We start from the raw sequence: 534,178 nt of genomic DNA, 5'->3' as shown, positions 1-534,178 counted from the left end.
TGGGACTTCTGCTAGTGTTTGTTCTGGCTGAAGGAGAAAAGTGAGTGGCTTCAACGGACTGAAACTAGGACAAGCAGAGGGACTGGGGCATCCCAATGTGATCTTAGCACATATGGGGATTCCCAGAGCTTCATGAAGTGGATGTAACTGAAGAATCCTCATTGTAACCCACAATGGAGGTTAAAAAAATCAGGAGCTTCACTAAATGTATCTGGCAAGCATTTCGTCTTCCCTTAAATAAAATAAATTCCCTTAATAAAGCCAATGGAGGCAGGGTTGGTGGCGGGGGTGGGAGGTGGAGAGGGTATGTGTGATTTATTACAGAGCAAGAGGAGGGCCTTGATGGCTCTGAACTATCTATTTACAACTGCTGGCTCAAAAACCAAGTTGCACACTGGTTTCTCTTTTTCTGCCAATCTTACATTTTTAAAAAAATATAACTTTTATGAATATCATCATTAGTGCTATAAGCACAGGGAAGTATAAGTTAATTCTACAGTAAAGTGATTATTAAATCCATTAGTCATATACAGGGAATCCATAATTAACTTATTCTCCAGCATCAAGTAAATGATTCTACTGTGTGCTTTAAGAAAGCAATTGTTCACTAATATGCAAAATACAGCAGAACTATTAGATCATAAAGCCATGCAATGTTATAATTAAATTATAAATTTTACATATTTTAATAATGTGCTTTATATACTTTAATTGTTTTCTATGCAAGATTAAAAGGAGGTGCCATGGTTTTTCTCAGACATATTATATCTTGACCTGAACTGTGCAATACTTAATGATAATTGATGAGTATCTACCAGGGATGACAGGAGTCTTTCAGTAGCATCAGATATTTCTTTGAATTATTGCTGAGGACTAAAATGAAGATATGCATTAGTCTTAAGTGGAGTTGCAGCTATACCCTTGGGCTTTCTTTGTTTCCCCCCTTTTTGCTGTTATAACAACCATGGGCATCCACGTTCTCTCTTCCCAGGCCACGAGGAGGGACTGGCCCCATTCACACTGCCTTGGTTGTATATGTGGGTAAAGGCAGCACACACATTAAATTCTCTGCAGGGGACTTATGTGCCCACATGGGCAATCTATTGTGGTTATTGTATTTTGGATTAAATAATGATGCCATTTTTTTTTTTCCCTGTGCAGAATTAAATGTGTTTGAAAGACCTGGGAAATACTACACATCTGGGATGCGGGGATTGCCTCTGTAACCTTCTGTTTCTCCAAATCCTGATTGCTGCAGGGGGAACTGTAGAGCTGGTTTCCTTTTCTCTCCCTCAGAGGGAGCTAACCTTTCTCTTTGATGGTTACGCTCTTTCAGCCTGCTTTCCAGTGTCACCATATGGGGTGAAGATCTTCTCACAAAGTAGCAACGACAGCTGCCACAACTCCTGGCTGACATCGTCCTCTTGAGGATGCCGTAACTGGCTCTTATTCGATCATCTTGGCCACATGCTTTTCTGTGAAGCTATCATCGTAGCCAATGGATGGAGCAAGCTGACTGTCCAGGCCTGGATCAGCTGCCCTCCTCTGGAGCCCAGTGGGAGCAGGGGCAGGATCAGCCCCATCAAACCACATGGACAGAAGGGGAAGAGCGAGAAACCACCAAGGAAAAGTGGAGGAGTGTGATGGTTAATTTTGTGTGTCAATTTGACTGCACCACAGGATGCCCAGTTGGATTGCTAAACACTATTGCTGAGTGTGCCTGCGATGGTGTTTCGGGGAGAGGTTAGCATTTGAATTGGTGGACTGAGTAAAGCAGATGGCCCTCACCAATGTGGGTGGGCATCATCCATTCTGTTGAGGGCCTGAGTAGAAGAAGAAGAAGGTGAATTATCTCTGCCGGATTGTATGAGCTGGGATATTGATCTTCTCCTGCTCTCAGCACTCCTGGCTCTGAGACCTTCAGATTCAGACTGGAACCTGAACCATAGGGTCTCTGGCTCTCAGACCATTGAACTATACCATGAGCTTTTCTAGGTCTCCAGCTGGCAAATGGCAGCCCCCATAATCATATGAGCCAATACCTTGTAATACACCTCTTTCTAGAGAGAGATATATACATCCTATTGGCCTGTTTCTCTGGATGACCCTAATTCAGGTAATAGCTGCCCCAAGAGATAGAACAGAAGCCTGAAGGTTGTAGTAGGCAGCCTTTAAGGTGGCCTCCCCTGACCCCTGCCTCCTGCTAGTCACACCATTGTGTATTCCTCTCCCATGCTAAGCCAAGGTTGATCTCTGTGACTACAGAATATAGCAGAAGTGATCATGTGTCACCTCCAAAATTAGATTATTAAAAAAACACGGTGGCTCCCAAAAAGAAAAAAAAAAAGAGGCCAGTTGCAGTGGCTCACGCCTGTAATCCCAGCACTTTGGGAGGCTGAGGTAGGTGGATCTCCTGAGGTCAGGAGTTTGAGACCAGCCTGGCCAACATGGTGAAACCCCGTCTCCACTAAAAATACAAAAATTAGCTGGGCATGGTGGCGTGTGCCTATAATCCCAGCTACTTGGGAGGTTGAAGCAGGAGAATCCCTTGAGCCTGGGAGGTGGAGGTTGCAGTGAGCCAAGATTGCGCCATTGCACTCCAGCTTGGGGGACAAGAGCAAAACTCCATCTCAAAATAGAAAAAAAAAATACTCTTACAATAGGGTTCAGTACATCATTAGAGTTATGGCAATCTCAACCAATTAGAAACCCATTCCTATACCTGGAATTATTATTCTAATGTGTTCTTCCACTTTGATTAAAGGAGGCAAAATTGGTCCCCTTCACTATGGACTCTGCTCTTTTTTCTCCATTTTCTAACTAAAGCTGTAGAAAGACATAGCAAATTAACATTGTATTTTAATCTGTTTTAGAGAAGTAATGAAGTATGAGTGAAAGTTTTTCTATTTTTAAACATCCTGGCTATTATTTGCTGTCTAAAACCAAAACAATCATGTTACTTCTGTTACCAGAAAGGGGTCCTGATCCAGACCCCAAGAGAGGGTTCTTGGACCTTGTGCAATAAAGAATTTGGGGCAAGTCCATAGAGTAAAATGAAAGCAAGTTTATTAAGAAAGTAATCAGCTGGGTGTGGTGGCTCACATCTGTAATCCCAGCACTTTGGGATGCCACGGTGGGCAGATCACTTGAGGTCAGGGGTTTGAGACCAGCCTGAACAACACGGTGAAACCCTGTCTCTACTAAAAATAAAAATATTGGCAGGGTGTGGTGGCATGCACCTGTAATTCCAGCTACTCAGGAGGCTGATGCACCAGAATAGCTTGAACCCTGGAGGCAGGGGTTGCAGTGAGCCGAGATTGCGCCACTGCACTCCAGCCTGGGCGACAGAGCAAAACTTCATCGCAAAAAAAAAAAGGAAAGTAAAGACATAAAAGAATGGCTACTCCATGGGCAGAGCAGTGGCATGGACCGCTCAACTGAATACACTTATAGTGACTTCTTGATTACATCCTAAACAAGGGGTGGATTATTCATGAGTTATCAGGGAAAGGGGTAGGCAGTTTCTGGAACTGAAATTTCCTCCCCTTTTTAGACTGTATAGGGTAATTTCTGAACGTTGCCATGGCATTTATAAACGTCATGGTGCTGGTGGGAGTGTCTTTTAGCATGCTGATGTATTATAATTCATATATAATGAACAATGAGGACAACCAGAGGTCACATTCATTGCCATTTTGGTTTTTGGATTTTTTTTTTCCCCACTATATCCTGTTTTATTAGCAAGGTCTTTGTGACCTATATCTTGTTCTGACCTCCTGTCTCATCCTGTGACTAAGAATGCCTAACCTCCTGGGAATGCAGCCCAGTAGGTCTCAGCCTTATTTTGCCCAATCCCTGTTCAGGATGGAATTGCTCTGGTTTGAATGCCTCTGATATGTTTTCTGTTTTTTGGGTTTTTTTTTGTTTGTTTTTGTTTTTTTTGAGATGGAGTCTCACTCTGTCGCCCAGGCTGGAGTGTAGTGGCGCAATCTCAGCTCACTGCAACCTCCACCTCCTATGTTCAAGCGATTCTCCTGCCTCAGCCTCCCGAGTAGCTGGGATTACAGGTGCCCGCCACCATGCCTGGCTAGTTTTTGTACTTTCAGTAGAGACAGGGTTTCACTATGTTGGCTAGGCTGGTCTCGAATGCCTGACCTCAAGTGATCCACTCACCTTGGCCTCCCAAAGTGCTGGGATTACAGGTGTGAGCCACTGTGCCCGGTCGCCTCTGATACTTCTCTACTTAAAAATCTTAGGCTTGAAAACAATAATCTCGGCTTGAGCTCAGATCATCACGCATGTATTAGGTGACTGTCATGCTCCAGGCCCTCAAATAAGATGTATGAAAAGGTTAATAATAGGTAACCCCTGCCCTTAAAAGTAAATTCTATTGATGATTTCACACTGTTTACAGCAGTTTCTCAAGATGTGATCCACTGACGTCCCATCTGCATTTCTGGTATGGACTAGAACTACAGTGGACAGGCTGGGCATAGTGACTCACACTTGTAATCCCAGAACTTTGGATTCTAAGGATTGACTCGCTGAGGCTGGGGGGGTCACTTGAGCTCAGGGTTTGAGACCAGCCTGGGCAACATGACAAAACCCCGTCTCTACTAAAAATACAAAAATTAGCCGGGTGTGGTGGTGCATGCCTGCAATTCTAGCTACTTGGGAGGCTGAGGTGGGAGGATCATCTGAGCCCAGAGATCAAAGCTGTGAGTAGAGATTGCACCACTGCACTCCAGCCTGGGCAACAGAGTGAGCCCTATCTCAAAAACATCAGCAACTGGGCTGGGCATGGTGGCTCATGCCTGTAATCCCAGCACTTTGGGAAGCTGCGGTGGGTGGATCACCTGAGGTCCGGAGTTTGAGACCAGCCCGGCCACATGGCAAAACCCCACTTCTACTAAAAATACAAAAATTATCCAGGTGTGGTGAGGTGTGCCCATAATCCCACCTACTTGGGAGGTTTGGGCACGAGAATTGCTTGAACCTGGGAGACAGAGGTTGTAGTGAGCCAAGATTGTGCCACTGCACTCCAGCCTGGGTGACAGAGCGAGAATCCATCTCAAAAACAAAACAAAACAACAACAACAACAAACAAAACAGAAAAGAACTATAGTGAACCAGGTAGGTGTGAGCTCACTTAGAGTAGAGTGAGAGCAACACAGGGAAGCTGCTCAGGGGAGACCAGTTTCCTGTTTGGTGCTGGCAATTGTCGATGAAAAGAGTCAATTCTGTAAAATATTTGGAGATTTACCCTTAGACAAATGTGAGGACCATGACCCGTGACACAGCCCCAGAAGTCCTGAGAACCTGTGCCCAAGGTGTTCAGGCTACAGTTTGGTTTTACACGTTTTAGGGAGACATAAGACAACAATCAATACATGTAAAATGTACATTGGTTCAGTCCGGAAATGTGGGACATCTCGAAGCAGGTTGTGGGGGGGTTTCCAGGTCATAGATGAATTCCAAGATTTCCCGATTGGCAATTGGTTGAAAGAGTTAAATCTTTAAAGACCTGAAATCAATAGAACACAGGGTCTGGGGTTCAGGGGCTGTGGAAACCAAGGTTCTTATTATGTAGATGAAGCCTCCAGGTAATAGGCTTCAGAGAAAATGCATTGCAAATGATTCTTATCAGATTTAAAAAGATGCCAGACTCACCGGGTGCTGTGGCTTATGCCTGTAATCCCAGCATGCTGGGAGGCTGAGCCAGGTGGATCACCTGAGGTCAGGAGTTCAAGACCAGCCTGGGCAACATGGTGAAACCTTGTCTCTACTAAAAATACAAAAATTAGCCAGGTATGATGGCGGCTGCCTGTAATCCCAGCTACTCGGGAGGCTGGGAGATGAGAATTGCTTGAACCCAGGAGGCGGAAGTTGCAGTGAGCCGAGATTGCACCACTGCACTCCAGACTGGGCGATAGAGCAAGACTCTGTCTCAAAAACAAACAAACAAACAAAATAGATGCCAGGCTCTTAGTTAATTCTCTCCTGGATCAGGAAAAAGACCTGGAAGACAAGGGGATTCTCTACAGAATGTAGATTTTCCCCACAAGAGACAGCTTTGCAGGGCCATTTCAAAATGTGTCAAATAAATAAATTTGGGGTTAAAATATTTTGATTTCTTTCAGGGCCTGCTAGCAGTAAGATACTCGTGCTGGTATCTTACTGCTACAGAGTCTGTTGTGTCAGTCTTAAGATCTCTGTTTTAATGTTAATGCTGGTCAGCTGAGCCTGAATCCCCAAGGGAGGAGGGTATAATGAGGCATGCCTGACTCCCGCTTCCCATCATGGCCTGAATTAGGTTTTCAGGTTTCTTTGGCGTGCCCTTGGCTGAGAGGGTGTCCATTAGTCAGTTGGGGGTCTTAGAATTTTATTTTTGGTTTTCAAAGTCCAGAGCTTGACTCTGACACAAAGGTGTGGAAAAGGGGGTAGGAGGTGGACGCTGTTTGTTCCCGTGTTCTTTCTAAAGAATTGATCACATCTTATACCAGTGAAGAGAACTACTGAGGCTAAGGGAGGTCTAAGCTTTTGGCAAAAGGGAAATGCATGAGGAATTCAGGCCCTATCAGGTCTCCTTACTTGGATCCTCCTACACTGTGGCTGCCCAAATCAAACTTGACTTCCCAGAACTGGCTGACAGCGCAAGAGCTTGTTTAATTTGTGAGTACTGGACACCAAATCATTCTTTGTGGCAGCTCTGATATTGGCAGATGGGAGATTTAGCTCTGTCCTGTTTATATAACAGCAGTTGATAGATAGTGACTTCATAGTTGGATATTTATGAGAGGTTTCATTTCAAATAATATAGTTTTGGCCCATGGCAATGCTAAGGCTCTTACCCATTATTACTGAGAAGCTAAATCTTTAGGATATTGTAACTATAACTTCAGGGTCCTTTTGATGTACCCGGAAGAGCTACAAAAGTTAATATTTTTCGAAGCAATGAAAGCTTTATTATAAAAAGTCTCATTAGGAAGTTATCTGTCCCTAAAACATATAGCCTATCAGAAGGTCGGGTATATAAAAAGGCAACATTTCATACTTTTCTTCCACTCTGTGACTTCTATCACATAGCAAGGTAATTAAAAAGAAAAAAATGTCTCCTGCTTTCCATTACAGAAACCAAATGCCTTGCCATTGACTGAGTAGCGGCATAACCATCGTTGACAAGCACCTCATTTTAAAATTCACCTTAATAAAAAACCACCTAAATCCAAAGGGCATCAGCCTAATGGCTAAGGTCAGCATGAACATAAACCACAAATAACTTCTCCAATCAGAACTTCCAAACTCCTCCCTGACCAGAGACATGCTAGCCCCAAGATAGCCCCCCACCAGCTGGGAAGATGCCAGCCTTGAGATAACCCCACTCTGGCCGGAAAGATGTCAGCCCCAAGATAACTTCCCCTCCACCCAGAGACATTCCAACCCCACCATAAACTTCTCCTTCACACAGAAACACTCCAAGCTTGTGATAAGCCCCCTCACCCTAAAACCAATATATACTGTTAGTCTGCAAGAGAAAGTGCTCCTGACCGAAATTGGCCAGAAGCCCCTCTCAGGGTTATCTCTCTAAAATAAACCTGTCTTTGACCGTTAAGCTGCGTTTTGTGTTTCCTCTCTCTTTCTTTAACTCTTCCAGCCATGCCCTCTAGCCAGTTCCTGGTTCTGAGGGAAGCTGGTGAAGTCCATCCTCACTGTTTTAGGACAATAGCCATGGCTGTGTAAGGCACTGAGGCTGTTCACAGTCCTGTAAGCTGTCATCAGATTGTGAGTGCCCTGTGTTTCCCCAGTTGTGAAAGAAGATTATCCCTATTTTAACACTACTGGAGGAGATCTTTGGGATTCTGTGGGTTTAAAATCCTTATTCTGTGATAGTAGACCCTTGGCAGCAGTGGAAGTGGCAGGTTCTGAAAAGGATGATTGGGTTGAGTGGTGCAAAGGCTCTTTAAGGAAGGGCACTGGGAATCTGTGGAGAAGCACGATGCTGCTCAGCTGTTCCCAAAAGGAAGGTAGAGGCACTGGAGGACCTGAGTCATGGGGGCTCTCTTGGTTTGTGGGAGACAAAGTAAGAGCTAAAATGGTTGGAGGAAAATTGGGCAAGAAACGATGGTGATGGGTAACTTAGCAGAGGGCTTAAATTTTTCCTTTTCATGGGCCAGGCAAGGTGGCTCATGCCTGTAATCCCAGCACTTTGGGAGGCTGAGGCAGGTGGATCACAAGGTCAAGAGATTGAGACCATCCTGGCCAACATGGTGAAACCCCATCTCTACTAAAAATACAAAAATTACCTGGGCATGGTGGCACGTGCCTGTAGTCCCAGCTACTTGGGAGGCTGAGGCAGGAGAATTGCTTGAACCCGGGAGGTGGAGGTTGCAGTGAGCTGAGATTGCACCATTGCACTCTGGTCTGGTGACAGAGTGAGACTCCATCTGAAAAAAAAAATCCTTTTTGTTTTGTAATGCAGGAAATTGAAAAGGACACACAGTAACCCCTCACTCTTTGAGGTGGCCAGTGAGAGGAGTCAGAGCTGGTGTTAAGGGCTGAATTCTGTCATTTCCAACCCTCTTCATCCCTTGCCCAAAAATTCATATGCTGAAGTCCTAACCTCCAGGGCCTCAGAATGTAACTGTATTTGGAGATCAGGTCTTTAAAGAGGTAATTAAATTAAAATGAGGTCATTCAGGAAAACCCTAATCCTATATGACTTGTGTTCTTATAAGAAAAGGAAATTTGGACAGGCACAGAGCAAAAGACCATATGAAGACATCAAGAGAATGGCCACTTATAAGCCAAGGAGAGAAGTCTCAGAAGAAACCGGCCCTGCTGACACCTCAGACGTCTGGCCTCCAGAACTGTAAGAAACTTAATATCTGTTGTTTAAGCCACCTAGTCTGTGGTACTTTGTTATGGCAGTCCTAGCAAACAAATATACCTGGTTAGATTATTTGTAGGGAGAAGGAGAAAGGCAAACTCTAATTTGTAACTAAGCATATCACCAGGCGCACCTGTGAGTTTGGCACTCAGCCTTGTCTTGTGCCTGGACCCTTCTGCAAGCTCCCAAGCTTAAGCTGGGACTTTGCTCTCAGGTGCTATAAGGGGTCTGGTACCTCAGCCCAAATAAGACATGAGGCTTTAAAAACTTAATGCTAGGCTGAGCACGGTGGCTCACGCCTGTAATCCCAGCACTTTGGGAGGCTGAGGTGGGTGATCACTTGAGGCCAGGAGTTCAAGAGCAGCCTGGCCAAAACAGTGAAACCCCATCTCTACTAAAAATACAAAAATTAGCCGAGCATGGTGGTGCACGCCAGTAGTCCCGGGTACTCGGGAAGCTGAGGCATAAGAATCGCTTGAACCTGGGAGGCAAAGTTTGCAGTGAGCCAAGATTGTGCCACTGCACTCCAGCCTAGGTGATAGAATGAAGGAGTATGTCTCCAAAAATAAAAAAATAAAAACTTGACCAGGCACAGTAGCTCACGCCTGTAATCTCAGCACTTTGGGAGGCCAAAGCGGGCAGATTGACTGAGGTCAGGAGTTCAAGACCAGTCTGGCCAACATGGTGAAACCCCGTCTCTAGTAAAAATACAAAAAAATTAGCCAGACGTGGTGGCGGGCACCTGTAATCCTAGCTACTCAGGAGGTTGAGGCAGGGGAATTGTTTGAACTAGGGAGGTGGAGGTTGTAGTGAGCCGAGATTGCGCCACTGCACTCAAGCCTGGGCGACAGAGTGACACTCTGTCTTGAACAAAACAAAACAAAACACTTAAGACTAGATTTTCCTTTCATATATTTTATGTCTCATTAATTATATTTTAAGAAAGAGTTACTTTCTTAAATAATATTTCTTCAATCTATAATTTTGAAAAATATTTCCTCCCAAATTTTGTTTCTTGTTATTTTTCTTTTTCTTTTTTATTTTGAGACAGGTCTGTCATCGAGGCTGGAGTGTACTGGCACGATCATGGTTCACTGCAACCTCTGCCTCCAGGCTCAAGCAATCCCTCCACCTCAGCCTCCCGAGTAGCTAGAATTACAGGCATGCACCACCACACTAATTTTTATACTTTTTATAGAGACAGGGTTTTGCTATGTTGCCCAGGCTGGTCTGGAACTCCTGAACTCAAGGGATCTGCCCACCTTGGCCTCCCAAAGTGCTAAAATTGCAGGCATGAGCCACTACACCTGGCATCTTGTTATTTTTCTACTAAAGAATCAAATCCAGCATTTCACAAAATGTGTTCCATAAACTATCCATGAGCTACGCTAGTATAATTTACTCACAAGTAGGATTCTGTCATCAAATACATTTTGGAAACACTGTACATGATGTCCCCCTTAGACATTCATAATGTACATTAGTATTTTGAAAGTTCTGACAAGTCTTGAAACAGGCAGCCCTTTAACTTTATTTAATTCAGTATTTTCCAAAATTATTGGACTAAATATGCCTTTTTATCCCCAGATCATCTAGCCAAAGTGGTGTTTGTAAGAATCATAATAACAGTAGGTTATATTTTCTCAGGCATTGTTATGTACAGGGCATCGCTTTAAGCAATGTACATTTTGTTTTGTTTTGTTTTGTTTTGTTTCGAGACAGAGTCTCACTCTGTTGCCCAGGCTGGAGTGCAGTGGCGCGATCTCGGCTCACTGCAACCTCTGACTCCCGGGTTCAAGCCGTTCTCCTGCCTCAGGCTCCTGAGTAGCTGGGACTACAAGCGCGTGCCACCACACCTGGCTAATTTCTTGCATTTTTAGTAGAGACAGGGTTTCACCTTGTTAGCCAGGATGGTCTGGATCTCCTGACCTCGTGATCCACCCGCCTCAGCCTCCCAAAGTGCTGGGATTACAGATGTGAGCCACCACGCCTGGCCTAAGCAATGTATATGTTTTAATTCATTTTATCTATGTAATAACCCAGTGAAGTAAGAACTATTATTATCGCCAGTTGACAGACGAGGCACAGAGAGAGGAATTAATTTGACTGAGACCACACGGCTAGTAAGTATCATAGCCAAGACTCAAACCCAGGCTTTCTCACTCCAAGGACTCTTAGGGAAATACTGCTCTAGTCTCCAGGACAGAATTTGGTTCAATATTTCTGTACTCAATGAATATATTTATTAACTCTACAAATGTTTATTAGATTGTTTTTATGTGGAGTCACTATGTTAGGCACTGTGGGGGCTCAGGGAATAAAGGCAGACAGAGTCCTTGCCTGTATGAAGTCCATATCTCAGGGAAAGACAGATAGTTAACAATGAATGATTTGGATATGTGTACAATTACAGCTGTGATCACATTGATGGGGCTTTTAATGAAAGGCATGTACTGCTATAGTCTATGAAACACAGGACTTGAGCTTTTTGGAGAGGAAAGAAAGGCTTCTTCAGGAAGTAAATATTAAGCCTAAAAATAATTCTATAAGGACCCAGCCCTATGGGTGATAGTTGGTGAAAACTCCCATAAAGACTTTACTTATTGGAAACTCTGTGTTTTAATCTTTAATGCAAAACTTTCTGTTGAGTGCCTGACTTCTAAGTTACTTATGGTGTTAGGCACCCAATGGCTTCATTCTCCTTTCCCACTTCCCTGCCCAAATGTCTTCCATTCTTCATTAATCCCAAGGTAAATGTTTTAATATGCTTTCTTTCTAAGAAGACATCCTCATTTGCTCTTGGATTAAGCCATACATGGAAAGACTGAAGATCCAGTGTAGAGTTTCCTTAAAGGAAACCTACCCAGATGTGGTCCCTATATCAGCTCTATATGTTGATAGGCTGCTATTTTATTTTCCATAATATTATTTAGAACAATTTTTTTAAAGAAGAGTTTGGGAATGGTGGAAATGATGGCTAAAATTTTATATGTAAAAATAGGAAAGGGAGGAATGTGCAGTTCAGGGACTGAGCTATTCATTATAAATTCTAGAGATTTCACTTCACACTCTTAGAAGCACTGATTTCCTACTTAAACTTGCAGGAGAAATAAAATGGGTTTTGATTTGGGCTGTCTGACTAGACTTTAGTTTTAGCTTAGCCCAAAAAAGAGCATCTGTCCTTGCAAATAGAAACCCAGTGTTTGATATCCACTCTTTGTTTTTAAGGCTCTCTTAAATCAAGAGGTGTACGGCCATTAGGTGCCAACAAAAACCAGTTAAGCCAGAAACTGTGAATTTTGTTTTGTTTCACCAATAATGTGCCTTTTATTTTTATATAGCAACCTCACAGACAAAGTTCCAATAAAAAAGAGATAACATTTATGGAGCATGCAACGATCGGCCAGTAACTGTAAGTGTTCTGAACGCTTGGTATCATTGTGTGCACTGCACACATTGCATCATTGGAGGCTGTAAGGACATTTTTCTTATTCTACAGAGAAGGAAATAAGGTACAAAGAGGTTAAGTCAGGTCATACAGCTAACTGGTGACAGGCAGAGCCAGGGCAGAAACCTAAGTTGACTCAGGTCAAAGCCAGCCTCCTAACCTCTCCGGCATCCTCCTTGATTTCTTCACAGGGTCAGTTTGTTTCTTCCCATCACCCTTATGAGTTACTGGCTTTGAAGATGGAAAGTTCAGTGGACATTTCTAAGGTGGGAAAGTGAAAGGGGCATGATCTTATTATTGTTTGCATTTCTTTCATTTCTGTTATTGTCTAACTTGGATCCAGATTCTGGAGACTTCTAACAACTTGTAAGAATGAGGCAGTATGGTGTAATGGATGAAGCACAGGTTTTTTTTTTCTTTTGAGACAGAGCTTCACTCTCATTGCCCAGGCTGGAGTGCACTGGCATGATCTCAACTCACTGCAACCTCTGGCTCCCGGGTTCAAGTGATTCTCCTGCCTCAGCCTCCCGAGTAGCTGGGACTACAGGCATGTGCCACCACTCCCAGCCAATTTTTGTGTTTTTAGTAGCGATGGGGTTTTACCATGTTGGCCAGACTGGTTTTGAACTACTGACCTAGGTGATCCACCCACCTCAGCCTCCCAAAGTGCTGGGATTACAGGCATGAGCCACCACACCCGGCCCAGGCAGAAGTCTTGAGGCCAAATAGATCTGGGTTCAAATTGAAGCTCTGCCACTTCCCAACTATATAACCTTGAGCCAGCCATTGAATCTCCTTGAATCACCATTTTCCCCTCTGCAAAATGGATTAATATCATCTACCTTATAGGACTATTTTCAGGATGAGAGATAGGGTAGGTGAGGTGCTTAGTACATAGTTGTCACATAAAAAATTGTAGCTATTAACTAGCATTTATACACCATGGACTTCCGTCCTTTCATGCAACTTGTAACATCAAGTCTCTCTATCTGAGAAAAAGCAAAATAAAAACACCTCTGATGGACTGCACTACGGTGATTATTCTTAATATTTTCCCCCAGCAAACTGCATAAAAGTTACTTTACTCCTGTGTTCTATTTGGAAAACATTATAAAACTTTGAGCAGACATGGTGCTGTGACAGCACAGTGCTTACCAAAGCACAGTATGCTTTTCTGATAAAGATGTAACTTTATTGCCCTTTATGTACTCTCTTGGTTAATACAGTAAGCAAATGAGAGATAATTTGAAATACCTTTACTACCATTTGTAGTGTCAGAACATACAACTTACCTTTAAAAATGTGAAAGATTCATTGCAATGGAAGGCATTGTGTATACATACAAATGCATTTTTAAAACAATCACCAGTGTAGTGCTGAGAGGAATCATGAGCTGAGATCTTTCACCTTTGTAGAGATGAAATAGGATGTTCTTGTTAACTGTGTTCTTGGAGCAGCGAGCCAGGCTGCTCCAATATGCACTGTGGGCAAGATGCCAGCTTTTGTGATCTCCTTTGCAGAACTTTTAGACGGAAGAGGTGAAAAGCAGGGTCTTCTAGGCTAACAAGTGACTTTAAAAGTCTTTTCTGGGGAAGAATGATCTGATTTGCTAGTAAAGATTCCAGAGATGCCGCTGCCTCAAATTTCTGGTGGGTGGGTTGGGGTGTGGAAGAGTTCTGGCAGATTGAGAGAGATCGTCAAGACGCAGGCCACAGATAATGCCATTCAATCTTTATGAGGTTGTGGCTTGCTGTTGTACTATAGATGTTGTAATCTTGCAGCCCTGCTTCTGCATAGGCTGAGCATGAAGCTGAGTGCATAGAATCCTTTAAGGAGGTCATGGGATCGGTGAAAAGATGCTAGGCCTAGAAGACATGGCTTCTAGTCTTGGCTGTGCCCTGTTTGATTTCGGATGCATCCTGCATCGTCTCCCACCCTAGTTTCTACTAACATGTCATATAAGCTGGTTGCACTTCATCAAGTCCCAGCTACTGATTTTCTGGGAGTATGTGTATAACCATGTATCAGATTGATTAGGACCCATTTGTGTGACTGATATCACTTGTCCAAAGTACTTTCACATTTATCATCTCAATTTTTAACCATAGTACAAACCTGTGAGATAGAAAGGGTGAATATATTTGTTCCCTTTGACATATTAGAAAACTTAGGCAAATAGAGATTCAGTTAATAGTAGAGTCCAGGTCTCTTGACTCTCATTCTTGGGTTCCCACACTAAATTAAACTGGATTAGTCTTTGGGATAAGCCTGAAATGGAATGCAACTAGATTCTTTGTGGAAAAAATAACTTAATAAATTATATTAAATTCCTAAATGAGTAGATAAAAAACAAAGTTGTATTTCCTTTGTTGAGAATTTGCCTTTGAATCCCTCTGTGAAATGAATTAGAATGTTTTGTTAGGATGTAAGAAATATACAAACTCAGAAAAAGCACATCTCACATATTTTTAAATGGATAATTTCTCCTGGGACTTCTTTACATTCTGAAAATTCACTTTATTATTGCATTCTAAAGTTTGTGGCTTTAAATGCCATGGCATCTGAGCCTAACTTTTGTTGGCGATATTTGTGGTTATCAGTTTCCACTATCACCCTGTCCCATTTCCTTTTTTTTGTTCCATAGATATGATTTGGTTTACGAATGAGGGCTTTTCGATCCTTCAAGATATATTTTTGTGAATTGGTTCAATAATTTGTTATTGAAAAGCAAAATCCATCAGAGACATGTTTGCCTACTTCCTTTAAAAAGAAATCTTTTCATAGAGACCAACTGTCTATTCATCATTCATGCCTCTTCTTTGTATGTTTTAAGGACATAGCCACAATTCTTGTTCGTTAAATGTGTCCATGAATGTATTCAACCTGAAATCCCAGCTTCAAAACTTCTAAAATTTGGAAATTACACAAATGTCTTAGTCCAAAAAGAAACTGCAGGCCTCTGCCTTGGGTGCAGACACAGAGTAAGTTGGCAGGCGAGACTCAAAGAGGCCCTGAGAAGGAGAAGGAAGTCTGACTCTCATTCTTGGGTTCCCACACTAAATTAAACTGGATTAGTCTTTTGAGATAAGTCTGAAATGGAATGCAACTAGATTCTTTGTGGAAAAAATTTGGAGTTGCCTTTTTATGTCACAACTCTGATGATCGCATATTTCTCAGCTGAGTGCTCCCTCCTTTCATTACTCTGAGAGTTCTTAGTGAAGCTTTTGACTCATACCCCTGACCTTGAGGGCTACCTGTGAGGCATCATTCAAGCCAGCTGCCCCCTCCTACCCATTACAGAAAGCAGGTTCTTTGATTGCAGGTAGTCTAACTTTTTGCATTCCTGTGAATGTTTTTAATTGATTTACATAAACTCAAATTAACTTCAACTAAGGTTAAAGTTTAGTGTCTCAAAAACTGGGAGTTGCAACGAAGAACTGCTGTATCCCTGTATGCCTGCATCATTCTTCAACCACAAATTTATCATTGGATGCTTTTTTGTCATGTTATGGCCACGTCAGAAATAGATGTTGTACTAGTTTGTTCTTGCTTTGCTATAAAGAACTACCTGAGACTGGGTAATTTATAAAGAAAAGAGGTTTAACTGGCTCATAGTTCCACAGGCTATACAGGAAGCATGGCTGGGGAGGCCTCAGGAAACTTTCAGTCATGGCAGAAGGTGAAGGGGAACCAGGCTCGTCTTACATGGCTGGAACAGAAGGAAGAGAGAAAAGGGGGAGGTGCTACACACTTTTAAACAACCAGATCTCGTGAGAACTCATCATCGCGAGAATAGCAAGGGGGAAGTCCTCCCCCGTGATCCAATCACCTCCCGCCAGGCCCGTCTTCCAACATTGGACATTACGATTTGATGTGAGATTTGGGTGGAGACACAAATCCAAACCATGTCAGATGTCCTGTTCCTTCTGGGCACTAACATAGGAGATTCAATGAAACAGAAGGAAAAATTTGCTTTCTGTCTGCTCTACATATTATTCATATTCAATAGTCATATCCTGTTGGATGTTTCCATGTGGTGGACACACTGTATTATTTCACCCTCCTGAAAATATAGTTTTCATGAAGTTGTTGTCTTTTCCACCAAGGCATGTGGTATCTGTCTTCCCATCTGGCTTCACATGTGGAGAGCTTGGAAAAATACAGGTCTTCAGTCCATAAGTCTGAGTTGAGACTCTAGGGTCAGTTGTCTATAAAGCTCCACCAGTGACTCTTATGATCAGCCAGATTCAGGAACCACTGCTTCAAAGCCTGTATGTCCAGAGTTCCCATGACCACTGGCTAGGTTTGATGATTCACCAGGAGGATTCACAGGACTCCGCATGTAGTTGTACTCATGGCTATAATGTATTACAGCAAAAAGATACACAACATTGCCCAACTCTACAACTCTTTAACCCTTGGCTCTCGTCTTCACTGAGAGAGGAATAGCTAGCTGGCTTGTAAATGCAGATGTCCTCAAAGATCAGAGGGACATTGGACCATCAGGTAGTTATTTACTCACTTTTCATGTTCTATTCTCTTTTCTAGTTTTCAAATGGGATTGCATTTTATCTAATGTCTGGGAAGGCACAGTTATAAGGAATGATATTGAGTGGTTAAGTTTCATATCATAGCCAAGTCACTGAAAGCTATGAATCACATGATTCCCCTTCAGATCCCCCAAAAGAAATCATAATTTTGAAGTTCAACCTTGTGGGCCACCAGGAATATTCTTAGGCATTTGTTTTATGTTAGCAATACTTTGACACTTTAATTTTCTGCAGCCAGAGGCATCTCCCTGCATCTACAACCTTCCAAGATTACCTGGTAAAATAGAGCTGTCTGCTTTCAGGCAGCTGGATGGCAAAATCAAAGGGAGAGATGAATCTTTATTCTCATGGGAAATTCCCAGATGGAGAATCTGAGCATTTCGTTATTCAACTTGCACATTTTCTTCCTTCTAAACAATTAGGCTTTCTCTGAAGTGCTTTTATGCCTATTTACTTTTATTCAGTTCACTTATTCAGGTGAATAGTGGAACAGCATGTCCCTTGCACAAAATTTCTCTTGAACTTAATAATGACAGTCATTCACTCAGCTTGCTTTCCAAGGTACAAAAGCTCCTTCTTGTTGGACTTGTTTTCTATTATTTAAATCACTTCTGTCATTCTTCTCTCTTTCCCTATTTCTGTACATCCCTAGATGTACGGGCCAAAATTGAACTCAGTGTTTTCAACCCAAATATACTGCAGTCTGATATATATTTAAATTCTTTACAAAACTGTTGAAAATTATATGTAATTTAATATATATTTAATTTTAAAAATAGATTAAACATGTTTTCAATTTTTCTTTTAAAAAATATCACACATAACTTACATTGATCATGTATTAGGGTGTAATTCCTTGTCTGTTAAGAGACAATTTTAAAAATATATACATTTTAAAAAGCAAGGAACTTTGGAAGTAAACTGACAAAAATTAACTATGGGCCAGCAGCTGAGAAGAACTGCTCTCTATGTGTAAGAGTAAGGCACAACATTGAAGAAATACCTTATCTCTCTTTTTTTTTTTTTTTTTTTTTTTGAGATGGAGTCTCTGTCACCAGGCTGGAGTGCAGTGGTGCCATCTCGGCTCACTGCAACCTCTGCCTCCTGGGTTCAAGCGATTCTCCTGCCTCAGCCTCCTGAGTAGCTGGGACTACAGGCATGCACCACCACACCTGGCTAATTTTTTGTATTTTTGGTAGAGATGGGGTTTCACCATGTTAGCCGGAATGGTCTCGATCTCCTGACCTCATGATCCGCCCACCTTGGCCTCTCAAAGTGCTGGGATTACAGGCGTGAGCCACTGCACCTGGCCGAAAGACCATATCTTGATCTCAAACTCCCACTAACTGCAGATCTTTATGCTTGTCACTATACTTGCCTTGTGTATTAGTTCGTTTTCACACTTCTATAAAGATATTACCTGAGAATGGGCAATTTATAAACCAAAAAGGCTTAACTGACTCACAGTTCTGCATGGCTGGGGAGGCCTCAGAAAACTTACAATCATGGTGGAAGGCAAAGGGGAAGCAAGGCATGTCTTACATGGCAGCAGGAGAGAGAGAGAGCAAGGAAGTGCTATACTTTAAAACCATCAGCTCTTGTGAAAACTCCCTCACTATCACGAGAAGAGCATGCGGGAAACCACCCCATGATCAAATCACCTCCCACCAGGTCCCTCCCTCGACATGTGGGGATTACAATTCGAGATGAAATTTGGGTGGGAACACAGAACCAAACCATATCACCTGGCACTGAAAGCCATACTGCACTTTTCTTCAATGGGGACTCCCCTGCATTGCCTGCTCATTTCCAGCTTGAGGTCTACTGTAATCTCCAGCCCTTTTCTGCTATGCTCTCCTTTTTTTTAAATTTATTCTTCTCTTTTTTTTTTTTTTTGAGATGGAGTCTCGCTCTGTCGCCCAGGCTGGAGTGCAGTGGTGTGATCTCGGCTCACTGCAACCTCTGCCTCTTGGGTTCAAGTGATTCTCCTGTCTCAGCTTCCCAAGTAGCTGTGATTACAAGCACCCACCACCACGCCTGGCTAGTTTTTTCTATTTTTAGTAGAGACAGGGTTTCGCCATGTTGCCCAGGCTGGTCTCGAACTCCTGACCTCAAGTGATCCACCCGCCTCAGCCTCCCAAAGTACTGGGATTACAAGTATGAGCCACCACGCCCCACCCTTATTTCTCCCTTTCATTTGAAATGAAACATCTGCCATTTAGTTGCTACAGAGTGTCTTCCTATATTTTTATGATTTCTTGTATTGAGACTATTGCTAGTCTCAGTAGCAAGTTAACTAATAATTATATTTCTATGACTTAGAATATTCCCAACCCCAGCTAGTTTCATGTCCTTTGGAAACTTGGTGAGGTTGTTCTTGATATTTTCATGCAAGAAGTAAACATTTTTAACAACATGATCACTGGGACTGCTCTGGGTAGGGGATACAATGGACAGGTTTAGAATATTAGAAGTTTTTACTGAGAACTCTAATGTAGTAGCTACACTTTAGTGCAGAGTGATACAAAATCCAAGAGTCAATGTTCTCCCCACAAAGTGTATTCTCAAACTATAAAAATATCGTTCAACAACAAAAAAGAGAATTCCAAGCGATAAAGAATGCTTAGAAGAAAATCTGTGACATTTTTTGAGAATTGGCTCTTTCGCTATCACCAGGCTCAATTGTTTAACTGCAAGGCAAGTGTCGTGGTGCAGTGATGTCAAAGAAAACATTGGCTGTGTCACCAGCATTAACTATTTGCTTGGCAGAAGATATTAATGGTAGGGTTAGTATGTGTGTCTTGAGCATATATATGTACTGTCTGGGGTTGGGGGAACATGAGGATAGAAGAATGTGAGCCCATTGAGTTTGCACTGTGATACACACCTTCTCCAAATTGGATCTTATAACAATCATTGTTTAGATGATCACTTGATTTGGTGGGTAGCTAATATGGTATATTTATTTCAGTTTCACATCTTTATCATTGTTTTTATATAATGCTTAAATGGAGTTTCAGAACAGATATTTCCTTTTAAACTTTTTTTAAAAAAATCACAAATATGATTGGCTCATACACCCACATTTCACCTCTTTTCACCAGCACCCCCACCCATTCTCATTAGAAACATTTTGTTAAAAAATCAGGTGATCAAACTCGTAGAAACTGAATTGTAAGAAGTATAATGGGAAAAGGAATGAGAACCTGTGGCTATAGGGAGTTACAGAAGATAAACCATTTTTTAGAGCCATGGTTTATTTCTGACAGGAAAGGTAAAGCCATGCATTTATTAGAACAGGAAGCTAAGAAATTAAAGATGGAGATTGTCTAAAGTAACTGAGGCTGAACTGGAAGCCTTTACCCTGGCACACTCAAAAATCACTTTTGGTACTGTTGGCTGAGACTGGCCAAGGAATGTGCATCTCTGGCTGGATTTGGAGAGGACAGCTCACCCGCAACCTGAACATAGGTTCTGTAACATATCTCATTGTTACTCAGAAAGTTCAGTACTCAGGGCCAGCATGCTCCTGCTCATGCAGGATAAGCCACTCAGAGCAGACCAGCTGGAAGGATCAGGGATCCGAGCAAAGCCAAGTGTACTTAAGCTAAGCCACTTGTTCCTGGGTCATGCAGTTTGTTTTCTAATAAGCATCATTCCTGATCATGAGAGCAAAGGGATGAATGCTCCTCTTGGAATGATACAGGGGATCTGCCACTGGGAAAGTGTTGCTCAGTGTTAGAGTAGCAGCAATGACAGAATGACAGCGACTCTCTGAGTCAACCCAGTACTTTCAGTACCCCATCAGTATGTGAATAAAGGCAGCTAGAAAATGGACTCAATTCTGCAAGCCTTCATGGCAACAGCCCATATTAAGACTTCTAGAACAAGTTAAAAAAAAAATCTTCCATTTCCATCCATGCGTGGGAAAAGGGCTTTAGTATTGTTTAGGTTGGATGTTTAGGATGGATGTGTGTATAATAATAAAACGATAAGATATGCATAGTGGGGGAGTAAAGCCTCAGAGTCTTTCCAGTGTGGGGAATCCATTGTATCTTAGAACCAAGGGATTTGCTTAGATTATTGATCTACTAATTTTTTCTTCACTTATATTTGAATTTTCAATGATAGGACTTATTGGAATTTGGGGATAATTCTGTTGTGGTATTAAATAATATTCATTATTTAAAAACTCATCTTGGTATTGAGTTAGTGCATTGACTTCCAATGAATTGACATAAGCCCGTATTTCATTTTAACCAGAAACAAAAACTAGAAAATGTTACTCCCTAAATAGGCAATAATGTATTTTATAAGCACTGCAGAGATTTAGTAAAAAACATGTATGATTACTTTAGAAACAACTTCTGACACTTGAGGGTTACCCAGTGGTCTCCTTCCCATTCTTTATATGAGGTAAATGCAAACCAGGGAGCCACCGAGTAAACAGCCCTGAGTACATTTGTAATCTTGGCTCCATGGGAATGTCCTCGATTAAGATGAAAGAGGAATGGACTGATGTTTCTATTACAAGATCCTGTAATGCTAGACTTCTACATAGCTTAGAATAATGGTTGGAGGTTCATTCTTTGAGCAGAAAGGCTCAAATATTATTTCAGTCACTTGTAGCACCATTGGATGTGGGTGCACCCTTGGCCCAAAATACCATTTACATCATTATCTTGTCCTGTTGAAGACCTATGGCATGCAAGAAATTTAACATTGACTCAAAAATACATGTAGTATGCCCAGTAAAATACATTGGCTAGCATAAAAATCAAGGGAAACAGTAGTTTGGAATAGTGATCAACATTACTGGGGTTTTGAATTGTGAAATAATCAACAATCCTGCCCATCTTTTCTCGGAAGACAAACTTGAACTTGTCGCTGGTTTTCATTGTCAAGTCACTGTAGTCAACATTGTCACTGGAAATTTCAATGCTGGCAAAGCTGATCTTCCGTTTAAAGCTGGAGATGGAGCTGTTGATGATATTAGTAATACTGACTTCTTCCACTTCCTTCGTTGTCCCCTAGTTCATAGACAATGCAGTTAGCTTAAAAGACTTGACTCAGCAAAATAAGTAAGTAGGTAATGAGCTAATGAAAAGTTTAGAGGCCTAAGTATTGAATAATTAGGCTTAATAGAGCGTGGCATTGAGTGCTTCAGAAATTGGCCAATAAGCCAGGCTTGGACTCCTGTTACCCTGTTTGGAGACACCTATTTGTAGGTCACCAGCATATATAACAGGAGGAGTAACCATGGCCCACTGTGGATATCCTAAGCAGTGTGCCAGATGTGAAATGCTCAGGCTTCGAAGTTAGTGGACCTGGGTTCAAATTCCATTTGGCCTCTCACTATTGTGAAACTTTAGTCACCTCAATCCCTCTAAGACTTGATTTCCTCACCTGCCAAATGGTGATTGGTATTGCCATCTTGGGACTGATGGGAAGATTAAATGGTAAAAAATGGAAAGCATCTGGTAGGTGTTTGATGACTTCAGTTCTGTTCCAGGGAGAAGGGAGTAACTGATTATGAGAGATAATAGAAGTCAGCTGTGTCTTAAAGGCTTTGCCACCAAAGCAGAAATAGTGATGCTCCCTGCCATTGCAAGGAGTTGCCATTCTCCAACATGGCTGGGGTCAACTCCCAGGAATGTGGGAGTGTAGTGAAGTCAGAAAGAGTGTGGTTTGGATCCTTGGCCAGGCCACTTGCTAGATGTGGGGTCTTATGGGAGTTACCATATCACTGTATAGGACAATGAAATGAGTACCATTATTATCCCAATTTTACTCTTGAGAAATGTGCCACATCAATGAGTGGCAGATTTCTCAAGAGTAAAATTGGGATAATAATGGTACTCATTTCATTGTGTTGTTGGATGAACTAAAGAAGATGTTGATGGATGTTTAGGACACAGCGAGTACTCTGCAGTGCAGTGATTATCATATACACAGCAAAATAAGAGCTTTCTGGTGTCTTTAGAGGAGGCTGTCAGTATTTCACCAATGTCCATTTTGCCAATCTGGTAAATCCAGATATTTTGGGGGGGTGAGGAGGTAACTCAACTTCCTTCCTCCCTCATAAGGAAGCCTAAAGGAGCAAAATAAATGAAAGCCATGTTTCTCCTTGGCTGGCATATGTGGTCATTTGCCTTTGGTGCTTGGTTGACATGACCGTGAAACATTACTCACTGTAGCCAAACACAAGGGAAAAAGCAACTGTATCTTTGGGTCATTTGGATTTCTCATTCTTCACTATTAGATCCTTTGTGGTCCTAGCACTTTGCTAAAGGTGGGCACCTCTTCTGAACTGGATCCCTATCATTTTCTTGCTTCTTAGCATGAACTTTAGTATGCCATTATCTATCAAATTTGGCTTCCAAATAACACTAGGGGTCCATGGACCTGTGAAGAGTGATAGTTAAGAGCATGGTCCAATGCTCACTGCAAGTGGGAATAGCGGATAAGTGTCAGGCTTTGGAACCAAGTAGGCTTAGGTTGGAATCCCAGCTCTACCTCTTAGTATCCATATCCCCTGCGGTAAGTCTCTTTCCCTTCTTGTTATCAGATTTCATAAATTTAAAAAGGGAGACAACCTCATTGGGTTGTTATGAGCATTTAAAATAATATAATATTTGCAAAAGGCTTGTTACTGTGTCTGGCACATGTAAATGCTTGATGAATAATGACTATTATTATTATTTAGAGAGCTGGACTACAGTGTTCCACTGCTAAACCAAATAGTGACAGTTTTTCTCAATTAGCAGAAAAATATGCTAACCAAGAAATTTGTCACAATCTAATATTTCCATACATTTCTCAGTAAAGCATTACTTGTATAATTTAAGGATACAATAATGCAGCAAAAGAATTAAATAGTAAATATATATTAATCTGAAACTTGCAAGCAGCTGATCATGTTTTGTTCATATTGGATTCTTCATGGATGCTTGCTCCTGTGGTTGTGATTTTATGCTGCATACAGATAATATATTTTCTGCTGGAAAATTAAACATATTAATATCTCATTGTATTTGGTGAAAAGAATGGTCTTTTTCAAGGGGCACCATGACTTCCACCTGCTCCCACCTGAACAAGGATAAGACTCACTGGAGCACAGGGAATCCCTGGGGGTGGGGTGGGGATAGAAGCCAGGTCCAGCCCATGTCTACAGATCAGCACGTGGCACCAGTGATGGATCATACACAGGGCCCTCAAGACTCTTACCCTGTCTTTGGCTGCCATCTGCTGTAAGGAACTGTAGTGAGCAACTGCGTATTCCAGCAAGGCGCCAAACACGAAGCTAAAGCAGATCCCCAGGTACACATCGATGGCCTTGATGAAGCAGTTGGTGTTGGGAAGGGAAGCGCGGGACCCGATCATCAGCGTGGTCATCGATAACACGGTCGTCACTCCTGGGAAAACAGGCAGGGGATGTTCCTACAAAGTGACTGGTTAGTCCTCCACCATAGCCTGGCAGAGTGTCCCCATTTGAGAATCGGCAGGGTGAGGGCAAGACCCAGAAATGGAATGCATCTCATTTTGAAAAGTCTGCGACCTTCTAGAATAGGGTTGATTTGTCCATTTTGTACAGATATGAGGGATGTGTTTTTTTTTTTTTTTTTTAATGTTTCACGTTCTGTCTTCTCCTGGGAGGGGGTGATAAATACGCAAAAGAACTGACAATAGACCATCTAAGCACAATGATCCCTTACTTGTCACTGTAAAACTTAAATTTAAAAATGCACCACTCCTGGCAGGGCATGGTGGCTCACACCTGTAATCCCAGCACTTTGGGAGGCCAAGGTGGGCAGATCACTTGAGGTCAAGAGTTCAGGACCAGCCTGGGCAACATAGTGAAACCCCATCTCTACTAAAAATACAAAAATAAGTTGGGCATGATGGCACATGCCTGTACTCCCAGCTACCTGGGTTGCTAAGGCAGGAGAGTCGCTTGAACCTGGAAGGCAGAGGTTGCAGTGAACCGAGATCTCGCCAGTCCACTCCAACCTGGGCGACAAGAGTGAAATTCTGTCTCCAAAAAAAAACAAAAAAACCCAAACTCCTAAAGTAGTCTCTTTCTGTCTCTCTTTCTTTCTCTGTAGAAGAATCTCCCAAGAAAACAACTCTTGGAACTGCCTTAGGAATATCAATGAAGACAATGGTAAAAGGAAAAAAAAGTAAGTACCTGATAAGCCAGTTCTTAGAAATCTCCTGTTGGAGCTGCTTACCAATGCAAGTTCTTGCAGGGACTGAATCGAGAGAGATCCAAAATGAAACCCAGGACAACACCACCAGGAAAGTGGAAGGAACGTAGGTTTCCAAAATGAAATACAAAACATTCCTCCGAAGCTCAAACTGTAAGACCAATCTAGTGTAATTTCCTGAAAGGGTAAACAACAGATAGGAAATTATGTCTGTTCATGTAACAAGTAGTTTCTCTATGGGATACTTAACTATATGTACATTAAGCCGTCTGTCATTGATCTAAATCTGGTTATGTATGAACTATCATTATGATTTCCATGGGAGACATTGCTGTTGCATTGAATGGGATTTCTAGGGGCGCTGTCCTGTCTTATGTCCATCTTGGGCTTTTCTGAATCACAGTATTCCTACAGCAGTGCAATCAATGCTGGTTTTCTTGACGTCTGCCTCACTAGACAGTGAGTTCCTTGGGGGCAAACACTGAATCTTTCAGTTCTGCACTCACAAAGTAGTTGTTCAATAAATACCTATTTAATGAAGATTACCTGTGACCATCTGTTTCTCAAGGAATACTATGGAATAGACCTAATGGACCTATTAAATACAAGTGAATTTTTGATGATTTCAGAGGCACCCCAGATTTTATACTACTTCAGGGTCATCCTTAGGAAACTAGCAGTGTATTCTAGATGTGGGAAAGGCATGTGTTAGAGAGCTATCAGTAACAGAATTCTCTGTGGCAAATAGGCTACTGAAGCACAAAACATATGTCCATGGGTTAGAGTCCCAAGCTCTGCTCCTGCTGTGCTTCTATTATTGGGAGGTGAGCAGTAGTGGCCAGCATTGGTGTGGATGGATGAATGAAGAGGTTATCCTCTGGGAACAGGAAAAGTCTGGCTTAGATTGTTGTTGGGGAAAAACAGGATAGAGAATGGGAGCTGCTCCAACCCCCTGTCACCCCCAAATTAAAGCCTGAAATTAGAAATTATACCATTAAATAAACAACAGACATATGACTGGATAAATATAGTATAGAATAAAAATATGTACTTTTAGAGCTTGGTGAGACCCTAGAGGTTACTTATTATTTTACTTTATTGATGGGTAAATTGAGACACAGGAAGTTTTAGTGATTTAAAAAGGACCTGGAGTTGATGTTAGAAGAAAGAATAAAAACCAGGTCTTTTGCCCGTTAGTCCAGGGATGTTTTATCAGTCTACACTGCCTGCTTTATTTCCTTGATTTTGAAAGTCAATGTTTTAAAAACAAACAAGCAAAACTTAGAATCAACATTTGACTAAATAACGACCCTCTTTTCTACCTAAAGAGGGTGGTTATGTGCTACATGAGATTACATAATTTTGAAAACTGAAGCCATTTTTTATATGAACCCAACTTGGGAATCCAGATTTGGTAAACTATGACTGCATAGCCCTAATTTACAAAGTTGTCTTTAAAAATAAAGTGTATTTATTTGCCCATTATAAAAATAATACATGATAATTACTTAAAATTTGGAAAATAAGGCCAGGCTTGGTGGCTCATGCCTATAATCCCAGCACTTTGGGAGGCCAAGGCAGGTGGGTTGCTGGAGCTCAGGAGCTCGAGACCAGCTGGGACACATGATGTAACCTCATCTCTACAATAATACAAAAAATTACCCAGGCGAGATGGCACACACCTATAGTCCCAGCTACCACGGAGACTGAGGTGGAAGGATCACCCGAGCCCAGGAGGTGAAGTTTGCCATGAGCTGAGATTGCGCCACTGCACTCCAGCCTAGGTGACACTAGAGTGAGACACTGTCTCAAATAAATAAAATAAAATAAAGTAAAATAATAATAAATAAAAGAAAAAAGAAAAGAAAAACTTGGAAAATAAGAAAAGTAGGGGGAAAAAATCACCTTTCCTTCTATTCCAGTCTTTTCTCTATACATGGCCTTTAATTTCTAATTTTCACGTAGCCATGATCTTGGTGTGACATATGATTTTTAATGTCACCTAGGCTCAACTAAAATACACAGTAGGCCGGGCGCGGTGGCTCATGCCTGTAATCCTAGCACTTTGGGAGGCCAAGACGGGTGGATCACTTGAGGTCAGGAGTTCGAGACCAGCCTGGCCAACATGGCGAAACCCCCTCTCTACCAAAAATACAAAAATTAGCCGGGTGTGCTGGAGGATGCCTGTAATCCCAGCTACTCAGGAGGCTGAGGCACCAGAATCGCTTGAACCTGGGAGGCGAAGGTTGCAGTGAGCTGAGATTGTGCCACTGCACTCCAGCCTGGGTGACAGACTTTGTCTCAAATAAATAAAATAAAATACGTAGTAATTTTTTAGGGTGCAAATATTGATGAGAATAAGTATTCTTAATATTATCACAAGGAAGTGAGAGGAAAATGCCAGCTGCTTATATATAACATCACATCTTTCAAAACATGTCTATGTAAAATCGCCAAAGACCAAGAGATGCATTTCTGGTAAATGAAATGAATAAGTAATACTTCCTGCCACGTTTGCAATAATTAGAGTGTTCATGCTCTTGTTGGGCATTGCTGCTGTCTTCTTCATCTTTGAGCTGTATTCTTATTTTATTCTTCAGTGTCAGAGAACCAGTGTTCCAGTGAGAAATATGAATAAATTTTATGCATGATGGAGGCACGGAATTTGAGCAATCATTAGTAAATATCTGGAGGTACATGGTGCAAGGCTTCAGAGCTGGTCCAGAGGTCTGTTCCTCAGTGGACCATTTTAATACTGGGTGTGGAGGAGGTGCAATTGCTCAGCACAAACCCTACTGTCCCCCTCCACTGCATCCCAAAGAGGTAAAGTGAGAAGACGATATTTCTGACTCAGAGAGCAACCCTACACCTCAGTTCACTTATTTTTATTTCATACAGTTTGTCACATGAGTTACCTGTCTCCTGCTGCGATCTGGTGACTAAGGTGAAATACCGCTCTATGGTGTACTGGGCAAGCCGCAGGTGTTCCAGTCCACGCACAGAGTCGTTCCCTCTCAGCCAGGTGAACTCCACGTCATTTCCATCATAGCCCCCTAGCAAATAAAATGGAGCCCTGGTCAGTGCAAGGGTGTCCCAGATTGAACTGGTCTGGTCTGGAAAATGCTATAATATGGAGACAGCATGAGTTCTTCTTCATGGTGATAAGTCCAAGGACAATCCCATGCAGAACTTGGCATGATTTCCCAAGTGCAATTGCAATGTCTGCTCTGAATGAAATGACCTGCTAGGATGATTTGCCGTCAATTGAGAGCTGGTCTTGTGTTAGGTATTGCGTAGATCTGGCGGATGATAAGTCATTAGAAGTGGCCTCCCTCATTATTTAAATTACATTTATTAAGCACATATCTGTGAACACACAAAGATAGTACCTTTCAAGATTGTATAATAGCTCTGATGATATTTTCAGGGACTTAAGAACTGATCTGTTCATATTTCCATATTGGCATAAATGCAAAAACAAAAACAAAAAATCTGCTTTATTAAAGCCTGCAAAAATGCATGTTAGATAAGTCTCAAAGCAGTTTAATTAATATAGTTGATAATAGTAACAATAGTTACCTTTTGAACATTTATAAGTACTTTATACATTATGTCACTAATGTTCTTGTAAACTTGCAAGGTAGCCATTTCTATATTTCTTCAATTCTAAGATGGACATCTCTTTATATTTTCTGAAATTGAACTGGATCTTGTAGTTGATTTATATCTATATAATATATATAGTAGTGTATATATGTATTTTAATATATAGTAAAGCTTATATTTTTTCCTGAAATGTTGTTATTCAGTAAATGCTGTTCCATAGAACTCAGTCACTATAATGATTTTCCCACATTATTCTTGAAAACTCTCAGATTGAGAGGGGTTGCATAACTTTCTCAGGATGACGAGGCAAGCAAGAAACAAAGTTACCTTAGGAAAGTTTAATCCCAAAGTCTATGAGTGACGATAATAATAATACCTATCATTTAATAAGCAATTGCATTTCCAAGTGCTTTACAACATTATCATCTCATTTAACCCTCGATGTATCTCTTTGAGAAGATACATGAATGGTTCATAAGCAAACAAAAAGATACTCAACATCACTAGTCATTAGGGAAATGCAAATCAAAACCACAATAAAATGCCTCACACCCATTAGAATGGCTGTAATAAAAAAGACAGACAATAACGAAGGCCAGCACATGCAGAAGCTGGAACATTAGCTAGTGGGAATGTGAAATGGTACAACCACTTTGGAAAACAGTAACAAGGTAGCAATTTCTCTAAAACTTAAATATATATTTACCATTTGACCCAGCATTCCACTCCTAGGTATCTGTCCAAGAGAAATGAAATCCTGTCCACAGAAAGACTCACACACCAGTGTTCATAGCAGCACTACTCATAATAGCCAAAAGGTGGAAACCAAATGTCCATCAACTGATGAATCAATAAATAAAATTTGATATATATATCTATCTCACATGAATATATATATATGCATACAAAGAAATACTACTCAATAATAAAAAAGAATAAAGTACTGATGCAAGCCATAACATGTGTGAACCTCAAAAACATGCTAAGTGAAAGAAACCAGATGCAAAAGACCACATAGGGCTGGGTGTGGTGGCTCACGCCTGTAATCCCAGCACTTTGGGAGGCTGAGGCAGGTGGATCACCTGTGGTCGGGAGTTTGAGACCAGCCTGGCCAACATGGTGAAACCCTGTCTCTACTAAAAATACAAAAATTAGCCAGGCGTGGCAGCGCGTGCCAGCTACTTGGGAGGCTGAGATAGGAGAATCACTTGAACCCGGGAGGTGGAGGTTACAGTGAGCCTAGATTGTACCCCAGCCTGGACAACCAGAGCAAAACTCTGTCTCAAAACCAACCAACCAACCAACCAACCAACCAACCAACCAACCAACCAACCACATAGTGCATGATTCCATTTATAAGAAATATCCAGAAAAGGCAAATTCATACAGACAGCAAGTAGGTTAGTCATTGCCTGGGAGCTGGTGATGGGAAAGAGGTGTGACTACAGAGGGGTACAGGAGTCTCTTTGGGGTGATGGAAATATTCTAACAATGACATGTGGTGATGGTTGCACTACTCGGAAATGTACTAAAAATCTTTAAACTGTACAATTAAAATGGGTGAATTTTATCGTATATAAGTTATACCTCAATAAAGCTGTTAAAAAACAACTCTGAGTCACACACTATTATTCTTCCCACTTCACTGATAGGAAACTGAGGTCCAGAGACATTAGTTACTCACCCGGAGTCACAGAGCTAGTGATAGCAAAACCCAGTGATTTCAGTACCTGTGATCTTAAACATAAAGCTATATTGCCTTCATTTTCAAAGGCTACTGGGAAATGTGATGCCGGTGTTGGAACTAACATTTTGTTAAGTCTCACAGTACGGTACCCATTGTCTAGCAAAGGTTATCTCGCCCTCCCCAGGGAAGAGAAATATAGCCATGAACTCTTAGGGGATTTCCAGGTAAAAACTGTCTGTGGACTTTCTCTTGGAAGCATCCAAACGTGCACTAAAGCCAGCTGTCTAAATATGGCTACCATCACACATTAAAAAAAAAATCTGTGAAAGTGGGTAGTACAAGTTTCTACCTGGACACTCTGACTTTACAACTAGTAAATGCTCACAATCATTACATTATGGTCCCTCTGTCCCTGGGTGAATAAGGAAAACTGTGGGATATTATCAGTTCTTTTCTAGAGATGGTACTTAGAAAAAACCCATAGTGAGGTTTCTGTACTCAAACACTGCTAATAAACATTCAGAGAAATCTCCCTCCGCTCACTGGGGATGGTATATGTGAAACAGAGGCCGAACGGAGAAAGCTCCCTTCGCTCACTGGGGATGGTATATGTGAAACAGAGGCTGAACAGAGAAAGCTCCCTCCACTCACTGGGGATGGTATTTGTGAAACAGAGGCTGAGGTTTCCAGGAGAATCTGTCTCCTGGGATTTGAGATGAGTCCAGCCACGATACACGGAAGGTAATTGCTTTTTCCATGTGGGACTGAAAACGAGTTCTCTTTCTGATAACCTCAAGTTTTATTCTGCCACCAAGCAGCTGTATTGCTTCAAGAAGGTTCTGCATGCATTTAATCAATAAGATAATTAATCTGTTTGTCTGGGTCTTTAATTAAATGTCTGCTTCTGAAAAATGCCTTCTGCTTCATAATGGCTGTGCTTCTCAGATGTTGCCCACTTGTGACCTTACGTAAGGAGTGCCCACTGCTCTCCAGAGCTTGACTACAGTTTCTCCCTCCACACACAAGCCCTACCTTGATGCCTTAATAAATCATATCTGCAATGTTGTTTGCCTATCACAGGTGCCCCAGTTTGGTGGGCATTTCGGAGTGGTTTACTAAGGAACAATGGAGATTACTTAACAATGCTAGGGAGTTCATTCATCACACATCAGCTTAGAGTTAAATCCTCATTCTTCATCACAGGCAAATCCCCAGACTACAGTTTAGATGCCCATTTACTGGCATGACTGTGTGAGCTTTATATCTATCAAGCAATTTTTTTTAAAAGTTGGAAGCACGAGTGATAAATGTCAAGGATGGCTTTGCATATTTGCCATCCCTTCTGCTGTGTTCCTTCTTGTACATAATCCCCATCTTAGCAGATTCTGAGTCCCACTCCTTGTCTCTTGGTCTGTTCCAGCTGATGCCCTACGTCTCATTCCAAGTGACACTTTCCCTAGGAAAACTCTGACCCCCCTATTACTTTTCATTGTTGTAACTCATCCTGTTATAATTATTTAAAGTCCCGCACCCTCTATTAGACTGTGGAGTTCTCAAAGACTGCGGCATTACTTTTATCTGTGTATTGCAAACATCTACCACAGTACCTCACATAGAATAGTCATTTAATGGTTGAATGGATGAATTGAATGTATTTAAATGAGGATAGACAGATGGAACCCAACTAGCCATCCAGACTGGCTGGAGACTTTAGTGGGACAATATATAAAACTAAAGTATTAGAATGAGAAAAAAGACTTTCCTTAGCAGACACAGGAAAGGACAAACACTTGTCTTGGTCCTAAGTAATGCAAGAGAACTGGCACAGGGATATGTCTGGGACCACTGTGTGGTAATCAGGTTGCAATTCAGTTGAACATTCTGGCAGGATTTGGGGAATCCAGCAAAAGCATCACACAGTTACTCAATTTGGGGAACAGTGATGATAATAAACGGACACTGGAGAAATTGGGAAGGAGTTATTAAAAGATTTTCATTATCCCCATATTACTGTTTAAAAGCACTTTATGGTATACTCAGGAAAAATAAGCAGTTCAGATCATAAACAAGCCACTGGAACAAACGCCCTATGTGAGTTTGTTCCACTCCAGGCCAGTGGAAGTGATATTAGAGTTCAGGGAACTTTGGACCTTGGGGCCATTCTACTTGGGTTCAAGTCCCAGTGTGGCTACTTAACTTTCCCTTGGGAAAATTGCCAAATCCTAATGAACCTCAGTTTCTCTATCTGCAAGATGGGAAAAGCAATATATATCTCTCAGGATTGTTTGGAAGGTATCTAGTATAGTGCCAGACATAGATTAAGTAACTGTTAAATGAATGCTACAGTATTTATTGGGAAAATAATATTTATTACTATATATATATTTTTGAGATGGAGTCTTGTTCTCGTTGCCCAGGCTGGAGTGCAATGGCATGATCTTGGCTCACTGCAACCTCCACCTCCTGGGTTCAAGCAATTCTCCTGCCTCAACCTCCCAAGTAGCTGGGATTACAGGCACCCACTATCACACTTGGCTAATTTTTGTATTTTTAGTAGAGATGGGGTTTCACCATGTTGGCCAGGCTGGTCTTGAACTCCAGACCACAAGTAATCTGTCCACCTTGGCCTCCCAAAGTGCTGGGATTATAGGTGTGAGCCACTGTGCCCTGCCCATTTATTACTATTATTATTACTATTATTGTTAACAAAAAAGTTGTTTAGTCAAGGAGATTGGGGCAACAGCAGATTGAGGTCATAAAACACATTTTGTTGCCTGCTCCAAGAAGTCTTTCCCCACTAGCCTCTCTACTTCCTTTGCAATGGGGAGTGAGGTTTTTCTTATTATTACAGTGCTTTGCATAGAAAAAAGAAATAAAATAGTGTTTTAGACATGAAATCCTTGCCCATGCCTATGTCCTGAATGGTATTGCCTAGGTTTTCTTCTAGGGTTTTTATGGTTTTTGGTCTAACATTTAAGTCTTTAATCCATCTTGAATTAATTTTTGTATGAGGTGTAAGGAAGGGATCCAGTTTCAGCTTTCTACATGTGGCTAGCCAGTTTTCCCAGCACCATTTGTTAAATAGGGAATCCTTTCCCCATTTCTTGTTTTTGTCAGGTTTGTCAAAGATCAGATAGTTGTAGATGTGTGGTATTATTTCTGAGGGCTCTGTTTGGTTCCATTGGTCTATATCTCTGTTTTGGTACCAGTACCATGCTGTTTTGGTTACTGTGGCCTTGTAGTATAGTTTGAAGTCAGGTAGCGTGATGCCTCCAGCTTTGTTCTTTTGGCTTAGGGTTGTCTTGGCAATGCGGGCTCTTTTTTGGTTCCTTATGAACTTTAAGGTAGTTTTTTCCAATTCTGTGAAGAAAGTCATTGGTAGCTTGATGGGGATGGCATTGAATCTATAAATTACCTTGGGCAGTATGGCCATTTTCACAATATTGATTCTTCCTATCCATGAGCATGGAATGTTCTTCCATTTGTTTGTGTCCTCTTTTATTTCATTGAGCAGTGGCAACAAAAGCCAAAATTGACAAATGGGATCTAATTAAACTAAAGGGCTTCTGCACTGCAAAAGAAACTACCATCAGAGTGAACATGCAACCTACAGAATGGGAGAAAATTTTTGCAATCTACTCATCTGACAAAGGGCTAATATCCAGAATCTACAAAGAACTCAAACAAATTTACAAGAAAAAAACAAACAACCCCATCAAAAAGTGGGCAAAGGATATGAACAGACACTTCTCAAAAGAAGACATTTATGCAGCCAATAGACACATTAAAAAATGCTCATCATCACTGGCCATCAGAGAAATGCAAATCAAAACCACAATGAGATGCCATCTCACACCAGTTAGAATGGCGATCATTAAAAAGTCAGGAAACTACAGGTGCTGGAGAGAATGTGGAGAAATAGGAACACTTTTACACTGTTGGTGGGACTGTAAACTAGTTCAACCATTGTGGAAGACAGTGTGGCGATTCCTCAGGGATCTAGAACTAGAAATACCATTTGACCCAGCCATCCCATTACTGGGTATATACCCAAAGGAATATAAATCATGCTGCTATAAAGACACATGCACACGTATGTTTATTGCGACACTACTCACAATAGCAAAGACTTGGAACCAATCCAAATGTCCAACAATGATAGACTGGATTAAGAAAATGTCGCACATATAGACCATGGAATACTATGCAGCCATAAAACATGATGAATTCATGTCCTTTATAGGGACATGGATGAAGCTGGAAACCATCACTCTCAGCAAACTATCGCAAGGACAAAAAACCAAACACCGCATGTTCTCACTCATAGGTGGGAATTGAACAATGAGAACACTTGGACACAGGAAGGGGAACACAGAAAGGGTGGGGGGAGGGGGGAGGGATAGCATTAGGAGATATACCTAATGTAAATGATGAGTTAATGTGTGCAACACACCAAAATGGCACATGTATACATAGGTAACAAACCTGCATGTTGTGCACATGTACCCTAGAACTTAAAGTATAATAAAAAAAAATATATAAAACAAAAAAAAAACAAGAAAAAAGAAATAAAGTCTTTGTGATTTTTTAGACCTAAAAATGTAGCCCTGGACATATTTGCTGACAAATGATGAGTACATTGATAAAAAGCCCATGACCTTTTTCATCATCTTCTACTGGGACCTGTGGCTGATTTGATCTTGGGAGACTAAGGGTGGGTGGGTGGCAAAGAACATGGTCATAGAACTCATCTGGAACCATAGAACCTTTGAGAGTTAGTAATCAGATAGATGGCATAAATTAAATATTAAAAGTTTAGGTCTCAGGGGCTAGTCTATATTTGTTGTCACCGAAATGTTTTTTATAAAATGATTGTCCCACAAAACGCTCATGAAAGAAGATTCCATGGTTTAAAACGTTTGGGAAGTGCTACCACTCCTTCTTGGAATTTCACGTGGAAGTAACTTATTAGAGCCTGTTAAAAACTCTGCAGCAGGCCAGGCGTGGTGGCTCACGCCTGTAATCCTAGCACTTTGGGAGGCCGAGGCGGGCAGATCACGAGGTCAGGAGATCGAGACCATCCTGGCTAACATGGTGAATCCCTGTCTCTACTAAAAATACAAAAAATTAGCCGGGCGTGGTGGCAGGCGCCTGTGGTCCCAGCTACTCGGGAGGCTGGGGCAGGAGAATGGCGTGAACCTGGGAGGCAGAGCTTGCAGTGAGCCGAGATCACGCCACCGCAGTCCAGCTTGGGCGACAGAGCGATGCTCAGTCTCAAAACAAAACAAAACAAAATAAAATTCTGCAGCAAAGAAGAATGTTAATACTTAAGGCTTTATGAGTCATCTGGTCTCTATCACAAATACTCATCTCTGTCACCGCAGTGCAAAAGTAGCCACAGACAATATGTAAGTACATGGGCACGACTGTGCTTCAGTAAAACTTCCTTAGCAGAAACAGGTGATGGGGCTGGATTTGGCACACCAGCCGTTGTTTGCTGACCCCTGGCCTAGACCACCAACTACATTAAAGCATTTCCTTTGGTTTTCTTGTCCACTCATAGGTGGAGATATCTGGTACTAATGCATAATGGTTCTCCCCAAAAGATATTAGGCATGTCTTTGAGAAGTCTCTAAATCTGTCTGGAAGTAGAGTCAGAAGGGCTGAATCCACAATGAATCAACATTAAGAAAAGAAAGGTCACTATGTATGAGATACTTTTCTTGAATACACAGACCTCAGTCACCCAGGACAATCATCTCAGGAGCCTGTAGGATGTATACTTACAGCTTTCCAGCTGCAACTTGCATGTCTGTGTGTCCATGGGGTATTTAGACAGATCCATGTTACATGCAACAGTTGTTGTGATTCTAAGAAGGAAAAATGGGTTCAAAAACAGTATTATGAGGAAGTTATAGAAAGTTCACATTCTCTTCGAAGGCCCACTGAAAGAAGACTTTCACTTGAACTCTTAAATGAACATGTAGCTTGCAGTCTGCATCTAAAGCATCCTTGAGGTTCAGGGTGCTAAAGAATGTGCATGAGGCTTGGTTAAACCTGGGTCCAGAGTGGAGGAAGTTGAAATGCTGGCCATTCAAGGGGCAAAACTTCTGGCAGTATCACAGAACAGACAGATGCATTGGCTCAAGATGCTTTAGCATCCAGTTTTTAAATTTAATCTTCCTGACAGACCTGGGTGGGCCTAGAACAGTGTTCACCGTCACTATCGTCACCACCTGACAGCAGGCATAGGGACTTGCATAGGCTCACGTGGCTCTGAGTGGCAGAACTGAGGCTGGAGCCTAGGTCTCCTGGCTGTGCTCTTCTCATGAGGCCCTGCCTCCTCATGGGAACCAGGATGCAGAGGCAGTGGGGGCCCCAGGCACTGTGGCTTTGGGGGCTTAACCCCAGAGATATTCAATTAAAGGTCAGTTAAGCCCTCACAATGGAGATTGCATTCGCCGGGCCTCTATCTTCCTTTTTCTTCAGTGTCATACATTTTTATTCAGCATCCTTATTTATTAAGCACCGTGCTAGGTACTTGGGGGAAATGGAGGTGATTACAGAACGGTGCTCACCTCCAGGATGCTCACTCACACTCCCTTTAGGGAGACAGAGACTAACAATAGCTATGGTTTACTGAGTGCTTACTGTGAGGCAGTCCCTGGGCTGAGTGCTTTGCATGCATTACCCCTTTGAACAGCTCTACTAGGTAGGAAATATTTTAATTCTCATTTTACTGCTGATGAAACTGAGGCTCTGAGAGTCAAGTAACTTGCCTAAGGTCACAGAGCTGCTGAGGGACAGAGCAGGGACTTGTACCAAAATCTTTATGATTCTAGAGTCAGGCTATTAAAACATCACTCATTACTTGTAACCCTTACACAATATTGTGTTGTGTGCCATAATACAGACAGACACATGTGTACACACAAATGCATGCACACACTCACACACCCACATTCACACATTGCTGTGGGAACATGGGGAAGGGGAACATTAATGATGCTTGGAATTGAGGTCAAAAGAGAAGTCTAATTATGTTTCATGAAACAAGAATTGGGCTTTGAGATGGTCTTTGCAAAACTCAGTATAGTTGAGGCATGTCCAGAAATTCAGTTTATTGGTTAGCTCAACCCTTGTTTTATAACTTGACTCTTACTTAAGATTGAACATCAGCCCCATGAATATTTGGCTCCTGGCCTCCTCCCCAAGGCCTCTGGGAGCTTTAGGTTTGCACAGTCCTTGCACAGGCAGGGATGAGTCCTGTTCCATCCAACCTGGCTCCATTAACAATTGGGTGAAAGGAACTTCAGCCTCAGGAATTTGGGGAGATGGCAAAGGGGAGCCCATGGCTGCAGGTGGCAGAGACTTTGGGTCACTGCACCTTGGTTTTCTCTACAAACATGACTCAGACAAGTAGAGCAGTGTTCTGGAGCTGCTGCAGCTCCACTGGGCCACATGAAAGGAAAGTTCCTTGCATGCACCTCTCTGTTGTCTCTGCCATTGCCCTTACTTCTTCCCTTGCTAACTTCCTTTTACCCTTTAAGACACAGCTCAGAATCCTGTGAAAGCATCCTGTAACATCACCCCCAAACCACTCACCTACTCCCTAACTTGGGCCCCAGCACCAGGGACCTCCTTTGTTTCCATGTCCATGTCTTGAGGACAGGGCAATGTCTTACTCTGCTCTATCCTGTGGCCAGCATGGGGCTTGGCACAGAGCAGGCATTTGGTAGATGATGAACTGAGAGAGGGACCTTCTATTATGGGGGCAAGGATCTAAGAAGGCATGGGACCTCACAGTGGCTATTTGAGTTCTGGTCACAACTACCCAAGACACATCTGCATGTTTTCTCCCAGCTGCTGTCCTCCACCCCTGAGGTCACAGGTGTCCACGTACCTGAGGGCATACAGGACCGTGCCATTGGAGAAGAGGCGGATGAGCCTGTTTCCCACAGTGACTTCATGGAGGAAGGACTTCTTGGACTCCACAATGTAAGTATCTGGCACCCAGAGGAACTCCACGAGGCGGGCATCCAGAGTGAAGCTCTTGTTGCCTTCAAACACCAGCCGCTGGTCCATCCAGCGCTGTCGGAGGTATATGGTGGCTGTGTAGTCCTGGGAGGGGGAGGCAGGGTATGGAAATGGATGGGGGTAGTGGGTGAGAAAACCCCACCAAACGGAGAAAAGTGGTCAAGGTTTACTCCCCTCCCCACCTCCACTTAGAGCAAGAGTACACAGACTTTGGTGAATAAAGTTACCATTCTAATTGCAATATGCCACTACCCAAAGACTGGGGTAACTGATAAGTCACTCCAGTTACTCCAGTCTTGGGTTAGTGGCATATTGCAATAAGAGAACAAATCGCCTTATTTATTCTAGATAATAGCTCCCACTGCCAAAAGGGAGCCCCATGTTCAAGACTTTAACTTACTTGGCGTGACAGCTCACATTGCATTGATCACTAAGGCCCCACCAAATTGTTGAATTTTTTGGTGGGCTAAGTGCTTAGGTTGTCCCTGATTTATCTGGAATGCACAGCATACCCTCTTGGCAAACTGCCTTTAGTTTGCCCTTGTCTCGAATATGTTCTCTTAAGGGAGAGGGTCGTTGTCAGCATCAGCTGTCAGTTTTCCTTGGGTTGTCTTCCCCATTATAAAAGACAATGCGATGGCCAGGCTTGCCTACTACACTTTTATTCCTTTCCCCAAATTTTATCCATCACCAAGTGTACCCACTTCATTGCCTGGTTTCTCTCCTCCTGGCTCTTGAACCGATTTTCTTCCTAATATTCAGAAAATCTGCTCTACAAGAATCTTCGATTGTCTTACTCAGAAAATCTGCTCTACAAGAATCTCCCACTGTCTTGAGTTTGGAGATAGCACTCCAGCTTTTGCCATTCCAAATGGAGGAGGGCCATGAGCCATTCTTTTTTTTTTTTTTTTTTTTTTTTTTTTGAGTGACTAGAAAGCATATCCCCATTAAACACACAGAGAGGGACTACTTAGGCGGAGTACAAAGGAACAGCGCTTACCATGTTACTCTCTGAAATGCTAGAGATACTTGCAATGTCCAGAGTCAGCGCTATCTGTACGGGTTCTCCTAAGATGAAAAAAAACAGGAAAGAACAGAAACACAAACATGAGCTGTCCTAATACTACATTAGTGCATTCTAAAAAGATTAAAATTACAAAAGTCGTGCTTGGTTGTTACAAAAATTTAAATATTCTATAAATATAAAAAGAAAAATTTTCTTATCCCCTCTCAAGAGTAATCATTGTGTATGGTGTGCCTCTCTTTTGTATGAAAAATATGCACACATACATAGGTATCTTAATATGTAAGAGAGACCACCTGCATAATTAATGCTTTTTATTTATTATTATTATTATTTTTTTGAGACAGAGTTTCACTCTTCTTGCCCAGGCTGGAGTGCAATAATAGCACGATCTCGGCTCGCCGCAAACTCCGCCTCCCGGGTTCAAGTGATTCTCCTGCCTCAGCCTCCCAAGTAGCTAAGATTACAGGCATGTGCCACCACGCCCGGCTAATTTTGTATTTTTTTCTCCATGTTGGTCACGCTGGTCAATTAACACATAAGGAACATAGTGCTGAGATATTTGCCACTTCTTACATGGAAGGTTTTTCCTATGGCATTTGCAAGGAACTAACTGTTTAGAAAGGTAACAGATTTGGTAATCTGATTGTGAACAGATGTTGTTTTATTCCCCCTTGGCAAAGTAAATTTACCACAAGGAGCATTCAAGACTCATGGCTGAGCTTTTGCTGACCTCCTGACACTTTGCTTCTCTTCCTTTACTCTCCCGGAACCCTAAACAATTTAGAATTTCAGAACCTCCGCACTTGGTCCAGTGTGCAGACTGTTGGGCCTCAATCCTGGAGTCTCAGCAGACAGATTGAACTTCAGAGAGAGACAGTTCTATCTCTAGAGACTGAGGTGTCAGAGCCACCTTCAAGAAGCCAGGCCAGGTCAGGGAAGTTTGCTTCTCTTTATATAGAGATGTGGAATAATGGACCTAGATCCCAGCTCTGTCACCTCCCACTTCTTTATTTGGGAAAAGTTATTAAATCTTTCGGAGCTGCAGTTCTCTTACCTGCAAGTGGAGATCATACTGACGTCACAGAGTCATGGGAAGGGTTAAATGAAATTAGACGTGTGACATTGTCTTTGTGGAGTGGCGGCAACAGGGAGTGTAAGAGAAGTGCCTGCCTAGCCGGACATCCTGAAGGTGTTCGTCATTGGTTATCTGTACAAAGCTCCCAGCATCATGTCCATCAGTCATGTAATAATAGGTACTCAATAAATGGCATTTCCCTTCCCTTCCCCCTCTCTTCCGTAATCCTAGCTAATTTTGGAAAAGGGACAACTTTATTCACCAGGCTAATAGATGCAACAGCATTCACTTGCAATAAATAACCCCCGGGGGTGCCTCAGGGGACTGTGATAATGCATTAACCAGGAAGAGGCCAGGCAGATTTCAAAAGAAGCTTAAAAACATCTCATCGGTAGGAATAGGGCAAGGCAAACTACTTATTAATCTAAGGAAACTAAGCCATAGGATATAGGAATTTGAAAATGAAGTGTTAGAGCCAATGCAATTAAACAATACTTGAATGTTAATATCTGGTGGAAAAGGGCGAGATCTTTGAGGGCACACCCTGGAAGGTGCTGAAGCGGTGTGGTGCTAAGTGGCTTTCTGCCCCTCTGGGCAGCAAGGTGCAGCTCTGAGACTAGAAGACTGGAGTCAGAGACAGGTGTTTGAATTCCACTCAGGCCACCTAACAGCTTTGTGATCTTGAGCAAATTTCAAATTTCTCTGCGCTGCAGTTTCTTTTCTTTCTTTCTTTCTTTTTTTTTTTTGAGATGGAGTTTCCCTCTTGTCGCCCAGGCTGGAGGTGCAGTGGTGCAATATTGGCTCACTGCAACCTCTGCCTCCTGGATTCAAGTGATTCTCCTGCCTCAGCCTTCAGAATAACTGGTACTACAGCACCCACCACCATGCCCAGCTAATGTTTGTATTTTTAGTAAAGACGGGGTTTCACCGTGTTGGCCAGGCTGGTCTTGAACTCCTGACCTCAGGTGATCTGCCTACCTCGGCCTCCCAAAGTGCTGGGATTATAGGTGTGAGCCACTGCACCTGGCCTGTGCTACAGTTTCACACCTGTAAAGTAGAGCTACTAGAGCCACTGTGGTTTGAATGTTTGTCCCCTCCAAAACTCATGTTGACATTTAATTGCCATTGTAAGAGTGTTAAGAGGTAGGACCCTTAAGAGGTGATTAAATCTCATGGTGGAATTGGTGCCATCATAAAAGGGCAAGTTCAGCCCTCTCCTGTCCTCTCTGTTACCCTGTCACCTTCCACCATCTGATGACACAGCAAGAAGGCCCTTGCCAAATTCCAGCACCTTGATATTGGACTCCTCAGCCTCTAAAACTGTGAGCCAATAAACTTCTGCTCATTATAAATACTCAGTCTCAGGTATTCTGTTATAGAAGCACAAAACAGACTAAGACAAGTGCCAACCATTGAGAGTTGGGTTGGCACGGTTATGGTATCTACTTTAAGTGCCATAGATCCGTGTTAGTTGCCCTCCCTGAAGAATGCAGAGAATGGAAAAGACACGAGAGCTCCAGTACCACTGTGCTTTCTGTTCAGTTTATTTCTACACAGTCTAGTCTAGGCTTTGCCTCAGAGTTGGCTTTTTTAGTGAACCAGAGCTTGCTGTTTCTTCCCCTTGAGTTATAAAAGCAAGCTGTGCCACCAGAGGGCAGCTTTCTCCTAGGAACGAGGTCAAAGCCAGCTCCTGGGTAGTGTTCACTAGTGCCTGCTTACAAACCTTTGCTTTGTCCAGCTCAGTCCATGAGAAATCCTATGAAGGTCTTGTCTCTTTTGCACTTGGGGTCCTGGAAACTGGGTGCACAGATATTACAGAAAGCAATGGCCCTCCGTGGGCCTCCAGCCTGCCATGCAAGTATAGGGATTTTCAGGAGTGAAGTGCCAAGAGGCACAAAACAAGGGGTATGGGGTTGTGCTGTTCCCTTTTTTAAATTGAAGACTCCATGCCCCATTTTCATCCCAGGTGGGACGAGGCATCACATCCCTTTAGGCCTACCCCAGGCTCCCTGTTCTCAGAATGAGCTCCTTGCCCAAGGACCCTGCACCTTATTGGCCAGTGAGTAGGCAAACAAGAAGGGGTGTATTCTGGTTTAATTGTTTGGGGTTTGGGAGGCAAGAGAAATTGTTGAGTGGCACTAACCAAGGCGTGCAGACTCAAGTGCTTGTCATACGTGTTCAGTAGGGCCTGGGAAAACCAGGGGATATTGAAACCTCTTTAGGTTCCTTAATGTCAGGATGTCACATCTTAATTGTGTCTCAAATCTGAATGAAAATGCATCTCTCCCATCTCCAACTGAGCAGGTGTGATTGAGGGCCCCGGCTGCTGTGCTTTGGAATCTACCACCACACTTGCTCCGAGGCCACACTTCTCATGGGCCACAGCCAACCCCAGACTGAACATAGTCGGGATATCAAAGCGGCCTGTTCCTGGGAGGCACAGAGATGGGAGACTCCTCTGAATGCAACTGTAGCTCAATGACCTGGTGGTCATTCCAAACACTGAGGACTGCTCTACCATCTAAGACACTTCCACCCAACCTCCCTTCCTTCCCTCTCTCCTTCCCTGAGGCCAGACCTGCAGGTCTGACAGCTCTCCTAGCTTGCCTCTCCCGCTGCCCCATTCTCCCTCCTAGACATAGTCCCCATAAATAGCTTGAAGAAGTCATCAGCTCTTGGCATCTGCTGCCCAGAGGATCTGCACTACCACAGGAATCTTAGATCAGACCAGAGGGTTTTATTATCTGAGGGGAGAAGCAAGGAGGAGAAGGGATGAAAATAACCCACACTCTGTTGATGGGATAGGCACTGTGCCTCAGGCTTACACACTTCACTTCATTCAGTCTTCCCTGTGAGACAGATGGATGTCCCCATTTTACAGAAAGGGAAAGTGAGGCACAGAAGGGTAAACTACTTGCCAAGCAGGAGAGCTAGGAGCCAAACTCAGGTTTGTTAAATGCTAAGGCTCTTTCTGTTGCTTTCTGCTATGAAGAGCTGTGTAGCTGGCCTCCCTCCCTCCCTCCTTGCTTTATTCTTTCAACAGATATTAATCAGCAATTTGTTATATGTCACGCACTGAGCTTCTGTGGGGGATAGCGAGGGAAATGAAGTCAGACTCCTTCTAGGGCTGCAGCCTGGAGCCGGGACAGACATGAATCCAGTTATAGCATAATGGGAATGGCTATGATTTTGACGCATGTTCACAAGGAAGTGAAGAAGAAAGGGGATAGGGTCTGGAGGAATCAGGGGAGGCTTCTCAGAGAAGGCAGCGTTTGCTCTGAGACATGATGGAAAATTGATATTTTCCTAGGGAGTCAAGTTTAAAGAAGCAATTCTAGGAAGATAGCCTCTGTAAAGGCATAGAGGCAGGAGAGGCCAAGGATGTCAGGGAGCATTCTGAGTACACTGGGGAGCATTGTAGGAGGGGAAGGAGCGGGGACTTGGGTGGATGAGAATGGCAGACAGATAAAGGCTGGGCTGGGAAGGGCCTGGTGTGCCTGGACTCTACGCGAGGATGCTGGGACACATACAGGTGTTCCAAACAGGGCAATGACCCAGGAGGCATCCAGATGGCAGTTTGGGGAGTCAGCTGAAAGGGCTCAGGCTGGAGGGGGAAGACCAGGTGGGGTAGCCTGGTGGCGCATGGTGAATTCATGAATAATGACCCTGCGAGTCGGGGCAGGAGGAGGACAGTGTGTGAGTGATTGTTAGGAGGCTCTTGCAACCTCCACAGTGAGGAAGAGCATTGCTTTATCTTGCAGGTGGAGAGGCTGGACGCCTTTTTCCAGGCAGTGTGAAAAATTATTGGTAGCCATCCTCATCCATCATTGCCAAACCTTAACAGGCTGCAGATCAGAAAATGGAGTCAACTAAAACCTCCTGAAACCCTCCACTGCTTATTGTCTCTGTTTTCTTCCCTTTGAATGATGTGCTGGACACAGAGGATGACCTACCACCAAAATTGGGCCTGAGAAATTTGTTATATCCTGCTGTGAGGTTCTCAAAGCCAGGCAGGGAAAGCTTGTCACTTCTGCCGACCTTGACGTTGAAGTGATTCCCCTGGATGCACATCCTGGAAAAGAAATGGGCTTTGTTGTGTTTGCTTGTTTATGTGTGAATCAACACGTGTACACACCCTTGAGCCTGTGTTTGCCCACATGTGTGTGGGTGTATGTGCCTTGCCCATGTACCAGCAGTGACATTCCTACAGAAAAATCTCTTAGTTTTCAGCTATTGAGTTAGTATCTCCATTTTTTACGCATTTGCCATAGGTCAAAATATCATGGTAATTTGGAAACCCTCCAAGTGTCTTCTTTAAAAACATAAGGGTTCATCCATCTGTGACCATATTGGAAGCTTGTGTTCTGTAAATAGAGTAAACGGCGGGAAGTTTCATTGTTCGGTGCTCCAGGGAAGTGAGTGGACCAGGTTTTGCCTTGCGGTGGGTGAATAGGAAGAGCTTCCCCCTCCCACCACATGCCCGAATGCAAATCAATGCAGATGGAGGCCATTCTGGGGGTAGCAAAGCTCACCTTTCAGTGAAGAGACTCAGACACATGAAGGCCAAGTAGAGGCTGTAGTTCATGTTGAGAAGCTGCTCACACCAAGGGGCTGAAGTAGGAATCACCTAGGAAACAGGGGGCAAGGTAAGTGGAAGGCCGTGCCACAGGCTCACCTGCTCCTGGCCAGCCTCTCTCTCTGGTGGGTGGTCAGTGCAGCATTTTCTCAGCATGCATAGGAAGCAGCCTCTTTCCATACCTTTCAGTTACAGCTCCTTCTCCCTGTGTTCCCTCCAGGAATGACTTCATTTTGGAGGATTATGTTGTTTTTTTAATTTAATTTTTTATGTTTTGAAACAGGGCCTCACTCTGTCATCCAGGCTGAAGGGCAGGGGCATGATCTCGGTTCACTGCAGCTCAACTTCCCAGGCTCCAGCGATGCTCCCAACCTTAGCTTCCTGAGTAGCTGGGACTACAGGCACGTACCACCACACCTGGCTAATTTTTTTGTATTTTTGGTAGAGGTGGGGTTTCATCATGTTGCCCAGGCTGGTCTCGAACTCCTGAGCTCAAGCGATCCATCTGCATTGGCCTCCCAAAGTGCTGGGATTACAGGCATGGGCCACTACGCCCAGCCCAGGATTGTGTTTTAAATCTACCCCAAATTAAGACAGGGACCTTGTTTGGAGAGTGGTTCATCAGCAACAGAAATGCAGCCAGTTTATCCTCTAGGCCACATCTGCTGGGAGCCAAGGCTCTCCTTGCCCTGTCCTTGTCCCAGCTTTGCCAGGAAGGACACTCTCAACTTTGTATTCACCTTGACCAAGCCAGACGTTCTTTTATTTATCCCCAATCTAGGCTTGTGGGATCAGTCATATAGACAGGAAACAAAAACCTGAGAGCCTCCAGTGTCATGAGTTAGGTGCTGTCCCACAGAACTCACTCCATCCTCACAGCGGCCTTGTGTGGTGGGTGGGTTAATCCCTATATTATTACGACAAGGAAACAGGTGCATGGGAAGGACACCATGCTGGTGAGTGCCAGGGAAGACTTTGAATCCAGGGCTGGCTGCCTCCCCCCGGTACTCTCTTCCTTCAGAGCAGGCTGGGGCCTGGGCCTTAGTTGACCCAATGATGCTTGCTGCTATCGTGACCTCCTAGACCTTGTCCCTGTGTTTCCTGAAGCCTTCCAGCTGGTGTGTATGTGAGGACCATCGGTGGGGCATGGCCCAGGGGCCCGGCCTCCTCAGATTCAGGGGCTGCTGTCAGGCATCCCTCTGAGGGAGCAGGGGGCAGCCAGGCAGGCCAGCCTGTGACCTGTGATGCTGGTGACAGCAGAATGGGGGTGCTCAGGCTCAGGCCCCATTCTCAGGCAGCCCTGGGTTGATTACCTTCTCTGTGGCAACCTCTGTGAAACAAGCCATTTTCTAGAATCTGGCCATTCTGGAGCTTGGGTGTGATTCAGCCATTCATTAATATTATTTTACTTTCAAAACTAATACACGCTCACTGTAGAAACGGCAACAAGTCAGAAGTTAAAAGTATAAGTCCCAATGATGTGTCAATATGGATTCATCGATGAAAACAAATGTGTTCCTCTGATGTGGGATGTTGACAGTAAAGAAGGTTTTATGTGTAGGGAAGGCTCAATTTTGCTGTGACCCAAAATTGTTCTAAAAAAGAAGTCTATTTAAAAAAACATAACAAAAACAAAAAAATTCCCCCCCCCATTTCTTCTCTTTTGTCTCATACTTCAGAAATAACTACTGATAACAGTTGTTTTATCCACAGACACACATATATATTTACATACATATATATCTCTATATCAACAAAATTAAAAAGCAAAATTGGGGCAATAGCATGCTTTTTGCTGCTTACTTTTTTAACTTAATAATTACAGCAAACATTTATTGAACACTTAATGCATGCTTACAACTGTGCCACGCATATCTAGAATCCTTACAACTCTTTGAAGTAGGGACTACCACTCTCCCCATTTTACAGGTGAGAATACTGAGGATTAGAGAGGATAAGGAATATTTCCAAGGCTAAGTAGCACATGAGGGGCAGAAAAGTGCATCTAAGCAAGCTGACCCAACTCCTTTTAATGAGTGCACCATGAAACATGCTGTTTTGCAGTATCAGTGACACCTTCCATGTCAGTTCCTATAATCCGCCTTATTCTCTCTAATGGCTGCAAGGTGTCTCATGGTCTGAATGTACCAACATTTCTAGAACATATCTTCTACTGTGAATGCTGTTATTTCCAAAGTTTTTACTGTTACAAAATCAGTGAAGAACAGTTTTGCACACAGGTAAACTCTTATCATTCTGCTCTCTGTTATGTTAGCTCTTTTGTTCTCACTCACTGAAAATACCAGCTATAAAATCAACATTATAAATCTACCAACGATCATATTCACATTCTCTTCTTTTAGTCCATCTCCCCAATCCCTGTCCTTTCCCTGTCCAAGCATCGAGTTTAAGGGGGTCCTTGGAGGAGCTCCCATGCCCTCCATTGCCTCATTCAATTTTCCACAGGTTTGTTGAGCTTCTCCTATGAACCAGGCATGTGAAAAGCACCACCAGAGCACCCATCTAGTGAGGAAGAGACATGTGTGACTGGTGAATGAACATTCCCTATAGCCATCCTCTAATATGAGCAGAGGACAGGGGATACTTGGTATGCAAAAGAGCGGGGAGGATGGGGCAATGTCAAAAGGGAAGTCACAGAAAAGGTCATTTGATTCTTGAAGAGTGTGTTGCATTTGCCACGTGGACAAAGGAGAGTGGGGGCCCTCCAAATGTTGGACAGAGATGTGGAGGCTTGCCCACGGCCTCTCTCCCACATGCTTATCAGCCTCTTCCCATCAGCCCTTGGCTGTCTGTGTCTTTCTCCTGGTCTGGCCTGAATGAACATGGTTCCACTTTGGCATATTCCTCATTTCCTCCTCCTCCTATAGGAAATGGCCCTCGATCAAGTGAGTTGGGGAACCATCCAGTCTTCAGTTCCAAGACTCCTCTTGAATAGTGCTTTCCCAGTGGCCAAACTTCTGTTAGGAAGATGTAACATTTGGCCCTGGGCCTCTTAGCCTCCTCTAAGGAGTCTCATGATCTGAGAAGCTTCACCCAGGCTAGAGCCAGAAATGTAATCCCATCCTACCCTGTTTGCTTGGTTAGGTTGCTAAACATGTCTCATTTTGTAAGGGAAGAAAAGAGAAGAAAAAGGCTTCTAAATGCCCATGAATTGTTAGAAGCCATGTCTGGTGCTTAATTTCATTTAATTCTCATGGCTGCTGGCCCAGAAGGTGTTAAGTTTTAGAGTCAAATCTTAGATTTGCAAGGGGATTTGGCTGAGGTCACACAGTTAAGTGGCATGATTTAAATCTGTTTTCCAAGTCCCTTTTCTTTGCCCTGCATCTAGGAGGAGGGCCTTCAGCAACCCCAAGCTGAACTGCATTCCACTTGAATCTTGTCCTTTTTATACCAAACCCATCTGGGGGATGGAGTGTTGCATCCGCAGCACATCCCAAGTGACAAGAGCAGCTGATGCCATCACCCCCTATGGTAGAAGAGCCAATCGTTAAGCGGCTATTTATGTGTCGGCCAGCCTCAATGGAGGCTCAGGCCACCAGTTCTGGTACAGGTGCTGGGGGATGGAATTTAGTGGAGAGGTACTAAGCCACCAGAGGGCACTGTCCTAAGGGTTGTCCCCAAAGCTGCAACACAGATGTTGACTGGAACCACCTAGCCTTCTGCATCTGCAGGGACATAGTGCTCAGGAGGCCCAGGAGGCCCAAGAGGCTCCTGAGTAGGGACAGCCTATGCATTATCCTGCCCCGAGAGCATCTCTGGCCAAGCTCTTACCTCCGCTTGTAGAGAAGACCTTGAGCTCTGGATTCTGACACACCCGAGTCATTTAACCTCTCAGAGTCTCAGTTTTCCCATCTGACAAATGAGAATAGAAAACATTCAATAAACACTAGTTTTCATTCTCCTCTGCCTTCCGTGTCTTCCATGGGAATTCAGTGATTCCACTATGGCTAATAGAACCCAAATCTCAAGCTCTTTCTATTTCTATATACACCCCAGGTGCCACTGAGAGTGTGAGCTAACTGGCACCACCGCAGGAAGGACAGGGTCAGGCACAGGGCATTAGGTTTACATAAGGAGCTGATGGCACCTTTTTCTAAACCAGAAATCCAGCCTAATGTCTCCCACTCTCCCCCGCCTCTTCCTGGCTTGGCCTACTGGGCCTCTATACTCTGTGCTCTTGGCCTCTATGTCTCTTTTGAAAACTTCCCAGGCTGGAAGCAGAAATAATTCCAATATGTGCAAGTTTCTACTCCCGTTTCTACTCTATTCCCAGAATTTCTACCACGTAAATACAGTGACCCCCGCCAACTTGTCACCTCCAGCTTCCTTCCCATGCAGGCACTGTTTTCCTATCCTTGTCACTTCAGCATAGACAGAATCATCTGTTGGAAAGCAGGAGCAGAGCCCGAGTTAGGTTAAGGTGAGGAAAGGCATTATTGCCATGGGTCCTGCTTAAGAAAATCCCAGAAGATAAAGTGGTGCAGTGTGTGCCCTGTGTCTGCTGGTCTTGGCCAGCTGGTGCACAGGGGCAAATGACTGTGGCTATAGTGAGGACAGCAGGGGCTCTAATCTTGGCTCTGCTGCTCATCCTGCAGTGGCGCTCCCTGACACACATTAGGTGTTCAGCAGAGTCCAGGCCTGCCCCCTCCCTCGGTCCCAGCAGGGCTTGTATTTGGATCTCCCTCCCTCCCCTCTCTCCAGGAACCTGGAGGGGCCAGCAGTTTCCTTACCAGGCAGTTGTTGAGGCTCCGTTAGGGCAAGTCCTTCAGGCCTACAGGCTGGACTTCGGGCAAGGCACGGTCTTCTGGGTCCCCACGGTTCTCCTCATCCTCAGCCCTGTCCCCTCGTATGTGGACACGCAGCCATCCTCAGATGGAGTGGCTCTCTGGGGAAGAATGGAGCTGCTGAACCTGCTGTGCAGAAACAGAGGTGGGCGGAGCCTCTCAAAGCCCCGTCCTTGGTGCGGGCACTGACTGGTCCTAAGTGTCTGGAGATTGTCTGGTCCTGAGTTTCTGGAGATCGTCAGCTCCTGCTATAGCTACTGCCTCCAGGGGCTTGATTCTGAGATCATGTCTCAGTCATGCTCCCAGACCTCTGCCAGAAAAGACCCCTGAGATCAAGGACCCATGAGAGTCAGACAAAGTGGGTGACCCCACCCACTATGCCAGGCTCTGAATTTGGTGGACAGCCCTCCATTCTGGTGCAATGGAATGGCTATAGTGGCCACTTCACCTCCTTAGGCCTCAGCTTCCCATCTATAAAATGAGAAGCTGACTGTGTGTAAAACTCCGATTTCTTGTTGTGTATTTTAAGAGCATCTTTGGGATCAACAGAAGGCCTATTCTATGTTGAAGAGACTTTCACATCCCAGGACCTAGTGCTTTCCAGCCTGGGAAGTTTCAAAAAGACTCATAGAGGCCAAGAGCACACAGGATAGGGGCCCAGGAGGAGGAGGCGGGGAGACTGGGAGACATCGGGCTGGATTTCTCCAACCCTCCACCTTCCCCCATCCCGCCCTCACACAGAGGATTCTTTAACTCCCCACAAAGTCCTTTCAGGAGCATCCCAGAGAGGGAGGCCTTCTTCCTCCCTGGCCAACCAAACCTCCTAACAGAAGTGCTTGGACAGTGCTCACTGAGCCCTGGGTCATCCCCTCATCATAGCCAGTGGCCCCAAACTCACTCTTGGCTCCAGCCATGCAGGTAAGGGGAGGGATTCCTTGGAGGCTTGGCCTTGCACCCTGAGGGAGCTGGGAGCCAGGAGGGACTCAGATGGAGGGGCAGGGAGAGAGCTGAGGCTGTGGTGAGAGGCTCAGAGGCATCTCCTTTCCTCCTGACATCATGGCGAAGCTCCTGCCTAGACCCAGTCTAGGAGCCGGGAAGGGAGAGACCCAGAGAGAGACAGGAAGGGGAGCAAATGGAGGGGCAGGAAGGGGAGGGCCACACTGTACAATGAACCACAGATGCCTTTGGCCCCAAACCAACTTCCTTAGTGAGCTTCTGGAGCCTGGCCAGCCTGGAAAACATTGCTCCGCTGGTGGGTAAGGAGTGGGCACCTGAAGAGACAGCGCTTCCATTTCTCCTGAGAGGACTCACTTTCACTTGGGAAGCTTGCAGGTGGCTAGAGCAGGAATGGCTGAGGAGCCGGTTTCAGATTCTCAATGAACGGACAGTGATCTGGGGCTTTTCTCAAAAAGTCTAAGATGTTCTCACACAGAACAAAGGCTCCAGAGTAACAAAGACAATTCAGAGCTGGGAGGTGGGGGTGAGAGGGTTTCCTCTGACTCAGGAACAGTGAGACTTAGATGAAGGAACATGGGCTGGCTAGCTGCATGGCTCTGGACAAGTTGCTTAACCTCTTTGGGTCTCCATTTCTTATCTGACCAATGGGGCTGATGCTTCCTTGCAGGATTGCTGTAAGGAGTCAGCAATGACAGATGTGGTAACACATCTGAAAGCACCTGGCACCTTGACCTGGCACACTGTAGACGCTCAACAAATTGTTCTTTTTCTCCTGATAGTGTAGTGTCTCGTTAAGTTTGTACTTATCTATCCAAACCTCCATCCAAATATCTATTATCTATCTATCTTCATCACCATTATCTGTCAATCTATCTATCCTGTGTTTAATCTTCCCAATCATATTGTTAGTATTTTCATTGCAAGGGGCTTGAATTGTACTTCTACATAGACATCCAGTAAATATGTTAAGAGACTGATTACCCCTGGTGGCCAGGGAAAGCCAGATCTTAAGTTAAAGTAGGTATGATAAGACATCTTATCTCCCACTTTCAAACAATGCTTCAGTCTAGTGCCGGCTTCTTCTTAGATTTTCTTCAGATCACGTGAAGAAATGCCTGGAAGGGGAATTTCCAGGAAAATACTAGGTTCTTCTTCAGTATTCCCAGGCATTCTTGTTCCGTGGATCCAGAAACCCCAGCAACCTCTGCACCATCCAGGTCACCTCACATTTCCAAGTGTGACCTCTGGTCTCAGGAGGCCTAAGGTCAGTGTTAGGGTGTTCAGGATGTTCAGATGTACTGCCCACAGGATACTGATCTCAGTGTCCACCTCTTACTCCACATGGTCATACTCTCTCCTAGAAGGTGTCCCAGAAAAACAAAGGCAAGAGTACACAGATATGTCTTGCCTTGTGCCTCAGTCATAATGCATGCAGGATACTAAGTCATAATAACACCATACATTTGTATAGTGCTTTGCAGTTTTCGGAGCCTTTAACTGTGCATATGCTTTATCTTTGAGCCGTATAATAATCCTGTGAAGCAGGCAAGGCTTTTTAAAAAATTGTTATTTTGCAGATGAGGAAGCTGTGCTAGTCAGCCAGCTATTAAGGGGTGGAGTCGGCATGGACTGGAATCCAGGTCTTTGAATTTCAAATCAGCCGCTTACTCCACAAGTCCATGCAATAATGGTGGGGAGTACGGTGAAACAGAGTTCAACTAAAGCAGAGGACAGAGAAAACCTGTGGATCTTCCCCTTGCCTGGGACATTGTAGTGGGAAAAGATTACTTTTTGCACCTGTGCTTCCCAGGAACTACTGCCTGTCAGAACTGAATACCCGTCACACCTGCAATCCCAGCTGGAACTTGTAGGACAATCTCAACCCTCTCATCTTCCTTCTTCTCCCACCCTCAACACCTGATGGACCCTCACTCTTGATACCTTGTTCTGTCTTATCTTCCAATGCCTGGCTCAGCATCTCCTCATCTTAGAAATGGACATCTCCAAAAAGAGGCCTGAATGGCTCTGTGCAAGATGAGCCTTTGAATTATAGGAGAAAATATTAGAACTTCTATGGCTTCAAACAATGGGAGAGATATTGTACTTTACTAATATTTACTATGTGCATGGATACTGGCTGCTCACCAGTGTGATGGGCAGACTGTCCAAGGTCACGTATAGCTGGGCCAAGCCACCTGAACCTGAGGATGGAGTGGGGGCTTTACAACATGGAGGGCTCGGTCTTGCAATCCTTTGCTTTGGGACCAGGTTAAATGGATTGATGATTTGTTTTCACCAAATTAACCCTAAATTGATGTGTGGCTTAAAAAAAGATTTTTGCAAAAATAAACTACTGAAAGGAGATAACACTAATAATGGAAACAGCAAGAAAATGGTAGCACTGACACTTCACTCATCTTCACCTAATTAAACATCTTCCAAATGAAGAGTTTTCAAACTCTTGTTAAAAGTATAAAAGTGCCAATGACAAATGTGGAAGAACAATTGACCAACATCAGAGAGGATTACATTTCCTAACTGAATTTAGACACAATTTGCATAATTGGTAAGACAGAAAAATTATTATTATAGGAAGCACAGCCAATGTAGTGCCTTTCCCATTTGGATTTCTGCACTTCAGTGAGGTATCATTTTTTTCAATTCTGAAAGTGATTAGAACTAAATATCAAAATAATTTGAACTTAAAACTAGTCTTCTAAATATCATAATGCAAAAGCTTAATATGAAAATAAACAAACATGATAAAACATAACAACCTCGGTACAAATATTAGTTTTCATAAAAATTTGTTCCAGTGAAAAGGGTTTTCCTGGGTATGGTTAACAAAATAAAAGCTTAAAAAGTAGTGTTATGTCATCTTTTGTCTTTATCTCACCCATTTAAATGCTTCTTTTTTTGTGTATCTTATCACACATACCATATATTAGGACATAAGACAGTTTCTAAATAAATTAATGTACACAGGTTGAGGACATAGGATCAAAAAAGTGTGGAGACAGTTGGGCCAGGCTATTGAGGAAGTTCCTGACTGTTTTTTCAGCCTCCAAATATATTCCCCTCTTGACGATCACCAGGCCGATCTTCGTAAAAACCCAGAGCGGATCAGGTCACTTCTCTGATTTCAGCTCTGTGTTGAGATGAGTGGGTAGCAAAGGGTGGCAGCCCTAGTTGCTGGGCAACTTCAGGGGCTGGGCAGGCAATGTGATGCATGAAGGCTTAGTGTAACGACTGGTGGGAACCGTGGTGAACAGGAGAGTTCTTTGCCTAAAAACATTCCAATTTGAAAAAATGTAAACCTGGACAGGCAACAAAAAATACAGCTGTGGCCTGGATCCTATGTGGGGGCTGGCAATTGTAAGTTCAGAGCAGGTCAAGACCAACCTTGTTTCTCTGGAAAACGCTGTGCATCTCTCCAGGTAGGTCCCTTGCGGCTTCCTCCCAAACACTCTGTGCATTGTGGTCATTCCTAGTTTGTGCTAACTTTGCTCTGTGATATCTTCTTCCTGGCCAAGTAAGCTTTAGCTAAACTAAAACTGGCCCTGATGTTCTCTCCTCCGTGGAGTGCCTTGACTTCCCTCGGTAACTTTCTCTCCTTGTGCTGCCCTTGTACAGTGCTCTTGCTGGGCCTTATTGGGCTCAACAGTCACGGACCTACCTGTCTCTACCACTAAGCTAGGGCTTAGCTAGGGCTCCTTGAGGTCAGGTACTTTGTTCTGTTAATTGTTTCATCCCCAATATTGAAGTCAGTGCCTTGATCACATCGTGGGTCTTCAAAAAGTCTACTGAGCCAATGAACAAATGCAATCAATGGTATCTGCACATTTGGGCAACAGCAGTGTATTATGAGCTTCTTATATTTGCTTCTAATTTCTTTATTTTTTATTTATTGAGATAGAATCTCGCTCTGTTGCCCAGGCTGGAGTACAGCGGCATGATCTCGTCTCCCTGCGACCTCTGCTTCCTGGGTTCAAGCAATTCTCCTGCCTCAGGCTCCAGAGTGCCTGGGATTATAGGCATGTGCCACTGTGCCCTGCTAAGTTTTATATTTTTAGTAGAGATGGGGGTTTCATCACATTGGCCAGGCTGGTCTTGAACTCCTGACCTCAGGTGATCCACCTGCCTTGGCCTCTCAAAGTGCTGGGATTACAGGTGTGAGCCACTGCTCCCGGCCTGCTTCTAATTTCTAATAATAAGAAATACATACCTTCCTCTTGCTACACTGCACAACCCACACCCCCCGCCATTGCCCCAGCTCCAAGGCATAAACCTCCAGATTCTAGAGATGCTTAAAGGACTGGAGAAAAAGGCAATGGCAGGTGGTGAAAACTCATTTCTCAGCGATGTCACTGCAGTGGAGACAAACCATGCAGGTAAGGCAGTGTTTCCCAAGATATGGCCTGTCCAGAGGTGCTTCTGTCAGAAAGAATCACCAGGGGTACTTGTTAAAATGCACATTCCTGGGCATCTCCCTAGACCTGCTGAATCAGAATATCAAGAAATGAGGCCTAGGAATCTGAATGTCAATCAGCAACCCAGATAATTCTTATTCACTCTAAAATTTGAGGACTATGGCTATAAGGTAGAGCTCTCATTTCATTCATCATTGATTCAGTTAATAAATATTACCAAATACCTACTCATTCCATGCCAGGCACTGTGCTAAGTGCTGGTGGAATAATGCTGCTTCAGTCGCACCTGGCCTTTCCTTTGAAGCTTACAGTTTAGAAGTGGAGGCAGACAATACCTAAGAAACACATTTAGGCTGGGCACAATGGCTCACACCTGTAATCCCAGCACTTTGGGAGGCTGAGGCTGGCGGATCACTTGAGGTCAGGAGTTTGAGACCAGCCTGGCCAGCATGGTAAAACCCCATCTCTACTAAAAATACAAAAAAAAGCCAGGTATGGTGATGCATGCCTGTAATCCCAGCTACTTGTGAGGCTGAGGCACGAGAATAGCTTGAACCTGGGAGGCGAAGCCTGCAGTGAGCAAAGATTGTGTCACTGCACTCCAGCCTGGGCAACAGAGTGAGACTCTGTTTCAGAAAAGAAAGAAAGAAAGAAAGAAAAAGAAAGAAAGAGAGAAAGAAACATATTTAACTACAGTGTGTGATAAGAGCTCTGAAATACAAAAAATGGAGCAGGGCTGGCCAGGTTAGATGGAATGACCTAGGAATATCTCTTCAAGAGGTGACATTTAAGCTGATTCCTAGAGGGTGGGAAGGAGTCGGCCATGTGTTGAGGAGGGCAGGGGAGGCCGGGCAGGGCCTGGAGGCAGAGCTCTCTCAGGGGTTGCAGGAAGGCTGGGCAGGGGCTGGGGGCAGAGCCCTCTCAGGGATTCAGGGAACACCCTGTGGGAACCCCTAGCCCAGGCAAATGGGTCCTGACTGGAGGAGAAGCAGAGGGCTGGCCTTCCACCTTGTCAGCAGCCTCCCCATCTCAAACCCTGGGAAACTGGAATAGCTACGGTAACATAAACCTCAGGTTAGACTTGGAATCTTTCATAGCTCTTGGGGTTCAGCCAGACTCCCACAGTCTGAGAACCCCCAAAGCCAGGGGAGGTCTCCACCCACTCTCTCCAACCCTTGGTGCTTTGTTCTTTTTCTCTCAATCAGCCTTTTCATCTGAGCTGCTAAGTCACTGGCACCTTTAGAAGACTGTCAGAAGCTGAGGTTATTAAAGACCTCAAGTCATAAACACAATCACTGGCACTGTGGGCCACAGGGCAATTGAGGGAAGGTGGGTTGGATCTACCGAAAGCAGGCTGAGTCCCTGCTGAGCACAGACCGTCCACACCCCTTACTGTGCACCGTGGGAAGCTGCTTCCAGGGAGGGGCGGCCTGGATGAAAGATTTGTGGCCGACACTGTAATCCCAGCCATGGAGACTGGGGTCCATTACAGGAAACAACCTCACCAAGTCCCCAGTATCACTTTACCCACTGTAAAGAGCTCAGGCTCAGCACACCCAGCCTTACCACGTTCCCTCAACTCAAATAAATAATAAAATACATTAAAAAAATGAAAAAGCATTAATGTCATTGCCAGAGGGTCAGGCTATACATACATTAGTTTCATTTATCAAAATGCTTCCCTGGTCAGTTTCCAGGGGTTCTTGATTCCAAATATCCTTCTGCATCTTCCACAGCATGTTTTAGAGCTGAGTAGGGCTTCTTATTTCTCCATTTCATTCACCAAGTTGACCCTGCTCACCTTGGCTTGGCATTTTCCCCAGGAGCTAACAGGTGCTGCTAGATGAGGGGGTCTGAGGGTCTGCGTATCACAGAAGATGGAAAGTCTCGGTGGTGAGGCCAGCGGAGCTTGGGGCTCTGGGATGGTGAGTCTTGTTTGGCATTGGACATTTCAGTCTACGTGGCTGAGTGAAACAGAACACAGGCATTGGAGTCAAACCTGGGTTCTGGTTTCTTGGCTCTGTGATCTTGGCAAATCACCAAATTTCAGTTCTCAGTTTCAGCTTTTCTTCTGTAAAATGGGGATAACATACCTACTTTGTAGTATAAGTAGGCTATCTTACATTTCGCCTAGTACAGGGTGTGCTTAATATGTTTTTTTGTTTTTGTTTTTTTGTTTTTTTTTTTTAGATGGTGTCTCACTCTGTCATCCAGGCTGGAGTGCAGTGGCATGATCTTGGCTCACTGCAACCTCTGCCTCCCAGGTTCAAGTGATTCTCATGCCTCAGCTTCCTGAGTAGCTGGGATTATAGGTGCCTCTCACCATGCCTGGCTACTTTTTGTGTTTTTAGTAGAGATGGGGTTTCACCATGTTGCCCAGGCAGGTCTTGAACTCCTAACCTCAAGTGATCTGCCCACCTCGGCCTCCCAAAGTGCTGGGATTACAGGCTTGAGTCACCACACCCCGCTCAAAATGTATTTTTTTAAGCTGTAATTTCAGACCCAGGGCCCTGAGTAGCCAGTTGCACCCTCCCTGGAACCATTTGGTGTTGTAAGATGCTGGCATGGCACCCAGCGTCAGAAGCCTACCAGCCCCAAAGTGCTAGGGTCAGCACATGTGGATGGGATCTTTGCAGCACCAGGTTCTCAGGGTTCTGCAGCAGCATTGGCCTGCTTAGTTGGCTCCAGAGCCTTGGGATACAGATCTCATGGGCTGGGGCTCACTTCGCTGACCTTCACAGCAGCTCAACACTATCCTCAGGGCAAACCCAAGTTCCAGCTGCCAACCACTTCAGATAAAAACAGGCCCACAGCAAAGTTTTCCATTTCCTAAAAAGATAGGAATTTTATTATTTTTTCCTTTCAACAAAATTTGAGAGCCAACTGTGTGTCAGGTGCTCTTCTAGGTGTTAGTGACACAGCTGTGAAAAAAATAGGTAGAGTCCCTGCTTAAGTAAAATGTATATCCTATAGAGAAGAGACCAGAAAATAAATGTATACAGACGTCGATGCGATGTTGTGTAGGAATAAGCGCTATAAAGAAATGTAAAGCTGGCTAACGAGGATGGGGCATGATGAGGGTTCTGTTCAGATGGGCTTAAAATAGAATGCCTTTTCGAAGAGGTGACATTAAAAGGAGGCCCAAAGGAAGGAATGCTGTCCTATTCCCGCTCCCCTCCTCCACCCTCATTCTGCTCTGGTCAGCATTATTCCTGGAATTCTACTACAATCAATCGCCTCCTGGCTTAAAGATCCTTCAGTGGTTATTTTTCTGAAAAAGCCGGAACACTTTTGGCATGGCATTCAAAAGATTTCAAGATATGGTCCCAAAGATCACTTACTCTGTGACCCCCCAGTTTCAACCCACCCTGAACTACTCACACTTCTCCAAATGCCGCCAGGTGGCTCACCCAGTTTCTTTTTTTTCAACCCCTACCTTCCCCTAGTCTTTGCACATGCTGTTCCCCTGCCTGGAACGCCCTTTGTCTTCTCCCTCTTTTCCATCAGGCCAACCCCAGTAGGTCCCTCGGAGGCCCTCCTGTCCCAACCAGGTTTTCTCCCCGTCTTCTAGGCTGACCCCTTGGATAGCACCCACCACACCATGAACCACAGGATCCTTAGTTTGTATCCTTGCCTGTCCCCCATACCAGACTATGAGCCCCTGCAGAAATTATTTGCATCCATCCTTAATTCTTGGTATAGAACCAAACACATAGCAGGTGTTGACTGGATTAATAAATAAGGGAAAATAATTCATTGTTTGTCACTTGATTGAGCCCTTTTCAGCATGGCTTATTAAAAAAATTATGGCACATAGTAGGTATATATATATTTACGGGGCACATGAGATATTTTGATACAGGCATGCAATGTGTAATAATTATGTCAGGGTAAATGGGGTCTCCACAACCTCAAGCATTCATCATTTCCTTGTGGTACAAACATTCCAATTGTACTCCCTGAGTTATTTGAAAACGTACAACAAATTATTGCTGTCTGTAGTCACCTTGTTCTGCTATCAATAACAGATCGTATTCATTGTATTGCTTTCATTGCATATTTTGTACCTGTTAATCATCCCTACATCCCCCCAACCCCACTATCCTTTCCGGCCTCTGTTAACCATCATTCTACTTTTCTATCCCTGTGAATTGTTTTAATTTTTAGCTCCCACAAATGAATGAGAACCTGAGAACCTTTTCTGTGCCTGGGTTATTTCATTTAACATGTCCCCCAGTTCCATCCATGTTGGAAATGACAGGATCTCATTTGCAAAATCAGCATTTCCCTAACTGCCTCTATAGGTCAGCCACATTTCATATTCCAGTATTCGCCATCGCAGCCATTCTGTCCCCCATACCCTGCTCTTTTCATTTTTCCCTGACTCATCTCCTTCTAGCAGCCTCCACAGTCGAGTCATTTGTTATGTTTATTATTGATTGGTCTCCTCCCTGTAGAGCACAAGCTTCACATGGGCAGGGTCTTTATCTCTTTTCTCCCTGCTGTATTCCAGTGCCTGGCACATAGTGGGGGGACACATTTGTTGAATGAATCACAGCAACTCAATGCTGCTGGCATTTCAGGATTCCTGCTTGGGAACAGAGAGCCAGGGAGGTAGCCTTGCCGAAGGAGGCACAACCAGTGAGGCTGACAGCAAGTTCGAGTCCCCTTCCAGCCTGAACTCTTGCAGCTCTGTGGGCTGCTTCTTAGTGTCTTGCTCCACAACCAGATTGAAAAGTGAGCCCGCTGGCTCAGGAGATGTGCCCTGGTTACAGCTGGTGCTCTACCTGATGGTGGTGGGGTTGTGCTGGATTTCCTCATGCTCAGGAGTAGAGATTAGAGACACCTGGCTTAGGGTGGGGATTGGGGATGGGTGGGAAGCCGGCAGGTGATTTGGCGGAGAGGCTTGGTTTGCACAGACCCTCCCACTTCGGACTCCCAAAGTGCAGAGATTACAGGTGTGACCCACCTCGGCTGGCCAAGAACTCAGGTTGCTAATCCCTCCAGTATGCATTTGCTTTGTAAACATTCCTGCAGCCAGCTCAGGTGCGGCCCTGACTTGGCCTAGCCAGGCCTCTTCCCGGGACTTCCCAGAGGTGCTGCCCTGCTGCTGCTGCCATCTCCCCAAAACTCTGGCAAGCCCATCTCAAATTCTAAAGGGGTGCTGAGGGCTCCAGTGAGGCACACTTAATGTGCCCCCGCAAACTGAGTCCTCACCTTCTCCCATCCGTGCCCCCATCTCCTCGCCACCCTCACCCCCCTGCCACCATGCCCCACACATGCCAGTCTCAGTCAAACCTCTGCCTGTATACACCCTGCCTGCCTGTCCCTCTTCCTGAAAGGCCTCTCCCTTCTTTTTCCACCTACTGAACTGTTCCTCCTCCTACAAGAGCCAGACCAAGGATTGTCCTCTCTGGGAGGCCTTCTTGCTGCCTGGCCCTCTACACACACACGTGCACAAAGATACTCTGTATACACACACATACCTTGTATACACACAGACACATGCACATACAAGGGCACAGACACACACACCACCCAGATTCTTCACAGACATGCAGTTGTACACACAGATAAGACACACGTACCGTATACACTATTCACAGTCACACACATATAACATATGCACGTACACCCATAAACCCCTTCCCCTCCACATGCACACACCCCTGTATTCCCTCCCAAATACCCCCACTCACATACACAGACATGCCCCACCACCCCTCTTTCCCCACACCCATCACACACCTGCCTCAGCCCTGTACCCCCTCCCCTCGACAGCAGCTGCTCACCACTTCTCTACGCTGCTGGGCCTGGCTGTCTTTCAGCAGGTCCTGCCCTGTGCCATGGCATGTTCATTCCCTGTCCCTCACTCCTTGACTGAGAGCCCTGTCTGAGCCCCGGTCCTTAACACTGGCATCTGGCACACGGAGGGAAAATTGGGAGGTGAATGAATGAATCCAAGGGAGCTCAGAAGTGAAGGGTGGGGCTGAAACGAGCCCTGGAAATGATTCGGGCCAGGTGTAACAACCAGGAGAGTACAACCCTGGGCATGAGGAGGACTGGGACAGGACAAGGGTATCTTTGCTTTGAATATCAGAAATAAACAAAGAAGAAACAAAACAACAAAACAGCTCCCCAGGTGACTCTCATATGCATCCTTGGTTGAGAACTGCTGGTCAGGACCACCAGCCCCCCTTTTTTTTTTACACACAGGAGAAGCAGATGGTTCCACCCCACACAGCAGGGTCAGGACCTGAGCCTGGGCATGGTGGCGTTGACTGAGCTTGCCTCGCAGAGCTCATGAAGTGTGCAGGCTGTGGGATGATCACTTTACGGGCAGAAAGAGCACAGGAGGGCTGATCTGCACCAGCTCTGGGCTGCTGGGGGTGGGAATCCTAAATGCCTTTGTTTGGGGAGTAGCAGGTGCAGAGCAGTGACCTTAGGTCAGGGGTGGTTTTTCCCCCAGCGGACATGTAGCAATTAATGTCTGGAGACATTTTTGATGGTCCCAATTAGGGGGCAGGTGCTATTCGTACCTGGGGGTAGATACCAAGGTTGTTGCTAAACATCTTGTGATGCACAGACCGTCTCCGTAACAATGAACTATCCAGCCAAAAAAGTTAGCAGTGCCATGGTTGAGAACTCCTGGTGTAGACAGAGGAAAGTGGGCTTTTGAAAGATATCCCAGCTCTGCGTGTGACCCTGGACAAATCACTTCCCTGATGCCTCTGAACTTCAGTTTTCTCATTCGCAAAAGGTGATAATCATGCCTATGTCACAGGGTTATTGTGAGCATCAGCTTTCACTGCAAAGCACCTAGCCCAACACAGGGCACATGGAAGGTGCTTAATAAACCGCGGCCTTCCGGAGCATCCTCTGCATCCATGGCGAACGTCCACCTTCCTTTTGTTTTCTTCCTAAAGACTTCCGCATTCACCTATGCCAAAATTTTTCAGGATCTGCCTCCTAGCGTCTCCCTGATCTCTTGGCTTTGGAGGTAACCCTGCTCTGCCCAGGCCTTCCTCCCTTTGAACTTCATGTGCATGTAAGGGGGGGTTCTGAGTCCATCATCTCCCTCAATCCTCCTACCCTGAATATACAAACGTATCTGTATCAGACACAGGGCACGTGGAGTGTGTGTGTGTGTGTTTGTGTGTGTATCCACTCATGTGCATTTTTACACTTTCCTCTCTGGTCTGGTTTTCAGCAAGATGAGGATGAGGCATCGCTGATTTGGAGGCACAGCATTTCATCTGTAAATGTGTCTGAATGTACATCCTTAGGTGTACTCACTATCTGAAAATTAGAAAGGCCTACAACCACAAGTGAAACTTTCCTTTTCTCTAGTATTGCTCCGCCTTGCTCTAGGTTTTTGAGGAATCTGCCACTCTTGTTTGGACAGAACAATGTCAAGGAACTCCAGAAGGAGATTGCGAAGGATGCTTCCCAGTCCCAAGCACCTCTGGGCCTTGATGCTTTCCTGCCTGCCTCAGGAGTTCAATACACCTGTGAGAGGTCCCCAGATAGCCCACCAAAGAGCCAGGTCCAGAAGAGAAGTTCCATGGGGAGTGCTCAGCCCAGCCTTTCTCTCTTCACTGGATGAGCTGATCTCTTCTCTGTAGGTGCAAACCCACAGCAGGGGCCACTGCCCCAGGCTGCTCCGAGCACGCTCTCCTTCAAAGTTGCCAGGGTCTCAGAGGCTGGATGATCAGGTCACTGTGCCCTGCCTTGCTGTCCTGTTCTGGAGCAGCATTCTTTGCCCTCGGTTGGCAGCCAGTTCTGGGGGCTGAGCTGACACGCTCACTCCCCTGTCCCCCAGCCCTTAGCCGCTGAGCAGGGCTGGGCTGCAGCAGCCTCTGTGCTCACCCCACCCACCCATTACCTGCTGTCTCCCCACCTGAGCAGGCTCTCCACCTGCCCATGATGAATTTTTCTATCACTCACTCTGAGAGGCCTCCAGGCCAAACAACCCTGCCTGCTACCTGCCTTGGCCAGTGGGCAGCCTGCTCCAGAAGACACCTTAAGGAAGACACAGAAATGCCCAGCCAAAACAACTGGCCAGAAATCTGGCTTGAGCTGTCTTTACGCGAAAGAGACACTAAATGAACTTGAATGGGTGGATGAAAGCTTCTCTCATCTTAAAAGGTCACCTCCTTTTATGAGGTCACCAACACATCCACTAATTGCAATTCCCACTTCTTCCTGTTGGAGTCTTAATGTAAGAGCTCCTTGTGAAGCTGTGTCCTCTTGCCTCCATTTGCTCCCCTCTATTACACCCTACCCTCTTTCTAAAATGCAGATTCCATCATGTCACTCCCTTCCTCAAAAGCCATCAATGGCTCCCCATTGCCTCTAATAGAAGTTCTAAATTCCAAATCATGCTCGTTCAGGCCCTTCATGGTCTCTTCCAGCTGCCTTCCCTCATCCTTACTCCCACTACAGGCTCACTTTCAGCATGATTTAACCTACGTCCCAGACACAGCAAGCAAGTTCTGCCTTCTTTGCCATTATGCTTTTCTTTCTTTTACCTGGAGTAATACCTGCTCTTTCCCATTTCCCTGCTCTTGAAACCGTACTCATCCTTCAAGATACACTTCAAATGGCTCTTCCTTTTCAGAACCTCCTAGCTCAAGTGACTCTCTCTTGTCCCATAGCACTTTGTCCCCATAATACAGCCAAGTGCTGGAGTTGATTGAATGCACATTTGTCTTCCCCAGTAGTAAAATCTCCTTGAGTCAGGGACTATGTGTTATTAATCACTGTGGTCGGCACCCGCCCCATCCTGCATCCCATTGCTTGGCATAAACTAGGGACTAGATAAATTGTGGAATTGAAGTTTTCTGCAAGCTGTTTTAGGAACCATGAAGGCTAACAGATGGGGGTGGGGGCTCAGTGACTGCCAGAAATCCAGGCAAATAGGAGTGTGGGCAGAGCAGTCAGCCTGGAGTACAACCAGGAAAGATGCAGACATTTCCTGGAGGCATGCTCCAGTGGTCAGGAAGCCTGCCACCCATGACGACATGCTATTTTCCCGTCTGTCAGAGCTAGGCGGCCTCTTTCCTTCCTCAGCCTCTTCCTCTTCTCTCCAGCTCCCATCTCTGGCTGTTCTCCAGGGGAAATTTATATCTGTAATGGTGGAATAATTAGCTCCCAAACCTGGAGTGCCTTAACCTTGAATTGATGGTGTCAGCTAATGGGAGAGGGAGCAGGAGGGCTCAGGAATTATAGCGCCTCTAACTGCACTCCTTTCTGCGGGGCCTGGCTTGAGCTGATTGGTTTCTAAACCCCAAGAGAGTCCTTGCACATGTTTTCACTCCCAGGTAAGAGACATCATTGTAGGGGTTCCCACGTTCTATGTCCAACATCAGTCATCATTTTAGTCAAATATTCCCCAAACCCCAAGTAAATGAAACAATATATTTCTTCCCACAATGATATTCTTACCTGTGGACCTCCAGTTGCTCTGGCAACAGGGAGATACCCTGTTAGTATGTTACCCTTACTTACCAACTGTGTACACCTGGACTAGCTACTTGGTTTGAGTCTGTTTTCTTAACTGTAAGATGAAGATAATTATAGTATCTACTTTATAGGGTTATTGTATGAATCAAATAACCTCATATATACAGATGTTCAGTCCATAATGTGAGCTGTTATGATTATTACTTAATCCAGGTGAGCACCATGACACTGCATGTTTTCCAGGCCTCAGTTTCCCTCACTCTAAAATAGGGAGTGGGACTCGGCCATCAGTAAGTCTCACCTGGAATGCTAAGATGGGACCATTCTTAGGTTTTCCCACCACGCTGACTGTGTACCCAATCCTCCTGCTATTTCTTATCACCTAAAATCTTGCTTGATTTGTTCCATTCAGTGATGTAAAAAATTTTAAAAATGTCTTCAATAATAGTCATAATAGTCCTAGTAATTCGACGATGGAGAGAAGAGATTTCCCTTAAGAGCTCCAATTAAAGCTGCTTCTTGCAGTCCAGGAAAGTTACTACACCATTACCAGCTGATTCCTTCATGATTTTTGTCTCTGGCAATCAACTGTATCCATTCACATTATAATCCTTACATCTGCATAGTATTTTACAGTTTAGAGGGCTTTTCCATCTCTATCATCTCAATTCACCCTACCAATAATCCCCTGGCAGAGCTGGAGTAAATAATATCACTCCCATTTGATAGATGGAAACGTTCATTCATTTGTCTGCTCATTCATTCCATGAATGTTTATGGAACATATTTTGTACTAGCTGCCACAGTTCAGATGCTCGGCATATGTGGCAGAGGTGTCACTGCTCTAAGTAAGGGGTGGTTCTGGGTCAGGGTTCAAGGCCTCCTTGTGCTGGGTTCAGTGTGCCTGCACCCCCAACACTGCTCTCTTGTAGTCTGCCCTTGTTACTACCCCTGAATCCTGACACTGAAGCCTGCATCCAGGAAAGCATTTCAGCCGAGGCACACCCTTGGGTCCCTCTGCTCAACCTTAGCCACCTGCTGACCTGCTGCTCACCCTTAAGCCCTAGCTCCTCTTCTGTGAGCTAGGGGGAGGCCCGAACTGTCAGGCCTCTGAGCCCAAGCCAAGTCATCATATCCCCTGTGGCCTGCATGTACACATCCAGATGGCTGGTTCCTGCCTTAACTGATGACATTCCACCACAAAAGAAGTGAAAATGGCCTGCTCCTGCCTTAACTGATGACATTGTCTTGTGAAATTCCTTCTCCTGGCTCATCCTGACTCAAAAGCTCCCCTACTGAGCACCTTGTGACCCCCACTCTGCCCGCCAGAGAACAACCCCCCTTTGACTGTAATTTTCCTTTACCTAACCAAATCTTATAAAACAGCCTCACCCCTATCTCCCTTTGCTGACTCTCTTTTCAGACTCAGCCCGCCTGCACTCAGGTGAAATAAACAGCCTTGTTGCTCACACAAAGCCTGTTTGGTGGTCTCTTCACACGGATGTGCATGAAATTCGGTGCCGTGACTCGGATCGGGGGACCTCCCTTGGGAGATCAATCCCCCGTCCTCCTGCTCTTTGCTCCGTGAAAAAGATCCACCTACTACCTCAGGTCCTCAGACCCACCAGCCCAAGGAACATCTCACCAATTTTAAATTGGGTAAGCGGCCTCTTCTTACTCTCTTCTCCAACCTCTCTCACTGTCCCTCAACCACTTTCTCCTTTCCACTCTTCAATCTCTCCCTTCTCTTAATTTCAATTCCTTTCATTTTCTGGTAGAGACAAAGGAGACATGTTTTATCCACGGACCCAAAACTCTGGCGCCGGTCACGGACTAGGGAAGGCAGCCTTCCCTTGTTGTTTAATCATTGCAGGGACGCCTCTCTGATTATTCACCCACGTTTCAGAGGTGTCAGACCACACAGGGACGCCTGCCTTGGTCCTTCACCCTTAGCGGCAAGTCCTGCTTTTCTGGGGAAGGGACAAGTACCCTAACCCCTTCTCTCTGTGTCTCTACCCGTTCTCCACCTTTCTGGGGGGCAAGAAACCCCCAACCCCTTCTCCTTCACTCTTAGTGGCAAGTCCTGCTTTTCTAGAGGAGGGGCAAGTACCCCAACCTCTTATCTTTGCACCCCAATCCCTTATTTCTGCTCCCCAACCTCTTATATCTCTGCACCCCAATCCCTTATTTCTGTGCCCCAACCTCTTATCTCTGTGCCCCAATCCCTTATTTCCATGCCCCAACCTCTTATCTCTGCACCCCGATCCCTTATTTCTGTGCCCCAACCTCTTATCTCTGTGCCCCAACCCCTTATATCCATGCCCCAACCCCTTTCCCACTTTTCTGGAAGGTAAGAACCCCCAAACTCCTTCCCTCTGTGTCTCTACTATCTCTTTTCTCTGGGCTTGCCTCCTTCACTATGGGCAACTTTCCACCCTCCATTCCTCCTTCTTCTCCCTTGGCCTGTGTTCTCAAAAACTTAAAACCTCTTCAACTCACACCTGACCTCAAACCTAAATGCCTTATTTTCTCCTGCAATGCCGCTTGACCCCAATACAAACTCGACAGTAGTTCCAAATAGCCAGAAAATGGCACTTTGAATTTTTCCATCCTGCAAGATCTAAATAATTCTTGTCGTAAAATGGGCAAACGGTCTGAGGTGCCTGACGTCCAGGCATTCTTTCACATATCAGTCCCTCCCTAGTCTCTGTGCCCAGTGCAACTCATCCCAAATCTTCCTTCTTTCCCTCCCACCTGTCACCTCAGTCCCAACCCCAAGCATCGCTGAGTCTAATCTTCCTTTTCTACAGACCCATCTGACCTCTCCCCCCCTCGCCAGGCCGAGCTAGGTCCCAATTCTTCCTCAGCCTCTGCTCCTCCACCCTATAATACTTTTATCACCTCCTCTCCTCACACCCGGTCTGGCTTACAGCTTTGTTCCGTGACTAGCCCTCCCTGACCTGCCCAGCAATTTACTCTTAAAAAGGTGGCTAGAGCTAAAGGCATAGTCAAGGTTAATGCTCCTTTTTCTTTATCCCAAATCAAACAGTGTTTAGGCTCTTTTTCATCAAATATAAAAATCCAGCCCAGTTCATGAGTTGTTTGGCAGCAACCCTGAGACACTTTACAGCCCTAGACCCTAAAAGGTCAAAAGGCCGTCTTATTCTCAAAATACATTTTATTACCCCAATCTGCTCCTGACATTAAATAAAACTCCAAAAATTAAATTCCGGCCCTCAAACCCCACAACAGGATTTAATTAACCTCGCCTTCAAAGTGTACAATAACAGAAAAAAGTTGCAATTCCTTGCCTCCACTGTGAGACAAACCCCAGCCACATCTCCAGCACCCAAGAACTTCCAAATGCCTGAACTGCAGCAACCAGGCGTTCCTCCAGAACCTCCTCCCCCAGGAGCTTGCTACAAGTGCCGGAAATCTGACCACCAGGACAAGGAATGCCTGCAGCCCAGGATTCCTCCTAAGCCATGTCCCATCTGTGTGGGACCCCACTGGAAATCAGACTGTTCAACTCACCTGGCAGCCACTCCCAGAGCCCCTGGAACTCTGCCCCAAGGCTCTCTGACTGACTCCTTCTCGGCTTAGCGGCTGAAGACTGACGCTGCCCGATCGCCTCAGAGGCTCCGTAGACCATCACGGATGCCGAGCTTCGGGTAATTCTCACAGTGGAAGGTAAGTCCGTCCCCTTAGTCAATACGGAGGCTACCCACTCCACATTACCTTCTTTTCAAGGGCCTGTTTCCTTTGCCTCCGTATAACTGTTGTGGGTATTGATGGCCAGGCTTCTAAACCCTTGAAAACTCCCCCACTCTGGTGCCAACTTGGACAACACTCTTTTCTGCACCCTTTTTTATCCCCCCCGCCCAGTTCCCTTATTAGGCTGAAATATTTTAACCAGATTATCTGCTTCCCTGACTATACCTGGACTACAGCTGCATCTCATTGCCGCCCTTCTCCCCAACCCAAAGCCTCCTTCGCGTCTTCCTCTTTTATCCCCCCACCTTAACCCACAAGTATGGGACATCTCTACTCCTTCCCTGGCAACCGATCACATGCCCGTTACCATCCCATTAAAACCTAATCACCCTTACCCCGCTCAACGCCAATATCCCATCCCACAGCACGCTTTACAAGGATTAAAGCCTGTTATCACTTGCCTGCTACAGCATGGGCTTCTAAAACCTATAAACTCTCATTAAATTCCTCCATTTTGCCTGTCCAAAAACCGGACAAGTCTTACAGATTAGTTCAGGATCTGCGCCTTATCAACCATATCGTTTTGCCTATCCCTCCTGTGGTGCCTAACCTGTACACTCTTTTGTCCTCAATGCCTTCCTCCACAACTCACTATTCCGTTCTCGATCTTAAAGATGCTTTTTTCACTATTCCCCTACACCCCTCGTCCCAGCCTCTCTTTGCTTTCACTTAGACTGACCCTGACACCCATTAGGCTCAGCAAATTACCTGGGCTGTACTGCCGCAAGGCTTCACAGACAGCCCCCATTACTTCAGTCAAGCCCAAATTTCATCCCCATCTGTTACCTATCTCAGCATAATTCTCATAAAAACACACATGCTCTCCCTGCTGATCATGTCCAGTTAATCTCCCAAACCTCAATCCCTTACAAAACAATAACTCCTTTCTTTCCTAGGCTGGTTAGTACGGTCAGAATTCTTACACAAGAGCCAGGACCACACCCTGTAGCCTTTCTGTCCGAACAACTTGACCTTACTGTTTTAGCCTAGCCCTCATGTCTGTGTGCAGCAGCTACTGCTGCTTTAATACTTTTAGAGGCCCTAAAAATCACAAACTATGCTCAACTCACTCTCTACAGCTCTCATAATTTCCAAAATCTATTTTCTTACTCACACCTGATGCATATACTTTCTGCTCCCTGGCTCCTTCAGCTGTACTCACTCTTTGTTAAGTCTCCACAATTACCATTGTTCCTGCCCCAGACTTCAATCCAGCCTCCCACATTATTCCAGATACCACACCTGACCCTCATGACTGCATCTCTCTGATCCACCTGACGTTCACCCCATTTCCCCACATTTTCTTCCTCCCTGTTTCTCACCCTGATCACACTTAGTTTATTGATGGCAGTTCCACCGGCCTAATTGCCACACACCAGCAAAGGCAGGCTATGCTATAGTACAAGCCACTAGCCTGCCTCTTAGAACCTCTCATTTCCTTTCCATCGTGGAAATCTATCCTCAAAGAAATAACTTCTCAGTGTTCCATCTGCTATTCTACTACTCACGGATTATTCAGGCCCCCTCCCTTCCCTACACATCAAGCTCAAGGATTTGCCCCCACCCAGGACTGGCAAATTAGCTTTACTCAACTTGCCCTGAGTAAGATAACTATAATACCTCTTAGTCTAGGTAGACACTTTCACTGGATAAGTAGAGTCCTTTCCTACAGGGTCTGAGAAGGCCATTGCAGTCATTTCTTCCCTTCTGTCAGACATAATTCCTCAGTTTAGCCTTCCCACGTCTATACAGTCTGGTAACAGACCAGCCTTTATTAGTCAAATCAGCCAAGTATTTTTTCAGGCTCTTAGTATTCAGTGACAGACTAATGGTCTATTAAAAATACACCTCACCAAGCTCAGCCACCAACTTAAAAAGGACTGGACAATACTTTTACCACTTTCGCTTCTCAGAATTCAGGCCTGTCCTCAGAATGCTACAAGATATAGCCCGTTTAAGCTCCTGTATAGACACTCCTTTTTATTAGGCCCCAGTCTCCTTCCAGACACCAGACCAACTTAGACTGTGCCCCCAAAAACTTGTCATCCCTACTGTCTTCTGTCTAGTCATAGTCCTATTCACCATTCTCAACTACTCATACATGCCCTGCTCTTGTTTACACTGCCAGTTTACACTGTTTCTCCAAGCCATCACAGCTGATATCTCCTGGTACTATCCCCAAACCGCCACTCTTAAAGTAAATACATAATCTTTGCTGGCAAGGCTATGCTGAACCTCCTTAGGCACTCTCTAATTAGATGTCCTAGGTCCTCCCAATTCTTAGTCCTTTAATACCTGTTTTTCTCCTTCTCTTATTCCACTTAGTTTTTCAATTCATACAAAAGTGTATCCAGGCCATCACCAATAATTCTAAATGACAAATGTTTCTTCTAACAATCCCACAATATCACCGCTTACCACAAAATCTTCCTTCAGCTTAATCGCTCCCACTTTAGGTTCCCACGCCACCCCTAATCCCGCTCCAAGCAGCCCTGAAAAACATCGCCCATTATCTCTCCATACCACCCCCAAAATTTTTGCCTTCCCAACACTTTACCACTATTTCATTTTATTTTTCTTATTAATATAAGAAGACAGGAATGTCAGGCCTCTGAGCCCAAGCTAAGCTGTCATATCCCCTGTGGCCTGCACGTACACATCCAGATGGCTTGTTCCTGCCTTAACTGATGACATTCCACCACAAAAGAAGTGAAAATGGCCTGTTCTTGCCTTAAATGATGACATTGTCTTGTGAAATTCCTTCTCCTGGCTCATCCTGACTCAAAAGCTGAGCACCTTGTGACCCCCCCACTCCTGCCCACCAGAGAACAACCCTCCTTTGACTGTAATTTTCCTTTACCTGCCGAAATCCTATAAAACGGCCCCACCCCTATCTCCCTTCGCTGACTCTCTTTTCGGACTCAGCCCGCCTGCACCCAGGTGAAATAAACAGCCATGTTGCTCACACAAAGCTTGTTTGGTGGTCTCTTCACATGGACGCGCATGAAACCGACCTTGCCCTTCTGTCCCTCTCCCTCCTTTGTGCCTGTGGATCCATCTCTACTACCACATTTACCACATAACATTGTAATAGTTTACGTATCTGCATGTCTGTATCTGTTCCCCCACCCCCTCCACATACATCCCACCTATATACAAAGCCACCAGGCAGGAAATTCAGGAGGAAATTTGGGACGCTGATATGATCCCTGCACCACCAGAGTCAAGCCCAGCGCCAGGCACGGGCTCAGTAGATGTTGAATGGACAGAGTCATTTTGAATTGGTGCTTCTCCTTCCTGAGTAATGTTTGGTATCTCATACCCTCTGGGTGTGGATGAATGAGAAAGGGGAGAGGGAGAGGAAGTGGGGAGGAGAGAGTTATGAAAAATGGAAGCTGGAGACCACACCTGGTACCTCTCTGCTTCCTAGGGCAGATTGTTTTAATATGGGATGCCTCTGTTTATAGATGTTCAATAGCTGTAAATGGCTTGTGCATAAGAAACCTCCTCCCATTCCACCCTTACTCATCTCCCACAGACCCTGGGTCAGAAAATTAGAAAGACAAAAAGCAGCCAGGTGACTTGCTTAGAGGAAATGAAAAGGAATTCGTGCTGATTGTGGCTCAAGTGCTCCGGCTGCCTCATTACTAGGTAATATTATCCCCACATAAGGTGAGTCAGTGGTCCCAAAGTTGAAATAAATTGCCCACGTTCACACCGCTGGCCGAGGTGAAATCTGACCCGAGGACCCCTGGTCCTTGTTGAGGCCCCTGCTCTTTCTCTACTGCATACTTCAAAAGAGTGTGGAGAAAGATCCAGAGGGAGTCTGGGATGGCCCCATGAGGAAGTGAGATGAGAGAGCTGAAGGTGCAGGTGCACTCAGGGGCACTGCCAATGACCCCAGGCTCCATCTGTACCAGGCAGAAGGGTCTCAGCGTAAAAAAAAAAAAAAAAAAAAATTAATCGATGACACTTAATAGAGCACAGTAAGGAAGACTTTCTTTGGTAGAGGAACTACAGCAATGGGGTTTTGCAGTGGGGGAGAGAGAATGGGCTCAGCTCCGAATACATCATGGGAAAGTAAGAGTTTACGGCCAGGGAGTAGGGTGGGGTCAGTGGATAGAAAATGACTAAGAGGAACTATCAGGAGTGAGAGGATTCTGGCTAAACCCACCTAAAAGATTTTTGCTGAAGGCAGGCCAAGGCGATCAGACCTCACCTAGGGGAGGGCAGAGGGTGCAGAAGCTGAGCAGATATCAAGGGTGTTCAGATATCAAGGGTGGGGTGGGGGTTCTTGCTAAAACTGGGCTTTATGAGAAAATGCACAGATGGACCTGGGAGAAGGTCCAGGAGCCTGGTGAAGGTTTGATCAAGCAAATAATCTTTGTCATTAGATACAAATTAGACAGGTCAAGAGGTGGGAGAGGGCGACACCTGGAGAAGGTTATGTTGAGCCTGGGGAGTGGTAGAGGTCGCTGTAGGTAGGCTCTGCCTCGTGTTTGTCTGTGGTTACCTTCCCTGCAAAGAGTCCCTGAGCCCAAGAAGATGGGCCAGGAGGTGAAGCCATCAGGGCCATTTATCCTGAAGGGACCACCAAGGAGGGGCAGATGGGAACCAGTGACAGACCTCTGACGGGTCCCTGAAGCCAGGGCCCCAAAGCTCTTGTGAGGGAGAGGGTTGCTCTGCTGGTGTGTGTGTGTGTGTGTGTGTGCGCACACACGTGTGTGAAGTTGGAGGCTGTCTGACTCTCAGGAGTGTAAACCGACCCCTGTTGAGTGTGGTTCTCTGGGCTGTTGTCCCTGACATCACCGACGGTGCCATCTGCAGTAAATCTCCCTCCACGTCAGCTGGCTCCTGCGCCATATGAACATTTGGGTCATGTCCCCCAACCCCACAGGGGCCCCTGCCAGACCAGCTCTCAGGCAAGGCAATTAACTCGTTTTACCAGACAATGGCTCATGAGAAAATATCTCTGATTTGTGGGAACACGATAGACCTGGGAGCTGGCAAATGGCCACAGGGCAGGGACAGCCAGCTGAACACAGAGTGCCAGCTCCCTCTCGTCTCTGGTTTTGCTCAGCAGCAATTCCCACCTAGAGGCTCAGGCTGAGCTCTAGCTGCTCTCCCCAGCCTCCACCAGGATGACCGCAGCACCAGGGGCCCTGACAGAAAGACCTGGAGCCAGGTCCTCGCAGGTGGGACTCAGGGACTGAGATCAGAACGAAGCAGAGACCCTGCCCGTGACTTGCCTCCCGAGATCGTGTTTACATTGTCCTGCACTTGCACTCCACAGCGACTTGTCTCTTCTAGCTAGTGAGATCGTGGTGTGTGTAGAATCTTCAGAGATTATGAACTGCCTTGTTCAACCGTAACTTACAGGCTGGGGAAATATTATTTGAATTATATGTGGCTTCTTCACTCATTAATTCCGTCAACATTTGTTAGCACCTGCTCTGGGCTAAGACTTGTGGTAGGTCCTGGGGACTCAAAGAGGTATAAGACATGGTATATAAGACTCCCCTGGAGGGAGGGGTTCACAGACAACTGGAGGAGAGAAAGTTGTAAACAAGCAACCCACGATGTAAGGCAGGAAGTGCCATTATAGAGAAAGGGGCCTGAGGAGGTGGGAGAAGAGAGGTGGGAGGGCATGACTACCTGGGACTCTGAGCAGACGCAGTAGGGAGGCAACACCTGGGTTCTTGAGGATGAATAGCAGGGCCCTTCTCAGTGGAGGGAACAGTCTGTGCAAAGGCCAGAGATTGTGAGGGGGAGAAGGAGTCTTAGGAAGACATCACGGTAGGTGACAGAAAGAGGAGTGTCAAGAGGTGGGCCTGTGACCCATTAGGAGAAGCCAACAAGTTTGGACTTTGTCACATAGACAATGGAGAGCCAATAGAGGATTTAAATGGGGAGCTGCTCACTTGGCATGTATAGCATGGGAACAGGGCTCATCTGCTAGAGAAGAGCTCCAGTGGGGAGGTCATGTGGTCAGTGCCTGGAGACGCAGTGAGATTTAGGTGGAGAAACCTTTATGATGAGGCTGCAGACCAACTGTGCTGCCCACCTTGTTAATCAACTCTGCAGGCCAGTAAGAAATTGTATGTATGGATGCAGTGGCTCACGTCTGTAATCCCAGCACTTTGGGAGGCCGAGGCGGGCAGATTACGAGGTCAGGAGATCGAGACAATCCTGGCCAACATGGTGAAACCCCGTCTCTACTAAAAATACAAAAATTAGCTGGGCGTGGTGGCGTGCTAGTATGAGTATGTCCTAAATATTGTATCGTTTGGTGTTTATCTGAAACTTAAATTTAACCGGGCATGCTGGTATTTAATGTGACAACTATACTCCTACCATAAGGAAAATGGCCCGTATGCATTTTCTCTGCCCAGAGAGCAATTGCTTACACTTGTTTTTGCTACGATGCTCTGCTTGGAACTTGTTAAAATAATTGGTCAAAATATGCATGTGCCTGGGGAGTCCAGATGCCTGCATTTCTAGAAAAGTGTGAGAAATGGAATCCAAATAGCAACACTTCTGATGATGAGTCACCAGCAGTGTATACGTGCCTGCTGCCAGTTCCTTCTTTGACTGGACTGAAAGGTCAGATAAGTGAAAAACAATAGCCAGCCACTGACTTCTACCGGAGCCCAGGCCATTAAGCAACTTTGATTTTCAATGGGCTGTTTTGGTGTTGGTAACCATTATGGTTAATGTGTAATTAGACCATGGAAAACACCTGCTTGAAGCCAGGGTTTGTGCCTGCTCTTTAAACCGTATCTTTACTGATTGAACTATTAATAATTTGCTCATACCTGAGAGAAGGGTCGTCCCTTCCCAACCCCAGTCATTTAGAACTAATGTAATCCTTTAAAAGTTACAGAATAAAATTCACACACGGTGAAGGAAAGAAATTGTCTATGGACATGACCCAAGAGGATGGCAAAAGAGTTTCTGGAATGCCCCAAACTCTAATCGAGGTGACCTGGCTAATGTCCTGGTGGAGGAAACAAGTTGTAACTAAGGCTGACATGTCTTCGGTAGAATTGCGTGGTCTCTGAAGAATAGCAGAGTTTGCCAGTGGGGATGGTCAGCTTGGAGCCTTGAGATAGGAAACTCACAGAACAAGAATTCAGTAGGGTTTTTCCAGGGCCTTCCAAGGGAGAGAGGCTGGAATCTGCCAGAAATGTTTTAGGACGTTGGAAAGGTTGTCACTGATGGAGAAAGGGTAGTTCATGAGACCTCAGCACAGGTCTGGGTGACAGGCCCTCTACCCGCCACCAATCTCCTTTTCCTTACGTTTGATTTCAGCTCAAGAAGTGATGTTCTTTTTATAATTTGGCTTCCCTTTTGAATTTGTTTTTGGGGTTACCAGCACTGACTGTGTTGCATAATCTACCTTCCTTCTCTCTCTCTCCTTCCTTCCTTGCTTCCTTCCTTCCTTCTCCCCTTCCCTCCTTCCTTTTTTTCTTTTTTTCATCTTCCTTCCCCAGCTTCTTGTTCTTTTTCCTCTTCTTGTTGCTGTTCTTGTCCTTTATGTGATCTAATTCTTAGAATACATTTGTCAAGTGGAGTTAATTGTGGTTTGTATAGGAGCCTCTTGTGACTTGGGTTGTATGAGCTGGTTCCCTCTAAGGCTGGATAACTCTCAGAGCACTAGCAAAATCAAGTTCCTGGGCTTGGCATGCTGGAGGGCAGGTCCTGGAACACAGCAGCCACACCTAGGCCTTCTGCCTGGCCTGGCAACACCTCTGTGCTCTCTTGAACTTGGTCAAGAGAACATATGATATGCAGTTTTGTGTTTTATAACCAATCCTGTTTCGTTCCACTTTATGTGAACTCTTACAGAATTACACAAATCTCTTCTGGAGTGAAAGGAGGTATAAACAAGCAAACAAATACATCAGTGAATACTAGGCATCCAATGGTGGATCATACCCAGTTAAATATACCCAGTGTCCCTATGGCTGATGAATCCGGGACCCCAGCACCACAGATTCGGCACTTCAGTTTGCCTGCTGGACATTCCGGTCGCTGAGCCATCTGAAAAATGGGCCCCAGAGCCTTTACATTAAATAGCTATTCACTGCCAGGCTTTTCTTGGCAAGATGCCAATTGGCCAAACCTTCTGTGTGACTGTGGAAAAGGGGAGTAGCTGTTTTGCGATTGCAAGTTCTTATGGAGCAGGTATACCTTTGTAATCACCTTATACATCGTATATGATCTGTGAGGAAGCTGTGCACAAAGGCAGGGGTTCTTACCACAGGGAAGACTGCCTGGCACATCCAGTGCCATCACTGCACCGTTCTGGAGATTGTGTTTGCCATGTGGATGCCGAGCCAAAAGGAATATCTGGGGCGATATCTCCAGTTTCCCTCCTTTTGTTTATATTTTTAGGTCTTATTGCCCAGGAGGCTGACTTTAATAATGTAAGAAGGAGGCGATGAATTTGAGGCTTATTCATCCATTCATGAAATAAATATTAACATAGTACCTGCTATATGCCTAGCACTATGACCCCTTTTAGCCTAACAGGAGCAAATGTAAGAAACAAACATCTTGTTTAGCTGGTTCAGGGGTGACCAACATGTGGTTTGGTAGCCTGGACTGATATCTTGTTGGGTATATTAGAACTGCACATCACCATGAGGTCCTGAAGTTGGGAGTGGAGCCGATGCTAGGACAAAGCTGGGAGGGCAGGACAGGAGAGATGTCCAGACCTAGGCAAGGATCCAGGATGCTCCCCAACATCCAAATCCAAGGCCCCATGCAGAGTACTTGAGTCTTATTATCTACATCACATGGTTTGAGCCAGGAAAATAGCTGGCAAGGTAAGTGGTTAAAATACTGGGTATGGTGTCAGGAGCTAGAAAAGCTGTAAGAATGAGAGGGGAAGTGTCAGATAAAACTGCCAGGATGACACAAGAGAAACATCTCTCCATCCATCCATCCATCCATCCATTCATCCATCATTCCATCTACCCACTCATCCATCCACCTATCCACCTGTCTACCTGTCTGTCCATCCATCCATCCATCCATCCATCCATCCATCCACCTACCCACCCATCTTTCCATCCATCCACCCATTCATCCATCCATCCACTTATCCATCCACCCATCCTTTCATCCATCCATCCATCCATCCATCCATCCATCCATCCATCCATCCATCCATCCATCCACTCATGCATCCATCCATCCATCCACCCACCCGTCCATCTATCCATCCACCCACCCACCCACTCACCCATCCACCTATCCATCCACCCATCCATCCACCCATCCACCCATCCATCCATCCATCCATCCATCCATCCATCCACTCATGCATCCATCCATCCATCCATCCATCCATCCATCCATCCATCCATCCATCCATCCACTCATGCATCCACCCATCCATCCACCCATCCATCCATCCATCCACCCATCTATCCATCCATCCACTCATGCATCCATCCATCCATCCATCCACCCACCAATCCATCCATCCATCCATCCATCCATCCATCCACCCACCCATCCATCCATCCATCCACCCACTCACCCATCCAACTATCTACCCACCCACCCACCTACCCATCCACCCATCCATCTATCCATCCATCCATTCATCCATCCATTCACCCCCCATCCATCCACCCATCCATCCAGCCAGCCAACCAGCAAATATTTATCAGTATCCATTCTGTGAAATACGAAGATAAATAAAAACATACTGGCTACCCTTAAGGAGCTTAGAGCATAGTAGGGAATAAAGGCAAGTAATAATGATTATAAATACTAGTTGAGCCTTGCTATGTTCAATGCATTTTTTGTTCCAGTTCCCCAAATCCTTATTCCCATGGGGTGGCACAAAGAGGGCCAGGTGTCATCTGTACCTGCTGTGGGTTGCATTATAGGAGTGGAGCCCTAAGCCTAGGGAACCCAAATATTTCATAATGGACAGTAAGCCTACCTGCTCTTTGCATTGAAGGGAGACACTATATCTTCTGAGGCTATTTGCTTTGCAAACATTCTTGAAAAGATTGTAACCAAAGCAGTGTCTCTACTCACAAGATGTGCAGAAACACAAAAGACTCTTGGAAAAATGCTCCCCAACAATGACAGGCTTTATTTTTTAGGATGACAGTGTTTTGGAAACAGTGAGAAAAAGATACTGAGAGAAGTCCCTAGCCTGGGTACCCAGACAGCATTTACCTTCCTCTGGTAGGACTCAATCCTGGTGTTGGTTACCCTAGACCAGGCCAGTGAAACAGGTAAGTCCAGAAGAGAGAACAGGGGTGGCAGCATTGGACACTGTCTCTCCTACTGGTGAATCAAATGCTTTACTTTATGAAAAACATGGATTCATCCTATTAGCATCTTGGAGCAAGTATCTAAATAGAAAAGTAGTCCACCCTGGGTAGGCATGCGGGGTAGAGCAGGGTATGTTGTCTACATTTCAGTGTGATGATCTCAGGGAAGCAAGGACATTAAAATCTGTTGAGGACCTATAATGTACTAGGCGGTGCAATCATTTCTACAACCTTCATTTCATTTAATCTTATAGGAACTTTTTTTTATTGTGACAAAATACACATAACATAAAATTTACCATTGAAATCATATTAAAGTGTACAATTCAGTGGCATTAAGTCCATTCATGAGGTTGTGCAACCATCACCATGATCTTGTGCCAGAACATTTTCATCACCCCAAACCAGAAACCCTGTACCCATGAAGCAGATACTCCACATTCCTCCTGCCCCAGCCCTGGAAACCATTCATCTGTTTCTGTCTCTGTAGCTTTGCCTGTTCTGAATAGTCACCATCATCTGTGATAGAGATCCTGTTATCCCCAGTTTACACATGAGGAAGCTGCAGCTCGGAGGAGCTCACCTCCTGTCCAAGGTTGCAGAGGTGGCAAGGGGTGGATGTGATGGGTCTGTATGAGCTCCCCAGGTGGACGAGGAAGGTCAGTCAGTGTTGTTGCCCTCACATCACCCTCAGGAGCACACCCGATGTTACTGTGTTCAGGGAAGAGGAGGGGGAGTAGGACTCCTGCCCACCGGGTGTGAATCAGAGGGAGGCAGGAAGGAGAGGGGCTCCAGGTGGAGAGAGGGTCCAGGCTGTGGGTAGGAGAGGCTGGTCAGCAGCAGGGCCAGGCCCCACGGTGGTGAGAGGCTCTCTCTTGCTAGAGTGGTGCCTGGGGCAGGGCAGCACTGCTGCAGCGGGTGCTTCCAGTGCAGTGGGCTTTGGCCCACATGCCCCCATTTAAAAGCTTTGTTTACTTGGGTGGGTCCCCCAAGCAGACGCTCTGGGAAGGCAGCCAGTTCAGGTTTCTTTTTCTTCAGGGAAACCAGACCTGTCTTTGGCTGAAAGTCTCTCTGGTCTGCTGCCAACACCTCCAGGCTGTCTGGGGGGCTGAGTGCCTGAGTGAGAGTTCATGAATGGCCTCAGGTCAGAGACATCTGCCAACGAGTGAGCTGAGGGAGCCTTTTGTTCATTTCCTGGGAACCTGCGGGAAGTTGGGGCAGGGCGCTGCCCACCCACTGCAGGCTGGGCCCTCAACATTCCCTCCTCCATGAGCCTCATGGGGTCACTTTCTGGGCCTTTACTCAAGCCGCTGGAACTCAGGGAGCCCCTTTTCTTGCTTGGGGGTGCATGGTAGGTGTTTGGGGGTGTTCCTTCACAGATTCCTAAAACTCAAGAGGCTCACGGTCTCTCCTCTGTGGAATGTGGGCCTCCTCCTACCCCCAATCTCCCTGGGAAGCAGAGTAGGGAGGAAAATGTGGGCCTGTTCCGGGTGCCCTAACTCATCCTCTGTAGAGGCACCTTCCTCCTTGAATATCTCTCTCACCCAGGGTGTGGCATCCCTTGGTCCCGAGGGTCCTCAGAGGGTTAAAACATTGAACAAAAAGAGCCCTTCCAGATGGGCTGTGCCGTAGCAGCTGTCTTGAAGGGCTTCGCCAGCCCCTGTGGGCTTCTGGACACAATCGTGACTGTATCTGGCTGTGCCTGACTCCAATCAGATGAGCTTGAACGTGAGGCATGTGGCTTCTTCTGGCAATGAACTGTCTGGGGTGAATGTGACCCCCCCAGATATCTGTCTGCCTCCCTCTCACCTGGCATCTCTGGAAGGAATTTCTAATAGCAGCCTGACCCCATGGGTGAGTGTGCTCCTGAGGGTCAGGATGGTGACCTTACAGAACCTAATGAGGGGGCAGGTGGGCACGGGAAACAGCTGGCTGCCTGCAAAGATGATCCTGGGATGAGTACCCTATTCTCACTTGGCATAGCAGGCACAGAGGCAGAGCAGCCCTGGTTCACCCAGCCCTGCCACAGGCAGCCATGTAAACTTGAATAAATAAATCCCTTTGCCTCAATGAGCCCCTTCTCATCTGTAAAAGGGGATAATATGTTGTTGAGTTGCTGTGGGTCTTAAATGAGAGAATGCATGTGAAATACCTGGAAAATACATAACAAATATAAGTAGTTATTCCAGAATAACTAATAATAATGCTAAATAATATTGACCCTTCCATCCGACACCAGCTTATTCTGAAAGAATAAACAGGTTTACTCAGGGCCCAGTATCTCTGGGTGAGTCCTGAGCCTGTCCCAGCCTTTCCTGGGCCGTTTCTCTGATATGTCCCCTGGTCTGGCCTCTGTTTGACTCAGCAGGGGACCCTGCACTCTGTGTTTCTGACTCCCAGACCTCTCTCTGGGAAGAAGCCCCTTAAGTGTACAGCTCTATCACTAAAGGCTGCAAGCTGTGTTTCCGATTTCTGAGTGAGCACAGCTGGCATCTGCTCTCCTTCTTGAGCCTGTTGGACTCCTCACCCTCTCTACTTAGCTACTTTTGCTTACAATGATTGAGCATGGATGTCTGCTCCTTACTGTCCTGTGGCCAGGAGGCAGAGTAGCAGCATGGTGCTACTAGTGTGCTTTGGACCTAGATGGATGGTTTGGGTTCAAGTGCTGGCTCCATCATCAGCTCACTCCACTGGTGACATGGGGCAAGTGTCTTCACCTCTCTGCCTTAATTTCACCCTTTCTGAGTTGTAGACATGATCATCTTTCCTATCCACTTCAGGGCTATGGGGAAGATGAGATGAGCTATAGACACACAGGACTCAGAACAGAGCAGGGAAGAGGGAAAGAGATTCCTGGCTTTTAGTTGTTAGCAAGACCTTAAATCCTGTGGATCTTTCTAGAAGCCATCTGGGCTCTGGGCAAAGCCTGGGCGAGGGGGTAGACAGCTGTTCTAGTTCCTAGATACGAGAGCTAGAGCTAGGGTGACGGTAGGAGGGAGGAAGAAAATGAACATTTCTTGGTGCCTGTTGGGTGTCAGCCTCCTAAGTGTTTGCCCTGTGTTTATTCCCTTCCCTTGATGAGAGCCCTCAAAGGATGGGGCAAAGGATGTGTTTTGACTCTACGGCCAAGGAGGAAGCCGGATAAGGGAGCTGAGATACCTTGCCCAGTCTCAGTTAGCACATGATGAGTCAGGGTTCAATACCAGGTGTGTCTAAAAAGCCCATTCTTCCCTCATTACCATTCACCTCTTCCTATTGGCTGAAACTGTCAGTTCTGAAACAGAAGGGGGACTGTTATTCCAGACCTATTCACTGTCTCCTTGTTTGGACATATTTTAAGAGCCGCCCTAAGCGATTATGTGACAACTTATAAAAACTAAATACAAGTTCCTCATCGCAAACGTTCCAAACTGCCCTGGCAGCTTTCAGGTCAACTTACTAACCTGCTGAGGGTGGTTCTGCCAGCGATCTGTCCCTCTGTTGACCTGGGGACTTGATTGCACATGTCTGTCATTTATGGCCACAACAAAGTTAGAAAGACTCGTGGCTGGCTCTATGACATTTTTCACTTAACATTAACTTGAGCTTTCATTAAAAAGTGTTCCTTTCACCAGAAAAAAAATGAAGACTGCTCTCCTTCATATTAAAAGCCATCTCGAACCTTCTTATGTTTTCTGGGACTTAGACATCTTCAAAAACAATGAATACTGCAATTTTCATGAATAGCAGTTCCCCAGGCTTGGGTAGACAAAAGCCTCCAGTAACTGAGGCTGTAGAAATGGGAGCTTGGAAGACAGGGAGCTGGCCCAGGTGGTAAGTAGGGGATACTTCGGCTATGGAAATCCCAGGAGGTGTGCAGCATGCGGCAGTCCAGGAAGGTAGCCCAAGTCAGCTCATCCCCAAGACGTGAAGAGAGGAGTTAGGTGGCTGACACCGCAGTTATCGAGAGCAAGCGGCTTCTGTGAGTGGGGAATGAAATCTGGGGAGCAGAGGGATTCAGAGGAAGGTGGAGACTCAGACCCCTCCCTGGGGAGCTCTCTGGAGTAGGGCTGATGTCAGAGAATGGCACTAGAAAGAAAGCCTCTGTGTTTGGTTCCACCAGGTCAGGGGCGCTTCTTCTGGAGGAAGGCAGAGGAAGGCGAAAGCAACCTCTTATTGAAATATGGAAACTTCCCCACATGCTCATCAATTACCAGGCCAAAGTAGGTGGAAATAGCTCCCCTCGCCTTTCCTCTGCAAACCGTCATCCCCACCCTTCCTTCCTGGTCTGTGGACTGTCATCTCCAGACAAAAGAAAAGGCAGCTAAGCGCAGCCCCTTCACACACCCAGGACACAACATAGTGGGTGGCAAAAAAAGACGTGGCTGGGGGAGGGAAGAGATGCAGCTAGCTGCCTCTGAGGCCACAGACAGAGGCCAGTGCTCCGTCCTCATCCTAGAATGCTACAGCTGGGAAGGACCCCAGGGCCTAGTTGCACTCATCTGCCGGGGAACCAAGATCCAGAGGAGGAGATGTGAGCATACAGCCTAATATAAGCTGAGCTGCACAATTTGTTCATTCAGCAGTGGAGCCAGTGTCTCTTGGAGCAAAAGTGAGAGCTAACCCTTGAGCAAATTATCTTGGATCTTCTGCTGATATTTACTTCTGAGGGAGGCAATTTTGGTGGCCTGGCTGAAACTGGCTTACAGTGCAAGAGAAATACCTCCTTTGGCTGAAACTACTTTTTTTTCTTTCTTTTTTAATTTCTTTTTTTTTTTTTTTTTTTTTTTGAGACAGAGTCTTGCTTTGTCTCCCAGGCTAGAGCGCAATAGCATGATCTTGGCTCACTGCAACCTCCACCTCCAGGTACAAGTAATTCTCATGTGAAACACTCCTGAGTAGCTGGGATTATAGGCGCCTGCCACCACATCCAGCTAATTTTTGTATTTTTAGTAGAGACGGGGTTTCACCATGTTGGCCAGACTGGTCTTGAACTCCTGGCCTCAAGTGATCTGCCCACCTTGGCCTCCCAAAGTGCTGAGATTACAGGCATGAACCACCACGCCCAGCCTGAAACTGCTTTTCTTTAGGTATGTAAGGAAGCACCAAATAAACCTCTACCAACAGACAAATCCATGAGTGGATGTGGTCCATGGTGATGGTCCCAGCTCTTCCACTTAGGCTGTGCACCCCATGTGTTCTGATCAGTTTGCATTGCATCCTCACAACAGGTCACTGCAGCAGCCATTGCTATCACTCCCTGTGCCAGTCAGGGCCCTTCAAGAGCAGATGCCAAGATGGGGTTAAATGTCCCCGAGATGTAACGGGCAGGAAGTCCATGAAGGTAAAAGCAGAGGGTCGGTGTGGGTCTGGCATCTGTAGAAGGAAAGACTTGGGTAGAAAGAGCCACAGACAGCACTGCGGGGAACTACCCTCCATGAAGCAAGTTGCTTGTTGGGAGGACTCGGTGTCCAGCAGGAATGGCCTGGAACTAAAGCCCCCTGGTGGCCAGTCCCTTTCTGGGCATAGCTTGGGGGATTTGGTGGCCAGGCCCCTGCAGCAGCCATCCCAGCTCCCCTCCCTGGGGTGGAGTGGGGTGACCACAGGAACATCGTCACCCCTACTCTGAACCCTTACTCAAGACGTGGTCAGGCAGGTTCTTTTGAAGGAGGTCTGAACAGCATTTCTGTGGCTTACAGATTAGGAAACTGAGGCAGAGAGGTCCAAGTGTTTTGGTGGCTGCTGTTGTGAGGAGGAATACGTGAGCCTTTGAAAGATTCTGAGATCATGGAACAAAAGGTTTTTGTCTCTTAGATCCAGATTTCAAATAATTCACAGTCTTTTCATCATTGATGTGGCCTGGTTAATGTCACTACCCATTCTGATTGTCAACTTTCATTCCTGAAAGGCTGCTGGGTGACAGCAGGAATGCCTCTGCACTGTTGGCCCTGTGGGCATCGGATAAGCCTGGGTGCTGGGGCAGGCGCCAGGCCAGGTCCTGGGTGCCCTCTGTAGTGAAATGCAGCCTTGGTTACCTCCAGCTTCCATTTCTCCTGGGGAGATTAACATTATTGAATCTCTACAACATCTTAGAACACCCTAGACAGGAGGTCTTTTTTTTTTTTGAGACAGGGTCTCACTCTGTCATCCTGGCTGGAATGCAGTGGCAAAATCATGGCTCACTGCAGCCTTGAACCCCCGGGCTCAAGCAATCCTCCGGCCTCAGCCTCCCAGGTAGCTGGATCAGCAGATGTGCACCACTGTGATCAGTTAATTTTCTTCTCTTTTTTTTTGTAGAGTTGAGGTCTCACTAAGTTGCCCAGGCTGGTCTAGAACTCCTGGACTCGAGCAATCCCCCCGCCTTGGCCTCCCAAAGTGCTGGGCTTACAGACATGAGCCACCATGTCCAGCTGACAGGAGGTCTTAACATCCTTGCTTTTCGGACGAAGAAACTGAGGCGTGGAGAGGTGGAGACTTGCTCAAGATCACCCAGCGAATAAAGGGCAGAGCTGGAGTCTGAAGTCAGTCTGACCGACCATGAAACTCACATGCCATCCTGACACCATTCCAATCCTGTCAGGTAAGGATTATCATCCCTGTTTCATAGATGAGGAGACAGGGGCTCAGAGAGGGGGACTCATGTTCTCGAGGTCACACAGCATGTCCATCGCTCCAGCAGTGGGGCTGGAGCCCAGCCTCTCAGACTCCAAGGGCCCCAGGAAAACCTTTCATCCTGTTTCAGCCAAGCGACTGCACTCTGAGGAAGGCACAGGCCCTGGGATGACGGGAACCTTTTGTTCTCCGGTGCCTGATTCCTGACTCCAGTCCCCACCTCCAGCTCTGTGGAGCTGGCAGACGGAGGAACGAGGCGGGACATCCTGCCTTTCCTGCCCCTTTGTCCCATGGTCTGGGACCCTGACTCTGCAATACCAGGGTGATCACTGAATCAAAAATTAGGAGGCTGGTCCAAGTCTTTGTGTCACTCTCTTGACCTTGGGTCACTGATTTGTAAAGTGGGGTGGTGAGGACGCACGAGGGGAAGGCTTTGGCACCAGCTCGGGGTTGTACAACCACATGGGGCAATGCGAGTATTATTATCTTTGTGTTGTCTTCCTCCTGCCCCATGGTCTGGCCTCAGCGCATCTGCTAGTCTGCAGCCCCAACCAGCATGGAAAGTCACCTGGCAGGCCGCTCGGGACCGCAGTGGGCTCCCCACCCCCCACCCCCTCCCCCCTCCCCCCTCCCCCAACCCCCGCCGTGGCTGGTCTGGCCTGATGGACCACATTTCTCACAGCTCTCTTGCCCTCCAGCCCTCCCATCACCGAGCACTCTGCCCCCACCCTGCTTAGGGGAGAGTCTGTGACCCCCAGAGCAGAATTCTGTGCTTCATCCCCCAGGGGAAGATTCCAGAGCAGACAACTCAGCTGCCTTTGTGACTGAAACTGAGAGTAAATGAAGGAATATTTATGAAGTCTCTGCAATTTGCCAGGTGCTTTCACTATGCAACCCTCCCTGCAGCAGTCCCGAGAATGTGATCCTGAGTTTACTTCTGATGAAAGCAAGGCTCAGGGGGGCCACCTGCCTAAGGGCGTGCAGCTGGAATGCGGGGAGCCAGGACTCAAGCTCTGGTCTGTCTCATTCACTTGGAAGCCAGGCCCCTTTCCTCCCTCCCGCTCTGCGTGCGGGAGCTCCGTGGTGGGGCAGCTGCCCCGAGGGAAGGTCCTTCTGACCGCCAGTGTCTGTGGCTGGCTGGCCAGGAAGCAGAGCCAGGACTGGCAGCTCCGGCTCCGAGGACTGCCTCTTCCTCCTGGCTGCCAGGGAGTTTCCAATCATCAGAAGAAACAGACTCAGGGAACAGCTCTGCCACCTGTCCCAGCCCTGCCCCAGCCTCTGAGCAACTGGAGCCCAGATGCCCTGGCCCACCGTAAGCTATCCCTAAGCACAGGTGGGCCTGAAGGAGACTCCCTGCTGGGCATGGGCGAGGGTCTTGGCCTTCTAGGTGGGACCCTGCCTGCCAGGGGACAGCCTCTTAGGTGGCTGGGAAAGAGCTCTGTACTTGGGGTCACAAATGTGGCTTCTGGCCCTGCTCCACCAAGGGCCACCGCGTGATTTTAAATAGGTCTCTTTACCTCTCTGAGCGTTAGTTTCTTGGTCTATAAAATGGGATCCTAACCTCTCTTCACTGCGGTGTGGGAGGGAAAATGAGTCAAGGCGCGAAAGTGCTGGAAACTGAAAGCCCTGGGAAGGACCTGCTCCATAATTTGCTAAGTTCAGGGCAAAAATGAAAAGGTGGGGCCGGGCGCCCTGGCTCACACCTGTAATCCCAGCACTTTGGGAGACTGAGGCAGATCACTTGAGGTCAGGAATTTGAGACTAGCTTGGCCAACGTGGGGAAACCCTGTCTGTACAAAAAATACAAAAAATTAGCCAGGCGTGCTGGTGCCCCTGTAGTCCCAGCTATGCAAGAGGCTGAGGTGGGAGGATGGCTTAAGCCTGGGAGGTGGAGGCTGCAATGAGCTATGATCGCGCCACTGTACTCCAGCCTGGGCGACAGAGCGAGACCCGTTCAAAAATACATAACAACATAGCATAACATAAAATGTAAATAAAAAATAAAAATGAAAAAGTGGGTCCGCTTGTTCACAAATTGTGAATTTCAAGGCCGCGGTGGCAGAGCGTTAAACCAACCTCAGAGTCGCACGCCCTGAAGCCGGCGCTGCGCTGGGGTCCGGAGCTGTGGAGGGTCCCCGCGGAGCCGCCGCTTTGGCTCCCTGGCCTGGTCCCGAGATCCACGCGAGGGATCCAGGCGCATTCGGCGAGGCGCTGGCTCCATCTAGCGACGCGATGGCGAACAGCACCTGCCGCTCACACCCTGGTGGGCCTGGGGGCGCCTTAGACTTACACCCGTGGCTCGGTTTTCATCCGTCTCCATCGGTCACCACGTTCTCTCCATGGTCCTCCAGGGTCTCTCACATTGCTCCTGCCCCGTCATGAGTACTTTGGTCTACTCATTCGCCCACTCCCCCTGTTTTCTCGGGTGGTCCGGGAGGGGAGTGCGGTTCCTTGAAGTTCCCACGGTCCCTCCCAAGCTATTCTCTTGGGGTCTCTGGAGGCACCCTGCCTGCAGCCCCTTTCCAGCCTGCGGCGCCATCTCACGCACCACCTCCTCGGAGCCCTTCTGTGGCTCTCTGCCACCTGCCGGGCAGGCCCGTTTCCTTCGTCCGGCATCCCAGCCCGCCTGTCCCACCCTGCGGCGTCCCATTTCCGCGCCAGCCCGCCTGTCAGCCTTCAGCGTCCCTGCCAGCCTCTGCCCCATGCACACCACTCCCCTGAGCGAGACTTCCCTTCTCCTGCCCGCCTTCCTCCAGGCCCACCTCTGACAGGAAGCCTTCCAGGATTACCAGAACGCCCAGGGTTGTCCTCCCTTTGTGTGAACAGCAGTGCGGAGGTGTCGGAGACAAAACGCCTTTGTTGGAGTCGGAGGTAGCCAGAGTAGGGGCGTGCGTAGAATGGGCTTTGGGATTGGACCAGCTGACCTGAAACCTGTCTCCATCACTTCTGAGTCGGTTTCCTTGTGGATAAAGTGGGGCATCAAATGAAATAGGATTTTTTTTTCTCGGTGAGAATTAAATTAGATAATTTATATTAGGCATTCAGAGTGGTGTCTGGCTCATTATGAGCACCAAATAAACGTTGCTATGGTCGGTATCATTATCATTATTAAGTTCCGAACCCATTAATTACTGGCAGTGCGACCTCGGGCTGGTGGTTTTACCTTATTGAGCTCTCCGTGTCTGGAAAAAGGGGAGTTTATTTCTATTTGTATGTCAGAGGGTGCTCGTGATAGTAAATTAGGTGCTGTTCTTAGGTGCTGACCGTAGGAGTTGCTCCAGAAATGCTGTCCCTCTCTCCACCCTGCTCTGACCACCCATCAGAGTGCCCTCGCACAGTTCCTTCTTGGTTATCTAGAATTATCTAATTTTGGTACAGATTTTTTTTTGAGACAGAGTCTCACTCTGTCACCCAGGCTGGAATGCAGTGGTGAGATCATGGCTCATGACAGCCTTGAACTCCTGGACTCAAGCGATCCTTCTGCCTCAGTCTCCCGAGTAGCTAGGACTACAGGTGTGCTCCACCACACCCCTAATTTTCTTCATTTTTTTGTCTCACTATGTTGCGTAGGCTGTTCTAGAACTCCTGGGCTGAAGTGATCCTCTCATTGTGGCCTCCCAAAATGCTGGGATTATAGGCCATGCCCAGCCTGATACAATTGTTAAACTTCTGTGTTTCCTCAACCAAACATTAACACCCTGAAGGACATATTTTGGTTTTAATGGATATGTTAGTCAAGGTTCTCCAGGTAAACAGAACTAACAGGATGTGTGTGGGGGGGGGGGGAGGAGAGAGACAGATGGACAGACAGACACATCCCCAGACTGATTTATTTATTTTATTTATTTATTTTTATTTTTTTGAGATGGAGCCTCACTCTGTCACCCAGGCTGGAGTGCAGTGGCGCGATCTCGGCTCACTGCAGGCTCTGCCTGCCAGGTTCACGCCATTCTCCTGCCTCAGCTTCCCAAGTAGCTGGGACTACAGGGGCCTGCCACCACGCCTGGCTATTTTTTTTTTGCATTTTTATTAGAGACAGGGTTTCACCATGTTAGCCAGGACGGTCTCGATCTCCTGACCTCGTGATCCGCCCGCCTTGGCCTCCCAAAGTGCTGGGATTACAGGCGTGAGCTACTGTGCCCGGCCAGAGTGATTTATTTTAAGGAATAGGTTTATGTGATTGTGGGGACTGGCAAGTCTAAAATCGAGACCCAGGGAAGAGTTGATGTTGCTGTCCCGAATCACGTGGTGGTCTGGAGGCAGAGTTCTCTCTTCCTTGGGGGACTTCTGTTCTCTCAGTTAAGGCCTTTAACTGATTGGATGAGGCCCACGCACATTATGGAGGGTAGCTTGCTGTACTCAAACTCTACTGATTTAAATGTTAGTCTCAGCTGAAAAATACCTCCACAGCAATGCCAAACAGACTGATGTTTGACCAAAAACTGGTTACCATGGCCTTGCCAAGTTAACTCATAAAATTCGCCATCACGGTGGGCTAGCATTGACTACATGAGGACTTTACCCCCTTTATTCATTCCTTCTTTGCCCCCGTTTCACCTCCCTGCTTCCTTCTTTCCTCCTTTTACTTTCTTTCTTGACCACAGCAAGTTTAGCGTCCTCTCTTGCTCTTCTGCTTAGAATCCACAATTGTGTGTCTTTCCCCGGCTCTCCCCCAGCACTTGCCTGTTCTGTGTCATTGTGGACAGTGAGGGGCTTTGGCCCTCGGGCTGGGCGGGGAGCGGGTTGGGGTGGACTGCATACTCTTCATTCTCAAACCCCTGCCTTAAAATCCTTGCCTCCTTTAGGTGTTCTCATGAACACCAGCTGAATATAGTTCACACTGGAGGGAAGAGTGACACAAGATTGCAGACCTATGTTTCTCGCTTGCACTAGTCTGGATAAGGGGTCCTGACTGGGCTTTGGGATGAGGGCAGAAGGGGTAGACTGGAGTTGGCAGGCTTCCTGCTGGGAGTAGAGAGTGATGAGATGTAGCTGGAGAAACGTGGCGGGGAATAAAGTGGCCAGAAGAAACACTAGAGGGTTAGACGATGGGGCTTATTAATGCAAAGTGTCAGGTTGCAAGTTACAGAAAGTTCAACTAGAATTGCCTTTAAAAAGTGAATTTCGGCCTGGAGTGGTGGCTCACGCCTGTAATCGTAACACTTTGGGAGGCCGAGGCAGTCAGATCACCTGAGGTCAGGAGTTCGAGGCCAGCCTGGCCAACACGGCGAAACCCTGTCTGTACTAAAAATACAAAAATTAGCTGGGTGTGGTGGCATGCACCTGTAATCCCAGCTACTTGGGGGTGCTGAGGCAGGAGAATTGCTTGAACTTGGGAGGCGGAGGTTGCAGCGAGCCAAGTTTGCACCACTGTACTCCAGCCTGGGCAACAGAACGAGACTGTCTCAAAAAAAAAAAAAAAAAAAGCGAATTTCTTGATATTTATGGATACGTGCAATGAACACTAGAAGTAAATGTAACTTCATATGAAGCTTGATCTGCAGTTCAATGACATCAGCAACCCATTCTTTCACCCCTCTGCCTTGATCACTGTGGTCTCTTACCTACATTTCTAGCTTGGCTTCCCTGCAGATTACAAAATGGTGGCCTATAGGTCCCAGGGCTCTGTGTTTTTCACTCATGTCAGGCAGGACAATGGGCAACTTTCATTGTTCTCAGTAAAAGCCCTAACATTCCATGCTATTTGCATGAGTTTAGGTTTTAAGCCTATTCCTAAAATTTCATTGCGGCCAGAGGCATGGGAAGTAATGATTGGCTTAGCCTTGGTCCCTATGTTTTATTCTAGAACTGGGACCCGTAGCATATCATGGGTCTTCAGAATCCTACCCAGTGGGGCTGGCTGCCTCTAGGGCTACTCCCAGTCTTCAAGTTCTGAGCTTTGTTGGTCCCCAGTAAGGCAATGGAGCGGAGTGTAGGGCTAGCTGAAGTCTGCCAGTTAGGTTAAGCCTTATTTTGATGTGGAAGGACATGCTTGTTTCAGCTCCTCTAAGAAACCCATATGGCCATCTTTGCACAAGTCCTTGGCATGATTCCTTTTACAGGAGGAGTAATTTGGCTCAGATTTGTGGGTTTGTTTTCATTGCTTTTTACTAATAGTTTTCATAGCATCTGCTTCCTAACACCTTCTGGTGTTTGTATATCATCAGAGCTAGTTTTAGGAATAGGTGGAGAATGGTCTTTATGCTCTGTAAGAAATAAAGCTGGGCATGGATTTTGGAGCTTGGCAGACTTTTAAGCCCACTTCCTGCTGTGTATGTAAGTCCTTCTATGACTCTGGGCATCATTTTTTCATCTGAAAAATAGGTGCCTAGGATACCTGCCCCACATGGTTATCATGAGACTCAAGAAAGATGCTGTCCATGGAGAATCCCCTGATCCAAATCATGTCAAGGTCAGTGGTCTGCTCTTCAGAGAAGCCTTACTCTCCACCTGCAGCCACCCTGTATACTCTTTATTGTGTTACACATTTATGAATGCCATTTCATCTAAAATAATTTCATTTGTCATCAGTTTCCTCCTGCTAGAATATGAAGTTTATGAAAGCAGGACACATGTCTGTCTTATTCATCATAAGTTACTGTTGTGAGCAACTGGGGCTCAGTCCTACCAGGGAAGTCTAGGAGATGATATAGAAGAGACCTCAGAGTACTTCCTGCTGAGAGGAGAAGGATCTGGGATATTTGTCCACCAAGTCTCATCAGTCATTGGCCAAGGGCTTCTTCTAGGAGGTGTTGATGACCCGATCCTTTGGCCTGATATGTCCATGGCAGAATGGCCCTGTGTCTTCGTCCATTTGTGTAGCTATAAGGAATACCCAAGGCTGGGTAATTTATAAAGAAAAAAAGATGAATTTGGCTCATGTTTCTGGTGGCTAGAAAGTTTGATTGGGCATCTGCATTTGGTGAGGGCTTCAGGCTGCTTCCACTCACAGTGGAAGGTGAAGGGGAGCTGGGTGTGCACAGATCACATGGTGAGAGAGGAAGTGAGGAGTGGGGTGGAGGGGTGGTGGTGATGCCAGGCTCTTTAACAACCACCTCTTGAAGGAATTAACAGAGTAAGAACTCACTCAGCCCCAAGAGAGGGCCTTCATCTAGTCCTGAGTGATCTGCCCCCATGACCCAAACACCTTATCTTAGGCCCCCTTTCAACATTGGAGATAAATGTCAACATGAGGCTTAGAGAGTCAAATACCCAAAACATAGCGGGCCGTCATGGACACACTCTGTGGTGGTTAGAGTCACAGACAAAAACTCTTGGGTGATTGCACTTGGCAGCAGTTGAGTCTACCTGCAGGGTGATGGTGAGTACCAAGGGGATTGGGCAAAGTGTCCATAGCACCTGCTGCACAGTTGAGTCCCCATCAGCAGGTGTGATGGTGAGAATTTGTTGGATGGTTCAAGAGGAGCAGGATCCCTCCAAGAAGACAAGTGGGAGATGAGGCCAATACCCTCTCATTGCTGCAACATGTCCTTTCCCCGCTGTTCATTAGGACAACCATCTCCCTTTCTGTTGTTTATCCATCTGAGGACTACTTTTAAAACTTCCTTCCACAATGAATTCTCTCTGAATATCTAAGCTGCTGATTTTCCTCTCAGTTTTAAGTGCCCAGGGCTGATGCTGGTGTCTTACTTGTGGTCTGGCTAACACATGGAGAGGGGTACCAGTCTTTCCTCTGCTCTAGAGCAGGGGTTTGCAGCCGTAGGTGTGCATTGGAATCACCTAGCGAGCCTTTACAGCATACTGATCCTCAGGGCCCCACCTCCAGATATTCTGATGCAATTCTTTTGGGATAAGGCCTAGGCATTTGGCACTTCAAAAAAATTCCCCTCCTCTGCTCCCCAGGTGATTCTGACATGCAGGCAGCGGGGAAGGAAGGTAGCCACTGACCTAGATTTTTTTTTTTTTTTTTTTTTTTTTTTTTTGAGACAGAGTTTTGCTCTTGTTGCCGAGGCTGGAGTGCAATGGTGTGATCTTGGGTCTCCGCAACCTCCACCTCCTGGGTTCAAGCGATTCTCCTGCCTCAGCCTCCCGAGTAGCTGGGATTACAGGCACTCGCCACCATGCCTGGCTAATTTTTGTATTTTTTAGTAGAGATGGGGTTTCTCCATGTTGGTGAGGCTCGTCGCGAACTCCCGACTTCCGGTGATCCGCCAGCCTCGGCCTCCCAAAAAGTTGGAATTACAGGCATGAGCCACCGTGCCCGGCCTGACCTAGACCTTATATAGGCACCTGACACAGGCATCTGAAAAGGTCAGAGGTATGTCCAGCTTCAGAAGCAGCTTGATCTAGCAGATCAATGATATCATCAAAGGCTCATTTCTGCTTGCTTTTTTTTTTTCATCTCTCTTCCTTGCCTTATGTGATGTCTGGCTTATTAACCCTCTGATTATTAGATAAACTCTTAGAATTCCTAAATAGTTACCAGCATGTCTTAGGGCTATGTGTGCTCTCTTTCATGTCCGGTGAGGGAGAACATCTTTGTCTCATCATTCCCAGCACAAGTTTGGAGATTCATGCTGTTTGAACCAGCGTGGGTCTCAAGCCCATCCCTGAATTGATCTTTGTGGCCAGGGGGATGGCTCAGACCACGCACTTCATTCCCAGCTCTAGATGTGTCAGTTCTTTACCTTAGCCCTGTGTGCCCAGTACACCCACCTGGGTGGCCTCTAAAGAATTCTGATGTCCAGGTCCTGGACCTTCAGGGATGTTCCTTCAATTGGTCTGCTGTGGCACCCAGGTGTTCGCATTTTTCAAAGTTCCCAGGTGATTCTGATGTGCAGCCAGGGCAGGGAACACTGGCCTAGACATCATACAGCCTCAAGATGCAGGTTAGGACCCCATATGGGAAGAGTCTCTAGGACAGATCCTCTCTTGGGCCTAAGTGAATGCCTTGCTGGGGACCAGCCACATGCCCAGAAGCCTTAGGGAACCACATGGTTATATGCAGGAAGCCCAGAGGAACAGGTCTGAACTATCCAACAAATTCTCATCATCACACTTACAATTTCCAACCATAAGAGGCAGCAGCCAATGGCCATCTGAGTGGGGTGTGTCATGAATGCAGGAGATGTTTTGGTGGCTTGCCCCTGCCAGTGACTGTGGCTGCCTGATATATTCCCCTTCTCTGCATCTGTTTCCCCATCTGTTACACAGACTCAAAGAATACTGATGCCTCTCTGAACTGACTTCAGATGAATGAGATTAGTGGGAAGTATCCTCATCCTTGGGGTGAGGCAGAATCCCCTTGTAGGAAGGGTCTATGATAGAGCAAGAAGAGTTTAGTCTCCCTATGGAGTCCCTATCAGCTGTGCTACCTTACGCAGGTCCTGCTTACCTCTCTGAGCTTCAGCAACCTCATCAGTACAACCAGGACTCTACCATCTGGAATGCTCCACATGAGCATGAAATAAGATAATGTATATAAAGCCCCTAGTGCAGCACCTGGCACAAAACAGGGGTTCAGTAAATTGTTTTCCTTCCAAGAATGCTACTGTTAGCTTTTAATCTTTCAAATGTGATGTCAAATGGGGAAACCAAGACCCACAGTGTTCAACATGAGTAATCATTTGCTGGTTATAGGCTGAAGCCGCTTGATCGTCCTCTAGACCCAAAAATCTCTCAGCAGGAGGCCCCGTCATCCTCTTTATCTCTGCACTCCCACTCACACCACAGGGGCTCCAGGCTTTCCATATCAGAGGGTCTTAGAAGTGGCAGTCTTGTTGGAAGCAAAGTGTTGTGAAGGGTCTTGTCTTGAAGTTGCATTTGCATTTGGTCACAGTATTTGCGTTTGGATTGGATGTTTGCTGGGGAAGGCTTGGGGGCTGGGGAGGATGAAGTCATTGCCTGGCACAGGCCTGGCACAATGTAAGTGCAGTTGACCCTCCAACAACATGAGTTTAAACTGCTTGGGTCCACTTACATGCAGATTGTTTTCAACAAAAATGATAGAAAATGCAGTATTTATAGGACGTGAAACCTGCATATATGGAGGCCAAATTTTTTGAAAACACGAGTTCCTCAGGGCTGGCTATGGGAGTTGAGTATCTACCGATTTTGGTATGGGGAGTCCTGGGACCAATGCTTCACACATATGGAGGGACAACTGCACAAATAATTGGGTGTCAAATGAATGGACTAGCCTTCCCTTTTCACAGCTTACCTCTCTTACCTAACGGAGTCATGAAGAAGTGATTGAGAGTGTAAGAAATAGTTCTGTTTATTGGTTAGAACATGGTATAAAATTACAGCGATTTGCAGGCATTCTGGACTTCTTGGGAGGGACATGCAGCGCTGGGCTCAAGCAGGGGATGTGGTGGAGATATGGACCACTGGGCAATGGCTCCCTTCCTGGACGTATTAAAGGACTTGCACTACCAGCACAAATGCCAGTGTGAGAGAATTATTGGTCGTCGTTTCTGGAAACAAATGACATAGGCAGTTTGGGTCATCAGACAATGCCATGCTTAATGATTCAGTTCTATCCCACATATGTTAGGTGCTGGCTCTCCCAATCTGGTCATGACAGATCCTAATTGTTCTGGATAACTCATTCTTCCCACCAAAGGAAGAGAAACAGGCACATTGGTTTGGGAGGCCATCAGAGGATGGTATGCATCTGGCTCAGGTCCTCTTGCTTCCAGATTCACCAAGGTCTGCCTGACTTGGAGGCAGTGGGCTGGGGGCACATAAGCAGAATATTTTGTGCACTACTGTTTAAGCTCAAGCAGAGGGACCTTCCATAGGGCAGCAGTGTGAGGAGATGAGCATGCTTCCAAAACAAACTCAAATTTCATCTTGTCTCTCTCAAGAAGAGAAAGGAGGAAGAGTTGGCAGTCAGAGACTGAGCCACATGATGCTGGGTTCCATAGAAAGTCTTCGGCAGAGAATTCTTCCAAAGTGTAAAAGGTGTTTCTGTCCCAAGAGTTGGTGTGTAAAATCAGAACGAGGGCAGATCAGGGTGTTAAGGTGGTTGTTTAGTACAACGTCTCTGAGAGCTGAATGGCTGAGTGTCACCAGTTACATGACATTTTGAAACAGCTGGAGAGACCTCATGATGTTGTCATCCTGGGAAAAAAGGAGGGCAAGAGGATGGTTAGAACTCTGAGTCTCCTCCCTGAGAGCTCTGTAACTCTGGTGAGCAAATCACAAGCATGGGTTTCCTATATGGAGAAAACTCTACAAGGGTATGAAAAACAAGAAGTAAGGGTGGGGACCTAGAAAGTGATCAGCTCAAAGTAAGAAGCACCACCTGTAGCCTTAAAGAGGAATTCAGAAGAAACAAATCATCTAGTAAAATAGTGAGTTGCTTCTTTTAAGAAGCTCTGAACAGTTACATCCACTGAAATGATTACATTTTTTGTCTTTTTATTCTATTAATGTGATTAATTACACTGACCAATTATTGAATGTTAAACCAACCTTGCATTCCTGGAATACTGCTTTAGATCCTACAAATTTTGATGTCATATTTTTATTTTATTTTTATTCAAGATATTTTCTTCTCTGAACCATGAATTAGAAGTGTATTGCTTAATACCCAACATTTGAGGATTTTTCTACATTCAATACTGTACCTCAGAGAAGAAATAATAGAAAAATGTAAAATACAGAACATGCAATAGAGACATACAATGAGAAAACCCCCCAAAGCGCTCTCTTTCAAAAAATCAGTAAAGTAGATAAATGCTTATTAAGACAGCTTTTCAAATTATCAATATCAGAAATGAAAAGGTTAATGTCAGTATAGGCTTATTTGGCTCATTATTCTGGCAGCTGGAAAGTTCAGTTGGGCATCTGCATCTGGTGAGGGTTTCAGGCTGCTTCCACTCACAGTGGAAAGTGAAAGGGAGCTGGGTGTGCGGAGATCCCACGGTGGGAGAGGAAGCAAGGTTGGAGGTGGGGAAGGTGCCAGGCTGTTTTACAACCAGCTCTCAAGGGAATTAACAGTGAGAACTCACCCCCAAGGGGGTCAGTGTTCATTCCATTCTAATGGAATAGTTGTTAAATATCTTGGATATCACCCTGCATTTAGGACATCTACATAACAGGGTGGCTGTGATGTTTATGTATGTGCTTGAAACTTGGTGGGGGCTCAGTACGTGCTAGTAGCTTCTCCCCTGCTTTCTTACATTTGCTATTCTTCTTGGCTGGAGCTCAGAGTAACTGTGAACATTTCTAAAATAATGTAGGGGTATAAACGGATTTCTCCAAAGTAGATGAAGCAATTATTTCCAGTTCAGTCTCTGGTGGACTCTGGGGCCAATCTATTGGTTAGACTTAATGAAAGTTGTGTTTCCAGGATCAGCATCACCAGTGTGACCAGGGAGAATGTGAGAAAAGTAACATCTCAGGCCCCACCCCAGACCTATGGAATTAGAATCTGCATTTTAACAAGATCTTCAAGGATATTGTTTCACACATTAAAGTGCTAAGCATTGGTCCAGGGCATTTGTGTTAAAGTGACCCAGATCTAGAGTCTCTGGGATTGAGGCCTGGAAATATACATTTTCAGAATCATTCCAGGCAATTTTTCTGCACACTGTGGTTTGAGAATCACAAAATTGTAGATTTTTTTGCCCCCAGCTGCTTCCTTGTAGTCTAGGAAATGGGTCATCAAGCCAGAGGCAGGCTAAAAAATAATGGTGTTGCCCTCTCGGGAAGTCTATTTTCACAGAGACCGCCTCTGAGTTTTCACATCCCCCCAGACCCCTACTTAGGCTCTCTGTTCAGTCCTGTGCTTAGCCAAGACCAACTACAGGCCAGGTTGAGGAGTGGAACTGTGGACTTCACAGTTGCTGCTGGTGTTGTTGGCTCTGATGGGAGGGGTTGCAGATATGTGCAGGTTTCTCATCACCTTCCTTCTGCAGGTCCCCAGGCCCCAGGTTTCCTTTCCCAGATGTAGAGTTATTGTGCCCTGAGATCTCTCCTTACCTCCTGACATGATTCAAGAAATTCATCTAAAGTTACGATGCCATCTTTATTTTTGTCCATTTTCTGAAAGACATAACAGAAAGCACTTTACGGAATCTGGTGATCTCCATTCCAAAGCTTACTCCCCTGCTGCTTTCTTGCTGGAGCTCAGAGTAATGAGCTGGAGCTCATTTCATTCATTTCATTAACCAACTTTGCCCTGAGAATGAGAGTTGTCTTTCACTGGCCAGACAACTCCAATTAGGTCCTGATTACAACACTTTGAGCCCCATGAGCTTCCGTAAATCAAAAGACTTGCTCTGGACACTCATCACCTCACTGCTGGCTTATTCTGCTTCTTCTGTAGACTCTCTGCTACCCCGTCCATCTGGCAGAACACTGGGCACAAGAGGTTCTGATTCTGGCCTGCTACTTGCTGTACAAACTTGCACAAGGCCAGAGAGGACTCTCTTTTCCCATCTGTAAAGTGGGAGATTGGACTAGAGTGAGCTCTGATATTCTCTGATACTCCACCACTAGATTAATTCTTTCCTAAAATGCCCCAATGATCATACCACTCCCTTAGTCAAGGATCAGCACTAGCTGTCCATCCTATACCAGAGCAAGGCCAAACTCTTCCATTTAATGGTCTCATAATCTGGCCCTATCCTAGTTTCCAATCTTATTTCCCCTTACTTCCCAGACACAAATGCTTAACACCTCCACAATTTTAATTAATGAAGTCTTTTGTGTTTACCCTGATCCCCTAATTTTTATGGATTTAGAGTTCATACTATACCACTAACATTTAATAATATACTTTCTTGTTCTCTTCTGTCATGTACACTTGCAGCTTAAGGAGATCATCTGTTTCTTGAGGACAATGTATCTTATAATTCTTTTCTGTTACCAACCATGCCTAGTACAGGGTTGGACACAAATCACTTGCTCAGGTGCTCCTGGGTTGACTTGATCTAGGCTGGGCTTACAGCTCATGTGCAGGGTGTGTGCACTTACCTGGAAGAAGACATCCACGTGCTGCCTTGGAGTGTCCTCTTTGAGCACGGGATATGTGTATTTCCCCATCATGTCATAGATGGCTTTGACAATGTCCATCATCTCCTGGAGTGGGGACATAAAAGCACGCAGTGTGGAAACCATGAGGTCAAGCTCTTCCTAGGTGACAGAGTTTGGGGCTCCTTAGCCCCTTGGCAATGAAAGTGATTAAAAGGTGAGGTCCTTCTTTAGCAGGTGATAGGGAGTTAGAAAGCAAGCAGAAGGGGCTATATTGTGGGAGCCCTTCTTAGAGAGGACATGGTAGACAATTCCTAAATCCCTCGGAAGCTCATGGGTAGGTTACCTTGTTATGGGCATTGTCTTCAGTGCGGGGTGATGTGTGGGATCCCCATTCACAGGCTTGAGGCAAATAAAATATTATTCTGAATTTTTAAAAAGTTAATGTTCTAGCCTAGAGATTTAAAAATCCCCATAGGTTCTGCCACTGTTTTAAGTTAAGAAAAATGAACCAACAGCCAAGATTATCCACAGGGCACATGAGGGCAATAGTTCCACAGACTGAGGCCCTTATTAAAAAGATCAGTTCTCAAGTCCACTCCAAACCTACTGAATCAGAGCATCTTAGGACTCGGTCCTGGGAGTTTCCATGTATATCAAGGTACATTAGGAACCATTATTCTGACCATTCTGGCCCAACTCAGAATGGGGGTAAAGGAGCGTTTGGGATGTTTGACCTGGTTTCTACAGAGACCCAGGGGACAGTCTCATTCCATGTGCTTATTTTATTTTATTTTTTGTTTACTTTTTGCATATTATTAATAATTTCAGACTTACAGAAAAGTTACAAAATTAGTACAGAGAGTTCGTGCATACCTTTCACCCAGTTTCCTTTAATGTTAACAACTTGCATAACCAGAGCACAATGACCAAACCCAGGAAATTAACATGGCTTCACTATAATTAACCAACTACAGGGCTTATTCAAATTTTATCAGCTTTTCAGCTAATATTTTTTTCCCTTCAATGATTCTACATTGCATTTATTTGTTGTGTCTCCTTAGTCTCTTCTAATCTGTATGAGTTTCTCATTCTTTTTTTTTTTTTTTTTTGAGACAGGTTCTTGCTCTGTCACCCAGGCTGGAGTGCAGTGGCACAATTCCCGTCACTGCAGCCTCGACCTCCAAGGTTCAAGTGATCCTCCCGCCTCAGCCTCTCAAGTAGTTGGGACTACAGGCGAGTACCACCACGCCTGGCTAATTTTTTGTAGAGATGGGGTTTTGCCATGTTGCCCAGGCTGGTCTCAAACTCTTGGACTCAAGTGATCTTCCTGCCTCTGCCTCCCAAAGTGCTGGGATTATAGGCATGAGCCACTATGCCCAGCCTGAGTTTCTTTCTTTCCTTGTCTTTCAGGACCTCACACTTTTGATATGAATACAGGTCAGTTGTTTTGTAGAATATCTCTCAATTTGAGTTAATCCCTGGTTTAGTTATGATTAGATTGAAGCTATGCATTTTGGGCAAGAATACCACAGAAGTGATGTTATAACCTTCTCAGTGCATCATATCAGGGAGTTACATACTGTTGAGATGTTTTATTACTTGATTAAGGTGGTGTCTGTCAAGTTTCCTTACTGATTTAGTATCTTTCAGTGGATCTTGCCTGCAAAAATTATTACTGTAGTGTTTGCCTGATGGTAATTTTGTATTTCCTTTATTCCTTCTATATTTATTAATTAAAATTCTTCTGTAAGGAAGAGCTGCCTTCTCTCCTGCATTTATTTATGTATTCAGTTGTTTATTTACATTAGCATGGACTCATGGGCATTTACCATATTTTACAAGTTATAATCCAATACTTAATAATTTTTAATTTTGCTCAAATTGCTCTCATTCTGGCTATTTGGAACTCCTTCAGGTTGACTCCTGCAGTTTTTCTTTAAGCACTTTTATACCTTCTAGCATAATAAAGTACTCCAGGCTCATCTTGTATTTTCTCTTTCCCAATCTTAGAATCAACTATTCTCTAAGAAGACTGGTTCTGTTTATTGAAGAATGGTATTCAGAAATCAGGGTCTAGATGCTAGTATGCTCACTGCTACAGGGATGTCATTGCTCTGAGGTGCCCTCAACAGATAGAACAAGGAAATAGATGTCTCTATCCATGTGTTTATTTTTAAATGTGTGCTTTACAAGCCCTTCACATCTACATGGCCATTGATGCTTTTCCTGTCTGATATTTTTTTTTAATCACAGAAAGAGCAATTTTGTTGCTCTCTCAGGATTTTCATAGCCTACAACTTGGATGAGGTTATCTCCAAATGATTGCCAGGGGAAGATCCTGCTATCTTATCTAAGAAGCTACTTATCCACACTTTCTTTTTTTTTTTTAAGGGGTACTTTATTAACTCTGCCCTCCAGAGAGGTCTGATGGATTAATGGGGACAATTCTGCCTAGTTTGCAAATTACAAAAAGGGAATAGGAGCTAGTAAGGTTATTCAGTGGTGGAATAATGAGTGAACCAAAGTTGAAGACCAAGTAGTATAACTCCCATTTCTGTATTTTTTTCTTTATATATTTTTCAAGGTAGTATTTGAATATTTTAGAGTATCATATATTTGCATGTGTATATAAGCATTTAGTTGTTTATAAAATTGAGATATACATATCATTTTGTCAAGTGATTTAAAAATGTAATATATCATACTAATGTTTATTTTACATTACTCTTTCATGATTTTAAGTGGCCACTGGCTATTCCCTTATATGTATTTACTGTAATTCATTTTACAAATCTGCTATTAGTGGATATTATGGTTATCACATTCTGGGGCACTATTACCTGAAGACTCTTCTTGCTTTTAAGTCTTTGTGTCTATTCTTTATTTCCTTGGGACATATATCAAGGTGTGGTTTTATAAGGGGAATGGGATACATGACTTTCAATGCTTTTGATACATATTCCTCAAATACCTTGTAAAGCACACATTTAAAAATAAACACCTGGATAGAGACATCTATTTCCTCGTTCTATCTGTTGAGGGCACCTCAGAGCAATGACATCCCTTTAGCAGTGAGAGTGTTTATATCAGAACACTCTCAGCAACTATGTATGAAAAACCACTTTCCACCAACCTTCAACAAAGACTTTACAAAACCTTTGCAATTTAATAGATAAGTGATAATTCATTGTTTTTAAAGATAACATTACTTTCTTAGTGAGGTTTCTAATATATGTATTGACTATTTTTATTTATTTTCCCATGAACTATTTTTTTATCTGCTTTTCTCATTGTGTTCATCTATTTCTGACTGGATTGTGAGAGCTCTTTATATATTTGCGTAGATTTATTAAATTGTTAAAATCTCTTAATAGATTTTTAATTTATTTAAAATATATTTTTATGCATCTACCATGTGCTAGATATTGTGTCAAAGAAATACAAAGATAAGCACGATGAATATGACTCTTGCCTTTGTTAAGATGAATGTCTGCTGAGGAATATCAATCCTTTCTCTCATCATAAATTGCAGATTTTTAAAAACAAGTTTGTCACTTGCTTTTCAACTTTGTTTATGGTATTTTTTGATGTACAGAATTTTAAAATATTTACAGTGTAAAGCCATCAATAGTTTAAAAAATTATTTCTAACTTTGATTTTATGCTTTTTCCATTCTACGATCAGATATTCACATATGATTTTTTGTTCTTTTTAAGTTAAAATGCAACTGTACGTATCTATAGTGATTTTGGGTTTATGGTACTAAGTAAGAATATTTACTTACTTATTGCCAAAATAGTTAACCAGTTTTCCCAGAATCATTTAATGATTCATTACCTCTCTATTCAATATGCTCCCTTTATTATGAACCAAGATGGTATTTGTACCTGGGATTTCTATTCTGTTCCATTGATCTACCTTTTCCTTCTCTGATATTATAATACTTTAATAGTTTTAGCTTTATAATATATTTCAGTATCTGGTAGAACAAATCCCACCATTTTTCTTCTTTTTGAAAATTATCTTTGCTATTCTCATCTGATTAATCTTCCAATGTAACTTTAAAACAATTGTGCCAAATTTCCTCCCCAAATAACACTTTCATTTTGATTCAAAATAAAATAAATTTAATTAGAGAAGAATTGCTGTCATTACAATATTGCTATCTTTATAATATACATCCTTTCAGAAGATGGTATGTTTCTCTACTTATTAAATTTTTCTTTCTCTTCATCTAAATTATGGATATTTAAAATGCCCATGTGCTTTAAATTTTATTGTGATTACAATGAGAATATTTTTATTATAATTTTCTAGCTAGTCACAACTGATATATTGGCTATACAATTTCTTTTTGTGTATGTATGTTATTACCACTTTGCCAGCTTTTTAAAAGTTCCAGTTGTTTTAAGTTGATTTTCTTGCTGTCTTTTTTCTCAGATAGAAAATCATGTCATTAACAAGGAATGTTGTAATTTTTCCTATTTAGATCGCATTCTTTTTCTGTTTCACTGTATTTGAAGAACTTTCAGGAAATGTTAAACAGTGGTGATGTCTGACAGCATGCAATCTTGCCTCATCTTTTCTTCAGTGATAATCTCCGTGTGTTACCATAAAGTATGAAGCTGTGTACTAGGCTGGGGTATTTTCCATTATGCTGAAGAAGTATTTTATTCCTAATTAATTGAATCTTGAAAATTTTTATGAATAAATGGTAAATTATATCAAAGGTGATTTTAGCATCAAATGGTTTGATCTTTTGATATATTAATATGATAAATTATTTAATAGGCTTTGTCTGCTACTGGGCTATTCCTGCATTCCTGGAATAAACCTTATGTTAGTCATGTGCATTTCTTTATTTTATTTTATTGCTTTTTTGAGGAAGGGTTTTGTTCTGTTGCCCAAGCTGGAGTGCGGTGGAGTGATTATGGCTCAGGGCAGTCTTGAACTCCTGGGCTCAAGCTGTCCTCCTGCCTCAGCCTCTGGAGTAGCTGGGAGCACAGGCACGTGCCACTACACCCAGGTAATTTTTAAATTTTTCTTTTGAAGAGACAGGCTCTCCCTATGTTGACCAGGCTGGTCTTGAACTCCTGGGCTCAGCCCATCCTCCTGCCTCAGTCTCCCAAAGTGTTGGGATTACAGGTATGAGCCTTTAAACAGAGCACTGGGATTAATTTCCTATTATCTCATTTAGGATTTGTAATCTATATTTTGGATGATATTGAGTTCTTATTTTCTCTTACCTGCTTTATTTCACAGGATTTTTTTCCTTCAACACATTTTTTGAGTGTCTTCTATTGGTTAGGCACTTTCCCCTTACACCAAATTTTCCAACAAATAAATCAAATTTATTGGAGCATAATTTACTTATAACAAATTCACCCATTTTAAGTGTACTGTTTGATGAATGTTGACAGTGTATCCACCCATGTAACCTCCACCGTACTCAAGATATAGAACATTTTCACAACCAAAAGACATCCCTTCACATTTCTTCGCAGTGAGTGCCTCTCAACCTTCAACACCAGGCAACCACAGATCTGATTTCTGTTACTATAGATTAGTTTGTATTTTCTAAAATCTCACGTAAATGGAGTAAAACAGTGTAAACTCATTTGAGTCTGGCTTCATTTACTCAGCATGAGGTTTATGAGCTTCATACACGTTGCATGCAACTATAACATTCCTTTTTACTGCTGAGTAATATTCCACTGGATGAACAGACTACGATGTATTTACCCATTGTCCTGTTGACAGACATTTGGGTCATTTAAGTTTTGAGATTACTATGAATAAAGCTGCTATGAACATCTTTGTACAAGTCTTTATGGAATTACATGTTTTTATTTTGGGGGGTAAATACCCAGGAGTGGGACTTCCTTTCTTCTTTTTTTTTCTTTTTTCTTTTTTTGGGACAGGGTCTTGCTCTGTCACCCAGGCTGGAGTACAGTGGTGCAATCTCAGCTCACTACAACCTCTACTCCCCAGGGTTAAGCAATTCTTCCACCTCAGCCTCCCTGGTAGCTGGGACCACAGGTGCTTACCACCATGTCTGGCTTTTTTTTTTTTTTTTTTTTTTTTTTTGTATTTTTGGTAGAGACAGTGTTTTGCCATGTTGCCCAGTCTGGTCGTGAACACCTGAGCTCAAGTGATCCGCCTGCCTCACTCAGCCTCCCAAAGTACTGAGATTACAGGTGTGAGCCACCATGCCTGACTGGAATGGGATTTCTGGGTTGTATGTTAAGTGCGTGTTGAGCTTTATCAAAGATGCCAAAATGTTTCCCAACTTGTTTGTACCATTTGCATTTCTGCCAGCTATCTATGAGAGTTTCTATTGCTCCACATCTTTGCCAATGCTTGGTATTGTCAGTCTTTTTAATTGTGGCCATTCTGTGCAATTGTATTTCATTAGAGTTATAATTTGCATTTCTTTGAAGACCAGTGATATGGAGCAACCTTTCATGGGCTTACTGGCCATCCACATATCTTCTTTTCTTAAGTATCTCATCAAATCTTTTGCCTATTTTATATGAAGTTGTTTATCTTTGTATTAAATTATAAATGTTCCTTATATATTTTGGATGCCAGTATTTATATTGGATTGGTATCCTGGTATCTTTATATATCTGGTATATAATTTGCAAACATTTTTTCCAAGTCCATGGCTTGCATTTCCATTTTCTTAAAGGTGTCTTCTAAAGCACAAAATTTTTAACTTTGATGAAGTCAAATTTATCTACTTTAAAAAATGATTCCTTATCCTTTCCTACTCCAAAGTTGTAAGAATGTTTCTCCTATGTATTCCTTAAGAAAACAGCTTTTGTTTTAATATTTAAGTCTATAATCCATTCCAAGTTGATGTTTATGTTTGGCATGAGGTTAAGGTTAAGGTCCATTTTTGTTTCCAAATGGATATACAGCTGTTACAAAACCATTTGTTGAAAACACGGTTCTTTCCCCTTTGATCTTTTTGGCATCTGTTGCATTGACATATGGGTGGGTCTATCTCTATTTTTAAAAAATATTTATTTTTTATTTTTAATTTTTGTGGGCACATAGTAGGTGTATATATTTATGGGGTACATGACAAGTTTTGATACAGGCATACAATGTGTAATAACCACATCATGAAAAATGAGTATCCATCCCTTCAAACATTTATCCTTTGTGTTACAAACAAACGAATTACACTCTTTTAGTTAAAATGTTCAATTAAATTATTGACTACAGTCACCTTGTTGTGCTATCAAATACCAGGCCTTATTCATTCATTCTATTTTTTTTGTACCCATTGACCATCCTAACTTCCCCCACAGCCCCCCTACTATCCTTCCCAGCCTCTGGTAACCATCCTTCTACCCTCTATCTTCATATTGTTTTGATTTTTAGATCCAACAAATAAGAGAGAACATGGGATGTTTGTCTTTCTGTGCCTGGTTCATTTCACTTAATGTAATGACCTCCAATTCCATCCACGTTGTAGATAATTAAATTTCATTCTATTTTAAGGCTGAAGTACTCCATTGTGTTTAAGTACCAGATTTTCTTTATCCATTCATCTGTTGATGGACACTTAGGTTGCTTCCAAATCTTGGCTATTATGAACAGATCTGCAACAAACTTGGGAGTGCAAATATCTCTTTGATATACTGGTTTCCTTTATTTGGGGTATATACCCAGCAGTGGGATTGTTGGATCATATGGTAGCTCTACTTTTAGTTTTTTTGACTCTCTATTTTGATCCATTGATCTATATGTCTATCCTTATGCCAATTCCCTACCATCTTGACTACTGCACCTTTTCATTAAGTCTTGAAGTAAGGTAGGTTTAGTCCTTCAACTTTGTTCTTTTTTCAGTTGTTTTGGTTATTTTAGTTTTTTTGCATTCCCATATCAACTGCTACAAAATACCTGCTGGGATTTTGATTGAGATCACACTAAATCTATAAATCAAATTTGGAGAATCCACATCTTAACTATATTGGGCCTTCCAACCCATGAGCATGATTTATCTCTGTGTTTATTTAGTTCTTTACTTTATTTCAGCAATATTTTATAGTTTTCAGTGTATGAGTCTTGCACCTGTTTTGTTGAATTTTTCTCAAAGTATTTTGTGCTTTTTGATGCTATTTTTCTTAATTTAATTTTCTGGTTGCTTGTTGGATGTAGAATTATAAATGATTTTTGTAAATAGAACTCATGTCTTCACTTTGTTAAATTCACTTATTATTTTTAGCAGTTTAATTGTAGACTCTTAGGGTTTTCTATTAATACAATTATACCATGTACAAATAAAGACAGTGTTAATTCTTTCTTTCCGTCTATATCCCTTTGGTTTCTTTAAATATAGTGAATTATATTGATTGATTTTTGAATGTTAAACCAACCTTGCATTCCTAGAATAAAACTCACATAGTCGTAGTGTATCATCCTTTTTATATATTGCTGAATTCAATTTGCTAATATTTAGTGAAAGCTTTTTGTATCTGTGCTCATGAGGGAGACTGTTTTGTGGTTGTTTCCTTTCATAAGACCTTTTATTCTTGGGTTTGGGTATCAGGGTACTATTGGACTTATAAAACAAGTTGGGAACTGTTCCATCCTCTTCTATTTTCTAAAATTTTTTTGTAGGATTGATATTAGAATTCACCAGTCCACCATCTGGGCCTATAATTTTATTTGGGATTGGTTTTTAACTGTGAATATAATTTCTCTAAATAATGCAGAGCTACTGCCCGGCCGCCCCGTCTGGGAGGTGAGGAGTGCCTCTGCCCGGCCGTCACCCCGTCTGGGAGGAAGTGAGGAGCACCTCTGCCCGGCTGCCCCGTCTGGGAGATGAGGAGCATCTCTGCCCGGCCGCCCCGTCTGGGAGATGAGGAGCACCTCTGCCCGGCCGCCCCGTCTGGGAGGTGAGGAGTGCCTCTGCCCGGCTGCCACCCCGTCTGGGAGGAAGTGAGGAGCACCTCTGCCCGGCCGCCCCCTCTGGGAAGTGAGGAGCGCCTCTGCCTGGCCGCCACCCCGTCTGGGAGGAAGTGAGGAGCGCCTCTGCCTGGCTGCCCCATCTGGGAAGGGAGGAGCACCTCTGCCTGGCCGCCACACCGTCTGGGAAGTGAGGAGCGCCTCTGCCTGGCTGCCCCATCTGGGAAGGGAGGAGCACCTCTGCCCGGCCGCCACACCGTCTGGGAAGTGAGGAGCGCCTCTGCCTGGCTGCCCCATCTGGGAAGGGAGGAGCACCTCTGCCCGGCCGCCACACCGTCTGGGAAGTGAGGAGCGCCTCTGCCTGGTCGCCCCGTCTAGGAGGTGAGGAGCGCCTCTGCCCGGCCGCCCAGTCTGGGAAGTGAGGAGCGCCTCTGCCCGGCCGCCCTGTCTGGGAGGTGAGGAGCGCCTCTGCCTGGCCGCCACCCCATCTGGGAGGAAGTGAGGAGCGTCTCTGCCCGGCCGCCCCGTCTGGGAAGTGAGGAGCGCCTCTGCCCGGCCGCCCCCTCTGGGAAGTGAGGAGCGCCTCTGCTCGGCCGCCCCCTCTGGTAAGTGAGGAGCGCCTCTGCTCGGCCGCCCCGTCTGGGAAGTGAGGAGCGCCTCTGCCTGGCTGCCACCCGGTCTGGGAGGAACTGAGGAGCGCCTCTGCCCGGGCGGCCCCGTCTGGGAAGCGAGGAGCGCCTCTGCCCGGGCGGCCCCGTCGGGGAAGTGAGGAGCGCCTCTGCCCGGCCGCCCGGTCTGGGAGGAGAGGAGCGCCTCTGCCCGGGCGGCCCCGTCTGGGAAGCGAGGGGCGCCTCTGCCCAGCCGCCCTGTCTGGGAGGTGAGGAGCGCCTCTTCCCGGCTGCCCTGTCTGGGAGGTGTACCCAACAGCTCCGAAGAGACAGCGACCATCGGGAGCGGGCCATGAGGACAATGGCGGTTTTGTTGAAGAGAAGGGGAGGAAGTGTGGGGAAAGGAAGGAGAGATCGGATTGTTGCTGTGTCTGTGTAGAAAGGGGTGGGCATAGGAGACTCCATTTTGTTCTGACTAGGAGAAATTCTTCTGCCTTGGGATGCTGTTGATCTATGGCCTTTCCCCCAGCCCCCTGCTCTCTGAAACATGTGCTGTGTCAACTCAGGGTTAAATGGATTAAGGGTGGTGCAAGATGTGCTTTGTTAAACAGATGCTTGAAGGCAGCATGCTCTTTAAGAGTCATCACCACTCCCTAATCTCAAGTACTCAGGGGCACAAACACTGCAGAAGGCCGCAGGGTCCTCTGCCTAGGAAAACCAGAGACCTTTGTTCATGTGTTTATCTCCTGACCTTCTCTCCACTATTATCCTATGACCCTGCCATATCCCCCTCTCCGAGAAACACCCAAGAATGATCAATAAATACTTCAGAAATTAAAAAAAAAAAAAAAAAAAAAAAAGACAGGGAGAGGTGCCGGGCGCGGTGGCTCATGCCTGTAGTTCCAGCACTTTGAGAGGCCGAGGCAAGCGGATCACGAGGTCAGGAGATTGGGACCATCCTGGCTAGCACGGTGAGGCCCTGTCTCTACTAAAAATACAAAAAAAAAAAAAATTAGCCGGGCGTGGTGGCGGGCGCCTGTGGTCCCAGCTGCTCGGGAGGCTGAGGCAGGAGAATGCCTTGAACTCGGGAGGTGGAGCTTGCAGTGAGCCAGATTGCGCCACTGCACTCCAGCCTGAGTGACAGAGCGAAACTCTGTCTCAAACAGAAAAAAAAAAGAAAAGAAAAAAAAGACAGGGAGAACTCGTCAGCAGGTTTTGGCAGTGAAATTTGTCTTCCAGTGAATTGCTATTATTTTCAAATTGCCTATAGTCAAAAAGCTTTTCCATTGATGGAGATTTACTTTCAAATGAGCTTTTGTTAAATTCAACACTCTAGATTCTCTCTGACATTTTCCTGTCTTTTGGGAAAAAAAAGCAGATATTCCAAAAATGGCAGAAATCTAATTTTTGTAAACTTTTTCATCTATAGGATTGAGCCAAAAAACATACATACTATTTTAAAGAAAGGTACCATCTAATTCTGTTATTAAAGATAGCTACTTCTGAAATGTCTTAATAGAGTTTCAAGATTGCAAAGTAGTATTGCACAGCTGGTTTTCTTACATGTGATGATGGAGGAGAGAGGAAGACCCAGACTTAGGCATGTAGTGAAATATGTACAGTTTCTGGCATCAGTGTACTATTTATAGTCTATAGCATACATTACTTGCAAATGGGAAAAGTATTTTATAATTATTTTTGTACCTCAAAATAATTATTATATTCTACTGTACTATATTCAAATTAAAGTTTATTATTTGGTTCTTAAAAAAAAAAAAAAATAATGCAGAGCTAGTCAGATTTTCTGATTCTCTTTAAGTCTGTTTTTGCCTTTTGTGTCTTTCAAAAAACATGTTCATCTAACAGCTTCCCAGGGGAATATGGATGGGCCCCTTACCCTAGCCCTCCACCATCTGACTCTGCTGACCTGTCAGCCTCATCCTGCACTAGTCTTCAGCTTCATACCTTCATCTGCAGCCATCTGAAGCCTTGCTGTTTTTGAAACACATGAAGCTCTATCTTGCCTCAAAGCCTCTCTAGTGGCTGTTCCTTCTGCCTGGAACACTTTTCCTGGCTTTTTGTATAACTGGTTCCAGTATGATGACACCTCCTTAGAGAGGCCTTTGCTAACCTTCCCTGTCAAAATATCTTCTACCTGCTGATTCCTTTTTGGCCTGTTTATTGTCCATCTCTCTATGCTGCTCCAGTGTGGGGCCTAGTCTGATTGTTTACCTCTTTACCTCCAGCACCTAGAACACCTAATAAGCCTTCAAATCTGTGTTAATTAAAAACATGACTAAATGAATGGGGAATGAAAGTTGGATAAACTCCCTGAGCTTACAGAGAGAAGCTTGCAGGGTTGAGGTGAAGATTAGTGCTGATATCTATACCTCCAGGCACTGTGCCTGGCACACAGGAGCTCAGTTAAGTGGAGTGTTATAGGATGCCAATTTCCAGCTTCCACTGAGATACCAGGATACAGTGGATACCAAAGTGAGTTTTGAGATAGACCTGAGGGTATTTCACTGGCTAGAGACATGTCTTCTAAGGTTCTAAAAGTGCGAAGCAGTGAAGATTCAGAAATTATTTGTGATAATTTCTTTAAAGACAGCCGTACCTTCCATTACCCCCTTGGAGGTTGTATTAATAGGCAAAATAGTTTAAGGCCAATATGACCCAATTGTAGGTTCCTCTTCCTTAAAAATCTTTCTTTTCTATTCTAGGTGCTGCCTACAGTTCCACCATTTCAACTTTTAGCTTTAGCTTGTGGCTCCTAACCTTCCCAAATGCAGGTTCCCTAGGGAAGAGTAACTCTTTACACTGAAACAAGTCATTTTTATCCACTGTGTAATATCTACTGAATCTAGGTGACCCAGTGAGAATTAATCTGTTTAATCCTTTCTGGGCGCTTGGGAACAGGGCAGGGTGGGGCAATGAGGCAGGCCTTCTTTATTTTGCCAGGGACCGGCTCTGTTAGCCCCAAAGCAGAGTCCGCCTCATTCAGACAGTGCTATCCTCATGCCTGGGGCTATTTTCTGTTGGGTTAGTTACCTTCACTGGAGCCCTCTTACATCCCTGGGCCCAGCTCACTTACCTCTTTGTTTATGTATCCGTCTTTATTGATGTCATACAAATTAAATGTCCACCTTAGTTTCTCGTGGACAGTTCCTCTTAATAAAATCGACAGAGCGGTTACAAAGTCCTGAGAAGGGGAAAAGGCAGGAGTGACATTAACCATCAAGCCATCAAGCAGGGTGAAGCTGTGTCTTTGGGTCAGACTGTGATACTCTCACAGAATGGTGCCTCCCGCGTCCTCTTGTTTGCCTGGAGGATGTGGCTATGCTCTGTGAAGAGCTCCTGCCTTTGGGTCCCTACCCTGCCCCATTTTTTTTTTTTTTTTTTTTGCGAAGTGCCCCCTTGAGGAAGAATGGAGCTCTGAGAGACACAGATCAATGCAGCCAGCCCTGTTATTGCCTTATCCATGGCTGCAGTGGTCTGTCTATCATCCCAGTGGCCGTATGGTCTAGTGGCTGAGGACATGGACTGTAAGAACAGTCTGTATTAAGGGTCATTCTGCCTGCATTCAAATCCATCCTTTATCATTTGTGTGCTCTTTGACCTTGGGAAAACTACTCTATCTCTCTTTGCCTTACTCTCCTCTTCTGTAAAAGGGTAATAAATAATAAAACCCTACCCTATAGGGTTATCGTGGGGATTAGAGTAAATGAGTTAATACATACAAAGCCCTAAGTACAGGGGCTTCCACTGGGAAGCAGTGTGCCCGGAAGCTCATACACTGTTGTTATTAGTCCCCTGAGTCCCTGAGTTCCTGCAGGCCAGGGAAAGTTGCAGCTGCTTTTCCCCATCTTTAGGAAATGCTTACGAATGGATAAACGTGTCTTTGGTCTGACTGAGAGTTTTTGATGGTCCAGCCCTTCCCCCAATGCCTTGAGATTTAGAGGGGGAGGTGATGCAGAACCAGAGGACCCCTAGAGTAGACCCCAGATGAGCGTACCTCGAACTTCACGGAGCCTGTCTGAGTGGTGTCGAAGGCATTGAAGAGGTAATGGGCATACGTGCTGGCATCTACAAGGCAGAAAAGGAGGGCAGGTGATGGGGGCAGGAATTCCACACAGGGAGAACCTTCCAAACAAGGCAGGGCTTTGACAAGAAAGACAGGAGAGTGATGCTAGGGTGATGGAAAGGAGAAAATTATGGAGTGGGGCCCATTGACTCAACTCTTTGGGTTTGGGTGGGAAGTTAGATCTAGCAAAAGGTGAGATGAGCCCTTGCCCCTCCCTCTAGCCATCATGAGAAAACCATTCTCCTGCGTGTCTATGCACACAATCGTTGGTGTATGAATGACACAGTGACTGCATGACCATGTTCTTCTGAATGGCCATGCAATGCCTGGGATGAGCACTCACTCCAGAGTAGAGAGGCCTGAACTTGGATGCCGCTGTACTACATAAGCTATGTGACTGTGGGCATCAAGCACGACCTCTCTGAGCTTCCCTTTCCTACCTCTCTACAATGGGATGTAGCAAGACCTATCTCTTGAAATTTTTTACAAAGTATTTTAAACTAGGGCTGTGCCTGGCATACAGTGAGAACTCAATAAACAGTGGCTCAGTGGAACTCAGCAAACTGCAATTCTGGGGCCTGCATGGGACAAAACTGCCTCCCCCACCTGATCTGGGTAGGGGCCCCACACACCAAGGAAGGCATCTATCTGCTGCCAAAGAGGCCCATGAGAAACAGGGCCCAAGAAGTGTTTGGAATGTTTGGATCTGCATTTTGTCAGGATCCGGGGAAGGTGTCTTGCAGGAGACAGCTCTTGGAGACAGGATGCAAGGTGGCATGTGACACATGGAGGTCATAGGAGGAGTCACCGATGTGGTCCCAGGCCCATGGGGATAGAGCTGGTTCCCACAGGAGTCGGGCAGGGCAACAGAGCAGCTGTTGTGGGCCTGGCACACTTGTAAGCTGGCTTAATAAGCACAACTTTATGTTTCCTGCCTCTTTTTCGATTAGTTTATTTTTATAGTCTTTGGTATTTACTGAAGTTCTTTTACAAAATTCCAGCTTGTCTCAGCTATTTTAAGGAAAAGATTCAAAAGTGCCCTGCACAGTGGTGGCGCCAGCATGGCAAAACCTGTTTCAGACCCTTATGGAATCTAATCCTGGTTTGCTACTCACCTGCTGTGCAATCTTGAGTACATTGCTTATCTTCCCTGAAACTCAGTTACCCTATCTGGGATTATAATACCTGCTTTCTAGAGCTGTTCTGCGACGTTGTGATGTTGCATTATCAGCCCTTCTTCCCCTTCCAGGGTGGGTTCATTTTCAGAGTTCTTTCCTGCTAAAGCTTTGGAGACTCCCACCTCTCACGATGAGGGAGATGTCTTGCTCCGAGTTTGCCCCTTCCTCGAGAAGGAAGCACATGGCAAGGAAGAGAGGACTTGGAGGAAGGGAAGGCTGCTCACCAGAGAGGGAGCTGGGCAAGATAGATTTCAAGGTCAGACTCACCTCCGTGAGGGAAAAACTGAGCATAGATCTGCTTGAATGTGTCTTCGTTGACCACACCACTGGGGCACTCCTGTGGGAAGGGGAGAGAGTCAGCGGGAGGCATCTGAGGGCCAGCACTAGAAGAAGACTGGGCCCAGCTTTGGTGTCTGGGGTTCCTCATGATCCCCAGGGGCAGGGACCTGTGCATTTCCACTTCTCCAAGGCAGCCCCATCTCAGGACTGGAGCTGCTTTGCAAAATGATGAGACATTGTCAGAGAATGGGCACTGTGAGGTGGAGAGATTTGGGGCTTTAAGATCAGAAAAACCTGGGTTTAAATCCTGGCTTAGCCAATACTAAGCTTTGTGACTTTGGCCAAGCCAGTCTCCGATCCTCAATATCCTTACCTGTAAAATGGAGGTAAAAATACCTTCCCCAAGGGTATCTTATGAACCTATGTTAGGTGGTACTGAGTCCATGGTAGATGCCAAGCAATGTAGATTTCTTCTCTTTTCTGGATGCTGTTTCCTCTGATCCTAGTGCCTGCCTGGGAAACTTTCCCACAGGATCCTGCTCCAACTTGGCTGCCCACTGCTAATGCTGCCATTGAAGGAAAGAAGCCCTAATAGTAGGAAACCAGGCACTTGGCATGTGCAGTCAAGGCTAGTGTGGAAGGAAGAGGCATCCCAGCACCTGTCAGATAACTCCTAGGAGGGGCTGGAATCCCTGTTCTCAATGGAGAACATTGAGGCTGTGGTCAGTTTGGAACTGACTCAGCTCAGCTCTACCTACAGACTGTACCTGGAGGGAGGGTGACCAGGTGCACATCGCTCTAGCCCACCCCACTCCACACCACTCCAGGATTCGGGAATAAGATTGCGCTCTGAGAGTTAAACTTAAAAAATAAATTAATATCCAGGATTGTATCTGAGAGCTCTCAAACTGGCCTGAGACTGCAGGAACATATTAATGTATTTAAAGTAACAACTAAACAAGGAACTCCCATCCTCTGACTCCACTTTTGATTGTAACCTGGCTTCCATGTGGCTTCCAAGGAGAGCGGGTCCCAGCGAAGGGAGAGGAGTGTCTGGTTCCACTGTCAGTTCTATTTCCCATGGTAAATTAATACACTGACATTCGGCTTACACATCAGTCTCGGTGAGCCTGGTTAGCATAAGTCAGCAGGGCCAAATCCCATTTTTGTGGGGGCACCACCAAGTTGGAAGGTATGACTATGTTAAGGGCTAAGGCTTGACCCTGAGCCGGGGTGAATTCCCTGAGGATGTGCCATCCTGTGAAGTTTCTGGGCAGTTGGCCGTTTACTGTCTCCTAAGGTTGCTCCATCCTCACCTGGAGCCTTCCTTTCTAGCCAGGTGATCTCCCTCTCATGCCCCCTTTATAGAGCTGGCCTTCCTTGTACAGCCTCACATATGGGAAACTACCTTATGAGCTCCCTTGGCACTGGGGAGAGCGTAGCCTTACGTGGGAAACCCCCCCAGGCCTTCAGAGCCTGTGCGGGTCTTACATTTTTGAATCCTCGATAAAGGACCTGCAGCTCCCTCTTGGTGAAGTTGGTCTGGGCCTCGAGCTGCTCCAGTCCCTCGGGCCGATGGCAAACCATGGTCATCTCCAGCTCATCTTCAATCTTATCTGGAACCAGAGGAGATGGCATTGGAATGGTTGAGCTTGGGAGTCATTCTTGTTAGGTAACAATCTGGGCTGTCAAAAGAGTGGTGTCACGACCTGGGATCTAGGACTGTGGGCTGGGGTCACACTGCCATGGCCTTCCTATCTTGAACCCCACTTCCCTGCCCTGTCAGCCTCTGTGTCAGACACTACACAGGGAGGGGGCTTCAGCGTTGGAGAGAAACATGTTCCCAGTGGAGGCAAAGGCAGAAATGCTCAAAATAAATCCATATGAAAACATTTTCCTTGCTTTAAAAATAACTTCTTTGCATATTCAAATTGTTTCCCATGGAACCTTCTGAATATTCCAGAGACACAGGCAAGTAAGCAGAATGATAAACACTCTAGACAGCAAAGGGAAACAAAATTATTTAAAGAAACAGTAAACTCTCACCATTGGGGCCAACTAGGAATGGATAGCATGATTTAGCAGAAAGTTCAAATAACAGCATGTTAAGTATTAATGATAAAAATCTGAATGTATTTACAGTGTATTGTTTTGTAATGTCTACTAGATATCCTTAAATACTAGGGCAATATCTTAAATGGGAGCTACTTTGTACAAACCATTTGAAAGGCTCTAAAAACAGTTGTTGTAAGTAGTAGTTTAAGTATGCCTTCCTTATGGACTATTATATAATATAAGATTGCATTAGTTATTTAGAAAGTGTCTGTCAGTTAAAGCAAGGAATCTGTCCATCTCCCACTGAAGGATCACAAAGTCCAAGTCAGTGGAATTTTCAACGTTTTACCATCACAGAGGGCTAGGTGAGCGATTTCCTTTGGGCCCTGCCAGAATGCTTTCTATAAACTTACACCAGTCAAGAATCAATTGCCATCTAACCTTCTCTGCCTGTTGTTGTCATGCAGACATTACCAAATCCGTCTATTGAACAACTGTAAATCTGGGCTGGCAAGAATAGTGATGAGACGGGTGGCTGCTGGGAGTATGCACAGACCATGTCTCATCCGGTGGCAACCCACAACAAGCACAGGCTGAGTTTCCACATCAGAGAACAAGGTGAGCAAGTGTATTAAATTGTGTGCATTTTTCTCATCAGTGTTGGTCTCACTGCACCAGATTTTCCTTGAAATTGTCACTTTCCCTTTTGAGACTTTGATCCCAATACAAAAGGAATCCATCAAATTAAGTTTGTATCTTGTACATATCCCCAAAGGTGATGAATGTTCGTGTGAAGCTCCAGTAACTTGGTAACAATTCCTAATTGCCATCTTTCTCATGTGCTGGGAAATACATATCACCTTATCCTGCTGGGACTAAGGCAGATGATTTGTTATAAATTAGATAGTGTTTACGCCACAGAGAGACAAGTGGCCAATTTCCCCAGAATTCATAATTCTTACAGAGCCTTTAATTATTGTTGTGTTTGTAGCTAACAAGATAAGTAGCAATTATCTAAACGCTGAAGCATTTCTATTTAAATGAAAGGGCTTATTCTCAAAAAGAAAGAAAGAAAGAAAGAAAAGGAGAAAAATTCACATAAGTCTAATTCAGAATGCTTATATAGATATTAATATTTTCATCTATTTTAACCCATTTTAACAGAGATATTAATTGTTGGTTTAAATCTCCTAGCATTGGATCTAAAAGCATTTTTATTTTTAAAATGCACATCTGTTTATCTGTGCATATATTCACAAGAAACTTCCGAAGGGGCTGCAGAGGTTTTCACATCCCTCCTTTTGCCCCTTAGGAATTCCCTGGGTACTGCCCAGGTGGCTTGAGTGAAGAAAGGAGATAAAGCAAAAATCACATTGAAATGCAAATAAAGAAAATGGGAATATTGTATTTTTTGAGTAAATGAGGTATTCTTGAAGACATCCAGTACACTGTTAGATTTATCTTAGCCAGAAGCATGAAAGGGTTTTTGCAGTACACTTAATTCCTTGATCTTCCCGTGACTGAATTCCTCACAAGCTCAGGGAAATTTCTTTGCGGGAGCTTGAGAGACTGTTTCCGACTCAAGAAACAGCACTTGCTTCCCATCACCTTCATAAAAAATGCACTAAGTAATTATTGAAATATCAACTATTAAACTCACTTCATTAAGGACGAACTGGACTTTATTAATAAATGAGTTGTTTGCTGTCTGGGTAGCAGGATCAATTTCCACATCAAACAGATTCTGTAATATCTGCATATTTGGAAACTGACTGCCAAGCTTTTTTTTCGTTTTCACCATTGGCTAAGTGTCAGGCTGTGGTAACATCGGTTGTGGAAGGAAATTTACTTCTTTGGGGCTCAAGATGCTGGGAAGTAGCCTGCCTGTGGATGTTAGGTAAACCAGTGACCCTCTCTTTCTTTCTTCTTTCTTTTACTGTATTTTATAGTAAGAACTATTAATTTATGTCACAATCCAGTATACACATATATATAAATGAAATGTTAATGAAATATTTTGAAACAAAAACTCCATGAAATGATCCCGTCCCTCACTAATGTGAGCTGTGCTCTGGTCTCAGTTTTAATATATTCCTTTGTAAACCCGTGCTGGTTTTGACTCTCACGGGTCATGACTTTTGATTGGGCAGCACTGATTTAACTTGTCTACAGCTGTGGCAACCTCACAGGTGTGCCCACGCTGCCTCTCTCACATCAGCTCTCCCTTCCTTTTCTTTGTATGCCTCAGGGTGCTGGCCGCTGTAGATACATTCACAGGAAACTTTAGAGGTGACGGGCAGCGGTTTTCACCACCCTCCTGTTGCCACCCAGAGATTCCCTGGATGAAGCCCAGGTAGTCCCAGTAAAGGAAGGAGAATGGCCCAGTTCCCTGCGTGCAGGAGGAGAGAAGAGCATGAACCCATGGGGAGCCTCCTTGACAGTTTCTTCTGAGGTTTGTTCAAAGTCTCTGATGCCAGATGTTGCTAGTCATTACTTTGTTATAAAAAATAATGATGAGCCAGTTACTAAGTCAGACTTGAGTTTGAATGGTTGAGATAAGAATTAACTTGAGATGTAATACTATGGCAATAACTACATAACAAGAATAAATTAGAGCACCTTCTGTTTGTAAAGTACTTTTAAGCCATTCAGTGTTCTCATGCCTGTTGTTCCATAACCTTATGTGTGATGGAAGTGAAGGGACCATTGCCCTGCACATGTGATATTAAGAAGTGATTTTCTAACTGTGAGTGCCTCACACAGGGATGAATACCTATCACTAGGGGCAAAGAGAGATGGAATCACCGACTCTAGAGGATGCTACACAGGAAATTCTCAGATTGAATAGTAGATGATTTAGATTAAGTGATCCTTAATGTTTTGGGATCATAGACTCTTCTGAGTGTGGAATGAAGGGTTTAGACTCCCTCAGAAAAAAAAAATGCACAATCACTGCACATTTGCCTATTCAGTCATGTGTCACTTAACAACAGGGATACACTCTGAGAAATGTGTTGTTAGGCAGTTTTGTCATCGTGTGAGCATCGTGGAGTATACTCACACAAACCTAGATGGGGTAGCCCTACTACACACTTAGGCTGTATGGTATGGCCTTTTGCTCCTAGGCTATAAACAAACCTGTACAGCATATTACTTACTGAATACTGTAGGCAACTGTAACACAATGGTAGGTATATTAAGTATTTGTGTATCTAAACATACTAAATGTAGAGAAGGTAGAATAAAACTATGGTGTAAAAAATAAAAAATAGTACAACTATTAGGGCACTTACCATGAGTGGGAGTTACGGGACTGGAAGTTGCTCTGGGTGAGTCAGTGAGTGATGGTGAGTGAGTGTGAAGGCCTGGGATATTACTAAACATGAGGCAGACTTTATACATACTTTATGCTTAGGGCTATACTAAATTAATAAAAATTTTTTCAGTAAGAAATTAACCTTAGCTTACTCTAACTTTATTTTACAAACTATTTGGATTTTTTCAAACTTTTGGACTCTTTTGTGGTAACATTTAGCTTAAAATTCACACTGCCTAGCTGTACAAAAATATTTTTCTTTATTTTCTTATTTTATAAGCTTTTTCTCTATTTAAAAATTTTTTATTTTTATTTTTTTCTTTTAAAACCCTTTTTTTTTTTGTTACAAATGAAGACACAAACACACACATTAGCCTGAGCCCACACAGGGTCAGGAACATCAAGATGTCACTGGGCAATAGGAATTTTTTAGCTCCGTTATAATCTTATGGGACCACAATTGTGTATGCTGTGTTGTTGATGGAAACGTCATTATGCAGAGCATGACTGTACTTTCAGTGAGTTTCTGTATCTTTTAAACACATCCAGCCCATGCTAAGCTATTCTAGCATAGGAGATCTCTTCTAAACCTTCTCACTAACTGGCTTTGTCTGAGTCCTAAGTCGTTGAGCAATGGGTGACAGATCTGGACCTAGAATCCAGCCAGTCCAGGCCCCTTTTATCATATCTGGTTTCCACGTGTCCCCACAGTGGATTCTGCTTTCCTCAAGCACAAATTGCAAACTGGCTTGTAGCCAGCCTTGCAGCACCCCTGCTCCTATGAAGCTGTGTGCTTGTGTACCAGTTAGACCTGGACTGTGAGCAGTGGGAGGACCCACACCTTGGGTCTTCTCCCCAGTAAAGTGTCCCCTGTATTAGGCTCAGGACAGTGACCATGACTATCTCCTCCCTGGACTGGCCAATAGTGCCTCCTTCATGGTGTCTCTGATTTGGACTTTATACTTACCCAACTAGCTTTTTTTTTTTTTTTTTTTTTTTTAGATGGAGTTTTGCTCTTGTTGCCAAGCTGGAGTGCAATGGTGCGATCTCGGCTCACTGCAACCTCTGCCTCCCGGGTTCAAGCAATTCTCCTGCCTCAGCCTCCTGAATAGCTGGGATTACAGGTGTGCGCCACCATGCCCGGCTAATATTTTTTGTATTTTTAGTAGAAACGGGGTTTCACCACATTAGCCAGGCTGGTCTCAAACTTCTGACCTCAGGTGATCTGCCCACCTTGGCCTCCCAAAGTGCTGAGATTACAGACATGAGCCACTGTGCCCGGCCACCCGTCTAGCTTTGAGGTTACAAAATGGTGATCCTTGGCTTCAGTGTGGCCCAAAGATAGGTCTTGTTTGACCTGTAAAATGTGTCTTAATTATTTTGGAATTAGTTGTCCATGTTTAAAGATGAGAGATCCATGTACAAATCTGGATGTCTGATTTGTCTTGGAAAATGGGATTATCTGACAACTTTGGTCTCAAATTCAGACACTTCAGCAGCCTGCTAGAGCTGAACACTGGCTGTCCCCTCTGGGCAGCCACAGCCTCTAGGATGCCCTGTTATTCACCCCTAGTTCACAGAATTCATTTATACTGCTTGCCCTGTGCAATAGGCATTGAGTTTTTGGTTTTTGATCTATACCTACTTACCCTCCCACCTACAAACCACATAGCCTACTCCTCACTGTTTATTTAAACACATGCCACTTTGTTGCACAAAGGACTTGAAGCTGATTATAGGAAATAAATATGAAATAAAAAGAGATAAACTAATAAGAAAAACTGCCTCAGTAAATGTTGATTAGATTAGGAGGTGAAGACCATGGGGAAAAAGAGAACATGGAAATCCAGGCCATTTGTTTGAAGCAATTACTACACTTGAGCTGCAAATGGGCTCTGAGTTTTTACAAATGTCTGTGAAAGGAAAACGTAACCATTTCTTAGGGGGAGCAAAGCTTTTCCTGTAACTCGTCTCTAAAAGAACATTTCCAACTGTTTCTATATACGTGAGGCTTGCTAACAAAGGGCACAGAAAGCTGGTGCTTGAGAAGACTAATTACAAAACATGAACCTGATTAAGAAGCTCTGCCTTTGCAAGTCATGTGACCAAAGTCAAGTTAGTTTAAACTGTTTTTTACCTCTCTGATACTGGTAATACCACCAGGCGATGTCTAGGAAAGAGTGAGAAAACATTTTACCAAATCCATTCATCGAAAAGCAAAACACACTTTTATTATCAATGGAGAGAGGCCGCTCTGAAGGTGTCCACGTCGTCCAGCTTGACTATGTGAAGAGCCTCTCGGTAGCAGAGCTGGAGCTAAGCTCCCTGTCCTTTTCCCATGGTCAGAACAGGCAAGAGCAGTGGGTTGCCTCCCAGTGCCCATGGCTCCCGCAGGGGCTCATTGAACATGCCCTCAGCCATGCAGTCATGCAGCCTGCAGAGATGGGATGGCACATGGCAGAGATGTGCGATGTTGGATGGGTCCTTGGAAACACTCGCATGTTTGACTGAGGAGTGGCTTATAAGATACCCTCCACAATCAGGAGGCCCCCATTCCCCCTCTCTGCTTCTTTGTGATTGGAAGCTGCATATCTTGTAGGATTATTTGTTTGCTCACTCAATAACTGTCAATGAAGTATCTACTAGGTACAAGTCAGTGAATAAAACAGCTCTGTTCTCTGCTCTCTTGGAGCTTACAGTCTACAAGTTTTTGATTCTTTCTTCCCCCATTAAGCTTGATTAGTAACCAGATGCAGAAAAGGAAAAGGGTAGTTGCAGAAGAGGGTTAGCCCATTAGGATGTGTGGCAGAGTGGATTCCGGCCAAGTCCCCCATTATGCAGAACATAAAATACAAGACAAAATACCAGACCTGGAAAATTATCCATGGCACAGTGGAGCTGGGTGAGTCCAAGGTCCCAGGGAGCTCCACTAGACACTCTCCTGCTGGCTTTTGTGGGTCTATTTCGTGGTCGGCCTGGATTTCCTCTGTAGGCTCTTATTTGAACTTCTGCCTGTCTTGCAAGCACCCCTGACCATGAGTGTGTAAGGCAACTCAGCCACCATCTTGAGTGTGTATTAGTCTCTCTTCTGTCCCCCACTCTGCAACCTCAGACAGCAGAGGCTTATTTTCCTGCTGCTCTTCAAAGTGATCGTATAGGCGGGCATCCATTGGAGTGTTTTCACTCATTTCCTGACCTGTATTCCATGTGAGACACTTATTTTGCTGGATTTAGTTGCCCCTTTGATCCTTCTGGTTAGGTGGCATTTGTATTTATTTATTTTTTACAAATATGCTTTAGTTTTAGAGCTATTTTAGGTTACAGAAAAATTACACAGAAAATATAGAGAGTTTCTATATATTCCACCCTCACAGTTTCTCCTATTGTTCACATCTTGCATTGGTGTGGTATATTTGTTCCAGTTGATGAACCAGCATTGCTATGTAAATATTAACTAAAGCCCATAGTTTACATTAGAGTTCATGCTTTTGTTGTACAGTTCTGTGGGTTTTGACAAATGCATGATGTCAGGTATCCACTGTTACAGCATTATGTAGAATAGTTTCACTGCCCTGAATGCTTTGGTAGCATTTTAATATAGATATGTTTAGAAGCATTGACATGCTCTGGTGTGCCAGGAATGTCATAGGTATTAGGAGAGAGATGAAAAGACATAATACCTGTTTACATGAGTTCTCAGACTGGTGAAGAGGCATAAACATAGACCATGGATTAGAAACTCAAATGCCAGTAGTCATTGGCAGGTAATTCAGATGAGGACAGATGATGGGTGTACAACTATAGAGAGTGGTGGAAACTGAGAACTGGAGAGTAACTGCTCCATGAAAGGGAAACAGTTGTTACTCAACCAGTTGTTACTCAACCAGTTGTTATCATGCAGTCATTTAAGCCCAGTGAGTCCAGATCTTCAGATTTTTCAAGAGATGCCATAATTAACGATGGTTTGTTTCCTGGTTCTTAGCTATTATCAATGAATTTGACATTTAGAACATACAGCATGTACCATATATAGCACACCTTTGGGAAGGATGTTGTGGGTTGCTGGTCTAGAATTTTTCATTGGCAAATCATTTCAAAACAGTGTTGACATGGTTTAGAACTGGGAGCTGAGGGGAGGAAGCTCTTAATGCCTCCTGGGTGACTTGGGACTAGAAGGGATGTCAGAGAAGGCTTCAAGGGGTGGTGATAATTCAGTTGAGTGTTGAAGAATGAGGGAGCAAGGAAACAGCATATGCAAAGGCATAGAAGCTGAAGATCCCAGGAGTGGTGAGCTCTCCTATGCAGGGCTAGAATCCCTTGAGAACAACTGGATAAAAAGGATTTTTTAAAAATCTCATCATTTTTGAAGGCTTTGGAGAGCTACCAAGGCAGCCTGCATGAAAACAGCTCAGTCCCTGTTTGGATTAAGTTTATCTGCCTTTGCTCTATTACCTTTCTGAAGCTGAAGACTCAACCAGATAGGTGACACATTTTTTATTCCAATGTGCACCCTTCAGTAAAAATGTGTCAGGCAGATTAAGAGATAAGACTAAGAGAAAAAATAGAATATAGTAATAGATCCACAGCTGATCTAGATAATTGGATTAATCATATCTGGGCTTTAAAATAATGGTGAACATTTGCTTAAGAAAATATACAAAAAGCTAGATAATTCCACCAGAGAACCAGAATATATACAAAAAGTCAATTAAAAATTGTAGAATTGAAAAATATATTATCCAAAATTAATAATTAAACAGACCAATTTAAAAGCAGGCTTGACACAGATTAAGAGATAATAAATGACTTGGTAGATAGGTCAATAGAAAGATACACAGACAGATGCACAGAGAGAGAAAAGAATGAAATCACAGGCCAGGCACAGTGGCTCATGCCTGTAATCCCAGCACTTTGGGAGGCCGAGGCGGGTGGATCTCTTGAGGTCAGGAGTTCAAGACCAACCTGGCCAACATGGGGAAATCCCATCTCTACTAAAAATATGAAAATTAGCTGGGCATGGTGGTACGCACCTGTAGTCCCAGCTGCTTGGGAGGCTGAGGCAGGAGAATCACTTGAGCCCAGGGGGTGGAGGTTGCAGTGAGCCGAGATTGTGCTACTGCACTCCAGCCTGGGCAACAAAGTGAGATTCCATCTCAAAAAAAAAAAAAAAAAAAAAGAATGGAATCCCAGATAAGCTTGCATAAGAGACATATGAGACATGATGGAAAGTTTGAACATATGTATAATTGGAGTCCCAGAAAAGAAAGAGATAAATAATGATAATGAAGCGATATTTAAAGAGCTAATAAATGAAAATTTTTAAAAAATGAGTGAAATATATCAAGTCACAGAGTCAAGGAGCACTACAAACCTCAAGCAAGATAAACATAAAGAAAACCACTTATAAGAACATCAGAGTAAAACTGCTGAAAAATTAAAAAATAGAAAATCTATAATACAAGATAGAAATCATCAGATATAAACCAAACCCTGATTAAATGCTGCTTGTAAGAATAAGGGCACAGAAAGTAAAAGTAAAATGATGGAAAAGGATATACCATGCAAACACAAATCAAGAAATGCTGGCACAGCTATGTTTACATCAGCTAAAGTAGATGTTAAGGCAAGTAACTTTGCTAAAGATAGAGAATTCTCATGTAAAAGGGCCCATCTACAAGGAAGATAAAACAATTCTGGCCAGGCGCGGTGGTTCACGCCTGTAATCCCAGCACTTTGGGAGGCCGAGGCAGGTGGATCACCAGGTCAGGAGATCGAGACCATCCTGGCTAACACGGTGAAACCCTGTCTCTACTAAAAATACAAAAAATTAGCCAGGCGCGGTGGTGGGCACCTGTAGTCCCAGCTACTTGGGAGGCTGAGGCAGGAGAATGGTATGAATCCGGGCAGCAGAGTTTGCAGTGAGCTGAGATAGTGCCACTGCACTCCAGCCTGGGTGATAGAGCGAGACTCTGTCTCAAAAAAAAAAAAAAATTCTAAATTAATATGTACTAATAATGTAGCTTCAAAATACAAATAAAGCAAAGACTGATAAAAGGAAAAATAATAAATTCACAGTCATAATTGGAGTAATTTAAAAATACCTCTTTCAGTAGCTGATAAACAGACAAAAAATCAATAGGGATATAGAAGATCTGAGCAACATAATTAACAAACTTGTCTCATTGAGATGTATGGAGCTCTGTACTCAGCAATCATAAAATACTATAAATTTTTTCAAGTGCACATAGAATATTTACCAAAAGTGACCATTTCCTGGGCCATAAAGCCAATGTGAAAAAAGTTTAAAGAATTGAAGTTATTTAGACTGTTTTTGTCCAGAGTGGAATTAAGCAAGATATCAATAGCCAAAAGAAAACTAGAAAATCCTCAAAAATATTTGGAAATCAAGCAATATAGTTCAATTTCTTTTTTTCTTTTTTCGAGACAGGGTCTTGCTATGTCGCCCAGGATGAAGTGCAGTGGTGTGATCTCCACTTCCTGCAACCTCTGCCTCCCAGGCTGAAGCAATCCTCCCACCTCAGCCTCTTGAGTAGCTGGAACTATAGGCATGTGTCACCATGCCTGGCTAATTTTTTTGTACTTTTTTGTGGAGATGAAGTCTCACTATATTGCCTAGGCTGGTTTCAAACTCAAGCAATCCTCCTGCCTCAGCCTCCCAAAGTGCTAGGATTATAGGCGGGAGCCACTGTGACCAGCCTAATTCAATTTCTACGTAACTCATGTATCAAAAAAGCAACCTCCTGGTAATTAAATCATGGTAATTTTGAACTAAATGATAATGAAAATATAACATAGCAACACTTGTAGGAAGTTGTTCAAGCTGTACCCAGGGGAAAATTTAAAAGAACATGACATACTTGAGCTGCAAATAATTTACAGGACTGTGTGCATAAAAACACAGAATGTTGTGCTTCCTCTTGAAATTGTATTCCTAGTATTTGCAGTGTTTCATTTTCAATGTTGCCTGAACTATATTGACTACATGAGATATTGTATTAATGATGGCATGCTGGCATTTGAAGATGTAATCTTTTCTTCCCCTTAAACATGGTTGATTGGTTTGTTCTGGATGAGTTTTGCATCATCTTTTTGATTGACAGCGTTCCCTAATATAATCAGTGGCAAAAATCCTCATTGGTGCTTTCGTGGAGCAGAGAGGGGATGGGATGGAAAGTCCCATTTGGTCCTTCAGCTTTAAGTCTTAGATTCTTACAGCCAGGCTTGGAGGGGAGTCATAAGCCCACTCAGACCCACACAGTGCATACAACTCATCAGCTCTGAGTTTTATAAACTTAACAATGAGCCCCAGGAGTGCTCAGCTGAGCCTTGATAAAGATTTTCTGAGTGTTCCACTCATTTTTTTCAGTCTTCTCAGTTCAATAAAACTCAAATCATGTTTTGCTTCAAGCATTTGTTCTCTTAATCTTGAAACCCCTCCTGCTCCTTTTAAGTGAAATTGAATTTATACATTTCTCATTCATTTATATACCTCAGTTCTGAAAGTGTCCTGAAAAAAGGAGTTCTAAAAAAAGAAAAAATCTTTGAGTGTTTCTACTTCCATTAGATAGAGTTTTCAAGATCAAATGACTTGGAAATTCCTCAATATTTAGTGTATTTCAGTAGACAGCTCTTTCTCTCCAAATGGGTGTGTTTTTAATATGGCCTTCAGGTCAGCACAAATGTTGAGGTGGGTGGGGAGAGGACTGTCAAATGGCCCTTGCAGCTTCTCAGGAGCAGGGCAATGGTGGAAATTAATGGTCACAAACATAATGCAATTATTAAAAGTCAACAAAATCACTACACAGAATGTGACATAAGTCATAATTCTGTTTGTGTGTGACAGTGTTACATTCATCCAGATATTTTCCAAGATTGAAGAAACAAACGGCTGGGAAAGGAATTATCTAGATTCCAGCACTAGAGAAAGCAGTCCTAAAAGATGTGTCAGGACAAGGAGCAAGGCCATGTACATTAGGGACTCTCACGTGCCCTCACCACTGCAGCAGCATTCTAGTCCAGCTAAGGCCATGGCCAGGCTGCAAGGCAGAAATGTCAGTTTCACTGCAGCAGCTCAGCTTCAGGCACAGATCTCTAGAGGATGTTTTAAGTAGACCTTTTTGTCTGGAAAAAGTGCCCTGGGATGATTTTTTTTTTTTTTTTTGATGATTTACTTAGGTAGTTCCAGCAGTCTCTGCAGCTCTAGGAGGCAATTAGTCAAATGACGTCCCAATCCTGCCACCAGCTAGTGTATTTTAGTAGACAACTCTTTCTCATCTAATTCAGGTGGCAGTAGAGAAACTTCCCACTGTTTCTCCTTTGAACCCAGCTGGACACCACTCTGAAGTTCCAACACATGGAGATAGCCAGTAAATGAACAATTGATGACCTGCGTTGAAGAGAGAGGGCATGTTGCCTAGGGTGAGTGGGTCTACAGTATTTCTGCGGGAAATAAGAGGATTAACACGGGTGGGATTTTAGTTACTCCTCTTGACTGAGGGGCTGAAATGACAATTCATTGCAAATGAGGAGTGTCCAGGGAGAAAGGGCACTTTTAGTTTTAAGACGGAAAAATGAAGGGGCAGAGAGAGGTTGAAGGAATTGCTCAAAGGAAAAGTAAAATTGGCACAAGAATAGTTTTATCTCAAGTGAGCATAGAATTTTCTCCTGATGGAAACTCACTGGGTTCAGGTCAGGCTGAGATGTGAACAGCATATCTTTCGGCCTGCTTTCTGAAGAAGACGAGTTCATTGCTCTGCAGATAATTTGACAACTTGCTAAGTGATGGTTTCTGATTAGAGAGCTAGCTTTGGTGGGCTGGTAAATATCTGACAACTGGCTCTTGGGGAGGGTGGAAAAGCCTGATTGATACAATTTTCCAATTTCCTTGTTGTAAATATTCCCTTCACGGCCAGTTCAGGCTGTTAGTGTGAAGTTGTTGAAATGAAGTGATCATACTTTGGGAAGCACGGTATGACCCAGCTCTATCACATTACTGCTACTGTTTTAGAATAGCTGGCATATGTTTAACTGTCCCAAACAAGTGTGCTGAAGACTCCAAAACCAATTTCAGAGGGTAGGCTTAGGCCCTGTAATCCACACTAATAAACCCTTTCTTTGCTGTTCGTGTGAACATAAATTTCTGTGCTTGATACAGAATAATCACAAATAGGAACATAATGGAAGCTGGCCATGTGAGCTTTTGCTGGATTAGGTATTAATGTTTCCTTGTATTAACTGCCTGTCTTGGTGAGCTCAGAGAGCATGGTAATAGTTTTAGAATTGATCTAATCATCTCACTGCCTCTAAGAGGTATATGGTTATTAGACTAATTCAAGCTAGAATCATACCCACCTTGTAGCTGTAAATCTAAGTGAGATAAGGTATGTAAAATGCTCTACATGCATAGTAGGTGCTCAAAAATGTTATTTCCATCTTGTCGTATATTTTGACTGTGATTTTAAGGGTCATTCTCAACAACAGAATCCAATAGTCACATCTGTTAAACACTGTCTCAATCATGATTGTGCCTTTCCTGATGGATCTAGTTAATTAATTGTGTTTCTCTTCAGTATAGGAATATTTCCTTGTTCTGCTATTTATTGTCAGAGACACAACTCAATTGTCAGTTGAGGTTGGACATGAATAGGATAAAGTAAATATGATCATTTTATGTTAAAGGTAATGGCCACCAGCAAACACAACCCTCTAGATGAAAGACTGTTGACCATCTCAGTCCGTGGAACAGAACAGGGGGTCTGTGGGTGGTGGACACCAGAAGTATAGGACTTGGAACATTAGTGAACAGACATAACAACTGACGGCCACTAAAGACATTTCCTGGCTCTGTGTCCTCTGCCCTTAAGAATCCGGACAGTCCATGAGCGCTGTTACAGGCCATCTCTTAGCTGAAGAAGTCAACTGGGCATTACCTTCCACTGGAACATGAGCTTCTAGATGCAAGGATTGCAGTCAGTTCATCTGAGAATGTATGTATATCTGCCTGCCCAGAGGCAGGGAGAAGATGGCAAGGTGCTATCCTCTCCAGGACTCAGCTCTGAAGCCTTTTAACTGTGCACTTAATAAATGAAGCCTTGGCAGACACACCTTGAATTATTAATGAAGTTATTCAGCTTTGATTGTTTCCTTCTTTTGGGGAAAGGTTATTCACTCAAATGCCTTTGATTAGACTACACAATACATCACAATTGGGCATATTTTATGTGCAACTTCATGGCAATAATAGTTCTGTCTCATTTAGAAGCAAATCAGACATTATGAACTTCGTGATTTATTAATGTATTGATTTCTATAAATGTCAGCGCATCTCACATCCCACCAGAGAGCCCGGGAGCAATCATTGAAGGGCCAATAAAAATGTAAAATGAAACCATCATAAAAAGAGGAAATACTGCCTGTTTCCAAGCCCTGCTGCCTCTCTATATTGTTTCAGGGTCTACATCATTACCATGAAGGCATCCCCCCACCTGCAAGAAAATAGCCTTGATGGGGGGGCTCTGTCCTGCTTAAATCTATTTTAAATAAAAAAGAGGTTGTATGGCAGGAGAAATAAAAAACAAGAGGTGAAGAGAGGGACCTGGAGGGGCCCCAGGGCTGGTGCCTAGATTCCTCATCCTGGAGAAAGCAGGAGGAGGAGGAGGAATCCCTTTCCGTCAGATTCACCCCACAACAACCCCGCAACTTCCTGCTGAGGAACCTTCAAGACACAGCCTAGATTTTCCTGCTGGCGCTGAAGAGTCCATGCTAGGGCCCTGGTCTACATTTCCAGCATGATTCCCCAACACTTCCTGTCATGAATCCTCTGCAATAGCCCCAGAATCTACTGGTGCACAGACTCCTGTCTACCAGAGCATGTGATCATCTGGCACCAGTCCTATCCACCCTTAAAACATGGCATAAGTGCCATCTCCTCTGGGCAGCTCTCTCAGACCACTGCAAAAAAAGCTCTCTCTGTCCAAATTCCCAAAGTACTTATCATCTCTAGCAATCACCCGGCAGGTATCAAAATCTACCTTTGGGTGTCACAGTTTTCATATACAAGGGTGGGGTAGGGGGAGATTGTGTCTTGTGCTTATTTTTGTTTTATTTTCGTTTTCGGTGTCTCACTCCCTCTGTGATGTCTAATATCTGCTTTGCACATAGAAAGTGACTAGTAAGTGCTCATTATTTGCTAAAAGTGTGTAGCACTAAAAGGAACTAATTGGAAAATATATTAAGAGTCCCGAGACAGTGGCCCAGGGAATATCTGGAAAGTATTTGGCTAATTTAGTGGGTAATTTTGTAATCTGAGAGTTTAGTTCAGAAATCACAATCTGGAAGCCCACGGGGTACTGTTGTTTTGCTTCTTTTATTTTTTAAATTAATTTTTTTTTGGTAGCGACGGGGTCTCACTGTGTTGCCCAGACTGGCCTTGAACTCCTGGCCTCAAGTGATCCTCCTGCCTCGGCCTCTTAAAGCACTGGAATTACAGGTGTAAACCACCAGCACTGGTCTGTTTCACTTCATTTAAGTGTGAACTTTATCAACATTTATTTCACATAAAAATATGAACTTTTGGCTTTCCTTTAGAAATCTGAAATTATGGCCATGCCAGGCCCACATTCCCACATGGCAACAATTAAACCGCAGTCCCCTCTACTCCCTATTACATTTCCAACACTAAGACTAAGAGCTGTTTGTTAGAGTCATCATCACTCATTTATATACCTGAATCTGCAGTCCCTGTTCAACAATTCCTTTCCTCTGCCTCCTGCCATGTTTTCCTAAGTGACTTTTATGTGTTTTGTGGTGGTCTAGAGACATGACAGAACTTCATTTTTGGGGGTCCCAAGCAACGTGGTGAAGACAGGATGCCCTGTGATTAAAGAATCAAGCTGTGTCCTTAAATGTACTGTGCTGCTAATATCACGTGTGTTGAGAATGGAACAGACCTATAGGTTCTGAGCCCGGTACATTTCAGCCTTATACTTTACAGAGTACTTTCACATTGCTTAACTCCTGTGAGGTATGCATAATATTATTCCCATTTTACAGAAGAGAAGACTGAAGCTCAGAGAAGAAAGAGAAAAGGTGACACTTCTGAGCACTGCCTATTTGCAGAGCACTGTGACATGTACTTTGCTTACATGATCTCACTTAATTCTCTCATAGCTTTCATTGTTGATTTCTTATTAGCTAATTATTGTTCCTATTTTATTAGGAGAAATTGAATCAGCAATTTCAGGAGGCATCCTTGAGGTCACAGAGACTAATCACATCATCTGCTTGATGGGCAGATGCTTTGGAACCTCAAGGGACCACCCTAAAGGTCTCTGCTGGGCCCACTCTTGTATCTTTGTAATTGTGTCTCTATAACAAGTCAGGGACCAAACTCCACTAATACAAGTCTCCTTCACTTTCCGTACTTGAGAATTGGTACTGAGGTGGGAGGAGGGAAGACACCAAATTGTTTCAAAAGTACCCTCCCCATCTCCTTCCTCCCTCGAGCTCTCTGCCACCCATTTAGCATTTCCATGTTTGTTTCTTTTTTCTGAGCATCAAAGCAGCCTCCACTCTGGGCAACAAGTTGCATAAGTCACAGAACATGTGGCTTTTCTCCTGCCTTCTAAATGTACAGATGTGGCTACTGGGGCCCAGGGAGGGAACTGGCCTCATCCAAGGCTGCACACTGGATTCCCAGCATAGCAGAATTAAACTCAGATGAATGCTTCCAGTAATCTAGCGTTCTTTTCACAACCCTATTAACTCATTCGTCAAATAGTTACTGAGTGCCTACTAGGTGCCAAGCACACTTCTAGGCACTGGGGATAAAGCAGTGAACAAAAGACATAAAGGTGGGGATGGAACTGTGAATGGAAATAGAGCAGAGTTATGGGACTGGAGGGACATGGGTCATGGGAGGCACTGCTTTTATTTTTAATTTTTATTTCCATAGGTTTTTAGGGGAACCGGTGGTGTTTGGTTACATGAATAAGTTCTTTAGTGGTGATTTCGGGAGGTGCTGTTTTAGGATAGTGAAGGAAGGCTCTGGAAAGGCGAGGTGATAGCCCACTTGAGCATCAGTGAGAGAGGAGTGATGGTGAGCTTTGAAGTCAAACAAAGGCTCCTGTCGCAGCTCCGCAGCTGAAGAGGTGGTGGACCTGAGCAAGTCACTTCCATCTTCTGAGTCTCAGTTGTCAACAACAGGAAAGAGGGGAGAGTAACATCATCTCTCAGTCTGCTGCTATCAAAAGAACCCCTGCAGATAGAGCGCTGGCATATAGAAGGCACTCATGAGTTTCCTCCCCACTCATGGGGGAGCCCTGGGGCTCAGCTTCCTAATGAGTGCCTTTGCTTGGCTGCAAGTAAGGTGCAACCTACAGAGAGCCCACATAACACTCCATTAGCCAGGGCAGCAAGCCGGAGGGCCAGCTGGAAGACTTGCATAGTTTGAGAGGATGAATGAGCTGGGATTAATTAGCTGAGTTAGTTTGTGAATACATTAGCAGGTGGTGGGTGGTGGGTGGTGACCGCTAAGCCTGGAGTGATGCTTTGATGGAACTTTCCAGATCAGAGCTCTGACTTGGAACTCCCAGTCCTTCTGAATTTCTCACTGTGAGATAACAGTGCTTCTCATCATTTAAGTCCCAAGGTGATTTACCATAAAGCTTAAGTTGGATCAGAGGAGTCTTTGAAAATTAAATATCACATGCAAGAAAGAGTTTGAAGTCATGTCTTGTATGGGAAGCTTTCTCAGACCTCCCAGCCTGCATCTCAAATCCTGAAACCCTTTTCACCTATAAGGATAATGTCTTGGGATTGTGGGGTAGGGAAGTTGGGAGGAGGAGGCACGCTTTTCCTTTTATTACTGGTTGGAATATTTTTTAAGCTATGGGTTGGAATTGCTTTTAAAATTTTAATGTTTTGGGTAAAAACATGACATTTTGAGTGGGATAATGGTTGTGCTGTGCAGATAGGTCTGGAAAGTTGGTTCTACTGCAACCAGTGTTTTGTTGTTGTGTTTATTGTAATGTTGTTTTTGTGGAATAAAATGCTTTCCAAACAAAATATTGTATTGGGGTGGTCATTTGTGCTTGTCACCAACAATTTCTGGTCCTCCTCCTTCCTGAGGCGTGTTGGGTGTACCTTCTACCCCTTTGAAATTAGGTAGGACTTTGTGACTGGCACTGGCTAGTAAAATGTGAACATTCTATTGTGTGCATGTCTCATGTGTCCCAGGAGTGAAGTGTGCCACAGGTGTCCTGCAGGGCACAGCTGGCTCCGTGCTCAGGCAACCTGGCTCCAGAGCCAGTGCTTATAAATCACAGTTCCACGCATGCACAGTCTCTGCCCTTACGGAGGGATCAGTCCTGTGGTGGCAACAGATATTAAATGAATAACATTTTTTTGAGACAGGGTCTCTGTTGCCTAGAGTGGAGTGCAATGGGGCAATCATGGCTTACCACAGCCTCAACCTCCCAGGCTCAAGTGATCCTTTCATCTCAGCCTCTTGAGTAGCAGGGACCACAGGCACATGCCACCATGCCCAGCTAATTTTTATTTTTTATTTTGTAGAAATGGGTTTCTCACTGTTTCCCAGGCTGGAATGATTTTTTAAAAATAATGTTTGATTACAGTTGAGCAAAGTACGATGGAGGAAATGCATGGGTTACCATGTGAACTTAGACAGGAAGAACTAAACATAACTGCAAGGCTTCTCTGTGGTGGCCTTGACACTGAGCCCAGAAGGAGGAGAAGGGGACCAACAGGTGAGGAGTGAGAGAGAGAGCGTTCTGGGCAGAGGGAACATCCTCTACAAGGAGCCCGCGGGAGAAGAAGTTAGGCCTGCTCTAGAGATGAGAGGAGACAGGTGTGTCTGGAGGCTGGGATGAAGGGAACAAGGCTCAGAGGAGTGGGAGGCAGGCATAGACCACATTGTGCCAGGCTGGGAACCCATGTTAACAGTTTTAGAGACAGCCAACAGCAAAGAAAATACAGTCTTCTTGTTATTTTTAGGAAAACCGAAACAAAATTGGTCCCTCCCATTTGCTGGGGCTTCACAGAGGATGGCTCTGCGGGGCCAGCTCTCTACCTGCTGGCTTTGTGTCCTTCCTCTCCTTGCTGGCTCATGGCAATTGAGGGCCTGTGACATAGGCCTGAGACCCTAGACTCCCTACAAGTGATGGGAAGGGGAAGGAAGTCGGTTTCTCCTTATCAGTTAATAGAGCCTGCAATTTGGGATGTTTGAGGTTTCAGCTGGAATACCAGGGGGCCTGGCAATTCCCCTTTAGAAAGCCAAGGGCTGAGTTGGACTCAGCTTCAGAACTGACTCTACAGTATCAAGAATTTGATAAGGCTGGAGAAAATCTCCTGGGACTAAGACTTTTTTTTTTTTTTTTTTTTGACAGAGTCTAGCTCTGTCACCTAGGCTGGAGTGTAGTGGTGTGATCTCGGCTCACCACAACCTCTGTCTCCCAGGTTCAAGCAATTCTTCTGCCTCAGCCTCCCAAGTAGCTGGGACTATAGGTGCGTACCACCATGCCTGGCTAATTTTTGTATTTTTAGTAGAGATAGGGTTTCACCATATTGGCCAGGCTGGTCTTGAACTCCTGACCTCATGATCTGCCCATCTTGGCCTCCCATAGTGCTGGGATTACAGGCATGAGCCACCGCACCTAGCCAAGACTTTTTTTCTAGCTGATCAGTAACTTTCTCCTTTATTCCTATTTTAGTTACCTCATGACTCTGCACTAGGAAACAAGTCTTGGTAGTTGTCATTAAAAGGGGGAAGATTAAACATGCAAAGGAGGTGTGATAATTATTGAAGCAAAGTTCAAGAAGGTGGGAGGCAATGGGATGAGGATCAGAGACGTGGGGACCCTGTGCAGATTTCAGATTAGTTCTCAGAAAAATTCCTAGAAGTGCAAGAAAAAGCAAGGGTTACAAAACAGAAAATATCTATCATGTACCCATCTTCTCTGGGTCAATCTGTCTCATCTTTGTCTATATCATCTCTCTCTTAGATAATAAACATTTTAATAGTGGTAATCTCTGAGAGTTAGGGTTATGGATGGCTGTTACATTCTTTTTTGCTTATGTGTATTTTCTAAATTTGCTGCAATGAGTAAGTACAAATTTTGTATATGAAGAAATTCATAAAGATTATTTTTAAGTCACTTTAAAGGGCAAACATGGAGAACTCTTCAGTCCTCAGCGGCCCTGGGATGGATGTGGAAGGGGTGGAGCCCAGAGCCCAGGGCTGCCTTGGGGGTCGGTCCCTTTTCTGCAGAGAGGTCTGGGAAGCTAGGCAGGTGAGGGTGGAGATCCTCTGGCTTGGAGATCTTCATGTAGCCATGGCAACATGTCGTGTTTATCAATTTCAGTTTCAACATCTGGGAAATGGTGGGAGTAATCCCTGCTTTACAAGGCTCTTGTCAGATTTAAATAAGATAATGAATGGCAGTGCAATTGGTGTGGCGGTATATACTCAATAAATATTAAACAATGACTAACAATCCTTTTCTACCTTGTGAAGAAAGACAGCTTGGCTAGAAGCAGTGGGTTAGACAGGATGCCTTCCTTCTGGAGGAGGCATTTCTGAGACACTGGTGAGTGGGGTGAGGTGGTACAATTGGGAGTATTGGGGCTGGGGGTCTTGCAGTGATCAGAATGGCAGCTGACATTTTAGAAGCATTTTCCCATGCCTAGGGCTTCATGTGCACTATCTCATGTGACCTTCCTGAAACCAGTGAGGTACATTCTGCCACCCTTTTAAAGACAAAGAACTAGAGACTTAAGGATGTAAGGTCATCTGCCCAGGGCCACAGTTAATAAACAGCAGAGGTGGGGCTCAAATACAGGTCTGCTTGATGCCAAAGCCCATGTTCTTAACTGCAGCATTACATTCCATGAACTTTATAGCCACACAGAACTGGGTTAAGATCCCAACTTTGTCACTTGATACCTGGTGGCCTTGGGGAAGTCACTATCCCTCTCTAAGCCTCAGTTTGCTCATTTAGACAGTGGCTGTGTTCTAACCCCTGTCTCATTGTCCCCATGAGGATTGAATGTGGCAAGGCCTGTGATACCTGGGTACCCAGCAGTGCTTATCACATGGCGGTTTTCTGGCCCCCTCTTCTAGGTCCTGGAGAGGGCATTCCCACAGCTCTTGGGTCTTCTGAGGCAGCATCTCAAAGCTGCACTGCTGAAAATGCAATTTTTTGCTCTAGCTTATATGGATAGATTTTTAATATTTAATTAGGAAGAACTTCTGCTTGGAGAAAGGGCAGGACTTGTTATTAAATCCCTGCTGCTTGGTCTCCCTCACTTGCCCATGGGATTATTCATTCATTTCCAGTCACACAATTTAATATTGCAACAGCTAATGGGGAGATGTTGATAATTTGTAAAAACTGGTTGGTCCCAAGGCCATTGGGGAAGGTCCACACCCAGACCTGCTGTGGGGGCCAAAGCAGATTCTCAGGAGATGAGGGTTCCTGAGAGCTTTATGTTCATTATCTGCAAACATTCATCTTGCACCTTCTGAGTGTGGATGCCGTGCTGGGAGCCATGAGAATCAGAAAGAAGTTCACGGCACAGTGGCATCCTCAAGGAGCTAGGACCCCTGAATGCATTAGAGGGGTGGGCTCTGCAGCCAGACAGATGGGGTTCAAAATGCCTCCTTGGATGTTTCCTAGCTGGAGCACTGGGCATTAACCTCTGGGGGACTCAATTTCATGTACTCACTGTCTCTTCCTGAGGCTAGTGCAAAGTGTCAGCCTGTAGGCTCAACCTTACCAATGGGTTCTCTGCAAGAACAGCTAGAAGATCTCTTAAAGAGTCATTCATGGAATACATAACTACTAAGTATTTAATATATGCAAGGCATTTTGGAAGGCAGTGTGATGATTACAGTGATGAGCAGGACAGGTGTGGTCCTTGTTCCCAGATCTTATGATTTGGTGCATGAGGGACTTAACCTAAGAATCACAGACACAAACATAAAATGACAGCTGTGAGAAGTGCTGCAAGGGAGAGCTATTTGGTGCTCCGGGATGGGGGTGGGGGAGAGGGGCCCTGGTGTAGTGCAGGCACTCAGGGCAGGCTTCCCTGAGGAGTGACGGTGAGCCTGAAATCCCAAGGAGTGGAAGCTGACTAGATAGGAAGGAAGGAGTGTGTGTGTATGTGTGTGTGAGACAGCGAGAGAGAGGGAGAGGAGGAGGAGGAAGAGATGGAGGAGGAGGAGGAGGTGGAGGAGGAGAGAGACAGACAGAGAGAGAGAGGCAGATTCTATGTGTACAGGGAGGATGGGGAGAGCTTTTAGGAGCCTCCTGTGCAGAAGTTCTGGAGCAGAAGGAAATGTGCATTCTAGGGAAGTACATCTGGCTGTCCTTATGCTAAAGCCTTCAATGGCTCCTCACTGCTTGCAGGAAAAAGGCCGTGCTCTTTATGAAGGTCTTTTATGATCTTCTCCTTGATTAGCTCACAGGTTTTATCTCTCCTATACAAAGTCACCCTGCTACACAGACACACACGGTCACTTTCTGTAAATACTTGCTGTTCCCCCAACATGACTTCCTGGTTGACACTTCAACATCTTTGCATGTCAGGTGCCTGAAGGGGTTATTTCCTGGGTTTCTCTAAATCTATCCCATGCCTCACATACCTCCAGGGGGCTCTATTTATCTGGATTACAATGTGCATGGTGCCCATGGAGTTGTGCAATGTGCGGCCCTCTCTCAAATCTCGTTTCAAGGGCTACTTCCTCTGAAACTGAAGTTTTTCTGTCTTCCCCAGACAGTACCAATGTGACAAGACCCCTCCCTGCAGCATCTATCCCACTGCAAGACAAAAAGACAAAGATTCTTCTGTCTCTCCTAGACTGTGGGTCCTTTGAGAGTATGGCCATTCAGCCACTCATTTAACAAATATTTATTGAGCTCCTACTCTGTGCCAGGCTTAGGTCCAGGCACCAGCAACATGGTCTCAAATAAGTCAGGCCCATCTTTTGTTCAGCAGGAATGACACGATAAACAAGTACTGACATCAATGACTATGCAATTAGAAATCATCTTTAGCGCAGTGAAGGAAAAGAGTGAGGGAAGTGTGTGAAGGAAAAACCAGAAGGAACGTCTTTTGCGTTAGGAAGGAAGGAGAGTCTATGAACATTACGAGGTGAAGCATAAAGGTGAGCAGTGGTAGGAAAGCAGTTTCAGGAAGAGGGAACAGCATGTGCAAGGATTATGAGATCAGAAAAAGCCTGGCTTTTTTTTTTTTTTTTTTTTTTTTTGAGACAGAGTCTCGCTCTGTCCCAGGCTGGAGTGCAGTGGTGCAATCTTGGCTCACTGCAACCTTTGAATCCCTGGTTCAAGCAGTTCTCCTGCCACAGCCTTCCAAGTAGCTGGGATTACAGGCGCATGCCACTACGCCCAGCTAATTTTTGTATTTTTAGTAGAGATGGGGTTTCACCATGTTGGCCAGGATGGTCTCGATCTCCTGACCTCATGATCCACCTGCCTTGGCCTCCCAAAGTGCTGGGATTACAGGCGTAAGCCACCGCGCCCGGCCTAGGATGCAAACTGGGTGGACCTTTCGCCTGTCTGACAAGGACTTGGGCTCTTATCTTTAAAGCAATGGGAAGCAGAAGTGTCGAGTTTATAATTGCCTCAAACCAGAAGTTTACCCAAGTGTTCAACAGTAAAATGGATGTTAAAATATTCACACAATGAAATGTTACACAGCAATGTGAATGAATCAATATGACAGTGTCCAACAGCATGGATGAATATACAGTGCAAAATCAAAGGAAATTAACCAGTGTGGCTAGAAGTCAGGATAGCAGTTACCTATGGGGAGTAATGAATCAAATGGGGCAAATAGGGGGCTTCTGGGATGCCCTAATCTTCTTTCCCCCTTCTCTTTCTTTTTTAATCTGGGTTCTGGAGCAGATTATATTTAGAGGAATGTTTTTATTTTTAAAAATTTAATTAAAAAATAGATGCAGATGGACCTGCTAGGAGAGTGTTGCAACTGTCTGGATGAGAGATGATGTTAACTTTGAAAGAGACAGATGAGGGGGCAGATCTTGAATCTCTGTGACGGAGAGAAACCACCAGACTTGCTGATGTTGGGTGGCTGGGGGATGGGTATTAGAGAAGGGGATTGGGAGGTGACAAGAAAGACTATCCAGGCTTTAGCAATTGGGTGGATGGTGGAACCATGCTGTGAAGTGGGGAAGGCTGGAGAGAGCTGTGTCACACTTCTCTGCCCTGGCCCCAGTGATGATGAGGTTGTTCTAGAGAATGGGTTTGATTAATACTGACTTATCTTTGGCTACTGTAAGTCAATAACGCTATGACCAGTCCTTGGAAAGCAGCTAGTTTATTGCCCTTGAGTTCTACAAATTTAATCTCCTGGAATATTTTTCAGAATTATTTGTTCTTTAAACTCAACAGCTTTTTGTGGACAGGGCTCATGGACCTTTGTCACATGGGCAACACATATTTATTTCCTTTGTATGTGCAATGCCGTGTTACGGTCACAGACATATATGTGTGATGCTTTCAGGCATTCTTTGTGATTCTGGGTGTCGAGAGGAAAGAAAAGAGCAATTAAAAAGAGCCTCTCTGTGGATGGTGCTGTGTTGAATGCATTTCATAACCAACCTCAGGAAGATTATTTTTTAAATTTACATTTTCTGTATTATTAGGGCTTGGCTATTAGACATTGAGTGGCAGAGTTGGAATATGAACTGTAATCATGCCACACTGCTTCCATCTGATCAGGGATGAAGGTCTGGGGCTCACTGGTGAGTGAGGGGGTGACAGAGACCATCTCCTCATTTCAATCTCTGTGATGACAGGAGGGGGTCCTGATGCTTAGAAAGTGCTTACAGATCTCCAAAAGAGAGCTGCTCTAAGGTTCTGTTTTACTATTTTAAAAAACATTTGCCCATAATGTCTCTTTATAGGATAATAAAAATGAACCATCTGTGGTTCATTGGAAAACACGTCTCAGGCTTATTAAAAATATATGAATTTTTACTTTAAGATGGGATGGCTATATTATTCAAAATTGTAAGCCAAAATGTATTATCTATTATTAATTTATTTTTAATAGTCATCTTTCTTATAGATTAGCATTCTAATTACTTCTGAATAAGTGGGCAGTGGTGAGGCAAGGTTTCCAGTGAAAATTGTCCTGAAGATAAATTGAGGTCTTTGGCTGGAGCACTTCAGCCTTTTCCCCATTCTTGGGCAATGGCACCTGTCATCCCGGAGGGGCCAGGCCAAGATTCTCACCTAGGCTAGATCTGCCTGAAGAGTTTGAGGCTCTCCTCAGGAGTGAACGGGGCTGCTCTCCACCACGTTCCTGCTAAGGCGCTGTCCAAAGGCCACACCGATGAAGGCCGGCAGCACAGAACTGCCTCCAGCCTGCTTCTTGCTGCTGTCCTCCTCTAGGCTGCCAGCCCTTCCTCAGACCCCCTCCACTTTCTTCTTGCTAATCCTTCCTCCAAGCCTGAGATAAAAAGTGTCTGCTGCAGTAAATGCAGCTCACGTTATATGACAGGGGATTTTATGGGGTCTTTCAAATACTTTCTATAATTGAAAAATCTCAGCATTTATAGTTTGATTGAAGCTTGTTCGTGTCAATTCAAAGCAGTTCATGTTGATGGAGGGCCTTCCGTGCTCAGGTGTTTGATTCGGTAAAGGCAGAGGCGTGGGAAGAGCTGGGTCCTAGACCCAGGGAGTTTGAATTGCTTGGCTCTCATACCTGTCACCCGTGCACTCTGTAGCTTCTGCACGTTCTTCACCTGCCTTCTGGTGTTGCCTAGTCTGTGAAGAACACACTTCTCAGGGTCTTCACAAGGATTAGATGGGTACCCAGAGCATGGCACACAGAGGATGCACAGCAGATGGCAGCTTATTTCATTTCCCTCCCATCTATTCCTGTATGAGGAGGGAGCGCTGGTAGACTGAGTGGGGGCTTCCAGGTCATTCTACGTGGTGTCAGCCTGGCTCCATCTTGAAGGGACAATGTGTGTGTCTGTCGGGGGGATGGGGGCTGACCCATCCCCAGGGATGCCAGCACAGGACAAAGAACACTGACCAGCCGGAGGGGGTGAGAGGGCGAGGGAGTGCGATGGGAGACCTGGGTTCCCAGACCACATCCCCAATTCTGGGCTGCGCATTTCCATTCCCTGGGTGTCAATTCCGTGTGCAATAAAAAGGAGTGGTGGGGACACCAAATTTCTACTCGTGTAACCTTGGGCAGTTCTCTCTATACTTTTAGTTTATTAACCAGTGATGGATCTATTCTCCAGAAACTCCTCTAAAGTCATCTCAAACCTATGCTATTTTAAATTTACATTAATGTCCTCTGGAGATAGCAAGTTTCATTAAGTTTATGAGTTTTGGGGAAGGCAAACTTCTTTTAATCGGTCCTAGTTTACTCCTTTTAGTCTTCTAATTTTAGTATTTTATGATTTGCTCAACATTCATGCATTTGTTCAACCAGCATATAAGCATATCCATGCTCCTCATATTCAGATTTTCAGAAAGAGAAGATATATAGAAGAGTTTATTGAATACCTACTATGTAAAGACATACTAAGGGTGTTCACATTTGTCAATCTCCATTTACCTTCCCAACAATCCTGGGAGGTGATATTAGTATCCCCAGTTTGTCATCAGACAAGCTAAGTCTCAGACAGCCTAAGTGATTCCCAGGGTCACACAGGGAGTAAGTGCATGAACTGGCATCTGAAGCTAGATCTTGCTTTCTGTAATTCTGTAATGTAATGTTGCAATGTATTGTTGCAATCTTGTAACATCATGCCCCTTCTTTCTGCCTTCCTTATCCTCTTTATATATCAGAGAGATGGAAGCTATTATTTCCGGAGCTGCTCGGCATTGATTCTTTGCTTCTCCAGGCCGTGGGGGATTTATTTTCAAAACTCCCCGCTTTGCCTGAAAAGGCTTGGGAAAAGCTTGGAGTGGAAATTACAGAGGAGGGGATCTTCCAGGGGTCCCACCCAGCAGCCTGCTTCTTTCCTGTCGCATTTGGCCACGGTGGTACCTTAGGATAAAATGCTGTGCCTGCTGCTGCTTGATGACAACCTGGCTGTAGTAGCCTGTATATTTAATCCCACGTATGTTAAATTGCATCTGGCCAATGAGTGTGTTGCATGTCTGGGGCTCTTTACTTAGGTGGTTCTTGGGGAAAATTGAGGGCATGTATATCAAGCAATTTTTGAATTATGTCTCTATTAGCATCTGTGAATGTCTCCCTGGGGAAGCCAGGAAAACTCTATTAGTTGAGCAGTTTAAAAGAGGATTGGAGGAAGCAGTGGGGAATATCCCATAGGGAACAATAATTATAAACAGCAGTTCCATGTAAACAGGTCTTAATGTGTCGTCTATATTGAATGCCTGAGAGTGAGGATCTCGAGTGGTGTTTCGGCGCCCCCTCCAGGACCTTGCCCTGCATGCTGGTGCCTGGAGGGAAGTGTTGGGAGCTGACGAGGAATGCTCAGGGGACCCTGCTGGTTCCCTGGGCACCAGAAGCCTCTTGGACCATGGCAATGCTGAGCCAGTCTGGTTGTGCCCACCAGCTGCCTGTGGGCCACATGATACTAATGGAATTGTTGTGTGATTTCCAGGAGGAGATCCTAGGCAAGTCATTCCCTCTCTGTGCCCTTGTGGAGTGTTTATATAGGCTTAGCACTGAGCCAAATGTTCTCCTACAATTTATTTCAATGAATCCTACCAGTATCCTGCAAGGTGGGTTATATTACCCCACTTTATAGATGAGGAAACTAACTCTCAGGAAAGTTAAGTATTTTGCCCAAAGTCATTAGTCAGCAAATGGCAGAACTGGGGTCTAAATTCCGGTCTTTGACTGTAGTTGCAGGGCTATTTCCATGATACCAGATCATTTCCATGCTCTTTAAGCTCTCGTCCAACTAAACATTCTATGAAATACACCTTTTTGATACCAGAGGCTCAGTGATCTCATCTTGGGTTTTACAATACCCTCTCAACTTATTTAGCCTGTGGCAGCTACGTGAACAGAGATCTCACTCATTATTAATTCAGTGTTTTGTGGTTGCTGCTGGCTCTAGAGTCCTAGGGGTTATGGCTTGGGGCCAGTGCATAACCCGTAGGATGCACCCATAAGGCATTCAAACTGATGGTTGTCATGGCAGTGGTGCCATAGAGAAATGCTGTAGCCTTGGCTAGGTCACATCCCTTCTATCCACCTTGAAAGTAAGTCTATCATGTGTCTTCCTACATCAATAAAGTGGAATTATGGAAGCATAAAGGCTTTAAGTTTAGTAAAACCTTAGCTAACACCCAGTATTTTACATCATCCTTAGATATCATGCACTACTATAAAGGCAAGGAACTCTTTAATCAAAGGAAGTTGTGCACAGAAGCTAAGTATGTAAAACAGATGAAAGCAATCAGATGCTTGGGTTAAAGAGGGAGATTAGAAGAGTGTAGTTTTCGTTCCTCAAATCCCACAGGTGGTCCTTAAAGGAATTCTGCAGATCACCATCTGGAAATGACTGATGTAATTCAATTCTAAAGTTGGTGAGAGTGAGCCTAGAGAGGGCACTGATGTGCCTGAGGGCTGGGGTTGTGTAGTCTATGTCTACTGAATGCCACCTGGGCCCTTTTCCTAATCATGTGACGTGGAATTGAGGGTGCTCCAGAGTTGGACTTGAAAAAATTATCATATCCCTTGCCATGAACAGCATGATAATTAGTTTTTGCATTAATCCATTCACTCACCAGATTTTACTGAGCATCTATTTGTCAGATGGAACTTTCTCTATTCTTGGGATATTCTCTGAAATATCAGGAGATTTCCCTATTCTTGGAAATTCTTTGAAATATCAGGAGAACTCTAGGCCAGCTCAGAGGGGAATAACAAGCTTCTGTAAATATTTAGAATGTATATTTGGAAGGGAATAGAGAGATTTTGAGAAGGAGTCAGGCTGTGGAGAAAGACAGAAACCCACTGGAAATGAGCAAGAAGTAACTCTACATTGTGTGGGAGGTAAGAAGTAACTCTACATTTTGCTGTTGAAGTTGGAAACCTTTGTGTTGGGCCCCCAAATGCATTCCAAGGTGTGAGGAAGCTTTGGTGAAAAATCCCTGCTTAGGGCTGTCATTCATTAGTGATTTGTTCATTCATTGAACACCCTACTGAGGACCTACTATGTGCTGGGCACCGTGCGGGGCAGTAGGGATGTGTGTGTGTAGAGCAGACATAACCACTGTCTTTGTGAGTTAGCTCCTCCTCCCATCTCCCCTTTGTCTACAGGATAAAGGCAGGCTGTTTAGGCCTTGCATACAAAAGAAGCGTTTTAGGTTTTAAGTAGAACAGAAAACCTTTGAAATGTTTAATAAGAGGGGGGCCTGATTTGATGAACATTTTAAAAAGATCACTCTACACAAGAGTGGAAGCAGGGAATCCAGAAAGGGGGCTCCTGGCTCAATGGGCATTATTGTCCAATCTTTATCTTTGACATCATCTCCAGCCTTCCCCAGGGCATATCTCAGCTCCCAGGGCCACAAATGTCTTGTCTTTTCCTGAACATGCTTTCCTCACCTCTCAATTCACCTTTAAACGCACAACCTGTTCTTTCTGTTTGAAATGACTTTTTTCCTCTTCTCTGCCTCTATAGCTCCTATACATCCTTCAAAACCCATTTAAAATGCTGCCTTCTTTGGAAGCCTTCTCTGGTTCCTTCGAGTCAGATGTAGTCCTGGATTCTTCTGTCGTACAGCTTTCTGCATGAATCTCTGTTTTGTGGTTCAGCTACTTACTAGTTGTTTTACTTGGGCAAGTTATTTGACCTCCCTAAGCCTCAGTTTCCTTATCTGTCAAATGGAGACTATAGTAGTACGTTCCTCATAAAGTTGTTTCAAGGGATATATGACCATGCATACAGAGTATTTTGTGCAGGCTGAACACAGAGCTATTATTACTCTATATTGTATTCCAAATGCAAGGCTCTCTTTCTGATTAGACTGTGAATGACTATTGAGGATGGGGGCAAGTCTCATGGATCTTTGTATCTCCAGCATCTGTTCTGGAGTCAATTCATGTAAAAATGAACAAGTGAATGAATGAATGAATGAATGAATGAAAGAATATCTCCTCTGACTTCCTAAATTTCCACATCTCTGTTAGCTTTCCTGTGTTAATTCTCCTGGAGGCAAAGCTTGATTCCCCTAATCTTCAGAGACATTGAACACTGACTCATATCATGTATTATCTTTAGCTCTGATTCCCTCCCTCCTTCCAAAACTACCACCCTTTCCTCCTTCCTTCTTTCCACCCTTCCCTTCTTTCTATCCTCTTGTTCTTGGGTGTCCCATTTCCATGCTAATTGGTTAGCCCCAGATAAGCCAGGTGGTGATCTATATGACCACAAACAGGTAGTGTGCTTCCATAGGATCAGCCCATTTTGTAGTAAATGGTGCAGGGTGAACATGGCCCAGATAGTCCCAGAATTTAGATCTTTGTTTCCATGGAAAAATCTTAGGGTTTTCCCTCTGGGCCACAATTTAGGCCAGGAATAATCTAATGATTTTGGGACTTCACCTGCTATTTAGGGAGGCCTCCAAAAGGTCACTAGTAATATGACTGTGTTATCTGGAGTGGTGACATGGCTTAGTCCATCCTTTGAGAATTGCAGCTGTGAACCCAAGTTGGAACTGCCTGGATTCCCTCTGTTCATCTTCTTGGGTCAGTTTGGCTTTGCTTCTACTTGGTGGTTGAGAAGCATGGCTGGGCTGGCAGCCCTGCTGCAATGGGAGAAAAATGTGACTTTCCCATAAAGCATTTGGAAAACTTGAAACTGAACTCAACCAGTCAGTGGAATGGAGATTGATATACTTAAAACAACCCAAGTGTACCAAAATACTTTCCAACAACTCAACTCTGGCTCAATCTTTCATTCTGATTAGTGACCTCTGTGTCACAGTCTTGCCCTTAGGTGGGACTCAGGCTTTGGTTAAACCAATCTCTATTTAGGTACTTCTCATAATAGAGCCTGAGGTCTGGAATCCAACCTCTTGGATTTGAATCCCAGCTTCTTGCCTAGGACCGCCCTTCCTAGGTAAGTGGCTTAACTTCTCTGTGCCTCATCTGTAAAATGGGAAAATAATGGTGCTCACCTGGTAGCCATGAGGACTAAATGAAATAATGTATATGAAGTATGTCATGTATTTAAAGAACTTTGCTTGGCACATGGTAAGAGCTTAATAAATATACCTATTATTATAATACAGTCATATTTCTTTTTCTCTTGGAAATCCTAAGATGAACTTCCTTTTCCAGTCTTGGCATTGTTATTTTGTATCTCCCTTTGATTAGGCCACCAGCTGTTCTCTGTCTGCAATTGGATAACTTAGTCTTTGGCGGAAGTGGTTACTATATGCCAGGGACACACATTCTTACATTTCATCTCATGACATCCATGTGAGGTAGTCACAATTTACCCATTTTGCAAATGTAAAAAGTGAGTTAAGGAGATGAAATCTATTTCCTAAGGTAACAGTGTGCAAAAGACAGTGTTGGGGTTCAAACCTTGCCTTCCGAGGCAAGGGCTCGTGCATCATAGAGTGTATAACATAGCAACGCCTCCCCTAAAGCAAACTTCCTCAGGAGGCATGGCTCAGAGTGACTACTGAAGGAGACAAGATCACCTCAACCATCTTCTCTCTAGCTTTTAAAATAAGCAAACTTAAAAGCAACCAACAGTCTAAAACCTGTATGCTATGTTAGTAGTATAATTTTAAAACATTTACTAAGGTTTGGCCAGGCACGGTGGCTCACTTCTGTAATCCCAGCAGTGATTACTTTGGGAGGCCCAAGTGCGTGGATCACAAGTTCAGGAGTTTGAGACCAGCCTGGCCAGTATGGTGAAACCCCGCCTCTACCAAAAATACAAAAATTAGCCAGGCATGGTGGTGGGCACCTGTAGTCCCAGCTACTCAGGAGGCTGAGGCAGGAGAATCACTTGAACCCGAGAGACGGAGGTTGCAGTGAGCAGAAATCATGCCACTGCACTCTAGCCTGGGCAACAGAGCAAGACTCCATCTCAAAGAAAAAAAAAAAATTACTCAGGTTTTTTTACACATAAAATCACAACAAAATGATTGCCTAAGGAGAAACCTGATATTTAAGAGTGATTCACGAGCAGCCAGAGTCCAGAGGGCATGGGACATAGGCTAGGTTAATTTTTTTGGAGACAGATTAACAGCAAGGAACTGGGGAGGATCAGCCCCCGTGGACATCCCAGGAGGAGGCCTGTGGATCAGGAGAGAGGTTTGGGGCTGGAGAGGCGGAAGAGGAAGGGCACAAAAAGTGCAGGGCAAGGTAAAGGGAGGAATCTGCAGACGGCTCTGATTTTTTAATCCTTGGATATTGCCTTGAGGGAAATAAACGACGATGGCTGCAGTGCTTGCTCATTTTAAGGGCACTGGCTCAGTGGAATGCTGCACAGAAGATACTAAGCACATGGCTGTGTGAGACACCGGACACTTCCTTTCAGAAAACCTCCAATGCCCAGCCCCAGAGGTTACTGAGGAAGTAACTAGACAGAATGTTCTTTACAGCCAGTTTGCAGACACTCACAGGCCGGGGTCAGCTGTGGGGCTGGCTTTGTCTGGTGGGGATGGTGCTTTGGCCACAACTCAAGTGTAAGGCGGGCTGCTGTGGTCTGCCTTTGCAGTGTAAAGTCTCTGGAGAATGCAGGACAAAAAACAATTGGCAAACTGTTAATTAGCTAAGCAGACTCCTAAAGGCCAATGATTGTAGGAAATAACTTACTTGGATATCCAAATGAACCACGGAGAATCAAGTGGAGGTGAACTGAGTGACTCTCCTTGTTAGTGTCTTCCTCTGTTCCTCCCTCCCCCTCTCTCTCACTCCCACCTCTTTCCATCTTTCTGCCCTGCCATTTCTGACGGTTTCTCTCTTCTCTCATTTATTGTAGCTCTCATCTTCCTATCTTATCTGTGCTCTCCTCTTTTCTCTCTGGAGAGAGAAATATTATGTACCTACAAAGCAGGTTCATTTCATTCCTCTAATAGACTTTGTGTTCATTTTTTAAAATTTAAAAATTAGATGGTGATCCTCATGTCAGTACTAGGAATCTACTCACTCTGAATGCTAGTATCCTGATAGTACTTTGTCCTGGGGACAAAAGTGGGAATGGGAAGTACAGACCAGCAACAAGTACTTTCACTTGATCTGTAGAATAAGGGATGGTTTAAAAAAGGGAGAATCTGTTCATGTATTACTTGTGTAATTGAATATAAATGAAAAGGAAATGTCATTAAAAAATCAGATGAGTTGAATATTTTATGTTGTTCTTTCTCTGAAGAAGTTCAAGCCAGCTAAATGCAGTTGCTTTTACTCAAATTGGGCCTTGTTTCCCCCCAGAATCTATGATATGGAATAGAAAAAGTAATTTTAAAAAGTTTATCGGCTGGGCACAGTGGCTCATGCCTGTAATCCCAGCACTTTGGGAGGCCGAGGTGGGTGGATCACCTGAGGTCAGGAGTTCAAGACTAGCCTGGTCAACATGGGGAAGCCACGTCTCAACTAAAAATACAAAAATTAGCCAGGCATGGTGGCACGTGCCTGTAATCCCAGCTACTCAGGAGGCTGAGGCAGTAGAATCGGTTAAACCCAGGAGGCAGAGGTTTCAGTGAGCTGAGATCGTGCCACTGCACTTCAGCCTGGGTGACAGAGTGAGACTCTGTCTCCAACAAACAAGTTTATTATGCTTGCTATAATAGACTACAAAATACAAGCTATTCTGGTCCTCAAATCTAGTGTGCCTTTTGGACTGGATTTTAGAAGACACTCTCTCAGCTGCAAGAGTCTGGGTGTTAGGTAGGCCGTTAGCAGAGTGGGATCTGGAGTCAGTCTTATTTTGTTGATCATAGTTGGGGTCTTCAGGCTGTGGCTAAATGGATGGGTGGTTGGCCTGGGTTTGGGCAACTCTGGATGTCCCTTTGAGATCAGAAGTAATGAGAAGGCTTCTGACCACAGAATGTGTTCTGCTCATTGGAGGATGGAAAGTATTTGATATCCTCTTGCTGATCATACAAACAGAAAAGTCTTAGGGCCAAATTGGGAATCCACACAGAGCAGGAGACAGGGTTGTCCTCATGGGCAAGGAGAGGCCAGAGGATACCATTCCCATTTACCTTGAAGGAGGTATGTTCTGGGAGCATTATAAACCTTGATGGTGTAAAAATGAGAATATGATAAACAGATTAAGTAGACAGAAGGACGGGAGAAGGAGAAGGAAGTAAAAGTGTTCTTGTCTTCTGATATTTCCAAGAAGGTGAGCAACAGACATTGCTTCAAGTCAACATGTAAGTAATTAAAGGCTGTGTGTCATTTAAAGTGTAACTATATCTGCAGAAGAACTAAAAATTGGCAACCAAATATGAAGGTAGAAAGAGGAAAGACAGAAAAGAGAGAGAGGTTTGTGGCTCAGGTTGTAGAGGAACACATTTACTGGGAGACGCCAGGTCCTTGTGTGGCCAGTGACCAGGGATGAAGGAGGGAAACTCCCGCTAGTGGGAGGTCAAGGCTGCTATTTCTCATCCTCCTTGGAATTGCAGAGAGAAGTTGACATAAGCCTTTACATTCACTAGCATTCCAGATCAATAGGTCTATCCATATCTGAATTTTTAAGTGGATGTATTTTATTTGATATCATATTGTGGCAAATGAAGAAACATTTCCAAATACCTATGTATTACCTTCCTAAGACTGTCATAATACATTACCACAAACTAGAGGCTGAGATTGGAGTGATGCTGCCACAAAAGAACAATGGAGCTACCAAAAGCTGGAAGAGGCAAGGAGGAATCCTTCTCTAGAGCCTTTAGACTCTAGGGGAGTTTGTCAAGAACTTGATTTCAAACTGCTAGCCTCCTGATCTATGTGAGAATAAATGTTTGTTGTTTTAAGCCACCCAGTTTGTAGTAATTTGTTGTGGCAGTCCTCAGAAATTAATACAATTATCATTCTCATTTCTTTATTTTATAAATGAGGAAAGAGAAAGCTAGGGAGAAAAAGAGATTTGTCCAATCTCACACAACTGATAAATGGCACAGCCAGAATTGCAACCCAGCTTTTTTGACTCTTGGCTCAATATCTGTATACTGTTCTAAAATTATCCCTAAAAGATTGGCCAGGCGCGGTGGCTCATGCTTGTAATCCCAGCACTCTGGGAGGCCTCAGCAGGTGGATCGCCTGAGCTCTGGAGTTCAAGACCACCCTGGGCAACATGATGAAACCCTGTCTCTACTAACACACACACACACACACACACACACACACACACATTAGCTGGGTGTGGTGGTGTGTGCCTGTAGTCTCAGCTACTTGGGGTGCTGAGTGAGGAGAATCGCTTGATTCTGGGAGGTGGAGGTTGCAATGAACTGATATCATGCCACTGCACTCCAGCTTGGGTGATAGAGTGAGATTTAGTCTCAAAGAAAAAAAAACACCCTAAAAAATAAAATAGGAATAAGATCAAGGGCCGAAGGAAGACTACAGATGGGTTCTTTGGAGATGTTCCACTGCTCTCCTTAGAATGACGGCATCACATTGGTCCTGGTGTATCTACTAGGAGGTGGTATTCTCTCTTTAGTACTCAAATTGTGAACAGAGTCTCCATATCAAATACACATTAAAAATGGCATTTTGGACCATATGGTAAGGGCTCTAGCATAAGAGCCTATGTGTGGTAAAGACTTAATGGCAGACTGCAGATCCCATCTGGAACTGGATTACTTGCTGAGGTACTTGGTGTACAGAACAGAGGGTGAAATTTTAGAGACAAATACCTCCACCTTGCTATTGCTGCATTTTTGGAAATTTTATTTAACTTCTCTAAATCTGTCTTCTTCCTTATATAAAAGGAATCATGATATTTAACTTCAGGATTATTTAAAATGTTTTCCTTAGAGCATTATTTTGAGGTTTATATTAACTCATGTATATAAAAGCACTTAGCACTGTACCTGGCACATTGTAGGTGTTGAATAATGCTAATTCCCTTATTTTTCTTCACCTAGAGTTTCCAGAAATAGTTCTCAACATATGTTCTCTACCTTTCACCTTAAATTCCCTCATTGCTATAACATTAGATGAATGATTGATATCCTTTGTGGTAACAAAACAAAAACTGCAATCATGAGAAGTTAAAGCAGGGGAAGGAAGATGGATACTTATGATATGGAAAGGAAGAGCAGGGGAATAGTCCTACTGCAACTTTAGCCTTATAAGAAAGTAGGAAGCTTGGCCAGGTGTGGTGGCTCACGCCTGTAATCCCGGCACTTTGGGAGGCCGAGGCAGGTGGATGACCTGAGGTCAGGAGTTCGAGACCAGCCTGGCCAACATGGTGAAACCCTGTCTCATCAAAAAAAAAAAAAAAAAAAAAAAAAAAAAAAAAAAAAAGAAAGAAAGAAAGAAAGAAAATAGGAAGCTGTTGCATTAATGTGCAATCTTAGGGGAAGCTGCTCTGAAGCTCTGAACAGGAATGGAACATATTCTCTTGAAATCTGGTGGAGAACAGGGGCTCTGCTCAGTTGGTATTGACTGGCAGGTTGAGTTTGGATCTTCAGAAAAGCACATCTAAGAGACCAAGGGCTGGAGCAGACAGAACTAGTCTTCCAGATTGTCAGACTTCAGGTGATTTTTAAGGAAGAAAAAGTTTTCCGAATGTGTTTCAGCTTTCAAAATCTCAGGGAAGCAGGGCCTTAGGGTCATAGAGTCACTAAATTTTAGCTAAAGCTAAAAAGCATCCTTACATACAGGGCTAACATGCCGAACAGTAAGGTGGGGCTGTTCTGGTTGAAGCAGAGCTGAGGGACTCACAGTCTGGCTGCCCGTCTCAACCCACAAAACTGAATTCAAAGAAACCTTTGGATCACTCTAGAATTCCAAAGAACAGAGATCTAAAGTCATCATAAGGAAACCAAGACCCAGAATTTTTTAAAAAATGACTTGACCAACATTAAACCGAGACAGATTATGGATAGAAAGTGGATTTCTTGACTCTTACTCCAGGGCTTACCTCATCTTACACTTCAGTTTCTGGTCTTCCCACTTTCAGTTGGTATTTTAGCTAGTCCTTTGTCTACAAATGCATTTCATTATTATGTACGGTTTTGTCATGTGGTGCCTCTTGGAAGAGAAATTCTGTCTACACCATGCAGTGGTGGAAGAATATACACGGAATACACATTATACATACTTTGAATATACGCTATTGGAGTTTGATCTTGTTTTATGAGCCCAATTGCTCATGAAATTTGGAATCTTTCCTGAAGCCTAATTTTAAGTGACAAAAGTCATCTAGACAAACTGTGTTCTATTTGGAACAATATCTCATAAGGAGGAAAAATAAAATTCTTTGTTTCTTGAGCTCCTTCAACGTTGGAAACCAAATCACTTTCTAATCCTAAACAATCGGGTTAACCTGGATTTATAACCCCATTCTCACTAAGGAATGGAGCTGAAGTCAGAGCTGAGGAGGTGGCTTTGGAATAAGGGTTCTTATAAGGGTTGAGCAAAGAAACCGACATTTATTAAATGTGTTCTAATTGTCAGACACTGTGATTAGCATTTTACAAAGGTTTTTACCTCCATGTAATCTCCTAAACTTCTTTAAATAAGTTAATCAACATAATGGCTTTTAAAAGTCACTGGCTTCCATCAACAATATACGTAGTTACCAGACAGCTTCAGAGAGAATTGTGATGTGTTGTGCTGGCCTCACCCATAGCTAATAATCCATCAAGACTCACATGCTCATAGGGCCGGAGCAGGAGACCCTAACTCCCCGGCTCCCGCACTCCCCAGGCGCACCACATTTCAGCACGACGGACAGCGCAGCACTGGGGCGCGACTGGGGAGGCGGGGACCAATACCACGCTGTTTCAGCCCGGCTTTTTCAAATCTCTCGGGTCTCCGCCCTCATTTCCGTGCATTTTCGAAACGACTCTCACAGCAACCGAAGTCACAAAAACACACTGACAGAAAACGGGGAAGCTCCAGGGTTCGCTTACCGTCTGACAAGTCAATCAGCCCGAGGTAGTGCAAAAGTTTCAGGGAGGAGCACACGACCACCACTATTCCCAGTGTCTGGAGCCCTTCGGACTCGCCCTCTGCCCACATCCTCACAGCACCCTGGCGCACCGGCAAGCGCTAGGCGGTCATTCAAAGCCAGAAAATCAGGCTTCCAAGCCTCCCTTCCTGCTGTTCTAAAGTGCACGGTTTATTTTCCACCAGTCTCCCTGCCTCTTTCTGCCTCCCTCCCTTCCTTCCACTCCTCCCCCTCCCTCCACCTCTCTCCTCCTCCTAGCTGGTAATCTCTATGTTTCATAGTAATATTTGCTTTTATTTCCTCTTTTCCCAAGGCAATTTCTCCAAAGGTTTAACCAGTCCCTAATCTTCTGCTAGCTGATCGTAACCATCACTGGCAACATCTCTTGGCATATTCTCTCGGCAACTCAGAGAAAACGTGTGTCAGTGTAGACCATTTCAAAGACATACAGAAAGAGCCCCATTGCTTTAGATCGCAGATAGATGGAGAGATGAAAGATACTTTTTCAAAGGGACAACAATTTGTCTTTACTTCCCAGTGAAAAACCCGACAAGCTGGTCTGGAACATATGTGGTCCCTGCTTTGACACAGTGAAATGTCCCTGGAAACTGTACCACCAGGAAAGCTATGGTAAGCTGGAGTGCGTCTACAGTTATATTTGTCTTTGGGAAGGTTTTATATTAGTATCAGAAATTATTAGATGGGTAGTCAGGCTGGCTATCACTGGGCAGCACTGAGTGAGCAAATGTTCTGGAAATGAAAGAAAGAATGAGGAGGCAAAAGAGTGATGCTGTCGGCATGTCCTAAACTTTTGGGCTCTGTGGGGGAAATTTCCCTTCTTCGTACACTGGATTGTCAGCAGTGAGCCTGGTGGGGAAAGGTGCTTGACATGGGGAAAAGGGAAGATTGCACTCTTAGAGTCACAGAGACCTGTCCTTGGGCAAGTTCCTAGATCTCCATGAGGCTCAGTTTCCTCTTCTTAAATAAACTTACCACAAATAAGAGAACCTGTGTAAAGTGTGGGAACAGAACAGGCACTTCATACATATTGGTGTCAGATTTTGAGAATACACTATATTGACAACACTGTGGAGCAAAGAGACTTTTGAATCATTGGTAGGAAGGTAAATTCATAAATAAATTGTATATATCCATTTATTCAGAAATTCCACTTGTAAGGATACCTACATATGCGCACAAATATATATGTACAAGGATATTGATTGCATCATTCGCTTATAACAGTAAAAGACTGAAAGAACTTACATGCTCATTCAGTGAGAAAACTGGTTCCATAAATTATAGTGCATACATAAAAGGAGTACCATGTGAGCCATTAAAAATAATGTGGCACATCCATGTATCTTTTCCTGGAAAGATACTAAAAATATATTATTAAATGAAAAAAAAAACCCTAAGTTGTTTAGTACCACTATTACCAATGTTAATATTATTTTAATATTGGAAAGGAACACACACACACACACACATTGTCGTATACATAAAATATTTCCAAAAGGATACACTAATAATTGAGCATTTTAGTTGCCTCTGGAGAGAACTGAGGAACTGGATTCAGAGGGTGACTTTTGCTGAAATTTTCTCCTATGTATGTGTGTAATGGATTTAAAACAACAATAAACTAAGTGTGAATGCTGGTCTCTCCTCCTCTTCCTTCTTTGTGAAAAGGGAGACATAGTCTACATATTGGATTGAGACTCAGGAAAATCTTGTCTTCCCTGCTCTGTGTCTCTCCACTCTGTTCTTTGTGTCAATCTCCATTCTCATTGGTGTGTAGACAGTGATGTCCTGGGGTCAGCCCACTGCAGCTCATGAAAGCTAATTGTTAAATTTTCAGGAAATCAGCAAAGCAGTTGTTAAACCTTTGTCAGCTTGAAATCAGCCATGGTAGGGTGTTGACACCACAGAAATTAGCAAATGCTACAAATCAGTGTTTCTTCACCCTTCCCACTGTCTCTGAATTACCAGGATGCCATGCTACAATTCCAGATCCCATCTGCCCAGAAGAAAACCTGAGAAATTCACCTGCCCAGAGGTTTTTCTGACTTACTGTGTTTCCTCTCCTCTGGGGCCCTAGCAAGTGTAATAATTAACCCACCGTGCTTAATGGGATTTTAGGCATTCACATACCCAGATATACGGAACTAAATTAGAAGCAGGAAGACCTCCATGTTTCTGGTAAGTCAATGCTTTGTTCTCTTGGCTTATCTTAGCTGTATCTCTTCTAGGTTTCTATTTACTCCTTCCCCTCTCCCTACTGCTTCCTTCCCAACAACTCCCTGCCTCATAAAACTCATGCTGTTCCTGATCTTCCCTCCTGTGTATTCTCCCTTTTTGCAAGCTCATGCATAAGCTAGGCATAAGCTCTCCTCTCAGCCATTTTCCTGGGCTCCCGTCCCAAGTTTTCATCTATTGCCCTTTTGTACTGCACACAAAACATTCCCAGTGAGGTCCCATCAACAGGTAATACTGAGCATCTGTTAGATATAAGGTCAGGTGCCAGGAATTAGACTTAATCCCTTACTGCTTTCTGGTATTTCTGGGAAAGAATGATGCAAGAAGGCAGAGTAGTGGTTCCCACTGTCTGCTTTGCTGTTACTGTGTAAAGACTTACATTCTTCCAAGAATTCTGACTTCACAGACAGATCCCCTTCTGATTGTCTCCCAACCTTGAACTTTAGGAGCAACTGTGTCTCAGGTGAGTCACCTCAGTGGCAACCAGAAAGACTTACCTACTATTTCCTAGAAATGGTGAGGTGCCACTTCTTATCCCCAATAATGTCAGAAGGAAATCCAGGTCTCATAATAGTAGGTGTCTGAGTGACAACCCAAAGTCTACCTGCCTCCAAAGTCTGTGCTGTCCTCATATGTCCCAAGCTGAGTCTGTGATTTGGCATTTGTGAAAGATACAGGAATTGTTTATCAGAAAACCCGCCTTCTTCTCACATCCCAGTTCCATCAGAGCCACAAGGTTTCTGCACAAATCTCTCTACATGTAACCAGCTTTGAAATCTTTATCGAAGTTCCATCCTTCATTTGATGAGAAATGTTTGCCCTAATTGGAGCACTCATGGAATCTATTTCACAAATTGCTTTTTACTATTTCCATATAGAGTGTAAGGTGAATATGTTTGTATTGGAGATGTGAGCCTGCATAGATTTTGATATTTCTCTTACTAAATTTGTCCCAAATTACTATTTTATTTTTTTGGTCAAGAATCTTCACATTGTTGGTCCTCTTCAATTCCTTATCAATACTGACAGGCATTTTTTTTCCCCTTAGGTCCATTTGCCTTAAAGAAACAAAGGTTTGGTTATTTGTGAAAAGGTTTCTCTGGGTGAGGATGATGTGTGTCGGGGGGACGTGGGGTTGTGGAGGGATTAGCTGGCCTCATGGAGCAGATACCTGACTTTTGTTATGATCCAGATATCATAAAAGACTGGATTCCAATTTAGGTCCTTGCATCTTGACAAATGAATACTGGTCATGGTGTGCAGGGTCCCCCAGGGGTCTTGGAAACCCAGATGGTCACCATCACAAATGCCAAGTTTTGCTAAACAATTTTAGCTCTGGGTTTAAATTTTGTCTCTGCCACTTACTAGATGTGTGACCAAGATAAGTCACTCAAGCTTTTGGAGCCAGTTTCCTTACCTGGGAATAATACTGATACCCATAGCATAGGATTGTTACAATAACAAAATGAGATGATGCCATAAACTGCTCAGCAGAGTCCCTGATACCCAGTGAGTGGGAGTGTGGCACAGAGGTCCAGAGCACAATCTCTGGGTCAGAAGCCTATACTGACTCTTAACTCTGCCTCCTACTTAGCTCTGTGACTATGGTGAGTTACTTAACTTCTCTGTGCCTAAGTTTTCTCACCTGTAAAACAGAGACATTCACAGTATGTACTTCACAGAGTTGTTGTGAGATTAAGATGAATTAGTAATTATGCATAGAAAGAATAATGATATTAAGTATAATTATTACTGTTATTATTAACCATAAGCTAGAGGCAATAATGCTCAGCTGGGCCCCATGGACAAGTCATATATTGAGTATGTATAGTCTGGAGATCTGGATCTGGGGAGAGGAAGGAGTGTTACTTCAGGTAGGGGAATCAGACTTCCTCTGGAAATTGCTGGGTGCATGAACTCCAATTCTCCAGCCACAAATCTTTCTTCTAGGCAAATGTTTTCAGCTGAGTATGATGTGTTTTTGCTTAAACTTCACTTGAGTATCGGCCTCTAGCAGTCACAAAATCAAATGCAATTTTAGCTAGCTACTTCTGCTGCTCTCAGCTTGCTTGTTGCTGTGTAACCTGAAGTAAATGGAAAGGCCCCGTGGTGCAATGTCCCACAAGATTGGAGCAGTTCACTTAGTTATCTGAAAACACATGTGAAGTGTGACATCCATGTGCCCTTGACTCAACAGGGCTTGCTGCTGCCACGGGGGCTTTCTGAGTGGTTCTCCTGGTAAGGTACTGTCTAAACCTCATTTGGAAAAACTAATTTGATAGGGGCCTCATTTTCCAGAATGTTCTGCTGCAGTCGGTATTAAAATAATGCCAATAATTGCACTTGAAGTTTTCTTTTCTTTAAAAGGTGTGAAAGAAATGAAAGAACTCCTCAGAGCACCATCTCAGAGCTCCTGATTCTATCAGAAAGCAATTAGTTAACTGCAAGATGGTTATGGTTCAGAGAGAAAATCATTACCATTCCCATCACTGACGAAAATGGGAAAATGATTCGTGTGTTCTTTATCTTAGCCTTTATCTTGGTGCCCTTTTGTGGGTGCAGGATGGGTTTGCTTAAATTAGTTATATAATGATAACAATTGCACAATAATAATGATATCTCCCTTCCTCCCTCCCTCCCACCTGTAATCCTTTCCTTTCCTTCCCTTTCCTTTCCTTTCTTTTCCTTTCCTTTCCTTTCCTTCCTTTCCCTCCCTTCCTCCCCCACCTCTCCCTCCCCCCGCCTCCCTCGTTCCCTCCCTCCCTTCTTCCTCCCTTCCTTCTTTCCTCTTCCTCCCTCCTTTCCACTCTCTCTCTTTTCTTAGATATTCACAGTCCACCCAAGCTCTTGCACCTGTTGGACACTGCAGATAGATAAAAAGTCTTACCTATTAGGAAGTTCACACCTAAACTTACCTATTAGGAAGTTCACCTAAAGGTCTAAAATGTCCTTGAGGATTTTTAATTTGCAAAGTTCTGTTTAACCTTTTACATCTATTTGCATGTTGCAGTTTCTCAATAAATACTTGTTTACTTGTTCAAACAATACTATGCCACTCTCCACAATCAACTTTTGAGTTAGGATACAGCATTATTTCTGTTTTACAGATAAGAAAATGGGGGCAAAGAGAGGGAAACTAAATGTCATTAGGATTTTCCATGGAGCAGGCACTGTGCTGGGCTCTGCACAGTTTTCTCCTTTATGTTAATTATTACAACCACTAATGATGTTTTTAGTGGTGTCAACTTACAGAGCAATTCATTTTATTTTATTTTATTTTAGAGATGGGGGCTTGCTCTGTTGCCAGGCTGGAGCGCAGTGGCACAATCTCAGCTCACTGCAACCTCCGCCTTCTGGGTTCAAGTGATTCCCCTGCCTCAGCCTCCTGAGTAGCTGGGACTACAGGTGCGTGCCACCATGCCCGGCTAATATTTTTGTATTTTTTAGTAGAGACGGGGTTTCACCATGTTTACCAGGGTGGTCTCGATCTCCTGACCTCGTGATCTGCCCGCCTTGGTCTCCCAAAGTGCCAGGATTACAGGCATGAACTACTGCACCTGGCCATTTATTTTTATTTATTTATATATGTATATTTTTGAGACAGGGTCTCACTCTGTTGCCCAGGCTGGAGTTCAGTGGTGTAATCATGGTTCACTGCAGCTTCAGCCCCCTGGGCTCAAGTGATCCCCCCACCTCAGCCTCCCAAATAGCTGGAACTACAGGTGCAGGCAGCAAGCCCAGCTAATTAAAAAACATTCTAGACATAGAGGTCTCACTATATTGCCCAGGCTGGTCTAGAACTCCTGGGCTCAAGTGATCCTCCTGCCTCAGCTCCCAAAGTGTTGGGATTACAGGTGGGAGCCACTGTACCCAGCCCAGAGCAATTTTAGACAGATGCTGAAAGGTTAAAAAAAAAAAATCCTCAGCGCATCTAGCTACAAGGCCTGGTTTCAGAATCTATCATTGGGAAGAGGTGTTGTGCTTTAAGCAGCACCTTGTGGAATCCAGCAGGGCTGGCTCTCCACCCCAGGTTATCTGTCCCTCAAGAGTTAATTCTCAAAGTCAGGTCTGCTTATTTGATTTTATTATCAGCTCCATGGAGACTGGGGAGGAAGGAGGGAAGACAACTGGAGAGAAGCTTCCTGGTTTTCCCCTGGCATTTTAGAAAACTCTCTGAACAATCATTCCAAGCATCCTGGGAGATCAATTTTGGGAGGATCTTGAACCCTGCTTCCAGGATTCCATGTACTATGAGATAAATTTCAGAACCTACTCTCCCAAAATGTCAGCCTGCAGGGCCCATTCTTCATTCTCCATCTCATCAGTATCCCCCTCCCCTACTAGGGTTCCAAGCTGACAGGTGGAGATGTAGGTCTTTCTGCTGAAAACAGGCTGGAGAACGGGAGTCGATGCCTCTCGGCAGGGAGGAATAATGAGCACATTCATTAATGACTGCACCATGTTCCTGTGGATTGTCAGCACCAATCATTTGTTGCTTTGAACAAAATGTAACTGTTGTCAATGGAAAGCCATTTGCAAATAAAGCCAGTGAGTAATGATATTTAGATATCCATTGACATGTTTCAATTTTAACTTTCTTTGTCTAGAAGGGATCAGAATTTCTACAGAAATTCCAATTCAATACACACATTTATAATCAAACCTGTGGATGTAACTTAACTATTAAATATTTCCCTCCTTCCCTCCCTCCCTCCCTCCCTCCCTCCCTCCCTTCTTTCCTTCCTTCCTTCCTTCCTTCCTTCCTTCCTTCCTTCCTTCCTTCCTTCCTTCCTTCCTTCCTTCCTTCCTTCCTTCCTCATTGCTTTCCTCTTGGGAATAAATTGCCAGGTATGTTGCTAAATCCCCTACAATGTCCAGAACAGCCCCCATCACAATGAAATATCTGTCCCAAGATGTCAGTAGTGCAGAGGTGGAGACAACCTGCTTTAGCATTTATCCCAGGAATAAAACTGCTGTGTCACAGGATCTATGCACCTTTTACTAAGTCTTGCCAAATTGTTTCCCAAAGTTGTTTTACTAATTTACCCCCAACCTAGTAGTATGTGTAAGAGCTCTCACTACCCACCCCCACCGCCATTTTACAGATTAAAAACTTGAGGCTTTGGAGGGTGTGGAGTAACTTGGACAAGGGTATAGAGTGACAGGGACATTAATAAAGCTTTGAAAGTGACATAGGTGTTATATCTCCCTGCGAGGACACAGCCCAGGAAGATAAATTCAGTCCTTCCATATAAGAGATATTTACAAAGTCTTAATTACATATCAGGAATTATACCTTACACATGTCTTCTCAAATCTTCCCCCACCTGTACAAGATAGTATCAGAGCCCACTTAACAGCATGGGCTTTGAAACCAGCTAGAACAGATACTAGGTCCCAGAGTGGTTATTCACTAGCCCTGTGCCCCAGGAAAGTTACTTGAGCTTGCTAAGTTTCTTTTCCTCATCTGTGAAACAGGAACCATGGTAGACCTACGTCACTGTATCGTTGTGATGGAGATAATACAATAGGCGATCCATAAATATTAGCTGTCATGGTTGTCATCATCATCACTCTCACTTAACAGATCAGGAATAGAGCCTCAGTGTTTAAGTTGCAAAAGGTCACAGCTAGTAAGTGGTAGAACTAGAATTTGAACTCGTGTCTGTCTGACTCCAAAGTTTGTCTCACTGTAACTGTGTCAAGTCTGTTACCCAAGAGGGGAGGACTCCTAGCCCCACCCCACCAGTTTAGACTAATCAGGGTTGGGCGGGGGCAGCACATATGAATTACTAAAACTCAGAATTCATCAAACACTTTTAAATAACACATTTTCATGGTATCATGAATATTTAGTAACTCAACTAAGAAAAACAAATGTTGTCAAGATATCAGTTGCCTGGGGACCTGCTATAATACATAGTCCAGGATGATCTGTAATTAGAGTGTGGACTGCATGAAAATGGTGATTCTATAGGTTCTGAAAACAACCTCTTCTCTTACAAATTATAAATATCTCCTTTACCATATTATTGCTATCCATCTGCTTCAACCTTGAAGACAAACCAACTAAAACCTATTGCCTAGGCAAAGATCACAGATTTTGAATTAGTGGTGTCAGAATGAACAATGCTTGCCTTCCTACACCCTGTTTGCAATCAAATCCTCCAATTTCTCCTCTATTTTCTGCCCCCCTCCCTCCTGGGAAGACATTTGTCTTCAGAGGCTGGCAATGAGGCATTTGCCATTAGACACACTATGACATATTTTAAATATGCTCCAAGAAGCCGAGGCTAAATTACACTGGTGAGTTATTAAAAACAGCTCTCAATGCTATTATTATTTATTGCATTTGCAACTCTCAGCAGCAGCTGATTACACTGCTTAATCTTATATTTTTTTAAAATTCCCCACCCTGAAATTAATTCTCCCCACAATGAATAAGCAAGGGTCAGGCACACTGAGCATCCTTTGGAAGCACTTGGATTCTGGGAAGGAATTTGATGGACAGCCCTGGGGCAGAGCCTCAGTTTCTCCAGGGGAGGAAGTCCTTCACTTGAAATATGGACATCTCTTTTCTGAACCCCTTCGAGAGGGAGTTCTCCAAATCACAGGCCTCACCACACCAGTCCCTTCCATGCTGTCTCTGCAGCTGCCGTATGTTGCTGTCATTGAAAGGCCTCTGTGATCTGGCCCCTGCCTCCCTCCCCAGCCTCATCTCTCATAGCCTCATCCAGGACTCAGTCCTCGAAGTGACTTGCATTTTGTTTCCAGTGCCAGGCTCTGCCCTCTGAGCCTTTGCATATGCTGGTCCTTTCACCTGAAATTCTGCCTCCACCCTTATTTTCTTGGCCAATACCTTTTCCTTCCAGAAGCAGCTTAGGGAATATCTCCTTAGTGAAGCCTCCAGTGAGGAACAGAAGGATTTCTTCTCCACATCCATAAAACTGCACCCCTCCATCTATTGTAGCACTCGACACACTGTGTTGTCACTGTGTATTTGTGTCTCTTTTTTGTTATATTGTGAACTGCTTGAGAGCAACTGTAGTTTACTGTCTAAGCTTTACTGTCTAAGCTCCCAGCATAGGCCCAGCACAAAGAAAGTGCTTTGAGAATTAAGAGCTAAAAAATAGAAGTAATGTAGTAGTAAAGAAAGAGCCAAAGCTCTTGAATGAGGCATTTATTCATTCACTCATTCATTTATTCAACAAATATTTATTAAGCATCTATTATGAGCCAGGCTCTGTGCTAAGCACTAGGGATGCAATGATTAAAAATCAATGGTTTTAATACTAATGGCATACTGGGGGAGACAGACATAACTCAAATAATAGCATAAGTATATCATATAAGCCTTGATTAGTGCCATAAAGGAAAAATACTCAGGGCCATGACAGCATAAAGATAAGTCCCAACCCAGGCTGGAGTTTGCATAGTGATTTTCATCAGGGCTGCCCTCCTTGAGGAAGTGATGCTTCAGCTAAGAGCTGAAGCAGGAATAGGCATTAACTAGGTGGTAGGTGGGGCAAGAACATTTAAAGCAAAAGAGACAGCAAGTGTAAAGGTTCTGAGGGCTGTGGGGGCCTAAGTGCTGAAAAGGTGTCTAGGAACAAACCAAAGGTTAGTACTAGGGCCCAGGGAACAGGCAAAGGTGGAGGTGGTGTGCGACAGATCAGGTTGGGAGGCACCCAGGGGCCATGCCATGCAGAATATTGTAGACCGTGTTAAGGATTTGTCTAGCCTGGCCACAATGGGTTTTAAGCAAAGGAACAACATTTTGAGCGTGGATGTGTGTGTGTTTTAAACCATCTGCAATGCAGAGAACAGAATGGGGGACAAGGTACACAGAGATTGTGGGGTATGAACTTCCAGATTGCTTCAGAAGACACAGGGACAAGGTGGTGTTAATGCCTAAAGGACCACAGGGAGGTGGGGAGACTTCCAGAGGTCCTCAGGGAGACACCTGGACCATGTGTCAGGTTCACAGGTCTGCTCCGATGTCCTCTTCTTTTTTTAAATTTTTTTTTGTTTTTTTGAGACAGAGTCTTACTCTGTCACCCAGGCTGGAGTGCAATGGTGTGATCTCAGCTCACTGCAACCTCCACCTTCCAGGTTCAAGCAATTCTCCTGCCTCAGCCTCCTGAGCAGCTGGGACTACAGGTGTGCTGCATCACCACACCTGGCTAAATTTTTGTATTTTAGTAGAGATGGGGTTTCACCATGTTGCCCAGGGTAGTCTTGAACTCCTGAGCTCAGGCGGTCCACCCACTTCGGCCTCCCAAAGTGCTGGGATTACAGGCATGAGCCATTGCACCTGGCCCAGGATGTTCTCTTCCAAAGTAGGAGCTCCTGCTGGGGGAGGCTTAGCCTTACTTGGATTAACCAAATTGGTGCAGGGAGAAGGGGCTCTGCTTTAGAGCAGAGCTCCCAGGGAAACTGAGATCAGGCCAATTCTATAATTTATAGTTTATGCCTCTAGGGTAGTGGGGTCAGAGAACTGAACCCTTCCCTGTAAGTTCTTGCCCTAACTTCTAAGTCCTTGGAAGGGTTAGGTCAGCCCATCCTAGGCTTAATTTGCTACCTTAGGAAGAATCAGACCATGGGAGGTCATCTACCTTCATCTTTCAATTTCATCCAACAATCCATGCATCCATCTCTCTCTCTGTCCATCTGTCCATCCATCCATCTATTCATCCATCCATCCATGCATTCATCCAACAAATATTCACTGAGAAAATATTAGAGGATGGTCTAGAACCTGGCCTTTCGATCCTCAATATAGTATGTGTTCTGCGCTTGTCCACATTTGCCCAATTTGACTTACTGTTTGTCAGCTATAGGTAAGGGATGAAGTCTGGCCCAGACTCTGCCAAAAAATTTTGTTCTTTCAGTTCTCTGGTTGCTGAATTGGAGCCCCAGGCAAACCCTGCATTCTTCTCTCCTGGTTTAATTGGTCCATTATTTTAAACTTTTGTAGATAAGGGAATAAAAAAGTCAGTGGAATATTGTATTCATCACATTCAAATTAATATGCTCCATTACCACAAAGACAAGGAGTATGGTTGTAATATTTTCTCAAACTTTTAATTGAACAGAGCATGGGAGGCGGAAAAGCGAAAATGGAAACCAGCAAGCTCAGATGTTGTTTTTCACCTTCTCAAAATGTGTGCTGTTTGTAATCCACTCATCTCATTAGTGTTAATTATGACCTAAAATAAAATGGCATTTAACACTGTGCTGAGACTTTAATTAAAGCCAAATCTTCATACCCAGGAACTCTCTGAAGTCCGAGATAGTTACTCTAAAATGGTATAACCTTCTGCTGAGCCAGTGGTATCCACACACTCACTCCATCCCCTGCTGCTGGAAGCCCGCTACTTCCATCTACCATCCATCCATCCATCCTTTCAACAAATTAATTTAAGGTAGTTCTGGGGAAAGAAAATGAATATTTATTAAATACCACTTTATTACTTTAAATACATTCTATGCAGCCTAATGTAGCACCAAGGACTTAGGAATATTCAAGTAAGGACCGTGAGTATTAGTGTATGCATTATCTCGTTTAATCTTCAAAATAGTCTCATGAAGTAAGGACAAATTATTATATTTATTTTACAAGAGGTAAAACTGAGGTCCAGAGAGATTTGAAAACCTGCCCTAAATCATTGACGGCATGTTTTCCTGCTTTACCCTGCTGAGCTAGAAAGAGTAATCTGAATTATCTAAATGTATTCATTCATTCGTTCATTCATTCATTCAACAGAGATCGCTCACTATGTGTCAGATCTATGCTAGGGCCTAGAGAGACCCCAGTCCCTTTATTCACATGTTCAGTGGGGGCAGGCCGACAACTGGTAAAGATGACAAGACTGTGATGAGAAAGAGAAGCAGGAGGGCTGTGGGGCTAGGATGCAGGGACACCCAGCCCAGCCTGGGAATCCAGGAAGGGTTCCCCAAGAAGGTAAGACTAGTGGAACAATTTTATCCATAATTCCTACAGAAGGACCCACTCAGAGGGTGGCCTAGTGATTCTTTCAGAGATTGTGGCAACCCCAAAACCAGCTTTCCAGAAGCAAGTGTGGTGCAGGGCCCATCCAGCCAGACTGCAGGTAGCCTGCACCTGGGAACCACCTTCAGGAAGCATGCTAATGACTGACCCCATTCATCTGGGCTGCCTGGCATCAGAATCTGTGGATAATACTGAAACATTAGTGTCTCGAACAGATTAGGCACTAGTAAGGAGTGGCACATTCCTCCTTCCACATCATGGTTTCCCAACTCTTGTCTGGTTTCTGGGTTCTGGAACCTGAGCCAAGCATGCTGGCTGCACTGGGCTCCTCCCCTGTATGCCAGTCTCTTTATTTGAAGGAAAAGTAAATGCAAGAGAGCAATTACTGATCTGGTCAAGAATTCAGAGATTTCTAGGGCTGACATGGTGCTGGAACAACCAACCTGCTCATCGACAGGGGAGGAGGCTGTGGCCCAGACCAGGCAGGCCACCTGTCCTGTGTCATACAGCAGAACCAGCCCAGGACTCCTGACTCTAGTCTGGTGGTAGTTCCTTTGTCCTAGCAGGGACCAGTGGAGAACATTTTAGGAGAGGTCAGGATGCTGAAGAAAATGATTCTTGCCCATAGATTAGCTTCCTGTTTACCAAACTTTGCCTTCCCTCCTTACCTGCCCTCCCCGGCCAGGAGCTTGGCTGCACAGCTACTCTTTCTGCCTGTGACTTGCCCATCAGCTCAATACTTAACCTCTTAGAGAGTTCTCCTTTCAAGCTTCATCTTCAGGGAAAACGGACGCAGTTTCAAGGAAAAGTGCATATTGCATTTCTGCAGCCCCACATCTATTACCTGTGATTTCCTTTAGGGATAAAACCTGTGAATCAAAGTGGCCAGTGTGATCCTTGGATAATCCCTCAGTCACTGTGATTGGTTTGGGGATGGACATATGAGCCCATCGGAGCCAATGAGATTCTGTAAAATGTTGAAGTTCAGTTACCTGAGCCAATAAATTCCCTTTTGTTTAAGTGATTCTGGGTTGGCTTTCCTGGTACTTGCAACCTGAAGAGTCCTGAATGGTGAAGTAATAAAAACAGTAACTCAAGTAATATTAATTGGCTGCTTACTCTGTGCTAGGTACTGTGTAAACTTCTTCCATTTGTGAACTTATTTGGCATCCCCAGCAACCTTACGGGATAGTCAATATTGTTATCCTTACATTGTGCCTAGTGAGGTTTAAATAACACAGGCTGCTGCCCAGCAGGTAAGTGATGGAGCTGGGCATTGAACCTGAGCAGCCTGGCTCTAGAGCCCATGTTCTCAACCACAATGCAATACTGCCCCTCGGTACACACTCTTCAGCTAGAGCCCCAGGAAACTTCTCTTCCATTTGCTGGTCTGGTGGAGACACAGTTCCCAACTCAGTCAAATTCTAAAGAAGGACCGGATGAATTTCATTAGGTCTCCATGGAGAAGGCAGTTTGCTTATGCAAATTCATCCCTCCCAGGGGCCTGCCTACCACACTATGCCTGAACTTCTATCATTAGATATGTGTTTCTTCAGATTGCTAAGAGTAATTATGGTTCCAATAATGACAGTTTTTTTTTTTTTTCTTTGAGACAGAGTTTCACTCTTGTTGCCCAGGCTGGAGTGCAATGGCACGATCTTGGCTCACTGCAACCTCCGCCTCCCAGCTTCAAGCAATTCTCCTGCCTCAGCCTCCCGGGTAGCTGGGATTACAGGTGCCTGCCACCCCGCCCAGCTTATTTTATATTTTTAATAGAGAAGGGGTTTCTCCAACATTGGTCAGGCTGGTCTGAAACTCCTGACCTCGTGATCCGCCCACCTTGGCCTCTCAAAGTGCTGGGATTACAGGCGCGAGCCACCACCCCCAGCCGACAGTTTTTACTTTTTAAGATACCTGTTTCTTACCAGGCCTTTCTTTGAGCACTTTGTATATATTATCTCATTTACTTCGTAAAGAAGAGGAAAGTAAGGCCAACTATCATGTTGGAAGTCACAGAACAATGATGTATTCACTTCCTCAGAGTCTGCTGGAGGACACACCCTGGCTCCTGGCCTCTTGGCCTGCAGTCTGCTGGAGGGAGAAGTGCGCAGGGGCCCAGCGAGCAGACCACCTGAGGATGGCCAGATGGAATCGCTGCTCCAACCACAGATGCTGGGACAGGGAGGTAAACCACGGCCCATGATATCCCTTGGTCTGGCAGAGATCAAGAGTGAAAGCACAGACTTCTTAGAGCTAGCAGCTAGCAAAAAGACCAGATGAAAGTACCCCAAAATGTTAATGCTGGATTTCTTTGCTGCTTGGATTATTTGGGATACTTATTTTCATTCTTATTCTTTCATATCTTTGCTATATTTTATGCAATGAGCTGACTTACGCTTATAATTGTAAACAAAACAAGACAAAACAAAATGACAGCCCATTATGAAAATTATAATAGGAACCAGTAATAAAAGGAATCAGGCATTCTTGGAGGTTCCTTGGAGTGGCTCCAGGGCCAGGGCAGGAGATGCTCAAAGCGAGCCTAAGCATCTTTTGGTGCCAACAGTAAAGAAGTGCTCAAACACACACACACACACACACACACGCAAACACACACAAAACCCAAACCCCTCAATGATGGGGACATAGGAGCCAACTGCAAGAGCCCCAATACCCAAAGGTGGAGTAATTTGAGCAACAAAAGAAGTAAAATACTATTGGATTATAACCCAAAGTGTCAACATAAATATCCATGAGCTCATATTAATATAAACAAATCTCTTATGCAGAATAATTCCCAATAATTCATGAAGATGGCCCACGCTCAAGAAGGGTCTATAACTTCCCACTCCTTCAGTGTGAGTTGCACACAGTGACTTCCTTCCAAAGAGCCCAGTGTGCAAGAGGGGAGGGAGGAAAATGACTTCACAGCAGAGAAACCTGACAAACACAATCTTAGCCAGGTGATCGAGGTCATCTTCAGCAGTAATAGGTGGTGTTGATAACATGCACTCTTCAAATGATGTGATGTGAATGGCACTTTACCTCTGTGCTCTTCCTCCCCAAACCCCAGTGCAATCATCAGAAAAACTTCAGATAAGACCCAGTTGAGGGACATTCTACAGTCATCTGCCCAATATCTCCTTAACATTGTCAAGGTCATCAAAACAGAGGGAAGCCTAAGAAACTGTCATAGCCAAGAGGAGTCTAAGGAGACACGCCTACTAAATGGAATGTGGGAACCTGAACTAGAAGAAGGACTTCAAATAAAAACTAAGGAAGTCTGAGTTAAGTATGGACTTGAGCAAATAATAATATCGCAACATTTGTCCATTAGTAGTGACAGTGTTAACCTAAGCTGTTACCAAAGGGGGTTGCTGGGTGTGCAGGATATGGGAACTCTCTTACTATCTTTGAAGTTTTTCTGTAACTATAATTTAAAACTATTCTAAAATGGAAAGTTTGTTTTGAAAAGCTAGATAGGAACAGAACATGGCAGGAGAGACAGGCATATTACAAAGGCTTGGGATGATCTCTCAGGTCAGCTGGAGAAATGGCTTAACCCCCAGTGACTCTTTGACTTTTTTTCCAGAAAAAAAAAATCTAGACTTCTGTAAATAAATCTGTCTGCTGGACTGGAAGGGGACAAGGTTATTGTATCTAACTAGCCTTCCCCAAATCCCACAGGGGCCTCATGGCAGTTAGATTCATTAAGTCAGCATTTTCTAATGATTAACACTGATCAATAAGCCACTGGGTCTGTTCTTTAAATCAATTGCCCCATTAATGAGAATGAAAGCACCATTTTATTACCCAAGCCCTGGCCCTTTTGCAGAAAAGGCTTCTGGGGGTTTGGGCTTCCATTCCCCGTGCTGTGTATTAGGTTAATTACTCTCCCACTCAGGTCTTCCAAGCCTGATGCCTGTGACTTGGAACAAAATGAGCTACAGGGAAAGACTTCTAGCAAAATGGGTTAGAGGCTTTCACTGAGTGAGACACTCAGTTAGTTCGGGGGTCAACTAAATTTTACCAAGGACCTACTGAGTGCTCGGGCTGCTGCTCAAATACCACCTCTGTAGAGAGACCTCCCTTTACCATCTTGTCTAAAACATCAATGCCCCCATGCTCTCTGGCCCCTGCTTTAGTTTTCTTTGGAGTATTTATCACTACTAGATGTTATATTTAACTGTTCGTTTGTCTTTTTGCTTTGCTCCCCACTAACCTGAAAACCCCTTGAGGACAGGGTGTCTTGTCTGCCTTATTCATCCCCAAAATCTAGCCAATAGTAGAGCTCAATAAATAGTTTTGAATAAAAGAATGCAGAGGGCCGGCAGTGGTGGCTCACGCCTGTAATCCTAGCACTTTGGGAGGCCGAGGCGGGTGGATTGCCTGAGCTCAGGAGTTTGAGACCAGCCTGGGCAAAACAGTGAAACCCCATCTCTACTAAATACTGAGGGTACAGAAATGAATGGGACCCAACCTCTACCCTCCTAGATCTTATAGTGCAGTGGGGAGATGAGCACTTGCACAGGGAGGAATTATAATGCAGAGAGGGAAATGCTAGGGAGGGGGCTCAGTGAGAATTGAAGAAGGGAACCGAGCCTGTTTTGGGAGGTTAGGAAAGCCTTCCTAGGAGAAGGGACATCTAAGATGACCTGCAGGTAGAGCAGACATGTGCCAGAAGAAAAGAAGAGAAACCGAGCTGTTCAGACATAGAGTGCAGGATGTGCAAGAGTGGATGGGGGTGCAGGAAGAGGAGCCCATTGGTCGGATGGCCAGAACACAGAGTGTAGGGGGGAGTCGCAGGATGAGGCTGGAGACGTGGGCAGGGCAGATCACAAGGCCTTGGCAGTGTCTGGCTAACACTGAGGGTGGGATCCTGGAGGTGGTGGGGAGCTGTAGGAGAAAGTGGCATGGTCAAATTTCTCTTGGAAATATGACTTTGTTTGGAGTGTGTGGACAGGATTGGAGAAGAGTACAGACAGGGTTGAAGGAGGGTGCAGATAGGATTGGAGGAGAGTATAGAAAGGATGGTGGAAGGGAGTGTACACAGGGCTGGAGGAGGGGGCAGGAGTGAACGCACAGGCCAGGTGGGAGCGGTGCAGAGATCCATGAGACACAATGGTAAAGCTGCTGGGCCATGGTAGGTGGGAAGGAGAGGAGAGAGATGTCGGTGCAGACTCTCAGAGGGCAAGATAAACAGGACTTGATTGATTAGGGGTGTAGGGGAGGAAATGTCAAGGTTGACTCCCAGGCCTCTGGTCTCGGGACCAGGATGTGGGTGGAGCAGTTCCCTGAGCGGGGAACACTGGGGCAGGACAGATTGTAAGATGACCTAAGGGTGAATTTAGTTACATTTCTCAGGCAAGGGGCATTTGATGAGAAATCCAGAACATTCTCTTTCTGTTCTTCTAACTCTGGCAGTGCCCAAACTCCTTGTCTTCTGTAGGAGAAACCCTGGATTCGGGCTAAAATCCCCCTCAGCTGGCCTGGTGTAGCTGCTGGGGGAGAGGCAGCTGGGTGGAGACGAAGCCCAGGCACCCTCCTTTCTCTTACTGAAACATGACATGCACCAGCTTCAGCATGGTGGGAGAGCAGCCTCTGTCTATGAGACTCCGGCAAGTCCAAGTTGGAATAAGCAAGTGTGGGATGATTTAAAGGCTGGGACTTTAAAGTCAAATGCCCCAGAGTTTCAGTCTGGCTCAGATGTTTAGCAACTGTGTGACCATGGACAAGTCATTCCAAGACTCAGGTCTCAGTCTGGAAAATGGAGCTGACATATTCCCTTGGGAGTCGTTGAGAGGATCAGAACCAACACCTGAGGCAGGATGATCTGAAGTACCACTCAGAGCTTTTCCCCAGTGTCTTCTTCCCCATCCCCCATTCCTGGTTCAAGAAGTGGTGAGGTGGCCTCTTCTAGGTGTCCTCAGGGTGGCTTTTAGGCAAATGCCAAGAAAAAGAGAAGAGCACCTATGAGCCTAGTTTTTGAGTTTTAAGGAAGACTTTGCAACTCAGATTCTTGGCTTTCCAAAGCCCAGTACTTGAAATGCTCAAGCAATAAGTTGGGTGCCTTAACCAATAGATCTTGAAGAATATGTGAGGGTGTGTGGGATAGGTTTTTCCCCAGGGAGTGGAGGAAGATTCTCTGGGCCAGAGGGAAAGGAGGATAGACAGAGGAGGAGCAAGAGACTCAAACACTGAGAGTGTTTCTGATCCCACTCTCTCTAGGACCAGGCGAGGGCTTGTGCCCATGATCTTGTGACAACAGAACCTAAGCTCTTAAGTAGGCTTTGAGATTCAGGACAAGTGGCCTTGGTGCCTCTTCCTGGATGTAGCTTGGGGAGGTGGCAAAGCTTCTGGCTGTCCTCCACTCCAGGACTGTTTGGTGGCAGGAAGGCAGGAAAGGCCCCAGTCCTCAGATTGGAGAGGAGATTCTCCGGGAGATTAGCATCTCCTGGAGAAGGACGAGCAGAGACTTGGGCAGTCTTAGAAAGGCCTTGCAGTTAAACCTGGAAGAAATGGGATGCTTTGGTGGACTTGGGGCTGGAGACAGAGGAAACGTGATTGCAGCACAGCCTTCAGTGATGGAGGGTCATTCCTCCCCCAGGTAGCTCCTCCCTCAACAGTGCCAGGGCACCTTATAAATTCTCTAGTGGGAAAAGAAGGGAAAGAACACCCTACATAGACTGCAAACTCTTCGCACTGGCTGAACTTATGCCAAATAAACTAAAACTAAAATATCCATGCCCAGCTGAATGAGGACTCAAGAAAGAAGTCAAATTCAATTATAGAAAAATAGAAGCTACGTTTCTGCAATACCTGGATCGGGTGCCTGAAATCTGCTACCTACAGTGTGTCTACATTCAATAAATGCTGGCTATGGTCATTAGATAGTGGATTGGTGTCCTCCCCTGACTGGAGTGCAGATGGCAAGGAGGAGCCTCCACTGTGTCTGCAGCCAGGCCTGGAGACAAGGAGTGACTGCTGCGTTGTGCTCAAGCCTTGCAAGGAAAGGTCTATGTTGTACACATTGAGAGGAGACCCAAGAAGTAGAAATTGATGTTGGAAAGATGTTTGAGCTCCTCCAGGGCAGGCTGGCATCTGATTCCTGTTGCAATCTGTGGCATTCAGCACAGCATCGATATCTAATACATATTTGCGGGTTCAAAAATCAGCATGTGCTGAATGAATGAATGAGTGGGTAGATGGGAATGATATGCTTTTATGTTGAATTGCAGCGATGAGAAGGGTATAATATGGGGCTGGGGGAGCAGTAGCCCATGTGTCTTTTTGGCCTCAGCTCCTTTGCTATCCTGGAGATCAAGCAAGTCCTCTGCTGTGTCAAGAATGCAGCTGCTGAAGGCCCCAGGGGAGGTGCAGAACTCGCATCTAACCTCACTGCTTGTGGTCTTAAGACTTCTCTGTTCCTGTTCACCCAAACAAACCAGGGATGGCAGCATCTTTGGGATTCCCCAACTCCTAGAACTGTGGAGTTGGCAAGGGTCTCAGATGCCATCTAATATCACTCCCTCATTTTACAGGCCAGGAAAAGTCAGACATACCTCGGCCAAGGTCAGACAGGAAATTGTGATGGATGTGACATTCTGAGTCACGCATGTCAATGTACACGCAGAAACACATACCCACATTTCCCCACACACACCGCAGTGGAACACACAGACCCCTGTGTGGGCCCCCCCCCATGTGCTTCACATCATGGATGCCCTCAAATATGTAACTCAAGCCTCACTCAGCCTCTCCTTTGAGCTCCGGACTCATGCCATCAGCCATCTCCTCAACCTCTCTACCTGGGTGGCTGACAGGGTGATCAAACATATCAAGTCCCAAACCAAACCCTTGGTTTCTGTCTCACCAAATGCCCCTGAACAGATCTTCCAGAAAATGCCCATTCTATCATATCAGCCACCTAGGTGTCATCTGAGAGCGTTCTCCTTCCTCACCCTTCCAGTCCCCAGGGAAATCCTCTGCAGGCCCCATTGGCTCCATCTCTAAGATATATCCCAAACCTCGACTTGTTTATCTCACTGGTTCTTTTGCCATGTGAGCTTTCTCTGTGAACAGCGAGCCCATGCTGGCTCCTGTCCAGGACACACAGCAGTGAAGGCACAAGAGTGGCCAAGGGCAAGTCTGCTGAGCTCTGCTGGGCGCAGAAGGAGGGATAGACTGGGCATAGTGGGAGGGTTGGGGAGCCCTCCTGGTCAGGAGCCTGGAGCTCCACATTGGTGGGACTCTGGGGGCCATCTGACAAGAAGAAGGAGAGGACCCATCCCCCTCTTCCCATGTCGCTAGAGGCAGACACTAAGCCCAGGGTTGAAATCCACATATGGGTGAGAGAGGAACACGGGACAGGCTTGGAGTCCTGGTCTCCCCTCACCCTAGCTCTTTAGCTGCCACCCAGCTAGTCAGGGAAGGACATAGGAACAAATATCATTAGCTGGGTGTCTCCTGGCAGAAACCATAAATCAAAAAAAGTGTTATGCTCCAAACCCAGACTGGCACTGCACTGTGATTTACTTTAAGTAGACAAATGAATGTTTTTTATAAAAATCATTCTCCTTTAAATATTAAGGGGGAAAAGTTTTCCATTTTCTTTGGTATGGTTTTTATTATATCTTGAGGGCAAAGACTTCCAATTTCAAAATGGAAATCAATGAGAAACATGATTGAATTTAGGAAACATGGTTTTACAGCCAACAGTTTTGGGCTGTGCCAGAAGTTCTGAAGGCTATAACTATATCTATAATTCATACTAATATTTTGAGGATTTGAAAAGCAGCTGGGTCTTAGTTTCTTGAGAAGCTAACTTCAAGTTGGTAATGTCCTGTGTTCTTTGGGAGCCAGAGATACCTTGAGATGAGTTGATTTCCTTGCATCTTTCTTCATGCTCCTCCCAACTCTGTGGGCCATGGGAACAGTTAGATGGGCTAATGTGCCTTAAGGAAATAGGCCAGAATAAGCAATACATGGCAGCTCTTATGACCATTCTACTCCCGGAAGGAGCTCAAAGGGGCCAGGAAATATTCAGGGGCTTATCAGGAGATGAACGATGGAGATCTGAGGACACAGAAGCAGTTCTATTAAAAATAATGCCAAAAACTACAATTACTTTTGCACCTGCCTAATAATAGTCAAAGATCTTATCTCAAAGTTAGGGTTCTGAGAGAAGACGAAAACACAGGACAAAAAAGCAAGGAGTGTTGTTCTGAGCCTGGTTCCAGATAAAAAGCAGAATATTCCCTGAGCTGTGCATGTTAACTCCTCACTGCCTCCGCAAATTTTTAAGATTTTGGATCTGCAAGATTCTGGGAAGTCCTCAGGAAAGACCTCTCTATAGAAAGAAGGAGAAAGGGGGAAAGGAAGAAGAGACTCCTCCAAAAGGTGTTTATGATGCTTCTCTCCATGCGGTAGGAATTCAGGCGATGTGGTTTTTCTTCTTTCTAGTTCGCTGTGTTTCCCAAACTTTCCATAGCGGACACACATTGCATTTATAATAAAGGCCAAGATTCCTGAACTCTCCCTTGTATTCCCCTCTACTCCCACCCATGCCTTTGTCATTAGTCCCTCTGAAGTATCCTAATTTGGGTGTCCCTCTGTTTCTTGTGGGGATCCTGACATACACCCACCATGAATGGAAGGTAATTGTGACCACGAAGAGAGCAAAGCAAAATGATACTGTGAAGTCCTAGTGAGAGGCAGCTGCTTTCCAAAGGCTCTTAGGACAATGCCCACCTACTTTGGATTTTTTAAAAAAGTGATCAGGCTGTGGTCGCCGTGCGGGTCTCGGTTGGAGGGCTCACTGGGTAGGTGGCCTGCGCTCGTAGAGACTGCATCCCCGAGACGATGGCGGAGGGAGATAATCGCCGCACCAACCTGCTGGCTGCAGAGACTGCAAGTCTGGAAGAACAGCTGCAAGGATGGGGAGAAGTGATGCTGATGGCTGATAAAGTCCTCCGATGGGAAAGAGCCTGGTTTCCACCTGCCATCATGGGTGTGGTTTCTTTGGTGTTTCTGATTATCTACTATCTAGATCCATCTGTTGTGTCCGGCGTTTCCTGTTTTGTTATGTTTTTGTGCTTGGCTGACTACCTTGTTCCCATTCTAGCGCCTAGAATTTTTGGCTCCAGTAAATGGACCACTGAACAACAGCAAAGATTCCATGAAATTTGCAGCAATCTAGTAAAAACTCGACGCAGAGCTGTGGGTTGGTGGAAACGCCTCTTCACACTAAAGGAAGAAAAACCTAAGATGTACTTCAAGGCCATGATCGTTTCCCTTGCTACCGTTGCTTGGGTGGGACAACAAGTCCACAACCTGCTTCTCACCTAGCTGATAGTGACTTCCTTACTATTGCTTCCTGGACTAAACCAAAGTGGAATCATTTCGAAGTACATTGGAATGGCCAAGAGGGAGATAAACAAACTTCTCAAACAAAAAGAAAAATGAATGATTCATCTGCTTTAATCAGTGTGATTAATGCAGCACCCATTGCCCCGGGAACGGTTTCTGCTGTACTATCTGGATACTAAAATGTTATGGAAGTAGCTCTTTGCTCTCCCTCACTCTGCCCTTAGTTAATAGAAATTCAGACTCGCCAAGTAAGGCTTTGTGCATAGTGTCTTGTGTATAGTTGAGTGCGTTCTTAGCAGTTGGCTTCATGGACAACTCATTAGTGTGTATGATTTGTTTTGACTTTTCTTACCCAGCGTTAATTGAATTCTGGCTTTTAGACAACTTCCTTTTTGTAGTGGTGAACCTTGTCCTTTAGTACAGTGCGAGTGAATCTGGATAATTGTTCATCTTTGCTTTAGCTTAGATACCATGTAGTGGTCTGTGGCTACAGGAAGCTGGTTCTGTCTGCTTCCACAGTCTGCTTACAAAACTGTCTGACTTTATGAATATAGAGACCAAGTTTAACACTTCTGATGAAGAGACCAATTAAGATTCATTCCTCATTCTGTTTCTTTCTAGTGGGAGAAGAGTCCCCATGAAATAAAATGAAACTGATTCCATGCACTAGTACGTGTAGGCTTCTCCCTTGTGCAAAGCTTAGCAATTGTAGGAAACTTTGACCTTTTTGTCCAAAAAAAGGAATGTCTGACAGGCTTAAGCTTTCATCCCCTTGCACTGAGACTCAAAGTTAGTAAATCCTTAAAGGGTTTTTAATAGCAGACTTCGAAAAGACTGCATTTAGGATTTCTAGCATGCTTTTTATTTCAGATTTTCAACTGACATTAGCTATAGTATATAGTAGGTTAAGACTCATGTCTATGACTTTCACTCTAAGACCAGCAAAAGGACAGCAGTCTTCTATGTTTAGTCAAGATTCATTTCAGTAGAAGATAATCTTATCTAATTTTTGAGATCAGAGTAAGCCTTTTAAGGTAAACCTCAAAATTCTCATTTTATGGTAATACTGGCCATTTTAGTCCCCTAGGTTTGACATGAGAGATAGTGACTACACTGGTGTCTGACTTTTTTCCTAGAGATTTCTCCCTGAAAAATACAAGGGCTGTTGGTGAGAGCACACTTGAGGTGATGATAGTTGGCCTCTGGTCTACAAAGATTTCATAACTCCTTGGAAAGCTTCTTATAATCATTCTTAACTTCTTGGTAGCTAGAAATTTAGAGTAGTTGAAATCTTTAGGAATGAACTTCTGAGGGCCAAAAAATGTGACTGACTTGGGAACAATTCTTAAACTGATTAACTAGCTGTAATATCGTTTTGTGAATTTATTGCACTGATGTTGTACCTTGTGGTATATCTGTCCCTATTAAATAAGTGTTGTTTTCTCCTCTTTAATATTGCTGTAAACAGTGGTGCCCATTGTAGCATATGTTTGATTTTTTTTAATATTTCATAAGAAAACTACCTTAATTTTACCTTACTTTCATTGTAAATAAGCCTGTCTTCCTATCTGGATTTTTTTTGTGTATACATATTCTACTGATAAACTACTTTTGCAGTTTTAATTCTGTATTATTTCTTCTACTTTGTTTTGTGTAAAAGGGGAAAAAATAAAAAAAGCTGGAATCAAAAAAAAAAGTGATCAGAGAAGACTAGCTCATATTAGGCAAGCATTAAAGGAACACAGGCAAGAAGTACCACTTGGTCCTTGAGCAGTCAGGACTGAGAGGCTAGGAAAAGAGTCCCTCAGTATGTGTCTCAATGCTTTTGATGCTGGGCCCGGGGACCACCTAAATAAGCTCACAAACCATAGGCCCCATGACTTTGGAAACATCGACTTAGATGGCTGCTCGTGATCTGTCAGCTGTGAAGCTGTCTCAGTTTCTAGGCTCCCAAACCCCCAACAGGAACCTGAGAATGGTTATATGTTCAGACCTACCGTGGAAAACATTGCTGTCTTGGGAATTTGGGACTGGTGCAGTCTTTGCAGAGACCGTCTCAAATGCAAATCTAGTGGAGTCATTTGGCTCCATTGATTTCTTCTTCCATTCTCTTGCTCACTCACCAAGTACGTCTCATGCTCTTGCTGTGGCCTGGATGCTGTGCTAGACTCTGCAGCCTTAAATGGTTCATGAGACAGACCCTTCCTCAGCTGCCCACCACCGGCAGAAAGGGCAGGTCTGTACACACTATGAGATCTGTGTGATCTGCCCCTCTCCCTCTACCTCCAAAACTCATCTGCCATCTCTAGGAAAAGCGATCTCTGTGAGCTATAGTTTGAATACTTTTCCCCTCAAAAACTCATGTTGAAACTCAATCTCCAATGTGGCAGTATTGCGAGGTGGGACCTTTAAGAGGTAAATCGATTTGTGGGTTAATGAATTAATGGATTATTTGGGGAGTGGGACTGGTGGCTTTTTAGGAGAAACCTGAGCTAGTGCACTCAGCCCCCTCACCATATGATGCCCTGTGCTGCTTTGGGACTACGCAGGGAGTACCTGCCCCTGGCAAGAAGGGCTCACCAGATGTGCTGCCTCAACCTGGGACTTCCAAGCCTCCATAACCATAAGAAATAAATTCCTTTTCTTTATAAATTGCCTAGTTTCAGGTGTTCTAAGCAATAGAAAAGGGACTGAGACACTATGTAGCACCCTATTCTCTTTTACTTCTTTGGTGGAGTCCCCTATGCCATTCTTTTTGGTCTCTGAGTATTTGCTTATACTGATCCCTCTGCCTGCAATGCCTTTCCTTTAGGTTCAACTCAGGTGATACCTCCTCTCTCTAGGTCCCTGCTTAGATACCTCTTAGAGAGCCTAATGAGGACTCTATCCCAGCAGGTATCACATCTGTGTCCCTGTCTGTGTCCTGCCCTGGGTTTTGAAGGTTTTGAGGCCATAGCCTGGGTATTATATTCATTTCTCAACATGCCTGGAGTCCAGCAGCAGGTCTGGCATGGGTTGCTGTGCAGTCAAAGTTTGCTGAGTGGCTGAGTGACTGTGAGGACATCCAGTGGTGTGCAGCCTGGTGGGAAGCTCATCTGATTGCACCGGTCTGCAGGTACACACATGCACTCTTACAGCAGCTTGTTTTGCACTAGCACCAAAGTCTGTCTCACTCTTTTTAACCAAAAACTTACCCTCAACAGTTGGAGATCTTAGGGGATGGGATAGGTTATTTCTGTAGGAGCTGGGGAAGTGCAAGAGACCTAGAATGATGTGGGGAAGCTGTCCCTCCTCAGGAAAGGGTTAATCTCAAGGGTGGTCAGGGGCATTTGACATGGAGCGACAGAGCTGGAGGGCCCACAGAGGCCCATCAAGCCAACCAGCACCTTCCAGATGGAAACTGAGGCCTGAGCCAAGGCAGTGGTGGGTGCCTGCCCTAAGGAATGGGTGGCAGAGCTGGGACTCGAAACCGGAGCTCTTGGCCCCCTCCTCACCCTCATTTCCCAGGACTTGGAAGCGCTGAGTGGGGGCCTCCGCTCACATTCGAAAGACTTACTGAGTTGGCTGGGCGTGATGGCTCGTACCTGTAATCCCAGGACTTTGGGAGGTTGAGGTGCGCAGATCACCTGAGGTCAGGAGTTCAAGACCAGCGTGGCCAACATGGTGAAACCCCATCTCTACTAAAAATAAAAAAATTAGCCAGGCATGGTGGCTCATGTCTGTAGTTCCAGCTACTCAGGAGGCTGAGGCAGGAGAACTGCTTGAACCTGGGAGGTGGAGGTTGCGAGATCATGCCACTGCACTCCAGCCTGGGCAACAGAGTGAGGCTCAGTCTCAAAATAAAAAAAAATAAAAAAATTAAAAAAAAAAAAGAGAGAGAGAAAAGAAAAGAGAGACTTACTGAGTCATGTCTATGCACATGGACAGCCAGAGTGAAGCTGATGTGCTGAGCATGGGGACGGGTGGGGATGGGCATGAGTGAGGGCTACAGCGGGAGCCAAGGGCTTTGCTGACCTGTGGCTCCCTCCCCATGTGCGCTGTTAAGGGGACAGCGAGAAGCAGCCATGCAGTTGTTGGGATGATGCTCCACAGTTCTGCTTGAACCCTACTAGCTACTCGAGGTAGGAGGTGGAGGAAAATGTCTATGAGATGGTGACTGTGCTGGCCAGTCCCCATTTGCCCCTCCATGTCCACTCTGCTCTCTGCCCCTGGAAGCTGATCTTCATGGGTGGCCTCTCCCAGGCTCCCATGACCTCTAGCTTGTAACAGGATGCAGCCGGTGGGAAGTTGCGGGTGCTCACAGGGTCTTCATTGTCCAGCTCTCTCCTGTTGAGTTGGGGACTGGCAGTGGCAGCTGAGGCTCACACTGGGTGGCCCTGACATACAGCGCAGGTCTGTCTCTCTGGGTTCTGCCCTTCAGGCTCAGGGATGGTAGTAGCTTCCTGCTACTAGTTCTGGGGCATGTTACACTCTCTTGTCTTTCTCTTAACCCCTCCCATACTTCTATAAACAGCCTTCATAAAACTCCCTGCAGATGCAGGCCTGGGATTGTCACAAGGACTTAAAATTGCAATTAATTCTTGTGTGTTGCTTGCACACTTGGTGTGTGCACTGAGCTTCATTCTGGGAAAACTGAGAGGAAGCTGTTCACAGGGCTGGGCCCATATAGGCACTCCATCAACTGAAGCTTTGCCTATTATTAGAACAGGGTTCCCAGTGACTTGGAGCACTTAGAGGCCACATCCTCCCTGGCCATGCCCCTCAGAGCCATGCTACTCTCGCTGCTTGTGGAAGGCAGGTTGGCAAGAGGTCAGAATTCTGAGCCTTGGAGTATGAGGAAGGTCAGTACCCAGCCTGTTTTGTCCTCTCTTGCTCTCCCCCACCTCAACCTCATACTAGCCCTTTGGGGCCCAAAGCCTTTCCAGGACTCTTGGAAAACTTTCTCCTATGCATAGATTTTTCTAATTTCTTGCTGGGTGGCCGAACCATTGGTCAAAGAGCAAGATGACTGATTGGTTTGAGAGAGGCTGGTTTCTCGAATAGGATTTCCCTCCACAGCGGCAACATGGTAATTAAACTTTGCTATGGTTGGGGGAACAAATTTTCCCCAAGCAGAGTGTCAATTCTCAGACCACAGTGCAAGTCAGAAGTGGAGTGGAAACAGGGTTATGGTCCCAGCACTGAAAGCCATTTCTCCTCTACTCTGACACACCAAGGAGAGGCAAGAGCAGCCTGAACCACCTGAAACTGGGGAAGAAGTCAGCTTTGCAGATCTCAGTAAACTCCAAATGCCTAGCAACACATCTAGGACCTGTCTTGGTGAAGGTGGGCCTAGAAATTGCTATTGGCCAATGGTGGCGGGAACCACACCATACTCTTTGGTCTTGGTTTGATGCATGTGAATTTAACCAGAGCAAAATGGGATCCGGGGAGAAACTGAGCTTTGCCAGCTAAAGCAGTTCTCCAGAGTGAATTATGCCTTCCCTGGCCTTGGCTTCCACATGTCTCCTCTAGGCAAGCATCTCACTGGGCTGAGTGTGACCTGCATATTAACATACATTGAAAATCTGTCATTTTTATACAACATGGCCCTGAATATTAATGCACTCTGACTTCCTCATCTACTGCACAACTAAAGAAAGAGAAATTTCTCCCAACAAATCAGGAAAAATATTAGTTTTGTTGGATGTATTTTGAGTTGGCATATTTACATGTATTTTAAGAATGACTTAAGATATTTTGAAGGTAATTTTGAGTATACCCAATTTTTATCTTTTGTGCTGGCTCCAGAGCCACTTAAGTCATTATTTTGTAATATATTTTATCCAGCCAACTTACAGATCCTTATTTTTATAAGTGGTAATGGTGCAAACTTGATTCTGGCTCATTTTTGAATTGTTCTGAATTTAAGATTGGCAAGCTCCAAAGTAATGGTTTTATGATATACCTTATAAATACAGTTCAGAACCAGGTACTGTTAACAGTCTTACATTAGCTTAACATTATCTTACTGTATTCCAAAAAGCATAAAGAAAATCTCTGTTCACACCATTAACCAGATGATGTGAATGCAAGTCATGTACGTAAGTATGAAACTACTGACTGCAAGCATACTCTGGAAATTAGTTAACATTGTAATCTTTGCCAACAAGTGGCTAACCTAATTTACCCACAGGTGGACTTGAGCTGTTTCCAGATGCCTGATATGCAGGTAAATCACAGGTAATATCTGCATGGGAAAGAGTAATGAACAAATCCAACAGTAGCTGGAACGAATACTTTGCTTTAAGTAATATCTATCTTTTACCCTCATTAAATACATTAATATTCATGGGTAAATGATTGTATATATGCATTTCCTACTGTAATGACCCAGATTCAGCCAATGCCCCCCCTTTGAAAATGGATACCCAGCATTACAGTACAACACAATTTTGTTGTGACTAGAATAGTACATACAATTTATGGATTTATTACCTCTTTGTGGACATGACTAGAATGTGAGCTCCTTTGGGGCTTTGGTTGCATTTTACCATTTGGAGCACCCACCATGGCCCTGAAGCACAGTGCCTGGCACAGAGTAGGTGCTCAGCAATGCTCAATATGTGGAAAACGGGTGCCTGGGTCAATGGCATGGATCCTCCACAGCAGAAGAGCTCAGAAAAAGCAGCTCATAGTGGTTGCAGGGACCAGGGCAGCCTTCTCAGAGAAGGTGGGACAAAGTTGAGCCCCAAAGAAGGGCAAGGCTTGGCACTGGTAAATGGAGTGCAGAGGATGCTTCAGAATGAGAGAAGGGAGTGACAGATTTGGGCACTGGTGCAGAGGTTGGAACGTGAAAAGGATGGTGTGACCTTTGTAGAAGATGAATTGACAGATGAAGGGGACCACTGTGAGCTTGCCAGACTAGCACCCTCTTTTCTAGGAAATGTCCTCCCCTGATTCAAATGATTTTAGTGAAAATTTCAATATTCCTGCAATATGAGCTCCTCCTGGCCATCAGTTGCTTTGCCCAGGGTGGGAGTGGAAGGCTGGAGCTAAGGGCATCAAGTCACCCTCTCCTGGGAGGCCAGGCTTCTGGTATACACCTGGAGTTACTGGTGGCCACATTTTGCCATGGATATTGGAAAAATGACAGCATGTCTACAAGTAAAGGGAAACAAGCAGAGAAGACAGAGAGAGACAGAGAGAGAGAGAGGGAGACTGAGCTTCCTGAGTGCTGTGCCGCTCCAGGTCCTGGTTCCACGTGAGGCCCTCTTGCCATCCTGCATTAGTATGCCTCTGAGAAGTCCCTCTTTTTGGCTTAAGATAAGTAGAGCTGGTTTCTGTTACTTGGCACTAAATTAGAGATTTTTACATTCATTTGTAGCCTGAGGCTGGATTGGGCAGAGAGGGCATCACAAATTATTGCCCAAAACCAAGTCTCAACCCCAGAGGTAGCCTCACAGATCCCTATTTGATGATGATGATGATGATGATGATGATGATGAAGAGTGAGGAGAAGGAAGCAAAGGAGAAGATATGTTCATGATGCCACTTTCTGCTCTTTTCCAAGGACACTGAGCTGATCACCACTGGGCAGCAACAATGCTTGCTGAAGCCTCAGTCCAGCCAGGGGGAGAGTTTCCCCAATTCCTCATGGACACACGGCGAGATGCAAAATTCCAATTCCAGAAACTCTGACAGATGCCATCCCTCTTGGCTCGTATTGAAAGGAATGGGGTTCACAGCTGGGCTGACTTTTCTCCAATTGCTGTCTGCATGCCCAGCAGACTGGTCCCCTACTCCTTTCCCTTGGGGTAAGTGGATGCAGGCCTAGACCTTCGCTTCTTCCCCCAACCCAGCTGTGTGCTCTCTCATCCCAAACAAGAAAAATGAAGAGTGAAAATCTGGGCCTACTGACTTTCAGAATCAACCTAAATGTCTGTCAGCTCCAGGAAGGCAGGGAGTGTGCCTTCGTTTTTTTGTTGGTTTTGCAGGGGCAAGGTGGGGGATGCAACCAGGGTTTGCTGAACCACTCAGAGCTCAGGTTTCCCCATCTGTAAAATGTGACAACAGTGCCTATCTTTCTACAGGGATGTTTTAATGACAAAAACAGAGCTGATATATATAAAGGCACAAGTATATGCCTGACATGCTATAGGCATGTGAGTAAATGTTAATCCCTCTCTGTCCCAGTAGGGACCCTAGAGCCTGACATGGAATGTCACTTGGACAAGCACACATGAAAACCTGTAGCCTTCCACAATCCAGTGCTCTACTTTTTACCCTAAGTGGGCAATACCCGCTTTCCTCTGTTTCTGGCTACCTCGAAGGAAACCCAGTGACTTCAGGTCTTCTTTTCTTTTTTCTTTTCTTTTCTTTTTTCTCCTTTCTTTCTTCCTTCCTTCCTTCCTTCCCTACCTCCCTCCTTCCTTCCTTCCTTCCTTTTTTTTTAATAGGGTCTCAATCTGTTGCCCAGGCTGGAGTGCAGTGGTTCAGTCTGGGCTCACTGCAACCTCTGCCTCCTGGGCTCAAGCTATCCTCCCACGTCAGCCTCCCGAGTAGCTGAAACTATAAGCATGTGTCATCACACTTGGCTAACTTTTTGTATTTTTAGTAGAGACGGGGTTTTTCCATGTTGCCCAGGCTGGTCTTGAACTCCTGGGCTCAAGCGAATCATCCGCCTTGGCCTCCCACAGTGCTGGGATTACAGGCACTAGCCACGCACTGGCCAACTTCAGGTCTTCTATTCTTGGCCACTAGAAGCTCCTTTCCCCCAACACAACTAACCTGGCAACCAGGCATTCACATTGCACTCTCCTCTTTGTCTTCCTCTCTCTGTCTCCCCCTCCCCCACAGCTAGCCAGCTCCTCATCGCTCACCCTGACAGCCACAAACACCTATTTATTTGCTGAGTAACTTCCTGGTGGTTTAATATCCCCTTGAATTACTGTACAATCTCTTTCAAGTTATATTTGATTATTTTTCACATTTAAAAACATGAACACAATTACCCAACAGTGGCACATGCCCTTACAGTCAGAAATAAAATAGTATTGCAATACGATATATGCATCTTAGACAAGTAGTCAGTCCCTGGAAATTATGTCTCCAGCATGGAGCGAGATCTGCAGTGATAGGTACCATATAAATGCATATGAGACAATAAATAGTTACAAAGGGAGAGGATGCTGAATAATTAATCCACCCGCCTCTCCAGGAACGTTCTTTATAAATCTGTCCTAGGCATTCATTTGTTTTTTTACGGAAGCAAATATTTAAAAGTAAAGAATAAGTAATGTCCAGAAAGGAGACATAAAAAGAAAACAATCAGCTGGGGGGGGGTGGCAGTAGAAGATTACAGATGGCAAGGGCTCCAAGATGGCTGCACCATTGACTGATGGTATTTGCTAAGGAGACACCCAGGGGACAGGATGGGGTTGTTCACTGTGGAGACAGTCTTGGTTTGAGGTCAGTTCTAAGCATTAAGCATTCCTGCTGGGTTAATGCCATAGACTTCTTATTAGGCCCAAGTCTGTGTGTAGCCAGAGAAGGAAAAACCCACAGCAACACATTTAGAAAGTTCTAGAACCCACCTGCCTTCCCCTGATACAGATGGGACTCTAAGAATCACAGGATAAGAAAAGGATTTAATATGGTCCACTCCAAGCCTTGGCTTTGATTCGCACCCCTCCTGTGAGGGGTACCCACTGCCTCTCTTGGTGACTTGTCTAGTTTAACTCTGGGAGCCCTGACTGTTAGAAGGTTTTCCGATGGAGTCCAGAGTTGCCTCCATGAGACCCACATTTCTCTAGTTGTCCCCTAAGAGCCAAGAATAGCCCACGCCCTCTGCCCTTCAGAGGCAGAGACCAAGCCCTACTCACCCCTTCTCCTGGCTTTGGGCCTAAATTTCCCCTGATCTGAAATTCCTTTGGGTTCAGAAGCTCCTTATTAGAATGTGGTCCTTGTACAGTCATTCATTCCTTAGTGGAAAATAGAGTTGTTATTCTCCTTGTATATTTTAGATCCACATGTTTTATCAGATGCTTTGCAAATATTTCCTCTCATATTGTGGCTTGCTTTTTCCCTTTGTTAAGAGTGTCTTTTGGAGCAGAAGTTTAAAATTTTGATGAAATCCAATTTATTAATGGAGAGCTGGTGGGTATAAAATGCTACATCTACTTTGGAAAATCCTAAGTTTGCAATTTCTTAAAAAGTTAAGGTTTCACCCATCATGTGATCCAGCAATTCCACTCCTAGGTATTTGCCCAACAGGAATGAAAGCATTTCCACATAAAGATTTGTACATGAATAGCATACTAGCTTTATTTGTAATAGTCAAAAGTTGGAATTGTCTATAAATAGATGAATGAATAAGCCTACTGTGGTATATCCATACAAAGAAATACTACAATACTACTTAGCAATAAAAAGGAATGAAGTTTTCAGCTACACAATGTGAATGAGTCCCAAAATAATGCAGAATAAAAGAAGCCAGACAAGAATGCATACCGCATGGCTGATTTAGATAAAACTCTAGAAAATGCAAACTACTCTCTACTGACGGGAAGCAGATCAGTGTTACCTGAGGTGGGGTATGGTGGGGTGGGAGGGATGGAAGGTGGGATTAAAAAGGACATGAAGAAACTTTATGATAGTTATATTCATATCTTGATTGTGGTGATTTCATAGGTGTAGCCATATGTCCAGACTAATAAAATCAGATATGTTAAATATGTACAGTTTTTTTGTATTTCAATTATATTTCAATGTATCTGTTTTTTTTATAAAAAGGAATTTGAACATTTACATTAAAGGGTATCTAATCTATAACCTTCAGCAATATTTCTTAAAATTCCCTTTTCTTTCCCCTCTGATGTTCTTCCTTCTTCCAACTGCACAGGAGCCACTCACGCTGTAAAGCACAAGAGGGTTCCCCAGGACACCCCTCCTTTGGGACTTTTCTGGCTATCTTTCCTGGCTCACTTTCCCTTACTTACCCCCAACTTCTTTTTATTATGAAGAACAACTGAGCTTCTCTGGCTTATTTTCCAATCTTCTTTCACTCTATCTGTCCCTTACCTGACCTTTTCATGACAAAGAAAAGACAAGACATCACCTTGCCTCTCTCCTGCCTCACTTCCTATTTCTCTGCTGCATTAAAAAATCCTGGGTACCTGCTTGGTTACAACAGGATTGTACCAGAACGGAGAGGCTGGGTGGTGAACAGGTCAGTGTTCCTACTAATCTAAAAAATGCCTTTGTGTGAGTTAGAAAATGATGCTGGGGTTGAGTAGATGAATTTGAAAAATACTTCCCACTGGGCATATCCAGACTTGTAAGCACTGGATTTGGGGAATAGGTGACATCAATATCTGAAGTAAAAGATGCCTCCTCTCTCTGGGTAGAGACAGAGCCTGCACCAGGATGCATGGCTTGGGGAGCAGAGCATGCTGGATTTCAGCTCCCACTCACTCCTTCATCAAGAGCCTTTGCTCAGTGCATAAACTAAACAACGGACCATGGATGCCCTGGAACAAAAGTTTTGATGGCAGGCAAAATAAAATATTCTTAAGAAGAGAGGAAAGTTGAGAAAACCACTTGATAATAAATCTTGTTCCCATATCTATTTTTATTTTCATTTTGCGTAAAACGAGTTTATTCATTCAACCATTGAGAGCTGTTTAAATTGATTCCAGTTTTTGCTGTTGAAATGATACTGCAACAAATGCTTTTGCGTTTATCTCTTAAAAATGTGTTCAACAAGAATTTTTTAGGGTCAATACTTAATAGTGGCATTATTAGGTCATTTTGGGGTCACATTCAACTTTTCTAGGCATTTCCAAACTATTTGCAAAGTAGGTATACCAATTTTCTTTTCCACCAGTAATGTGTAAGAGTTCCTGTTGCTCCATATTCTCATCAATTCTTTATTAAATTTCTTAATTCTTGTCAGTCTTCTGGTTATGAAGTTGCAGCTCACTGTGTTCTTTCTTGATTAATAAACTTTATTTTTTAGAGTAGTTTTAGGCTCACAGCAAAATTAAGTGGGAAGTAGAAGAGTTCCCATATACTCCCTACTTCCACACATGCACAGCTTCCCCCACCATCAACATCCTGCACCAGGATGATGCATTTGTAATAACTGATGAAACTACAATGACACATCACTATCACCCAGAGTCCATAATTTACATTAGGGTTCACTCCTGGTACATTCTATGTGCTTTGACAAATGAATTACAACATATGTCTACCATTGTAGTAGCATACAGAACTGTTTCACTGCCTTAAAAATCCTTTGTGCTCCACCTAATCATCCCTTCCTCCCCACAACCCCGGAAACCAGCAATCTTTTTACTGTTCCCATAGTTTTGCTTTTTTCCGCAATGTTACATGGTTGGAACCATGATTGGCTTTTTTCACTTGTAATGTGCACTTATGGTTCCTCCATGCCTTCTACTGGCTTGATAGCTCATTTCTTTTTAGTCTTGAATAATACTCTACTGCCAGGATGCACCATCATTTATTTATCCATTCGCTCACTGAAGGACATCTTGGTGACCTACAAGTTTTGTCAATTATGAATAAAGCTGCTGTAAACATCCACATGCAGGTTTTTGTGTGAACACAAGTTTTTGGTTCACTTGGGTAAATACCAAAGGGCATGACTGATGAATCTTATGGTAAGTGTCTGTTTAGTTTTGTAAGAAACTGCCAAACTGTCTTCCAAAGCAGCTGTACTGTTTTGCACAGTCCCACGAAGCACTGATGAGAGTTCCTGTTTCTCCACATTCTCACCTACATTTTGTGTTGTCAGGTGTTTTGGATATTGGCCATTCTATGAGCACTGTAGTGGCATCTCATCATTGTCTTAATTAGCAATTCCCTAATGACATATGTGGAGCATTTTTTCATATGCTTACTTGCCATCTGTATATCTTCCTTGGTGAAATGTCTGTTCGGGTCTTCTGCTCATTTTTGAATCAGATTTTTAATTTTCTAATTATTGATTTTTAAGAGTTCTTTGTATGCTTTGAATAACAGTCCTTTATCAGATATATATTTTTTCAAATATTTTTTCCCAGTCTGTGGCTTGTTTTCTTATTCGCTTAACATTGCCTTTACAGGGCAGAGGTTTAAATTTTAATGAATTCCAACTTCTCAATTATTTCTTTCACAGATTGTGCCTTTGGTGTTATATCTAGAAAGTCATTGCCATACCCAGGATCTTCTAGATTTTATTCCATGTTATATTCTAGGAGTTTTATAGTTTTGTATCTTATATTTGGATCTATGACCCATTTTGAATTAATTATTGTGAAGGGTGCAAGGTTTGTGTATAGACTCTTTTTTTTTTTTTTTTTTTTTTTAATGTGGATGGCCAGTTGTTCTAGCACCATTTGTTGAAAAAGCTGTCTTTGCTCCACTGTATTGCCTCTGCTCCTTTGTCAAAGATCCATCAACTCTATTCATGTGGGTCTCTTTCTGGGCTTTCTATTCTGTTCCATTGATCTACTTGTCTATTTTTCACCAGTACCACAGTGTCTTTATTATCATGGCTTTAGAGCTAGTCTTGAATCAGGTTGTGTCAATCCTCCAACTTTTTTCTTCTTCTTCAGTATTAAATTGACTATTCTGAGTCTTTGCCTCTCTCTGTAACTTTAAAATCACTTTGTTGATATCCATAAACTAACTTAATAGTTGCTAATAACCAATAATTTTGGCAGGGATTGCATTTAATCTACAGATGAAGTTGGAAATAACTAATATTCTGACAATACCAAGGTTTCCTATCCACAAACATGGAATACTCTGCATTTATTTGGCTCTTCTTTGATTTCTTTCATCAGCGTTTTGTAGTTTTCTTCATATAGATCTTGTACATATGTTATTTGATTTATACTTACTTAGATTATAAGTAATTCATTTTGGGATATACCTTACTAATGTAAATGGTAGTGTGTTTTAAATTTCATATTCTACTTGTTCATTGCTGGTATAAAGGAAAGTGATTGACTTTTGTATATTAACCTTATCCTGCAACCTCAGTATAATAGCTTATTAGTTACATGAGGTTTTTGTTTTTGTTGTTGATTCTTATGAATTCTCTATACAGATAATCATGTCATCTGGAAACAAAAACAGCTTTATTTTTTCCTTCCCTATGTGTATACCTTTTATTTCCTTTTGTTGTCTCATTGCATTACCTAGGACTTCCAATATGATGTTGAAAAGGAGCAGTGAGAGGGGACATCCTTGCCTTATACCTTAGTAGGAAAGCTTCTAGTTTCTCACCATTAAGTATGATGTTAGCTGGAGGATTTTTGTAGATGTTCTTTATCAAGGTGAGAAAATTCCCCTCTATTTCTTGTTTGTTGAGAGTTTTAATCCCAACTGGGGGTTAGATTTTGTCAAATGCTTTTTCCACGTCTGTTTATATGATTATATGATTTTTCTTCTTTAGCCTGTTGATGTGATGGATTAAATTAACTGATTTTCAAATGTTGGACCAGCCTTGCATAACTGGGATAAATCTCAGTTGGTCAGGGTTTATAATTCTTTTTATACATTGTTGGATTCAATTTGCAAATACTTTGTTGAGAATTTTTGCATCTATGTTCATGAAAGATATTAGTCTGTAGTTTTCTTTTCTGATGTCTTTGGTTTTGGTATTAGGGTAATATTGGCCTCATAGAATGAGTTAGGAAATATTTCCTTTGCTCCTATCTTCTAGAAGAGGTTGTAGAGAATTGATACATTTTCTTCCTTAAATATTTGTTAGAATTCACCAATCAGCCTACCTGGGCCTGGTGCTTTCTGTTTCGAAAGGATGTTATTGATTCAATTTCTGTAGTAGACACAGGGCTATTAAGATTATCTACTTTCTTCTCGTGTGAATTTTGGCAGATTATTTACTTTAAAGAATTGGTTCATTTCCATGTAAGTTGACAAATTTGTGGGCATAGAGGTGTTTGTAATATTCCTTTATTATTGTTTTGATGTCTGTGTGATCTGTAGTTGGTTCAGAGTATTTTTTTTTTTTTAATTTCTCAAGATTTCTTTTTTGACCTATGTTATTTAGGAGTGTTGTTTAATCTCCAAGTATTTTGGGATTTTCTCGTTATCTCCTTGTTATTGATTTTTAGTTTGATTCCATTGTGCTTTGAGGGCAGACATTGTATGATTTTTATTATTTTGCTTTTGTTAAGTATGTTTAATGACTCAGAATGTGGCCTGTCTTGGTGAATGTCCCATGTGGGTTTGAGAAAAATACAATATCTGCTTTTGTTGGATGAGTAGCCTACAGATGTCAATTACATCCAGTTGATTGATAGTGTCCTTGAGTTCAACTATGCCTTGACTGACTTTCTTCTGCCTGCTGGATCTGTCCATTTCTGGTAGAGGTGTGTTAAGGCCTCCAAGTGTAACAGTTGGCTCAGGTATTCCTCCTTGCATTTATATCATTTTTTGTCTTCTGTATTTTGACCCTCGGTTGTTAGGTGCACGCACATTAAGGATTGTTATGTTTTCTTGGAGTACTGACACCTTTGTTATTACGTAATATCCATCTTTATCCCTAACAATGTTCCTTAAGTCTTCTCTGTCTGAAATCAATGTAGCTACTCTCACTTTCTTTTGGTTCATGTTAGCATGATTTTTAAATGTTTAAATCCAATTTAAACCCTGTTCCCCATTTAAAGCCTGACTGAGGCGGATTTGTGACCCACCTAGACAAGTTTTAAAGAGACTAATCCTGGTAATCATAAGATTTATTTCTAACATAACTACAGAGTCTGTTTGTTAAGTAACCTCTACGGACAACCAGGGACCTAATTTTCTGAGAAGCACACACTTTGGGAAATGCTGATCTACACCTATCCTTCATTTTACCAACGGGGTGCTTATGCTCAAATTAGCCACTGAGCCAGCACTAGAAGCTTTGGGTCACACATAAGGAAGGTGGTGGACCCTTGCAGCAAGAGAGGCCAGTACATGCATCTTCCTGAAAGAGCTGAGCAGAAGTGGTTGGATGCCTGACTCAGATCTTCAGGCCAAGCTGCGTTGGGGCCCAGGGATTCTCTGTCCCCACTGGAGGCCTGAGAGTTGTCCATCTCAGCTCTGGGCATCTGCTTCACCATAATCACTGTAGCAAAGAGGCTTTTGCTGAAATGCCTGTGACTTGAAGTCAAATGCCTATTCTGGGGGCCTTACAGAGCTGACTGGACTCTGGGCTTCCAGCCAGTGTCCCCTGCTGATGGCCCATTTGTTTCAAGGTCCTTCCATTTTTCTGGTAGCTGGAAACCTCAGTCATTTTGAGTTCTTCTTTCCCTCCCTTGTCCCCAGACACTGTTGAGTCACTCATCATTTTTGTCTTGAGCTTACTTGGTGACCTGCCTGGGTGCTGGGGCCATGGGGACAAATCAGCACCCAGTTAGAGTGAGAGGCAGGTGCTCAGGCTGCTCCTCCGCCCAGCCCCTTCTCCCCTCAGTCCAGGATCCAGTGGAGTCTGGACTTTGCCTCTGGCCTCCTCCACTCTGATGTAGCTCACTCAGCAAAGCCAGGCTGATGCCTACAGATACCAACACACTCAATCTCTGCCCAAGAGTCTCCCGCACTCAGCTGCTGACTGCCTCGGGCATACATCAGGCCACTCTATGAGGGCAGAGACCTTGTTTCTTAATGGACACCATTACATCCCCAGGACCTGACACAGAGCCTGAGGTCACACAGGTGTGTGGTGAATATTTGCAGAAAGAATGGGATGAAGGTGGCACTTGAAGTTCGTTGTCATCTGATCCTCTTGACTCTGTTGGCTTCATTTCCCAAGACCCTCTATGGGCTTCCCCTACTGGCAGACTTACTGAGGGCAGAGGGGCACTGGTTCCTGCTTCGGGTCAGCCCTGTCTGGGAAGGGTTTGCACTGGTGGTTTACAGATGGAGAGGGGAATGCTGAGGGGAGTTCAGTGACCCACCCAGTGAGCACTGGTGAGTGACAGAACTGGAACATGTATAACTCACTTGTATATGTCACCTTCTCACTTCATCCCCAGGACCACTTGAGAGGGGCTGTGAGTGCCCCATTCATTACACAGGTGAAGGCACAGAGCCAGGGGGTGGCATCGCTAACCCATGGTCCCCCAGCCAGCTGCGATCAGAGCCCTGACTGCCGCCTGCAGATCCCCTGCCTTCCTGATGACGTCTCGTCCCACTGTGGGGACGGAGGGCGAAGAAGCCACAGAGGCCACATACTGGAGACAGGCAGGGACCCTGCCCTAGAGGCTGAGGTCTGATGAGAGACTCACAGCAGCCGTGGATAGTTTGTCTTCTTTATTCTTAATCTGGGGAAGGCAAGTCTCACTTCGTGGGCACCTATTATGCATCAGGTCCTGGGACGTACTGATGACACATTGTGGTCCCCGACTTCAGGAGTCTCTTAGCTTGGGGGGTGAGTGGGTAAAGTGTTGGACTAGAAACTAACTCCCAGCAGCAGAGCCCTGTGGGCTCCAGCACACTGCAGAGCAGAGAGGAGGGAGGGCATCAGGATCCTTGGGGCATAATCCTGGTGTTTTGGTTTCTCACAGCTGCTGTCATAAATTACTGCAAATTTGCTAGCTTAACACAACACAAATGTATTCTGTTACAGTTCTGGAGCCAGAAATGTGGAGTCAGTTGCACTGGGCTAAAGTCAAGGTGTTGGCCAGACTGGTTTCCTGGGGAAGCTCACAGAGAAAACCCGTTTCCTGGCCTTTTCTGGCTTCCAGCCACCTGGATGCCTTGGCTCATGGCCCCTTCCAGGTCTCACTCCAGCCTCTGACTCATCATTGTGTCTCCCCCTCTTCTGTAGCAAAATCTCTGTCTTCCTCTTATGAAGATACTTGTGATGACATTTAGGGCCCAACTGGATAATCTAGGATAATGTCTCCCAATCTCAAGATCCTGAATTTAATCACATCTGCAAAGGCCCTTTGTCATCTAAGGGAACACTCACAGGTTCCATTGTGAGGGCCATTATTCAGTCTACCACATCTGGACTCATCACTTCCTAACTGGGTGAATCGTTTCACCTCTTAGAGCCTCAGTTTCCTCCAGTGTAAAACGGAGATAATAATCCCAATTGCAAAAGGGCTGTGGCTTTAAAGATTACATGGGACAATGTGAGCAAGTTACATTGCATTATGTGGAATATTGATTTTAATCACAGCACTGGAATTCAACTCTCCCAGGTTTACCCTTAGCCCTCAGCCCTGCCTAGCTGGGTTTGATGCAGACACAAGCAGTTTTCACAGGAGCACAAGTTTAAAAAATAGGGTGGGATGGTGCTTGAAGTGAATCTCCTTCCAGATTCCCCACATCTGTCCTGTACTCCTGGCTATGGGGCATGGGAGCACTAGCCTGCAGGTCTGAGGCTTTGCTTTGGCGATGGTGACGATGTTTGGAAAGCGGAACTGGGGGCTGATGGAGGCACCGTGCTGCCCCCACAGTTACTCGGTGAGCTGAGACCCTCCAATGATTGTGTACTGGGAGAGGGCCCAGTCCATCGGCTTCCACAGCCAATGGGCAGCTGTGACGCTGGAGATGAGTGTGAAGCTCCTGGCTGGCACTGTGTGCACACAGTCGGTGCTCACTACATGCCAAACCCCTCTCCTTTGCCTTCCAGGTTCCCCTGCTTCTGGTAGGCAGCTGCAGAAGGTGAAGAGGCAACACTGAGGAGGCAGGAGGAGGGCTGACCACCAGGTCCCGGCATGTCCCCAGCACCAAGTGGCCCAGAGAGAGCCCAGGATGCGCACACAGGTGGACGCTCTGCGTGCTGCCCTAGCGGGTGCCTCAGGACCCTTTGACATTTCAGTACCAGAAATCAAATGTTGCTTCAGAAGCCTGGCCCTCCAAAGATGTCACAATCCAACCTCCCACACGCACAGGTAATTGGAGTCTAAACCTGGTTCCTGCTTGCTGAAACCTTGATGTGAGGTGATGGGTGGGAGAAAGGTGATGGGAAGGGCGATAGAGCCGGGGGTGGGTGACATGGCTGGTGAGATGCCATGAGTTTGGAAATGGCCGAGGCTGCATGCCACCGAGGACGAGGGCCTTCCGAGCATCCAGGCAGGACTAGCGAGGTCCTGGGAAGCTCCCTGCACTCCTCCATCCCATGCCAGTAGGTCTCAGCCATTCGAAGCTGCCAGAAGCAGCTCTTTGAAGCCAATGTCGTAGATCGTGGGGAGATGCCTCCCTTGGAGCAGGCAGCCCAGTGCAAGCTACATGCACAGACAATGGAGCCGGGTCCTGGCCAGATGGTACCTGGAAGCCGCCACCCCTTTGCCTCCCCCAACCAAGGCTAGGGCCCTTTCCAGACCCAGAGAAGCCTCCTTGGGGACAGAAGTCCACGCATGAAAGTCCACCCCAGCAGAGGGTTGAGATGCAATGAATCAATCGTGTCTTACTGTGCCGGGTTTTGCTCCCAAACTGCCAAGTATGTCATCACACAGCCCTCCCGACTGCTGGAGCATGACTTACCTGCAAGAGAAAACACAGATGGGGATGACGACCACCTTCCCCCGGGACCAGCATGGCCTCTGGGACTGGGCCCGAGCAGCCCCTCGTGCTGAGGAAGAGGCAAGCTCTGAAAAGGCTTCCCCCATCAGAGCAGAGCCAGGTAGGGCTGCTGCGTGACTCTTCATACCTTAACCTTGATCAAGTCAATAGCCTGGGAGAAACGTGATGAGGCAGAGGCGGGGTCTGGGAAAGAGGCTCTTCCAAGGGACCCAGAGTGATGGGGAGGCCATGCCCATAAGCCAGCGGGCAGAGGGTCCCAAAGTGCCACGAGCATGAAGGTGTGTCTAGAGGCAATCAGAGATGTTGCTTTCTGTGTTGAGAGATGGGGACCGCCTCTGCTTGAATCTTTTCCTTGGGGAAGGGAACAGCAGCAGCCAAAACATATTCATTTTACTTAGCAACCAGAGGATTTGTGATTCGTTGGATTTTTTTTAATCCTTTGCATAACTGCAAGCCAAAAGGAATTAGCAACTCTGGGGTGGAGTTTTGGTTCCTCTTTAAGCAACGATGCTTCCCCCTGCCCATTCGCTGTGCATCAGAAAGAAGAAGAGGAGTCGATTTTGTTCATCCCATGCCAAGCCTGCCTTCTGTGAGGTGTCTCCCTTGCAAGATGTTTCCAAGATTTACAGTTCTCCAGACAAGGAGGCGTGTTGGGGACTCGGGCAAGGGCTGAGGATTTTAAATACCGACACTTCTTCCTGAATATACACGAACATGCCTGGTACACACTGAGATATTTTAGTAAACACGGCTTGTCTGCCCCTCCTTATGTTCCCTCCTGGCTAAATGTATATCCGCATTGCGTGTTGGGAGTGATGGACGCTGTTCTGTGCTCAAAAGCCTGAAGTACCAGTCAAACAAATTTCATTGCAATTTTTTTCCTCGAAATGCTTCATTTTAACCCAACTCTAGATATTGGCCTATATAATTTGGCATCACCATCATCCAGGGCACACAGCCCAAACCAAAGGCTGATATTCACCTGGAATTCAAGATGGCAGCTCCAGGTGCAAAGTTGTGAGATTTAATCAGGGCTTTTGCAGGCCCTGCTTATGTCTTTCTAGCACAGGGCTGGGTTGGACAGGTTTCTTCCCTGCGTGCCCTACTCACAATGTTGATATACTAATGTACATTGTGACTGTCTACTGCCTACCACTTCCTGGCCACGGGACCACTGTCCCTGTCTCAGGAGTTGGGAACAATATTCACATCAGCTCTCGTTCTCACATCAGCTCCTTGGGAGTCACTGTTGGACCTCCCTGTTCCCCAGCTCTGTGGCAAATCTGTCACCAAGTCCTGTTGATTCTACTTCCTAAGTCTCTCTGGAAGCCACTGCCACTCTCACAGAGCAGGCTGTTGTCACCTATGGGACTGAAGGGTGGTGCTCCATGGTTCCACTGGGCCATGAAGTGGCAGCCATGGGGTGATATTGTCAGAACAAGAAGACAGGAGGAGCCCAGGTTCTTCCTGATTTCTTGAAGCTGCTGTACCAGCCCTTTACCCACCGCCTTTTGCCTTCTTTTTTGTGTGAGAGAAATCAACTTCTTTGTGATGCAAAATAATGTTTTTGTCGGGGGGGAGGAGTTGATCATACACAGCTGAACCGCATCCAATTGAGTCACTAAGTCAGAGCAGGCAATCTGACCTGTGCGCAGTGCTCCACCTGGGAGAGCAATCATGACTTTTCAATTACAAAGTGATGGGGGCAGGGGCAACAGGAGGAGAGGAAGGTTCCAAGGGCTACGGGGACGTGGGAGGGAAGTTATCCTTGAAACCACAGGTGGTCCAGCAGTTACTGGGTATGGATATTCACCTGTATTACAAGGAACAACCTTATGAATCTGGCCCTGTGATCATCTCCATTCTATGAAGGAGAACAGCACGTTTGGAGGGATGAAGTAACTCGCCAAGGTCACGCAGTCCTGCAGAGCCAGGATCCCAACCCAGGAAGTCCTCAGAGCCGGCCCTCACCACCGACTCCCTGGAGGTATGTCCATTTCACTCAAATACCCAACAGATTGAGAGTTTAAATGTAATATGCCCATTTTTTGAGACGTCCGTTCTGTTCAGAGTTTGACATCTTATTTTATAAAGTGGAGGTGATAGTGGAGCCAGTCTCAGGGCTGGGTGTTGTGGGGCGTGGATGAGGTGAGGCGGGTGAACACGGTATTTGCGCTCAGTAATTGCTGGGCTGCCTGTAACTCTGAGCAGAGTCGACTGTCATTCTGGAGGGGAAATTAAAGATGATCTAAGCAGAAGGCATTTCATTTATTATTATTATTATTGCTAATCAGCAGCAGCAGCTGTAGTGGCCAGACAGCCTTGGGTCAGTCTCATGGGAAAGCCTGTGAAGAAATGGAGCAAGGCTGCTGCAGGTGTGGCAGAGGTGTTCCGCCCCGGAGGACCCTTGCTCGCCCTCCTCTTTGTGTGTCTGCTACTGCTGCGGAGGAAATGGAGCTCCTAGGGTGGAGACACGGGCCTCTCCCCTAGGCCTGGGCCTCTGGGTCTTCCCCCAGGCTGCTGCTGCCCTCTGCTGGTCATAGCTGGAATTAATGGACATTGCCTCCCAGGGATGCAGGAAGCCCGGAGATTCGGGAGGTGGGGGGTCCCCCTGAGGCTTCCTCTGTCGTTGTCGTGTGGGCAATGGCCACGTGACTTGTTAGGAGCTGAAGGAAGACACCACTTTACTGGGGGGTCTGGCTGCCCCCAAGAGCAATGCAACACACAGGGATGCCTTGGACGCTTGGCCCGGGTAGAGAGGAGGAGGGAGGTCTAATGAAGAGCAGGGAGGCTGAGGACAACCTCACTATCACCTGTAAGTGACACACCTACCCCCCTGAGAGGCATCAATTATTGCTCTGGTCTTCAGAGACTGCCACTCAGAATGGTAAAATAATTTCTTATTCCATTGCAGTCAAGACCTTAGACTATGGGGTCAAATTGTGTGCATTTGAGACTCAGACCTTGTGTGACCTTGGGTAAGTTACTTAACTTTCAGAGCACACTCTTCTCACTGAGAACTGGGGATGCTGCAGGGCATACAGAGGTGACTGAGAGGACTCCATGAGCTACGATGCAGGCAGGAGGCCAGCACGTGCCTGGCAGGGGGCAAAGCTGAAGACCACCGAGCAAAGGCAACTGCTGCCCAAGACACACCTGGCAAGCGGTGGCAGGGACTGGAACCTGGCCTGGCTGCCTCCTCCCGCTAAGGGCAGATCTCCTTGAGCAGGCTGTTGAGGCACGGGGCTAAGGTCAGAGGTGGGGCTGTCCTTCTCTGAAATGCAGACTATCAATCTGGCAATGCCAGGCCCTCTTGCTGGCATCTCAAACCTTGCTTAAAATCCAGGCCTTGGAGATCTTGGAACATCCCCACCCCCGCCCCCCACCACCCCAGACACACCCCTTTTTGGACACCTCTCACTTCTCTGATTTGAGCTGAACCGGGAGGGTGGAGAAGGACAAATCTTTCCCCTGGAGTCCCCACACCGCTTTATCTGACATTCATTTATTCAGCAAATATCGACTGCGTGCCTTTTCTGGGCCCAGCACCATTCTAGGGGTGGAGAAGAAGCAGTGAACCCAACAGATAGTCGGCCTACCCCCGCGTTGCTCACATGTATTTCAGTAGGGGAGAGAAGGAAATACATAAACCAAGGCCCCACAGAGTCTGTTATGTAGCGCGAATGGGAGGAGCAGGAGCGCAGGGAAGGAGAGTTGTTATCTGGAAGAGGCGGCCAGGAAAGTCTCACTAAAGGAAAATGAGCCTCGTGGGTGTCTGCAGGAAGAGTGCTCCAGGCAGCGGGAACAGCCTGAGCAAAAGCCTTGAGGCAGGTGTGTGTGCGCGCCATGTTTATGGGATGGAGCCATCAGATCTGAGGGAATAGAGCAGAGGGAGGAGCCCAGGTGTGGGTGGGAGTGTTTGGAGTGTGCTAGCTGCTGCCCTTTGCTCTGAGTGAGACAAAAGGTGCTGGAGGGGTTCTGTGCAGAGGTGTGTAGAGCACCCCTTTGTCTGCTGGTTGACGAATGGACTCAAAAGAGTGGGGGCCAGGGCAGAAGCAGGGAGGCTGGTGAGGAGGGGTGGGGTGGTCATTTGGATGGAGTGGCCGCTTCCCAGTGAGAAAGCCTGGCCAGACACTCGGGGTCTGAGGAGAAGGGGGAGCAGGGGTGGGTAGAGGGTGTCAAGGGCCGTGGTTCTGGGCCTGTGGGACTCTAAGGGGCTGGGAAGTGCTTGGAAAGGACAAGCCACCATCCCCCTTGGTTCACATATGCAGGGTACGCCTGAAATTGATGCTGTTGTCATAAAGATGACATTTCTGATGGAAGGCTGCTGATTGGCTATTTTGAATGCACGCATGCTTTCATTCAGTGGACTCTGACCACCATCCTGTTGGTGACGGGGATGGGTTGGGGGTGGGGCCAACCCACTGTGGACATGGAGGTGGATTTTGGATTCAGACAGCCTGGTTTGCAGGCCTGGTTCCACCACTTAGAAGCCATGACGTTGGGGAGGTCGTTTCACACCCCTAAGCCTCCGCTTATCCATCTGCAAAGCGGGAATTACAAGACCTACCTTTATTGGGTGGTCAGTAATGTGGGTAGAGCACTCGTATGTAGGAGGTATTTACAGTAGGTGCTCAGTAAATGCTTGCTCTCGTCTCATTTTCTGGCCCCCACCTTGAGCCCCCTAAAAGCTGATTTCTATGCTTGTTTTACACTGGCTTGCTGTGCGATCTTGGGGGATCTATTTGTGTCTTGGGCCCATCCCTCTCCTGAGAAACGGGGATAAGTCCAGGATGGAAAATACCTGCTCAGAGGGCTCGGATCAGGAAGTGTGGCCGTGTCATATTGATTGAGCCATTGATGAGATCTCTGCATGCAGTAGGTGCTCAATCAATATTCTCCTTGAGGATAGATCACCGCTGCTGGCATGAGAGGGCAGGCCTGGGACAGTGCCTCCTGGTTCCAGCCTCGGGCCCCTCCTCAGCCACCCCTCTGTGATAGAGTGCTGGCCTTCAGAGCTGTTGGCCCGCCACTCTCTGCCTTCTGCCTCCACTGTCCCTGTGTGCCCTTCTGCCCCGCTCAGGGCTCAGATTTGCTCTGCTCTTCTCTTTCGACTCTCATTCCCCCGGTGAACCCATCTAGCGTCACAGCTTTAAGTGCTGTCTGTACGCTGATGACGCCACAATTCACGTCTCTGGCTAGGCTTTCCCCCCGACTCCAGACTCTTATTTCCAGCTGACTTCCTGACATTTCCGCTTCACTGTCTAATACAACGAACTCTCAGAATTAATAAAATGAGACTCCAGATATTTCCTCCCAACTGGTCTGTCTTCCCCAGGTGGATGTCGAGGGAGTCTCCAAAGTGTCACATTGGAGTCACATCTGGGAGAACTTGCATGTCTCATGCCCATACCCAGCCCACTGGCAAGTCCTGTTGGCTTGACCTTCAAAATATACCCAGGGCCTGGCCACTGCCTGCCACTGCCACCTGCACCCCCCGGCCTGTGTCCGGGCACTGGCATCCCCTGCCTGGCCTCCTGCCTCTTCTCTCTGCCTGCCATGGTCTAGCCCATCAGCATGGCCCAGCATCCCTTTTATACATCCAAGCCAGAAGACTGTCCCCTTCCACTCCATACCCTCCAATAGCTCCTAATTTCCTTTCAGAATAAAAACAGAGCCTTGCAGAGATACTTATCTTGGCTGGAGACAAAACCTGAAACAAGACAGAAACTGGACCTGCCCCCTTGGCCCTTACAGTGCAGGGAGGCTAATAGAGACAGCAGTGATAAACCTTTAGCAATAAACTTTCGTTAACTAAGCTATACTAACTCTAGGGTTAACTTTCGTTAACTAAGTTAACTTTCGTTAACTAAGCTATACTAACTCTAGGGTTAGTAGCCAGCTACATGCACAGGGCTTTAGGTTGTGATGTAAACAGGAAGTAAACAGCTACATGCACAGGGCTTCAGGTTGTGATGTAAACAGGAAGTAAACAGCAACATGCACAGGGCTTCAGGTTGTGATGTAAACAGGAAGTAAACAGCAACATGCACAGGGCTTCAGGTTGTGATGTAAACAGGAAGTAAACAGCAACATGCACAGGGCTTCAGGTTGTGATGTAAACAGGAAGTAAACAGTAACATGCACAGGGCTTCAGGTTGTGATGTAAACAGGAAGTAAACAGTAACATGCACAGGGCTTTAGGTTGTGATGTAAACAGGAAGTAAACAGTAACATGCACAGGGCTTTAGGTTGTGATGTAAACAGGAAGTAAACAGCAACATGCACAGGGCTTCAGGTTGTGATGTAAACAGGAAGTAAACAGCAACATGCACAGGGCTTCAGGTTGTGATGTAAACAGGAAGTAAACAGCCACATGCACAGGGCTTCAGGTTGTGATGTAAACAGGAAGTAAACAGCCACATGCACAGGGCTTCAGGTTGTGATGTAAACAGGAAGTAAACAGCCACATGCACAGGGCTTCAGGTTGTGATGTAAACAGGAAGTAAACAGTAACATGCACAGGGCTTCAGGTTGTGATGGTTGTGTGATGACTGTGCTGACTTGGGTGGAGAGCTACCTTGGGCAGGGGAGTCAGGGAAGGCCTCTCTGAGGGGGTAACATTTAAGATAACAAAGAGATTCAGAACTGAAAAAGACTCTTAGAACATCTACTTTAAAAGGTCTTCTTGGCTGGGCGTGATGGCTCACGCCTGTAATCCCAACACTTTGAGAGGCCAAGGCAGGCAGATCACTTGAGGTCAGGTATTCGAGTCAAGCCTGGCCAACATGGTGAAACCCCGTCTCTACTAAAAATACAAAAATTAGCTGGGTGTGGTGGTGGGCACCTGTAATTTCAGCTACTCAGGAGGTTGAGGCACAAGAATTGCCTGAGCCCGGGAGGCGGAGGTTGCAGTGAGCAGAGATCGCACCACTGCCCTCCAGCCTGGGTGACAAAGCGAGTCTCTGTCTCAAAAATAAATAAATAAATAATAAATAAAAGGTTTTCATGTCACATTTATATATGGAAGCAAGAGAAGCCCAGAGAGGTGAAGTGACCTGGCTAAGGCCACACAGCATATTACTTACAGAGCTGGAATTCCAGGCAGGCCTCTTGACAATCCAGTCTGTGATTTTAAGGGTTGCCAGCCTGGAGCTGCAATTCCTAACAGCAATGCCTGGGAATGCTATGAGCTATTAATCTCCTCTTACATGTAAAAAAAAATTGCAAAATGTATCATATTAATCATGACCTTTCTCTTTTTGGCTTTCAGGACACATCTGCCTGGCCTTCCTCTTACTTCACTGGTTTCCCATCCCAGTCTTTGCTGGTTCTTCCTAATCTGCCAACCTCTTACCATTGAAGAGCCTGGGGCTCGGGACTCAATGCTCTTTTCTTCCCTCTTTACACACACACACTCCCTGGGAGAGCTCATGTCGTTTTGTGGATTTCTGTGCCAATGACTCCAAAATTCTATCTCCTGCCAGGATCTCTCTTTTGAATGCCAGCCTCAAACATCCAGTTGCCTACTTTGGTGCTACTTGAAGTGTGGTTCTCAGTCTGGCAGCATTGGCATCACTTGGGAAGCTGTTGGAAGTGCAGAACCTTGGGCCCCATGTTGGGCCTATTGAATCATTTTGGGCCTATTGCAACTCAGGGGTGCAGGGGTGGGCGTGGCACCCATCCATCTGGTTTAACAAGACCTCCAGGGGACTGAATGGCTGCTGGAGTTTAGGAAGCATTTTATTCCTTGCCCTCTCCACTTAGATATCTCCCAGCCATCTCAAACTTAACAAGTCCAAACATAAGTTCCTGATATTTCCTCACTCCACCAGCCTTCTCCATCTAAGTTAGTGGTGACTCCATCCGGTTATCTGCTCAGACCAATAATCCTGCTCAGACCAATAACCCTGCAGTCATTCCGGAGTCTCTGTCTCACCTCAACTTTGGTCTGTCAACAAATCCCACTGGCTCCATTTTCATGACACCCGCAGAACCACATCCCTCTCACCACCTGCACTGCCACTACCCTGGCCAGAGCCGCAGCATCTCCTACTAGATTCTTGCAGAAGCCTCTTGGGCGCTTTTCACACTCTGCCTTTGGCCCTGACAGTCTACCCCAGCACAGCAGCCAGAGGGATTAAAATGCCATCAATTCTTGTCTCTGCCCCAAGCTCTCCAGCAGCTCCCCTTCTCCTGCAGCCTAAAAGCCACAACCTTTATCCAGACGCACAGCCACACCCCGCCCTGCCTCCCCCCACCCCTGCCATCTTTCTGACCTCTCTTCTCCCCTTAGCTCTCTGTCCCTGGCCTTTTAGCTCATTCTGGAACATTCCTGGAACACATCCAGGCACATTCCTCTGCAGTGGCTGATTCTTCGTTTCCCATCCTGGAAAGCCCTGCGTTTCTTTTGCCTCCTGCTTGGGTCTGCCATAGGCCTCTGCACTGGCTGATTCTTCTCCCTGAAAAGCTCTCCTCCCAGACACCTGCATATCCAGTCCCCAACTTCAGGTCTTACTCCAAGCCACTTCTCAGTGAGGCCCCCTGACTACCTCAGTCACTTAATTTTTAAAATCTTCTCCTATGACTAGCTGCCCTGCTCATTTTCCTCATCTTCTGTGTTGTCCACGTGTTTGGTACAATGTCCGCTCTCGCTCTCGCGGTCCCCTCCTCCCCTGACCAGCGTCCTCCTCCCACTCCGGACGGTCCCGCTCCGCCTGTCTTACCTCTTCTGGACGCCAGGTGGCGCCCCACACCGCCCAAGCCCCTGGCCGCCTCCATCCTTGCTGGAGAGACCCTGAGAATGCCTGGGGAAGGCGTGACCCCCGCAACCCCCTTCCCTCTGCTCTCCCCCTGATCAAAGGAAGATGTCTTTTCTGACCCCCAAAGCGGATGTTTCCTCTGAGACCCAGGAATTCACAATTCTTCCTCGGGGAGAGAAGGGAGGGAAATGGCCTCTTCCAGGTTCAATCCGTGCTCAAGCCCCAACCCACCCCCACGCGAGGGAACGCTGTGCAGGACCTGCTGCCTGCTGGGTGCGCGCTGGGTGCTTTTACATGGTTGTCCAATGGAACCCTCAGCACAGCGTTAGCGTTCCCACTTACAGATGAAGAAACTGAGGTTCAGAGAGGCCAGGTTGCTTGCCTGAGGTCACACAGCTCGTAAGTGCAGAACTGGGATTCTAGCCTGACTCAGAGCCACGGCTCTTCCGCTTGTCAAATGTCCCCCCGCTGAGCAGAGAATGGCCCCCCAGAGAAGGCACAGCAGGAGGCTGGCCCATCTTTGGGCATCACATTTTAGGAATCGAGAAAGGGAGCTGACACTGGTTTGTGCTGGCCTCTTTCATTTACCGCCCACATCTCTGGCGGTAAGAATGTGCAAACGGCCCAGAGAGGTTGTGGTGCTTGCCCAGGGCCACGCAGCAGAGCCGCGCTGCTCCTCCTCACCTCCCGCCTCTGTTGGTTCGCCCTGGCGTAGGGAGGCAGAGTGCTCTGCAGCCCCTGCCACAGGAGGCTGCTTCTCTACAAAGGATTCTTCAAAAGCCTTGCAAGGAAGCGCCAGGGGGCGGCGGTGAAGCCTGGAGGAGAATCTTTTGGGGGAAAAAGATACAAGATTTGAGGCGAGAATCCTAATTACAGGAAGACTAACAGCCTGTCCATCCACGTGGCGTTGGTGGGACAGAGCTTGATTCCAGGGGCATCTGGGGTTTTCCGAGGGTCTCTCTTGCTCGCTCGCCTGGGTATTCATTTTCCCTCGCCTCTTGGAGGCAGAAGCAAAGGCTCCGAGAGCCTTGATTCAGATGCGTGTTTTTCTGCTCCCCGACTCCAGCTGAGCCTGGCCTGGGGACTGGGCAGGAGGACAGAGGACAGGCACGAAGGTCCTCTGTGGCCGGCGAGGACTCAGAGCTGAGCGGCCTCAAGCGTGGGCCCTATTAGCTCCCCCTGTTTGTGGGAAATCGTCCTGGACACTGAAGACAGCCGGGAAGGGGAGGTCCACTCCTGACCAGTTGGGAACGTCCCTGTGAAGGGGTGGGCTTTGGACCTGTGGCTTGCTGTCATGAAGGCAGCTGCCAGTATTGACCTGTGTGTGCACATACCATCTGGGGCTGTTGTCAGCGCTACTCTTTCCCCTGGTCAGGACTGGCCCAGGTCTCTAGTGGGGGCAGCAGGTGGCCTTGGGGAGCCCAGAGGCCCCTGGGGGAGAAGCCCTAGGGGACCTGGAAGTCTCAGCTCCAGTGGACGGCATCTGGAGGGGAGGAGATTTGAGGGGTTGTGCCCCCATCACAGAGAGACTTTCATGGCATCCATTCATGATGAGCAATGACAAATACATAAGCCAGCAGTCTGGGGCCTGGCGGCTCCGTGCTGGGGAAGACAGCTTCCCTTCTGTGCAGGAGACAATTCTGTGTGTTTCTAAAATTCCATCTGGGAAAGCCCCTGCGTTTCTTTTGCCTCCTGCTTGCGTCTGGAGCTGCTTTCAAAAAGCCTTTGAAATGGAGAGTGGCAGAGTCCAGTCACCAGTGCTCAGAATTACTCTTGGTTCCTGAAGGCCTTCCTGGGGCACTGGTACCACGTGTGTGGACAGAAGCTGCACCCTCAGCCTTTCCTGAGCACCTACTATGTGCCAGGCATGGTGCTTGGGCTCTCACACACATTCTTTGGTTTCCTGCCCACAGCTGCCCTGGGAGGTAGGAATTCTAACACCCATTTCACAGATGACATAACTACCTATCTAGGGGGCTGGGCGGTTAGGACAACAGCCCCTACACACTGGAAGTTCTCTCTTTTGTACCAGGCAATTTCGCAGCCATTGTTTTGTGAGGCTGAGTGATTGTCCCCATTCATAGAGGAGGGAATAGAAGCTCAGAGAAGGAAGTCATCTTGTTGGAGTCACCTGACCAAGTTCACACACTGAGTCATTGACAATCTGTACTTAAGCCTTGTACCCTTATTCCTAACCCAGTGTTCCCACCACTGTCCCGTGCTGACAGCTGTTATCAGTTGCTTATGCCCTGGTGTGACTGGGGAAGGAGGTAGCTTTGGAGATGCTCTTATCTGCACGCTGCAGTCTCCCTCTAAGCCTCAGTTTCTGGACCTGGAAGATAGGGGTGATGCTGTACTCTGGAATTAGACCTTCAAGACACAGTCATGCAATCTGTTTCTTTCCTCCCATCCCTCCCCACCAGGCATTTCCCTGTGGATGGAGAGGCTGTGATTGCTCCCTTGGGGTACAATTGTTTACCAGTGGATTCCCCAATCCCTGGTCTTGATGTTCTCACCTGTGCTGTGCCCATTCACACCCTCTGCCTAGAGTACCATATCTCTTTCCCTGGATCCTCTCTCTCCTTTGTTTTGAAACATACAGTGGCTCCAAGTTAGGCAGTAAGGCCCTTTCATCTGCCATCCCCCAAGTCCTGATAGATGCCTCTGGGCTCCAGCGACACAATGACACAGTCAACCCCCTACTCATCTGTACATCCCAGCCCCAATGCTGCCGTTTTGGAGAGTCTTCCCTGGTTCCCTGGCCCACCCTGGGTGGAAGTCATTGGAGCCATAATACCGAGTTCATTGCTCTTGTTCACTGGCACACAGTAGGAACAATGAATGCATGTTGCTGGAGTCGGAACACTCAGCACATTAAGTCATTGGTGCTGCCCACTTGGCTGCCTAATGCATCCATCCATCCATCCATCCATCCATCCATCCATCCATCCCTCCATCCTTCCATCCCTCGCTCCATCCATCCATCCATCCATCCATCCATCCATCCATCCATCCATCCATCCATCCATCCATCCATTTATTCACTAAGTAAATATTGATTGAGCCTTATAACATGTCAGGTCCTGTCTCTAACCTTTTTTTTCTGACATGGTGGGGAAGGACTGTGCCTAGATCTCTGTATCCCTCGAGTTGGCATCTGGCACCTCAAAATGGTCAGGGACTGTTTACCTAATAGTCACCAGGGACTCAGTCCTGCTCTTTGCTGGAGAAGCCCAGCTACCCCGGCCCCTACCCGCTGCCCACCCCCTCACCCCAGGTCCAGCCTGGTGCAGGGAGATGAGATGGGCAATGTTGCCAACTGTTCAGCACTTGCCTGCCTTGCCCGCCTCAGCCCCAGCCCCATCAAGAGGAACAGGTCCAAGTCCCTGCCTTAGGATGGGCTGCATGGAGTAGGGTTAATTTCCTTCTGCACAATTCACATTGTTTCTAGAGAATCTGGTGTGGTGGTTGCCCTTTTTCAGGTTCAGGGTTAATTCATTTCACTCATATGTCTGGGCGTGCATTTGGTGCCCTTACTAGATGCTGTGTGCTGGGGATGTGGTGGGGATGGGTGCTGGTGCTGGGGTTGTGGAGGTGAAGGTGGCCCAGAGAGGAGGGCGTCAGGGCCAGGCCTGAATGCTGACACCACCCTGCAGGGGGAGGGGGCAGACTTTCTAGGGAGGGACCAGCAAAGGCCCAAGATGGGACCCAGCTTAATCTAACTGAGCACATGGAGAAAGGACAGTGTGCTGGGGTGGGGTGGGAGACCCAGGCATCCCAGCTAGCACCCCTGGCCTGCCTGAGACCCCTCCTCCCTGCTTCTGCAGGCCTTGGCCCCAGGGATGGCTGGTTACTGACCAACTCCATCAGGGCTTGGCTGCCCGGGACCCCTCTAAGGGTGGAGCAGGTCCTGGGGGAGGAGTCCCTTGGCCTGCTGAGTTGCTGTCTTAGCCTGTCTGATCATTTACTCTTTCCTTCTAACCTTGATGTAGGACCTTGGCCAGGAGGTCCCTGCGTGAACAATGCCCCTGCCTATGGCTCACCTTGTTGGGATCCTCAGGCCCTACCTGCACCCCATCCCTTACAGCCCCCTACATCTGTGTCTGATGAGGACTGAGCGTATGTCTCCCAGAGTGGTGAGCTTAGGCAGCTGGGCTAGCATGAGATCGATGCGTAGGTCAGGGGCGAAGGAGGGAACAGATGTTTTCTGAACAGCAAATCCATAGACGTGTGAGGTGGCAGCAGAGGGCGGGAGGACAGAGTGATTTTGCATTTCAGAGTCAGCCTGCGGCATGATAGATGGAGCGGCTCAGGGGGGCTGACGAGGCACAGGGTGGGCTTGTGGCCAGCGCTGACCTCAGTGCTGCAGACTGCAGGCCTGGATGGAGGAAAGGAGATTTTCTGTCTGACCCTCATGCACGGCAAGAGCTCCCCTCGGGGGGCTGGGGGCCAAACCTGCAACACTTGCTCAGAAACTCTAAACATGAATCCTGCAAATTACCCTTGAGCTCCCCTCGAGTGGAGCAGCTCTCCTGCCAGAAGTGCGTGCACTGCAGCGTTGTGTGTCAATATTCATGTATTGACGGGTGTCTTCGCAGGACAGCCAGGCCTGCAGTGAGATCATTCAATCATGCCTTCAGAGCCCAGACCCCAGGCACAGTGAGTACCCCATGCTGCGGTTTATGACAGGTACCAAGGCCGCCTTCTGGATCACATATTTGTGTTCCTAGCAGATTCCTTACTGGGGCTTGTAGGGCGCAATATGATTATGGCCAGACACACACACACACACACACACACACACACACACACACACACACACACACACACACACACACGCCCTTTGGAGTTAGAGAGATGAAGTTGAAATTCTGACTTTAACACTTATTGTTATGTGATTCTGAGAATCTCCACCGCTCCGAGCCTCAGTGTCCCCAGTTGTCATAATGGCCAAGATTCACTGCGAGTGTGGGCTGTTGTGAGGATGAGATGCCATGATTTCTATAAAGCAAGTCAGGCTGGGGATAGCCGTGGGAGGTGGTTCGCCTGACCTTTGGTGATGGAGGTGGCTGTGTGTACCTGGGAGAAGGGCAGGGAAAAGCTGGCTACTGGCTGTAGTTAATAGACTGCTTGAGAAGTTGCTAGGCCCAGTAGTCTCAGCGCCCAGGCCACACGCCACCTTGAAGACCTCTTTGGCTGCATTCTTATCTTCCAATGCCATCTCTGTCACTTCATCTCTGAATTCCCAGAGGTGGGAATTCCCCACTCACTTCTCTGCAATGCGGGAGTAGGAGGAAGAGGGGTGCAGGCTACCAGTCCCGACACCTATGAGATTAGCTCAGGCCTGGGGCTGGGGGATGAAGGCTTTTTAGTTAAAAGTTTTGACATTTACTAGAGAGAGAGGTCACCCGATATTCTCATGCTGCTGTTACATTTCTTTGGGGTCCCTGGAGCTTTGGGATCAAGGGGAGCCCCAAGCCCCTCTCCTCTTCAGCCCTGTCCCTCGAAGTAGGAGCAGTTCCCCAGTCTGGGCCCTGGTGGGCTGAGAGGGCAGGGGTAGATGGGGACTCCCACCTTGGCTCCTACAAGCCTCAGCCTTTTTATTTGTCACCCAGAAAGGGCTAAATGCCACAGGTTGGCTCAAAACAGATCTTGCAAGGGCTATCTTCAAGCTAAACAGCCATTGTGACCTTTGCCAGATGCCTGGGGGTCACCCATGAGCCATCTCAGGCACCCTGCATCTGTGGGGTCAGCCAAGGTCCTGAGCAGTGGCCAGTGGCCCTGGAGCCTTGTTGTTTTCCTGGGAGTGGCCCTGTCCTTAGCTCCATGCCAGCACAGCTGGGCACTGTGGGAAGCATCAGCTCTGGGAACCAGGGCAGCCTGGGACATTCTTGCCCCGGCATTGGCAGGTGCGGGGTCAGACAAACCAGGGTGCTGGTCCTGGTGAGGGAAGCCCTTGGGGCTTGCTGCGGGCAGAGGACATCTCATTGAAAGAGCCCAAGATGCAGAGGGAACTCTGTCAGTTACCAAGTACATTATTTATTTATTTTTCCTCATGTTGTTCAGGGCCAAGAACAGCTTTGTCCCAGGTTCTATTTTTTGAGAGCCACTGAATGAATGGCGAGGGGCTGTGGAGAACGGCCAGAGACCTGGCTCCTGTTCCCAACAGCAGAGTGCTCCCTGCAAAGTCCAAGACAAGAAGAGAAAAAATGTGGTGGAGGGATGCATCGTCAGAGCCACGGCCCCCACTGCCCCCCAGGAAGGACACGGATGCTGGCCCCACTGAACACCGGCCAGGACTACCACTGCAGGCACAGTCCCGTCTCCCTGTCCCTGTCTGTCTTTGTCACCAGCTGTCACGCTTGCCAGGCCTCAGGTGCCTGCTCTCAGCTCAGCCACAAGAGAGCCTGGGAAGTGAGCATCTGGCCTTCTGGGCTTCTTGAGAAGGCACGGATCCTGCTACCCACCCAGACTCATAAGCTGAGGGGATTTCTCAGACCTAGGAGGGGTTTTTAAATACTGAAGTAGCCCATCCCAATCCCCTCCAAAAGACAAATGTCACAACATGCAACTTGTGTGGCAGCCTCACTGCAGCATTCACCCAGCCTCAGCTGTGGCCCTGACAGCTCTAGCTTCTACTCCTTCTGGGGCAGCACTCGGGCAATGAGACCTGGGGGCCAGGTCCTGGGGCCCCGGAGTCAGCAGCCTCTTCTCCACACCTGGTCACCCTTGGAGTGATGTCTCTGCCCCTGGTCCAGCATAGTTATTAGCTGGGATTATGGAACTCCTGTCAACTTCAAAGAGTCAGCCCAGACCATCGCTCCTAGTAGCACATACTCCTTCCTAGTTGGTGTCCAGGCGTAGTGGCTGGAGCAGTGACACCTGCTCATGGTGCCATGGGAGGGGGCAGAATGCCTTCCCCACCCCCATTAGAAAGCTAGCACACTCTTGTTAGAAAAGCCAAGATACTGGAGTCTGCAAGTCCTGGATTGAATCCAGCCTTAGCACCTAACAGCTGGGGAGCCTTGGACAAGTGACTGAATTTTCCTGAGCTTCAGTTTCCCTGTTTGCTGGGTGCAGATGCTCCTACCTGGATGACAAGGTTAGTGCAAGGGTTAAAGGCAGTAATGATTAGAGCATGCTTAGCACAGGCCTGGCATGCATACAGTTGTTCTACACAGCAGCGTAGATCAGCGTAGATTGTTCTACACAGAGGCGTGATCATATCCCTCCTCTGCTTCAAACCTTCCAGCACCTTCCAAACACCTTCCCATCACCTGCAAGGCCCTGCAGGGTCTGGTTCCAGCCTCCACTCCAACCTCATCCCACGCCACTCACCTCATCGCTCAGTATACTTTGGGCCTCTTTAGTTTTGCTAAGCCCAGTGAGGTTGTTCCCATTCAGGGTTCTGCCTTGCCTGCAATGCCCATCCCCCAGGTCACTGCTCAGTGGCTCTGTCTTGTTGCAGTCTCACCTCACTCGCTGGGTCCAAAGCAGCATCATCTGCCCAGTCCCCATCCCACTTAATCTCTAAGCATCATGTTTTACCACGTTTCTAACACTTTGCACTCCTGAAATCATCATAACAGCAGGTGGAACGAGATACCCTGCTGCCTCTGGGTTTTGACTAAAGCTTGCAACCTGGGGATAATGAATGGGAAGTAGCTGGGCATCCCTGTATTCTGAATAGAGCTGTCGGGTGCTTGTGAGACTTGCCAAGGGAAAGTGGGATTGATTTTGTGACCACCGCCCCATCCCAGATATGTCAGTGAAAGCTAGAAATTTCTAAGGAAATTGGCGGGAGTGCATTCAGAGGAGTAGATAGCACTGTGAATTTTTCTCCTTGCCTTCCATAGAGGGGTGCCCCCGCAGGTCACAGCCCAGCGATGGGGAGCCGGAGATGAGGGTGCCCATGAGAAGGGGATGCTGGTAGCTTATGCTGCAGCCAGGGGTCCTGAGCTGTAGATGTGTAGTGCAGCCACAGGCCTGATGCTTGGTGACAGAACTCTTGTATTCTTGGGGCTTGGGGGTGTCTGGGAACACAGAGACTGGAGAATCCAGGAGGCAGCCTCAGGCACCAACTAGAGAGAAGGTAGCTGCACACGTGTGCACACATGTGCCCTGTGGGAGCACAAGGGTTTGTGACTTTCCTGCGGCCACATGGACTCTGAAGAAGGTAAGCAGGTTTAAGGGACTTGGGTGAGATGCCCTCCCCTCAGTGCCCAGAAGGCTGCTGCTGGGACCAGAGGACCGGAGCAGAAAGAGGCTCTGAATATGGTGGCTGGGGACATGGGATGTTCATCAAAACTCAGCTCATGAGGGCATCCATCTGCGATAGACTGGGAGAGAGCCCTCTCTGCCATAGTGCCCCAGGGAAGAGCCTGCATCTGGATGACCACGTGCCACGCTGGAGAACATTCCAGTCAGCCCACGTTGGCCAACGGAAAGTCACCAACAGGCCCAGCTAAGACAAAAGACCCTGCCTCTACTCTGCCAATCCTCTTCCTGCCCTGGGCCAGAAGAAGGATGGTGAGGAAGGAAAGGAGAGTGAGGAAGCCAGCTGCACCTTTCTCCCATCCTGGCCCACTCCCCTCCCCTCTACCCCCCTTCTCCTCTCCTCCCCTCCCCTCTACCCCCCTTCTCCTCTCCTCCCCTCTCCTCTCCTCCCCTCCACACAAGAACGGAGGCACCAAGACAGGTCTGAGCTCAGGGGCAGTCGAAAAGTTTAAACTGTGTGTGAGATTGACAGTTTAATTGGATGGGACTTTCCAATGCTTGAAAACTGAAATTATTATTGTGATGAGAACCGAAGTGATCAGAAATATAGGAGAATAGCCAGAGATGTTGTAAAATGGAGAGGAAGGAAAACGAGAGAATACAGTTAAAAACAGAGTTTGGAGAAATGAAGGTGTTTGTTGTTTGTACCCCATCGTCAGTCAATCAATTGGTTACCTTCTGCTTCACTTATTTGTTAATTCATTTCCTTCCTCTCCACCTCTACTTGACTCTAAGCTCAGCAAGATCAGAGACCGTTTCTTTTTTCAAGGTCTCTGCTGTATCCCCTGCACCTAGAATGGCTACTAGAGACTGGCACATAGTAGATGCTCAATAAATATGGTTTGGATTAGTGAAAGAACAACAAAGTAGGTGCTCAAATGTGTTGATTTATGGGTATGACTTATTTTATTATGCTGTTTGAATCTTTTATTTTGTACTTGAGGAATGAGTTTGCCCTGGCTAAAGTAGCCCAGAAAACCCGGGCCCGGGAGCTGAGAAGGGGACCAGGGGATGGACTGCCCAGGTCAGGGCATTAGGCCAGGGCCACTATTTCCCAGACACGGGGCCACTGGAGGCAGGGAGCATAGAGCCTCAGGGAGTCGGTTCCTTGGGGCTGGCTGGGCGTGGAGTGAAGGCTGGGCCTGGCCTCAGTTCTGGGACACAGGTGTGGCTGAGCTCCTGCTAAGAATAGATTTGGAAGGGCTGGAGGCTCAGGGCCCCCAATGTAAGACCTCCCAATGTCCAAATGAGAACCTTTTCCTGAGTACTTGGGCCCCGCACTTGACATCACTTGCGTTAATCTTCAGGCCACCAGAAGGGGGCGGTGCCGTCACGCCATTTTGCAGAGCCTTGCTAAGCCCATTTGGAGTTCAGCCTCTCCGGCCATCCTCACAACCCCTTTTGGTCCCACACTTCTTTACCTGGAACTTCATGAAGCACTTTTCACATCGGTTTCGTTTAAGGGGAGAGGTTGGGGAAAGGAGGGTGTATTTGCCTCTTAGGGCCACCATAACAAAGTATCACAGACTGGAGTGGTTTAAGATAGGGGTCTCCGGGCAGGGCATGGTGGCTCACGCCTGTAATCCCAGCACTTTGGGAGGCTGAGGTGGGCGGATCACCTGAGGTCGGGAGTTCAAGACCAGCCTGACCAACATGGAGAAACCCCATCTCTACTAAAAATACAAAAATTAGCCAGGCATGGTGGCGGGTGCCTGTAATCCCAGCTACTTGGGAGGCTGAGGGAGGAGAATTTCTTGAACCCAGGAGGCGGAGGTTGAAGAGCCGAGATCGTGCCATTGCACTCTAGCCTGGGCAACAAGAGCGAAACTCCATCTCAACAACAACAACAAAAAAGACACGGGTCCCCAATTCCCTGGGCCACAAATGGGTCTGTGGCCTGTTAGGACCCCGGCTGCACAGCAGAAGGTGAGCTGGCGAGCGAGCATTACCACCTGAGCTCCGCTCCTGTCTGATCAGCCGCCACATTAGATTCTCATAGGAGCATGAACCCTATTGTGAACTGCACATGCGAAGCATCTAGGTTGCTCACTCCTTATGAGAATCTAACTAATGCTGATGTCTGATGATCGGAGGCAGAACAGTTTCATCCTGAAACCGTCTCCCACCCCACACACCCTGTCCATGGAAAAATTGTCATCCACTAAACCAAAACCGGTTTCTGGTGCCAAAAAGGTTGGGAACCACTGGTTTAAAGCAACATCTACTTATTCCTTCCCAGCTCTGGAGGCTGGGAGTCTGAAGTCAGGGTGTCAGCAGGGCCGTGCTCCCTCCGAAGGCTCCAGGAAAACCCTTCCTAGGCTTCCCTGGCTTCTGGTGGCCCCAGGCACTCCTTAGCCTGGCACTGCATCCCACTAACCTCTGCCTCTCTTTGCACACGGCCTTCTTCACTGCCTCTCTGTATCCCCTCTTTTTTTTTTTTTTTTTTTTTTTTTTGAGACAGAGTCTCGTGCTTGTCACCTAGGCTGGAGTGCAGTGGCACGATCTTGGCTCACTGCAACCTCCGCCTCCTGCGTTCAAGCAATTCTCTTGCCTCAGCCTGCCGAGTAGCTGGGATTACAGGTGTTCACCACCGCACCCAGCTAATTTTTGTATTTTTAGTAGAGACGGGGTTTCGCCATGTTGGCCAGGCTGGTCTTGAACTCCTAACCTCAAGTGATCTGCCCGCCTCAGCCTCCCAAAGTGCTGGGATTACAGGCATGAGCTACTGGCCCCGGCCTGTATCCCTTCTTTTTATAAGGACATCAGTCACTGGATTTCGGGTAGACCCCAAATCCAAGATGATTTCATCTTGAGACCCATAACTGAATTAAACTTGCATAGATGCTATTTCTGAAAAAGGTCGCATTTGAAGGTTCTGAGTGAACATGAATTTGGGAAGGATGTGGCTCCACCCACCACAGACAGAATCTTGATTGAGGACACATTTTGCTCCAGGGACCATGCAAAGCACCTTCATCCTTGACAAACTGGAAGGGAAGTAGTATTATTTCCAGTTTTGTTGTTTTCTAGACAAGGAAAGTGAGGCTCAAAGGGATTCAGTGACTTGCTGCAAGTCACACGGCTGCTTAGCAGGGCAGGGGAACTGGGATTGGAACTCAGGACAGCAGACTCCACACCTCTCTATAGTGGCTTATGAACAGCTTGAGGACAGAGGTTTTGGTCTTCGTCTTTCCATCTCTCTTCTCCTCTCATTTCTGGGCCTAGTGCTCTGCACAACTTTGAAAACTGATAAAAAAGAAGGGAACAAGGCTGGGTGTGGCAGCTCATGCCTGTAATCCCAGCACTTTGGGAGGCCAAGGCGGGAGGATCACTCAAGCCTGGGAATTTCAAATCAGCCTGGGCAACACAGTGAGACCCTGTCTCTACCAAAATTTTAAAAAATTAGCTAGGCGTGGTGGCACATGCCTGTGGCTCTAGCTACTTGGGAGGCTGAAGTGGGAATCGCTTGAGCCCAGGAGTTTAAGGCTGCAGTGAGCTATGATGGTGCCAGTGCACTCCAGCCTGGGTGACAGAGCAATAAATCAATACATAAATAAAAATAAAAAAGAGGAGTACGGCTGACCTGGAGAGACTCGAGTGCTGACCCTTACGGCTGCTGCGGTGCTCACAGATCTCCCCCACACCACACTCTGTGGGGATAAGTGAGAATGCCCTCTCTTACTACCTTGCTGCATCTGCTCCACTGAGAAACGTTGCAGCCCCTATAATCTTAGATCTACACTAGCCCTGGAAAGCAGGAAGGGCAGCCATTATGATGATAAAAATCTCAACCACAGCTGCCATTGATCAAATGCCTACTGGCCTACAGGGTCTAGGCCAGGCTGTTTCTATGCCTAATGTCTTGGAATCTCCAGGGCAGCCCAGCTAGGTGACTATTAGTATCCCCATTTTGCAGATGGGGAAATCGAGGCTCAGAGAAGAGTGTGACTTTGGGAGCTCGGAAGAAGTAGAGCTAGGATTCTGGCCTGAGTCTCCCTGAGTCTGGAGTTGGTGTTCTTTCTGGGCCCTATCTTGCTTTTTCTCCAGCTTCCCTGCCACAACTTCCCAGTGTGACCAGTGATGGACACCTCTATCCCATAGCAGATTCCCTCAGTAAAGGGAGGAGGCGGAAGGATCCTGGAAGCAGAGCATACAGGCTGTCAGTCAAGAGGACACCTGCATCCTTGGGGAGGGGCCTCGTGCCTCTTTGAGCTTTAAATGATTTAAGAGGGGGCAGAAGTCATTTCCTGGAGATCCAATTAATGCAAATGAATTTGCATCTCCTAAATCAGCTCACAAAAATCTTGACATGCTCCCAGTGGATTTGGGGGTGAGTTTAGGAGGGTTGAATACCCAAAGAAGACTTTTTAAATTAGTCAAGATGCTTTTTGTTTTATTTCTCCAAAAATTTAACCTGATATGGCTTTAAAAATAGACAGAATCCATTACATGGAACTAAGAAGTCCATTGATCAGGCAGGCGTCAGGCATAGTTTGAGCAGGACTTTGGCATCATTTTCTGTGATGCGTAGCCCCTCCCCAGGCAAGTTTTGTTATCATGGCTAGTTCCCTCATGGTAGCACAATGGCTGTAGCAGTCCCAGCCCTTACTTATGCAATAAACTCCTTCCAGAGAGAAAGAAAGCATCTCTCTCTCCATCAAACAAACCAGATTTCTGAGCTTAAATCTTATTGAACTAACTTAGGTCAAGTGCCTTTCCTGTACTAATGATGAAGGCCTAGAGAACCAAGGAATTAAGCTGCTGGGTTCAAGCCCATCAGAGCCTATTCCTGGAGGTGGGAGTGGGATGATTCCATCTCAACTGCTACAGGACAGGGAAAGGTTGGTGCATGTGTTGGAAGACACCTCAACATCCACTACGAGGCTCTCCAGGGGCAAGGGAAATGGAACTGATATTATTTGAGCACCTGCTATGAACTAAACCCAATGTATTTTGACAACATATTGCGTGGTAAATAATTTTACTTCCATTTTTGAGATGAGTCAATGGAGACTGAGAAGTTTGTAGCTCATAACACTCTTGAAGTTAGTAAGTGGTGGACTATGGGTCCAAACCTTGCTCTTGGCATCTTCTAGAGGGTTTCTGGCTCTGTTGCCTCTCTCTCCTTCTTCAGACCCCTCATCCCTCCTTGAAGGTGGAGAGCTGTGATTGGGGGATGCTGACATAGTGATCTGAGGATTTCTAAAGGTGGACAGAATCCAGTGTTAACAGTGCCAGGAATTTGCAGAATATGCTAATTTTCCCTGGCACTGTGACTCAATATTCTCCTCATCAGATTGTTTGGCAAAGGTACCAAGAAGGCAAGAAGGTTATTAATGTCCCATAACAACAAATTATGGGCCAAGAACAGCAAGAGCCAGGAGGCCTGAGTTCTAACTACCTCTTATCTCTGCTGCTTTAAAATGTTCCTTGTATCCTGGGCTAAAGTGTTTCTGTTTTTGGCACTGATGGATGCTGTGGGCACCTTCATCCAGGCTTCTTGGATGGGGCTCATTTTGGCCAAGACACCTTCACCCCAAGTCTGATTTTGAGCTCCTTGGGGCCTTCCAGAAACTCATTCCAATCTAGCAGACCTCCTTACCTACCTCCTACCTGAAGGCCCCTGGCAAACCTTTGTGTCCTTCAGGGTCTTACATCTCATAACCTGCCTTAGGAGGGGCAGGACTCGTTTTCCCTGGGAGACAGAAGGGGAAACTGAGGTTCAGAGAGTTAAGCTTCTTGCCCAAGGTCATGACACCTGATGACCAGAGACAGGCTGTGAACTTGGGTCCATCAGACACCAGTGTCCAACTGTGCTACTTCTGTGTGGGGCACTGGGAAGAGATTTGAAGGGAAGATGGCATGCCATCTGTGTTCTGAAGGATGAGGGAAAAGTTAAGCTATTAAGTGATTCTCTCATTGATACAGGGCTTTTCAGAATAGTGTGTTATTGCCCATGGAAGCATTCATTCATTCAGTTATCCATCCATCTCTTCAACAGCTGTTTATGGAACACTTACCATGTGCTAGGCACTGAGGATACACTGATGAAAAAACACACACAGTTTCCCTGCAGGGACCTTCCTTCCAAAGCTCTGAGAGCTCAGGAGGGTCCCCAGATCTAGACAGTGTCCCCCATGACTGCAGCTCTCCATATAGAGCTCAGTAGAAATGTGCTGTCTTCTCTATACGTTCTATAAGAAGGAAAGAAGAGAAGGAAAGAATGAAGTAAGAAAGAGAAGGACAGAAACCCTCTCTTTATAAAGGGCTATGCTCTCGTTATATAATGTCTCAACAACAGTGAGAGACACACCAGATGTCAAATCATCATCCCCATTTGACAGACTAGGAAACTGAGGCTTGGCCAAATGATGTGATTGTTCTAAAAATCACACAAATTAAACGAGTGACATTGCTAGGATTCACTTTGGTCCCCAGACTCCTCAGTTACATTGCCCTTCATGCCAATCAGATGGCAAAGAGGAAAATGTCAGTTAGCTCCCTCCCTCCCTCCCTCCTTTCCTCCTCCCTCCCTTCCTTCCTTCTTTCCTTTCTTTCTTTTCTTCTTTCCTTTCTCCCTCCCTCTCCCCTTCCCTCCTTCCCTCCCTTTCTTCCTTCCCTCCTTATAAGAGATATAGAGAAGATGATGCTTTCTTGCTAGGCTCTATGTGGAGAGTTGCAGAGTCACGGGGGACATGACTTTGCAACTAGACCTAGGGACCCTCCGGAGCTCTCAGAACTTTGAAACCACAGTCCCTTGCAGGGAAGCCGTTAGCATGCCTGCAAGTCATTGCAGCCAAGCCAGGGTTTTTAATCAGGCAGCATTTAAACCGTCCCATTTTCTCTGTGATTACGCCCGGATGTTTACATCATTTATAATGAGACAAATTGGGACAAATTGCCAAGGACACTTATGTAAATGAAACCAGCAGAAATGCTCCCATCTCCAGTGGTCGGTTGGAGGGCTTCTTTCACTTTCCTTTCTCCCCTGGGGATGTTGTGGAGAAGAAATGGTACTTTGTATTCTGAAAACCTTCTCCCTGGGCAAACAGACTATTCCCTGTAAGACAACAGTTTTATATCTCCGGTTGTAGTTCTCTCCTGCATCTTATTTACTCTCTCACCTACCTCGAAGGAAAAGTAAGTGTGCAATAAATGCAATCACTTTAATTTTCTCTGCCATTCACTGCACAGAGAATGGGTTAGATCTGCATTCCCTGGAGGATCTCTGCAGAACTGTAGGTGGGTCATAAAAAAAGAATCCTTTATTCAATTTAGTTTAGGGAACAGGGCTACAAAATTTAGCCCAGAGTTTTTTTCCTGCAGGACATTTCAGAGCCTTTGATATGCTAATGAGCAGTGAGACTCTTTAAGAGCAGATGATGCTTTTAGGACCCTGGAGGCCCCATTGCAGGAGATCTTTTATGGAATTGAGCAGAACCAGCTTTGGGAAAGTGCTGTGAACACTGTCTCTAGAAGGGCCTGGACCCCCTCTGTCTGCTGTAATTTGTAAGGCTGGTGGCTTAAGATCACTTAGAGTCTGGAGGGTGAGGTCCCTGAGTGGGCAGCAGGCAGCAGCAGCCAGGGACATATGGAAGCCAGAAGATCATGGTGCATTGTCTGGAGGGGTCAAAACCTGACAGTGGTCCAGCTTTCCACTACCCATCTTAACCTGCCAGCTCAAAGAGATTTTGCACATCCGGCCTTTTTGTCTTTGTTTCTGCCGTGTCCCTATCTGGGATGCCTTCATGCCTTCTCTCCTCTCCACCCTTCTTGTCTACAATGCCCCAGTCTGAGTGCTGACGCTTTGCAGGGAAGGCCCGTTATCTTGTAATGCTACCTTGTCTTCCCCTCCAGACCTGGGGTCTTCATTGCAGGGACCCTGTGTTCCTATCTTGATATCCTTAATTTTTAGCTCAGGGAAAATGTTTGTTACACATTCACTAGGTACCAGATTCTGGGCCCTAGAGATACCAAGACAAATAAGACATGGACCCTGGCCAGAAAGAGCGTGCTGCTTGGTGGAGGCGACAGATTGCAAATCCCAGTTACAACTCAGTGTGATAACTGGGGTGATGAACAGGGAAAATCAAAGAGCAGAGGTGAGCACAGGGGACCCTAGCCCAGCTCAGGGACATCCAGGAAGGCTGAATTCCAGAGGACATTTAATCCAAGCAGTGGCACAAGGCATATGTAGGAGTTAGCCAAGTGAAGGCAGGTGTATGGAAGCGTGTTCCAGGCAGATGGAATAGCCTGGGCGAAGGCCTAGAGGCAAGAGAGAACATGCAGGTTTAAGAAACTGGATGAAGGTGCAGTGTGGCTTCCTTTGGGGCAGCAGGGAGGGTCCAAAACTTATGAGTGCCAGATTGGGTATCTAAGGAGGATGCTGAAGAGGACAGCATGGAACCCCACCTCTTTCACATTGCAGAAGGAAACTTGGGCCGGAGAGAGTGTGGGCTCTCATGGCGAGCACACAGACGTGAACGCGGAGATGCCCCCATCCTTACCCAGCCCCTGCAAGGCCTTCCTTCCAACCTGACTCTGAACAAGAAATTATTTCAAAATGAGAAGCATGCTCCAGACTGAAGGCCTGTGTCCTGGCCACTGTCCTATCTGTCAAGACAGTCATTATCCACCTTAACTACGATGATGTGAAGCTCCACAAAGATGGGATGCTTTTTCCATTTGATCCCTGATGAATCCCAAGGCCCACCTCAGTGCCTGGCCCGGGGTAGGTGCTCAGAAAACATTGTTGACTGAATAAATAAATGAAGAAAACAGTTATGAGTACCAGGGCCTTCTACATTTATGATCATCTTACCAATTCTCAAAACTACCCTATGGAATCAAAACTGTTATTCTCAATTTTTTGGGAGGCTCAGAGAAGTGAGTGATTTGAGCCTGTAAGGGTTCCATCATCAGCCATTGGAAAAGCCAGGATTTGAATCCAAATGTGCAGATTCCCACTACTCCATATTTAAAGCCCTATCAAGTAGGCATGACATTTCTCAAAAGGCTGCCCCCCTATGAAAGTAGTCTTGTTCCCAAACATCTCAGTCCTGCCTCTTCCAAGGCTGATGCAACTCTCACCTTTCTGGAGGAAAAATAATAGTAAAACAACGACAAACCCAGCTACTATTTATTATACGAAGCACTCACTATGTGCCAGATGCGTGCCAGGACATTACTTTACTAACGCAATTAATCCTTACAACAACCCTATTTTGTAAGTACTATTAGTATTAGCACTTTATGTGTCAAACACCATTTGACGCATAAAGAAACCGAGGCAATTTAAGTAGTTCCAGGTCCCAGCGTATGAGTGGTGAGGTCTGAATGCAAGGACAGCAGCTGGGCTTAGAGCCTGTAATCCTCTGTTACCATGGCAAGTGGAGGGTATCAGGTGCCAGGGAGTCTCCCTTGCCCTTTGCCAGCTTTAACCTGGTGGAAAACCCCAGGCTGCTGGGATTCTCCCTGCAAGGAACTAGCAAGATCGCGATTGTGACGGTGATGAGCCTTTTCCTAGGACAGACAGTTAATCAGGAGTATTAATGAAAATGCCAGCTCCATGATTGCAGAAACTTAAGTAATTTATTGGGAACTGAACTCAGGCCATTAAAATGTTATTACAGGGTTGTCAGTCCACGTTCCACGTGCTTCTGCGAAGGAGCCACGGTCTTAATGAAACTGTTTGGTGCTTTTGGAGCTGATGGTGCCGGAGTGTGCTCTGCCAGGAAAGGTGATTCACCACAGTAGCTGTGTGCCCAGGCTGGGGGAAAGTGGCTTTCATGTTCTGTTTTTTCCTTTTTTTGTTTTTTGATTTTTGAGATGGAGTCTCACTCTGTCGTCCAGGCTGGAGTGCAGTGGCGTGATCTTGGCTCACTGCAAACTCCACCTCCCAGGTTCAAGTGATTTTCCTGCCTCAGCCTCCCAAGTAGCTGGGATTATAGGCACCTACCACCACGCCTAGCTATTTTTTGTATTTTTAGTAGAGATGGGGTTTTGCCATTTGGCCAGGTTGGCCTTGAACTCCTGACCTCAGGTGATTCACTCGCCTCGGCCTCCCAAAGTGCTGAGACAACAGGTGTGAGTGACCGCACCTGGCCCATGTTCTGTTTTGCTTTAACCATCTGTGAAGCTCCTACCTTGCAGCAGGCACTGAGAGAGAGTGTAAACAACAGAGAAACAGGCCCTGCCCTCAAGGAGGAATCAAATACATAAAGATGGTAATGTGGATGTGCAGGAATGCAGTGACATTAGAAAGCTCAACTCCAGCTGAAGGTGGATGGGAGGCTTCTGGGAAGAGGCAAAATAATGCAAAGAGCATTTGTTTCCCAGTGAGTTGCTTCTCTCCCTCCAAGTCTGATAGGGCTGATTGTAGAAAATGGTTATCTGAAGGTTTAGTGTACAACATGCATTCTCAACGGGGGCGAGAATTGGTTCTTGTGGGACTGCATGTGTGAAAAAATCCTCTTTTTACGTTTAAAAAACAGATATTGCATAAAGTTCGTAAACAGGTATAGAATATATTTTTGGTATTAAAATTTCATGGTTGGTTGGGGTGATTAAGAACAAAAAGTCTCAAAAGGCAATGATGAAAATGAAGTTGAGATCACTGGCATGCTGCCAACACTTAGAAGATGGCTCCACTGGAATGGATGTGCCCTCCTGGCCATCTGGCTGATAAGAAACTGCATGAATTATAGTCCTTAGTGAGGATGGGGCCCTGAAGCCTCAGACAGCTTCCACTGCCTGCCAAGTGGGCTGACTGTGTTTACATCATTCCCTTTCTCCCAAGCCTGACCAGTAGCATCCTGTCAATGGCCCCATCTGCAGGGAATCAGGCTTTCCTCCTGGCTGCGGCAATATTTAGGAAGACCATTAAGGCAATTCCCAGGACAGGCAGTCCTTCCTCGCCAGCTGTTCCCATCTGCTTTGTGACACAGCCAGATGAACCATGCCTCCCCCAGGGACACATCCTCAACACTTCTGTTTCCAGGGACTTGTTGGTGGCTATGCAGGAATTGAACACTTCACTTTATCACCTCTCCAGTAGACACCGGAGCTGGGGCCATCTCTTGTTGAACTTATTCTGTTCAGGCTGGAAGCCACTGAAGCATTCATGCTTGTTCCCTCTCCAGGGCCACAAAGAGCCAGCCACACAGACACCAAGCGGCCCCTACGAAGGACTCACATGACACAACAATACCCGTGTTTGGGCCTTGAGTTCCCTTTTTAAGAAGCTCTTTGTCATCCTTCGTGGTCTAATACGACCTTTTTTTCTGACACTTCTTTATAAATTTAGTTATTTATTTTATTAGTAAGAACAGGCTAGGATCTACGACAGTAACAACCCCCAAATCTCAATGATTTAAAATACAGAGGTACATTTCCAGCTCCCAGCCCTCCCCACCTCCTTTTCTTCCCTTCTCTTCTTCCTCCTTTCCCTGTGGTCTCCCCACCTATTTCTCTCCCTCCCATCTCCTTCAGGTTCAAATCTTGGCTCTCTCACTTATTAGCTGTGTAGTTTTGGACATATCACTTTATTATTTTCATGCCTCTGTTGCTTAATCTTTCAAGCAGGGGGCATTAATAATACCTATTAATGGAGTTTTGGGAAGCTAAATAAATTAGTGCCTATAAAGTCCTCAAATCACACTTGACATAAAATAAGCACTCAATTAATGCTTTGTCAAATTATTAGCTGTTTTATTCTGTCTCCGGGGAAGGGATGTGACAATGAACTAAATAGGCTTTCCCCTCACAGGCTCGATGGATGGAGAGATGGACACATACAGGTAGTGGCAGGGATCCATGCAAAACCGGCGGGAGGCAGGATGAGGAATCCAGCAAGAGGCAGAGAAGGCCAAACATGGAGAGAGATTTAAGCTGGAATTTCAGGGAAACACAGGCATATGCCAGGTGGAGACAGGGTGGAAGGGCATTGGGAACAAAGGGATCAGCTTCTGGGGATGTCTTCAACAGAGGAGCGGCATGTTCAGGTGTGAGTTCCAGAAAAATGTACCATGCTGGGTGTGTGTATGTGAAGAGTGGATGGGACCAGGACTTAGCCCTGGGTGCAGAGGAACCTTCAGGAGGCTATTGCCACAATCCAGGGAGAGAGGAGAGACCTGGGGGAAGGAACCAGCGGGCCCTATAGATTGACTGGGTCTTGGGAGGGGGTGAGGAGTCCCCTAGAGGTTTCTAGCCTGCCCCACTTGGGGGCAGGGCAGGACACATGGTCATTATCTGAAAGAAGATACAGCATGGGTTAAATTGAGTTCCCTGAATTACAGCCGGCCACATTTGCTAAAAGCCCAACCTCACATTGTCAGGCTGGGGCAGGGCGATCCGTCTGTTCTCCTCCTGCCACCATGACAACGGGACTCCACTCCATTAAACCAATTTACTCCATCTTCCTAGACTCAGGAAAATGGGAGCGAGCTCTGGGGAGGCCTTCTGATTCCTGACCTCTGGCTCACCCCGGGAAGGGCTGCCTCTTCAGCCTGCGGGCAGAAGACTGGCTGGCTGTCACTCTCCCAAGCTGTTGATGAGGTTTCAGCCATGGGCTCAGGATCCTCCTCTCTAGTCATCCCCATTAGTCTCCGAAAGGGAGCCGCCAGGAGAGCAAGTGCTTCTTACTGGTGATGGCTTAGTTACGCTAATTGCACTTCATTTCTCCGTGCTGTGCCCAGCAGGGGCCTGCTGAGAGCTTGCTAGGCATTTTGCACAGCTGGCTGGCCCTGGAGACCAAGGCATGGGGCTAGGGAGGAAATTTGGAAAAGGCAAGGGATGGGAGAGCGGCCTAGAGTGGGACTCACTCCATGTGGGGTGTTTTCTGGCCCCTTGTGCGTGCTTTCAGCCTCTAGAGCCTTCAATGTTGTCATTGGGTGTCTGTCTGTCTGGTTTCCCTGTGGGCCATGAGCTCGCTGGGTGCAGAGATTCTCTTGTGGACATGATATGTCCAGCACGTATGGAAACCTGACAGGGTAGACAGTTAAGTGTTTGTTGATTAATCGAGGCATTATTCTCTTGAACATGAACTCCAGGAGGAAAAGTACTTCTGTCTATTTCATTCACTGCTGCATATTCAGCACCTAGGCCAGTGCCTGGCATGTGTTCAATTAATACATATTAACAGAATGAATGAACAAACCCTCCCTTCCAGCACTTTGCATAGTAGGTGTGGTAGACTGTCATTCAGTAGTGATTCTCCCTTCTCTCTCTGTCCTTCCCAGCCCCACTGCCTGTGGGCTTGGCCGTGTGACTTGCTTTGACCAATATGATGATTGGGAAGCCAGGCCTGACTCCAAAGTTCCTGCTCTTTCCTCTGAAAACGATTAGGTCAGGAAGAGGTTACCCTTCGAGGAAGGTGGAGTGGGCTTGGGAGGTGTTGGGAGGTGGGTGTGCCGGGTTCCTGACAGGCAGCCAAGGCTATGGACTCCAGGAGTGAAGGAAGGCTAGAGAGACAGATGCTGTCTGTGTCTTCGACCCTGAATGGATGTATGTGATACCTCCTTGCAAAGGCTATGTGGATGATTCCACATCTTCTGACCTTTTCCTGCTCTAATCAATTGACCCTAAGCTCTCTGCCATACCCCTCTGGACTCTGGCAGAGAAAGTAGTGTGGTACTTTTCACGGGAATTAACCTTACCTTTTGAAGATGCTGTGGGGCCCAGGGGAGAGAAATGAGCACCAAATGTGAGTATTTGTTCTGCTTAGCTCTTCAGGTCCCGGGTGAGCCAAGTCCCTCTCGTAGCCTGGACTCTCACAGCTATAAACCAGGGGCTTGAACCAGATACATTCTAAGCATCTGTCCAGCTCTAGTTCTAAAAACTGACGCACCTGCTTCCTTCCTGCCCAGCTGGGCTGAAAATCAAAGGAGACTAGAATTGCAATCTGAGAAAATATCTGCAAGATCCTCAAGAAACGCTTGATGAATTTGAGTGCCACTGTCAAGCCAGAAGGCCTGGAATCAAATCCTGGCTTTGGCACTTAATACCTGTGTGACTTTTGAAAAGTCAGTTCATTTTGTGGGGATCTCAGTTTCCTGATGCAGAAAATGGGTAATATAATAACTACAGTGCAGAGCTGTTTAAAGGCAAATGATATAAGTGAAAGAACCCCGCACATATTAGGTACTCAGTAAGTTTGGAATATGCATCTGAACAATAATCATCCAGGACAGATGGTGGCAGGAGACATGGACATAGGTTTGATGGCTTGGAGGCTTACCTACAGGAAACACACTCTAGCAGTTCATAATCATAGGAACATTTATAAGGACTCATTAGCATACTAAGCACCATACTAAGCATACGGTCTGTTAGTCCATTGAATTTTTACAGCAACTCCATGGAATACATAGAACAGTTATTTTCCTCGTATACATGAAGAAACTGAGGTAGAGGGAGGGAATTAAGGGAATTGGCCAAGATCACTCAGTTAATGAAAGGCGCAGCTAAGATTGAAATCTGGGTCAGCCTGGCTCCAGAGTCCTGGCTTCTAACAGCAATGCTAGCATATTCTCCAGGCTCTCACTACTCAGAAGTGTGCATGAGCATGAAATCAGCCCATCATGCTGTGTGTCTGGGTGACATAGCTTCATGCCTCTGGAACTAATTTCATTAAGCTGTGCCTTTACAAGGTTTCATGAGTGTATGTTAAGTAGGAAGTTAAGAAAAAGGCCTATTAAGTACATGATGGTGTTTACAATGGGGATTTGGACAATATAATAGCTTACTGTGTCATGCAGAAATTTCTCTGAGATATCAATGTTAGAAGCTGGTGTGTATTTATTCTAAGATAAGTGGTTCTTACTTCTGAATATGTATCATCATCACCTAGGGGGCTTGTTAAACCAGATGCCTGGGCCTGACTCCCAGATTCGAGGGTGGAGAGGGACAATCTAACAGGTTCCCAGGTGGTGCTGATGCTGCTGGTCAGAAGACCATGTCTTGGGAACCACTGCTATAGAGATTTACCTAACAGATCTTGTTTTCTTCTTTGCAAGGGCTGCTAGGAAGCTAAAAGCCAAATTAGGACCCACCCCAGCAAGAGCTCATGCATTTTCCATTCTAGCTTTATGTCCGGCTTCCTTTTTTTTCTTGCATTTTTCCATTTGTCACAATTCCTCACTTAAATGAATGAGCAAAGTAGTATTTGTTTATTTGTTTGTTTGTTTTTAGAGACAGGATCTTGTTCTGTCATCCAGGCTGGAGTGCAGTGGTGTGATTATAGCTCACTGCAACCTCGAATTTCTGGGCTTAAGCCATCTTCCTGCTTCAGTTTCCCAAGTAGTTGGGACTACAGGAGTGTGCCACCATGCTCGGCTAATTTTTTGTTTTATTTTTATTTTTTGTTTTATTTTTAGTGAGGTCTCGCTATGTTGCCCAGGCTGGTCTTGAACTCCTGGCCTCAAGCGATTCTGCTGCTTTAGCCTCCCAAAGTGCTGAGATTACAGGAGTGAGCTGCCATGCCAGGCCCAAACTAGCACTCTAAAAAAATTTTATGCATCACCGAAAGTCTGTGAAATTGCACAAAAAATAATAAAAAAGTCTGAGTAAATGGCTAAGCTCTTGGATCCTCAAGTTAGGCTAACATGAGCGTCACACTCAACCTCTCTATGCATGAGTTTCCTCATCTATAAAATAACTCCTGCTTCCTAAGCCCTTTGGAAAGATTGCTTGCGATAACGCATGCAGTGAGGCGCTTAGCCCGGTGCCTGACACAGACAACTCAATAAATGCAAGTGATTATTATAATTATTATCAGGCAAAAAATGAATAAATAACCTCAGGACAGTCATTGCTCTCTGTTGACCTCCCCATGTGACTGAAAGGAAGAGAGGAAGCGCCTTCTCATTATGTATGTTAGGAAGCCACTCTGGGGAAGACAGGTTTCTCGTTTCCAGTCTTTGCTGTGTACAATTCTGCAGGAGAAACAGTGAACAACATGCATGGCAGTGAACACCGTTTTCCTGTCCAGAGCATGCAATTCTGAGAAGCACCAGGAGGCCCCATTATATTGCTATCACAATGGGGGGAGACAGACATCTCCCTGTTGGGGAGTGATGAAAGGGAACGTGGAGGCACAAAATCCAGGTAGACAGAGCCCGACTTAGAGCCAGGGTAGCCTTCCCTGCCTCCACCCAGGACTGTGCTTCCCACTTGAACTTTTAACTCTTCCTCTAGCAAAGGAGATTTTACAGAGTAAGGCGGGAGTAGTATGGCTTTGTGGCCATCATTTCTCTGAGCAAAGTGTTTTCCCACACTAATTTTGTCTTTGCATTAATTTTTTTTTTTTTTTTCGAGACAGAGTTTCACCCTGTCGCCCAGGCTGGAGTGCATCTCAGCTCACTGCAACCTCCGCCTCCCGGGTTCAAGTGATTCTCCTACCTCAGCCTCCCGAGTTGCTGGGATTAATAGGTGCCCATCACCACACCTGGCTAATTTTTGTATTTTTAGTAGAGACGGGGTTTTACCATGTTGGCCAGGCTGGTCTCAAACTCCTGACCTCAGATGATCCACCCGCCTCGGCCTCCCAAAGTGTGGGATTACAGGCGTGAGCCACTGCGCCCAGCCTTGTCTTTGTATTAATTTCATCTTCATCACGAGTCAGTCAGGTAGATGTGGTTCTCCCCATTTTATGGGTGAGTAAACTGAGCCTCAGAGAAATAAAGTGAATTGCCAAGATCACACAACTGATCTTGTCTGACTTTGGCAATTATCTTTACAATACTATGACGTGAAGCCCAAAAGATCTGCTGCCCCAGAGTTGGAAGCCTGTTCCCCTTTAACTGTGCTTCCTGCTCTTCTATCTATCAGCAGCTCTCAGCAGCCCCCAGGTTTGCTTTTCAGCTCTGAGGATCGCTAGCAGACAAAAGGGGTCTTTTCTGGAATGAAAGTAGTGGTGTCCTTGTTCCTAGGAGACAGATAATGGGGGGCTGGAGAAGGATGTGGGGTGTGTGTCACAGGCCTCTGGGTCAATTTCTAGTGCCTGCCTACCATCTCCTGTCCTCACTCCTTGATCTGGACCTTCTAGCCTCCAGGACAGTGAGAGAATAAATGTCTATTGTTTTAAACCCACTCAGTTTGTGGTAATTTGTTGTAGCAGTCATGGGAAACAAATACAGCCCCCCAAATTCATTCTCCAAGAGTATTGGCAAGCCATGTAGATTTTGTTGCGGGCTATGAGGGGAGAAGAGGGAAAACTTTCTCGTCACACATCCTGTGGCTGGAAGGCTCCACCTTAGGGATCACTGCCCTCCAGAATCCCTCCCCGCTGGCTGAGACCCTCATCTCACCTCCACAAACCTCTCTGTGACCTTGGAGTGTCCTGGCCAGTTTCTCCATTGTCCCTTTCAGTGTGAATAGTCTATCTGGGCAAACCAAAGGGCCCTCCTTGAAACAGCCACTGAGGAGGCAGGGATGAACCCTTCATGAGAAGACACTGCATTTTCTTTGCCATGAGTGGAATGAGCATGGACTTCAGAGTCAGACAGATTTGGGGTTCATCTCAGGCTCTGTCACTCACTGCTGGGAGATCGTGACCTCTCAGCACCACGTCACATTATCCCTAAAGTGGAGGCTAGACTGCTCACCTCTAAGAGTCACTGTAGAAGCAGGAAAGGCCCCCAGCCCTGGGTTTGCAGTATACGGTGGTCATCACTCTGTAAATGATGGTTTATGTTCGATAATGATGCTTAGATAAACTGAGCACTTACTGTGGCTCAGGAGTTAAAGCTTTTTACTGGGATTAGCTCATTTACTCTTCATCACTACTCTATGAAACGGGAATTGTTCTCATCATCCCACTACACCCCTGAGAAAATGGAGACACAGGAGGCTAAATAACGAGCTGAAAGTGACAGTGACAATTAAATGGATCCGAACCAGGGCAGTCTGATCCCAGAGCCACACCCTTGGCCATAAGGGACCAACAGAAGCACAACAGACACGGTCATCCTGTCAAGGAAACTGAGCTGGGATTCAGCCATGTCCGTGCATGCAGGTGAACAGGAGGTGGTCCTTCCTCTAGCCTCAACAGGAGGCTTGAGGCATTGCCCACTTGAGAACACATCCTGGGGAAAGGTGCTCTCAGGGGCAGCTGTGCAGGTAAGAATCTGATCTCAGGCTAGGGGACAGAAGCCTGTGGTTGACACTGGCTAGTCTGGCCCCAGCCTAGGGCGCTGCCTGGTGGGAAGGAGCAGTTTCTTGGACAAAGTAGTGCTTCAGTGGAGGGGAACCGGAGCAGCAGAAGAAGGAAACAGTGGATGCTGCATCCGTCATGAGGCTCTGCAAAGAACAAGTGAGAGTAGGCCTGGGACACTGCAGGGATGGCTGTGAACGTGGCCGTGTGGACACAGACTGGTGGGGTAATGGTTAGGAATTTTAGTAAGGGTTATTATGAGGATTGGATGAGGTCGCACACGTGCACTAGACATGTCTCTTGGCCTGCCCCTCCCAGGTCCCAAACTGCCCAGTCCACAGCCCTGGAAGATGGAAAAAACATTTGAGATGGCCATCTTCTGGGTCAGGGACTCCAGGCTCCTCTCATCTTCCTGTTCTCCAGCCAGGCTGATTGATCGCAAAGGCTATCAGTCATTTGATCATTTTATAGTCGGTTGAGAGATCTCTGCCTGGTGATTAAAAAGCAAAAAGAGCCTCACACCCACTGGGAGGACCATAAAAACAAAAACATTGATGAACATGTGGAGAAACTGATACCCTTGCACCTTGCTTGAGGGATTGTACAATGGGGCAGCTGTTATGGAAAACTGTTGGGCAGTTTCTCAATAAGTTAAACACAGAGTTAGCATATAAGCCAACGATTCCGCTCCTGGGTATATACCCCAAAGAATTAGAGACAAGTGTTCAAATAAAAACTTGTACATGAATATTTATAGCAGCATGATTCACAATGGCCAAAATGTGAGACAACCAAAGGTTCATCAACTGATGAATAAACAAAACTGTGTGGTATATCCACACAATAGAATGTTACATAGAAGTGGCCAGGTGTGGTGGCTTATGCCTGTAATCCCAGCATTTTGAGAGGCTGAGGTGGGCAGATCCCCTGAGGTCAGGAGTTTAAGACCAGCCTGGCCAACATGGCAAAACCCCGTCTCTACTAAAAATACAAAAATTAGCCGGGTGTGGTGGTACGTGCCTGTAATCCCAGCTACATGGGAGGCTGAGGCAGGAGAATGACTTGAACCCAGGGGGCAGAGGTTACAGTGAGCTGAGGTCGTGCCACTGCACTTCAGCCTGAGCAACAGAGGGAGACTCCATCTCAAAAAAAAAAAAAAAAAAAAAAGGGATGAAGTACTGACACATGCTACAACACAGACCCTAGAAACATGGTGCTAAGTGAAAGAAGCCAGACACAAAAGGCCACATGTTGCATGATGCCTTTAAATGAAATATCCAGAATAGGCAAATCCATGGAAACAGAAAGCAGATTGGTGGTTGCCAGGAGCTGGGGGAGGTGGGAATGGGGAGTGGCTTCTTAGTGAGTACGGGGCTTCCATCTGAGGTGATGAGAAAGTTCTGGAACCAGATAGTGGTGATGGCTGCATGCCGTTGTGAATGTAATTAATGCCACTGAGTTGCATCCTTTAAAATGGTTAAAATAGTACATTTTATGTTATGTGTATTTTCCCACAGTAAAAAAAATTAAGATGGGCGGAGTATATCCAATCCTTTCCCTGTCTTGCACAGAAATTGCAGCTGGGAAATAGCAAGAAAATAAGGAAGCAGAAGCAGAGGCTAAATGGTCTTGAAGCAGAGTAGGGCCGGAGGGGTTCCCGGCCCAGCTGTCATAGTGAGGGACAGAGGGACTCAGATGAGCAGCACCCATGGGAGGTCGGGGCACATGATAAGAAAGGGTGGGCAGGTGGCTGGTGGGCAAGGGCATGGCAGATTCTCATCCCCATTCTGAAATGAGGGAGCTAAGAGGTGAGCATGTCTCATGAGGCCTGTGACACAGAGCCAAAAATCAAACCCAAGTTGGCCTGCGAAGCCCAGGCCTTTCACTGCTGTGCCACACTGTCCTGCAGTTTGGGTGGACATGTGCCTGGGTCCTTTCCTGAGCTGGAGGAGGGAAAGAGGGAGACCCCCTGGCTCAGAGAACCAGGTCTGCTCAGGAAAGAAGCAGCACAGGTGGCCAGTGCAAATGGCCTCTTTTTTGTTGAAGGTTTTTTGCCGGATCTTCCTTGCTTCTGTGCTGTGTGTGGACATGCACACCAGCAGGTCCTCTCCTGGGGGGCTGAACCTGTCTTGGGTGCAGTTCCCAGTCTTCTGGTGGGGCAAGGCCACTGATCCAGTTCCCAGGGGTGGGACAGATCTGGGAAATGCCCTGAGCAGCTCTGCATGAAACCTCCTGCTGTCAGTGCCTGGACAAAGGCTCTCCAGCCTCCATTACGTACCAGGAGTGAGCAGGGAATAGGACCTCATTTTTCTGTGGCTTCCTCACCCCCAGGGATTCTTGGGGACAAAATGGCCCACATTTATGCATACAAAGCCTCGCCATTCACAGAGATCCATTGGCTTCTCCCTGCAAGTGTGAGATGAGCCACAGCAAAGGGCACGATGGGATGGGGCCAAGGATCCTAAATGTTCTGCTCAGCCTCAGTGGGGCATCTGCTGTTGCTTTCTTCTGTTCCTCCAATCCCCGCCCTTGAAGGACTACTGTGTCCAACATACATCGCTGTCCCCATGGGCTCTGGCATCAGAGTGGGCTGCCAGGGCTCCAGTGCACCCTGACCCCACCTTCACCAGATGTCATGAACCAGTACGTTCCCAAGTCCATTTCAGTTGGGTTTCAGTCACTGGCAACCGAAAGAATCCTAATAGCGAGGACCTGAGATTTCCCTAGAATGGAACACGCCCTTCTTCCCGGCCCTTCCCATCTTGGTAAATGGCGCCACCTGTTGGGCAAGTCAGACACCTGCAAAGCCCTTCGTCTTCTCTGGATCCCACCACCAGGACATCACCATGCCAGGGGAACTTGTCCCTTCCTCTCCATCCTACTTCAAGCTTTGTCAACTCTTGCCTCAACAGTTTTCTTCTCCAGTTTCACGGAAACTTCACCTGTACCCCAGAGACTTCTTTACTCACAGTCTCTTCCCCTCCACCTCCTGTTTATCCCTGAATCTACCCCCTAACAGTGAAGACAGAGTGGTTTTCCTGAAACACAAATGTCATTCCCTGTCCTGGCTGTCAATAACCCACATCATCTGTAGACTAAATTTCAGATGCTTTCTGACTTGGCATTCAAGGCCCTGCCAGATCTGGGCTCCATGTGTCCTCAGCCTTAGCTGGGGCCCTGGCCCAACCACATGGTGATCTGAGAGTGTGGCAGGCTTTCCTCTCCCCACCTCTGCCTTTGCTTGTGTGGCCCCGTGCTGGGACACCCTCTGTTCTCTATCTGGCTAGCTGGTCACCACTGCGTCCCTACCCTCCCATCCCTCCACTGCCTCCTCCTGCCCCAAGGGTCCTGCTCAGACCCCTGTGCACAGCCTATCTTGTGACATGTGTAGCCCTGTTTACTCATCTGTCTCTTTGAGCTCTGTGCATCCGGGGTTGGCATCTGTCTCGTTTGTCACTGTGTCCCTGGCTTCCAGCACAGGGCCTGCCACACAGCAGGAGCTCAACATGGAACCAGTAAATCCGTTAATGGAAAATGATCGCTGAGTCTGAGATCAGGGGAAAACGATTGCTGAGTCTGAGCTCAGGGGAAAACGATCACTGAGTCTGAGCTCAGGGCTCTGCACTCTGAAGTGACGGAAGTGGAAGCTTTTCCTTCAGCCCCTCCTCCCCACCAGAGGTGTGATTTGGACCATTGAGGTTTCTCTTTGCAGCAATTCAGCTCAGCAGAACCTCCAGTGACACTTTGAATTCCTGTAAATTACTTCCCTGCTATGACTTGTGAGCTGGGTTGCCAAGCAACGGAAGGGGATTTGGTCCTTATCAAAGGGCCTCATCTGCACATTAGGCATTGGAAAGATGTCCGAAAGCAGGTTTGGGGTGGGTGGGATCCCTGGGTGGGATCCCACTCCCTTCGCCCCCTGCCCTGCTGCGTGCACCAGCCTTAGCTGGGGCCTGGCCCCTGGCCCTGGAAGGAGCTAGCCATATTGGGGGCACCCGGGACTTCTCTTTCTGATCTGCCATCCAGCTGGCTCACTCAGGGCCAGAGGAGGAGAGTGCGCTCACTAACTGTGTGATGCGGCGCAGAACCTTGGGACCACACGCCTTGGAATCAGAAAGCTCAGGGCTTGCATCTCATGACTGGCGCCTTGTGCCCTTGGGAAGGGGAAGCTCCTTTTCCTGGCTCTTCTGGTTTTTTCATCTGGCCCCTGTAAATATGGAGACCCATCTGCCAGGGCCAGGAGGGTGAGATGAGGTGACTGGCAAGGAGCCTGTGGTGATGCTTCTTCCTGGTTTGTTCTTAGTCCTTGAGTTTATCCCTGTCCTGGGTTAGTGGAAGCCACAGCATTGTCTTGTCAGGACCACTGTGTCCAGCACTGAGTGAGTGAGCCACCAAAGGGAAACAAGAGAACAGTGGTCACCGTTGTGGTCCTTTGGGAATGTTCTGTCAACCGACTTAAAAGTCACAAACTGCACAGCAGGCAGGTAGATGCTCACTTCCAAGTTTCCTTCCAACACTGAGGATTTTTCCTTCCAACACTGAGGATTTTTCCAACTGCTGTTACTGGGCACCTGCCCCAGACCAGCAGCCAAGCCAGGCATCCCATCCTCTTCCTCCTGAGGGCTCAGGGATCAGCTGTTCCTGTCTCCACTGGCATTGAGGCCCAGCGGTGGGATTTGATTCCAGGTCTGCTTGGACTTAAAGTCCCTTGCGGTGAGACGCAGAGGAGAGAAGTGGTGAGTGGGAAGGGCAGTTTGAGGCAAGGTGGGAGGACCATATTTTGTGGGCCTAGATCAGTGCCACGGCCCACGACCCCATTTATAAATATTTGTTGACCGACTTACTGTCCCCAAAGCAAAGGATGGCCATGTACTCTATACAGGAGCTGGTCTTACAATTTCACAGTTCCACAAGAGAAAGTTATCATAGAAAGGTTGGCATGTGCTGTGGGGTGATGGCCACTGGGACTCTAGGGTCTCTGAATCACACACAGAGGCAGCCTCCTGCCTCACCCTAGAGGGCAGCCTGGGGCGGTGTCATTTGACTCAGACTCAGCCCGGTCCTCCGGCACCATCTCGGTCTCTGGCAGCATCTGTCCCCTGCTGCCTGCTCCATTCCCCTCTGCCAGGTCCAAGGCCCAGGTTAGACTCCAGACAGGTCCTGCCTCTTCAAAGACCCTTGCTCGATGTCCACAGGCAGCAGCCACCGCCAGTCCCTTACCATGCTCGATGCCTCCGTTACAGTGCAAAGCACACATTCCAACCAGCCTCTCCCTGCCGGCCTGCGGGCTTCCTGAGCACAGGAACTGGGTCTGGGCCTTCTGTGGCCCAGAGCAGGTGTTTAGTATAATTGTTGAAGGGCGAAATGAGTGCAATCTTTTTTCTGCTTTCTTCACTGCTAAATTATGTATTGTCTCTGCTCCTATCTGCCCTCAAATTTCATTCAATTTCCTTCTTCCGTCTCGCATGGCTTTTTAATACAACATGTGTCCTATTGGGATTAAAAACTAAGAGAAGCCCTGAAGAGATAAACTGCCTCATTCTAAGACAGAGCCTTGGAGCTGGAGCCCTGGGCTTTCGGGGCAAAGCAGAAGCCAGGCTGAAGTTTCTCGGGACGTTCTAGTCCAGCTCCCAGGTGATGTTCCACCTTCTGCCTCTTTCTCCTGTGATGTCTCTGGGGATAGCTGGCAGCTGACTGTGGTTCTGATCCATTGCTCCCATAATTACTACCAAATATCATTTTCATGAAGCCATATTCTCCTCCACACCGCTGTGACTCCCAGCCGTCCCCGGCATGTGTCCCATTAGCTCCAAACCAGGAGCTGGTGTATTTAAAAGGCACTGCAACCCAGTCTACAGCCTTGGCGTGCAAACTGCAACAAGGCTGCTCTGTACACAGAGGGAAGCGACGAAGGTGTCGTGTTTGTAATCTTTAGAATCTTTGCCATTTTAAAAATATGAAGCCCATTTTATAGAGGAAGAATTAAACTCAGAGAGGCTAAGTGACTTGTTCAAGGTCACACAGCTGGTAAGTGGGAGAGCTGGAATTTGATATGAAGTCTGTCTAGGCAGAGCCCGATTCTGAAGTGCAGTGTTGCCAAACATTGATTGGCCATCTGCTTGCTGCATTCCAGACCCTGCACTAATCAGTTTATATGTGCGATCTCATTAAACCCTCACAGCGACCATGGAGTGTGAGAAGCAGCGGGCTCTCTTGCCCGGGGTCACACAGCTAACACATGGCTGAGTGGAGATCTGAATCCAGGCCCTTTTGGATGCAGAGCTTAAGCTCTAACCATTTGTTGTCCTGCCCCTGCAAATAGTACCTGCCTACTGAATGCAGGGACCAAGCTAGGCCCTTAGGAGACAGCCACGAATGACATGCTCCAGGGAGAAGATGACAAGGCAGTTATCAGTTTCAATGTAATGTGAGAAGTGTGGTGTGAGGGTCTGTCCAAGGTGGAAGAGGCAGAGAGGAGGTAGGCATAGGCACACAGACGATGGGGTGCTACCTGGCCTGATGGGGTTGGGGGCACCAAAAAAGGCTCCCAAGAGTAGGAGAAACATTAAGCTGGATCTTAAAGGACAAGCTGGTTTTGGGTGAGAAAAAAACAAAAAAGGAAGGGAATTCCAGGCACAGGGAAGAGCTGTGCTAAAGCCCGGATGCTAAATACAGCATGATGTGTTCAGAGAAATGCTGGTCATTCCGTGTGGCATTGGCCAAAAACTCCAGGTGGTGAAAAACTTAAGGTGAGGCTGGAGAGGCAAGGCAGGGCTGGTCGACTCAAGTATGGGATTAAGAACAGTAGTGTAAGGACCAGTTATCCGAGTTCAGGTCCCAGCTCTACTACTAATTAGCTAGGTGGCCCTGAGCAAGTTAATTGACCTCTCTGGGCTTCAGTTTCTTCATCTGAAGGGTTGACACTGACAGAACCTACACCACAGGGTTGTCTTTATATGGCTTGAATGAGCTGGTGCCTGTACAGTGCCTGGCACATCACGTGCTCTCAATAAATGTCATCTCAGGATTGATGAGGACTTTGGGCACCAAGCTAAAAAGCTCCAGTTTTCTCCTAAACAGAGTAGGCAGTGGAAAGGGAGTGAATCGCTTTAAAAGGACGGAAGAGCTGTTTAGAATATATTTTCTTTCAATAAGTGCTTGTTTGACTAAGTCCTCTGTCCTCACTGAAATACCTCCCATAAGTCAATGCTGGAGGAAGGGGGAAAGAGGAGAGGATACGCAGGTGAAACTCATCTGCTTGGCTTCCGGATTGTCTGGTTTCTTCTTCTGCCAGTGTTCTGACTTCTCGCTCTTCCCCACCCCTAGGTCCATCACACTCCCGTGCTCATTCCACAGTCCTGAGCATCATGGAATCTTGGGGTGGGAGGGCACCTCTGAGCTCTGCTTGTCTGCTTCCTTCTCCTCCACCTGTGACCGGAAAGGCTCTACTTGATTGTCTCCAATGACAGGAGACTCATTCCTTGATATACAGGGCATGTAAGTCTGAAGGGTTGGGGAAGACTAGTTGCCCTGATCTCATTTGAGATGTGGGAAAACTAAATCAGATGCCGTCATGACATTGCACGCGATTCCTCGGGGAGTAAGGAGTCTTCTTACCTGTGTCTGGATGAGAGGCCCCAGACCAAAAAGGGATGCACGGTGTGCTGCAGTGACAACTTTTCCCTCCATTGTAATCATAATAGCTAGCACTTATTGAGTGCTACTGTATGCCTAGTAGTTTGTTTTAGCTCATGTTGATTGCTGCTTCCATCGTCACCTGTGATGAATGGCAAATTTTCAGGGGAGAAATGTGGTAGAGGAAGGAGGAGTGAGTCAGTTCTATCTGGTGCTCCTTCCAGTCTCTGGCTCTGGTTAAGACACCAGCAGCCCTCAACCCCACGGCAGCCTGTGGGTCTGCACAGGATATTGAGATCTGCAAACTGCCTTACTTATGGGCCGGGGCCTCAGTCTTTGGCTCTCTGCCCTCTCTTCCTCTTCTGCCTCCCCTCCCAGCCCGCCAAACACACACACACTCACTCACACAGCAGGGCTATGGGAACGAGCACATCAGAGGGCTTCAGGGCCTGTTTGCATTCAGTATCCTGCTTCAGCTTTGGCATCTATGATGACAGGAAGCTCCTGCCCTTACATGGCCTCTGCTGACTTCTGTCCACTGGTCCCTTGCAGAGCAGGGGAAACCCCTGTTCTTGAGAGGGCCCTTCTGAAGTGAGAAGATAACTTGTTGGCAGCTCCCAGGCCTCCCCTCTCTGTGTGAGCTTAAGCTCTCCTCTGCAACCAGCTCCTCTGTGTCCTTGGATAAAAGTTTCCTGAGCCTCTCTAGGACTCGAGTCCACCCATGTCCTGGTTCTTTGCTTTTTCCACTCGCTTTTTTCTGGGGGTTTGCTTCTATGCTCACAGGGTAGGTACCTTGTCCAGGGCACACAGAGAATGGGTTGGCCAGAAAATGGCAGTTAAAGAATTTGAACCCAGGCTATCCAACTCCAGGGACCACAGCCAGGTGTCCAGCTCAAGGTGGGCATTCACCAAACATGGACTCAGATGACCCTTTTCAGTGCCTTTTCTCTGACCTGCCACCTCCTTTCCTGGTTCCCGCTGGTCCGGACTCCCGCTGGATCTATCAAAGAGGGAGGGCTGGCAATTCCTGCCTCCTCCCAGCTTCCCTTGGCTGCCAGAGAAGCAGGTGGCTTCCCCTCATCTCCCATTCAAAGGGTGTCGAGCTGGTGGAAGGCAGATGAATGAGCTCCTCAGCCAGGGAAGATTCTGTTGCTAAAATACACGGTCTGATTAGGAGTGATTGAAGGGCTAGAGACAGCGACTGCAGTTGGCTGTGATTTGTTCCCATCTGAAGTAGTTCTAAACAAGTCACCGGGAGGCAGAAGTGGGGGGCCACAGAGTTCAGTAGCACAGGGCTTGGCAGGGATACATTTCCTGTGGATGCCGGGGCCCTTTCCAGCAATTCCGGACAGTTTTCAAACAGCTTTTGAAATCGGATTCGGTGCATTTATTTTGTCTTGTTTCCTCTTGGCATGAAAGCTTCCTCTTTTTGTCTTTCTCTCTCTCTCTTTTCTTTCTTTCTTTCATATATATATATATTCATCTCTCTTGCCAGCATCAGAAGTGAGCTGTAAATTAAGTGGAGGTGGCTTGGGAAACCGAAACCAGCCTGGTGTGGAATAATGATGTTATCTGTGGCCCTAGATCAGCCATGACACTGCCTCCCGTGTCGTCTGACAAGGAGAATCTGCTTGAGGGAATTCATCCTGTCAGGATTGAAGGCAGTAATTGGGGCCAGTGATTCATGACCCCTTTATGGGCTCATGAATACATTCATCTCCCAGATTTATCTCATTTCTAAAACCCATGATCGTCAGTTCCAGCCAGAGGTGGTATGTGTGTGCGGGGGTGGGTGGGTTGGCTGGCATGGAGAGAGAAGCCTCTTTGCAAACACAGATAAAGGGAGAGCACTCAGGAAATGAGGCTCAGTAAAGAGGTTTCACTTAGATGGTTTGTGGGATGACTGACTCAGCCTGCAACAAGGCCTGATAGCTCATCCTTCCCTAGCAGGGGAGAATGAGAGTCAGTCCCTTCATTTGTCACATCTGCTTTTGTTTGAGTCATAGGATTGCTGCAGCTGCAAGTCACTGTTCTGCTCCTGGCCTTTAAACTGGATTGAACCAGCCACCCACCGTGCGGGCCTAAATGCTCCTTCTAGGATGATAACCTTGGACCAACTCCTAACAGAGGCAGGATACACCAGTGGTTCAGAGCGCGGATGCTGGAGCCGGATCAGCTGGGTTCAGACCCCAGCCTTCCCTGTTAGCAGCTGCATGAGCTTCAATATGTTACTTAAATTCTGTGCCTTGGTTTCCCCGTAAAACTCACCTACAGCATAATTGTGCAGCTGAAGGGAGTTAATACCTATTCAATACTGGTGCACAGCCAGGGCTCACTCAGTGTGAGCTCACACTACTCACGTTCCCTTGCTGTGTCTGCTTCCCAGAAGCTCCGATCCTTGATTTTGACATCTGCTTCCAGTCCCATGGTTGGGGACCCCCTGGACAACCTCCATTTGGCTTCTCGCATCTGTGCTTTCTGTATGCATCTTAGTCCTGATCACAGCTCCAGCTCTGGCCTCCCAGAACCCCACTGATTAAGCAGGTCTCGAACTGGATGGTGTTCAGGCAGGATGAGAGCTTTGAGATCATTATCCAGCAGTGTCTGTTCACAGATGGCCGAGGCACTGGCCCCCAGTGGCTTGGCCAGTAGCTGGCAGAGCTGGCGCTCCTGGCTTCTAAACTCATGCTCTCTCCATGGCTCCATGCTACGTGGGTGGTGTTTTCTCTATCGTGCCATTCCTCTTCTCTACTGTGGCTTAAGACAGAGTCCTGATTCGTGGATACAGTCCTGCTGGCAGATCTCCAGAACACATCCCTGAGAGACTCAGGTCTCTCAAACAACACTGCAGTCTGGCGTGGGTCTCTAAGGAAGGAGTTTCTCCCCTAGCTCCTGGTCCAAGAGGCAGCTGCCCATGGTGACAGCACTTTCATGTGGCAGCTGTCCTGACAGTTGATACTATGGGTGTGATGGGCACAGGGCATCAGCGTTTGCAGAGAAATGTGCTGACTTCCAAATGGACAGGTGAGCCTGCCTGTATTAAGGTGGGGACTGGGGGAATTCTATGCTTCTAGAATTAGTTGTTCGAATTATTGGCTCTTTCTTGAATACAAGATAATAAACAAACACTTTGCATGCTGTTTCTTTTTGCTGCTGTCAAAGCCCCGTTATAAAGGCCCTGGGGCTTCAGAAACAACTTTTTGAGTCCCTGCATCTTAGAGGGAGCCTCGAGTAACTTGGCATTTGCATTGCTGGAAGCCCTGCTGTGCAAGCTAGTTTGAAATGAGTCTGGATGAAGCCCACCACCCGAGACACTGATTCCCACATGCATCTCACATGCACACCTTCATTAAGGTTAGCAGAGCGTCCTGCATGTCAACCATATTGTCTAAAACCATGACACAAACTTGCAAAACGTAAAGAGATGATGGACTGATCCACTGTAAAGAGCTTGGCTCTTTGGAGTTAGAGTCTTGGGTTCAAATCTAACCATCTGCTAGCAGTGTAACCTTGGCAAAATCGTCTTAGATCTCTCAGTTTTAGCTTGCCCTCTGTAAAATGGGATAGAAATACTTAACCTGCAGAGATGTTAGAAAGATTGAATGAGCTAACACAGGTGATCAATAGGTGCTTGTTCTTTCTCCTTGCCCCGTGTTCCCACATTCTGAAACCTATGCACTCAAGGCCATCCTAGACCATATTCTGGAGGGTAGTCCTGGAGATGGGCAGGGAATCATCCCAGAGGGTCCTGCAGGGAGCCCTTCCTTCCAGCATCATGGGCTTCTTTATCAGAGCCATTCCAGGCAAAGTGCTCAGCATGGGGATTGGCTGCCCATGAAGGCTTCTCTGCTTCTTCAGCCAGCCACACATACATGTGAGTTATTTTCATGGACCACTCCCAATCCCACCACTGATGGAACTGGGCACGGCCCCTCAGACGCAGCTCCCTGGTGCAAGGAGCCATCATCCTAATGGACTCTGCTTCAAAGCAGAAACTCAGATGGGTTTTATCACTGCTTCCCCTTCACTGGTACCACTGCCCTCCATTTTTAAACCCCACCCCACTCCTCACCCTCAGTCCCCAACCCCAGACGAGCCCCATCACAACCAATGAATACCTGTCATTCAGGACGCTCTGGGGAAGCTAGGACTGGGGAGATGCTTGGACTTTGGTGGCCTTGAAGTGGGCCTTGACTCTTATACCTGCCACAGAGGAGATGGTGTGGGGGACCTGTGTTGACTGAGTTGGATTGGCCCGGTACTGCCTCCCACCTAGCTGCTCATGCAGCATTTAAACTGCATGGCCAAACTGTTACACTCCTCATGAGAAACCCAACAGGAGCTATGGGTAATGTTTGCCACATGTAGACACCATGGAAGGCCCTACTTTCCATAACTCATCAGTGGGACTATTGTTATTTCCAATGTACAGATAAAGAAACTATAGTTAGGCTGGGTGCGGTGGCTCATGCCTGTAATCCCAGCACTTTGGCAGGCAGAGGGGGGCGAATCACCTGAGGTCAGGAGATCAAGAGCAGCCTGGCCGACATGGTGAAAACCCGTCTCTACTAAAAATACAAAAACTAGTTGGGTGTGTTGGTGGGCAGCTGTAATCCCAGTTACTTGGGAGGCTGAGGCAGGAGAATTGCTTGAACCCGGGAGGCGGATGTTGCAGTGAGCTGAGATTGCGCCACTGCACTCCAGCCTGGGTGACAGAGCGAGACTCTGTCTCAAAAAATAAAAAAAAAGAAACTGTAGTTGGAGAGAGTCACTAACATGCCAGCCCCACACTGGGAGTAGTTGTCTTGGAACCCTGGCTTTCATACTATGAAGTGCTGCTCTCGTAACCACATGGCCATACCCCTCTTCTGGTGGGGAAAGAGTCAAATACCATCTCTTTCTACCCAAGGTGAGGACTGATATACCCAAGATGGGACACTTCGTGAGGTGTCCAGCACACCGTGGCTGGCTCTGTGCATCCTATTATTGGATTATTTCCAGCAGATGTGATTTATCAGGAAGGAAGAGGTACCAACAAAAATGAGGGAAGATGGGAACAGTCACGGAACTCCTACTGTGCTTCATACCCTGCTGGGTATTGTCGAATATTCAAAGGTCCTGGGGCTGCTAATCTCCAGCTGTGTCTCCTAGGGAAAGTCATCCTTTGGAAGCCTTGAGTCCCATAACATCGGTTGGGGGGGGGGCCCTCAATGTCAGATGTCTCTTCCAAGAATTATATCTTGACTCAAGCTCTTGACACAAGATTGAATGAAGAATTATATCTTGTATTCTATTATACAACAGAGGTCCATAAATGTTCATTGACTTTTCCAAGCTCACCTGAAGCTAGAGCCTATGTTCTTCCCACCACTTCAGGCATCCTCTTCTTTGTCTACGGTAATAGCTGGGAAGGGAAGGCCCCCAAACATGTATCCCCAAACTCCGGCCCCTTCTTGAGGTCCATGCTGCTGTGGCAAACCCTCCGGCTCCCTCCACTCAGGTAGAGAGTGACTGAGAACACAGGGATGAGGCCTCCCCAGCACCGCCCTGCCCAGCCGGGGACGATGTCTCGCTTAATGAGGGATTGTGGGAGGGTGGAAAACACACCTGATTTATCTTTGTTGCCTAAATACCTCTTAAATTCTCCCTTGAATACTTCTAATTCAGCAGAATGTGAACAATTATAGCAAGAAGCTATTCATAGGTGGAAGGGGGCTGATGGAATTATTTATCAAAGTGACATTTTAATTATAGTGAAGAATGAGTTTGTTGTCACCAAGATGGAAGGCGGTGTTACTCGGCCTCCACACACCCCTCCAAAGTAAATTACAAATGCTCCCCTTTCCATGTTATCTCTATTAGGTGCTGGGGACGGAGAAAGTCAATGGTAGGTTCTTTCTGTTAAACATTTCTGGGAGGAGGTGAGGTGACCCCCTGAGAGGGATTCTGCTTCATGCCAGGAGGTGTGGAGAGTCTCCGGAACACATGGGATTGGCAGGTAGAAGCCAGATGGGGTCAGAAGACTGTCTCTGTTGTCTCTTCCATCCACCTGTGAATCAGGCCACCTGACCACACTATTCTCGCGTACACACTCTTTTAAATGTAGTATATGTGCATGGCAAATTCCAACTATGTAAAAGCATAGAGAGTTGAAATTAAGTTACAGAAATAAATAAGCCAATTTTCTTGACCTCTGCGGCAACCAGTATGTCCAGATTCTTCTGAATGAGTCCGGAAATAATCTACACATATAGAAGCATATCCGTAGTCTGTGCTGACTTTGATTTTCTTCTTTGATTGTAGCTGGGCTATTTTACATCCCCAACTAGGAGGAATGTAAGCAGAAGGCACAGATTATGTTTTGGGCTCCTTGTGTTTGCCTGGAGCTTATAAGCATGGCAGTGTTAATTTCTACTATTTAGGCAGCACCTGCCACATGCTAGCCACACGCTTAGCACTTTGCAGAGGTCTTTGCTCAAATCTTCTAAACAATCCACTGAGAATTTATTTTCTCTCCCCATTTTGCAGAAGAGGAAGCCCAGGTTTCCAGCAGCTAACTCAAGTGATCAAGTCACCTGGGGACTTTAGGTGTGGCCTTGAGCTTGCATCCACTTATCCAGCATGTAAGAGATTCTGATCTGTGGCTGCCACTGTGCCAAAGATGAGAAGCAGTCTCTGATTGCAAACCACACTCAATTTATGTAGTAGATGGGACAGGCAGGAGAGCAGATAAGTAAGTCAACATGATGTTACGGTGCAATAATGTAGGTTTCATGAAATGTGCATTAGGTTTGGAAAGAGAAAAACTGATGTTTCAATACAAGCTGTGTCATTTTCTAGCTGTGTGACCTTGGATAATTAACCTAGTCTTTCTAAGGTTTAGTTGGCTTTACCGTAACACAAACACACTAATACCTACCTCACTGGGGAGTTAGAAGGATTGGGAATACTATTTACAAAAATGTGAGTGGAGTTAATAGACATTTCTCCCAGAAAGATATATAAAAGGTCAGTAAGAACATGAAAAGATGCACACATCACTAATCATCAGGAAAATCTACAAATCAAAACCTGCAAATCAAACCACAATGAGAAACAACTTCACACCTATTAGGATGGCTATTATTAAAAAAACAAACAGCAGCAACAGAAAATAACAAGTGTTGGTGAGGATATGGAGAAATTGGAACTCTTGTGCACTGCTGGTAGGAATGTAAAATGCTGCAGCTGCTGTGGAAAACAATATGGCAGTTCCTAAAAGAATTAAAAATAGGATTACCATATGATCCAAGAATTCTGCTTCTGGATACATATCCAAAAGAACTGAAAGCAGGGACTAATATTAGATATTTGCACAGCCATGTGTATAGCAGCATTATGCACAATAGCAAAAAAAGGTGGATGCAACCCAAATTTCCATCGACAAGTGAATGGATAAACAAAGTGTGGTATATACTTATAATGAAAAATTATTCAGCTTTACAAAGGAAGGAAATTCTGACACATGCAACAACATGAATAAAGTCTGAGGACATTATGCTAAATGAAATAAGCCAGGGTACAAATACTGTTGGTTCCAATTATACGAGGTACCTAGAGTAGTCAAATTTGTAGAGACAGAAAATAGAATGGTGGTTGCTGGGAGCTGGGGGAAGAGGGAATGGGGAGTCGTTTAATGGGTACAGAGTTTTGGTTTTGCAAGATGAAGAACATTCTAGGGATGGATGGTGGTGAAGTTTGCACAACAACGTGAAGGTACTTGGTGGTACTGAACTGCGCACTCCAAAATGGTTAAGATGGTAAATTTTCTGTTATGTATATTTTACCACAATTTTTTAAAAAACGAACTGGGAGATCTCAACAAGTGCCAATTCACTCTCCTCCTTTCTTTCCCCTTTCCTCTTCAGCAAGCTAAATAGAGCTTCCACCACCGTCCAAGTCCTGAGAATACAGGCTGTGGCCCCTGCCTCCATGTGGCTCAAACTCTACTGGGAAGAAGGACACACAGTCAGGCAGTCATCACTCTTGTGATCTGTGCTGTGCTAGAGGTTAGCCTAGGACTTAGGGAAGCAGGAAGTGAGCCTGGAATGTTCGCCTTTGCACATGTACACACCTCTGACTCAGGTTGAGAAGATGGAAAAGGACAGAGAACATTATCTGGAGGAGCTGACACCTTTGCACATGGTAGATGCTCCATGGGCATGGTGGTTGGCTTGACAAAGGTGCCCAGTGTCCTTGTTCTCTTCTCCTTCCAAGGAAAGTCTGTGTGGCCAGATGCCTGAGTTCTGGCCCAGGGGATAGGAGTGGAGGTGGTGCACCTCACTTCCAGGCCTGCCCCATACAAACCTGAGGCTTCCTCCAGGCTCCCTTTCCCAGCCAGCAGTGTAAGGGAGAGGATGGGGAGCTTCAGGATGGAAGGAGCCTGCATGCATGCAGATGCAGACGTGCCCATCCACTCTGAGCTGCACTGGCTGCCATGGCAATGAGAAGTAAACTCTCATGGTTTCAGCCGCAGACACTTGGGGCTGTTTGTTACAGCATTTGCACTGCTCTGACTAATACAGTCTGGCAGGGGATCTGATTATTTGAAATGGAGACAGTCCCAGGAATGGTCAGAGTTATAGTGAATCCTCCCCAGTTAGGTGGTGAGGTAGCTGAGGCTGAAGGTGCAGGCAGCCTAGCGTGAGGCTGGAACCTCCTTCACCCCTCCCATCACCCTCTGACCTAGTGCCTGCCCCAACACTGACCATCACCAAGCCATAAAGCAGAGTCCGACTGCAAATCCTCTACCGGTTGGATAGAAACGCGTCAGCCTCAGTCAGCCATCCCCTCCTTGGAGATCTCATTTCCACCTCCAGACTCACTTCTCCACTCTCGCTTTACCTGCCTCCCAGCCCTCAGTTTAATCAGCAGCATGGGGCCCCCAGACCTCTTAAGCTCTCCCTCAGAGGAGCTCTGTTGGGCAAATATCAAGGTGGTTGACGAGTGCCCTGGCTGGAAGTGTCTGGCCCAAACCGGGTATCCAGGTACTCTGGAATGACCCCTGTCTCTCTGAGGGTAGGTCCTGGGAAGTGTAAAATTCCCAACTACCTCCTCTTTACCTTCAAAGCCATCCCTGCTGGCTCTGAGTTTCCAAACTTGTGTCCAATGAAATCAACACCAGCACTTACCTATGATTGGCCGTGCGCTATGCTCCAGGCCAGGCATTCTGTTCATACTTCCCATACGTTATTCCTCCTAACTCCCACTGGGAGTTCTGAGCCATCCCCATTCCCATTTTGCAGAGGGGGAAAGGAACACTAGGGGAGATGAAGTCACCACCCAAAGCCATGCATTGGCTGAGATGTGGGCCCTCCACTGTCTGGCTGCAGAGTCTGGTGCTCCGGGCTGGGCTTCAGGACTGGCCTGGAAGGCCAACAGGCTCCTAAGGCCAGCCTCAACCCACACCACACCACACCACACCACACCACACCACACCAAACCAAACCGAAACAATTTAAGCACCTTCACATACCCCTTTCATTCGAGTCTGTGCCCTTATAGTGCCTCCTCCAAGGGGGCTTCCCTGGCACTCATTTGAAACAAAAGTGCCCCAACCTTCTTCACTCTCCATCCCTCAGTTTGCTTTGTTTTCCTGCAAAGCATTTATCTCTGACCTTCTCTACTTACTTGTGTGTTTGTGTCGAGGACAGGGATGTTGTTTTATTCCCTGCTGTACTCCTGGCATCTACAACAATACCTGGCACTGAGTAGGTGCTCCATAAGTATATATGTTAATTGAGTTAACACAGACTCTGAGTACCTAATTAAAACAAAATAGCAGATACCACTTATTTGGTTCTTATTGTCAGGAACTATGCTAATGCTAACATGAAAGTATGAGCTCATTGGCTGGGTGCGGTGGCTCATGCCTGTAATCCCAGCACTTTGGGAGGCTGAGGTGGGTGGATCAAGAGGTCAGGAGATCGAGACCATCCTGGCTAACATGGTGAAACCCCGTCTCTACTAAAAATACAAAAAAATTAGCCAGGCATGGTGGCAAGCACCTGTAGTCCCAGCTACTCGGGAGGCTGAGGCAGGAGAATGGTGTGAACCCGGGAGGTGGAGCTTGCAGTGAGCGGAGATCACGCCACTGCACTCCAACCTGGGCTACAAAGCGAGACTCTGTCTCAAAAAAAAAAAAAAAAAAAAAAAAGAAGTATGAGTAGGAGCTCATTTTATCCCACAGCAACCCTGAAGAGGTAGGCACAATTATTACACCCATTTCATCAGATGGAAGAACTGAGGGTCAGAGAGGAGAAGCTACTTGCCTAAGGCCATCAGCAAGAAACAGAGGAGGGTAAAGAGCCTCAGTCTAAGTCCTAGGCCTGGATGCCGAGCCCCTGCACTACATGTCCCTTTTCCCCGCTCACTAACTGTGGCTCTCAATCTTAGGTCATTGACAGCCAGAGCGAATCACAGGAAACAGCCTAGACATGTGAAGCCTTAGGATAAAGCTTCCAGGGTCCCTTGGGAATGTCTTATATTTTCTTCCCTGGGGGAGCTGTTACCCAGCAGCCACACTTCAGGAAGCTGAAGGATTTGGGGAGGCGAGGGGTGGGCTCTCTCTTGGTCCTGCTCTGAGGCTGCCTTTCTCCTGATTCCAACCCTTTAAACAATCACATGGCATCCCCACAGGCAGGAGTGAGTGACACGCACAACTAGAAGCTGCTGCTCGCTTCTGTTGAAATCTTGCAATACTACAAATTATACATATAATCCAGTAGGGAAATAGGAAGTTCCCTTGAGCGTAAAGCTGAGTGGCTTTATAATGTGTGGGGTGGAGATAAAGAGCACTGGCCCTGACGTCAGGCAGCTGACAATGAGTTTCCACGGATTTCCACTTACTGACTGTGTGGCCTCAGGTGACTGACTGCACCTCTCTGGGCCTCGGTCCCTCATCTGAGAAATGGAGTCAACAGTGACTGTCAGAACACAGAAATTGTCAATCCGAGAAAGTGCACCGCATGGGGACTCAGTCTATGATTGCTTTCTTGGGTACCTCCCTGACTTTAAGTTCTGAGGCAACCAGTCTTACTTTTTGAACCTGAAAGACTGCACTCTCCAGCAGATCTGACCTCTGATGATTAAGGATACATTGACGAGCAAAGTAACAGGTCCTTAACCCATGAAAGCCAATTTCCTGTCTTGATCCTGAGGTCAGGCTTGCCTCAGTGCATGTTGTCTCTGAATGAATATCCATGGCCTCTACTGTACCAAGCACTGAGCTGGTGATGGCAAGGACAACACCTGCCTGAAGTGGGTTCCCCCATGCTAGGTTGAATCATGGTTCCCTAGGGATGCATGTCCTAATCCCCAGAAGCTGTGAATATGTTACCTTACATGGTAAGAGAGATTTTGCAGATATGATCAACTTAAGGATTTTGAGACGAAGAGATTATCCTGAATTATCTGGGTGAACCTGATGTAATCACAAGGGTCTTTCTCAGAGGGAGGCAGAGGCTCAGGGTCAGAGGAAGGCCACGTGATGACAGAAGCGAGATTGGAGGGATGTGCTTAGGACATGGAGGAAGAGGCCGTGAGACAAGGAACGTGAGTGGCCTACAGAAGCTGTAACAGGCAAGGAAACATTTTCCCCTGGAGCCCCCGGAAGGAACACAGCACTACAACACCTTGATTTGAGTCCCATAAGGCTCATTTTGGACTTCTGACCTCCAGAACTGCAAGATAATATATTTATATTAGCTTTTTTTTTTTGAGACAGAGTCTCGTTCTGTTGCCCAGACTGGAGTGCAATGGCACAATCTCGGCTCACTGCGACCTCTGCCTCCTGGGTTGAAGCCATTCTCCCACCTCAGCCTCTTGGAGTAGCTAGGACTATAGGTGCCTGCAATCACACCCGGCTAATTTTTCTATTTTTGTAGAGACAGGGTTTCACCATGTTGGCCAGGCTGGTCTTGAACTCCTGACCTCAGGTGACCTGCCTGCCTCAGCCTCCCAAAGTGCTGGGATTACAGGTGTGAGCCACTGCACTCGGCCCATTTTTATTAGTTTTAAGCCACTAAATTTGTGATAATTTGTTACAGCAGCAACAGGAAACTCATACACCCTGCCCGGTCCATCCCACACTGTTCTGTATCCTGTGACTTGGTGTTCTTTGGGGCTGGCACCTTTACTTGTAATTAAAAACTTGTTGCTTATATATCTGTCTTCCCCACTGGGCTGTGAGCTCCATGAGGACAGAGAGAGCTCATCTATTCTGTTCACTGCTGTGTGGTCAGAGCTGAGCACAGTGGCAGGCATAGAGACACTGCTCAATCCACAGTTGTTGACTAAATGAATGGATGTTCCATCCCTGCCCTCCAGACGCACACACAATGAAGTGTACAACTCTGCTCTCAAGGGGAGTGGTGATCTGTAAGTTGGGGAGATCAGAAATGTACTGACAAGAGTAGCAACAGCAATATCCACTGTGAACTGAACACCCACTAGGCCAGGTACTGTGCTAAGCCCTTTGTGAGCATGGCTTCATTCACTCCTAACAACAGCCCTGGAGAAGATGAGGGACTGAGACCCAGACTCAGAGAGATGAAGTATCTTTCCCCAGCCACACAGAACAATGTGGGATGGACCAGGCAGGGTGTGTGAGTTTCCTGTTGCTGGTAGTAAATTTTAGCACATCTGTATAACTCCAAAGGTAATTCAATTTCTGCTGCAACAAATTGCCCTCTTGTGATTTCTAAGACCAATGAGGGCTTTTACATTCTTGCCTAATCTTCTCCCCCTCCTCTGCATCCCCATCAGCATCTTCATCATCATCATCACCATCATCTCAATCACAACACCTTAATCCTGCACCTAATATATGCAAGGTACTGGGAAGGTTACAAGTAAACTTTGAGGCAGATGAACTGCAGAGGCTGATCATGCATTTGGAGGATACAGAGGTGACAGAGAGCAATCGATGATAATAATAACCGTCATTTATTGAACACCTGCTGTATACCAGGCACGCGGCCAAACTCTTTACACTCATAATCACATTGAATTCACACGACCACTGTGGGGTGGGTATTAATTATCCCCATTTTACAGATGGGGGCACTGAGATTCAGGCATGTTGCCCAGCCTGCCCAGCAGTGAGGCAGAAGGTTGGGACTTGGAAGCAGATACATCTAACCCCAAAGGCTGTGCGATCAACCACTATGCTCTGCAGGGCCAAGGCCATGTGCTTGAGAGGTACTAGAGGAGACATGCAGAACCACTGGCTCCTGCAGGGCTTGGAGGGCCAGAGTCGGGGATGCAGAGTGCTCTAAAGCATGGCCAGGGCTGGAGACAGCCGTGCTGGTGAGAGGAGTGAAGGTGGCCCTGCGACTGGGTTCCATGTGAACATCTGTCATGTGCCACTCAGCGAATGACCCCGTCTGCCTTGGGAGGAATATTCACTGTGAATGCATTCAGCTCTAATTTCCTCTATTCACGATGCCATTATCAGCCCCGAGTTCTAGACGCTGCTGGGTGCCCTGATTGGTCTGGTAACAACAGAACCATTTCTGGGGCAGGGGGTGAGAGGTGGGAGGCGGGGAACTGACAGGCTCGCAGGTATTGTGGGCCTGTAACGGGCAGAAACTGCCATGCTGGGAGACTAGTGGGTGGAGCTGAACACCTCTGAGTAATAGGGAGTGGAGCCAGGAGGAGGGGGGCTGAGAGGCTGGGGAGAGGCTTCAGGGAAAATACAGTGGAATGTGCCAGAGGAAGTCAACAAGCAACATGGTAAGTTCTGTAGCTTACATTTCTTCCACTGTGGGGTTCAAGTCCCGGCTCATCCCCTAACTCACTGATGACCCTGGACAAAACAGATCTCCTCACGGACCCTCAGATCCCCCCTCTGAAAAATGAGGGAGTTCTCAGCTTAGGTGTTCTCTAAGGACACTGCTACCTGTGACATATTATAGCTTAATTGGGCCAGAGCTATATTGTTAGTTAGGACAGCAACCTTGCAAGCTTTCAACTCAGATTTTTTTTTTTTTTTTTTGGTTTTGAATATTTTCGACCCTGGCTTTGCGACTTCTTAGCTGTGTGACCCTCAACCAGTTACTTTGTCTTTCTGCACCTCAGTTTTCTTACCTGTGAATTATAGGTACTAGTAGTGTCTACTTCCTAGGGCTGTTAGGGGTTACATGGGATAATGCCTGTAAAGGGTTAACACAGTGCTGGACTTGGAGAGCACTAGTAAATGGGGCCACACTGATGACTGTGATGAAGCCACCAGGCCTGTTCTGCTCTGGGCTGTGGATTTCTTCTCTTTGGAGGATGGGAGAATGTTAGCCTCTGGGAGACTGTGGGGAGGAATGTGGAGCAGGAAAAAGAAAGCACACGGATTCCTCTATTGCCACTGATTGGAGCTGAAAATAAAACTGAAATTCAGCTAGAAAAAAAGGAGCATATGAGTCACTGGGGAAAAGAGTCCCCTCTGCCAGCCACTAAGTCCCCGGAGTTGTCCCTCCAGGCTTTCTGTCCTTGTCACTGTGACCTGCCTCTGCCAGGGGCTAGGCACCCCTCCGTGCCTCGTGCGGACTCAACCACTCTCCAAGCTGGTCTTTCTGTCTCCTTGACTCTACGTGTCCCTGCCAGATTCCTGGTGTTAAATGCAGCTTTTCTTACTTATTCCTCTGAGCCCAAACCTTTCACGACACTCAGGCTTCCTAGTTTGGCATTCTAAGCTTTTCCAAGTTCTGGTCTCAATCTCCCCTGCCGCCCTTATCTCTTACTGTCCAGCCTGGCCTCCCAACACACCATGAACAGGCCCAGGAGCTGCCTCTCTTGCTTCCTGCTCCAATCCCCTTCTCTAAGCCTACATTAAGGAAGCAGTTTCTGCATTCATTTATCTATTGAACAAACAACAATCAGAATTTCTAAGAAGCACGGAGTCTGGGGATCATGGCATGGCTCCTGTGGCTGCTCCCGGGTCCAGCGCCCATGGCAGACATTACTAATAGATCACAGCACTTCTTTTCTCACCAAGTTCAGATGCAGCCTCAGAATTGTTCTCAAGGCAGCACCTCAGGCAGCCTCTACTCATTAATTTAGTTAGCACAACCCATATTCCATCTTCAGGTAGTCGAGTCAGACAGATGGGGGTTCCAGCCCCATCCAGTGCCTCCACTTACCCCTGCATTACCTCAGTCAGGCCAACGTCCATTCTGAGCATCCATATCCTCAGATATGGATCATTAAAATAACGACCTGATGTGATCATTACACATTACATGCTGGTATCAAAGTATCACATGAACCCCATAAATATGTACAACTGTTAAATATGTACAACTGTTATGCAGCCATAATAACAACATAAAAAATTAAAAACCGATGATTATCTTTACCTCACCGAGCTACTGGGGGACAGATATAAAGAACAAACACTGCCAGAAAATATTTCTGGAGTTTTTCACCGCCCTTTTTCCATCAGCTCAGCAGCATTCATTGCCTCAGGGGTGGGTGATCTAACAGGAAAGCTGAGAAAAGATTTTAAGTTTATTGAGCCTCAAGAGTCTAAACTCTGAAGATCATTTTGTGCCCCAAACAATGGATTCTGAAGAACAAATGAAGAGGCAGGCTATTCTGCCCTTAGTCTAGCTAAAGCATCTCTAAACCAGGGGAAGGAGGGGAGAGGAAGGAGAGAACTTAGATGCTGTGATTTCCAAGACCCATGAGGGCTTTTACATTCTTGTCTAATCTTCTCCCCCTCCTCTTCCTCTCCCTCCCCATCATCATCATCATCATCAACACCATCTCAATCAAAACACCTTACTCCTGCACCTAATATGTGCAAGGTACTGGGAAGGTTATAAAGAAGTAAACTTTGCAGCATTGGCAGATGAGCTGTAGAGGTAGATCATGCACTTGGAGGATACAGAGGTAAACAGAGAGGAAGCGATAAACTTAGATGCTAGTGGTCATGAGAAGGGTGGGGGGAGAAAGAGAGTCTGGAGACGAGAATGCAAGTGAAAAACAGGCAGGGTGCTGGACCTTCTCTGCACTTAGCACAGTACAGGAAAAGCAGCGATGTCAGGAAGATGGGCTGCGACAGCCTCCCAGCATGCCCTGGTTTTCCCTCCTCCATTAGGAGAGTGAAAGCCCTCCCACCCACAGATTCAGAGAACTTCCATTTTTATTGTGTAGGCAACTTCTCAGGAGTGATAAAGACATATGAACTGACTGGCTTTCTAGCTCTGTTGTCAAATACATTTAATCAGTTTATTAAATGGTCTTTAAAAAGTGCTTTGTGCTTTGATAAATTTGGGTACAGCAGGCTCAGGAGGCAGTTTGCTCCCATGTAATTCAAGAAAATGTACAATCCTTCAACATCCAGTTCTCAGCTGACTGCTCCCACACATTCATTGCCTCTGGCTCTTCCCCAATTTGTAGGACTGTGGGTGTGTACTTTGGGAAACTCCATGAAGCAGGACTGGAAGGTGAAAGGTGTTATACAGGTAAGTGATCTGCCTGCAGCTTTTTGGCCTTCCCTCCTGGTCTTCATCTTCTCAGTCACCTGGAAAGCAGGTCCCTGGATCTCTTCGGGAATAAGAGACTCCAAAAATCTGCCTCAGACCAATAGTCTGGGATTGGTGACCTATGTGCTCTCTAGCAGCACATTTATGGGTGGCCTTTGCTGCTCACCTTTTAAATGCCTGGAATGGTTCTAACACAGAGAGAAGGGGGTAGATGCAATATTATAAAGCCAATACTTCCTATCATTTATTGAGCAACTGCTAAATGTTAGGCTATGCTGAATACTTTGTATTTTCTCTATTTCTCATGGCAACCTTGTGAGAGAGTCATTATCTCTCATTTTACAGACCAGCCAAAGGATCTCAGAGAAACACCTGCTCAGGACTACTCAACAAGTACATGGTGGAGTCACCTGCCAACCTAGTACCTTAAACTGTCATTCAAACTATCTACATATCAACTGTCATCTGCTCTATATTGTTGGGGCTTAAGGTCACTGCACATCTTCTGCATTCGTTAGGTGGGTGCTATAGTTTGGATATTTGATCCTCCTCATCTCATCTGTTGAAATTTGATCCTCAGTATTGGAGATGGGGCCTCATGGGAGGTGTTTGGGTCACGGGGTGGATTCTCCACAAATGGTTTATTGCCATTGTCCAGGTAAGAAGTGAGTTCTCATTCTATTAGTCCTGAGAGAGTTCCCCCAAGAGCTGGTTGTTTAAAAGGGCCTGGCATCTCCCCCTCTCCCTTGCTTCCTCTCTTGCCATGTGGTCTCTGCACACCCAGCTCCTCTTCACTTTCTGCGATGAGTGGAAGCAGCCTGAGGTCCACACCAGATGCAGACACTGGATCCATGCTTCTTGACAGTCTGTAGAACTGTGAGCCAAATAAACCTCTTTCTTTGCAAATTACTTAGCCTTGGGTACTCCTTTGTAGCAACACAAACAGACATAGACAGTGGGTTTAACCATCAAAGATTGATCCTTGAACTATTTTCATAAGTGAGGTACTACAATGTTATTACACATTAAAATCTCTTTTGCAATATTAATATCACTTCCAGGCAGCATGTGCAGAAAGTCATTAAGATGGATTAGCTCAAGGCTGCCAAACCCTTGGTACACAGGTTGTCACTTCCCCACCTGTGTCCAAAGCAGACATCATAAATGATTCACTCATGTCCACTGGATCCAGATGTGGCCTCAGAATATTTCTGGACAACAGCACTTCAGGAAACCATGACCAGTTAATTAAAAGGTGGCACATGAAGCGCATCCTGTTTGCCACTGCTGGATGAGAAGACTGCCAAGGGTCCTTCATTCTTGACACTCATGATCCAGGTGGTGTAGGAAGTGGAACTAATTGTGAGCTCAACTTGTGGGTCCTGAGTCTAGCCTGACTTTGACACTTGTTAGCTCTGTGACCTTGGAAAGTTAGTCCCTGTCTGCAGGCCTCAGTGTCTTCATGTATCTTTTAGCTCTGTGGTTCCATCTAGCTCCAATAACTTGTGATTCATAACAGATCACCTGATGGGGATTGGACGTGAAGTGATCCTATGGCTTTTGCATCCCAGGCTAAGAAGTCAGCATCTGGGAGGAATAAAACCTACCTTTAGGTTTATCAAGGAGATGGCTCAATGTGCTGCTTGAGATGGACTCCTGTGTGTTACAATAGAATCTTTTATACTTGGGGTCAGAAGTGCCTCAGTGGTTATTTGGGTCATCTGTATCTGTACTTGAGATACTCATACCATCCCTAATAAGAAGTTGCCAAGCCTCTGATGGAGAGCTTACTGCTTTCCAAGGCAGCCTGACCCCTTTTTGGACACTTCTGAGTATTCAAAAGCTTTTCCTTCTATGCTGGCATTAATTCACCTCATTAGGCCTTGTAATTCTTGGACCCATAGAGGGCCTTCTGGCTGTTGATAAATCTTCATGTATATGAAATTGGCTTTTCATGTCTTGCACCTCTTTACCCTGCTCATCTCTTGCCATGAGTCTATCTTTTCTTCATGTTAATACATCCTCCAGTCCTTCCTCTATTCCTTATGTTATGTAACTCTGAGTATCCATCCCCTGAATATGCACAGCATGGTCTGCATTGATAGCCAACCTGAACATGACCATCCGGGTATGGTCTGCTCAGTGCAGCATGAGGTGGGAGGCAGTGAGGGGGTTGAGGGTCTGGCTCCTGGAGTCTACTGACTTGGGGGCCTCAACTCTGCATGACCTTGGACAAAGGACTTCTTGGAACCTCAACTGGTTCACCTGGGAATAAGAGTGATAACAGTGCCTGCCTTCCAGGTTTGTTACAAGGATGAAGTTGGCTAACACATGTACAGGGTACATAGGAACTGCTCATTTGATGTTAGTTATTACCACTTGTCTTCCTAGAGATGGTACTTCTGTTAATGTAGCCTAAAGAAACAACTTTCCAGCAGTGTTTCTAAGAAAGCAAAGATCTCTCAGAGCAGTTTTATCCTTTGAAGATAAATGATATCTCCATCCCCTTTACCTCTACCCACTGGACATGGACCAGTGGGTGGAGGTAGAAGTGATGGAGCAGATTCAGATGCTGAAGCAATCAATGGCCAGGGGACCAGTAGCCATTTTTCCTTAAAGACTCAGAAAATCAAATTTAGAACAGAGAAAGCTACACCCTAGCCTGACAGAAAGCACCAAGCATATCTGTGAACTTGCAAGAAACTTGTTTTTTTTCTTTCCTATTTAGGGCTGTTCATCCCAGGGCATTTAAGAGCTGATTTAGGGCAAAGTACATAAGCCAGTAATGAGCTTTTGCAATGCCACCCCCCACTCAGGCAAGGGATCAGAGAAAATGCATGCGGGGCTGTAGGAGAGAGGCGGAGAATGCTTGCTTTGATTTCTTGTGAGCCCCTCTAAGCCCTGGCCCAGCAGGGCTTCCCGCCTCCAAGCAGGAGCCAAATCCAGCTCTGAGCTGGGGATAAGGAGCCCCTAGATTGGAACGATCCCCTTGGGGCAGTGTGAAGAATCTCTTGCAATGCCAGAGAATCTAGCAGAGATGGGTGTGGACCAGAGTCCTAGGGGAGGTTTGTTACATGGGGAGATGCATTAACTCATGGCTTTCCCTGGCTGTGCCAGCAAGATGGCATCACAGTGAAGTGATGCACATGATGCTAAAAATGCCCAAGATCATTGGTAACTGGTGAGATCTAGGGCCAGCTTCTGCTTAATCCTAAAAGTAGAGGGGCAGGGCCATTTTTCTGGCCTGCCTGTGGCTGTTCTTGGTGAATTTTCCATCACTGATTCTCTAAGTGTCGTACATAGATCACCTTCATCATAACTATTTGGGGTGATTTTTTTTAAAATGCAGGTTTCTGTGAAATCAGACTATCTGGAGGCAAGGCCCTAAATGCTATAGTCTAAACCAGCTCAACAGGTGTTTCCTATGCGCATAAAGGTTTGAAAGCCATTACATCTAGATGTAGGACTAGTTCTTATTTAATACATTCTGAGGCTGCTGTGACTTTAAGAGAAGGTGGATTGTACATAGGAAGGTAGTGAATATGGATGGAAAGAGAAAAATTTGAAGCGAATCATGCCTGGGTTCTAGTCCTGACTCAGCTACCTCTAGTATGCCATTGAGGTTTGGATGGCTTGTTACACAGCATTACAATGACAATTGCTGACTGATACACTTACTCCTGCCATTTTCCAAATAACTCCCTATGCTCCAGTCATGGCTTTCTTTCTGTTCCGCAAGCATATCAAGATTGTTCCCACCTCAGGGCCCTCCCTCTTGCTATTCCTTCTGCCTGGAATCTTACGCTCCCAATCTCTCTTCATGACTGTCTCTTTCCCAATACTCATATGTTATATTCATATGTTAGCCAAAACATCCTCTTTTCAGAGAGATTCTCCCTGATCAGGCTTTCTAAGTAGAACCCTCTCTCCAACCCTCTTTATTTCTTCCGTAGTATTTATCATGTTTTGAAATGATTTGTTTGTCTATTGTCCATCTCCTTTAACTTTAAGATGCCTTATTTGTTATTTCATTGCTTGGTCCTTATCGCCTGTAATGTAGCCTGCACCACTTTTCCCAATGCCACATGTCTTAGATAAATGCTGCCAGCTCTGCAGTGATTCTCCACGGATCTCATCCCTGATGATCCCCTATCTCTTTTGAGAGTCCCTTCCATCTCCTCATGTGCACGGCCTTTCTGATGGCAGTGAAGAAACACAAAGGCCATAGGCCTGTTCTCCTGGTCAGTCAGCCCAGTGAGAAAGATCTGCTCTTCAGATACACTCAGGCAAGGCCAGTTCCCCCACTCCCACCCTCCACTTCAGTCCCTCCAGAGCCAACCATCCTCTTCTATCAGGCACTTTCTCAGATTCCTTGAATCTCACCTCATTCAATGCTCTCTGAACCATGGCACTCAGAGATCCCTGTGTGTAGCCTTTCCACTATTCTCAGCCTCCTCCTCAGCATCCACTACTGTCTACTAGATTCCTCTAGTTTTCTTTCCCCCCTTCTCACTCTGTTGTCTCCATGAAGGTGAGAGCCTTTCATCTGCCATGGGGCCTCTGAGGTTTAGAGCAAAGCCTGCCTACCACATAGTGGGCACTCAAGACATGTTTGTTGACTGAGTGAATATTATAACATAGGCTTTGTCCTAATAATTCCATGTCTAGCAATCTATCCTAAAGTGGTAGTCAGGGTAGCTCAAAGTTGTTCATTGACACATTTTTTTTTAGGATAGCAAAAAATTGTAAAAAATTTAAAGTTCATCTAGAGGTGATTGATTAAAAAATTCGTCACATGGAATAACATGGACTTTGCAGTCAATATCCATGAAACTCTTGACATACAAACATTTAGGTGACTTTCAACGTTTTTTGCTGTTATAAGTAACACTGCATTGAACATCTTTGTTCTTATAAATGTGCTCATCTCTATTATGTCCTTAGGATAAGGCCCTAGGATCTGAATTATTGGGTTCATAGTATGAACTCTTTAAAAAGTCCTACTCTTTTCAAATTCACATGCTGTCTCTGAAAATTCATCAACAGAATTACTTAGAGCACCTGAGAAAACACTGTTTCTTTGTTTCTTTAACCTTTTTTAATCAAATGAAAACATTATTGCCCCTGAGTCAGAATTAACAAGTGAGACGGTCCATATTAAAAGATTCGGTTAGAATGAAGACAAAGGCATCATATGAGCTCTGACATTCACACGCAACAGACGCATAAATGGATTTCTCAATCGCTCCAGCTTTTGACTCAATGTATCCAGGCAACAGAAGTCTGGATTTAATAACAGATGTTCGCTGCATAGCAATCACCATATAATGCCAGGGTAGACTAAAACAGCATTTTATCAACCAATAAATGTGCTGTTTGCTTTATTTTACCATGTTGTTCTTCAGTTCCCTTCAGAACTGAGAGGACAGATTGAGTCACTCGGCATCTGCTGGGAGCAATATGCTTGGCTTCATTTAAAATGAAAAATCAGGTCTGTGTTTACATTTTTCACCAAAGCATGGGATCTGATGTACTAACACTCCCAACTGGGCTAGCCGGAAGGGCTTTCAGGAAAATCTCAGGGAAACCGGGACCAAAGCAGGAAGTCAGTCACCCTCTTGGGAAAGACATATGGTGACCCTTCACTTCAATCAACCCCACCAGAGGGAAGTCCAGATTTCCCCCACCCATAGAGCAGGGCTGCAAGAGACCCCTGCTGGGTCCCTTCCCACAGCCAGCAGCTCCCGCCTTAGAAAAGATGAACCGACCAGCAATGCTTGAATAATGATCTATGTGCAACCTGTAAATTTACAAATACACAGAAATTATTTTCTCAGCAGAAATATTTCAAAGGGGGCAGCCAAGAAGAATGCCATTTTGAGTCAGTCCAGGTTGACTGAGATGAAATTGAGGAGGTGAGACAGAAGCTAACATTTGTTAGGCATGTACTTTGTGACAGGTACCAGGTTAATTTTTAAAATGTATTATCTTATTTAATGGTCTCATTTGTAATACTCGTTTGTCCCCACTTTAGTGGAGGAGACAGAGGCTTGGAGAGTTGAAGTCACTTGTCCAAGTGGCTAATAAATCATGGGGTATGGGGGCAGAGTGGAGGATCAATCCTGTGCTTGCATTGGGTATGTCCAGTTGTATTTGCTAAAGATGCTTGCAACAATATCTTCCATCCCACATGCTCTTTTACAACTGTGGCCAGTTACCTATTAAGAAATGGAGTCTATGTCCCCATCTGTGAAACTGGGTGGGCTTCTGTTACAATGTCTACCAATAGGGTGTGATAGAGGTTACACTATGTGACCTCTGAGGCTAGGTCTTAGAGGCCATATAGCTTATATCTTGCTTCCTGGAATACTTACTCTTGAAGTCTTTAGTTGCCACATTCTGACTGCCCTGAGGTCACCATACACTGTGAGGCCCAAACAACGAGACTGGGGAGGAGCTTTTGTAGAGATGAGCCATGCTTATGCAGAGTGCCCCTGCTTATAGCTTTCAACTGATAGCCGGTATCCATTTGGCAGCCCTGACAATAAGCTATCTTGAAAGTAGATCATCCATGTCCCAGTTCAATTACCCAGCTGACTCCACATGGAGCAGAAAGAAGCTATGTCATCCAATGCCTGAATAAACTGCAGGCAGTGAGCAGAATAAATGATTTTTATTGTTATAGAGCATTGCACTTGGGGTGATTTGTTACACAGCAATAGCTAACTGATACATTGGAGAACTCAGCAGATGATTAAAAGAGGTCCATACAATCTAACTCTTCAGTGCCTGGGTTGAACTTTTCAGTAAAACGAAAAAAAAGTTTTCCACCTAACAGTTGTAATAAGGTGAATTGCTAAGGAGAAAGACCAATTATTTTTAGCAGTCCTCTCCCACTCCCACAGTGGAAAGTCAAGCCAGAATTTTGCTTCTAAAGGCCCGTTGAGAACAACTGTGCTCCCTTTGTCCAGGAAAGAGGAAGAAGGAAAAGTGGGCTGAGGGGGTACAAAGGAAGCAAGTGGGAGGACTAAGTGAGGGGTGATTTTGAGCCATTCTGCAGAGCACAGCCTAAAGGATGGACAGATCAGCACACACAAAAGCAGTGTAGGCATACAAGCAAGATTAAAAAATGATCACTGCCCCAGCCCAAGAACCTGTCTCCAACTTAAGCTTAGAATTCTTATTTAACAAGACCCTTTCCTAGAAAGGGGTAGGAACTTCCCTATGTAACTGAGATTGAATTTTCTGCCAGGTGGCAACTTTGAACAGCTCACACATATTTAAAGATATAATATAATTGATATTTCTTAAACCCATTTTTCCTGCTTAAACTTAAGTAACATATGCCCTATTAAAGGGGACATTTTCAGTAAGTGTTGACTTTACCATAATGTTACTTAATATGTACAGACATAAAACTTAGGTATAAAATCCTTATGCTTTTTAGCTCTTATTCAGCTATAAAACTGAAACAAATTTCCAAATTAAACACAAATAAGACTGCAAAACCAATAAACTTCAAATTAATAACATTAGTTTAATGTGAGGTTGTTTGGTTGAAATGGGATTGCTGCTTCCAGTATGACTGCAGTGTAGGTTCACATTTTGTTTTCCATTTTATTTCACCCTGCCTCTACTACCTTGTACTGTGACGGCTTAAGTCTCCCAGGGCTCTTTTTTCCTGGAACTGCTGGAAAGCTGTACTGCAGGTCCTCGAATACTGTTGTTTCATATAACATTGATGAAAAACAAACAACAAACCCTGGCAGAGCCACTGTCTGTGTGGAATCAGCATGTTTCCCCCATGTCTGCATGGATTTTCTCCAGGGACTCCAGTTTCCTCCCACGTCCCAGAGCTGTGCATGTGAAGTGAACTGGGGTGGTCCCAGTGTGAGTGTGTAGGTGTGTGTGAGTGTGCCCTGCCATGGGATGGCGTCCTGGCCAGGGTGGGTTCCTTCCTGGCATCCTGAGCTGCCGGGATGGGCTCCAACCACCTGTGACCCTGAACTGGAATAAGTGGATTGGAAAATGAATCAGTCAATGAATAAAAGTGATTGTAAAATAAAAATTTGTAAAGCAGAAGATAATCATACAAACACACGGCAATAAACCATGTGGTATGGAAGTGCTTGGCGAGCCTGCCATATCTGTAATTGTTTTGAACTGTGTGGTAGGAGAAGGTGCTCCTGACAACTTTTGCTTTCAAACATTTATTCCTTGATCCAACAGACCACCACTATGACTGCTGGCACTCGCTAATTCACCAAACTTGGGTAAATAATTATCTTACTTGTTTTGCTTAATCTTTCTTAAATGTATGTATAGCTCATATTTATTTTAATGCTTAGCATTACAAGTGTTTTGGGTCTTTATTTAGAAGTTTGGTGATGTTTTTGTTCCCAGAAATATGCCCTAGGAACTTAACTCTTGTTTCTATCAATTAGCTTCTCGTCAAATTGGTTTCTTTATATGTCAGTTCACTTAATAAAGTTGCAATGTCAAAGAACCTATAGACAATAATGTGAGGACTTACTGCATTCTGTAGCTGCAAATGCTCCAGGTGCCTGAGTCCTCCTCTATTTTTATTTTTCTCACTAGCCCTATGGCAATAAAAGTAAAAAACCCAGCTATTTGTTACATTCTGGGTATCGGGGGTCCCACTTGGGTCCATCTGCAAGGAGTTTTTCTCTATTTAGCAGGAAAATTTATGCAGAGGTTGCAATCCAAGAACTAAAACAAAACCACAACAGACGGAGTACCCAACTCAGCTGGAAGCACAAACATAAGCCACTAACATCACATTGCATAGGTCAGGAATTGTTAAACTTTCTGTCTTGGGCCATATAGTAAATATTTATGGTTCTATAGGCCATAAGGTCTCTGTTCCAATGAGTCAACTCCACTGTCTTTTTTGCAAAGGCAGCTACAGATGAATGAGAACTGCTGTCTCAATACAACTTTATTTATGGACACTGAAATTTAAACTTCATATACTTTTCAAGTGTCATGAAATATTATTTTTCTTTTGATTTTTTTTTCTCAATGGTTTAAGACCATGAAGCCATTCTTCAGTCGTAGACCTTAGAATAACAGGTTGGAAGCTGTTAGTCCACAGGCTGTAATTTGTGGACCCCCAACATAGATGGTTATAAGGTGATTAAAACAGACAACTGAAAATAGTAAATTAATGTTTACATGATTATTATTTAGATGAAAAATTTTAAATTTTGTGAAGAGGTTACCTGGAGAATTCATAGACGCTGGAGACTATCTCCCAGGATTTGAGTTAGAGAGGCACTGCCCTGGGACGTCCCTGGAGAGCAACCATGCTCAACTGGGCCCCAGGCAAGAGATTCAAGAGTGCTCGAATTTCAGAGGGCAGATTTCCCCAGACTGCCATAGCATCTCCTTTCCCAACCCCCAGGCATAGATAAGACACCAGGTGCATAGTTAAAGTACCAATATTACCCTAGACTGTCCACAGAAGCCTTGTAGTAACTCGAGTTTCTGCAAGAGAAATTGTTCCTTGCCCAGCCAGCTTGGAAAAGACTGTGTGTGTCTGTGTCAGGGTCTTGCATAGGAGAGCAATGCCAGAGCCGAGGACTCTGACTGGCCAGAGACTGGCCCCTCTGCTCTGCTGCTTAGCAGCCTTGGGCTTCTCTGCCTCAGTTATTTCAAGTATAAAATGTTACTGCCAAGGCTCCTTCCCAAATATAACAGTGCATGTTATGAGGCTTAAATGAGATGGTATAGGTAATGTTTTTGGCACTGTATCTGGAATAGAGTAAGCATTCCATAGGTAGTGACCATTAATAAAGTCACACTAAGTGATTGTTGTTGGATAGTTGTTTGAGCTTCCCTGAGTCCCATCTGTAAAGTGAGAGCAGTCTCAGGGGTGGTTTGAATCCGACAGCACAGAAACATCATGTGCAGCAACCCGTGCCATCAGTCATCATCAGCCCCGCCCCAGAGCTTATGTTTGTTCCAGCGGCAGAGTCCTGCAATGAATATTTCTGTTTCAGTCAATAACATTGTACAACTTGTGGTGAAAACTGAGAGGCGATTAATCATTGAAACTGGAAGCATTTGATCCTGCGGCAGAGAGGAAACAGGAACAATGTGCGAGTGATTTCTGCACACCACGTATGCCTTGATCTTTTAAGCGCTGCCTAGTCAGGTTATAAATATTTTTCCTTTGGCGCTGGGGTTTGCTGAAGCTTCAAGAAAGCACTGTGAGCGCAAGAAGGGAGGGTTTTGGGGCCACACAAATTCCAGCCATTCGGAGGTCCCACCGGGGTCCATCTGCAAGGAGCTTTTCTTTATTTAGTGGGAAAATGTATGCAGAGGTTGCAATCCAAGAACCAAAACCTCTCAGCAGATGTTGCATTTGGCTTGTTTATTTTGTTTTTGTTTGTGCCTGTGCGTGTTCAATTGAGGCAGCTCTTAAAAACTGGGACATTATGCATACAGTCGATTTCCAGTTCCTCTTGAAGTCAGGAAATCTGGCTGCACTGGTTCATATTTCCTTGGGCAATACCAGGCTGAGGTTAAGAAGCAGCAGCCTCTTTAGACAGGCTCTGTGCACCTCCATTCACTCCAGCCCCCATCACTTCCTTTCATTGTTCCCACAAGTAGACTACTTGGGCTGTCATTTATTACTGTGCGTAGGGTGCTATTTGTCTTATAGTAGAGACATAGTTCTCTGTATTCACGTCTCTATTAAATGTGAGGAAATGAAAGATAGATCAGGAGGGATGCATTTTTCAAGAAAAATGATGGAAAAGATACTTTCTTGTGATATCGAAGAATATTCTTCGGTATTTTGTAGGCGAAGGGCCAGCTCTGCTCACTTGTATGCTTTGTCTGGCCCACAGAATGACCTATTCCCTGAGCCCCCAGAAATGTCCACATTTAAGCACAGTCCCATTATTGACATAACTCACTCAGCCAGTGTCTACTGAGTGCCTGCCATGTACCGGCAACCCTGCTTAGCCCTGGACTGTGGTGAGTCAGATGTACGTGCTCTCTGTCCTCCTCCCGTCTGGCCAGTAAAAGGAATCCCAACGATTCAAACAAGTAACCCCAACAAAGTTCTGGTTGCCATCATAGCAGAAAAGCCCTGGCCACGGCGGTATAAATTAGGGGAAAAATACCTAGGAGTCAGCAGTCTTTCCAGGAAGAAGTGATGTTTCAACTGAGACCTGGAGGTGGAGACAGAGCAAGTTGCTCCAGTTGGGGAAAAGCCTGTGCACAGGCAAGAAGGCAGGAGAGAAAGGTGCTGGAGGAACTGGAGGAAGCTAAGTCTCACTGGAGTATACAGCATGGAGGTGAAACGGCCAGGGAAGAGATGAGTCTAGGGAGGGGGATGACAGCTGGGCTGTGATGGTCAAAGGGTTAGTGACCTAACTGGGTTCTAATGTGCATGGATGAATCCCAGTAGCCAGAGGACAGCAAGAGTCAGCCAGAGCCCAAAAGACAATGTTGGGGAAGAGGGAAGAAAGTGAGCGAGGACTGGGCGGATGGTCGAGGCTAGAGAAGGATGGCAGGGGACCTAAGGGTAGCACCTCCTTCAACATTTTTGCAGCAGGCCCCAGAATCCCAAGGTGACCAAAACACAGAGAACAAAGTGCAGGCTTCCAAGCTAGATGGATCTGGTTGAGCTACTTTTTGATTGGTTTTGGGGCACTACTTAACATTTTGTAGCCTCAGTTTCATCACTTATAAATCAGGATAATGAGACATACCTCCAGGAGTTATCTGAGGGTTAAATGAGGCTAAAAGCATCTGGCACTTAGTGGGGGACTTAATAAAGGTAAGCTGATTTTCAATTGATTTGGTTATGCATTTTAAAACCTGATACCCAGCCTGAGAAGACTTAGCTTTATTTCCTCCCAGGAGGCATCTCCTGTTCGGTGTCCCCACCTGGGAGGAGCCCTCCCCAGTCAGTGCCGGCCATCTGTCGCTGGTGCTCCAATGCTGACCCGCCGCCTGGCACGGGGCCACAATCATAATTACCACTTCTGAATCAATTCCTTCGAGCCCTTTTGAGCAGGCTGAGGAATGCTGTGATTAAAATGATTTAAAACCTGCCTCCTATTTCACAGCTTTTAATATTTGATAAGATTTGGAACAAGGGGTGAGAGCAAGGCAAGAGATCTGGCAGTTTACAATCCCAGCTTCAGCCTTCTCAAGTGCCTATTGGGGGCACTCGAAAAAGGGAGTGGGGGAGAGAGTATGAATTTGAACATGTGGGGAAGTGTAACGGTGCATTTTCCAAAGGAGACAGGCATGGTCAGATCAGCTTCTCCTTCTCCCAGGTGCTTCATGGCTTTGAATGCCAGTAACGATTAAGAAGATTATTATGAAAAGCATGATCATGATCAGAAGAAGACTATAGCAGCTATCATTGATCAGGTATCCAAGATATACCTGTAAGAGATCTATTTTCCCAAGGATCTTTAATTTCCCCAAGAATTTTATAAGGGAGTGCGATTTTTCTTAATTTTATAGAAAATAGAGGCTCAGTGACTTTTCTAGTATCACTCAGCCAGTTACTGGGAGAGCTGAAGTCCACGCTGGGCTGGCTCTACCATGTATGACATCATAGAGCATCGGAGCAGAAACAGGAGAGTGTTGCAGATGGGCAGGGACCTTAGATGGCTCTCCTATCCCCATCCATGACAACGATCCTAGGGAAAAACAGCCAGATATCAAATGTCTAGATGCTTTGCTCTTTTCATTACTTTGGCCCATTTTTAGGCTCTCTTCATGCTAAATTGCTTCCTTTTAACCCAATGTTGATGACTCTGCTAGAACGTCACTGAGGGCAACTTCTTTGTCTGGATGGAAATCATAACCCTAGCAAAGCTAAGTAGGGTGAAGGCTTACTAAGTGCCAGACACCGTTCAACCTCTTTAAAAAAAAAATTAGAGACAGGGCTTCATTCTGTCTCCCAGGCTGGAGGGCATTGGTGTGATCATAGCTCCCTGCAGCCTCGAACTTCCAGGCTCAAGCAATCTTCCTACCTCAGCCTCCCGAGTAGCTAGGACTACAGTGGCATGCCGCAAAGCCCAGCTTGTTCTACCTCTTTTTCCACCTGGTACCTCACTGACTTTGCCCACCAATCCTATGAGTGAAGTACTGTTGTTATCTGTATTTGACACATGAAGAAACTGCAGCTCAGAGGTGTTGGGAAGATTATTCAAATAGCTCTGATAGGAATCTGGACTGCCGTCTGGCATGGAAAAGACAGTTCGGACCTCCCCAGAGTGAGGTCTGAGAGGGTCCCCAAATGTTTGCCAAGTGTCAAAAAGAATTCATGCTTCTGGAAAAGCTGGTCCGGGAAAGCCCCTCTCCTGTTGCACACAGCAGGGGGCAGGGGGGGCAGCGCGTGGAGGGCGCAGATTTTGGGAGCTCCATTGACCTGTGTCAGAACGGGCTCCTTTGAAGAAGCTTGCAAAGTTGCTCTGTTCTCTAGATTTCAGGAAGGTAGCAAAATATTCCAGGTTACTGCTAAAGAGGTCTGTCTACCTTTCTGAGATCACCCCAGGCCCCCTGGAGGCCATGGTTACTGGGAAAGGGTTTCAGGGGGCAGCACTTGGAGCTTCCCACTTTCTGAGGGAAGAGAGACACCAAAGCTCATCCTGGGATGGTCGTTCAGTCATGAAAAGTCTTTGTCTGGATGGAAAGCTATCCCGATCCAGCAGAGGAGGCTAGGTGACAATATGTCATCCATTAAAGTCCCTAATAGGAGGCAATGGGGGAGAGGAAATACACAAGCCTGGGTAGCTGCAGAGAAAGAGCCAGAACCAGAATTTCAGCTCAATACAGGTATGTATTAACTTTCTTTTTTCTTTTTCTTTTTCTTTTCTTTTTTGAGGTGGAGTCACATTCTGTCAACCAGGCGGGAGTGCAGTGGTGTGATCTTGGCTCACTGCAACCTCCACCTCTCAGGTTCAAGTGATTCTCCTGCCTCAGCCTCCCAAGTAGCTGGGATTACAGGTGCCTGCCACCATGCTTGGCTAATTTTTGTATTTTTTTTTTTTTTTTTTTTAGTAGAACGGGTTTTACCATGTTTGCCAGGCTAGTCTCAAACTCTGACCTCAGGTGATCCACCCGCCTCGGCCTCCCAAAGTGCTGGGATTACAGGTGTGAGCCACTGCACCTGGCATGAACTTTCTCATAGTCTGAGTGGTCTGTAGAAGGAATCACCTGTCTCAGGAGGCGGTGAGCTCATCAGCACCAGAAGTGTGCAAGCCCAGGACACATAAGTGGGATGTTGTGGACACATAAGTGGGATGTTGTGATAAGCATCAGGAGGAAGTTTATGGACTTTAAGATGCCTTTCAGCCCCTAGGAGCTCAGTAAACAAAGAACAGAAATTAATCTCTATTCCTCCATGTAATCTTAGTGTTCAGCATAGTGTCTGGGACATACTACATGCCCAGGAAATGTTTGCTGGATGCGTGAATGATTCTGCTGCAGCAGATATGCACCAGAGCACTCAGAAATACTAATGAGGGAATTATGTTCCAGCAATAAGAATGGCAACCACAACAACACATTTGCAAAATCCTCTACAGTTTAGGTGATCCACACAGATGTAACCTCTGTTATCGATCCCATTTTTATAGGTGAGGAAACTGAGCTTCAGAGAGAGGCAGTGACCTATCAAAGGCCACATCTGTAGAAGGTGGCTGATCAGGGATTTAGAACTCCATTGATCTGGCTCCGCAGCCCGTGCTCCACACACCCGAGCCATCCTGACCTTGGGTGCAAATCTCATCCTTTGCCAAGGATGTAGCCTGGGCCCAGGGCAGCTCTTTAATGAGCCTCTGCTTTTGTGCCTGCCTGCAGTGGGACGTGTTGCTGCGCCCAGTTGAAGGTGACCTGCTCCTGACTGTGGGGGCCAAGAGTAGCATTTCCCATCATCCATTAGCAGATGGCCTCTGGTAGTAAAGCACGCAGGCCCCTTGTTTTGTTTAAACTGCTTTCCAGAACATCATCACTTTGACCTCCATCCATATCCACCATGGTGTTGTTCTTCATCCAACTTCTGATCAGAAAGGCTCCTCACCAATGGCCCTTCCCCCTGGCTCTAGCCTCAACTGTCCTTCCCCATTGCTTCTTGATCTTTGCTGCTTCTGTGATGATTGTTAGAGCCCAACCTGTCTGAGCTCTGAAGCCTTTTTCTACCTCTGGACTTCTCTTTGCCTGATCTCCTCTATGATCCTAATCTCCTGACTGACTACTTAACTTCCTTTTGTCCTTTGGTTCATAACTCCTTGTCTGACCTATTTTCCTCCTAGCTTCCCATCTGATGTTTGGTCTGACTTCTGACCTCCTCACCTCCTATATCCATCTTCTCACTCATCCTTAGATCAGGGTTTCTCACCAGCGACACTATGGCATTTTGGACTGGATAATTGTAGTTGGTGGGGAGGTCCCCAGGCCTTGTAGGATGCTTAGCAGCACCTCTGGTCTCCCTGCTCACCAGAGATTAGCAGTGAGTAGATACTTAACCTGGTTGTGCTCATTAAACATGTCACCAAATATTGCCTAACATTCTTAGGGGGAAAACCACTGTATGCCAAGAACCACTGCCTCTGACCTAAGATGGCCTTCCCCTGCACCTCAGGCCCTGACTGTATCCCATTCTCAGGGACAACTGGGATTTATGCATTTCTGTTTCTAGCTTTTCTAGGTAACAGCTCTGCCCAGTCCCTAAGCTACAGACCCCTGCCCTTCTGAAGCCTAAATCACACTCTTTTTCTGAATATCCAGCTGCTGGCCACAGACTTTCTGTTCGTGGTACTCCATGCCATATCTTCCTTCCTCCTAATTCCTTGTGCTTGTTTTCCTCCTTTTCCTGGTTTATGATTTGCATTTTAATAACCAGTTCGATTTCTCAGGTGCTTTGGGCGGGTCATTAATTTCATGGTGCTCCACCGTCATTAACAGTTTTGCCCCTGACAACCAGGGACCTGTTTAATCTCCATCCTCCTCTTCCTTGGCTTTTCTTTTTGCTTTGATCCATGCCTTCCTCACTGGCCCACTCTCCAAGACAGAAACCAATGCTATTTACATCTATCAATGTAGACTATGAGGTCTCCTAAATCATTGCAGACCTGTTTCCTGAGGGACATGTGGTGGCATGTTGTGTGGGGGAAAACATGGGCATTGAAAATGGATAGATGCTGCCTTGGTCCCTCCAGTCCTTGTATGACCTTGGACAAGTCACTGAATTTCTCTGAGGCTCAGTTTAATGCAATGTTTCTATTTTCCTTTAAAAGCTTAAATGAAAATACACAATAATACAGATAGTTGGCCGGGCGTGGTGGCTAACGCCTGTAATCCCAGCACTTTGGGAGGCTGAGGCGGGTGGATCACCTGAGGCCAGGAGCTCAAGACCAGCCTAGCCAACACAATGAAACCCTGTCTCTACAAAACAAACAAACAAACACACAAACACACAAACAAACAAACAAAAAACCAAAAATTAGTCAGGCATGATGGCGGGTGCCTGTAATCCCAGCTACTCGGGAGGCTGAGGCAGGAGAATCGCTTGAACCCAGGAGGCAGAGGTTGCAGTGAGCTGAGATTGCACCATTGCACTCCAGCCTAGGAGACAGAGTGAGACTCCATCTAAAATAATAACACAGATAGTTCAGAAATTAAAAGACAACAAGTTCCCCCCATAATTGTCCTCTTCCACTCTTCATCCATATACAGATATTTTTGCATTGTTGCTAATAATATCCTGCATTTGTCCATTTTTGTCATTTCCCTACATATTAGGCATCTTAACACTATGCTGTGTCATATGAAGATGAGGTGCTTGGATTTAAATACCTTATTTAATTGCTTCTGAAAATATTCCTAGCAAACAGACATTATTTCCTTCCATTCTGCAGATGAATAACTGAGGTCAAGAAGTCCCACAGGGAGAAAGTGGCAGGATTAAAATCCTAGTTTTAAAAATCTTAGTTTTTCCTACTTAAAACACATGACTTGAACCAAATAGCATATTGTTTCTTATATAAAATTAATGGACTTGAATGAGATAATGTGTATAAAGTGTCTAACAGTGCCTGGCACATAGTAGGTACTTAACAAATGTTAGGGTATTTTTCCTTACGTATTTTTTTGGGTAATAAATAGAAACTGTGAGTGTTTAGAGAAGAACAGAGTGTCTTTGAAAGGTCTGCCCTTTCCCTGGCCACACTCTCTACTTGGTGTAAGTTCCTTTAGGCTGAAATAAAATCTGTTCCTGAGCTTCCTGCAGTACCTTGGCCAGTGCTTATATAAATAGATATTGATTCGATTATTGGTTAAAGCAACACTGGAGGTGCAAGTCACATTCATGGTGACTCCATGGGGAGAGGTGAGACTGGTATGCTGCTGGCCCATGGCTACTCTCAGACAAGGGTATTTGCATAACTGGGACTAGTTGTCCCCATCTCTAATAGAGATCTGAACGTCACTAATTGGCAGGCAGAGGCTGTGTTCTCTCTGTGGGAATCAGAAGGGAGCAGAATGTGTCCTGAATGTTAATTTTCTCATCAGCCTGCTCTTGGTGGTGGGGAAAGAGAAGGGGAGATAAAGGAAGGTTGAAAGGCACAACATAGTTCACACACACAGCTCTGGTCTTGTAGCCATTTCATTAAAATGGATGGAAGTAAAATTAAAAGGGCACAGGACTTGGGGCCAGGCAACCTAGTTGAGTTCCTGAATCTCTTTCTTACAAGCTAAGTCAGAAACAAATCTGTCAGTCTCACTGAGCCTCAGTTTCTGTATATGGCAAATGAAAAAAAAAGTGTAACTGGTAAAAACAATTGTTGAATGAATGGATGAAACCTGATAGATTTTTCAAAGGGATGTGACATCGGCTATATAATTTGTCTGTTTGTTCTGCAAGAGTGTAAACAGAAAAAAAGTTTCATAAAATAAAAAAAAATTGACAAACCACATGCAGGCTTCTGGGTGAAGGATGGACAAGAGTCTCCCACCTCCCACGGCAAGAACAATAGCACGTCCCAGCACTGTGGTGCCCACACCTGGTTGGGAAGTTATTTGAGGTGTTTTCTTAAAATATATATCACGGGCCACCTCCTTGGAGAAAGTGTGGTTTAGTATAGACCAGGAAGGTGGGGAAAAGCTAGGAATCTGAGCTTTTTTTCCTGTGCCCCCGCAATTCATCCTGGAGGCAATGCCACGGTCAGTGCCTAACAGCTCGGTCTCCTGCTACCTCTTGCTTTTGATGATTGGAAAAACCAAAAGAGGTGTCAGGAAAGATGCTGTGCAAATAAGTGTTGTACTCAGTTTGCCTTCCAGGATCCTTAGGGATGTTTCAAGGACATCTGAGCAGAGGCGGGAGAAGATGAGAATAGTGTGAAGCTATAATTTGTGAACACTCCCAGAACACGAGTACAGTTTTTAATATATTATTAGCATCTGCTGCTGTGCTGATACACAATGTACCTTAAAAACATAATTATAGAAATTAAAAATGATAAAATAAAAATGTATCAATAGAAGGCCCAGTGATTTCTTTCTGCATCTCTGAGATTCAGCAGATTGTTATTGCATAGCTGGTTCTTGATGTGTTCACAGTGCGCTGTGACGTGGTTATGGAGGAAAGAGGATGTAGGGTGGTTGGAGACTCTGTGTGTTTATAAAAGCAGAAAGAAGGGGCGTGTTGGGATAGGAATCGTCCTGAATATGCCCCAAATGGTAGAAACTCAAATCGCCTGATGCAGTGGCTCACGCCTGTAATCCCAGCACTTTGGGAGGCTGAGGCAGGCTGATCACAAGGTCAGGAGTTTGAGACCAGCCTGACCAACATGGAGATACCCTGTCTCTACCAAAAATACAAAATTAGCCAGGTGTGGGGGCACATGCCTGTAATCCAAGCTACTTGGGAGGCTGAGGCAGGAAAATTGTTTGAACCTGGAGGCAGAGGTTGCGGTGAGCCAAGATTGTGTCATCGCACTCCAGCCTGGGCAAGAAGAGTGAAACTCTGTCTCAAAGAAACAAAAAACAAAAAACAAAACACCTTAAAACTAGCACATACCTCCCATTGCACTTGTAAACTGTGTGCATATGACTTTGCATTCTTACACAAAGGTAAGATGTAGCTGAGAGCAATACAAAGGAAAGCTCTTACATCATTTATGCCAAACACCCAGTGCAGATCCCCCACCTTAGAAATCTCAGGCTAGAGAGTGAGGTATGGGGACAGGATGGAAGAGGAAGCCCTGTGTGTGAGCAGGTGATGTCAGTGTTATAAAACTGGAATGAGGATTGTGGGCCCGAGTCCAGCAGTTCCATCAATAGCAGCTACTGGGATGTAATTCCAATAAACTGAGCAACTGATTGATCCAAAGTCAGAATAATCCCTAGCCTCCTTCCCTTTACCACTGGGCCTGCAGGGCTGGGCAGGGTAAACTCTACTCCAACCAAGGTGAGGAGCAGCAGCGCCTGCCAAATCAATAAGTGAAATAGTCATCTGCACTCTGGAGGAGTGGGGGTGAGTAAATGATAGATTGGTGGATGGCAGGTGGGAAGGCTTTGGGTTTCTTAGGCTCTCCTAGCAGGTCTCCTGCAGTGTCCAAGACTGAAAGGGCAGATTACGAGGGGAAATAGATCTGAGTGTGGGTGGAGGTGAGGAGGAGAAATGCCTCTTGCTACCAAAGCTGCGGTCTACAAACTCGGTAGCTCAGGCCCTGGGCTCCCTTTCCAGAGTGGAGGAGAAGATGAACACCTGTTCTACTGCCTTAGGGCTCGAGACTGCAGACAGCTACAGGAGCATGGGTCCCATGTGTTATTCCAGGGCCTGAACCTCATTCTGGGCAGGTGTCCTACTTGCTGTGTTTTAGTTCTCCAGCTGCAGCTTAGAGCCCTGGGCTCTGGAAGTCAGATTTCTCTGTACTCCAATTCCAGGAAACTTGAAATGCAAATGTGCCCCTTGTTGGAAGGGCTTTTATGAGAAAATGGAGCATGTCGTGGGCACAGCAGCTCAGGGACTGAGAGACGGCGTGCAGGGGATGAGGAAATGAGGTACCCACTGGATGCCAGGCTTTGGAAAAGGCTTTTGCAAAATCACTTGCAGGGACCCACTGGGTCCTGGGAAGTGGACAAGGGAGGAGAGGCCAGTGAAGACAGCATTCATGTACTCATCCAATAAATATTTGTCGAGTGCCTGCTACACATCAAGCACTTTCCCCAACTCTGGGAACACAGCAGTGGACAAGACAGATGAGGCCCTTGCCCTCACAGAGCTCATGTGCTGGTTGCAGAACCCTATGCAGTCATGTGGTCTCTGAGCTCAGATTTCACAAGGAAGCTGCTGTGCCCATTGCCACCAACCCCTGTACACTCCTAGGCTCCCTCCTGGCTCCACACTTGTGCTGGGCCCTCTGTCCAGTATTCCCTCTGCCTCTCTGTCTTGCAAATGCACATTTTTTCTTTGGGCCTCAGCTCTATTTGACTTCCTCCAAGAAGCTTTCTTGTCATCCAGGATGGGCTGGCTGCCTCTTTTCTTCGCTTCCATCTAAACATTAGCCACGTATCTATTTTTCTGTCTGTCTTTAAAAATGTAACACAGATGATCCCTGACTTACGATGGTTTGACTTCAGATTTTTTGACTTTATGATGGGTTTATTGAGACATAACCTCATTGTATGTTAAGGAGCATCTGGACTTAGAATGGTTCAATTTATGATTTATTGACTTTATGATGGATTAACTGGGGGTACTAAATGCATTTTTGATTTACGTATTTTTGATTTACAATGGGTTTCTCAGGACGTAGCCCCATGGTAATTTGAAGAGCATCTGTACACTCTGTGGGGGCAGGTCTGAGTCCCAATCATTGTTGTAGCCTCAGTTCCTAGGATAATGCCCACCACGCAGTGGGAACTCAACGAATATATACTGTATTGAACTGAATAGACTACCTTGTGTACCTACTGTGTGCCAGGCACCGTGTGTGCATAGCCGTCCTGTGTGATGAAGAGATGGGAACCTGGTCTCAAGAAGCCCTTGGTCTAATGGAGGGTGATCTACCACAGAGGCAGAAACATAGTGCCTAAGGGCCATGGCACAAACAAGCTCTAGATTCTGCCCTGTAGGGACTGAGGGAAGAGAGGAGGAAGCCAGTCTGCCTCTAAACTTGTCTCCCACATGCTCCTTCACCATTTGCCCAGCCCCCTTCCACGCGCCCTTGGCGGTGGCCTGGCGCCATCCTCCTCCTTTCTCTGTTCCAAGCGTCCTCCCCCTCCGGAGTGCTCTTGAAGCCACTGTAGCCTCTTTGGACCCTGCACACTCTTTGGTCACGGTCGCTGTGTGGCCACTGTCTTTTGTGAGCTGGTGGTCCCAGCAGGGCTGGCAAGGCAGGGAGGAGGGCAGTGCTCATCTGAGGATGCAGGGGCCAGCCAAGCAGAGCGGGGACTTTCTAATTGACATTTAAATGTCAAAGCGCCACATTAAATGTTATGGGTGTTTCATCTCAGCCCTCGAAGGAGCATAAACACATCTCCAGCTCCTTTATCACTGCCCACATTAATTACAGATGCCCTTTGGTAAGTGGAAACAAACTCACTGCACAGCCACGCACCAGCCAGGAGGCTGGGCTCCTGCCCGCTGAATGGCATGGATACCCTCCTTGTCCACAATGCTTTGCCTGGCCTCTGGGCCCAGAGTCCCCACAAGGGGACTTCTTGTGAGAAGAATGGGCAGTTAGAGAGAGATTAGAGAGAGGCCTGTAGTGAGGGAGAATCCGGGGAGGAAGGAGTGGGAGAGGAGAAGGAAATGGAGGGGAAGAACAAACCCCACAGAGAGAAGAGCATCTGGGGTGGGGGGAACCAGGGTGGAGGTGAGAGACAGTGTAGGACAGAAGCAGAAAGACATGACAAAGAAAGGCAGAGGAGACAGAAAGAGACACAAACATACATAGAGGGGACAGAGGGAGATGAACAGAGAGGAAGAGAGACAGAGGCTGAGAAGCGCTGACCTGTAAAGTCAAATGTTTCTTTCTAGATAGGTCTGGAAACTTGAATCTCTGGAATATGCAAAATGCCCCCTCCACCACCAAGAAAGGACCATCCTGGTCCCCGATCCCCAGGGGCACAACACTGCTGTGCGACAGGGCATGATGGCTCCCATGAAGCGGTCAAGAACCGAGACCTATGGGGAGAACATGAGATGCCCAAGGTCACGAGGTGAGATGCTCAAGGTCACAGAGTCCATCATAAGACTCAGATCTTGTCTTTTATGGGGCTTTTCCAGGGCTGCCTGTCAAGACATTCTGGCTGTGTTCCTCCAGCAGATCTGAAACCTGACCCAATGGATGTATGCTCTCAGCCAAGAGCCAGCCCAGGTAACAGGTGCTGGGCATGTATGTCTTGCTGGCTCAAGTCATAAGAAAACAACCAAGAATGCTCTCGTGTGCTTTCTGCTGGAAGCCCAGAGGCTGAGAGGAGGAGCTGGAAGACAGGTGGTAGGCTGGTTTAATGAGCTCTGTCCTGCCCCACACTGCCCAGAAAACTGGCTCTTCCTGAGAGGTCCCCAGGTGCCACTCAGTGGTAGCTCCTGAGAAGGTTTAGGGAGCTTCTACATTGCACAGCATAATACTGAACATCATCTATGAATCCCCTATCCCCAAACTTAAGAAGCAGGATAATAACCAAGTAGTTGAATTTCCCCTGGGAGACACAGCCTTATGTATGCGGATGAGGAATAAGCAGGAGGAAATTTGGCAGAGTGAGAAATGTGGTCAAAGTATTGAAATGGTGACCAAGACGCTGTCTAAGGTTCAGGCTGAGGAGTCTGCAGCTTTGAGGTCTTGCTTGGTTGTGGGCATCTGCCCACATTGAGGCAGATGTATTCAGACCCTGACACATCATGTTAACAGCCTCACCATTGCCAGGCAGTTAACATTTACCAATGCCCTCTCAGAGCCTGGCCAAGAATGCAGACGATGTAGAGGTGAAATGTCCAGAGGTTGTTTTTCAAGGAACCCAGCCTAGAGGGGAGAAGTGAGAGTAAACAGATCCCACAGCACACAATACCCCAAACAATAGAAGAGGGGTATGTATGAAGGACACAAACATAAGACTCAGCCTGGAGCAGTTGAAGTTTAACAGAGGAGGGGATTTTTGTGCTGGACTTTGAAGGATGAATAGGAGTGTGCTTAGAGGCCAAAGGGAGGGTGGGCCCATCCCAAGTAGTAGATAGAAAAGGTATGAAGTTACAAAGTTTGAAGAACTGGGCGTGTTTGCAAACAGTTCATATGTTAGATACTGGGGAAGAAGCCAAAAATGAATAATACATGTTTCTGCTTTGTAGGCGATTTGACATAAATGGAAGTAACTAATTATGGGTTTATTGTGATAGCTTACATAAGAATGATATACACAATGCCTTGGGACTAGAAAAGTAGAATTTTTGAAAAAATGCGTTTATCTTGACCTCTATCAAGTTTTCTAGAGGAATTTAGGTGGTAAAACAGAGGAATTAATTCAGTCTAGAGTGAAGGTGGATGCTGCCTTGAGGAGTGATGTTGAAACTGGGATTGGGAAGAGGATTCTCAACAGTAGTTCATACAGCTGCCAGATACAGATACTGTGTAGCCTAGAGTAGAACTGACTAAGAAATACTTGAGATGCCTGCCTGGGTTGGAAGAGAACAGAGAGAGCATTATCTTTTTTTGATCCTCTTATTTCACAGGTGAAGAAACTGAGGCCCTGGGAGGTGATAGGGACTTGTTTGAAGCCACTCAGTTTACTAGGGGCTAAGAAGATATAGTCCCATATGTCAATCGGCAATTTCCGGGTTTTAAACAACTCTGGGGTTTATAAGCACTTTGTTTTATTGTATTAGATTTCTGTGTCACGGCTGATGCTCTTAAGGATTTCTGTTTGTGCTTTTCCAGTTCATTAAAACATAATAATAGACCGGGGGACTATTAAAGTTTAAATTCCCTGAATCAGCACTTGGCTGCCTCTTTTTGGGAAATGCACAGGTGGGTTGAACGGCAGCACCCAGGTCATTCCTGGCTGGTCCCATGGGCTGCACAGCTGCTGGGATGCAGCTTCCAGAGAGCCCAGTAGGGTCACTCTAAGAGCGCTTCCATGACCTTAGATGGAGTCAGTGTCCACTCCCATTCCACCTCAATTTTTCTCTACAAGGGAGCTTGGTGTCCCACCTGTTCAATGATGCAGCTGGAAGAAATTGTTTCCTTAGGTCACAACCAGTTTAAACCTTCTTTAAAAAATTATTTAATTTTTTATTCTCTTAAATTATTTACTTTTTGAGACTGGGTCTCACTATGTTGCCCAGGCTGGTCTTGAACTTCTGGGCTCAAGCCATCCTCTCACCTCGGCCTTCTATGTAGCTAGGATTACAGGCGCTTGATGTAATTATGGGCTCAGTTTAAGCCTTCTGACCTTAGATGGCAAAAGCAGTTTAAATGATGAGATTCCTTGATCGTGGGTGGCACTTTACATTAAAGTTCATTGTCACATCACCTGGGGAGGGGAATGTGATGCTGCCATTTTATAGAAACTCAGGGAAGGAAGGGAGCTTGGCTAGGCCAGGGAAGGGCAGAACTGAGACTTGTCACCCAAATCCCGTCAAGTCCTCTCTCCTAAACCAGAATACCAATAATTTCCTAGTAGACCACAGCCAGCCTCAGGGCTGAATGTGGAAAGAAGCGCCACCGTAATAAAGGTAAAAATTATTTAAAGCCCAGCAATGCGCCAGATGCTGTTCCAAGCACTCTACCTGTCTCCTCTCATTCAATCTTCAGAACAATCTTATGCTAGAAAACTCAAAGTAAGCCCACATTTCTCACTGTGGCTTCAAAGCCCTCTATGATTTGACCTCTAGCTACTTCTCAACCTCATTCCTACCCATCTTCTCCCTGTCCCTCCACTCCAGACACTCGGGCACTCTTCCTATTCCTTAAGCTTGTTCTCCTCTCAGGGCCTTTGCACAAACTGCTTCCTCTGCCCAGAAATGCTCTTCCCTGTTGGTCATGTGGCTCAAATAGGATGTTGTCCAAGAGGCCTTCCCTGCTCTCCACTGGCGCTATCTGACCATCCTCTAACTGTTTGTCTCGGAGAGGATGGGACCCACACGGTTCATTCTGGTTGGTTGACCCCAAGCACAGAGCTTGGGACACAACAGGAGGCTCAGCAAATGCTTACAGCAGGAGGCACATGAAGAATGCAGGGGGAGGCAGGAGAGAAGGAGGGAAGGGGAAGAAGGCATGAGGTACTGGAACCACTTCTCCAGGCCACACCTCTTTGAGATGACATCGCAATGGACCAATCTTCAGGAGAGAAAGTTGTCTCAGTTTATCCATATTTATTCCAGAAAATAGCCACCGTGCCCGGATACTGGCTAACATGTCTGAGCACTCACCATGTGCCAAGTCCTTTAAATGCATGAATTTGTTTCATCCTTTTGACAACCCCATAAGATGCATGCTTGTATTAGCCCTGTATTGCAGCTGAGAAGAGAGGCCCAGGGGTGTTGGGTCACTTCTCCAAGGCCACACAGTTAGTAAGTGGCAGAGCTGGGACTGGAGCATGGGAGAAGGCTTAGCTTCAGAGTCTGTGCACTTAATCTTCCACTCCACTGCTGAGGGAGGCTAAGGGACCTGTTCAAGGTCACACAGCCAGCATATGCAAATGGTGGGATATAAACCCAGGTCTGTCTGACTCCTAAGGCAGAATGCCCACACTGTCCTACCCAGGAAAGTTTTAACAGGCCACATCCACAATTGGAATCCAGGCTACAGACCAGCAAGAATTCCCTGATGTGGCAGCTGGAGCTGACTGCAGAATGAGGGCCTAGAAATACTCTGGTGCATTGAAGGTGGGGCCTCCCAAGTGCTCCTGTCTTTCCTAATCACAGCTAAGGTTCTGGAACAAACACCCAGGCCTCATTCACAAAATGAGCTATCCGCAGATGGGGCTGAATGGAGACCATCGGAAGAGACACTTTAGATTGTCAGAGCTGTGCAGCTGGCTCTAGCCTGCTTCCGGGCCCAGCTGCCACATCCCACCTCCTTCTTTCTTCCTCTCCCCATCCCTGTCCTTGTTCCTCTGCCTCTCTTCCCTGTTGACATCGGCTCCCACCCCCCACCCCCCACCTCCTGGAGAGGAGAGTCCATGCAGAGACAGCTGGGGTCCCTGACCAGAAAGGGAAGAGAAATGCAGACAACACCTAAAGGTGCTTACAAGGGCCTTCTGGGCCAAAGGGCACACAGGGTAGGACTCCAGGAATCTCCTGAGCCTGGCATCTCAGATGCATTCTTCCTTGCTCTCACCCTCAAATCATTTCTTGCAGCTCCTCCAAGAAGAACTCGAGTTTGGGAACCCCTGGAACACAACCAGTATGGAGGGTGGTTTTCTAGCATAGCGATTTTGACAAACTGTCAAGACCAACTGGCCTCACCCCTTGTTTGCTGTTTGACATGGGGGATGTGGTTTAATGAACCACAGCTTGCTCATCCATCAAATAGGGATAATAACACCTACTTCATAGGATCTTGAGAATGAAATGTACGGACGTGGTTCCTGCGCATAATCCCGTGCCTGGTATATATTTTGTGCTCACTGAACAGTTGAGTCGTTGTGATTGTCATTGTTGCAGTGGGCCAAAGGTTTTCCTAGCAGGCTGGTCTATTCTGGCCCACAGTGGGGCAGGAGGCTGGTTCAGAGGGTACCTGGAAGCCAGGCTGGGCTTGGGTGGTGTTTCCTTTGCATTCGCTTTCCTTGGCAATTTCCTCTCATTACCTTGTGTCCTTGTAGCCCTAAGTTTTCATGCCCCAAATTATGAGACGGTCTCAATAACCAGATACGTCACCATTCCCGAGCCTGCCTTGGTTTTCCCAGGGCTTTAAAACATGCCATCTCAGTTCATTTCATGAAGACTCTGTGGGACAGGCAGGGACATCCCTGTTTGACAGATGAGGGTAACCTCCTTAAAGAAGCTTTGGGCAGCACAGCAAGGGAGAAAGCACTTGCTCCTGACATGGCCAGAACTTTCCAGCACCCACGAATTGTTTGGGGCAGAGCATGAGGGCATGCGTGCTCTCCCTGAGCCACAATGCTGTAAAGCAGGAAGGGAAGAAACTGTGGGGCCAGCTAGCCCTTGGTTGGAATCCTGAGGCCACTGCAACTGACTCTGCAGCTTCCTCGCTTAGAGCCTCAGTTTCCATATTGGTAATATGGAAGGATAACACTGACCTGGCAGTGCTATTGAGAAGATTAAATTCAACACCAAATGGGCACATGGTAGGTGCTCCATTCATGCTGGCTCCTGGAGGGGTAACTTCTGTCTTTTTGGAGGGCATTGTGCCCACCTCATTCCTTCTGCCCCCAAAGATCCTCCTTGGAAGCTGTTTCCCATGTGCATGCAGCAAGCGCTCTGAAATCACCTCCACGATGCTGTCAATAAGCAGGCTGAGCGCCCGCCTGCAATCTCCTGAGTAATAACTGAGCTCAGTCTCGGTCTTGCTGGGGAACTGAGACAGGCAGTTGTTTAGTGGTGGAGCAACCAGGAGCCTGAGTACTCTTGTTCTGAGAAGATGGGGCTGGGAACGAACGCGATTCTGCTCCGCCTGCCAGCAATGAGGGATAATTACAGCGCTTGTCAAAATAAGATATGGAGATAGAGCCCATTCTTCGCCAGCCAGCTTCTCAAATCCTCTGGGAATTCCTGGTCTAATTAAATACCTGGTGCAAATGCTGGTGTCAGCGACATGTCTGGATTAAAAGCCCACCCTAAATGGAGCCAGGATGAGTGCATCCCCCCATTTCTTCCTAACAGGCTCTGGGTGGTGCAGAGCAAAGGGGTGGTGACGAGAAGGGGAGAAGAGGAGAGAGGGAAGGAGAGCATGACACATGCAGGAAGAGAACTGATAAACAGAGTCAAAGGAGGCTCTGGCAGACGGATTACGTGGAGCATAAAAAGAATTTCCCAACTGGGAAGCGTGCCTGCAAAGACATTTGCTATCTTAAGAAAAATAAATCTCACATCCTTGAGTCTGGCCATGGCTGGTGAATCTCCACTTGGGGAAGGGCGGCTCAGCCCCAAATCTGGCTTCTAAGACTCTTCAGGTGCCTGAGATTCCGTCTGTCATCAAGCCATCTTCCCCTACTCTTCTGGCCTCAAGAGCTGCTCCCTCGCTTACCATCCTGGCCCAATTTTATACACATCCCATCCTTTAATCCTCCTACAGAATGGCTGAGCCTGGCTGCAATGTTAGACAAGACTTATCTAAAATCCTGGAGTGACAACCAGAAAATAAACAACGAGCAAGTCTCGAATCTGGATAAGCTGGCATGCAAAATGCACCTTCCTCTCGGAGGCTACAGGGAGCTTCTCATTCTTCTTAGTCGTCACCAGCCCAGTCCCCATTCTGGGCCACCTGCTACTGATCCCAGACCTGGCATCTCAAACTAGTGCCCCCTGGGCTGGATCTCACCCTTAGATAATGTTTTCTTTGGGATACACACTATTTTTAAAAAATTAAAAAAAAAACTTTGCATGGCATCTGTCCATCCAGGTTCTCACGAAAAATCAGAAGACCTGGCCATACAGGGCCACATTTCCACAGGCATGACCAACAGGAGCTGCTTTTTTTAGACAGGACATGTAAGCATGGATATTGTCACACCAGTCTGGGCCCTAGAGTGTGAGGGCAAGAGCCATGACATTGCCCTTCTGCCTTGTCCACCTGTATGTGCTAGATATTGAGTTGGATGTAAACATCTCATGGACTTTCTCATGTAAAGGATGAACCCGGGTCCACTCACCTCTATCCATCCGTTCACTCAACAATGTTACTGAGGACTTCCTCTGTACCAGGCACTGTGCTAAGCCTGAAGATAGAAGGTTAAACAAGACAGGCATCTGAGGTTCACCTCTTCACCCCAGGTTTCCTGTTTGAGGCCCTCTCCTTCTTACTTGTAAGGAATTGCAGCTAGGAACGAAAGGCCAGCCCTTCCTCTGAGATGAGTCTTACCCTCACAGATCCCAGGATGACAATTGTGCCACAGAACAGCTCACCTACACCTCTGGGTGTACAAGAGATGCTCCAGCCCGCTGAGGAGAGCTCTTTCCACTGTGCCAGCTGATGAACAACCGAGAGCAGATGGTATCGTGTAGAGCCTAGAAGAACGTGGATTCTGGGTCAGTCTGCCTAGATGTAAATGATGGCCCAGTGCTACCTTGGAGAAGTCACTTTGCCTCTCTGGGCCTCAGTTTTCCTCATCTATGAAATGGGAATAATGATAATTCTGACCTTCTGAAGTGGCTATGAAAATTAGTATTAGTAAAGTGATTGAAAAGTAGTAAGGGTGCTGTTTAAAGATATGATGAATAAATAAACAAGAACTAGGAATACACAGGTTTCGACACAGGTGTACAGGTCACATGATCTCCAGGCATCCTTCCCTGTTCAGGATTTTATGACTCGACAGAGGTGTCCCTCATGGGGCAGTTGTGAGGATTATCCAGAAAATGCCTGTGGTGTCTGGCCCAGAGTCTGGCATCCTTCCCTGTTCAGGATTTTATGATTCGACAGAGGTGTCCCTCATGGGGCAGTTGTGAGGATTATCCAGAAAATGCCTGTGATGTCTGGCCCAGAGTCTAGGGAGGAGGTGCTGCTGGGGTTACAATTTTCCCCTCCTCTCTCCCCCAGGCATGGCCACAGCTTGCTGCTGAAGACTGAGGCCTCCGCATAGCCTTGGGAGGAATTCCCTGCATATCAAGCAGCTGGGAGCTGAGGGTGATGTCATTCTTTGGGAGCCCTCCAAGGCTGGCTGCTGGGGTCCTGCGGGAGGGGAGGGCTGAGTCTCAGGGAGTCTAAGCACTGGGCCCCACTCCTCGTCAGCGTCAGCTGGCCTGGACAGCTCCTGACTGCCTTTCTGGGCCACACTATCTCCTCCTACAGTTCCTGCCCTGTAGCACGGCTGAACTTGGGAAGCATCAATCGGAGCCTGTCAGTCCTGCACAAGCCCTTCTAGTGGCCTCCAGTTGCACTCAGGATAGAATCCACTTTCTTAGCTGGCCCCAAAGGCCCTGCGCGGTCTGGCCCTTGCCTTTCCTACCACCTTCCCTTTCATTTCCTGCATTTCCTGTGGTCCAACCACAACCACCCTCGCTCCCCTTCTCCCTGACTGGTCTGGAGCAGCCTTCCATCTTCCCCCTGCCTGCTATGGAAGCCCGAACACAAACGCCACCTCCTTAGACAGCCTTCAAGGATTTCTGAATTTAAAGCAGCCCCTCACTCCTCCACACTCCCCTCCTCATGGCCTCCTGCTTTCTTTCCTTTGGATCTCTTCTCATTTCCCCAAATGACCTTACTGATCTGTTTACTTGGTCGTTGTCTGACCCATGGCAGCAGATCATGAATTCCATGAAAACGCGAACTGGTTCTGCTGTTTGGGTCAGCTCTTTATTCCCCAGCTCCCAGCCCTGTGCCTGGCCACAGACTCGCAACAAACATGTGCGGCTCCAATGTGTGAATAAATGAATTCATTTATTTCAGACGCCAAGAGATGCAGCCTGGTCCTCCCAGGGCCTGGAGCTGTGTTGAGACCTTCTGTGACAAACGGCTGTAATTTTTATAACTTCATGAAGACTGGGTAAAGGCAGTGTCCTCGATCTACGCAGTAGGGGACTGGGTCTCCCTCCAGCCCATCGTGAACATCGGCATGAACACACACACACACACATTCTCTCTCACACTCACACACACATACGCACAACACTCACACACTCAAACATATACACACACTCAAACATAGACACACATGCACACGTTCATACGTGTACTCATACATACACACACTCACACTCACACGTACACATTCATATACACACACTCATGTTCACTCAAACACACAGTCTCACACATGCACTAACACATACACTCAAACATCACACACTCACATTCACACACATACTTAAACATACACACACTCACATTCATACACCTACACATACACACACACGCATATACACACTCAAACATGCACTCACACACATACACACTCGCACACCACACACGCTCACACACACATACACATTCTCATGCACACTCTCACAAGCACTCACACTCACTCAAACACACACACAGATGCACACACACACACACACACAACCACCTTGGCAAGAACAAATGCTACTATGTGGCGAAGGAAAGAGAATGACATTTGCTTTCAGACTCATCTAGATTCCAAACCTGGGGAAGCCCTGGCCCAGGACTGTCGAGAGAGGTGTGGGCAACACAGAATACGGGAGAAGGGGGCTCTTGTCTGCATAGCTGTCACTCCATGGGGGTGCATTTACCCTGCATGTTTGCAACAGTTGCCCATGTGCCTTCAGTGTTCCACTGTGGGAGGGGGCTGACAATAAACTGTAGGTCAGATGTGGTATGTTCCCTCACCACAGACTCAGATAGTAATGTAATCTTGGAAGTGGTGAGGGTTATACAGATAAATGGAGAAAGCATTGCAGGAACCTAGGCAAAGGAACATTGCAGTGCAATCCAGGGTGAGATCAGCCAAGGCCCCAGAGAGGCTCTCACCATTGAGCTGGACCCTGAAGGATGAGTACATGTCTTGCTAAAAGACAAGAAGGAGAAAACACAAGTAGGGAAGAACACAAAAAAGGCATAAAAGTGTAAAAGTGCACGGAGTGAGTGAGTGTGCCTGTACTCAGACTTTAGGAAGATTACATTGGCACAGTGCGGAGACAGATTGGAAGAACACACAGTGGAAGAAGGTAAATGAGATGAGGGGGCTGTTGAGAAAGGTTAAGCCCTTTTCCAAAGAAATTAAAGGATGAGCTTAAGAGTTAGTTACTTATGAAGCAGACTCACAGTTCTTGGTGGCCAATTGGCCATAGTATTGAGTGAAGGGAAGGAGTTGCAGATTAAACTCTATCATCATTGCCATCACCAATATTGCCAACAAAATATCACCATCACCAATATCACCATCACCACCATTATCATCAACCTTGTCATCACCATTATTGTTATCACCAGTTGTCATCATCACTGTTACCATCATTGTCATCACCATCATCATCATTGCCATCGTCATCATCACCATCATCATCATCATCATCATCATTCCTGCTAACATTCACTGGACTATGAATCAGGCACTTTTAGAGGGATTGTTTTGGGAGGAATTCTCAGATCCATAAGAGATTCTGCAAGCCTTAAAAACCACCCAGTTTCTTATCTAACAGTCTTTCCTAAACTTCCTTTCCTAGATAAACTTTTTTCTGTTCCAGAACCAAGTGTGTTTCTGCTTGGTCTTCTTTATGGTCCTCTTGAGGGGTACAGTTATGTCAATAAGTTTTGCATCTCCCAGGCTGGATACAACAGCCAACTGCCCAGTCAACTTCCCAGCTCTGGGGCCTGTTCCATGGCTATGATCCAACAATTTGAGGGGCAGCTGGATTCTAGCCACTTGCTACTTCTTTCTTAATGCCTCCATGACAGTCCAATGCTCCTACAAGCTCCATGAGAAGAAACTATATCTTTTTTATTCATCGATGTATACCCAAAGTGGTAGGCACATAGTGGGCTTTCAGCAAATATTTGTTGAATAAATCTTACTTTCTCTATAATCCACATTTAAATGTTCATTGACAGCATACAAATATCTGTGACGGTAGTGAATTCTCCCCAAAAAATGAATTATTACTCCTCCAAGTTCCTTCTATTTCTGTGGTCACACATAATTTGAAAACACCGAGTCAAATGAAATTAAATAGGCTTCTTTATTGCAGGATTTCTTAGAGCCTTTAATGTCTAATGTACTTCGTGAATCTCCAAGAGAAGTTTCAAGCATATAATATTTCTTAAGCATATTTCAACGTAAAGGACTTTTCATGGTCTAGTGTTTCAAGGAACATACTTTCAGAAACACTGTTAATGAGTTAAATCAAGTGTTCAATGGTTTCATCAACAGTAAACCTGCTATCATCATCCCAGATTTCCTTAATTATACTATTAATCTGGTTAAGAGACAGATGATAATTTTATCAATTAGTTGCATAAATGCCAGTTCCTTAAAACAGAGGAGGGGGGTTGAGGGATGAGGAATTACCTGTTGGGTACAATGTACACTATCTGGGTGATGGGTACGCTAAAAGCCATGGCTTCATCACTGTGCAATACTTCCATATAACAAAACTGCATTTCACCCTCAGAATCCATATTTTAAAAAAACGAAGGAGGTTTTCTCAGCCAAGAGCATTATCATGGCCTAGGATTGGAACTAACTTCTCTTTGCTTTAAAAAGAATGTAGGAATTTAATCCTTGAAACTCTGGATGAAAGTTTAGGTTAACCAAGGCTCATGTATAGCATACGCTTTTTCAGCCCAGGTGAGATTTTTTTCATTAGAGTGAGTACAGCTTCTTATGAGAGGATCCCAGGCTCCAGTGGACATGGAGTGAAGGCAGAAGAGCTTACTTTTGGGTGTTCAGAAGCCAAGCAGAGACCCCCAACCCTCACAGTGACCGTGAGGTCCCTAGTGCATTACTTGGCTTCTCCAGCCCCAGCCCCCATGCTGCAGGTACCAGCATCAGGGTTCTCCCATCTAAAGAGGTTCAGGATGGCTTTAGCTGAGGACAAACATGAATTCAGTGACTCAGAAAGCAGGGTACTAGTGAATAGGTCCACTGCCTTTAAATAATTAGTTATAAAAGAATTAATTATACACTGATGAGTCTCCTGGCCTCTGAGGTTAACCACAAAACCCAGTAGGTAAAACCCAGTAGGTAAAACCCAGGCCCTACCAAGTGGGAAGAGGTCCCAACATAAAACTTGAACCTCAAAGAGCTAGACCTTTAATATAAAGGTGAATGAGAAGTGAACTAACACAGAAAACCTGTCTGTCCTGACTTTGGTACTAGGAAGGTGGATGGGGAAGGAAGGAGCCTCATTTTCTTCAAGAATTTGTAACCATATGTGAGCTCTCACATGGGTTTGTGGTCTGAAAAACCTCAAATGAAAATTTTAATTGAAAATGAACTTGGGTTGTTACCTCTCTTGAGTTATTAAAAGGTGCAAACACAGTACTTTCTGGAGAAGTGAAATTTTAATTCATTCCTCTAATAATTATCAAGGATAAAGTTCTAAAGAATATTCACTGCCAACAATTGTAAAACACACAAAAAACAAGGTACTGTGAGATAAGGCTTGCAGGAAAAAGAGATAGCAGAATCTGATTATTAAAGCTTCTGATATTAGAATTTTTATTAGCACAGAAAATGAGATGGCAAAATTTATATGCTTAATGAAATAAAAGAGGTTTGAAAATTTCAGCAAGTAATAAGACACTATAAAAATGTCTTAGCAGATTTGAAAAATAACCATACAGAGCATCTAGAAATGAAAAATATATTAGTTCAAAATTTTAAGTCAGAAATGCAAATCAAAACCACAATGAGATACCATCTCACACCAGTTAGAACGGCTACTATTAAAAAGTCAAAAAATAACAGATGCTGGCGAGGTTGTGCAGAAAAAGGAGCGATGTTATACTGTTGGTGGGAGTGTAAATTAGTTCAAACATTGTGGAAGACAGTGTGGAGATTTCTCAAAGACCTAGAAACAGAAATACTATTCGACCCAGAAATCCCACTACTGGGTATATACCTAAAAGAATGGAAATTATTCTATTATAAAGACACCTGCACACGTATGTTCATTGTAGCACTATTCACAATAGCAGAGATATGGAATCAACCTAAATGTCCATCAGCAATAGACTGGATAAAGAAAATGAGGTATATATACACCATGAAATGCTATGCAGCCATTAAAAAGGGGATTACGTCCTTTGCAGGAACATGGATGGAGCTGGAGGCCATTATCCTTAGCAAACTAACACAGGAGCAGAAAACTGAATACCACATGTTCTCACTTATAAGTGTGAGCTAAATGATGAGAACACAAGGACACATAGATGGGAACAATGCACACTGGGGCCCACCAGAGGGTGGGAGGAGGGAGAGGATCAGGAAAATAACTAATGGATACAAAGCTTAATACCTGGATGATGAAATAATCTGTTCAACAAACCTCCATGACACATATTTACCTATGCAACAAACCTGCACATCCTGCACGTGTACCCCTAAACTTAAAAAAAGAAATTTTAAGTCACAATGGACAGATATAGATGGAGCAAAGAACTAAAGAGACAATTAGTAAACTCTTAGATAGTTATAAATAAAACAAGCTAGAGAGACAAAGATGGAAATAATGGAAGACGATGATAAGATGTGGAAGAACAATTCCAGAAGATGAAAGTAACATCACAATCTGTGACGGAGAAATATTAAAAGTAGTCAGACAGAAAAGTTAGACCATCTACAAATAAATAGCAATTAGGCTAACATCTGTCTTCTCAACAATAACAATGAAAGCCAGAGGCAGAGGAATGATATTTTCCATGTGTCAAGAGGAAACAATTGACCAACTGTAAATGAATACTTAGTGAAATTACATTTCAAGAATGAGAGCAAACAAATTTTTTATGTTTGAATAAATAAAACAGGTCCTCACAGAGGAAATTCTAAAAGATGTGGCTTAGTCAGAAGGAAGATTAGCACAGATAGAAAGTCAGAGATTCAAAAAGGAATACAAAGCAAATATGTGATTAACTCTAAATTAATATTTATGTGCGAGTGACTCTAAATTGATATTGCTGTATATATTAATAATAATAATGTCTAATTTGCTGACTTAAAAATAACAAGATAAGGTATTGCTTCCAGGTAAGATGTAGTAGATTGTGGCAGGCTGACTCCCCTACTGCAACAACTATTAAGAAAAAAAAGAAAAGCTGCGAAAATAGAAAATTTGAAGACATCAGAAAGCTGTGGAAATGAGGACAAAATGGGTCCTATGTACGTTGATAACTCCTGACAGTTTTCTCCCCTGCGGGCAACTGCTGATTCTGGACGTGGGTTGAGGACTGGCATTGGCCCAAGCAGAGGTTGTCTACTGGAGGAAACAGAAACTAAGCAGCACTTTTGGCAGTTGTGCAGGGCTGGCATGCTGGATTGGAAACAAGAGAAGCCTGAAATATAAGAAGCCAAGTGACTGTTGGCTTTAACGCATAGGACACTGCTAAGTGCTCTATGCAGCTCAGGTGGCTGGGAAATGAGGATGGAAGGTTGGAATGAAATTTCTGCTAATCTCACGGGACTTAGGAGACAACATTCCATGAGAGAGAGAAAGGGCCTGACATAAATCCCTGTTTTTCCCCTCAAGATATTTGCCAGATTTTGAAGATAGCCAGAAAAGCTCAAAACATCTAAAGAGCAGGAATCTCCTTCAGGCTTTTAGGGCTGAGGAGACAGAGACTAGCTAGGCTCCCAGCCAAAAGCCATGAAGACCACACAGGACATGGGAAAAGCCAGAGGTGGTCAATTCAGTCTTCCTCAAACTGCAATCCTCTTAAATTTCTGACTAGACTGAGGTCATCAGCCTTTCACCCTGACTCTCCAACAGAGGAAAAGGGGAAGCTGCTCTGGTGGAATGTATCAGCTGAAACCTCCACAGTTCTTTTACATACAGTGTCCAGCTTATGGTCAAAATTATGAGGCATGTGAAAAAGCAAGGAGACAAAAGAAAAGAAGCAAAGCAAAGAGAAAAAGAAAGCTAACAATAAAAACAGATCCATAGATGACCCAGCTATTGTATTCATCAGACAGGACTTTGACTATGGTTATTCTGTTAAAGAGAATAGAGAAAAAGATGGGCAAAATGAACAAAAACATATAGCCTTCTCAAGTCTAGTATCTGTTAATAGTTACTTGGAATCAATAAAATAGTACAAACTTACTATATGGGTTTACAGCAGACTGGACACAGCAGACTATAGGGTCAGTGACTTAAAGACAGAACAATAGGTAAATTCCAATTAAAACCAGAGAGGAAAGAGAAAGGAACATTAAAAGACAACAGTATAAGTACCACATGGGGCATTATCAAAGGTCTAACATACACATAATTGGAGTCCCAGAAGGCAAGAAGAAAAACTGGGCAGAAGCAAAATTTGGAAAGACAATGATCAAGTTTCCAAAAATTGATGACAGAAACCAACTCATTGATTCAAGAAGCCCACCAAGCCCTCCAAAAAGTTAAACACAAAATCATAACTACACATATCATAGTCAAAATGCTGAAAACAAAGGTAAAGAGAAGTTCTTGAAAGCAGTAACAGAGAAAAAAGACATTACCTTCAAGGAAGCACCAATAAGGTGGATTTTTCAACAAACATTGATGGACTCTAGAAAAATCTTTAAAATGCAAAAGCAAGAGGAAAAGAACACTGCCCCTCTTGTATTATATACACAGCAAAAAATCCTGCAAAAATGAAACAAAATAAAGACATTTTCAGACACACAAATGCTGAAAATCAGCAAAAATTCAGTGCCAACACACTGACACTAAAAGACATACCAAATAAAAATCTTCAGGCTGAAGGAAAATTATTCAATCCAGAAACACAAAATTGGAAGAAGGAATGAAGAACACTACAAAGGAGAGATATTTGGGTTAGTATAAAAGAATACTGGCTGTTTAAAATGACAATATTAATAATGTCTTATCAGATTTATAACTATGTAGAAGTAAAATGGTTAACAACAGCACAACAAGAAAGAAGTGGGTACAGGAGTTTAACTGTTGTAAAGTTCTTGCATTGTTCAGGAAGAAGTAAAAGTCTTAACTTAAAAATAGACTACAATAAGCTAAATATATATATTAAAACTTCTAGGGTAACCACTGCACAATAATTCAGGAATGTGAAACAAGAAGCCAATATAAGGAAAAAAATTCAATAATAAAACTATTTACTTAATTTTTAAAAAGACAGGAATGAAGAAATAAAAGAAGAAAGAAGAGATAGTACAAATAGAAAAACAAATAGCAAGGTGCTAAAAATAAACACAACAGTGTCTGTAAGTACAGTAAATATAAATGACTAAAAGTAACAAGAAGAACTAAAATGATGAACAGTAGCCTATGCATCAGGAAGGAGGTAACCAGAGCCCAAACATTGAAAAGCTATTATTGTTCAGGAGTTAAATGAAGTATCAATGAGATCTAGACATTTAGTAGGTACATGTTAACATGTAATAGTACATGTTAAAATATCAAGGGTAACTATTAAATGAATCAACTTAGTAAGCTTTCTATTCTGAACTACTTTAGAAATTCTTGTCAGTTATTTTATTATTATTATTATTTTTATTTTTAGTAGAAATTGGGTTTCCGCCATGATGGCCAGGCTGGTCTAGAACTCCTGACCTCAGGTGATTCGCCTGCTTCGGCCTCCCAAAGTGCTGGTATTACAGGCGTGAGCCACCACGCCCGGCCTCTTGTTGGTTATCTTGAATTTGACAACTAAGTATCATTATTCAATTCTCTGAGATTACAAGGTTTGATAGAGAAGTAAAAATCTTCATAACACAAAACTATTTACTAATGAGCTAGTCACTTAAACGTTTTATGCACGCTTAAGTTTTACCTCCCATTAATGCTGGTTTCTAGGCTTACTCATTTATTGGTTTCCTTCGGCTTGTTGGTTGTTGTAAATGTCTGATGATGTAATGGAAATTCAAAGGAAATTGATGAAGAAGAAAAGTGCAAATCTTTAACTAGATTCAGGATTTCATGAAGATAGCAAAAGTATTGTTGGATAACTTTTCCATTCACATTTAACTACAGCAAATGAGAAACTGGCAGAGTTAAACTAGTTAGCAACTGAAGAAGAGAAAAGCGACAAAGTTGTCAGGTGCTTCAAAGGAGAAAAATGTTATCTTCTAACTATTGGAAGAGGCCTATGGGAAAATGGATAAAGCTTGGAAATATTTGCCCCAAACGACCCTCTTTATTTATTGTGCTGTGAAAGTCAAACAAAATCAAAACTGTTAGACTGTGCTAAGATAGGATTGTCTAAAAAATGTGCCATGCTTTCCCCAAAGTCAACACTTGGTAATTCCTATTTTTAATGGAAAAAATTAACTCATTTGACACTAAAACCTACATTTTGTTAATAGACAATAAAAAAGACTTATTTTTGTGCTTTCAATTTTATTTTTTCAAGATTTGGCCCTACTCAAATCTTTTTCCTTCACTATCACAGTAAATAGTCAACATTTTGTTTTAAGAAGTTTCTCTCTAAGTGGTATTTGTACTGGTACCAATTATTCTTAGAAAAATGAGGACTGTCTGTGTCTACTTTCTTTTACCTGATAAACATCCTTCTGTGTAGTATTTACATAGGTGTGAACGCTCATGTCCCCCAGTATTCATATGTTGAAACTTAATACTCATTGCAGTGGTGTTGAGAGGTAGAGCATCTGCGGGGTGATTAGGTCACGAAGCCAGCGCCCTCATGAATGGGATCAGTGCCCTTACAAAAGAGGCCTAACAGAGCTTCTTTGTCCCTTCTTCTATGTGAGGACATAGCTAGAAGGCACCATCTATGAAGAACTGGCCCTCACCAGACATTGAATTTGCTTGTGCACTGGTCTTGGATTTTGCAATACATTTCTGTTATTTATAAATTATAGTAAATTACAGTAGTCCCCCCAATCAGCAGTTTCACTTCCCACAGTTTCAGTTACCCGTGGCCACTTGCAGTTTGAAAATAGGTGAGTACAGTACAGTAAGATATTTTGAGCGAGTGAACAAGAGAGAGATGCCACATTCACATAACTTTTATTACAGTCTATTGTGGTAATTGTTCTATTTTATTATTAGCTATTGTTGTTAATCTCCTACCATGCCTAATTTACAAATTAACCTTTATCATAGGTATATAAGTATAGGAAAAACATAGTACATATGGGTTTGGCACTATCTGTGATTTTAGGTGTCAACGGGGGTTCTTGGAATACATCCCCTGTGGATAAGGGGAGACTACTATACCCAATCTAAGGTATTCTATTATAGCAACCTGAATGGACTAAGATAGCATGTGTGTCCTATTTTCTTTTCCATGCAGGATTGAGTCTTGACACTTTCTGTTTCTGACAATTACTGTGAGCCAGGCACTTTGCTAAGTGTATATCTCATGTAATCTTTGTAGCAACTCTATGGGACATTTTAGATTTAAAAGCTGAGGTCTAGAGAGTTCAAGTGATGAATTTGCCCAGTGCCACACAGGGAGTTTATGACTCAATCCAGATCTCCACCTCAGGTGTGTCTGACTTCCAAACCAAGCTGTTAATTTTGATGCTACACCTTCCAATCCATCTTTCTCTCTCCAGGGGGTCACGACACGGCCTGCCACATAGTAGGTGCTTAGTAAATGTTGGCAGATCTGAATTGTTGCTTAAGTCAGGTCCTCAGTTCAGTGTGACATGGCTGAATAAATATTATTACTATTGTTTGGTTTGACTTTTGGACGTATGGCTAGGAGCCCGGGTGCAATAAATCTGTAGATGGAGATACCTCTTTAGAATGGGATCTGGCAGTGAGCGTTTTCCCCATCTTGCTCTGTAGATGATATTACTACAATGGGAGAACTGGAAGAGAACCAGTAGTAGATCTCAAGCTTATAAATTGTGCCAGGCATTATCTGGCATGTTTTCAATTTGTTATCTGGATCTCCTAAGAACTCTGCCAGGTAGGTGTTATCGCATTTTTGTAGATGTGCAAATGGACCTCAGAGAGGTGCAGAGGCTTGCCAAGCTTCAGCCTGTACATGGCAGAACCTGGGTTCAGACTGTCTGACTGCAAACCTCTTTCCCTCTTCACAACATTACTTTATCATTATGGCTTGGAGCATCCAAACTAGGTCAGAAGGTGGGTGGGTGGGTCGTGGGTGGGAGTTTGCTTTGTGGTTCTGCCACTGCTCTGAGAAGAAGATGACAAAGTACTCAGTCACCTGGGTGGCTGGAGTATGCAGCCTCAGGAAAAGAGCTTGCTGGTGACAAGTGTTGAATAGCCCAGCCCACATTTCTGGGGCAAGGCTGGGAGCATCATTCATTCAGCTGAGAAAGATAAATCCCTGTCAGTGGGATTAATGGAGCTGGTAGCACTCACTGTTTGGGACCAGCTAAAAGCTGATTATGAATTCAGATAGACGCTTCACAGTCAGAAGGACTGAGAAATGACTGGGGCAGACTCCAGGGGGTGACGGTGTTTCCCTGGAGCATTCCAAAAGGAATGCTTCAGGCCTGGCACAAAGGACAGACAGATGGCCATGGGTCATATGGAACACTGGGTCACTTGCAATGAAGAATCATATGCAGCTGTATGGAAGGGACCTCAGAGGTCATCCTTTTCCCACCCCTACCATTGGCCCATTTTATAGATGGGAAACCAAGGCTCAGAGAGGGGAAGGGCCTTGTCCAAAGTCACACAGACAAGATTATCAAGCTCATACTTCATAGCTGGAGAAACTGAAGTTTGGAAACTGTGAGATCTGAACTTACCTAAGATCACGTATGAGATTGTCTATCTCTATATGCCCATTCTATAGATGAGATCGCTGAGGCGGGGAGAGGGCTCAAAGAGGGCACATTTCATATCCAGCACAGAAATGGCACACTGGGCAGCCTTAGATCTGCTAGCCTCCACCTACCTTTTGGTGTGGCCACTAAGACCTTCTCTACCAGGGGCAGTGGGAAGTGTCTGAGGTTCTTATTCTACCAGCTGCACACTATCCTATGGCCTACTGGTGTTTTGGGGACCTCACCTTCTACAGTTGAAGGCAAGTTGGTTTGGAAGAAAAAGCCACTGTGATGCAACCATTATGGCAGGAGTGGGACCATGGTAAGCCCGCTGGAGTTTCTGATATTTCAGATGCCTCAGGCATGGGCCACAGTGCATCCTGCATTACTGAGGATGGGCTGCCCAATCTTCTCAGTCACTACTCATAGCATTGTGGTCAGGGAAGGGCAGGTCTTCATCACATAGTGGGCTTGTGAATTTCCACCTGTTACCTGAGAAGCACCATGCTCTCCAGTGTAATTGTGGATAAATTATTGTCCCCAAGATCCACATAGAAGGGCTGGGCAACAGCTGTTGGTGCAATAACTCATCACGAGGCTCATTGTCTGACAACCCCAGGGCTGTAAGTATGCTGGGCTCTAGCTGCCTGCTTATTGTGCCTCAACATACCTTTTGAGACTTTTGCAGGGTGGAGTGAGAAGTGGCACTTGGGGCAGGCACTCTATCCAAGAAGCCTAGCAGCTGCCGTCTCTACAGGACGCAGGCTTTGAGGGAGCCATGCCTCCAGGAAAGCTCCTGAGTCTGTTTCCTTGCCCTGAAATCTTGTTTGTCTCACATTTGAGTTTTGTGAGATGATTTCCGTGGAATCTAGAAGGAAAGCAGCATATATTGGGAGCCTTACTTTACATCAGAAGAACCCAGACCCAGGCAGTGAAAGTGCACAGGTCAGATCCACACAGCAGGCAAGTGGAGCTGCTGAGACCTGCACGCAGGTTGAAAGACCATTCTTTTATTATTATTATTTAAAAAATCTTTTCTCATTTCAGTGTGGGCATGCAGGCACTGGAAAGGATAAATCTTTATTTACCCTGAGTTCTTAATACTTGCGACCTTGAGAACACAGAGCTGGGCTTAGAAGACACATTTAAACTTCTAGCAATTTTTGGGCCATAACCAAAGAATCTTTTCCCCCCAATTCAGCCCCTCACTTCCCCCAGGTACTTCTTGACATTTGTCCTTAACAAATAACTTGTTGAGCACCTATCCTGTACCAGGCCTGAGTTCTAGGTGCTAGAGACAATGGTGAACAGGCAGGCCAGGTCCCTGCTCTTCGGGGGCTTGAAGTCCAGTGAGGACAATGGATAACAGGCCAGCAGCACATTCACAAGATACTTTAGGTTGGGATGAGCGCTACGGGGAAAATAAAACAGGGTGATGAGATGCAAGACCCTTGATGTGGACAGGGGCTGCTTCAGGCAGAACGGCCAGGGAAGGCCTTTCTGAGGAGCAGGCACATTTGCTGAGACCCCGATGCCCAAAAATTGCAAACCATGGGCTGAAAGCAGGAAAAAGCTTGGTGTTTGCAAAAGCGCAAGGAAGCCACAGCCAGTGGTGAAAGATGGGAAGTCAGCAGGGCCAGAGCAGGTGCGGCCTTGAAGTCTGTGGTTGGGAGTGTGGATTTCACTCCAAGGACCAGAGGAAATGCCCCAGTTTCATGCTAGGGAATGAAAACAAGAGTGTTTCCCTTCAGGCTTATTAAAACCTGAAGTAAAACCAGGAAGTGACAACCTGACAGATGAATTAATAGTGACTTGTAGGAGGCAAATTTGGTGGCAATGAGGCAATCCTGAAATGTCTGCAGTAGTGTAGACTAGAGATGAGGTTGGCTTTGGCTAGTGAGAAAACAGGAGGTGAAGAGATGTGGATGAAATGAGACAGAATCTGGAGGCCATGATCATAGGACCTGTAGGTTGTATATGGAAGGTCTTTAAGGCCAAGAGAATGAATGGCACCCCCAGAAGGAGGAATAGAAAGCCAGCCCAGAGCCCCGGGGCTAGCAGCAGTTCAGGGAGTGTCAGTGGAGGAAAATCTCATAAAGAAGGCTGGCTGAGAAGGAGTGGCCAGAAATGGACTTATTGAATAATATTGGTTCAATTAATGAATGACTGCAGGCACACGGGCCTTTGGCACTTAGAGGAACATATGACGAATGATTTCTCTAAGTGCCAAAGTCCTGTATGCCTTTGGTGAACCACAGGATTCCTCTTTGCTGGAGCATTGAGCATCCTGTGGTCATCTCTTCAAGATGGACTGTCCATGAACTGAGAGTTTTAGGGGCAGCATCTGGGTCTCATTATGCATCCCCGGGCCAAGGACACAGCTGGTGCAAGGGAGGAGTCTGGAATAAGGACTGGGAATGGGTAAGAATGGAGGTGGGGAAGAAGGAGGAGGAACAACTGTGTGTGTGGACAGACAGACCCTCTTGTGACCCTCAACCCAACAGGGTCCAAAATCAAGGCCACAAGACTGGCGTGATGAGAACAGGAGCTGGTGAGACTGTGGGGAAGAAACTGGTCATAGGGAGGCTTCCTACTCTCCACCCCATTGGAAAAGGGGTTTGGAATAACAGTCGTAATAGAATATTTACCATCCATTGTGTTTCTGCTTTGTCAGGCCATGTGGGGCTGACAAAATCACCCCTGTTTAATTATTAGCCCAGCTTTCCGATGGCATGTGCCTCAGAGCAGTTGTGAGAAGGACACTTCTACTTGAGAACATGCCTTGGAAGTTCAAGCACATGTACTCAGCAGCCTCTCTGCCTATACTGGAAAGGGCATGGAGATAGTCATTAAGGGCTCTAGGCTTAGCTCTGGCTGTGAAACCTTCTCAGAGCCTCAGTTTTCTCATCTTTAAAATGGGAAAAGCTGTAGTAGCTTCCTCTCAGAGCTCTCTGAAGAACTGAGATTTCACATGCAGAGGGATTAGCACTGAGCTGAACTCAGCAGTGTTCATTACTCCTGCTTTAAGTGCCTGAAGGGAAATGGTGCCAGGTCTGTGGCCAGAGGGGACAGCTGCTTCAGTCAGGGTCTCAGCTGGACAAAATGGCACCCTCAGATTGGGGAATTGGAAGGCTGTGTAACAAAAGGACTGTGTACAGTGGTGTAGGGAGAGAGTAGGAAAGCACACACAGAGGGCAGTGCCCTGGGCCAGGAGCAGTGGGTGCCCTCAGCACTCCAATTTGATGAGTGAGGAAAACCATCAACAAAAGGCCGATCAAAGAAAGCTATGGAAGAGAGTCACACCCTGTAACCCTCAGGGAGGGAGCCTGGGAGTTGACACCTCCTGTCACCCTCCTCCTGCCCACAGTCTCCTCCTGTGTCATGAACAGCTGAAGTCGGAAGGCAGGGGCCTTATTCATAGAGTCCTCTCAGGTCAGCCTCCCCAGCCCACAGTGGAGAGGTGGTCCTGAGGACAAACAGAACATCCAGGGAAAGGGTTTGTGCAAGGAACAAAGGGGGTGAGGAGGCATTTACTCCTGCCTGTATGACAGGTGGAGAAACTGAGGCTCAGTGGTGACATCACTTGCCTAGAATCACAGACCTTGGCTGCCTGACTCCCAAGTCCATGTCCTTAACTGTTGCTCCACATGGCTCCACTCATTCATACCCTGAGTTGAGTGCTATTTTCCTCATTTTACAGTTAAAACAACATGTGCTTAGATGGGCAAGGTGACTTGTCCCAGGTCACACAATTGTCAAAATTGGGATTGTAGGAACCAGGCCAGAGGACTCCACTGCCAGCTGCTTCTATTACTCAGCACAATCCTTTCTCAGCAGGAGAAGAGAAGGTTCTAGAAGCTACGTTTAGATGGGAGCTGCTACCTCTCTGAGCCACCAACCTGAAGTGAGGTGGCCTGTGGCACAAGGATGGACCTGAGGGGGTGTCCCGGGAGAGTTGCTCATGCTGGCAGAGGAACGAACCCTCGTTTCACTTTGCAAAGCCACATTCTGGTGAGATTGTGGAGCATAATCTCTTCTTCGGTAATAATTTTTCTGAGCAGAGCTACCCATGTTTGACTCTCCACTCCTTAATCCAGCAAGTCTAATGCCTAGGAGACGCATGCTTCCATCCTGCCTCCCTCCTTTCCTGCCCTCCCCCACTTTCAGCCGCTCTCCAGGCTTCTGAGTGGGTTTTCTTTGACTCTGTCCTCTGCTCCAGACAGAGAATACATAAGGCTGTTTGCCAAGGTCATTTTTAACTCCGGTGCACTGCAGGTGTGGGAGTGAGCGAGAGTTAAATCACAGAGAGGCAGCCCAGGGTAGCTCCACTTTCCTTAATATCTCCGCAGGTGTGTGGGGGCAGAGTGGGAGGACTGTAGCCCCTTCCCTCCCCTCACTCCACCTTGGCCCAGCGGGACCTGGGCTGGTAAAAGGAAAATGTTTGCCTTCCTTTGTTTCCTCTTTGGGGAGGGTGGAGCTAGAAAGAAAGAGTTGGAGAAGGAGAGAGGGATTTTGATGATGGGAGAGAACAGGTTCTGGCCACAGCCTGGGCAGAAAATGGTCAGCTGTTGGGGGGAAGGTGGAACAAGGCTCTGCCTGTTTTCCAAAGTGGATATGTGGTCTTCTCCTCTAATAATAAGCCCATTCTACTGCTGGGAAAACTGAGGCCCAGGGAAAGCAAGGTCATGCAAAAGGCTGCACAGGCAGTAGTAACTGGTGAAAGGACTGACAGCAAACCTACATCTCCTGCCACAGGCTAATGCAAGGAGCGCCTAGTTTAAGACCCAGGAGTCCTTGATTTCAGTCAGGGCCCTGCTCGAACTTGCTGTGTGACGCTGGTCAAGGCACTGCCGCTCTCTGGGTTTCGGCATCCCCATTGATGGCTTTGTTTTTATTAAATGCTTACCATGTGTGAGGCACTGGGGATACTATGGGGAACAAACAAAATCCTGTCTTTATGGAGTTGATATTTCTGGAGGAGAAAGGGTTATGAGCTAAACTCATGACAACCATGTAGGTATTATCAATCCCATTTCACAGATGGCAAGACTGAGCTGCATCTCCACACTGGTAGGGCTGGAGGAGGCAGTTCTTCAGGCCCCTTTCCACTTGATGTTCTTCTGGCTGAGACAGGCGGAGGGCATTTCACACCGAGCTGCAGATTTTGGAGATTTGAAATCTTATTTATTTGGTCTGGAGATGAGCAATCAGAATTTTTTCCCTCAAAAGTAGATTTAACTTCTTAATTATGTTTGAGTTAGATTTACAATGATATTAATTCTCACTCCCTGAATAAGGAAAGCAGGTGTTTGCTTAGGGAAAGACCTCTACAAGTGTGAGAAGCAAAGGGGGCTGGGCTTTGAGAATTTCTGCAGGTTTTCAGAGGGTGATCATTCCTGAAGGGGAAAAACTAGGGGTGGGGTGCTGGATTTACAAAGAGTTTGGGGCCAAGCAGGAGGGAGCTTCTGAGGGTGGTCCCCTCTCATCTTTTGTCTAGTCCCATATCAGCAGAAGTGGGAGCTCACTGCACACCTAGATGTTGTTGTTGTTGTTGGAGAAGCAAATAAATGTACACTCCCCGTTCCCTGTCTCCTGGCTTCTGCTATCCTGCAGAAGCTGCTGGCCTTTGCTTGTGGCCTCAGGCTCAGGGTAATGACATTAAAGAAGGCTCAAGTCTTCCCTCCTTTTTCCTTCACCCAAGGGCACCCCACTTGGTTCCACTGTCATTAAGTCAGATATCAAGGAGAACGTCCTTCCAGTGTGTCAACTAGGGGAGTGGAAGACACGGCCTCCCTCCTAACGTCTCTGGGGACAGTGGATAATCTGACCTGTCAGTGGGGGTGGGGCACACTTGGAGACAGAGCCAGGCAGGCACTGCTGCCCCAGACCTCTCCTAGGTTGCTGAGACAGCACTGGGACCCAGCCCCTGCTGTGCCCGCTGGCTGAGTCAGCTACAATAGGGTCTGCAGCCATGGGGAGGATTTAGCAGCTAATGAGAAATGAAAACTGGGAGAAAAACAAATGAAGCAGCTACTGCCTGTGGAGGAAACACATTCATCACTCTGGGAAACCGAGGCAACCAGCACAGCCCGCTGCACACAGGAGGAGGCAAGTCTCCCGGGCCTCACCTCTAGGCCAGGCAGCCAGTCTCGTCTATAGCCTCTGTTAAAAAAAAAAAAAAAAAAAAAAAAAAAAAATCTATGCCGGGCATGGTAGCTTATGCTGGTTATCCCAGCACTTTGAGAGGCTGTGGTGGGAGGATCACTTGAGCCCAGGAGTTCAAGACCAGCCTGGGGAACATAATGAGACCCCCATTTCTACAAAAAATTTTAAAAAATAGCTTGGCATGGTGGTGCCTGCCTGTGGTCCCAGCTAATTGGGAGGTTGAGGTGGGAGGAATCACTTGAGCCCAGGAAATCAAGGTTGCAGTGAGCTGTGGTCACACCACTGCACTCCATCCTGGGCAACACGCACTTCTGTAGCTCTGCCACCTCCTTCTCCTTCTCCTTCTCCTTCTTCTCCTTCTCCTTCTCCTCCTCCTCCTCCTCCCTCTCATCCTTCTTTTTTTAACGGTCTCACTCTGTTGCCCACGTTGGAGTACAGTGGTGCAATCACTGCTTACCACAGCCTCCACCTCCCCTGCTCAGGTGATCCTTTCATCTCATTCTCCTGAGTAGCTGGCTCTGACATCTTAAGTTCCTATGGGGACAAACCACAGAGCAATGTACTCAGTAAGTTGAAACTAGAAACTGCACCAATCAGGAACCACCAATGAACCTCTAATTAGGAACTTTCCATTCCAACCCATTAAAATGGTTTTCTTTGTCTTGCTTCTGCAACCTCTTTATAAAAGTATCCTGTTTGGCCCCTCCTGGAGGAGTGCTAGACGCTTGCTGTCTGTGCTACACCGTTTATGAATCGCTGAATGTTCAAATAAACTTTTAAAAGTTTAAATGTGCATACATTTTTCCTTTATCACCTCTATGGGGACAGACTGGCTGCAAAGTGAGTCTGGGCACCTTCTGGTGCCAAACTGAACGAATGCATGAGAAACTACACAGGAATACATTTGAGGGTCTGGCCCAGTCAACCGCCCTCCCACTCCTGCTGCCCACTGGAACCATCTAGTTACCGTTTATCAGAGATGTTGTGCTCATTTTGTGGATCAGGAGACTGGCATTTGGAGAGGGAACGTGACTTCCTGAGAATTGCAATCTAACAGAAGAAATCTGATCTTGGTTCACACAAGTCTTGAGATTCAAAGTCCGAGCATCTTCAGACCAGAGCTCTCACCTGAGCCACCTCATTTAGTGTTCACAGCAGCCCTCTGCTAACAGGTTTATTAGATCCATTTTGAAGAGGCGGAAAATGAGGCTTAGCAGTGTTGAGTGACTGATCCAGTGACACACAGTAAGTAAATGACAGAGCATAGTTCCACGTGCTGGACCCTCCCAAGTTCCAGGCACTGTGCCACATGCCCTCCTGTGAGGTGGTAGAGCCCAGTGATTAAGGCTCTTCAGCCTGGGGGCACCGTGGATCCTGGCATCATGGCCTCAAGCAAGTTACTCAGCTCTCTATATTAGTTTCCAGAGCTGAAGGATCAGGATAAAAACAGTACCCACAGCGTAGGATTGCAGGATAGCGCAACAACAATGCCGCGAATCAGAAATGCCTGTAAAACTTGGCTGGCATTAACCCTCCCTCCACTATGCCCAGGGAGGGAATATAGAGGTGAGGGAGGTGCTGGGGTGCCCCTCTGTGAGCTCTCTGTCTGAGTGTTTTCCTTTCTTATTATCCACCCCTCAACACAGACACACACACACACACACACACACTCAGTGACCCTTTCCCTGAGTCAGACTGCAGGCAGGGTGTTCCACGCTGACTGCCTCCAGAAAGCAGGGAACAAAGAAGATGCTGCTTGTCTCCTGAGTTTCTAAACAGACTTTTACAACTGCAGACAAAGACCTGCAGTTGTGAGAGAAAAGGTTTTCGATTTCCTGAGCTTGCAGAATTCCAAAAGCTTAGAGCTTTGAAGGACTCCTGGAAAGCACAACAGATCCGGAAGGCTACATGCTTGGTCAGAGAGACCTCCACCCCATTATTCCTTCCTCTGGCCTTTGCATAAAACTTCCTTGGACTGGGAGAGGAAGAAGAGGAAGAGGAAGAGGAAGAGGAGGAGATGATAAGAAAGAAAGGAAGACTGGGTATTTGTTGCTTGTCACTGGAGAAGGGACTGTGAAGGACTGTGACCCTCCCCTCCAGCTGAGTGTCCAGGGCAGGGGGAGGCAGACACTCCCTCTGGTGGCATGGGGGGCAGGCCTAAGAGCAGAGGCGGCCACACAGCGTCGTGACCTGTGATCCATGGCACCACAGTGGCTACAAGGTATGTACAGGCCAATGGATCTGAGGCAGGGCCAGTTGACCCCATCCTAGAAAGACCAATATCTCCTCATGTCCAAGAGTGTTCCAGAAGTGTCAGAGAGAGAGAGAGAAAGAGAGAGCACATGCATGCGTGGTCTCAAGAAGTGTTGAGGTTCAGATGAAGAGAATACTAGAATACTCCTGGAGTCAGCATGGGCCTGTGATCTGAGTTGAGGGGAGTCAAGGACATGTCAATGGATGCCAACACAGAGAGAAGACTGAGGACTAAGGAACAAAAACATCAGCAGAAACTGCCTGGCCTGGAAATGCAACCCCAGAAAGTGGGGAGGGGAACCTAAGTTGACCAAGATTCCATTTCTACCCCTTGGCGAGAATGGGGACTTGAAGTTGAAAGTAAAGTCAGTTGTAGAACAACAAAGAAAGCAACCTTTCTTGTATAGCCAAGTGTGTGGACTGAGTTTGCTATAGGCTCTGAGCAAATGAAAAGTTTGAAAATGAAGTACTAATCTCTAGGATTTAGGTCAGCTTAAATCCTGGAACAAAGGAAGGTTGAGGAAGGCTTTCTAGAGCCTTCCACATGGATCTCAGAGGTCATGGACGAGTTGGCCGGATGGATAAGGGCAGTGGTGGTGAGGGTATTCCAGGCTGGAGGGCTGCCTATGCAAAGGTGTGGCAGTGAGAGAAGAAGTTGAGAGAGGCTGAGGCCACGTCACTATGGCAAATGGTGTGAGTTAGATCGGGAAGAAGATGGGGGCAGGACTTGGATGTTTGTAGCTGGATTCTAGAGGATTCTAGAGGACAGGACAACTGCTTCAGGGGCCTACTTTCCCTTGCTGGGCAGGGTAGGGGTTAGGACAGGAAGTGGGACATGAGGTGGGGAGGCTGGGACTCCTGCAGTGGCTCCCCCATTGTCAGCACTCCCTGGGCTGAGTTACAGGTACAAATAGCAAACCACACTCCTATCATGCTGCACTGTAGGGGAAAGGAACAGATCCTGTTTCTTCAACAAAGCGAATTATCAAAGTGTCCTCATTAAGAGCAGGCTCAGCATAACAAAGAGCGCTTATTACGAGATTTGAAGCTCCAGGTGTCTTAGGACTTAGGGTATTACCAATGATGGGAATAATTGTTAGTGGTGGGCTTGCCCGGGGATGATTTGGTCTCATTATCTCTCATGCAATTGAAGTAGGCACTTCTGTCATGTGTGATGTTTTGCTGGAGGCTTAAGGGCCCCTGGAACCTCACCACCTCATTGGTGGTCCTCAGACTACCAGCATCAGCAAAACTTAAGCAGAGAAGGGTACTGGAAATGCAGGATCCCAGGTCCCAGCCCAAAACCACTGAATCAGAATTTGCATGCTAACAACATCCTTAGGTGATCTGTGTGCACAAGAGTTTGAAAGTACTAATGTAGAAGGCAGAGGTTTCCAAAGGCCCATCATCATCATAATTCCCCTCGTTGATCCCCTAGGCTACCTGTTTGCTGCCATATCCTCAACTGATTCTCTTTATAGTCCAGAGCTCATGCTGCCTTCCCACATGGTCATACCTAAACCCACAAGCTTCAGGGGGTTTCAGTCAGGATTCTTGGTTGTAAACTACAGAATCTATTCTAGTTGGTTTATGCAGAGAAGGAATCTATTAGAAGATATTTGGCAGTGCAGGGAATCTCCAAGAGGGTCAAGGTATTAGGCTTGGAGGCCACCCTAGCTAGAACAATGTTTCAGCCCTACCACGGAGGCCTCTGCAGGAAAGACCCCACTACACTATCTCCAGTGCTCAACACAGGCACGATGGTCCACACTAGGAAGGAGACACCAGAATTTCCCCACCTCTGCCTCCACAAAGCTGTTTGCCTCCGCTGCCACCCCTGCAAGAAATGAATTCATGCTTCATCCACATCCTCAGGTGGACCCTTCTAAATCAAGCCTCAGGCAGGTCCCTCTGCTATCTGAGCCCTGGATGCAAGGGTGGCTGGAACTCTGAGTTTGAATACCCACCTTGGGGAAAAAGGACTCATAATGTCATGAATTCACCAAACTTAGAAAAAGCATTCAATAGATCTTGGGAAGCCATAAACTGAATTTTGAGCTCCAAGGTTGGCAAGATTGCCAAGGGGCTGACCTTGTGGGCAGGTCCCTGGGTATGAGAGGCAGATAGGGTGTTGAGGGGGCCTGAGGGCCCCATCCTTGCAATCCAGATACATTATATGCAAGACTTTGGGAAAGCCATTTCACCTCCTTGACTCCCAGTTTGTTTATCTACAAAATGGGAAGAGTAATATCAGCATCATAGTATTATTGGGAGGATTAAAAGGAGCAGTTATGCAAAGCCTCTATTATAGTACCTGGCATGTTGACTATTACTAATATAATACTCATTAGCTATCAGATCATTACCAACAATAATAATCCTGTCTTTGAGTCTCAGCAACCTTCCATGCTTTGATTTTATCTGTGTTGCCATCTAAACAATCAATAAACACGTTATGAGCCATGAGCACCTACTCTGTTCCAGGCATTGTACTAGGTGCTGGAGTGGTAAACAATAAATTTAGTCTCTGCCCTCCAAGGGTTAGGACAAACAAATATACCAGCTGTAGTCAGCAGTGGCATGGTGACCTTGGTCTTGTAGAAAAGGGTCTTGCTCAGCTTTAATCCTTGGGAAAACTATTAGGAGGAGGAGCATTCAAGGAAGAGTTTAATAAGTGAGCAAGAAGTGAAAAGAAGGGCATTTAAAGTCTAGAGTCCAACAAGAAGAAAGGCCTTGAAGGGTGAAATGGTGAGACATTCTCGGGGAAGACCATATTGCTTGATGGCTAAGAGTCTGCACTGTGAAGTCAGACTGTTTAATGTAGGTCCAAACTCCAACTCTGCCATTTATAAGCTCTAACTCTGGGCAACACTGTTACTCCACCCAGTAAGTTTGTGGTTTGCTATCTGTAAAATGGGAATAAAGATAACAGAACTAATCTCAGAGGTTCAGAAGAAGGTCCATGTACAATGAGCACAGTGCCTAACAGGAAGCAGGCACCCTGCAAAGGCAAGCTCGAACTCCTTCTAATCCTTCAGGCTGGAGTTTGGGGCAAGTGGTGCCTCGGTGTGAGGTTAGGCTTTACAGAAACCTGTAGAAGGCAGTGACATATTTTGTTTCTGCTGGCCCAATATCCATTCTCCTGGTAAGAGATTCTTGGTTTCCCACACCTCCCCACAAATACAGTCCATTCGGTTGTTAAGGCAGAACACTCCTCCTTCCCCAGAACCGGCATCTCACAGCATAGCACAGGACCCAATCTAGGCCAATGGGAGCCAGCCCTGGGACTTTTCCTGGAACTATTGAGAAGCTCTTTCCCACAGAGGTTGCTGAGCTGGTGGGCTGTAAATATGGGGCTGCTGGTGACTACTCTTGGAACCCCAAGGTTAGAGCATTTCCTGAGAATGAAGCCAAGACAGAGGAGAGCAGACCTGAGACAGAGAAATCAACAGGTTCTTGTAGACATTTTCTTTGAGCACCTGGATTCAGCTCTGCCTGAAGTTAATCTTACCCTGGCCATTTTATTACATGAACCAATAAAACCCCCTTTTCTTCCTTTAAACAGGAAGAGTTGGTTTTCTGTTGTTTGAAACTGAAAAGGTTCTAACTAACAAAGATGGGATGCTCACTTATGCTTTATCTGACAAAGAGACTATGGGGCAATCTTTGGGGCTAGGTATGGTCTCCCATGCAATAACACTGCCCAGGACTATTGAACAGTTGAATGCAGTGGAGTGGACTTCTGTCCTCAAACTCAGACCATTACCCCATCTGGAAGCACATTCTGCACATGCATTCAGGAACAGCGCCAGCACAACCCCTTAAAGAATTCTTCCTTCCCAAATGAAAAATGGTCTAAAGTCCATTTAGAACCTTAGATTTCTGACTTGGTACCTGTAACCCTGTGGCACTTTGAGGTTCCAGAATAGGCCACAGATTTGCTGTCTGTGAACAGAGAGAGGGGGATGGGGAGTAAAGGGCCCTATTAAGTCTGACATCCCACAAAACCCTTCTTTCCATATATGCCTGGCACAAGCCCCTTCAACATTATGCCCTTGGACGTTTGTTTCCAAGCATCTTCTTGATCCCTTAGGAGGATGAACTCAGTTTTTTGAGCTGTGCTATGCCCCAGGCACTGGACACAACCATTTTGTTTATTCCTCATGCCAGCCATGCAGGAGAGCCCCATTCTGTAGATAAGGAAGGTCACCCAGCTTGCAAATTACACAGCAGAACTGAAGTCTGGCCTGCAGTGCTTTGCAGTCACCCGATGGTGTTAGGAGGAAGATTGCCAGGGTCTAAGAGGCTTTAGAAATAGTTATCCAGCTGCCCAGAGACCACCCGCTTGCAGCTCCCTCCTTGAACAAAGGGGCTGCAGACTGGGAAAGGGAATGGCAGAGGCGAGAGGGAAGTGGGTGGGGAGCAGGGCCCAGGGAGCCAGAGCCTCCAGTTCCAGAGCAGCTTGGGTGGGATTGGCTGCTGAGAGGCAGGTTTCCTCCAGGGCAGGCCCCAGGCAAAATTCATTTGAGCTCCTACTGCAGTCAATCCTTGAGGCTCCTGGGAGGGTTCCTAAGGCTCTCCCAAATCCTCCAGCTCACAAACACCACTGCAGCATGCCATGTCCCTCATAACATGCAGTAAAGGATAATCGAAAAATAACATGACCCCTTCAGAATTGTCATGTGTCTGTAAATGCAGGACAACAACTGCTTATGAAACTATTAATATAAATACGTCCCCCCAAATGAATGTTACTTGATATGAGATTGTATCATGATGCATTTTGTTTTGTTTTGAAAATACTTTTGCTGTAACTGAAAACTCAAGGACAAATAGAGGAAAACATATTGTTTTGAGACGTGCATGCTGGGTTGAGCCTGTGAGCATGTAACTGTGTGTGCTAACGTCCAGCTCAGTGACTCTCCCACATCAGAACTCCAAGGAGCACCATTCAAGTTTGCACCTAAGCAAAATCACTAGTGACAGCCTGCCATGGGTCTTCTGATCATTCGTGACTAGCTTAAAAGGCCAATGTCAAACTCAACTGCCTGGTTCTGCCGCAGCTGTGAGTGGCTGATGTGTGCATGTGGCTCACACACCAGGTCCTCACAATAGATTGCTGTTCGCAGCCCCTGAAGAGCTAACTGACGCTTTGAGAGGGAAAGTGACCTTTTTAATGTTCCATAGAAGGCACAGGTCTGGAGAATTCTCACCCAGGTCTTCCTGATGCCCAAGCCCAGGTATTTTCTACTGGGCCAGTACCCTGTCTCAGTTTAATTCAGCTCTGCAAACATTTATTTGCTTAGTTGACTCAAGTCTCTTTTGTAATAAGGCAGAATATTAGCAAATAAACAAATACATAGTTTAATTTAACTTCTGCCATGTGTCAGACCCTGGAAGCTCTATAAGGTTTCGACTCTGATATTAGAGCTTCATGGCTTGGAGCTCCATGCTGGGGCTGCTTAGGAGCAAGGGAGTTTTGGAGTGTGGAGAAAGGTCACCCAAGCCAGCCTTGTGATGAGGGAGGGACAAGGGAAGCATCCCAGAGAAGGTGATGCCTGTACCAGGTCCCAAAGGACAGGAAGAAGCAGCTAATCAGGCCGGGTGTGGTGGCTCACACCTGTAATCCCAGAACTTTGGGAGGCAGAAGTGGGCAGATCACCTGAGGTCAGGAATTCAAGACCAGCCTGGCCAACATGGTGAAAGCCCATGTCTACGAAAAATACAAAAATTAGCCAGGTGTGGTGGCAGGCACCTGTAATCCCAGCTACTTGGGAGGCTGAGGCAGGAGAATCACTGGAACCCGGTAGGTGGAGGTTGCCCTGAGCCGAGATCGCGCCACTGCATTCCAGCCTGGGCAACAGAGCAAGACTCTGTCTCAAAAAAAAAAAAAAAAAAATGCTAATCAGATAAAAGGTATGGGTGAGAGGTTGGGCAAAGGTGTCCCATCAGTGGGGACAGGCTGAGCAAAGGCAGGGGGATAAGAAGCAGCTGATGACACCTCAATCTTCTCCTCCCAGATGTCACTGCCTGAGTTGTATTGGTGACTCTCCAAGTCCAGCAAATCTCCAAAGCCCAGAAGGATAGGTCTTCAATTAAGGATGGATGTAATCTGGGTGCCGTGCATATTTGATATGTATGGGAATGAATGAGTCCCTCTAATGGCAGTTCCAATATGGCCTGGAAAGAGCAGAAAAACCCGACAGGCCTGAGTTCGAAGCCACCCCACGCACATGCCTTTCCTTCCTGTAGCCTCCCTTTCTTCATCTACAGAAATGGGCTACTGCGTAGAGTTGATATTGACAACATAGCTGGCATTATTGAGTGTGTAGTAGGAGCCAGGCACTGTTCTAAGCACTGCTGACTGCTTTCTCACTTCACAGTCACAGCATGTAGGTCGAACTTTACAAATGAGGGTATTGGGGTGCCCAGGAGGGTGACATGAGCATGGCCAGGTCACACAAGTGCAAGGTGGAGGAGCCAGGTCTCAATCCCAGCCATAGGTGAAAGTGCCTAATGACCCTGAGCACACAGTGGGGTCCAGCGATGTGAGGCTCAGTGACTGAGCCGGAGCTGGCACATGGTGAATATTGGAAGGGAGGTTGTAAGATGGCAGACATGTTGCCCCAGGAGAGCAGCCTGGTTGGTGCTGGCGTCCTCAGCAGCCCATTTCCCTGGTGACTCTGACGCGGAAGCCCTGCATAGGGGTGTGGTTTCTGGGCCCAGGATGCAGGGTGGGAGGCACAGCTAACATGACCCGAACTAACACCCTCACCCTTGGCTAATAGAGATGCCAGAGACAGAGTCTGGAATTACTTCCTTCAACCAGGTGGACAGTGCAGCATCACATGGCTCTGCCTACCCTTACTCCCACTCCAGGAGAAGCTTCCAGAACGCTCCTGCCTGTCCTCAGTTGCCTGGGAAGGGGCTTGTCACCATGTTTGGCTGGCACTGCAACACTGCAGTCTGAGTCAGAGAATCACACAGCAGTAAAGGTCACAGGCTCCCAAATTAACTAGAGGAAAAACTGCCAATTGGCAAAGATGTATGTAGGGTTCTCACGGAGGTCTTCCTTCCTCTGCATTCTAGGGAGGGAAGGCAAAGGGATTATGCACAAAGATGGGTGCCCTATGTGCGTGATAGTGCTTGGTTCTTGCCATTTTTAAATGTTGATTGAGCCTTTGCTAAATCTCAGGCACTACCTAAGTGCTTTAATGCAGATTCTATCCCTTATCCACACAACAACTCTATGGGGCAGGTATCATTATGGTCTCCCATTTACAGAAGAGAAAACTGAGGCTCAGGAAGGTTAAGTCACCAAGGTCATCTGACTATTAAGTGCGGGAGTAGGGGTGAGGACCCAGGCAGCCTGCAGAGTGCATGCTCTTAGCCCCTCTGCTAGAGGCCTGCAGAGACAAGGTCTCACCCATGGACACAGCTGTTTCCAAAGCCCAGGACAGCTGGCTCCCAGGTATGGGTTCTTTCCACGGATCCTGGTCTCAGAGCAGGGACCCAGTAAATGGGGTGCATCAGGCTGAGCCCAGGGCCTAAATCTTAGGCAAAGTTTCCCAAGCCTTGTGCAGAAGTCCCCTCCTAATGCCGCCACCGTCAAATATCCTCTCATCGGTTTACCCTGGAAAGCTGAGTTGAGTTGCACACTTTTCTTCTCCTGCTCCAACCCACTTCTCAGAGTCAGAGGTTTGGTGGGGAGGAATCTCTCTCACCACTGGTAAGCCCTCAAAGAACTCAGGGAACTTGACCACCCAGAGGGAGCTGTCTGCTCCATGCCAGGGCAGCCGGGCCTCAGAACCAAGAACACTGGGCTGGGTCCTGGGGTGGCCATGGGTAAGACCCCTCCTCTCTCAAGACCTGTGTCTCCCTCTGTAAAATGAAGGCATGAACTAGTTTAAACTGAATTCCCGCCCCACCCCGTACCACCTCTCCACCACCCATGCTTGGATTTCACATTTTGTGTTTCCATCTTGGGACAGGCAGCAGACACTTGATAAGATGGCCACTGTGCACTGGTCATACTCTGAGTCTTTTACATGAATATGTCATTGAATCCTCCCAACAACCCCATGGATGGGTTCTGTTATTACTATTATTTCTACATTATAGATGGGAAGAAAGAATAACAGAGAGGCCAAGTGACTTGTTCTGGGTCACACAGCTAGCAAGTGACAGAGCTAAGATTTAAACCCACACAGTGTAGCTCCAGAGTCCAGAACATTCACCCTTGCATTCCTCCCTTCCACACATTATGCTCAGGCTTGGCAAAGCCGCATTGGACAACTGGGAGAAGTGCATGTGGCATCCGATAGGGTTGGGTGTCACAAGCAGGGCAGGGGATGCAGCGCTTGAGCATTGGCAGCTTGGGAAGGGTCTTCAGGACAGTCAGAAGGGGCCAAGTTGGTGCTGAGAGTGAAGGAAACCATGGAGGGACTCCAGCCATGGGAATATGTAGCCAGATTTACTGGAAGACATTGGATCTGGAGGCGGTGGGAGGCTGGTCCCCAGGGGATGAGGGTGGGGAGGCCAGGGAGGAGGCTACCACAAGAGAGCCAGGGCGGACCATGGAGCCCGGACCTGGGCTGTGCTGGAGGATGGGGGGGTGCAGGGAGGAGAGGCAGGAGCCAAGACACATCTGCTGTAGAACTGACATGACCTGGCTTCGGATGGTGCACAGGGAGTGGGAAAGGACTAGCAGGTTAGGACTCCTGGGTGCCTAGTGGAGGTCTGGGAGGATAGGTATGTCTGGCTGGGAAGAGAATATGGACTGAGAGGCAGACTGGGGTAGGAAGAGAATGGCTCAGGTTGGAGTGCAATGGGCTGGAGGAGACACGTGAGGGAGATGCCCAGCATGCATTTGCAGATGCCTGGCTGGAAAGACACTTGGTGTCATCCGCATATATGTGCTAATGGGCAGGGGTGGATTGTCCCAGGGAGGTGACACGTGCAGGGAGTACAGAAGAGGGATTTGGTCAGAACTCTGGGGACCCCCTCCTGTAAGGGAGTGGATGGAGGAGAGAACTCATCAACTCCCTGCCTCCCTTAGCTTTACGTTTGCCATGTCCTGGCCCAGCCAGGTAGGAGTCTTAGGAGGAGGAATGATTACCCTCTTCTTTCAAAGTCGACTCTGAGAATCAGCCACTGGCTGCAGTTCCGGAACCCTGCCTTTCTACTCTGGCACCAACCCAGGATTCTCCAGCAGGCTCTGAATCGTGTAATTATCCATGCAATAATTATGCCTGGCAGAAAGCATCGGCTTTCCCGGGGGAGGGCTTCCCAGAGCATCGCCTAGCAGTCCAGCCACCTTCAGCCTGCTCTGAGGACAGCTCTCTGCAGCACGCAAGATTGGGAGTGCAGTCCCTGGCCAAGGGAGCTGAACTGTACCTTGGGCACCTGTCAGACTGGGCACCTGCTCTTCCAGTGGCAGGGTGGGGGAGGGGGAGCTGCCCACACCACTTGGTTGGGCTTCCTGGATGTACAGCCCATCTCGACCTGCTCCCACCAGCATGCTTCCACCATCTCCCACAGCCCTATTTATGACCTAGAGGGAAAAAAATCTATCAACTCGGAGCAGTAGCTAATCAGTTTACTTGGTTGCCTGGGGTCTCCTGATGTAATTATAATTCCTACTAAGGCACTGGTGAGTGTCAGACTCATTTCAACAACTGCTGCAGACACGATCATCAAAGCGCCAAGATTCCTTTGTTCCAAGTCCTGTTCAGAAGCGGCTCAGGAGGTCCGCTTTAGAGGGAAAACTCTAAGCATTGGAATTCTTTTCCGCTTCCTCTCCTTCCTGCTGTACTCTTCCTTACAGAGATCAGGGAGAATTGGCCAGAATGTCCCAGTGCAGCTGGAAACAGACCCAGACCCGTGGGGTGTGGATGTGGCTCCCAAATGCCACTGGGCTGGCCAGAGAAGCCTCATGCTGAGACAGGAATGGTGCCCCGGGGAGGCTGCTGGCTGTGTCCCAAAGACCTCACAAGGTGGCATTTACCTTGGCGAATTCCCCAGCCTCTGGCAGTGAGCCTTGGAGGCTTGGAAGCCTGATTTTGCTGGCACACCCAGCAAAAGGGACTCATCTGTCAGGCAAATACTCCCATTAGCTCAGATCATGTGACCAACATATAAACCACAATGAGAAATGCAACTGCCATGCAGAACAAGAATGCTGAAGTTGTCATGCCTGGCATTGTCTCTTCCTGAGGCAGAGCTGCCTGGGGAGCACATTACAATAATGTTTCTTGGTAAGCCCAGATTCATCGGGATGCTGGTGGAACCACTCAAATGTTTAATGGCAACAGGCTCTGACCATCTGCTGCAGGCTGTCCTCGGGAGGGAGGAAGCTGACATCAGGATTACACAGGCCTTGTCCATGGTCAGGGCAGGGCTTCCCTGGACAGGCTTGGTGTGGACCCTGCCAGCTGACCTCTGGTCCTTGAGCTGTCCTGCTCCATGCCCAAGATGACCACATAGCACCTGGGCTCAGACTCCTTGGCCAGCTGGGACTCCACCCAGCTGATTTGGTACCCAGCCCTGAAATGCTGCCGGTGGCAGGACTGGCTGTGATCTTTATACTATTTCATGTGCTTTTCCAAGACTAGAGTTGTTCCTGGGCCAGAGACCACATTTTCTGCTCCCCTTTCACCTAGATGTAGAGGATGCCTTAGGGTTGGGGGAGCAACAAGATGGAAGGAGGCTAGGTCCCTGAGTGACTACATGGAAGAAGGCTACTGGCCCACCAAGAAGTTATATGAATGATAAAAACAATTCTATGTGTCAGCCTACTGCAAAATTGGGGTTTATTTGTTATAGCAGCTAGGGTTACCCTGAAGTATAATTGTTCTAGCCTAGGCCTACCTCCTTGAGATTATGGTTGTCAGCCAAAGGAGTGTTAAATCTTTGGAAAGACTTCAAATTTATATTCAAACACCATGCCTTGTGTTACTCCTAAAGGTGGCCGATGGTGCATGCTGTGTGTGGATTTTGCTCTCCCGACTTCTAACTTTGATTCCCCTTGTCCTTCCCAGATGTAAGCTGATGTTACTTGGAGATCCCCAGCCACAGACATGACATTGCAAATGTGATTCTGAAAGTTCAATGATTTCTACAAATCAGCACACAAAAGACTGAAATGGTCTTTCACTCGGGAAGAGGAGTTTAAACACACACATACACAAACATAGAAACACACACTCACAAAAGCAGGTGGGAGACAGAGCAGAGAGCCTGCACTGAGCAGATGGAGCAATGAACATGGACTTGGTGAGAACTAGAATGCAAATAAACTTCATCTATCTTCCATGTCAACTATGTTCAACTGGTAGTGACTGCTTGAAGCATTGTGTTAAGAAAGATTCTGAGGTCACATTCTAGCTCAGAATAAAAAAGTCTCATAATGAGGGATCTGTGTCTGCCATGGCTGATGGATATGGGAGGGATAGCACAGGCCAGGCAGTGTCATGCTTGTGCTAAGGACTAGGATTGTGGTTGCAGAGGAACCTGTATTTATCAAGTCTGTCGCCTGAGACCCATAGGCTCACATTATAACAACCCAAATGTTAATTCTCAAATGGGTGTCTATTATGGAGCAGGCATTTTACATATACCTTCTCAATTAAGCCCCACAGCAACCCTAGAATGGAGGTGTTAACTCTGTTTTGCAGACGAAGGATCTGAGGCTCATAGAAAGTAGGTAACTTATCCAAGGCCACACAACCAAGAAAGGCAGAACCAGGTTCCAGAACAGCACTGCCCGGCTTCTGAGTCTGTGCACTTCACCATTATGTGGAGCCTTCCCTGAAGGAAGTGGTGTCTGGGTTGAGAAGCGGCAATGCATGTCAGCTCCAGAGTCCGGCTGCTGAAACTGACATAGCAGAGCAATGGTGGGAGAGAGTGAGGAGGGTTTATCTCCAGGGACGCTCAGGCGGAGGTAATGCAAACACCAAAATGTTTTTGAGCTGGATCTTCCTACAGCCTTTCTCTGTCTCTCAAGTTGGTTTATCATTCCCCTAAAGTTTTGGATGACAGCCAAGAAAAGGAGGAAGAGAAGGAAGGAGATGGAAGATTCTTGTGTTGTCAGTTCCAATGATGTGCGAGGCCCCAGGGAAGGACTGTGGAGCTGGCAGTCAGAACTGGGATTCAGTCTACCATTGCTTCAAGTTGGCTGCACAACTGAAGGAAACAGCTTTCCTGGGGCTTAATTTCCCTAAGTGTCAGATTGAGCTAATACTAAGTAATAGGTGTAGAATCTCTGAGACCTAAGGGCACAGATGGGCCTGGGTTCTGATGCTGTCCCTGCACTTAGCAGCTATGTGACCTTGGGCTGGTCATCACTTCTCCTCTCTAAGCTTCAGTTTTCTTGTCTCTAAAACTGAGACAATAACAGCATCTGCTTCATAGGACTGTGTGACAATTAAATGAGATAATTTAAGGGCAGTGCCCAGCACAGTGTCTGATGTATACAAAGAAAGCATGCTTCATCCTTCTACACACATGCACACACCAAACACCCTTTAAGGAACTCCTCCTGTTTGACACGTAGAGTCGCAGGGTGGTACTAGAAGCTTGGGGACTGCCTGCCTCAGTTTCCACCCTTTGCAGATTGCATAGAGTGCTTTGTAACCTTAAAGAAATTCAGCCCAGATTCTGTTCATTTCTTCATGCTTTCGCTCACCCTCTGTTTTTGCTTGAATTCTTTCTACCTGATTTCTCTTCTACATCTTTCAACAATAAGAACAATCACAACAATACAAATGACAACAACCAATTAATTCTCCCTCTGTGGAGGGCTTGCTATGGGCAGGCAGCCGCTGTCTGCACTCTACATGTTTACATTTTCTTCCATACTCTTATTACCCATCTCTCTCCCTTACTTCCTCCCTTTCTTGACTTTGTTCCAAGATTTGGGAGAATAATAAATCAACTCCAGAGACACATAAAGGCTGCAGGCAGCTCTAATCCAAAAACCACTTTGGTCTTTCCATTACCTCCTGTCCTGTGCTGCCTCGGAGACAAATTCCCTCCCTCGCTCCATTTACGCTTTATTTTCCATCCTCTTCCCAAAGAGCCAACGTGGTCAATATTACTAATCTTACTGGACACAAGAAGACAGTAAGGCTCAGCAGAAATACTTTCCTAGGGCCACACAGCCAGGGAAAAACAAGTCTGGGATTTAAATCCAAGGGTCTTTGGTCCCCAAATCGTATTCCTTATTCAGCAGAACAGCATTTGAACCCGAATGCCTGCAGGCCATCTATCTATCTCAACAACCCCACCGGCACCATGTGAATCATTCAGAGGACACTCTCAGGCCAGAGTGCCAGAATCAGGGGATTCAAGGTGAATCCAAGCCACACATGTTCCACCAAAGAGATACACAAAGTCTCTAGTCTATCATTATTGACCCATATATCAGCTCAATGTCTCCACTAATAATGGAAATAACAAATGATACCAATATTAATAGCTGCTGCCATTAATGGAGCCCTCACTATATGCCACACCCCTAAAACCGTGAGAACCTTATAATGCTGATGCGAGATTATTCCTTTTCCACACACAAAGAACAGAGGCTCTACAGGTGCCTCTGACTTGCCTAGAGCAGAGGGTGGGTGGGCTGTGGAGGCACTGGCAACTGAAATTACTTCTGTAATCCCTCCTGCCATCGGGGAGGACTTGCTGCCAAAAAGAACATCTCCGGAGCCAGGACGTGCCTCTCATTCCTGCCGCACAGCAAGGTCACTGAGGAGGCAGGCTTGGACTCTCCAGAAGCAGCCGGCGGGAGAGGCCATTTTCCCCACTGTTCCCTGTGATCATTTAGCACAGAATCCCAGTAGAACAGGCCCTACCTGTGAGGGCAAGGTGGTGGGTACAAGGGGCCGGGCCAGGCTGACATCCGGGGGCTTCCAGGGGCAGAGTAGGTGCCAAGAAATCTTCCCAACCTGCCAGGTTATCGAATTGCTCATGCTGGCAATGGTGTTAATGCAGGTATATTCTGATGTGCCTGATAACCTCCGCGTTATCTTCAAAGATGAAACATTTAACTCTGATGAGTTCATCTAAGAGAACAGCCTGTGTCTTTCTGCAAGTTCATCCCTTCATTTCACAAATATTTATTGAAGACTTGACGATGTACCAGCCATGGCACCGTGCTACGTGCTGGAATGCAAATGTCAAGAAGGCAGCTTACATTAAAATGATTCTGAAAGTACCAACCAGGAATAAGAGAAGAAATCTAGAGGCATGGGCTGATTTGTCTTATTCTTTCCTGCTTTTGACAAATACACCTGGGGGAATTCAAGTTCTGGGGGTTGGAAATCCTTCTGTGCAGCCTAGTCAAAGAAGATAGTTTGGACAAAGGGAAAGATTGCCTTAAATTCACCAGTGCTGTTGACACCACTACCACCATCATCCTACCAACAACATTACTACTCACATCACTATATAATCACCACCATCACCACCATCAGCCCTACTGCTATCATCACCACTGCCACCATCACCACCTTTCATCACAACTATCACTACCACCATACCACCACCATCACTATCATTATGACCGCACCATCATCATTACTATTATCATCACCACCATCACCATCGTCACCACCACCTCCATAACCACCACCATCACTATCACTTCACCATCATCACTACCACCACCACCGTCACTACCGTCATTACCATTATCACCATCACCACCTCCATAACCACTACCATCACTGTCATTACTACCACACCATCATCATTACTATTATTATTATCACCACCATCTCCATCGTCACCACCACCTCCATAACCACCACTATCACTACCACCAATACCATCATCACCACCACCTTCAAAATCACCACCATTGCTACTACCATCACCATCACCATCATCATCACCGTCACTATCATCACCACCCCCATCATTCCAGCATCGCTGTCATACTACCATATCACCATCATTACTATTATCATCATCATCCCATCACTACCACCATCACCATTGTCACCACCACCACCACCCTTATAATCAACAACATCATCTATACTATAATAATCACCATTACCACTAATATTGTAATCCTCCATCATCATCATCATTACTGCCATGAAGCCCCTACTGTCATTACTGTCACCAACACCTCTGCCATCATCAACAATAACAATATTATCCCTTGATTTGGTTTGCCTTTATGTCCTCACCCAAATCTCATGTTGAGCTGTAGTTACTAATGTTGGGGGAGGGACCAGGTAGGAGGTGACTGGATCATGGGGGCAGTTTCCCCCAAGCTGTTCTCGTGATAGTGAGGGAGTTCTCATGAAATCTGTTTGTTTAAAAGTATGTAGTACATCCCCCTTTGCTCTCTCTCTGTCCTACCACTATGTGAAAATGTGCCTGCTTCCCCTTTAGCCTTCTGCCACAACTGTAAGATTCCTGAGGCCTCCCCAGCCATGTCTCCTGTAAAGCCTGTAGAACTGTGAGTCAGTTAAGCCTCTTTTCTTCATAAATTACCCAGTCTCAGGTAGTTCTTTATAGCAGTGTGAAAACAGACTCATACATCCATAATATAATAATTACCACCACGAATAACATCACCCCCATCACCACCATCACACCACCATCACAAACATCATCACCACCACTACTATCAAAATCATTATTATTGCTATGACCATTATAGTCATCTAATACTGATCCCAACCATGTACACACTGCCTTAGAGCTTACTAAACACATTCATATTATCTCACTAATCCTCATGACAATCCAATGAATTGATACCATGATTGTTATTGTTTAACAGATGAAGAAGCTGATATGCAGAAAGGGGCTAAACAATTTCTTCAAACCACACAGCTCCTAAAGGGTAAGCTAGGACTGGCCTTCACTTCTATTTCACCCAACACACCATATCTTTTTCTCTTCATCAGCTCTAAGCTGTTATGGAATGGCCTCCAATGTGCTATGTTTTCGCACCAAGCCACAATCTTTGATGTTCATATCTTCTGAATACGCTGTTGGCGAGTGGAGGAGATCCTCACAGTCATGCCCAAGTTTCTCTGCCACATGAATTCTAATTAAGGAATCCCAAGTCTTTGTGCATCTCTGTGAAATATCAGTTCAAGTCACCAAGTACCAGTCTTTTGCCCAGAACTGTCCTGGGATGCTCGAAGATGCTCAGAAGGGAAGAAAGAAAGGTCCAGGTCTCTGAGGAAAGGTCACTCTTGCTGGAGAGTCAAGCGTGTTTACAGGAAATGATGATAGAACAGTTCAAGGCTGTTCTATCAAAGGCTAAATCATGGGGACAAATAGTAAGTTCCCTGGGAGAGGAGGAGGAGGAATCAAATGTAAGCTGCAGTGATCACGGGGAGACACTCAGGGGGACAAGGGTGGCGGTGACAGGGCACAGTCTCAATCCCTACTTACTTGGTGCTTTCCTCATCCTTGCTGTCCACTACCTCCTAGGACCTTGTCCCACTCTCCTGAATGTGGATAGCCTGACTCTGCTCCTTGCCTCCCACTTCTGATGGCATCCTCTTTCTGTCAACATCCTCCAAGTCACAAGCATATAAAACATCACTGTCAGTTTTCATTTCTTTCCCCTTCTTGTTGCCTGCCTCTGTGACTTTGCTTATCCTGTTCCTTCTGCCTAGAACTTCACTAACCTACATTCCTGCCTGGGCCAATCCCTAGCTCTTTTGTTGAGCTCTAATGCCACCTCTTTCGGCCATCTTCTCTAATTCCCCGGCCCCTGCCCCTCAGATAGAGGTGCTTTCTCCATCCTCTGAATCCCCACAGTGTTACATAATCTATAATGTCCTCTATAGACTTGGGAAGTCACTTATTCCCAAGCCTCAGTTTCCTCATCTATAAAATAGGGTGATCAGTGCCTGCCTCTCATAGTGTGAGATTTCATCTGTTACATGGGAATAATCATACTACCTACCACACAGGGTTGTTGTGAGGATTAAATTAGCTTAATGTACCGAAAGCGCTTAGAGTGGTACTTGGCACAGATTGCTATATAAATGTCACACGGACGATTTAAATGTTATGTTTGTTACTGTTGTTATTTTGTCAACACCTTGCACAGTCCTTGGCATGCAGCAGGTGCCCAATACAGATCGGTTTTTTTCCTTTTCCTGTCTGGTTCCAACTCCAATGCTGAAATACCTCACAGGCACACTCAAGAGATGCTTAAAGCACTAGCAAAGTAGAGGCATCAAAAATTGTGTTTTGAAAGCATATTTTATTTCAGAAAAGTCACTAAAGTAGTCAACATGGGAAAAATCCAAATTTGGCAGACTTCCTTAGACTTATTTTACTGTTTCTCCTTTGAAATGCCTGTGTAGCCCTTGGGGGGGTGAGGCAGGGCGGGGCGGTGGTGGAAGGACCTGATCATTTTAGTGTTAGGGCCTACAAGGCTTAGAGTCCTAATCAGCCCAGGGCTGGATGTATGCAAAGAGGGAAGAAAACAAGGGGAGCCCCTGCCCTGATTTCGATGGGTGGGGAAGCCTCCTGAAGACACCCCTGCTGAGTGCACGGTTTGGACATCTGGGAGAGTCATACATGGGCGAATCCCAGAGATGGAGAGAAAGTGCAGCCTCAGCCACACGGATGCAAATGTGCCAGCTTCCCCCAGGCAGCTGGGAGCTTCACGGTCTCCACCAGAACACTCCTCTCACTCTGGGTCCAGGGTTGGCGTGGGTGAGGAGCTGATGGGGCCAAGAGGGGGCTGTCATTTTCGGTTGCTGGGAGTTGGGAAACTAGCCGTAACTGCTCAGCCTCTTCCTGGGGCTCAGAGGCTTGCTTGTCCTGGATATGCCCTCCAGCTGCAGGCAGGAGCCCAGGTGGTGGAGTGCCTCGCAATCAGATCCACTTCAAGTCCTTGCTTGCTAATCACTAGCCAATCAAGAACCTCCCTGCACCTATGTTTCCTACTCTGCAAAGTGAGAATAATAATGAAACCATTACAGGACTCCTACAAAAATAAAAAGATTACTTTTTGTGGGGGGATCCCCACCAACAGAGAGGTCCTACTAGACCCCCTGCAAAAGGCATTTGACTTTCATTCTCCAGGCCCTGCCTGTGTCTGTTTAGACTCCTACTTCGGTCACATTTTCTGGCTTCAAATCCCACACAAAGGCTCTGCACGTAAACCAGGCTGCCAGCCTGCTCTGGGATTCTGAACATTATCAGTGAAATCCATTATGCAGGCAAGTCTCTAGCTGCAGTCCACATGGCTCTGTCCTGCACCCTGTTCTGGCCTGTGTTCTTAGAAGCAACTTAGATAAAGACCTAGAATGCCTCCTTATCATATCTTCAGGTAGCAGAAAACTTGGAGGTATAGCTAAGATGACGGCTGGTGGAATCAAGATTCAGGATCTCTCTTGGCTGGAATAACATTTAAAATGAGTAAACTAAAACTTAATGGGCGTACATCATCCTACACTTCTTTGTTGTTAAAAAGAAAGAGAGAGAAAGAAAGAAAAACAGACAAGCTTGATTGCAGAAATGCAAATCTGGAAATCTGACTTCATAACAATTTATATGAGATGATCAGGGCTGGGGTTCAGATGTCAGGCCTAACACTTGAGCTGTGCGATTGTGGGCAAACCACTCACCTTCTCTGGATTCTATTTTCTTATTTGTAAAATGAGGCTTAAATCAGAAGTCTTCAAAGGCCTCTTCTGGCTTGATATATAATTTTGTATAATACAATACATATAGTTCCATAATCTGTATTTTAGGCCAGTATTCCTCAGACTTCAGTGGGCATATAAACCATCTGGTGATCTTGTTAAAATGCAGGTTCTGACTGGGTAGATCTCACTGAGTTGAGGTATTTCTTTTTTTTTTTGAGACAGAGTCTCGTTCTGCCGCCCAGGCTGGAGTGCAGTGGCACCATCTCGGCTCACTGCAAGCTCCGCCTCCCGGGTTCACGCCATTCTCCTGCCTCAGCCTCCCGAGTAGCTGGGACTACACGCACCCGCCACCACGCCTGGCTAATTTTTTTGTATTTTTAGTAGACATGGGGTTTCACCGTGTTAGCCAGGATGATCTCGATCTCCTGACCTCGTGATCCACCAGCCTCGGCCTCCCAAAGTGTTGGGATTACAGGTGTGAGCCACCACGCCCGGCCAGGCCTCTCTATTTCTAACAAGCTCTCAACTGATGCTGAGGCTGCCGGTCGGAGGAGCACACTTTAAGTAGCATAGACCCAGATAGTAACAATTTACCTTTAGCACATTCTATGTGCTGACTGCTGCATCTTACATGCATGATTGCATTTAATCCTCATAACAACCTGGGAGGGAATTACCAACAATACTTTCATTTTCTAGATTACGTAGAGATGAAAGTTCACAGAAGTGAGGTAACATGCTCAATGTCACACAGCTAATGAGTTGCAGAGCCAGGATTTGAATTCTAGGTCTGCCTAACCAGGAGTATATGCTCATAACAACCATACAACATACACAGGTGATTCGGGCCAACATGTGGCTAAGGAGAGAAAGGAAATGAACGGGAGAGCAGTAAGATACCTGCAAATGTACTAGCAAGTTCTTGTGTTTTTTTCTTAGCAGTGAGAAGCACTTGTAAACCGAGTGATCTGTCCTTGCCCACCTGGACCATGTGAAAACTCTGATCCTGGTCCCTGGTTCTGAACGTTTGCAATTCTAACATACTTGGAAGATATTTAAACACTATCTTCACTAACAGGCGATGATGGCTATAACAAAGGGAGAAAATTTTAGTTCACATAAATGATTTGAGGAGAGGAGAGGTGTTTAATCCTATTAATGAATTTGCTAATTGGTCTTCTGCCCCCAGTCATTTCATATTCAGGCTTCCACAGTGTCAGATTAAATGGAAACAGATCTAGGGGGAGGCGGGGTTGGGATGGGGTTAAAAGCATTTTGCTCAGGGCCTGCACATAGCTCAGTTGTTCCGTGTGGCTAATGAGGTGCTTCAGTCTATCCTTGAATGCCTTCTCCCCAACATCCATGCACCTGTTTTGACTGTTTTTCTACTCAGGTCCCTAAGGTTCCAGAGGCAAAGCCAGGAGGAGAGGAGGTTAGTATGGCAGTTAGAAGCTCAGGCTCTGGGATCAACCAGAACCAGGCTCTGCAATTCCCAAGCTCTATGACCCTTAGTAAGGCACTTCCCTTTTTAGAGCCTCAGGTTCCTCAACTGCAAAATAAGAACTGTAACAGCATCTTGTCCTCCAGGGTTGGGGTTAATAAAATAACACAGGAAAGAGCCGAGCAAGGTGCCTGGCACTGGGTGGAGGCCAGAGTCATTTGAGCTAGTATTATTATCCTTGCTGGCAGGTGACCTGCATTTTCATACCTCGCTGTTGGGAATTGCTTTTACCATGTAAAGTTGACAGCTTCCCTTAGGAATCACCAGAGAAACCGCTTAGAATGCCAGTGACCACAAATATGGTGGCTCGGGATCTCAGAGGGCTGGAATCAGAGGCCACAGCTCAAAGGGATGGGGAGATCACCGAGCGTAACACCGTCATCATCCAAGTCGAGCAAGGCAGAAGGAAGGGGCCTGTCCTGAGATGGGACAAAAGGCAGCAGCAAAGCCAGCACTGCCAACTCACCTGGTGTGCAGCACCATGTTCAATTCCTTCGTGGCCCTCACGTGGCCCTATAGGGAGAGACACTGTCATTGTCCCCATTTTTTTATTTTTTATTTTTTTGAGATGGAGTCTCGCTCTGTCATCCAGGCTGGAGTGCAATGGTGCAATCTTGGCTCACTGCAACCTCCGTCTCCTCAGTTCAAGCGCTTCTCCTGCCTCAGCCTCCTGAGTGACTGGGATTACAGGAACATGCCACCACGCCTGGCTCATTTTTGTATTTTTAGTAGAGACGGGGTTTCACCATGTTGGCCAGGCTGGTCTTGAACTCCTGACCTCGTGATCTGTCCATCTCGACCTCCCAAACTGCTGGGATTACAGATGTGAGCCACCATACCTGGCCCATTGTCCCCATTTTATAGAGGAGGAAACTGAGGCCTGGAAAGGCTCAGCTATGGACCGATGAAAGGGAGTTCAATCCCAAGACTCTCTTATTTTAACGCAGTGCTCATAGCCATAATGCAATCCTACTTCTAGCTTCCTGATTTGAGTGGAATGTGGTTCCTACTTCCCCCCACCGCACCAATGAGGCTTTTAGTCTGGCCTCGAATAACAAGATTTAATCCAAAGTACTACTCCCATGGCTGGGGTACAGGAAGCTAGCAATATCCCAACCGACTACAACTACTTCCAGAAGGTGACCTATTTAAAATACTACCTGGAGGAAGGGGAAGCATTTAAAGAGATGTTTCTCTGAAGGCCCTAGGACTCTTAGGCTCTCTCTCTCTTTTCTAAAAACTGCTCCTTCCCTGCCTGATGAATGGGAACATCAGCTCCACGGCCATTATGCAGAATTTTGCAGAGCTTCTCCCCAGGAGCAGACCTGGATTCCTCATCTGCACCGCCGCATTCCCACAACGCTCAGAGCCATCAAGAATGCACACTCTGGCCCATCCATCCTTACCTCCATGCCGCCAGCATCCATCAAGCCTGGATGCAGTGTCAGGCCTGACAGAGGCCCTGGGATAAGACTCAGTGCCTGAAAGCTAGTCAGAGAGATAAATGTGTAAATCCATAATGACAACCTCATAGTGTGTTCAGAATTGTAGTGAGGGGAAGCAGCAACAGCTATGGGGAAAGAGAGAAGGGAGAGATGTGCTCTGCCTACAGAAGCCAGGAAAGGCTTCCCAGAGTGGTGGCATTGAATGGGGCCTTGAAGGATAAGTAGGAGTTGGCCAGGTGAATGAGGAGATGGAGGAAGAGGGAGGATGAGGAAGCCAGAGTGGATCTTAGGCAGGGAAGCAATGCTGAAGGACAATTGTGGGACTGGCTAAGTGAACAAATAAATGAGTGGATAAATATACAGATTCTGATCTCACCCAGGCAAAGTTGAACGAACCTGAAATATAAGGGAAGACAAGGGGAATCACTGTGAGTCAGTCCCTACTTTTGTTTCAGCAAAAGAGTGAAAACTTAGAGACATCTCCTCACCTTCTCCAAAGATGCTATACACCTACCAGTATCCAAAAAATCACCAGGACTCTTCTTGACTGAATTTATATTTTTCAGCTTTGGAGAGATGACTATCAATGCTCTTTGTGAAAAGATAGGCTGTTAATTACAGCTGTTCTGGCACTTCATCATCCATTCATTTATGGACATATTCATTCATTCATGTGGTCATTTATTCGATCATTCTTTCTGTCATTCAGTTGATAATTCATTTGTTTCTTCATTCATTCACTCCTTTACTGCTTCCCCCATTCATTCAATCATTCATCTTTTCACTCATTTGTTAAAGCATATGCTCACTTATTCACTTACACATTTACAAAGCATTCATGGAGCAAGGCCCTTCTAGGTAGACAAAGAGGTCTAAGCCTTGGCCCTTTTCCAGAAACCAAGTCAAAACAATCCCACTGATTTTAGGCAGTAAGTCCTTCTCCTCTGTCTTCTATTCTTTTCCATCTCTCTCTTTCTGTTTATCTTGAGCTCCACTGAGCTTCTTCTGGGATTGAGGGACCAGAACTGTGCCTGGTGCTGGGTGTGGGTTCCTCAAACCTTTGTGATTATGAGGGGGTGGGAGTAGAATCACTGTTCTCAGCACTTTCCTGCTAAATGGTAAACAGATTCGATACATTTCATGGACAAAGTCAATTCAAAGCCAGCAGACCGAACAACAGAATTCATTCCCGGCAGAGGGCTGGTAACTGAAATTCCAGTGGGAAGCTAACTTTTCCTGCAGGTTCTGCAATTCTAGCAAATAATGGAGAGTGGCCAACCATTCCATTATTTATAATTTACTCTGGAAAAATTTTTATTAAGTACCTACTATGTGCACAGAACCAAGCAGAGAGTTGTGAAGGATGAGTTAGATGAGCTCCTACCCCAAGAACCCTGCCCTCTGGTGGTGGGGAAAGGGGGTTAACACCTCCATTGATTGTCTAATTCCAAGCACGATTGTGAGTCATAAGAAAATGTACACCTTAAAAGAATATGGGAATTCAGATGGGAGAAGTCACTTCTCTCTGGGGCTTGGAGAAGGCTTTCTGAATATGGAAATTGCTGAGTGAGGTCTTAGAATGTCGGTGGAATTTTAACTATTAGACAAGGCAGCAAGGGGTGGGGTGGGAGAGTATTATAGAATTAAAGGGACGGGCAAAGATGCAAAGATGGGTAAAGACCAAAGCACAAACATTTCTATACATCAGGATTCTCCTTTTTCAGGTAAAGAAACTAGCATTTACAAGGTGAAATGACTTGCCAAAGGCCTGCCCCTTGGGTTCAGGACTATGTGACAACAGGGCTACTGCTTCTCTATGCCTCTCTGTCTCTTGTCACTCTCCCAGATCTTTAGGTTGAAAATGCTGCCCTGACCAATAAACCCTAAACCCAGTCTCATCAGGTACACTCTTCCTCCATAAGTTCCCTGAGGTGCTCATTGATCTAGGAGCAAATATGGGACTATCGGGAACATTCCCATGTTTGGCCCTATATTAACCAGTACCCTATTAACTCACCATGTGGTCTTAGAAAAAGCATCTGATAGCTATGGGGTTGAGTTTGCTCACCTATGCTATGACTATTCTGGAGATCCAAAGCTCAGCCCTTTCAGAAAGTTCTGCTTGCTTGCACTCGGTCATGGAGGATTTCTAACCCAGCCACCCCTGCAGTGTGGGATTATTTGCTTCTAGGCAATTCTCTGTTGAGATGGCCTTGGTCTAGTGATGTTGTCGCTAAATTCTCCTGCCCCACTGACAAGCCCAGCAGCTGCACCTGTATGGTCCTCCTCTGGTTGTCCTCAATGCCCTAGCCTGTCTCACTTACCCATTCAAGGCGAGCAGTAGTGTCCTTGGTGTGTCATGCACATGCAAAACTGCTAGAGCCAGAAATTCTATCTGGGACTGGGATGCAGAGGCTGAATCCCAAAAGCAGGGCTCTTCTACTTTTAATTAAAGACACACAAAGATCCCAAACAGAGACAAGGACAGGAAATGAACCTGAATATTTTTATTCAGTGGCATGGCTCTTAAATTACTTTAGATTTCTGTTGCCTTTAGAGAGCTCTCCCTGAACACCCAGGTTAGGCTGGATATCTTCTTGCAGCACTAATCACGCAGAGCTTTTGCCCTATTTAAAAACTATGTATGTTTCTAAATTGTATTATCGAAGCATTCAGGATTTTAATTGAGCAGGCTTTGATGTTTTCAGGACAAGCCACAGAGTAGAGGTCAGTGAGGGTTGAAGCAAGGGACGAGCATCTGTGTGCTGGGGTTTTTGGTCCTAGTTATCTGGATAGGGCTGGATAAGGTTTCCAGAAATGAGCTGTTAAGACTCTCAGATGTATTGCCTACTGCGAAAATGGCCTTACTCTGGACATTTGGAAGCCCCAAACAATAGAGCCATAAATTGAATAGTACCTAAAATTTGCTGACCACTTATGTAGCAGAGACTGTGCTAAATGCTTGACTTGCATGATCCTTGAAATCCACACAACACAACAGCTATTTTAAGATGGTAACTACTACTATCCCTGTTTTATAGTTGAGGAAAACAAGGCTTAGTCATACAGCTAGTAAGTGGCAGAGCCTGAATTTGAACCCAGCAGGGAGACTGATTCCTGAGTTGAAAAATCCCAACTACTCTCTTCTGGCTGCTTCTAATTAGATCTGAGCCTCACGTCTCTGAGATCATAGCAGCAGCTCTGGTGAGAGCATCAACCACAAAAATATTAGAATTTGAGAACCAAATGGAACCTGAGGAAATGCCTAATGTAAGTTTCTCCCTTTACAAAGAAGAAACCGAGGCCCCAGTGGGGAAAAGTGACCTGGCCAGGATAGGATCCCTGACCACTAGCCTCCTCAGCCAGGGCTTCCTCCAGGTTTCCAAGCTGCCTCCCATAGAAGAGTCTTCTGCTGATTAGCATTCCACTATGCAAGGCAGTGAGATGACTCTGCTTTGGGGGCAAATGCCTGGGGGAACATATGCAGCTGGACCCCTGGACAACTCACGCCAGTGGGCTTTGTGCAGGAAGGGCTGAGTGCTCAGTGCTTTGATAGCTTGTCTTGGGAGTCCACCCATTGGCCCTGAACCTGCTATGAGCCTCAAATAAACATTGTTGTGAGGGTTAAATGAGAGTTGTTGATAAAACACCTAGCATTATGGCAAGCACACAGTAGGGACACACTGAATGCTAGTACCCCCTCTTCTCTTTCTTAGAATTCGAGGAGACAGAAGCAGAGACCTTTGTACTTTGGGAATCCTGCAAGAATTCATCCAGGGTGAATTCCTGGATGTTTGGGGCAGGAGAAGGAAATGGTAGACAGCAATGTCTGAGCTCTTACTCTTTTCCCAGCCCTATGCACGGAGCTCTCTATTCATCATTCATTTGATTCTCACATCCTTACAACAACTTCCTCTGGGTCCCCGGTGGCTGCAGCCAACACAGTATATGAGGCAGAGTCCCCCCTTCCTCTACTTCCTACATACCCAGTTTCCCTCCGGGAAGTAGCATACGAATTTTATGGATGAAAAACTGAGGCTTAGGGAGGTGAGGGGGACTTGCCTAAGGTCCCAGAAGCAGGGAGTGATGGAGCTGGGATTCACACCCAGACTTCACTTGACTCTAGGGCCTGAGATCTTTCTGTGACACCCAGGTCCCCGGAGAGTCACAGGCATTGAAAATATTTAAAAACAAGCCCCTGACTTTCCTGTCCCCACAGTCCCCTGGCCTCTGAGACCACATGGTGGTCAGACAGATGATGAGGGAGAAGACCTAGATTTGGTGCTGAAAATTGTCCCCAGTCAAGCAGCACCCCAGGATCTGCGAGAGGTGAGGCTTAGAATGTCAAGACCTTGGGCTGAGCTTTGCAGACCTGTTCTGGTCAGGACTGGTAAAACGGCAACCAGTCCCTTCCTTGCCAGCAGGACATGTAATTCAGCCGGACAAATGGGCCAAAGCCTCTTCCTATGTTCTAGGCTGTAAATGCCAACCCAGCTTCAGCACCTAAGATCTGCACCCAGAGATCTCTTTCCTCAGGGCTCAGCCAGCCTGATGCCCCTGGGAGCTGGGCCAGAAGCTGGCACCCCTTCTTCCAGAGGGTTTCAAGGACAGCTTACTTATGGAGATCTCTGTGGTTCTAACCAGGGTGAGACCAACCAAGTTCTAAGAGGAGACTTATTGTTCACTTGGGGTCCCTTACCCCATTACACTTCTGCTCACTATCGGGCATATAGGGTAGGAGCTGTAACTCCCACCTGTATCCAGGATCAGGGCTCTGATGGTAGAACTTGAATGTTTTGAGTGTCAAGCTACTTAAAATCTTACCACTCATAGTGACATTTGAACATTAAACAAAACAAAACCCATCATTTCCCATTTCCTAACTGCTTCCAGTCTCTTTATTCCAACAACTAACTTTCCAACTGCTGGTAAGCAGACCTGCATTGTCCTCCAGGGCCTAACACACTAGTTCCAACTTCACCTGGACCCATTTGAGGACTCTCCCACGGATGGTGAGATCAGCCATGCCTCGGCTGGGGACAGGTGGTGATGGAACAGCGTCCAGGCAGAAGACACTCCACGATATTATGCTTTTTAATCCTTGATGTAAGCTCAGCTCGCAGCCAGCCCTTCACGGTTGCTCCTCCTGACTCCCGGAGCCACCAGGACATGAGGCCTGGGAGTTTTACCCCTGGCAGCAGCTGATTCCTTTTGGCTTGCAGAGGTTTTAGGGGTGCAGACAGAGCACTCTTCCTGATGAAGGGACTCGCAGGTCTGCACCTGGCATAGCCGCCTGAGAGGAGTGTGGGAGTGTGGGAGCACCCTCACTGAGTGCTCAAACGCCAGCTGTCATGGGAATGGGAAGAGCTTCACCACACTTCCACCAGAGAATCCGGTCACCCCCACCTGTGAACATGCCTCTTCCTTCGGCTCCCAGAGATTTCCCCAGGAGGAGAGTCCTGGCACCTGGGGCCCCGGAGGGGTCCAGTCGCCGCTGGGGCAAACGTCCACTCTGGCTCCCTCTGGGTGTTCACACCAACCCTCCCGCAGATTTCTCTCTCCTTTGGATACAAGCACCTGTCCGGGCTCCTCGTGGAGAGGGGAGTCCGGACTAAGGGAGGCGGGTGGCACAGCCCATCTCGGCGCCCAGCACCCCCAAACCCAGACAGGGGAACAAAAGGAAGAAGGTGGCTTACCTTTCGAGGGTCGCCTTTGTTTGGTTTGCAGAGATGAGAAGGTGCCCATGACGGCCCCCATGGCAGCGAAGACTTGTGTGCGAGTTGGGACCCCGGGCCCTGCCCCTCCCCTTCCCTGGAAAGAAATCCCCGTGGTTTGTCTACTCTGAATTGGTGGAGAGAAAAGCGCCCGGCAGCTCGCCTGCAGCTTGGTATTCAGCGAGCGTGGAGCCGAGGCTAGGAGGCTTCTGGCTTCCTTCTTCAGCCCCGCACATGCAGGGACTCAGGGCTAGCCGCTCCCCGCGAGCCTTCGGAAACACTTCCCCGCGCGAGGACCCGGCCCGGCCGGTTCCCTCGCCCAGGGCCGAGGACGGTGCCCTGAAACCTGCCTGGCACTGGACACGGGGCCAGAGCGCCCGCCCGGCCGCGGCTGCCGAGCCAGCGCCGCGTGCGGTGCGGGAGCCGCGGTCCGCCCGCCCCTCCTGCCGCACGCTCGGCTCCCCTCCCGGCGCTCGGGCTGGGTCTCGGAGGGCCGAGTACCAATCATGAATGAACAGAGCCCGGACCGCGCGGCGCGGAGCCACAGCGCGCCCGCCTGCTGCCTGCTGCCTGCTGCCAGCGCTCGGGGCGAGAGTCGGAGCGGCGGAGGGGGCGGCGGGCGGGCAACTACGGAGGGGCGGGGCGGGGGCGAGGGCTGCACGGTGGGGCGGGGGACGCCCGGCCCTGCGCCCTCACCCGTGCGCACCCTCATCTGCCGGGGTATGTGCGGGAGCCCCGGGAGCATGTAACCCTAAGAGACAGACCCGGGGCCAGGCACCTGGCTGATGGGCGAGGTTCAAGGGGCAGTAGATTGAGCGGCCCCAGGGAGACTCTGTGTGTGTGTGTGTGTGTGTGTGTGTGTGAGATGTGCGCGCCTGCGTGTGTGTGTGTGTGTGTCCCTGTGTGTGGTGCATTGTGATTTCATTCGACTTCAAGGGAAATCTTATTTAACCCAGTGCCTGAACTCATGGGGAGGGGGAAAGTCTGCCCCACCCAGAAAGGGGTGAAAAACACATCCAAACGGGTTGTCGTGGGAAGAAGGTGCCGTCCTGCTCCGCGGGTCCTTGAGGGTTCTGCAGAATCCTCCCATGGCAGGGCCCACCTTCTACTGACAGGGAGTTGGGGAGGAGAAAGGAGCCCTCAGCCCCTCTGCGCACTTACACTCCCATTTTTCTTTTTCTTTTTTTTTGAGACGGAGTCTCGCTCTGTTGCCCAGGCTGGAGTGCAGTGGCGCAATCTCTGCTCACTGCAACCTCTGCCTCCCAGATTCAAGCGATTCTCCTGCCTCAGCTTCCGGAGTAGCTGGGATTACAGGCGCCCACCACCAGGCCCAGCTAAATTTTTTTGCATTTTTTAATAGAGACGGGGTTTCGCCATGATGGCCAGGCTGGGATTGAACTCCTGACCTCAGGTGATCCACCGGCCTTGGCCTCCCAAAGTGCTGGGATTACAGGCGAGAGCCACCCCACCCGGCCTGCTCTCTCATTTTTCTGTTTCTTTCCTCCTTGTTTCTCCCTCTTCTCCCTTTCCAGCTCAATAATTCATTAGCCATCAGCTCCCGGGCACGGGTTGTTAGTGCTTGAAGGGGCAATGATTAGATTTAGGAAGCCATTTCCCTTCTGTGAGTGGCGTCTCACCCAATGGGCAAAGTTCGTGTCCCTGCCTGTGGACTCAAAGCCTTGTGGTGTTGAAATGCAAGGTTTGCTCCCTGGAAGGTGGAGGAAGAGCTTCCCCTCCCCCAAGTCTGAGCTGCTTGGGTTCCCACTGAGACCCATTTTGATTGACACTGAGGATCCTTTGCCCAAGCTGCCCCCTACACTCTCCCACCCAGCCATTTTCTCTCTGCCACACAGATACACACCATGCTAGCAGTTCACAGAATCCCCGGACATATGGCCTCATAAACAAGCATACATGCCTATAAAGTCCCACAAGCATATGGGCGCAGATCCTTAAGTCCGCACAGACATTGCTATTGTACACACAGACAGACCCAAGGCTCATAATACACCTACAGTTGCCCCCCACAAAGATGGAGAGACACACAAACACACAGGCATGCAGACGCACACACAGTGCAAAACAGCATCACAGTCACCACATTCACACAGGCCCAATGCCACATAGGCACAGAGTTGAATCCCCAGGATACAGGCCCCTTGAGAGCTGCTTCCCCTAATGCCAACCCATGAGCTGTCCTCTCAGAGCCACAGGTGGCCTGTGACTGGGCCAGCGTCCCTGAATAGTTTTCTTCACCTATGCAGCATTTAATGCTTTTCTGCAATTCCAGCATGTGTCCTGTTTTGTGCAACAGGGGAGGGGCACTTACTAACACACGTCCTTTCCTTTGCATTGCCCACTGCTGTGCAACCACACTGTCCACGTGATGCCCACCAAACCCCTGTGAATTAAGCAGGTGACTGACCATCACCGCAGAGAGAAATTGAGGCTTACCTAGCGTTAGAAATTTGCCTGAAGTTGCCCAGCCAGGATATGGGATTAGAACTTGGGTTCCAGGTCTCTGTCGTGGTCTCCTGGGGAACCCCCTACTCACAGATGAGGGCACTGAGCCAGAAAGACCTGCTGGGGATCCCACCAGATTCACAACCTCTGCTCTCCTAACTGCCAGCTCAGGGCTTGTTCAGGCCAGGGAGGCCTGGAATCCTGGAAGGTGGAGCAGGGGCTGGTCCCTGCTTCCCTCCTGCCTTCTCTGTTCGGGAAGAGGGCATGCGAGGCTGAAGCTTGGGGTCACTAGAGGACCCAGTAGGATGTCCAGGATTCAGGGAACAGAGGAGAGCTCTTTGCTGAGGAGAAGGTGAAGCCACCCTGGGTGTCTTTGCCAACTTGTCAGGGACACCACTGGGGGAGCACCAAGCTACTTCCCCCTTGGGGCTCTGCTAATTTTCATGGTACCTGAATGACCATAAGGACAGCACTTGAGAGGTCACAAAAGGCTAGAATGTCATCCTCTCATTTCTGCTTCCCCACAACCCACTGAAGAAGCAGAGTACAGACGACTTGCTCCATTTTGCAGATCAGAAATAGCAAAGTGCTTCTGGACGTGTTTGCAATTGGCTGCCTCTGAACAGTAGGTATAAAGTGAAGTCACCAAAATAAAATCCAAACCATTGAACATGAATTATGGGGTCTTTTTTGTGGCCTGTGGCTTCTTCTACAAATCCTCCCTGACCCCTGGTGCTCCCTTTGTCGCTCAGCCACCCAGACCCCTCACTATTTCTCAGATGTGTGTTGTGGTTCTCCTTCAGGGCCTTTGCACGTGCCGTTCCCCTTGCCTGGAATGTTCCTCACCTCTTTCTCCTTCTGGCCACCTGCTGCTTACCCTGGAATATCTACTGCAGATGTCATTTCCTCCAGGGATCTCTCCCTGGCCCTGAGTCAGTGCCCTGCTTGCAGTTTCCATAGCACCCAGGGCTTCTTGTCTTATCAGAGCACTCCTTACTTTGTTTCTCATTGTTCCTTTCCTTGCCTGTCTCTCCCTCTGGACTGTTTTAACTGCTTTACGTACTGATTTAACTCTCTACTTTCTGCTTAATCTCTGGTTTCTGACAGGGGTGCAGCCAATCTATGCTGAATAAATGAATGAGTGAGTCTCTTTTCTTTGCTCAGTGACCCAGTTAGTAAGCAGAAACTGATGATTACCGGATCATCCTTGCCCCTTAAAGGAAGACACATGCTCTGCCAAGTGAAGATTCATTCATTCACTTATTTATTCAACAAATATTCATTCATTCATGTATCTACCATGTACCAGATATTTACATGCACAATAGCTCATTTATTCCCACGGACGCCTTGTGACATGGGTATTATTTGCAGATAAATACACACACATGCACACGTGCCCACTGTACAATGCTGCCAACATCACCCATGAGATGCTCACAGAGGATGTGTCTAAGTAGAAAACACAGGTAAGTGTGAGGGGCAAGGGAGAAAGAGGATGATAACAGGCCCTCTCCCTGCCTCCTGGGAACTTGCAACAGAGAGCAGAGAACTGCATGGGGAGAGAGGGAGTGACAGAATGAATGTGCAGAGGGAGTGCTGAGGAAGCCTTCTATCAGTCACCCTGACTGCAGGAGCCATTTGTCCTGTTGTCCCTGTCATGATGTACTCAATACGGCAACCTTGCCAGCCCCATCCAACCTGAGCTTCAGTGGCTGTTGCTCACTTTACTCTGGAAGGTGAGCTAGCTCATGCACTTTCTCCAGCTCTGACCCCTCCCTCATGCACCCTGGTGTGGACTGAATGTTTGTGTCCCTCCAAAATCCCTATGTTGAAGCTCTAAGCCCCTATGTGGCTGTATTTGGAGAAGGGGCCTCTAAGGAACTAATGAAGGTTAAAAGAGGTCATAAGGGTGGGGCCCTGATCTGATAGAGTTAGTGTCCTTACAAGGAGAGACTCCAAAGACTCCCCACACACAAAGATATCATGTGAGCACACAGGGAAAAGGCAGATGCAACCCAAGGTGAGAGGCCTCACCAGACACCAACCCTGCTGGCACCTTGATCTTGGACTTCCAGTTTTCAGAACCATGAGAAAATAGATTTCTGTTGTATAAGCCACCCAGACTGGGGTATCTTTTGAAGGCATTCCAAGCAGACTGATACACAACCCCAGTGTCAGTCCATGAGCTCAGAAGGTTGTGGATGCAAGGCCTTCCTTCTGCCATGAGCCTCTATATAGGACTCCTTAGGCAATCCCTCTGAGGTTGTTCAGGCAGGAAGGAGTGAGGTTGTCAGACCTGCAGGAATCCTGTTAAAACATGCATGTGCTTGTCTGAGTTTATGTAACATACAAGCCCTGTTCTTTCCCTCCCTCCCCATCTCCTTTCTTCCTCTCTGTATCTCTTTCTTTCTTAATTTATTTCTTCCTCCCTGCTCCTTCCTTCCTCCCTACTCAGTGCTCCCTCAGCCATGTTTCTTCTCATCCTTATGGACAATAGTAGTTCCTTCCAGGCACAGAGACAGCATAGTGTCAGATTGAGAGCATTAATTTGGGAGGCTGCTAGAACTGGGTTCAAACACTGAGCTTGCCCCTTTACTCTGAGACTGCGGGCATGATGAGTATGATCTCTGAACCCTGCTTTCAGCTTCTTGTGGATTACATTCATAATTCCTTTAGTAACTGGTACTGTTGCTGTGAGGGATTGGTGACATGGTGTTTGTAAGGCCCTTAGCAGGTGCCTGGCACATAGACTGGCCCATTATTGAAGGTGGACTGCCCTACTGCTGTTGCTGTGGGCCAGACATCATGCTGGGTTAGAGGGGTATAAAAATGAGTAAGCCACAGCCTTTCCCTCGGCTTCCATCTTTGCTATTCATCTGTTTGATAGGAAATCTATTCTCAGGGTCCCCATCTGGTATTAAAAGACTCAGATTAGTTAAGGAAGGGAATGCAGTTGGCACCTGATTATGTGCAATTCAGCACTATGCTTGCTGCTGTCTTGTACCATTTCCCAAATGTTCTGCATGCATAAGTCTGGCCTCAAATAGACTGGGAGCTTTTAGAAAGCAAAGGCCGAGTCTCCTGCTTTGCATACCCTCCCTCCACCGACCCCACCCACCGCCACTCAGCCTGGCCCAGAACATCCTAAGTGTTCTACAAATACTCAAACTGAGATCCTTCAGGGCAGGGGAAAGGGTGTCATCATTTACCCCTGAGTTCATATGAACCCAATCCCATGTCCCCTGGTATGTACACCTGGCCCTTAGCCTCCTCATCTGTGAAACATGAACCCAATCATGTCAGGGGGTTGTTGTGAGAATGGGGCAAGATAAAGTAAAGGGAAAGCACTTGTCTGTCTGTAAAGCACTCTGCAAATGTCCTTTATTGTTATTTGCTTTGGGGCTCATTGGATCATTCATTCATTCATTTATTCAATGAATATTTATTAAGCACCATCTACCTGCCAGGCACTATTCTAAATATATGGATCAATAATGAGCAAGAAGAGGCAAGAGTACCTGCTCTCAGGAAGCTGGAGGTCTAGGGCTGAAGAAAATCAAATCATCTCCTCATTGCAAATTGCATTCAGGCTAGGAAGGAAAGAGTGGTGCAGTAAGTTCAGGGTAGCAGGTGCTTGGAGAAACAAGGTATCACCTTGTGTGAACAGTGAAGTGATGACATAGGACATATAGGTCTTCAGAGGGCAGAGAAGTAGATTTGACTTTCAGGTCAAGGAGATCAGCTTAAAGTCCTGGATTTGTTTTGTGACTTTGGGCAAATTATTTGACCTTTGAGCCCCTCAATTTCCTCATGTTTGCAAGGAGAACAATCTCAGCAATGTCATTGGAGGTCGCAGGGTGAGGTTGAAAGTGATCATGGTTGCAAAAGTGCCTGCCACAGGGTCTCCCTGGCTGGAACACAGTCCTGATTCAGAAAACACAAACTCCATGCCTCACTTTCCCCTTCTGGTTCCCTTTGCTTGGACCTTCTCCCCTACCTCCCCAGGAGGAAGAAAAGACCTTTGAATAAGACTTGGGTTTGGGAAACAGCTCTCCTGGGCTGCATCCTTATGCATCAAGCATGGCCTCATCTGTCGAGGTTGATCATGTTCTGGAGGGAGCAAGACTGATGTGGACTGCAGGGGAAGCTGGGGAAGCCGGGGCACAGGCTCTGCTCTTCATGTCCTGATGGCTGCACTGCCCGAGGATTCCCCCGCACGCTTCTGCGCTGCCACAGTCTCCACCAGAGCTGAGATGAGTTCAGACAGAGTGCAGCCACCCACGCAGCTGGGACACTGGCGGTAAAGCCCTCCCAGTTACCCAGATCCTGCGAGGAGTGTGTGTGTGGTGGGGCGGGGGCGGGGGTACAGGGAGAGGGGGAAGGATATTCCTGGAGACCAGGGAATCCATGGGTGCCAGCACTATGCTTGGCGCAAGGCAGATATTTCATGAATATTGATCAAATGGCTGTCTGGGGGTGGACGGAAGGGTGGATAGAAAGGGGATGGGTGGTTAGATGAATGGATTCAAATATGTTCTAACAAACTGTAAGTATCTGATAAAACCTGTGAACCGTTTCCCCCAGTTACCATGCCGCATGAACACATGCTCATGCTTGGTGTAAAATTTCAGACTCTCCCCAGTGAAACACAGCCTTGAACAGTTGGTGAAGAAACTTTGTCCTAAGGATGAAAGGTTATGGTAAGGGATTTTATCCATTCATCCCTTAGCTGTGTGCCTTTCACTTCACTGATCCTCAGTTTCAACATCTATAAAATAGGTACAATAATTACGCCTATGTCTTAGGGTTGCTGTGAGGATTAAATGAGTGGAAGCATTTAAGTGCTTTAGTGTGGTACCTGGGAGGTTGCAAGGCTCATGAAAAAGGCAGGTCATTAACATAATCACTAATCTTCATTCATTCATTCACTCATTCATTCATTCAATCATTCATTCATTCATTCATTCATTCAATCATTCATTCACTCATTCATTCATTCACCCACAACTTTGTGAGGGCATCAAGTGAGTGCCTCCTGTTCATCGCACCTGAGCAGGGCTCTGGGGCTCTCTGCAGAGGTTGATGCTCACTGCATTAGGGAACTCACAGTCTCAGGGCACTTAGATAAACAAGTCACTATAACATCCCAGACTTCACCAAGATCCCTCTCTAGCTCTGCTGCTGAGAGTCAAAGGCACCAAAGTCCTAGAGACTCGGCAAGATCAGGGGTCTAGATCAGCCTAGGAGGGTAAAGGTCATGGTGGAGAAATCAAGGGTGGAGCTGGGTAGAAAGGGATGGGAGCCGGAAGGAGTGGAAGTGAAACTTGAGCAGAGCAGGGCTGAGGATGGGGTGAGAGTGGCCCTGGGCAACCGCATTTCCGGGCCACAGTGGTGAGGTTGAGGGTGGATGGGCGAGACTGAAATGATGGGGGCAGTGGAGACAGACGCTGTAGTTAGAGTTCCTTGTCTTTCTAAAGTGTGTGCAAAACATGGATCCATAATCTCCTTGGGTAAATGTCCAGGAGTCAATGGTGTTTCCTCCCCTGCTTTAGTCTCCTGAGGTGATAGAATAATTGCATTAGCAGTGGTGGCCTCTGTTTATGGAGTTCTTACTGTGTACCATCACATGCCTGATCTCACTTAATCATTTCAATAGCCCTATAAGGAAAGACTCTCATTATTTCCTGTTTTATAGATGAGGCAGCTAAGGCACAGAGAGGTTAAGCAACCTGCCTGAAGTCGCACAGTGAATAGATAGTGGAGCTGGCCTTGAACTCAGATGGTCTGACTCCGGAGCTCACACTCTCCATGTAGCTCCAAGTCCTCCTGCTGCTCTTGCCACTGACTTCTAACACTGTTTCTCTAGGGAGGCAGCAGTTCACTGGGGACTCACAGATAGGAGAGACGGGTGCACAGGGGAGGGAAAGGGTCCCTAGCCCTCTGAGTGGTGGATCATTCTCCCACCCATCCTCTTCGTACCTGGGGGCTGGAGTTGTGATTACCAGCCTGCCGGGGTGCACGCAGAGTCTTTCCCTCTTTGGCTCCTGCAGCCTGAAGACCCTGAGGAAGTGAGCAGGGAGGGGAGGAGGGAACAGTAACCCTGCTGCGGCCTGATGATTAGTAATCATGCCAGTGATGAGCCAATGAGCACGCCCCTGACCCTGCACGGCCCGCTGAACATGTCAGAGCTGGCTCCGGACTCCCAGGCTCTCCCCTCCTGGCATGGCTGCTGCAATTGGAGCCTGAAGAGGGAAGAAACCCAGGAAGAGGGAAGGAGGAAGGAATTGGGGAGAAAAGAGTCTCAGTTGCCCTCGTGCTGAGGGCTGACTCTGGGACAGGGCCTGCAAAAATGAGGCAACATACAACTGAGATATTAACAGATGCTCCTCCTGTTATTTCCTGTGACCACACACTCTGCCGCACATGTGAGCTGCGGCATTCACTACCTGTGGCAGAGTTGGCACAGAAACGATGGTCACATCTTGGATTTTGAGATGAAAGGCCTGGAAGAATATGTGACTGGTTGGAGGGCAGGAGCAAGAGGGGTTTGCCGTTGTCCTCCACCTCAGGCAGAGTTTGAGGGTTGGTGGCCTGTTCAGCACTGAAACCCCAGACTTTGGTGGAATGTGGGAGCTGAGAGCAGACCCTGGCTTTTCCAAAGTGGAGCCTGGGAGAGTGAACACAGCCTAGGGTCCCCCTCTAAGGCCTGCCACCTCTGTGTGTAGCAGGAGCATTGCACAGCCACTGACCTCTGTGTCTTTTTTAGGCAGGGGTTCCTGACCTACATCTCCCGGGCAAGTCTGGTAAGGAGAAGGGGAATCTTCCCCCGCACCCAACAGTGGTGCGGTCCAGAAAACCCTCCTAGAGCCTGGGAGGCCCCAGCTGCGACCTGAATGGCACAGTGACCACAGAGTGCATAGGAACGAGAACCTCTCGGGGTGCCTTGCTGTAGGAATGGTAGGGCTGCCCACCAGAGGTAGAGCCCACTTCATGCTCCATGCTCCGTAAGCGCATCCCAAAACATTCAGGCAACACTGGGGATGGGGCATCCTGAACTGATTGAGGGTTCTCTGCCACTGAGAGGAATGAGAACTTGGAATAGAAATTAAGTTCGGTGATTGAAGCAATAAGCAAAGTAACTTTCTGGCACGTCAGAGTGAGTTACCTGAAATTCTTAGCTATTCGTAAAATGATCCTCACAATGCCACTATGGCAGGTACTTCTCTTTTCTCCATTTTATAGACTAGCAAACTGAAGTTCAGAGGCGTGGTGTAATTCACCCAAGCCACAAAGCTTGAGTGATCTGTAGTCTGGGTTTGAGCCTGATCTCTCTGCCTTCAAATTTAATGCTATTATCCACTAAGGAAGGAAAGCAGATGGGAGCAGTGGAGGGAAGAGAAAGAACTGGGAGGAAACAGCAGTATTGGGAAGAAGAGGTGGGGTGATGGGGAGCCCTCCTGTCATCCTCCCTCCCAGGATGGAGTTGATACTGAGTCAGAGAAGAGTGGCTGTGAAGAGCTTTGGTCTTAGTTTAGAGGACAATGCAGGACATACGCAGGTGGCCTGGCACATAGATGTCCAGGTGGAGGGAGAAGGACAAAGCAGCAGTTCCAAGAGCCGTGGCACTCATGTAGCAATTATTACCCGGGCCCCCAAGAGCACCACCTTTCCTCCCAAGAGTGTCTGTGGGAAACTCTTCCTGAGAGGCCAGGCTGGCCCTCTTCTTCCTTCACTGTACATGGAAGATCCCTTCCCAGGCTGCCACAAGACACTACCTTGACTAGAGCAGTCCTTCAAGCCGAGTTCTGTTCCTGTTGCTCCTTCTTGCATTGGGCTGGCCTATATCAAGTGAAGGGGTTGGGGACTCTAGCTGGTGCTGGGGGGAGCTAATTGACAGTCCAGGGCACTCTTGCCCTAGGCTGGCATTTGCATGATCCATTAGTATTCGTGCCCACAGCTCCCACAGCTCAGGGCTGCCTGCTCTGGATGGAGGACACTATGCAGATGAGCATCGAGGAGGGTGTGCAATGAGAAATTGATGTGGTTTGCTAGGAATCAAGGCTACTGAGTGAGGAGACTGAGGAAGGCTGCAGACCTGAGACTGGGGCTTCTTGCCTGGTTCCCACACTGCCAGTCCCTGGGGTATCTGCTGTCTGTGATGTATGGGCTCCCAGCCAGTCCCTCTAACAATTTAGCCAGCATCCACCAGGCCCCTTCTCTGCCCAACCTGTCCTGCGATGGCACCAGGCAGGCAGTGAGAGATGAGGTGGGTATGGTTCTGGCCCTTAGAAAGCTCACAGTTCCGTGGAGAGAGAGTGGAGTATGCACTATTTGCAATCAACCAAGAGGCCACACCAGCTGAGAAGAGACATTTAATTAAACCTGGAGAAGGAAGAGTAGGGCATGGGGAGAGGGCCAGGCCAGGCTTCTCAAAAGAGGAGATGCTTGAGCGGGGTCCTGAAAGATGAATCAGAATTTGCCAGCCAAACACCACTCTTAACACATGACTTTGTTCAGTGTCCTCTTCCTTAACCAGCTGTGGAGGAGTCACAGTCTACTTCACTCTCATAAGGGTGCCCTGGTGAGCTGAGCAACAATGCTTCACTAACCCCATCTATGGGCTCACCAACCTGCAGCTGGAGGGACTTTGGAGAAAGCAGGTCCAGCCACCATGGTGACTTAACTTGATAATGCCTGTAATTCATGATTGAAATGAGCGACTGAGCCACCCAGAGCAATGGGATCTTCCTAAAGATCTCTGGGGATGGAACCTTCCTAGCTTCTATATGCAACCTATTCCAACTTCTACACAGATCTAGGAAGTGCTTTCTAATATCTCATGAATTTCTGCTGAACTGAAAAGCATTGACTCTTACTACTCCAGGAAGAAGGGCATGGAATACCTCGTCTGAGAACCCATTGTGCAAGCTGCCAGAGCCACACAAAGCCCTGAGTGTCCTCAATTCAGCATCAGGGTGGGATGGGGGAGCTCGCATTTGGTGGGGGATACAGATACAGATAGTAAACAAAACTTTCTACCACAGAAACCAAGTGGGCAGGACTGGTGGAGGGCTAAGGGATTTGACCTGCACCTCAGGCTCTGATTCTCACTGGGCACATCTGTGGTGTCATAGAAAGGGGCCGGGGGAGGTGGCTCACGCCTGTAATCCCAGCACTTTGGGAGGTCAAGGTGGGTGGATCATGAGGTCAGGGGATCAATACCATCCTGGCCAGCATGGTGAAACCCCATCTCTACTAAAAATACAAAAATTAGCTGGGCATGGTGGCGGGCACCTGTAGTCCCAGCTACTCGGGAGGCTGAAGCAGGAGAATCACTTGAACCTGGGAAGCAGATGTTGCGCCACTGCACTCCAGCCTGGGTGACAGAGTGAGACTCTGTTTCAAAAAAAAAAAAATAATAATAATAAATAGATATTTGGTCTCTGTCTCCCATTCCTAGCACAAAGCCCCTAAAACCCTTGGAGTTTCCCGACTGATGAGGGTATAGGAGCATCTTTTGTTCCAGTGAGGTGACTCTTGGTGAGCCCTTGATAGCTTCAGGATTGGGCTGGTCACCAAAAAGACCAAGCCTTGACTGGAAGCTTGAGACTTTCAGCCCCATCCCCAACTTCTGGAGAGAAGGAAGAGGCTGGAGATTGAGTCAGTCACCATCGGCCAATAATTTGATCAATCATGCTTATGTAATTGAACCTCCATAAAAACCCCTAAGCACCAAGATTTGGAGAGCTTCCCTGTTGGAGAACGCGTCCAAGTGCTGGGAGAAAGGCATGCCTGGAGAGGGCATAGCAACCCCATATCTTGCCTGATTCATTCATTTCATTTGGCTGTTTCTGAGTTGCATCCTTGAAAACAAACCAGTAAAAATAAGTAAAGTGTGTTCCTGAGTTCTGTGAGCTTCTTTAGCAAATTATTAGATCTGAGGAAGGAGTCTTAGGAATCCTTGATTTATAGCTGGTTGGTCAGAAGTGCAGGGGGTCTGAGACCGGCCACTGGTGTCTGAAGTGGGGGCAGTTTTGTGGGACGGGGCCTTTAACCTGTGGGGCCTGTGCTAACTCTGGATAGTTAGTGTTAGAACCAGATTCAATTGTTGGGTACCCAGAACTGGAGTCCGAGAACTGGAGAAAAGTTGGCGTGAGCAGGAAAAGAGAACTCCTCAACATAATTCTGAAAACTCAGAAACAGTCTCCCCAGAAAACAAGGGCTCCCCTAGAGTTATACTACTGGAAGCTAGAGGCCTTTTATGCCATCGAGCTGAGCCCTATTTTCACAGACGGCCCAGGGAGGGGCGAAGTCTGTTTAGCAAAGCACAGAGAGACAGTGACAGAGCTGGGACTGCAACTCAGGGCTCTGGAAAGGTTCTGGCATATTTAAAATTCCGTGAGTTGGTTGTAACTGCCAAGACCTCCCCTGTAGGTCTAGATGCACATTTACTCTTGGCTTCTTGTGAGGCACAAATGAGCACAGGAAAAGGCCTCTGTCCAAAAATGTTCCTTCTTCCCCTTTACTAAATGCCCTCAAGATGACGTAATATCACATGAAGCTTAAACCACAAATATCTGGAGGAAGTTGGCACTGACCTGGAATTCAGACGGAAGTGTAAATGACTGATATTATACTGTGAGCCAGATTTGCTAGGTAAGTGATGAGGAGGAATTATGAGCACTGGAGATTTGAATCCTGTTAGAGGGGTGGGAGATGTGGGCTGGGAGAGTAGCCTGAGGCCTTCAGTACATCACCGAAGCAGGTGTATGTGTTTAAAAATAGTATGAGTCCTGGCTGGGAAAGTCTGCACTAGGTAACCTTGTTTTCATTTCTGCTAAAATGCTACTTTGTGTGGTGCATTCATTCATTCATTCATTCTTCATTCATTCATTCATTCATCTACCATTGATATTCACTGCACTCCTGCCTGTGCCTGCCCCTGTTGCAGTGTCCAGGATATCCTGGTGACCAAGATAACATTATCTCTGCTTCATTCTCAGAGGGAGGGGAGGTCCGGACTGACAATGATAGGCAAGCAAACAAACGAATCAGATCATGTCCGATGATAGTAGGACTCTACACTTGACCTTAGCCGAAAACCAACAGGTGATGGTGATGTAGCACCCTAGACACAGTGGAAGGGCCAACTGTGTTAGGGCTGAAGGGGTCAGCCTGAGAAAGAAGGCCTCACAAGAAAAGGAGACTGATTCTGAAATTTGAATGATAGGAGTTACTTGTGTTTAGGATTTGGGGTGAGAGAACTTGAGGTAAAAGAAACAGCAAGGCCTACAGCCTCACAAAGGAGTGGGCTGGGTGTGCTCAAGGTGCAGAGAGAAGGTGATGGGGCTGGGCCTAGGGAGCCTGGGGAGAGGTTGGAGAGGAGACAGAGGCCAGATTACAGTGGGCCTGTGGTGCTCCGTGAGGAGTGTGGATTTTATAAGCAGAGCAGTGAGAAGCCATGTAAGATTTTTTAATAAGCTTTTCTTTCAAAAGGATTATAGACTCACAGAAAATTCCCATAATAATACTGAGAGGCCCTTGCACCCTTCATCCAGTTTCCCCCAGTGGTAACATCTTAGGGAACCACAGGACAATGTCAAAGTCAAAAAACTGACATTGGCATGGTCCACACACCTTGCTTGGATCTCACCAGTTTTATATGCACTCTTTTGGGTGTGTGTATGTGTATGTGTGTCTTTCTGTGTCATTTTATCACACACATAGATTTGTGTAAACACCACAGTCAAGATACCAACTGTTTCATCACCACGGGGGGCTCCCTTGTGCTTCTCAATTGCAGTTGCCCTACCCGCAGCCCGTCAATGTGGGAGAATTTCACACAGTGAAAGCAAGGGTGAGAGCAGTCAGCCGGGTCAAGGACATGGCCTATCCAACTTTGGATGCCCCAGAGGCCTTTGAACAAAGTAGGTTCACCATGAATACAGACGATTTTGAATGCCTTCTCTTTGCAGGGGAGGAGCATGAACAGAGAGGTTAAGCGACTCAGCCATGGTCACACAGTGCTTCTCATGGCTTACTGAGTATCTCAATTTACATGCAGGTATTGGCTGGAAAGTATCGGAGAGAACATGTTGCCCCACCTTGAGCCCTCTCAGTCTCATTTACTGGGGTGGGGTGGAGATGAGTATGCTGGGAGACTGGTGAATGTCCTTAACCCTCAAACCCTGGAGCTCATCTCCTTCTTGTAGCTGCCAGGCTCATTATCCCCTGCACATGGCAGACATCCCAGGGCCACCTGCAGGCATGTGGGGCTTGGGGCAGTTGGAGGGGGGACCTGCGGGAGACCCTCAGTTCTCCAATTGCTTTGCTAGCGACCCAGTGGCTAAGTTTACTTCATGAGGCTGGAAATAGGGCATAGGTTTTGGCCTCAGGCCTCATTCCCCAGGATAGCTCCCGCCAGTTGTAAAGGTGGTAACTTCTGCCCCCCTTTTTCTCAAATTGTTCATGGGAGAGGATTGTGAGTGATTGCCAGCTTTCAACTTCAAGACCAAGCACAGTTCTGGGTCCAGAATCCCTGCCACAAATAACATCACAGTTGTATTTCGCGTGGTCTCCTCAGAACTGTCTGAAGGTGTGGGTGCACACCAGTGGGAGGAGGCAGGGGACCGAGAGAAGGGGGTCTAGCAATATGGAGAAAGAAGGAGAGAGGTCAGGGGTTGGGGCAGCTCTGGGGCCTTTCCAGGACACTGAGGGAGAGGAGAAGGGCCAGACCTTGCCCAGGGGCCTCCTGCACGAGGCCCCTAACTTCAGGATGGCCCTGGCCAAGGTCTAGTGGCAACCAGACAGTCTCATTCCTTCTCTGCTGACAATGTGCAAATCTTGATTGCCTATAGCATGGCTTTCTCCTTCTCAAGGGAAATTTCTGTCTGTTTCTGCCAGCAGTCCTCCATCTTTTGGGGTAAGTGCCTAGGTGACGGATGGAGTCATCGTTCCCTACCTCTTCCTTCAGTGCCTGCAGCCTCCCAGGCTGCTCCATCACCATTCCGGGGCCATTGGGTCAGCCTCCCCGCCTGGCCGATCTCCTGCCCTCTGGCCTCCGGGGGAGAAGGCACATCCTTCCTCTCTAACACTAATGAAATCTTCCTTCTGCTCAGAGCCCGAGTGGGCTCGGGGTCAGTACTCTTACCCGCTTGGCTCAGCTCTGCACTCTGGCTTGGTAATTATAACCCACACCTCATTGCAGACAGGCCCCAGCTCAGCTTCTCTGCACCGTCACCTGGAATCTTAAAAAGTCCTCTCCAGGCTTCAGGGACTATGGGTGTGTAAATTCTCTCCCTCCTCCGGGTCCTCTGCAGGCCTGGCATTTGCTCACGTGGATGCTCCCCCCAGCACACACACTCAAGACACCCTTCCCCAGGCTCTGTTCCATCCGGCTGAGTCCCAGTCCTTGCTCTTGGCTTCGCTCATGTCATGCGGCCTCTCCCTCAGAGAGCCTTCCTTGGTTTACTTCACAGTCTCTCTCTACCTTGAGACCAACATGTGGTGCCTGCTTGCTTCTCAGAGCTCTGAACCCCCGGCGCTGGGAGCACTGGGCTTTGTATCTTGTAGATGCATACACTAAATTGTGAATGGATGAGCAGATGAACGAATGAATATGTAATTATGTGTCTATCCTCCTCCTCTGATGCTTAACCGTATGTTACTTTGTTTTGCTTTTTAACTGCTTCACAGAGAGTGATGATGGAAAACCCTTGAAGGAAGGACACTTTTCCTACACTTGACTACTCATTCATCACCCAGGCTCATCGAGCAGACCTCATCTGCACCAGGCATAAGGACACAAGAGAACTCAGGAAGCATGCCTCTGCCCTTCCAGAAGCCCTAATGTCATGGCTCTTGGCCCTTCCTGGGATCCTTTTGAAAATCTGATGAAACTCTGAACTCTCTTCCTGGAAACACAAATACACCAAATGGTAAAAATATGGGGTAAGTGTCAAGAACCCCTGAAATCATAATTTAGGAACTGCTGGTCTGGTGAGAAAGAGAAGTAAGTTGATTAGGCAATTTTAATATCTTTTGCTAAAGGCTATTCCAGGAGGCACCATCAGCTTATACTGGGGGTTCACAGAAAATAAAGTGATTAACTCAGTTTGAGGTGGGACAGGGTGTTTCCGGGAGGTGGGGATTAAGGAAGATATTTCAGAAGGGCTAACTCTTGAGGAATGAGTAGAAATTTATGAGGCAGTCAAAGGGAGGCAAGGAGGAAGGTGAACCAGCATGTACAACATGCAGACCAATGTGTTTATTGGTTGCCAGGAGCCGGGAGGAGTCAGGGTTTTTTTCTGGGGCAAGAAAAATGTTCTGTGACTAGGCCAGGCACAGTGACTCATGCCTGTAATCCCAGCACTTTGGGAGGCCGGGGTAGGTAGATTCCTTGAGCCCTGAAGTTCGAGACCAGCCTGGGTAACATGGCCCCTGTCTCTACAAAAAATACAAAAATTAGCTGGATTTGGTGGCATGGGCCTGTAGTCCCAGCTACTCGAGGGGCTGAGGTGGGAGGATTGCTTGAGCCGAGGAGGCGGAGGTTACAGTGAGTTGAGACCACTTCACTGCACTCCAGCCTGGGTGACACAGCCAGACCCTGTCTTAAAAAAAAAAAAAAAAGTTCCGTGACTAGATTGTGATGATGATTTCACGACCTTGTGAATATGCTAAAAACATGGAATTGTGCACTTTAAAAGGGTTAATTTTATGCTATGGTATGTGAATTGTGCTGGTTAATTTTGTGTGTCAACTTGCCTAGGCCATAGTACCCAGTTGTTTGGTCAAACACCAGTCTAGATGTTGCTGTGAAGGCAATTTTTTCAAAGAAATTAACATTTAAAGCAGGAGTCTTTGAAGAAAGCGGATTACTCTCCATAATATGGGTGAACTTCATTGAGTCAGCTGAAGGCCTTCAGGGAAAAAGACTGAGGTCTCTCCCAGGAAGAAACAATTCTGCCTGCAACTTTTCCCTGGGTTTCCTGCCCTGCCAATTTTGAATTTCCCTTGACTACTTGCCCTGCTGATTTTGAATTCGCCAGCCCCTACAATCACGTAGGCCAATTCCTTAAAGGAAATCTCTTTCTCTCTCTAGATACATAGATATGTCTGTGTGTGTGTGCATGTGTGTAACATATAATAATGTGTATAATATATATACACACACAGCCTGTTGGTTCTGTTTCTCTGGAGAACCCTGACTAATACATGAATTATGCTTCAACTTAGAAATGTTCATTAATGAGGGATTAAATAAATTATAGTGAGACCATAAAAGACAAGTACACAGGTGTGTACCAGTGTGGTGCGCTCAGAGTGGCAGGTACAGGCTGGGGAGGAGAGAAAGCTGGCTGGGGCAGGCAGGGGTCAGACAATGGCTAGCCTTGACTATCAAGCTGTGGCCCTCTCTAGCCTGCAGGATGGCAGATCTTAGTTGGGTTATTTTTGATTGCAAAACCCAGAAACTGACTCTGGCCAACTTCAGCATAATGAAGAAGCTATGAGAAGGGTATGGGGCTTACACACCCAGAAAATGCTTAACAACAAAATCCAGAAACTGGCAGGAGCCAGGGAAATCCCAGAAATCTTGGCAGCAGGAACTCGTTACTTGGATTTCTTAAGGATAAATCAGTTGCCACCACTTTTTGTTCTTGATTCCTCTGGTCAAAATGCAGGATCTCAGGAAAGACAATGTGATTGGTCACACGTGAGTCCACGTGCCCAACCCTTGCACCGGGAGTGCGAGGCAGAACCCCTTGTTTGAAATTCCTGCCAGTTGGGTGGCGTCTGTGGCGGCTGCTGGGAAAATGGGGAGTAGAGGCTTGCAGGTAGATCAGCCAGGGTACATGGCACAGGTGACACTGGAATGCCTGACCTGCTAATGAATGAAAACAGGGCCTGATGTCCACTGAGTCAAGCAACAGGGCCTTTGTTACAGCAAGGGCATTGTCTCCACCTCTGGCTGTGTTAGGATCACAGAGCACCTGTCACCAGGGAACAGAGCTTTTTCGCAGGTCCCTGGTGTTTCTAGCTGTGTGACCTTAGTCAACACATTCAGTCTCTCTGAAATGCAACATCTGGGGGAAAAAATGAAAGAAAAATGAAGGAAGAAGAAGGAGGAGGAGGAGGAGGAGAAGAAGAAATGTAATGTCCTCATCTGTTTGGGGCAGGCCATTTTACCCACCTTGTGGGCTTCTTAGGAGGATAAAATGAGAAAACATGTGGGGTGACATCTGGCCGAGGATCTGACATATTTCAAATGCTGTGTCCCTCCTTGATGATGCTCTGATGATCCAAATGCTCTGTCCCTCCAGTCTTGATGATGCTGAGTCTAGAGGAAGGGCACAAGCAGCCTTTTCCAGTCCATTTTCAATTAAATTGAGCCCAGCTGGGGCTGGAGCTGGGGCTGGGGGTCCTTGGGCTGGGCTGGGTTGCTCTTTCCTTCAGCTCCCTATTTTCTCCTCTTCCTTCCCGTGCCAGGCCCAGAGGCAGCCTGGAGGCCTTGGCTTTCCTCTGAGATCATGTTATCAGCAGCCACTCTCCCTGGCCTCTTTGGGAAGGGAAGTGAAGCTCAGCCTCGAGAGGCGGAGGGTGGGCCTGGTGGATACTCAGAGCTGCCCTAGCTCCCTTGATGATTCCTGGAGGCGCTTCCCAGAATAGGGTTTATGAATCCTCATGACCCTGAAGGTGGGCCATGTGTCTGCTTGTGAGTCTAGGCATGCTGTTGACTCACAGGGCTCAGCTCTGAGCCACCAGCCACCCTCCCCGTCCACACCCTGGGCCCAGAGCTGGGCTCTGTGGGCTTGAGTTTGGGACGTGGAGAGGTGTGGTGAAGGAAGGAGCAAAGGTTTTGTCCTTAAGAAATCCAGCTGAGGGAGGGAGGATGGGACTCCCTTCCAAGCCCAAGGCCAGAGGCCCAGGCCAGGCCAGGCCAGGGTTGTGTAGGGTGATTAAAGACCTAGCTCTGGCCATGTGCGGTGGCTCACACCTGTAATCCCGGCACTTTGAGAGGCCGAGGCAGGCAGATCACCTGAGGTCGGGAGCTCGAGAGTAGCCTGACCAACATGGGGAAATCCTGTCTCTACTAAAAATACAAAATTAGCTGGGTGTGGTGGCACATGACTGTAATCCCAGCTACTCAGGAGGCTGAGGCAAGAGAATCGCTTGATTGCGCCACTGCACTCCAGCCTGGGCAACAAGAGCGAAACTCCGTCTCAAAAAAAAAAGAAAAAAGAAAAAAAGAAAGACCCAGGTCTGAGCCCACTGGGTGTGGCTGCAGAGGAGGAGGGTGGCAAATGGAAGAAGATGTGGAGAGAGCAGATAAGTGAGCAAGCGACACGGAGGGAAGAAGGGAGAAGCAGAACGCAGAGAGAGGGTGGAAAGGTGGAGAAGGATGTGAGAGGCAAAGGGCAAAAAGGAGCCCGGCTAAGAGAGATTTGGGAAAGGAAGAGAGGGAGAGGGAAAGAGGGAGGAGAGAGAGAAGGGGAGGGGGGAAACGGGTAGAGAGAAGGACATGTTGAGAGGAGAAGAGAAAGAGAATGGCAAGAGAAAGAGAAGAGGAAGAAAAGACAAATGGGTAGACAGAAACAGAACAGAGCAATGGAGTGAAAAAAGGAGAGACAAGGTGGGGAGCACACAGCCTTGGAGGGAGATAGGATGCCAGAGGGAGGCCCGGCAGCCACCAGGCTCTTGCCAGCTTCCCCACGTGCGATGGAGGGCGTGCTGGCTGGGAGTCACCTGCCAGCCTCCTGGAGGGCCCGCACCTGATCAGCTTGTTTTCGCCATGTGAAGCTCTAAATGGTCTATTATCACAGAGAGAGCTTCACGTGTTTCCTCCCACCGCCGCCCCCGAGGAACACATGCTATATTTGTGAGGTGACTCATCTGGCTGCCACAACCTCTGGGATCCCAGGCAAAATGCACGTTAGGAGTTCACCTTCAATTGGCCACAGGGCGGGGGAGACGGGGCCTCAATGGGGAGAGGGTGTGGAAGGAGATACTTGGATGTGCCAGTCTTCTATCCTGTGGGGGTCAGGCTGATGCAGATCGCCAGCAGGATGCTCTGTGGGGGGATGGCATGATGTGAGTGCCCCCCATCCTCGGTGCCTTTTTTAGGCTCAGTCTCACCGAGAGACCTGAGAACTTGTCTAAGAAATTCCTGTTTCTCTTGGCAGCAAAGCGACGAGGTGGAGAATGGACACTCTTTCTCCCTTCTGGCCACAACTCAATTCCCCCAGGCTAAGTGCCTCCTACCTCTCCTTTGTCACATTCATCAGTCATCACGTCATACTCATTGTGAAGTATTCTCATTATCATCGCCTCTTTCATACCTGTAGACTGAAAGCTCCCGGACTGCAGAATGAACCAACGAATGAACCTATTTGCACCTATTTGGGAATCTACTTGCACCTATTTGGGAATCTACAGATGCTGTGTTTTTATCCCACGGAGGTATTTTTGACAACCATAAGGAAGGTGAAGTTCAGAGACAGGCAGCGACTAACTTGCAGGATACAGCTGTAAAGAAGAGTGGGGGATTTAACCAACCCAAATGTGACTGATGGTAGAGTTGTCCCAACCATCTGGAACCCTGCAGCCCCACACAGATCACCATCGACATGCATTACCCAAGTTATGGAGTGATTGGTACTCTCTTCTTGCATGTTAATCCAATACAACCAGCCAGATATCCTTAAAGAAAAGTAAGCGAGAGGGGCTGTAGCAGACAGGAGATGTAGTCTTAAAATGGAGAGGCTGGCTAGGTCCACTTTAAGGGGATTCAGAAGGTGACTGCTGATCTGTGCAATATCCCAGTGATGGTCACTAGAGAGTGCAGGAGTTGCATCTCCTCCTGGGGAGGGAATGTTGGCTTTCATCTTTTTAGTCCAAAGGTCCCCAGCCTGGGATCACCCTAGGGTGTTCCCACCACAACTTGGGTTCCTCTTGCCTCACAGTTACCTATGATTTTCAGGCCTGGATGAGAGGAAGGACGAGTGAGCTCCATGGAAATACCTGTCTCCACAGCCTGCAGGTGCACACACGTACTGCCCAAGCTATCCGGCCCTGCGGGCCCAAGTTCCACTTTTGACTCCATCTGTCCTTGGAAACAAAAGGGAAGAAAGGCTGTTTCTTCCACCACATACTTTAATTTAAAATTTAGGCTTATGTTTTCTAGGGATGCATGGAATCTAGTCATGACCTATTTGAAATGCTGAAAGACCAGATAAAACCTCTCAGGACAGAAGGGGTGGGACAATAGCAGCAAAATGCTTCTCCTGATAATTGGTCCAAACTCATACCTCTAAACATTACCAGCGCTGTTTCAGTGGAAGGCAGAATTGGTGGAAGAAGGCTGTGGAAGTCATTTTAATTTTGGAGCTAATAAAAACCTCTCTCTTGGACAGGCTTGGCCTTGGACATTACTTGACTCCTACAGCATACCAGATGAAATCTGGTCTCTGGGGACTTTTAAAACATCAATACCCAAGCCTCAGCAAAGACAAATTACATAAGAATGTCTGAGAGCTATGGCTTTTGGGGAGAATGGTTCCTCAAAACACTAACATCAGATATATCTAATTCCAGGCTCTGCCACCGCTCATCTGTGAGTCCTAGAGAAGTCACTTCAGTTACTTGATCCTTGGTTTCCCCAAAAGTAAAATGAAGCAAATCATGGTGCAAATTTCATGGGGCTGTTGTAAGGGTTTTATGATACAATAGCTATAAAAAGCCCCGTACTGTGCCTGGCACACATTGGGGATTCGAACATTGGCCATTGTAATTTTATTATTATTCTTATTGATAAATATTGACTAATCACTGGCTAAAATTATACCCTTCTTTGAACCCTGGGGAAAGCATATGAACTTGATGATAGATGGGCACTGTTGGGGGAAGATTAATGGAGGTGTCCTGTGCTGCCTAAACGATAAACCTCTTCTCAAAGTGGACTCCAAGCAGAAGTGTCTTTTCCTGTTATCAGCTGGTTGGAAAATATTAATATCACCCACATTCTCAGTTGGCCTAAAACACCACCACTAGAGAAAATGCTAACATGGCTGGCTTGGTTTAAGACATAGATTGCAAAGCATCCCATAACCACAGCCAACATTCTGTTAATCATATCGGAGGGAAGCAGAATGCTTTAGCAGTTGATGGAGGGCAGGGATTTAAAGAATTCACTTTACTACCTACATAAACAAAGAACAAGACTTGGAAACGGGGGCTCAGAAGCAAGAAGGGATGATTTCAGTTCCGAAGTGACCACGCAGACCACTCAGGGAAAAACCCACCATGGATGAGTTTCTTCTTGTCACTATAAAATAAACTATAAAGAGCTATTGTTATAAAGCATGGGTGGCGTTATTCTCAATATTTCTTTCTGTCAAGGTAATAAATCCCAAATTCATAAGCCCCTTCAGATAAGGTTAGATGCAGGCCCCTCACTAAGGTGAACCTGACCTTACTCCTCCACCTTTCAATCGAGTGACCAAGGATTGATGAAAAATATCAAGTATTTCATAAATATTTATTTTCTAAATATAAAACAATAGAAAAGCGAGGTGTAACATGTAGCTTGGAGGAAGGGTTGAAATGTTAAGTATGTCATTGAGAAAAATGTGTTTGACATTTTTACACTAGAACAACATAATGGAGCAATGCTAACGCTAAATTGGGAACACTAATGTGAACTCAACTTAAATATTTTCCCACTTCTGTCACTAACAGTGGAGACGACAGCAGCAGCAGCAGCAGCAGCAGCAATAGTACTAATGCCCACCACAACTCTCATGTGCCCCTAAATGGCCAGACTTTGTCTCTAACAGTTTTCTCCACTTAAAGAAACAGGGGCTTTTTGGCAAGGTTGTCGTGAGTAGGGTAAAACAAATGGTTTAAGCCTGGAAGTTTCTTTTGTAACCAGAAAGCAAGGATGCTTTCTAGAATATCACAGGGTGGTTCTGGAAGGACTAAGAAGCTAGATTAAAGAGGCTTCCTCTGGTCAAGCTCTGAGATTTTGAATATCAAATAAGATTGATAGCTATAATAAATTAAAACACGTGGAGTCTGTGAAGAGCTGTAAGTTCCTAATGAAGGTATGAAGAGAAAAGTTGATGTAAATGGCAAATGCGATAGGGTTTTATTTCATATTATTTTTAATGGCAGATTTATACATGGGTGATATTATTCCTTCTATTAAATATATTTTGGGTTATTAAGCATCGATAGGCACTTTTCTCTATCCTTGTAAGAAGGAAAGAGTGAATTTTGAATACATGTAATAGTCCTGGAAAAAAATAGAAATTAGTAGTCATGCTTGGTAACATGTAAAGAGGGAACAGATAACATGGAAGGATAATTGGCCAAATGTGCTCGTAAGGACAGCAAACTGCAGGGTTTAAATTCCTCATCTTGGCCGAGTGCAGTGGCTCACACCTGTAATCCCAGCAGTTTGGGAGGTTGAGGTGGGTAGATCACTTGATCCCGGGAGTTTGAGACCAGCCTGGGAAATATGGAGAGACCCCATCTCAAATACAAAAAATACAAAAAATTAACCAGGAGTGGTGGCATGAGAATCTCTTGAACCCGGGAGGCAGAGGCTGCAGTGAGCCAAGATCACAACACTGCACTCTAGCCTGGGTGATAGAGCGAGACTTCGTTTCAAAAAAAAAAAAAAATCCCTAGTCTTCTAGGAGATGAAGCGCACTTTAGGAAACATTCTGGTCTCAGAAAAGGATACCCATGTGAAGGCATGGACTTTTATATTCTTAGTCAGGCCACATTTAAGCTCAAGTGCAATAATGTTGGGAGACACTTTATCAGTTTCAAATAAGAATCAGTAACCCCAGACCCGGCTGGCCTGAGATTATTTTTCTTTTGGTTCTGAAAGAAATTTGTATTCTTAGGAGAAACTGTATCACTTCATACTCTAATCCTAGGAAACGATTGCATTGACTCCAAGAAAGTAACTGAAAAAATATAAGAATAAGTATAAAAGTGCTTTTTAAAACCAATATACACCCATAATCTTCATGTCTTTGTAACCAGTGTAAAGGTAAGTGTTGAGTGTATATGTTTCAATTAGTATGACGTTTTGTGTGCATTTTTGCTGACCTTTTAGGTATTTGAAACATTTAAGAGTCTGACATATTAAACTTACGGTTTTAATTAAAAGTGTTGGAGAGTGTGGTTAAATAATTTTGTAAACAATGGTTTATAAGTTTGGGAATTTTTAATTGTTTCAATTTTTAATAAGTTTTTGATTTATTAATTGTGCAGATAGTGTTTGAATGTCAAGAGGAATATTGTTTAATAGATGTATAAAATTCGGAAGTTAAATGTTAAACAAAGCACAAATATGAATCAGGAACACTAATCAGTGCTTTGTTTAATATTTAACTGATTCCTCAGTCAGTTTTGGTGACAAATATCCTACCAATGCATCACAGCCAAAATTCCAGAGCCCCCATGTGGGCAAAACAACTCAGTATTACCCTTATGGAACCGTAGTAAAAACAGAAGGGACAGATACATTTTTCCTTGGGGTATGTCAGGCTGAGCTTGCATTTTACTATGGCGATTCTTAGAAAAGGAGAAGTCTTCATGTCTTAAAGGAATTGATCAGATGGAGCTTTTCTCGGTCCTTTGCAGAAGGTGATTTAATTCTTCTATTAAATATATGTTGGGTTATTAAGCATCGATAGGTACTTTTCTCTATCCTTGTAAGAAGAGTGAATTTTGAATACATCTAATAGTCTTGGAAAAAAATAGAAATTAGTAGTCATGCTTGGTAACATGTAAAGAGGGAACTGATAACATGGCAGGATAATTGAGGGGGATCTTTGGGACAGGAGTCCTAACCTCTCCCCCAGTTGTCTCTGGTGCTTTCTGCTAGTGCCTGCTAAGACCTGAAGTTTACTTCTTTTGCCTCAGAACTCTGAGATTCTTATTTTATTAACCCATATAATCAGGATTTTATAGTCTAGGAAAACATAGACCATTACCTGCTCAGCGCCTCCAGCTGGTGACTTCTTAGAAATACAACGAGCCCCCTAGTTCTCTTACTAACCAAAGGAGCGGAGTCCTTTCTGAAGGCTTGAATTCTATCTGACATCACACATTTGTGGATTTCTCTGCTTTGATGCCTTCTTGACAGGCAACTTACAATCCCGCTTTTCAAAGTCTAAAGAAAACAGGATTGAAACATTTGGGAGCAAATGCCCTGCAAATATTGCCAACCTTTTCTTTTCTTCCTTTTCATTAACCACATTGAGAGTCATGCATGAAACTTAGATCTATATTGGTGTTTCATTTATAGGAAGTGTTCAGCTGTCTGTCATTTTTATTCACCCTAAGCATCTTGAACATCCTACCGAACTGTAATCTTGAAAGCTAATGCTTCGTGAGAAACCTTTTCTTTTTTCCTTTAGAGCTTACAAGTGTGTCCTATTTAAAAGGAACCCAAGATGCCAAAATTCTCACATAGAAACCTAGACATCTTGGCAATTGTTCTTGCAATGGAAAACTGGGCTTGGTAGAGAGATGGTTCCCCTGGGAAACTGACAATGGGAAATTGACTTTGGAGTCGCACAGTCTTGCAGTAAGCCTTCAGACACAGGCTGAGTTCAGAGTCCCTAGGGCCATCTGGACCTGCCAGCCAGAGAGTAACACACCTTTGTGAGGATGGCAGCCCAAGGGATCTACACTCCATCAGGACTGCCATTAACAGCAGGTGTCCTCATGGGACTGGAAGGCCGGGGAAGCTTGTCCTTCAGCCACGAGCGTTGCATAGTCTCTTAGTCCATTAAAAGAGCCAAATTAAAGGAACACGCATCCTTTTCCTAAGTCTGTGATATCTTTCTAACCATTATGCCCCCAAACTTTATGACAATTATGTAATAACTAAGCAAGGAACTTACAAAAGGTATCAAATGAATACAACTACAATAAAGTCCATTTGGATAAAGCCCCAAATCTTTACCTGCCCCTTCCCACCCCAGGCCTTCTATCGTTTGACCACTGTTGCCTCTCTGGCTTCATCTCGGCAGGTCCCCTCATGTGCCCTCTTGCACTGAAAGATGGAGGTAAGTGTCTTGGACTTAACCTCCCAGGAGGCATGAAGATCTGAGATCCACTTCAATGAGGCTTCTGCCATGAACCCTCCCCTGACACCTCCCCAGCAACCAGTTCAATTGGTACCATCTTCCCTGGAGGCACTTCTATTGGAGTTTTTGTCATACTCTACTGCAAATATTAATTTACAGATCTATGAAGATGTGGGCTCTGAGGACAGGACTGTGTTGGATTCATCGCTCTCTCTCCAGTGGCCTGTACAGCACAACACTCAAAAATGTTTGTTCAAGGAGTAAGCAACAAGCACTAATGACTCCAAACCTGGCTATCAAGTAAATAGATAAGAGCCAACTCGGCCAGGTGCTTTGACTCACACCTCTAATCCCAGCACTTTGGGAGGCCAAGGCAGGCAGATCACGAGGTCAGGAGTTCAAGACCAGCCTGGCCAACATGGTGAAACTGTGTCTCTACTAAAAAATACAAAAATTAGCTGAGCGTGGTGGCATGTGCCTGTAATCCCAGCTACTCGGGAGGCTGAGGCAGGAGAGTTACTTGAACTGGGACCCAGGAGGTGGAGGTTGCAGTGAGCGGAGACTGCGCCACTGCACTCCAGCCTGGGCTACAGAACGAGACTCTGTCTCAGAAACAAACAAAACAAAACAAAAAAGCCAACCCAGGAAATAAACACCTTTAGAGGACAGTTATATCTCAGACTTTTAACAAGAAATATTTACTTTCTAATATATATATATTACTTTCTAATATATATGTATATATACATCCCCAGAGTGAATTTACAGGTCCAAATAACATATACTTTCTGATATATATATATATATCCCCAGAGTGAATTTACAGGTCCAAGTAACATATAGGAAATGTCTTCATTTCTCAGCCCAAGAAAAAGCCATTTATTTACTGACTTATTTATTTACTTAATTCTATTTTTTGAGAAGTCTTAGGTTCACAGTAAAATTGAGCAGAAAGTACAGAGAATTCCCATTTATCTGTCTCCATACACTTACAACTTCCCTCACTTCAACATTCCACATTACAGTGGTGCATTTATTACAATCTGTCAACTGACATTAACACATCATTACCACCCAAAGTCTATAGTTTACATTAGGATTCACTCTTAGTCTTGTAGGGAAGGCCATTTATAATAAAACAGTGTACATTCCCAAACCGTCTCTGTGCTTGGTAATTTATGTTGAACATTACTGCGAGGATGTGGTGAGAATATTTTCATTTTTCATGAATAGAAGGATCTTGAGACTCTTTGATACATGGTAGAGAGTGATGTGTTAGCTGGTAGGATAACAATGCTTTTCCTTAAGAGTGGATGTCTAAAGCAGAAGTCAGCAGAAATAGGCGATTTTCTGTACCAAAATTTGCCTCACGATCAAAATTTCAGTCCCGCAGCCATTTCAGCGGGTCATAGCACTATCCCAAGACCATAACTTTGATACAAGCCACCACTGAAAGGTCAAAATTCAAGACAAATTGTCATATGCCTATTTTTTAAGGCTAAACAAAAATTTTTCTATTCGTATTGTGTTTATCAACAGTATGCCTTTAACTAATTAGCCATGAAGAAGGGGGGGATGGGAACAGAGGAGAAGTTTACTATCTAATGTATGACACCAAGACAGTTCAGTCAAAATGTAGAGAAACAGCATCTGTTTGTTCCGGTTGGAATTGAGAAGACAGCTCAACACTTTGATATTTCATCATCTGTTGTTGTAATTAGTCAGAGATATGAGCATCTAAAAATTTGGAACTGCAAATTAGAAACAAGTTTAGGCTGGGTGCAGTAGCTCACGCCTGTAATCCCAGCACTTTGGGAGGCCAAGGCTGGCGGATTGCTAGAGCTCAGGAGTTAAAGACCATCCTGGGCAACATGGCAAAACACTGTCTCTACAAAAAATACAAAATTTAGTGAGGCATGGTGGCACAGGCCTATAGTCACAGCTACTCGGGAGGCTGAGGTGGGAGAATCACTTGAGCCTGCAGAGGTTGAGGCTGCAGTGAGCTGAGATCGCACCACTGCATTCCAGCCTGGGTGACAGAGTGAGACCCTGTCTCAAAAAAAAAAAAAAGTTTAAACCAAAATTGTTCTAATAATCATTTCTTCTCCCTGACCCCAGGAAAAGCATGGGCCACTTGTCATCCCTCAACTTACTCCTGACAAGGGGGGAATATTGGATGATTCAGGATTTGGCCCTGAGCTGGGAATAGGATCAGTTTCTTCTCTGAAGGGCGTGGATTCCTGAACAAAATTGGGTCTGTTACTAAGGAAGTTGGGGGAAGGGAGAGGAGGACATGGAGGCGGGCTAGATAATCAGTCTGCTTTGGCTTTGAAGGCCTTTGTGGCTCTCAGATAAGAACCCCCCCAAAGAGGGCCTGCTGCATTTGTGTTTGGAGCAGCATCCAGAACAGAAAGATATATTGAGATTTCCTGTAACTTTGTGACTTCTCCTTTTGTTTTGTTATTTTTATCTCCTCTATTTCCCTGTCTTACCAGCAGTGAGAGCCCTTAACTTAGAACAACCTAAGAAAAGCTGCTGTCTTGTTCCAGGACAGCCCTGTGGGAGTCACCTCTCAGTGGGTCTGCAGCAGGAGTCAGGGAGGTTCCTCCCAGCACGGCCCTCCTCTTCTGGACAGAAGCGAGTGGACTAGCTTCCGAAGTTGTGTTTAAATAACACTTAGGCCAGTGCCTGGCACGCTGGAGGTGGTCAATGTGAGGCTGAAATAAATGTGCAGAAATGGATATGGTAGAGAGGGAAGCCGAGCAATGAAAAAATCTTGGAGGTTGGTCACACTGAGAAGTGAAGCCAGCTGGACTTCTGGGTCGGGTGAGGACTTGAAGAACTTTTCTGTCTTACAAGAGGATTGTAAAATGCACCAATCAGCACTCTGTAGCTAGCTAGAGGTTTGTAAAATGTACCATCAGTGCTCTGTAAAAATGCACCAATCAGCACTCTGTAGCTGGCTAGAGGTTTGTAAAATAGACCAATCAGCACTCTGTAAAGTGGACCAATCAGCACTTTGTAAAAGGGACCAACTGGCACTCTGTAAAATGGACCAATCAGCTCTCTGTAAAGTGGACCAATCAGCACTTTGTAAAAGGGACCAATTGGCACTCTGTAAAATGGACCAATCAGCAGGTCATGGGCAGGGACACGTAAGGGAATAAAAGCTGGCTACCCCGGCCAGCAGCGGCAACCCGCTGGGGTCCCCTTCTAGGGGGTAGAAGGTTTGTTCTATTGCTCTTCATAATAAATCTTGCTGCTGCTCACTCTTTGGGTCCTTGCCACCTTTAAGAGCTGTCACACTCACCGTGAAGGTCTGGCGACTTCATTCTTGAAGTCAGTGAGACCACAAACCCATGGACACAACACCTGGGTTCCACTCCCAGCATTGCTGTTTCCTGGTTGTGTGACCTTGGACAAGTCACTTACCCTCTCTGAACCTCCGTTTATTCATCAGCTAAATGCAGGTAATACCACTGAAGCTAGAGGAGTCTATGGGAATTGGAAATAACACATGTAAAGCTTAAGGGATGGGGCCTGGTGCTTCCTAGATGCTCAATAAATGGAAGCTGACTTCTCTTCTAGACCAGTCCTCTTGTAGGGGAGGGAACAATGGTTAACCCCCGCACGTCTAGGTTCTTTGACTGAGCTATAAATTAAATTTACGTAAGACAGATTAGCAGAAGCAAAAACATTTCTAATTACATGCATAGGCATGGGGGGCGGGGGGGGGGGTCCCACCATACATGAGACTCAAAGTAGGGCCAGATGATTGAAGCTAATGTAGCATCCTGAGCTACAGAAAGGAATAGGGGTGCTTTGGGTTTCTCGAAGATGGTGGAGTTCTGGGAGGGTGAGGGGAGGAAATATATGATAAGTAAAAGTTGTCTCGTTATAAAGATAAAAAGCCTCTTGGGTAATAAAAGTTGTCTCTGAGCAGCCCTCTTCCTGATACAGATTGTTTTACTAATGTGGATTTCCTTTATAGATGTAAATTTCTTTTACAAAAGGACAGCTTTTCAGAGCTACTCCTGTGTCTGCAGTTTCTCATAATAACTAGCTTGAAAAATGCCAAAGAAGTAGATTTTGCTTTGGCAGATTCCTGGTCTCCTACAGTCATATTTTGGAGTGGTGTGTCCTTGACACCCAACACAGTCTAATTATTTTCTAAATTCCTGTGCCATATCCTAGCCCTGTGTCACCTGCACCAACACTACCCTGTCTCCTTGCTCACGCCACACCCTGGTGTGAGGCTGGGTCAGAGAACTGGCAAAGATACTGGGACCCTGTTGGCATCATGGGATTTGTGGGTCAGCTTCCCTGGGGGTGAATTGCTGAACAAAATTGGGTCTGTTAGCAAGGAAGTGCAGTGGGGGGAAAGGAGGAAATAGAGGGGGGCTTTGTGGATGAAGTGGCAAGAGTTCACTCTGTCCCCTTGGAAGACCACAGGTGTGGGATATCATGAGTGCAGGTGTCACTCACGGCCCCCATGCCAAGCTGCCAGGGGCTCTGGTGCTCAGCTGAACCTCTGTGTTCCCTTAGACTTCGGTGTGAGGTTGCTTTGATTATTAAAAACTCCTGCCCCCTCCCTGATTTCTCAGGGGTGATGACTTTATTGGTAAGAAGGTGGACTCTGGAGTTGGCCAGAGTTCTAATTCTGGCTCCACCATTGACTGGCTTTGTAACTTCAGGCACATTGCTTTTGCCTCCCTGTGCCTCAGTTTTCTCAGCTATAAAATAGGCATAACACTGGTACACATCTTACAATATTAGTAACAAGTACAGTGACTGTGAGATTTAGCTAGCTAGTACATATGACAACGTGACATCCTTGGCACAGCATGTACAAAGCACTTAATAAATGTCAGTTATAAACAATTCTCAGAAAAAGATATACAAATGGCTAAGAAACATATGAAAAAATGCTCAACATAACTAATGATCAGGGAAATGCAAATCAAAACCACAATGCAATACCACCTCACTCCTGCAAGAATGGCTATAATAAAAAATCAAAAAACAGTAGATGTAGGTGTGGATGCAGTGATCAGGGAACACTTCTACACTGCTGGTGGGAATGTAAGCTAGAACAGCCGCTATGGAAAACAGTGTGGAGATTCCTTAAAGTACTAGAGGTAGAACTACCATTTGATCCAGCAATCCCACTACTGGGTATCTACCCAGAGGAAAAGAAGTCATTATATGAAAAAGATACTTGCACACACATGTTTATAGCAGCACAATTCGCAATTGCAAAATCGTGGAACTGACCCAAATGTCCATCAATTAACGAATGGATAAAGAAACTGTGGTATATATATATACAATGGAATACTACTCAGCCATAAAAAGGAATGAATTATCATTCATTGGATAATTCATTGGATGAGATTGGAGACCATTATTCTAAGTGAAGTAACTCAGGAATGGAAAACCAAACATCATATGTTCTCACTGATGTGTGGGAGCTAAGCTGAGGACGCAAAGGCGTAAAATTGATACAATGGACTTTGGGGACTTGGGGGGAAGGGTGGGAGGGGGGCGAGGGATAAAAGATTGCAAATAGGGTGCAGTGTATACTGCTCGGGTGATGGGTGCACCAAAATCTCACAAATCACCACTAAAGAACTTACTCATGTAACCAAACACCACCTGTACACCAATAACCTATGGAAAAATAAAAATTTTTAAAAAGTCAGTTATTACCGTGATCATCAGAGACCCCCAATTTCACCCCATCCCTTACCCAGGTGGGCAGACCTGCAGGCCTGTGGGGCAGATACCACCCCAGCATGAATCCATCCTTGCAGTTTTGCCTCCATCTGCCTGGGGAGGCCTCTCATTGCGAGAGCTTTCTTCTGAATCTCACAGTGGCTCTGTCTGGTTTGGACTGAGACGATTTCCATCTTGTACATGAGATAGCTGAGGTCCAGAGAGGATGCCTTCTTTCAGCAGGGTCTGAGCACAGTTTGCAGCAGGAGGAGGATTGAGTCCCAGGTCTCCTGACTCCATGTTTGGTGCTCATTCCATCCCACCCTCAGAGTCTGGAGAATAACGGGGGTGGGCTGGCAGAGGAACGGTCATGAACTGCTTCCCCAAACCCAGGTCCTGCGGAGGCCAGAAAAGGCTCTGACACTTCCACTCCATAGCCTGCATGCCTCCCACGTGGCTGCCAGGAGGCCTCCGACGGAGATGTGAAAAATGAACCAGTAAATGTATCATGACTTGTGAGGCTGTCTTAATAATTAAGTTTTATTAACATGAACACCAAGAAATTTCCTGACATGGTCTGCCTGGTGGAACTCATCAAAAGGTGATAAATGAGTGGGTTCAGGGGAAAGAGGATCTAAAGGAGGAAGTAGGGACAGAGAGAAAGGCCCCAGGGTGGAGAAGAGAGGGAGGAGGCAGGGGGAGGCTCAGGAGCCCTGAGCAGCAGTTCAGTTCAGCACCTGGCCCGCTGCTTCCCTGCTTTGCTTGGAATTACTGCTGAGGGCACTCAGGGCCTTGCAGACTGGCATGTGGAGCCAAGCTTCAGTCATGGAAGACTTTAAATCCCAGCTGGGCCACTAGTAACTGTGGCAGCTCTCCTTCCTGGGTCTTCCTCCCTCCCTGAGCTGTGAAAAGGGAGATGGATCAGAGCAAACTACCCTGGCCCTTGAAGGGAAGTGGATGGCCATCCATTTATGGAAAACTTGGTCATCCGGTCTGCAGACATTGGCTAATATACTCACCAAACAGTGGTTTCTTCTGGACAAGGTATTGGGACTGGGGAGGGTGTTATTTAGAGCAACTCTCTTATTTGGGTTTTCCACAATAAGCATTGATTGCTTTTGTACAGAAAATGAATGAACACTTCCACCCCATACAGATTCTAGAGCACCCAACTGATAGTTCAAGATAGGGGGTGAGATGGAGCAGAGACCCCTCTTAGGAGCCTGCCAGGTACTCCTCTCCCCAAGCATGGAAATAAAGGAAAATCTCGAAATTCCAGGCACCTAGCAAGCCTTGAAAAGTAAATGAGCAACTTGACAAGCAATAAGGTAATAGTAGCTTAAGACAATAGCCAAGGAAATTAGAGTCATAGGATATTTGGTTTCCTGTAGAAACTAAAGATAACATCTCAACTTACGTCCCTGAGTTGTGCTTCAGAAACCCAGACCTCCACCAAATGGAAAGTGCCATCTGCAGGCACAGAGACCTTGGATAAGGGGAAGCTGAGGACCGAACTCCGACCACCATGCATTCTTCTAAGTTTCTTGCTGAGGGACCTGGAAGAGATCATGCCCACGGGCAAGAGCTAACGTTCTTTTCTGCCTACACCAAAATTTTAGACAAGCCTTCACCTCTTTAACCCATCACAAACTGGAAAATCTTTGAATCCACCTTTCACTTGCCGCACTCCCAAACTTCCGCTTCAAGATGCTTTGCCTTTTCAGGCCAAACCGGCACATAGTCTCCATGTATTAATCTATGATTTTGCCTGTAACCTCTCCGCCTCTACCTTTAAAAACCCTTACCTGTAAGCCATCAGGGAGTTCTGGTCTTAAGCATGAGCTGCCCAATTCTGCTTGCTTGGTGCCCTGCAATAAATGCCTCACTTTCTCTGGCTGCAATCCCAGTATCAGTGTTTGGCTTCACTATGCCAGGTGGGCAGACCCAAGATCAGTTCGGTAACAAGAGTACAAGTCTGCTGAGAGACAGGCCCTGCCCTTGGGGAGCTCACGGTGGTCTAGGGGAGAGGGGGCATAGGGCAATTCTGTTACAGGCATGTTGATTCTGTTGTGTTAAGGGCTGGGGCAGAGGTAAGCCCAGAGTGGCTAATGTGGGGCATAGGGAGGAGCCTCAGGAAAGGTTTCCTGGGCAAGGGGACACCTGAACTGAGATGTGAAGAAGAGCTCTTTTACTATTTAGTAGAGGAGAGGAGGAGAGGAGAAAGTGGGGGCCGGATGTGCTCAAGTGAAAGTGCAGAGGCCTGAATGAGCACTGGGAATTCAAAGATTGGCAGCTAGTTCTGTAGGAATGGGGCGACAGCTCAGATTGGCTCTTCTGTTTTCACACAGGGATATCAATTCCACTATCTGTCTGGCTGATAACTCTGCCCTCAATCAAGAATAACGGCATTCTGGGCCTTGCCTAGAAATACGTGAACCTCTGCTATCCCTATCTCTTATTAAGAAAGAGAGAAAAGCTCTGTTGAAGGAATTGTTATTTATGGAGGATTGAGTGAAGGACATTCATTCTGCAAGATTATAGGTTTTATCCTTGAATCAAGTCAGGTCATCAGAAAACTTGTACCCAAGGACAGAGAGATCAATGGAAGAGAATGGAAAGGCCAGAAATAGACCCAGATACAAATGGGAATTCATTGCTAGATAAAGGTGGCTTTGCAATGCAGCAAGGAAAAGATGGCTCACGTGTTGAAAGCCGGAGAGCAAGAGATATGAGAACTGAGAAGCCTCTAGTGGGTTTGGTAAGGTGGAGGACATTGATGCCCTTAGAAAGCACAGTCTTGGTACAGTGAGTGGCTGGGGAGGCAGGAAGTAGAGACAGTGAGAGGATCCACTCTTGAGAGAAGTTTGGGCACGACCCAGAGGGGAGGCATGAGGCCACACCCCAAAGGCGATGAGGAAGGGAGAGAGGGATGTTAATCTTTATTCTTATGGGAAACATGAACATGTTTTTAAGATATATTGTTTTTTGTTTGTTTGTTTGTTTTGAGGCAGGGTCTCCCTCTGTTGCCCAGGCAGGAGTGCAGGGCATGATCATGGTTCACTATAGCCTTGAATTCCTAGGCTCAAGTGATCCTCCTGCTTCATCCTCCTAAATAGCTGGGACTACAGGTGTACACCACCATGCTCAGCTAATTTTACATGTTTTTTTGCAGATCGGGTCTCACTATGTTGCCCAGGCTGATCTTGAACTTCTGGCCTCAAGGAATCCTCTTGTCTCAGCTCCCAAAGCTTGAGGATTACAGGCACGAACCACCACACCCTGCTCAAGTTATCTTGTTAAGCACAAAAGTAGTACAGAATATTAGATGCAGAATATACCTCTTTGTTTAAAAATGGGGCTGGGGAGAGATTCTATGCTTATGCAAATAACATTTCTGGGCAGAAACACAAGGAACTTGTAACGATGGTTACCTCTGGGAAATGGGGCAAAGGGCTTCAGCTTTTTCCTTCCATACTGGTTGATTTTTTTTTCATTATAACCATTAAAAAAATTCTGTTTGAGACAGGGTCTCACTGTGTCTCCCAGGTTGGAGTGCAGGGGCGCGATCTCGGCTCACTGCATCCTCCACCTCCTGGGCTCAGGTGATCCTCCCATCTCAGTCTCCTGAGTAGCGGTGTGCCACCACACCCAGCTATTTTTTGTGTGTTTTTTTTCAGTAGAGATAAGGTTTCTCCATGTTGCCCAGGCTGGCTCAAACTCCTGGGCTCAAGCTATCCACCCACCTCGGCCTCCCAAAGTGCTGAGATTACTGCACCTGGCCTAATGGTATTTTTTAAATAATAAAAAAACTATTAATTAGATGCCCTCAAGAGCAGCTCTTAGGCACCAAAAATATCGATGAAAGGTTTCTTTGTTTTTCAAAATTAACATTCAATTTATTAAAGTAACAAATTCATGCGGACCCAAGTTCCTCCATAAGCTTTGAAATTCAGCTTACGAATCTTATTATTTATTTATGGGTCTAGCAAATTTTAACAATCACGTTTAAGAGTACCTTTGAGAAATGTTTCGTCTCATTTACAAATGTTTTTAATTAAATTGCTCTAAACATTGTAAACTGCATTTATAGGCTTAATATATTTTAATTCCTTTTTAAGTACTTAAATTGTCTAACAAACCTTTTCAAATATTTAAGTAATTGTTATAAATCTAATTCATTAAACTTCTAAATACGGCAAGACTTAAATTCTTTTACAGGTTCCAAATCTTATTTAAATACAGTAAGATTTCAACTTAGAATCTGATGTCAATTGCTCCATTAAACATTTTATATTAGAAGGAAAAGTTCATGTATGACTCTGAAAGGCCACAGATTCTTAAACATTACAAGTGTGTAAACGTAGCTTATTTCAAAGCACAAATATCTTAATAGAAAGAATATAGTTCTATTCCGTGTTTCTTTACTTAGTTTCTTTTTCTTTTTTTTTTTTTTTGAGATGGAATCTGGCTTTGTTGCCCAGGCTGGAGGGCAATGGCGTGATCTCAGCTCACTGCAACCTCCACTGGGTTCAAGCAATTCTCCTGCTTCAGCCTCCTGAGTAGCTGGGACTACAGACAGGCGCCAACACACCTGTCTAATTTTTGTATTTTTAGTAGAGATGGGTTTTTGCCATGTTGATCAGGCTGGTCTCTAACTCCTGACCTCAGGTGATCCACCCACCTCGGCCTCTCGAAGCCTTGGGATTACAGGCGTGAGCCACTGCACCCAGCCTATACTTAGTTCTAAATCTTCCTTGGGTTAGAAGATGCTCACCTATGGTCCTGCCAATGTCATCTTCCTCATTCTAAGAACCTGAGCATGGGTGGGGCCCCCCTCTGCTCCCTGCTACCTCCCTGCCCCTGCACCAGCCTCTCCTTCTTTCCTGTGGTAGTAAAGAAGCTGTTCCTCCTCCCTACTCAGGCCAAAACCACCTTTATTTTGTGAAGATCCTCCAACTTTCTTATTAGGTTGGTGCAAAAGTAACGGTGGTCTTTGCCATACTTGCCTGATAGTCATCATTCTTTTCTCTCATATAGATCTAATTGTTTCCTCTCAGCTTGGACAATGTCACATCAGCATTTTAAATGTGCTCAGGTCTCTCTCTTAAATACAATAAAGCTAAAAACGTCGACCTCTGCACTGTATTAGTCACCTTCCTGTGTACCTCTGGCTCACAGCCAGCTGCTTTCAGAAGCTGTCTACACTGGGTATCTTCATTTTCCCATCTTTGCCATCCGCCAGCATATTCCATCTGGCTGTGCTTGTCAACTCCGCCAAAACTTCTCTCCCTAAGGTAACCAATGATAGTCATGTCATCACATCCAATGCCTACTTTTGAGTCTCAGTTTTATTATGCTCACATTCTCAGTAACGTTTGACTCAGGACTTGGTTTATTTGAGACATTGTACTCCCTTGCCTTCCATGAAATCATCCTTGTATGATTTTCATTCATCCTTCTTGGCTATTCCTCCTGTTATAGACTGAATACTTGTGACCCCTAAAGTTCATATACTGAAATCTTAACCCTCAAGGTGATGGTACTAGGAGGTGGGGATTTTGGGAGGTGATTAGGTCATGAGGGTGGAGTCTTCCTGAATGGGATTAGTGTCCTCATAAATGAAGTCCCAGAGAGCTTCCTTACATCCTCTACCATGTGAGAACATAGCCAGAAGGCAGCATCTATGAGCCAGAAGGCAGACTCTCACTTACACCTTGATCCTAGACTTCCCAGCCTCCAGAACTGTGAGAAATCAATTTCTGTGGTTTATAAGCCACTCAGGCTATGGTACTTTGTTATAGCAGCCTGAATGCACTAAGACACCTTTTCTGTTTCTAATAATGGATTTCTTTTAGCCTTGGCCCTAGATCCTTTACTCATTTCACCCTCTGCTTTTTCCCTGGAAATTCCATCCATTTAAAAATTGTATTTATTTTATTACCATCTCTTTGCAGATGACTGCTAGGGTTAGATCTTCACCCCAGACCTTTCTTCTAAGCCCCAAACCTACATATCCACATTCTGACTAGACATATTAATGTGGATCTACATATCAGCTTGAACTCATGCTCTCTCCCCTGCCAATCACATCCTCCTCTTGGGTGTCCTTTCTCAGTGAATCACCGTTCATTCTGTTTGCAAGTCAGATTTGGAAGTCACTCTTGACACTGCCTTCTCTCTCTCTACTCCATGCATCATCTGTCACCATTCCCTGTACATTTTAATTTAGAAATCTCTCTTAAACCTCCCCACTTGTCTTCTTCTCAATTTGAGCCTCCCTAGCCCCAATCACTATTATTTCTTTACTGGAAAAATGCAGTAGTCCCCTCCTTGGTCTCCCACATCTGCCCTGTGTTACACATCCTCTCACTTGTCTTCCAAACCACAGTTCACCGTTCTGATTAGTTACAAACATGGCCTTTCTGACCCTCCCCCTGTCGGATTCTCCTGCTGCTTCCTCCTGCTCCATGTGGTTCAGAAACATTGGTCTTCTTTCAGTTGCAGGAATGGACCATCTCCCTCCCTCTTGGGATGTTGCACATGTTCTAGAATGTTCTTCTGAGGACCTTCCCCCAACACCCGCTTAACTAGCAAATTTCTTCCCATTTCTTAGATCCTAGTTCAAGAAGCCTTCTCTGCCCTCTGGACCCAGATAAAGTTCAGAGCAGTATCTGAATACATGTATTTCTCTCTCACTCGCTCTCTCTTTCTCTCTCTCTCTTTGTATTTGTGTGTGTGCGTGATCAAGGTCTGACTCCACCAGTGGACTGTCCCTTGAGGTTAGGAAGCATCTATTTTTTTGTTTCTTCAGTGTCATCAGAACCTAGCACAGTACTTGGTACATAGTAGGTGCTCAATAAAAGTTGACAAATGGCAAAATGCTGCGGAGGCCAATGCCCTTCACATCCCTTGGTTCCCTTGGATGAAGACATTTCTTTGAGCAATAACAGCTTGGAAAAGCTCAGTTTTCTCTAAAGGACCGATGTGTGAGAGAGAAGCAGGGGAAGGAGGATGGGAAGAAAAACAGGTGGTTTATAGCCTCTAATAAGGGGCAGGTTGGGTTTTCCCCCTAGGAATTTGCAGAATCATGCTCACATTCTAATGAGAATAATGGATATATTGTAGGATCTATAGCAAAGGTTTGTTGTACAGAAAAATTTTATCATCTGTATGAAATTTTGTGTCTCCTCCTCACAAGGAGGCTGTAGCATGTTAGCTCAGCCAGCTCTGGGTGTCTGCATCTCTCTCCAGCGTCCAGCATGTCCCAGTGCTCATGTTCCTGAAGGATCCCTCACATGGCTTGGAAGTTGAAAGACTAAAAGATCATCAGAACAGGTGGAGCATACGTGTACAGAGAGCACTTGTGGCACACAGGTCACAGTGGAAGTGATCATATGGGAGCTCTGCAGCTTGCCTCCTAACCATCTGGGCATCCACACCCAAGCCAGTAGGGCAGAGACTAGAAAGCAGGCTGTCCACTGAGTGGACACTTTCAGAAATGTGGATGTCTGGTCGCTGGATGAGGTCCCTAAGCCAGGCTTTGGGGGTTAGAATTCCATCATTCCCAAGCGTCTTGGGCTGTCTGTTCACAGGTCCTGTGTCGAAGAAACTCAACAGTGGTGTAGGTAGTGGCTGAGAGGATGCAATGTCTTTATACTCGGGGCAGATCTGAATGTGGACCCCCATTTGTGGTTACCCAGCTCTCTGACCTCAAGCAATTCCCCATATTTCTTTAAGCCTGGGCTCTGCCTCTGAAATACTAAGATAGTGGTTCCACTTGACTGCATTGTTGTGAGGTTTTGAGATGATAAATATTACCGTACTCAGTTCAATGTTTTCACTGCCATAGCTTTAAAGTAAGATTTGAAATCAAGAAGTGCAAGATGGACTTTGTCCAGCTTTGTTCTTTATCAAGATTGTTTTGGCTATTTGGGGTCACTTGCAATCCATATGAATTCCAGCAATAGCTTTTCCATTTCTGCAAAAATGGCCATGGGATTTTGACAGGGGTTGCATTAAATCTGTAAATCACTTTGAAGTATAAATAACTACAAAAAATGCGATGAAACTTTGATAGAGATTGCATCGAATCACTTTGAACCTATAAATCAATTTGTAAATCACTTTATAATATTGTTAAGTATTGCCATCTTAACAATATAAGTCTTCTGATCATGTACATGGATGTCTTTGCATTTATTTCCATCTTTAATTTATTTCAATGATATTTTGTCATGTTTAGAGTATATATAAGTTTTAGACTTCTGTTAAATTTATTAATAAGGATTTTATTTTCTTCATGCTATTGTAAGTGGGATTGTTTTTTGAATTTTATTTTTGGATTATTCATTACTAGTGTATAGGAATTTTAATTTTATATCCTGTAACCTTGCTGATCTTGTTAATTAGTTCTGATAATTCTAATAATGGATTCTTTAGGATTGTCTCTATATAAGGTGGTATCATCTGGAAATAGTTTTATTTCTTCCTTTCCAATTTGAATTCATTTTATTTCATTTCCTTGCCTAATTGTTCTGACTAGAACTTCCAGTACAATATTTAATAAAAGTGCTCAGAGCAGACATCCTTGTATTTTTCCTGATCTTAGAGGAAAAACATTCAGTCTTTTACCATTATTTATCATATTAACTGTGGATTTTTGGTAGATGTCCTTTATCAGATTGAGAAAGTTCCACTCTATTTCTAGTTTGTTGAGTGTTTTTATCATGAAGTCAGTTTGGATTTTGTTAAATGATTTTTCTGTGTCTAATAAGATGATCATGTGTTTTTTCTCTTTTCTATTGAATTATGTATTATATTCATTAATTTTCAAATGTTAAACCAACTTTGTGTTCCTTTGATAAATCCTATTTGGTCATGGTGTTAGTCTTTTTAACAGACTGCTGGATTCAGCTTACTAGTATTTTGTTGAGGATTTTTATGTTTATATTCATAAGCAGTACTGGTCTGTAGTTTTCTTTGTAGTGGCTTTGTATGGTTTGGTAATGGGATAATACTGGCCTCACAAAATGAAATGGAAAATGTCCCCTCTTCTTCTACGTTTTAGAAGAGTTTGTGAAGAATTGGCATTAATTCTTTAACTTAAGTATTCTGTATAATTCACCAGTGAAGCTGTCTGGGCTTAAGCTGTTCTTTGTGGGAAGTTTTAAAATGACAAATTCAATCTCTTTATTATTTAGTAGTTTTAAAATTTAAGTTTTAATTTTTTTTATTTTCATAGGTTATTGGGGAACAGGTCGTGTTTTGTTACATGAGTGAGTCCTTTGGTGGTGATTTGTGAGATTTTGGTGCACCCATCACCCAAGCAGTATATACTGCACCATAATTGTGGTCTTTTATCCCTCACGCACTTCCCACCCTCTCCCCCTGAGTCCCCAAAGTCCATTGTGTCATTTTTATGCCTTTTCATCCTCATAGTTTAGCTCCCACTTATGAATGAGAACATATGATGATTGATTTTCCATTCCTGAGTTACTTCACTTAGAATAATAGTCTCCAATCTCATCCAGGTTGCTGTGAATGCCACTAATTCATTCCTTTTCATGGCTGAGTAGTATTCCATATATATATATATATACACACACACACACACATATAAAAACTGTGATTATATCTCATATATATGAGATATATGATATATATCTCATATATATGAGATATATGATATATATCTCATATATATGAGATATATGATATATATCTCATATATATGAGATATATATCATATATCTCATATATACACACACATATATATCATATATATCATATATGTGTATATATCATACATATCATACATATATACCATATATATGTACTCTTCCTGACATGTGGTGGTGGTGGTGGTGGCCCCTGCAGTTTTGCTGCCCTGTCTTCAGCTCTCAGTTTAATAATCTTTTTTAAATACCTATTTAGATTTTCTATTTCTACTTGAGTTAGTTTTTGTAGTTTGTGTCTTTCTAAGAATTTGTCCATTTCATTTGTAATTTAATTTGTTGGCATATCATTGGCTTGTTGTATTCCCCTATACTTTTTATATCTATGAGGTTGGTAGTAATGTTCTCTCATTCTTTCCTGATTATGGTAATTTAAGTATTCTTTTTTTTTCTTGGTGAGTTTAGCTAAAAGCTTGTCACTTTTGCTCATCTTTTGAAATAACCAGCTGGGTATGGTGGCTCAGCATTTTGGGAGGCTGAGGCAGGAGGATCGCTTGAGCCCAGGAATTTGAGACCAGCCTGGGCAACATAGGGAAACCTCATCTCTACAAAAAATTAAAAACATTAGCTGGACATGGTGGTGCACTCCCGTGGTTCCAGCTACTTGAGAGTCTGAGGTAGGAGGATCACTTAAGTCCAGGAGATCGAGGCTGCAGTAAGCTGTGATTGCACCACTGCACTCCAGCCTGAGTGACAGAGCTAGACCTTGTCTCGAAAGAAAGAAAGGAAGAAAGAAAGAAAGAAAGAGAGAAAGAGAAAGAAAGAAAGAAGACAAGAATCACTTTTTGGTTTCAGTGATATTCTCTATTGTTTTTCTGTCCTCAATTTCATTAATTTCCACTTTCATTATTGTCTTCCTTCTGCTTGCTTTAGGATTGGTTTGCTCCTTTTCCCCTAGCGTCTTAAGATAGAAGTCTAGGTTATTGATATGAGATATTTTTTCTTTTTTTAAAAAAATTTAACTTTAAGTTTGGGGATACATGTGCAGAATGTGCAGGTTTGTTACACAGGTATACATGTGCCATGGTGGTTTGCTGCACCCATCAACCTGTCATCTAGGTTTTAAGCCCCATATGCATTAGGTATTTGTCCTAATGCTCTCCCTCCACTTGCCCCCAACCCTACGATAGGCCCCAGTGTGTGATGTTCCCCTCCCTGTGTCCATGTGTTCTCATTGTTCAGCTCCCACTTATGAGTGAGAACATGTGGTGTTTTTTTTATCTGTTCCTGTGTCAGTTTGCTGAGAATGATGGCTTCCAGCTTCATCCATGTCCCTGCAAAGGACATAAACTCATTCATTTTTTGGCTGTGTAGTATTCCATGGTGTATATTTGCCACATTTTCTTTGTCCATCTATCATTGATGGGCATTTGGGTTGGTTCCAAGTCTTTGCTATTGTAAATAGTGCTGCAATAAATATACATGTGCATGTGTCTTTATACTAGAATGATTTATAATCCTTTGGGTATATACCTAATAATGGGATTGCTGAGTCAAATGGTATTTCTGGTTCTAGATCCTTGAGAAATTGCCATACTGTCTTCCACAATGGTTGAACTAATTTACACTCCCACCAACAGTGTAACTTTTTCCATTTTTAATGTAGGTACTTGGAACTATAAATTTTCCTCTAAGCATTGCTTTAGCTATATTGCATAAATTTTTTTATGTTGTGTCTTACTTTTCATTCATCTCAAAGTATTTTCTCATTTATTTTGTGATTTCTTCTTCAACCAATTGGTTAGTTATGGGTATGTTAATTTCTATATACTTGTGAGTTTCCTAAAGTTCTTTCTAATTTTATTCTTTGTGGCCAAGGAACAGATTGTGTATAATTTCAGTCCTTTTATATTATCAAAGCTTGTTTTGTGGCCTAGCATATGGTCTATTCTATAGAATGTTTGATGTGTGCTTAAGGAGAATATGTGGGCCAGGCATGTGGCTTGTGCCTATAATCCCAGCACTTCGGGAAGCTAAGGCCCATGGATCACCTAAGCCTGGGAGGTTGAGGCTGCAGTGAGCCATGATCACACCACTGCACTCTAGCCTGGGCAACAGAGTAAGATCCTGTCGAAGAAGAAGAAGGAGGAGAAGGAGGAGGAGAAGGAGAAGGAGAAGGAGAAAGAAGAAGAAGAGGAAGGGGAAGGGGAAGGGGAAGAGGAGGAGGAGGAGGAGGAGGAGGAAGGCTTCTGTTGTTGGGTGGATTATTCTATAGATATCCATTAGGCCTAGTTGGTGTATAGCTTTGTTAAAATATTCTATTTTCTTGTTGATCTTATGTCAAGTTGTTCTACCCATTATTGAAAGTGAGGTATTGAAGTTTCTAAATATTGCTGAGCTGCCTATTTATTTATCCCTTCAACTTTGTTGGTTTTTGTTTTATGTATTTTGAGATTCTATTGTTAGAAGCATATTTGTTTATAATTGTGGTATCTTCCTGATATTTTGATACTTTTATTATTATAAAATGTCCCTTTCTATCTGTATTAACATTTTTGTTTTAAAATCCATTTTGTCTAATATTGGAATAGCTACTCCAGGTTTATCTCTTCTTTTTTTAAGAACAATATTTTTTTAACCTTCATTGAACTTTGTAGTGAGGGTAAAAGTAATAGAAACATCAAATGAATACACAGTCTAGATAATCTATAAAAATAACTAGTTCTTTATGTTTACACAGAAGTCTGTCACACAGATTTCAGAATTATATAGCTTAAAGAGTTCTAATTATATAAAAACATTCTTAATTCTTAAACATTTCCAACTTCCTACTAATTTTTCTTAGAAATCTACAGGCAATATTTCATAGTTTTACCAGGTAAAGTTTAATATCTTTTCATATGATCATCAGGAAGTTTTTTAAACTTCTAACCTACATTCTTAATTCTTAGTCTATGTAAGACAGAGTACAAAAACCAGTTCTCCTGGGCATCAGGTATCTCCTGACTTATAAGTAAGGGTCTCTGGCAGGATGCAAACATTTTAGGTCAAGGCCACTTCTTAGAATTTGCTTCAGGTTTAGGTATACTCCTCTAGTCCTTTATTACATTTAATGCCAATCTCCTTGTTTCACATTGCTCATTATAACTTGGAAGAAGCTCCCTGTATGCATACCAAAATTTAATTTGTCCCTTCCTCCCACCTTTTGTGAGTTAATTATACTCACTTCTTTGAGTCAACTATGAAAACAAGTGCACTTCTTGCAGGATTTTAAAGAAATTTGGGTGTGTTGCGAAAGAAATGACCTTCTAAAACTGCAGGACGCTTTCCTCTTTTTGCAAAGCATGAATTATTCTTCTAGGAATAAAGCTTGCTTTCCTATGAATGGATTGAAATCTGGAGCTAGCTAACTTTTTGAGCGCTGTAATAGTTTTCTAAACTGTGTAACAACTAACATACCTTTATTATGTGACAGTTTCTGTGGGTCAGAAGAATGGACACGGTTCAGCTGTGTCCTTTTCCCCAGGTCTCACAAGACTGCAATCAAGGTGTTGGCTGGTCTGTATTTTATTTGTCAGGCTCAACTTGGGGAGAATCTAGTTCCAGGCTTACTCAGGATGTTGGCAGAATTCATTTCCTGTGTCTGTAGAACCAAGGACGTCTGTTTCTTGCTGGGTGTTTGTTGGATGCCAGTCTCAGCACCTGGGCTTCCCACAGCTCCTTGCCATGTGGAAAGTCTTCATCATGGTTACATACTTTGTCAAGTCAGCAAGGAGAATCTCTAGCATGAATCTTCCAGCATAAAGGAGCCACATGACGCAATGTAATCACAGGAGTAACGTCCCACTACCTCCACCATATTCCACTGGTTAGAAGCAAGTCACAGATCTCATCTACCTTCAAGTGGAGGTTACTACATAAAGGTGTAAATACCAGAAGGCAGAGCTTATTGGCAATTAATTTAGGGTCTGTCCACTACTCGTGTTGGAGTACTCCTCAAAAGATATGCCCCAAAGTTACTTTCAGATTTTCTAAAAAGGAAATTGGAACCAGGAATGTGGTACCCCTGCTAAATGATGCCTGGAAGTGCACCTGTTTTCTCTGGTGGTATGGTGGCTGCAATATGTGAAAACTGCCTTTCCCCATCCTTCAGCACTAAACCAGCATGTTGGAAGATGCGACAAAGACCATTACATTGAAATAGAGGCCACTTCCCTAATAAGGCAACTTTCCTTTAAAGTTAAATTGAGAAACTAAGTGACTGGATGATATCCTTTTAATGGCTGCTGAGCGTAAATGCATTTTGAGAGCAAATGCTCCTTCAGGAAAGATGATTTCTAATGTTCTTTCAAATCGTCAATTTGGAGGGTGAAGAGGAATGTGATTAGAAGACCAAACTATCAAAGAATTTTGAGACCAGCAAAAATGTTGACTGCACGGATGTATAATTTAAACTGCCAAAGTGCTAGCACATTTTTTATGCAAAATATACTTAATCAGTAATAATCCTGTTCCTCAAGAAGGCTTCTAATTTGTTTTATTGCCTTTTTAGATTTGTCCCCTTTCATTTTCTAAAATATAATCATAGTTCAGCGACTCCATCTGTGAACAATCCGGCGATGAATTCTGGGTGGTAATGATGTACAACGAGTGAATAACAATTCCTTAATCACGCTGTTTCCTCTGTTGTCGCCTCATTTGAATTCCTGGTTTTCAGAAAATTCAATTATATTTGCAATTTCATCAGGAAATTACTCAGATAAATAACTGACAGAGAGTAACAGTTTGCTTCTTTTTCAGGATAAAGGCAGAGGGAGCAGGGTGGGGAGAGAAGTGGCAAAAGACAGATTTGATTAAAAGTGTCATAAAGAAGTTTTGCTTTCCTGAGAGGCAAAGGAGAAGGGTGACAATTTTACAGCCACGGATGTCAGCTTGGCCTGAAGATGGGAAGTGACAGGAGCCCCTACATGAAACTTCCTCATCCATCAAGGATGGCCTAACATCCCTCTCTGGACCCATCACCAGCTTTTGTTGACATTTATGAGGCCCCAGCCCTCATTCCAGGCAGAAATTTACGATGGGCGATTAGAGGTGCCCATGGCTACCTTCATCATCTGAGTTTCATATTGAATTCCGCAGCCACGCACACTAGGTGCTTTCTGGTTGCTAAGGAGAAGCCTTATCTTGACTTCAGTGTTGCCAATAAAGATTCTCTGAGTTTTCGAAGAAGGAGATTAATCATCCTCCTCAACTAACATCTGTTGGCATTCTGTCTCCATTGGGTGATTTAGCCCATTACCCAACCACTGTCAGAGGTGATGCAAGCACCACACAGTGCGTCTCTAATCCACACTCAAAGCCTGAATTTTGTTCTGTTCTCAGTCCCCAGTGCCATAAACCACGTTTCCCTCTGGGTCTTTCCATGGGAAGCAGGACTGAGGAATGGAGACGGAGTCACAGGGGTGTCCATGGATTGGAGCGATATCAGCAGGACTTATGAGGATGGCCTTGCAGACAGTTACCACTCCATGACAATAGCCACCAGCCCAGGCCTGGGCGGGCAGCTGCTGGGATAGAGAGTGTCTGCTCCATGCTGCATGCTCTTACCTCTCTGGAAGCAGATGTAATCATCCAATGATAACATTCTTTTTTTCAAGGAATATTAGCTGATGTCTTTCCAGATGAGACATGCCCAGTCACAGACACCCAGGACAGCAAAGCTTGCATCTTCCCCCTGCAAATACACACACACACACACACACACACACACACACACACACGCACAATGCAAGGGAAGCTGAAGCAACTGTCCGGAAAACATATAGTATGTACAAAGTTGTCTACTCCAGCTGATGGTCCCTATCAGAAATACATTTCTCACTATCAATTAGCTTGCAGAAATTGTTTAATTAGGTATTTTTTTTTTTTTTTTTTTGCAAGTTCAGGTTTCTGGGAAATGGGTGGTGTCAATGCCCTTTAGCCAAAGACCAGGAACATACCTGCAGTTGAACGGAGCTGGGTTTATTGGCTCATTGCAGCAAGGAGGCTGAGCACTGTGGGGAACAGTGAGGGGTCTTTGTGAGAGGGTGTTGGGAAGAATTTACAAAAGGATAGGGGCTTGTATTAGGTGACTAGGGAGGGTTCAATTGGACGCCATCAGGCAGTAGGAATCATTCTACAATTGGGTACCTATAGTCTTATCTATAAGCTAGAAGGACTAGTGCAGGGCCAGCATTATAAACATTGGTAAACAGTTACTCCCATTAGCCAAAAAAGCGGGATGTCTGGTCATTTTTGTGGTTTAGACAATGTTCTTGTTTTGTCTGCGTTTAGACATGACTACGAAGTGCTCTCGATTTTGTCTTGCTCCAACACAGTCAGAATAGCCTTGTCTGATGTCAATGTTCTGTGAAATTGTTCAACAGGAGACTAGCTGTGAGGACCAGGCCAGCTCCCGTCAGATGGGGCTGCTTGCCTGTTTCTCAGTGACAAACTTTTTCAAGGTCGTGATCCCCTTCTTCCTATCCATGCTCTCGGTAATCACACACACACTCTTCTAAATACTAAGCACCTTCTCTATGGCAAGTGTCAGGTGATGGGACTGGAGCACTGAACGTGTCAGCCACAGTCCCACCCTCTCAAAGCCCCTGGCCTTGCAGGGGAGATCATCACTGATGGGGTGTGATGAGCACTCAGCTTGCGATCTGCAGGATGTTATCAGCCTCAAAACGGAAGGGATCCTGCGTGGCCAGGGGAGACGTCTTGCAAAAGCCGAGCCTTCAAGGAGCCTTAAAAACAGATAGAAGTTGGCCAGAGATAGAGAAGGGGGAAACTGTTTCTGGGGATCGGGGCAGAGGTGGTCGGAGCAACTGGGTCAAATCTTTAATTCTTGAGATCTGAGAGCTACAAGGGGTTTACGGGGGCAGGAATGAGGGACGAGGGTGGATAACAGGCAGGAGCTAGAACACAGGAGGCCTTGCAAGCCCTTCAGAGGAGTCTGGGCGGAATTTAGCCTATGGTGAGTAATAGGGAGCCACGGAAGGGTCTTCAGCTAGGGAATGCTGTGGTCTGATTTACGTTTTACACAAGATACACATACAGAGTGACTGTGAGAAAGGAAGACAGACAGGGGTTGGTGGCTGAACTGAACATCTTGATTTGTGAGTAGATGCGGGGTCCGACCCGCAGACCCTGGCTGAGTGACGGATGAAAAAATGTATGCAGACACAGGTTTTTTGCCTGGCTGCATGGCTAAGGGACTGGGCCACTCACAGGCACCGAGGAGGGTGTTGTAAAGAGTCAGCAGCTGCAGCCTCAACAAGCTGGTGCTGTGGGTATATATTCAGTACAGATTTAATGACAAAGGCTTTGAGTCAACACACTTGTGGGTAATTAACATGGTGGCAGGGGGTGGCGGTGGGGGTGGGGTAGGGGGTCGGAGGGGTCCTTTCCCCCAGGAGAGCAGTCCTGCGCATGGATCGTTAAAGGCCGTGTTTCAAGGCCTAAGTAAACTAACTTATCTAGATCAATTCCCTTACACTTCCTTGTTATTTACTCTGAGAAAATTCAGCTGCCTTCAGCCAAATCCTTTCCCAAAACTTTTGCAAAACTTCCCGGCCTTCCAAGAAGGTTTGAGTCTTTCTATAATTTTTATAATTTTTCCCACCACCCTGACTGAACTCCTACAAGTAGAGACCCCAGGCCCTATATGGCTGCTTCTAGTTATCAAAGCAGGAGAAGGAACTGCGAAGGAGGGTGGGGCCTGAGGGTAGAGTGGAAAGAGCTGACCCATTGCTCAGGAGCACCTGGCAATGCTGCTACTTCTAATCCCAACTGGTGTGCACTCAGCATTTAACATACACCGCCGGCACTGTTCTGTTCTAAGTTCCTTATGTGGATTATTGTATTGTACCAGCACAATAGCCCTATGGGGTAGGTGCTTCTTATTTTTAGCCCTAGGTTATAGGTGAGGAAACTGAAGCACAGAGAGGCTGAGCAATTTGCTCATCATCCAGCTGCTAAGTGGGGCGGGAGTTCAACCCAGAGCAGCCTGATTCAGGACCTGCCCGATTTTCCTCTGGACTCCTTGGAGCCCTGGAAGTGCCAGGCTCTGCCCTGCACATTGTGCTCATCTGGGCCTCACAAAACTGTGGTCCAAGGGTGTGTGGAGCTCAGGGAATGTCAGTGCCTGAAGCACAGTTTGGAAGTTGAGGGCTACTTTTCAGGAGTTGGGACGAAGAGCTTAGAAGCTCAGCAACTATGGGGAAGCTCCTCTTAACTTAGCAAGTTGCTATATTTGAGTCTGAAGTGTCCAGTACGGGGCTTGCTGGTTTTGCCCTAGAAGTTTGAGTTAAATAAATGTGTATGAATGAACAAATGGAGAATGAATGAATGAACCAACTCACTACCTCTCTTCTAAATAGATGGCAATAGGATATTGTGCAGATGAGACAGGAGAGGACTAGTGTCTCATTTCCAAGAAGGACACTTTCTTATGGAGGCACTGGAATTGCCACTGTGATGATGTTAACCACACAAGGAGAATTCGCTTCCTTGAATTAAGCATGAAGTAAAGTGCTGCATGTGCTTCCCAGCTGCGTAGCCCTAGACGAGTCCCTTACACTCCCTGAGCCTCAGTGTTCTCATCTGTAATATGGGAACAATTACCTTGTAGGGTTGTTTTCACAATTATAGAGTACATTTTAAGTGTCTGTTAGGCATTTGGTACATAATGGGTGCTGGGTAGATGAAAGAAGGTATGGAAATGAGTCATTTTTGAACAATTATAAATCACTGAAAAGTATGGCTTTATTCACTACAACCAGAGGGAAAGAGGAGTGGGAAACAGGCCTTGTTGGGTCCAGACCAGCTCATACACTATTATTTGTATGCAATGCCTTTTCACTTGTGGCTTTTTATCTTGCCCATTCTTGAAAATTGCTAAAGAAATGGCCCTTCTCTGGTAATTGTTCCTTTTGGTGGTCAGTATTCCTCAGGCAACTCTCTCCATTAGCATCACCATGGCAACCTGCCCACTCAAGGGGCTTTCAGCCCATGCTTCCCCCAGGGAGCAAGCAGCCACTCCTCCAAGCCCCCAGGGCCTCCGTGGCTGGGCAGAGAAAAGGGAGCACAGCAATGTGAGCACTTCTACCTGCAGGATCTGGGATGTGGGCGTAGGAGGACACGGGGCCTGGCATACAGCACATGTACAAGACATGCTGGTAGAAGTGAAATGAGGCAACTCTATTTTGGGGTTTTCTGGAACAGGGCAATTGTCCTGAGTCCAAAAACTGAAGCTGCTCCACGCTGCCAGGCAGTGATAGTGGGGGATCACTCTGGCCTAAGAGAGTTCAATCCATCCATTCATTCAACAATATCAATAGGCTGGGCAACTATACTAACTACTACTAACAATGATGAAATAGATGCATTCCGTCCTCATGCAGCTCACAGAATAGTGAGGAAACACAGAAATAAACAGTAAAATCTGGGGTCAGGGTGCTACTAAGAGGAACATGCAGGGTGGGTGTGGGAGCCCAGATTTGGGGTGATCTGGGAGGGCTTCTCAGGGGAAGAGTCTTCAAGCCTGACTCTTGGATGAATGGGTAGGAGTCATCCAGTAACAAAAAGAGGGTGAATGCCTGCTCCAGGTGAGAGAAATGACATGTGCAAAGGCCTCAAGATGAAAGGGAATAGGATGACTTCAACTGGAAACTCAAGACAACTTGTCTCAGTCAAGGTCTCATTTGTAAGCAACAAACACTGAGTCTGGCTCATCCAAGCAGAAAAGGGATTGATTAAGTGACATTAGTTGGCCCACTGAAATCTCTGAGAAACTAAAATAAATCCGGAGGCTACGGGCCAGGAGCAACCCTTGAAATAACATGACGAAACTGGCCCTGTGAAGACACCCCCGTCTTGGCTGCTGGCACTGATTTGGTGGCTTGCGTGACCAACATCCCTGAGGCTGAATTCTGGATGCTGCCCCTGGGAGCTAGATGCCATGCACCTTGTGCCACCCTCTTCACAAACGGGGTCATGTGTGGTTCCTAATTCTTCAAGTCAGAACTTCCCATTCAAACTCTAGGGCGGAAGGGTTTGATTGACTGAGTCTAGCTCATTTAGGCTCACCATAACTGCAAGAGAGGCTGGAATGGAGGGAATGTGGCATTTCCAGCTTTTCAATGAGAGGTAGGGTCTGCTTCATAAAGAAAACAGGAAGATTCCTGAACATAACTTGAACATGTGAGTGCCCGTGGTCCTGTTATTTGACCCAAATTCAGTCATTTGGGCCAATAAATACCCCCCTCCCAATTCTTCCCCTTAGTCCCCTTTGTGGTGTGCCTCTGTCTTGCAGTAGGAGCTTTCCCAGCTGTCATACAGCAGATGTAAAGACATGCAGTAGGAGCTTTCCCAGCTTCTACTGGGATGTTTTTGAATTCCTACTCTGTGAGTGAGGCGTGATGCCAGGCATGAGGAATATTCAGATGAATTAGAAGACGGAGGTTCACCTGGGCTTCAAGTCGGTGAAACATCAAATGGGAGAGACATCTGAAGAATGAAAATAAACCAAATTAAGCCATTGCTTAATGCAGGAACACCTATTACTCTTTGGGCGTGTAGAGAGAGGAAATTTGGTTCAGTCAGGACCTGGAGCAGGTTCACAAGTCTTTTCACAGGATCCCCAGGGAGGGGCGTGAGGGCCCAGTTAAGCCATTTAGTAGAGTGCTGGGGACAAATGGAGATTTGGACATATGGCAGGTCCTGCCTCACCTAGAACTGGGGAGAAGATAGAAGTGGGAGAAGTTGAAGCTGGGTGCAGTGGCTCATGCCTGTAATCCCAGCCCTTTGGGAGGCCAAGGCAAGAGGATGGCTTGAGCCCAGGAGTTCCAGATCAGGCTGGACAGCAAAATATATAAATAAAAATAGCTGGGCGTACTAGTACACCTGTACTCCCATCTACTCGTGAGGCTGAGGTGGGAGGATTGCTTGAGGCAGAAGTTAAAGGTTGCAGTGAGCTATGATTGCACCAATGTACTTCAGCCTGGGCAACAGAGCAAGACCCTGTATCTAAAAAAGAAGCAGGGGAGGTGGAGTATCAGGAGCTGTACCCAGCACTGTGATTTTTTTTTTTTATCAGCAAGGTCAAAGGTTAGTACACAAATAACTCAAAGCAAGACTTGAGCTCAGACTTCTCAAAGAGAAGATGCAATTTGCCCACGTTCACATAGCCTGTGTAAGAGTCCAATACCTTCAAACCCAGTCTCACTGCACTACTCAATAGCAGCAGCTTTCAGAAATGGATTTTTCTAGGCACAAAGTTTTCCAAGTCTCACCACACAAAATAAAAGGGGAGAACATCCCCCGTTCTCTGTCCTGTGCTGCCAGCAAGGGTAATGACTGATGGCTGAGCTGCAGGGAGACTTCCTGGGCGACTGTATCAGCCGGCTACTGCTTAGAGCGTGCTCAAGGGTAGTAAAGAGAGGGACAGGAGCTACTCCAAGCATTTTACACTGTCAGTTTCTCCAGGTCAGACTGCATGCTTATGAAGGACTGAACGAAACAGAGAGCCATGTGGCAATTTCCCTTATCTTAGCACAAACTTTCTGGATACTGGGCAAATCAAACTTTCTTCACCCAGGGAAGGGAGCAGAGAGTGCAGTGATGAATTAGGATTAAAGACTTAGGATTGAAGGAACAATGTTGCTCAATGCAGCCGTTTTACCTTCTTTAACCTCGTTAGTATGGCCTGGCTTTAGGCCCTGATAATTTAGACCCAAGGAGATCTCTGCAGATGGAAAGGGAGTAGGGGATAGTGAGATGGGAGAGGTTAATCGCTGCCGGATGAAATTTGGGAAGGCCGACTATGTGCCTGTGAGGGAAGGAGGCGAGCTGCTCTCTCCTCAGTGAGCATTCAGGTTCACATCCAAGCTCTGACACTTACTAGCCATGTGGTCTTCAGCAAGTTTCATCTCAGTACCTCAGTTTCTTCATTTGCAAAGTGAGAATGATAACAGGAGGAAACTTGGAAGGGAACTGTGTGGCTTAATAAATACCAGCAAAGTGCTTTGTAAGCAGTAGCTGCCACCCCAGGAATCCACCTCGGGATCCGCAGTCCTCTCACTTGCAGCCACGGTGGCAGGCGCTGGCCAGGTCTTCTCTTGGCTCGTCCTCTGCTTTTCCAGTTGGACTAATACAGTCACTGACTCTCCGATCAGGGAGGCCCATCTATTCATTCATTCATTCGACAAATGAGCATCCACATGCATCGGAGGCACTGGGAGACAACAGTGAAGGAGGCAGTCCAGGCCCTGCCCCCAAAACGGAGCTCTGTACTGGACGTGTAGGTGCTCATGTGATTACAAAACCCCGGGGCCCACAGGAAGGAAAGCTCCCGCCTGCAGTGAGAGAGCTGGCCAGTGAGGGCCAGGCACATGTACCTTGTTCATCACCCTTGTGTTTCCAACCTCACTGGCACAGGGTAGCTGCTCAATCAATACTTGCTGAATTGATGAAAAAATGGATTAATAATGCCTAGCTGAGTGCTCTTTCATGACTTCCATCAAAATAATTGGAAAGTGAGGATTTGTGTGGACTGAGGATTAGTGCTTCCCACGGTGTGGTCCCAACTCAGTTCTCTCTCTGCAAAGGGTGGGCTGAGAGAGCTGGAGGGGGTTTTATTTCTGCTCTCAGGCCACTGCATCTGGAGCCAAAGTAATGCAACAATGTCAATCAGAAATGTGATTCTGTCCAGATAATCACATAACTATCTATGCCTGCAGATCTTCTCAGGTACTTAGTCCTGAGGTCTAAAGGAAACCAGACTTGGGGAAGAAGGTTTTTTTTTAAAAAAGAAAAAAGTATAATTCATAGACACTGGTAGCATTTTATTCAGAATTCAACAAATTATATGCCTCACTTTTGTAGGGGTTGGGACAAGAATCCAAATGGAGGCTGTGGTAGGTACAACAGTGGCCCTCTAAAGACATCCACATCCTCATCCCTATGCCTGTGAGTATGTTACCTTGCATGGCAGAGGGTCACGGAGGTTGGGGATGGGATTAAGGTTGTCAATCAGCTGGCTTTAAAGTGGGAAGATTATCCTGGGTTATCTGGGTAGGCCTGTGGAATCCTCTGGGTCTTGACAAATGACATAGGGAGGCATGAGAGAGAGAACAGAGGTAGCAGCCTGAGAAAGACTCGGCCCGACACTGCTGGCTTTGAAGACGGAGGAAGGGGCCATGAGCCAAAGAATGGGGTCAGCCTCTAGGCACTGGAAAAGGCAAGGAAACAGGGTTCCCCCAGGACCCCAGAAGGAATGCAGCTCTGCCAACACCCGGATCCAGCCCAGGGAGACTCATTTTGGATTTCTGACCTCCAGAAATGTCAGATAATAAAGGTGTGTTGTTTGAAGCCACTAAGTTTCTGGGCATTTGTTCCAGTGGCAATAGGAAGCTAATACTGAGGTCCACTTACCACATCTGCATACTTAAAGTCATGAATCGAGTCAATTACTGGTTAAATATAAAATGTTCTACATTAACAGATATATCTTCTTAACCATTTGGGTTTGCAAATTTACACCCACCTAGGAGGTCCTCACCAGAACCTGGCAGTGTGGAGAAAGCAGACTCCAGCCCCCACCCCTCCCCTGGGCCTAACTCCCTTTCTCTTTCTTCCACTTCCCACCCATTTCTGGAGGGGCACATGCCTGTGGGCACCCCCGCCTGCTGCCCAAGCCCCTCCATGGCTCCTGCAAGCAGCTGCTTCATGTGCATCATGAGATGTCCTCAATAGCACCTTCTAGGGTGCAGATCTTTTTGCTGCTGTGAAAGAGGAGCTTATGCATAATGATATTGTCAGTCTAGACATGTTTCATGCAGAGGAGAACTCAGGATGAGGACAGGAGTGGTGGCAGGAACTCAATCTATTACAACAAGTTTTCTGATGTAGTTATGCTCCAGGGATGTAGAATTCTGTGCCTTTGTATGTAAGGAATCCTTTCTACAAAACCCCTAAGAAATAATCATTCTACCTGTTCTTGAATACACCTTCCACAGGAGGCTCACTGCTTTACATGGCCGTCTCTCTAATAGTGAAAATGTTGAGGCCAGCCCGGCTTTCTTCCGACTTCCATGAATTGGTTTTGACCTTGGCCTCTGCATCTCCTTTTCCCAAGGTTGATTTGGTTTCCAAGCCTTCCCCACGCATTGGAACTGTAGGGTGTTCACCGAATGTGTAATAAATAGCAGGCTTTGGTTCAGTAGGGTTGCCTCTCTCAGTAAATAGTCACTTCAGGGCCAGGAGGGTGGGGAATGAGGCATTTTTATGTGGCAACAAAACACAGCTGCTCATCAACTTATCACCCAGCTGCGCCTAGGTGGTGATCCGAGCCACGTTTGGGTCTGGACAAGAGCGGTGCCTACCATGGAACCCCTGCTTTAGACCCTCTCTGACCCTCCACTAGCTGAGCCCCTCCCCACAGGATGAGGGAAGGGAAAGGGCCAAGGTGGGTTTGCCCACCCGGAGCCTACTCCCTCCTTCTGTCTAGACCAGGCTCTGGGTACCAGGACCCCAGAATCCCCTATCCAAATAGGCCTGGGGCTGATTCCAGGGCCTGTCCAGGCCTGTTTTCTGGGATTGTCTTTAATCCCAGAAATCCTGAAGGCACAGGATTCTACATCCCTGAAGCATAACCACATCAGAAAACTTGTTCTAATAGATTGAGTTCCTGCCTCCATTCTTGTCCCCTGTCCTGAGTTCTCCTCTGTGTGAAACATGTCTACACTGACAATATCACTCTGCATAAGCCCCTCTCTCACAGCAGCAAAAAGATCTGCACTCTCGAAGGTGCTGTTGAGGACATCTCATGACTCAAGTGGGGCGATGTCCTCTCCAGATTGTCTTGGCAGAAATGGGAAACTCCTGAGTGTAGTGATCGAGAGTCTTGAGAGTCCCGTGTGGTCCCCAGAGCCAGATCCGGCAGAGTGGAGCTAGAAGGCCTTTCCCTGGAGAAACTCATCCTGAACACAGAACGAGGTCCTGTCTCTCCTTAACCTGACATGAAGGCCCAGGGTCAGTGTGGATCCTAGATGGTTCGGTCCAGAGCCCTTTGCAGACAAGAAACCTGAAGCTCAGAATAGGACAGCGACTTGGACAAAGTCACATAATCAATGCCACCATTTCTAGGTACAAGACCAGATTCCTTTCCAGGGCCCCTGGGCCCCTGAGGATCTGGCCCCGATGACCTCTCCAGTTTCACAAAGTCTCCCAGCTATGTGGCCTTTTCTCTGATCTCTGAAAGGCCTCTGCTTACTCGGCCCCCGGGGTCTTTGCAACGCTGTCTCCTCTAGGGCCTCAGAGCTCATGTGGGGCCAAGCTGGGATTTGACTCCAGGGTGCACCGTCTTAAGTACTGCACATGTCAGTGAGTGAGGATGCTTCATAAAGGTTTGGGATGGACAAAAGCTTGAGAACAGTCTTGGCTGGGGCACTGAGTGGTGGCTTCCTCTTGCTGGATAGAGTATCAGCTATGCTTATTATAGTAAACAGTAGTCAGCACTTGTTCATTCTTTTTTTTTTTTTGAGATGGAGTCTCGCTCTGTTCCCCAGGCTGGAGTGCAGTGGTGCAATCTCGGCTCACTGCAAGCTCTGCCTCCTGGGTTCACGCCATTCTCCTGCCTCAGCCTCTGGAGTAGCTGGGACTTCAGGTGTCCACCACCATGCCTGGCTAATTTTTTTGTATTTTTAGTAGAGACGGGGTTTCACCGTGTTGGCCAGGATGGTCTCCATCTCCTGACCTCGTTATCCACCCGCCTCGGCCTCCCAAAGTACTGGGATTACAGGCATGAACCACCGCACCCGGCCCACTTGTTCATTCTTTAAGACTGCATTTTCTCTCAAGAGCCAAGCCCTGGGATGGTTCTGGGTATATGGCCCTCGAGGAAAATCTGCAGTGGGCTCTAGGGCTGCAGGTGCCTCTTGCCTCCTGGGCTTCTCAGTCTCCCACCTGAGTCCCTGGCTGAGACAGAAACGCCACTGATCGCCTGCCACACAGAGGTACAAAGTGCACAAAGATACAAACCCTGCACGTGGGCACATGGGCACCAGAGACTCACAGACAGGCCCCCCACCCCTCCCCAGTACCAGAGGTACACATGCTCTGAGGTGTCTGTGCCCTCGGGGGTCTCATTTGTTCCATACTCCCTGGAGCTAGCCCTGTTATCTGAATCACAAAGCCTCTTTACAAAGCACCAAGTTCTCACTGCTTCCTACTAGTTAGATTTTAGACAGATCTGTGTGTAACTGTGCACACACGGTTGCATGAAAGGGGCTTTGAGTTCTGATCCCATCCCTGCCAGGGCAGAGGCCCTGCTGGGCTGGGAGGGCAGCTGGAGGAAGATCAATGCAAACTGAAAATAAAGTTTAGTTATAGGAACTAAAGGAAGCCATGTTTCTTACACACCTGAGCGTGCAGAGACTAAAATTCATGTCTGTTACCCATGGTCACAACTGATCACTGACAAAGAGGGTGACGGCAGACCGAGGGAAGGAAGCAAGAACAGAGACACGGAAGGGAGGAGCTCAGACAGGGCAATGGGAACCAGGGCACTGGGCTGGGGGAGAGAACACCTGTGAGCCAGCAGCCCAGCCTGACTCCTGGGTTCTCCATGCTGTCCAGGGCGGGAGCTTCATCCAAGGACATACCCTCCACTTTTCCATTGCCTTACAGCTTACAGGTTTGTACATCATGATATCAGTTAACCCCCAACTCTCCCTGGAGGTAGGTACCATAAATTTCTGCGCTTCAGAGATAAGCAGATGAGGCCCAAGGTTATACCATGAATCTGTGGTAGGGGCATGACGGGAACTCCAGATCTCTGTGTTCTAATTCCATCAAGAGGGACCATGTGTCATACTCGCCTGGCTTCTACCCCTTTACTCAGCCATGAAACACCCTCCATCTGTAGTCTCAGCATCCTCATGCTCCTGGAAACCCTTCAACTCTCCCCTAGGAGGGGGTCAGGCAAGGGCCCTTGCCTGGGAATCAATTTCTTTCAGTTCCGCGTTTCCTCTAAGTTGTTGTGTGGCCTTGGGGAGGCCCCCCTTCCTCTGCATCCTCAGTTTTGTGATCTGTGAAATAACTGAGACCCTGCTCTGGGATCTGGGACCCCCGCTGTGTATTTGTGGTTTAAATGGCCTTATCACAGTTTTCTGTTTACCTATCTGGGCCCTTGTGTATTGGTTTGCTCAGGCTGATATCACAAGGTGCCACAGACTGGGCGGCTTAAACAAAAATTCATTTTCTTCCAGTGCTGGAGCCTGAAAGTCTGAGATGAAGGTGTCAGCAGGTTGGTTTCCCCTGAGGCCTCTCTCCTTGGCTTGCAGACGCTGCCTTCTCCGTGTCTTCACATGGTCTTACCTCTGTGTGTGTGTCTATGTCTTATTCTCTTCTCACGAAGATACCAGTCATATGGGATGAGGACCCAACCTAATGACCTCACTTTAATGTAGTTACCCCTTTAAGGCCCTGTCTCCAAGAACAGTCCCATTCCAAGGTCCTGCCTTCAGCACGTGAGTTTGGGGAAGACAGAACTCAGCCTGTAGCACGTGGATGGCCGCCTGTGGACAGCCAGCCATACCCTGGTTGTATGAAGGAAGGGATGGGCCTCTCCTCCAGGCTCTAAGCCCCCTCAAGGCTGAAAGCCCACTTCTTCTCAGCAGACTGCCCCAGGCCCACAAGAAAGGAGCCCACTTGGTGTCCCATGACTGAGTTGTGGGCTGGCACTGCCAAGCCTGGGGAAGGGGAATGTTGCTAGAAGCCTTAGGGACTTGCCAGGCCTGCTCCTGCAGGCTCGACCCGGGAGTACTGAGGCTGAGGGTTCTTCAGGCTAGCGCGCTCCTCACAGCAGCCTGCCACTGCTCCCAAGGCTCGTGTAGATGAGCCTCACAAAGTGGTCAGGCTGGATTCCGCCTTCTGCCCCAGCAGGCATCCAGCCTCCTACGTGTGGAGTGGCAGCTGAGACCACCAGGTGGGCGGATGCCGAGCTCCGCACCCCCCCGCCCCGTCCCCCACATTGTGCCAGGCTCTCCTGACACATTGCAGGAGAGAGCTGCAGTGGCCTGTGTTGAGGGGACCTGCCTTCCAGGCAGCCCAGCCTGGGGCTGTTGTTCCTCACTTGTGCCTGCCTGCCAGGTTGCCTGCCGAGCTTCATAAATGCTGCAATTTGTGGAATTAAAGTTTCCTTTTTATTTGCATTGGGCGGCATGGGGTCAGGGAACAGGGGACGGGAGGTGAAAGCTGAAGGCTTCCGATTGATTCTTGGGCCTCCACAGCAGCCCTAACCCCATCCAGTTCACCCGGTTTATTACGTGAGTATAGAAGCCCTTATTCCCAGCTGTTCAGTCTTCCCCAGGCATGTGTGTACAACTGATTTTTTTTTCTCCTGTGAATCTGTCCATTGTCAGTTAATTTGTAGCCCTCCACCCTACCACTAGGATCTAAGTTGATAGAGAGGGAATATTTTCTTCCCAACAGATTCTTAGAAGCAAAAACACACAGAAGCCAGGGGAAGAGTGCTCAGAAATGGTGAAAGTTACCCGAGGGGTCTGGGTGGCGTATGGACAGGCCCACATGCAGTGTCCAGGCACAGAGGAGTACAAGGATGTTTCCAGCACCACAGTGTGCCGCTCGGTGCAGGGTGCTCCAGACGCTGGGCAGTCCTTGGAGGGGGAATGGGGCATCAGGGAGGGCTTCCTGGAGGAAGAAACATGTAGAAGTCAGATACGGGGAGTGTTCTAGACCAAGGGAGCAGGCTGTGCAATGGCTTGGGGGTGAGAAAGAGCATGGGCTGACTTTAGAGCTTCGTGTAGCCCTCCCACCCCCACCCAAGAGTGGGGAAGTCTACGGGAGTGTGGTGAGGCTGGTGGGGTGGGCAAGTGGCTTGGGGCCTTGGCAGCCAGGATGGAGAGGAGCTTGGGTTTCATGCTGGGGCCAAGAGCAGCCTTGCAAAGGCTTTAAGCTGGGCAGGTCCATGGGCAATTTTAAAAATTTTATTTTAGAAAGCTCCCTCAGACGAGGAATTGATTTCAGGGGAGTGGCGAGGAGGCCACGGCTGCCTCTGGGCCAGCTCCTCAGCCTAGGACAGGAGACCCTCCTCACCTCTCCAGTGTGTCCTGCTGTCCCCACATGAGGTATTTTCAAGCCCAGAGTGGGCCCTGCTCTGAGCTCAAGCCACAGTTTGAACACTAGAGCCTTGTCTGCAGTGACCCAAGGGGCTGACAGGAAAAGCTCAGTGCTGGTCTGGGGTCCAGGCTGAGGGAGAAGGGGTGGCACAGCCTGTGTGGGAAGGAGAAGCCACTAACAAGGCTGGACGAGGTTCGGGGCCTGAGTAACATCCGGAGGGACGGAGAGAGCCAAATTCCACCAGGGTCAGAGAGCCTTCCAGAGCCTCTCGATAAAGCCAGTCCTCCAAGCCTTGAGCCTCTGCATGTGTTTCTGGAAATACTGAGGCTGGTGCCAGGAAGCACAGCGGGGAGCAGACAGGGGGCGCTGTGGAGGGACCAAAGCTAGGAATGGTAATATGGTGTGAAATTGGGGGATTGGCCTCAGAGCCAACTCTGGGGAAGGAGCCCTGCTTGGTGGCCCAAGGTTTGTTCGGTCATGTGCTGATGGCCCAGGAGATCACCTCAGTGCTGCTCTGAAGGCTGCTCAAAGGCCCAGAGGTGGGGGAAACCTGGGTGGTTTGGGGTCTTCTTGCAGTTTCATCTGAGAGAGGGAAGAGGTCAGAGGAAGCATGGCAGGCTGGAGGATTGCCTTCCTCTGTGGACCCTGTCCAGAGTGGCTGCTCAGGGCTCAAGGGCAGAGTCCCACTTTGAAGGGGAGGGTCCGTTCTGCTCCGGCCGGTCCACCTCCTGTCTCTGAGCCTGCTGAGGAAGATATCTGTGCTGCACTGGATTTCAAGCCCTTGCTCACAGGCCCAACAGCCCTGGTTCAAATCTTGGCTCTGCTCCCTTGGGAAGGTTGCTTTATGTCTCTTGGCTTATCTCTGGTCTCTCAAATGGGGATAAGCAGAGATTTGAAGGTTCATTTGGAGGATCTCACAAGTCCATACACATTCATGGCCGTGAGTGGCTGGCCTGTGGACAGCCATGGATGTGATGGAGTTCAGGACACACTGTCCCAGATCTGCCACCTTGGCATTTGAGAAAACCGCAGAAGCAGGAAGGTCGCTCTCTGACCTTCTCCTGCCCTTTTCCCCTGAAGCAGGCCATAAAAGAATTTCCTGAATTTATTCTCAAGTGGGTCATGAAACCTTCATTTAAGAGGTGCCTTCCCTAGACCCACAGGGAAGGAAAGTCCTTCTCTATGAAGATGCAGGCACGCAGAGAAGAATCTAAACAAAAAGGCCTTCTAAACGCCACTTAGGTCGTTACCATCAAATCATACCCCCTTTTTCCGATTATACTTCTCCACAATTATCTGCTTCTTCATCAAACTTGGCAAAAAATCACATAGATGTCCCTGTTTCTTTGGGTCTTAATTTCTCAAGGCTCACATGTCACACAAAACTTAAATTACTTGGTTGCTTTTCTCTTGTGAGTCTGTCTTTTGTTACAGGTGCCTCAGCCATGAACCTAGTGATGGATGAGGAAAGAAATCTTTTCTCCCCTACAGATGCGCTTTTAAAACGAGCTTATGGGGCTGTTATGGGGCCTGGAAACAAAGGCCATGAGAGGGCTTGTGGGCTTTAAACAGCTGGGCATGTATTACTATTTTTCTAGGTCTAGACTGGGCCTCTGGTCAAGAATGGGACCCCAATCAGGAAGTTTGAGCTAAAACACTGCAGAAAGCAGAAAACGGGAACACACACATGCACGGGCACAGACACACGTACACATGCATGCACACACATGAGCTGCAACACCTGGGAACTTGTCGAAATGCAATTTCTCTGGCCTCATCTCAGATTTACTAAGGTCAGCTCTGGGGGTGGAGTCAACTCTCGGGGTTTCTGTGTTCCCTTCTGGGGATTCCAGTGCTGACCCAAGACTGAGAACCACTGAGCCGGATGGGCGGATCTTCTTCATTCTGGCCTCAGTCCTGGCAGCTGTGCCCTGTGACCCAGCGGGAGGCCTGTCATCCTTTAAAGCTGGTGTCTGAGACCTTTCTGCTCACGAGGCAGAGCAGGAACAGGCCCTGCAGGGCAGCCTCCTGACTGCCTAATATTGTGGGCATTCTTTACCCAGTGTCTACAGTCTCTCCTGCAAATTAACAACCTTGAAAGGCCGGAATTTGCATAATGGCTGTCCTGTCCCCATCATGGGCCTTCATTAATTGTTTTAGAATACTATTAGAATACTATCTCATTGCCTAGAGCAGTGGCTGTTTGATTCTGTGGGCCTCAGAACCCCCTGGAGAGCTTGCGGAAAGGTAGATGCTCAGCCCCACACCTTCTCAGCTCCACAGTCCGGTAGGGTGGCTTGAAGGTGCATGTGTACTTTACAGAGGATTGGGACGAGGCCAGGGTCTTGGTCAATGAAGGGCTTTGGGCGTGGTGGGCAGGAAAGGGGGTGGCTGATTGAGATCGAGGGGGCAGCCCTGCAGCAATTTGCAGGCCCTGGCTTTAGAAGGGGGTGATCTGGCTCAGGTAGTGGTGGCCTCCCTGCGCATGAAAACAAGAAGGTGATGTAGGAAAGGGAGAGAAATTCTGGGTAATTTCTCTCTGGGTCCTCTGGGTGGTCTCCCCAAGATGTAACCTGAAAAACAATAGCATCGTTTCCTGAGCACCTTGCTGGGCTTTGTGCACGTGGTCCCTCACTTACTTCTCCTGTAACCCTGTGGGGTACGGATTTTATCCATCACTCCACAGAGGGTCCGTGAAGGCTTGTCCATAAACACATAACAAGGCAGGAGTAAGCACGGCCCTGTCCTCTTCCAGAGCCTGTGCCTTCAGCATCATCTTATGCTTTCTCCTCCTGGGATAGAATGGCAAGCGCAAATAGCTCACCTGGCCCTGGTGAGCTTGCAAGAAAGCCCCAAAAACCATCCTGTTCAACCCCACTCTCCAGATGAGGAGGTGGAAACCCGGGGGTGGTGGGGGTGCACTGTCTGCACCTACAGGTGCTGGGGCCCTCTGCCCTGGAACGCGAGCTCAAAGTCCCGTTTCTGGTTTGCAGTGAAGCTCTGAAATATGCTACCAGAGTCCAGAAAGACCTCAGAATCTGGGGATGAGGATGAGGCAGGGTGTCTGTGATAATGTCCGGGACATCTCCGGCCTGCAGAGAAGAACAGGGAGACACTGAACTCAAGTTGCTACCCGTTGTAGCAAAATTTCACCAGGAAAAAGCCAGCCGGTGGCCTGTGCTGCCCTCTGCTGGTCACCAAGTGGTACTGGCTGCAGCTGGCCAGAGCCGGCTCTCTGGGTTGGGTGGGCCTCAGGCCAGGCTACCAGGGGGAAATTGTCTGAGGACCTGACGCTGGCCCCTTCTGCCCCAGCCCAGACAGGCTCACATCAGTGGCGTCCAACGCCGTGGGCTGGCAGCTGACTGAGAGCTGGGCACTCCCTTCCATCCTGTATTTTATTGATAGATGGATTGATTGAGATGGAGTCTCGCTCTGTCGCCCAGGCTGGAGTTCAGTGGCACGACCTTGGCTCACTGCAATCTCCCCTTCCTGGGTTCAAGCGATTCTCCTGCCTCAGCCTCCCGAGTAGCTGGGATTACAGGCTCGCGCCACCACGCCTGGCTAATTTTTGTATTTTTAGTAGAGATGGGGTTTCACCATGTTGACCAGGCTGGTCTCAAACTCCTGACCTCAACTGATCCATCCGCCTCGGCCTCCCGAAGTGCTGGGATTACAGACATGAGCCAGCGCACCAGGCACCATCTTGTTTTTAGAGGAGGTTTGATAGTCATCTCACCCCACCCCCCGAGCCGTCCCCCAGTCAACCCAGGTCCCTGGCTGCTGCTCCTAGTCTGCAGGGACCAGGAAAGGCAGCAGCTTCCTGCCTGAGCTTCCCTGGTGCACATCTTACCTCCAGCCTGAGTGCTCTTACAATTCCCTATCCTGATCTCCTGGGGAGAGGTATGATGATACCCTATCCAGGATGCCACCCGATTGGGGGCTGGAAAGCAAACACTCCAGGAGGCCTCTCACTCCAGCCCATAGGATAATATTAACAATACTTGACATTAACTGAACACTGGCTATATTTCATGCACTATTCTAAATGTGTGTGTATATATATATGCTTACATACATACTTAATCTTGTATGTATATGCGTACATGCGTAATTCTCACTTAACATGAATCTTAACACATACATATTTAATCTTCATAAGAAACTTATGAGGGAGGTGCTAATATTATTCCCATGTTATAGAAAACAAAAAATTGAGGCTCAAAGAAGTTCCACAAATAGTTTGGGGCTCAATAGCCAGTAAGCAGCATTTGAACCTAGATAGCCTGGTTCAACTTTGGTCTCTTTTCTTAACCGTGGTGAGAAAAGTGGGCACAAATCTACGAAACTCTTTTTGAGGTCAGACCAAAGAAATGCGGCCCAATCAAAGCATTCAGGCTGGGAAATGGGAGCTAAAGTGAGCAGGAGGCCCCTCTCCATGGAGACAGGAAAGAGTGTGGTCTCTACAGCCAGGTGGGCCTGGAAGAGGGTCCCCCACTGCCCTGATGAGCTGTGAAATCCTGGGCAAATTGGTGCCTTGTCCTGAGCCTCAGTGTCCTCATTTGTAAAATAATAAGGTTTCGGTAAATGTTAAATGAAACAAAGTGAAGAATTTAGCATAGTGCGTGACATACACCAAGCCCACAACAGAGGTAGATTTCCTTTATTCCTTTGACATTGGACTTGTCTACCAAATGATCTGGAGGAGGCAGAGGTAGTGGTGATGACAAGGATGCTGATGATCTACCTGCTCATTATCACTGAGCATCTCCTCTATTTACTCAATAGCTGTTAATGGCTATTGTTTGGCTGGACTATATGAGCTTTGGATTTACTTTTTGTTTCATTTCAGTGGTACAACCATAAAGCTTTTAAAAACATTGGTACCGGCCAGGTGCAGTGGCTCATGCCTATAATCCCAGCACTTTGGGGTGCCGAGGCGGGCGGATCATCTGAGGTCAGGGGTCCGAGACTAGCCTGACCAACATGGTGAAATCCCATCTCTACTAAAAATACAATAATTAGCCAGGTGTGATGGTGGGCGCCTGTAATCCCAGCTACTCAGGAGGCTGAGGCAGGAAAATTGCCCGAACCCAGGAGGCAGGGGTTGCAGTGAGCCATGATTGCGCCACTGTACTCCAGCCTGGGTGACAAAGCGAGATTCCATCTCAAAAAATAATAATCAATAAAATAAAAATAAACAAAAACATTGGTACCTGGGTTCTACTGATTTAATTAGACTGGGATTGTACCAGGTCATGATACTTTCTTTGTGTTTGTGAACCTCAAGTGGTTCAAGTTGTGTATCTGGGATTGAGAGCCATGGAGAATATTTCCCTCCTGCCCAATCTTCTCCTATGTAACACTCGTTTAATCCTTTAGACCTCAGCTTAAATGTCACTTCTTTAAAGAAACATTCCCTGATCGCTTAGACCAGGCCCATTTTCTTTGTTTTACACCATTGTAAATCCCTATTCCTTTCCTTCAGAGAGAATTTATCTCATTATTTATTCTTGTGGTCATGTCAATAATATCTGTCACCCTCACTAGATAGTTTACCCCTCTGCAAAATGGGGATATTAATTTCCACCTCAGAAGGTTGTAGTGAGGATATAATAACAAAATGTAGGGAAAGAGCCTGGTTCAAGGTAGTCTTTGTGAATGGCTGCTCACTGCATCTTGTCCCAGGAGTCTTTTGGGATAACACATCATCACTTTCTAATTTCCAAAAATGAACACTTGCCAGTTTCAGAGCGTTAGTCTGGCTTTAGTTTCTCTGTATTTAGGCTACCAAGTGGTTCTCATGTCCCATCTGAACTTCTCTGATTATATGGGCTTGTATCATAGCCCCCACCTCCAAGCCATGAATATTCTACTGAGCCCTCAAGTGCCAGCTCTGAGCTAGCATTCTTATTGTGTCCAGCTGGCCTGTCTTTTTAATAATCAAGATGATTTGCTCAATAAATATTTATTAACTAAGGATTAGGTTAGGTGCCAGGCACCATTCCAAATACATATATTATCTCATTTAAGCAGTTTTGCTGTTTAAATAAAGCTAATCCTCTTGTTTCTAGTTAAAACCTACAATACATGTCTGCAGGGGCAGGGGTTGATATAAATGAGTGCAGGAAGGGATTTTTTTAGGGGGTGATAAGTCCTTTGGCTGCTGGGAGCTCAGGCTTTATCAGAAGCCCCTGTTTTTAGCTCTACCTAATTGTTTTTACACGAGCCCAGAACTGCCAGATTGCCCTACTTTTAAAGAGAAACCAGCAACTTGCTTTTTTATATGAAAGCCTCAGCTGTAAGAAGATGGCTCAATGTGAAAAAAAAAAAAAGAGAAAGAGAGAGACAGAGAAAGAGAGAGATAAAATGCTGTTGAGGCCAAACAGCTCAACCATGAGATGGAATCTGCCCACCAGCAACCCCTCAGGCCTGGGCCTTTGAGAAGAGAGTGGAATGTCCTGGGGGACAGCAGAGGCAGGTGTCAGTGGGGACGCAGAGACAGAAGGAAGCCTGGAGGGAAAAGGCCAAAACCAGACCCATCTCCTCAACTCCAGAAAGGTGCTGAGCTCGTGGGTCCTGCTGGGTAGGTGGCAGAGCCCTGGCGGGAATGCCTGGCCCCCTTGCACCAGGTCTGGGGAGCTCAGCCTGTGTAGACCCTGGGTGCCCCGGCAACCTCTGTCTTCCAGGGCCCCCGTGGGCTTGGCTGAGAAGGAAATGAGGAGGCCTTCTCTCTGGATGGATCCATTTGGGAGATCTTGTTACTTCTTGCCACCACCCTTTCCCACCAGGTGACAGCTTGAAGTGTTAAGTTCCTCCATGGAACCCAGGTGATTTCCTGGAAATTTCTCAGCTGCATGGGGATCCCAGCTGTAAGCAGAGGTCTACGAATGTGATTTCTTTCCCCATTTTCTCAGCACCACCTAAAATCCCCCAGATTCTCACATAAGGCTAGAGAAGGAGAAAGCCTATCAGGAGAGAGATGATCCTGTGCCCTCCCGCAGCCTGATCCTTGGTTTTAAAAAGACAAATTAATGGACATTTCTTCCACCGCCAGCCATGGAAGGCAGGATCTGTGCCGACTCCTCACTCACTCCACACAATTGTTGAGTAATGGAGAAGATGTCTCCTGACAGGCAGTGGCAGCAAGGCCTTCTGGCTCCTCTGCCAGCCTAGCTTGTAAACGTTAATGCCCGCTTCGATTCACAACCCAATTGCTTGTAAAATGAGGCCACTTTCCGCAAGTCCCTTAATTGGAATCCGTTTCTCTGCCTCAGAGGCGAGGGGTGGAACGTGCTTTGCCAGCATCTGCAGATGGAGTCAGGCAGGATGATCTGTCCTGCAGGAGGGGAGGGCCTGGAGGGATGGCACTTTGTCTTCCCCCTTACAAGTGGGACCAGATCCTGCCTGAATGTTCCCGGCCATGAGAGGAAGTCGTGGACAGTGAGCAAATTCTGGGATCCAGGAGGCAGGCTGGCCCCTCATCTATGAGATTAGGGAAGGGGTCACTTAAGAGAAGGGCTGAGATCAGTAATAACACAGTAACAGTAGGGGCAACAATCATCGCTGCAGCTACCATTCCTGGGTCACCTCTGTGAGCCAGGAACTGCATATGACCTCACATAGTCCCCGTGCCCATGATAACTCTTTCCCAGCTCTGTCGTTCACTGTTTCCTGATGAGGGGCTGAGTCTTTGGTTTAGCAGGCACTTCCTAAATGATGGGAAATGAGGACTTTCCCATCCTTGGGGACAGATGAACGTTTAGGAAAGTCACCAAGCACCAAGCAATGTTAAGTGCTACACTAGCCATACAGGGTATGATAGGAGCCAACGAAGTAGCAATGTCATCTCCTTCAGCTGGAATCGTTGTCAGGGAGAGGACCCATGAGCTGGGCTTTGAACGGTGTGTAGGAGTTTGACAGCTGGAGAAGGTGGAAGAGAATGCTGGGCAAGTAGAACAATTGGAACAAAACATAGAAGTGTCAGGGGCATTGGCTTATCAAAAATTGGAGAAGACAGTGTTACAAGAAGCACCTGAGACAGTGAATGTAAATGGTGTAGCCCTGACCATAAATAGAATGCGGGCCTGCAGCATGGACTGGCATGGTCAGAGGTTTGGAGCTGGAACCATGAAAAGCCCCTTTTAGGTCCTACCTTCCACCCACCACACCATCCAGACCAACAGATACTCACTGTCCACAGGCTTAACTGATGATTCCTGTACCTGATTTTCCAGGGTGAGCAGGGTTGCTGAAGTATCTCAGGTGACTATCCTCTAGAGGAGGGTGACTTTGGAGTAGAGTGTGTGGAACAAGAGGAATAAGTGATGAAATCTGTAAGGACATCAGTGGGAGTCTTTGGTTTGTGGTCTAATAAGTAAACCTGAGATCGAGGTCAGGATCTGAAATACCTGGGTCTACCTCATGGTTTTGTATATTGCATCTGCCTCATGTCCAGCATTGGATATGATCATATTTCCCGTAGGTTACATTTCACAAAGGTTTGTTAGTTTTGTGTAGGCAAATACAAAGGGGGTGTGTGTGTATATATAAGCATTTAAAATTCTGTGAGGCGTCTTTTGCAGCAACCGGACTGAAACTGGAGTTCATTATCTTAAGTGAAACAAGCCAGGTGAAGAAAGTCAAATATCACATGTTCCCACCCATAAATGGGAGATAAATAACCTGTATACATGGATGTAGAGAGTGGGATGACAGACAATGGAGGCTTGGAAGGGTGAGGGTGTGGGGGAGGAGTGGATGATGAGAAATTAGTTAATGGGTACAATATACGTTATTTTGGTGATGGATACCCTAAAAGCCCTGACTTCACTACTACACAATCTATGCACGTGACAAAATTGCAGATGTACCCCATAAATTTGTACAACAAGAATTTGAAAAAAAAAAGTGTCAGGAGAATAAAAAGCATTTCAGTTGCTTCACCTATGGTATGAGAATATATATATATATATATATATATATATATATGTAGGGGAAGAATAAGGAAGAGAGACTAGGCTGAAGTAGGACTGTGGTGAGCCTCCAATGCCATGAAGCTTGGATTTTATCCTGTAGACACTGGGGACTCACTGAGGGGTTTAGCAGAGACAATGGCATGCCCAGTCTAGCCCTGTGTTTTAAGATGTTCCCTCTGGTGGCTGATGTGGAGAACAGGGTTGCTGAAGGAAGATGCAGGAGAAAGGAGTGGGTCAAAGAGAAGTTACCAGGAAAGCACCTTGGGCTCAATGGGAGAAAGTCAATTTTGTTTGTTTTTTGAGATGGAGTCTCAGTCTGTTGCCCAGGCTGGAGTGCAGTGGCGCGATCTCAGCTCACTGCAACCTCTGCCTCCCAGGTTCAAGTGATTCAATGGGAAAAATTCTTAACACTTCAGGCTATCATATGATGGGAAAGGGTGATATCCAGAAGCAGCAAGTTCTCCCTCAGCAGAGGAGTACAAGCAGACGGCAGACCTCTCACATCCTTCTTATTTAGCCCCTACAGCAGACTGTCAAACCCCAGATACCTTCTTTCCTAGCACCACCTGCAGCTGGGCAGGGACATAGAATCAGACTTTGATCAAAGGGGCATTGAGAAGGGAAAGGTGGGTCACCTGGCAAATATTTTCCTCCCCCATAAAAGGTGGGAAGGTGAAGGCGACACACACCTTTCTTCCTACTGGCTTTAGTGTAGGTGGTTTCGTGAGGCTATGATGTCTGTAGCAGACACAGCCACCCCGTGAGTATTGATGGGACAGCAGACAGAATCCCAGAAACCACCCAGAGCCTGGACATAACGGAGCTGCCCTAAAGTTCTCAACACTCTGATCTCTTGCTATATAAGATGATAAATATCAAGGCTTAGGCTATGTTTATGTCACATATTATTTTCCTTGTTGCTAAATTCCATCAGCCTGGAATATTGTTTTAATTAAAAAAAAAAAAAAAAAAGACAGCATTAAGCCCAAGTCTAGCTCCAAAGCATGGGTGAGTAATGTGTACTTTGACTGTGGTTTTCATGAAGAGACTGAAGCGGGCCTTATATCCTATTTTTTGCACTGTGGCGAAGCCCCTTAAGCATAGCTGCCCTGGCTGTCACGTTCGTTACCCTCACCTGGCTGCCACAGCATCCCCACAAGTCCTTCCACCAACCCTGCGTTTCCCAGCCTCCTCCCGTTTCCAGTTTACCTCCTTATTCTTTTTTCTTATGTAGAGCAAATTCAGGCTTCTCTCAACTTCACTGAGGAACACAGATGTTGTCCCTGTGACACACCCACATTAGAAGGGGAGGAGTGGAAGGAAACGGGTGGGCAGGGAATAGTTGAGCATGGTTTTGAAGTATGAATAGGAGCTCACCACGTGGAGGAGAGAGGAAGGCATTCTGGAAAGGGGAAATCACACTTGTACATCTAACAAAACTATTTTCTTTCTACCATATGCTGAATATGCTAAATGTGAAGTTAACCCGTAGGCCTCCTCTGGGAGGCTCTGGGCAGCTTGCCAGCTCTGGGGTTGGGGGTTGGACTCAGATGCTGCAGGGAGTGTGATGGGAAGAGTTGTCTCTGGGCCATCTGGCTCCAGCTGCCTGGCAGCACACTTTCCCTTGAGAGGAAGGCGAGGGGGTGGGAGCAGCTTCTCAAGAGGAAGTCGGGGAGGTGGCAGACCCCACAGGTGCAGCCTGGGAGCAGTCCTGGGGCCCAGCAGCAGGCCGATGAGGTGGAGACCTGGCACAGGGGACCAGTGGAAACTGGTTATGTCCCTGTTTGCATTGGCTGGGAACCCCTGGGTGAGGATGCAGGGGTTCTGAGCTGGGGATGAATTCCCTTCCCCATGGCAGGCTGTGCTTGTCAGGGCCTCGTCCTACCACTTACTGGCAGCGTGAACCTGGGAAGTTGCTTCCCCTTTCTGTGCCTATCTCAAAACTGGGGAAATAAGAATGCCCGCCTCATAGGGCAGCAGTGAGTATTAGATGAGATGGTTGTAGCTATAGTGCTCCTGTCCAGACACAAGAAAAGGGTGGCAATAAGCTGCCAGAACCTGGCCCAGAGTCTTATACCTTACACCTTTCTCTCCTGGTCATTGCAGGCCGCAGGAGAGGCTTGGAATGCAGGGGTTCTGGCCGATAGTCCTAATGCACCAGAAACAGCTGCCTTGGGTCTGTGTAACTAGTGACTCTCAGCACCTCTTTAAGGCCATGACTTGGAGAGGAGGATGCTATTATCTCCATTTTGCAGAAGCTCTGGGAGGCCATGACTCTCCCCTACCCTGTGTTGTAGCAGAAAGCAGGGAACCTGCGGCCCCTGCTCCAGCCCTCCTTTGGCTGAGTCAGAAAAGGTCTGTCTTGCCCTCAGCTCCCCACCCCTGAAAGGAGGCCTTTTCTCTCTCCCTGTGGCCGTGCAAAGGCTGCACATGGGGTAGTTTTTATCTGGGTTTCTCCTCCCTGAGGCCAAAACATGGCTTTCTTTCTGCAGGCTGGTAGGGGAGGTGGGCTCTCAGCTCCACCCTCTACCAACCCCTCCTGGGAGTCGGGTGGAAGCAGATGCTTTCCCAGAAGTTCTTTCTTGGCTGCTGCAGTGAAAATCTAGGTGGAGTGTGAACTGTTCCTTCAGGTAAATCAGACAATACTGACAGCAATTGCCATTTACCAAGCACCTGCAAGCACAGGCACTGTGTTAAGCCTCTATGTGCAGACTGCGCTCCATGCTCACAGCGCCCCTAGTGCTAGATGCAGCCGATAGCTCCATTTTGCAGACTGGTAAAACTGAGTCCCAGTGGCAACTAATGTGCTTAGTGTCATGCAGACAATAACTGCCAGATCTAGGATTTATCCCTGTGACTTTGTGACTCAAGCCTTCGTCCTTCAGTATGTCCCAGTATTAACTCTCAGTAGGAGGCAAAGCAAGACAAGGTCAGGCTTCCAAATTGATCTGGAAAATGAAACAAAGAGGATAAGAATGTTATTAACAGGGTTTGTCTGGAACAGAGCAGCTGCCTCAGGGGGCTGATATGACTGATAATATTAAAAACTGTGTGTGTGTGTGTGTGTGTGTGTGTGTGTATGATTCCTTTAGAGTCACAAAGCGTTAGCAAACATTTTCCCAAGCATGCTGGGCCTGAGGATACAGGGGCCTAAGAGAACCAGTCCCTACCATGGAGGAGCTCTGCATCAATCAGTGGTTCAAGGAGGAAGGGGCTTACAAGGAATCAGCCACTTCCAAGTCACAGGAAGGGCTGGAGAAGTGGCCACCAGGCTGGACCTCCAGGAATGACCCCCAAGCCACTGCCGAACCGACCTGCCTGGGGCCGCTACCTCAAAAGCTGCTGAAAAAATGCCTGAGTCCTAGAGCACACCATGGATCAGTGCTGCAATTCAGGAACCAGGAAGCTGTCCCCGTGGCTGCCACCAATGCAACATTTTCTGTCACCAGGAAGCAGTAGGATGGTCAATGGGCCAGTGCCACAGACAACCTTGTATTTCCAGGACCTTGCCTGCCTGCAGGAAGGTGGCTTCTGCCTTCCAGATCTTGCTAGGGCATAGGGAACTGACACCCAGAGCCCTCACCTGGAGAGGTCTGGTGGTCCTCTTCATGGCACAGAGGCCTCCGTGGCAGAGGAAGAGGCGCTTGCAGGAGGGAGGGTGGAGTTGCAGCCAGTTCAAGAACTGTGCCCAAGTCTCTCTCCAGCCAAAATGGGGTGTCAGAAGCTTTGGTGGCAACAGAAGGATGTTCTGTGTATCCTTTAGACTCAGCTTTGCAGAGTTGGGGGCATGGATCCAAGGGATCCTCCTTCCTATGAATGCAGGGAACCCCAGAGGGCCTCCCGGCTTTTTTCCAGCAGCTCTCTGCCTCCCCGCATGACTGCCATCACCTGCATGGCCAGGCCACCTGGAGAGAGGCTCCTGCATGGGGCCTGAGCCTGGAGGTAAGAATCGGTTTTCAGAATCAAATTGTCTCTTTCTAGGGGCCAGGTCAGGGTTCACCCAACTTGGATGCAGGGGCAAAGAATGAGACAAGTTAATTCATTTATTTAATTAATAGTTATTGAACACTTACTACATTACAGTCAGCATTCTAGGGCTGGGGAAGCAGTGGAGAACCGCCCAGATATCTGTCCTGGAGCTTACATTATAGTGGGATAGGAAAATAGCAAATAAGAAATAGAGACAGTGTTCAGTACTGCAAAGTAAATGAAACAGCTATGGTGTGGAGCGTGCGCAGGGGAGGGCTGTTTTCAATCCAGGGTGCAGGGAGGGCCTTTCTGAGGAAGTGACTTGGAGCTGAGGTCTGAATGACAGGTTGAAGCTAGTCATGGGAAGGGTCTGAGAAGGACGGTTCCAGCATGTGCAAAGGCCCTTAGGTAGGCATGAGCTTATTGTGTCTGAAGACCAGAAAGAAGCCAAGACGCCCAGATAAAGGAGTGGGGTAGGAATGAATGAGCAAACGTTGGCAGGGGTCATATCATAAAAGGCCTTGAGGGCCATGATGGGAGGTTGGGCTTTATTCTAAGAGTGATGGGAAGCCATTGGAGGCTTTTGAGCAGGAGAATGACATAATCTGACTTCTACTTTTAAATGATCGCTCAGGCTACTGGGTGAATGATGGATTGAGATGGGCAAGAATGGAGGCAGGGGAGTCAGAAGGAGGCTGTCACAGTGAACAGGGGAGAGACGATGGGGATTTGGACTGGGAAAAGGAGTCCAAATCCTTTGGATCAGTATCTGCCCTGCCCCACCCCTAGACCCAGCCCAAAGGATTCTGCAGTTTTCTGAGTCTTGGTCTAGTCTTCACTGCTGTCATCATTGCTAAAAGGCCTGAGGTGTGTGGAGTCTCAGGGTGGGATGCACCCTTTGTTTTCAGGCAGCGTTGTGTGAGTTGCCACGGCTCAGACACACCTGAGTTCACATACAGGCTGTATTCCCTACTCTGGGGGCAGCTCACTTCATTTCCACAGGCCTCAGCATCCCTATCTATAAAATGGGAACACTAATGCCTCCTTGTGGGAAGGATGAAATGTGACAATGCCAGCCCAATGGGACATGTGCAAAGTAGGCCTTCGATAAATGGCGGCTTCGTGCCTGCTCTTCATTCCTCATCCCTCCCTCGGTCTCCTGCTACCCCACACTTGGGTAAGGACAGGGAACCCAACAGCATGTCTGAGAAGCTCCCTAGTAATGGAAATGTCAGCAGCAGAAGAAAAACAGCCAGTGCTGCTTTGACGACAGTGATGGCGATGAATGATTTATGTCCAGCCTAATGGTTACATAAGCAGCTGTTACATTTTAAAATCATCATGCAAACAATATGAAACATTTATTTAAGTGGTTCTACACTATGGGGAATTTGATTTAATCAGCCTTTATTTCTGTTCTCATTAGAATGAAGTCTGGCAAATCTAGTAGACAGCGCTACCTCCGTTTGGTAGCTTCCAGCTACTGAAAGCAAATATTTTTACTGAGCCACAATTAAACATTTATACAGCACCCGGCTCCCCATCTGGCCTGCGGAGGGGAGGGGTGAGGCAGTGAATTCATCCAAAAATTCCACACAGAATAAAGCCAGATGCACCCCCGCATCTCACAGAATTAATAAACCATCTGAAGAGCCCATTTGAGAATGAAAAAGTTCACCAATTCATAAAATTTTTCCAATGTGCTGTGAGCTGCAGGTAGCCAAGCTGGGGATCCTCGAGGTTGGCTTTTAATCTTTGCTCTTCTGGGCCAAGTGGGGTTTTTGGTTTTGTTTTGAATTCTAAGACCATCACAACTTAGAAATCATGGGAGATGCCAAGAAGATCCTCTAAAGACAATATGACTTATTTGAAATTCCACCAGAATTTTCATGTATTATATCTCTGAATTCAGGATATGGGTTCCCTTGGGGAGACAAATGGAGACAGGTACACAAGGGGGTTTTATTGTGTTTGTGATGTTTTCTTTCTTACACTAGGTGGTGGTGCATGGATATCTTGTCTTAGTTTTTTAATCTGTTTGTGTGTCTTAAATAGTGTATAATAGGAATTGAAAAACAACAAGGGGGAAGAAAAAGAAATTCACTGGGTATTGGAGTCAAAAACCAAAAATCCAGTCTTGGCTCTGCCACTGTCTTTGTGAAATTTGGACTTGCCTCTTACCTTTTCAGTTTCCCTATCTATAAAAAGTCAGGACTAGAGCAGTGAGGGTTCTGTGAGGTTTTTGTTTGTTTTAAGAGTCAGTCACTGAAGTTTGTTTGTTTGAGACAGGGTCGTGCTCTGTCACCCAGGCTGGAGTGGAGTGGTGTGATCATAGCTCACTGCAGCCTCCACCTCCTGGGCTCAAGCAATCCTTCCACCTCAACCTCCCGAGCAGCTGGGACTACCGGCATACGCCACCATGCCCAGCTAAGTTTTGTATTTTTGGTAGAGGTAGAGTTTCGTCATGTTGCCCAGACTAGACTCTAAGTCCTGGACTCAAGCAATCCACCTGCCCCAGGATAACAGGTGTTCACAGTTAAATTTAAGTCTGAGAAATGCTGCATACTCTCTGTCCTTTGGGAAAATCATAAAATGTTAAAGATTCTGAGAAGTCTTGTGGCAAAGAAGTCTGTTTTGTTACATATCTATTAATATCATGAGGTACTAACATTCTGTAAAATAATCTCTGGGACCTGTTTTTCTGGATTATGTCAAAGAGCCCTTTAGATTCTAGGTTCTTTAAGGCAACAATTTTTGCCTATTAACGGAGCAATCTCTAACCATCCCTGAAACAGATAAACTAGACACTCCAGTCAATCACTTTCCTCTAGGTTAGCCAGCTGAGCACCTTTCCTTCCTCTTCCAAGTCCCGGCTTCTTGCCCCTGGGATCATGCTGGCCCCCTCACTGCTGAGTAACTCTTCCTGAGCCAGTCACTGAAGTCCTTGGGTATCTATCTTTTTTTCTTCTTGTCTCCCCATTCTAGAAGTGTAAATTGTCCAGACTGTCTCTTGCTCAGTATGAGACGATAAAGTTGAAGACCTGAGAGGCAGCGTGACAGAGACATAGTCACAGCTGTGGGTGGCAGAGTTGAGACCAGGACCAAGTTCCTTTCTCACTGCCCTCAAATGCTTTGTTTTACATCCAGTTTACATTCTGCCCAGTGCATGTGCATCCTTGATGCTGTTTTCTTGCTGTTTATCTAGGATGGTTTTGCATGTCTCTCCTGGGAAGACTGTATTCTCCTTCAAGGCACAAGTCACATCTGTGTTTATATAAATTCTAACACTATTCCGAGGACAGCATTGTGCTGAAAACACTCTCAATGCCAAGTTATTGAATATCCCAATGGATTCTTCTCCCTGCCAAGTCATCTCAGCTCCAAACACTTCTTCCTGGAGAGATGCAGACACATCATTTTATTCACACAAAGTTGTGTTTAAAACTCCCCTTCAAATGTGGGAGTGATTCAGAAGTCCAGAATAACATTGACCCTAATCAAGTGTTCTTAATTAATTATTCACATTGGAAAAATACGTCTTGGTTCATTGAAACTCTGGAATAACAATACCCGCCCAATTTGAGTGAGGAAGACACAACTTGGCAGACGCTATGGTCTCAATGTTTCTGTCCTCTCCCAAATTCATATATTGAAATCTAATCATCAAGGTGATGGTGTTGGGAGGTGGGGCCTTTGGGAAATGATTAGTTCATGAGGGTGGAACCATCGCAAATAGGTCTAGTGCCCTTAGAAAAGAGGCTGCAGAGAGCTGCCTTGTCCTTACCCCCCGGTGAAAACACAGCAAGAAGACGCCATCAGTGAACCAGAAAGCAGGCTCCCACCAACTCTTAATCATGGATTTCCCAGCCTTCAGAAATGTGAGAAATACATTTCTGTGGTATATAAGGCCAGCTTATGATATTTTGTTATAGCAGCCGTAATGGGCCAAGACAGAAGAAATGTTTTTGCTGTGAATTAAAAGAGAGACCACACAATGAAGAGAAGCCCTTCACACAACCACATGGTGAAATTGGGTGTGAAAGAAACTCCCGCTTTTTAAAGAGCTGCTTAAATATGCCTTCTGAAAAAGAGTTACCATTTTCTGCTAAATCCTTTTGCAACCAGGAAACAAGAGTGCACCATGGCCAAGGTTTGCCGACATCGTAAGTGACTTGAGTTCGCTCCATGGCTGTACATCTTCTCTGGGGACATCCTCAGCAACAACACCCCCTCCAACCCCACGTTCTTTCTTGGGGGCTGATCCTGAGGCCCACTGTGCTATTGTCCTGGTTGCTGATACTTTCCTTCGAGGTGGTTTTTCAAGCAAGGAACATCTGTCCACCAGATGGCAGTGTACCAACAACCCAATCAAATGGCTCTTGCTTAGATCAAGGCTAGACCTCGCTGTCCAGCTGGCCGACCCCAGCCATACGTGGCTATTGAGTCCTTAGAGTGTGAGTAATCCGAATTGAGATATGCTGTAAGGTTAAAATACCCACTGACTTCGAAGACTGAATACAAAGAAGTGGGGTTGGGGGGAGAAGAAGAAGACACAGTATTTCATGAATGACTATTTCCTATTGATTACATTTTGAATACTATTTTGAATATACAGTTGACCCTGAACGATGTGGGAGTTAGGAGTGCCAACCACCATGCCGTCAAAATTCTGTGTATAACCTTTGATTCCCCAGAAACTTAACTCCTAATAGCCTGCTGTTGACTGGAAGACTTGCCCATAGTATAAACAGTTGATTAACACATATTTTATATGTTATATGCATCACATGCTGTATTTTTTTTTTTTTTTGAGATGGAGTTTCACTCTTGTTGCCCAGGCTGGAGTGCAATGGTGCGATTTCGGCTCACTGCAACCTCGGCCTCCCAGGTTCAAGGGATTCTCCTGCCTCAGCTTCCTGAGTAGCTGGGAATGTGCTGTATTCTTACAGTAAATGAGGCTAGAGAAAAGAAAATGTTATTACAAGAAATCATAAAGAAGAGAACATATATTTGCTATTTATTAAGTGAAAGTGGATCATCAAAAAGATCATCATCCTCTTTGTTTTCATGTAGAGTGGGCTGAGGAGGAGGCGGAAGAGGAGGGGCTGGCCCTGCTGTCTCAGGGGTGGCAGAGACTGAACAAAAGCCATGTGTAAGTGGACCCACACAGTTCAAACCTGTGTTGTTCAATCTTCAACTGTATTGGGTTAAATAAAATATCACATTAAAATGGATTTTACCTGGTTCCTTTTTCTTTTCAATATGGCTATGAAAAAATGTAATGTTACATATGTGGTCTCATTGTGCTTCCGTTGGCCAGAGAGGAGAGACAGTGGGTGGGGAAGGGTCGCACTGGGAAGCTGGGTAGAGCTAGCGGTCACAGTCCCATGAAAAGTGAAAAGAACACGGCCTTTGGTAAATGACCACCTGGGCTTGAACTGTAGCTCTGTCATTTATTTTGGACTTGTGACTTAATCACTTTAAGTGTTGGTTTCCCCAGCTGTCAGTGGGCATAAACATGCTGCCTTCTCCCATGGATGCTGTGAGGGTCAGATGTAGGACAGCCATAAATCGTGGCCTGCTCAGGCCTGCATCCCAGTGCAATTATTAACAGCACCTCCTTCAGTTGCAGAATTTTGTCAGTTAAAGCAATAAATTATACAGTTTCCCTGGTGAAATGAGATCACATATATTAAGCACTTGGTACATTGTAAGTGCACAACTTTATGTCTAAAATGATCATACGACTCAGAGATGGAAGATGGTGACTTTCTCTTCTATAATTTCACATAATTTCTGACTCCAAGCTCCATTTCTGGTTGAAGCAGAAAACTCAGCCTAGTCATTTTCAGATAAATTTGGTTATTTTAGAATTATATTCAAATCCAGAGTTCTATCTTCTTCCTTGTTCCATGGGTAGAGTCTAGACTGGGGGAGTGGTGGCTTATGCAGATCACAGCATTGGACCGGGAGGAATATTTGGTGTTTACTTGACTTCCCTTGGCTTCCTTCCTCCACCTCTCTGATTACTTCCTCCCCTGCTGATGGCATCAGGGTTCTGCTGTGGTCCACAGCTCCTCCTCTGCTGTGGAAGCCCCAAACCTCGCTGGGGTCTTGGCCTCTGCAGCCTCCTAAGGACTGGCCATGTTTTTCCATTTCAGAGGTCAGCACTGGACACTGACTCTGTCTGTCCCCTCTGTCTCAGCTCTCTTCTTCCATTCACCTGGACAATGACGTTTACACTTTAGGAAGATCTGTTAAATTCACTAACCACGTAGACTTTGCACCTGTTCTGTCCCTTGTTTTTCGCTAAGTTCATGGGATACAGAGACATATAAGAAAGGTTACTGCCCTCAAAGAAAATATCGTCTTAGTCAGGACACTCACTCAAATGGCACGTGAAAAATGATAGCTTCCAGAAAAGAAATGTAAATAGAGGGCTATATGACTGGAGAGGATGAACTGGTTACTTGTGGGCAAGAAAGCCAGGGTTGAGGAACTTGTATGGATAGCCGCTGCTGAGTAGTCTTGAGGGACACCTGGAAATGTGGAGGGATGGTGATCCAGCAGAGAACCCAGTGTGAACAAAGGCTCGGAGGTGGGACAGGCTTTTTGTAGGTACAATGGATCAGTTTGCTTGGAGGGAAGGGTGTTAGTGGCGAGGAGGAGACATCAGGCTGAAAAGTACCCTTAAAGCTCTGAATGGAAGGTTGCAGAGTTTGGTTTTGATCCCATGGGCACAGTTTTGAGTAGGGGACTGCATAGGATCTGAATTGTATTTTGAGAACCTTTACCCAGAAGTCACACATAACAGACTGAGGGGGAAGCAGGGAGCCAAGGGGACCCAGTCAGGAGGACTTGAGGAGGCAAGGGCTGGAGAAATGATGGGAAGGGGTTATTTGTTTTGTTTTTTGAGACAGAGTCTCACTTTGTAGCCCAGGCTGGAGTGCAGTGGTGCAGTCTGAGCTCTGCAACCTCCACCTCCTGGGTTCAAGCAATTCTCCTGCCTCAGCCTCCCCAGTAGCTGGGATTACAGGTGCATGCCACCCTGCTCAGCTAAATTTTGTATTTTTAGTAAAGATGGAGTTTCTCCATGTTGGTCAGGCTGGTCTTGAACTCCTGACCTCAAGTGATCCACCCACCTCGGCCTCCCCAAATGCTGGGATTACAGACATGAGCCACTGCGCCCGGCCGGGAAGGGGTTATTTGAAGGAAACATTACTGAGGTTGATTTCTGAAGTTTTGGGCACTGATGAGATGTAAAAAATTAAAGGAGGGGCGGAGAAAGGTGATTTTCAGGTTTGGAGTGGGTGGAAAGTGAAAAAGCGGTGCTCATGGAAGAGAGAATTTAACTTGGCAGCACAAAGACTCTTGTGGTGGGCATCAGGGGGCTTATAAGCTGCGTGGTTGTCCAAACGAAGACGTCTAGTGGGCAAGACTGGGTATGAGGAGAGAAGGGCAAGGTGGACAGGCGAATTGGAGAGTTATTTTATTTTAGGAAATTAGGACTTAGGAAAAGAAGAGAGGGCAAATCAGGTAAATGTATTCGTTGGATTCTCAACAGGAAGCAGATGCTACTCTATGTTCAGGTGATTTGACTCATGATCAAGGTGTCAGTGGAGTAGAGAGAAAACACCAGGGGGCATTTAAAACCAGGGCCAGGGCAGCAGAGCTTTTACTGTCTCTATACTCGCAAAAAACAAAACAAAACAAAACAAAAAACAGGGAATGGGGAGTTTACCAGAACCCAGACGACAAGAGGGTTTTGCAGGGTCAGATGCCTTGGGAGGGGCAGTGACTTCTGCCAAGGTGGCCTCACGCAGAAGGGACCAGGTGAATATAGACCCTGTCTCCCATTGGCAGAGAGTGGAGCATTTGGGACAAATGGAAGGTTCCAGCAAAGCAGCCGTAGCCTCTACTCTCAGGAAAGAAGAGGCTCACTAATTCCCCAGGAGAGACAGATTTCTGGCTGCTTATTCTTTTATTCAATAACTTTTATTGAGTTTCTTTCTTATTATAAATGTAGTACATGTTCATTGTAAAGAAATTAGAGACTATAGACACGTGAAAATAAGAAATTAAAAGTCAATAGAAGTACCAGTCCTCAGACAAAATGACTGCTTACAAAAATGTGATTATTCTGGACTTTTCTGTTAAAATATATAATTTAGATGTCTTTTTATGTTGGTACATACAAACAGATGTCATTTTGAACAGCTACTTTTATATGGAGGCATCACAGTTTATTTAACCCCTCTTAGTGGAGATTCTCACTGAGTTCCACATACTAAATAATACTGCATCCTTCTAGCTAAATATTTATACCTCCTTAGTCTCAGTTCCTAGTGGGAGAATTGCTGGGGCAAAAGATATTGCACCATATTCTAGCATCAATTTTAAAAAGAGGATATTATTTAAGAGTTAAAGGGTGGATTTCTTTGTTAAACATATCTTAGAAATTTTAGTGAATCTGGGAAAATTACTAAACTTCACTGCCTCAGTTTCCCCATCTGTAAAATGGGGATGATAATAAAACTATGCACCTTACAGGGTTGTTGTTAAGATTAACTCATTTCCTGTTCACCCCAAGAAATGAGTGCTGGCAGTGAGCTGCACATTTTGTTTTTCTAGGCAGGAAATGGGTAAAATGGGTTACAGTAAGTATTAAAAAAAATTAGCTGTTACTATTGCCAAATGTCTTCTTACACTGGAGATACTGAGTGACTTGATCTCCATTTTAAGTGCAGAAATGTAGCTTTTTTGTCAAAGACCTTCAACACCAGCTCTGTCGTAGCATTGAGGTAGAAGGGAAGGCCCCTGTGACAAGGCTGAGTTAACAAACCCCTGACCTCCAGCATGGTTTGACCAGGAATGATGAGTCTCTTCAATGATCATTCCTCCACATCATTTCTTTAAGCTGACTTCCGGGAGGAGCCAGAAGTGGAGGATCCAGGCCTTCCCTGACTGGGCCTGGTATTTGTGGTTTCTGATTGAGGGCCCGCCCATGAGGGTTAGAGGGGTGGGCTGAGCACTGAGCTGCCCTAGTAGCCTTGCCTCCTTGATGGAAGGACTCTCTCTCACCCTGAGATGTGACTCGGGGGCCACATCAGATCTGGCTTCAGCCTCAGGAGTTCAGACCAGATTTAGGAATCCTCCCCAGCCTTCCCAGAGTGAGGCTGGGAGACGAGGAGAGAGGAGAGTGAGCGAGGGCCAGGGGTGGGCCTTGGGACATCTGGGAGGTTTCCAGAGGGCTTGTTGTCACTCCTGGAACTGAGTTTGCACCCCTCACTGTGGCCTCCTGACTAGCTTTTCTGGCTCTTGGAGCATGCTTCTCTAATCCCGCTCCCCTCTCCTCTCCAGCAGCCTTCCACGAGGCAAACCTGTTCCTGCCTGAGAGCTGTGCAGTGACTGTGCCCTCTGCCTGGAGTGTTCTTCCTCATGACTTCCCAGGGCTGGCAATTTCATGGCATGGAGACGTCACTCCACAGGGTGGCTCCCCTAGTCACTTTGTCCTCACCTTCGTCCACTGGAGAACCTATTGAGTACCAGGGACTTCTGGGCCCCAGGGATAGAGAGATAATCAAAATAGAAAAAACTCCTTGTGGCACTCATAGCCCAGGGGAGAGGGGCAGACAACAAACGAGAGAGACACCAGGGAATGATCTGAGAGCTCCTTGGAGACACGAGTCTGGAGGGTCGATAGGACGGCGGGCCTGACACTGGTATGGACCATGAAGTCAGAAGGCTTGTTGTGGACTTGATGTTCCTTCTGAAACTGTTCAGAAAGAAGGAACCAGCCATGTTCCCCGGGGAGGCTAAGCAGTGGTTCTCACCTGGGTGGTGTGTCTTGAGACATTTTTGGTTGTCACGGCTGGGGGTGGGGGGTGCCTCTGGTATCCAGTGGGTAGAGGCCAGGGATATTGCTAAATGTCACAGCACACAGGACAGTCCCCCATAGCAAAGAATTATCCCATCCAAAATGTCAGTAGTGCCGTTGTAGAAAGTCCTGGGCTGTAGGATTAGGGATCCAAGGATAGGAACACACTGAGGGAAATATGAGGGAGAGGCAGATGGCAAACACAAACACAAAAGCGGGAAGAAATCAGCAGGAAAGCCCCTCCCCGGCTTCCTCCATCAGCCCCATCCCCTCACTCAGAAAGAATGAAACAACATTCTTGTGGGTTATCCCGATTGATTATCATGGTGTCTACTCACAGAAAAAAAGAGAAAAATATATATGACAGGAGATAAAATACTACATTTAAACTTAGCTAAGGTAACAGCATTTATGAATCATGAAAAGTTACGCAGAAACTGAGTTCATCATTGAAAATTCATTCAACAAACATTTGCTGAGCACCTACTACGTGCGGGGCATTGGAAGCCTTCCCAACACCTGGAAGAATCTCCTCCCCATTTCCACAGCTCCCTTTTTGCATCACACATAGAAACATGAAGCCACAGAGTGAGAAAAGCCCAGGTAGATTCAGCACATTTATTTATACTCCAAAGAATACTCATTGAATTTTTAGTTGAAAAGCTCAAGTAGATTTTGATAGAGAAGGGACAGCAAGTAATGATTTCCTTCTTTCAAACAAACACATTTTGTAAGTTCCTGAAACCTGGATCCATTCAATAGTCAACATCTAGCATTAATAGAGTGATAAAAGAAAAACTTCAGCAGAATTAAATTTGAAAGAGTTTAATTGAGCAATGAATGATTTTGAATTGGGCAGCCTCCTGAGCCAGAGTAGACTCAGAGACTCCAGTGCAGGCATGTGGTGGTAAAAGATTTATGGACAGAAAAAGGAAAGTGATGCACAGAGAACAGAAGTGAGGGACAGAAACAGCTGGGTTGGTTATAGCTCAGCATTTGCCCTGTTTGAACATGGTTCAAACAGTTGGCCACATTTGATTGGCCAAAACTCATTGATCGGCACAAGTGTAGGCTATAGTCTGTTTACATCTCTACTTGTTACAGTTCACAATGTGCAGAGAAACCTTTAGGCTGACCTTAAAATAAGCTTTAGGTTAAACTTGATTTAACAATAGACTTTTTCCTAAAAAGCTTCATCGGGTTGATTGCACGTCTCACAGCAGAGGGTATCTTACATATAAGGGAGAATATTAGATATGACATACAGACCGTAGTTTCTTCTCCCTTGGCTGAGGCAGACATTGCTAACTGATTGCAACACTCTTGATTGGATTTACAGAATTCTGGAGCCAATCTCAGAGTTCTTCCCAAGGCAGGGCTCCTGACACTCAATGCCCATTAATCTTAGTCACTGTGAGGATAAGACATATCTGCCTTCTACATTGACTCTTTGTCACCTTAGGTCACTTATTTCCCATCTTCAACTTGCGCTGCCTTTTTTTTTTTTTTTTTTAACTTCCACTCAGGATTGGTAGCAGATACAGTTGGACAAGACTAGGGGAACATGCAGGATTCATAAATGGTTGTAGTTTGTTGATTTCCCCATGTAAGAGAGAGGTGAGTGGGTTCTGAGTTGGTTGATGGCTCCTTCTCACTGTGACAAGGGGAGGCTGGGCTGGTGGAGGAGACCAGTCTGTGCTGAGAGGGAGGCCCTGCCCTCAATTCCATGTGGCAGGCCAGGAAGCCAAGGATGCAGTCAGGAGACCATTTTTACATATTTATGTGTAAAAGTCATGTCCAATGTGTGATGCTTTGCAGCTTCCAAAAATCTCTCACCGTGCTTAATTCTTCGGCCTTCACAACAGTCTGTGACACAGCTACTGGTACCATTCCCATCTTACAGATGAAGAAACTGAAGCTCAGAGAAGTGCAAGGCCACACCCAGGAGAGAGACATGGCTAGATATTTGGGATTTGAGTCCATCTCTTCTGACTCAAGACCTAGTGTTCTTTCTAGTACCACACAGCTGCAGCATTTGCACTGTGACATTTTAATTTTGTGTAGCTATGTTTAGAAAGGTGTCATTATGACCAGAAATGAGCCCACCGAGTGCCAAGGCCAGGCGCGATGAGTTTGAAAGTGTCTGCTGCAGCTGTGCCTCCTGGACCCAGCCAGAGGGCCCTGAGAGACCCAGGCCAGGCTTCATCTACCAAGACCCTGCAGTCCTCTGCAATGCAGGTTGGCACAGGAGCCAAGGACCTGCCTTGGTCGCTCTCTGGTGCTCAAGCTAATGTCCTGTGTAGGCCACACACTCGCAGATTTACCCACCATCATTCCTTCCTCCCTTCCTTCATTCACTCATTCAACGGATCTTCACTGAGCACTTACTATGCCAAACGCTGCTTTAGCACTGAGGATACCACCTGCGTGCCAAACAGACAACAATCGCTACTGCAGTTTCCATTCCAGAGGGACAGAATATACACAAATAAAATGAAGGGTATGTCAGATAGTCATGGGGCTGGGTGCCTGGGGCGGCAGGTGCGTGGTGTAAATGAGGGGGTGGGGGTATGGAAGAAAATTTGAATAGGGTGATCAGGGAAGGTCTTGTTGAGAAGGGGGCATTTCAGCAAAGATAAGGATTGAGCCATGTGACCTGGCAGGGAAAAGCATTTCAGGCAGAGGGAACATCTGATGCAGAGGCCCTGAGGTGAGAGCCAGCAGAGAAAAAGCAAGCTCCCTCACTCTGTACTGCACCCCTAGAGGAAGTTGCATTCTAGTTTTCTCCATCCAAGACAGCACTGCAAGGACCTCCAGGAGGCATTTTGCTGGTTTTTGTTCGTTTTTTTTTCTTCACACTTGTTCTGTAATCTTGGGGCAAATGTCCAGAAGTCACATTTCTGGATGAAAGGGTTTGCACATTTTAAATAGCAGTAGTCACTTCCTGAAACCCTCTCCTACAGCATTTTTCCTCTTTCCCCCTTGGAAGGCCAGATCAATCTCCCCAAATCATTTACCTCTTGCTACTTGAATGTCCAGAGGCCTCAATGGCTGCCTCCTGCCTGCAGGGAAAAAGCTAACATGTTGGACTCACATTCAAGGCTTCCTCCTTCTGTCCCCCAAGGCTTCTCCCATCTTTTCTCCTGCTTTTCCACTATAGAGTCTACTTGCTTCTCCCACAGATGTGCCTGCATGACCTAAAAAAAAAGGAAAGCCGAGGAAGGTCATCTGACTGGTGGGGCCACAAGTCAACTAAACTGTATTGGTGGGCTGGGTAGAGGTTCAGTGGTCACACATCCCTGCAACCCAGAGTCCCTTTGTTATGCCTCACCTCTCAACCATTTGTCCTTTCTTTTCATCAGGTCCAACATTTATTCATTCAGCCAGCATGCACCATCACTTTCTATGGGTAGGCCCTCTGCTAAGCATGGGGGAACTTGTACTGCCAAACACTAGGCCCCAGCCCTCAAAGTGCACCCTTTCTGGAATCTTCCATAACCCCTCCAACCTCTCCCTCTCCATCTACCCTGGGAGCCTTCCTTGACCAACCCAGAGCCCAGACAGTCCCCTCTTCTGACCTCCACTCACCTACTCACTGACTTTTATTTGGCACTTGGCATTGGTTTATTGACACTGTTACTTATTATCTTCTAAATAAATCTGTGTTTCATCTCTCCAACTAGACCAAAGCTAGGAAAAGGCAGAGACTACATCTTATATTAGTGTCTGCAACCCTCTCTGCACCTAGAAGATTGTCTGGCACCTTGGAGTTGCTTATTAAATACAGATTTGTTGGGGATATAATCATGTCTCAATTCTGCTCAAAAAAGAAAAAAATGTTGATAAAATCCAAATTCCTTAGTGTTGCATTTAAGGCCTTTTCTTTAGGATTCCACTAGATATCACCACCTCCAAGAAGCCTTCCAAGTTGACACAGAGCCACTGCCTTACTCATGTGCACACATGTACACACACAATCTCTCTCTCTCTCCTGCCTGTCCTCTGTCAGAACATTTGTCTGCACAGTGGATGAGAACTTGGTCTTTGAAGGTACAAACCCCTGGGTTTGAATCATGACTCTGCCACATATTGTCTGTGTGGCAGTCCCCTCATGTCTTTGAGCCTCAGCTTCCTCATCTGTGAAATGCACATCGTATTGATATTTGCCCCCTAGCGGGGATAGAGGAGGTAAAAGTGAGGAAGTGCTACCAAGGAGCTCTAGCACCTGGCCAGGTCCATGCAAGGCTGCAATCAATTAGTATCACTTGGATGCAATCATCTTGGCCACACGATATGTGTGGGTGATCCTTGAGGGCAACATAGAGCTGGCTCTGTTTCCCTCTAAACCTCCAGTACCTGGGAGGGTCTGCAAGAGGGAAGGTGCTAAAATCACATTCACTGGGTGGGTGACCATCTATATTTACTTTGATAGAAAATCTGACAAATACAGTCATCTCTCATCCCAGAATAGCACTGAAGCCCACTGGTGGGGCATGGCAAACAGTAAGAAGGCAGGACTCTGGAGCTGCACCTGCGTCTGTGTGGGGCCCTGTTCCACCATCCTCCTAGGCATCCTTGTGCACCTACACTGAGCCAACCTCACAACTCTTCTGACAGATTCACAGAGATTCATTCGGACACCACTAATTTCTTCCTTTTTATCCTGATCCAAGTAATTTATATTTTCCCATTATAATTTAATTTTCTCCCTTCCTCCCAAACCAGAGCACATTGCCCACAGAGACATGGGCCATTGTTTGTATTTATAGCTTCCTTATTAATCCTGCCCTGACCTCCGGCACAGAGCTCAGCCTGGGGAAACAACTTCAGTTCCCTTTCCACAGGGCCTATTTAAAATGCCTGTCTTTTAATTGGTCCAAAACAGAAGATGAGCTAAAAAAGAAAAAAAAAAGCCAGCTTTCCTATTCCATTTCAGGGTGCAAGAAGAACATGCAGGTGCACCTGCACTGTGTCCGTGATCCCCTGTGTGGGGGACCTGGTGCACCCATGCTGTGTCTGCAATACCCTGCATGGGGGACCCAGGTGCACCTGCACTGTGTCTGCGATCCCCTGAGTGGGGGACCTGGTACACCTGCGCTGTGTCTGCGATCCCCTGAGTGGGGGACCCAGGAGGCCCTGCACAGGGCAGGCTGACGAGACGGGATGGCTGGCAGGGGCTCACAGCACTCTGATGGCTTTGCCCAGGATTCCTGATAGTTACACTGGATCTTAGAACAAAATCATGTAAAACTGGAAAACACTATGGATTCAAATTTGGCCTTTAGCAAAAGAGGCATTTAAAAATGCTGGTCGAATGCTAACAGTTAACCTCTTAGATACTTACTACTTGTTTTTGAGTATTTAGCAGGCTTTAGGCACTGATCTAAGTTCTTTCTGGGTATTAACCCCTTGAATGCTCATGACAACTCAGAGGAGAAATAAATTGTGTTGCCCATTTTACAGGTAAAGACACTGAGGCACACTGAGGGTATGCAACTCAACCAAATTCCTCAGCTCCAAGCAGCACACAGGGCCAGGCCTCGCCCATGTGAATACTTTGTAGAACTGGCATAAGACACCCTGCGGTTGGTGGAATTCCAGGGACCATGGCTTAGTAGAGGGGCACAGGCTGGGCCCCCCTTGTCATCTTGGCCTGGAGCTCTGGAACAGGGCATAAGCCACCCAACCGTACATGGTGATCCTGGTGGCATGGGTGGATTGGAACCCAGACTGCCTCAAGAGCCTGTGCGTGTCACTACTGCACAACCCTGCCTCTGTGAACTCATTCATGGGGTACTGTTTGTCCCCAAGTTACAAGAGCAAAGCCATGGGACGGAGAAGTGACTTGACCTTGTTGGCTTGCTAAGAGCAACTGGACACGTGAGTTCACACCCACATTGCACACATTGTGACTCCAGGTCTAATCCCTGAGGGCAACTTTTTGAGGTCTCAAGACCCTGAAGGCAGGTGGTCCCAGGGGAGTGTCCTGATGGATTTTTGTAAATTAGGAAGCCACTCCCAGCCAAGGAGGAGAGTGGTGACTTAGCCAAGTTTTAGATTTCAACTTCAGGAGACGGCATGAGGGCAGAGGAATGGCACAGTCTCGAGTATCAGCCAGACCAGTGTTCACATCCCGGATCTGCCTCATAGGTCTGTGTGAGCTCGGGTGCATCAGTAATCAGGCTGAGTCTGGAGATGAACAGTCACTGATTGTTGGGTCCCTAGAATACAGCCTCTCCCTACTGCCCCTCCTGCCTCTGCAGCCCTGAGGGTGGCTTACCGGCAGACCCCACCTGCTTGCCCACTTTGCAGTGCCTGGGGAGTGTGTGCTATTGATGGCACCTTTAGAGACCAGGTGTTCCAGGACTGAAACGTTTCCAGAGCAGCCTGACTTTCCTTCCAGCACCTTCCTTCTTCCTTCAAATACTCACGCAAAAAGACCCACCGCCTGACTGAGCCTTCACTCTGCTGCTCTTTTTCTGTGCATTCTTTTTTCTTTTGACTAAGGTTTTCTTGACAAGGACTGCAGTGACAGCAGAGAAAGCGTTCTTCAAGAAGCCAGGGGGTATTTAAAATACAAGTTTTCCTTTATGCCAATAAGAAATACCAAATACCCCAAACCACCACCTTCACCCCACCCAAACTATGCCAATTACTTTCTCTCATCGCCCGAGAAGGATAGGAATGCATTTGGAATTTGACAATTTCCTCTGTCTGACACATGGAAAGCAGCTAGGGACAAGTGTGCTTCTGCGAGGTGTTTTCCATCCTCCTAGTTTGGGGTGCAGGATGATTCTGCTCACGCTCTCGGAAATCACAGACACCTGGCTCCTATTAAATTACATGACAATGAGCTTATTCAGTCAGCCCGTGGTGAGAGCAGATTACAGACCAGGATCTGGCTGAGCCCTGGAGATTCCCTGAGGATTAACAGCTTGCATTCAAGCAACTGGTCTCCCTCCAATGGCCCTGTTCTATCTAACTGAGGCTCTCACCAGCCAAGGACTCTTTCATAAACAGTTCTCTGCCAGTCAATAATTTGAATCTCCTTCTATCATCTAGTAACCATCTTTTATCTAACAATTCCCTCCTCCAATTAATGCCATCCACTATTGACTACTGCGGGATTTCAAGATAACATTAACAGGCAAATGACAACAGCTAGCATTTGAGTTTTATCTCATGAGCTACTCTAAATGGTCCACTCATATTAACTCCCTTAATCTGTTCTAGAAGCTAAAAACTGTTATCTTGCCCAGGTTACAGGTGGGAAAATTGAGGCTGAGAGAGATTAAGCTATTTGACTTAAGTCACACAGCAGAGTAAGTTGTGCTTCAACAAAGCCCATGCTTTTTGAGGGACACCCCTATACCTAAGATGCCACCATAGTTGAAGGTCACTGTCACTACCCTACTGAAGATGAGGTGGTGTTTTGAGCAAAGAGTATAATTTACACCCATAAATCCGCTATGACATGTTTGGAACCTGAGCAGGAATGTGACACATTTTCAGATTGGGCACTTGTTCTATCAATGATATTCAAGTTTGCCCTGCCCTCAGGAAGCTTGTTGGGCAGGTTGGAAGTCAAAACTAGCAAATGTAAAATGATGACAGAAACAACACAAGGCGGTTCCTAAAATGTGTTCTGAAATTTATAAATACTGTAGGGCAATGCTTTCCAAAGTGCATTCTATAGAAATGCAGTTCCCTGTAGTATTAATATGCCTTAAAAAATATTCAGCAGTCACAAATATGATGATAGTCTTTCTGTTCAAGGATTGGGATTGTTGGTAAAAATTTCAAACCTCCCTATCTTTACATAGTATTTAAAAAATTTTTTTTGTTACACTTATGGATAGAAGGAAATAAAAGTATCAGCCAAGGCAGACAGTACCCTTACCTTTCTAAATTCCTGCCCGTTCTTAGATCTATAAATGTTTCTCCCATTCCCAGCAGCTGCACCCACCTTAGTTGTGGGAAAGCACCTGCAATCCTTGTCTTTCTTGTTATGCAACACGATGGGGCACAGACCCAGCCCTGGGGTCCTTAACCATGGCACGTGCAGCTTCCCCCGCTAGAAGTAGCACGCTGTTATTCTTAACTTGTCCATGGTTAGCTGGTCTGTGGTGTGGACAGGCAAGGGCTGCTGCCCACCATGAGCACCACAGACCCTAGGCTGCTTCCCAGTGTCAATTCCTCAAAATCACCCCCAAGGCTCCATGCTGCTCTGAGGACTCCATCAGCTGAGGGTTTCATAGGCTGAGTATCTTGTGAGCAAGAGAACAGTATGGACTTCTTGGTCTTGAAAGCTGCTCAGTGGTGCTGGGTTGAGTCTGAGTAAGCTGATGCCCCCACATCTCTTGGGGTTTTTATTTGGGGTCTCCAGCTTTGCGATCTTCTGTTGACACTCATGGCACAGATTTGGGCCCATGGCCTTGCCTCCTGCCTGGCCTTGGACCTCATGAATGCGGAAGGCCTGGGGTTCTCCAAGCTCTAGGCAGGAAGCAGATTCCTCTCTGTGCAAAGATCCTCCAGGCCTCGGAATGAGGAAGGAGCCTAAGAGGGAGAGGGCATGAACCTTCTGGGGCCGACATAGGAAGAAGAGAGGGATGCTGATGTGGGAGGAGAAACAAACAGCTTCCCTGGATATGAGGGCCAGTAAGCTAAATGGCCCCTGCTGAAGGTCTTCCAGGCTATGCTGCCTTGAATAGGCCTCTCACCTCTTGTGCCTGAGACACTTTTTAAATTCAATAGGTGTAATTATTGCTATCTGCCATTTCTTGTCAAAATCCTTACAATAACCCTGTATGGGTTATTATGACCATTTTAGAGATGGGAAAACCAAGGCACAGAGCGGTCGAGTAACTTGGCCACATTTACACGACCAGTAATGGGTAGGTGATTTGAGGCTGAGTGTGTTGAACTCCAGAGCCCTTGCCCTCAAATGCTGTACACACAAGCTCTCCAACTTACTCTTCCTTTATTTGCCCAAAGGGCCAGTCCTCTTTTAACTTCTAGACCCACGGATCCGTGATTTTCCATAAACATACCCCCAATCTCTCTTCCACCAACTCACTGCTGATGGTGATCCCAATTTCCCTTATATTAGAGCCAAATATTTTTCAAAAATCTTCAATGAAGCTTGTTATCTAGGAGGAAAACATAGTAACCATAAATGCAATTATTTATCAGTTAGCTGGTGTTTTAGACAAACAAGGAATTGAGGAAGTAAAAGAGGAAACATAAGTTTTGAGGAAGTGGAAGAGGTGTCTGGCTGAGATGTCAAGCCCAGGGGAAATGGGGAGGGGAGAGGTATTCTAGCCCCTAGTCTCTATCTGGATGTGGGACAAATCTTGGTATTGCCAATCACAAGAGGTTTCCATGAGAATCGCATGGAAACATGATTGAACAGGGGCTGGTAACACAGCTGTGGAAGGAGACTGCGAGAGCCAGCCTGGGATGGGAGCTCGTCTGTGATACCACCGGCTACCCAGCTCAGGGTGCAGGTGTTACCATCACTGGTCCAGGAGACTCCTCATCCAGTCTGGCACGGACAAGAAGATCGCAGGGGCCTGAACCAATCGTTATGTACCACAAAACTGACTGACTGTCAGAGAACAATGACCACAGACACTAATACTTTTGCCCAAGGAAGGTTCTGTCCAGTTGTGCTTCATTCCAGCTCCCTGGCATGAGGCACCAGGAAAGCAAAATGAATCAAGGGAAGCCAGGAGGCCCTGCAAGGATGCTGGAGTCCAGGCTGCTGCTGAAAATCCCTCTTCTCAGCTGGGCACAATGGCTCAGGCTGATAATCCCAGCAGTTTGGGAGGCCAAGGTGAGCAGACCACCTGAGGTCAAGAATTTGAGACCAACCTGGCTAACCTAGCGAAACCCTGTCCCTACTAAAAAATTAAAATATACTAATAATTAGCTAGGCGTGGTGGTGGTGCCTGCAGTCCCAGCTACTTGGGAGGCTGAGGCAGGAGAATCGCTTGAGCCTTAGAGGTGGAGGTTACAGTATGCCGAGATTGCACCACTGCACTCCACCCTGGGCAACAGAGGAAGACTTCATCTCAAAAAAAAAAAAAAGAAAAGAAAATCCTTTTTCTCTCTGGGGCTGGAGGTAAAGCAGCATAATTTTGCAGGGCAATTTGGCATATGTATTATTAAATCCTTTTTTTTTTCATTTATCAGAATATCTAAAACCATTTATGCCTTGTTGAATCCACTTCTGGGAGTCTATCCCAAGGAAACAAAATTACAGAAATACCTGTCTGCATCAAGATGTTCCGTGCAGCTTTATTTATGTGCTGGAGAACTGGAAGTCATCTTTATGTTTAATAATTGGGAGATGTTTAAGTAAACTCTAGTCTATCTACTATCTAAATAATGTCATGAATCCTTTGTACTAATAAGGAAAAAATCATATATACCATAATAAATTAAAAATGGAAAGGTAAAAAACTTCACACAGTCCTTAGATTGCAAAAGTGGCCACAATATTTTGTAGTTCCTCCATCAAGAAATAAACTTTCTTTACCCCATTGAGTCTGGGCTAGCCTCATGATCTGCTTGGACCAATCAAATGGTTGTAAGTAACAGTGCGAGTTTCAAGCTTGGACCTCGAGAGGACTTGCAGTTCTGCTTCCCCTACTGCTTCTGCATCTTGTCACCATGAGAACAGGCTCGTCTAGCCTGCTGAGAAACACATGGCACAGTCACTAGCCTGTCACCCACGATAGCCACGCAACCACCCGACACAAGGGAGGCCCCTGGGGCCCACTGACTGCAAGTACATGAGTGAGCCTAGCTGACATCAGCCTAGCCCAGCCCAGAAGAACCACTCAGCAGAATCACGAGCCTTTGATGCCACTACATTTTGAGGTGGTTTGTTACACAGCAATGGATAACCAATACACCAGTCTATGATGATAACTATGTACAGAAAAACCATGTACAAAGGGAAAAAAAATCTTGGAAAAAAATTTATAAATGCACATAGCACATTTATTAAATGGTAGAATTATAGATGATTTTTTATTAGTTTCAAGTTTTTAAGACTATGCTTAAGCTATTTACACTGAAAAATAAATGCACATTTTAAAAACTAAAACCTGAAGCTTAATTTTCCTCTCTGGAGAGTTGTAATTCAAACCTCTCTGGCATGTTTGTGTTCAGAGTTAGGACTTCATTATAATCCCCTACCTCCTGCCCACGAGAGATGCAGGAGGAGACTTAAGCCATGTCCTCTAGTGCAGGACCAAGACAGTGGTTTCTGGAGGGCGGTCCTCAGCCCCACTCTGCGTCTTCCCCACAGGCTCTGAAGTGGGAAGCTTAGGAGCTGTTTTCTGCTACAATATGCATCTTCCCTCTGTGAATCCCTCTGGTATGCAGTGCAGGTGGCTGCACACCAGGAGTCACTCTTTAATTGCTTCACTGTGTTCAAAGAGCTCCTCAACAAAAGCCGGCTTTGTTGAGGAGGAATCTGGCATTTGGAGTGTAAAGGCCTCAACTCAAACTATAGCTCGGTTCTTCCTGGCTTCTGCATTCATTTCTTGGGCACCTGCTATGCATTAGGACCTGAGCTATGCCTGAACATTCAGAGATAAGCTGACCACGGCTTCCATCCCAGAGGAGCACTTGGCCTTGGGAAGGAGACCCTCAAAAGCCGCTGTCCTCCAAAGTTAGGATAGCCACTTCATTTACTCAAACTAGGACACTTTTGAGAGTAAAAGGAGATAACAGGAGTAAACAGGGCCTTTCCACGGCTGATGAGGACCTGTGGTCATGCTACCTACAGCCCCATCTCTCTGTATGGGGTCATAGTCAAGACGTACAGTCTAGCCAACAAAAGGAATTTAAACAAATTCAGAAGAAAGTCACTGCTTTTCCATAAACACATAAAAGAGGATCATGTTCATAATTCTCAGTTATGTTTCTCGTATTTTTCCTCTGCTCTTGAAACTTTCCTAACTGAATCTGCTCCAAAATCCCTTACATGTCAAACTAGGAAAACTTTTCTAGGACATCTGGCCCACATGGAGTTTCTTTCTATCTTTCTGCCACCCCCTCCCTTTCTGGCTCTTATCTCTGGTACCTCTCTGCCTCCTGCCTTTCCAGCTCTAGCTCTCTCTACCCATTCTCCAAAGGCACAAATGAGAGAGGGAGGAGAACTGAGAGCCAAAGTACAATTTGGGAGGTGGGGTAAATCAATCTTATCAATCATGTTCCTGGCACACACATAGATAAATCATATAGTGGGTTAAATCCAAAGATGGAACAGGCCTACATGAAGGAGGGGCACCTAATTCAGCACACATTAATAAATAATAATTGAACTGTGACTTAAATGCTCTGTGACAGTCAAATCACCTAACTTTCCTGAGCCTCAAAGTTCTCTTCTGAAAAATGAGTGAAATAATGAATTACATGAATGAAGAATAAGTAAATGAATGACACTGTGGCAGCCATGGCCAGCTGACCAACAAGGTGTGGTGCTTTCCCCCTACCTCCATCCCAAGAGTGTGATATTCATGCTGAGAAGCCACTGAGCCTTCAGGGGCTACATTTCCCAGACTCCCTTGCAGCTGGGCAGACCACATGACTAGTTCTCACCAATGGGATGTGAGGATCGGTAATGTATATCACTTCCAGGCCAATGTGTGTGTGTATCAGATGTTCAATGATTCACGTGCTCTCTCTGCCTCTCCTGCTCCCAGTCTACCTGCTGGATAACTCCAGGGGGACCTCAAGGCCACAGGATGGTGCAGCCACAGATGGAAGAAGCCTGGTTCCCCCAGCAACCACCTAGAGGACAGCCTCCCAAGCAGGAACATCCATACTGGACTTCCCACGAGTGAGAAATGCACTGTTATTGTATAACGCCATTAAAACCTTGAGGTGGTTGCAGCAGTTAGTCCATCATGGCTAATTTACCTCCGTCTCAGAGTTGTTATATAGATTGAATAAGATGACTATAGTGACTTGAATGGTGCCCCCACAAAAGATATGTCTATGTCCAAATTTCTGGTATCTTGAATATGATCTTATTAGGAAAAAAAGAGTCTTTGTAGACATTATTAAACAAAGGATCTTGAGATCTTCTCTGATTAGCCGGGTGGGCCCTAAATCCAACAGTAAGTATCTTCATCAGAGACAGGAGAGAAGAAGCCACTGACAGAGCAGGAGAAGGCCACGTGAAGACGGAGGCAGAGCCTGGAGTGCTGCAGCTACAAGCCAAGGAGTGCTTGCCACTACCAGAAGCTGGAAGAGGCAAGGAAGGATTCTCCCCTTAGAGCCTTTGGAGGGAGCACAGGCCTGCTGACAGCTTGATTTTGAACTTCTGGCCTCCAGAGCTGTGAGGAAATACATTTCTGTTGCTTTAAACTACTCATCCAGTTTGTAGTGATTTGTGTCACAGCAATTCTATGAAAGTACTGTAGTGAGGCATGTGCCGGGCCTAGTGCAGGGCCTGGCATGAAGAAGGCACTCAGTAAATTATGAGGGATTTTTGTTTTGTTTTGTTTTGTTTTGTTTTTGTTTTAGACAGAGTCTCAATGTCACTCAAGCTAAAGTGCAGTGGCGAAATCACAGCCTACTGCAGTCTTGACTTCCTGGGCTCAAGCCATCCTCCCACCTCAGCCTCTCAAGTAGTTGGGACCACAGGCATGTGCCACCATGCCTGGCTCATTAAAAAAAATTGTAGGGATGGGGTCTCACTATGTTGCCCAGGCTGGTCTAGAACTCCTGGGCTCAAGCGATCTTCTCATCTTGGCTTCCCAAAGTGCTGGGATTATAGACATGAGCCACCGTGCCCAGATTAAATGATGATTTTTAAAAAATCAGTCCTTTTATGCTTCTTCACTTCCCTCCTTAGAGACAGAGTCTTCTGGGAGATGGTGCTCCACTGAGAGAAGGCACAGCTCTCATCTACCTTGTTAACTCCCAGAGAAGATTCTAGTGAAGTTCATAATAATATTCATTGAGTGTAAATGTAAACCTTGAGCTTTGCAGGAGCAATCCTATTATTTATGGATTACAGACATACATTTTCATTAATGTGTAACAAAAGGGGATTAAAAAGCCTCTCTCTGCAGTGTGTCTTTTTAAATGCCCACAAGAAGTAGCTCCTGGGACTGCCAGCCCTGTAGGCAGCTGAAGAATCTGCCTCAGGCACAAGGTTCCGGCTCAGAGAGAGTCTCTGGCTCAGGATTAGTAAGGCGTGTCAGGAGGGCTATTCTGAGTCCCACCCCAGGCTGAGGTCCAAGGATGCTAGGGGAGCCCTCTTCAGAGCTGCCTGCAACAGGCTATGATGGAGGGAACAGGGAAACTTAAGGCTCCAGAGATACCTATCCAATATCACTAGTTACATGTGGCTATTTCCATTTACATTAATTAAAGTTAAAAATTTAGTTCTCCACTTACACTGTTCACATTTAAGTGCTCAACAACCATAGGTAGCTAGTGGCTATTATATCAAACGACTTAACATTACAGAACATTTCTACCATCACAGAAAATTCTATTTGGACCACACTGCTCAGACAAGAAGGAATGGGGGTTTTGGCTCTAAGGTACTAGCATCGTGACCTTGGACAAGAAATGCTGCGTTTCTGCCTCAGTGTCCCCATCTATAAAATTAGGATAACCACAGTAACTACTTCAAAGGGTCAGGATCAAATGAGATACTGCAGTTCAAGTACTCAGCACAGTTCTTGGCACATGTTGGTGATCAGTAATTGAGAGCTCTCACTGGTGGAGAAATATTCTACAGAGAGGAATGATATGGCTAGACTCTGTGTCCCCACCCAAATCTCATCTTAAATTATAATACCCAGGTGTTGAGGGAGGGACCTGGTGGGGTGGGGGGGGTGAATGGATCATGGGGGAGGTTTCCCCCATGCTGTTCTCATGATACTGAAGGAGTTCTCATGAGATCTGATGGTCTCATAAATGGTAATTTCCCCTGGGCTTCTCTCTCTTTTTCCTGCTACCTTGTGAAGAGGTGCCTGCTTCCTCTTCTCCTTCCTCCATGATTGTAAGTTTCCTGAGGCTTCCCTAGCCATGCATAACTGTGAGTCAATTAAACCTCTGGTGCTTATAAATTATCCAGTCTTGGGTAGTATCTTTATAGCGGTGTGAAAATGAACTAATACAAAGAATAAGGCAAGAATATGGCATAGGTGTCAGGAAGCATGGGTTCCCGGCTGGGTTCTGGCACTCACGAGAGGCTGTAGAGACAGGCCTGAGTTCCAATCCCTGGTCTAACAAAGCTATGTAGCTTTGGGCAAATCACTGCACCTGTCTGAGCTCAGATGGCTCACCAACAGAACAGAGGTGTGTATTTTATCAGATCCTATGCTTCCACAAAAAGAGAAGAGGCAGAAGCCTTTAATGGCTAGTATTCTTTGGCTCTGATCATGCTTTTAGGAACCTGTTGGAAGGAAATAATCAGAGAGGTGAGCAAAGAGGACATGAACAGATCATCATTGGAGAGTAGTCTATAATAGCAAAACCTGGAAAATAGCTTAAATGTCTCAGAATAGGAAAATAGTAAAACATTTTATGACATATCTATATGAGGGACTATTATAGGGCCATGAAGTAGTATTTTGAAAAACAATATTAGATAAATGGGGGAAGTGTTTCTGTTTAAAATAAGAACATATTTTAAATTGTATAGTATATTCCTGAGTTTGTTGTTAGAAAGCATTTGTATCAATCTTTAGAATATAATCCACCAATATTTTGACTGTGGTTTCCTCAGGACATTGAATCTTGATTGATTTTTATTTTCTCCCTTTTTTACTTTTCTGTATTATCAAGTTCTCTATGACTTACCTCTATTAGTTTGTAAATAGAAAACATTACTCAAGGACAAAGTGATCATGTAGGCCTGTTATAGAAACCCCCGTTTACCAGGCCTCTGGTTTAATAAAATGTGACTAGAGTGACTCCATATTGAAGTGAGCAGCCAGGCATTCACAAAGCATGTTTAAGGTTAATGCTAATGGTCTGAAAATAACCAAATTCTAAGCTGACCACCACTTATAATTATGTAACATTTATGGCCATACCAAACATCTCCCACCAAGCCTGTACAATGTCCAGATATCTTAAGAGTACAGCCAATTTTACTTAAGATAACATCAGTTAGCAGCCTTAGGATAAAAGATTCATGGTCATTGATAGCACCAATAGCCCTTACCTTTGGTGAGCACATCTACACATTCCAAGTTTAATTATAGCTCCTTCTAATTTCTTATAAATAGAGACGCTAACAAAAGATGGCATGCTCCTCCTCCTGCTGAGGATGCCCTACTCTGTAACGAAGTAGTTTCCAATAAACTTGCTTCTTTCACTGTGCTCTGTGACTCTCCTTGAATTATTTCCTGCATGAGATCCAAGAATCCACTCTAGGGGTCTGGATCAGGACCCTCTTTTCCAGCAACAAGCCTAGATGACCTCTAAGGGCCCTTAGAGGGCTGACATTCTATGGCTCAGCAAAGAAAGTTTACAGAATAACCTGTTTATAACCTCAAAACCCCCTGCCCATGCTGAGAGGCTGGGAAGGATTGGGGTGGGGCATTCAGCCCCTGGAGCTGGTCCTGACCTGAACCACTTAGAGCAGCTGATGAAGATTGGGCTTCTGAATCTTGCCAGAGAAAAAGGACAGTTAGAATGGTCTAAAACAGGGGCTTCTTATTTATTCCTGATCACAATTTGGGACAAATAAAATATTTCACTTCCAATGAACATATAAAGGACTGTACAATCTTGCTAGTAATTTAAAGAAAGCAAATTTAAAAACAGATGAAAGAGTTTTCACCTAGCCAAAAGACACGTATTTCCAAATTTAAGAGTGTTAAGAATTGGTGATTATGTGTGAAATTAACCAGTCTCCTCTACCAGCTGTGAGTACAAAAATTGGTATCCGTATTCTGGTAAAAGGTGTGCAATATATACCAAAATCTTAAAAATGTAGAAACCTTTTGCCCTAGAATTTTGGCTTGGAGGTCCATTCTTTATTCTAGGGAAATAACAAAAAGTGTGCAAACATTCATAAACCAAAAATAAAATTTTAAGGTCCTCCCAACCATCTGAATGGATCCCTTCTGTCACCAGGGCATTCCAAAATTAACCTGAAAAACTGGTTCAGGTCATGAAAGAAGGGTCCAGACATGCCTCATTATGCCCTCCTCCCTTTTGGATTTCAGGAAAAAGCTGACCAGTATTTAATGTCGACACAAACCTTAAGTCTGATAAGAAACATCTACAATCTATTCTCTCTGAAGCCTGCTTCCTGGAGGCTTCATCTGCATCATAAAACTTCAGTCTCCACAACCTCTTATTATAACCCCAACATCCCTTTCTATAGATTATAACTCTTTCAACCAATTGCCAATCAGAAAATGTTTAAATCTACCTATAACCTGGCAGGCCCCCTTCAAGTTGTCCCACCTTTCTGGACTGAACCAATGCATCTGTTAAATGTATTTGATTGATGTCTCCCAAAAACGTATACAACCAAGCTGTGCCCTGACCACATTGGGCACATATTCTCAAGGTCTCCTGAGGGCTGCATCACGGGCCATTGGTCACTCATATTTGGCTTAGAATAAATATCTTCAAATATTTTACAGAGTTTGACTGTTTTCATCAACCTATTTTATGCAAAGAATATTTAATGAGGCACTGTTTATGGAATCTGAGTTTCCTGAGCTCTCACCAGCCTGGGGCTCCAAATTAGCCACATAAAATTTGACTTACAAATGTTTTGGTTTAGAGTCCCTACCTACGTACCTTTCAGACCCCTACAAATATTTCTGGGGGATTTGGAGGGAGTCCCCATGTGCTCGAGCCCTCTTTTTTTTTCTCTTACCTAGTTTTCCTGTCCCAAAGCCACATACACAAGGAGATGGACTGATACCTATGTATGCCCCTCCTGACCCCTCCTCACTCTCTGGCTGGCTCTGCCCTGGAAGCTGATCACTGGGATTGCAGCAACAAGCTCTTTGTCTGTCTACCAGTTGGATTCAACCAAAGGAGATCAGGTGTCTGGAGAAGGGTCTGTAAGCCAAAAATAGAATGCTAAGCCCCTTGATTTACTGAATGGATCCCACCTCTTGGCCAAGGGGATTTCAAAGAAACCTGAAAAACTAGTTCAGGCCATAATGGGGAGGGGATGCTGGACATGCCTCATCATAAAATACTTTCCTCCCTTTGGCATTCAGGAACAACTTACCAGCATTAACATTAAAACAGAGGTCTTAAGACTGACAAACAGACCCTTTGCAGTAATAAATACCAAATTCCAACCTGACTGTAGTATAGCATCACATGACAGATAGCAGGCTCTGAAAGAAACAAGTATTTTACCCCAAACTATATTTATTTGACATATTTTGAGATAGCCCTGCAAAGCTGTCATTTGTGGGGAAAATCTGCATTCTGCAGAGAATCCCCTTCCCTTTCCAAGTCTTTTTCTCATCCCAGAGAGATTTAACTAAGAGTCTAATCAGACCTTCTAAGGACTGATAAGAGACATTTATCATTTATTCTTTCTGAAGCCTGCTACCTGGAGGCTTCATCTACATAACAATAACCTTGGTTTCCACAACCCTCCTTCATGGTTCTTTCTGTTGACTTCAACTCTTTAGGCAAAACTTAATTATTTCAACCAATTGCTATTCAGCAAATCTTTGAATCCACCTTTGAATCTTTGAATCCACCTTTGAATCTTTGAATCCATCCCCATTTGAGATGTCCTGCATTTCTGGGTGGAACCAATGTAAATCTTATGTGTATTCATTGGTGTCTGCCTGTAACTTCTGTCTCCTTAACATTTATAAAATCAACCACTGTGGACACATGTTCTCAGCATCTTCTGAAGCTTTGTCATAGGTCATGGTCCTCACATTTGGCTCAGAACAAATCTCTTCAAATAATTTACAGAGTTTGGCTTTTTCATCAACACATCCCAGGAGAGTGAGGACAGCAGTCCATTCCCCAGTTCCTTCCCTGAGGGTCTCCTCAGGCTGGGAGCATCCCCTCTCAAGAAGATTCTCCTGCTGATCCTGGACATAGCTCCCTTCCCTCAGCCCTCAACCAACATTGCGAGCCCCTAGGTCACTATTCCCTGTGGTTTCCTATAACCTGTCCACACCTTTATTCCTAATACCTCCCCAGGTTTCCCAATTTAAGTGTATCCTCTAAAGTGGTGTGCTGGCAAATCAGCTCTCCAAAAAGACAAAAGCCCTGATTTGTATTGTTTGTAGATTTCCACAGTATAACTACTCCCATCACTGTGGTGGATTTTCAGCTCCTGATGGTTGAACACTTGGCTTGCACAGGCTGTCACAGTGCCAGTGTGAGCCAGCTCCAGCACACCTAGGGACCCTGATTCATACAGGAGTCTACCTTTGCTGCAGCTATTTTAGATGATAATGATGGCCATTAGCTATCAGGGCCACTGCCCAAGGCCACAGCTAAGCAGAAGTGGAAACACCCTCTTCGTAGGTCCCAAAGTGGCATTGCTTATGTTCTGAGTCCCATAAGCCCTAACAACAGCTTTCTCTCTCTTGCTCTCTATCACTCACTAAGGCTCAAATCAGGCCTGGGACAGGGTTAGGAAATTGCCAACCTGTTGCCATCTCCCACTTCTATGATGTTGCCATCTCTATCCACCTGTTCTGGTCCCCAAACTTTGTGCTTACAGATACAGTCTCCCTTATACCTGTCCATTCATGAAAAATGACATCTGGGCATGGGTGTGGTTCAGGGGTAGAGAATAAAACAGGTCTGCTGATAGCAGAGGTGGACTCTGCCTTCCACTAAACACAAACAAGCACGCAAGGAAGCAAGCACCCTTCCTAAATATCTGACAGCATGGCTTTGATGAAATCTATCCCGAGTTAGCCATAACATAGAAAACTGTATAGTCTTTCTAGAGAAATGTTTTATGAAATGCTCAGCATCACTAATCATCAGAGAAATGCAAATTAAACCACAATGAGATACCATCTCACACCAGTCAGAACGGCTATTACTAAAAAGTAAAAAAATAACAGATGCTGGCAAGGCTGCAGAGAAAAGGGAATGCTTTTACACTGTTGGTGGAAATATAAATTAATTTAGCCCCTGTGGAAAGCACTTTGGAGATTTCTTAAATAACTAAAAATAGAACCATCATTTGACCCAGCAATCCCACTACTGGATGCATACACAAAGGAAAATAAAGTATTTTACCACGAAGAGACCTGCACTTGTACATTTATTGCAGCACTATTCACAATAGCAAAGGTGTGGAAACAACCTAGGTGCCCATCAACAGTGGATTAGATAAAGACAGTGTGCTACGTATACACCTTGGAATATTACACAGCTGTAAAAGAGAACGAAATCATGTCCTTTACAGAAAGATGGATGCAGCTGCAGGCCATTATGCTAAGCAAATTAATGCAGAAACAGAAAACCAAATATCACGTGTTCTCACTTCTAAGTGGGAGCTAATCCCCGGGTAGACACAGACACAAAGACGAGAATAATAGACACTGGGGACTCCAAAAAGAGGGAGGGAGTGGGGCAAAGGCTGAAAATCTTCCTGTTGGGTACTATGTTCACTCTCTCGGTGATGGGATCAACAGAAGCTCAAACGTCAGCATCACGCTTTACACCCTCACAACAAACCTGCACGTGTATCCCCCGAATCTATAATTAAAATTCAAGAAAGAAAAATGTTTTATGTACAACTATGAAACTACAATATATCAATTTAAAGAAGAAAAATATTTCATGGCATGGGAAAATGATTATAATATTCTGTTACATAAAAAAGCGAGAGATTTTTTCCCCCAAAACCAAAGCACGATGACAACAAAACCGCAAGATCTCTGTTTATTCCTCCTGGCGCTAGAGATGTGACAGTGAATAAGAATGGTTCCAGTCCCTGATTTTAGAGAGCTTGCCCTTGGGTTGGGAGACATGTTAATGGAGGATGCACATGAATAAATGTTGAATTACAGGGGGAGGAAGTGTTCTGCGGAAGAGGCATGCAATGCTCCCAGCCTGCAGAGCCAGAGCTTCCACCAGGCCCAGGAGGCGGGGAGAGTGGCTAAGAGGCTGGGAGCGAGGGAAGGCCCCCAGCGGAGAGTCCTGTGGAAGAGGAAGAGCTGGCCAGGAGGCAAGGACAGCGGAGATATGTGACATGGAAGGAGAGGGCACATGCTTCCTTTATGTGTGTTGAAAAGGCCACACACCACTCTTACAGCAACTCTCTCTGAGCAGTGAGGCTAACACTGTGCCTCATCTTCTCCCTGCACTTCCAGATCATGCCACTTTCCCACAGAGCGGGGATGATTTGCACTAAGAAAAAAGCACTTTTTTAAAAAACCAACCTTACCACACAGACAGACAGCAAGGCTGTTTATTTATTTATGCTCCTCTTTGTCTCAAAGAGGATTTTCAAGGTGCTTACAATTATGTTAACAGCATGGCAGGATAAAGCAAGAAAAATTAGGCCAAGGGAAAATATGGTGAAAAGAGTCAGAGGAGAAAGGAGTGAGTGTCACCCCATACAGCAGGGAACAACCTTACCATGTTTTTTGTCGTCTCTTGTCGTGTGGTCATTTAATTCTAATATTGACATTTACTTTTGTCGTTGTTATATTTTTGTCATCTCAACTCTACTAAAAACCCCCCCATTGTTATTTCCTCTGCCTTTTATTACTCTCTCTCATTTAAAATACATCTTTCACTTTCTGTTCTGCATTTTTGTAGTTTAGGAAATCTGGCATCGCTTTTCTGCAGTGAAGGGACAGGGTTTGAGTCGCCTCGGCACAGTGGTGTATCCAGAGCCTCTGCATAGCAAGTGCTGAGATATCTGTGAACGCACAGCTTTGCTAGGACTAAGAGTGACTAACACCCATTCCTGCAGCACTCAGAGAGGCACACACAGGGGCTCAAGACCCAGGTGCCAATTTGATTTATGGGACTTATTATCCCAAGTGTCGGCAGAGAGGAGATACTGATTCAGAAGGACTTAAATAAACAAGCAGATGCATAATCCAGAGAAGGGCACAGACTGAGCTGAGGGCGTCTGGAAAGCAGTGGAAGCAGACATCGTGAAGAAACCTGGGGTCTCTTGAAAACTGCTCTCAAGGGAGTCATGGGGTGACAGAGGGGCAGGGACAGGCTGTGGAGTCAGCAGGCACAGGTGCACTCCAGGCTCCATCACATCACATGCTAGGGGCGTGACCTTGGGAAAATCACTTTGCCCTGTGCTTTTACAGAAAGAACAAGGCCTTTTGTTGGGGATTGTGAAATGTCCATGTGTATGTGTATGTATATGTATTGCATATCTATGTGGTCATTCCCTGGTACATAGTAGGTGTTCCATAAACAAAAATACCCTCCCATATCACTGCCCTTCTATTCCATTTGTGCCATAGTGTGTGACCTAAGAGTAGATAAAGCACTTTTTTTTGTTTGTTTTGGTTTAGATGGAGTCTCACTCTGTCGCCCAGGCTGCAGTGCAGTGGCTCAATCTCAGCTCAGTGCAACCTCCGCCTCCTGGATTCAAGTGATTTTCATGCCTCAGCTTCCCAGAGTAGCTGGGATTATAGGCACCTGCCACCATGCCCAGCTAATTTTTGTATTTTTAGTAGAAACCGGGTTTCGCCACGTTGGCCAGGCTGGTCTTGAACTACTGGCCTCAAATGAGCTGCCTGCCTTGGTCTCGAAAAGTGCTAGGATTACAGGCATGAGCCACCATGCCCAACCTAGATAAAGCATTTCTAACCTCTCCTGTAACACTCCATATAGCAATCTCAGGTGTTTTAATTCCCTCTGGTTTAATCCTACCACTGTCATCAGCAACAGTAACAGTCCCCCTTTGAAATCACTTGCAAGTGTGTTCCAGTTCCTATGACTGCATAACAAATTACCCCAAAACGCAGGGGCATGAAACATTAGTTTTTTTCTTCTCATGGATTTTGTGGCTCTGGAATTCAGAGAGAGCACAGAGCAGGTGGGCTGTCTCTGCTCCACATTCTCTGAGGCCTCAGCTGGGAGGCTGGCAGGCTGGGGGCTGGAACTGTCTGCAGGCTTGTTCTCTCCCATGCCCGGTGAGAGACGCTAGCTGTTGGCTGAGATCTGAGCTGAGGCTGTCACCTGGAGCATGGGGCCTCGGCTTCCTACAATATGGTGGCTGGTTCCCAGGTACATGTCCCGAGAGTGTGTGGGGGGGAACTCGAGCCCCCGTCTATGACTTAGCCTTGAACATCGTGCTGTGTCCTTCTACCATATTCTACTGTTGAGGCCCTTACAAAGCTCCACCCAGGGTGAAGGGGAAGAGACATAAATGCCCCTCTTGATGGTGGAGTGTTGATGCCACACTGTGAAAAGGGCACATGGAATGGGGAGTACTTCGGTGTGACCATCTTTGGAAAGGACAATCTCCATACTATGTGTCAGGCAGCTTAGCTGATCTCTCATTCCTCGAAAACCGTGAGGGGCTAGGTATAATTATCTCTATTTTAGAGACAGACAAACTGAAGCTTAGAGAGGCAAAGTAACTTGCCTTGGGCAATTTATTTCACCTATCTGAGCCTCAGTTACTCTCTCTATCAAACGGGTAGAAAAATCTCCACCTCAGTGGTCTATTGTGAGCCTATTGTGCTAGTACCTTAAGAAGCTGTTGGAAGAGTCAGAGAAGATATTTTGTGATCTCTGACACCCCGTACTAATGCAAACCGTCAATATTTATTGTTGCAGCATTGTTATTTTCTTGCCCTTCACCTGTAGCCATCTGTCACACACAACCCCGCAGCCAGCAAAGGACCTGGGTTTTCACCCACAAACCCTCGAGGACAAGGCTTGTCAATGCCTTTTGGTTGTGGCTCATTTAGGGGCAGCAGAAGACTCCACAGCCCCCCTTCCCTGTTTGTTCCCACCTTCCCTTGGGAAGAGTGCTAAAGTTGGTTTATAAATTCCAAATAATATGTAGCCCTTAATAACTTATTTAGAGTATTACGAGCAGGGAGCCCTTCAGTTATACTCATAAATGGCAGCCTGTTGCACTGTGTATCTCTCCCCCAGGGAAGCAGGAGGGGGGCCTGACATTTCTGGATTAGCCCCAGGAGGACTTTTCCTGCTTCTGAATGGACAGAGGATCATCCTTGGAAAGTTGCTCTTCTGAGATTGAATTCCAGATCCTACATCCCTCTGTCAATCTGCCTGCAAGGTCTGACACTGGCCTTAGACCCTCTGGTGCTGTGGTGCCCATTAAACAGACAATGTAGTCTCCTGTTAATAAGATTCAATCAGGAAAGGGGTGGAGAAGGGCACTCACCGCCTGAGAGTGTGTCAGGGAGGCCTGAGTAGCCGCCTTCATTTTGCGCCTGCTGGAGGCAGGAGGGAGGGAGGTGGTGAGCTCGCTCAGCAGGGAAGGCCAGGCTGCACCCACCTCCCTGGGGGCTGGGGAAACTCAGGGTGACCTCCAGAGCCTCAGGTGGCAGCTTACTGTATGACAGAGGTGATTTTTAATGTCTCAGAGCAGCCCCAGGGTCAGCAGAGACAGACCGGGCTGTGCCATCTGGAAGGGCCAGCTTGGAATCTAGTTCTGGCCCCTAGGGCTGGACCAGTGACTTCAAGCCTCGGAGTCTCAGGTTCAGGTTCTTTGATTCTTGGGCCAAGTGAAGGGTGGAGATAAGCTGCCTTCTACCATCATGCCTGAGACTTAGGAAAGCCCCAATATCTGGGATTGTTTTTGTTGTTTTTTTGAATACATATATATATACATATATATATATATATATTTTTTTTTTTTTTTTGAGACGCGGTCTCGTTCTGTTCAGGCTGGAGTGCAGTGGCACAATCTTGACTCACTGCAACCTCCACCTCCCAGGTTCAAGCGATTCTCCTGCCTCAGCCTCCCAAGTAGCTGGGACCACAGGCGTGCACCACCACGCCCTGCTAATTTTTGTATTTTTAGTAGAGATGGGGTTTCGCCATGTTGCCCAGGCTGGTCTCAAACTCCTGGGCTTGAGCAATCCGTCTACCTTGGCATCCCAAAGTGCTGGGATTATGCGCATGGGCCACTGTGCCTGCCCTTTGTTGCTGATTTTTAATCCTTACTTCCACTTTACAGATGAAGCAGCAGAGATCTAAAAGCATGTTTTTTTGCCTGCAAATGCTGACATTCACTTGTCTTATTGCTAAGAACAAATCTCTGTACTTTCACAGTCTCTGGGAGGGCCGCTGGTGAGCAGACTGTCCCTGGACCTGGTTGGAAGCAGTCGTGGAGCTCTCACTACTCCCAGCTTCAGCTCGTTTGGTCCTTAAAAAGTCGGTTCTCTCCCCTTGCCATAAATCCCCACCGTCTCTAACCCCCATCACTACCCTAAAGCAAAGTAGGTTTTAAAAATGCCAGTAACACAAGTGAGAAAACTGAGGTCCTTTAACGATAAGTTTGGGAGTAAAACAAAAAACAAAAAAAGGAAACTGAGGCCCAGAGAGGTGCCATAACTTGCTCAGGGTCACACAGCACGTAAGTGCCAAAGGCAGGGAGCTGTAGCTGCTCCAGCGTGGATATGCCAGGGACTGGTGACAAGCCCAACCCCTCCAGCCCAACTCCACCCTTCCTCATGCCAATAAAAGGAGAATCATTTCCTATTTCTGGCATCTTTGCCAGCCCACAGAGACACAGAGAAGAAGAAATATTTCCAAATATACCAGGCTGATCTTTCGTAGTTTCTCAGTCTTGCTGTCTGTTGTCCTTTGAAATCTGTTTCCCACGAGACTCTGGGAAGATGGAGGTGCAGGGCCTGGGTAACAGCTGCCTTCCTCAGGGCTGGGTACCTGCTCTCCGAGTCTGTGTCTCCAGGCTGTGTGCTCAGACTTGACCATGTTTGGGCATGGAGGCTTGCCCCAGATGGGGACCAAAGGCTGCTTCCCCGGAGACGGGCGGGGAGGCCAAACTTCCTGCTGGAGCTCTGTGGCCTCTTTTGGGGTGGGGGCTGGGGGCCAGGCAGAAAGAAACCATCTGCTGCTGAAGACCCACAGGGCGCCAGGAAGACTGTGAGTACCGGGTCTGAAAGCACTTGGGAAGTGATTTCTCTGAAGACCGGGCTGGAGGGAGATTGGGGAAAGCAGCCTGCCACGGGGCAGGGAGGGAGGCAGGCAGGAGGACTCCCTTCCTCTCGGGGCTGTCCTTCTGGATGGAGGGCCCGTGGTCTGGTGGCCAGTGGGGAGTGTGGCACAGTGGCCAGGTTACTGTGGTACTAAGTGCCCTGGCCCTCTAGGTCCCAGTTCTCAGAGTGGCCAGAAGACTGAAGCCTGGAGATTAACACCAATGCTGGCACTTGTCACCGGTAGAGAGGTGGGACAAAAATAGATTCATCAAGAGGGGTCCAGACTTCTGCTCCAAACTTTCAGGGTATCTTTTATTAGTAATAATAGCTAGTATTTACTGAGGGCTGATTTGGGACTAGGCGCTGTGATACATGTCTGATACTCAATATGGCATTTGATCTTCAGCTGAACTCTCTGAGGCCGGTACCATGCTTCTCATTTCACAGTCATATGGTTGCTAAGTGGCAAAGTCAGGATTTGATTCCATGTCTGAGGACCTCAGAATCTGTCTACACCCCACCAAACTGTTAAACGATGTACTCTATTCCTTGTCCTTCTAAGGAAAAGGATGCCGACCCAGCCATCAGGTCACCCAGGACACTCCAAAGTCTTGCCTTCCTTTGTCCTTCTCCATCTTCTCTGACTCTATCCCAGATCTCAAGTGACCTTTCTAAATGGGAAGATATATCCTGGAACTTCAGAGATATTTAGAAACGCTCAAAACTGGGAAGTTCTTCTTATAGTCTAACTGAAATCCCTCCTATGATAGCTGAAACCCACTTTTTCCTGTTCTTTCTGTCCCTTGGGGGATATTGACAGTTCCCATCCTTCCTCCTGCCAAACGTTCTCCCTTTGGATGCTGAATACTAACTTCTTGCTGAAGTCATATCTACACTGAACCCCATGCATGGTCTTAGGAGGATTTGTCATGACTCTGTAAACTCACTCAGTGCAGGCAACAATCTCATCAGAGCATTAGAGATGGGTCAGACCCGAATAAGCCAAGTTTCCAGACTTCTCTATGACAGGGAAGCCTCTCCTTTCCTTTCCTTCTGAGTTCCTAAAACTGGTAAAACCAGGTTCCTGCCTTCACCAGCCTCAGGAGTGCCCAGGGGCCTGGGAGGGCACTAGAAGCTACATAGCAGAGAAGGCTGTGGCCCTGGGCGGTAGGGGGCTGATTAGCTAGGAAGGAGCCCTCACGCTGCAGGAAGCCCCCACAGGTACGCTCCAACTCCCCCAGGAGAGAAATGGTTTTGTTGTGGGCTCTCAGCCCTAGGTTTCCAAGATGGGATTTCCCAATGGCTTCAAATGATTTTTGTCTCACAGTATCTGGGGTGGGGCCAAGTGCCAGTGACCTTTGCAGGTCCTGGGGAAGCAGGCTGTTAGGGCTTTTAGCCTACCTCCAGGTGATTCTGTTGCTTTACCTGTGAATACATGGAGAGGCTTGTTCAACTGACGCCAGGTAGAAAAAGTGTGGGCTCTCCCATTCCCACAAGATCACAGAACAGAAGGAAAAGGATAAAAAGGAGTTGAATAAAACATCTCTCTTTGTCGGGGGCAATTTCTGCTTGCTTGTGCTTTTATAATGTCTCCATTAGAATGTAGGGGAACCTCACCTCCTGGTGCCAAATAAAGGAGAAAAAGTTGTCATTGGATGTCACCTCTGCTGATCGATAGGGGAGGTGGACCAGCTCACTGGGAAGGTGTGATAGGTATCCGTGGTGTCTGACCCTGGTCTCTTCCCTTTAGGGGAGATGCCCGGGTATGGGGGCAGCCTGGCTGAGGGGAGGGAGTCAAGAATCTCTGAATATTTGAAACAGTCCAGTAGTTAAGAGATGCCTGAGCAGAAAATAGAGGACTTTGCAGAAAATCTCTTTGGACTAATGCCTGTCCCCCGGACACTGGCTAATTAAACAAAGAAACAAAAACCATAATATGTTTATTACTTTAGGGACCTGGCAAGGAGAATAAAGTCCCCCTGATATGTGGCTAAAATTTCCCCTAAATTCCCCTAAAATGGAGGATTACATTGATAGCTTCCTGGTATTTTTGGTAGAAATGGACTCTGGTTACCTTAAACAAATAAAAACAACAGCAAATAAATTTACCAGAGGCTCTAGGACAGCTTGCGGAACGCATGGGAAATCATGCAGGGACCATGGCTGGGCATCTCTGTGGCTCCAGGTGGCATAGATTGAGGGGCTGTTTCTTGAAGTCTTTGTCAAGATTCACACTCCCGGGGGAGCGATCAGGAGCCTAGCAGGGGAGGGTGGAATCTTTGCTTGCACTGGAGTGGAGTCAGTGTCCAGGGGAAAAACAAGGAGTTGCTGCCTAAAGAAGGAGGAGAGAAGGAAAGCCACCACCAGCGGTGTGCCCATTCCGCTTTGTCCCAGGTGGCTTCAAGGCCTGAAATAAGAAAGCAGTCGCTGAGGACACCATGATGCCTTCTTTCTTCTTTCTTTGCTTGAAGTAGGGGAATGTTCCTTACAAAAAAAAACGGAATATGGTAAACCTCCTGCCTCTCCTGACAACCTGCAGCTGCCTTCTGGGGCCCTCCTCTCCTTTCCCTGCCTGCTGCCCGGCCCAGCCAGCCCTGCCACAGAACTGTTTCTGGGCAGAAATACTCCAAGTATCCCTGTGAGATAAGTGCCGTGGAAGGAGGTGTGCGGATGATGCACATGTACTGCTCGCTCACCGCATGGGACCTATGACCACTGTAGCAAATGATCATAAACCTGACGGCCTCAAACAACAGAAATTTCACCAGAAGTCCAAAATCACCAAGGTGTCTGCAGGCTGCACTCCCTGCAGTGGCTGTAGGGGATGAGCCATTGTTCCTTGCCCCCGCCAGCTTCTCATGGCTGCCCACACTCCTTGGCTTGTGGTCACATCACTCCAATTGCTATCTCCCTGGTCATATCACCTTAGCCTTCTCTTCTGTTTAATCTCCCTTCACTTCCCTCTTATTAGGACCCTTGGGATTACATTTAGGATCTACATGGATAATCCAATATTGTCTCCTCATTTCAAGAAACTTTATCTTTTTTTGTTTTTTTTTTTTGAGATGGAGTCTCACTTTGTCACCCAGGCTGCAGTGCAGTGGCTCATCTCTGCTCACTGCAAGCTCCACCTCCTGGGTTCACACCATTCTCCTGCCTCAGCCTCCCGTGTAGCTGGGACTACAGGCTCCCACCACCACACCCGGCTAATTTTTTGTATTTTTATTTTTTTTTTTAGTAGAGATGGGGTTTCACCATGTTAGCCAGGATGGTCTCAATCTCCTGACCTCGTGATCTGCCTGCCTCGGTCTCCGAAAGTGCTGGGATTACAGGCATGAGCCACTGCACCCGGCCTTCAAGAGGCTTTATCTTAATCATTTCTGCAAAGTCATTGCCATATAAAGTGACATTGATAGCTTCCAGAGACTAGAACATAGACATCTTGGGGGGCCATTACTGAGCCTATTACATACTGTGTGACCTAGGGCAAGTCACTTTACTTCTCTGAGCCACAGGTCTTTTATCTGCAATTGCCTCTCAATTGCACAGGGAAGGCTTACATGGGGTCCAAAAAGCAAGTCTTCTGGAAGTTGCAAAGCTCCAAATATAAACAAGAGTGATATTAATATTTGAGTACCTTCCCCTCTCACCTGTCCTCTCTTTCTGTGGATCACCTGTGAACTGGGCTGATCTCACTTTTGTTTGCTTCTGTGGACCTAGAAATGATCACTGCCCCCAGTGAATATGGTGAAGAAGCTGGTGATGGCCCAGAAGCGGGGAGAGACACGAGCCCTTTGCCTGGGTGTAACCATGGTGGTGTGTGCCGTCATCACCTACTACATCCTGGTCACGACTGTGCTGCCCCTCTACCAGAAAAGGTACTGAGCTCTCCTGGCCTGCCCACCCCCCGACCCTCTCCTAAGGGTCTGGCCTCTGTAAGGAACCCTGGCCTTCTACTCACCCCTCTCCTTGACCCTCACTCGAGGCAGCAGGGTCAAGACGATGCTTATTCTTAGGTTCTAGGGTTCAAGTGCAGGGAAGGTAGGATGAACTGAGCCCCACTGGTCTGAGATTCTAGGACCTGGTGGTAACAGACACATGATGCCCTTCTCACAAGAAATAGCAAAGAATCAGAGCAAAGGTTCCAGTGCAAGTTTGATCCCAGGAGGAATCAGAGAATTGCAGATGCTTACAGCTCAGCTACATAATTCTCTCCCCTCTGAAGCCTCCCTGTCAGGTGGGCATCCAGCCTCCTGATGAATATCTCAAGTGAGGGGGAGCTCCTTGCCTCACTGAACATACATTTCATGTTTGAGGTTTTCTGATGTGTCTGCATTGAGCCAGCATCTGCTTCCCTGAAGTTCTGCTCAGGAATCTCAGAGAACGGTCCATGCCCTTGCTCCCTGACATATCAACCACTTGAGATTTTAAGGAAAAGCTGTGAATTCCTAATTCGTGTTCTATTTGGAACAAAGACACTCAGTTCTTCCAGCCTGTCCTTAAGATAAGTCTCAGACCTGTGCTCTGGGCACGTTCCAGCAGCTGACAGCCCCCTTCTGACTGGCAGTGGGTCTCCCACAGGATACTTGGGAGATGAATCACAACTGATTTACTAATATGTTGATGAGCCTGTTAGCCTCTCCCGGGCCTGCTGCAGCCTCACTCTTCACAACGCTGAAGTGATTCTAGGCTGGACTCTTAATCTGGTGAAGCACCATTTAGAGACTGTCCTCACCATCTTTCCCATCCTGGCTCAAATCAAGCCCCTTCTACATCTGCTCCTTTTAGGGGAAAGAACACAGCTCTCGAACCCACTCAGACCTAGCTTCAGGTCCTACATGGCCTCAGCAAAGTCACTTGACCTTTCTGAGTTTCTCTTCTGCCCCTGCAAAATGAAGATGACATGGATAAGAAAGTCTCAGGTTTGGCTGCTCATCAAAATCACATTAGGGAGCTTTGAAAAAACACCCAGGGCCTGGGCCAAACCACCCAAGAAGCTCTGATTCACTTGCTCTGGGGTGTAGCTTGGACACGGGAATCTTTTTAAAAGCTCCCCAGGTTTTTGGAAGAGTAGCCAAGGTTGAGAACCAGTCATATAGATAATGTCTAAGACCCTATCCAGCTTCTACAATTCCTCCCTGTGTCCAGGGACTGTGGGGTCGTGTGCCTTTATTGCTGGATGCTTAAGACAAGATGAGGAGCCCAGCCCTGGATCCCTCTACAGGCTCCCAGGGGATCAGGGGTTCAAATGGGTGTTCTGTGTGTCACTCAGTTCTGAGATGTGTATGTGTGCATGTGTGTGGTCTCCTCAGCGTGTGGACCCAGGAATCTAAGTGTCACCTGATTGAGACCAACATCAGGGACCAGGAGGAGCTGAAGGGCAAGAAGGTGCCCCAGTACCCATGCCTGTGGGTCAACGTGTCAGCTGCGGGCAGGTGGGCTGTGCTGTACCACACGGAGGACACTCGGGACCAGAACCAGCAGGTACTGAACTGGAGGGATGGGGACACATCCTTTTATCCCTGTCAGGTGTGTGAGCCTATTCCTAACTGTCCCCGTCCCCAAGGCTGAGAAAGATCAGCCCACTTGACCAGGTCTCACAGCTGGAATGAGATTGAGCCAGCCCTAGCTCTTCTGTGTTGGAGTCACACAGACCTGGGTTTGAATCTGCCGCTAACTGGCTGTGCAAACGTAGGCAGGCCACTTAGCCTCTCACCTCCTCAGTTTCCACACTTGTAAAGTGGAATGCTAATGTTGCACCTTGAAGAGCTGTTTTCAAGTCAGAGACGCTGTATATAAAGTGCCACGCTTGATGCTGGGTGGATAGTGGGCACTCAAACAAAAGCAGTGATTAGTGTTAGTACTTTCATTCTACAACCTCGGTCAAATGAGGGACCAGGCCCAGGGCCAGATCCTCAAAGTGGAATCCCGGTGACTCCCCAGGAAACCAGGGACTCAGGGCTGGAGTAACCTCCATAAACAAACATTTAGATCGTTTCTCCATCCTTGCCTCCCAACATCCCACCCTCCCCCTCCAAAAAACAAAACTCACCACCATATCCTTTCCTAAAGCGATCATTTGGCCCATGTTCTGTCTCTCTTCCTTCCTTCTTTCTTTCCTTCTTTTTTCCCTTTCTTCCCTCCTTCTTTCTTTTCTTTTTTTCCCTGGCTCCTTCCCTTCCTTCCTTCCTTCCTTCTTTCCTTCCTTCCTCCCTTCTTTCCTTCCTTCCTCCCTTCTTTCCTTCCTTCCTCCTCTCATTTATTTATTCAACAGCCATTGAGCACCTCCTGTGTCAAGCCTGTAGGACTCAAGAGGAGAGAGCTCATGCATGAACAGTGCCTAGCAGGGAGGAATTGGCACCGGGGAGAAGAACAGAGGAAGTTACAGGGGTTAGAGGAGGGGGATGTTTTCCAGCTGACAATGATGGGGGTATCAGAAAGGCTGTTGGTGAGATTGCACCATTGCACTCCAGCCTGGGCAACAAGAGTGAAACTCCATCTCAAAAAAAAAAAAAAAAAAAAGAAAGGCTCTTGGGTTAGGCTTTTAACATCAGGCAGGTGCAGGATGCAAGGCACAGAGAATGAGGTGATACAGAGAATAGGGTATGCCTATAGGATAAGGCATGGCGGAGGGAAAGGCTAGGTGGAGACAGGGATCAGAGGGCTGACTACAGAAAATGACCCATGATGGGGTGTATGCAGCTGGAAAAGGTTGTCAGGGCAGACTAAGGTCTGTTCCCAGAGGCCTTTGATCACCATAGTATGGAATTAAAATGTGAGTGTGTGCATCTCAAGATATGTCAACTTTGGCTACGCATTAGAACCCTGTAAGAGTCTTAAAAAACAAAACTGGGGTCCAACACTAGACCTATCAAGGTGGAATCTCTGGTCAGAGATCCATTCATGGTGCTCCCAAGGTGCCTCCCTGGTCCTGAGATTGCCAGCTCAGAGAAGCATCCCCTGAATGAACTGTCAGCAGGATGTGAAGGAAGGACATGCTGGAGCCACTGCTGTCCTCTCCTCTGCCGCCCAGGCTTGACCAGGTGTGGTGCTGAGAGCAGGCTGCAGGGGCTGGGAGGAAGCAGTGGAAATGCCCTTCGTGTTTTTGCCAAGCAGCTGGGTTGCGGGCTAGCTGCTCCTTCCGCCTATGTCCATCGTAGGGGTTCAAGTAGCTGGGGCTCCAGGCTAGCTGGGTGTCCTCTGGAATCACTGTGAAGGGCTGAGAAGACTCTCATCCCACCCTCCAACTCTGAAGGTAGGGGCCACAGTCTGCCCTCAGCTTTTCCTGTGAGTCTTAGCCTGGAGCAGGTGAGTTCTAAATTCCCTCCCATTGTCCGTCCTGGGGACCTTACACTGCAGGGCTTGGGAAAAAGCTGGTTGGTTTCAGATCATTCAGATAACTCAGGCTTAACTGGACCCAGGACAGGAGAGAAAGGTTGCATTCAGGCCCCGGCTTCTGGGGTTGGCCATGAAGAGTGAATTCCTGCGCAGTGTCTTGCCAAACAGGCCCAGCATAAAAGATCCAGAGGAAACCTGAGCAGGCAGAGGATATACTAGGCCCAGGATGGACAGAAGCCTCCACTTCAGAGCTCATCAATAGACCTCTTTTTAAGAAGGTAAAGAAGGAGCTGTTGTTGCAATATCATAGATAAGTCAAAACATATTATTATTAATAATAATAGCATCTTCCACTTTTTAAAGTTCTTATCATGTGCTGGGCTTCTGTGCTCAGTGCTTTACATGCATCATCTCATTTAACCCCTATGACAGTTCTCCTAGGCAGGTAGCTTCACAAACCCATTTTACAAGGCCCAGAGAGGTTGTGGCAGTTGCCAAGGTCACGCAGCTCAGAACTCAGGCCTGTCTGACTCCATAGCCACACTGCTATTTAAGGAGCTAGGTTAGCCAAGGTCATAGTCAGAGGCATTGGAGAGACTCAGGTCAGACCCCCTCACCCTCAGCTCAGGCCCCCTCACCCTCAGCTCAGGACACTGGATTATATGCTACTGAAGACCTGGCAGCGTCCAACAGCTCTGAATGCCAGATTCCTGAGGAGCCAGCGTCTCCCCAGCCTCAGCTGCTCCCTGGCTGGCTGGGGTCCTATGTCTGAGTGCAGTGTCCCCATTTCCCAGGCTGTGAGAACCACAGTGCAACCCTCCTCTGTGCTGCTGGAGTGAATGCCCTCAGGGCAGGCAGCTTCCAGGGTGGCACCTCATATAAATCCAGGGAGTGGCCGAGGCCTGCAGGGAAGCTGTCTCAACACCTGCCATTTGGGTTTCAGTTTTACACATTTTGATCTTGCACATGATTTCACTAGGGCAAAATTAAGTGCATGAAAGAATCACACATTCCTGGGCCCTGCCCTCAGTGATTCAGAGTGGGTGGGGACCTGGGCTATGGGGGCCCTGAAGGTATTCTGCTGCAAATGGGGGCACCACACTTGCAGCACAGAACAGAGATAAAACCAGATAAAACTCCACTTTACCACTGCTTTGCTTCACTTTCCAGCTGGCCTCATCTGAACAGGGCAGAAGATTCCTAATAATAATAATCAGTGTCAGAATTAAACGTGTGTAATGCTCTGCTGGCACAAAACTCTTTTCAATGCATTCTTTCTTTCTTTTGGGTCCCAGTGTCAAATACCCTCTTGCCAACATATTTTGTTTGCTGTACACAGGTTGAAACTGCAAAGGTTTTCAATTTTAAATTTAGCTAATATTTTACTTTTTTTTTTTTTTGAAATGGGATCTCACTTTGTTGCCTTACCTGGAGTGTAGTTGCGAGATCATAGCTCACTGCAGCCTCCAACTCCTGGGCTCAAGTGATCCTCCCACCTCAGTCTCCTGTGTAGCTGGGACTACAGGTACACCACCATGCCCACCTGGATAATTTTTAACTTTTTTTGTAGAGATAAAGTCTTGCTATGTTGCCTAGGCTAGTCTCGAACTCCTGGGCTCAAGGGATCCTTCCCCCTCGGCTTCCCAAAATGTTAGGATTACAGGTGTGATCTGGTTTCTAACTTCTCTTAAAGTGTTGGAGGTCTGGCTCTTATAGATCTTCTGGATGGCCTGACATCCATTGCCTGGAGGGAGTGGTGACTGCCTGTCTGGAGGCAGCTGGCTCTCTCTCTACTGTCAGGCCCTGCCACACCCTGGCAATTCTTCCTGGCACCAAGGCAAGAGTCAGTGGGCACCTGTCATCTCATTGCTTTGCCTGCTTCACCCGCTGACAATACCTTCATGAGCCCTGTAGGCAATTGAGCACATGATCTCGATTTCAAATACACAGCCCACTTGGCCTGTGTCCCTCCCTGGTTTCCTTAGCTCTGTTTGAAGTCCTTCTTTCATAATATCCTTTGAAACTGATATTCACCCATTTAAGTGATGAAGCTTCAGGGCTCAGAAAGAGTGAGCAATATGCCAAAAATTCTACAGCCAATCCAAGCAGAGCCAGGACTCCAAGGCAGGACCTGCGCCCAGGTGTGTAGCCTGTACCCTGAGCAGCTCCAGCACCGCCATCCACACACACAATACAAATGAGAGCGTGCTCTCCAGACCTGTACAGCGCATGGCCTGCCAAGCTTTAGACCAAAGCCCTGACTCCAATCCAGGGGCCCGACTACAAAGCCGGTATTTTTCTTTACTCCATATCAAGCCCTTGGCTAAGAAATGGGGATTTCCAAGCCCACGGCTGCTCTTGCTTCTCCCCACAGTGCTCCTACATCCCAGGCAGCCTAGACAACTACCAGACGGCCCGGGCCGACGTGGAGAAGGTCAGAGCCAAATTCCAAGAGCGGCAGGTCTTCTACTGCTTCTCCGCACCTCGGGGGAACGAAACCAGCGTCCTATTCCAGCGCCTCTATGGGCCCCAGGCCCTTCTCTTCTCCCTCTTCTGGCCCACCTTCCTGCTGACCGGTGGCCTCCTCATTATCGCCATGGTGAAGAGCAACCAGTACCTGTCCATCCTGGCGGCCCAGAAGTAGAGCCATCCATGCCATACCACTTGTCAGGGCACAGGGTACTGGCTGGGCCCCCAGGGCTGCTCCCCACTTGCGGACCCATGCCTTCTCCACCTGCCCTCCCACGCTTCCACTCCAATCCACCCTGTCTTCTGTTGCAGGACTAAACTTTGAGAAATCCTTTTGTGAAGTCATTGCCTGCTCAAGAATGTACAATGGCTCCCCAGTGCCTTGGAGGCCATAAGGCCAGCCAGTTTTAGCTCTCTATTACCTGTCCCCACTCAACTGACTCATACCTGTTTCCCGCTGCATCACTATATGCCCCACAGAGAACGATGATCGTCACCTCTGTGCCTGAGTTCTCCCTGTTGACTCAAAGTGGTACCCATCCTCCCCCGGAAGCTGTCCCTAGCGAGCCTCAGTTCTTTGTTTGAATTCTCTAATAAGAACAACAGCAGCTCCCATTTCTAGAACACATTTACAGTATTACTATTTTCTGGGATATAAAGTGCCACATATATTTTTAATTCCAATATTAATAAATGTATGCCAAACAACAATCAGCTGCAAGGAAATACAGGAGAACTCATCAAAATATTAGCGGCGGGATGGTGGTTAATTTCTGTTTTCTTCCTTACCCCCTTTATATTTTTGCTGCTTTTCTAAATTTTTGATTATAGGAAGGGTGTGTTTTGTTTGCTTATAATCAGAAAAGCCATGGTAGATGCCATTTTGGAAAAGTTGAAAGAGTGTGTCCCCCTCACAGAAAAAGATGGAAGTGGGTCTGGTGACAGAGTTGGGTTCCAGTCAGAGACAGGCCATTCAGAACACACAATCTTAAAAACCCCTCTGGGCTGGGCGCGGTGGCTTATGCCTGTAATCCCAGCACTTTGGGAAGCTGAGGCCGGCAGATCACAAGGTCAGGAGATCAAGACCATCCTGGCTAACATGGTGAAACCCCGTCTCTACTAAAAATACAAAAAATTAGCCAGGCGTGGTGGCGGGCACCTGTAGTCCCAGCTACTCAGGAGGCTGAAGCAGGAGAATGGCGTGAACCCCGGGGGTCAGAGCTTGCAGTGAGCCGAGATTGTGCCACTGCACTCCAGCCTGGGCGATAGAACAAGACTCCGTCTCAAAAAAACAAAAAACAAAAAATGAAAAACAACCCTCTGGAGGATGGGTCATGATACAGAGGAGGATTTATTATTTAAATTGAGGGTATGGACTCTGGCACTGAGCCTGCTGGGGAAGCAGCAGGTGAAAAGGGCAAAATGGGAAGAAGCCATCACCTTTACCATTCCCACTCCAGGAAGTTTTCCTAGAACGATGACTGTCCAAGTGTGGTCCCTGGACCAGCAGTGTCAGGATCCTGTGGCAGCTTGTGAGAAATGCACACTCTCAGGCCCCTGTCCCAGCCCCACCACACCAGAAGCCCTGCACGGGGTGGGGGTAGCAATGTTCTGTGTTCTAATAATTCGTAGGGGATTCTGTGGCACGCCTCGAGCTGGAGAACTACCGGTGTAGGAAGTGAGCGTCCTGTCGCCAGGATTTTCAGAGCAGATGAGTGACCATTCGGCAGGGCCAGTCCTGAGCTGGGTGTGAAGTTAGACCGGTGTCTGAAGTTTCTTCCAGTGTTGTGAGTCTAAGATGCGGCTCTTGGGTTTGAATCCTGTCTCTACCTCTGCCTGATTTCATCTCTTTGATTCTTAGTTTTTTCATCTATAAAAGAAGGACTCTTTCTGGATAGATGGAAGGGCTGAATGAATGTTTGACACATCATAGGTTTCTAAAATGGCAACTATAGTTTTTTTTGTTTGTTTTGTGCGTTTTTTTTTTCTTAACTTTCATTTTAAGTTGCAGGGTACACGTTCAGGTTTGTTATATAGGTACACTTGTGTTATGGGAGTTTGTTGTGCAGATTATTTCATCACCCAGGTATTAAGTCTAGTACCCATTATTAAAGAAAATGTGGTATGTATACATCATGTCCTTTGCGGGGACATGGATGGAGCTGGAGGCCCAATATTATCCTTAGCAAACTAACACAGGAACACAAAACTAAATACTGTATATTCTCACTTATAAGTGGGAGCTAAATGATGAAAACACATGGACACAAAGAGGGGAACAACACACACTGGGGCCTATTGGAGGGTGGGAGGTAGGAGGAGGGAGAGGATCAGGGAAAAAGAGCTATTGTTAATAACAAGAAAAAGTCGACCAGGCATGGTGGCTCACGCCTGTAATCCCAGCACTTTGGGAGGCCGAGGCGGGCAGATCATGAGGTCAGGAGATCGAGACCATCCTGGCTAACACGGTGAAACCCTGTCTCTACTAAAAAATAGAAAAAATTATAGCCAGGTGTGGTGGCGGGCGCCTGTAGTCCCAGCTGCTCAGGAGGCTGAGGCAGAAGAATGGCGTGAACCCAGGAGGCGGAGCTTGCAGTGAGCCAAGATCGCACCACTGCACTCCAGCCTGGGTGACAGAGCGAGACTGTCTCAAAAAAAAAAAAAAAAAAAAAAAGAATAAGTCATGAATACTCAGAAACTTCCAGAAGTTATACTGACAATGTTATCTGGCATGTATGGGTGCTTATTTATTCTGTGTCAGGCACTGTGCTAATTAGTTTGCCTTGGAAAAAAAAATGAGGTACTCCTGAACCTGCCTCATAGATGACGAGAAGCAACAGAGGACAGCGGCTAAGTATGTGGACTTGGGATGTGCACTATTTGGGTTCAAATTCCAGCTGTCCGTTCCCAAGCTGGGTGACTTTGGGCAAATAACCTTTCTGTGCCTATTTCCTCATTTGCAAAATGAAACTAATAATAGTATCTTTCCATAGAGTTTTGGCATGAAACAAATTTTTATGTAAATTTCCTAGGATAGTGATACATGCTAAGTGCTATATAAGTTACTATGAAAAACTGAGGCTGTAAGAGGTAACTGGCCAAGGCCATCTGTAAAGTGAGGGGCTAGGACTCCAGCCTGGAGCTGTGTGATTCCAGAGCCTGGCATCTCAACCACAGAACTCAGCAGAGCCAGCTGAAGGGCTGAGGGACACAGCCACTCAAAGCCACAGGGGCCAGGCAGGGAGCTGTGTTGCATCCCTGGAACCCAGGTGCCCTCATGCAGGTTGGAGTTCTGAGGGGAGGCCCTGGAATCTGCACCAGCATCTGCCACTTTCAGCCTGGCAGCCCAGAGGTATCCCTATGGCCTCCAGTTTCTTACCTGGTGGACCTTCCTTCCAAAGGCAGGCAGTTCATCATTCCCTGAAACTTTTTCCTTCTGGGGTCAGGGAAGTCTCAAGGGTCCTCATGTGAGTCTTTTAAGAAAGTCTTAATTGTAATATTCTACTATAGTTTTGCAAAATATTAAATATTACCATTGGGGACATTAGGTAGAGGGGGCACGGAATGTCTCTGTATTATTTTGTAAAGCTGCATGTGAATCTACAATTATCTCAAAAATTTAAGTTAAAAAAAGGAAGAAAAATAAGAAAGGAAGTCCCAACTGGGAGTCTGATTTAAAGGGTCTATTTCGTCAATGGTTTCCATGCACCTGAATTTGGGACTAAAATACACAGAAACTCAGAATATCCAAACAATCCCTGCAGGGGAAAAGACCATGTTCCTCTAGAAAAATTAGTATGTGGGGATGCGTAACCCCCACCGTTCCATAAATTATTAATGATGACCTTCATTTGATTGAGACAGATGTTCTCCTCTTGTCAGTAAAGACTGGCCTTCTAGCAAATGCCACAACTGTCTGCTGCTCACAGAACTTTATGCACGGGATAAGCATGAAATAATGGGAATTTAGGCATGATGGAGTTAGACACTGTGCCTACATGTTTTTTGCAATAATATCTGCCTGGGAGCAGAGAACCTTCATCAGTTCTTAATAAAGCACTCCGCTAATGAGTGTCTAGTGCTTCCATCATTTATTATTGTCCTCTCATGGACCAGTGACTCACACCTGGAGAGGTGCACCTGGATGGTTCTCCCATGTGCCCTCCTCCAGAACTCAGACAAAACGGTGGAAATCAGAGGTAAGGGACCCCCTGAGCTCCAGAACTGGGGTGGAAAGAACCCTGGGGGACATCCTAACAGTGCCAGGTCTCAGACAGAGCTTCAGCTCATCAGTCCAAGCTGCAACCAGAGGGGGAAAGAAATGAGGATTTCTTCTATTTATGAAGATCTCAGAGGACTGGAATTTCACTTCACTTTTATCATGTATCTACTCGCTTGCCTGCAAGGAACTTGGTGTCTTCTTGCCATTCTCCCTCCCTACCCCTCACCAATCATTGTGAGGGGCTTCCTTCTTCACAGTGAAGATTCAGCATTATGCAAATTTAAAATAGTGCAATATAAATATTAATATCTTAATTTTTGTGACTTACTGAAGTGATACCAGCTCCTCCTCTAAATCAACAACTCATCCAAAATTTATCTTAAACTCCTTGGGTCAGGGCATTGCAAACTGCACTTATTTTATTGTTCATTGGCAGCACAGTCTGTTATGTGAGAATATCCAGTATTCTTTGAATTAGTCTTGTGTTTGGGGGAGTTTGAATTCTATGAAGTATTTAAGAAGACACTGTTTGTACAAAGTGCCACCTTCTTGTACCTCACCAGCCATTGCCCTGTCACATGGAGGGGAAAGAAAATGACCAAAGAAAGATCAGAGAGGCATGGAGAAATTCACTACAGTCCAGTGTAGCAGTTCTCAAAGCGGAGGCCTGTGAAGCCAAAACTCTGTTCATAATAATACTGAGACATTATATGCCTTTTTCATTTTCATTCTTTTATGAGAGTGCAATGGAATGTTCCAGAGGTCATGTAACATGCATTGTTACAACAGTCTGAATGCCGAGGTAGCAACGAGATTCTAGCTGCCTTTCTAAAGCCGGACATTAGAGATTTGTGAAAAATGTAAAACAATACCACTTCTCCCAATATACTTTTTGGCACGCATAATTGCTTTTCAAAAAAATATGTTATTTTTGTTAACAACTAATGGATGTATTATTATTTTAAAATAAGTAAACTCAAATTGAATATTTTTACCATTCTTAGTTCTAATCTCTAAAATGGTAACTGTTAATAGATATAACCCATATACACCAAAGTTCTTAGGATCCTTGATATTTTTTAAGTATGTAAAGGGTCCTGAGGATGAAAAGCTTCAGAACTGCCAGTCTAGTGCATCCAGAGACAAGGCCTCCAGGCCCCTCCCACACAGTGCCCTGTAGAAATGCAAAGCTCTCCACCAGGCTCCATCAGATTCCCACTGGGGGCCAGGAGGAGGGCTTTAGTTTTCTCCATCACCTCTGGCTCCCAGATCCTGTCCCCCAGATGAGTCAGTTGATGGATCATCCTCCTCTCCACAGTGCTTTCCTGGTTCTTTCTCATGTCACCTCTGATGCAGAACTCAGCTTCTTCCTAGCTTTGCACAACTCTCCCTCCCCACTTATATAAGTACATTTTCACCAGCCAACTTCCTCAAAGGATTTGAGAGATGAGAAAGGCAGGTATATGGAAGCAAAGCCAACAACTCTAAACTGAGTGTTGGACCACATTTGTGATTCCTTCCCAGGCCAGCTGCATCTCCCCCGGCTGCAGAGTCAAAGGGAGACTTAGATGGACTCTGTTCTCCCATAATCTCCATCATTCCATACCAACCTCCCTATCCCCAGTACACATACAACAAAAGCAGGGGCTTGGGAGGCACATGAAGCTTCGGGATGTGTCTTCCGTCCCCCCGCCCCACGAGATTGCTGCACTGAGTCCTCCTCCTGTGTCAATTCTGGAGCCCCTGCTACTCAACTCCCCTTTGATTCCACATGTTCAAATACAGACGCTTGTTCTCCAAGTGCCAGTAAGACTTTAGAGATCATCTAGTACTTCTCCACTTTATATCTGGTGCTTGAACTCTCTGTTGTGCCGCAGAAAGATATTTGGTCTTTGGTACAAAGATCCTTTAGGGGCGATAGGAGTGTCTTTTTTTCTAATGAGATAACTCTTGGTGGGCCTGTAAATAGCTTCGGCATGGGAGCTGCTTGCCAGAAGGACAAAGCCGTGATTAGAAGGTTAGAACCTTCAGCTCTACCCTGCAACTTCTGCAGAGGGAAGAGGGGCTGGAGGCTGAGTTTAATCACCAATGGCCAGTGGTTTAACAATCATGCCTATGTAGTGAAATCTTCATAAAACCCCCTAAATAATACGGTTTGGGGGGCTTCTGGGTTGGTGAACACATCAAGGTGCTGGGAGAGGGCTCGGAAACTCTGTACCTCCACCCTGCATCCCTCATACCTTGCCCTGTGTGTCTCTTCCATCTGCCTGTTTCTGAGTTATAGCCTTTGCAATCATCATGTAATAGTAAGTAAAGTGTTAATAGTAAGTGAAATGTTCTTTTGAGTTCTGTGGATCACTCTAGTAAATTATTATATCCTATCTGGAGGTGTGGGGGAGGTTGTAGGAATGTCCTGTCAGTCAGGTAGAAGTGTGGATAGCCAGGACACCCTATTGGTGGCTGGCGTTTGAATGGGGCAGTCTTGTGGGACTGAGTTCTTAACCTGTGGGGTCTGAGCTAACTCTGGGTAGTTACTGTCAGAATTGAATTAAATTGTAGGACACCCAGTTGGTGTCAGAACTAGTCGGTATCAGTAGGGGGGAAAAACCCTCTTATGTGGTGTCAGAAGTATTGTCGGGGAGAACACAGTCACACTCTTTCTACAGTAGTTCTCTTCAGTGACAACCTGCAGCAACACCTCTTTGGATGAATAACTCACTATAGCAAGATGGAGCCACTTCCATTTGGGCATATATTTAGCTGATCACTTGCTGTGCAAGAACCTGTCATTCCTAATGGTAATAAGGGCTAGCATTTGTTGAACACCTACCTGAATGCCAGGATCTTTCCAGGCACAGCTCATTGAACAGTAACAATATCCTTTGAGGTTATTATTAGTATCTCCATTTCACCAATGAGACAATGGAGGCACAAGGAAAAGATTTAACTTGCCCCAACTCAGAAGTTAGCAAATAGCAGAGCTGGAATTCAAATCTAGGCGGTATTGCTCCAGAAAACACTCTAACCACTGGAAATCCTGTTCTGTCTTTACCCCATATTAAAAGTGGAAAATGCCAAGCAGGTCAAGGTCAACTATTGAGAGCTTGTTAGATGTTTCCATATACCTTTCCATCACAGAGCCCAGGCTCTCAATTGACTCCCTGGGGCCACACCTCTGAAGTCTCAATAGATGTGGGGGTGATGGCCAAGCAGAAGGATCTGAAAATGTCTCACAAATGTTCTGCTGTGGGCATTGCCAACACAGACAGGACCACAAGGCCAGCTGGCACCTGCCTAAATCTACGCTTTCCAGCCCATAGCTCATCACACACCCAACTGGAACCCAGGCACACCATGGTTGCAGTGATCCTTGAACTGGTCACTATGCAGAAGCAGAACAGAAGGGAGTCTGGTCCACCGGCACAGCTCCTTCTCAGTGACTGCACCCTCCTCACATTCATCTCTACTTTCTTTCACAAGTGTTCCCAAACCATGGGTTTAATCATGCGCTCTAGAATTTATCCAGGAGTTGACAGCGTGCTTGCTTACATATTGCCTTAGAGTCCTCTTTTACTATCGTTTACTAAACTTAGGCCATGTCACACCTTCTTGGCACCTAACTAAATTTTCTGTGGCTCCACTGGTCATGATCCCTTATTCCCCTCTGTTGTTTCTTTCCAGTCCTTCTGAATTGAAATCCCCTCAGCCACAAGCCAGAACCCCGCTGGTTTGAAGCAGTCTGAGCTGTGGGAGGAGATCCTGACCTCACAGGAGCCTCTCAGCCATGCTGGGCCATTGCGCCCAGGTCTCAGGTCTCCCTCCTTGAGGGACAGATGGGAGCAAAAACAACACCCAAAAGAGAAGTAGATATTGTTAGCTCTTCCATCAGATCATTCGCCCCAAGCAGCCTCAGCCACCATTTATTTTCACTCTCTCAGGACTTGTTTGAAAGGTCTTTTTCTCATGCTTACAATTTTGGTGGGTAAGATACAGCTGAATATGGCATTATCCTTATGGCCCTAAATGATGTTTTTGTATCTACCTTTGAGAGGGAGCCTGCCGGAAGAAAAGCTCAGGAAAACAAGAGTTTGAATCTGCCTTGTTTATGACTTTGGGCAGTTTATTTAATCTTCCTGAATCTCAGTTTCCTCAATTGGAAAGTGAGCCTCACAGTGTTTGTTTTACAGGGAGCATTGAATCATCAATCATGAATGTGAAGTACTCAGCACAGTGCATAAAAGATGCTTCACAAATGTCTGTTCTCTCTTCAAGCAAGTGTGTCTCCTTCAACCGATAATTCATATTCTTTTCGGTTTGGGCTCAGAGAACTACCTCCTGCCGTCTTTTTCTTACTAGCAACTTCCCGCCTCTCTTGCTTGTGGAACTGATTGATGACTGCTTCACCTCCCTCTCTCTCCCCCATCTCGCTTCATTTCTAGGGGTACCCCAATTAAAAAATTTTGGCCACAAACAGACTGCCTATCTTTGCTTTGAACTTTCCTGACTCTACTTGTATAAACTTAATTCCTGGGGAAAAACGGTCCTACCCACAGAGGCCGTATTTCTGCTTCACTGAACCATTCCAAGGGTTGAAGGACCAACTTCCTTGAGAGTCCACTTCATGGGAGATTCATGACCCGTGATAATAATAGGCATGACCAGAATAATCCTTCCAGTGCGAGGTAGGCAAACTTCTTGGCCCAGAAATCAGGCTTAATTGGAAATTAAATTGCTTTCCCATGCCAACTGCAAGATGCCTATATCCATAGCTAATTTATCAAGGTGATGCCTTATCTCAAAGAAGCCCATGGGAATAGAGTGGCTGCATCAGCAAAATTGCAAACTTGGTCTTGATGAGAAGAGTTTTCTTTAAAGCACAGCTTGAACCCTTTGAGATTCTCATTTGGGGTTCAGTGCATTTAATGGCTTCTTCCCCCTTGCCAGGCTCTGTGCCAGGGCCTGGAGGTATGGATACCAGCGGGACAGGCACTGCACTGGAGCAGCTTCCAGGGCTAGTGGCAGAAAAAGAACTGTGCAAGCAAAGTTTCCAAAGCTGTAGCACTTTACTTAGTTGTCCAGGGATGAGTAGCTTATGGAGGTAGAGAATATCATGAATAGAGTCATGGTTAAGAAATTGATTTCTATATTTAGCACTGATAATAACTGTTCATGATCAAGGGTGTGTGGCACTCCGCCAAGCCCTTTACACACATGCATTCCATTCTCTGGGCAACTGTAGGAAACAAATACACTAGGATTTTCATTATCCCCACTTTACTGATGAAGAATCTGAGTCTTAGAAAGTAAGTACCTTGCCTAATGTTACTACTCCCAACTAATAGGCAGTGGGACTGGAATTTGAAATAAGGTAATTTCATGCAGAATTTGTGCCTTTAAATACTATACTACACTGCTCCTTTATTTCCCCAGCTTTTTATTTTGAAAATATCCAACTACAATGCAAATTGTGAGCATGCCTCCCCTTCATCTAGGTTCACCAATGATGATCAGTATTTTATCATATTTGGATTTTCTCTCTGTCTCTGTCTCTCTCTGTGCACATGCGAATTTGTGTTTCTGAACCATTTGAGAGTTAGGCTGAGGAGCACAGAACAGAAGGCTGGTTTGGAAACATGTAGGGACCTGTTTGGCTGGAGGAGAATGTGTGTGTGGGTTTGGTCACGGGGACACAGGACTAGGGAGTGGGCTGAGGTCTGAGACTTTGGGGTTAGGGCTGGGAGTGCCAAATCTGGTAGTTCGGGGTGTATTGCCACGTGGCATGAACAGCCAGTGATATGCCAGTGAAAGCAGAACTTTCATTCGTTCCCATATTGAGAACTGTATGATTGAAGATGTGTATTTAGTGAATGATATGTTTGTGGTTTCTGATTAAATATGGATGCTTATTGAAGATAAGTCAGACAATGCAGAGAAGCATCAAGAAGAACTCTAGGCCAAGCGCGGTGGCTCACAACTGTAATGCCAGCACTTTGGGAGGCCGAGGCGGGCGGATCATAAGGTCAGGAGATGGAGACCATCCTGGAAAACATTGTGAAACCCCGTCTCTACTAAAAATACAAAAATTAGCTGGCTGTGGTGGCCGGCGCCTGTAGTCCCAGCTACTTGGGAGGCTGAGGCACAAGAATCACTTGAATCCAGGAAGCAGAGGTTGCAGTGAGCCAAGATTGCGCCACTGCATCCCAGCCTGGCGACAGAGCAAGACTTTGTCTCAAAAAAACAAAACAAAACAAAAAAAAACTTTAAAAACTCACCTTTAATCCAAGCTAAAACCCACACTAATGTTTCAGTGTATTTCTTCTCTATTTTACTTTTCCATACACATCTATTCCCACAGACTGGAACCGCATTCAGCATACAGTTTTTTTCTCCTGGCTTCCTACTTGATACGATATCAATAGCATTTCTCTAGGTTATTAATTAGTTCCTAAAATAATTTTTCAACAGTTTAATATTATTCCATCAGACAGATGAACCAAAATTTATTTAATGCACAATTTTTTCCATTGACACTTAGATTGCCTCCAGTTTTTCACTATTATAAATAATGCAATAATACCATAAAAGTCTGTATGCACAGCTGTGATGATTTGCTTAGAATAGATTTCTAGAAGTAGGGCTTCTGGGTCAATGGGTTGGATGGGCCATCTCTTTGGAATGGTGTCGAGGAGTCAGAAAGGGAAAAAATGGGAAGAAATGCAGTCTGCAGGCTGCTGCAGCAAAGCAGGCGAAAGGTTAGAAAGGTTCAGACTTCAGGAACGGTTCTGAGAGTGGAAAGGGAGTGACAGATGGAAAGAACAAGGCTCGAGGCTGGGACATGTAAAGAGAAAGAGTAAAATCAGGAGAGAGAGGTCTGCTTTGGTTTTACAAGGGTTGAATAGGGGCTAGAGAAAGACATTCAACTGGAAGGGTCTAGTGGTCCTTCCTCCCGTCCTCCATCCATCCATCCATTTGTTAGGCCCCTACTCTATGCCAGGTCTTGTGTTGGGTGCTGCACATTCCTTCTTTCTTTCCTTTTTTTTTTTTTTTTTTTTTTTTGAGATGGAGTTTTGCTCTTGTTGCCCAGGCCAGAGTGCAATGGTGCAATTGTGGCTCACTGCAACCTCCACCTTCTGGTTCAAGCAATTCTCCTGCCTCAGCCTCCCAAGTAGCTGGGATTACAGGCATGTGCCACCATGCCCAGCTAATTTTGTATTTTTAGTAGAGACAGGGTTTCGCTGTGGTCAGAATGGTCTCAAGCTCCTGACCTCAAGGGATCCACCCACCTCAGCCTCCCAAAGTGTTGGGATTACAGGTGTGAGCCACCGTGCCGGACTGCACGTTCTTAAATAACTAAAATGTAGCCCCTGCCCTCCCAACAAGTTCACAGTACAGCCAAGGAGTCACCCGCAGGCCTGGAGCTTAAGAAAAGAGCCAAGGCAAGAGAGTGAGACTTGGGGGTCTCCCCCAGAGAGGAGGCCATGAAGGGGAGAGTGCAGAGATGAAGAGAAGAGGCGAGGGGTCTTGCTTGGGCTTAGTCTATGAGTCATTGACTGTGTGGCAATGGAGAGCCGTCTGCTGGGTGGCCACCACTTCTAGGAGGGGCCAGGCTACCCTCCATCCCTGTGGCCCCAGCTACCAGCCAGAGGAGGCTCCGTTTTGAGAGTAAATTATTCAAGGGTGTTCTTTGCTCTGGCCTCAGTTTTCCCATCCTTACACTGAGGACATTTGGAGGATTCTCACACTGGTCACTGTGCCATGTAGCCTTGACTTCCAGTCACATACTGGCCACCTTCAGGCTCTCAGAAGCTCCCTTGGCCAGACTGAAATTCCCAGATATAATGAACCTGGAGGAGCCTGTGCCTGCTGTCTTTTTACCTCACGTGCCCTGTGAGACAGGCCAGCAGGCACAGCAGATGCTCAAAGGTAGTGCCAGAGCTTGCTTGTCCATGGGGCTTTGTGGTTCCAGCCAGCTTCTCCCTTCCAGGATGGTGTCCTCAGGGGGCTCTGACCCAGGGTGCAGTGACTGCCACAACATCCAGGTTTGAGGCCTCCTCCACCTCCTTCTGTTGAGCCCCCAGTGGACTCTATACAAAGACAAGGTTTTACTGCCCCTTGTTATTTTTTCATCAGTAAGAGAGTGTGGGCTGGGAGTGGGGCAGGAGTGCACAGGAGATTTTAAAGGTTCTGGTCATGAAGAGCTTGCTCAATGAATGGAGTGTGAGCTCTCCTGTCTCATCTCCTTAGAATAAAACTCTTTGTCACTGATACTTGCATCCCGGGTAGGGAAAAGAAAGGCAAAGAGTATGTTGAAAACATCTCTCACTCTTTTCTGGCCCACATGGGTGATTTCAGTCACTCAGCCATTTCCCAAGGCATGGGAGATCCCTGGTTTGCCTAGGATGCAATGAGGGAGATTTAAGCTCAGCCCTGATAAACAGCAAAGCCAAATAAAAGCAAAACCACCCATCATTTGTTGAATCCTTAATTTGACACAAGCCCTGCACTAAACACTTTCAAGTGCATTACTTTAATAAACCTGTGGTATTGGCATTATTGCACACAGTTTACAGAAAAGGAAGCTAGGCTCGAAGGAGTGACTCCCTTGGACTTCCCAAGGTCATACAATTTGGTGGTAATGGATTTGGCATCCAGTGAACTCCAAAATCATGTTTCCAGAAAGTCCTGGATCCTCAAAGGCTGGAGGGGAACACAGCCATGGAAGCCAGCTGCATCTGCAGCCCCCAGATGCCTTCGCTGGTGATTGCTCACTTCACGCCCTCCCAGAGGAGCCCCTTGGCTGAATGGAGCAGAGCACACTGGAAACAATCGCCATCCTTTCCCAGCAGCAGGTTCCCCTCTCTCCATGGCAAGAACAAATCAAAGATGAACCAAATGGCCCACCAGCTCCAGAACCGAGGAGGGCTGTTCTTAGGATGGTAGCCTGAGAAGCCAGATGACTATCTTAATTAACCCCTCATGTCCTGGATGCAGGAACATGGGTGGCCTTGCTAAGGAGGAAGTGTGGATGGACAGACGGACACGAGAATGGTGGATACAGAACTGGAGCCTTTAAAGGGCATGCAGTGCCGAGCCTGTAGGGAATGGAAAGAGGAGGATGCCCAGATTCAAGGCCAGCTCTGCCTCTGGCTTGCTGGGTGGCCTTCCCCAGGCCTCGGGTTCCTCATCTGCCAGCTCGACCTCTCAACTCCCAATGAGGGCCTACCATGTGGTAGGCCCTGCACCAGGTGCTGGGGAAGCAGTCAAGGCCAGGCAAAATTCCCTGCCCTTACAGAGCTGGACTCTTAGTGGATGAGCTGGATCATAAACAAATGAATAACAGGGAGATGTTGGTCAAAGCGTACAGAGTTTCAGCTATGGAGAATGAACAAGCTCTAGAGTAATGCACAGCAAGGAGACTGTAGTTCATAAGATTGCACTGTATACTTGAAATTTGCTAAGAGAGTAGTTCTCACCACACACAGAAAGGTAACTATGAGAAGAAATGGATATGTTCATTAGCTTGACTGTGATAATCAGGCCATTATCTATGTGTGTATCAAGACATCACACTGTATACCTTAAACATAGACAATTTCCATTAAAACATTTAAAAACACCAAGCAAACACATGTGTAATATTGTTGCACGAGCAGTAAGCACTGTGCAGAAAAGCAAGGCAGCATTAGGCAATGTGTTGGGGCAGATGAGGAGGGACAGCTACCGCAGGAGGGGATTTGAATGAATTGAGGGAGAGAGCCCGGGGGGGTTTGGTGGAAAGAGTCCAAGGAGAAGGACAGAAATGCAGAGGACAGATCATGCAAAGTCACAGGCCACTGAGAAGAGTCTGCATTTAATTCTAAATGTGTCAAGAAACCACTGGAGACAGTTTCCAGTAAGGGGATTATAATCGTATATGATTCATTTTTTATTTTAAAAATATGGGAATGGTCCATCAATGGATAAAAAGCAAAATGTAGTATCCATACAATGGAACATTGTTCAAACTTAAAAAGGAAGGGAATTCTGACACAGGCTATAACAGGAATGAACCTTAAAGACATAACACTAAGTGAGGGCCTGGTGTGGTGGCCTGTAATCCCAGCACTTTGGGAGGCCAAGGTGGGCCAATCACTTGAGCCCAGGAGTTTCAGACCAGCTTGGACAACATGGAGAAACCTCGTCTCTATAAAAAATAAAAAAAAATTAGTCGAGTGTGGTGGTGGCGCACGCCTGTAGTCTCAGCTACTCTGGAGGCTGAGGTGGGAGGATTGCTTGAGCCCAGGAGGTGGAAGCTGCAGTGAGCTGTGATGATGGCACTGCACTCCAGCTTGGGTGACAGAGTGAGACCCTATCTCAAAGAAAAAAGATATTACACTAATGAAATAAGCCAGACACAAATACTCTTCATGACTCACTTATATGAGGAACCTAGAACAGTCAAGTTAATAGAGACAGAAAGTACGGTGGTGGCTGCCAGGGGCTGAGGGTAGGCAGAAATGGGGAAGTGTTTAATGGGTGCAGGGCAGAGTTTCAGTTTTGCAAGAAGAAAAATGTTCTGGAGATGGTTGGTGGTGATGGTTGCACAACATGTGAATGTACTTAATGCCACAACTGTGCACTTAAGAATGGTTAAAATAGTAAATTTAATGTTATATACATTTATCACAATTAAAAATATGGGAAAGAATGCTATGCAAAGAATGGTCTACGGGGCTATATTAGTCTGCTTGGGCTGCCATAATCAAATGCCACAGACTGGGTAGTTAAATAACGAAAATCTATTGTCCCAAAGTTCTGGACGCTGGAAGTCCAAGACTAAGGTTCGGGCAGGGGTTGGTGTATGGTGGAGTTTCTCTTCCTGGCTTGTAGTTGGCCATCTTGCCCTCACATAACTTTTCCTCTGTGTGTGTGTACTCCTGGTGTCTCTTCCCCTTCTTACAAGGACACCAGTCGTGTCAGATTAGGGTCCCAACCTTATGACCTCATTTAACCTTAATCTCCTGCATCAAGACCCTATCATCAAATACAGCCACCTTGGGGGTTAGGGCTTTGACATATACATTTAAGGGGACACAATTGAGTCCATGACAGCAGTGACGGTGCTGACAGGTTTGACCAGGCGTGTTCAAAGGAACATTAGTGTTTGCACATGACCTTTTAAACCACAGTGCTGTATCTGTGATGTTGGCAAGTTTTTCAGCCTATCAAAGCCCCCGGTTTGGAATAAGAACAACTCACAGAGACAGGGCTGGACTGAATATAGGAATCCTTGTAAAGCCCCCAGAAAATAAGTAGCACTCAACAGAGGATGGCGACGGCCCTTCCCCTCATGTTTCCTGTTGCGTTTGAAATGACAGCTGCTGTTTCTGAACTTGTAAGGCCTGGGCAGAGTTAATCAGCACAGGGATGTTGCAGATCATTCTGCAATCCAATATGCTTCATTGCTTAGAGACATCCCAGGCTCCGGGTGATAGCCGGCTCCAAGCTGATGCTTGCAGATATCGAGCAGCAAGCCTGGGCTTGGCCCAGCCTTCCAAGCACAGATGGTTTGAAAAATGTCATCCAAACTGGCCCACAGTTAATCAAAAGATTACAGAAAGAAAATTAGGCTAACCCCAGCCTCTCAGATACAAGCCCCAGAATCACACCTCCCTACCTGATTCCTGCCCAATTCTCTGCCTCAGCTTCCAACTGACCTCATTCCAGCAACAAATGAAAATTGGCCAGACTAGAAATACAACTGGAAATCTTGCTGGGTGGTGTTTCCTTTTTTCTCCCCTCCCTGTAGTCTTGGCTGTCGGGCCTGCTCCCCATATGTTTTGTTGTTTGACTGTGAAAGGTGACGTATGGGTAACGGTTTAGGGGATGGATCGGGGGGCTTGGGTCTCAGAGGGCATTCTCCTCAATTGCACTTCCTCAGTCAGAACGGAGGCCCTGAAATCTTGATTTCTAAAACAAGAGTGTGTGTTACCTCTTGGCCAAACTGGGAAGGAATCTATTTTGTCTTCGTTGCCTTCTTACCCTGGATCTGATTTTCAGAAATGGAAAAAGTGTACTGGGGATGGGCTGGGGAGGGCGGTAAAACCCAGGGCTTGGGGCCAGACCGCCTAGGCTTCCAGTTGTGGCTATGCTTCATGCTGGCTGTGTGACTCCAAGCCAGGCCGGTCCCCCGTCTGAAGCTCGCTCTTTATATCTGTAAGTGGGGTTAATTAGAGCACTCCACCTCCTAGGTTTCTCATGTGCACTAAATAAAATGTTGGACATGGAGTGCTCAGGCAATGCTGGGCACATGGCAGGTGCCACCAGCAGTGCCACAATTTTGTTTAATCTTTAAATTCCAAAGCTGAAAGAGGCCTTTGAAATCAGCAGCTCCTTCATTTTAGAGATGAAGAAACTGAAGCCCAGAGAAAAAAGTCATTTGCTTAGTGCAATGGGCTGAATATTTGTGCCTCCCCTCCCCCAAATTCACATGTTGAAATCCCACTCCTGAGGTGATGGTATTTGAAGGTGAGGCCTTTGGGAGGTGATGAGGTCATGAAGGCGGAGCCTCTTGAATGGGGTGTGTCTGTAAGAAGAGGCCAGAGAGCTAGCTTACTCTCTTTCCTCCATGTCAGAATACAGCAGGAGATGCTGTCTGTAAGCCAGGAAGACTCCCCACCAGAAGTCCACAGTGCCAGCATCCTGATCTCAGACTTCCAGCTTCCAGAACTGTGAGAAATACATTTCTGTTGTTGATAAGCCACCGTGTCTTTGTATGGTATCTTAGGCCATCAGGTTGATAAGCAGCCTGATGGCCTAAGACAGCAAGCAATTGTGAGGATTTGGACTCAAATCCTGGTCTGGCTCCAAAGCGGTTGTTCTTTGTACTTCTAAGAACACAAAATGGAATCTCAATGGCTTCAGCCAGAGGGGACCAAGGTTAGCTTTGTGTTCATGGTCCTCCTACCCTCATCCTAACAGAGAAGGAAGGCTTTCTTCTGCCCCTAGACTGGAGACCTGTGAGCAGTACAGAGAGGGTAGTCAGTGGTGATAGTAAATGACCTCCCATGAGTCCTTTTCAGGAGTCCTGGCTTTTCTTTCCTCCAGCTGGCCCGGGAGGCCTATGCAATTTCCTCATTTCCACATCCTCTCTCCCAAAGCTCCTCTCCCCTGCTGCTTGCCTTTCAGCGGGGTCCCTCCTCCTGCACTTCTGGGTGGGGTGCAGGTGGACAATGGGGAAGAACCGCCACCTCATCTGAACACCTGGCCAGCTGTGATGTATGGGCAGTGTAGGCCTGCACCCAGGGGCAGTCCCCCAGCAGAGCACGAGAGCGGAATGGGTGCAGTAACAGGCCTTTGGTCTTGTTTGCACTGACCCTTGTCTCATCCGGGTCGCTCTGGCTGGTCACTGCTGTCAAACTCCAGCACAGGAATTCAGACAAGGGAGATAGGGAGTGGCAGGCTCGAGAGCAAACCTGACTAAGACCAGACCTCAAAAAGGGAACTCCAGCCACACAGCCCAATGTTGCTCGGCAGGGAAAGCATTTAGTCGTTATTTATTCAACCTTCCTCGGCTGCAGGTGCTTGAGGCACTCACTCTAGGTGATTCCCACGTGGTGAACGCTTTTGCAGGGCTCCCATTCTTGTGGGAATGGATGACCAATAAATCCATAAACAACTAAATAAAAAGGATCATTTCCGTTGTTGGCACATTTTTAATTATAGAACTTGTCATCAAGAGTGACTGGGGGCAGGGGGGATAATTTTGGAACAGCAGCACATCTGGATAGGAGCCGGGAAGAGGACTTGACCCACAGAGGCTCAGCCTTGTTTCTCTTGGCTACAAGTCCAAGGTTGTATCATAGAAGAGAAGGGTGGGGAACTTGACTTTTACTGAGCAGCTTTTATGAGCCAGGTCCTGTGCCTGTCACATGTCCCATCTCATTCCATCTCCAGTAGCCACATGAGATGGAAATTACTGGCCCATTTACAGAAAGACACAGATTCAAGATGGGGAATGGCTTGCCCAAGGCTGTCCTGCTGGCGCATGGCAGGGTTGGAGCCCAGGTCCATCTGGGTCCAGAGTTTTCTCGCCCTGCATACTGCTTCCTTCCACAGTGACTTCACATTGCCGCTTCCGCCCTTGGGAAGCAATGGCTTTCAGGGATTTGAGACCTAGGTCTGGTGAGAGAGATGGCCTAGGGGAGATTCTGTAACCCTAAGAAGACTGGGGAAGATGAGGGTCCCTGTGGCATGGCAAAGGAGGCCCTGGACTTAGAAGGCTGATGAAGAACTGACTAGATCCACTCCTCCCAGGGCTGTGGTGTTGCAGCCTGTACTCTCCTGCCTGCCAGAGGGCCCCATTTCCAGCTACTTTTAATTTGGAGCAAACTAGCCGCTCCCCTGTGGTCCTGAAGTTAATAGGATGTTTGTGCAGCAGTGCCAGGATAAATGGCCCTGAACAAATTACTCCTGCAGGGTAACAGGGTTATCTAGGAGAAAGACCGGGAGGCTCCAGAGGGGCAGGTGATCCCACCTTCTTCTCCGCCCTCTACTGCGGGACTATGGAGACCCTAGTGAGCTGAGCACCTGCACAACCCAAATGGGTCAGGGAATGCTGGGCCTGCTGCAGAGGGGCAAGGGTGGTGAGGCCAGTAGGCTGGGATGAAGGCTACTGGACATCAGGAAGGCCAAGGTGAACACATGCCCCTCCTGGCAGGCTCTAGCTTGGGGCTGGAGAGGTAGGCAGGGACCCAGAAGCCCTGGATAATCAAGCTTTCTTCCTGTGACAAGACACTGGCACTCAGAGGTTCCAGGGCTGCAGAGAGTGAGTGGGGCTGTTGTAACATGACCAGAGTGCTTGCTCAGCCCCTCACTGCCAGGACAGTGAGCGAGCCAGGACTCGGATGGTGGGGACTCTCTTTCCTCAGCAAGGGGCAGCATTGAAGCTTAGCTTTTCACGGGACAGGTGGCATTCTCCTCTTGGTACAGGGCATGATAATATCTCACAGGTCTCAAAGTCCCCAGGGTGAAGGCCTCTGCTTTCCCAGACAATTCCAGTAAACAGCTGCAACACCTCAATTCCAGCCTGCCCAGTGTCCAAAACTTTGTGTATTTTCCCACACCCAAGACCACTTCTCACACTTGGCCTGTAAGAAGGGAGAGCCATGGGGGAGCAGCCCTCATGGGACAGAGCCTATTCAGTGTCTGGCAGGTGCTTTAGGCCCGCACACCTGCCTGAGAAGTGATAGGGATACTGAGAGAGCATGGGTATGGCTGTCCTGCTGACCTTGGCCTATGGAGTGTTCCCTTTCCCCATAACCCAGGTGATGACAGTTTATGGAATTTGTCACAACCGTTTGCATGACAGGTGGCTGCTCTGATGAGACCCAGCAGGGAGAAGCCCACCAACAAAATTAGTGGGACACTGGGGAACTCTGCTGGTGGCAAGATGGGGAGTAGTGCAGGCAGTCGTGACTTTTCCAGCCCTAGAAGTGCAGAGGAATGTACCTTGTCTTGGCCCAAGCAAGACATGGTTCTAATCCCAGCTCTGCCACTCACCAGGGGAGCCACCACACTTAGCTAAACCCCAGTTTCCTTATCTGCTGAAATGGTGATTGCAATCCCTACCTCCAGGATCAAGACTAGAAAGAGGCAAGGAAGGTGCCTAGGGCACAAAATGTAAGAGGGTGCCCTACAAGAGCAGAGTTGGGATTTGCCTGTGAGCTGCTATCTCTTACTCATATCATCATTACATTAAAAAAGTCTTGTGCCATTGATATTATTTTTATCTCCAATTAAAAGTGGTGAGCCTTGGCTTGGGGTGGTGTTCAAATGACACAACTTCACACAGCTGGTAAGAGGCAGAGTTGGTACTCCAGCCTGGCCTGCTTGAAGGCAGAGTCCATGCCCGGGTCCAAGGTCAGTCTCTTGAGGATCTTGAACAGCAGTGGGGGGAGGCAAGAGGAACAGTGTGTCTCTGATGGGGCAGCTAAGGTTTTGCCTCAAAAAAAGAGGAACAGCCTGGGCTGGGGTGGGAGGGGAGAGTTACGGCTCCAGAGCCTTGTCCTTGAGATAGATCTTGTCTTCCCACACCCCTTTTCCCCACCCCCGCAGCCTCATGGGTGGCCTGGAGGACACTAGAAGCTCTCCTGGATTGGATTCCTCCCTTCTGCTCACTTTGGCTCTGTCATCTGTGCCTGGGGTAACATTTGTTCCCAGTGTGCAGAAGGAGATGAGTTTAAACCTCCCCAGCCAGAATGGAGCCTGCACAACTTCTGGCTCCTGCCAGCAGCTCCCAGGAAGTCTGTGAAGGGGGTGGGGAGCTGACTGTGCAGAAAGAGGAAGAGGCAGGTTCCCCAGACCCCTGATTTCACCAAGTATCCGAGCCAGGAGCTGGGCTTCTCCTAGGTTAAACAGCAGGCAAGGACCTGGCTCTGGGAGTCAGGCTTTTAACTCCTAATAAGGAATCAGGTGAGGGAGATGGCTCTGGGCAGGGCCTTAAGAAAACAAGTTGAGCAGAGGGGAAGCAGTGGTCTAAAGTCATCCAGTGGCCGGACATGGTGGCTCATGCCTGTAATCCCAGCACTTTGGGAGGCCAAGGTGGGAGGGTCTCTTGAGCCAGGAGTTTGAGATCAACCTGGGCAACATAGCAAGACTGTGTCTCTACAAACAGTCAAAAACTAGCTGGATGTGGTGGTGCACACGTGTGGTCTCAGCTATTTGGGAGGCTGAGGTGGGAAGATTGCTTGAGCCCAGGAAGTCGAGGCTGCAGTGAGCCACGATTGCATCACTGCACTCAGCCTGGGGAACAGAGTGAGACCCTGCCTCAAAATAAATAAATAAATAATGTCATGCAGTAACTGACAAGGCCATAGGCTTTCATAAAGTGATCACGAGATGTTGCTCTCAGAATCTGTGCCTGGTGCTGAGAAAACAAGTAATGAGTGAGAGTTAGTCCCAGCCCGGAGGGGCTCTCAACCATGAGAGTATCCGCTAATAACAGTAGTCAAATCCATCAACACTGCTGAGCACCTAATAGGCAGGGAGCTTTATTTGCACAATCTCATTCAATCCCATAAGAAGGGTATTGTAACTCCATTTTACAGATGACGAAACTAAATGCCAGGGAGGTAAGGGACCCAGTCCAAGGCTTCCGAGCCAGAGTGCAGGGTCCAGGGATGTCTCAGTCTAGAAACCAATTGTGCTTCTCACTGCATTCGTGGTTTGCAATTTTTTTTAATGCCAAAGAGATTCTTTAAATTTGGGAGAAATCCAGTAAATAAAACAAATAAAAATAGAGCCGGAGGGGTGGGAGTGGGGATGCCAGAAGCCTGCCCACCCAGCCTTTCCTTCTGGGAACAATCTTAATGCCCTTCCCTAGACACCACGCAAGCTCAGACAGAACTTGAATGTTTTATGTGGCTGGAGGCTCACACAGGCTGGAGGCTGGAGGCTGCAGACTCAGCTTGCTGCAGCTAAACAGAGTTCAGTGAGCATTTGCTGAGCACCTGTGGGGCAGGTGTTGCATAGTGCTTCCTAGAAAGCTCCTGTACCAGGTGTCATCTCAGGCTGATGGCTGGTGTCTGTGCCGTGCAGTGCTGTTTCATTCGTTTAACACAGTAACACACATACTCCATTCTGGGCACCATACTAGTAGCTCTGGCTACAGTGGTGAGCAAGAAAATGCACATGGTCTTGCCATTATGGAGCTGAAGTCTAGTGGGGAAGATAGCCTTTAGCAAACATGTTCCTAAAGGGAACGCAGATCACAAATTATGATCAGGTGTAGGAAGGAAAGTTCAAGGTTGATGAGATATGTGAGCAGGTGGACATGAGCAGTTTATCTCTACAATAAGCACTGATGAGAAATCTGGGCTAGCTGGCATCTTAGACAAATGGCAAGAAGGATTTCTAGCACGGCAGGAGGTGGCCAAGGGTTAGGAACAGGCAGGACAGAGAGGGTGGTCCTGGACCCTCCTTGTCCCCCAGGTATTTGCAAGGCTGGTAAGAAACAGTAAATTGCCATAGAACCAGCAGGTACCCAGTCCAACACATTCTTTACATTCCTCAATTCTGCAAGGGACAAAGAAAAATCCCTCTCCTGAGGGCTGGATTACTGCAGATCTAGAACTCAGTGCAATGAATAATGAATAAGTGAAATCAAACTAAAATCAGAAATCATTAAGCAATCATAATGTATCCACGTAGGGTTGAATCTAAATCCACCTAGGGGAGGTGTAAACATTAGAAAGCCATTTTCCGGACTCTCTGCAGGCCTTTCTCAGTTACCCTGCTCCCAACCTGGCCCTGCTCCCATGTTCCTCACTATTTAACAAATATTTAGCAAACACCTGGATTGGGTAGAACACCAGTCACCCAGCACGTGCCTGGCGCAGAGCCGGGGCTGTGTAAACACTTGGTCCTCTCTGCGGAGCTGAAGCAAAGAACACAGATACGGTAAAGACACAATCCTGCCCCAGTGCCTGCCATGAGCTGCCTCTCTGAGCCCTGGCCTCAGGAAAGGCTCTAATGAAGCAGTTCACAGGAAGGCCAGGTCCCCACAGAGTCCCTTCTGTGTCACATGGGTCTTAGTTTCTGGGATTCTGAGTAGAGAAAGGGAGCCGTCCTGACCCTCCAACTGGTTCCTTGCAGAGGCCAACACTCTGATGCTGCTCCCTCTGGCAGTTTCGGCTTCCTTCCACCTTCTCAGCCCTGCCTCTCCTCGTCTCAGCTTAGATGTCACTTTTTGGAGGCACCCCTTAGTCTGCCCCAGACATCTCTTCTCTATGCCTGTTGACCCCCATGATTCCCCCATCTCAGCACTCAGCGTGACATCCAGGGAGTATCTGCATGTGAGGTCTGGGTACCAATCAGACTGTAGGTGGGGACAAGTCCTCTTGATGGAGAGCTTGTGTCTTATTCATTCACATGTCTGTTGTCTTGCAATAAGCAAGGCACAGAGTAGGTACTCAGTAAACAAACTCTAAGCAAATGAACACAGGCAAATATGCAGAAGAAAATACCTTCCTGATCATTTATTCGAGTGGCCATCTACCCTCACTCTGTTTCTGTCCCTGTCTCTGTTTCTCTCTCTCAAATACACACGCACACAGAGTTCTTTGCACATGCTCTCTCTTTTGCCAGCTCGCTTTTTCAGTCACCCCTCTTGCTGCATAATGGTCTTCTGTGATCTCATTTCCCTTTTGGTGCTGCTTGGGGAGTACAGACTCACCTGCAGGAATGAGTCAGGAGCAACTGAGGAGCTCTGACCCTGGTCCTGCCAGGGGAATGGGTCAGGGTCCTTCTTTGCAGACCCATGTTCATATCAGCCCCGACCCCACCCTTACAACTGGTCACGGCAACACACTCCACAAAGGGATCCCCTAGCTAGGTGCCCTTGGATCTTTGCACCAGTGCTAGGAGGTAGACAGGCCGGAGGTAATGGACTCGTTCTACAGATGAAGAAACTGAGGCTCATGGAGGCTGTGACTTGCCCAGGTAGCAGAATCAGATTGAGACCTAGGTTTCCTTAGACTAAAGCTCTTTCTCCTGCACTTGTGGGAAACCCCCATGATCCCCCCACTCAGCACTCAGTATGACATCCAGGGAGCATCTGGGCTCCCAGTGTGGAGTCTGGGTCACCACTAGACTGCAGGTGGGGACAAGCCCTCCATAAGAGGCTGCGATGGGATGCTGCCCCACACCCATCACCGTCTTAGGTCCTGCTATCTGTAATGTGGAAAGAAAACCTTCCAGTTGTCTCTGAGGATTGAATGGGGAAACTTTGTGAAATTTCCTAAACCCTTTGCTTTCTCCTTCTCCAGGAGGTAAAGCCACTGAGAGCAACCACAGCTACACCTGTTAACCTCCTGTTCACCCCACTTCTGGCCTCCAGTAATTCTGCCAGGCAGCCTGGCCCTCCACATTGGGGGCTCAGCCCACTTGGGTATCTTGGAGGAGCAGCGCCCCATTTCAGAAGGAAGGTAGGGAAATAACAGGAAGGTCGGAACATCCCAAAGAAGGAGATAAACAGAATCCCATCATTCCCACCACCCACACATGCCACACAACATACACTGGGCCAGACCTGCTGGGCGGCAGGTACCTGAGCCATTCATGAGATCTGGCTGCATATAGCCTTTCTCTGCTCTCATTGTTATTTTGTAAAATCCCATCAAAGGTTTGTGGGCTCCTTCCCTGAATATTCTGCCTGCTGCTTCCAGTGCCTCTCCCCCCAGCCCCCAAAAGACTCTTCCTGAAAGACAGCATGAATATTTAAAGACGTTTTTTCAGCCAGTGGAACCACATCACGCTGCTGCTCTCCCTTGACATCATCTCCAGAAAGTTGGCCAGACCCCTCTGAGGGCCTCACCTTCCCTGGTGCCGAGTGTAAAATGGGGTTTGAGACACAGGACTGGGCCCTGAGGAGTTAGCCTTCTTTCTGCCTCCCGGCTGTGGGCCCATCTGGAGCTGCAGCCCTAATTCTGGTCCATAGCCACACTTTCTGGTCTGCCCAGACAGTTACTCCTGCAAACCACCTGCCACCCCAGTTCCTAGAGAAGCAGAAAAGACAGGCATGGACATAGGCATGAAATGTGGAGGGACAGGGATCTAAGAAAGCAGAACGATGAATGAAGCCCCAGAAGCACGAGACCCTGGAACCCTATGAGATGAAGCTCTTGGCACCTGAGGTGCAGAGCTGATCCAGTTTCTGAATCCACCAGGGCAAAGCAGATGCCGGCCCATCACCACCTCCCGCTGGCCCCCTCAAGCGTCTCTGTTCTGCAGAATTAGTCACAACCCACTGCATCAAATCTCTCTTTTATCAACAAAATACAAACCTCCATGGATAACTTCTTGAAACTCCTGTCACGCTAAGCCACTTCCAATGCTCTGGAAAGGGTTCTGTCCCTCTGCCTGCCCATAACCTATCAGCCACACACCACCAACTCCATTTCCAAAGTTCCAGGCAATTACAGCCAGCTGAGTTCCCTGGCTGGGTGCCTGCCTACTCAGAGCCAGGACCCAGGTTGTCAGCAACCTCGAATCCCAGCCACCAATTTCCCCAGCCTTTTCCAAGACCTGGGTGCACCAGAATGGCCACGCTCACCACACCGAGGCAATGCAACCAGCCAGGCCATATGAAGACAGAAAGCAAGGGTCAAGGCCAGTTTCCATACCTTTGCTGAGGGTCCCAGTGATGAGCTTAAAGATGGTCTGGGCAAATTTCACGAACCCAAGCTTGCATCTTTTGGAGCAGCCGCTCATGGTGGCGGAGGGGAGCCAGGCTCTGCTGTCAGCACCCAGAAGGGACAGCACCCACCTTGTGCACCCCAGGAACTTGGAGCCTGCCTGGATGAATGAACCCTGAGTGACGGATGCAGCCCCGAAGCCAGGCTCCGGGAACAGCACAGCTGCCTCTGCAGTGAGTCTGGCTTCTGCATCCAGAGAGCCTGCAGGGCAAACTCTCCCTCCCTCTCTCCACCCACTTCTGCTGTCCACTTAAGTCCTCGCCACAGGAGGACCTCAGGATGCCGGGGCCGGGACAGCACTGCCGGGGCACAAGGTACTCCAAGGGAACCGAGGAGGAGAGTGAAGCTGAGCAGAGCAGGGAGGGAGGAGCTGGAGCTCTCCCAGGCTTTGCTGACTGTCTTTCTTACATGGCAGTGGTAATGTAGCAATTAATACTCAAGTCAGAAGGGAGGGGACTGCTACGCAGAAAACACTCAGCCCCACGGCCTCCCACACTCGCTCTCCCACTCTTTCCTTCCTGGTTAATCTGATAGATCAATTCTCTGTGCCTTGATCAGGATCTGGAAGAACTCCCCGCAGAGCAGAAAGTGGCTGTCAGCACTCAGCAGAAAGTTTGTAGGCAGCCTCAGAGTGGCCTGATTTGCATCTTGGAGAAGCTGGGCTGAGTGCTGAGCCTCCGGGGAGCTGGCCTGTGAACATCGGACAGACAGACAGAGCCTTCGCAGCCTGTCCAGTAACCTTGGCACCAACAGCAGGTGCTGTCTGCCTTCCTGACTTGGAAAGGACAATGCCCCTGACCTCCTCCTGCTCCAGGCATCCTGGACTCAAAGTCAGACTACTGAATTCCATCCTCCACCCCTGCGGAGCAGGCACGAGTCTGTGCTCTCTCACCGGGATGGGAGACGAGTGCAATTAGGGCTTTTCTTGATTGAGATAGTATTCCTCAGAAATGTCATAAAGGAATGACCGAGATTCATGTAATTAGAATACACTGCAATATTCTTAACAGTGAAACTGCAAGGCATTATGCAAATGTGAAGTCCAGCTATTGCTCCATAAAAAACCTGGCTGCCATTCAGTACTATAGGCTGCGTGAGTTGGAAGGGACCTTGGTGGCAGGGACATCTCATCCCACCCCCTTCACCAGGTGTGAACCTCCCCCAAAACAACCCTGCTTTGCTTTCTTCAGAAAGTCCTTGTGGGCCCTGGCCATTCACAGCACATCTGTGAATGCAGTGTGGCTACTTGTGAACAGCGGATATGAAACACCTTCATCTGAATAAGGCTATGCCTTGGAAAGTCTCTTCTTCTGCCTCAACTGTCTCCCTTTGATCTGCTTCTCTGGGATGTTCAAGAGGAATCCGTTGCTTAAGAGACAGAGAATTGAGACTGCCAGTTGACAAAATGCCAGATAAGCCAGAACTCATGTATCAGGTCTGATTTTTACCCCATGTTCTGGGAGTCAATGTGGAAGTGAATCTTGAAGAAAGAAACTTCAGCCCTCAGAGTGCTCATCAACAAATTTCAGCTCTGAAAAGAGGCCTGGGAGACAGTCTGCAAACTCAGAGCCTTCTCAAAGCCCCAAAGCCCTCAAGCCTTCCCAGCATGGTAGGAGTCAGAGCATATATAACAGAAGTAGCTCTAGCAGGAAATACCCCGTTGTGCTGGATGTCTTAGGGCTTAAAATTGCTGTGTTATTCACTCTCTGTCTTAAGAGTTGAAGGTCCCAGTTAAAAGGCACATGGTGGCTGGGTGCAGTGGCTCACACCTGTAATCCCAGCACTTTGGGAGGCTGAGGTGGGTGGATCACAAGGTCAGGAGATGAAGACCATCCTGGCTAACATGGTGAAACCCCATCTCTACTAAAAATACAAAAAAATTAGCCGGGTGTGGTGGTGTGCACTTGTAGTCCCAGCTACTTGGGAGGCTGAGGCAGGAGAATGGCGTGAACCTGGGAGGCGGAGCTTGCAGTGAGCCAAGATTGCACCACTGCACTCCAGCCTGGGCGACAGAGTGAGACTCTGTCTCAAAACAAAAAAAAAAAAAAAAAAAAAAGGCACATGGTGTCTGAGAGTGTTAACGGCACTTAGCCTAGCCTTTGGTTCACTCATTCACTTATCCAATATTTACTGAACTCCCAGTATGTAGGAAAGAGCTGAGCACCCAGGCTGCAGAAAGGGCTGAGCCAGACAAATGAGACGACAAGGTCAGAGCCCTCATGGACTTACAGAGGAGGAGATTCACCACGAGACACTCAGTCCTTGTTGAGAATCAGTTCATCTAACTAACTTCTTTCACTTTGCAGAATCTTAGTGGGATTGAGGCATGAGGCAGGTAGGTGTTAAGACGGTCATGGAGCATGACCTGGCAGGAAAGGAGTGGGCAAAGAGCAGGCAACCTGGGCACCATGGAGGAGAAGGATCGGAGACAGAAAGTTTGGAAGGGAGGGTGTGGGACCCATCTGATCATTTTACCAACAATAATACTGTCCTCTGAATAGGTGAGTTCACTTTGCAGGACACAGGACTCTCAACTATGCCCAGTTGCTCCTCTCTTCCATCCCACCAGAGAGGGTAAGACCAAAAATTGAGAAGCCAAAGGAAAAAAAGCTGTGACCATAGTGATATGAGGTGATCCAGAACTCAGTCTTCAGCCTGGAAATCTGGCCAGGAATCCTGCTGGAGGAATGGCTCCCACAAGACAGTTAGCAGCCTCTGTTCAGGGAAGATAAGAGATGTCCAGGGTGAATCTGCATTTGGGCCCCAGCTCAGGAATCTGGAATCCCAACATTTGACCATATTTTGGGAAAGAAACAAAGGCATATGTTGTTTGATCTGACAAATCCTATGAACTTCCCATAACTCCTCCAAGCCAGATGTGTAATGGATAAGAGCACAGATCTTCGCACTAGGTATTTACTGACTCACTTGTTCATCCTACACATGCATATTCAAAGTATATGATTATCATGGACTCTGTTCCAGGTGCTGAGGATACAGTGGTAGATAGAACAGACAAAGTCCCTGGGCTTATTGACATTATATTCATGTGGTCCATGAATAGAAGTAGTCAACAAATGGGCCTCTATGCAAGAGATAGTGCTTTAAAGAAAAAGAAAACTGATCAAATGGATAGAGAGTAACAGGAGTTCTGATTTCACATAGGGCCACTGGGGAAGGCTTCTACTAAAATGACATTTGAGCAGAGACCCAAACCAGTATACAGCTCTCTGGTGGGTGGAAGAATAGTTAAGGCTGAGAGAATAACAAGCGCAAAGGCCAAAGACAGCCCTGAGCTCAATCCTGGGGTTGAGTTCAACTCAGCAGCTGTTGAACAAACAGGTTAGCCTCACTGAGCCTCAGCTTTTTCTTCTGTAAAATGGGAATAATAATCCTTATCTTGTAAGGTCTGGGGAAGGTTTAAATGAAATTAATGTGCTTAATATAGCGGCTAGCATAGTATATGGCAGAGGTTATTATGTCAATGGCAAAGGTTATTGCTGCTGCTCCGACCTCTCCTACTGTTGATGCTGATGCCATTGCTGCCCCAACCCCAAAACAACCCCCTACCATCTATGTGACTAGACAAGAAACATTCTCTATCAGTCTGGAGTCATGAACACCTGCTATGTGCCCAGTCCCAGGCAAATGCTGTGGAGGGCTCCAAAGGAAGTGTGAGATGGGATCGCTGCCCTCACATGAAACCATTATAAAACACTGTTTTTATCAAGGGAGGGGTAGAGAATTCCAGAAGAGGAAGAGAAGATTGAGATCACTGAAGCTGCGGTGAGTGGAAAAGAACTCACAGAGGTGGAAACCAAGCAGGCACAGAAAAAGGAAGGTGAAAATAAATAGAGGCTGTGCAGGTGAGACTTTATAATTGTTCGAAATTATGCAGCCAGCTCTTTGATTTTTATCTCTCCTAGCAGCAAGCATTTTGGATTCTCCTCTGATCTCTGCAAGGCATCATGTGTTTGAACTCAGCCTTGGACAAATAAGTCAGGCCCAGAGAGGGTCAGCAGTATCCAAAATACCACACAGCAAAATCCCCCCAATACATGGGCAAGGAACTCAGTGTGCCAAGAACATTCCCAGCAAAGGAAGGCAAGGTGTGCCAGTATGCAGTTCATGATAGAAGAGTACAGGAGAGAATCGTGCTCTGCTCAAGGAATGTGCTATTCTGCAAATAAAGAACAGGGAAGAGGATTTACATAGCACCCGAGACCCTAGAAATGAGACCATCAGAAGGCATGTGTTAGTCAGCCTCTGGGTCACAGATGTGCGTTATCCAAAGGAACTTGGGAAGTCAGAGTTTTCTCTCCACCTGAAACGTTTATGGGAATCTTCACACCCCAGTTCCAGGCGGAAGTAGGACAAGCAGACGGGGGCTCCAGCTGGTGTCTGGGCCTGGGAAAGTGCTCCGACTTCTAGTGCAAGGCTAAGAGAGGACAAACATGCTGTCCTTCAGAAGGTTGAAAGGCTGTCCTCCTCAATGATGATAATGATAGTATCATTCACCAAGTTTCTTCCCCGTGCAGGTGACTGTTCTAAGTGCGTACACACCTTAAATCTTTATTATAGCCCTATGAAGTAGCTATTACGATATTATCTATTCTATAGGTTAGGAAACAGAGGCCCAGAGAGGGAAAGTAACTTCCTGATGGTCACACAGCTGAAGCTGAATTTGAATCCAGGATCATTTGACATTTGACTCTAAAATTTACAAAAACTTATTTGATATCTCACCAGGGCTCAAAATTAAAGTGACTTACAGTGTTAGAGAGGTATATTTTGCATCGATATTGGAAGAAATTAGTAACTGTCTATTAAATCATACACTCTCCATCCCTGGATGCATCGCGGAGCGAGATTGAAGATGTTTGTCCTGGAAAGAATTCCCTCTAAGGCCAGAGCTGTGGCGTGGGAGGGGAGGCAGCGAATGACTAGACGAGGGATCAGTCACTGTCCAGCCGGGAGAAAAAGACCATAGCAGCCAGTTTAACAGAGAGGATTTCACATAAAGACTTGTTAAGCTAGCATTGGAGGACCACAGGAGGCTAAAAGGAACACTGAGGAATCACAGAGGTAGGAACTGCAGGAAGCAGCTACCACTCCCAGAGTTGGGTGGGGGTGAGTAGAGGACAAAGGAAATCAAGACTGGAATCCCCTGGACCTAGAACTTCAGCAAAGGGACCCAGGGAGGCAGAGGCAGTGCCTGCTGGCTGGTGCTGATGTCTCTGAGGTTGTGTGATGAGCTTCATTCTGGGAGTTAAAGAAAGAAAAACACTACGAACCGGAACCAGCTGCTGCAGCTGGAACGTATTGATGCTAGGGTCAAGAACTATTGCAGTGGAGATGCAGGCAGAAGTGAACTAGAAAAAAGCGCTCTTCTTCCAGCCTGCACCTCTCTCCCCGCATAGTGACAAAGCTTGTCACACGGCTGCCTGCAAAGCAGAAATGAGCAGAGCAGAGAAGGGAGCCCTGAAACCTGAGTGTTGAAGGGCTTAAAAACCAGCACCGTCTAGATGTCTTCCTTCCAAAAATCTAGAGCTTTTTTCTCCTCATGTGTTCATTCAGCAAATATTTATCCGACACCTACTATGTGTCAGCCATTAGGGATATGCTGGTAAATAAGACAAAATCCCTTGCCTCATGGAAGTTGCATTTTACAGGCTGAACAGGGGAGGGGGTACTCAGGTCACAAACAAACAAATTCATAAGGTAGAGAATTTCAGGCAGTGAAAATACTGATGAAATGAAGAGTGTCTGGTCTGTGTTTTCTAATGAGCAGGATAGGGCTCTCTCAGAGTTTGCTGGTCAGCTCATAGAAAAACTACAAAGAGGAAAGAGGCAGGTTCCATGGGGGTCATGATCATTGTCATAATCATTATAGAAATATCACTGTGATGTGTTACTCTGTTGCCAGATGCTGTTCTGGGTGTTTTATTTGGATTAGCTCATCCTAGTCCTGTAACAAGCTCATGAAGTAGGTATTAGTATTTATTAAACCCATTTTATAGATAAGGAAATGGAGGCTTAGGCAAGTTATGTTATTTGCCCCGGTGGGAGGGAATCACACATTAATCAGTGTGATTAATGACTGATTGGAGGAAAGCATGGGGGAAGCAGAGGGAGGCAAAAGCCATCAGTAGTTCTGGAAACAGAAACAGGAAAGGTATAAAGAGAATCTGGTCTGGGAAGGGAGACAGTTACAGATTTTGTATGTCTTGGGAAGACAAACATCCAGCTGGTAGATGGAAATGAAGATGAGGAACTCAGGAGAGCAGGTAGGAGCTAGAATTCTCATAAATAAATGATTTTTGTTGCTGCTAAGGAAGAAAATAAATGTGGCATCCCGGCAGGCCAAATATATTAGCATTTAAATACAGGCTTACACAGGTGGGTTAAAAAAAAAGCAATTTCCTAAGAATTAAATCAGATTTTGTTTCTTCTCTAAGTCTTAGAAAAATCAGTTCTGCTTGAGTGTGGTCCTCAGAGAGGGATTCTGCCTTGCTCTAGGGGCAGGCTAGCTCCACGTTCTCAGTGGGACTCTATGTCTTCTTCCCATTATAATTACAAGAAAATGATGCCTAAGAAGCCGAGGGCAATTCATTAGCACTGTTTGCTGGCGTTTCGAAGCCTCATTTGTTTTGAGAGAAGGGCGCCTCATGTTGAGGTCTAGTTGCACTCCGCACTCAGCTGTATCAGCAAGTCTTCAGGGGCCGGCTAGGCGAGGTAGAGAAACCTTGGTTTTGCCATGGAAGTGATCAGAAGGTCCAATGTGCAGCTGCTGGTACTGCCAGGGCAGAGATGGGAAGAGACCAAGTTGGTCCTTGAAGCAGACCTTTCTCCTTCTGTTGCCTCCAAATGCCCAGGGTCTTTATACCACTCATTGCTGCCTGTTGACATGTCCTTCCCAATTCTGCCTTTTCTGCTCTTGTTGCATGCTATGCTAAAAACTGGACTCAGTCCTGGAGCACTGTATATGGGGGCTTCTTTACTGTGTGATCATGGAAAGAGAAGAACTGCCTTAAATTGGATACCAAAGGCCACAGGTATGGACACTGGCTGGTCCCGGAATGGGACCAAGAGAAAGCCCTACAAGACAGACTAATTTATATCTTACATCCACTTTCTCCTCTGTTTTCTAGAGTCATGAAAAGCAGGACATGGCCGCATAAAGTAGAGAGATTAGGGCAGCGATCCCAATTCCTAGATGCAAATTGATTCTTGATGCTACTTTTCTGTCACTTTCCCATCAAAATATACCTGACCTGTGTTCCAGGTGCTCTGCTCTTTCCAAATGGCCCAGCTGGCTTCTTCCACACCCTCTGTCTCCAGGAACTGCATCATCAGTGTCCCAGAGCACCCAGGTCAGAACAGTGGGAGTCATTCACAACTCGCTCCTGTTACTTCTACCTCCTTCATGTTTCTCTGATCAGCCCATTTCCTAGAAATCACATGCAAGGTTTTCTCAAAGTATGGCCCAGGGTCCTTGTAGTGGATTGAATGGTGGCCCCCAGAAAGACATGTTCACAGCCTGGAACTTGTGAACATGGTGACTTATTTGAAAAAGGAGTCTTTGCAAATATAATTAAGCGTCTTGCAATAATAAGATCATCCTGGATTATCTGGCTAGTCCCTAAATCCAATGACAAGTGTCCTTTCAAGAAACAGAAGATAAGGAAGACAAAGGAGGAGGTGGCAATGTGAACACAGAGGCAGAAATGAAAGTGATGAAACCACAAGTCAAAAAATGCCTGGAGCCACCAGAAGCAGAATTCCCCTGAGAGCCTCAGGAGGGAACACCACCTGATTTTGGACTTTCACGCTTCAGGACCATGAGAAAAAAATTTCTGTTGCTTTAAGCTACCCAGTTTGGGGTAACTTGTGACAGCAGCCACAGGAAACTAATATGGTTTATTTAAATCATAATTAGTTACAGGAGTTACCAAAAATGTGGGTTTCAGGGCCCATGCCCTGACACTAGGAGGACTGACTCTCAAATTTCAGCAAGCATCACAATCGCTTGGGAACCTGGTAAACTGCTGAGTCCTGGGCCTGCTCAGAAAACTAGCCTCTGGGCATGGGCCTTGGAATCTGTATTTTAATAAGTCCTCCAAGTAATTCTAAGGACAGGGACTATGACCTTTTCATCTGGTACCCCAGTGCCTGGCACAAAGCCCAGGGCAGAAGAGGAGTAAGAAAGTTAACTGGAGGAATGAATAAGTGACATTTAGAATCACACAACTATGGCTTCTGACTACATAGAGACAGAGTCATCAAGCCTATTCAGCAGCTGGAGAGAATGATGTTCCCCACCTCCTTCCCTAAAAGACATCTTTCTTGGTCTCCTGACTGACAAGGGCAATCATTTCATGTAGCTGTGGAGGAAGGGAACTTGTGTCTGTGTACCTACTAAGTGCCAAGCACCATGCCAGGCAAGTTCATCTCACAGAATAGTGAATGGACTCCACCCTTCTCAAGTCCCAACACAGTGCTGGCTGTGGAGAGCTTGTAGAGACTGTGATAATCAGACAAAAGTTCTCTGGTCCTGGAGTAACAGGTGGACATGGAAGAAGGCAGAACCAGGCCCCAGGGGAAGGGATCAGGGAGAAGCTGCTAATGGAGCCTCCCATTCCCAGCCCTGTCTTCTGGGTCCCAGAGTCTGATCTAACTGACATCACAGCCCTGGAGCTGATGAAGACATCACCTCCATGGCTGAGAGGCTGAGTGTTGGACAGCGGGGCTGGGAGTAGAGCCTGATCTCTTTTATTCCCCCACAAACCATCATGTCCTTCTCCTACCCCAAGACCTCCAGTGACCTCCCATTGTCATTCCAACAAAATCCGACATTCTTACTGGGACCCACAAAGCCCTGGGTGACCAGGTCTCAGTTGCCTCTCCATTCTCACATCTCTCCCCCTCCCTCACACCCTTCCAGCCCTTCTGGCCTTCTTGTTTCTCGTCACACAGGCCAAGCATGCTCCAGATGTAGAGCCTCTGCATTGCTCTTCCTCAGCCTGGAACATTCTATCCCCAGCCAAGCTGATTCACGCTTTTTTGAGGTCTTTGCTCAAACATCACATCCACAGAGAGGTCTCTCCGACATGCATTAGAAAGGCACTCCCCAGTTTATCTTTCCTCAGAGTATGTGCCACTCCCTGCCTCTCTGTTATATATTTGTCTGCCTAGTATCTGCTCCCCTACTAGCCTGCACGATCCAAACAGCAGGGACTTGGGCTGTGTTCTTCCACACTATCCCCAGCGCCTAGGGTGGCATGAGCCTTTCAGTAGTGGATCTGAAAAATGTATGTTGAAAGCGTAAACCAAAAATAAAATTCTAAGCCCCACCAACTCACTGAATGAAACTTCTCAGCGAAGGGGATCCAACTAAACCTGAAAAACTAGTTTGGACCATGACAAGCAGTCGGGGGAGCTGTTGGACATGCCTTATTATATATACCCTCCTCCCTTTAGAGTTCAGGCACAAAACTGACCCATTAAACATCAAAATAGAGACCCTAAGACAGACAGAAGAGACTCTCTGCAACAATAAGATACCAAATTCCAACCTGACTCTAGCATCACATGACAGATAGCAGGCCCTGAAATAAACCAAAGTATTTTACCCCAAAATATATTTCTTTGACATCTTTTGAAATGATCCTGCAAAACTGTCTTTTGTGGGGAAAATTTACATTCTGTAGAGAATCCCTTTTCCTTTCCGGGTCTTTTTCTGGTCCAGAAGAGATTGGCTGAGAAGTACCTTTCCATGGTCTGAATAAGAAACATTTGTCATCTATTTCCTCTGGGGCAGCCATCAATGAGACTTCATCTACATAATAAGAACCTTGGTCTCTACAACCCCTTATCTTAACCCAGACACTCATTTCTATCGATTCCAAGTCTTTAGATAACAATTTAACTCTCAACCAGTTGCCAACCAGAAAAGCTTTGAATCCACCCATGGCCTGTGAGCCATTCCCCACCCCTCAAGTTGTCTCACCTTTCTGGACCCAACCAATGTATGCCTCACATGTATTGACTGGTGTCTTCAGTCTCCCTCAAACATGTAAAACCAAGCTGTAACCCCACTACCTCGGGCACATGTTCTCAGGACCTCCTGAGGCTGTGTCATGGGTTATAACCCGTAACTTTGGCAAAATAAGCTTCTGAATTGACCGACCCCTGTCTCAGATACTTTTTGTTTTACAAAGGAAAGAATGCCCACCTCCTCACTGTTGGACAGTTGGCCCGTCCCTCTCTTCAGGAAAGTAGGCTCCCTCCTGCCTCCTGTGTACTTTGGGCTCCAGATGTTCCAGTAGCCACACTCTGTAAAACAAATCCACCTGAACATGCTTGAAATCTGGGTCTGTTCAGGACCTCGCCTAGTTTAGAGCAATACTGAACCTGGATAATAAAGGTTTTGGAGCCTATGGGAGTAGAATTCAAAGCATGCTTTGAGGTATGAATCATGATGGTTGCCTTGATAAACAACAGCTGTCAGAGGACACAGAAAGGTAAAAAGGGCTTAGAAAAGAGGAGAGGGAGGCTGGCCTCAAGTTATTGCAAAGAACCATAGGGATTTTAGGAATACGCAGGTCTAATATTTGACTTGAAGTTGTTTGTGTAACCATTCTTTAGGTATGTGCACATAACCCAGTTATTCCAACCCATTAAGTCTTTATTTCCTTGTCTTTAAAATGCAGCTAAGACCCCCTACCTAGTGGAACTGATGCCTGCATAGAACAGGGGGGGTGACCAACTGCCCTGGATTTCTCAGGACTAAGGGTTTCTAGGGATGCAGGATATTTTGTGCTAAACAGAGACAATCCATAGCACAGAAAAGCCCTTGAACAGAGCACCAGACTCTCTCAACAACAATAATAATGCCAGTGGAGAGCCTGCATTATTTTAACTAAAGTTCTATACTGCTTTCAAATTTGTGGTCACTTGCATTTTACATTTTACAACATACATTGTCACAAAAGACCCCCAATCCTTTGTGGCACTAAAGTCTGGTGATAGAAACAGTAAAGGGGTAATTAGTCATGGGTACCCAGTCCCTTTGGCTTTTATGTTTTCTTCCCCTGTCCCCCCACCCGTCTGGGTCTTGTCCCCAGAGATCCATTTATGGAGAATATAAGAGCTGCCCCTGCTGTTCACAGTCAGACAACAGACCATCTCCTAACACCTTCAAGGCTACCCACCGAGAAAGGGTGAAGAAAGGCCTCATGATGAGGTCAAACCACAGGTAGCTCCAGGCCTATGTCAGAGCAACCCCTCCAGAAATTCATCCAGAGCCGGTGAAGGAGGGAACTTGGAGAGGAAGTATATCGGTTAAGTAAGAGTCCCTTTAAATATTCATCTCCATTTTGGTAATTACATCACTGCCTGGATAGGCTGGCAGAGTCCTGGGCAGCTAATGGACTGACTGGAGATGATGGAAAGTTTGCCCTGGGTCCCAGAGTGGGGTCCCTGAGTAGGCGCTGTTTCCCACACTCTGGTGCAATGCTCACTGCAGATCCGAGAAAACCACCCTTGTCATTGTGCCCAGGGCCTCAGATGGCGAAATCAACTCAACTCTTAGTGGAATTCCAGCCCAGTGCCAAGCTGGAGCGTTCTGGGAAGGGCAAGAGGCAAGAGGCACTCCAGATGAGAATCCAGGTTTTGGGGTGACTTTACTTCATTTTTCTCTATCTGGCCTGCAAGCTTGCTCATGACAGAGAAGGCTTCTCTTGCTCCTTTTATGCACATGCCCGCCGCACCACCCCTGTCCAGGTTATCTCCCTGCCTGAAGAATGCCAACATCCTTCACTTTTGTATCATCCTCATGTTCCTGTGAGCAAAGGAAAGGCAGGCCCCTTCACCTGTACAAGTCTCAATTTCTTTGTCTGTGATATGGTTGGAAAAAGAGCTTCCAGGTTGTATATATCCAGGTGAAGTGTAAATGAAATAATGTACGGTCTCCCACCATATAATAACATTTCAGTCAACATTTGACCTCATATATGAAGGTGGTCCCATAAGACTATACTACTGTATTTTCACTGTACCTTCTCTATGTTTAGCTGTGGTTAAATAGACAAATATTCACCATTGTGTTACAACCACCTGCAGTATTCAGGACAGTCCCATGCTGTGCAGGTTTGTAGCCTAGGAGCAACAGGCTGTACCAGAGAGTCCAGGTGTGTTGTTGAATATGCCACCTAGGTGTGTGTACGTGCACTCTGTGATGTTCACACAACAGCAGATTCGCCTAAGGACACATTTCTGAGAACACATCCCTGCTGTTAAGTGATGCATGACTGTATGAGAATTTCGTTCCTAATCGTAAATTGTCACACGAGCATGCAGTGGTATACTGAGTGAGAGGCAGTGCCTTCTGGTGGTGAAGAGCCCAGTTTCCATACCTTCCAGCTATGTGATTTTACACAAACTGAACCTCATAAGCCTCAGTTTCCCCATCTGTAAAATGGGAATACTAATGTTACCTACATCATATGATGTAGTTAATGAGAAATGTGTGTCAGGACCCACCATGTAATAAGGCTTGGACCATGGTAGCTGTCATTATTCTCACTATTGTCATAACGATGATCATGAATCCTACTAGAGGCATGAAGGAACACAGACCCGTGACAAGCCCCTCCAAGGGGTTATATCCCAGAATCACCAGGAGTCTGGCATTCTTGCCCACAGCTCTACTCCCAAGATCCTCGTATCTCTGTCCCTGGAAGCGAGTCTGGGATTTGGATGTCCTTGGACTACAGAGCTTCCCTGCAGGAGGGCAGAGGACTGGACACAAGTGGACTTGAGGAGTTCCCAGGCTCCTTTGCATCTGTGGCTTCAGCTCAGGTTGGGAAGGGTATGGGTTGTGTGTCTCCAAAGTGTCAATAAAGGACTTAATCACAGGACAAACCTCTATTAAGATCCTGCCATGACAAGGGAAAAATGCTTGAGCTTGGCTCCACGCCTTCCATCAGGGAGCTCAGGCCGTCAAAATGGCTGCGAGGGGCTGGGTGCAGTGGCTCATGCCTATAATCCTAGCACTTTGGGAGGCAGAGGCAGATGGACCACCTAAGGTCAAGAGTTTGAGACTAGCCTGGCCAACATGGTGAAACCCTGTCTCTACTAAAAATACAAAAATTAGCTGGGCATGGTGGTGGGTGCCTGTAATCCCAGTTACTTGGGAAGCTGAGGTAGGAGAATCACTTGAACCCAGGAGGCAGAGGTGGCAGTGAGCCGAGATCATGCTACTGCACTGCAGCCTAAGCAACAGAGCAAAAACTCTATCTCAAAACAACAACATCAACAACAACAACAAAATGGCTGCGAGGTAGAACAATGAGAGGCATTGGAACCCCTCTCTAAAGCCCCCCACAGGATCCCCTGCAGTGGTGTCTGTCCCTTTCAGTTCTTGCTCATTCCTATCTCTTACCCATATGGATGGAAGGTCCAGAGATAAACAAAAATGTTGTCAGGACAAAGAAATTACTATCTCAACAGCTGGCACCTGCCTTCCTCTTCTGGAAGGAATTGTGTTTGTCGAGGGATGGATCATGATGGTCACCTTGATAAACAACAGCTGTCGGAGGACACAGAAAGATGAAGAGGGCTTAGAAAGAGGAGAGGGAGGCTGGCCTCCAGTTATCAAAAAGAGCCAAAGGGCTTTTAGCAATTTTCAGGGCTATTATTTGACTTGAAGTTGTTTGTGTGGCTATGAAGTAACCCCCTTTGTCTCCTCAGACCTCCTGTGAAGTCAGCTACACACAAGGGACTGGTCAGGTTTTTAAAAGTGTAAATTCAGAAGAGAGATTGAATGAAAATTCAGATGCTTTTGATGCAGAATGGACCAATACACAAAGGAAGCCAGTCAGCTAAACTGGCCTAGTTCAGGGAAGCAGGCACTCAGGACTCCAGGTGACTGGGGAAACCCCACCCTACACATACTACCATCTGCCTTAACACACACATACACACACACACACACACACACACACACACCCCGATACAATAGCAGATAAATCAGCAAAAGAAGGGGTCCACTATTTGGTGTGAGGACATTCTGGCAAAATCCACTTGAGTTTTATAGGATAAGGCATCTTAGCTGACTTCCAGATTTTAAAAATAATAGATACTAACATCAACTTGCATACTATACTGTCCAAAGTGCTTTCCCATGTTTTCCTCCCTTTTAATCCCAGCAATTTTAGTTTCCATTTTCCGACAAGGAGACTGCAGCCCTGAGAAGTCATACTGCTCACTCACAGCGACACGGGCCAGGGTCTGCTCCCCACTGCTGTGGGAATCTTTGCTGACTCAGTAGAGCTCAAGCATCTGGTTGCAATAGTTTTCTGATGGTTAAGATGCTAAGTAGCTCCAAAAATACTTTGGGGTGATTTCCAGGAGGCTAAGCTAAGTCTGAAAATGGGGCTCAATCTCTGTCATGACCTACCCCTCACCCCCAACCAGGGCAGGGGCTGCGACAAACCCAACCCAAGGCCCAGCAAGGGGAGCAGAGTGTGTGCTTGGTCTGGCAGAGAAAGGATGGGAAGGAGGCTACCTCCAGCAGGGAGGTCTGCGGGGGATCACATGGGCCCAGACCCCAGAGATCTGCATGTGTACAGATGGGGGAGTTTTGGGTTCAGAGCCAAGGACCTCAGAAGAGTGAGCATTTCAAAAGATCTCTGCTAGGGAGCCAGGACTGCCCTTGGGACCCACAGAAATGGACTATTTTTGATGGGGAGAAAGTCCTGCAGAGGTCACCCTGTGCCTAGGTTGGAGATGTTTTCTGTGCTGCCCCCACTGCCTCACTAGAGGGAGCTCAAGCTCCCATTTCTACCATCAGCCCACCTGGCCAGGTGAGGTTTCCCTTCTGCCCCAAAGAGGATGTGGGTCAGGGGGCTTGGCAGAGGCAGCTCTCCCTCCCAGTGATGGGGAGGTCTCAGTGAACTTTGGGAAATGTTTTCAGGAGTCACAGGCAGCAAAGGCTAGATTTGACTATAAAATGAGTGTTGTTTCTACTCATAGTTTGCAAGACTCTGCAAGCCTCACTCGGAACCTGATGGTCTGTATCCCACCCTCAACCTGCTCCCCCATCCCCAGGTTCAGAGTTCTTCTCAGCAAGTCCTGCTAAGTACAGAGACCAGAGACCCAGACACAGGGATGGGAGTGGGGAGAGGCAGAGGGCATTCAACTGGGCCAAGGTCACCATAAGAAATATCCCCCTCTCTGGATAACCAGGATTTATTTCTGGACACTTCATACTATTCCGGCCTCCAACCCTCTGCTGGATTCCTTCTGCCCAGCCATGTGCTCAAGAACAATGATAAAAACCATCACCCCTCAAGGAGGCAGTATGAGTGGTGCTGAGACCTAATCTCCCCCCACTGGATGTGATGGTCATGAGACCAGAAACCTTGTCTGTCTTGTGTACCACAAAACCCTCAATGCCTAGAATAGAGCCTGGCGCACCGAGAGCATTAAATATTTTATGAGTAAACTAATGGCTCCTACCCTTACTGCCTCTTTAACCTTGGACAAGTTACCTCATCTCTTTGGGTCTCAATTCTTTCCTCTGTAAAATGGGACAAAAATATACTTACTAGACATGGTGGTGACGAGGATTACATGAGAGAATCAGCTAAGGCATCCAGCACGGCATTTAGTTAGAAGTAAGCCTCGATAATAACAGCTAAAATCTCATTTGGAATTCATCTGCGTCAGGGTGAGAGTGAGAGAACCTGTTATCTCATATAATCTCATATAATCCTTCCAGGAGTGCAGTTCTATTATTATCTTATTTTTACAGTTGAGGACACTGAGGCATAGCAAAGTTCAGTGATGAGTTCCAAGTCCTTTTGCTGGTAAGTGGCAGTGGAACTCGATTCTTAAGTTGAGGCCATCTGACTCTGCAGCTTTGCTTTTACGCTTAGAAACTGCTTGCTTAGTAGAGCCCTCTTGGATCTGATACTCTGCAACTGACAATGCACTGTTTTGGTTGTCTCATGCAGAGAACAAGGCAAACCTCCAAACACCCTTTCTGTATCTGACAATTGCTTTTGGCATCTTTGATCCCAAGCACCCAAGAGGTGAGTTGCCCAAGGATCCAATGATCAATGGTCAGCTGTCTGATACGCTGTGGTGTAGAAGCAGGATGGGGTCAAGGGGTGTGCAGTCCACATCGGGGGCTCTCAGCCTGCAGAGCCCCAGTAGCATGCAGTTCTCTGGTCAAGTACAAATACCAGTGCCCCTCCTCTTCCATTTTACAGAAGAGGAAACTAAGTCTCAGAGAGACAGTGACTTGCATCTTTAACAAGCACCCTGGGCCATTCTGATGCAAGTACCCCTCCTATCTTTGGAAATTAAAACACAAAAGCAAAAACTAAAGAACTACCACATAGGCACTTACCCTAGGGTGATCTGTTTACTGGGAAGAGAGGGGACAGCCAGCCCTGTTTTGGCTTTTCAAGAAATAGGAAAATGCCAAAGAAATGTCAGTCTCCCACCCATGGCTGATTCCCCATTCCTCCTGCCTTCCATCATTAGGGGACCACCCCTGTGGTCTGCCCTCTAAGGAGAGTGCTGAGTTGGCTCTGAGGCAGCACCCTACCCTGCAGAGAACACGAAGCCTGGAAAAAGGGAAGGAGTGGAGACTCTGAGCTCCTCCCTGTGTCCTCACTTCTCTACCTCCCTTCCCTTCCACTGGAAAAAAAGAAAATTGCCAAGTAATTGCTCCTCTACAACCCCTGCTGGTCCTCAGTCATTTCTTTCTTGCTGAGATTATAATTAGGGATCAGTAAATTTAAATGGGAAATCTGTGAGCAGCACAGAGCCTTCATTTGTCAAATGCTGTTTCTTGCACCCTGCAAATGGTGCTCATATTCAGCTGTGGGCAGCGGTGACGAGGTGAGGTCCCCAAGTCAGGAGGGGTTGTTAAGTCAGAGAGCACAGCCCCTTGACTCTTGGCAAGGGTACAGGAGCACCAGCAACATGGATAAGCATTTACTCTGTGCCAGAGCCTGGGCCAGGTACTTTCTAAACCTGATTTTACCACATCTACACTTGGAGGTAAGCGCTAGTTTTATTCCTATTTTATAGAAGAGGACACTAAGGTCCAGAATGACAGTGACTTGCCCCAGGCCACACTATGGGAACTTGAAGCCCCATGTGACTGAGCTCAAAGCCTCTCTCTTTTATCCTAAAATCTGACTGCTTTCCCAATGGAGTGGAGGTCTAGGTCCCAGACCTGAATAAATTCCAGGTTTTTGTCTCTTTTCCTTCTCCACTAATGTCTGGATGCAGCCACACCTGGCTTAGGCCTGTCTTCTCCCTCATGTGCCCGGGATGCACAGGTCAAGGCAAGTCTGCTAGGGGTGGGAGAGAGGAAGAGAATCCTGCCCTTCCTCTTCGCTATGGCTTCTCCCAGGACTAATAAGATTGCTCTCCTATGCTGGGTCATCAAAACATGCTCTCTGGGCAGGTAGGACCCACAACATCCTCTGTATTTTACAGAGGAGGAAACAGAGGCCTCAAAGAGATGAAGTGACCTCACCCAAGGTTCCTTGGCCAACTATTGGCCGAGAGAGTCAGGACTTGGGTGCGGGAACTCTTGACACCCTCATCCCCACCTGTAGGGCTGGGCTCCCTCTGCAGGGAACAGGTCTGTGGAAAGGAAAACCAAAACATCAACAGGTGGGAGAAGGAAATGAAGCAAAACTGTTTTGGGCACCTATATGGTTGCTAAAGGAAAAAGGCTTTGGAGTCACTCTGGCAGTATTAAGTTTTGTCTTGGCTTTTCTAAGCATCATTTAAAAAGTGAGGCTGTTTGTGGTCTTCACCTGGTGGGGAAGATGTGAGGACCCACCGGGATCATAAATGTAAAATGAGGACCCAGTGCACTGTTCAATACATGTGAGTTATGAGCAGTTGCCATTGCTAGTTGTGTTACTTAATAGCATATTGATATGAGTGAGTCTTATAATAACATTGTGAGATATTGGTATGTCCATGTTCCAGATGGGAAAACCAAGGCTCAGAGAGAAGAAACCTGGTTTAGACACACATCTTGTAAGTGGCAGATCCAGGTTTCGGGGTTCTGAGTGGCACCCAGACAGATCAACCCATAACCTCGGTCTCCAGGACAAGCATCAGTGCCTTGACCACTGCACCTCTCAACCATCCTGCACCCCAGAAAAGTGCACAAGGTACAAGAAATTCTTCAGGTCAAGGACAAAGGCCCAGTGAAGTGACTCTCATTTTTCTGGAACCTTCTTCTGTTGCCAGTCACCTGCTGCTGGGGCCCTTTTAGCAAGTGGTAAATAAAGAAAAATCCCTAAAAATAAAGTATAATAAAAAAAAAACTTTTTATTTTATTTTTTATTTTTATTTTTGCAGACAGTCTCACTCTGTCACCCAGGCTGGAGTGCAATGGCACAGTCTTGGCTCACTGCAATCTCCGCCTCCTGGGTTCAAGCGATTCTCCTGCTTCAGCCTCTAGAGTAGCTGGGATTACAGGCGCGTGCCACCATGCCTGGCTAATTTTTGTATTTTTAGTAGAGACAGGATTTCACCATGTTGACCTTGCTGATGTCTAACTCCTGACCTCAGATGATCTGCCACCCTCAGCCTCCCAGAGTGCTGGGATTACAGGCGTGAGCCACCACACCCAGCCTAATGAACAAATCTTAAACCTCTGCCCATCTCTTCAAATCTAATTTGTAACTTTTAAAAAAAGTTCATGAGCTGTCAGATTTCTTTATTTTTCCTTTTCCTTTCAATATTTGCTCTCTCTCCTCTCCAGTCTCTCTTTGTCTCTGTCTAACTCTCTCTCTTTGTCTCTTTCTATCTCTCTGTCTTGCTCTCTTCGCTCTTTCTCTTTGTCTTCTGTCTCTGTTTTCTGGCTTAGGAATATCTTAGTAAATTAATACCTAGAATCTGGAGGAGCTATAGACCTCTCCTTTCTGCCTCCCCTCTGAAACTTTCCACTCTGAGCTTAGTGGCCGCCTGAGCCCAACCCAGGCTCAGTACCTCGATGAGTGCAGCACCATTATGTATCACTGTAATTTTCGCCAGCCTCAGAAACTCACAGCTAAGCCTCTCTCCTCATGGTCCTAAATGTAAATGAACATTATCCCTAGCTGGGAAGGCCAGAATCATAAATTTGCTGTGTTTCTGCAAAGCACAACTTTTTAACCAGAAAGATGTACACTCTTTATCTTCTCGGCTGGAGGCATAGAGAGATTTAAAAAGAAAAGAAAGAGAAAAGAGAACACAGGACCCACTGGGAAAGTGGGGATGAGGGGAGAGAGAGAATAAGCAGAAGGCAGGAGAGACAGAGGGTGATTGAAGGAAAAGAGGGGCTGCAGAGAGTCCCACAAGAGCCACAGCCATCTCTCTCATGCCATAGGTAAAAAATTTAACATTAGATTTTTCATTTCACAGACAGATAAACTGAGGATGCTAGGAGCTCAGCAGCAATACGAGGAGAAGCCAGGGTATTATCTAAAATTAAGAACAGCGCAGCCAGGGCAGGGAGAGAGGGAGTGTTGGAGCTCCCTAAGCTCCAGGAACTGAAAAACCACAGTCTGCCTCATCTTTCTCCCTGTCCGCGGAACTGAAATAGCCTCCAAAGCCAAACGGGTTGTTCTGCTGACTTAGCTTTGTGTGGCAAATGCATTTGAAGCTTCTGTAGCTTTCCAGAAAAATAGTGCATTTCCTAAGTAGTAAACACCATAGCTTGATTCATGTTATCAGTTTTGGGGTCCATCTACCCCATAAACCACACATGACTCCACTTTGCTGAAAGAGGAAAGATGGTGCAGTGATGCAGTAATATTAGCAGGAAACAGCCAGATAGGATCTAAATGGGGCAAGAGTGTTGATTTGAGGTTCAGGAGAAGCCTTGTGCCATTTTCCCAACCTCACCATATAAAGCATCGGTGAGGGCCAAAGATAAAAGCTGCTTCCGCCCAGAGCACATTCCCAGGGATCTCCTGGTACAGTCCACAGTACTGATGATCAAAGCAGTAACAGCAGGGTCTTTGCACCACCTAGGCCAACTGAGGGTTCATAAGCTAAACGCGTTCAGCTTTGCTACCCTTGGAGAAATGCTGCATTTTCACTAAAGAGCATTTCCTCTTGCAGAGAGGAGAGCTCGGCCCCCTGCCGGGATAATCACAATAAAGTCTCAGTTGATAAAACGGCCAAGGAGCAGTGTCTCAGGTTTCTCTGGTTTGCAGGTTATCGAGCTCACTTGTGAGCTCCAATCCTTGTGAGTGGAAGCATCTTTCTGAGACGCTGCACCCTCTGCTTTCCACTGTACATTCACGGTGCTGGGCTTGGGGAAGCCAGGGACCAGGACTATGGACTGAGTGCTTCCCACACCCATCACCCCAGGACACATGCTGGAAGATGTTCTCTTTTCTAATAAACCATCTACTAAGAATATCCGTTTGTTATGTTCTCTTTTCTCCTGAAAGTCAGGCGTGGGTGTCTACCTAATGTCCGGGTCCAGTACAGTGTCTTCTGTGTACTGAATGACAGTCGGAGTTTCTCTTCTTCCTGTGGTTTTGTGGGCAGTGTCGTTTTGTGCCGACCTGCTGTCTGGGACTGATGAGCGCTCACCCAGCCACCCTGAGACTCAGTGATGGACAGATGCACCCTGCTTCCTGAGATAGGTGCTGGGACCCACAGGGTGTTGAACAGACCCCTCTGGTCATGAAAATGGCCCTGTGGCAGCCTCCCAGTGACCTGTGTAAACCAAAAATAAAATTCTAAGTCCCCCAACCATCTGAATGGACCCCTCCCCTCAGCCAATGGCCTTCCAAAGTTAACCTGAAAAACTAGTGCAAACCGTGGTGGGAAGGGAGGGTCGAACGTGCCTCATTATTTCCTGCTCCCTTTTGGAACTCAGGCACAACTGACCAGCATTAACATTAAAACAGACCTTAGGACTGACAAAGCTGACTCTTTGTAGCAATAAGACATCAAATTCCAGCTATATACATGGCTGTAGTATAGCATCACATGACAGAGAGCAGGCCCTGAAAAAAAAATCAAAGTATTTTGCCCCAAATTATGTTTATTTGCTGAATCTCAAAATAGTCCTGCAAAACTGTCTCTTGTGGGGAAAATCTATCTTTCAAAGAGAATCCCCTTCCTTTTCGTGGTCCAGGAGATAATTAATTCTGGTAAGAAACATTTACAACCTATTCTCTCTGAAGCCTGCTACCTGGGGCTTCCTCTGCATAATGGGAACCCTGGTCTCCACAACCTCTCATCTTAACCCAGACATTCTCTTCTATTGATTCTAGGTCTTTAGATGATAATACAACTTTTTCAACCAATTGCCAGTCAGAAAATCTTTGAATGTATCTATGACTTGAAGCCCCTGCTTTGAGTTGTCTTGCCTTTCTGGACCAAACCAATGTACATTTTCTATGTATTGATTTATTTCTTATATCTCCCTAATATATATAAAACCAAACTGTAGCCTGACCACCTTGGGCAGGATCTCCTGAGGGCTGTGAGATGGGCTATTGGTCACTCATATTTGGCTCAGAATAAATCTCCAAGTATTTTATAGAGTTTGACTGTTTTTGTAGACACCAGGGACAGGAATTCCTGGCAGAGCAGACCCCTGGAGGCAGCACCCCTGCGGCTGTGCCTGCTTTCAAAAACCCATGGCTCTTCCTTCGTCCCCTCCTCTCTGTCTCTCTGTGACTTGAAGAAGGATGAAAGGTGGCATGCAGGTGGACCACAAGAGTGGGAAGCATCATTCCCACCCGAGAAAGGAAAGAGAACAGAAGACTCCTGATCAGAGCCTTCCTGAGGACTCATCTCCCCTATCCCCAGGGAGCTGAGAACCACCCCCAAGGATTTGGTGGGTCCCCTCCCCAACAGGCCCCTCCACCTCTGGTGAAAGAGCTCTGCCCACTTCTCTGCTTAGTCTGAGCTGATAGGAGGGAAAAGGAGAGCACTGTATGAGCCACAGGTCTCATTACCTCCCCTCATAGCCCAAGGTAAGGGAAGATGGCACAGGAGGGTAGCTTGCAGGGCTGGGGATGTGCCATGGGGTTCCCCTGGCTTCTCTCCCCAGAGGCTGAACCTCCTGGGGGAACATTTGAAAGCCTTAGAGACCAGCTATGGTGCCAAATACTAATGGCCTCAGTTTCCCTTCCTATCCCCCACCTTTGCATGAGTGTGAGTACTCACCCCCCCCCCCCCGTCAACTATGTGACCTTGGGAAGACCCCTCTGAAAGACCTCACACCATTCATGTCAGTCCTCCTTCCCCACCTCCCCACACCATCCACACACCACATGCATCAAGCCCCACAGACTTCAGTCCTCAGCATCCTCGCCGCTCCAGAGGGCTGAGAAAAGGAACCATGCTCTTCACGAGCCACCATACAGACATGGGAATTCCCCTGAAGGTCAGAACCACAGCTCCTTCTCAGCAACTCCTTCTGGCCCCAGGAGTGGGAGGGCTCATCGTCCCAAACAAAACGGAATTGCCTGTGACTCATACCCCGCCCTGCCTATTGAGAAATCTACTTCCGGTGTTGGGGGTGTGGGGTGGTGCGGAACTGGAGCCAGGGAGGGTGTGTGTGTGTGTGTGGGTGTGTGTGTGTGTGTATGTGTGTGTGTTCCTCAGCTTCCTGGCTACTGAGCCTTCTCAAGACCAGAGCTCCCTGGCTTTTCAGAAAACCAGCTCTCAAATCATCTAGATCATCTTTCCCCCTTACTAGGTAGTCCAGTGTGACCCAAAGCCTATTTGGACATTTTTTTTTTTAAAGGAGAAGAAAAAAAGAACTAAGTGAAAACAGAAAATAATTCAGCCACGTGAAGCTGAATTATTATAGCTGCCCCATGTGAGTTGGGAAAGAGAAAGGTGCTTCCTAAAACATGTTAGACGAGGCACTCTGCGGCTTAGTCCCATCCTCCACTCCCCGAAGTCTGCAGCTCTCTCATCATCTTTGCTGCTTAAGTTTTGAGAGGGGCCCAGTGTGCTTTCTGCAAAGCCTGTGCCACTTGCTTCGAAATGTGGCTGTCTCTGGAGGGTTCTCACGAGTCCCACGCTGGATCCCGAGGGCACAGAACTGAAGCTGTTTCAGTTTTTGGTTTGCATGTTGTTACTGTCGCAAAAGGGAAATATCAACTTGGATATTAACAAAATGGAGAAGTGAGACCCACCCTGCGATTTTTGCCATTTTCTCATTTTGGTAGAACAAGAGCAAAGAACAAGGCGCCTTCTAATGGCATAACCTAACTTTTAAGGTAACAGCATCATTATTTGTATAAAGCAAGAAAAGAAGAGGAAATAATGTTTGTCAAAATCTATTATGTGTCAGACATTTTACCGAATTGCCTTAGTCAATCTTTCTCCCCTAAGCCCAACGACATAGGTACTTGTGTCCCCATTCCATGATGGGGAAATGGGGGCTAAGAAAGCTGCAGTGACTTGGTTAAGGTCATACGTGTAGAGATGAATGCTAGAGAAAGGATTCAAAATCAGGTCTGGCTGTTGCTGAGTTTCCTGTATTTTCCAAGTTCTTACACTTTCCCTAACTTCCCTGCCTTCATCTCTGTCCTCTCCTCTGCTTACTCTGTTCTTTTCTGTTCCTCAAACGCACAAAGCTCATTCCCACATCAGGACTTTCTGTCTCTCTTTGTTTGGCTGCTTCCTTTCTTATCATTTGGGACTCATCACAAAGGCCACCTTCTTGTAAGGTGACCTGACCATTCCTTCTAAAATAATGCCCTCTGGGATATTGCTCTGTTAATTTACTTTACAGTACTTCTCACTCACCTACTTTGTTTATTTCCATAGTCTGTGACCCCCTACCCACCCCTCACTGACCCTGCAACAGACACTAGAATGTAGGGCTAGTGAGAGCAGAGGCCTCATCTTTCTTGTTCTTCTCTATATCCAAAGAGTCTGGAGAAATGGCTGGGACATTGAGGACATTCAGAAATATTTGTTGGATGGATAGGTGGGTGGGTAGATGGATGGATAAACAGGTGGGTGAGTAGACAGATGAGTGAGTGGGTAGATGGACAGGTGGATGGGTAGATGGATGAGTGGATGGATGGACAGATGGGTAGGTAAATAAATAAAATGGTAGATGGATGGACAGGTGGGTGGGTAGATGGATGAGTAGATGGTTAAATGGACATGTGGGTAGGTAGATGGATGAAAGAGTAGGTGGATGGATGGATGGGTGAGTAGGTAGATGGATTAGTGAGTAGATAGATGAATGGATGGATGGGTAGATGGATGGATGGATGAAGATGAATGAGTTGGTGAATATACGTATGTATGAATGGATGGTGTCTACTATATGTCAGGTTTCAGTGAGGATGTAGAGATGAATAAAATGATGTCTCTTTGATCCAAATGTTTGCTTTGAAATGAGGGAGACCTTCTGAATAGTCCAGTAGTTGCATCAAAGTATATTAGGTGTTCTGAGGGAATATCAGATCTCAAAAGCACATTTGGGATAGAAATGAGGAAGGGATCCATTTTTGCTGGTGCAGGGTGATCAGAAAATGCTCTATAAGGGAGATAGCACTGTATCTGATCCACGAAGGATAAGTGGTTATTATTCAGGTAATCAATGAATTTAAAAGCTTCCCTGCAGCCTAGGAAAAGGGAAAGAGGCTGAACACAGTCTTAGAGTCTAAAAACTGCAAGCTATTTGGTATGATGGGACAAGAGGTGTGAAAGATCTGGTCTTGATTGCTATTGCATATTCAGTGTTTAGCATTCAATTACCCTACTATTGGCACTTGATAATAGTACTCAAGAATAGGTCCTCAATAATTATTTGTTGAAGAAAGGAACAAAAGGAGAGCACAGGGAAAAGTAAAGCTGGCAAGATTGACCTGTGCTGGGTACTGCTGAGCTAAGGAATGTAGATGCTAGTCAGAGGAAAATGGACCATCACAGAACGGTTGATGAGATGCCTGTTTCTGATGGTCACCCTGCTAAGCACAGGAACTGTGTTGGGGAAAGTCCAGGAAGTGGCAGAAATAGACAGAGTGGACTATGGCGATGGTCCGAGTGTGGGATGTTGAGGACCTGAGCTAATCGGGATAGTGTACGTGAAGAGGTAAAGAGGGATTCTAGAGACGTGAGGAAGGTAGAACTAGAGTGCTATCCATGGTTCCATGTGGATGAAGAAGGGAAGAGGGAGGGAATATAAAGAGAAGAATTTTCCATGCCCCTGCTGGAATGACTAGATGCTAGCCACTGGAATACAAAATGTATGGGGTGGGGTTCACCATGAAGCTAATGAAGGTTATGTGTGAGAATCCCTCCCTTTCACATCCACTATCAAGGTCCTAAACCTACTCTTGTATTCACTGTTTTCTTTTTATTTATTTTTTCCTAAAAAGCCCCTTCCTGCCCAATTTATAGAATCCTCAGGCTCCACCAAGCCTGGATCTTCCCCTGGAAATACAAGGAGAACAGTTTGGGGGAAAGGATTCCATTTGGATTGTGAATTCCATTTGGGGCATGGCAGGTTACAGGTGGATGAAAAACCTTGAGGTGGAGATGTTCTGCAAGGAGCACAGTACAGGACAGGGCTTGAATCCTGGCTTCATGCTGTGTGGACATGGGCAAGTTGTTTGAGCTCTCTGTGCTCAGTAAAATGGGATGTTAATGATAGTACACCCTGATAGGGTTGTAAAGATTAGATGAGACAATGTAGGTCAAATGCTTAGAACAGTGCCTAGCACATAGTAAGTCTTGAAAACAAGTTGCATGTTGGCTTTTGGTATTCTGTGGGGCAGTGTATATCTGAGAGTCACTGGAGTTGAGGGTGGCCTTGGGAGGAGTTGGATTGTGTAGCAAGAGTGTATTAGGGCTTGATATGAGGAAGACCAAGGACAGAGCTCTGATATTTATCAGGGTGAACAGAGGAAGGGGAACCAGCAAAGGAGGCTGACAAGGACTAGCCAGAGGGGTCCTGGAAGCCAGGGGAGGGGAGAACGCCAAGCAGACACTCAGTCATGGGTGTCACCTGCTGCTAAAAGTCTAGCAAGAAGGTGACCACAAGAGGCTGCTGGCATGGGTTTTGGGGACATCTCAGTGACCTTGTCAGAGGGCTCTCCGTGGAGAGTTGGGTACGGAGGAATGAAAGTCCCATGCAGATGACAGGTGTAGATGGTCTTCTGCAGAACTTTGGCTTTGGGAAAAGACAGGAGGCAAGAGGCAGAGGAGAACACAGGCAGAGAGAAGGTGTTAGGGTGGTTGATTTGTTTTGCTTTGGGAGGACATGATTCACTGTTTAAAGATGAGATTCACAGGCTTTGGGGGCTGTGATGAAGAGTTGGTGCATAAAGTTTAACAATTTGAGGAAGAAATAAAATAATTGATTTAAAAAAGTGAATGCCTTGACAGAATTAGGAAGGGGAGGAACAAGTGACACAATAAGGGGCCAACCCTTAACTGCTATCTGAGTCTCGAAGGAAGGGGGCAAGGGTGGGAAGGTTATAAATAAGCTTCTAGGTAGGAGGACAGGAAATGGGGCAGTTATGCCTGATAGCCTCAGCTTTGTTGCTGTGAAGTAGGAGGATAGATCATCTGCAGAAACATAAATACACAGCTTCTCCCACACCGTGGGCACTTAGGAGAAATTATGATTACAAAACTTAAAATCTCAAGGGAATATTAGGGTTAGAGGAACCCGAGTTGATGGTAAAGTTACTAATATCCTTACAAATTGTTTTACATCGATTAATATAAAGCAGTGAACAAAGCATACCAAGTAAAAACAACCTCAGAGGCAATTTGCACATCTTTGTTAGTGCTCCACCGTTCATTTTAATTTGCACTCCTTTGTTTGCTTGTAGGTGCTTGAAGCATTTCAGGATCTTCCTACCCTGAAGTTTCAACTTACAAATAAATGCTAGCTAATAGATAAAGTTATGAATCATTTCAAACTTACAACGAAGTTGAAAGAATCTTACGATTAACACCAGTATACACACAACCTTGGTTCAACCATTAATGTTTTACTAAGCTTGTTTATTTAAATAAACCTTTTAACTACAAAAAGGAAAATTGGAAAAGTACAGAGTTCCCATATACTTCCTAGACAGTTTCCCTTATTTTTAAAATCTTATATTAGTATGGTACATTTGTAATAACGAATTAACTAATATTGGTGTTTTATTATTAACTAAAATCCATACTTTACTTGGATTTCCTTAGCTTTTGCTAATTTCCTTTTTCTGTTCCAGCATCCCATCAGAGATACCATATCATCCTTAGTCATCATGTCTTCTTATGCCCTTTTGGCTGTGACAGTTTCTCAGGCTTTTCTTGTTTTCCATGGCCTTGGCAATCTGAGGTGTACTTCTTCCCCCTGCCCTCCCCCCGCCTGAGACAGAGTCTCATTCTGTCGCCCAGGCTGGAGTGCAGTGGTGCGATATCAGCTCACTGCAACCTCTGCCTCCCAGGTTAAAGCAATTCTCTTGCCTCTGCCTCCTGAGTAGCTGGGATTACAGGCACATGCCATCAGGCCCGGCTAATTTTTTGTATTTTTAGTAAAGACAGGATTTCACCATGTTGGCCAGGCTGGTCTTGAACTCCTGAACTTGGAGGTGTACTTATAAGGTATTTCATAGAATGTCCCTCAATTGGGATTTGTCTGATGATTTTCTGGCAATTACACTGTGGTTGTGGGTTTTTAGAAGAAAGACTGCAGAGGTAAAGTGCTTTTCTCATCTCATTATGTCAAGGATATACACTGTCCACATGTCATCACTCTTGTTGACCTTGATCACCTGGCTGAAGTAGTGCTGGTCAGGTTCTCCACTGTGAAGTTACACTTTTTCCTTTCTTTATATGTGTACTTTTTGAAAGGAAGTTACTAGGTGCATCCCACAGTTCAAAAAACTTAAAAGAATGAGGAACTACGCGTCACCTCCTTGAGGGTGTAAATTTGTATTTTTTTAAATCACGTATCTATCCATCAGTAGCTATTCCTTTACCCATCCATCAATTCATCTTACTTTTTTAGACATTTAAAAATAAGTTTGCAGATTTATATTATTTTGTTGCAGGCAACACATATGCTAAGGCACTTTGTTTCTGCGCCTCGTCTGGTCCTCAAACCAAATTTCAATTCTTTTTAGGTTGTATACAATTTCTGGGTTCTGCCTCCTGGGCCCCCACTGGAATCTCAGAATCACCCACAAAAAGTCTCAGATCATGAAAAAGATACCAAACCTGGGGTATTTATTCTATTATTTGGAAACTGAGTAGACATTTCTCAAGACCCCTTTCCAGTCCCCAAGGTTAGTGGTCTCAGCTTTGCCATGTTGACATCTTGTTCAACACTCTGGGTGGTGCCCCACACACTCTCTGCCTGAAGGCCATCCTCTCTCTCCTGTTCTTCCATGTCTTCCAGGGCTTTAATGCAATAATTAAAAAGAAATAAACCTCCACTCCTCCTTTTCTTCTGCTGACCTTCCATTTCCATTCTCGGTTCCTAGTTTCCTTTTTTGCTAATTATCGCCATCCAGAGGGACACTCCATTCACACCCTGAAACTGAAATTCTTCACTTCCCAATACATTGGAATATATTAGACTTTCTAGTACTTCATATAAAGTAAATTCAGGGTTGTAGATACAACAATGCTGCATTTTATACAATATATATATATAAAACAGCTATAGTGTTACACATTTTGCAAATATGCCAAATTAGATATTTTGTGCCAGTGTGCAAATAGCTGCATGGGAATAGCCCAGTGAGTAAAATAACTGAAGGCTGTTAAACGTGATATGAGTCTGGTAAATTCTTGCCTAAGTGGAAACCACTTTAGAAAATTTTCTGTCTTCCAGTCATCAATGTATTTCTTTGTTGATGCTCATCACACTTAACATTTTTCATGTATTTTGTCTTTCTTTATACGTTCCTCCTCCATCATATTGCCTTCTCCATAAGAATTGGTTGTGTGCTGGTCAGAACAACCCATAATGACTGGCTGGTTGGGTGGATGCCTTGATGGATGGATAAATGTAAGTTCCAGATGTTTAAGAATCATCTAAACTCTTGCTTGTAGCATGTAGTCATCTGTCCTCAATTCAGAGGTACTGGTAGTGATGGCTGACCACCATCTCTGTAGCATTACTTCAGGATTAAAAAAATGTTGTTTTCTAAACTAACATATAGTAACATTGACTTTTTTGTGTGTACAGGTCTATGAATTTTAATGTCTAGATTTATGTAACTACCACCACAATTGGGATACAGAACAGGTTCTGTCATCCCAAAAATCTCCCTTGTGCTAATCCTTGGCAGCCGTGCTCTCCGCAACCCCTAGCCCTTGGCGATCACTGGTCTGCTCTCCATCACTCTAGTTTTGTCTTTTTAAAGAATGTCTTATAAATGTACCCCTTTGAAACTGGCTCTGTTCACCCAGTATAATACCTTCGAGATTCACCCCAGGTGTTGACTGTATCAATTGTTCACTCTTTTATTGCAGAGTAGCATTGCATGGTGAAGATGTGCTACCATTTATCCATTCACCAACAGAAAGACATTTGGATTATTCACAGTTTTTGGTGATTGTGAGTAGAACTGCTATAAACATTGACACACTGGTTTCTGTGTGGACATACGTTTTCGTTTCTCAAGGATAGCTACCTAAAAATGAGAATGCTGGTTCACATGATAAGTGAATGCTTAACTTTATGAGAAACTACAAAACTGTTTTCCAGAGTGGTGTACCATTTGCATTTTCACCAGCAATATGTAAGAGTTCCAGTTGCTTCCAATCCTCACTAGCACATGGTTTTGTCAGTATTTTTAATGTACTTAGGGTATGTAGTAGCATTTCATCATGGTTTTAATTTCCACTTCCCTAAAGGCTAATAATATCAAACATCTCTTCATATGCTTATGTGATGTCTGTAGGTTCTCTTTGATGAAGTGTTTGGTCAAGTCTTTTTATCCATTTTTAACTTGGGTCTTTGTTTTCTTACTGTGGCATTTTGAGGTTATTTATATATCCTGGGTATGAACCTGGGCCATTATCTCGAAAGACACAACCCCGAATGCCATAATCTCAAATGTTGAAATCTCTAAAGATAAGAATCCCTAAAGTCTAAAATCCTGAAATTAACAATCCTAAAAGATGTAAATCCTGAAAATATAACTCTGGGAAAAATAATTTTTAAAAGTTTAGAGATTATTTACATTTGAAAATATGTTTCTTTATTTAAAAACATATAAAACATGACAGAGCACCACATAGGCCACTATACACAACATAATAGGCAATAATAACATTCATATTTTTGTAAACATAAACACTCAGGTATACTAATGGCAGTCACATGGGTATAAGGGCTCTGAGCAGATGAACCATATTCATAAATAAATAGGTCAAAAAGTGAAATGTATATACACATATCACTAATGTTGCTGTTGGTGCACCTCACTTCATAACTGCAGTCGTCTGAAATACCTAAGTCTTAATGAGATGGATCGAAAACTGCAATGGATTACCATGGCATGTAGTTGCCCAAAGAGCTGAGATCTGGAGACATTTTATCTCTCACAAATGCAAATGTACAAAAGGATAGCTCTTCCTTTGTTGAGGGAGTTTTGATTTTTTACATGCACACTCTCTGGTTATGCACAAAGTCAAAATTGCAATAAGGCACCTGCAGGAAGTCAGATTTGCAAAAAAATGCATACAGTGAATTAGAATTTTCTAAAAGTCTATACATAATTTATACCTCCAGTGTTGAAAATAATGCAATGATAAAATACATAGCATAGGGAACTGGTGCTCTGTGTGAAGGAGCAGAAACCATACGTGATTGAATAATTTTACAGGGGAGTTTTATTGTATTCTTGGCCTGCATTTTCAGTTGTATAATCTTCTAAACACTTGCTGCACTTGTATTTGGAGAGTGGCTATGGTCTACAAATTTTCCAAGTATATGATGTCCATTTAAAAGTCTGGTTATTGCTTAGCTGTTGCAATTAAGGAATTTTCTGCTTTTGCAGCACTAATAATAATTAGCTTTTAAACTTTTATCTTTCACCATTAAACAGCCTCGTATACTTAACTTATCACATCCTTTTTGTGAGAAATAATTTCACAGAACTCTTCTGTTTTGTTTTAACGAATACAGTAAGAAGGAATGATATTTGGCTTCCCCAATACTAAATCCATATTAGTAAGGGTTTTTTGGAAAGATGGAACCAAAAAGGACATGTATATAGGTATATAAGAGGAGATTTATTAGGGAACTGGCTCACATGATTATGGTGGCTGAGAAGTCCCAATGCAGGCTGTCTGCAAGCTGAACTCTGGGATACCTGTAGCATGGCTCACTCCAAGTCTGAAGGCCTCAACACCAGGGAGGCTGATGATGCAACTCATAGTCAGAAGCCCAAAGCTTCAGGACCCAGGTAGCTGCTGAGGTAAGTCCTGGAGTCCAAAGGCCAGTGATCCTGGAGTTCTGATGTCCAAGGCAGTAGAAGAAAAATCTGTCCCAGCTCTCAGGGAGAGACCAATTCGCCTTCTGTATGTGTTCTCTTCAGGTCCCTGGCCTATGGGATGGTGCCCACCAACATTGAGAGCAGATCCTTCCCACCTAGTTCACTGAAACTCACACACTACTGATCTCCTCTGGAAACACCCTGACAGACACACTTAAAATAATGCTTTACCTGGTTTCCAGGTATTCCTTAATCCAGTCAAACTGACGCTTAAAATTAAGTCCGCAAGTCCCTCCCTTGTCAACTTGGCACCCATATGCATCTCCTTAAACCATACTTAATTCCCAAATAAAGATAATAATAAGGTAATAGTTCTGCCTAACATGACGCAACTAACATTAGGTGGCATACAACTGAAAATGCACCAACTTCGTCCCCAGAATTTGGATTTCAGGCTTTCAACATTTGGAATTTTAATCCTTTGGGATTTTGATCATTGGGATTTTTTTTAGACATTAAGGAGTTTTGAATTTAGGGATTTTGAACCTTTGGAATTTCAACATTTGGGATTATGGCATTCAGAATAGTATCTTTTAGGATCATAATCAGTATTGCCTGGGTATATTGTCAGATATGTGATTTGCAGATATTTTCTCTCAATTTGTAGTTGTATCTTTGTTCTCTTACAAGTGTATTCATAGAGCAGATTTTTAAAAAAAGGTTGGTGAAGTCTAATTTTTCACTTTTTTCTTTTATGGATAGTGTGTTTAGTATCATGTCTAAGAACTTCTTGCCTAAAATATTTTTCTTAGGTTTTCTTCTAAAAGTTTTATAGTTCTACTTTTATACTTAGTTCAATGAACCAAACATTTGAACCAATTGTTCGACCACATTTTTGACCAACTACCCTTCTTCAATGATTTGCCTTTACACATTCGTTAAATATCAATGGACCATATTTATGTAGATCTATTTCTAGACTCTTTACTTTGTTATCCTAATCTATGTGTCTGATTTGTCACCAACATCACATTCTCTTGATTACTATAGCTTTGTAATAAATATTAAAATCAGGCAGTATGATTTTTTTTCAAGTTTACCCTTTGTTTCCCCCAAAATTGTTTTGGCTACTCTAAGTCCTTTGCAAAAGCAAACCTTTAGAATCAGCTTGTCTATACAGTATGTCTCTCAATTTACTTACGTCTTCTGTGGGATCTTTCATCAATGTTTTGTAGTTTTCAGCATATAGATCCTACACATGTTTTGTTAGATTTTTCCCTAAGCATTTCATTTCTTGGAAGCTTTTTAAGATGGTATTTTTATTTTTAATACCAGTTTACAATTGTTCATTCCTAAGTGGAAACACAATTTATTTTTGTATGTTGACCTTGTATGCATTGATGTTGCTATATTCATATATTATTTCTAGGACTTCCCAAAAAATGAATTCCTTGGGATTCTCTATGTAGACCATTACATTGTCAATGAACAAGAACTCTTTTATTTCTTCCTTTTAAATCTGGATGTCTCTTCTTTTTCTTACCTTATTGCACTGGTGAGGACTTCCCAGTATGATGCTGAATAGGAATGGTAAAACCAGGCATCTTTCCCTTAGTCCCAATCTCTGGCGGAAAGCATTTACTCTTTCACCATTAAGTGTGAAGGGTCAGGTGTGCATTTTTTGTCTGGTTACTCTTAATCAGGGTAAGAAAATTACCCTGTATTCCTAAGTTGGCTAAGTCTAAGGCAAGGAATTCCCTTTAACAGAGTGACATTGAAACTTCACATCCTGCTCAGATTCCACTGGTGAACACCTGGACTGACTACTTTCCTTCACTTCACTATGCTTTAAATCCTTGAGGTCAGAAACTGTGTGCTGTTCAACTTTGGATCATCATCACAAAGCCCTTCCTACCCTCATATAAGACTGGACATGCCATCACTTGCTGTGTAGTCACATACTCAGGAAGAAGTGGAGGATGAATCAATTTTTATAATTAAAGCAATTTCCGCTGCTCAGTTTTAGATATAGTAATGTGCTCCAATCTGTCTCCAGGACACAAATGCACTAGTCATACCCTACTCCTCAACATCTTCTAATCCCACAAGACAGAGTAGAGTTTAAGTCTGTTCTCTGCAACAGTTTTCAGAGTTCCCCTATCCATGATATGCTCAGGAGCCCCCTAAAATTTATAAGTGTCTTGAAGGGAAGACCAGTAGAGTTGGTCCTTTTTCAATAAAGCTAGGGGATGTGAGCAGCTGCATGAAAGCTGTCCTTGGCTTGCTGTGTCCAATAGCCAGAAGTCCCTATAGTGGGTTAAATGGTGTCCTCCAAAAATTCATGCCCCCCCGCCACCCAGCACCTGTGAATGTATCCTTATTGGGAAATGGGGTCTTTGTAGCTATAATCAAGTTAAGATGAAGTTATATTGGATTAGGCTGGGCCCTTACTCCAATGGCTGGTGTGCCTATAAGGAGAAGGTGATTTAAAGATACAGAGTCACAGAGACATGCAGGGAAGGAGGTCATTTGAAGACAGAGGAAGTGACTGGAGTCGTGCACCTGCCAGCCAAGGAATGCCTGGGATGGAAGGTAATCCCTAGACGCTAGGAACAGGCAAGGGAGTGTTCTTCCCTAGAGCCTGCAGAGAAAGTGTGATCCGCCATGATCAACACCTTGATTTCAGGCTTCTAGTCTCCAAAAATGTGAGAGTAGAGCAGTTGTTCTAAGCTACAACTTAAATGTGTGACAATTTGTTATGGCAGCTTACAATGTAAATACAATCCCCAACATGCATAACAGTCACAGGTGTCAGGATCTGGAGTTGTCTTCAGGAGAAGAGACACCCACTTCCCATGTTATTCAGGGGGAAATTGTTAACAGATCTACTAACTCAGGCCTTTTCCCAGAAAGCTCTTTCAAAATCTTCTCTCTTGGTGCAGGAAATTTCCAATCAAAATGGCCACAGACCTTAGGGACAAGGCATTTTCCTGTCCCCTCTTGAGGGTAAGGCTGCAGAGAACTGGAAGTCTAGTGGACCACAGCCACAGGGCCCCAAGCCCCCATCTCAGTTGTGATTGTGGAGCACAGCGGGAGCAGGAAACAGAAGGTTGTGGCAGGAGAGCGGAGGTTGCCACCTCTCAGAGAAGGGCAGGTTCAAGTGGGTGGAGTGCTGACAGTGCTTCAAAGCTGCCCCTGAGGCTCCAACCTGAGATGCAGTGCTGGGTACCACCCTCTGCTTCAACTGACAGGATTGTGACCCTTCTCGGTTGTGTTTTGGGAAACTGTTAGAGCCCTGAGTGACCGTTGTTTGAGTTCGCAGACCCAGCCGCTTCATAGCTGACCCAGAGGCTTTGGGATGGCACTGGTTCTGGAATCTACCACCTCATATGCAGAACCACAGACCTTCTTGCTTCCCCAGTAATCCCTATGCAAAGCAAGACAGCTTTTTTCTTCAAGCCTTCAAATTACACACACAAAAATCTTGTTATGTGTCCTTGCTCATTTAATCAAAGCAATTGTTTTCTACTTGCTTATCCAAGGAGGACCAGTCTTGGCCATTCCTAGGTGTTGTGCAGGAAGACAGAGAGAGAGAGGGGACACAGACTCACTGGCATCTGGCAGAGCCTTTCTTGTAGGGAGCCTCCCAGGTGATAGGGCTGCGTGGACTTGGAGCCACATTTGACTCCCCTGATGGTAGCATGGGCTTTGGAGCTGAGACTTCATTTTATTCCATGCTAGACCAACGGTGTGAGGCTTTAGGCTTAAAGCTAGCCTTAGCAGGGTGCGCCTCAGCTTATGGGAGCTCTTTGTGATCTGGCCCTGGCTTTCTTCTGCAACCTCAGTTTGTGATCCCACATACTCCCTGCAGCCTCACGGATGCCTGAGCTTTCCTAGAAGCCTGCACTTTCTCTCTAGCTCTGGACTTCTGCACAGGCTCTGTGTTTTAGTTTGCATTATTCAGTCGCCACATTTTGAACCCTTCTCTATGCCAAGCTGCTTTGCTGAGCACTGTCTTATTCTTGACTGCTATTAGTAAATATTTCAAACATAATAAAGGTGGTAAATCTCAATGTATACCTTATTCTGGTTCAACAAAGGCAACATTTTGCCATTTGCTTCAGAACCCTTTTGTTTTAAGAAATAAAATCTATAGATGCATCAGAGTCTTTCCCTTCCCAATTCCATTAATCTCCTTCCCCTTCTGGAAGAAAAATGCTTGCCAAAAATTGGAAGGCAGCCCTCCTCCTATGTTTTTATACATTTACTACAAGTATAACTATTCATGTCTGCTCAAGCTCTTTCTCTTCTTTATTGTGAAAAGGTCATAACATACAATCTACTTCTTAACAAATTTTTGACTGTACGGGACAGTGTTGTTGGCTGTAGGCACTTTGTTGTCTAGCAGATCTCTGGAACTTTTTCATCTTGTGTAACTGAAACTCTGTACCCATTGAACAGAAACTCCCCTTTCTCCCTCCCCAGCCCCTGGCAACCATCATTCTGTTTTCTGCTTGTATGAGCTTGACTACTCTAAGTACCTCCTATATATGGAATCATGCAGTATTTGTCCTGTGACTGGCTTATTTCCTTAGCACAATATCTTCAAGGTTCATCCATGTTGTCGCCCATGACTGGATTTCTTTCTTTTTTAAGGCTGAATAATCTGCACTCCCGTGTCATTATTCACAATAGCCAAGAGGTGGAAGCAACCTAAATGTCCACCGATGGATGAATAAAGAAAGCATGGTATATACATTCAATGGGATATTATTAAGCCCTTTCCTTTGTAATAGGTTATCTAATTTAATCTATGAAGATCTTATTATTCCCATTTATAGATAAGGAGACAAAAGCATGGTTAAATTATGTAATTTCTCCAAAGAACAAATAGCCAGTAAATGGGGAAGGCTTGCAAATCCCTGCTTGGCTTAAATAAGGCCTCCCTAACCCCCACACGCCCCACCATTACTTCTGCAAACCCATTTACCCTGCACACACAGTAAGGTCAGGATCATCCCCTGCTCTTTTGGCTCATATGCTAACCAGTACCGTTGCATCCACATCAGCGAACTAAATGGGACAGATTACCCATCTCTCTTGCTTTGGAGGACAGACGCTAGGTACTTGTCCACCCTGGAGTGCCAGTTCAGAGCAGTATCTGGCACCTGGTAGGGGGGCAATAAGGAGTTTTCAATGAACGCTGGAAGCAAGCAGTGAACAGACAGAAGGTGACTCTGATCTGAACCTCTCCACCTCCTGGAGGGAATACTTCACCTGGAAACACACTCTTGCCTATGCCTTTGGGTTAACATTCGCCATAACTCTTGATTTTATATTTTATGGGCTTCCCAGGACTTCCCTCTCAATAATCAGAAAAAACTCAGCTCGCCCCCCTCACTTGCCCCCATCACTTGCCCGTTAGACACTGGGAAAAGAGCCTATCTCCCTCGCCCAGGCTTGTTTTCACTCATATTTGCAGATAAAGGATGGACAACCAATAGCAAGTGAAAACCTAAAGATGATTCATCTCAACCAAAGAGATGGTACCAAGAAGATGCGTCCTTTGCGTTGACACATCTGGAACCATAATCTGCTGAGACTATCCTCAGGGTTCTTCCTGCTCTGCGGCGGACTCTCCCATTTCAGACCTCCATTCATCACCATCCTGGTTTTGGCCCAACTAAGATGAGCCACAATTACTTTTGTTTATTTAGTATATTATTTTAATTCAATTTCTTTTTTCAACTTCAATAAAATCTTTTCCTCTTTCTGACCAATAAGACACATGAAATCATAAATTAGATGAGCTTATTGTATTTTTCTAACACATAGCAATGTGTGTGTGTGTGTGTGGTGTGTGTGTGTTACGCAAACTTACATTTGTAAAACATCTATATTCATCTGTGTTCTAACTCATATCACTTTGTGTGCCATACCTGGTGGAACCGTACTCAGGAACAAGCTGCCATTCTTTGTTGACCTGGATTTGGCCATGTTGAATGCACAAGTCAGGAAATAAACTGGTGTGCAGGCCTCATTGAGAAAACCAAACCAAAGAGGAGAAATCATCCCTTTTCTGGATATCAGGATTACAGACCTAGTCCAGCCCAGGATTGACCGAGTATTCCTGGATACTTGAGTTCTCTAGGAGAGGAGTTTTTGCTCAAAAGTTCTAACCCGAAGCTTAACTTCTTTATCTGCAAACTGGGGTCAATAATTCCTAGAGATCAGACCAGGTCCTTAGTTACAAACAGCAGAAATGGACTCTCCCTTAAACAACAAATGGGGCCCAGCACAGTGGCTCATGCCTGTAAACCCAGCAGTTTGGGAGGCCGAGGTGGGTGAATCACTTGAGACCAGGAGTTCAAGGCCAGCCTGGCCAACATGGCAAAACTGCATCTCTACTAAAAATAAATAATAATAATAATAATAAAAAGCCGGAAGTGGCAGTGTGTGCCTGTAATCCCAGCTACTTGTGAGACAGAGGCAGGAGAATTGTTTGAACGCGGGAGGTGGAGGTTGCAGTGAGCTGAGATGGCACCACTGCACTCCAGGCTGGGTGACAGAGCGAGACTCTGTCTCAAAAAAAAAAAAAAAAAAAAAAGGAATGTGTTGAACACCTTTGAAGGCCAGGGCCACACAGAATTGCTGGGAATGTGAACAGTCTTGGAAAGTGGAAAATGGTCAGCAGCCATGGGATCTCAGAGGGCCAGGCTGCAGAAATCACACCGCAGGTTCTCACTGCAGGAGCCAGGTGACACACAGACAGGTGCTGGCTGCTGAGACCCCAGCAGAGCCCACACCTTCACATGCTCAAGGCTCAGTGTCCTGGGACAGAGTGTCTGACAGACCAGATTAACAGAGGAATGTCTGGCTCTAAGGAAATGAACTCCTTTGGGGTCCACAGGTAATGCTCACTTGCCATTGTCATAACGTACTAAGAGGAAGGAGGGGGTGATGCCTGATCACCAAAAGTAGCAGCTGACCCCTAGACTGACCTTTCCAAGATGCCTTGAGAATGAGAAATAATTTATACGAAGTGTCTGATAAAGTGCCTTTTTACAATTATTGTACCCAAATAATTAATTTCATGAACTGAGAAGATATACAGAAACCTTGAAGGAGAGGGAAAAATAGGTGCTCTAACTTAAGCATACAATGCAATAGCAGTTATCTTCCTGGGAAGACTCCAAAGAGTCAGCATAGAACTGCATTTTAAAAGCTCCCTCTTCCGGACCAAGCTGCCAGTCATGAACACGTGGCGTCTGCCGACAAAGCCAGCCCTGTGGTCTGCTGTTGGAGCCAGCTCTTTTATTGCCAAAGGACATTTAAATGGAAAACAGCACATCTACCAGAATAAGTGTGTCCTCAGGGAAGGAAGTAGAATTCTGGGCTATGGTGCCCCGACAACACCATGAACCAAAAATCTGACTTCATGGCCCCCTTAGGGGCTGGTCTAGGGTGGAAAGAGAAACATAACATCACAGCAGAAGGTTTGCAACTGAAAGTTCATCTTGTTAAAAGACCTAAGACCATGTTCTCTTCTGGATATATAGTAGAAATGATGCTTTGGTTAATATTTTTAATATTAATGGAATGAAATGAAATGGAATGGAATGAAACAAAATGTCATTCTTCTTTTTAGAAATCTCCAAATATCCCATTTATGGTTACCTTCTGGCATGCCCAATACCAGTTTGCAGTTTTAGGCCCAGCCAGCTTAAGAATTACCTGAGGAGTTTGTTAATGGTGCAGACACCTGGAATCCCCAGGGTGGCCTGGAGATCTGAGCCAGGGGGACTCAGTGAAGCCCCAGGATTTGTGTTTTCCCTAAGCTCACCAGCAAGGGAACCTCTGCCCTGGTGGCTAAGCCTGGGTTTGCCTTTCCCTTGCCGTGGAGAAGGCTTTGTAGGACAAGCTCGGTGAAAATAGTCCCTGTTACACCAAATAAAATTTCACAGGGAATGTTAAGAAACACTGAATTATGAAACATAGAATATAGTAAATATTTAAGGAAATTAACTCATATGGGGATCTCTTCCCCTGGACACAATTGTTACACTGGCTAGAAATCATTCTTAGCAGTTTAACAGGTCTCTTAAGGACCCCAAGTAAACAAAAGGTTTGTTATATTGGCTCAAATTATTGTGCCTATTTAGTAACAATTCTGGCTAATGTGTCCTGAGGGCCCACTGGGTACCTGCTCTATGCTATAAGATTTTGACACCCGATTCAATTTAAACCTCATCAGGATGGGACAGTATGATTCCATTTCACAACTGAGAAAACTGAGGTTCAGCAAGATCTTGCCCAAGTCAAGATCAGTATTCAAACCAAGGTCTGTGTGATCCTAGAGTCTATTAATCTCTGTGCTGTGTGTAATAGGATCAGCATGGGATTTCTTCATTTATTGTTCTGTCCTACTGATATTCACACTGGCCACCCCTGGTATGAGCCAGATTTACTGAGGTTTCTCTGGGGCTTCTCTCAGGTGGGTAATGGAGCCAATTGCACGGCCTGCCATCCATCATTTCATGGAAAACAGGTTAAGAGGACACTAAGGCAGCTGTGACATGAGGAAATGTCACAAAATGACAACACATACCCTCATGGCCAACTGGCAGGAACCAAAATGAAAACTGTGCGCAGAACAGTGGAGTGAGATGTAGCAAAATTATAGAAGTTCCTATCCTTGAGCTAGCAAACTGACATCTGGCAATTTATCCTAAAGAAGTAATCATGGCTGTGTGCAGTGGGTCAGCTAAAAGAATGCTCATTTCTGGGTTATAATAATGAAATTTGGAACCAATCTAAACCGTAGGGAATTACTGAAATAAATTTTAGTACCTGCATACAATAGAGCACTCTGCAGCCGTTTCAAAGCTGCTTTGAGATGACATTCAGCCACATGGAAAGCTGTTCATAATATGTTGCATATATGAAAACGGATTTAAAAAACCACAGAGGTATTAAATTAAACAAGCAGGAAGCCTCCGCACTTTGAGTTCCTCCCTAACAAACTACACCCTAACTTAGTACATAAACAAACTGAAACTTAGGAGAATACTTTTTGTAACAAATAGCTGGTTTCAGCCAATCACAAACAGCTGAGCTTCAGCCAATCATGGACAATCAGTTCATCGCACCAGGCCCAAACAAGGCAGATGTCTAGCTGTAGCCAATCAGGTGATTTATCTGCTTTGTTTCCATGTTCAGCCTATAAAAGCTCAGTGCTCATGCTCCTGGGCTCCCAGAACCTCTTCTGGTTCTGAGTGCTGTGGATTAGTGAATCATTCTTTGCTCAAATAAACTCTGTTAAATTTAATCTGGAAATTTAAAGTTTTCCTCTAACAGAGGTTATAAAGAATTCTATGAAGATGGTACTCTCATTTTGACAGTGAGAAAGATTTTTTTACTTGAAGAAAGGAAATACCAACATTTTAAGTTTCTAATTTTCATTATTCTTTTTCTTGCCTGTATTTTATTTATGTTTCCATAATGACTCTGTTTTACTTTTACAGGTAGAAAAAAATCCATAACTTTGTTCAAAGTAAGAAATGATGGTCACAGACAACTTGAAGGGATTTGGATGGTGCATCTATATGAAACCATCTTCCCCCCACCCACCTCTTCTGGCTGTCTCACAGACCTCAGTCTTCTGCTGCAGTTCAGAGCTCCAGACAGTGCCAGTGATTCACTACATCCTAAACAGGGCTGTCTTAGAGTCTTCCTGGAAATGCAGAAATCCCCAGGCCATGCATGCCCCAAAGTGATGATGTCACAGGGAGTCTGGTTTCCCTGCTTGTCATTGAGCAATCCTAGGGTGCTCTCAACACATGTGCTTCTGATTCTCCAACCCTTGCTGCACCTACAGATCCCCAAGAGGAAGTTGAAGAGTCACCCAATCTGGAAGGATTCTCACACCCTAGAGAGTCAGAAAAGGAAATGAACATGTGTTCTGCTTTCCCAGGGTCCATGGCCGGAGGGCTGCAGCGGCCTCATTTATTCATTTGTGCCAGGCACCCTGTTAATCATGGAGATACCATGTTGACCTGCCTTCAAGGAGACCATATTCTAGTGGGAGAGCTGAGCAGCGAGCTGGCCATGTGTAGACGGTGCTACATGAAAGGTAAGTGCAGCCCACCCTGGAAGCACTTAGGAGGGACACTTCACCCATATTTGGAGGTTCTGAGAAGTTTTCCAAAGGACATAATGCTCAGCATTGATAGAAAAGAGAATTAGGGAGGAGTCATTGGCACAATCTCATAGAAGGAACGGGATAATGCTGGAAGATGCCTTTTCGCAATCTACCATTCATGACTCATGAATAAGGGTGATTCTGCAGTCACTTACCAGATCAATAGGGTCTGAGGGCCCTGAGTCTGATTGTGGGGCCCCAGAACCCTAGTCAGGTGACCAGATAGAATCTGAGAAGAGCCAGGAGGAATCCAGGAGCCCAGGGGAGGGAGGGTAAGCAAACTCAAAGCCAGGCATCAGGTCTGACCAAGCCTCCAATGTGAAGGTGGCTGGGCAGAGAGGGAAAATCTGCGTGTGAGACTGTGGGTAGGGGTGGAGAGGGTGTAGCGGGAGGAAGAACCAGCTGCAGAGGGACAGCGGAGAGCGAGACAGAGGTGTGGCTTGGCAAAGTCCCCAGGAGAAGCCAGACGTAGTTGCTGCTACTGCTATCTGTCTCGGCTGGAATTGTTCTTTCATCCTCCTCAGACTTTGGTGTCAGCAGGAGTAAACCACAAGCAGGCATAGAGGGAAAAAAAGGACAAGGATTGAAGAGTGGCTTGACATTAAGCATAAGAGAGGAGATGGTATACATGACTTAATAAAGGAAGGCTGGAGATGAATGAAGATGCCCCTAAGTGGCATGGGGATTTCTGCATTTCCAGGAAGACTCTAAGCTACTCAGAGATTCAAGAGATCTGCACCACTCAGGGATTTTCTCCAAGGTCAGCCGCGTACCTCCCCAGTTTCTGACACTCTGCCTCAATCCAAGGCTCTTTCCTAACCTGGATCCCGCCTCCGTCCCAGGGGAGTGTTTCCTTACGGCTGTATTTGGCACCCATCAGCATGCAGCAACCTATTGTCACTCAATTCCCAACCAGTCAATGAAGAAGCCCCTACACTGGGCTCACTCTGGGCTTGTTTCAATGGGACCACAACAGTTGTCCCATCCAGCATTACTTGATTTGTGCATTTATTTCCCATTCATTGCTTTTGCTCCCACTGCTTGAATAGAGTTAGTTATTTGTGGGAAGGACCCTGTCTGCCTCACTCATCACTATAATCCAATGCTTAGAACAGTTGCTGGTACATAGTATGTCTCAATTTAAAAATTACTGAATGAATGAATGAATGATTGTGTATGGGGGAAAAGAAAACAAGCTTCAGAATCAGATGCAGACAATCCTAGGATTGAGCCCAACTCCACCCTTGGGGTAACCTGTAAGCCCAGCATCCTGATTTGTCAAATGGGATATGAAGGACTGTGGGTTTGCAAAGTGCCTCATATCAAATAAGTATTCTAAAAGGTAGTTATTTTCTTTTATAATGATTATAAAGAATGAGGGGAATTGTGCTGTCATACCAGAGGCAGGATGGAGTGAGAGCCCACCCTGCTGACTGGGCAGCAGGAGGCTGGAGAAGCACACCATCTTTATTGGTCAGGAAGGGGAGGAGAGAAGGAGCAGGATGAAATGGCTGGCTCTAAAGACCGCCAACCCATTACACAGAGGAAAGGGAAGCCTGAGCTCCCAGGTTGCTCTACTCTAGAGGGCAGATTTAGTGAGGTTTCTCAGAGCATTCCCTAGGCAAATACCAGAGCAGAGAGCATGCCCCCTATCATTGCTCAGTAGCACCTATGTTTGGTGGGGAGGAGGCTTATCTTGACTTAGCTCTCTCCCCCCAACTGCCCTCATTAGCCCCAGGCATATGTCAGTGTCTTTGCATCTTACTATGCAGACCACCCTGATGTAGAAGCCAGATGGAGCATCTTGGCTTCCTGCTCCTTTTCTTTCATATGACGCAGAAAAGTCTCTGGGTATTGCAGTTGGGCCAGACCTGCAGAAAAAGAGAACATTCAGTTGAACAGAAGAACATATTCTGGAGAAAATGGGGAAGAGAGTGAAGACACAGCTGGTTCAAGGGAAAAATGCCAACTGAGCACAGAGAGAAAAATGCCTGCTGAGAGCTCTACAAATAAAGAAAAAACTTACATAAAATGGTGAGAAGCACAGGAGAGGACAGGGCTGGGACTGGGAGGCTGAAGTTCCAGGACTGGTTCTGCATTTGCTGCTGTGTGACATTGGGCCAGTGACTTCCCATCTGTGGGCTTCAGTTTTCTCAATTATCATCTGTTCTCCTGCTTTCTCTATAACATTCATTTATTGATTCCTTGATTCAAGAATATTTCTTAAGCACCCAGTTTGTGCCAGGTACAGCTGTCAGTGCTAGTGATTCAGCAATGAACAAAGTGGACAAAAAGCACATCCTTATGTGAGCCCTCATGTGTGCAGCAAACACAATCAGTGAAATATGGTGCAGGTTCATTTGCGATAAGGAGAAAACAGAAAGCACAGAAGGGGTCAGGCAGTCTAATCTGGAAGGGTGACCTCTGAGTCAAGACATAAGGAGGTGAGGGAGTGAGCCAGGACGACATCTGGGCAAAGCCTGCTCCAGGCAGAGGGGAGAGCCAGTGTGAGAGCTGCCCTGAATGCAAAGCCTACCCACTGCCCCTTCTTTTGGTGTCTCCACTGGCCTGCTGGCTGCAGCAGCCTTCTATCAGACCTCTCAGCCTCCATCTCCTTCCCTGGGGTCTTCTAGCCTCACATGGCCAGCCAGGGTGACTCTAAAACATAAGTCAGACCCCATCACGTCCCTGCTCAAAACCCACCAGGTGCTCCCACCACATTCAATGCAGTGCAAGTCCTCACCATTGTCCTCTAGCATCTCTCCAAGCCCCATCTGCCTCCTCTCTCCTTCACTTGCTCCTTTCCAGCTACACTGGCCTCTGCTGTACCTGGGACATGCCAAGCAAGCCCCAGCCTTGGGGTCTTTGCTCACAGCCTCTGCCTGGATGTTCTTCCCCCAGTTATCCACAGGTCTGGCTTCCTGACTTCATTCAGAGGCCACCCTCTCAAGAGGACACCCTTGACTGTCTTGTCTAAGCAAGACCTTGTCACATCCAACCACTCACCTGGCTTTATTTTTCCTTACAGCATTTATCATGACCTCCCATCATTTTATATATTTATAATAGTAGATATAATCAATGGATCAGATGTTTATTATGTGATGGACACTGTTCCAAACATCCTAGAATTAATCATCTTCTCCCAAACTCCTTGAGAATGGTATTGTTATTGACCACATTTTATAGATCAATAACCCAAGATAGAGAGAGGTTAAGAAATTTGCTCAAGGTCTCCCATCTGGTGAGTGTCAGATCAGGATTCAAATCCTGGAGCTTCCATTATGAGCCACAACACTCTAGACCAGGGCTGCCCAGTAGAACTTTGCAATGACGAAAATGTTCTGTGTCTGCACTGCCCGAAGTGACTGCCACTGGATACATGTAACTGTTGAGCACTTGAAATGTGTGTGACCAAGGAACTGAATTTTGAATTTTATTGCATTTCCATGACTTTAGATTAAAATAGCCAGGCTAGTGGCTACCAAATTGTACATAGAGCCCTAGCACCTCTTATTTGCTCCTTTGTTAATTTCTGTCTGCCACATAAGGATGAAACTGGCCTATGCATTAGTTTCCTCATTTTACAGTAAGGGAAACACCCCTGGCACAAAGTAAATACTCAATGCTTATTAATCACCATCATCATCACCATCATTATAACATTATCATTATTAGTCTCCACAAGACCGATGACTTTATGTTTGTTCACTCCTGAATCCCATTACATTCTTTAGCACATAGCAGGTGTTCAATAAATATATTACGAATGAACGAATAAGTGAATTGAGTTAAATGTGGCACTTGGATAAGGATAAACTCTCACAAACTCAAACTCTCTCTCAAGGGCTAGGCGGGAACTGTAGCTGAGTGAAGCGGGGTGATACAAGATCATGGGGAGGATTGAGGGTAAGGTGAACAGAAGAGAAGATGTCCCAGCTAAATGCTTTCAAAGTGATTTTTGGGGACTGGGAACAGCAAGGAGCAGTGTGGTTCAAACGGAATGCCCCTAGCTAGAAGACACCCAGGGCCTGCCACTTTGGAGCTAAGTCCCTTTAAAGGCGTTTGTCCCTCCACAATGACAAGTATCTGGTTCCATTCCCCAGAGATTCAACTCTAGACATGCCACAGTCTTAATGAGCATCCTGTGTGTGTAAAGCAATCCAGGCGCCAAGGCCCAGAACAGCGGTGACATAGGGAGTGCTCAATGAAGGCATACTTGTTCCTGTCCTCACTCAGTGCAGAGGTTCATGGGGAAACTGAGTGATGCTTCCGAAATTACATGTGCCAAAAACAAAAAAAAATAATAAAGATAAAGGAAGAGAAAAGCAAAAGAAATGCAGCTGGCTTGTGAAACAGGAGCATCCGTCTGGGAAGCAGGCCATGGAGTTGACAGCAATGGCAGGTAAAGGGCCCGGCACCATGTACGCCCATGTGTGGAAGGAAGTTATGCTTGGACAGGGTTTAGCTCAACAGGCAGCACCTACAGCTGGCCTTCTTGAGCTTACCCTGGGGCATTCCTTTGTTTCTTGAATAGAACAGCAGGTAAAACAGTCCACACTACTTAAGCTCCTATTTCGTTCTCCCTCCGGCCACGTGCAGTTGTGTTTATGTAAGTTTCACGTGCTTATGACGTGAACTCCACGTTGGCAGGAACTTACCAATATTACTTCACCTCCATTAGCCTTCCCTCGATGGCTGGAGAGCCATGTGAGTGCTGCTCTAGGACTCAGCCTGTCCCATATGAGTCACAGCTGTGTGATCTTGGCCCTCCCTGCCACTGACTAGGTCATAGAGTCCAGGGTGCTGATTTTCAAGCCCTTCCACCTTAAAAATAGTACCTGTCATTCAGCGATTCTCAGTCACAAGAGGCTCTCAGCGGCTCTACAGCCAACAAATGTGGTTGGTTTGTCCTTTTTTTTTTTAAGTTAGGTGATGTATTTCTTTTCTATTGCTGCTGTAACAAATTACCACACATTTAGTGACTTTAAAACAACACTAATTTATTACCTTATAGTTCCAGAGGTCGAAAATCTGCAACAGTTCTCCATGGGCTAAAATCAAAAGCCGTGTTGCTTTCTGAAGTTTCCAGGAAAGAATCCCTTTCTTCGCTTTCCCCGGTTCTAGAGGCCGCTCACTTACCTTGGCTTGTGGCTGCATGCCTTCATCTTCAACATCAGCAATGTTGCATCTCTGTGCCTGGCTTCCATAGTCGTATCTCCCTCTGATGCGTCCTTCTCACACCTCCCCTCTTCCACTTTTAAGGGCCCTTGTGATTACACTGCACCCACCCAGATATTCTAGGCTTGTCTCCCTATTTTAAGGCCAACTGATTAGCAACCTCAAATCCATCTGCAACCTTAATTCCCCTTTTCCATGTAACTTAACATATTCAGATTCCAAAATGAAGATGTGGACATCTCTGGGGGGGGTCAATATTCTGCCTACCACAGTTGCCACATTTTTCTTTTTGATTTTTTTTAAACATAATATCTAGCTTTCTACCTTTTCTTAAACAAAGATCTGGCAACACAGGACCCAAATTCTTGCCTAATGTGCCCCATTACAGTATGGCAGCAATGCGCTTGGATTGAGCTGCTCCCTGTTTGCCCCAGGCCCCACCCTGCCTTACTGCACCCTCACACAATGCCCAGAGTAGGTTGCATTAGGCGGTCAGTTATCCCATCAGACCTGCTTCATTCGTTTGCATTTCCCCCTGGCCTTATCAGCCTTTGAGCCTGTAGCACCTCCTTGTAATTATTAGGAAAACCCAACTCTACACTTTTGCTATCTGTTTACATCAGAAATATCACAGAGTACTGCATGCCACTGGTGCACACCCACATGTGATACAGGAGAGGGGAGCTCAGGGTTATCGCCAACCCAGGGATGCACAGCAGTGGAGAACCAACTGTTACTCAGGGCTGGTCCCTGGGGAGGGATGAATGAGTCAGACGTGTTCATGGTAGTGAAAACTGCCAGCAAGGACACCATCTATAGTGTGCCAGGGGCTGTGATCCATGCTTCTAATTCTCTTTCACTGAATCCTTACAACCACTCAATGAGATCCATGTTATTGTTTAGCTTTTCCCATACCCCCATGGCAACTGTGGCACAGAGAAGTAAGTTGCACAAGGTCACACAGCTGAGTGTAACAGAGTTGGGATTCAAACATGTTATTCTGACTCCAGAGTCTGCGTCTTGACTCCTGTAGGTTCTGTCTCTAAAAGAAAAACATATCTGTGGTTTGAAACTTTTGACGGGTTGGACTTGGGAAGAAAAGCTAGACCAGGGAGGATTGTTTTGCCAAATCTCCAGAATGGACTTGAGTCCCTCTGAGAATCCAGGTTCACACAGGAAGCCCCCAGAACAGGAACAAAGGCCCTCCATAAGGGGACACTGCAGTTTTGTGAAATTCTGGCCTTGAGTTGTTTAGGACAGACTACCTAAATCACAAGCCTGACCGTCAGGGAGCACAAGACCCTGGTGAGATGGCCTGAAACTCTGCAGTAGATAGCAAAGAACAATGGCAGGGCTGAGGGGGATGAAACAGGGCAAGTCTGTTTATAAGAATCTGACACTTCTGCTGGCTAGTCACATGTTTAATTTAGAGCTATGAGCCTATACAGTCTCCTTGGTTTAAAGATAAAGTGGACCCTCCAGTTCCAGTAAGGGCAGGATAAGGCAATGCTCTGAAGAGGCCTCATGAGTGGGAATGAAAAGTTGCTGGGCTCAGGGAACATAAGCTATTGGCATGTGCTCAAACTATCCCCACCTGAGTTACATTTGGAGTTTCTGGCTGTGACAAAAAGTATTCCAATTTTTTGCTAAATGCAAATACAGTCACCATTTGTCACAAGCAAGGAGCAGGAAATTCTGCTTTGGTGGAGCAGATGAAACTCTGCAGGAGGAAAACAGACCAAGGCATCAGTATAATGGGGTTAGAACTCTGTGACTGGGGATCCCATGTTTCCATTGCCAGGGGCAACCCCAAAGTCTGCTGCCCATCCCAACATATCACAAGCAGCATCCCTTCCACTTCCAAAAACATCCTAGTTTGGCAGATCACATGTACCATCACCCTCTGATGATATTCCATGAAAGCTTTTCAGAATAAATTCTTGATATCAGATTATTTTTATTTATTTATTTTATTTTTTTGAGACAGTCTTGCTCTGTCGCCCAGGCTGGAGTGCAGTGGCACAATTCCAGCTCACTGCAACCTCTGCCTCCCAGGTTCAAGGTATTCTCCTGCCTCAGCCTCCCGAGTAGCTGGGACTACAGGCACATGCCACCACGCCCGACTAATTTTTGTATGCCCCATCTCTACTAAAAATACAAAAAAGGATTATTTGTTTCTTTTGCTTGGGTTTTCAAAGAGAGGTGAACTGAAAATTAATCCGCCACTGAGAGGAGCATAGACTAAAAGGAAGCTCTAGAAATTGTCTGGGGGATGGAAATGAACTTGTAGCATCTCCATGTCAGATATGTCAGACACAGGACAGACATGTAACACAAGCAACTTCATGTGTCAGCAAAAGCATGTGAAGTGGGATGTTAAGTTTTATCAGTCCCTTTTAAAGATGAGGAAACTTTAAAAGGGGCTCAATGTCGGACACCCAGCTGATGGCATTGCTTGAGTAGCAGGGGCCCGGGACCTCCCCATCTCCCAGTCCGTGACTCTTCCTTACTCCAGGATACCTCCTTTTCCCCCTTGAGACTGTTTGGACAAGTTAAAGGAGAATGGTCTATGTATGTGGAAGAGCTGGGGTTTTGGTTGCAAGCAACAGAATCTAACTCTGTGCAACCTGAGCAACAAAGTTACTTATTGGAAGGATATAGAGGCGTTCGCATACTCAAAAGAACGGTTTTGTTATTTGTTTGTTTTTTTGAGACGGAGTCTCGCTTTGTCGCCCAGGCCTGAGTGCAGTGGCGCAATCTCGCCTCACTGCAAGCTCTGCCTCCCGGGGTCACGCCATTCTCCTGCCTCAGCCTCCCAAAGGACAGTTTTAAGAGCAGGCTTGGAACATGCAGGAGCCAGGCAACTTCAGGGTCTCCATAGCAGGAGCAATTCAGGCTTCCTTGAGGCCTCAGGCTGGAATGAATGAAAGCTTGTGGTCATTTTCCTCCCTTATTTTACTCTTTTCCTCCACCACCCTTACCTCCCATCTGCAACTCAGCCTGACCCAGCCAACCTCTGCAGCCCTCAGCAGGTGTCTCTCTACGTGCAGGATACAACTGAGGGACTCTGTGAGCCTGCAAAACTCATGTACCATTAGATTGCTAGGCTTAATTATTTTTAATTAGAGAAAAATGTATGCAAACCAAGGATCATCATTTTAGAAGAACTCAAAAACAAAATATCCTGTCTTTCCTAATAAATATGGTTGAAAAGACCTGCTCTAGGTGAGTATTGATAATTCATTTTGTAACATTTCTATTCTTGGAAGGTGCCATCTTTTGGTGGAAAGTCTTAGTGTCAGACATCTGGTTTCAAATCCCACATTTTACCTCTGATGAACTGTGAGGCCTTGGAAAAGCATTTGGTCTCCCCAAGCCTTTGTTTTCAATCTATAAAGTGAATATGTATGACTCTATCCCCCTTTCACAAAGAGCAGTTACGAGGGCTATGTGACATCACACACACAAGGACCTAGCCTTTCTTTTCGCCAAGCCCTTGCAACCTCGTGGAAGGGTTGGTAGACAAATTACATGCAATCAGGATGTGCCCACTTCTCAAACATACTCCGAACCTCTCATCTATGCTGTTCTCATTTACTGCAAGCCACTTCATCTTAGGAACGTGCTTGCACTTTCTGGGCCCACAGCTCTTCCTTGTGGAGAAGCAGCTGAAGTTGGTTGCAGGTGCCTTTGCTGACTGGGGATAAATTTCATTTGCTTTATTTTCTGGCACCCCTTCCCACCCCCTAGAAACCATGCCTTCTCCAGCTTGCCAAGGAAGAAGACAAGGATTTTTCTATTAAGTTGAGAAGCTTGTTACCCTCTCTCCGGCCCCCAGCCCCCACTCCACCCCGCTTGCTGGCATTTGGGGAATTTCCCTTCACAGCAGAGCTATCTGGGTTCAGGCTGCCAAAGTCAAAAATAGGGCAGCCAGGGAGGGGAGGTTTGACAGGAAGTCCAAATAAGTACTTCCTCCTACCCACCTTTGAACTTCTGAGGCAACGTAGCTAAAACAGCAGAGCAAGGGACACAGAGAAAGGGGATGAAAGAGTTTTTTTAAAAGAATGAAATTGTCAACTGGGAGGAAGTGGAAAATATTGCTTCTCGTTGCCTTGCACAGGCTGGCCGGCTCATGTTTTCCCCATGCGGTCTCCCAGGACGGAGGAGGTCAGAGCTGTGTCCAGGCTTGGGGGCAGGGAGTTCAGTGACTGTCGAGGTAGAGTGGAGTGTGGCCTGCAGGAGGGCTCCTATGGGGTTGCTGCATGGGCCCCCTCCCCACCGCCTTCCACCCACGGCCTGCAGGAGTGCTGTGAGCACTGGCAATCTGCATGGACGATGCTTTGCACGGGAGGCAGGTCTCCCCCTGCCTGCACACTCTTTCTGAGGCTGGCTTGCCGAGTTCTGGGCCTTCTTGTGTGGCTGCTGGAGTGTGTGGGCCCCTCTGTCCAGCAGAGCAGTCAGGACCCCTTCCTGGTTCTGCTTGCTCCACTGGACTCATGTGGTGGAGCCCTCTGCCATCCACAAGGATCCCAGGCATGGAGGGTGCTCCCACTGCCTGCCTTAAGGATGGAGGGGAAAATTGCCCCCTCTCTCTGTGAGGATGACAGCTGCAGCCTTTGCTTCCATGCAGGCCCTCTAGAAAGTTCCAATAGCAAGGCACTTCAGCCTCTGGTGATAAATCTGAGACATTAAAAAGTTGGTGGGAGTGAGGATGGGTGGACACAGGTGAGGGCATCCTCCGACTGCCTGTGGTGTCTGTCCCACGTCAGCATCCTCTCTGGGCCACGTGCCACCACCTTATTCTCTCTCCCATGGTCAGGACCCTCTGTCCAAGTCAAATTCAAATAAGCACTTCCTCCCACCCACCTTCTAACTTCTTGTCTTCCTCTCCTAAGAAGGTCAACACATTCTCGTCTGTAAAGTCCCTGCTTTCCATTCTCCCCGTCCCTAAGCATCAACTCCCCAGACCCTTCCTCCAACCCCACACACAGAAGTTGCAACTCCCAAGCCTCTTCTAAGGACTTGTGCATTTCTCTCGCCTCTAGAATCAGCAGTGAAGGAAGGCAGTTATCTGCCCACCTGATTCTGCTGTGGGTCAGATGGAAAGGGAGGGAGCTGGGAGTCTGGACGTGGTGGGTGGGGTGGGGAGGAGATTCGGGCGATGCCCTGGGCTGCAGTTTGCTGCTCCCACATCCACTCTCACAATCTGACACAGCCTCCCTGCAGGTACTGCTTTCTTGTCCACAGCCTCCACTGGTTGTGCAGTAAATGTTCCTATCCCTTGGCCAGATGCGGTGGCTCACACCTGTAATCCTAGCACTTTGGGAGGTTGAGGCGGGCGGATTGCCTGAGCTCAGGAGTTTGAGACCAGCCTGGGCAACAAGATGAAACTCCATCTCTACTAAAAATACAAAAAATTAGCTGGGTGTGGCGGCATGTGCCTGTAGTCCCAGCTACTCGGGAGGCTGAGGCAGGAGAATTGCTTGGATCTGGGAGTGGGAGGTTGCAGTGAGTGGAGAGGGCACCCCTGTACTCCAGCCTGGATGACAGAGTGAGACTCCATCTCCAAAAACAAAAACAAAGAAAAATCATCCTATTCCATGAGCCCTGTTTCTGTGTAGGAGCAGAATGTTGTCTTTTTTTTTTTTCTTTCTTTTTTTTTTTTTTTTGAGAGGGAGTCTTGCTGTGTCACCCAGGCTGGAGTGCAGTGGTGCCATCTCTGCTCGCTGCAACCTCCAGCTCCTGGGTTCAGGCAATTCTGTCTCAGCCTTCCCAGTAGCTGGGACTATAGGCACTCATGCCACCATGCCTGGCTAATTTTTGTATTTCTAGTAGAGACAGGGTTTCACCATATTGGTCAGGCCAGTCTTGAACTCCTGACCTCAGATTATCCACTCACCTTGGCCTCCCAAAGTGTTGGGATTGACCCACCACATGACTCACAGGCATGATCCACTGTGCCCAGCCCCCAGAATGTTGTTTTTACTCTGCTCAGAGACTGTTTACCTTTTCCCAAATCTTGAGCTATGCATCGCAAAACCTAAGAAGGCCTCTGTAACCTCGTTCCTTCGTAAGTGCCGAGTTCTCCACCTGGTTGGGGGAGGGAGAGAGACATGGGCGAGGGTATCCCCACCACTGCTTCAAATCACTGTGCCCTACTGGATCCCCACCCTCTGCTCTGCTTCGTGCTTGAAGCCAACAGACAGATGCTGTATACCCAACTACTGCCCCTGGCCTCCACGGTCATGGCAGCCCTACTGTCGGGGGCTGTACCCAGAGGCTGCTGTCATGGCTGCCCCATTTTGGAGGTGAGGGGCCTGCGGCTGAGCCTGCACAGGGTCACACTGGTCCTTCTGGTCTCCTGAGTCTCTTTTGGGGGCTAACTAGCCCGGTCTCTGGAGCTTCAGGAACCTGCTAGGCAGAAACAGGAGATGTGAAACTCGTGAGTGTTGGGAAATCAGCAAGGCCTGGGGAAGAGGAAAGGCTCCAGGCCTGAAGCAACACGCTTCCCCTTGCACCAGCTGCCCTTTCTGAGGAATGGGCCCGTGGTTCTGTGGGGAGAGGGCACCAAGTGCCCGCCTCGTGCAGAGTGCTGCATCCTTTACTGAGCTTGTTCAGATTGACAACCTCTCTTTCTCCTCACCAGGGGCCACAGAGAAGAAACTGCGCAGGCTCTGGAGACAGACTGGGTTTGAATCCCAAGTCTACCTTAGGCAGTTTCTGTAACATCTCAGAGCCTCAAGGTGGCAAATGGCCAAGGACAGGGGCTCTGGACTCAGATCAACTTTGGAAGAGTCCTGGATGCACTCCCTACTTGCTGGGTTCAAGGGCAAGTAGTTCACCTCTCAGAGCCTCAATTTTCTCTTCTGTAGAGTAGGAACAACAATAGTGCCAACAATTAAGACAGTCAGTAAGAAGTTCTTAGCTTGTGCTCTCTGGCGCATAGGAAGAGCTCAAGGCATCGTGTCTCTTATGTTTCTCAAAGTCACCATTATTGTCATCCAGGTTTCTTAGCTGCTTTGTCTGTCTTCTAAATGAGCTCCATGGATCCTCCATCTTGGCCATATTAATTGGATAATTCTTTCTAAAGGAGCCTAATATTTAGTGATACCTTCACTGCAACTGCTTTTTTGTAGATTTTTCTTATCCTGAGTGGGGTGAACATCATTAAGAAAATCAGGCCAGTCTTGGTGGCTTACACCTATAATCCCAGCTCTTTGTAATGCCAAGATGGGAGGGTCGCTTGAGACCAAGAGTTCAAGACCAGCCTGGAAAACATAGCAAGACTCCATCTCCAGAAAAGAGTAAAAATAAAAAAATTAGCCAAGCGTGGTGGTGCACGCCTGTACTCCCAGCTACTTGGGAGGCTAAGGTGAGACGATCACTTGATCCCAGGAGTTTGAGGCTATAGTAAGCTATAATTGCACCACTGCATTCCAGGCTGGGCAATAGAGGGAAACCCCATCTCTAAACAAAAAACAAAAGCAAATAAAAAGAAGAAATTAAAATAAAATAAAGTAAAATTGCTTCTAGTTTTAAGGATGATCTGGAATGTTCCTTTTCATAGGTGGCATGTGTTTTGAGAGACAGAGAGAGAGAGATTGTTTGATCCAGGTCAGGAATGCCCTCCCCTTTAACTCCATCCTCCGTGGCCCTGCTTAAATCCCAGTTAATTCCATGACATCTCCTGTGCTTACTCTACTTCAAAGTGATTTCTCTCTCTCTTTCTCTTCAAATGGCTTTTTATTGTTCATTGCTATGCTAGTGATTTGAAAGACCAGGTGACCTCTCACCCGTGATGGAGCTTTTGTACAGCAGAGCTGTGCTTTATACAGAATGATCAGCTACCAAGAGCTCTTAGGTGTGGCCCAGGCGCAATGGCTCACGCCTGTTATCCCAGCACTTTGGAAGGCCGAGGCGCACGGGTCACCTGAGGTTGGGAGTTCGAGGCCAGCCTGGCCAACAGGGATACACCCCGTCTTTACTAAAAATACAAAATTAGCTGGGCGTGGTGGTGCATGCCTGTAATCCCAGCTACTCGGGAGGCTGAAGAAAGAGAATCGCTTGAACCTGGGAGGCAGCGGAGGTTGCAGTGAGCCAAGATGGCACCATTGCACTCCAGCCCGGGCAACAAAAGCGAAACTCTGTCTCAATTAAAAAAAAAAAAAAAAAGAAAGAGAGAAAAGAAAAGAAAAGAGTTCTTAGGTGTGAGGCCCTGCAAGAAGCAAATGGCCTGGGCTACCTTCACTGATGCCCTCAGCACCTTCTAAGGTGAGGCTAACACCAGCTCACATTGATGAGCTAGTGCTGGGCTTGGAGCAAAATGTGTATTTCATTTAAGCTGCCCACCAGCTTGTGAGGCAGGTGCATTACCGTGACAGCGGGGCTCCTCAGAGTGTATATAAGAAGAAAACTGTGCATGGTCAAAGCTGTGCTTGAAAACCCTCAGGAAGGCAGGACCTCAAGGACCAACATAGCATCACTTAGTAAGGGCAACAGCCTTGGAACAGATGACTCTGTATGTGTGTGTGTGTGTGTGTGTGTATGTGTGTGTAGCATTAGATGAAGTAGTAACTTGTGTTTAGAGGTTGCCTTATTGCACAAATATGGTTGCTTTTATACACTGGACTCACCCTCTGCCAATAAGTTGTTCAGTTATGAGAAATGAACAATGTCTGAAACTAAGAAAACAACAGATTCTCACCTCCTATCTCCAGGAAATGTGCTCTTTGGCTAGAATATATGGCAGAATCAATAGTGAATAAAATATATTGTGGAAACAACAGTGAATGGAATATATGGCACTACCAATAGCAATTGTTAAGTTTTTTTTCTTTTTAATTTTTCTTTTTAGGTTTGTCTAGTTAAATGCATCTAAGTTTTATGTGCATATGAAGAATCACTGTTTTCATATTATACAGATCTGGAAACTGAGATTCCCAGCTTTTAAGTCCTTGCCTAAGGTTGCATAGCACAGAAATAGTCACATCAGAAACTGAGCCCTGTCTGCACAGTGTAGCACCTTGTTCAGCCCTGGGTGCCTGACTCACTCACTCACTCCTTGAGGACCCTCTCATGACAACTGTAAAGAGGCAGCTGAAAGAATCCCAGTCTTTGATGGTGGGAGGGGAAGGTGGTTGGAAAGCATTAAAAAACCATGCTGCAGCAGTTCACTGATGTGGGAAACTGTCTGTATTTCAGGTCAATCATCAGG

At 46.0% G+C, this 534,178-nt stretch overlaps 3 protein-coding genes, 2 long non-coding RNA genes and 1 pseudogene across 15 annotated transcripts; 3 read left to right on the top strand and 3 right to left on the bottom strand.

Moving 5' to 3' along the window:
* Nucleotides 1–19,546: 19,546 nt before the first annotated feature.
* On the bottom strand, nt 19,547–50,006 carry GABRP (gamma-aminobutyric acid type A receptor subunit pi). Of its 2 annotated transcripts, XM_054489655.1 has the most exons (11): nt 49,852–50,006; nt 48,893–48,973; nt 45,057–45,151; nt 44,478–44,596; nt 39,423–39,490; nt 38,289–38,506; nt 36,173–36,255; nt 28,008–28,145; nt 25,117–25,269; nt 24,113–24,300; nt 19,547–21,915 (listed from the first exon to the last, which is right to left on the bottom strand). In XM_054489655.1, the coding sequence occupies exons 3-11, from the start codon at nt 45,107–45,109 to the stop codon at nt 21,613–21,615; spliced, it is 1,323 nt and encodes a 440-aa protein (XP_054345630.1). In that variant the 5' UTR covers nt 45,110–45,151; nt 48,893–48,973; nt 49,852–50,006; the 3' UTR covers nt 19,547–21,612. The 2 variants fall into 2 exon arrangements, with proteins under 2 accessions (XP_054345630.1, XP_054345631.1); XM_054489656.1 differs by lacking the exon at nt 44,478–44,596.
* Nucleotides 50,007–95,646: 45,640 nt separating this feature from the next.
* KCNIP1 (potassium voltage-gated channel interacting protein 1) lies at nt 95,647–478,507 on the bottom strand. Of its 5 annotated transcripts, XM_054488549.2 has the most exons (9): nt 332,725–333,339; nt 121,950–121,982; nt 115,933–116,057; nt 114,430–114,499; nt 112,916–112,986; nt 111,995–112,102; nt 99,371–99,475; nt 98,375–98,437; nt 95,647–96,508 (listed from the first exon to the last, which is right to left on the bottom strand). In XM_054488549.2, exons 1-9 carry the CDS (start codon nt 332,783–332,785, stop codon nt 96,461–96,463), a joined length of 684 nt encoding a protein of 227 aa, XP_054344524.1. In that variant the 5' UTR covers nt 332,786–333,339; the 3' UTR covers nt 95,647–96,460. The 5 variants fall into 5 exon arrangements, with proteins under 5 accessions (XP_054344524.1, XP_054344525.1, XP_054344523.1 ...); XM_054488550.2 differs by lacking the exons at nt 121,950–121,982; nt 332,725–333,339 and adding an exon at nt 478,030–478,507; XM_054488548.2 differs by lacking the exon at nt 121,950–121,982 and having other exon boundaries at nt 112,916–113,061.
* Nucleotides 153,688–184,303, top strand: LOC129036885 (uncharacterized). Of its 5 annotated transcripts, XR_008502676.1 has the most exons (7): nt 153,688–153,973; nt 154,525–154,616; nt 155,976–156,185; nt 167,871–167,989; nt 168,296–168,439; nt 169,328–169,541; nt 184,175–184,303. It is a non-coding gene; the product is annotated as an uncharacterized LOC129036885 (long non-coding RNA). The 5 variants fall into 5 exon arrangements; XR_008502675.1 differs by lacking the exon at nt 167,871–167,989 and having other exon boundaries at nt 153,694–153,973; XR_008502674.1 differs by lacking the exon at nt 167,871–167,989 and having other exon boundaries at nt 153,711–153,973; nt 154,300–154,616.
* On the top strand, nt 176,078–176,886 carry LOC129036883 (ADP-ribosylation factor-like protein 6-interacting protein 1; annotated as a pseudogene).
* KCNMB1 (potassium calcium-activated channel subfamily M regulatory beta subunit 1) lies at nt 442,374–453,394 on the top strand. Of its 2 annotated transcripts, XM_054488554.2 has the most exons (5): nt 442,406–442,786; nt 445,234–445,309; nt 446,560–446,717; nt 448,152–448,323; nt 452,552–453,394. In XM_054488554.2, exons 3-5 carry the CDS (start codon nt 446,584–446,586, stop codon nt 452,819–452,821), a joined length of 576 nt encoding a protein of 191 aa, XP_054344529.1. In that variant the 5' UTR covers nt 442,406–442,786; nt 445,234–445,309; nt 446,560–446,583; the 3' UTR covers nt 452,822–453,394. The 2 variants fall into 2 exon arrangements, with proteins under 2 accessions (XP_054344528.1, XP_054344529.1); XM_054488553.2 differs by lacking the exon at nt 445,234–445,309 and having other exon boundaries at nt 442,374–442,786.
* Nucleotides 478,508–496,883: 18,376 nt separating the features above from the next.
* Nucleotides 496,884–500,611, bottom strand: LOC129037510 (uncharacterized). Its single transcript, XR_008502829.1, has 3 exons — nt 500,427–500,611; nt 499,055–499,151; nt 496,884–498,858 (listed from the first exon to the last, which is right to left on the bottom strand). It is a non-coding gene; the product is annotated as an uncharacterized LOC129037510 (long non-coding RNA).
* Nucleotides 500,612–534,178: the final 33,567 nt, after the last annotated feature.

This window comes from Pongo pygmaeus, chromosome 4 (genome assembly GCF_028885625.2).
Source record: "Pongo pygmaeus isolate AG05252 chromosome 4, NHGRI_mPonPyg2-v2.0_pri, whole genome shotgun sequence".
In the NCBI taxonomy this organism is placed as follows: Eukaryota; Metazoa; Chordata; class Mammalia; order Primates; family Hominidae; genus Pongo; species Pongo pygmaeus.
This window is presented reverse-complemented; position numbering and strand designations above follow the sequence as displayed.

Excerpts from the sequence above, each read along its gene's own strand:
- KCNIP1 (XM_054488548.2), bottom strand. The coding sequence starts at position 332,785 with ATGGGGGCCGTCATGGGCACCTTCTCATCTCTGCAAACCAAACAAAGG. Across the intron at positions 114,500-115,932 it reads TTTATCGAGGATTCAAAAAT|GAGTGCCCCAGTGGTGTGGT; the intron begins GTAAGACCCGCA and ends CCCTTCCCACAG. Across the intron at positions 96,509-98,374 it reads TTCTTGAATCATGTCAGGAG|GATGACAACATCATGAGGTC; the intron begins GTAAGGAGAGAT and ends CTTTTTTCCCAG.
- GABRP (XM_054489655.1), bottom strand. The coding sequence starts at position 45,109 with ATGAACTACAGCCTCTACTTGGCCTTCATGTGTCTGAGTCTCTTCACT. Across the intron at positions 44,597-45,056 it reads CTGAGTCTCTTCACTGAAAG|GATGTGCATCCAGGGGAATC; the intron begins GTGAGCTTTGCT and ends TTTCTTTTCCAG. Across the intron at positions 25,270-28,007 it reads CAGATCGCAGCAGGAGACAG|GAAATTACACTAGATTGGTC; the intron begins GTAACTCATGTG and ends TTACCCTTTCAG.
- KCNMB1 (XM_054488553.2), top strand. The coding sequence starts at position 446,584 with ATGGTGAAGAAGCTGGTGATGGCCCAGAAGCGGGGAGAGACACGAGCC. Across the intron at positions 446,718-448,151 it reads CTGCCCCTCTACCAGAAAAG|CGTGTGGACCCAGGAATCTA; the intron begins GTACTGAGCTCT and ends TGGTCTCCTCAG. Across the intron at positions 448,324-452,551 it reads CTCGGGACCAGAACCAGCAG|TGCTCCTACATCCCAGGCAG; the intron begins GTACTGAACTGG and ends TTCTCCCCACAG.